General features: G+C 46.2%; 1 long non-coding RNA gene across 2 annotated transcripts; it reads right to left on the reverse strand.

Annotated features, from left to right (window-relative positions):
- Window positions 1-90,332: 90,332 nt before the first annotated feature.
- LOC138472296 (uncharacterized) lies at window positions 90,333-425,446 on the reverse strand. Of its 2 annotated transcripts, none has more exons than XR_011268581.1 (4): window positions 425,360-425,446; window positions 399,563-399,630; window positions 214,067-214,147; window positions 90,333-93,211 (listed from the first exon to the last, which is right to left on the reverse strand). It is a non-coding gene; the product is annotated as an uncharacterized lncRNA (long non-coding RNA). The 2 variants fall into 2 exon arrangements; XR_011268582.1 differs by having other exon boundaries at window positions 425,320-425,362.
- Between the last annotated feature and the right edge of the window lie 151,270 nt (window positions 425,447-576,716).

The following is a 576,716-nucleotide window of genomic DNA, read 5'->3' on the forward strand; positions in this document are numbered from 1 at the left end:
CACATCCGATCTAAATGTTAATATCATAAAGTCCAAGCTACAAGAAAAATGGATAAAACAAAGCTAAGTTTTGAGCACTCAAAAAATGTAATAATTCTGTTATAACAAAGGCCACGGCTTCCAAAGATACACGCACACCAACAGATGTAGCAAATACTCAGCCCTCACATCACTACACTAACTCGCTTTCCGGAATTACTGCAATCAGAAGCAGCCAATAGAATACAACTGGGGCACAACCTAAAATGGAAAACTCTCAAAAATATGTGGACGATCCTTATAAATACAATATTCGCTCTTATATTCACTCATATCAACTGCTCCTCCTGCCACTGCCCATACAGTACCTTTGGGGACATTGCCCCCTGGTTCACCAACCAGCTCCAGTGGAATCAGTTCCCACATAGCTGATCCCTCGCTGCACCAGGACTGCTGCACATGTTGCCACTATCGCCCCCGCTCGCTCGCCTTATATCTTGGTACTTCCTTTCCTTTGGAACGCAGTAGCAGTGCCACATTCCCCTTCTTGCTGGGCTCCCCATGGACATCGGCTAGATTGAACTCCATTACGCTAGCAGCGCCATAGCAACCTCCTGCGATACAGAGGAAAGCACCTGCCTGCGACCGCACTTTGCATTCTGTAAGAGCTCGCTACCCCAACATTCAAAGTTCTAAAACGTCATAATTCTATCTCCAGAGGGGAAAAGAGCTCCATGACCCGGCAAGCCCGGTCCAAATGACAGCTGCTGCCACCCTCCGCTGCCACCGCTGCAAGCACCAACCTGAGTGCCGACCAGTGCTGACCAAGGCACCCACCCGCTCTCTCCAGAACTGCAGGTAAGCGCATGGTCTTCAAGTCCCAGAATGTCAGTAGAGTGCAGCAGTGAACGCTTGTTACACTAAAACTCTGCTGCGATCAGTATCCTTCTGATCGCCACTTTTGTTCTTGCAGCACTGCTCATATTGACCTCTAAAGTCACCCTGGCTGAGCCAGTGAGCCACCCATGTACTGAAGTTGCAATTGTACAAATCCTTTTTCTGCTCCAGACGGCAATTCTCTGCACCTCTTGCCCCTTGGCTGCCCTGCCACACTAACCAGCAAAACAGTCTCTGTGGGCCCCCGGCCCCTCCAATGTTCTGTACTGGGTGCATAGCTCCGCAAAACCTTCCTCTCTGCAAACTCGCAGATCTTTGGTCCCAGCAAGGACTGGCACACTTGCCGACCCTCGACCCTGGCGATGTCTCCGTCACTGGCAACCTTGCTGGCCCTCGTCCCTGGCAAAATCTTCCTCTTTGCTCCTTGCAAAATCGTTGGCCCTTAGCCCAGGCAACCCCTCTGTCTGCCCGCTGGCAAGCCTGCTGGCCCTTGGCCCTGGCGCTGCCGCCTTCCATCACAGGCATCACTGGACTCCCTGTACCCTGCAGCGCTCGTACCTGAGAGAGGATCTTCACTATATTTGGGGGGTGGTGGAAGTCCATCTTCTGTCCATGTGTTGTCCAGCTAGCATCCTCGTCTCCAAGCAAAGCACTGACACTTTAGTAGTCAAAGAAAACTTCTTTATTAAGTCCTAGTACCAGATACAGGGTACGGGTAGATATCTACGCCACATCAGGTAAGTTACAGACATGCACTGGCATCCACTCTCAGTTAACCCATCCTCTCAAATGGCATTCACAGAACCATTCAGAACAAAACATTCTCACACAAAGTATTCCATGTCAGTCATTCACAGTGTTCCATTCATGCAGGGCAAGGTGCACGAAAAGACAAGACACAACAGATGTCCACAAATGTGTACCTCTTTCCAAAAGGTGGTGGTAACAATGGTAGGACTCCCATAATTAACAAGTTGTACTCTGAGAAACTGAGTACAGCTCTGCATAAGTACAGGGATGAGGAGTGTTTAAAGCTGCTGCTTAGCACCACTTTACTACTAACCCAGCAGTGATCCTAATCATAAAGGTGAAACAGGCACAGCCCAACGCTTATATCTCCTTTTCCTCTTGGGGTAACGTGGGCAGGCTATACTCTTCAGGAGGAATGTGAGCTAGCAAAGAAACATACAAGCAACAATAGTACCGTAATACCAAAATAAATGAAATGTCCAATCAAGATTATATAATCATAGGAGTCTTTATTTAGCTAAAAATACAAACACTAATAAAAACATGAATAACTCGCCACTGTAAAAGAAGTCACAGAATATGAAGACTTTGACATAAAAAGGGGCATTCTGGGTCTAATGACAAGGATAGACAGACCAAAGTCCCTGCAGCAAAGTTCAAGTTAAAGGATGTGTTTTTTCAAAAGAAAAAGAGTAGAGTCTTAAATGTCTCAAGGGCTCTACAAACCAGGCCTGGGGGACAGAACCACTATCAGTACCTGTATCATCTTCTTGTGTGCCACAACAGCATTGAACTGGACTGCTTAGCACTTCCTAGCATTCGCAGAATCGTTCAGATGTTTCGAGTTGGCTTTCTAATGGGTCAAGTCGAGTAGGCTTTGAGATGTTTCAAGTCAGAAAACCCAACCGGCTTGAGTTGGCATTGAAACAGTCCAAGTCAATTCTCCCAATGGGTTGATTTGGCAGTGATACAGGTTGATTTGGGGCTCCCAGCAGGTTGAGTCGTCGTTGAGATGGGTCAAGTAAATGATTTCTAATTTGTTGAGTTGGTGTCAATATGGCTTGAAAAGCGTGGAATGCAAAAGAATACAACGAAAACTGGACCGTGGCCAGTCAGGGGGAGGCATGCCACTTGATGCTAGAAGACTTGTTCACAGAAGGGGGTGAAGCAGGGTACCACTAACACACACAGAAAATAATGAGATTTAACATTTTTGTATTGTATTGTGATTTATGTCGAACCTTTCACATAAACAAAACATTGAATTAATATATACAATTGTACACATTGCAGAAAAAGATTAAAACAATAGGCAAAATAAATCCTTAAATACACATAGGAAAAATGTTATTCAATTCATATTTATATGATAGAAAATGTCAAATTTAGCTAGAGGGAAAGGAATCAGAATAAGAAGGTAGAATAATATAGAAAGGATAAGAAGAAATGGTAATCAATCATACTACAACAGTTGTCTTTGAATTAATCTTTTCCATTATTCAATCAGATTTAAGTGTTTCAGGAAGCGGAGAGAAACAATTGTAAAAAGGCACATTTCACCCAAAAAAAACTTGAGACCAAATTGATTCCATGTCAACAAAATCAGGGTTATAGAAAAATGTCACAAAAAAACAAAGTGCATGTTCCGGATAGCAAAGGGCAATCTACAAAGAGGTGTTTCAATGTTTGAATCCTGTGTGCTTCTTTACAATAACAATATGAAGGACAGGCACATTCTACCATGGTCCTTTTGTTTACAAATTGTTTTGTTAATATTAGGTTAAACCATAGTCTCATGGATTGCTTTCTCCATTTTGCATTGGGGAACTTAAGGAAATAAGATGGGAGGGCTTGTGCCAGAACATAAAAAAGCTTCTACATGCTAATTTCAGCACATGTATTTATCGTGATTCCCAAAGTCGCTGTTTAACAGTGAGCGGAGTCTGCACAGGTTGTTCTGTGGTGAGACCCGTTTCTTCCAGGACATAATAGTGATTCAAAACCCAGCCCCGTAACCAGTTGAACTTGTTTTCTTTAAGAAGTACATGCACCTCAACAAACAACGAATTTGGGGATAGGGATAGGATATTTCTGAGTAATTAAATCAAAGCAAATTCCACTCTGCTCCGACCTTAAGGGATAGCAGGCCTAATTTAAAGTGAATCACACCAATGGGTATGCAGTTTGCTAATCAGAAGACGCTCCTACAGATTTTGGCTTTGCCATTCAAATTCAGATTGCTCAGCTTGTAGGAGAGTAAAGTTTCAATGACATACATAATCTTAGTTGTAACTTTATCATTATAAAATTTGATGATTGGTAGAATTGAAAATCTCTCGTATTTAGTGTTTAATTTTTTCATAGGAATCAAGATGTCAGTTTTAGCTTGCAAGACAGCCTTCATTGCCACTGTATAATCTTTACCAAATAAAGGTATACTCAAATGATAAATAGAAGCTTTTATCTATCATCTAAATCTGATTCTACCCCTGGTTGAAGTAAACCTCATAATTTTAGGTTTTGTTTTGTTGAGAACCAAACCCTTAATGTGCTGCTTAAGCATGTAAAGATCCAAGCATTCTCTGTAAGCCAATTCAAGTGTGGTCCATTATTAAAACATCACATGAATAGGCACGCCACCGAAGGTGAAACCTGCCTAAGCGAGGAGCTGCTACAGGGGAAGATTCTAGAAAATCCAACAAACATAGATATGAAATAGTCAAGGTGCCAGTACACAACCCTGCCTTAGATCATGGTGCAGGTTTACTTGGTCAGTTAGAGTATCAGAAAGATTTAGACTGCTGGTATTAGTGTACAAGTTAATTAGAATGGTTAGTAAACCTAGTTGAAGTCACCAGTTGTACAATTATTTCCGCAGGATGTTGTGGTTAACCATATCAAATGCTGAGGAGAAACCAACGAAGGCCAGATAAATGGACGGGGTATATTAGATTGGTGTTTTATTATGCAGTAAATCGAGGATCAACCTATTTTAAGAGGTTCCGATATTGCAACGGCAACCCGATTTATATATCTTTATAGGCCATGTTGCAATGGTCCAAGTTTCAACTTTCCTTAAGATAAGAGAAGCAAAAATGTTGCTGTGTACGTCCAGAAGGGCAATGGATATGTAAATATACAGTTCAACACACTCCTTTTTCATAGATTGGAACTATGTATGAGGACTTACACGACATCAGGCTGGTCCTAGTTAAGACAATGTTAGAAAAGAGGTCAAAGTGGATAGAAGTCTATAGCTCAGAAGCATGTTTCAAACCCTAATTTTAGAGACCCTTCAGGCCAGAGGCTCTAGAGTTACTTGGATTTTTTGATCAAACATAAACTATCATCATAATTGAACATTAGGGTCCAGGATGTATCCTAGCATATGGGCTCATTCTCTTTAATGGCACTTCCTCTTGCATAAAGTGAACTATAACGTGCAACCCATACATTGTTAGGAATAGGATTAATTGGTACACTGAGTTGTTTATGGTTGGTGTTATTTACGATAGTCCAGGGGACCGAATCAGATTTAACTATCAACGTGTGCAGCATAATTTCACTAGCATGTAGAAGCATCAGATGGCGATACTGTATTAGCCAGTTTTTATACAAAGCTTAACCCTTATACGTTTGGATGCATGTGTATCATGACTCCTTTTACACGTATCTAATCTGGTGCTACAGCTCCCTTTAATTAATTTAAATAGTTTCATCAAAAACATAGGAGTGGGTTTGTCTACTCTTTTCCTGGAACCTACATTGGATACATTCTCAGGCAAAAATACTCTGAACAAAGTTGACATAAAAAAGGATATCCAGTGATAAAGTCACCTGGTAAAAAGTCACTAGGGGGCAACATTTCCCCATATTTGCACTCCACGAAAATCAAGCACTTTCCCCAAATATTCTAGGACTGGAGTAAGAATAGTAATTGATATCAGTCCTAGAATATGTGGAGGAAGGTGTTTAGCGATGCAGGGAAAGAAATAGACTACCTGGCGACTTTTTCCCAGTGGACATTTTCACATAGAAACGTAAAAAGCTATATTCCTTTCCTTGGGATATAACTCCTTAAATGAGTTGGATATTAGCACATTGAATTTAGGTATATAATAGGGTTATAAGTTATTCTGGGTCTGGATAATTAAGTTTTAAGTTTCTCAGGCAGGAGTAGTTTAATTCTTTAGTATTTGTGGACAATTCAGCAGATAATAAATTGTGGTAGCTCAAATTCATTTTATTGATGTAGAATCCACAGCATTTACGAAACATGGCCTTAGTTTGGAACATATAGTCGATGCAAGTCGAAGTAGCCCCATATGACACTATCGGGCCAGCCAAGTCTCCCAATACATTTCCATTGAGCTTTAGTCGGCCACTATTTCTGAGGAACGTGGATCATATATAACCAATAGATTGGACAGAGCCAAAAGATCCATTTCAGGAGTGCATATGTCAATATCGGGGCAGGTGGTATTAAAGCCACATGCCAGCAGCGACAATCCATTACTAATGGTTGCATTCCAATTATCAAAACATTTTGAAAGCTTGTCTTGGAACCCCATTAAGTGAAGCATTGGCACATTACAATGTATTTTCACAATCAATAAAGAAAGTCTCCTGAGATCAATTGTACACCTATAAGACATTGCTAAAATATCTTCAAAGTAAAAATAAATCTTTCCAATTGAGAACCCACAAGAGCTTTTAGATGCAACAATTTGACCATGTGAAGCTCGAACAATATTACCATGAGTAGCAGGTTGTAAGGCTATGTGATAGCCATCTAAATTGGCGAAGGAGGTTAGAAGCCACACATTCCTGAAGAACAATAATAGAAAAGGTACTAAATAGGGAGCATAAATAGACATTTGGCAACAACTGTTGCTAACCACGGGTATTCCAACAGGCAACGATTCAGAAGTGTTTGTCAATAAAAACGGGTGTCGCCGGCTATGTTCTGGGATTTCCCAAGAGCAGCTGGTAACCATGACCAGCCTCATGGTCAGAGGGAATTTTTTTTGTTGCAGTTACAAGATGTACTTTTCGTTGAGCACCTAATCCAAACCTGCACATGATTTCTAACTCTTTCCCTTTGTGAAGTGATGCTTATTCATAAATGCATAGCCCATGGTCCTAAAATCATGTAATCATATCAAGAACAATTCTTAATGGTATGTCGAGCTAAACTAAGTCCAGACGATTCAGGTCCAGAAATTCAACTAGCTCAATATTTCTGGTTGTAAGGAGTCTGAATTTTGGTATTTCATATAGTAGAACCAAGACATTAGATTGATTTAGAAGAGGTTTTGCCTACCAGGTAGAACACATTCCACAATCACTCTGGCGGCCATCGGAGAATTGGTTCCCAAGTCGCAGCTTCCCATTTTAATCTTGAGATTCAAAGGCTCAGAGTGGTTATTTTTCAAGATTGTGGCGAATGTGGGTATCAAAGAACCAGTGTGTATTGGCTAATATATGGCTCTGTGTTGTTTACAATTAAAATCTTTACATCAGTTGTTTAATCTCGACCTCCTTTTTGGAATGTCGAAGTTGATCAGCAGAGGTGTCCACTTGGACGTGTTTCAACCTTTCCTTTACTGTAATCATAGTGCAGTCAGTGATTTTTGTCTACACCGAATGAATTGCAGATAAATTGTCTTCATGGGGCACTTTTAGGGTGAGTGCTGTAAAGGTTTTCTTGAAGATTTCTAATTCGGATTTCCAGGTTTTTAATAGGGTCCCCGGTCTCAACAATGGTGATCGGGTCACCTCAGTCGTCTTTTTCTCTACTCCCTCTGCATGTATGCTGAATTCCTACATTTATCGTAGTTTCACCCTTATTTTGTGAGACCAATGTCTCAACGCTTTCTGCAACCATGGCCTCCAATTGGGAAGACTGAGCCAGATCAGGAATGTAGGGGTCATGAGCAAATGGCCATATATCGAGGCAGGCTTTGATGTTTTGAAGAAGTTGTTTGTAAATTTGCACTTCTGTCCTGATGTTGTTATAGATTAACCATCAATGATAGTACCATGTTTAGTGCTGAAATAGAAGCAGGCACCCGGTTGGTAATTTCTCCAGAGCCCATAAACAGTGCAATATAAAGTACCATGTTTAGTGCTGAAATAGAAAAAAACAGCAAAATGTATGCCCACAGGTAATGGTCTAGAGGTAGTGTGGTATTTGAATTACCTACACCCCTATTTAATCCAAACAGAAAAAGCGAAAAATGGGCAATAAAGGATCACTCCTATCTGGATGTTCTAATCACTGTTCCCAGATAGTATCCTAATGTTCTCTATGTGTTCAAAAAAACATCACATATATATAAACCCAAAATGTATACATTTATCTGAACCATTCTTCACTTCATTCACTTAATTGAGCATGGAATCCAACAATAGGGACGCCTCGAGGTGAGTGCAGCACACGCAAGACCCTTCTGGGCCCTGATCCTGACCCCATCCAGTCCCTCTAGGGGTCCCCTGCACCTGCGTGCACGGTAGCTTGCCCCGGCCCTCGCGCTCTCTCTCCCCCTCCCGACCCGCCTCCCAGCCCGCCCCCGCCCCTGATTGGCCAACCGAATTCCTCGGAGAAACTAGGCCTCTGCAACTCACCTCGAGCGCCACTTTCCATCGGGACGCCTCGAGGTGAGTGCAGCACACGCAAGACCCTTCTGGGCCCTGATCCTGACCCCATCCAGTCCCTCTAGAGGTCCCCTGCACCTGCGTGCACGGTAGCTTGCCCCGGCCCTCGCGCTCTCTCTCCCCCTCCCGACCCGCCTCCCAGCCCGCCCCCGCCCCTGATTGGCCAACCGAATTCCTCAGAGAAACTAGGCCTCTGCAACTCACCTCGAGCGCCACTTTCCATCGGGACGCCTCAAGGTGAGTGCAGCACACGCAAGACCCTTCTGGGCCCTGATCCTGACCCCATCCAGTCCCTCTAGAGGTCCCCTGCACCTGCGTGCACGGTAGCTTGCCCCGGCCCTCGCGCTCTCTCTCCCCCTCCCGACCCGCCTCCCAGCCCGCCCCCGCCCCTGATTGGCCAACCGAATTCCTCGGAGAAACTAGGCCTCTGCAACTCACCTCGAGCGCCACTTTCCATCGGGACGCCTCGAGGTGAGTGCAGCACACGCAAGACCCTTCTGGGCCCTGATCCTGACCCCATCCAGTCCCTCTAGAGGTCCCCTGCACCTGCGTGCACGGTAGCTTGCCCCGGCCCTCGCGCTCTCTCTCCCCCTCCCGACCCGCCTCCCAGCCCGCCCCCGCCCCTGATTGGCCAACCGAATTCCTCGGAGAAACTAGGCCTCTGCAACTCACCTCGAGCGCCACTTTCCATCGGGACGCCTCGAGGTGAGTGCAGCACACGCAAGACCCTTCTGGGCCCTGATCCTGACCCCATCCAGTCCCTCTAGAGGTCCCCTGCACCTGCGTGCACGGTAGCTTGCCCCGGCCCTCGCGCTCTCTCTCCCCCTCCCGACCCGCCTCCCAGCCCGCCCCCGCCCCTGATTGGCCAACCGAATTCCTCGGAGAAACTAGGCCTCTGCAACTCACCTCGAGCGCCACTTTCCATCGGGACGCCTCGAGGTGAGTGCAGCACACGCAAGACCCTTCTGGGCCCTGATCCTGACCCCATCCAGTCCCTCTAGAGGTCCCCTGCACCTGCGTGCACGGTAGCTTGCCCCGGCCCTCGCACTCTCTCTCCCCCTCCCGACCCGCCTCCCAGCCCGCCCCCGCCCCTGATTGGCCAACCGAATTCCTCGGAGAAACTAGGCCTCTGCAACTCACCTCGAGCGCCACTTTCCATCGGGACGCCTCGAGGTGAGTGCAGCACACGCAAGACCCTTCTGGGCCCTGATCCTGACCCCATCCAGTCCCTCTAGAGGTCCCCTGCACCTGCGTGCACGGTAGCTTGCCCCGGCCCTCGCGCTCTCTCTCCCCCTCCCGACCCCCCTCCCAGCCCGCCCCCGCCCCTGATTGGCCCTGACAAGAAGATCTGCACTCATTACCAGTCCCTCCAGGGCAGCCCTCTGCCCGGCAGCCCATCAGCTAAGGACCTGAGGCAAAGGACGGCTCCTACAGAGACGGCTCCAGGTTGTATCTGCAGGTATCAGCAGGAGAAGCAAGAAGCCAACATCAAGTAAGTGTGGAAAGGGCGGGGCCAGAAGCAATTACTTCAGGCCATACTACCCTACCACTCAACTAACAAAGCACCGCCACTGTAAATTCACTATATTTGCATTCTGAAACTCTGCCCTCAGTATGTGAAATTTGCATTTGGAAGTTGTACCCAATAACCTATAAGTGTATTTAGAAATTGTGCCCAATAGCCTCTCTCTGAACTGCGCCCAATAGCCTCTCTGAGGCAAATTGCATTTAGAAGCGATCCCAATTGCATTTGATATTGTGCCCATTAGCCTCTCTAAGGAAAATTGCATTTTGAACCGTTCCCAATTGCATTCAGGAGTGGCACCCAATAGCCTCTCTGAGGAATATTGCATTTAGAAGTGTTCCCAATTGCACTCAAGAGTTGCGCCCAATAGCCTCTCTGAGGCAAATTGCATTTAGAAGCGATCCCAATTGCATTTGATATTGTGCCCATTAGCCTCTCTAAGGAAAATTGCATTTTGAAGCGTTCCCAATTGCATTCAGGAGTGGCGCCCAATAGCCTCTCTGAGGCAAATTGCATTTAGAAGCGATCCCAATTTGCATTTGATATTGTGCCCATTAGCCTCTCTAAGGAAAATTGCATTTAGAAGTGTTCCCAATTGCATTCAGGAGCTGCGCCCAATAGCCTCTCTGAGGCAAATTGCATTTAGAAGTGATCCCAATTGCATCTGATATTGTGCCCACTAGCCTAAGGAAAATTGCATTTTGAACCGTTCCCAATTGCATTCAGGAGTGGCGCCCAATAGCCTCTCTGAGGCAAATTGCATTTAGAAGCGATCCCAATTTGCATTTGATATTGTGCCCATTAGCCTCTCTAAGGAAAATTGCATTTAGAAGTGTTCCCAATTGCATTCAGGAGCTGCGCCCAATAGCCTCTCTGAGGCAAATTGCATTTAGAAGTGATCCCAATTGCATCTGATATTGTGCCCACTAGCCTCTCTAAGAAAAATTGCATTTTGAACCATTCCCAACTACATTCAGGAGTGGCGCCCAATAGCCTCTCTGAAGAAAGTTGCATCTAGAATTGTTCCCAACTGCATTTAGGTGTTGCGCCCAATAGCCTCTCTGAAGAAAGTTGCATCTAGAAGTGTTCCCAATTGCATTTAGGTGCTGTGCCCATTAGCCTCTCTGAGGAAAGTCGCATGTAGAATTATTCACAATTGCATCTAGCTGTGTTCCCACACTTAGGTATTGTGCCCATTAGCCTCTCTGAGGAAAGTTGCATGTAGAAGTATTCGCAATTGCATCTAGCTGTGTTCCCAACTGCATCCTGAAGCTGCGCCCAATAGCCTCTCGCAGGAAAGTTACATTTAGAAGTGTTCCCAATTGCGTATAGAATAGCCTCTCACCTAATCCCAATTGCATTTAGTAAGTGATCCCAATGGCATTCTGAAGTTAAGCCCATTAGCCTCTCTAATGAAAATTGCATCTAGAAGTGTCCTCAATTACATTTAATAATGTTCCCAAATGCATTCAGGTGTTGTGCCCAATAGTCTCTCTGAGGTAAATTGCATTTAGAAGTGTTCCCAACTGCATTCTGGAGTCGTGCCCAATAGCCCCTCGCAGGAAAGTTGCATTTAGAAGTGTTCTCAAGTGCATTCAGTAGTGTTCCCAACTGCATTTAATAGTGTTCCCAATTGCATTTAGGTGTTGGGCCCAATAGCCTCTCTGAGGAAAACTCCATTTAGAAGTATTCCCAATTGCATTCAGGTGTTGTGCCCAATAATCTCTCTGAAGAAAATTGCATGTAGAAGTGTCCCCAATTGCTTTTAGGAGTTGCGCCCAATAGCCTTGAGTAGTGCTCCCAATTACATTAAGTATTGCTACCAATTGCATGTAAGAGTTGCGCCCAATGCGTCTAGAAGTGTTCCCAATACCATTTAGTAGTGTTCACAACTGCATTTAATAGTGCTCCCAATTGCATATAGGTGCTGCGCTCAATAGCCTCTCTGAGGAAAGTTGCATCTAAGAAGTGTTCCTAATACCAGTTAATAGTATTCGCAACTGCAATTAATAATGCTCCCAAGTGCATTTAGGTGTTGCGCCCAATAGCCTCTCTGAAGAAAGCTGCATTTAGAAGTGTCCCCAATTGCATTTAGTAGTCTTCCCAACTGCATTTAGGTGCTGTGCCAAATAGCCTCTCTAAGAAAACAGCATTTAGAAGTGTTCCCAATTGCATTTCTGAAGCTACCCCCAATAGCCTCTCTAAGAAACTGGCATTTAGAATTGTTCCCGAAACTACAATTAGAAACTGCGCCCGATAACCTCTCTGAAAAAGTTAAATTTTAGTAGTGTTCCGAATTACATTCATTAAGTATTACACTCCTAGAGCCTACGTGCGTATGTAGAAGTTGTGCCCAATAATCCCTCTAAGAAATCTCTCTGAGACTAACAACCTAATACCCCTTCTAAGCAAATAAAATCTTGAAGCTGTCCGAATATCCTCGCTGGCGACAGAGGAACCTAGAAAGGTACCCAACAAACTAAAATAATCTCTTTTTAAAACTCTAGCTAGTAAGCACCAAATAAATCTAATACCTTCTTGAGCAGTCGAACCCTGAAGTGTGCCTAAGATATCACATCTCATGGTATAGGAAGGGTCTCAGGATTGGAATAGGAAGGAGTTGATATCACATCCCATGTTATAGGAAGGATCTCAGGTTTGAGCAGTTGAACCCTGAAGGGTGCCTAAAAGCGTGTCACCACCGACCTTAGAACTACAATCAGAAAACCCTCCTAAACCAATCTTAAAACTCGCACCAATCATGAGTGCACCCACTCCACCAGAATCAGTCAGAAACACCACCCATGGACCACCCCCACTCTCCGATCTGTCTCCCGTCCCCTCCCGCCGCACCCAAACCCCCCCACCCTATCTCGCACCCCCTGCTCTTCCCCTCTCCAAACACCAAGCAAGGGGGGCACGATGGCGAGCCACCCACCCCAAGACCACTCATCCTCTGAACCCCACCCCTGACCCACCAGCATTACCCATACCCGCTCCCCTCTCTATCATACCTGCCACACCCCACCCCGCAACCACCCAACTCCCGCCCTCCCCTTATACCCCTGCCACCATCCCCACTCGACCTCACCCCTTCCCCTCCCTAAAAACTGCACGGCTAGCCCTAGCAAGAACCGAAGCTGCCTCCCACTCACCCTCCGACTCCCCCACTCTCTCCCACACACCAGTCGCAGCAAGGAAACTAAAGAGGAAACGTTCCTGGTCCCCCTCAATCTCACAGCACTCCTCGCCCCCCCTATCTCGACCAACCACATCTATCCCGCAATCCCCCCTCTCCCCCGCGGCCTCCCCCACCTGAAACCCCTCTCCCTCGATTTCTCATCAGCTGCAACTGAAACTCCTTACCGTCAACATCCCTCTTTCAAATCCCCCTTCCAAAACCCGACCATCCTATCACACGCAGCCTCCCAACCCCTCCCGAAGCCTGCCAATCTCTCTGCTCGCCCACTATTCCCATCCATCATCACCCAACCCACCCTCCCCCCCAAACTCTCCACCACTGCACCCCCCCCACCACCAAGATCATCCCCGACTGCCGATGTGAACTGCATCCTATTTAACGCCCGATCAATAGCAAAAAACAGACACTCCATCTTTGACCTCCTCACCTCTGACAAACCAGACCTAGTTTTCATCACTGAAACCTGGCTCTCTGACGACTTCGGCCCAATCGCCAACGAAGCCTTTCCCCCCAACTACTCCCTCATCCCACTGAACCGTCCGTCCAGGGGAGGAGGGCTAGCATTCGTCTTCAAATCTCTCTTCCGCGCCTCAATCATCAATAACCAACCCTCCATTCCTTCCTGCGAATCTCTCCTTGTTAAACTATCCCTCTCACCATCGCTCTCACATAGCTTCCTAATAATCTACAGGCCCCCAGGCTACGATAGACACTTCGCAAATAACCTTTGCGACTCTATCGCCACCCTCCAACTAAACCATCCCAACCTCACCCTCCTTGGAGACTTCAACATATGGCTCGACATCCCCACCAACCCTATGACATACTCCCTGGTTGACGGATTAGATGCAATTAACCTCCAACCCCACATAAACGGACCGACCCACTATAAAGGACACACCCTCGATGCCATCTTTAGCTCCAACAACCTGATTCAGCTAATGCCGCCCACCCCTATCATCTGGTCTGAGCACTACATTCTCTCTTTCACCATCCACTCACCCGATCCCCTCCCCCTACTCGTATCCGAACCTCCGAACATAGGCAAATGCTGGAAGAAACTAATAATCACCCCAGACCTAGCCGAGGTTCTCCTCCAGTCTCCACCACCATCCTGCCCTCTCAACAACCATCTCACCCCTGAGGCCCTTGATTCATGGCTTAGCGCATCTCTGATGCGCCTCACCCCCCCCTGCAAACCATCAATCCGCCGTGGCCCTTTCCCCAGATGGTTCACTCCCGAGCTGAAGACCACTAAACAACTATACAAACACCTAGAACGCAAATGGCATAAAGAGAAAACCCATGAGAGCAGGACCACCTTAGCCCGACACCTGTATCGGTACAAAGCCGAAATCCGGAAAACAAAAAAGGCCCACTACAACTCCCGAATCCTAAACTGCAAAAACCAGAGCAAAGAACTCCACAAAATTATCTCCGAATTCACCAACCCAGCTTGTAACACAACCATCCCGACCGCATCGCAATCACTCTGTGACTCACTCTCCCTCCACTTCTACTCCACTGCTATAGAAAGGACAAATACTCTAACCTCCAAACTAGCACTCTTACAGCCACTAGACAATCCTCAGCCCTTACCACCCAACCCATCAGCTACAACCTCCACGCAACCAACGTTCGACTCCATCAGTCCATTAACAACAGAACAGTTTCTCAAACTCCTATCTGCCCGCAAACCATCCAAATCACCATTGGACCCATGCCCTGCCACTACCCTTAAAGAAATCTTTGCCTCCACCTGTGCAGGAGAACACGCAAGATCCATCATAAATGCTTCCCTCTCTTCCGGTACCTTTCCAGACGCATTCAAATTGGCGCACGTCAAACCCCTGATTAAAAAACCCTCGCTCGACCCGCTTGAGCCCAAAAACTACCGCCCCATATCAAACACCAGGTTCCTCGCCAAACTCATTGACCGAACCGCCTACTCTCAACTTAACGCCTTTGTTGAAGCCAACAAACTCCTAGACCCCGCCCAATCAGGCTTCAGAACTTGTCACGGAACTGAAACCACCCTAACCTCTATCTGGGACGACCTTAAAATGACTGCTGACTCCGCGGGATGCGCCGCACTAATCCTTCTCGACCTATCAGCCGCCTTTGACACGATCAATCACTCAATACTCCTTGATCGCCTCCATTCCCTAGGAATACGTGGAACCGCCCTCAAATTGATAGCCTCATTCCTCAAGGACAGGCACCAAATAACGACACTCTCCAACTTTACCTCCCAAGCCCGACCAGTCGACACAGGAGTCCCACAAGGAGCGTGTCTATCTGCCCTCCTCTTCAATCTCTACCTGATCACCCTCCCACCGATAATTCGTGCACACAACATCCTATGTTACAATTACGCCGATGACACACAACTAATTCTAAAATTCTTGAACACGAATCCTAACTCACGACCTGACCTGGCATCCTGCCTCCTTAACATTGAACGCTGGATGACCCAAAACCACCTCCTGTTAAACCCCTCCAAAACAGAAATCATGGTGTGCGGCAACCCAGATCTTCTCCCGCACCCTCTACCCTGGCCAACCGCCATGGGCAACTCACCGATACCCTCCAACACAGTGAAAAATCTTGGATGCACCCTAGACTCTGACCTAACACTCTCGCGCCAAGTCAACAATGTCTCAAAGTCCTGCCACTACCACCTCAAAAACCTTAGGCGCATCTTTCCATACCTATCATTTCCCAACAGAGTCTCTGCGGTACAATCAATCGTCATCTCACGGCTGGACTACGGCAACCCCCTATACCTCGGAATCCATGCCTACCAAATGAACAAACTTCAAAGAGCACAAAACGCGGCGGCCAAAGTGCTACTTGCGCTTGGTCCAAGAGACCACGTATCCCCAGCCCTCAAGACACTCCACTGGCTTCCAGTAGCCCGTAGGGTAGCTTTCAAAACCTTATGCCTCACCCATCGAGCAGTACATAAAACTGGACCACAATATCTTCAAGAAAAACTAATAGCTTATCACCCCACTCGCACCCTCAGATCAAGCACAGCCGGCCTCCTAGTAATTCCTAAGACAAACTCAGTCAGGTTAGGCGGAGCATCATTCTCAGCCCTAGCCCCAACCCTGTGGAACTCTCTCCCACCCCACATCAGGCTAACCGAGGAGCTAACAGCTTTCCGCAAACTACTGAAAACCTGGCTCTTTCCCTAAAACCAACCGGTTCCATTCTAGCATCATCAAAATAACACCGACCCAGCGAAGCACCCAAAGCAAAACCAAATGTAAAAAAAAAAAAAAAAAATATACGGATTGTATCAAATATTCAGAAAAAAAATTAAAGCGAGTAATGTAGATGTAAACAGTGAAGTCAATAACACGAATTGACCACTGGATAAAAGAAAAATAGAGCATGGACGAGCTTGGAAAGACGAGTGTGGTGAACGGATGACTGAGAAGGGCGAATGAATAAAGATGATTCTAGACAAGTATAAATGATTGTGGAGGATGAAAGCGGTTGACTGGTGCGTCTGGCAGACGGCTGGGTCTGGAGACCCGATAAATAATACGAGCAAAACCGATGGGGATGACGGATGAGTATGTAAACCAATTGACTGTAGAAAGCGGTCCAAGTATGAAGAGCGGCTAGGTGTAGAAAGTGGAGGAAGGTGGAGAATTGGAAGAGCATGCAGAGCGAAGGAACTTGCTGATCGAAGAGAGCATACAGAGCAGAAGAACGTCTAGAGCAGATGCGCGTAATGAATAGAGAAAAGTATCAGCGACTGAATGGGTGAGCGACAGGGTGTGGAAGAGCGGAAGAATGTCGAAAGCAGAGGAATGTGTAGGGTGAGAGGCCGGAAGTGGGAGACCGACTGAGTACCGACGAGTGGAATGCGCGTGGAAGATGAACGCGGCTGACAGATGATTACGGAGAGCGGATGACTGTGGAATGGCGGATGACTGTGGAAGGCGGATGACTGTGGAAGGCGGATGACTGTGGAAGGCGGATAACGGTAGAGGGCGGATGACTGTGGAGGGCGGATGACTGTGGAGGGCGATTGACTGCGGAGGGCGAATGATTGCGGAGGGCGGATGATTACGGAGTGCGGATGATTACGAAGTGCGGATGAATACGGAGGGCGGGTGACTGTGGAGGGCGGATGACTGTGGAGGGCGGATGACTGTGGAGGGCGGTTGACTGTGGAGGACGAATGACTGTAGAGGGCGGATGACTGGGCAGGGCGGACGACTGGGCAGGGCGGATGACTGCGGAGGGTGTGTGCCTGTGGAGGGTGTATGCCTGTGGAAGATGACTGTGGAGGGCGGATGTCCGTTTGGAAAGCGGTAATCTGTGGAGAGCGGATGACGGTGGAAAACGGATGACGGTGGAGGGCGGATGACGGTGGAGGGCGGATGACGGTGGAGGGCGGATGACTGTGGAGGGCGGATGACGGTGGAGGGCGGATGACGGTGGAGGGCAGATGACTGTGGAGGGCGGAAGACTGTGGAGGGCGGAAGACTGTGGAGGGCAGATGACTGTGGAGGGCAGATGACTGTGGAGGGCAGATGACTGTGGAGGGCAGGTGACTGTGGAGGGCAGATGACTGTGGAGGGCAGATGATGACCGTGGAAGACAGATAACTGGGGAAGGCGGACGACTGTGGAGGGCGAATGCCTTTGGAAAATGGGTATGGATGGCGGAAGACTGTGGAGGGCGGTTGCCTGGGGAAGATGTGTGTGGAGGGCGGATGCCTGTGGAAGATGAGTGTGGAAGGCGGATGACCATAGAGGGCGGATGACCCTGGAGGGCGGATGACTGTGCAAGGCGGATGACCGAGGAGGGCGGATGTCAGTGGAGGGCGGATGTCTGTGGAGGGCGGATGACTGTGGAGGGCGGATAACTGTGGAGGGCGGACGACTGTGGAGGGCAGATACCTTTGGAAGATGAGTGTGGATGGCGGTGACCGTGGAAGGCGGATGACTATGGAGGGCGGATGACTATGGAGGGCGGATGACTGTAGAGGGCGGATGACTGTAGAGGGCGGATGACTGTGGAGGGCGGACGACTGCGGAGGGCGGACGACTGCGGAGGGCGGACGACTGCGGAGGGCGGACGACTGCGGAGGGCGGACGACTGCCGAGGGCGGATGACTGCCGAGGGCGGATGACTGCCGAGGGCGGATGACTGTGGAGGGCGGATGACTGCGGAGGGCGGATGACTGCGGATACGAGTCCAATACCTTCTCTGATGAAATGAATTTAGAAGTGTTCCCATTAGACTCTGTATGGAAAATTGTACTTAGAAGTTCGCCCAGTTCCCTCTCTGGGAAAGTTGCATTTAGAAGTTTGCACACTGAAAGACCATATAACCCATCACACCACACCCCACGCTTACTCTCTCCTTACATCACCACTCAACTAGAACACAGAGATACTATGACACCATTCGGTATAACTGTTCTCATACGAACATCCACCGCTTACTCCACATCATTCTATGTAAACACTGCTGGTCCCACACCCCCAGCCAGGCGTTTTCCTCAGGCCTAACGCAGCCACATCCGTTCCGGATAAATCCTGCCAGAACGAACACATTCTCCTGATCTCTCAACCACCACACCTACCGATAAGAAGCAGCTATTACACGTGTACCGCACAAGCTGCACACATATCCGGTGCTCACACGCACCTTTTGACTCTCCCTACTCTCTCTACTGATCTGAACTTCGGTTCCCAAGGGCGTTCAACCTACCAGCGCCTTCAGACCATACCAATGGTATATAAGGCGCTATATAAGTGCAAAATAACAATAACAATAAACTCAAACATACTTTTCACAATTTATTACAAAACATATATACATTTTCTTCTATACAAACTCACAGTTTATTACAAAATATATATCAATTTTGTTTAAAACAAACTCAGATTTAAAGAAAAAGAAAAAACATCATGGTTAAACAAAATCATCAGTGATAATTAATATCAACAAGCAAAGCAAAGAAGAAAAGAGAAACTTCATAAACATGAAATTTCACTAAAAATCACAGAAATTAGATTAGTATCCTAAAAAAGAGTGCTACTGAATACCTATAACAATTTCATTTCTTTACAAAAAAAAGTGATCCAATTCCATCGCGTTGGTAATTTATGGATTTGAGAACAAAGTCTTAATAATATTCAGACTCTACTTCGATTCAAGAGTCAAAATTGTCCACAGTATCAAAACATTTTCAACTATTTTAGTAGAACTTAGGGTTATATCTAATGGAAATTAGTTCATGTGCGAACAATGTCCCACTATTTCTCACAGCTCTACTAAAGGTCTACGTATATGGCCTGTCTTCACATACACAGGCGCATCACTCACACCTGCTTGGAAAGTCAAAATGGTGTGGTGAAATACGTTTCAGCGTATATATCAAAAAAAGGCCGCCTTCCTCAGGACCTAAGGTCAGATGTGCAAGAGCAAGACCCCTAAAAGAAAGGAGATAAAAACAGAAAAAGAACAAGTCACAGAAAATTGAAAAATAGAAGTGGCTGGCTCTCCGGTCCTCGTTCAACATCAAAAGGAAGAGGAGTGAATTAAAAGATTAGGATTCTGTAGAAAGAAGAAAGACACAGAGCTTAGTCATTTTGAGATACCAGATACAAAGAGAAAATGTTCTCCCATGATCCAGGGCACAGGATATAGGTGAGTATATAGCGAGAATGTGAACACTTCAAGCAACATAGCGGGACAGACCTTGACCAAAGGAGAAAAACAAATTACGGTCTACCAGGATGTCCAATGGGTAGCACAGGAGCCATATAGAGAGTGTCCCCTGGAATTTGTTGGTATAGAGTGTGGATGTGAACATGCACACTAAGCTGACTACTGCTATGAGTATCCACAGGGGAAGCACCCCTTCAGGCTAGAATTCTTGATACAATAAGAACAAGAAAACATGCACATCAAGGGGGTCATAAGGCCAGACCAATCGAAAGCTCCAGCCTATCCCTACAATACCAATTAAATAGAAATAAACATACAAATAAATAAATAATGAATGGGGGGTCACCATCTTCCCTAAAGCCCCCAGCTCTCTATGTCACGCTGGCTCTAAATATACTGACTAACGAACCAAACCATGAGAGAACACCATTACCGTCACGTCGCCAAGCGTTGTGGAGGCAACTGTGTAGCTCATGGAGTCCATCAATTTGTAAACGAAGATGCAAACATGCCAGAAAGTATTGAAGCAAACTGCAGTTCACACAAACACCCCGTCAGACAGCAGCTGGAGGAAAAAAATATATAATATACACACCATACCAAAAATGCAAAGTGCTGAAATAGAAGCAGACACCAGGTTGGTAATTTCTCCAGAACCCATAAACACTGCAATATATGTTTAATCTTGACGAAGAGTAGATAAAAATGAGGAGTCTGTAATTGACTCCAATGAATGCTCTGTAAAATGGAAGGGTCTTTTTCAATGATCATAGTGAACTGGTTATCAAAGTTGCACCATCTATCCCACAGCTGGGGTCGATTTCAACGCTAAACAATTGTTCAAGATCGCATACACCCCTTAGTGTATCATCCGGATCTCCGTGCCAACATGTGCATCACTTACACAAATAAGGTCTTGTTCATTAATAGCATTAGTATCAAAGAAGTCCTCCTTAATGGTTTTCCTAATTTTAAAGGCAGTTTGCACTGAATCACTCCTTATAGGCGTGGAAATGTCCACTGTTTGGCCAGTGTCAAGGGTGAGACCTGTGTTAGACAGAGAAACTACAGGAGGAAGTGCAATCAGAGGACTTTCCAGACTGCCTAGGTCAGTGTTATGGTGCCTAAGGTTGTACATATTTGGGAGCGAGGTAGAAGGGGAGGCTATTCATTTAAGAGTCCAGGGCAGGAAGGGAAGGGGCCCTTCTTCAAACAAAGAGAGAGGGTAAAAATATATAACGGCTTGCCTTTGTTAACCCGCTCTCCCCAGCTCTCAACTGCACTCGGACACGGTGCTCCACCCAGTGCTCTTTGCCTGTTCCGCCATGCTCATAGGGTCCACAGTGAATTTGTTCCCACCAGAAATGCTGCAACGTTACACCATTTCCTATGGACTGCTGACAACTGCACTCTCCGGCTCTCTGCTCTGCACGGATCTAGCAAATTCACATTACATGAATAGTTAAACTTGAAAAACTGAGTAAAACATGAGTCTGCAAGTAGAGTGAACTCACTTCCTCAAAGAAGTATTGAATGTAGGCAGGATTTCACGGGTTATTAGATTAATCTCACAATTCCCTCATATTCCCCCTGCCTCCCACATCACTTCTCACATACCACATTTCCACTGAAGGCTGCAGCGTGCTGGTCTGCAGCAGTGCCTCTCCTCCACCACCAGGAGTCTTCTAGTGCTTCCACACATTTATGGAACGAAGGTAAGCCCCCTGGGCTGTTTGCAGTAGTGTGCACATTCACAAATTTTGGGCCTTAAATTCTTCTTGTTGCCCTCATTCAAGCAGTTTCTCTGCTTTAGTTACAAAAGAAAAAAAACTTTGGGCAAGCATTTGTTTTTGTTTGATGCAGGACTGTTCTATCGTTCTTTCTTTGTGTGAGCTGGCCATTCGAAGATGCCCGCACCTAGAGCACCTGGTGCCCTTGTAGCTGCGGCCGAAGATTGGTTGAGGCCTTCATCATCTAAGCCTATTGGAAAGCTGGCAGGCTTGGCCGGCCCTCCTCTCAAGGCCCACTCCTGGCCCCTGTCTGCTCCATGTCCGCTGTCTGGGTGGGTCTGGGAAGCCCTCCCGCACCCCTGGCTGTTGAAATGGTGCTGGCACTTCTGAACTTCGCTGATGAAACAGAACCTAACATGACTCCTCACTTCTCCATGGGTTAGTCACCTCTACCTACTATTGCCTCCTACCCCTCAGACTGTCCCACCCTCATTACACTGCGCCTGGACTCCCACTCTCTTTAACGACAGCAGTGCCTGTGGCTGCAACTGTGTTGGTACCTAGTGCTAATTTTAAATCTAACTTGCCCTGTGGCTGCAACTGTGTTGTTATCTAGTGCCAATTTTAAATCTAGTTTTACAACGGTAGCGGGCGCCCCTCTCTCGAAAGAACAGACTTGATAACCTGTTCAGTGGTTATTAACCACTTGAGAGTTCGCAGCCACTGCTTTTACTCACTGTGCCTTTCACAGATGGGAAATATCCATTTGCATATCAGTCTTTGTCCTGCCCAGGGGCAGTCCAGCACCGAAATGCAATGGCAACTCCAACCTGAACGAGAGTACCACCAGCAACCCCATACACGTGTTTCACCCTTGTTGGGGATCATCAGTGAGGTGAAGCTGATGCCTCTCTAAGCACAGTGAGAGGGAGACCACGTCTGGTTGCCCCCAGGAGACCTAGGGTTACCAATCCCAGGTTCCTTGAAAAATAGTTTTACAACGGTAGCGGGCGCCCCTCTCTCGAAAGAACAGACTTGATAACCTGTTCAGTGGTTATTAACCACTTGAGAGTTCGCAGCCACTGCTTTTACTCACTGTGCCTTTCACAGATGGGAAATATCCATTTGCATATCAGTCTTTGTCCTGCCCAGGGGCAGTCCAGCACCGAAATGCAATGGCATCTCCAACCTGAACGAGAGTACCACCAGCAACCCCATACACGTGTTTCACCCTTGTTGGGGATCATCAGTGAGGTGAAGCTGATGCCTCTCTAAGCACAGTGAGAGGGAGACCACGTCTGGTTGCCCCCAGGAGACCTAGGGTTACCAATCCCAGGTTCCTTGAAAAATAGTTTTACAACGGTAGCGGGCGCCCCTCTCTCGAAAGAACAGACTTGATAACCTGTTCAGTGGTTATTAACCACTTGAGAGTTCGCAGCCACTGCTTTTACTCACTGTGCCTTTCACAGATGGGAAATATCCATTTGCATATCAGTCTTTGTCCTGCCCAGGGGCAGTCCAGCACCGAAATGCAATGGCAACTCCAACCTGAACGAGAGTACCACCAGCAACCCCATACACGTGTTTCACCCTTGTTGGGGATCATCAGTGAGGTGAAGCTGATGCCTCTCTAAGCACAGTGAGAGGGAGACCACGTCTGGTTGCCCCCAGGAGACCTAGGGTTACCAATCCCAGGTTCCTTGAAAAATAGTTTTACAACGGTAGCGGGCGCCCCTCTCTCGAAAGAACAGACTTGATAACCTGTTCAGTGGTTATTAACCACTTGAGAGTTCGCAGCCACTGCTTTTACTCACTGTGCCTTTCACAGATGGGAAATATCCATTTGCATATCAGTCTTTGTCCTGCCCAGGGGCAGTCCAGCACCGAAATGCAATGGCAACTCCAACCTGAACGAGAGTACCACCAGCAACCCCATACACGTGTTTCACCCTTGTTGGGGATCATCAGTGAGGTGAAGCTGATGCCTCTCTAAGCACAGTGAGAGGGAGACCACGTCTGGTTGCCCCCAGGAGACCTAGGGTTACCAATCCCAGGTTCCTTGAAAAATAGTTTTACAACGGTAGCGGGCGCCCCTCTCTCGAAAGAATAAATGGATATTTCCCATCTGTGAAAGGCACAGTGAGTAAAAGCAGTGGCTGCGAACTCTCAAGTGGTTAATAACCACTGAACAGGTTATCATGTCTGTTCTTGCGAGAGAGGGGCGCCCGCTACCTTTGTAAAACTATTTGTTAAGGAACCTGGGATTGGTAACCCTAGGTCTCCTGGGGGCAACCAGACGTGGTCTCCCTCTCACTGTGCTTAGAGAGGCATCAGCTTCACCTCACTGATGATCCCCAACAAGGGTGAAACACGTGTATGGGGTTGCTGGTGGTACTCTCGTTCAGATTGGAATTGCCATTGTATTTCGGTGCTGGACTGCCCCTGGGCAGGACAAAGACTGATATGCAAATGGATATTTCCCATCTGTGAAAGGCACAGTGAGTAAAAGCAGTGGCTGCGAACTCTCAAGTGGTTAATAACCACTGAAAGGTTATCATGTCTGTTCTTGCGAGAGAGGGGCGCCCGCTACCTTTGTAAAACCAATTTTAAATCTAGATTGCCCTTTGGCTGTAACTGTGTTTTTACCTAGTTGCAAATTTGTGTTTGTTGTCTGGCCCAGTGATTGCCTTTTGCCACCCTGTCCTGCTGTTCTATCTTGTCCACCCCCTCCCCTCCCCCTCTCCTTTCCCCTCCTCATCACTCAGGACGCTCTGTTTCACCTATCTTCTCCAACTGTTTCTACATTGGCTATCCTACCCTCCTCACTAAGTCTGGCAGGAAGAAGTTCAAAAAGGATATCTTGGTCTCCAACCCTGGTCTCCCCATCGCTGACACTTATACCAGCGCTTCCTTCGGACAGACCCTCGCCGATATCCTCTTTGTTGTTCCTTCGCCAGACCCTTGAACTCATCATATGGCCTCTGTGCTTTCTCCTTTCTCCTCCTCTCCCATTAATGGTGGCACCCGGTGGGAGGCCGTCCTGACCTCTCCCACTTCTCCAAGGTTATCCTTTATGTCTACCAGGACAGCACCGTCCTGCTACAAGGCCCCCAGGCCAACCTCCTCCTCTTTGATAGACTTGTCTTTTGTTTTTACTTGTCTTTCAATTTTTATTAGGATTTTAATGAAGAAAGTTCTTGTTTTATATGCTTGTTTTATGTGCATCTTACTACATCAAATGTAATTTGAATTCATGTATTTTTCAGAATTATATTTTGTAAAGGTTTTGAGCAAACCAAGCACAAATAAAAAGAAAAAAAGAAAAGATAGATGCTTCCCACACCTCATAAACTTCTTCCTTCCCCTGCTGTTCCTTCTCTCTCTTCTCCAACTTCCTTGCCTCCCACCTCTGCCTCCTCCCTGACTACCTTGCCCTCTCCTCTCACCTTTCTGCCCCCCCCATCATGCTTCTTCTACACCTCCGCAGGGAGTACCTCTGTTTTGTACCACTGCCCGGAAGTCTTTCAAGGTTGGCAACCTTCTCCATCTTGCCACTCCACTCTCGTTCGGCTGTCAAAAACTCCTCTGACATCGGCCGACTCCTGGAAGAACTCGACCTTGATGTCCTCGGTCTCACTGAGACATGGTTCATGGCCAGCTCTGATAGAATTTTGACACTCTCCTCCCTGATGACTACAAGATCCTTCCATGCCCAGACCCAACCAGCCCGGTGGGGTGTAGCTTTGATCTTCCCAGAGTGGTTTCCTGCCTTTGATTCCTATGCAAGCCTACTCCTTCCTCAAATGCATTGTCTGCAGGTTTTCACTCTCTCCTGGCCCCGCTCTCACCATTGCTACTATCTATCGGCCACCTGGTCAGACTACAACTTCTTTCCTCTCCGAGTGGGCTAACCTCTCCCTCCATCCTGTCATCGACCACTCAACTCCTCCTCCTTTGAGACCTCAACTCCCTCCTCTAGACTCTTTTCTGACCTCTGTGACTCTCTCTCTCTTTGTATTCTTCCCTCTGGCCTGACTCACTCTGTAGGGCACACTCTGGATGTTCTCATCTCCTCTGACCTCCCCCTCTCTGACCCTCTCACCACTCCTCTCTCCTGGAGCGATCACTTTCTCCTTTCCTCCCATCTCTCCCTTTCTACCCCGCAGGCCAAGCCAACTCCAGCACTGCCACCTACCTTCTCTGTCATCCGGCCCATGAAGCGGGTGTCAGTTGAGGCTTTCGCTGCCACTTTCTCTCACTCTCCTTCACCTCTGGCTGACTCCCATCCTGACACTGCCCTTTCCAACCTCCACCCTACTATCTCCGATACTCTCAATGTTCTTGCCCCTGTCATGAGGATCTGCTTGAAGCCCAAAGCCAAGCGCAACTCTTGGTACGACTCTGACCTTGTCACCCTTAAACGAAAGTGTAAGGTGGCTGAGAGGAAATAGCCGGCTTTTTGTGCATCCTCTGACAAACTGGCCTGCCGCCTGCTCCAAAGGTAATACTGACTCTCTGTCCGCACTAAGAAGAGAGCTCACATCCAAGCCCGGGTCTCTGCAGCACCTAACAACTCGGCTGAACTATTTCAAATCTGCAAGGAGCAGACCAATCCTGCTGCAGTCTACTTCTCCTGTCGCCTCTCAGGCCCTCTGTACGGCCCTGGCCACTCATTTCATCTCTAAATCCCAGGGCATCCTGTCTACCCTCTCGTCTTCTCTTCCAGCGGCTCTCTCTGCTACCTCCGGCCTCCCTGCAGCCGCCTCCCCTCCCTCTTTCTCTTCCTTTCCTCTGTTCTCCCCTGACAAGATTACTAGACAAGTCCGATCTATGAAAGCCTCGACAAACCAGGTTCTTCCCTGTCCGTCCAAAGCCATCAAGGACCATATTGACACCCTCACCCCTACCCAGGCTGACTTCTGCAACCACCCCTTTGCCACTGGAGCCTTACCGTCCCTTCTGAAGCACTCTCTTGTGCACCCTCTTCTCAAGAAACACACAGCCGACCCCTCCTGCCCGGCTAACTATCGCCTGATCTCTATCACTCCTAATCTGGGCAAACTCATGGAAAAGCTAGCCATCTCCCAGCTTAACCTCCACACCGATTCTGTTGGTTGTCTCCATGACCATCAGTCTGGCTTCCGTTCAAACAGAAGCACAGAAACTGCTCTCCTGAACATCCGTGAAGACCTGCTCTCAAACCTTGCTTCTAATCTCCCCGCTGTCCTCATCCTACTAGATCTCTCTTTTGCCTTTGATACGGTCAACCATGCAATCCTGCTCAAACGACTCCATGATAACCTGGGTATCACTGATCTGGCCCTGGCCTGGCTGACCTCTTTCCTCTCCAACCGACCCTCCCAGGTCCAACTTGGGTCCTTCCTTTCCTCTATCTCACTCTCCACCAGTGGTCTTCCCCAGGGGTCTAACCTCTCTCTCTGGGTCTTCAACAAATACCTGGCACCACTCGCCCATGGCATTGCTGCTCTATGCTCCAACTTTTAGTGCTATGCGGATGACACTCAGCTTGTTTTCACTCTCCCCTCTGCCACCTCTTCTCCCTCTCTCATCTCCGTCTGTCTGCAATCCAGGAGTGGTGTGCCACCAACAACCTCTGCCTTAATGCCAGTAAGACAGAAATCCTCCTCATCAGCACTCCTGCACCACCCTTTCCTGCCACTCTCTGGCTGGCCTCCCTTGGCTCTTCCTGCTCCCACCTGTGCGGCTAAGAACCTCAGGGTCATCTTCGACTCCACGCTTTCCCTTTCTCCACACATCTGACGTCTCTAAGAAGTCAAACTACCAACTGCACCTCCTCAGGGGTATTCTTACTTTCCTATCCTTCCCCTAGAAGCTCACTGTCTCTAGAGCTCTGGTCCTCTCTAGGCTGGACTATTGCAACTTCCTCTTTCTAAATCTAAATTAAATATAGGGCACCTGGCAGAGCCCTGAAAAACCCAGGAGGGAATACTTAAATAAACTGAACCAAAATTTCAGGGTGGGAGGTAAAGCAACAATTCCAATCTAATACCAGAAAGAAACAGTCATACTGCAATCCTTTTTTCACAAAATGTATATTTTTAATAACAAATGCTTAGTATTAGTGGGGATAGAGCACCCAAGGCGTATTAAAGACACAACAATACAAAATGAGTATGGTCCAGTATAGACAACTGGATCTCAATGTGATAACACAAATGGTATACTGCTGTTTTGGGTGGATCAAAAACAGTTATGCAGTCACAGAAGTAGAACATAAACCCACAGGTGTCCAGATATGTCTTTCACTCTGACAGCGCTCGCGTACTGAGACACTTCGCCTCTTTGCTCGGGCCCTGACTCGCGCATACAATTTTTAGCCATATCTGGACACCTTTGGCTGAGGAATCCCAGTTTAGAGTGGGTTTTTCCACTTTTACTCGCAGAGAACTTTCAACTTACCTGTTGAGGTTCAAGTCCTGTTCCTCCATGACGCACTCAGTGCCCCCCAGATATCTTGACTTATGATGGATATTCTTGCATACCATAGCACTGGATAAATCTTTGATAGAGACTCCAGGACTACCTCCAAGGTTACCACACGTCCTGATGAAGGCCTGCTCACATAGCTGCACTACACAGCTCCTTTTAGGCCGAAACACTGTTGTGTCGACAAGATCACTATTCAAACAATGTACATTGGAAGCATTGTTTTTGTGTCTTTTGTATATACATGTCCATTGATGTGGGTTTATATTCTACTTCTGTGACTGCATAACTGTTTTTGATCCACCCAAAACAGCAGTATACCATTTGTGTTATCACATTGAGATCCAGTTGTCCATACTGGACCATACTCATTTTGTATTGTTGTATCTTTAATACGCCGTGGGTGCTCTATCCCCACTAATACTATCCATTTGTTATTAAAAATATACATTTTGTGAAAAAAGGATTGCAGTATGACTGTTTCTTTCTGGTATTAGATTGGAATTGTTGCTTTACCTCCCACCCTGAAATTTTGGTTCAGTTTATTTAAGTATTCCCTCTTTCTAAATCTGCTTGCTACCACTCTCCGCCCTCTGCAACTCATCCAGAACAGCACTGAGATTTGCCTCAAGCCCAGGGATCTTACCTCTCCAGCACTGGCATCTCTCCTTTGGCTCCCGGTGGCTGCAAGGATTAAATTCAAGACCCTCTGCATTGTCCACAATGGCTTCTGCGGCCTGGGTCTGCAATACCTTTAACTCTCGCTTCTGAAATACCTTCCTTCTCAAGCTTTTCGCTCCTCCACCTCCAACTCCCTCAGGGTCAATCGCTTCTCCAAGCAACAAGTTGGTGGTAGATCTTCTTTGGCTGGGGGCCCCCTCTGCAACAGCCTCCCTCCCTCTCTGAATCTTGAGGAAAACCATCTACGGTTCCAGAAGCACCTCAAGACCTTCCTCTTTGCTTCTGCCTTCTCTCTTCCTCTACTTTGCTGATCTCTGTCTGTTTCTGCACTGGGCACCTGGCTATCCTCTGATTTCGGGCCCATATCCCTGCCTACCCAGCTGCATACAGGCACTGCCTCCTGGCAACCCTCTGCACTTGGGTCTCTATCTGCAACCCGAGTAAAGAAGGACAAGTAATATATATGCATGTTGTCCACGTGAGGGACACAATCGACAAATGGTATTCTCTCACTTTTGCTAGTGCTACAGGGCTTACAAAGTTTTCTCGCAACAGAAAAGTTGCATGCAATGTAAACATCTTCCCTTGCTTACAAGTTTTTTGTAACTGTTGAATCACACACTGAGAATACTGAGAGACTGTTTATAGCAGACAATATCGGCAGTAATCTCAAGGGGGGGGAATGAGGCCACACACATGTCTAGAGCAGTTTTGGAATACAAGAAGGCAGTATGCCTTAAAATAAGCTCAGATCAACTCCCCTCCCCTTCTCCAGCCCTCATGATCCCAGACACATGACCCAATCAAAAACTACCCAGTGTACACTACACATGTGCAATCAATGTCCCTATGCACCATCCCAGGTAAGAGAGGTCAGACGATAAAAACAGCTGGCTCCAACAAAGTGTGGCATATTTTGGAAGGAGATGGAGTAAGGTTTTTGAATGAGATTGGTAAGCTAGAGGCCTGTTTAGAGGAGAGCTGGGAGGAAAGAGTTGGGGATTGGAGGGATTCGCTGTAGAGCAGGGTGGGTGCGAAAGGATGGCAATGGATGTAAAGTTTGAGGCATACATTACATTAAAGGAGAATTGATACCATCCGGAGAGAAAGTCATTGAGCAGGTTTGAGAGGATAAAAGAGTTTGGAAGGAGGATTGTTACCATCGGTGGAGAAAGCTATTGAGGAGGTTGGAGGGAGGGGGTTGAAGAGGGTTGAGGAAGAGAGACATACTACCATTGGGGAAGGAGGACAGAGCTAGAGGCAGATACATTTGCAAGGCCTGGGGAGGTAGAAGGAGGGCAAGCAACCCTACTATATAGAGAGACCACAGAGGCTCCCTTGAACCAGGTCAGTTGATGCCATACTAAAAAGAGTGGGAAGAGGTCTGAGAATATGCAATTTCACCAACAACAGGGCTGCTATGGCAGTTGTATTCAGTAGGGGAGTGACCCCTGGGCCAAGACCCTAGAAGAGGGAGGTGGTCAAGCAACAGTGGGCTTCCAAGCCCATAATTGAGACCCCGGGAGTGAGAAAGATCCACCTATACCTCAACCTTCTGGAAAAGAGCATAAGACTGAGCCAGCCCTGTGACATGCTGGTCTCAGATGTTCTGTACCACAGACTCTGCAGGAACCTAACCTGCAAACCAGAAGACAAAGACATGGATATTCCACTGGACATTGGAGCAAAGCCAGGAGGATCTCAAACAAGGTACTATGCAAGAGACCTTGACTTTGATCAGGACTTGGGATTGGAGAATCCTGCTGTCGTTTGGTTCGTGTGTAAATAAACATCACCTTTTTAAGAACCATATCCGTGTGTTCACCTTTTTGTGATTCCCACTCGTGCTGCCCTTGACAGGGGTCACTCACTTATGAAAATGAGGAAGCTATAAGGTAGATAATACCGGTATGGATATGGTGCTATAATGAGGGATTAATTGTAGAGCAGGACGCAAAGCAATAGTCCATTTATTTTACTGTTTTGCTTATGCTTTGAAAAACGTCTTCATGTATTTTCCTCTACACTTTTATATTGAGCACTAGTTCAGCTCACCAGGAGGTGGGGGGAGGTTCAGGGGGGCTTTTCCCAGGAAGAGGCAGAGCACTTTCAGGTTTTCACTTTCTTTGGGTAGAAGGATTCCATTCATTTCTACTCCTTTAAAACCTCTCGGCAAAAAGGGTACATCCCCGCCATATGATGGCCCCATATCATAAACATATTTTTCTGACACATTCATTTTGATTGGCTTTTCACTGGAACAGGAACTATGATGGACATTACATTTGCTGGCAGCATGCTTACATCTGCTGTTTTTTACTCCCGGCAATGAGCGCAGGATTTATAATGCACATTTTTCAGAAGGCTGCCTGCTACATCTGTTACTATAATGCATGCATCATTGCAGACGCATCCACCTCTTCGTTGCCCTCCTGCATCTATGCATGTAACACGCCACTCGTATGCACCTAGATTTGCTTGTTAGACAAATCGTTAAAATATGCCATGATACAACCCTTTTCCCGAATGCCTTCATTTATTTAAGCAATATGACCCGAGCGGGGTAGCATTACCGACTCAGGTAATGCCCCGCCGCAAGAGTCATATTGCTATTAGTACCCCGGCCCGCAATATGTGTGTGACCGGGGCACCTAAAGCATTTTTTTCTGTCCCGAAAAGCTGCAGCAGGAAAGTGCCCGCCGGGAAAGGGAAAATGGGAGTCCGTTTTCTTTTTCCATGGCAGCCTTCGGGAGCAGACGCGCTGGGAGCACAAGTGTTCCCAGCGCGTCCGCTCCCGAAAAAAAAAGAAGCAGAAGGTAAGAGGGGTTGGGAGGGCTGGAGGGAGGGAAAACGGGGAGAAAAAAAAAGAAAGAAAAAAATCGTCGTGGGGGACGATGGCAGCCTCCAGCAGTGCGGGGTCTCCACACTGCTGGAGGCTGCCATCGTCCCCCACAAGGGACACAGGAGCAAGGAGGTAAGTGGGGTGGGGTAGGGAGGAGGGAGGGAAGGAAGGAAAAAGAAAAAAAGAAGCTTACCTGAGCGGCGGGGGGCAAAGGCAGCCTCTCAGGGGATGGCCCCGCTTCGAGCCTCCTCATTGGCTGAGGGGCTGCCACGCCCCCCCCCCCCCCCCCCCGCCGAGGACAAGGCAGTTGGAATCCCGTCCGAGAATCGAAGAAATAAGGACCCGGTGAAAGCCAATCAGAATGCGTGTTGCATTCGGCTTGACTCTCACCGGGTACTAATAAACTTTACACGTCTAAAAAACTGCTTTCCCTTTTGCTTATACATCTTAATCCAAGAGTCTTTGTTACCCTCTTATTCAGCGAGAATTGATGCACTTCTTCATATACTTAATTTAGTTTATTTTATTTGCATTTTAAAGCTCTCACACAGCCCGAGGACATCAAGGCGCTGTTACAGGAATGGTTTGTTTTTTAGGTGCGTAATTGTTTTTTTTTGTTTGTCTTAGTTGCGGATTTATAACACGCTTAAATACCCAGAGGTGCGGACCAGTGATCAAACCTGTGTTGCTTCGTGTCATCTTGCTTCCAAGGCGAACACATTGCCGCTGAGCTATCCTACCGGGACAACGCATTGAAGGCTTCCTTGGACATCTCTTCGACGTATAGCTGTGACAAATCTATAAGCAGTTGTAGGCTGCTAGGAGTCCACAGATGAGTATTGGTATGTGTTCCAGAAAATGGATGCTGCTATTTATGTTTTGAGGATTTCATTATTATATTTGTTTATTAGACATTCAATAATTATCCAGTTTTCATTCTTTAGCTGGGAAGGTAGTACTTTAATTCTTCACTCCGAGCATTAAAACTACTGCCGTTGTCTTGCAGCAAAGTTCAAAAGTATATTAACATACCAAAACAAAGCGTTTCCTAGTCATTGCATCGACTGCCAAACCATCGAATGTCATACCATTGAAAATAATGCATCGAAAAAAAGCATTGAAAGCATTTTTTTAATGCGGGGGTTCTCTCAACCCCCCCCTTTTTTAACCTTTAAAACCCATTTTTATTAAACTAAACCCTTTACCATTTAAAAAAAATGCATTCAATGCTTTTTTTGATGCATTCTTTTGAATGGTATGGCATTCGACGGTTTGGCAGTCGATGCAATGACCACAGATACCTAACAAAGCATACCATCATCATTTTGTATGGTTTTGAATTATGCTGGTCATGTTTCAAGGAATGCAATTCAAACCTGTCGAGCAAGAACACGTATCTAACTTCTTTGTTAAATGCTCTGATATCCAGCAGGGTCTGGTCTGTACATTATAAAAATCAGAAAATAATATATAGGATAAAGTACTCCATACTATTAATTATAGGGACATTGCAAGTCACTGAGGAATAACATGACCAGAGAGAGGAACGAGGCCGAAGGCTGGGTTCCTTTATAAGGCCATGGAGCTCCAAGATGATATGGATGGTTGGGCATATGATGGCCATACACAGTCACCCCCCTTTAACACCTAGCCTCTTGCTTAATGCCTTGTAAGAGATCCTCCAGTAGCTGATACATGCAAGTAGCATACCATCTGTTTACATTAAAAATAATAATGAAAAATAGTTTAAGTTTAATTTAAAAATGCATCTTAATAAATACTGATTTGCTCTTATGCTAGCCAAGTCCATGCCATGTTGTTTCGGGATGTGTTTTGTGATTATTTATCAATTATACTACCAAATAATACAGTTAGATATTCTTCTGTTTCTTTATCTTCTACATTTTTAATCTCTTTTCCATTTTCTTTCTTGTTCTAACTTTTCTTCTTATTTACGTTCTGTTATGCTATGCATTATGAGATGGTTTTCCCTTCTTTTTCTTCTCTTTTGGACTTAATTTTGTGACCACGTTTGTACTTTTATGAAGCTTGTTTATTTCTGACTGTATGGCAAACTTTATTTGTGAAAATAAAAATGTTTATATCGAAAGGAAAAAAATGTTTTCGTTGTTTGCTTTAAAATAAGCAATAACTTGCAGATTCTAGGCCACATGCATTAAACTCCAGAAGTGCACAAAATAAACATGCTGACATAAAAGGTTCTGCGACAAATCTGATGTCGGCCCTAGGAGAAGACCCTTCCCATGCGGTCAGGGCAGAGTACACATTACCCAATAGTCCGCCTGTGGGTGGTGCACTGAGGGAGGATTACATAGGAGGGGGAACCCCTTTATTGGATGAGGGACGATAATTCAGGGAGAACACAGTATCTTGCCCCCACACCTACCCACTTCCTCACTACCAACTCCCCTCCCACGATTTCCATGTACCCATGTCATTGTGAGGTCACTGAGGTGAGGGAGAGTAGAATGGACTCAGCACAGTTTTATTGGCCCAAGAATGTGACGAGAAAGAGACGTAGAGCCAGGTGGATCGATGCAGAAAACTGTGCAGGGCATAATAGACAATCGGATCTAGAAAGCAACATAAAAAGGTTAAGAAGGACTCACCAAAAAGAGACGCTCCATGGAGGAATCAAGAGTTGTGGGATGCATTGAAGGAGGAAGAAAGCCGAAGCTGCAGAGGACGGGATGCTTGCCCGTTGGCAGAGACATTCCAGAGAGGTCCATCATGGTTGAACCGCGGAGAGAAGTAAAAGCAAGGACAGCCAGCTGGAGATGAGAGCTGGAACGTGTGATCCACCCAGTTCATGCACCGCGAAAACCGGAAATCGCTGCACAGCCTGAAGCGAGACAGAAGAGCAGGAGTGGGTATGAGAGATCCATAGACAACCGAAGGAGTCAGGTAAGATCCCCGGAATGAGGGTTTGGAGACCTGGATGGTTGTTGGGGACTCTGAAAGGCAAACAAATAGTAAAGCATGGGTCTAGGACCCACACCCAATAGAAAGTTGCATCCTTAGTCATCTTCCTGGCAGTACCTGGCAGGATAGTGCACCAGCTCTAGCAAACTCCAGAGGAGGAGAAAATCTACAAAGCAAAGTAACAAGAGTTATTTTCAACAGAGCAAGACCTGGCAGAATATTGAACCAGATTTGCCAAAGCCTACAGAAAACCAAACCCGAGTCTAGGCCCCACACCTGACAAAGCAAGAAGTTATTTCCTGAAGAGCAAGATCTAGCAGAATGGTGAACTGGACTTTCCAACACCTAGAGAAAGGCCAGGGGAAGGGAGACATTCCCCCTAACTTTATTGAACCGTCAAGAGAAGCCTGAGAAAGACCATGGGAAGGGAGACATTCCCCCTAACTTTATTGAACCGTCAAGAGAAGCCTGAGAAAGACCATTGGAAGGGAGACATTCCCCCAACTTTGTTAAACTGCCAATAGAAGCCTGAGAAAGGCCAGCAGAAGGAAGATATTAGACAAGGGAAACATTAGCCAGAAAACTCAATAGTGACCCTAACTATGAACACTAAGGAATGTTGAAGTTTCAAGTTTGACAAACTTTGAGTTGATGAGCTTTGCTCTCAAGACATTTTAACCAAGAACTCTGATCCATTATCCAGAAGAAGGGAGCCATTCTTCTGGACCAAGGAGAGACGTTATATCCTTAGTTAGATTAAAGTGTATGGGATGGAAATAGGTTTTGACACAATTGGACATTCTAACACGGCTTTTAGTATTTTTGGTTGAGGCAGGGAAGCCCCTCTTGGAGTTTGGGATAAATAGGTTTATCACATTTCTTTTGGATTGAATAAATGTATATAGCAATCAGCATGCCACCCGTCTCTGTCCCCCACTTCTGCACCCTTACGGTTCCTTAGCAGTATATGGCTGTAGACTTTCCCAGAGCGTGGTTTTATAATAAAGGGTTTTGTGAAGTTTTTTAACGGCTTAATCATTAGTTCCCAGTGAATATATCTTTATAAAAAGGATCTTTTTCACTAAAATGTCACTTTAGAAAGACCGCTCTGTGACTGCATGGAGCAGTCTTTCTAAAGCGAAACTGTAATGCCCCTGCCGCACCCGAATGGGTGCAGGAGCGGACGGGCTCTGCGGGACCCAGGAGCGGAGGGCGAGAAGAACGAGTAAGTGTGTGTGCGCACCTGTGTGTGTTGTATGTATGTGTTTTGGTTTAGGGGGTGGGGGTGGTGGCACAGAAATTCTGTGGGGGGTGGTAGAGTGAGGGGGTGGGGCTGAAATCCCATGGGAGAGGATGGGAGTGGGGTTTGGAAGATCAGTGGAGGGCTCTGGGGTAATGAGCGCCACAATGTGGGTAATAGAAACACAGAGTAACAAAGCGGGCAGAACAGAATGTGATATACAAAAAAGACGGTTGCTATTATAGACTTCCCCGGGTGACTTTCTCGAGGTTTTTTTTTTGTTTACAAAAGTTCTTTAGAAGATGGCTTCTCTGGCAAAGTATTGAAGGTAAGAAGGTTGACACAAGAAGTCGCCTATGGATGTATATGTATTCAGCAGGTTCAGACTGAACTACAGAGAAACCGGGCAGTGCCCAACGCGCTGGCATGACAGGACAGTGTGAAAGAGTTTTTGGAGACAATGCCGGCCGCATTAATCCTGAGCAGCTAGTCATTTTAACCAATGTTACTAGTCTGATGTGCATTATTGTACCGCATTCTCCTCAAATGTCCCTAAAAAATGCACCCCAACCTAGTGTGCTGTGAAAAGTCACAAATTGTCACATTTGCGATTCAAATTGTGAATCGCAAACGTGGGGCAATGCTGTTTTGTTGAGTTACTTCAGTATGTGGCTAGAAGTTTTGACCAGTGTTACTGATTACTTATTTAAAATCCACAATTTACATCACATTTTATCAAAAAACTATCCCTTGGGTACTTATTCAAACAGTCTGTCCCAAAAAGAGTGAATTGCCATTTGCAACTGTGAGCCACTTTTTCAAGGGCTACTTTTTCCCAGCCAGACCGTGGTTCTCAGTTCACAAGCCTGCCAGTCTCCAGTGTGAAGACTTGTAGCAGTGGCTGTAGAATGTCCAGTCTGTGTTAGCCATTGCTAACCAAGGCTGCGGGCTCTATGTTAAGATGAAACTCCATCCGGTTTATCAGGGGCCTTCAGAGTGATTATGGGATGCACAGACCACAGGCCCGGTTATGTTTATAGCCCGGCGGTAACATTTTGATAACACATATTTTACTGGTGCATTAAAAATATTTACACAGTTGCACATTTTGAACGCATTTCGGTAGCAGCGTATAAAATATACGGGGGAGAGTCTCCAGCTTTGGGAGCAGGCAGCGTCGAGTTCATTAAGTTTATTATGCAAATGTGAGGGCTTTCTTCCCCCAGAAGGCGCTCCAATAGATGTAAGGGCTACGTGCATGTGACTCACAAATATTAGCATTTTATAACATTTTCGGAGAAATTTATGGTTGGAGCAATCATTTTTGCTTTTTTTCCGCTGTGACTGGCAGAATATTAAAGGCTCTTCCTTTCCTATTTTGCCTGGCTGGGACCCGTGCAGCATGATTTTTACAGCTGTGGTTGGTAATATTCTGGGCAACATTACGGCCTTTAAATAAAATAAAAAAAGGACTTTGCTGTGTGGGGCTAAGTACAAGTTTATTGGTACTGCAGTTTTGTTGGTGAAATCACAGTAACTCCAGACTGAATAAAATGGGCGCTATTGCAACATGCAGTTGTGAGACCCCCGACACTGGCTAACCTTTGGAAAGGCAGCCATAAATTCGAAGCGGTGAGTAACACACTTTGGGCCACATTACAAGTTTGGCAGTATTGTGATGGCAAATCCAGTGGAACACCCCCAAACGTAATTACTGTTACTGCCACTTGGTCTGGCAGAATTACCATCGGATTACAAGTGGTGGTATGGCAGTGTTAGTCCCCATTTATTCAGTCCATAGGACTCCATTGGGATTCCTGTGAATTTACCGCCAGTGTAATTCTGTCGATTTTTACGTTTTTTAGTGGTACGGTGGCAGAATTACCGCCAGCATTTTCCTGGAGGATTTTCCTCCGCCTCACCACCAAAGTTGTAGTACAGCAATGTGGTAGTTTGTAATGCAGTGGTAACAAAATTACCACTGCATTACCCCAGTTTTTTCCCCTGCACTGCCATACTTGTAATGAGGGCCTGTTCAATCGGGAGGGGGAAGCAACATATAGCCTCCCTCCCTTGACCTCCTTGTGGTAGCAGAGGGGCCTACCATTGGCTTAAGGCAGGCTGGGTGGAGGTCCAGGGGAAAGAACCAGTCAGCTTTGCTAGGAGAGACATTAATGTGCTACTAATATGTAGCCAACACATCTGCTGGTTGGTAAACCTTCCCTCTTGGAGGAAGCTATGTTTGCTGTTGGGAGGCATTTGGGCATTCTTTTGAGTCTCCTTTTGGGAAAACAAACGTCCTCACCTGGGGCCCCCCACGCCAAGCATTCAGTACAGTTTTGACCCCTCCAGTTTCTTTTGAAATAGGTCACTCGCAGGGTGCCTGCTCTCAAGTCATAAAATAGCAACCAGGCATAACCAGGAGTAATGGCATCCAGGTAGTGCTCATGGCTAAAAGCTTCCTTGACCTGCGGATACTGCTGGCCACAGGAAAGCCTTGCACACGCGACCTCCATTGATCTTCTGCAGTTCAATCCGGAGGCTGTTTTGATGGCTCCCTTAGAGTCGAGGGTCATGCTAGAAGGCTGAACCCAGTATTGCCCAGGACCCAATTTCGTTAACCAGAATTTAATATGCATCAACCAAGGTGTTGATTGACGCCCTTCCAAGACTAGAAAATGTATCCATTTTTTTAAACATATGTAGCCCGAGTACAGTCCACATGCGGGTCCAAAAGAGAAGCATCATGAATGCTACTGAGTACTCAATTGGGCATAGGTCACATTCAAGGTCTAGTATGGCATTAGGCGTATTGTTGGTTTGCATCAAAAGCGATTTGAGCAATTTGTTTTTGGCCACTCCTATGGCTACTGATTTAGCAACTCCCCAAATCTCGGCTCTGTAAACTGCTCCTAAGGTAGCCCGTAGTCTATATAATTCAAGGACAGGGGCCAGAGCACCCATCTGAATGGTGGAATTTCCTAATAGCCCAACTATATTTGGTCACGGTCGGGGTGGGTTTTAATACCTGCTCAGACCAACAGCCGCTTTCAGCATAGCACAGGCCCAAATAGTTATGGGTGGTGACCTGCTCAAATACTACACCCATCTTTATACTGACATGTCTACCTTTTCTACGTCTGAAAACAAGAGGTTGAGTTTTGCATCTGTTAACTTCCAGATGAAGATCGCCACATTTCTTCACAAAAATAGCCATAGTGTGCCTTATGTCCATTGAGGTAGTCGATAACACCACATCGTCTGCAAAAAACAGGGCCAGGAAGCGTATGCTACCCAGCCTTAGGGGCCCATGCTGTTGGCCACTGACTGCTCTATTAAGCTGTTGATGTAAATAGGAGAAGAGGAGTGGGGCCAACACGCATCCCTGCCTAACCCTACGCTGCATCTCAAACTTTGTGTTTTCTTCACTCAACCCGCAGCGCACAGAGGCACTGTTATTTGAGTAAAGGGCCTGTACAGGGGACAGTAGGCCTGCAGGAATATTATAGTTATTCAAGAACTGCTACAGCTGATTTCTGGGGACAGAATCAAACACGGTTTTTAAATCTGTAAACACAGCATACAATTTATTATTGTTCAAGCTAGTGCATTTTTTGACTATGAGATCTAGCCGCAGGCACTGCTCTAGGGTCCTCATTCCCAGCTGGAATCCCACCGGGAGGGGGTTATTATATCTCTTAGCTCAACCCATTCTTGGAGTCGGCCCAGAATAGCCTTCACGTATAATTTCCCTGCCCAGTCTAACAAAGAGATGGGGCAGTAGTTTTCTGGGAAGTCAATAATAAAGATAACACAGACGCAGTCAAGGGATATACCACCTAATGTAGGCAGAGGGCAGGCTGTACTCTCAAGATGAGTGCGGGTGTGATAAAAGTAGCAACCCAAACAGCAATAGTACAGGAGTCCAAAATAAAGGAATGTCCAATGAAGGTGTTATATATATGATTTAATTGAACACACCAATATACAGTATTACCCTACTAGAAAACACTAAAAGAAACCCACGCCTGTGGAAAGAACATAGAATATACAGAATGTAGCAAAACACTCTGGGTAACACAGCGGGGGCAAGGGCAAGAAATTGAAACAATGTCACTCTAGAGGATATGTCTTAGTAGAAAAAGGTGCAAACGGTTGACTTATGCAGTAGAATGCAGCATTCAAGAAGTGCAGTTTGGTAAGGTCACAAGGGTCCATTAAACGGTCAAGCTTGTGTCGACGGCGAAGGTGCTGGTGGTTTGATGCATTTTTCAAGATGTGGCAGTTCTGAGGCTTTCACAGCGGTGAGCTTCTTGCTTGCGACAGAGCAGGTGACATATCCAGCTGGCGTGAGACAGCAGCAAACTGATTTGTGCAGCAACGCAATGATTTGAGGTCTGAAAAGGTGTCTAAGGCAGCACCACCAGACCTGATGGTCGACCACAGTTGACTCAGGTTTTGGGATGGTTCAAAGCAGCAGAATATAGGAAACCAGCTGCTTGCCTTCTTCCTGTGCTGTGAGTACTAATCCAAGGGCTCAGGTGCAAGATGTGTCCTCTTCCAGTCCATGGAGACTAGCTGGCACCTGCAGGAATCCTTCACCTCCAGTGAGAAGCTTGGGAACCAGTGCAGGTGGCAGAGGTTGCAGGTCTTGGTTTAACAACATTTCATTACCAATGGGTAGAGAGCAGAAACACTTAACACAGGTAAGCAATGATTATCACATACTCACCTAAATGATAAATTGGCACTTATGTAGCCCTTTATTCATCAAAAGCATGCATGAATGAATAAATACAACAGACCTCATAAGTGAACAACATGATTGAAAGAGATCTAAAGAAAATACATCGCCATTGGCGCAACTTTAAAAGAATGCCCTCATCTTGCCTGAATCTGCAGAAAAAGCCCTGAAATCAGCCACGCAGAGATATATCGGCAGCCAACAGGCCCAGAGCAAGGCACCCCCCTATCCTAACCATGGTGAAGCTTTCTGTCTGACCACTCTCCCATGCCCTTGAATGTTAAACCCTCTGCAAAGGGGGTGAGGGGTGGCATCTTCTAGAAACTTCTGGCCCGAGTGTCTGCTCGTGTGCAGTCCCTGTACGCACCCGGCCATAGTGACCTCAAGGAGCAGAACTCTTCGCTTTCTCATGAAAGCAGAATAAATGCAACTTGGTAACTCATCCTTATTTTGAAAGTGTCCATGGAAACCTTATCAAGTACCAGCCGGCACCTACTTTCCCAGTCTCTTCACACACAGTGTCCTTGGATAAGCAATGCAAACTAACATAAGCAACGAGTAATGTTGAAAACATGTTTTCCAGTGAAATAGTGCAAACAATGCTGAAAGTATGTTTATAGTAAGTTCAGACTCTACTGAGGCATGAAGCAAATGTCCATTATGGCTCAGAGTTAACCAGAATGCTCTGTGCATCAGCACCATGTTTTAGCTCAAAGTATTACAGGAGGTCAATCTCTGTCAAGGTAATAAGTGACTTTTGCCTTCTTGCACCATACACAAAGTGCTTTGCTCAGCAGGAAGTGTAGGAAACAGGAAGGAAAGAGAAGCCCTCAGAACACCAAGAAAGAGGAACCCTTCCTCCAGCCATTCTGATCCATCTGACTGTCCTAACTCCTCCCCCTTCCTAACCATGCAGCTTCAAATGACCTGGGTATGAGATGGGGACTTTCATTGTGGGAGTGCCTCTTTGAAGCATGGTTCCCAGGTGTCCTCTTGCTAGGAATCTCCTGGGCTGGAGAGGTGTTACCCAGCATCCCAAGGGATCAAAGGAGACACAGCCTTCTTACCTTCTGTCTTGCTGGCTGAGCAGAGACAGCTAGCTTGGCTAGAATACACATCTGTGGCTGGCCAGTGCTCACAGAGTTGTCATATGTATGATACAATCAAGTCACCATACACAAACCCACATCTGGCTTATTATTAAAACATTACTCTGCCACCAGATGGATAGTTCATCATAATTGTTATGTTTTAGGAACAGATGTGCAGATTTAAATGCAACCTCTGTCTGATGTGACTTTTCTGTCAAAGCCACTGTCAAATAGGGCACCTGCATTCTTTGATCCTGCTCTGTGCCACTAAAGAGCAGGGGCTCCAATCAGGAGACTGGTGCAGCAGGGCACAGGTGTGCACTATACTAATGGCATGGAGAATTCTGAATAGGGACCATTCAGCAGACCACCCTTTCTGAAATGGATTACCCACAATATTTTATTATTAATAACAATCAAAAAAGAGAGAAATCATAAACCCTTGCCAGATGGCAATCCTTCACAGTATGACAGAAATACTGTCTGTAGGGCGATGAAAGCACGATATGGATCTCAAAGTCATGCATAATTTCTGAGATGTGGTTCCTCCATTGACAAAGGTGGGCAAAGATATTCACTGACACTTTGTTGGGAAATGGGAGACCCTTATCTCCCTTGACGGAGGTGAATGCAGATGTAATAAGCCTAATCGGGCATCCGAGACTCCTTCTGCAGAGGGTGTACCCTTTTCAGTACCTTCAATACTAAAGAGTTTGCCAGTAGTTGTTGCAATATTGTTTGATGTCATTTTTAACACTCTGGAAGAAGCCATTTCTAGTTCCCTCTTGCTTTTCCGTTTGTCATCCTGTTGCAGTTTAGTCCAGTGGGGTGTCACTGTCCTGCCTTTCGAAACTCCTGATAGTCTCTTGCACAACAGAAAATGTATCCCAGCCATGTCTGTCCCCAGTTCTCTAGCCTGCCATGTCGCACAACTCCAGTACATTGTTTCTAGGATGCATGGATTTCAGCAGAATTGTTTTAGTTCATTTGCCAATTGTGAATAACTCTCTCTGCAATCTACAACATCTTGGTTATCACTTTCTAGCGCTAGCATCTGCTTCTGTCCTAAATCTAGTGTTGTATTTTCCTAGCTATAATGTTATTTTCAGTGTGAGAGATAGCTCTGTTGTCACAGCTTGGTTTCTCTCTTTTTCTGATATTGCCCTTTCATGGGTCTTGCCATCTCTTGCCTCCATCTCAAACTCATGATTTGGAACCTCTGGTTCCTCTTCCTGACTAAGTTATGGACCTTGGGATTTAGCACAAAAGCAGTATTTTCCCTTCATTCTTTTAATATTTGTTTTTCCTCTGCTATCCTTCACAAGAGTTCTCATCCATCCTCTCCTGTAAGTCTCAATTCTGTTTCACTGCACTGCCTACCCGTCAGCAAAGATCATACAAGTCCGAGGAGGCAAGAGAGTTGTGTGACTCCAGGTAGTATTCCACCCATAGAGAGGTAATGCTGGCTCACTGTGTAAGAGTAAACTGCTTCCATGTGGCTTTAGGATCTCTTTGTTTTTAGAAAGTAGGCCATGTTCATGAAATCAACTATTGGTAGTTAAAGGGTGGGTTGTCAATCATGCTCTTGACTCATGGGTGCTTTGGCTACCTTTCCTTTTGGCAGCTGGCAGTACTTTTATTTCCTGATTTCCGTTTTTAAAAATGTCATTGGGTGCTTGTATTAAGATCATGTTTCCAATAAGATCAAGTATTGATGCCTGCTCCTTTCCTCTATTCCCCACAGTAAATGTCTTTTGTCTTTATTTTGGGTATGAGAGGAATAGCCCACAACGAGGAAACAGTTTGTTTTTTTAAGGATTTCAATCAGGCAATACACCCTGGTCTCAGCCTAGTATGCAGTGCACAAATGAAATACTTTTTTAATTATATCTATAGTTTCAATATTCTAAGTGATATACCACTCATATCACACCCCTTCACAAAATACCCCCAGGTCACAAGGCACCAGGAATCAGGCTGGTTGGTAAAGGAAATATTTATTTATTTCAAATTCAAATCCAACATATGTTTTAATATATGGGGCAGCAATCACCAATGTGGTGACAATACAAATAAAAAGGTATGTAAGGCAGTAAATTCACTTTTAGCAACACAGAATAGAAAACAGAGAAAAATAACAGTTTTGGTTTGTTTGAAAGATAGCACTGGAGTTCAGATTTCCCCATGCAAAATTCTCAACTCACAAATAAACAATTCTAAACATATGTAAGGGAGCAGCAGGCATTCAGGAATAAAGAACAGTGAACAGAATTTAAATATAACCTTCCCTCTCTAAACAAGAGAGAAAAGCGGTTAGGAAATCTTACACTTTTAAAATGACATTCAAAAATGGATTATCAAAACAATGAAAAGTGGGCAAAAATCCTTCAATCAATATAAATTTCTATGGGAGCAACGTGGGAAGGATCATAACAAACATATGCTATAGTATGAGCAGAATTAAACACTTTGAATCTTAATGGAAGTTTGGAAAAAACTGAAAAGAATAATCAGACGTGTAAAACTTTAGTGAAACTTAGGCTGGAATTCACATTTCTGCAAATGGTTTTTAAGATGATTTTGTATGCGGTTTTTGTGTTGGGATGTAGCTACAGATCTTATGTAGAAGTCAGAGTTGAAATGAAGTCTCTACCTATTAAATTGAGGAGGTTATGCAATGTTGAATGAGAATCGTTTTTAGAAAAATAGAGCAGAGAAAAACAGAAAATCAGTTTTAAAATGACAGCCATTAAATCTAGTTAAGTAAAATTAACCTAAGAAAAATGAATTCCCCGATGAATCGCCACAGTTACACGGCCGTTGTAACCCTTCACGTGATCACTAAAGTTTAGGGTAGGGGCAGTCTTAGAACTCAGACCCACAATGCTATGATTGGTCAAAAGCACAGTTTCCGCCTTGCTTTTTGCTGATTGGATGACAGAAAAAGGATGTCATGTTTATGAGATGGTTTTTTACAATGACCAGAACCTCCCCTGGCCACTGGAACAAAAATCTAACTTTCCCACAAATACACATTTATGTAGTTATGCCCTCTAAGAAAATCAGATACATAAGTTACATATTTTGTGGGTCACATTTATTAATAATAATAATAATAATTTGGCACTTGTATAGCGCTACAAACCCTCAGGTATCTGAGCGCTGCTTATTATTACCCACGGTGTGTGGTGCTCATTTATCGACCTCGGAAGGATGAAAGGCTGAGTTTGGCCCCGCTGGGATTCGAACCTGCGTTAGCAGGCTCTGCACGGATGTCAAAGCGAGCGCTCTACTCGCTGTGCCACTGGACTGGATTTCAGTCCAAATCCCAGGTCTGTGCGACCTGGTTTAGTCTATCTGTTGAATTATGGCAATTTTAACCCTGCAAGATTTGGCCTAACATTTCCCAATTCTGTAAATATATGCACAATTACCCCTAGAATATGTGTACACAACGTTATGTTTGCAACATTAATAGTTTATGCACAATTAGTCATTCTTTATAACTTATGTTCCTTACGCAGTAAGAAGTCCTACCAAGTTTTCAAATGGAGAGCATAAAATCAGATTTAGATGTATGCACTTTTCACATTTTTTCTCATTCTTGCTGCCAAGTTAAATGTCTCAAAGTTCAGTGGCAAAATAAACATTTTAAACCCAAAAGTCACATGTCCGTGTTTTTTTCTCCCCCCCACCCCCAAGTGTAAGCAAATGTCAAATCCTTTGAAGTTAAATGAGGGGCCTCTCCCTTGAGTGGAGCTTCCTGCCCCTCCCAGTGGAAGGGTGGGTGTCCAAACCTGCTATTGTCTTCGCCTGGGGCAAAGACTAATGTCTAATGAAGTCCCTTTGCTGCTGGGAGGCCATGAATACTCATGGCAATTAGCCTTTCCTGTGCCAGCATTGGAGGCGTCAACCTTTCTCAGGGCTAAGAACTGTCAGAGCAGGTTTTGTTTGTATATAGTTGATTAACTCAGACTGGGTTTAGCTTTAAGTTTCACCTTTTTAAATCTTTCCTTTAAACATATAAAATTAAAACAGTTTATAAGTGGATTTTTCACATTAGAAAATCCTTTGACATTCTTAACTAATTAAGCCTTTAAACAAGAATATACTTTAGAAACAGGCGATTTTGCTCTTCATTCATGAAAAATCACATTAAACTTATTTCTTTAAATCCGGTTTTCATCTGCTGCAAATACACATTCTAGTCTGCACTAGTTCTTCCCTCGAGTGCTGGAATGTTTTGCAGCATGGATACATGTATCATGCCTTTGTTTAGAGTTTCTCTGGACAGCTGTTTCTTGATATTTGTTTCAAAGAAATAGATGCGTTTTTCCTGTGGAAAATGAAAACAAGGGTTCCTGGGTTGCTTTTTCATAGATACATTTTGTAGGAGCGGTCATTCCAATGAGGCCCGGTTCCTCTGAGCCACACTGGATGATCATGGACATTGCAGGGCCCTTTAATCTCAATGATTCAGTAGAAATGAATGGATCTAGTGCCAAAAACAGCACTTTTTAAGGTTAGGAAAATGTCATTTTAAAAGGCATTTTCGGGTTTTCAGCACAATGTTGCTGTTTCATTCACTTTGCTCCATGTTGACTGTGGCAGAGCCCACTGGCATGCTCCTGCAGTGAGGACTCTGTTTTCAGCTCCCCCACCGAACGGTGTGTGGCAGGGTGTGCAGCCTTTTTCTGGTTGTGACACAAACGCAGCGCTAAAGACGTTAGCGTGCACAGGAGTCAGCGCAATCATTTTGGGCTGTTTCCTTCACCACTGCAGTTAAGTGATGTAGTGAGGCACATTGGAATGGGTCAAAATATCCCACAGCTTCGAGTCCACCTGACTCTCTCAGAGGTAAACGTGTTGAAGCAGCCAAGAAAGCAATGTCGGAGGAACATCCCATCGAAAGAACGTTACAAGGTAAGAAGTAACTTGTTCTTCGAAGGGATTGTGTCCTCCGACGTATTCCTTATCTTAGATAGGCTCCCATAGCAGTATTCTGTTATTGGAGGTGGGAGTACTGACTTCATGCTTCCTTTTATTGATGAATAGAGTGCAATACTGCCCTTCCAAACCTAGTCTCTTGGCTGGAGGAGGAATCCAAGTTGTAAAACCGTGTAAAGGTATGGACGGACGACCATGTGGCAGCTGCACATATGTCTCTAACCGGCACTCCTCTTTTGAGGGCCGATGAAGCTGCAATACCTCTGGTCGAATGAGCCCTAAGATTTTGAGGGGGCTCTTTTCCTCCCAGTTTATAACATTCCAAAATGGCTAGAATGATTCATCTGGAAATGGTCTGCTTAGTTATCGGTAACCCCAGCTTGTGACCTGTGTAGCCTACAAACAGCTGGTCTGCTTGTCTTATCCTAGCCAGTCTACTGATGTAAAAACTTAAAGCCCTTCTTGGGTCCAGCCTGTGTAACCTCTCTTCCTCTTTCCCCGGATGAGGAGGAGGATAGAAAGATGGAAGGGTAATCTTCTGAGTGATATGAAATTCAGAAACCACCTTTGGGAGGAAAGTAGGCTTCACTTGTAGAACAACTTTGTCTTTGTGAAAGATTGTATGAGGGGGTTTACAAGAAAGAGCTTGTAACTCACTCACCCTTCTAGCAGATGTAAGTGCTATTAATAAAACAGTGTTAAGGGTAAGAAATCTTAACGAACAAGAGTGGAGTGGTTCGAAAGGTGTGCCCATCAGGAAAGTTAGGACTAAGTTTAAATCCCATAGGGGAACCTGGAATGGTCTTGGGGGATAAACGTTAGTTGACCCCTTTAGAAACTGTATTACCAAGGGTAACTTGAAATAGGATGGTTCTTCCCCAGTGCGCTTAAAGATGGATAGCGCTGCGAGATAGCCCTTGATGGTGCCAACTTGAAGGCCTGAATTTGCTAAATAGAGTAGGAAGGACAACACCATTGGTGTACCACATGAAAAGGGGTTGATATTCTTTTCTCTACACCAGCTGCAAAATCTGTTCCAACGGCAGCGGTATAAAGATTTTGTTGCTGGCCTCCTTGTCGAAAGCAACACCTCCATAACATCATCAGGGAGGTCCCAATCCTTGTACCTCAGCCTTTCAGAAGCCAAGCGTGAAGGTTGAGGGTTTTGATGTCTGGATGGAGAACCTGACCTCCCTTCTGTGAGAGCAGATTCTCTCTGAGTGGAAGTCGAATTGGAGGGCAGATGGACAAGTCTAGAAGGTCCGGGTACCACGTTCTCCTGGCCCAATCCGGGGCAATTAGGATCATGGTTTTCCGGAATCTTTTCAACCTCCTGATCATTTGAGGAATGACAGGGACCGGTGGAAACGCGTACAGAAGCGATAACTCCCAGTCCACTATGAACGCGTCTCCCAGAGCTCCTCTCGGGGGAAATTCCCTTGAACAGAACAGATCGCACTTCCTGTTGACACTGGTGGCGAACAGATCCACCTGAGGGAATCCCCAAAGGGCGAAGATCTCTTGAAGGAGTTCCTGAGCTAGTTCCCACTCGTGGGAGACTGTGCTCTGCCTGCTCAGAGCGTCCGCTGTCAAGTTCTTCTCTCCGGCTAGGTGAACTGCCGATAGAGAGATTCCTTCTTGGATTGCCCAAAACCAGAGCTGCATCGCCTCTCTGCACAGAGGTAGTGATCCTACGCCTCCTCTTTTGTTGAGGTAATGCATGGCCACTGTGTTGTCCGTCATTATCAGGACATTCTTTCCTTGTGAAGATGGCAGGAACGCCTTCAGCGCAAGTCTGATGGCCCTCAGCTCTAACAGGTTGATATGTAGTCTGGACTCCGATGGAGACCAACGACCGCTGATGGTCAAGTCGTTGGTGTGGGCTCCCCACCCCGTGAGTGAGGCATCCGTGACTACTGTTATCTCCGGCCAGGGTTGCCAAAACTGTTCTCCTTTCAGAATGTTCTCCTGACAGGCCCACCACTGAAGGTCTCGAGCCACCCTGTCGGGAACCTGAAGAAGATCTGTCATTCTCCCTGAGAATTGTGACCACTGAGTTCTCAGTGCCCACTGGAGGGATCTCATTCTCAGGTGAGCCTCTGGCACTAGGAAAATGCAGGATGCCATGAGGCCTAGTAACCTCAAAAAGTCGAAGGCTGGGAGACGTTGGGCATTTTGGAACTTGGTAACCATCTGTAGAATATCTTGAGCCCTCACCTCTGGTGGCGAGGCTTTTCCCAGGGAAGTGTCCAGGATCGCTCCGATGAACTGGAGTCTCTGCGATGGTATCATTTGTGACTTCTTTAAATTGAGAGAGAAGCCCAGTCTGTGAAGGGAGTGGCAAACGTGATTTAGCTGGATCTGAGCTTGTTCTGAAGATACAGCCCTGATCAACCAATCGTCCAGGTAGGGGTAGACGTGAATCCCTTCCCTCCTTAGACTTGCAGCCACTACCGAGATTAACTTGGTGAAGACCCTTGGGCGGAGGTCAGCCCAAATGGCAGCACTCGAAATTGATAATGAGAGTTGCCAATTGCGAACCTCAGGTATTTCCTGTGTTTGAGATGGATAGGCACATGGAAATAAGCGTCCTGAAGGTCCAGAGATACAACCAGTCCTGGAAGTGAAGGGCCTGAAGGATCTGAGAAAGAGTTACCATCTTGAATTGGTCTTTCCTGAGGAATTTGTTCAATTCTCGCAAGTCCAAGATGGGTCTCAGTCCTCCGTCTTTCTTTGGAATGAGAAAGTAAGGGGAGTACCAGCCCTTGTTCCTCTCCGTTACAGGTACCGGTTCTATGGCACCTTTCTCTAGCAGGTCTAAAATTTCCTGCAAGAGGAGCGGATCTGGAGCTTTTTGAGAGCTGATCCCCGGTGGATGACTCTGAGGTATGCGTAGGAGAGGCAGGCAGTAACCTTGTGCAACTGTCTCCAAAGCCCAAGCATCTGACGTGATAGCCTGCCATTCCGCCAGATGTTGAGTGAACCTGCCTCTTACAGGTGTCTTGTGAGGGAAGTCCTCAGAGTGGTTTTGGGGCGGCTGATGCAGATGCCGATGGTAAAGAGGCACCTGCTGTTGCTGCGGCTTTTGAATATCTACCCCGTCCACCTCGGGTAGTTCTTCTTTGTCCCCTTTGAGCCGGTCGTCCTCTACCTCTTCCGAATGCAGAGTAGAAGCGAAAGGACTTGCCTCTCGCAGAGGATCCTGTGGAACGAAAAGGTGTCTGACGGATTGCAGCGCCTAGGGATTTTGCTGCTGCCTTTGATGTTTGCAGTTTTTCTAAACTGTCATCCGCCTTTTTCCCAAACAAAGAAGAGCCATCGAATGGCATGTTCAAGAGCCTGGCTTGCACATCTGGGGCAAAACCAGACTTTCTCAACCAAGCGAATCTCCTGGTTGTTGTACTTGCCGCCATTGCTCTGCTGATACGGTCAGCCGAATCAATGCCCGTCTGGAGGGATTCGCACATAGCGTCTTTACCGTCCTGTATATTTAGGAATGCCTCCCTTTCTTCTCCCTCCGGGATGCAGTCAGCCGCTGTAGAAGCACACTCCCAAAGTGTATGGCTGAATCTAGCAAGGGTGCAAGTAGCATTAATAGATTTTAACGCCATGCTACATGCCGAAAAAACTTTCTTAGCCATAGCATCATATTTTTTATCGTCCCTGTCCTGTGGGACGGTAGGGTAAGCAGTCTTGATGTCAGTAGAAGATGCTGCCTGTACCACCAGACTTTCTGGGGATGGGTGTTTGGACAAAAACTCCGGGTCTGCAAAGATACCCTGTATTTAGTAGACGGTTTTTTATTTACTGCCGGGACGACATCTGGGGTTTCCCAGTTCATCATGATTTTCCTTTGAAGAACTTTATGAAAAGGCACTACAGGATCCTCCTGTGGACCTTTATCAAGAATATCCGTGAGGTCATCTTGTTGGAAAGCCTGTGAAGGTGTTGACCACCCCATAAATTCTGTGATCCTGGCCATTAAGGCTCTATAGGGGGTTTCAGCATGCTCCCCCGGGTCTGGCCTAGCGAACTCCACCTCAGGGGAAGTGTCTAAACCACTTGCCTCATGTAAGGAATCATGGAGTTCCTTTAATCTGCGTTCCTCTGAGGATAACTCCTCTTGAACTGGGGTTGCAGATCCCTGCAACTCAAATGTCTCTTCTTGGTCAGATAGTTCTCCCTCTTCCATAATTGAGGACATAGTTCTCAATTGGTCTGAACTCACAAAGGGTGTGAAACCCATCTCCAAGGCAGAGGGTGCCGAACTTGTTGTAATCGGCCTCGAAAACGTTGATGTCGTCGACGCCGACGTCGAAGGCTTCGAACGTGGCGTCGAAAACAAAAGCGGAGGCCTCGAGGTCCTCGATAGAATTGGGATTCTGCTTGAGGATGTCGACAATCTCGACGCCATCGTCATCGAAGACCTGGGGATAGCCACTGGGTGCGCCGCAACCGTGACTTTCCTTGGCATCGACGCCGGTGTCGAAGATGGCGTCGAGTCGACAGACCCGTGTGTCGAAGGTCCCTTCGACAACGGCGTCGAAGACACCGACCTCGGCGTCGACGGAACCTTCGTCGACGGCGACAAAGGAACCTTCGAAGAAGGATTCGAGGTCATAGCTTTACTCGAGGGTTCGTGACGCGCTCGAGAAGCTTCCTTCGCCGGGTACTGCGACTCGCAGCGTTTTAGACCTTCGGGTCTTTCGACCAGAGCATCGCTCTCGACAGTCTTCGAGGGGGTCGAGGCCGCTTTCTCGAAGACGCTCATCATATTTTTGCGGAATTCCTCCCATTCAGCCCGGGAACTATGTTTCGTGGGGCAAGGGATTCTCTTAGGTGAAACAGAGGAAGAGGAGGACGAAGAAGGAAATCTTCGACGTCTCCTCTTCGAGTACTTCGATCTCGAGGAGTGATGGGACCCGCTTCGAGACCTGGAGCGCGAATGGTGACGAGGAGAAGAAGCTTTTGAAGTCTTACCTTTTTCCAGCTTCCCCCTACGCTCCTTCAGGGCCTTAGCTGTCATGGACATACATTCCTCGCACTCCGAACAATGGTGTTCAGCTCCCAAACACCACAGACAAACTCTGCGAGGGTCAGTCAGCGACATCTTTTTCCCACAGTCTCTGCATTTTTTAAAGCCGGACCGAGGGGTCGTCGGTTTCCGACGAGGAAGCCATCGAGTATGGATCGAATATCTCGAGGAAATTGGATTAATTCTCTACGAAAACTGAGCAACGATATTCCAAGGTACTGAGTAAGCGCGGAAAAACGGAACTGAGCAACGGACGCTGCGCGCAGCCTTTATAGGCAGGATGACGTCGATACGGCGGCTGTCGAGGGACATCGACTCGGCGGACGTCGACGCGCAGCGCCCTCTAGAGAAAATGTTTTCCGAGGCCAGCAAAGCTGGAAAGAGATATCTAAGATAAGGAATACGTCGGAGGACACAATCCCTTCGAAAAATATGCTTTAAGACAGGATTTCGAAAGCGAGAAAAAGATGAAGTAGAGGGGAGGTAAAGGGGTAAAGCATTCCACTGCCTAAGTGCAGGGAGGGAAAAAGATCGGAAATGGGGAGAGGCACAAGGAGGACGAGGAACAGTTAGAGATTGAGAACGAAGAGAACATACAGGGCACTACAAAAAAGACATACAAGAAAAAAAATAAGGAGGAGCAAGTCCTCAGAGGCACCTAAAAACAAGAAGGACATTAAAAAGTAAATAAGATTAAAAAGGATAGCCATTGAAGAGAATGTAGAGCAGAAGAAACAGTCACGAGGAGCCAGCAAGTATAGAGTACAAATAGATGAATGAAGGATACAATCGAGAGGTGCAAGATAAGCAGAAATAAGACAAAAGAGAAGAGAGGAGCAATAAAAAGGCAGGAGAAAACAAGGGAAGGAATAAGAATCCTAGAGGAAGGAAAGGTGAGAGGGTGGCAAGCCTTCCCCCATCCAAATTTTATATAATTGATAGCGACATGAATGTGAGATGATAGAAATATGAGTAAAAAAAGAAAGTGAGGAAGCAGCTACACCTAGATTACCTGCGGTAGGGGAAATGGGCAAAGAAGATGGATGGGTGAAACGAAATAGAGATAGGTGAGAGTGGAGGAGGGGTAGTGTTAGCAGGAAAGAAAATAACCTCAGTCTTAGAAGGGTTGAGGTAAAGATAGCGAAAAGACATCCATGCTCGTATTGCAAGAAGACAGGTAGATAAAGAGGAGTGAATGGAATCGGTAAAAGAGGGAAACGACAGAACAATCTGAGAATCATCAGCGTAAAGATGATAGAAAAGAAGAAATAAGAGACCCAAGGGAAGAAGTGTAGAGGGAAAAAAGGAGGCGACTAAGGACAGAGCCTTAAGGTACACAGCGAGACATATAGGGGAATAGAAAGAGATAAGAGAAGATCAAGAGGGGCAAGGCCTTAGAGGCACTTAAAAACAATACAAAGAACATTAAAACGCAACCAAGATCCAAAGGATAGCCATTGAAGTGAGATAGAGGGTGAACATAAGAAGAGTGAACAGCCCAACACATATAGAAAGTGCGACTAGACATAAGAGTGAAACCAATTAAGAACCGAACCTTGGAAACCAAGGTTGGTAAGAGATGAAAGAAGAATAGAATGGTCAACTGTGTTGAACACAGCCGACAAGTCTAACAGAACAAGAATAGAGGAATGCTTACAATAGTATGACGTGAGAAGGGAATTGGTAACCATGAGAAGAGCAGATTCAGTTGAGTGGTGGGGCCTAGATCCAGATTGGGAATGTGGTAGAAGTGAATCTAAGGTAACAAAAGGAAGAGACTTGGGAGTAGAATATTCCCTCAAGAAGTTTAGAGAGAAAGAGCAGAAGAGAAATAGGTCAGAAGTTAGAAGGCAAAGAAGGGTCAAGGGAAGAATTTTTTTTTTAAATAGGGAGATTAGAAGTGTTTTTAAAAGAAGAAGGAATAGTTTCAGAAGAAAGCAGTGAGATAAGCAAGAAGAGTAGAATAGACAGGCAGAATTATAGAAGGAATAGGCTTTTCCTATGGGTCAAGTCACTCACCTTCACTATAGAGTGGCTGGCCACCATATTATATATGAAGAGAGCGAGAGAGCACACAACCCCTTCTGGGGTGGTTTCACAAGGGAGGGAGGCAGGTTCCTGTGCTCGCAGATTAAGACGATTCGGCCAAAAACTCTAACAATTGTATTTTCTAATAAGCGCACTAGGATGCCTGCTCAAGGGTGAGACACCCTTCTATAAGTTACAACTGTGACCAGTGTGGTGTGCCACCCCTTTCGAGAGAACGAGTCCCTCCCCAAGGCGTGTGCTAATGTCACGTGTCTGTGACCATGTGACTTAAAGAATCAAAGGAACAAGCCATTTCCAGCTCCTCAGTCGATGGTAACTGACTCCTGCCGGATGTGCATCTTTTCCTGCAGCGCGATGGTAGCGCTTTGTGGCAGGCAGGGGTCATGCTGCTGCAGGCCCTCCACCCTGACAGTGCTCCTGCTGGGCAACGCTGTCCCTGATGGCCCCCCCCTAAGTCAGCAGAGCCCCTGCTGGGCAACTCTGGATCCATGTGCCCGCAGAGCCCCTGCCGGGGCAACTCTGCTGCTAGGTGCCGGTGCCTCTGCCGGGCAACTCCGACGCCGTTGGTGGTGGTGATGGCCGGGGCGCCTCCAGGCCATTGGAGCGCCCGTATGATCACAGGCTGATAGGGTGCTCCCTGTCACGGACTGTCTGCTGCCTGGCCATGCGTAACCGCAGGGCTAGGACCGAAAAACCAGGATGGAGGATACGCAGTTAGCCTAGGGTCGTGTGTGCATAAATATACATTATATTGCTAACCACATATTTTTAAAATGGCTTTTACAATCTGTAAATTACAATTGTCCATGAAGGGCAGGTAGAGGCTGTAGTTGACCTACCAGCCACCAGGAGCTACCCCGCCCCTTATCCTGGTGTCAATTAACCTAGAAAACACATGAGCATCAACACTATGTCATCCTGTGCTGTCCCTGCCCATGCACCAGCTTCCAGAGCCATTTCAGCTTCCTGTTGCCAACTTCTACCAGTGATATTTCAGCGGGTGTTCACAGCATTACCGTCATCAATTGCCTTTTTTTTTCCTGGGTGAATTCATTTTGCAGCTGTTTAAGGACAGGATTTTGCAGGCATCCACCAGGGTTTTTTCTGAAAGCTCGGTAATTGCACATACCTTTGGGGGGCATAAGGCCCAGGTGGGATTTCGAGATCTCCATATCTTAATGTCCTTGTGTGACATGGGTTTAGATCATACTCTGGTGAAGGCTGCAGGGGCGCAGAGTACCCTCTGCTTTGCGCTGAAATCATACATATATTAGCACGGATAGGCCATTACCCTCTACGTCGCGACCCACCAAGGGAAAATTGCTTTTTAGCATGGGAAGCTCTCACTAATGGCAAGAATATTAGTAAATGCCACTTCTGCTTGAGGATGATACAAAGCTGTGTGATTAACAGCTGCATCCTTCGGAAACCATGAAAGGTCCTTCATTAGACGAGCAATATTCAGGAAGGAGGCAAGATTTATGCGCCTTTTGGAGAGTGTGAGCTAGCTAGCAGAGAAGACGGCTGTGATATAATAGTTGCTAAACTTTCTTCCCCTAGCAAATGACCCCTTCTACTTGCCTGCGTAAGAGAGATTTGCCAAGCATGGAGCTATCAAAGAGGCCAGACAACCCGGAAGCACATGCAAGGGCCGCAGGGCCAAGAAGACACATGACCAACAGAAGCATATCCCAATTTAAATGGCCAATTACTGCAGCGAGCTAAAAATAACAAGCTAGACAGTTTCTAAGCACTCTCAGTTTCGCAGATAAGGGAACCTAGACGGTGTCTAGTCAAATGGTCGACAGACAAATGGTCAACACAATTTGGTCGACAGGACAAATGATCGAATTTTTTATTTTATTTATATATATATTTTTTAGGTTTTCCTTTACGGAAAAAAGGGGTTTTTAGCAACAAAAAAAAAGAGGGTTGTGGGTGACCCCCCCCCCCCCCAAAAAAAAAAAGAAATGTGAAAAAACTAAAAAAAAAATTTGATCATTTGACCTGTCGACCTTTTGGTGTCGACCATTTGTCCTGTCGACCTTTTGGTGTCGACCATTTGTCCTGTCGACCATTTAGATTCGACCAATTGACCTACAACCAAGCGAGACAATTAAAATGATTGCTTCTTTTCTTGTCACAGTTTAATACATGAGGGCGATCACCCCCTGATCACATGCCTACCCTCCAATGTCCCCAAAAAAAGAGAAAAAGAAAATCCAACAAATAAATATGGAGAAGGGCCCTGTGAAATGCGCTCTTGTCATACATTGTATGCCTGCTGGGACCCTGTCATCCTAACGTATGCAAGCGGGCTGGACGTCGCATCTTTGCACTACTGTCAAGCCCCTCCTGAAATGCGCTTGTGCTCCTTATTCTCAAAGGGCACCGGCGCATTTCTAAACATAGCGCCAATGAAAAGAACGCATTGAGTGCGCTCCTTTCCTTTCTGCAACTTTTTGAGACGCTGGCCCATTGAGTCTTTCTTGAAAACTGTAGAATAGACACAAAAAAGCTTTGTAGAAGACACAACACACGTCCTCTGGAAGATTCAAGCAGGAGAACGTGTACCACCTATTGCACTCCTGCTAACGTTCGATGCCAGCGCTTAGTCCAAAATTCCACATGAAGAGGAAAGATGGAAAAGCTGCCAGCACGAGATTGCCCTGATTAAGGGGGGCAATCTTGTTGGTTATTTTTTGAAGCTAGCATAGACCTCCTGAGACTCATGCTCACAAACAACTTTTGTTTAATGGCCATGGGCATGAAACTAGCGCCTCAAATATGCGAACCTGTGGTACATTACCGCAGACCTCCAAAAGGAGATCCTACAATAACAATCTCAGGATACCCCAACATACTTGAGATAGAGAAAATGTTCATGATTTGGACAGAAGGTGAAGATTGAAACAATTCCATGAATCAATCAACAGCTTTCACTTCTACATTCAATTCACCATGTACTATACCCAGAGGCGCATACATTTTCTGGATACCACCATATCTGTGGAAAGGAATGGCCAACTGAAAACAGCTGTACACAAGAAACACATGGGCCGGATCAAATAGCTGCATAGGACAAGTTTCCATCATAGCCACACAAAAAGATCTGTCATTTGCAGCCAGGCAATTATATTATTATAACTGGTTATTTATAACGTGCTTAATACCCAGAGGTTTCTAAGCACAGACCCAGAGATCGAACCTGTGTTTTTGCGCATTATCTAGCTTCCAAGGCAAGAACATTGCCCCTGAGCTATCCTCGCGGGACATCATGTACCAACGCATACGAAGACTAGGGAAAAGCAACTTGCTGTACTCTACACATCCTATCTACAAAGCGACACTCAGACAGACAGATTGATGAGGGCTTAATCGTGCATTGGAAATTGCAAGAGAGAACCTTCTACAATTGATATTGATATTTATTTGTATCGCCCTCATACACGTGTGTTTCAGAGCATGACGAGGCAAGGGAGGGGAACAGGGGAGAACAAAAACGACGATTTTACTAGGCCCAGAGTCATTGAGAACGCGCAAGTGCAGGTGAGAAGGAAGAGGGAAAGTGCAGGGAGGTGGGGAGAAGTGGAAAGTAATGAGCAAAGGAATAAAAACAACAAGTGGTAGTGCAGCCAGCAAGTGGCAAATGCTAGGTCTAAGGCACAGACAAGCGGTGTCTGATAAGTGCAGAGAAAAGGGAGGTGACTGTAGGGTTACAGATACAATACAGAAAAAGCAGGACTACGGTGTCTGTATATTTTATCACCCTTTTAATTTCATTGCACCATGGGCGTTGCTAGGTTTGTAAAAGATCCGGGGCTAGAGCCCATGGCAAGTTTAGACGTCACATGAATGTATCATATGAACGCACGCGTCACATTGTGCTTTCGAGCGTTCAAATTGTATGCTATACTGCTCATACTCATTTGGAAGTACTGCGCTAACATGTAGCTATACTGCCACTCCAAAGTGTGAACATTCATCCAATAATGCTAAGTAATACAGAGGTTATATAAGACAAAGAAAAGCCTTTTGACAGGACAGCCAAAGACTTTCTGTGGATTGAGAAATTGTATTTAAGGGTTACCAGACATTTCGTCGAAAAAAAAATGGTCGACAGGACATTTGGTCGAAACCATTTGGTCGAAAACCAAATGGTCGAATTTCTTTTTTTTTTTTGGCGGGGTCCCCTCCTACCCCCTTTTTTTTCCCCTAAACTAAAACCTAAAAAAAATATATATAAATAAAAAAATAATTCGACCATTTGGTTTTCGACCAAATTCCGTCGACCAAATGTCTTTCGACCAAATGTCTTTCGACGAAATGTCCGGACACCGTATTTAAGCAGCACTCGGAGAGCTCCTCGTTTGCCACATTAGCCATACAGTCGCTTGCTGCTGGTTGTTGGGCTGACAAACTGACAGAGGGTAGCTAGTGGGCTTAAAAAGTGTTGGGACTTAATCATACAGTGTAACGAGCGAGCAAGCTTGATCTTGACCAGAGGGCTACGGGGGAGGGGTGGTCCCTGTCAAAATCACACATTTCAGAACGATTTTTTAAAAATTACCAGAAAAGTAAATATGTTTCTTAGTGATCTAATGGGCTACTGAACACAGTAGTGCCAATATGTTGCGGCAAGCAGGCAAGATACAAATACCCAATAGAACATACATGTGCTCAAAGACCATCATCAGGCTTTCCTCATCAAAATATGCCAGTGTTGCACCCACCATCACGTTGGTGTGCCCAAAGACAATTTTGAGAGTCCCCTGCCACATAATATGGTAGCATTGCCACTGTATATTGAGAGGCTTTCCTCACCCATATATGCCAGTGTTGTACCGATCATCAAGTTGGCATGCCCAAAGACACTTTTGTGAGTCCCCAACCATATAATATACTAGCATTGCCACTGGAAAAATGTTCGATGCTACTTGTGCTCAGAGTCCATCATGAGGCTTACCTCTTCATCATCATTCAAAGTTTATTCGGATTGAACATCCATCAAACAGAAACAACAAATACACATAAAAATGAGTTAATAGCCAGTACATCACAAGAAAAGCAAATTAAAACATCATAAAAATTGGACAAGACCTTTCAAAGGTTTGTTGAAACCATATTTCTCAGTACAGTTAAAACCTTTGCTGTTCCCTTAAAATCCCCTTTCACAGATACACAGCTCTTTTCAGATAGGCTGAAGCGCTCAAGCAGTCAACTCAAATTCTGCCGTTAGAAGGAAGCTTGACAAAATAGTTTAAAAAATGCTTCTGGTATTCCCTCGCCGCCCCACATGCTGGGCAGCTTGGATCATTAGGGAAGCCGGGCCACTTTTCCGTATTGCCCCTTAGATGGAGCCAATCAAACCTTGCCCTTGTTATGAGCCATCTAGCCTTCCTTTTCGAGCCATACAAAAGATAAGGCTGGATCTCGGACACCCTGCTTATCAGCACATGTTGGCTTTCAGAGTAAGTTGCCCATTCCATGTCATCATGCTTTTCGCGTAATCCCCAATACAGTGCCTGCTTGGAGACTCAGTTGCGTAGATGACAACACTGCATCTGGGGGAAACTGGGCCTGGATGTTACTGGAGCAAAGAGATACCTGAATGTATACCAGCCATGGGATTTTGTGCCAGCTTTCTTTGCCCATAATACTCCTGATAATGAAGTGGCATAAGGTTGCCTTCTCATTTGCCCATAGGCACAGCCAAAAAGTACTTGGAGCGGCAGCCCATTGATCCTCCCAAAACTCCACCCCCAGCTCCCTGTGAATTGATCCACATGGGTTGAGCCCGGAAGGCCCAAAATCCGTTGAAGGAACTTATTTTCTTTCCCCTGAAGTTCTGCAGCCTTCATGTGACCCCACAAAGGAGCTCTGTATAAAGTGTCAGCCTTTGTTTGAGCAGCGTAAACCTTCAGGACTGGTTTCAGGGGCTGGCCATTGCACCTTTTTAGGAAATGAGAGATTCCTGCCATATGCTGACCCATTTTTAAAGACTGTTTTTTTAAAAGGTGAGCATTGCCCATAACAGCCTCTGAAAATCAAACTCCTAGGTAGTTGAATTCTTTGACTCTTGAGATAATTTCCCCATTACAAACCATGGGGCGCATCTTCACAGTCCTCTTCCTCCCTACACCCCCAATCACTGCTGACTTGGTGAAATGGATTTTTAGCCCCAGCCCGTTCTTGAAAGTAGCGTAGGTGTTAATCACGCCTGTAAGGCCCTTGGTGTTCTGGCCATAAGAACCAGATCATCGGCATAGGCCAGAACCAGAAAGGTCCTTCCACCTATACTCATATAGTCCATGCTGGTGCCCACTAAGGCCTTCATGAGCCCATTAATGTATAGCCTAAACAGTATTGGTGCAAGCACACAGCCCTGCCAGACCCCAACCTGACATTAAAGCACTCCGTACACTGCCCCCCCGACCAATGCAAACACAAGCTTTATTTTCGGTGGGAATCTCTTGCAGCACAACCAATATTTCTTCAGGGCACCCCAAGGACCCCAGCACGACCCACAACTTTGGTCTATCAACTTTGACGAAGGCTGTGCTTGGGTCCATGAAGGCAAGATAAACTGCCTCTCCATTACAAAACACAAAATTGGAAGAAGGTACACATTAAGTCCCTGTTCCAGGGTTCCCAGCCCCGGGCGAAATACAAACTGGATATATATCAGACAGTCAAAAAATAGTCCATAGGCGCCCCTCTGCGAGAACGGACACGGCCCATTGACCTGTTCTTTGGGAAGGTACCCGCTTGAGAGTCTGCAGACACACTTTAGCTCACTGTACCTTTCACAGATGGGAAATATCCATTTGCATATCAGTCTTTGTCCTGCCCAAAATCCTATGGAAATTCTGTTCCGAACAAGAGTACCAACAGCAACCCCATACACGTGTTTCAGCCTTGTTGGGCCTCATCAGCGAGGTGAAGCTGTGCCTCTCTGAGCACAGTGAGAAAGGGGTCCACGTCTGGGTGACCCTAGGAAACGTAGGGTGACTAAACCCAATTCCCTTAAACAATCAAAAAATAGTCCATAGGCGCCCCTCTGCGAGAACGAACATGCCCCATTGACCCGTTGTTTTTGAAAGGTACCCACTCAACAGTCCGCAGCCACACTTTTGATTGTTTAAGGGATTTAGGTTTAGTCACCCTACGTTTCCTAGGGTCATCCAGGCATGGACCCCTTGCTCACTGTGCTCAGAGAGGCACAGCTCCACCTCACCGACAGCCCCAAAGACAATTTTGTGAGTCCCCCACTACATAATATGCTAGCATTGCCACTGCAAATGTTTTTCATGCTAATTTTGCCCAGATACCATCATGAGGCTTGGCTCATCAATATACACCAGTGTTCCATCGACTATCAACCAGGCGTATACCCCTTGAAGGCAGTTTTTAATACTTTAAAGGAGTACTGAAGGTCTTCAAATAAATGGATGCTTTGAAGAGGGAAGGGTAAATTCTCCCCCTCCTCCCCCTCCTTCCCCTCCTCCCCCTCCCATTAGGTACATGATGCGGAAGAAGAACAGGAAATATCGTGGACGCCCATACTATTTCAGACCAATCCCTAGAGCTCCAGTGATCGATAAGTATGTCGAGAGGTACCCACTCAGCCATCCTTACAGACCAGGTGCAGTCCAAACCTTACCCAGAGTGGACGAGGAGCCTCAGGCTGTAACTAAGGAGACCTCAATTGACAGTATTGATTAAAGTGCAGAGAAGCCAAAGCCACTGACGTCGTTAGAGACACCACAACATAGCAGCATTAGACAGGAAGCACATGTGCCATCAGCACATCGGGACACAAACACACACTCAAATGCATGAAGAACCCGACCGTCAGTTCTATAGTTAGAGGACAGATACATATACATACTGCCATTCCCTTTATTATTTTGTCACTAGCTTAACGCTATACATACTGCCATTCCCTTTATTATTTTGTCACTAGCTTAACGCAGCAACGCAGAAACTGCAAGAAGCAAGAGAGCCTGAATAAAGCTTGCAGATGCTTATGTGCAATTAACCTTATGGAACTGCAGGAGCACCCATAGGACCTTACAGAACCATGTGTGACTAACATATGGAGAATATAGAACAGCAAACATGTAGAAGCCATGTTATGGCTTAAGAAAATGACAGTAGGCCACAAGCTCTCAGCAAGAGCTGAGCTGAATTCAGGCTGAACAGATAAGCAAACGTATGAGACAAGATCCGCTGCCAAGGCCAGCAGATACAAATGACATTCCATTCCCTGAACGACAATAACACCAACCACAGAAAATGTCAATAATGACTCTTAATTCAGAGCTGCAGAAGCTCCAAATCACGGTCTCCAAACACGTGACTTCGACAACTCCGATGATGAACCGAAACCCGAGCTGGGAAAGAGGTGATCTTGTGTGCCAGACAGAAGCTTGCAACAAAGATGTTACAGTGTGAAACAAGTGTTGCATGAAATGAACAAGCACTTTCATAGACTAAGGTGGTGAACACGAGTTACAATGCAGGCACATAGTCGTTCTTTTTACCTTGTGAAGGTACACCATGTGCTGAGAATCATTGTGGATACCAGACCGGGGGAGGTCAGCTCTAGCCAACTACAATTCAGTATCCTAGGGGTGGGGAGCAACAGGCAAGAACCAATGGTAAGACCCTCACACTGCATCATTGTTTAGAGTTAGATAATTGGGGATGGACCAGGCCAGCCACCTGACATGTGAGAGCTAGAAGACTAACATGTATAGTGTCCACTATAGGTGGACTATTACTCAATACCCAATCCCAGATGGAGATATGTTTTCTGGAGAGGGGCCCAGGTTGTAGCATCACTCTGACATCATTTGGGTACAAAACTGGCCTGCAAGCCAGGAGACGTTGAGTGGTCCTCAGATTTCTTCTATGCTTGTACTGATCCCCATTTGTTTTGACTGTAATAAACCACAGTTTCAACTTGCTGTCTTACTGGACCTGCGTTCTTTTTGGTGGAAGGTGTTGGGCCTTCCAAGGGTCTGATTCCGCAAACTCCTAGTAGCCCTCAAACCTACTTTGGAGTTTGTCCCCAACAGCTCAGTTCATATAAACAAATAGGCCTGGTGTCTTAACTCCCCCGTCATACTATGCTGCCGCACTCTATTGATCATTGTAACCAGGACTTATGTACAGTTCACTAGACCTCAAAGACCAATTTCTGTTAAGCACCTTAATTGCACCATTTGATAGACAAAAGCATTCAGTATAAAAATGCTTTTGGAAAAGCAGAGGTTGCTGATTGGCTCATCTCCCTAATATGAGCACCATTACCTAAAAATCACAATCCCCAAATCTCCCAGAAACAAATAGAATCACCTACCCATTATAAAAAAAACATTCAACCAGCCCCAAGCTTAAGACCATATCCACCAAATCACAAATACAACACAAAAATGCTTAAGGGCTGACGTGAAGATGATCCTGCAATATGGACCCAATATTGAACACACACACAGTACCTGGAATGGAAACACATTACTCTGAATGTTTAAGTCTTTATGAAAAAAGGATATGGTAATTATCAGAAAACTCAGAAATTGGTATAAACATACTTAAATCTGCATGTTACACTACACAGATCTCCACAGCCGCATCTCAACCTGCTGAGCGAACCCATTCGTTTCTCTCCCCTGAGCTCCATGACATAGATGCAGGCTTGAAAGCGATCATTTGAACTCCTTTGGTTGCAGAGGGGGAGAAAGGAGGAGTTGCCAATTGCAGTTTGTTAAAACAAACAAAGAAAGCCTAATTTAAGGCCCTTGTTAGGGCAATATCAGTCTTTTGCATGAGGCATAAGTGATGAGTGCAGTAAAGCACTTCATTCAGATTCACAAATATGACAAATCCTATGGGTTGATATTAAACAAACAAGGAATTCGTATAAGCCTCAAATGAGGCTTGAAAATAGTTACACAATTCACCTTCAGATTAACTTCTTTTCACTTCAGGTGCCTCAATTTAAAGCTAATTAGAGGCATCTATCTCCCTTCACTTTCTTTATAGCACAGTTCAGATGAACACAACAAATTACATGTGAAAGTACACAGTGCTGATCTGGGGTTACGAAATCTATAATTCTTCCTGCTGCAGGCTCCAGGGTTCCTGCAGGACAAGCTCCCAAAGTCCCGTATGCGGAGAAAAGAGGGTAGGATGGGACCACTGTCTGTTTTGGTGCTGGGTTCATGAAGTTTTTCACTGTTGCTGTGATGGCATAGGTGATTGATGAGTCTTGACACTGAATTGTGCAAGTAGTCTTGATTTAATAGGCATAGAGTTTGCCAGGGTTGTGGGAGCACCTGTAGTGATATTCACATGGGGAAAGCAAAACACGTGATTCGACCACAGGGTCTTTATCAAGGCTATGCTGTCTGGCTAAGGAGGCCACTGGATGGAAAGTGAGCAGTCTGTTGGCTATTTTTTGATTATTTAAGGGACTTGGGTCTAGTCACCCTAAGTTTCCTAGGGTCATCCAGCCGTGGACACCTTGCTCAGTGTGCTCAGAGAGGCACAGCTCCACCTCACTGATGAGGCCCAACAATGTTGAAACACGTGTCTGGGGTTGCTGTCGGTACTCTTTTTCAGAAGAGAATTGCCATAGCATTTCGTTGCTGGGCTGCCCATGTGGGCGGGACAAAGACTTATATACAAATGGATATTTCCCTTGTGTGAAAGGTACAGTGGCCTAAAGTGTGGTTGCAGACTCTCGAGTGGGTACCTTCCCAAAGAATAGGTCAATTAGCCATGTTTGTTCTCACAGAGGGGTGCCTATGACTATTTTTTATTTTTTTCCTATGCTGATGATACTCAAATCATCGTCGTGCTTGATTTCACCCAGCCGGGTGCAGCATCTCAGTTTAGGAGCTGCCTGCTGGCGGTGGGTGGATGGATAGGTGACGATTGGCTGAAACTCAACGGGGACAAGATGGAGGTCCTGATGATATACCCCCCTCATGGCCCAATTCTGCTTCTTCCCTCTCAGCTCCAGTCTGGTCCTCAGTGTTCTGGCCTACAGAGTTGGGTCTTTGCCCCACTCCTGTGCTCGAGGTAAAGAATTTGGACTTCAAATTCTCTGCCTCACTGTTTGCCCAGGTCAGTGCCATGTGTAAGGCCAGGGTTTCCAACTCAGAATCTTGCGCAAAGTGCAATCTTTTCTCCCGGCCCAGTTTAGACCCGTGGTGATGGCCTCCCTGGTCCTTAGTCGCCTTGACTATTGTAACTCTTTTCCTTGCACAGCCCCTTTACCTATTCTGCCTGCGCAGCTCCTTCAGAACCACGCTGCTCGTATCTGCGCAGGCACTTCCTATGGATTTCACGTTTGACTGGTCCTTCGTTCGCTCCACTGGCTCCCTGTTTCACAGCGAGTGCAGTTTAAGTCTCACCATTGTCCAATAAGCTTTTTATGGCACAGGAACGGAATACTTGCAGGAAATATTCTGGCCATATTTATCACCTCGTGTGCTTCACTCTAAAGATTCCTGTCGTCTTTCGGTTCCCCATTACCACTATCAGTGGGTAGTTGGCCGATATTTTTCAATGGCGGCATCCAAACTTTGGAATTCTATTCCACCTAAGCTTAGTGCCACTAGCAATCATTTGGCCTTCCGGTATGCACTGAAAACATATTTGTTCTAATTGCTATACCACCTGCCTTTCAACCCGGTTACATCACCTTCTAGCGCCAAGATGCTTAGGCGATCATGCGCGTTATAAGCTCATTTAACATAACAAAGCAAGGTATAATATTGGGGTGGGGTAGCGGTGGAGGTGGGATGCTTGGGGTCACCCCCTTCTGTTTGTGGAAAATACAGCAAATTTGGCCAAAAAGAAATTCCATGAAGTAACCATTCGGCAAAACTTCATAGAACCATTCTAGTAGATGAAGTTTTCTATCTTGAAACGTCACTGGGATAACCATGCGAGCAGGTTATCTTGGATCTATGTGGGTACAGTGTGCTTGGGACAGCGAGTGGGCAGACTCCTTCCCTGTACTCTGTCTGGGGGCATATCGACCACCAGAGTCCATGGTGGCTCTTTTCCCACAGAAGTTTGGGTTGGTCACCGCACCAGCCTTTGTATCAGTATACAACCTATTAACAATAAATGAGATCTGGGCATTTTAAAATGAAAATATTTATGGAATCAGAGGCAAAAGGAGTGGGATCTCTAGGATTTCACATTTTGCACTAATCCCGAGTTATTTGATTATATACTGCAATTAATATTGTTACTGTACGTTATTAATACAATCGGCTTAGTTTATTTATTTGTAGAGTGCTCCCAGCCCTGAGGTATTTGGCGCTTGGCTTACAAGTTGCATAGTTACATTTACATTATTACAATTTACCATGTTACATATGTACAATTATGAAGGGTGAAGGTGGGCACTACGGTGTAACTCATGTATTCATTAATCTGTGTTCGTAAAAGTTTTTAACCTGAGGCAACCAGTTATAAAGAGGTCCTATGGCATAGGGACCAAATAACAAAGCGAAAAAATAGAGTTAGTCTACTCTATTAAAAACTGGTGCTCTCAGTTGGCCCTAAAGAGGGCTGCACTATTGGGTAATCCAGTACGTGAACATATATTAAAGTATTTGCAATGAATTGTCACAATCAAAAATAGTGCTTAAAGGAAATGTTTATTCACATCCCTTTATGTTGCTTTTGTAGAATATTATCATATCATATTCAATGAGGCCGGGCCAAAATTGGCTAGGATTTCATGTACAGATGCCAATGCATTTCGGTTACAAAACCTTCATCAGGGCGGAACATTCATTCTATGATGTTCAACATATACAAGTTTATAAATGATTGTAAACCATAAAGTAACCACATTTTAATTTTGTAAAAATATTCAAACACATACCGGTTCCATGTGTCCCAACATGAAGATAACATAAAAATAAAGAGAAAGAAAAACAAACTCATTGTCAATGACTAAACATCCATTTGTAACACTAATTAGAAAATTAAATAGGAGTAATGTATCGTACCTTGTGTATCTAAGTGATTCTTCACCTTGTGTGAGAAGCAACTAGCTGCAGTGCGGGCTCCTGTAAATCCACAGGAAAGCTAATAAATGGCATGTAACAGATTCTCAAGTGCCAAAAAAACAGAGGACAGAGCTTACCTTCCTCTGTGTCAATGAAAGTCGCATTCGCACGAGCACACGCGCGAATGTCTGTCTCAGTATTTAAGTGTTACCATGGTGACCAAACAGCATTGTGCCGAAGCACGTACGCCTTGGGTCTCACTGTTAGCAGTGGTTTTCTATTTGTGTGAACTTTTTATTTCTTTGGAACTTTTCAAGCCTTTTCTTTTCCTTGGAAGAATTGACTTTGGGGCATTCCTGGGGGTGCATGATCTGCCCAGAAGAAGTAGAAGTCACCCAAGACACTGGTTGCTCGTTAGGTTTTCATTTACAATGTTTTCATTTTTCTTTAAATGTTTATGTTGTCTAGTGTGAGGGTTAGTATTATGAATGCTAGGAGGTTTTCCATTATATCCTAGAATAGGTAGGGAATCTCCTGGTAGAGTAGGTTTAGTTAGAGTGTATTGCTTATTTTGGTTTAAAATAAAATGTCAAACTTTGAGAAAACTAAACATAGTCTGGACTCTCGCATTACTAACTCCTCAGACTCACCTATTTTTGTAAGTAGGTAAATCTTTATGAACAATTAACACTCAAACCATGCATACATTTAAAACAGTATGCAACTCACAGTTTATATGAAATTCCAACAATCCTTACATAAAAGCTGACACTACTGTACAAATGTTGCACATACATAACTTGTTTGATATCAGACATAGGCGTGTCCAGGGAGTGGCCTGGAGTGCCACCTGCTACCACGGAATCTGATTGTCCACCCCAAATGCCACCCAATTATCCTGAACTATGATCCTTATCTCACTGCGCTCGTACTTCATGCCACCCCTGCATACGTCAGTGCCCCACTTGGACCACCCCAGTCAAAAGAGTCTGGACATGCCACTGATGTCAGATACCAAAGTTCAATTCCTAAAGAAAAAGAGCGTGTGCTGCTATGTAGTTCACAGTTAATATGAAATTCTCACCAGGTACATAACTCTACAACTCATTTTGATATCAAACTCAAGATTCTGAACCTAAAATAGAAAAACATGCGCAAAATACACATATGCAAATTCTTTTGATCCGTTAACATTTTTAGAATAACTCCTTTTAGTCCAAAATGTACAAATATATAATTCATCTGTTATACTAATTAGGCTATCAAAATGTGCCTCATTACAAGCTTTGTGCTAAATTGGCATTAAATCTGCCGATTTACTGCCTAGATCATTTACGGTTACGCCCACTCGGTCCCGTAGCTTTACCACAGGAATGAGTGGCTTTGGTGCGGCGGTGTAAATCCCCACTTTCGGAGCTCATAGGACTCAACAGGGATTATGTGCAGATTGGTGTGGTTATATTGCGTGGGAAATTCGCGTTTTCTGCCTACCAGAGGAGAGGTTATCTCCAGTGTCATGCTGGATGTAAATCCTTCCCTTTAAGATTCCACTCGGAATATGGCATTGCATTGAAAGCTATTGATATTTTATTTCTATCGCGCTTTTGCACAGGTTTTTCAGATTGCGACAAGGCAAGGGAGGGTTACAAGGGAGAAGAACAAAAAACAATCTTACTAGGCCCAGTGACATTGAGAACGCACAAGTGCATGGGAGAGGGGAAACAGGGGAAAAGGGCATGGAAGGGCTGGAGAAATGGAACGTGCAGAGCAAAGGAATACAGAGTAATACAGATAAATAATAAATAATAACAAGCAATCAAAAAATGTTAGTGCAGCCAGCAGGTGGCAAGTGATGGGTTTGAGGCAACAGACAGGGTGAATCTGGTAAGTGCAGAGAGAAAACGGAGGGAGGGGGGACTGTATGGTACAGATAGAGGCCCCAGTGCAAGGGTTTACCAGGAGGCAGTGCAGGTGGGTGGCAAGGTGAGCGGGTACCTGGGCCTGGAAGTCAGAAGGTAGGCCAGGAGCACAGTGCCAAGAGAGAGAGGAGATCAGCATGGGAGAGGAGGGGCGAAAGCAGAAGGAAAGAGGAAGGTCTTTAAGTGCTTCAGGAACCGGAGATGGTTTTCCTCATGTTTCAGGGTTGCAGGGAGGCTGTTCCAGAGGCAGGCCCCAGCCAAAGACAAAGATCTACCCCAGCTCGCTTCTTTGAGAAACGACTGACCCTGAGAGCAGGGCCATCTTAAGCATTGTTTGGCCCTGGGCATGGACATTTTTGGGGCCCCCCCTCCACCAAACCAAAGGAATGAAGTGATCAAGAATTTCTGGTGGCACCCTCCCCCCACCGTGACCACAACCCATAGGTTGATATGCTGCCTCGCAGCATTCAAAATAAGCATGTTTACTCCCATTAAGTTCCCTTACCCTCTTCATTCTTGCTCTAATCAGAAAGATAAAAACGTAGCATTTGAAGGACAACATTAGCAGTCTACGAGGAGCTTACTGTTCTAGTGCATACAGGATACTTTTTTTTATCAATAGCATCCAGCCTATAGTATTAATGCAGGACTGTATTTAAAAGGTACTTGTAACCCAGAATAAGCAGGGAACTCACATGAGCTGCCTCAGAGAATGCGAAAGTGTTCAAGCATGGATAGAGTAGACCAATTGTAAGGAAGGAGAAAGCTACACATAGCATAGTATGGATAGTGAATGCAGATTAGAAGCTACCAGGAAGGTGTCTATCCAGACAGACAGATTGGAAGTGGGATATGGTTTTCAAATAGTGTTGCCATTAGAGCTCAAGGGAAGTGCCTATGGTGTGCAGTATATCAATGCTCACTATTATAGTGGAAGCAACCCTGTGGCCAGTGAAACCGTGAAACCATGAGAGGCTTTTATGAAGATCACACCCTGAGAAGGAAATCACTCTGAGGGGCTGACAATTGTGAAAGGTTTAGGGACTGGCAATTCTGAGAGGTTAGGCAATACAAGATTAAATGAGATACCCAGGATCACACATGTCTTAAGCAGTGAAGCTGGGATTTGTGAAAACAATACAATTTCTGCATTTTAACACTTTCTTTTTCTAGGTCTTACAATCTCATTTTATAAAACTGACATGCAAAGTACACTAATCACATTTCCAAACCTGATGATTTTACGCAAAATGGGAATGAGCCTAGCTTCATTCTCTCCATCATCAAGGGAAGTATATAAGTACCAGCATACCAATTGATGTGATTTAACAAATTTAATCTAGGTATGTCTTTTGTACTTTTAAGCTTTAACTACTTCCAAAACAATGGCTTGTGAAATTGTCATTCATAAACGTGCAGAAAAAACCTTTGAGTTTATTCAGAGGTGCAGTTCCCCAGCCTGCATTCCCAATGGGCCATGCAAGTCTGGGGAGGTAAATCATGTCCTCGGACTTGCATGCCCATTGGGCATGTGCGCTGGGGAACAGAACTGTCAAAGTGAGACCATGTTTCCCTTTGTCAATTTAAGTAGCAACTCCTCCATAATGGGCAGGGTACTGGTGGGTCGGTACCCCCACGCCCATTATAGGAAAGCCACCGCTGGAGTAACTGTCTCCACTTGTCAAATCCTCCGCTCTATCACCTTATTCACTCCTTTTGACATGACATTCCTCACTCTGCAGATAGGTTTCACGGTCATATGTTTTACCCCTTTGTGCACCTCTCTCTCGCTGGACCCCTTTACTCTTTGGTTACTAAACCCTCACTTATTTCCAGCAGTCCCAGTTCTGCAGGCTCTCCAGTCAGCTTTTCTGTGTCTCTCCTCAAGCTCCAAAGCTTCAGTGTGGCTCAGTCCTCTGGAGCCCTCTTAAACCCTGTTGGGCTATGCTCTCCCCTCCAGCACCTTCTGCTCTCTCCTCCAGCCATCTCCAAAGAAGCTCACGTCTTCTTCCACCAGTCTCCAGCTCCTCTCTTGCTCCCACTGCTTCCAACCTCAGACTGAGCCTTTGACTTTTTATAGGGCTTTAGCCCCCACCTCCCAACCTCTCTCTGGTGAAAGTGTATAGAGGTTTCTTTCCATCCCTCCCCTGGGCAGTCCCCTGTGTCTGCCATACCCCACAGTCCAGCCTTCCAGCTTCCCTCTGCAATACGGGATAAGGGTCTGTCTCTTTATGCAGCCGGTGTTAGAATGGACTAATGAGCCCCACCCCCGATGATGGATTACAATTCTGATGTAGGGCTTGTGGCTGGATTGTCCCTCCTCTTTAGTAGTCCTCTCGTGGGCTGTCACGACCTACGCCTACAGCCTGTATGGACTTCCTGATCCTATCTGTACTTAACGGTTCCAGAGTGGAGACCTTGCATGATGGATGGCTCATTGACTCTCTTTCTCTCTATGTGTAGCACACTGTGCCCATGCAAGGGGAGAAAAGTATGCCGGCACTGCTGGACCTACATCCCTTGGTCCCCTTTAAGGGCCAGCAATTGCAGCATCACCAGCTTCAGGAAAAGCACAAGTCCTGTGGTTTGGGATTGGGTATAATATAATTTCTCACATCCCACGTTGTCGTAGCTTCCCAGATTTAGTGTTTGAGCCCCTTAAAGGGGCCTTGTTCCTAGTTTGTGCCATGTGACTGTGCCTTTCCCTAAAACAATATGCAGTATGAGTCGGGTGACAAGGGCAACCTTCCCATACTACCCGCCCCGGCCCATCACCTGCTAGTTTGAAGAGATCTTCAGTCCTCTTAGTCACATCACTGCAGGCCCCCAGATTGGGGTAGGGGACACACAAAAGGAAGACACAGGCAGCACACGGGTGACTGGCACACAATGGGTAGCAGGAGACTTCCACAACACATGAATGACAAGCACAGCGCACTCAACAAACATGTGCAAGACGACACAAGTAGGGAGGATCCCAACAGACAAGGTGCATGCCCGTTGGATGACAAGCATAGGTCTCCAAGTGAAAGGTTCTATGAAAGACTAGTAAACAAGGATCAACACACGGGGTCTGAGGTGGATTCAAACATCTTGCCTTCACACCGAGCTAGCTTCAACATGTTGTTGAACCATTCTTTCACCTTTGGCTTTTTTCTGTGTTTTCTACACTGGGGAGGATTCATCTGTTGGCCATGAGTAAAGGCCTTCGACAGCCACTTCCACAGTCCTGTCCCTCTCACTTTGATCAGCTGTAACACCATCACACTCAATGGGCGTCTATTTGTCCTTCACCCTGCAGGACTAGCTCTACCCTATTGAGAGTATCATGCCAGACTTCTCCCACTCGAAATCAGTCCCTCAACATGTGACCAAGAGAGCCCCCAATACCCATTACAACTCCAACAACTGTCAGAGTCATCAGACCAACGCCAGCATAGAGGTCACAGTCCAGTAAAGCCAGTGAACAATCTCCTGGTGGATCCGACTGAGGGAGAATCTACCCCATAATGGGAGCAAAACCCTCACTGCTTCCGTCAACTCTGCATCTGAAAGGGTTTCATTCAGGTCATCAAAACAGGACATCTGTCTCTTTGCTGGGTCCTTTAACTCCTTTTGGAAAGAGCTTAACAATGTCTTAGGCCCGACTCTCTGAGCGGTGTGGTGCCTGCCCCTTTATTTATATATATATATATATATACACACACACACACACACACACACACAAACACACACACAACAAACACAACCCGCCCACCCCCCCCACCCCTCCCCTCCCCCGAGTGAAGGCACTCCGCACCGCGTGTGCTTGTCATAAACGGAGAGTTTCATTGGCCGCATCAGAGCGACTGGATACCGGACAGCAAGCACTGTGTGGTGTGTGCTCTGTGGCTGAGGGAGGCCACGGGGGGACGGATGGCCAGGACAGCAACACGCAACAGTGGCGACAAAGTTGAGGGATCGAAGCGGACCCGCTCGGCATAATCGAGCTTCGGCTCTGCCCTCAAAGCCTGTGATTGCATCTTGAGCCTGCTCTATAACATGCTTTCCAGTCTCCCTCATTGCTCTGCCTCTCCTTGTGCTAAATGTATATTTAAAAACATCTGATTGAGTGTAATTAAATTACAATGAATGGCAATAGGGTGCCTTGAAATTGAAAAGTTGATCCGGGTGGCATTAGTTAGTCTGAGTATCGTTCACATTGCTGACACGTTTCCTCCCAATTGTGGGGGTTTTCAAGGCATTTATAACTGTTCACAACCATCTGGATACTTCTAAGAGTACCCATTGTAAAATTCTCTTTCAGACATGCTACAAAGCAAGACTTGCTAAAAAAATAATCAAAATATGATAACATACTAGGTTGATTATTTGAATTTTACGAGGGGCTTTTAGGTGCTCCTGCAGTCGCCAACGAGAGCGCAGGGCAGGAAAAGGATTGAGCAGTCCACCTACTGGGAGGAGACACCGGGGTGACAGGCAACCCTGCAGGGCCTGCAGGTGGTGGTCCGTGGATCCAGGGAGAAGTGCGAACCAGAAGGCTGGTACCTGAGTCTGCAGGAGCAGCCGACGCAGAGGAGGGCGAGGCCCCAGTGTAGCGCCGCTGGCGTGCAGTGAGAGGATATAGTTGAGATCTCTGTTGCAGGTAACGAGAGAGAGTTTTTTTTTTCTCCTGAAGGAAAAACTGTCACTGCAGCCTCTCGGGCCCTCAGGTGGTGCAGGACATTTTCAAGGACATCAAGGGGTAATGAAACCATACACAGGGAGACCCCAGGGGAAGCAGACATCTTTGGTTAAGATATGTTTAACCAATAGGTGACAAAGCCCTGCAGAGCTCTGTTGTAAGGGGCGCATCGTGGTACCCATGGCTGGTCACTTCAGTTGAATCCCATTCGGGACAGTAGTCTTGCTCACATAACAATATCAAGCAAAACGTGTAGGCGTTGGGTCTTCTCTTCTATCCTGATGGACTGCCACAGCTATGGTGACTGTGAAAGGCAGGAAAAAAAGTTCAACCCGCAGACTCAGACTTTTTTCTCCCACGTGGCTCAATAAGCAAACAACCGGACCTGGAACGGTCCAGACCCTCCTCTCCATTGAGGGACCCCGTGATGGCCACGTTAGGGCGCATTGAAAAATCAATGTCCTGCTTGAAGAATACATAGGGCAGAGAAAGTGGAGCAACTGGAGTCGAGATCCTCCGTTTTGGACAAGAAAATAACAGAGCTCCAACAATACACCCAGTTGTACCCGATAGTGAAACAGATGGGTAAAGATCTGGATACCTCTGTAAAGGGGCAAAGGGCCCTTGAAAATAGACCTGAATACCTCGAGAATGTTATTAGATCCAAACAAATCAGGGTTATTGGGCCTCCCAGAGGGCGCAGAAGGGGATGACCCGATTGCCTTTGCAACCACCGGGATTCCGGAGATGCGTGGACTTGAAATTGAGGATGACCCTATATATGTGGACAAGTGCTACCGGATCAAGATGCACCCCTCTGACAAGACGCGAGATTCTCCTGCAGGTTCGACACTCACTGTAAAGCTCTCCGATGCCCGGGATAGGGTTAGAGTTTAGGAGTGGTTTAGGGCCAGGGTGCTATTGATGACTCATCCTAGTACTTCCGTTTTGGTTTGCTATGTATTCGGTCTTTAGTGTCCTATCATGGCTATCAATCAACCGTTCGGTATTTCGTAGAATCTTTTCCCAGTCGATTGCTTGGTGTGAATCGTGATCTGTCTCTTCATTCATCATTATTTTAGTTGTGTGTGTGTCCCTTTGGGCGGTCTTCTAGTTATGAAGTGAAGAGCCAGGTTTTGAGACTGTTAGAAGCGGCAATGGATAGGGCAGTCTGGAATATCAGCAGCATAGGATCCTAGTGAACAATGTTATTGAGCTAGCAGTTATTGCAACCTGTGCATTTCACATTTGGGGATGTAAACACTCATCCCAGTAACGACCAATCCTCTCAGTATGCAGGGTGGATACGAGGCACGGAAGATTCTGAAAGTGTCCGGCCTCGTCATCATTCCGGGGCTGGTGTGGGCCAATGTGTGTCATGTTATTGCATTACACTGTATAGCACTTTTATTAGAGGCTTTGGTCTGGCCACTTACAGAATGATCAAAGGCTGGCCAAGAGAAGAGAAAAGAGAAGGAATTAGGAGGAGAGGGGACTGGGAGAAGACGGTGTGCATTATTTAAAGTGGGTCATTTACGAATGTTCTGGGGGTGAGAGTTTAATATTTGTTTGTGTTACAGGGGAAAGTTGAAAAGCCTGTTTGTGCAGGCAGGGGATAACAACCTCAAAAGTAAGAATGGAGCAAGACTGTATGTCGTAAAAGGCAAAGAATGAATCAGACAGATGTGGAAGCTTCAGGACGGAAGCCTGTGTGGACAAGGCAAGGGGAAAATCAGGGAGCCATCAGATTGAGTAATAGTTTCTATGGGGGGAAAACTATTCTCCCATGGCTGCCCCTGCAATAATATTAAAATATCAAAGAGTCAACACCCAGTGATGCAAACAAAAGCTGTATAAATGGGCTTATGCAAACTTGGCGGTGCATGAGTAATGTTTGGGCAGTCTGAGGGCACCCCCTTAATATGTGATGTTTTACAACTTGCATGAGGTGCAGGTTGTGGATAGGTTATCTTGTATAACAGCAGAAAAGCACTTTGCTATCCCACCCAGGGGCCTTATTCGAAACATCAAGGCACTCCTATTCCTACCTATGCACTTGCTCTTGCCATTTCCCCCATCCTGTGGCGGGTATTCACTGTAAAATATAAATCTGATTAGTTCTGGCCTTAAAGAGCTTTAGCTTTCCACCAGAGATTTTGCAACAGTAGGTGGAGGGGCCCTGGTACGAATCCACCTGCTGCTGTGTGTTCCAGGAGCATGGTATCGCATTGAAAGCTCCGTTATAGTGCTGTCTTTTTTTATGTAAAGCTAGTGCAACTGCGTCGGTTTGACAGAGAACTATAGAGTGTTGCATTTAACAGACTATGCTTTTGTTTTGATGGTGCTTGGTACATTGAAGGTTATTTTCATCTTTGTGCTGCATTACAGTATGGTTAAAAATGGGCTCCCGTGCATAATAACCAGCTTCTCTGTGGCTCAGAGAATGCCTTTCGCGGGGCAATTGGCTCTTTAGTAAAGCAGCGCTTTCACGTGCGCCCTGTTGCAATGTAGTACACTTGTTGCAGTGTTACCAATATGATCATGTTTATTTTAAATGGGCATGTTTCTTATGCATGACAACTTTAAGCTGGAATATATAATAATACATTATGGTGAATGAGTACGTATCAGGGGAACGCTTCCACTTACAATTTAGGGTTGTGGGGGGATAAAGGCGACTGTGGCATGCCCCTCTTTTGTTTAAGTCGCATGTGATATGTCTTGTAAGTGTATTATGCTGAAAAAGTGTTTCCAAAGTAGAACGAATTTGTTTTTTTAAAGGTTACAGTGACCATGTAATGCTCACACCACTGCAACCAAGCTCTCGCCAATCAACCCTTTGTAATCCATCCTGTGTGGAAATATAGCTTGGCTCACAGGATGAACGCTAACGTGTCTGATACAAACAACAGAATTTCACTAGTGTGCAAATTAGGCATGGCTGAATTCTTGATCATGCGTAATAGGCGCTGGTCAGAGAAATTCCCGCACACAGAGGACTGAACAGCAAACAGGGAGTTTAGCAATCTGGCAGACAAGATTGTGTATTGAACAGAGCATGGTCATGTGAATGAATTGTGTTTCAGAGAGGCACAACAATTTAAATAGCGTACTTTTTCTAAGGTGAAAATAGGAAATCCTCAAACACCTTTAATGATTGGCTGTACAATCACAGGAAACTAGAGATACCTTTTGGGCACATCTTCTGGCCACAAAGCACTTGCAAATGCGCTAAAATATTTGTGTTTGTATTTACAAATTGTGGTATATTTCAAGTATTTACTGATATAGCACTGAATTCTGGTACATTCTGGCACCCCCTCCTGAAAAAGCCCTCCCCCGACCCCTTGTGTATGGCCAGCTCACGCCCCATCTCCATCACTCCCTTTCTTGGGGAACTTCTGGAGAAGTTGGCCCCCCCCCCATCTAACCCAGCAAACTGAGCTAGTCGGCTTCCTATACAACTATCAATCTGGATTCCAAGCATCCAGCGGCACAGAAACTGCTCTGCTGAACACCTGTGAAAAATTGCTTGCATCTCTTGACTATAACTCACCTGCTATTCTCATTCTGCCCAATCTCTCCTCTGCTTTCGATACGGTCAACCATTCCATCCTCACAAAGTGGTTCCATGATACCCAGGGTATCTCGGAGCGGGCACTGGACTGGCTGACCTCCTTCCTCACCGACCGTCCCTCTCAGGTTATCCTTGGGTCATTCTCCTCACCCACCTTCATCTCCACTTGTGGCGTTCCCCAGGGCTCTACCCTTTCGCCCTGGCTTTTTAACAACTATCTCGCCCCGCATTCTCAGCTTATCTCCACTTTCTGCCTGCACTTCCAGTGTTATGCCGATGATACCAACTCTTTTTCAAACATCCCTCTGAACCTCTTCCTACTGCCTCTACCATTCCTGACTGCCCGTCTGCTATCCAGTCTTGGTGTGCCTCTAATGAACTCTATCTCAATGCCAGCAAGCCTGTGATCCTTCATATTGGGAATCCTGTTCATTCTTTCCTCCCTTCACCCTGGCCATCCTCTATGGGCTCTTGGAGAAGGCCATGACCCAGAAGGACCCCCCCCCTCTCCTTCCTCTGAAGCCAGAAACCATGGAGTCATCTTCGACTTCTCACTCTCTCTTTTCTTCCTCACATCCTGGACCTCTCTAAGAAGGCCCATTTCCAACTCCTCCTCCTCAGAGGCATCCTCCTTTTTCTCACTTTTCCCCAGAAGCTTAATGTCTATCGAGCTCCGGTACACTCTAGGCTGGACTATTGCAACAGCCTCTTCCTTCATCTACCCTCTTCCTCTAGCCGCTCCCTCCAGCTAATCCAGAATAGGGCTGCAAGACTTATCTGCGCCTAGAAAAACCTGTGTACAGGCACTTTATGAATGGCTTATCATATATCATATCCTTGGCCTGCAGCCCTAAAATCTCTCCACTGGCTCCCGGTGGCCGCAAGGATCAAGTTCAAAACCCTCTGCATCACCCACAAGGCTGTCTGGTGCCTGGGACCACACTGTCTGCAACTTGCTCTCACCAAATACTCTCCCTCCAGATTTCTACGATCCTCTTGCTCCAACTCTCTGCTTGTTAAGCACTTCTGTAAGCAGTGAGCGGGTTGCCGATATCTTTTTCGGCTGGCTCCCTCTTCTGGAAAGAGCCTCCCTCTTTCTCTCCATCTTGAGCCAGATCTCCTCAAATTCCACAAACTCCTCAAGACTTTCCTCTTCTACTCCCCCCCCCCTTCCTCCCATGCTAAACCCCACAGTCTCCGGGATTGGTGGCCTGGGCCCTTATGTGTCCTTCTGGGTCATGGCCTTCTCCAATCACCTTCAGCCTCTTCCCCTGACCCTACACTTGTCTTTGGGCACCCACTGGGCTGTTCTTACAGGCCTGCACTTATTGTGTTGTACCATAATCATACTCTCGTACCAAGTGGTCACTGCCTTGCATTTACCTGTTGCCCTGCAATTGACTCTCTGGCACTCCCCACCCCCTCTGTGGAACCTCCAGAACCCTCTCCCCTGTCCCTTCTTTCTGCATTTGCACATTCCGAATGTTCACAAGACCTAGTAGGACCACCTCTGCCTTTTGCTCATTGTTAATTTGATCATTGTCTTGTTTTGTTCCCTCCCCTTTGCCCTGTGGGTGCTTTGAAACAATTCCTTGATGTATAAGCGCCTTACAATGCACAATAAATAAATATAGCTCTGCTTTTCATACTGTATACTCATACTGATGTGAAAAGGCATGGAAGGCCACAGCTGGTTTTAAATCTGGCACTCAGCTTTTGCTATATGTAGGGTGTGTGGAGGAGGTAAGGATGGGAGGAAGTAACAGTTATGTAGTCACCTGACACTGCATGGGGGTCAAGGCATGCAGAACACTCTTCAGTTTGGAAGGGGTGAAGTTTATAGTTCTTCAATTTAACAATGTGCAGAGCTTTCTTTAAATCCTCCTCTCACTGATCTCATTCACTCTCTTGTGCTTTTGTTGTGGTCAGTGTGTGGGTGTGTGCGTGTGTTGCGGGGCGAGGGGATTGGGATCCTTTTATCTTCAGAGACACTTTCAGGGATCCAGCAGTGTACATATTTAACCAGGCTTTGTCTAATTATTTGTTCAATCGACTGACCCAGTGGTGTAATGGCTACATCATCAGTGTCTGGAGCTCGTGACTGTGGTTCAAATTCTACCTAGTTCAAGTGTGGGAGATAAAAACATAGATCCCAAATTGATAAACTGATTAATTAATAAATGCATGAAAAGCCAGCCGAAATAGGGCATGACATAAATGGAGGCGGGTGGTGGGGGGGTTGAGCAATGGGTTTCCTTTTTGGGTAAAATAAAAGTGTACCTCCCTCCCATCATAACATGACTATTCCATCACCCTATTGTTTATTATTTTCCTTTTCACTCCAAGCTGACTGTTCTTAGGGTACCTTTACCGGTTTTCACAAAACAATGCTTGCTTATTATGAACTAGACTGGGCATGTGCGCCTAAACCACTGGGTACAGACTTCATGGCTTGCCTGGTGTTATGTGGACAAAGCCCTTGAACTGAAGCTAATGGATCACCGGCTTAGACCGGCAGAAACAATGAACCTCTCATCCACAACGAAAATCCTCAAGGGCGTGGCAGCCCACGACCCTCGCCTGAGAAGGAAGTGTGAGCGAGCAGCCATGTTTACCCAGAACTGTAACACCACATGGTATCTTTCGCCATGAACACAATTGATGGACTGCTGTTGCATAACAATGAGGGATATTGACTAGGTGGGCGGTGGGAAAAGTGTGCTGGAAAACTTAAAAGTGGATCTTGCTTAGGGGTCAAGATTCTCAGAAGATTTAACAGAAGCACATCTGGGAGCAGGGCGGGTTAGTCAGTATTTTATATTTTATTTTGCATTTTAAAGCGCTCACACAGCCCGCGGGCATCGAGGCGCTGTTACAGGAATTGTTTGTTTTTTCAGTTGCGTAATTGTTTTTTTTTTGTCTTAGTTGCGTATTTATAACGCTTAAACACCCAGAGGTTTTGAAGCGCAGACCCCGGGATCGAACCTGTGTTGCTTCGTGTCTTGCTTGCAAGGCGCACACGTTGCCGTTAAGCTATCCTCCCGACACAGTAGGAATTGCTGGACAGTTTTGATGCGGTCTGTCTTGCTAGCAAACTAATAATCTTTTTGCTTAACCATATCTACACCTTAAGAATTATTTTACCGTTCACACAAGGATACATGTTTTACAAGCTACTCGAAAATGTACACAACCCTTAAACCGTAAACTCCAAATCTTTTACTTGCAATTCGTTATAATTGAGTTTCTATGCGTTGTCTAACGAAAGGTTTACTTTGTTCCATCAAGGAACTGCCCTGCAGTGACCCGACACAGAAAAGCATGCCCTTTGGGGAATGACCAGAAAAGCAAGCTAGGCCCATCCAATATATCCGGCTTTGTAGATGGTAATACTTTATCATAAAGCCCCAACACGACAACAATGTCTTACCCCTTATGTTTACAATCCCAGACCTCCTGCCTTTGCCAATGCTTGTTTTTCCACTGCTCTTCTCCGTCTACAATAATAGCACTATTTACATAAGCATACAATCTTAATAACACTGTCTGCTTTAACCAGAATGCGCTCAAATAGGGAGAAGATTCCTTTGTGCTCTTGAGCCGCTCTCTTTGCCCACCTCTTAAATAAGTGGTCAAAGGTACTCAACTCCAGGCAAGGCACTGTCCAGCAGGCGCCTCTCCCTCCAGGAACATGTCAAATATGTACCTTTGTTGTACATTCCTGTAACTGGGTCCAAATGGCCATGTAGTGACTATGCCTCACATTCCTGTAACTTGCTTTAACATTGCTACGCCAAATGTAACCAGTAAGCAATGCCACATCATGTAACTAAGCAACCGTGATGTAACAGCGCCTCGATGCCCCTGGGCTGCAAGTGCGCTTTATAAATACAAATATATATTTAAAAAAAAATAAGGTGGCAGATAAAAGAGCAAATGCCTGGGTACCTCCCCTAACCCGCCTTGAGGGCATGTTTAAATTACTTTATTTAAAGATATTTATCAGAATTTACAATCAAAATGTCACAATAGCAGCACTTCATAAACGGATTATCAACAAATTAGTTAAAGTGCATCAGAAATGCCAAAACACACGTGACAAGCCGCAGAGAAGAGCAATGAACAAGTAAAACATAGGGCCTAATTTTCTAAAAAAGCGTAAAATGTGAGTGACCGCCTACATTTGGACCTCTGTGCACTTTAGTCCCCACTATGCAATGTTGCGTGACAAAGTGCAAATAAAGTGACTAAACCTGGCAAACAAACTTAACATGGTTTTTTTTGTTGCACTTCTTGGCGCAAAAAGGGTCTTCTGCAATTTTCATTCGACGTAGGCATTTGCAATAGATTCCTATGGAATCTGCCAGCTTTTAGCAGGTGCAACAAACAGGCAGATTCCATCGGAATCCAATGGTTTATCTCTAGTACGAAAATTACATACTGGCAGAAAAGCAATCCCTTTTTTGCAGGCTGAGCTGCAAAGGGAGGCTAAAATTGTGATCTGGTAGCATGCCCGCATTCTATCACAAAAGTGGTGAAAATGTCATGGAGCACGAAAATAGTTGTTAAACTCCTGTATAATCGTTTTATGCATGATTTTAACACCTATTTTGGTATTTGAGCAGAAAATGAGCTCATACTAAAACTAAGAAATATTGCACATTTAAATATTCAGATTTTGCAAATTGGTTCAGAAATAGCAACGATTTTATCATCATCTACAAAATGTAGCAATATCTGCCTCTTTGCACAGGGTTGCCTGAACATATGTTCTGTGGTCAAAACCGAAAAAGCACCACAATGATGGGTTTTTATGTTAGCTTACAATGTCTTGCACAAATACTCAGCTTGTGTTTCATAAAGCCCGACGCGAATTGCACTGTGGCCTTCGAAACAGCAACTGATGCAGAGACTTCGATTTGGTGTGATGTGCTCAAAGATTTGACAAAATTAGAACATCCCTCCCTGGTGAATAAATCACAGCAGCGAAGACACTATAATTGCATTGCCATGAGACCAATGACTGCTAGTCCAGACTTCCACAATTCAATCGAGATGTTTGAGGCTGCAGGATGAAGGAATACACATTAGCACCCGGCGGGGGGGGAGGGGGGGGGAGGAGAGGGGCGCAGCCAATCAGATTCTGTAGAACCCACAGGCTTTATCCCTGCCGCGGGGCTGCCATTTAACAAATATATATAACCCAAACCCACCTCCCTCCACGTACCTTTTGGCGGCTGCATCACTGTCCACCGCCCGCAGCTGCTCCCCACCGTCCTGAGCCCTCTGTATGGCCGCTATGGAAATTGAAGGTGGGGCTACAGAACTCCACCTTGCCTTTCCATGGTGGCCATCTTTGTAAAGGATTTTCCTTCATTCAACGGGACACGTGCGGCATACCATTAAACAAAGGAAAATCTTTTTTGTCTAGCACCCCGGGTTGCCGCTTTGGTAACCTGGGAGCTAATCATTTTAACACCCGCCTGATCGGGTGTTACCGGGTTTTATCGGCCTGGGGCCCGCTTTGAAGGCCCTCACTCCGCTTGGCCCTTTAACTCGGTCCCTGGGCCGATAACACCCGATCCGACGTGACCGGGTGTTAACGCCACATTCAGTCTTTGCATTCGTGTCTCAATTGCTCCCCCAGGGCTTCATGAGATTGGTAAGATCTGGTCTCCTTCCTGACACTTGCATGCGAGGCATAGGACCCCTGCATATTATCCTGGAGAGACTCCGTAGTGGCCTACATCTCCGAAGAGTTCCAATTACAGATTAGAGCTTAAGCAATGTGGGAGATCCTCTATGGACGACAAGCACAGGCTAACACCGGTTGGTTTTTGTGATGTAGCCCTCTCGGGTGTTTCTCTGACACGTTTTTTCTTCTATAAGCCAGAAGAGAGTACACATTCCCATATCATCTGGATACACTCTTCTGGATACCACTGGTCTGGGAAGTCCGATATAGCAGGCAAATGACATATCAGAGCAAGAGTCCAAAAGTGAAATTGGCAGTATCTCCCACTAGAGTAGGCCCATCAGCGGGCCGGTTTGGGACACTAAGCCTCTGCAAAGAACACTGTGCTACCAGGAGCAGTGGCAAGGGTGGTTGATGAAAGTGGGAGACAGAAAAATGACGGGATATTGGAAGAAACATACGAGGGAAGAGGGGGATTAAGGCGGAAGGGAAAATGCTCAGTAGTGGATAATGGTGGAGGAAAGAGGAAATTAGGTGACACGTGTTTAACTCTTATTTCCCATTATATTTAAGAAACACTTTTAGTGCACTTGGGAACGACATTTGTAAACATCACTCTTTTTTGTTGGTCGCAACCAATATTTTATCAACATATCGCGCCACTGTTTTGGACCCAGCGTATCTCCCATGCATGCACGATACATCTGCGGTCGATCTTTTCATCACCAGGTGTCTCTAATATTGAATGGGGTCGAAGTGATTGCATATGCATGCTCCTCCTACTGCAAATGCGGGTGTACTGTAAAGAGGTGGGTGTGATGTAATAACGTATAAGCATTCAGGTGGGCAATGTATTATCCAATTGAATGTAATGCTCTGTAGTAAATGATTAAAGGGAAGACAAATGTACTAAAAAAGCAAGCCAGTAATGTTAAACATACTTAAAGTAAAAACCAAATTCCCCAGTCATTCTTCTCCAAGAAAAGCATGCAATGTGTGTATGCTTTATGAAAAGAAAAATGGTATTCCTGAATGCTTCTGCATGTGTGCTGGCAAGAGAAATAGAACATTGTGAACTCTGCAACTTGAATTTTTGTTCCATAAGGACAGGGAGATTCTTTACCTAATGATAACATGGTACTGTATATATGTGTATGAATCCAATACATGAAAATATATACTGAACGTATGCAATAAGGACAGTGCAAAAATCGAAATGTATGAATTAAATACATGAAGAAACCAGATACACACAAAATAAACAAATCATATTATATTGCTAAATTGATTGTATTCTTTTCTGGCGATCGCACGTTACAAGAGTACCAACTACAATATCTACAAAGTTGGTTTCATATTGTTTCAACCACATTATAGGCACTCGAAGTGCAGACCCTGGAACCTTAAATCAAAGTAGCACAAAAGATTTGCTCTAGGAGAGGAATAAAAGCTTACAGAGGCTGAAAAACTTGCCTTTCAAAATAAGCATTCAGGTGTGCAATGTATTATCCAATTGAATGCAATGCTCTGTAGTAAATGATTAAAGGGAAGACAAATGTACTAAAAAGCAAGCCAGTAATGTTAAACATACTTAGAGTAAAAACCAAATTCACCAGTCATTCTTCTCCAAGAAAATCATGCAATGTGTGTATGCCTTATGAAAAGAAAAATGGTATTCCTGAATGCTTCTGCATGTGTGCTGGCAAGAGAAATAGAACATTGTGAACTCTGCAACTTGAATTTTTGTCAGTGTTCCATAAGGACAGGATCATCATTGCATCTGTTCATAGAACAACCTAATTTGGACTGCGAGTACCAGAGAAAATGGCCTGTATGACGTGTTACAGAACCCTATACCACCCTCCATGAATGATCACTTAGTTTGAACTTAAAATGTCTCCCCTTATGGAAAACAAGAATCTCCAGATTGTATCCAGTGGCTACACCTAATAGAAAAACAGAGAATTAAATTATACCGAATAAGAAAATATCGAAAAATAGCTATTTTTAAAAAAAAGTGTGTTGGGGTGGGTAAAGGAGTTAAATCTGGTGGGGAGTGGTTTGGGTGGGGTTTTTAACATGGGGAAATGGGGGGCTCGCCCCCCACAAAAGAAAATGCAAATCTGTATTTTTTTCAGTATTTAGGGTTTGGTAAAATTTCATTCTAAATTTTCAATCGGTAAAATCACAGCAATCCGTCCATATCCCGTAACACATGACTTTGATCGATGCATAGAAGATATAATTACCCCCCACCCTCCGTGTTTAGCAAGACAATAGACCCTGTTTCGAACCTTCACAAATGTGCGTGGTGCTCGGAAGGCCCAAAACCATGGTATAATTTTCTTTTAAGATAATGTAAAAAAGTCAACAATTCCAGTCTTTGGTCTCTCATTAAGTACAGACCCTAAAACATTGATATTGGAGGACATTAGCCCCCATGGGAAATGCACTCCTGTTCCATCAAGCTGCCCTCTAAATAGGCCCTTTGTTCGAAACAGCAGGTGGTCTTTTGATATTGATTTGGCCCACAAGCAAATGCAGTGTAGAGATGTGCAGCACAAAAAGCGTGCATTTAAAGTGACCATTAGAAATAGAATATCAATAATAACTTCAGAACCAATTAGGAAACAGCATATAGCTCTGGATTGAGCAGAAAAATGCAAATCATGGTGGTGTGGCCAACCAGAGAACAAGGCGGAGGGACTCTTCACTGCTCCCAATACGGTTATGAAAGCTGGGCAGCGGGCGGTCCCGTGACCCCTACCAGGCTTAAAGAGAGGCGCCTGGAGACGTGGATGCAGGCGGCACCTGGCAGCTGTGTTACTGAGCCTCGCCAGGAGAACGAGGACGGCCAGATTCAATGCCAGTAATGGTGTCTCCCTGAGTGTGGGAGCCTGTACCTCGTAGGGAGGATGTCCTGAAGCTCTGCCGGGGTTTCTTGTGCATTGCTGGACCCTCCCCCGACCTGTGGTTTGTGTGTGGCCCATTAAACTGTGGGTCTGTTGCCCCTTTAAGACACTCCTTAAAGGAAAGGGACTCTGCTTGCACGTGAGAGGCAGTGCAGCAGAGCCCCAGGAAGTGGCAACTCGTGTCTGTGTGATTCTTTGGGGTTTGGTTCGCCCTGTGATCGCGGCCTGTGTCTGCAGCTCTGACCTGGGTGCCACCAGAGCCGAGGTTGCCATATGCTGGGAGTCCCCAGCACAGTGTCTCCATATGGTCCCCCTGCGGTTTTGGTCTACTGTGAGCTCACAGTAATTTGGGTAAGCCGGGCGACCAGCATCCGGCATGGCCCGTCTTGGTGGCTGGTGGCAGGCCGCCACATTGACAACGAGGTGGTCTGCTTCCCGCGTTGCGGGCTGCCAGAAGCCTTCTTTGGGCTGTCCAGCACACAGCTGGGACCGTGTGTAAGGAGGAGGAGGCAGTGGACGCGAAACAAAAGAACCTAGTGTGGTCACGTGCCTGCAGTGAAGAAGCGGTGCGCGGCAGACCAGTTGACTCCACACCATTACCCAAAGAGGACGGGAAGCGGAGCAGCAGGTCGCTTTGCCCCGGCCCTGCACTGCAGCCCCAGATGAGGCTGCGGGGGATGTGTCTGACCTCCAACCAGGCACGGAGAAGCAAGGTGGGAATGGCCTATGAACATCGCGCCACTGCGGTGAACAAAAACACCCGGGCCGCATCAAAGGAAGGTGGGCACGAAAGAGGGGCATTGAAGGCAGAGGCTCAAGCACAGGGTGAACCCATCACACTAGAGGGCATTTTGACGGCTATTCGATTCTTACCGAGGTGGGAAAAGGATGGCCTATCATCGCTGTTTTGCAAAAAAATGGATGCCATTTTAGCCCCAAACCTTGCAAAACTGTTCATGGGGTCTCCACCCTTAGTTGAATTATTCATGAGGATCAGGACCCCACGGAATGTGGTTTCCATTGTAGTACTTAGCTGTGAAGTCAGGACTCACTCCAAAGTCCTGGCAACTATACTGGCATCCTGCCTCCCAAACATATTACCTGGATTAATCAGGTTTTTTACTGGGACTCGGACCCACCATAATATTCATAGGGCAATTGATCTAATAGAGATAAATAGGATGGCATCCACTCCCTTCGCCCTACCTGTATTCGATTATAAAGGCTTTCACCAAGTGGTCAGGGCATACCTGGCCTTCGTTTGGGAGCAATGTGGCCTAGGTGAGAGGGCACAAAGAGGTGACGGCTGGAAGGTTTAGAATTAATCTTAACCTCTGGCATTGCACTGGGCAACCCTCTAGACCATCGTTCACCTGCTAAGCCAATAAAGAAGCGGAAAGACCATATGCAAATCAGGGTTGGTCCAACCATAAAAGGGGCAGCCCAGCCCAAACAGCTTGGTCACATCCCTTCTGCACGAGACCACAAGCATGCACAGACATGTTTCAGCCTTGTTGGGTCCTCATCAGTAAGTAGCAGCTTGGGTCTCTAGGCTCCGCAGGCCCGGGTGAGAGGTACATTAAATAGGTATGTGATTATTATTCCTGCCCCTCCACAGCAATTTACATCAATTGCCAGGTCTCTTCATCTTCATCCATTACTAGGGGTACAGCACAGGGCTGCCCTTTGTCTCACTCTTTTTGCCTCATGTATAGAGCCATTTGCTCATAGGTTTCGCTCACCCATCAAATGATCACAAACAGTCTTGCGGTTGGTGGGCATCAACGCAATCAGTGCTCTTTCCAGATGATATTTTATTTTTTATAGCAGACCCTAAGGTTACTTTCTACACTTAGTGCAAGAGTAGACTTAATTCGGAACCTGGTCGTGCATTACGTTTAATTACCAAATGTCGCATGCACTGGGTGTTACTATACCCAAGTCCATGAATCAATCTCGTCAACAGCATTACAGTTCTACCTGGCAGCTTAAAAACAAATATCTGTGCATTTACCTGATAATGACCCACTCTACACTGTATGACCAGAATGTCCCCAAATATCTCTGCTCTGCAAGTTGAGATTTGACTAGATGGACTCCAATGGTGGTGGTGTGCATGGGTAGGATTACTTTGGCAAAGATGAACCTTTTGCCACAGCCGTTATATCCATGTCAGGCTCTCCCCATCTGCTTTCCATCCCAACTTCTTTGTAAGATGCAAAATAGGATCTCTGCAATTGTTTGGGCAGGCAAGCATCCTAGGTAGCCTGTCCTACATGAATGTCTTCTAAATATTGGGGTGGTCTCACCCTCCCCAACATCAGTCATTATCTGTTCGTGTTGCAGGTTCAGGTGGTCCTTGCCTGGCAGGATGGGGAATCAGTTAAGAAATGCAGAAGGAATGAAGAGCATATAGCCCAACCGTTTCTGTCAGGTTGCATCACTCTTCGACCACAGGTTTGGTCTGCCCCATTAGGCAAACTAGTAATGAATGACAAGGTTACCAGTCAATTGGTCGAAAACATTTGGTCGACAGGACAATTGGTCGACACCATTTGGTCGAATGCCAAATGGTCGAATTTTTTTTTTTTTTTTACCCCTTTTTGTTTTTTTTTTGAGGGGCCCCCCCCAACCCCCTTTTTTTTCTTTTTTTTTTCCCCACACGAAAACCCACAAAACACATATAAAAAAAACATTCGACCATTTGGCATTCAACCAAATGGTGTCGACCAAATTGCAGTCGACCAAATTGCAGTCGACCAGTTTGTTGTCGACCAATTGACCGGACACCGAATGACAATACGCTTTCATAATGGAAACAGACGGGTAATTTAAATTGTCTATCTACTCCTCGCCATTAATTCTGATAGCGGGAAATCCAGGTTTCTCCCAGGGTTTGTCGCCAGTAGCGTTCCAGAACTGGCAGCAGGTAGGTGTAACTAGTCTCCAATCTATATGACCAGGGGATCGCCATAACGTTTAAGTAACGAGCATGTCCAGATTCTGGAAGCTGAAAGGTTTTATTACCTGCAACTACGTCACTGGTTGATGCAGCCTCAGTCGCTTTCTAGAGAATCCATACAATTTGAAGATTTTTTTATTGGCTGGAGTTTTAAGGAGAAGGGTCTCTGCCCGCCTAAAATCCTTGAGGCAGCGGGAGGGGCTCTGACTCATATGTACATGCAGGCCTTGTCTGAGGGATTGCAGGCAGGTATAGATTTAGCATCATGTGCTAATGTTTGAGACTAAAGGCATCTACATTCTCTCTATGTGGACTGGTAAGAGAGAAGGTCTACAACATATGTTTTCATTGGTACTCGACAACCTCACTGCTTCACAAGATGATTCCTGGAACATTTCCCTTTTGTTGGTGATGCCTTTTAGCAATTGGGATGACAATGCACCAATGGTGGAATTGTTGTATGGTGCAACCCTTTAGGCATGAAGACCTTTGTAATATACTCATGCAGATCTACCAATGAACCCCCAGGACATATTGTTTGGGGATGAGGAAGAAACGTATAAGTTGAGTGGGCTGGGATCTGCCTTGAATCCCTGGGTTTACCTCAAAATTCGGAGAAATAAAAAGGTCGAAAGCACTAGTTATATATAAAAAAAAAAAAACTATAAAAGAAACACAAATCGAAGCCAATAATACCCAACAAGGGGAGTGAGGTTTGTGAGGGTGTCTCCCTCTTGTGAGGGTGTCCCCCTCTCCCTAGTTCAGTATTATGAGCTGCGGGGGTTGCAGGGCCGTCCCTCACATACACAACACGCCAGCAGCATAAGACAAAAAACTCGAAATGCAAAATGCAAACAAGTGGGCTTTGTAATATTGCAATTTGAGTTCTTGGGATTCTGTTTCATAACATAGTTCCGAATGCCTAATGTCTAATAGCAGACACATTTACAATTGCAGCACAGTGGAAGTAATAAAAAAAAAACAGAAATTGGACTGCTGGTCTTGCTTGTGGCATAATATAGCTATGGTTAAAGTTACGTACCTGTTTAAACATGTGCACTTTGTTCGTGCCCTTTTGGTCGGAATCAACCAATTACATATACATCTATGTGTTTATGTAAATGTGTATGTGGGGGGTATAGAAGTCAGGATGGGGGTTTGAGGTTGTGGAATGTGGGTTAGAACAGGGGCATGGAGGATTGTCCATTTATAAATAAAATCGTATCAATTTCACATTTAGGAAGGTTTCTGCAAATGGGCGTAGAACCTAAAATTATTGATATACTCAAGAGCACCAGGTCTACATTTATTGCAACTTGGTCTCCATTTTTGTGAATATGTGGAAACTAATGATTATCTCAGCATCCATTATAAACCACAAACCCTTACGTATTTAACTTTGTTTTTAATTGGTTGCAGATGGTAAAAGGGCCACACACAAATGATGGGGGAAAACGTATCATATGGTAGGGTGAATTTGTTGAGGGCGATGATTTATGATTCCTATATATACCTAGTCCGGGATTTCTAACATGTGGTTTTCTTAAATCACCTACTAAGACATTCTTTCTTTTGTGCTCTTTTCAACTATTTTACTACAGCTTTGCTCTTTTCTCTTCTCTAGTCATACTTTCTCTTATTTTGCTTTACAGCTTTGTGTTTATAATACCTCAACAGATGAATATAGCTGCGGTTTGCAAATCGACATGATTGTACCATGTTAACTTTGTAGCAGTAATACCATTTAAATGCCAGGTGTAATTCTCCTAGGGAGGATAAACCAGAGTAATAATGTTATCATAGTGGGGTTATGTGTGTCGGAAAAGGCCATTGCTGAGGCTCTGTAGGTGGGGCCATAGGAGGTGGATTATTGGGAGGACGTGAATATTTTATCTGAGTGTGACTATGTAAAAATTGTATGAATACACTTCTACTCCATGACATTTTTATATATTTTTCTGTTTGAGAATGACAACAGTACAATAAAATATCAGTTTAAAGAAATAGAAAAACACAAATCATTTGCATATATTATATATTAAAATGTACGAATCATAGATAACGCACATATTTTATTCACTCCATTATGCATGAAGGGGCAAACATATAAATGATATCTCTGGATTCAGAGGTTTTACAAATCTGAATATATAGTTAACAACGGCACATGTCCATGTAGAGAATTATTCAAAATATCAATTTCAAGTTCAAACATTAGTGAGACAAGAGCCTCAAGGTAGAATACATTTTCCTTTATCGACAAGCTGTCTTTTGAAGTATTGTGGGTGACTTCCCAGCAGTGTAATTTGGAGGATCACAATTAACTATTTGAATGTTCTGATTTATTTATAAATAATAAGGCAGATTATAACCATATGTTTCCAGTCCCAGAGTGTGAGGTGGGTTTGTTGCTGAGGGGATTATTAGATCATGGATATTTATATTTCTCCATAGTGAAGAACCATCCTCAGGAAATGTAAATATATTACATAATTATGTCTCATTAAAGCCGTCTGTCATAACACATTAGTTTGGTGGCCTCTAGGTTGAGCAGTTCCTTGTTGTACCACCAAGCAGCCAATCCATATGGTTGATCCAGGTGAATTCCTCAATCAGCTGGTCGAACAACCCAATCACTTGAGAACAGTAATGAGCATATTCTGTTTTTATTTATGCCATGAATTCTTTATCCATGTATGGGTCCCGCCAGACCAAACAGTATGTTACCATGTATTTTTATATCTGAATATTTTTTCACACCGTCTATTTTCTGGTGCATTTATTTCCTGCACCCTTACAGGATACACGTGTGAGGCTCCACTCCAGGGAAGCCAATCAGTACAAAAGCTGATTCAGCAGGTTGGGTGTTAAATCTGCTGAGTGTTTCGCCTACAGTACACAGGTGAAGCACCTGCTTCATGTACTGTGTAATGTAGACATTCCTTCAAGGACGTGGGCGTGCAGGCACCCATCAATCCTGTGGCAGATACCTAGGCCCATCACTATGAAACATACCTGGAAAAAGCTAAATCAATTAAGGTCAGGCAATCACAGGTTGTTTCCTCCATCAGCTGTGAAACTATTTATCATTTAGTGTCCCGCTACCACATAAAGCTACGGCAAACAGTTAAAAAAAAAAATTCAAATAGCTCTATACACCGGATTCCATACCTGTCATTGCGCATAAAAGAACTGAGCCACTGGGCCAAGCGTTGTTGGTCTAGTCAAAATCGCTGAGATACAGGTTAAGTTACTGTAGGATCGGTTCTACTGACTGTGCTAAGTGATTCAGCTTACAGCAAAACTGAACTTCGGGCACAACTCTTGAGAATGGCTGATGAATGAGGACCTTCCCCCTCTGGGGCTACCCTTCTCAGTGAACCCCTCCATCAGAGCCAAGCGCGTTCCTTAGGCTCTCGTATTGTGCTCGTTCACATCACACCGATTGCTATAGCATTAAGGCCATCCATCAAGTCCCCAGCACTTCTTTAATCCAGGATAATTTTAAATGAATTGTGCAGTCTGTGTGCCTTTTAATGATAATGATTTGTCATTTCGATAGCGTTTTCCACAAAATGCTTTACATAGAACTTTTTTATATACATACAATCACCACCCAACCAAAGTTGGTGCTCATTTATTGACGGTTTGCCTTGCCGGGATATGAACCTCTGGTTGAACGCCCACGGCTACGATCTGTAGGTAAGAGGATCTGCAGATCGCGGCATAGAGCATTCAACCTGCTGAGCTATCTTACAGCTATGTTAACTGGGACTATTCAAAAACAGTGCATTGAGATGGCTGCGTGGTGCAAGTGTCTGAGGAGGAATACCCTCTCTCCCGACACTGTGCTCATCTGCATGCCTTTAGCCATCACCACAGTGCCAACCCTAATCCGCTCGTCACCCCCTCCATGACTTCTACAGTACCTCAGAATTCTGCCTTCCAAATCTTTCAACCTGAGAACCCTCTAGTGTCAATGCCAGTGCTCACCTTGAGCCATCACCCCAGTGCACCATTCTGTTCTTCCTTATTGATGTAGAATTCATAAATCATTGCACCTTTATTTCAGCAACTGTTTGCCATAAAAGCAATACATAAAACCTTCATATTGCCATCCTAAAATCATACGCTTTGGAATACATAATCCACAGAAACATAGTATAAAACCTGCAGAGTGAAATTCAATAAGTGTGCAATACGTTTGGTACTTCAGTTCTTGTGTCAACAAAACCCCGAGTATAAAGTGCAAAGTGTACACCCCACAACACAAAAACAATTTGATTTACTCATTACTCCCTTTGACCAAAAACATTTCATTCTATACAGGTTGTGATAAAAATCTGTTAACAGAAAAACAAACAATACAATTGTCAATAGAACAGAGGCACATACAACAACCCATCATACAATAAGACTGCCTCAACATATATTACTGCAGAGCGTGCCACCTCTTCTTATTTGCATAGTTCTTTTGAGATAAGAAATTAACCGCCAGGCTACATATGCAGATTCAGCCTGTAGAAGAAACAAAAGGGCTGGCCGGTACTGTAAAACATTAAGCTGTCTTAGAACTGGCAAAATTGTGCATTGCCCGACAGATAAATATGCAAGGCAAAGCAGGACAAAGTGCAAAAGATCCTCTTGTGGAAAATCACATAATGGACAGCCCGATTCCCCTGGAAAGCCCCCTCCACCCTCCCAAATTACAGTGTCGACTCTTAACATTAAGAAATTAAAACGTGCCCTAGTAACTGCCCACCGATCGGATTGCTCATCTCCAGAAGTAAGGTAGTGCTGCATAGCATCCAGAGTGCTGATCATGGCTAGACTTCTGTTTGCAGCAAATTGCGATGCTCTTGCTTCCCAAAGTTCCTTTGTGAGGGCAACAAAGTTCCTTTTATACTTGTTTTTTAGTCCAACACTCAGAAGGCTTCCTGGGGGGATAAAACCATTAAAGCATTAAGTTGATTCAAGCGAGATTTGATACAATTTAACCATGAAAGATTTTGCCAACCTAAACCCACCAGAACAGTCACAAGAATATACTTAGTCAAAGCCACCAAAGAACTTGACCATATTCGCAGCCACAATAAAACGTGGAGCCAGGAACCAGTCCGCTCGGAAGCCAAGGCCCAATACAGCATGAACAGAAAAGGAAGGTGCAGAAGTAGAATGGCCCAAAAGCCCGTTACGGAATTTATTCACTAAGGTTTGTAGCACAGGAAACTTCTCAGTGCCCCAAAGAACACCACAGTTAATGGATGCCTTAGTCTGGGCCTCAAACCTTCAATACCATTTGGAGAGGCTGACCTTGACACATGACTTTAAAACGGGAGACCGCACCCAAAATCTGTCCATTCTAATTCCTTTGTGTGTGCTTTTCCAAAAACTGCCGGAAAAAAACGTATACCCTGGGTATAACTGCTCCATTGCTCAGCACCGGGTGCTTTTTGATGTTTTTCTTACCTGGTCCACAGGCCATAACCGTAAACTTGGAAGTGTTGATTTTAAGATCCAGGACATTCATAAAGTCTGTATACCCTGTGATCAGTTTCTGAAGTGCCTTTGGTGTCCGGACAACCAGAACAGTGTCATCTGCATAGGCTAGAAGGGGCAAAGCCATATTGTCCACAATCAGATATTCTGCTCTAGTCTCAAGGAACTATACAAGCCACTAATGTAAAGTGTGAAGAGCACAGTGGCCAGTACACAACCGTAGCAGACCCCCAGATGAACTTAAAAAAGGGTGTGTACTGGCCCTGATCTCCATACTGTCCACACACATGATTGCCCGTGTGTATTGTGGGATGTATTGACCCACTCTGCTATGCTATGCGGCATCACCCTGCCAGTTATGGGGAAAGAAACAGCAACAATGGCAGCAAAACCCTTGTGTGCGCCAAAAACCTATAAAAACCGTGTGCTTCAGCACACAAAAAGAGGGATGCACAACCTGCCACCCATGGTGCATGTGCAGTGGAATAGAGCATACCCTGCAGAAATGTACAGGTGGGTCCCATGACCAGCAAACAGAGTGTAGAGAGAAAAGCAGCACTTTGCAAATGAAACCCAAAAATGTGCCTACAAATGACATTTGCTTTGTTGCCAAAAACTCCAAAATGCCTTTAACACAACACTTTAACATTCACAATCTTGCCTGGTGCTGAAATCCATGTATCAAATGAAACATTGTGAAACATACAAAGTCTGAAACGGACAGCCTCTATGCCAAAATATGGGTGCAGTACCTGGGGCTGCCTGAATGACGGCTGTCAGAGGAGGACTGGGAAAGCTGTAAAATTACCTAAAACTCAAAAGTCTGCTGAATTAGCACACAAACAGGATTGTTGCTAAAAAGGAATACAGATTAGTTGTGTTTTTGATTCACAGATTTTAAGGACAAGAAAGAAATGTATTTGTATGTGATGCAACAGATGTGGTTTTTTGCTAAATTTAAAAGTGACTTTGCTTGGCTGAAGCTGCAAAGAACTGGAAAAGCAGCTTTTTCTCACAGTAGGACGGCCTTCCTCTCAGCAGAAACTCACGGGGAGGTGTTAATTGCAGGTTAGAGCAGAATCTTGTCTACAGAAGGCAAAGGAACAATGACAAAGTTGCAGCCCAGGAAACTTGAAGTGTGAAAGGGGTTGTAAATGGCCTCTGGAAGGAACAAGCCAGGAGGGGGATGCCCTGGACTGCAGGCAGACAAAAAGAGGCAGAGCCAAGCGACCATCTGTTGCTAAACATGAACAAAGAACACATTTTTAAAAGACTCATAACTTGTTATTCAAAGTGGTGAAAAATATAAAAATGACAGTTGTTAATTTAATTTCTGGCTGCACGTGTGAAGAGGCGGCAGAACTGTATGAGATGTTCTGGACAGGAATGGCAAGGTATGTGGTTTTATGCAAAAAGTATTACTGTTAGAATTGAGAAAATGTACATGCATATCCCTATGTTAAACACGCACATTTGTGGAAATTTGCAGAAAAATTGGAAATTGTGTGCATAGCAAAAAGGGCAAAATTCTGTAGAAAGTGGAGACAAGATCCCACCACTGCAGGGTTTTGAGGAATAGCTGCTATGTAAAATATGGTATCTTTGTGTGAGATTTGTATAAAGGTGACCATTGTAAAAATGTACATTTAATATAAAATCAGATTTTTAGACCAGTGGATAAAGGGAGGTCTCAGACGATTGTAAAGCAAATCATAAAAGGTGACATCACCCAGCCTTGATCCAATCACTCAAATTGCAAGGCAGAGATAAGTCCCAGATCACAGGGGCTAGCTTAGCTAAGCCGGCACACACACACACACACACAGACACACACCCTTTGTGATGTCATTCTATAGCATAAATAGAGACAGCTGACAACACATAGGGACTCACAGATCCAGCACCTTCCTGATTCCGGCGAAGCACTCTGATCCAGCTTTCTACATCCAGCTTTAAATATTCATTCAGATCCAGATGCCAATCGCTTGCCAGCATTAGAGACTATTGATTTCCAGCAAGGCACCAAATCCTCAAATTTATTCTCTCCACTCAGTAAAGCACTGTGTGGTGTGAGAAGGCCTTTTGAACCAGTATCCAGAAACTATCTGGCTTGCCACCACTAGGCTTGCCTGAGGAACTCGCCATCCAGCTGAGCCAAATACCCACAGACTAGGAGAGCAGATCCTGTGCCAATCCGGCGACCGGCCTAGAGGATCCAGTCCCGTGCCTGATGTGCTGTCTTTCCTAGACCAGACCCAATCCTGACCAGAGCTGACTGTCTCATTTAAAAACTTATCCTGCAAGCATAAATAGGAAGAACTGTGTATCATTGCATATGTACTTTGCATAGTCTTATCCCTATCTCAGACACATCCTATCTTTCATTCAGAAACAGTATTGTTAGGAGTATCTCTGCCTTGTCTTATCCCTAGCTCAAACCCATCCTATCTTTCCTTCAGAACATGTTGTTTGTGCTGACGCTTTTCTCATTTGAAGAAGTTGAGTTTCCTTATCAGGTGGGTCACCCTGATCCAGTGACTAAGATTCCTGTGTGGTATTTGCTACTTCATAGTCAGCCTCTAGTGCAAGCAAACCCATTTATCATTTTAAAACAGCATTCCTGTTTTCCATTCTCGCGGCTATTTTACAAAAACGACCTTTACTAAAACCTCCATAACTCCCCCAGTTTTTGTGATAAAAACGAAATTTCAACTCCTACTTGTACCCAACATCCATAGCTATCCATAGAACCCAATCCCTGCGATTCTCCCATTATAATGAATATCGCGCAATGAAAAATGAAAAGTTTGCCCCGATTTTAAAAATCTGAAAAGTTGACACGTGTTAAATAGCTCTAAATTGCCTCTGACTTGGACCTTAAGATTTCAATTGTTTTCTGGTGACTAAATCATTGCTTGTAATTGTTTGCACCTATTCAAAGCGGCTCCCATAGGAATTTATAACAATTTCAGTATTTGTAACCATATTTGGTGTTTTTGCCTAGTCCATTCTTAAATCTTTTGAAAGCCAGTCTAACAGTTGAAAAGTCCATTCCGTTTTTCTCTTGGGTTTGCTGGGGGAAAGTGGGATGGACATTGTGTGATTTGTACTATTCCTGAATACCTGTTCACTCCTCCTATCTCTTTACATTGCCTATTGGGGGGTTGAGGGGTGTTGCAAGGGGAACTGCTAACCACAGTGCTATCTGATCTGAACCAACACAACAGTATTATTTTCTGTGCTGCATTTGTTTTGCTCATTACTTACTCCTTGTGTAATAAAGATATTATTCAGTGTTCCGTCACCCCATTGGTGATTGTTGATCTATTAAAACATTGTGATTAAATCTTCAATACATAAATAAATATTTACCTTTGCAAACCAGCCTGATTCCTGGTTCAGTGTGACAGGGGGTGTTCCAGGAGAAGGGTGTGATATGAATGGTGTATCGTTCAGAATATTGAACTTTAGACAAAAATAAATAAGGATTTCAGTTGTGCACTACATGCTGGGCTTTGACTTGGGTGTGTGCCGGATTGAAATCACTTACAGTATAAGTGTGAGAACATCAATAATCTCAGCAGGACAGCCCATGGACCCCAGCACCGTCCATAACTTGGCATGAATAACCTTGTAAAAGGCGGTGCAAGGTCCATACAAGCCAAGAAGAGAGACTCCCTTTTAAGAAACACCGATTTTGTCACCAACAAATAGCGGTTCAAAGCAGGTTCCGCCGTTCCCACCCCAGGCCTAAAACCCAACTGAACAACTGCTAATGGAAGGTTGGACGAAATCCACCGTTCCAAATGCCCAATAGAACTCTCCCAAAAAACTTTAAAAAGATGTAGCTAATAGAGAGATAGGTCTGTATGCAGTTGGGCTAGCACAATCTTCCTTCTTAAAAATATCGCCAGAGGTGATTCTCTTGGGCACTCCACAACCGGACTGCTACCCCAGATCAGGCCATAGTGCAAAACTGATCATCCAGCTCCTACTGGCAGCTAAGATCTCACGCACCCGCAAATAGAAATACAGGGAAAGCCCACCTTATCCCCTTGTGGTCAGCCAAGATCTGGGACATCCTTGTGGCCGAAAAAGTTACTGCCACCAAATAAGGGACACTACATCGCTTCACGGATTGCTGGGACCCGGTCCTGGAACAAGACCTTCCCAGCCCAGACCTTCCAGCCACGGCAGACGAGACTAACGCTACGAACCTAGCATCAGATGGAAGGGCCTGCAAAGAGGAACGGACCTAGAGGAAAGGCAACAAGAGACCAGTTTGAGTTCAAGGAGGGGGGGGTTGACATGGGGGTGAAGTGATAAGATTACCACTGTACAAAAGCTACAACTGTATGCCGCTGCAGCCAGATTTACATAAAGTTGTTAAATAATAGGACAAATTATGGCCACGAGGGAGCGATATTCTACCCGATTCCAAAATGGCGATAAAATTGTACATGAGCAAAGGTGCACACAGCTCTTATAAGGCCTGTTAAAAAAAATTGGCTGCGGTAGTATCGGGGTTGGGGGAGAGATTATGGCCTTGACTAGAGCTAGCCATCGAAACCTCACTCAAAGAAAAGGTGGGGGCGGAGTAAAGCCTTCAGGTGGCTTGGGCTGGCCAGAGTACAACTTAGAAAAAAGCTCTACCCACGCCCTGGCCTCTACATGTGTCCCTGTGCTCCTATCGACACGCTTATATTTGGGCCCCAAACTCCCAAATCTTAGCGGTGTTAGCGTCTTCAGCTGCCAACAAAGATTCCCAAGTGTGTATTTCAGATACCCATTCCTTATTTCTAGAGCTGCCCAATAACAGCTCTAGCCTAAATAATTTCTCCTTTAGGCTGAACCGTGGATCGGAAAAGAGGCGAGCTAGTTTGGACATCCTGCACAGATCATTAAATCAATCTTTCGCTTGTAGTTTTTTCCTTGTGAAATCCCTTTGAAATGAGCGAGACGAGATTTCCAGAAGTTCCGTAAAAGAATCAACTATAATAGATGGGTTTCTTGCCTCATCTAACATGGACAACAACAATGATGTACAAGATGGACCCACATCTGGAAAACAATCTAACAGGGTCAACCCTCTCCCATTTAATTCTGCTTTTACACATGTATTTATCATTATGTAGGATGACATTCATATTGCAGAAATATATACAAAAATGTAAGTCTGTGTCTACGTGTCTGTGCCACGATATCAGACCTTTATATTTTGTAAATGTTCAGTTAAGATTATTGGGTAGTGTTATTTGTATTGTGATTATAATAACTTCCAATATGTTGTTTTACACAGACTAACTATTCATGGGCAAACTCAGCTCCTGTTCCCTTTAGAATAATATATTTCCTGTACTGCCCCCACACCCCAGGTTGCACCCATGGTGGTTGAGGAAAACACTGCATTACCAAATCATTGTCACATTCTCTAGCCCAACCACCTGCACAATCTCCTTTCCCCAAAATGAAAATGGCATCCAATATTCTGACGAAGGATCAGATACTTTGTTTTATTTAATCATCATTGCAGACTTTTAAAACCCAAACAAATTAATTTCACATATATATGAATCCCTGCTCCATTCCTTTGAAGGGGAACTCTTATGACCTTTTTATCATGGGTAATTGTCCTGCAGCCATACCTCAAATCAAAACTTTGTGATGCCATCCATTTGCTCAGCCTTGTTCATGGGTTCATGGACCCGCTTCAGCTATCCTTTGAGATATGTGCATATGATTTGAGTCAGAAGCTGATTTTCCATTGGTCCTGCAGCTGATCAACATTTTGGACCACTTGTCTAAATTAGCCAATTTCTGGGGATAACACGTTTTTACTCATGGGACCAGCACCCCTTGGATAATGTGCGGTGTTGATTAACTCTTCAAAGGTGCCCATCAGGACTGGTCCATTCCTGAAGATGCCACTTGTCATGGGCTTTAGCCTGGGTGCTTGGATTTGGTTTACAAGACAGGTACAAGGGGCCTGCAACCTGTGGCTCTCCAGATATTTCAGACTACAACTCGCATGACCCTTCCCCATTCACTTTAATGACCGGCACTGATGACGCTCTCAATGTTTTGGCCTATAACTCCTAAGGTTGCAGACCCCTACTGGTAACTTTCCTTGTGAAGTGACGTCCTGCTGGAGCTTTCCAGCACAAGAGACATCTTGTCCATGAGGAGCATGTCTCCAAAGTCATCCCCTGTCTTGATCGCTGTTGTGCTTGCTACACCCTCTATTACCAATTCAAATCACATAACAAAGGTGACAGGTTACAAAATAACAAAACACACCATTACAGTATACAAACACTGCACAACGTGTAAGTTTGCTTTTTTTTATCACCGCATGTCACCGCCTTACCATCCTCAGTAGAGCATGAACATAGGAGTTCCCCAAAAAATAAATAAATAAATAAAAATGAAAAAACATGTTTATTGCACTACTGATAAACACTTGAGAGAAAAACAGACCATAGCGAAAGTTTTGTTTTGGTACCTTTTCCCCCTTCAGTCTAGTTCAACTATAAAGTCTGTTTTATGCCGCAGTCCCCCGTTTCCAATCCAAAACTTGCCAACCACAGTAGATTACTTTGATTGTAACTGGAGTCCAGTGATGAGGAGAGCCCACATTTGGGCTACGGCACAGTTCTTTCGTCATCTTCCTTAATCAGTGAGTCACTGATCTTACACAGTCACCTGAATTACAGCAAAGAAATTGCATGTTAATGCAGCAGTGTAAAAAGCAAAACAAGGCATTGGACTACCATAAGAAAAGGTGTGAACACATTTTAAGAGGCAGGAGGTAGTACGGGGCAGTCTGCAGGAGTTTTACACGTGAATCAGGAGCACTCTGACCTTATTACAAAAGAGGCAAAAGAGGGGTGAAAAGGAGAAAAGTAAAAAGAACACAGCTCGGAATGCCACTCCCTTTGCCCAGTCGAGTATGCCGACCTTAGCAAAACCTATTGCATGAACTTGAGAGCCGTGCAAGCTTACCGTACATCCCTAAGCCGAAACGCAGCATGGAAAAGGTCAATAAATGAAGTCCCGCAAAGATTGCAACTCCATCAGATCCCCCTCAGTCACCAAGCTCTGCAACTGTTTGCAGGAAGTATTCTCTTCCCAGTTAAATATGGAACATGCAGTGCTGCATAATTCGAAAGAAAGAAAAAGCTCTGGCCCAAACAGTAGTGCACGTTTAAATAAAATAGCAATTTTTAAAATTCTTTCAGCAATATACAAGCGCGACAGTGTTTTTAAGAGAAGGAAAAAAAATGGCATCGGTCAACAAGGGGTTCCAAAATGCAATGTCTTCTGGGACCGACCAAATGAAGGGCCCAGATAGATCCACTCAGCTACCCAGCCAGAAAACGAATTGCTTTCATAAATAAAATGTGCATTACAATTATTCGTAATAGTTTGTTTTATTAGACACCTGTGAATCAAAAGTGCAGGCCATCCCAAAAAAAGGGAATTGAAGCAGAGAATGAAACTTGGCTCCCAGGGTGCTCCCTTTACGTGGTGCACTGAAACCCCGAAACTGCAGTAGAAATGGGGTGCCGATGAAGTCCGTGCAAGACCGTAGCACACAGTGTGCTTTCTGTCGAGCTGCACAGCACAGCGAGAGGGAGTGCAGATGTGCCATTGCTTTCTTGTTCGGCCTATCGGCGGTGGGAACAAAATCCCATGAGGCCACCTGTAGAAACCAAGATTCACATATTGTGGCAAAGGTTGTGTCCAGTGTCCACCAATATTACACATGCCGTTTAACACAAGAATGTTTAATTCAGAGGAAGTCGTTAGGCGGCTATAGGAGTTGGACCTTTGTAAAAGATCCCAACACAATGCAGACCGTCACTGGATAGGTGCTCCCTGGGAATAATTAATTCCCCTACAAATCCCGAATGCAGAGTCTCGTCGCAAGGTCCTGCACTGAAGAGAAAACTACACAGGAATAAAGATAATTTAAATTGGAGTTTTTTTTTTATTTTTTTTTTATTGTTTAATCACATTGGATTTTTACAATACAGCTTTTCTCATCATTTCATACGATTATTTATCTGGTCAGTTTGTCACTTTCTATGTGCAGTTTGTGTTTTTGATGGTTCATTTGCTGGATATTGCGGTCACAGTTGTCTTTGTTCTTGGTAACACCCATTGTTGTTGAGTAGTTGTTGGTCGATGTATTCTAACATTTTTGCTACTGCAACTTGCCATGTGATTTTATCACCCCCAATGAGCCTGCACCACCAAGTATTTTCCTCATGTAATATGTTAAAGCCGGGCATGTGTGACAGATACTGTTGTCTAATCAGATTCGTTGCTGGGCATGACATGAGCAGATGTCTTATTGTTTCTTTAACAGGGTAGCTGGCATTGTTGCAGAATCGACATTCATTAGTTACTGTTTGTCCTCTAATATACAGTATCTCATTTGTTTTCATTATATTGAGTCGTGCTCGTAAGATTAAATTTTGCGCCTTTTTGTTTGGAAATTGGTTTATGAAGCCTTGTAGCACGTTTTGTTTCAATATATTATGTGGTAAGTGAGCCGTGAGTTTCGATCTTGTTGTAACGTCGATCGTCATTGCCCAGTCTGCATCTTTAATTTTTTGTAGGACTTTGCATGGATTTTCAATCAGTTCTTGTTCATCCGATGCTATGTCACATAGTACACCTAGGTTTTCCTCTTGCCATGCTGTTAGCATCTGGCAGTTTCTGGCATCCATTTCACATTTAATCATGTTAAAGATTTTATTGCTGGTGTCCATTCTGCTTTTCCTAAAAAGCATTATGGTGTTGCACACCACTGTGCATTTTAAAGATTGCAGGCTGAGTTCTCGGCGTATGGCCACCCCTGATGTCGATTGGGGTAATTTCAATACCTTTCGCCAAAATCGGGCCTCCAGCTTTGCCCATATTTGCTTTGGCATCATGGGCATCGCTTCCATCCCATATGTCAGGGTAGGTACAACCTTCATTTTATAGAAATTTAAAACTGGGACAAGTGAATATTTCCCAAATTTTCCATCGATAGCTTTTGCTTGGGCTGCTAGTTTGTCTGTCTTTCCGAACAGTTCCGCTTGCATTGTATTTTCTTGGCGTGAGCTGTCTAGGAATACTCCAAGATATTTAAATGAGGTGACAGACTCGATTTCAGTATGTCCCAGCCGCCATCTGAAATTGCTGTTTTTTTTCTCACGATTTTGGAAGATCATTACTTTTGTTTTGCTTATGTTTATTTCCAGGTGGTTGCTTGTTGCGTATTGCTGTAGGGCATTTAACTTCCTTTGCAGACCTATTTGTGTTTGATCAAAAAAAGTTAGATCGTCCGCATATAGGAGATGGCCGATTTCTGTGGCTCCGATTTTTGGCGGGAATACCCTTGTTTTCCCAATGTCTTGAATATCCCCAATGTAGGTAATGAACAGCGCTGAAGCCAACGGGCATCCCTGCTTTACTCCTCTGGTGCTTTTGACTTCGTTTGACAGATCCCCTTCTCGGCTGAGACGTACTCGCATTTTGGTTTCATGATGCAGAGCCTGTATCGGGGCTAATATGTCTTCAGGGCAATTCCATTCTTTTAGTTTTCTCCATAGGATCGGTCTTTCAATACGATCGAAAGCTTGAGTAAAGTCAATGAAGACTACGAATAGACACTGTTTATGTTGCAATGCTTTGCTTTTTAAAATGTTACACGCCAGAATATTGCACGAGGTTCCTGCATTTTTTTTAAAGCCAGTTTGATATTCATCATTACATTTTGCTGATGCAGCCCATATTTGAAATCTTTTCATTAGTAACGTTGCGTATACTTTGCCTATCACGTCCAATAACGCAATCGGACGAAAATTTGCTGGATCAGTAAGGTTCCCTTTTTTGTAAAAACTATTATGGCTTTTGTCCATGATTCAGGTATAGACTTTAGTTCTGTGCAGCGTCGAAAAATGGCACTTATGAAGCTTGTCCATTCATTTGAATATTTTTTTAATTCGGCGTTGGTAATGCCGTCTGGACCAGGTGCTCTGGAGTTCTTTAAGTTCTTGATTATGTCCAAAATGTCTTCTTTATTTTCTACATTGACCCAGTTTATTGTTTTCGATTGTGTCTCAATGTTAGTTTCTGTTACTTCTGCTTTGAAAACTGTTTCAAAGTGTTTTTCCCACGCGTGTTGACTAATGTTATTCAAGATTTGTCTCTCAAGGGTTTGCTCTGTATCCCTTAATAGAGTCCAGAAATGTCTGCTGTTGTTTGTGATCAGAGCCTTGATAATTTGTTCCGCATCAGCTTGATACAATTTATGTCTATGGGCTCTTACCCATGCTTTGTATCTTGATTTAATATTCCTGATATTTGCGGGTATTTCATTGATGGATTTTTTTCGTGCTTTACGTAGCGCTTTTCTGTACTCACGTCTTTTTGCAGTAAGTTCTTTATTATATGCATGTTTTGTGTCAGTTTTCATCGTGTATCCTCTTCCTTTTGTCGGACATATATGCAGAATTAATAGTGGTTGATAATCAATGTCAGGCACTGTTGATGTCAGTGCATCTGCTTCGTATTTTGCTGTCGCTTTGATGATTTCATTCGCACTTATTTTTATTCGTGTTCCTTGTGCATTAGGTTCGACTTGCAACTTTTGGCCGCTTTTGTTGTTCTCTGCCAGCCATGATGTTACCAACATGTTGTGATCACTCATGGACGTGCGTCGCACATTGAACTCTTTGATGTCATGCAGTAGTGATTGTGATAGAAAGATGTAGTCAATTGTGGTTGCCAAAGGCGCACGCTCCCATGTTGGTATTCTGTTTGTTACTGGGAAAGCCTCGTCTACATTGTGAAGTCCATGCATGCCGGTGAATTTGAGCCATTCTTTGCCGCGTTGTTCTGCGGCTTGCAGTGCTATGGTTTTACTTGCCTTTTGTGTTGTTTTGCAGCTGGCATTCAAGTCTCCGCACACGAGTATTGTTGATACTTGATACTCACGCATTGCTACCTCTATTGCCTCATCGCACATTGCATTGAGTTTCTTTGCACTTGTTATTGCTGGATTCCAGTAAGTGTTGATTATAATAATTTTTTTTTTTCACTTTTTGTTTGCTTACCTCACCCCAGGTGAATATTACTGCTAGGATTGACTGGTTGGAGGTTATTATTGTTTCCATTGATGCTCCACATCCGTTTCGGCATGCTATCATCAGTCCTGAGGTTGGACGTCCTTTGATTCCCCTTGCCGCAGGTGCCAGAATAATCTGGTAGCCTTCCATCGTTGGGGTTTGTTGCAGCCATGTCTCTTGGAGACATATGATGTCAAATTCTCCTAGATTGGGGTCTCCTAGTGTGGTTAAGTGGGAATGTCCTCTCGTATTCCATGAGCATAACTTTACAGTTTCGCCCCGCTCGTTGTTCTGGTCGCTTGTTGCCGTCTTGTCTTGCCAGAATGGCTATTTGTTGTATCGGCGAGACAATGCTTTCGGTAGCCAACCCCATAGTCCTGTTTTGAAGTTCTGTGGCGCTTCTTTTTTCTGTGCGGACGGACTTTTGTCTACTCTTTGTGTCACCGATCTTATTGTCACCTTCTCGTCAGATTGACTTCTTTGTGCCTTTGTCGTATGGTATTGCTCACCTGTTCTTCTTTGCGTTGGGGCATGTTTGTTCATTTCACTGGAGTTATTTACGTAGTGAGTGGTTATCCTGAAAACCTAATGTGGTTGGATCTCTTGTAGGCTGGAGGTGGAAGCCTCGTTCCTAATTGGTCAGGAAAGGACCTATACACTTGATAAGTGGTGATACCACTTAAAAACGTTGTTTCATGAATAGCTGAAAGGATAGGTGGTGCCATGGAAACCAGCCTAGTTAGTATTTTCTATAACATGCATGTGAACCAGGGCCCTGGAATTGGGTGGGACAGTATGAGGAAGAGGAGCATGATTGTGAACTCATATCTGTCAGTCTTCCATCTTAGAAAAAATACCTTTCAGTCTCACGGATCATTCAACCCTTGGCCTCTGTGCTGAGACTACGTAAGAAAGCCTTATTTGAAAGGACAACCCTGCCTGTTCATTTTGAAAGAAACAAAAATGATTTCACACCCCATGCAGCATTTTGTAAAAAAAAAAAGTATTTCGTAACACTGAAAAAAAAACACACAGAAATCCCATAATCCCCGAGAAAACAATTGCTATATTTTTAGTATTGCAGAAAATGTTTGTTCATGGCCTTGCCTGTTTCTCAGCCCCTCGGATATAACCTAAGGTTTTGCTGTGCTATGGTGGGTCAGGTTTGTGGGGAAAATCAACACTTTGGTGAGCAGCTATGTCATTATCTACTCGATTAAAAAAAAAGCAACATGTCTTTACATCCTTGAGGCAATGAGTAAATAAAAAAAAACATCTTGATGAAAAAGCACAAAACTCTTCCTGTAAGTGTGCTGTGTGTATCCTTCATGCACGGTTTAATGTTATTGCTCTGGGCTGTTGCTGTGATCGATCAATTATGCCGTCCCCTGGGAACTCCCATTAAAATGCTGAATCTCATTTGCCTGGCCAGGCCGGCGAAGAAAACTTGAAATAAATAAATAATGGCAAGTGCGTATCCTATCCGGGGAGCTCCCTGCGGTCCTTATGCACGTGTCCGCGGCCTGTGTGTGTGTGGTGCAGGGGTTGGCCTCGAAGGTTACTTGCCGGAAACGCAGAACCCGATAAGGCTGTTAAAAGGCCCAAGGCAGAAGATGACGCACCGTTAACGTAATCAATACATCTAAACCTTGTGGGGAGTGCCTTACAATCCCATGGTCTGAGGAAAGGCCTAGCGATATCCAGTAGAAATCCTGACAAGAGTGTGGCATGCGTCACTGACCTGGCAGTAGCTGCATGGGACTATTGGAAAGTGTCACACTCACAGGGCTTTAAATTGGGCAGGGCTAGTCTCCAGAAAGGGCTCCCATGTCGGGGCTCTGCTGGAGCCCGTCCTGACTAGCCCCCGCCATGCTGACACCTCAGGCAGCAGGGTAGCCCAAGCGCTGCACAGTTAAACGGACTGCCTGCAGGTGTGGGCACTTCAGAAGTACTGACATCTGCAGACAGCCAGTGCAACAGTGGCTTCGACTACATGGCTGCCAGATGACTCTGAACTCCGAAACAGGAGGCGGGCCGGAGGGCCCAGTTTCTCCTTTTGTTTCAGAGTAAAGAATCATGCAGCCTCAAGCCTTATAACACGGCTTCATGATGCGTGATGACTCTTTACTCAGAAACAAAAGGGGCCCTCCAGCCCTCCTCCTGTTTTGGAGTGCAGCAGGAAGCCCTTCAGGGATGTCATTTCACCAAAATGCCTGGGATAGCGGAAGCGACATTACTTGACCCTTGACCTCTGATAACATCACAGGAAAGGATGTCATTTGACCACACCCTGAAGGGACATCATGGGAAGCAATGGAGCAACCTTTCACCCCTTGACAAAACAGGAAGTGGCATCACACAGCATTGTTCCTAAGTACACTATGATAAATATGGTTACAATATCACTGATATGATATATATTTCATACAAGAATGAATCACCATATGTATTGTTAATATTAGTGTCTGCGTATAGGCCCATATTACCAAATGGCTGAATGCAAGCAGACGTCCAAGGACAAATGATGTGTTATTATATAGCACTTAAGAGCTTAGAACATATATACAATATCACCCAACCTGTGTTGGTACTCATTTATAGACCTCAAAAGCATGAGTTGGCATTGCCGGGATTCGACCCTGCAGATCTCGCACAGCAGCGAGCGCTCAACCCACTGAACTATCTTACCAGCTTTAGCTATTTTACCGGCTATAGTAAAATTAGCAATTATATGTCTGAATGTTCTCAAAGTCACAAAGCAAATTACACTCTGCAGTGGATACCATTAAACTGGTAACTGAGATGTAACAGCAGGCCAGTTCATCTGTAGAACCTGGTTGAGGTATGCCGTGTGTGGGAGGCGCTGGGACTACAAGAGTAGTTATGAGGGAAACATAAATCACAATCAATTAGTAAGGTAATCAGAGAAGACCCCGGGATGCTGCATGTTTGAGTTTTACCTCAAAACTACTGGATTTTGAAAATGACAACAAAAGAAAGGGTGTCACCTTTGTTTCGTTGTGCAGCCCAAACATGAGCTAAAGCAGATACAAATATATCAAATCAATGCCTGTACTAAGGAACAATAGTACAAATCAAGCTGAACAATAAAGTCATCAGCCTCGGTGCTCTGTGCAAAAGTTTTTATGAAGAAATTTGAAACAGAACTGCCGACACGTGTTTCGACCCTTAACAATGGGTCCTTTTCAAGGCAAAACTGTAAATTATATAGTACAAAAATCACATAGTGTGGCAAACACATGGTAAATTCAAAACCAAAGATAAAATTTTACCATTGCAAATGGGACATTCAACAGCCAAGGTCCAGTATTGTGGCACCCAATGTTTCATACATGGAAAAGTTTCAGATACACCTAGATTCATTACGACTTACAATACCAATAACCATTGCATCAAGAAAATTCTACAAAAAAATTGGAACATTTTGACAACAGATATGGATCTTAACAAGCTTTTGGATAAAAAACCAAATGTTTTCTTTCGCAATTGCATCAACCTCAAGAAAATAATAAGTCCATCATTTTGACAACATAAAATACAAAAAGTATAAAAGAGATTCTTTAATACAAAAGCAATCCTGGCTAACAGCTCCCACCCAAGGGAATTACAAATGTAACAACTGCCAGATCTGTCCACACATGTTCAACGCTAAAAAAGATTTCGAACAACCAAATGGCAAAAAAAGAAAAATCAAAGAACTCATAAATTGCAATAGTAACTTTGCCATTTACACCATCATTTGCGCATGCAACACACCTTACATTGGGAGTACAATAAGAAAATTCTAAATCAGAGTTGGTGAACATTTGAGAGCAATAAAAAACAAGGACATGACATCCCCTCTAGCATTTCACTTTCATCAATATCACCAGGTGTCAGACCTAGCGAAAATCCAATGCTATGGGATCGAAAAACTTTCACCTCCAAAAAGAGGAGGCGATTTGGAACTATGTCTTTGAAAAAGAGAAGCCTACTGGATCTGGTCCATGGACTCAATTTTCAGTGGGCTCAATGTAGACCATGAACTACACCATTTATTGCAATGAGAACACTATGTTTTGCTTAATTAATACATTTATTCGTTCAGAGTTCAAGAATGAGTTAACAATATGCTTGTAAACCTGTCAATGTATTTCTTTTTGTATCATTTGTGCTTTTTCCTGTTATATCTTTGAATTAACATAGATCTATCTGGCAGTAATTTTACCAAATTAAGTTCTCATCACCCCCTTTGTGTGGAACACCAGGGTAAAGTGCGTTTGAGTATGATTAGTCACATACCTGACCGGTCCATGTCTACCTCCTTTTGTATGAATTCAAACTTATATCATATAATTCAAATACAAATTGGGTGTCTGCTTAGGGCTTACTAGTCTCCAATCCACCAAGAAAAACACCCATCAAATAGAGCTCTTTTCTCTACATGAGTTAAATCCATTAGGTTTATCTCATATTCGGTCTATGGAAATCCATTCAATAATGGCGTGCACATTAACATTTTCTCAATTGCACACTTGCGGTCACGTTCATGTGACGGCTTTCATTCTCTCCCCCCCTTTTTTTTCACTTCCGGGTCATTCCCGGCAGTGTCCACAGTACGAACGCTCGGCAATCGAACCGGAGATCAATTTTGAACAGCTACCATTGGAAACTCCCATGCTTTATACCTAGGTAAGAAGCCTCTCCCCATAGTTTTTGCTAAAGCGGTACCAACTGTATCGTGCACCTTACAGTGCTTGCATTTTAGAGCTTAATTATGTCCGCTATACACGCAATTACCACTGACACCGCATTTGTACATTGTTTCCACTTAGGGTCATTCTTACAAACAGCCACTCCTAATTCCAAAATGTGATAACCATATCCATCTACACCAGTCAATTGAAACGGGCTACGTAAGTGCTTTTTTGTATATATATTTAGAGATCGGTCCTTTTCTTTAAAAACAATAACTCCTACGCAGCCACCCATTTGTTTAAATATTTTTGAATAAAAAGTGTCACAAACAGGATATGTATAAAATTGAATATCCATTTTTTTCTTTTTAATTAAAGTCATTTTTCCCTTCTTTTTTCTTTGATCCTTACCAGGCACCATTGTAGAACAAAAACAAATACCATCAGTTCAACTGATCTTTCTTTGAACCACTCTCAATTCAATTTCTAAAAAAAACCCTGAAGATCCGCCATACACCAGGGGGTGAAACACATGTTGGGTATTTGAACTTCCATTTTTTGAGACCAACTGAATTTTGTGATGCAACAATGTTTAACTACTACATTGAACTGGGATGCAATTAATTGGTTGGAACTAAAACCAAACCTGTGAAGCAACAGTACCTATATAGTAAACGAATTTGCCTTTTATTGCATATTTAAATTCTGTGACGCAACAGTGTTTGCTTTGTTTTCAATTTATAATTTCAACCATTTCCTGTTTGGAATAAAATCAAGGCTAAGACTATAGAACCAACATCTGGCACATCTTTATTTTTGAAAAAGTTTTTGAAACTACCATTTGAAGCATATACATTTTTTTCTGCTAAACTGGAAACATAGTTCCTTTTTTTCTCTGCAGAGCGCGAAAATTCCTTTAAAGTCTAAACATTCAAATACATACATGGAAAAGGAACAAAAAATATAGAAGAAACAATAAGTTATGCATAAGTTATGCATCCTGGTAAAGCTCTTTGGACAAAAATATTACATGTCATTAGCCACTGGTCAGTGAGTTGTAGTTTATGAGCACTAGTGCCACACACTGGAGAGAATTATTTCCCAAGTGCAAAATGCCAACTGTATGGAAAAGAAAAATCGACGACGACCTGGTAATTTGGAACGGGACGTTACCTAAATTTGAAGAATTCTCGAATTATCTGAATCTCAATGATTTTGGTATTGAATTTTCGGGACATCCGAGTCCCGACTCATTAGAATTTATTGATCTTCAGATCACCAATGGTATGCTACAAACTCAAGCCTTCCGCAAAACAGCTGCTAATGCCATTCTCCATGCCTCCAGCTGCCATCGAAGATCTGTTATTACTAATATCCCATTCAAGGAGTTCCATCGTGCACGACGTAACTGCAGTACTCAGGTGGCTTTTGAACGAGAGTGTGCTATGATCAAGCAGAGGTTTCTGGAACGAGGTTACACAGAACACTATCAACAAAGGGTTAGACCGTATCAACAAAATGACCGGAGATTCGATACTGGGCACTCAAAGCTCAGAATACTAATCAAGTTGACAACGTGCAGTTCATCACCAAGTATTCTCAAGATAATAATATGGTCTACCAACTACTGAACAAGCATTGGCATTTATTGTGTCTTGGTCCTGATCTGCAATCATATTTCCAAGACACCCAAACTCATCTTTACCCGCAACAAAACTTTGCGCAATCAAATTTGTCCCTTGTTCTTTCAACCAAAGCCTGCTCACACACAGTCTCTGACATGGCTCCAACCCAAACCTTTGGGTTTTTTCAAATGTGATTCATGCAATTTCTGCAAATTCTCTCTTAACCAGAATATGTTTAGTTGTCACCAAGGTCTCACAATTCAGAATTACGATTTCATTAACTGCAAGTCCAAATACATAGTGTATGCTATCGAGTGTGTATGCCGCAAGGTATATGTTGGTTCTACCATCAGAGAACTACGAATATGCATCCGGGAGCATTTTGCTCACTTGAAAAGCCAAGATCCCAAACTACCACTTGCTATGCACTGGCAACAACATCATCAATTGGACTCAGTTAACGATCTTAAGTTCATTGGATTAATACAAGCACATGTTCACCCAAGAGGCGGGCACCGCCAACTATTACTATGGCAGCTTGAGGCACGGACCATTGCCAAACTTCGATGTACCAGTCTGGGATTGAACACAGACCCAGAACTGAACGTATTCCTCTAAATGGGTCTACTTGGCGTTGGTACATTTCTCCTCCATTTGCATTCCGCTTTACTTCTGTCTGTATGCACAGTATTTATCTGATAACTTGGTATCAAGCATTTCTTTTGTTTTCTAATCTCATATGTAGAATTCTTCGGGGGGGCGCTGTTGTGCGCCGAGCAAGATGGCCGCTTGACGTGCTAGCTCCGGGGCTGGAAACATTCGAAAGCTGGAAATCTCATGTAAGCCGCTAGTGCCGTATATCTGGGCACCAAATATTGCATGCTGAAGGCGTCGGGACCGGTTCGCCTTAACCTCAGCCGGAATCGGCTCCTGGGTCTGCTGCAACAGGCTGCTGTCCGACGGTGGGGCCGGTTTGGCGAGCGCTGCTGCGTGCCAAAAATCCTTTTTGCTTGTTGGCGGGCGAAACACTTGTCAGATTACCCTGGCTGCCTGCGGTGGATCTGTGGCCGTGGGTTCCGCGGCCCAATCCTCATCACTACTGCGGTGGGTGCTCCGCCTACCTGGACGGGGCAGATTGTTTCCCCTCCACCACAACCCACTGCTGGCTGGAGGTACTGGTGAGGCGGGCTCGATCCAGGCCACTCTACCGCAGACTTGCACCCCGAGTGGGGCCATGACTCCCGGCGACCCGCGGCTCCTCTCCAGCAGTTGGCACGCTGGGGCTGCCCAGGATACGGAAGCTGGTGGAATCCCCATCTCAGTTGACGTGGCGCGGCAGCGCCTGGACCGCTTTGTTCTCCCGACCCCCCAGGCAGTCACTGTTGGGTGCCGCCTGCTTCGGGAGGGGTGGCAGCGGAGGCGCTTCAAATTGGGACGCCTGTGAGGACTCGTTCTGCTCCCCCTCCCCTCAGGTTGGTGATTCTGCTTGGGTCTTCCGGGGGGTGTCCGGTCAAAGGTTCGAATCCAAAAGGATCGAATGCCATAGGGCCGAGTCAATAGGACCTAAAACAAAAGGGTCGAATTTCTTTTTTCTTTTAGGGTTTTCGTATAGGAAAAAAAAGTGGGTTTTACCACAAAAAAGGGGGTTTGCAGGACCCGCCCCCACAAAAAAAAGATCCCTTTTGTTTTCGGTCCTTTTGATTTGACCCTTTTGTCATTCGATCCTTTTCAGTCGAACCTTGGACCTATAACCTTCCGGGGGGGGCCTCCCCTTTTATTTGTTGGCTTCTCACAGGTGAGGCGAGGGGGTGCTTCCCCCATGCTCAGTGTTCCTCCTTCACTGACACATGGTCCCGAAGTGCATCCGAAGATAGTGGACGACTGCACCAGTGCCTTGGCCACTTTTACTGCAGCTCTACCCATTGTTCTGGTGGCACTCCTCTCACCCCAAGCCTAATGAATGCACCGGTTGATTCACCCTGTTGAGATCCCATGCTGAGGCGACACACTTACTGGACCTCTTCCCCTCCCAGCTGGGCAGGGGGAGTTTGGTTACGGCACCCCGGACCTCCATCAAAGGGCGCTGTGCACACATTCCTCCTCCCAGAGACTTTGCTCGTTCCAGCTTGATATTTCAACTGAGCCCTGCTAATCCCGTCTACTGGCCCGTCCTGCTTGCTCTCATTACTCCTAACCAAGGGCCTCTAATTGCAGCTATACTCCCCACATCACCCAGGGTCCTGGTCCGCCCTGGGCAACGGGTGTCCTGTGTACCGGACCTTTTGGGGACACTGGATCCTGGTCACGGCAGGGGTATTTCATCTGTCTCTCCCTCCTATGGGTAACCTTCCCCAACTGTTGGCCATTATTTGCCCATCCATGCTCCTTATACATCGCCCCTTCGTCGCCTTCGACTCTGCCTTATCCCCATCATGACCAAGGGCGCAGGAGCCAAAAAACAGATCTCTATTAACATGTTCGCCAAGACACCAGCTGGCCGTGCCGAGGGAGGGCCTGACCTAGCCCCTTCTGCCTCGTCTTCATCAGACCCCATAGACTTACAGAAAATGGAGTACATGCGGGAGGGGTTCACTACTCTGCACTCCAAGTTTGATGATATGACTGGTCCATCTCTTCGATCAAGGCACATATTGAAAAAACTGATAGCCGAGTATCTGAAATTGAAACAGGGTTGGAGACGCGGAGGACACTCTGGGCACCCTCCGGGCAGAGGTCTCCTCCCTGTCCAGACGGGTGCAAGACATAGCAAAGAAGAACGGGGACCTAGAATCTCGCTCCAGACGGAACAACCTCCGCATTATCGGGGTCCCTGAAGATAATATCAATGAACCAATGGAGGACTTTCTGGAGCGCACTTTTCTTACCTTACTAGATTCTCCTAAACTGTCACCTCAGTTCGCTATAGAGCGCTCACCGATCTTTAATAGCCAAGCCCAGACCGGGTGCGCCACCGCGCCCTATTATGCCCTATTATAGCCAGGGTGCTGAACTTCAGGGATAGAGATGCCCTCCTCAGGGCGGCTAGGGTCAAGGGAGATCTTTTTCTAGGTTTTTCCAGGATTCACCTATACCCCGATTTTTCAACTGCAGTGCAGCAGGAACGCAAAACCTTCCTTGCAGTTAAGAGGCTGCGAGATCTCCACGTTAAATACTCTATGCAGTACCCAGCCAAGTTGCGTGCTGAACACTCTAATTAGGTTTTCTTTTTTTACGATCCCCGAGGAGGCCTCCAAATTCATAGATGAACATTTCCCTGGCTAACACTGCTTGACTACGCTATGCGGCTTCCCTACTGTTATGACTTGATATGGTACGGTGGGGGCCTTCATACCCCTTCCTATATGTGTGGGAACTCCTTTTGATAACATATGCGTATAACACTGTTGGTATTGCGAAGTTCGATCCTCCCACCACAGCTCCTGGTGTAGGGCTAAAGTTAATACTATCAACGTTTCCTGAATAATATTGTTGCTCCAGCCCCGTGCATCATCGTCAGGCCACTTCACAGGCCCCCAGGCGTTGATGCCATTGGTTTGGTATTGGGTTCATGGTTATGGGGATGTCATTCTTCTGATTGGAGGAGGGATGTGGGTGGGGTTGGGGCGGGCTTTGGGTTAAGTTTCATGTTATACAAAAAGGTTTGCGGGCGGTGCAGGGTGCAGAATACCGCCGGACTGTGTATTGTACGGAGGAGGTCCCTTCGGCCTAACCCAGGCCTTAGCCTGTGTACCACTGCCCACTTTAACCACAATGTTAGCTCACTGTTCTCACTCCAAATGGCGATGATGAGGGGATGTTCATGAGCTGGAATGTACGTGGACAGGGTAACTACAAGAAAATGCGACAGCTACAACTGTATGCCGATCGCATGGATCGAAAATCCTTTTTCTTCAAGAAACGCACACATGTGCGGAACACTGAAAAGTTTGTTAGGGGTTGGAGGTCATTTGTAAATCCTCGCAGATGGACCCAGTGGGTAGATTTGTCCTTCATGGGGTATTACAAAATAAAGAACTGGTACTGCGGAATATCTATGGTCCCAATGTTGATGACCCTGAATTTTACCTTCATTTGGCCTCTCTCCTTGCTAGCTTTCCTATGGTGCCAATTGTATAGGGAAGGGACTTCAATGCAATATTTGACAGACCTTAACAGGTCGGGCTTGCGGTCTCGCCAACTCTCTAAAGCAGCTTATACCATACTATCTTCTCTTCCCCGGCTGGCCATTGTGGATTCTTGGCGCCTATTAAACCCTGATTCCTGGACATACTCGTTCTATTCTTTGGTCCATGACTCACTTTCTAGGATCAGTCCATGACTCACATTCTAGGATTGATAGATGGTTGGTATCGGACATACTTATTAGAAACATATCACAGCAATCAATCCTTCCCAGGACCCTCTCTGACCACTCCCCCGTGACTATATCTTTCTACTGGGGCCCTGACTATGAGAAACCTCAGGGATGGAAGATGAAACCACACTCCCTATCAGACCCATCCTTTACCTCTGAGCTAGAAACTGCCATTAAAGAGTTTTTTTAAAATCAATACGGATTCAGTACAGTCGTATTCGACCTTATGGGAGGAATTCAAGGCCTATATCAGAGGTCTCGATCTCTAAGGAGTGTGGTATTCAGAAATCTATCCGTGGGGACATCAGGAGTAGTGAATCAACCCTTGCCTCCCTCGAGGCTCAATACTCACTTCACCAGGCTCCCGAGGTTATGGCATCCTTGGGCGTGGAGCTGGATAGGTTCGGCGCACACGCAGAGCCAGAGGGGAAATTTCTTGATGGCCCGAGGAGCGCAAGAAGGTACGGGGAGGATGAGCGCCCGGGCCGCTTGTTGGCTAGATTCTTCGTCGTGAGCTCTGTGCCCCTAGCATCCCTGCTATTGAAAGAACCGATGGCACTTTGGCCATGCTCCCATTAGATATTAACTCCGAGTTCCAGGCTTTTTACGAAGCCCTTTATTCAGAAGATGAGGACACCCCTGTAAATGCCATTGACGCCTTCCTGGATGGCCTCCCTCTTTCAATCCTATCACCCAAGGCTAATGCCTCGCTGGGAGGGCCGTTCTCGGACAGGGAACTTTCCAATGCCATCCACTCCTTGCCATCTGGCAAATCCCCTGGGTCAGACGGTCTCCCAGTGGAATTTTACAAGCGCTTCAAATCGCATCCCATACCACACTTGTGGTCCCTATGGAGTGAGGCCTGTGAGGTGGGCAGCCCTCCTCCCTCCCTCCGAGAGGCTATAATAACGGTCCTCTTAAAACCTGGAAAGCCCCCCATCGAATGTGGCTCATACTGTCCATTATCGCTGATTAACTGTGATGTAAAAATGTTTGCTAAACTACTAGCCATGCGTCTGGCCTTTCTCATGCAGTATATCATTCATCCCGATCAGTCAGGTTTTATCTCGGGACGCTCCACCTCCCTGAATCGGAGACGCTTGTTTAATGTCATCAACAGGATTGCACCGAATGTCCAGGTGGTGGCTGCCTCTCTGGACATGCAAAAAGCCTTTGACTGTCTCTTGGAGATACCTTTGGTGGGTCCTTGAGAAGTGCAAATTTGGCCCTACGTTCCGCTCATGGGTTCAGCTGCTTTACTCCAATCCTGTGGCTAGAGTCCGCACAGAGGACAGATGTTCCCCCTCTGTTTTGTGTTGCTAGAGGCACTTGTCAGGGCTGCGCCTTCTCCCCCTTAATATTTGCGATAGCCATGGAACCATTTGCTGATAGGATATGCCAGTGCCATTCACACAGAGGGCTAAGAACAGCGGGCCAAGCTGATATTATCTCTCTATACGCTGACTATGCCCTTCTACATGGTCGCTCCCCTTCTTCCAACCTTACCCCGATACTGGATGATGTGGTTCTTTTCAGGCAACTGTCCGGCCTCAAATTGAATCGATCCAAATCAATCCTGTTCCCGCTGAGTGCACAGCTATCACAATCCTAAAAATGGTTGTGCTCCCCCAGCTACTGTACAAATTTATAAATCTACCTTTATGGCCAGGAGACAGTTTTTTTCGGGCATTAACTCGTATGACCAATAACTTCCTTTGGCACTCTGGGGCAGTGCAGCTAAAACTCGCCACCCTGGCCACCCCCATGGAGGGTTTGGTGCCCCAGACTTCTACAAATACTGGCTGGTGGCGTAAGCCCAATTCACCTCATATTGGTTTAATACCTCGGACCCCCTTCCTCATGTTTGTCTTGAGAGGTTGGCGGTCAGCGACCGGGATATCCTATCTCTGATCCTCTCCCCTCTCCCTCCAGCCTCAAAGTGGTTGAGCCCAGTCGCTAGCACTTCTCTCGCCCTCACAAAAATCTGGAAGCTACAGGATACACCCCATCCCTTCCATGGCGACTTACCTTTGTGGAACTTCCTCCCTGGGATTCCATATCTAGCAACAACCATAGCCCAACATTGGGCTGAGATGGGTTACGAAACCTTCTGTAACATTTTTGAGAAGGGTAACTTCACTGAGTGGCCGGACCTTCCTCTCATCCTTAAACGTAGACCCTCAGCATGGCTCCAATACATGCCCCTTCGTAAGGCCCTCAAAATGAGATACCCCGCTTTCCCTGCTATACCCCCTAATGATCCCATGGTTGCCGAGTTGTGCAACTTTGATTCTTTTAAGGGGAAGGTCTCCAGGCTGTATTCCTTATTGCAGACCAATACTACTACTCCCTTCGCTAAGTTGAAATGTAAGTGGGCAGAGGACCTGGGAGAGGACATGACCGATGAAAGCTGGAAGTGCATGTGTGCACGTATACATAATGTGTACTTCAATTCTCGCTTCAAGCTAATCTAGTTCAAGGTCCTCCATAGATACCATCTCACTCCACTCAGGTTACATCGCATGTCCAGTGACTACCCCCCCAGCTCTCCCAGATGCAAGGCGGACAATGCCTCATACTAACACATGGTCTGGTCCTGTCCTAAACTAGCGCAATACTGGAGGGAGGTATGTGCCACTGTATCTGCTATGTTGGATTATACGATCTCCGCTTATCCCCTGCTCTGTCTTTTCCACGATCTCCCCGGTCTGAGCCGAGACTCCAAAAAATTAGCCAGCCTCTGTATGTTGCTAGCTGTCCTCTGCTTACTACAATGTTGGTTGCGTCCCAATCCACCCTCGCACGGACAGTAGCTAAGGGCAGTTACCTGGGCCTCTGATACAGAAGAGGCCTGGACGAGCCAACAACCATCTCACTCCAGACCCAGAAATATGTGGTTGAAGTTTCACCTGTTCATGTCACCTTCTGATGTGGAATCGATCACCACCTTCCGGGGCTCCTCCCCTGTCGCATCCCCTGAGGATTTATCCTCCTTGGTCTCAGTTGACATGAGTTCCGCTATTGTCCTTTTTTGCAAATGCTTGTATATATTGCACTGTAATGTAATATTGTAGCCCAATGATGGGTACTGGGACTTTTTCCGTAATGTTCTCTCTTGTGTTATTGGCCCATGTTGGTCCGCTGCCTGTGACCCTTGTATTCTCAAGCTATATAAATAAACTTTTTTTAAAAAAAATGTAGAATTCTTCCTGTCTAGATGCACAATTCTTTTCCACATCATTCCCTATTTTTCCTCCAACCTTTTGCTTACATGTCTCACGCTCAGTAACCCTTCCATAATATATTTTCTGTACTCGCTTATAAATATTGCACACTTATGTAGCACTTTCTCCCGGTGTTAGTGCCACTTTTTAGATCAGTCCATCACGTTGAACCCTCATGCCGTACCATCATTCAGTTCATAAAAGGGTTCTTATAGATATTTTTTTAGGCTATTTCGATCAGGTTGTATAGTCCATCAAATGGAACTATCATTTATTTCAAACCATTACCCGCATACAGTGTTTGCAGCACTTAGCAACTCTCATGCTGCATCTTTATTATAGTCACTTAAATGAGCTATCAAATACTTGTTTTTTTATATTTGACTCAGGCTGTATTTCTTACCAAACGGAAATATCCTTTATCCCAAACCATTACACGTATTTAATGTACAAAGTACCACAGGATTCTACACACACACACGTGACTTCGTCATGTGATGCGTCTTTAGGTCCATTTTTCTAATAACGCGGAAGACGCGAGTCGCGTCCCACTATCCAACCCATGTCGGGACACTACACATCACAGGGGATTTAACCCCAGAACTTGCAGGTACGGGCAACCCTTGATTTGAGTGCCAGGAAGACTATCAGGTTGGGATAATATCCGTTCTAATCCCTAAATAGTGCCTTTGTATTTTTTCCCCCTTTATTTGCCAATCTACAGGTCTCTTCACGATACCGCACCTGGGATTGACCCAATCTACTTTATTTACATTTTATTTACACGCACAGGTAAACCCTTTTGGAATAGTAACAAAATTACATTTTATCTGCCAGAGTATACATTAGATGTCTCATACTCCGCTTTGGTTCCTTTCTACAGACTGTCATTCTGTTCTGTTCGTGATGGTCGTGCAGATTAAGATACCTCCGTCCCCAAGACCTACACGGGTAGAAAGTAAATCACTACCAGTGCAATCTTTGAGGCCACAGGTGTAGAGTGCCGTCAGTCTGGAACCAGGAACACCGGAATGACCCCCTGACCACTGCAAGGCAATGAATGATTAAATCAAAACAGTAGCAATGGACAACAATGCAAGGTGACAATAGAAACGTGTCAGAAGGCTTACCCAAAATGTGGTGGCAAGACAACCTGGGGTGAATAGCGAAAGCAGTCGCAGCAGCAATTGGTCAAGGTTCAAGCAGCACTCTGGATGGAAAAACACCTGAACCAAAACATGTAGTACAAAGGATGATCCGTGAGCAATCCAGTAAACAGTACGAGGTCAGAAGGAAAGCCAAAGTCAAGAGTTCCAGAATCCAAATAGCAGAACCAAAGGTCGTAATACCAGAAGACAACAGTTCGACTTAACTCCAGGGGAAAAACCAAAGCAATCCTTAGAACGTTCCGTGGTCAATGAATTTCAAGAAATCTGAAAAAGTCCAAACGCAGTACAGTACTCCAGCGAAGCAGCTGTGAAGCGTTCCTTCCGCGTTTCCCCGATCCTTTTGACTGCGTAGAATAGTCCCATGACGCGAGTCACAAGGGAAACGTGAGAACCGAGTCACGTGACCCGCGATGTGGACGGAAGCAGTTGCTGGCATTTGATCACGTGACATGAGGTTCTCCGTGCATCCGTGGAATAGTGCTGCCTCCGTGGAATAGCGCTGCCCAGGAGACAAACGCCATGGCAGATGCCAATGCAGGAAGGGGCGTAAGGATCCTGGGTTGCCTGTTAGGCATCTCCCCTGTCTGGTGAGTGGCTGCCGCCGAGTGCGTGCGTGGTTGCGGGGACTGCAGGGAACTCGACGGGTGACGGGCCAGGAGGAAGGGTACTAGATGTGGATCTGGGAGACGTGACAGAGCCCCCCCAAAGGCCCACGACCCCGTGGGCTCGAAGGATGATCCCGATGAAAGCGAGCAACCAACTGAGGGGCATGGACATCCCGAGAGCGAAACCAAGAACGATCCTCAGGACCATAACCCAACCAGTCCACAAGGTATTGCAAACGACCCCTACAGAAACAGGAACCCAGAATGGCACTGACCTCAAATACATCAGGGAATGACACGGACACGGGAGCAGGAGGGGCAATGATACGGGTGGGTTCCGGGCAAGGCTTGAGCAGGGAGGTGTGAAACACCGGATGGACCCGTCAGGCAGAGGGAACTGCCACAGGGTTTATGATCTTGGCAACCAGATATGGACCGACAAAACGAGGGAGCAGTTTACGACACCCAGGAATATGCAAGTGCCGGGAAGACAACCATTCCCGATCCCCCACATGGTACTCAGGAGCCACCACTCGTTTCTTGTCAGCGCCACCTTCATGGAAGCTTGGGCCTCCCGTAGATGTACGAGGGTTTGGGCGTGAACTGCGACGAGATCACGGGCACAGGCATTGGCTGTAGGTATGAAATCCGGGAGTGGAAGGGTGCGGGATGTTGGCCATACAGAGAGTAGAATGGGGAAAAACCAGTGGAAGAGTGTAGTGCATCTACACTCTTCCACTGGTAGGCGAACTCCGCAAGGTGTAGTAGATTGAGCCATGTGTCCTGATACTGGAGGGTTAAGCAGCGCAAGTACTGCTCCAAGGCCTGGTTCACCCTTACCGTCTGCCCATCGCTCTCCGGATGGTATGCGGAGGAAAACCGTGCATCAATGCCAAGTAGTCTGGTTAGGGCCTGCCAGAAACGGGACGTGAACTGCATACCACGGTCTGATACTAGGACCTGTGGTAGCCCAAACAGACAAAAGACTGATTTGAAGAACAACCGACCCAGTGTAGGAGCAGAGGGTATACCTGTACAGGGTACAAAGCGTGTCATCTTAGTATAGGAATCAACAACTACCCAAATGGTATCATAGCCCTGCATACGGGTTAAGTCAGTAATTAGGTCCATCGAGACCGTATGCCAGGGTCTTGGGGGAATAGGTAGTGGTTGGAGTAGTCCTAGTGGGCAGCCCCTGCATGACTTACATTGTGCACACACCGAGCAGGTGTTCTCATAATTCTCGACATCATGTTTCGACGGCCACCAGCACCACCGTTTCAACAGATCTACGGTGCGGCGTTGCCCCGGGTGACCATTGATGGCGGCGTCGTGAGACCAATCTAGAGCCTGGTTACGTGTGTCACTTGTGGGTAAAAAAGCTTTCCATTTATGAACGGCAACCCGTCCTGGATGATCAGGTCCCACTCTGCCAATGTGTGAGGATGTTGAGACCCAGTGGCGTATGGTGGTTAACATGGATGGAGAAGGGGTACAGGCACAAATAACATGACCCTCTTCCAACAACGTGTCCGGGAAACACGGAAGGGATTTCCCCCCCCTGGGGAGCGAGACAGAGCCTCTGCTTTCCCGTGGCCTGCCCCCGGCCTATGCTTGATCACGAAATCATAAGCAGCAAAAAACAGATGCCAGCGTACTTGTCGGCTGTTCATGCATTTTAGGGAAGCCAGGTCTTGTAAATTCTTGTGATCTGAATACACTACAGTTTCATGCTTAGCCCCTAGGAGGTGATGCCGCCAGGTCTGCATTGCGTCTTTGATAGCCAAGAGTTCCTTTTCCGTAACTGTATAGTGCGATTCAGATGAGGTGAATTTCCGTGAATGGTAAGCCACGGGGTGCAGTTGACCCGTGGTCGGACAGGGTTGAGAGAGTACCGCACCTAATGCAAATTGTCACAATCACACTTTTTAAGCAAAGGAAGAGAGATCGACACTCTTTCCCCGAACCACGGAAGCCGAATGAACTCGACCCTCCCACCGTGGTTGGCACAGACGCCGGATATATAAAACAGGTCGCCACGTGGCAGCCAATGGGGGCAAGAGGGGTTAGGGAGAGGTTGTGGATGGGATGGGGAATTTAGGAACACCGGAAAAAGGGTAAGGAACTCCTACTTCGGATGGGACAGGGGAAACACCAGGAAAGAACCCTACTCTGTCCAGCATGTAACACTGTTCACATACATAACCTGACTTCCTACCTAGTACACCTTAATACGTGTACTACCCCCTGTTGGTTCACAAGAAAACACATAAGCAAGCAACATGATGAAAACAAACATTAGGAAAACTTCCCATCATGATAAACAAGACACATGGCCCTACGGGCAGCAAAGCAACATATAACAAATGATTTCCCTCCTACACTAGTTTACTGCACCAATGAAGATTTGGTGAACTTGGTAAACGTAATGTTCATGTATCATATTGAGTCTTTTGTCAGAAAATAGTTCATTACTCAGACACCCATTAAAGATGCATATTCAATATTGCTTGATACACACTGGGTTTGCCCAGCACAACCGTAAATGAATGAACACCCTAAATGTCCCAACGCAGCAGTACATGAGCGTAGGCACTGTGTTTTCTCAGCACAACATTCCAAAAACGTTCGCCGCTACTTATCTTATGTCTGGGAGCCCCTCGGGACTTCCCAGACGAAATGCGACCCGCTGTAAATCACTCCCAACAATGTAAGCAATCACTCTGCATTTCCCCGTACTTATCTTTGGTCTGGGGAGCCCCACGGGACTTCCCAGACAATGACCGTAAAGCCGTGATCCTTATCTGCACGCTCCTGCTCCTTCCGAAATGCGGCCGTCCATAGTTCATGCAGTCCTGCTCTCCATCGCTCCTCTCCGCACACGGCCTGCCTGCCTCCACGCTGAATCAGAATAAGCCACACCTGCATGCTGCCGTTACCAGTTAACATGCTGTCCTTAATTCCAGACAGCTGGCCAAGCGCGCGCGTGTTGAACTACACACAGAGCCAGAGCATGCTGGGAATTGTGGTTTCTAGACCTTCCCAGCTTAAGAGCCATATCTAACAACTCCTCATCTTTGCCAGCCCCGAGTCCTGACACAAATGATGAAGCGTCCGCCTCTAGGACAAAAGGGAACTCAGTCAGGGTGTTGGAGAATAGGGGCAGTGGTAAACCTCTTTTTTAGGGCATCGAACGCTACCTGATGATCTGGTGTCCAATGAAAAGGGACGAGGGGACTGGTTAGAGCTGTTAACGAGGCAACAATGGAGGAGAAACTAACGATAAAACGCTGGAAGAAAATTGCGAAACCAAGAAAGGATTGCAGCTGTTTAAGGCTAACCGGGGCAGGCCAATCCGTGATGGCACGGACCTTGGATTGATTCATGGACAGACCCCCGGGTGTTATGAGGAAACCTAGGAACTCAACCTCCTTGGTGTGGAACAGGCATTTCTCGGGTTTAGCAAACAATGCATTTTTTCTAAGACGAGACAGGACTTCGCTGCCGTGGATGACATGTTCCTCCAGTGTAGGGGAGAAGACTAGAATATCATCCAGATAAATCACCACATAAACGTCTAGGATCTCACTGAACACGTCGTTTATAAAGCGCTGGAAGGTAGCGGGGGCGTTGCATAGCCCAAAAAGGCATTACTGTGTATTCAAAAAGACCCTGTCGGGTGCAGAACGCAGTTTTCCACTCATCCCCCCTGCGCATACAGATCAAATTGTAGGCCCCACGAAGGTCCAACTTGGTGTAGATGGATGCATGGGACAGTCGGTCTAATAGCGTGGAGATGAGGTGAATGGGGTAGCGGTTCTTAATGGTGATTGAATTCAGCTGCCTATAATCAACACAAGGGCGTAGATCCCCCTCCTTCTTCGGAACAAAGAATATGGGACTTGCAGCTGGGGAGGAGGAAGGTCGAATATGACCCAGCAGTAAGGCCTGTTGGATGTATTCCTTCAGGACCTGTTCCTCAGATTGGGACAGAGTAAATTAAGCTTTTTGGTATCTGGTCATTCGGAACTAAATCAAATCAATGGGACAATCATACGACCTGTGTGGTGGCAGGCCCTCTGCTGAGGCTTTGTGGAATACAGTATGGAAGTCATGATATACTGAAGGGATTCCGGTTAGAACGGCCCCAACTGTATGTGGTGTGGTGGCCGTCGGGTCACTGTCTTCCAGGGTTAAAGAAGCCACGGCTCCCAGAACGCTAGCAGGATTGGACATGGTCTCATGTTCCACTAGACAGTAGTGCTGGTAGACCTCGGACTCGAAGAACACCTGCCCAGTACCCCAGTTAATCAACGGATTGTGTTGTCTTAGCCAAGGTATGCCTTGGATGATCCCAAACTATGGGGTAGTGATGAGGTCAAAAGACAAGGTTTCCTTGTGAGTACCTTGGATTACCACTTCCAGAGGAGCGGTTTGCTGCTTGATTGGGCCAGAAGCGAGGGAAGTGCCATCCACGGCCTGCACTGGTTCAGGGCGTTCTTTGGTTATCAGTGGTAGGTTGAGGTGGTTGGCCAGCGTGATGTCTATGAAGCAACCAGTGGTCCCTGAGTCTATTACGATGTGAACTGAATGCATGCGCTCTCTGGTAGGGATCAGCACAGCCTGGACTACAACTGGCTTTATAAGACCAAAAGGTTCTTCGGAGGGGGTCAGTGGAGTGATCGCCCGTACCCCCGATTTCAAGGGCGAGCCTTCTGAAAACCCGGATTCTTGTTTCTTGGGTGACGGGGGCACTCTGACATAATGACCGTTGATAACGCAGTAAAAACAGGCATTGACGGTCCGTCTGCGTTCTCGTTCAGCATGGGTTATGGGGCTACGAATCCCACCTACTTGCATGGGTTCTGTGGTTGGGTCTGCCGAAGGGGTAGGTTGGTGACTAGAGAGGCTAGCTTCCGCCCTGCGCTCAGTTCTCCGAGCGTCCACCTGCAGAGCCAGATCTACCAGATCTGAGTAGATGGCAGGAAGAGACGGTACGACCGAGAGGGCGTCTTTCATGGCACTACACAGACCTCTATAGAACACAACAGACTTTTTGTTCTCGGGCCAAGAAGTTTCTGCAGACAGCTGAATAAAGCAGGTTATGTATTCGATGAGTGTCTGTTTGCCCCGAGTGAGATCTAACAATTCCAAGTCCCAGGATTGTGCCTTGTATCTGTTGTCGAAAACCTTGCCATCTCACTAAGAGGGCGAAATCATAAAGTGCAGGATGGTCACTCTCTAACAAAGGGTTTGCCCAAGTAGCTGCCAGACCTGACAAGTGGGATAGCAGGAAGGCGGCCTTGGTGATGGAATCAGGGAATGCCTGGGGTCGACATAAAAAGTGGAGCTTGCACTGATTCAGGAATGTACGATACTAGGGTCGCCCTGGTATCTTTCTGGGGCTGCGAGGGGAAACTGGGTTGGGAGTACCAAGGGAGTAGACAGTGTGGGCGGCTTGGAAGGAGCTGGTTTTTTTGGGGTGCAGCATCCCCGAACTCGGCATCATCGGGTAAGGGGTGGCGGGCACTCTGTACAGAGTCCAGGCGGTGGTAGATCGTGGTAGTGGCTGAGGTCATATTGGTCCTAAGGGCCGCGACTGCTTGCATTAGAGCGGTCACAGAGTCCCTGGGGGAGGTATTCACGATCTGGATGACCAGAAGGCTTCACAGTTTGTTATGTTCTTGATGGTCGTGCAGATTAAGATACCTCTGTCCAAGTACCACACGGGTAGAAAGTAAATCACTACCAGTGCAATCTTGGAGGCCACAGGTGTAGAGTGCCGTCAGTCTGGAACCAGGAACACCGGAAGGACCCCCTGACCACTGCAAGGCAATGAATGATTAAATCAAAACAGTAGACATGAACAATGCAAGGTGACAATAGAAACATGTCAGAAGGCTTACCCAAAATGTGGTGGCAAGACAATCTTGGGTGAATAGCGAAAGCAAGAGGGGCCGGTGGCAGCAGCAGATGGGCAAGGTTCAAGCAGCACTCTGGATGGAAAAACACCTGAACCAAAACATGTAGTACAAAGGATGATCCGTGAGCAATCCAGTAAACAGTCTGAGGTCAGAATCCAGAAGGAAAGCCAAAGTCAAGAGTTCCAGAATCCAAATGGCAGAACCAAAGGTCGTAATACCAGAAGACAACAGTTCGACTTAACTCCAGGGGAAAAAACCAAAGCAATCCTTAGAACGTTCCGTGGTCAATGAATTTCAAGAAATCTGAAAAAATCCAAACGCTGTACAGTAGTCCAACGAAGCAGCTGTGAAGCGTTCCTCCCGCGTTTCGTCGATCCTTGCGACTGTGTAGAATAGTCACATGACGCGAGTCACAAGGGAAACGTGAGAACCGCGTCACGTGACCCACGATGTGGACGGAAGCAGTTGCTGGTGTTTGGTCATGTGACATAAGGTTCTCTGTGCGACCGTGGAATAGCGCTGCCTCCGTGCGCACGTGGAATAGCGCTGTCCAGGAGACAAACGCCAAGGCAGATGCCAATGCAGGAAGGGCCGTAAGGATCCTGGGTTGCCTGTTAGGCATCTCCCCTGTCTGGTGAGTGGCTGCCGCCGAGTGTGTGCGTGGTTGCGGGGACTGCAGGGAACTCGACGGGTGCGGGGCCAGGAGGAAGGGTACTAGATGTGGATCTGGGAGACGTGACGTATTCGCTATAACAGCACCGTGTAGGCTGCAACATCACCGCCGACCTGGCAATTTATCCATTTGCGCATAACCATCGCCTTTCTGTAATTCGACTCCAGCAATATTACGGTAATATTCTATTCATTGGACTCACTTTCTCTCATCTTGGGAGAAATGGTACCCAATCAGTTTGAGACCACTGCATGAGGCTACCAGGGTGAATAGGGGATGGACAGTCAGAACTTGGACACTGCACCCTGTTTCCTTTTACTTTATCACTTACATCAAATCTGTATGCCATACAGTTGGCATATTGCACTTGGGTAATAATTCTCTCCAGTGTGTGGCACTAGTGCTCAAACGAAAACTCACTGACCAGTGGCAAATGCCATGTAATATTTTTGTCCGAAGAGCTTTACCAGGATGCATACCTTATTGTTTGTTCTGTATTTTTTGTTCCTTTTCCATGTATGAAACATTGGGTGCCACAATACTGGACCTTGGCTGTTGAATGTCCCATTTGCAATGGTAACATTTTATTTTGATTACATGGAACCATACTATGTGTGTTTAATGTTTACCTTCCATATGCAACTGTTTTTCTGATGGGTTCCTGGCCCCACTCCTTTTGCAACTACACTTTGGGAAAATAATATTTTCTTTTGATTTCTCTCTTTGGTTTTGAATTTACCATGTGTTTGCCACACTATGTGATTTTTGTACTATATCATTTACAATTTTGCCTTGAAAAGGACCCGTTGTTCAGGCTCGAAACACGTGTTGGCAGTTCTGTTTCAAATTTCTTCATAAAAACATTTGCATAGAGCACCGAGGCTGATGACTATTGTTCAGCTTGATTTGTAATATTGTTCCTTAGTACAGGCATTGATTTGATATATTTGTATCTGCTTTAGCTTATGTTTGGGCTGAACAGCGAAACAGAGGTGACACTCTTGTTGCCAGTTCATCTGTAGGTCTGCTGCAAAGTTGGCCACATGTCAAGCCAACGTTGATCTACTTTTCAGGCTTCAGAGGTTGGCAAAATACATACTATTGGGAGGGTTCATAACTGTATTAAAGAATTTACAGTAGCGCAGGGAAAGCAGCACACTCACAGCATTCTACACTCTGGACACTTGTTACCTCATACATGCAAACAAACCTCCTGAACAGCATGCCAGGGAGTTGGGAAAGAGAGACATTACAATTGTGGCACAATGAAATCAAGGGCCACTAGATGTGCTATGGTCAAATATTTCTACACTGTACACAAGGTTTTGGGCACGTGCATTTTGTCAAGTGACCGAGCACACCGAGTTAGAATGTCTTGCGATGATCACGACACAAACAGCAGAAAAAAACATGCTATAACTGCAACTTGCGAAAAGCAAAATACATATACAGGGTAATTCATGGAAATTCGCACAAAAGTGTCGCACGCGGCTGGCGCACAGCGTGCCCGTGCGAATGTCTGCGCCAGCCGCGTGCGAGAAAATCAATTTCCGCGCACAGCGTATTCATGGATTCGCGCCTCCAAAAGCAGACGTGGCGCAGAGTGGCACAGCGACCCTGCAGCAGAGCCAGTTACGCCCCCAAGAACGCCCTCGCGCAAGGAAAAGCCATCAAGATCGCAAAACCATCGCAAAGGGCTGCGCCAACCCTGTACCAGTTTACCGGACTGGCAAACAGCAAACGCAAAGCGGGGAACGTGTATTACGGGTTTCGGGAACACGTGTGCGCGAGAAGTTTCACACCCGATCTGGCCTGGGGGAGCGTGTGCGTGTATTTCAGAGGTGCGTGAGAAGTTTCACATGCGAACGGGCTGGGTGCGTGTATTACAGGGGTGCGCGAGAAGTACCACACGCGATTGGCCTGGGCACGTGTATTTCAGAGGTGCGCGAGAAGTTTCACACGCGATCGGGCCTGGGGGAGCGTGTGCGTGTATTTCAGGGGTGCGCGAGAAGTTCCACACGCGATCGGGCCTGGGGGAGCGTGTGCGTGTATTTCAGAGGTGCGCGCGAAGTTTCACACGCGATCGGGCCTGGGGGAGCGTGTGCGTGTATTTCTGGGGTGCGCGAGAAGTTCCACACGCGATCGTGCCTGGGGGAGCATGTGCGTGTATTTCAGAGGTGCGCGCGAAGTTTCACACGCGGTCGGGCCTGGGGGAGTGTGTGCGTGTGTTTCAGAGGTGCGCGAGAAGTTCCACACGCGATCGGGCCTGGGGGAGCGTGTGCGTGTATTTCAGATGTGCGCGAAAAGTTTCACACGCGATCGGGCCTGGGGGAGTGTGTGCGTGTATTTCAGGGGTGCGCGAGAAGTTCCACACGTGATCGGGCCAGGGGGAGCGTGTGCGCGTACTTCAGAGGTGCGCGAGAAGTTCCACACGCGATTGGCCTGGGCGCGTGTATTCCAGAGGTGCGCGAGAAATTTCACACGCGATTGGCCTGGGCGCGTGTATTCCAGAGGTGCGTGAGAAGTTTCACACGCGATTGGCCTGTGCGCGTGTATTTCAGAGGTGCGCGAGAAGTTTCACACGCGATCGGGCCTGGGGGAGCGTGTGCGTGTATTTCAGAGGTGCGCGAGAAGTTCCACACGCGATCGGGCCAGGGGGAGCGTGTGCGCGTACTTCAGAGGTGCGCGAGAAGTTCCACACGCGATTGGCCTGGGCGCGTGTATTCCAGAGGTGCGTGAGAAGTTTCACACGCGATTGGCCTGTGCGCGTGTATTTCAGAGGTGCGCGAGAAGTTTCACACGCGATCGGGCCTGGGGGAGCGTGTGCGTGTATTTCAGGGGTGCGCGAGAATTATCAAATGCGATTTCAGCAGGGTACGTGTATTTCAGGGGTGCGCAAGAATTTTCACACGCGATTTCAGCAGGGTACGTGTATTTCAGGGGTGCCGGGGAGTCCTACATGTGATTTGGCAGTGTGGGTCCTCCCAGGTGTTCCCTGTACACCCCTCCACGGCCCCTGCAGGCAGCCCACACCACAGGGGACTACCCTGTATCCCTGGTCATGTCCCGCAGGCAGCCCACCCAACATGGGCATGCCCCCCAGCAAAGGCACATGTCTCCTTGCACCACTGATCACCAACTCATGTCCCCTTGCACCCCCACCCCCAGCATTGCGGGGCACCTGCCAGCAGGCCCCCACTCATGTCCCACTCATGTCCCCCTGCACCCCCACCCCCCAGCATTGTGGGGCACCTGCCAGCAGGCCCCCACTCATGTCCCACTCATGTCCCCCTGCACCCCCACCCCCCAGCATTGAGGGGCACCTGCCAGCAGGCCCCCACTCACGTACTACTCATGTCCCCCTGCACCCCCACCCCCCAGCATTGCGGGGCACCTGCCAGCAGGCCCCCACTCATGTCCCACTCATGTCCCCCTGCACCCCCACCCCCCAGCATTGCGGGGCACCTGCCAGCAGGGCCCCACTCATGTCCCACTCATGTCCCCCTGCACCCCAACCCCCCAGCATTGCAGGGCACCTGCCAGCAGGCCCCAACTCATGTTCCCCAGCCAACATGTCATCACAATCTAGATCCCTGGTCCCTATGGTCAGCCTCCAAATGCAGAACACCCACCTGAGTATTGCATCCACCCACTTAGAAATGGCAATAACATGATAGAACACCAATTGCAAGTTTGGAAACGAACACATGTCCCTCACATACACCCAATGGGTGTCAGTGAATCTCAAAACCCATATCATGATACGCATGAAACCAATGAGATGATACTACACATTGAAGTTTGTTCAAGAAATATGTATTAAAGGAAACATAAATCGAATCAAAAATAAACAAACAGAAATGGGAATGTAAAAAAATAAAAAGAAGCATGTCCGTGAAAAAATGCAAAACCAAAAATCATAATCCAAAGGAATGGTGTCCAAAGTCACAGTCCACAAAAGAAAATCCTATGGAAAATAATAATCGAAAGCCATTGCTCCATGGGTAAATTGTAAAATAAAAAGAAAATCCAACAGAGGAACAAGCCAGGGTCCATGATCCCAACAAAAGAAATGAAATCAATCTAACACTACCAAATAAAAAAATATATATATACAAAAATGTGGCCCATTGTCCAAAAGGTCCAAAATAAATAAAAAAGCAAAGGAAACCTAACACTAATTACATAACTATTTACAAGGGCAGCGGGCTAGTCCGGCGGTTCACTGGTTGTTGTCATGGGCCAGGGCATCATCGAACTCCTGTTCAATGGCTTGGAGACAGGCATGTTCCCTGGCCCCGAGGTCCCGCAGGGATAATGCAGTGTCCAGCTCCAACTCCCTGAGAAGACCCTCGAGGCACTCAGCCCACCTCAGCGCCCTTCGCGTGGAGTTTTCCGCCCTGACCATTGTGAGTCGTTCCTCCTCTGCCCGCTGCCGCTCCGCACCTATCTGCTGGCCCAACCGCTCCCACACGGAAGCCACTCCCATTCCAGGGTTCTCCTGCCCTCCGGCCGATGCCTGCACCCCTGATGTTGATGGCCCCGAGCCATGATGCCTCCCACGTCGAGCCTGCCGCTGCCGCCGACGCAACTGCCTGTGCCAGCACAACGGCATCCAGTCTGATGGAATCCACCGACGCCGTCGTGCCCGTGCCCTGCCCGATGATGCCGTCACATCCTCCATCTGCTGGGGTCCAGTTGCTGGTGTGTCCACCCCTGCTGGACCTCCGACTCCCGACTGTGGCAGGGATGGGATCCCCACTGAGGTGGCTGCATTGGTCGGGGCAGGTCCACAGGGGGCCCTGGTGGCATCTGGGCCGGAAGACGGCATGGAGTACGACTGGCACATAGCCTACACAGAGGAGGAGAGGGTCGCCAGAGTGCCCGATACATGTACGAGACCCCCGACCATGACCGCTCCCAACTGGGCCACGTTGCTCTTCGTGATGACGTGCGTGCTCCCCCCGGGAAGCAGGGACCTCATCAGGAATGACAGCCGTGCGCAACGCGACACCAATCAGGACCTTCTCCATACGGCCAGAGGTCCCCTCGTCCGCAGGTGGAGGGGAGTCAGATGACATGGACATCCCCCTACCTGCGGACGGGCCTGGGATGGGGCATCCCTGCTGGTGCGTGGTGGTGCAGTCACAGTGTCAGGGACAGTGACATGCACAGGCACCTCCACAGCGACCTGTGCTGCCTCCTGCCCCTGCCCCTGGACTGCACCACTTGCACCAGCAGGGATGCCCCCACCAGGCCCCATGTGCGGCTCAGTAGCGGCCTCCTCCTCTGTGGAAACCACCAACCTGGATGGCTCCACACCGTCTTCCGCCGTTGCAAGCCCCTGTGGGGGCTCACCCACCCCTTCCGCTGCAGCCGTGGGGGCATCCCCGGCGCTTAGCTCCACAGTGCCGTCTCCGCCCTCTTCTTCACTTTGCGCTGTGTAGAGGGAGACATAGAACACAAGCATCAGGGTACAGTACAATGGTCCCCTAGACAGGAAGCAACAGCAGATGAGCGGCACTGTCAAAGATCACTTCCATCATGTCCCTCCACAACACATGGGTCAATGCAGGCAAAACACATGCAGTAACAGGCATGGCGCATGCTATGGACATAAGCAAACATGTCCAAGGGACTCTTGAAGCATACAATGTTGTTTTTGGACTCACATGCATCATGGGTCATGCCTATCACATGCACACACTTCAACGTACTTTCATCCATCTGGACTCGTACACCCCAGACACAGTGGATGCAAGGATAACTAGGCTGCATCAGTGATTCTGAACATTGTCACAGACATGTGTCATGCATCCATGGCATTCACAAGTCACAGACACGCAGGTCAGAAACACAGACATGGACACCATACATGTACATAGCATCAGCACCCATCCCTCACCCCCACCCATGTCCAGGAACAGAGACTGGCATGCTCTCATGTGTCCATTCCGCATAGGGCTCCCCATGTTGCATTTAAACACATACACCAACCGTGTGCTTCACACATTACTGGTCTCACATGCATGACCATGATGTCCCTGCACACACACACGTGCACATGGCCTATGTCACGCATACAGGCAAGTATCAGACAACCAGCACACTGCAACATGCCCTGTCTCACACAGCAATGCTTGGCCACTTACCGCTCGACTCCAGACGGGTCTGCCTCCCAAGGATCTGGGCATGGAGCGCTGGGCGTACGCGTTCCAGGACCCTCAGCTGGATGGTACTCATGCTGCCCCGGCTCACCTCCACGATGCGCCGGGCCTTTATGAGGGTCCTGGACCTGAAGTCCTCCCAGCGCTTCTTGACTTGCTTGATGTTGCGGGTTGCCACCCCCTCCGCGTTGATGGCAACCACAAAGTCGTCCCAGATCCTGTCCCGTCCTTCCTTGTCGGCGCGTGATGATCCGAAGAGGGCATCATAATGCTCCAGGACAAGCTCCACCAGGACACCAACTTCCTTCTGACTGAAGCTGGTGGCCCTCTGCCCCTCTGGCTGGGGGTCGCCAGTGGTCTCGGATGGTGTTTGCCCCGACATGACGACCCCCGAGGCAGGCGTGGGTGGGCAACTGGGACCTGGGGCTGGGCTGTGGAGCGATGGTATCCCAGTCGGGAGTGTTCTGTTCCAGCAGGGGTGGACACAGCAACTGGACCCCTGCAGATGGCTGATGTGCAGGCACCAAATGGCAGGGCACAGTGGCAGCAGGCAGGCAGCAGCAGATGGCTCGTGGGAGGCTGCTCGGGGCTCTGGGGGGCAGTAATTCGGCCTTTTGGGCAGGAGCGTGGTCTTCAGTGTGCTTACGCGTGGCCAGCTTGATACGGAGTGATTTGGCACGTGAAAATTCTGCACGTCAGCGTGTAAATTGAGGAAAGGCCCTTAGCGCGTAAGCGCGTCAGCATGCATACGTGATTCCATTGGACCAAAGGCCCTTAGCGCGTATGCGCGTCTGTGACGTATCGCGCACCGGCGTTGCTTTTCGTGGGGTGCGGAGCGTTTGTTTTGCAGGCGTTGGGGTTCACACGCTATTACTTCACAGCGGGTGGGTGTTGGCTACGCGTTCTTCTACACGCAAGGCAGACGGTGAGTGGTACCCTGCTCCTCCAGGCCCGATCGCGTGTAAAAACACCCGTGAGCCCCTGAAATACACGTACCCCGCTCCCCCAGGCCCGATCGCTTGTAAAAACACCCAGGAGCCCCTGAAATACACGTACCCCGCTCCCCCAGGCCCGATCGCGTGTAAAAACACCCGCGAGCCCCTGAACTACACGTACCCTGCTCCCCCAGGCCCGATCGCGTGTAAAAACACCCGTGAGCCCCTGAAATACACGTACCCCACTCTCCCAGGCCCGATCGCGTGTAAAAACACCTGCGAGCCCCTGAAATACATGCACACGCTCCCCCAAGCCCGATCGCGTGTGGCACTTCTTGCGCGTGTAGAACTTTGGCGCACATTTTTTGCCTGCGCAGTGACGCTACCGCCTGCTTTCGTGTGGCAGACATGTATGGGCCTGTGCGCGTCTTTGGCCGTGCGCTGTTTTTCCCTATTCCATTCCATGAATACGTGTTGTAGGCGAGCGTGTGGGCGTTCCACGCACTTGCCTCCTGTACTTCCCCCGTGACGCCCACATTTTCACGAGTTGTTCCCCATTCTGCGTGTAACGCCCCGTGTTAAGCCTACTTTTGTTATGTGCGCCGCGCTATGTGTGAATTCGCTGTGGCCTTATCGCACGGCGTTTGATGACCTGTGCGCCAGCGTGCGCCGTGCACTTTTTCAGCGCACATCCCACATTTTGCGCGTGCACGGACTTCCATGAATAGATGTGCGCTGTTTTCTGTGCGATAATCGCACTTACACTGCGATTTTCGCTTTCATTGCAAATCGCACGTTTTCGCACGCTCGCGCCGAAATTTTCGGCGCACATTCATTCCATGAATTGGCCTCATAGTTTGTCTGCATTGTGAATTTTAGTGTTTAAGAACAGACTTAGAGGCCGATTCATGGAATTAATGTGCGCCGAAAATTTCGGCGCAAGCGTGCGAAAATGTGCGATTCGCAATGAAAGCGAAAATCGCAGTGTAAGTGCGATTATCGCACAGAAAACAGCGCACATCTATTCGTGGAAGTCCGTGCAGGCGCAAAATGTGGGATGTGCGCTGAAAAAGTGCGGGGCGCACGCTGGCGCACAGGTCATCAAACGCCGTGCGATAAGGCCACAGCGAATTCGCACATAGCGCGGCGCACATAACAAAAGTAGGCGTAACACGGGGCGTTACACGCAGAATGGGGAACAACTCGTGAAAATGTGGGCGTCACGGGGGAAGTACAGGAGGCAAGTGCGCGGAACGCCCACACGCTCGCCTACAACACGTATTCATGGAATGGAATAGGGAAAAACAGCGCACGGCCAAAGACGCGCACAGGCCCATACATGTCTGCCACACGAAAGCAGGCGGTAACGTCCCTGCGCAGGCAAAAAATGTGCGCCAAAGTTCTATACGCGCGAGAAGTTCCACGCGCGATCGGGCCTGGGGGAGCGTGTGCGTGTATTTCAGGGGCTCGCGGGTGTGTTTACACGCGATCGGGCCTGGGGGAGCCGGGTACGTGTATTTCAGAGGCTTGCGGGTGTTTTTACACGCGATCGGGCCTGGGGGAGCAGGGTACGTGTATTTCAGGGGCTCGCAGGTGTTTTTACACGCGATCGGGCCTGGGGGGAGCGGGGTACGTGTATTTCAGGGGCTCGCGGGTGTTTTTACACGGGATCGGGCCTGGGGGAGCAGGGTACCACTCACCGTCTGCCTTGCGTGTAGAAGAACGCGTAGCCAACACCCACCCGCTGTGAAGTAATAGCGTGTGAACCCCAACGCCTGTAAAACACACGCACCGCACCCCACGAAAAGCAACGCCCGTGGCCGATACGTCACAGACACGCATACGCGCTAAGGGCCTTTGGTCCAATGGAATCGCGTATGCGTGCTGACGCGCTAAGGGCCTTTCCTCGATTTACACGCTGACGTGCAGAATTTTCACGTGCCAAATCACTCCGTATCAAGCTGGCCACGCGTAAGCACACGGAAGACCACGCTCCTGCCCAAAAGGCTGAATTGCTGCCCCCCAGAGCCCCGAGCAGCCTCCCACGAGCCATCTGCTGCTGCCTGCCTGCCTGCTGCCACCTTGCCCTGCCATTTGGTGCCTGCACATCAGCCATCTGCAGGGGTCCAGTTGCTGTGTCCACCCCTGCTGGAACAGAACACTCCCGACTGGGATACCATCGCTCCACAGTCCAGCCCCAGGACCCAGTTGCCCACCCACGCCTGCCTCGGGGGTCGCCATGTCGGGGCAAACACCATCCAAGACCACTGGCGACCCCCAGCCAGAGGGGCAGAGGGCCACCAGCTTCAGTCAGAAGGAAGTTGGTGTCCTGGTGGAGCTTGTCCTGGGGCATTATGATGCCCTCTTCGGATCATCACGCGCCGACAAGGAAGGACGGGACAGGATCTGGGACGACTTTGTGGTTGCCATCAACGCGGAGGGGGTGGCAACCCGCAACATCAAGCAAGTCAAGAAGCGCTGGGAGGACTTCAGGTCCAGGACCCTCATAAAGGCCCGGCGTCTCGTTGAGGGGGGCTGGGGCAGCATGAGTACCATCCAGCTGAGGGTCCTGGAACGCGTACGCCCAGCGCTCCATGCCCAGATCCTTGAGAGGCAGACACGTCTGGAGTCGAGCGGTAAGTGGCCAAGGATTGCTGTGTGAGACAGGGCATGTTGCAGTGTGCTGGTTGTCTGATACTTGCCTGTATGTGTGACATAGGCCATGTACACGTGTGTGTGTGCAGGGACATCATGGTCATGTATGTGAGACCAGTAATGTGTGAAGCACACGGTTGGTGTATGTGTTTAAATGCAACATGGGGAGCACTATGCGGAATGGACACATGAGAGCATGCCAGTCTCTGTTCCTGGACATGGGTGGGGGTGAGGGATGGGTGCTGATGCTATGTACATGTATGGTGTCCATGTCTGTGTTTCTGACCTGCGTGTCTGTGACTTGTGAATGCCATGGATGCATGACACATGTCTGTGACAATGTTCAGAATCACTGATGCAGCCTAGTTATCCTTGCATCCACTGTGTCTGGGGTGTACGAGTCCAGATGGATGAAAGTACGTTGAAGTGTGTGCATGTGATAGGCATGACCCATGATGTATGTGAGTCCAAAAACAACATTGTATGCTTCAAGAGTCCCTTGGATATGTTTGCTTATGTCCATAGCATGCGCCATGCCTGTTACTGCATGTGTTTTGCCTGCACTGACCCATGTGTTGTGGAGGGACATGATGGAAGTGATCTTTGACAGTGCCACTCATCTGCTGTTGCTTCCTGTCTAGGGGACCATTGCACAGTACCCTGATGCTTGTGTTCTATGTCTCCCTCTACACAGCGCAAAGTGAAGAAGAGGGCGGAGACGGCGCTGTGGAGCTAAGCGGCGGGGATGCCCCCACGGCTGCAGCGGAAGGGGTGGGTGAGCCCCCACAGGGGCTTGCAATGGCGGAAGACGGTGTGGAGCCATCCAGGTTGGTGGTTTCCACAGAGGAGGAGGAGGCACCTACTGAGCCGCACATGGGGCCTGGTGGGGGCATCCCTGCTGGTGCAAGTGGTGCAGTCCAGGGGCAGGAGGCAGCACAGGTCGCCGTGGAGGTGCCTGTGCATGTCACTGTCCCTGACACTGTGACTGCACCACCATGCACCAGCAGGGATGCCCCATCCCAGGCCCGTCTGCAGGTAGGGGGATGTCCATGTCATCTGACTCCCCTCCACCTGCGGACGAGGGGACCCCTGGCCGTATGGAGAAGGTCCTGATTGGTGTCGCGTTGCGCACGGCTGTCATTCGTGATGAGGTGCGTGCTTCCCGGGGGGGAGCACGCACGTCATCACGAAGAGCACCGTGGCAACGTGGCCCAGTTGGGTGCGGTCATGGTCGGGGGTCTCGTACATGTGTCGGGCACTCTGGCGACCCTCTCCTCCTCTGTGGAGGCTATGCGCCAGTCGTACCCCATGCCGTCTTCCGGCCCAGATGCCACCAGGGCCCCCTGTGGACCTGCCCCGACCAATGCAGCCACCTCGGTGGGGATCCCATCCCTGCCACAGTCGGGAGTCGGAGGTCCAGCAGGGGTGGACACACCAGCAACTGGACCCCAGCAGATGGAGGATGTGACGGCATCATCGGGCAGGGCACGGGCACGACGGCGTCGGTGGATTCCATCAGCCTGGATGCCGTCGTGCTGGCACAGGCAGTTGCGTCGGAGGCAGCGGCAGGCTCGACGTGGAAGGCATCATGGCGCGGGGCCATCAACATCAGGGGTGCAGGCATCGGCCGGAGGGCAGGAGAACCCTGGAATGGGAGTGGCTTCTGTTTGGGAGCGGTTGGGCCAGCAGATAGGTGCGGAGCGGCAGCGGGCAGAGGAGGAACGGCTCACAATGGTCAGGGCGGAAAACTCCACGCGGAGGGCGCTGAGGTGGGCTGAGTGCCTCGAGGGTCTTCGCAGGGAGTTGGAGCTGGACACTGCATTATCCCTGCGGGACCTCGGGGCCAGGGAACATGCCCGCCTCCAAGCCATTGAACAGGAGTTCGATGATGCCCTGGCCCATGACAACAACCAGTGAGCCGCCGGACTAGCCCGCTGCCCTTGTAAATAGTTATGTAGTTAGTGTTAGGTTTCCTTTGCTTTTTTATTTATTTTGGACCTTTTGGACAATGGGCCACATTTTTGTATATATATTTTTTTTATTAGGTAGTGTTGTTAGATTAGTTTCATTTCTTTTATTGGGATCATGGACCCTCTGTTGGATTTTCTTTTTATTTTACAATTTACCCATGGAGCAATGGCTTTCGATTATTATTTTCCATAGGATTTTCTTTTGTGGACTGTGACTTTGGACACCATTCCTTTGGATTATGATTTTTGGTTTTGCATTTTTTCACGGACATGCTTCTTTTTATTTTTTTACATTCCCATTTCTGTTTGTTTATTTTTGATTCGATTTATGTTTCCTTTAATACATATTTCTTGATCAAACTTCAATGTGTAGTATCATCTCATTGGTTTCATGCGTATCATGATATGGGTTTTGAGATTCACTGACACCCATTGGGTGTATGTGAGGGACATGTGTTCGTTTCCAAACTTGCAATTGGTGTTCTATCATGTTATTGCCATTTCTAAGTGGGTGGATGCAATACTCAGGTGGGTGTTCTGCATTTGGAGGCTGACCATAGGGACCAGGGATCTAGATTGTGATGACATGTTGGCTGGGGAACATGAGTTGGGGCCTGCTGGCAGGTGCCCTGCAATGCTGGGGGGTTGGGGTGCAGGGGGACATGAGTGGGACATGAGTGGGGCCCTGCTGGCAGGTGCCCCGCAATGCTGGGGGGTGGGGGTGCAGGGGGACATGAGTGGGACATGAGTGGGGGCCTGCTGGCAGGTGCCCCGCAATGCTGGGTGGTGGGGGTGCAGGGGGACATGAGTGGTACGTGAGTGGGGGCCTGCTGGCAGGTGCCCCCCAATGCTGGGGGGTGGGGGTGCAGGGGGACATGAGTGGGACATGAGTGGGGGCCTGCTGGCAGGTGCCCCGCAATGCTGGGGGGTGAGGGTGCAGGGGGACATGAGTGGGACATGATTGGGGGCCTGCTGGCAGGTGCCCCCCAATGCTGGGGGGTGGGGGTGCAGGGGACATGAGTGGGACATGAGTGGGGGCCTGCTGGCAGGTGCCCCGCAATGCTGGGGGGTGGGGGTGCAGTGGGACATGAGTGGGGGCCTGCTGGCAGGTGCCCCGCAATGCTGGGGGTGGGGGTGCAAGGGGACATGAGTTGGTGATCAGTGGTGCAAGGAGACATGTGCCTTTGCTGGGGGACATGCCCATGTTGGGTGGGCTGCCTGCGGGACATGACCAGTGATGCAGGGTAGTCCCCTGTGGTGTGGGCTGCCTGCAGGGGCCGTGGAGGGTGTACAGGGAACACCTGGGAGGACCCACACTGCCAAATCACATGTAGGACTCCCCGGCACCCCTGAAATACACGTACCCTGCTGAAATCGTGTGTGAAAATTCTCGCGCACCCCTGAAATACACGTACCCTGCTGAAATCGCGTGTGATAATTCTCGCGCACCCCCAAAATACATGCACACGCTCCCCCAGGCCCGATCGTGTGTGAAACTTCTCGCGCACCTCTGAAATACACACGCACAGGCCAATCGCGTGTGAAACTTCTCGCGCACCTCTGGAATACACGCGCCCAGGTCAATCGCGTGTGAAAGTTCTCGCGCACCTCTCAAATACACACGCCCAGGCCAATCGCGTGTGGAACTTCTCGCGCACCCCTGAAATACACGCACACGCTCCCCCCAGGCCCGATCGCGTGTGAAACTTCTCGCGCACCTCTGAAATACACGCGCTCAGGCCAAATCGCGTGTGGTACTTCTCGCGCACCCCTGTAATACACGCGCCCAGCCCGTTCACCTCTGAAATACACGCACACGCTCCCCCAGGCCAGATCGCGTGTGAAACTTCTCGTGCACGCGTGTTCCCGAAACCCGTAATACACGTTCCCCACTTTGCGTTTGCTGTTTGCCAGTTCGGTAAACTGGTACAGGGTTGGCGCAGCCCTTTGCGATGGTTTTGCGATCTTGATGGCTTTTCCTTGCGCTAGGGCGTTCTTGGGGGCGTAACTGGCACTGCTGCAGGGTCGCTGCGCCACTTCTGCTTTTGGAGGCGAGAATCCATGAATACGCTGTGCGCGGAAATTGATTTTATCGCACGCGGCTGGCGCAGACATTCGCACGGGCACGCTGTGCGCCAGCCGCATGCGACACTTTTGTGCGAATTTCCATGAATTACCCTGTAAATTAGTGACTCACACCGAGGTTTGCGTAAAATAAACCTTTAATGAGTCGAGCAATTATTGGATAGAATTCCAGAAAGGCAAATTATTTGTTATTCCTATTCTTGCTTATTGAGGGTCACTGCTCAAAGTGTTACACTTGTGGAATGCCCTGTTTTTCTATCCAAGAGGCCTGAGCAAGAAAGCAAGTCACTCCAGAAACAAAGCCACGTGGCGCTGGCCGCAGCCTAGCAGGCAATTCCGTAAAGAAAAAAAAAGAAAAAAAATACATAAAAAATAAATAAAAAAACGGATAGCAAGGGAGACCACAGGGGTAGCAAGGGAGACCTCAAGGGTTGCGGATGCGACCCCTGGTGACCCCCAAATGTCATTGCGGCAGCCCTTTCATTCAAGGAGCCTGTGGTTTTTAACCACGGAGTGCCTTTAATGAAAGGGGTGCCTGCTGCGTGCGAGTGCTGGCGCGCACAGGCATTATTACCTTTGATCACCAGCCCTCTGCTGGTTCTTGTTAGGGGCGTGGCCGAAGTACACATTTGGGCCACGCCCCCCAATGAGAGCCCCACCTCGATTTAGCATCTCACTTAATTCACTGCCCACTCTAAACACAATCGTGGAAGGAAAATCAGACATTTATTCTCACACTGCAAGTAAATAGTGCATCATTTTTGGGGTGAGCTGGGGCCTAATTCACAGAAGCGTTTTATAATGGCAAAACCGCATTGAAAAACGCTCTGAATAAGGGCCTTAGTATTCTATTTATGTTTTGAGTTTCCACAGTGCTAATGAAATAACCAGAGTTTCTCTTCAGCGCTTTACAGTCAATATTGAAAGATACTTTTTTGTTTTGGAGATGATTCAGTGGGGGCGCATCCATTGATGAGATCAGCTGTAGGGTAGAGTACACAGTGGCAAAAAATATACACATCCTGTGCAGATCCTGGCAAGAGTGTTAAGTGAGACTCGCTATGCAATGCATGCTTTTTCAGAGGCATTCACATACGAGTAGTTTGCCAGGCTTTCGCCCAGTGCATTCAATCCACAGGATAAGCAGGAAACAGCAGGTGTGTTTAGGCAAGTTTTGCCTGAGGTATCAGCTTGGTGCGGCCGCTGCCCAAGTGACTGCCAAACTTTCTGCTATCTAATACTTTCTGCTATCTAATTGGCCAGTGGTTTCACGTAGGTGGTTTCAGCATGGCCCAGCGTTTTTCGTTACTAGTCGATTTCCCAGAACTAGGATGGATTTCAAGGCAATAACATTGGTGGATACTGACTGCCATGAGCTAGCATTGGGTTTGACAGTTTAGTGCAGGGATCCCCAAATCCGGTCCTCAAGTGTCCCAACTATATCAGAGCCCGTGCAAGTTACAGGAAAAACTACCTAAGCAGTCTTGCTGAGATGCAATGCTTGCGAATGGCAGCCATTTTGTTCCAAAGACTATACAGGCTTGTTGCATTCCGTTTTATATTTCCCAATCCTCATACCTACATCTGAGGCTTTTGAGTTAATTGTGGTTTGTTTTAGAACTCCAGGTTCGCACCTCAGTGGGTTGGGGAATTTTGAATTCAGAGACCTTTTAACTGCAGATATTGGAAATTTGGTTGTGGATAGTTGGGGTTTTCAGAGGGGTTGGATTTGTTGGGGTGGAACTAAGTTGCTTAGCTCCAGTAGTCTAAGAAAGTAGATCTGGAGGCACAATCAAGTTTTGCTCTCTGGTGGTGTTGTGGGGCTCTTAAACAAAAAGAAAAATTAAAGGGACAAAAAAATAATAATCTGGCTAGCCAAAAACTATATGAAAATATATTCGTATTAAAAATGTATCTCAAACTAAATGCCGGACTCCTACAGCCTCTAAGCGCGGACAAGGGATCGAACCCATGTTGTCAGGGCAATAACCTAGTCCCGCAGCTCGCCTGCCATACAGCATTTCACTAAATGCAAAGCAAACTAGAAATAGATCACCGACACTCTTGAAAGATATGTCTATATCCCATGTCAAGATGTTGTTTGTAGGCAGTTTTGAAAGATTAAAAAATATATTTTTACAGTTCGTAAAACAAAAGAAATTTAAACTTATTCTCACTGACCCAGATAAAATAAAGGCGAGTTAATTGTATCTGCACACCGCGTCATTCATAGTTTGGGCCCGATTCCTAGAATATGCGTAGAAAAACTGGGAATTGCACAAAAAAGGGCACGCAAGTCCCTGTTCATCGATTCATGGAACACAATGCGTGGGGCTTAAGTGGGACTTGCGAGGAATCCGCGCCGGTCAAACACGTCGGTGCAACACCACGAACGTCTTGCGTGAGACTCCAAGATCATAAAAGATGCAGCTAGGGATCTCTCCCCATTCATCACTAAACTAATAAACCTGTCTTTCGCCAATAACCTGGTCCCCAGCAATATGAAACAATCCTGGGTCCTACCTCTACTAAAAAAAACTACTCTCGACCCTGACATTCCCACGAATTATAGACCCATTACCACCGTCCCATTCTTACTAAAAATTTTGGATAGAGTGGCCTATTTACAAATCCAGGACTACCTCGAGGCAAATCATTTACTAGGAACTCGCCAATCTGGCTTTCGACCACAACACGGGACAGAAACGGCCCTTGTTGATCTCAAGTGCCAGATAGATGAACTCAAAGACAAAGGTCAGGCTGCCATCCTTCTTCTCCTCGACCTTTCCGCTGCCTTTGACCTGGTCGACCATAAAATCCTGTGCAACCATTTGTCTTTGGCAGCTCACTTCTCCCACTCTGCGATCACATGGATCCAATCTTTCCTGGACAATAGGACTATGCGGGTCTTCTCTCCCCTTGGAGCGGCTGACCCCATCACCTGTGGTATCCCACAAGGATCCTGTGTCTCACCCACCCTATACAATATATTCACAAAGCCCCTATTCGATAAGCTGGACAATCTGGGTGTCACCTACACGAACTATGCAGATGACACCCAGATACTCCTCACTCTATCAGGTAATTACAACGTGGACGCCAAATGGATTAATGAAGTCTTTTCCATCATTCAGGCATGGATGGCCACACATGGCCTGTGCCTGAATGATGATAAGACTGAACTGCTCCTTGTTGGCTCACCTAACACCATCCGAAAACTCTGTCCCGGCTACACTAGCTTTACTATTGACGGTAACACCATACCCATCGCCAAGAGCGTAAAAACCCTCGGTTTCTACCTAGACATGAATACCAATCTAGCTAAACAAATTAATATGACTGCCTCAGCCACTGCCTACACTGGTAAATTAATTAGGGCCTGCAGGCCATTGATCTCCCCTAACAACTGCCTCATTCTAGCCAGAGCACTCATTCAATCCAAACTGGACTACTGTAATAGCCTCTATTTAGGTGCCAACAAAACAGTAATCAATAAATTGCAAGTCCTACAAAACAATGCACTCCGTGCCGCCCTAAATCTTCCCAGAAGAGAACACATCTCCGCCACCAGAACTGCTTGCAAATGGCTGTCCATCCAACAAAAAATAGACCTGAAAACTATATGCCTCACATACAAAGCTCTTAACCATCTTGCCCCGCCCTATCTCTCTAACAAATTTACATTAAGACAGAATACTAGAACCACCAGATCGTCTAACACACTACAACTAACAGTGCCCAAATACTCCTTCAAAAGAGCCGGTGGATCCAGCTTCCCAGTTCTGGCATCACAACTTTGGAACACTATCCCACTGGATATCAAATCCACACCCACTTTCCAACCCTTCAGAACTAAGGTCATCTCCTGGTTACTCAACAAATAACCGACCAACCATGTATGTATGTATACCTAATGCTCAAATGTTTTCCTATGTTGCTTGCCTATTATTATCTATGCACTAACTGCCTTCCTGTCAACCTTCCTATGCCTTATTATTACTGTACTATTGTCCCCTTCTGTTACTTGTAACCTGATGTTCAAAGCGCTCATATACCCCTGGGTCAAGAGCGCTATACAAATAAATAAACAAACAAACAAACAAGCGAAGGTCCAGCCGGGACTGCGCAGCAACCTAAAAAGGGCTCAGAACACGTGAAATGAAGAAGAACAAGCGAAAATGTGGCCGTTACGAGGGACATTCCACATTCAAACAATTTCAACGGCCAAACGCGTGCCAAACAACCACATTCATGGAATTGAAGAGGGATCGCTGGTGCGCGAAAAAACACATGCAAATCGTAAAACATCTATGCCATGCGATAGCAGGCGTAAAGGTCAACGCACACACAAACAATGCATAAAAAAGCATGTGCGATCAACAAACGCACATATAAAGCCACAATGAATGCACCATTTGTTGCAGCAGTCATCCTGGGACACTGCAGGAAGAGGATGGCCAGGGCCTGGATCTTCCACCCAAGGACCAATCTTTTTGGGATGCCTGAAGACCAGGTCTATGCCAGGTATAGGTTCCCCCCTCATATTATCCTAGACCTGGTCACAAGTGGGAAGATAACCTCACATCAACCACCCTGTGCTCCCAAGCACTGAGCCCCTTGTAAAAGGCTCACTGTAATGCATTTTCGGGCCACTGGCTAATTCCAGCGGACCACCGCCATAGTTGGTGGCATTTCACAGCCCACGCAGTCATGCTGCCTAGACCAGGTGTTGGCAATAATAACTGCACATCCTTCTTTCCGCCGGCATATCTATATGCCCAGAACACCTACAGAAAGGCATTGGCTCAGGATTTGTTGGGGTGGCGCACTTCCCAAAAGTGGTAGGTGCCATTGATTTCACCCGTGTTGCTCCAAGTACACCTCGAGCAACAGAGCATATCTACCACTACCGGAAAAAAAAGGCACTCCATAAATGTTCAGGTTGTGTGTAATGCCAATGGCATCATTACTTCAGTCTATGCTAACTACCCTGGCAGCACCCATGATAGTTACATCTTCAGGATGTCCCCCCCTACCGGACCCTGGAAGCTGGGAAGCATGGCAACACATGGCTCATTGGTGAGTAGGAATGGTCATGCACATGCATGTTGCACACAGACAAATAGACACTATAAACAAATGACAACCATTCTCTCCTCTACAGGGGACATTGCCTACCCTCAGCACATACATGATGACGCCAATACGCAACCCCAACACACCTGCCCAGGTAATATATAACACCGCCCATATTGCCACTCGGGGCATAGTGAAACGTACATTTGCAGTGCTCAAGTCACCTTTCCGCTCCCTTGACCACTCTGGTGGTGTGTTGCTATATGCACCACCAGTAGGCTGCAGGATCATTGTTGCTGGGGGTGGTCCAAGTGCATCCAGATGGTGGAGGCGGGGGTAAGTGCAAAGAGATGCAACTATCTAGGGTCATTCACCAAGTGCAGTGATGAGGCTAGTGCAGGTCCCAGAGGCAAGTGTGCAAAGCACTGGCAGGGGTGCCATGGACCAGTGAGCCATTCGGGTACATCAGGCGGCTGGCCAATCATCGAGCTTTACGGAAAAAAGGAGTGAGAGAGGGCTAGAGTAGAGGAATAGGTTAGCAGGGAAGAGAGAGAAGAGTAGAATAAGAAACTCTTGAGGATTTCCTGCAACTTAAGGAGATGAGGCTCCATACAGGGGGCAGCACGGAGGCTATTCCAGAGGCAAGCCCCTTCTGAGGGCAAAGATCTTCCTCCAAATCTTTTCTTCGAGAACTGGCTGTACATGAGGGGAGGGAGAGTATTTAGGTAGGAATAGTTGCAGATAGGTAGGCCCCAGACCCACAAACACTTGTGGCTGCAGGGGTCAAATTTAAGTAACTCTGCATTGTCCACGAGTAAGGACAAGTCTTGCGGTTATGTTCTGGATGAGTTATAGAGAGTGCAGATTAGAAGCAGGGAGATTGATAGAGACATTTTCACTAGTCCAGCCTGGAGATAACCAGGGCTGTGGAGACCGTAACTTGCTGGGGGAAAGTGAGAAAAGGTACAGTACCTTTGAGGTGTAGCTGATAGTTGTACTTTCTAGAGATGTCTGAAATGTGACATGAGAAGGAGAGCGTGGAGGCGAAGGTGACGCCAAATATTTTTATCCTTGCAGGTGTGCAGATGCAGGGCTAAGGGAGTCTGGCCAGAGTGAAAGTGGGACAGCTGGAGCAGGGGTCCCAATGCAAACGATCTCAGCCCAGCTGGCGTTCAGGTTCTTTGCAGGACACCATGACTGAATCGTGGACCGTCAGATATGACTGATGAAGAGGAAGCGGCTGAGGGTAGCCTGAAAGAAAGTTCTGTGTCATAAACAACACTGGAAGTTGGAGGTGACCGTGCCAATCACACATGCTAAGGCAGCCATGTAGATGTAGAAGAACCAGGGGGATAGCTTGCATCCCTGGGGAACGCCACAGTTTGAAAGAGCCATAGAAGGATAGGCGGTAAACCATACCATAGCCTGATCCGTGAACCCTGTGCACCATACCCACTGTAGTGGACCCCTTCTGCTGTGGTGGATCAGAATAACTGACGGACTGGTAAAATGTGTAACCTTCCATAACAATCAATATAAAAAGATCTTACCTGTCCCCTTGCCATGCAGTTGACAGTCAAATTTAATTCCATTAAATAGCCATCGTTATCTGATGTAAGGATCTGTAGACAAAGAAAAACATGAAACAGTTCATCTACCACAAAATTGCACAAAAACATTGATGAGCCACGGGCACCCCTCAGTGAAACACATGCAAAGTCCCAATACAATCATCAACATGCGTCTCTGCACACGCACAAACACCTGCACGCTGCATGCAATTCAAACACAATAAACCCAACAACATCACCCACGCTGCCTGTCCCCCTCAATCACATGCAGCAAATGTGCATGCAACATATCCCCATTCATTACAAATTGTCACAAACAATGAACACATCACTCACCTTGCGGCATGTGAAGACAGTGCATATGCATATAACTCATCACAACTAAAACATGGCCCACCCCTGGAAGACCACCAATGCCACGACAAGTGCAGCCATCACCTGCGTAGTATTGGGACAGTGCACTGCACACTATCATGCAAAACCATATAATGCAAACCATCAGGAGACGCTTCACCTAAATAAAATAATATACATAGTAACAGCAGAAACAACATGCACATCCATGACAACACATTATTTCATACAGAAAATATGCAGAGACCACCCACTGCAGGAGCAACACAGGGCGTCAGAGGGTGACTGTACTCCAGGGCAGAACACACTCCATTTCCAGTGTACCACAACAGAGAGAGGGAGAGAGTGACGTAGAGAGGGAATCCCAAGGAAATGCAAGATCAAGGAGTACACTGCCTGGATTTCAGATGTACAATGACATGCTGTACAGCACAGTAGGTGCTGCCATAGATGAATACACAGGTAGGTAACAGTGACGGGAGCACCACTTAAATCACCATACTGGTATGTTAGCATGCAAAGCACATATAAGATAAGCAAAACATGCAGCAACATGCACACTAATGACGCATGCTCAACATGCAAGACAGTGCTAAAGCTTACCCGCTGACTGTGCCGGCATGGTGTCAATCCCGCATCACCTTCACCCAGAATAGTGTATCCTAATCAGGTACAGGAAGGACAGTGCCTGGTGGAGGGCATGGGGAGCATGGACGTCAAAGCGTGCAGGGTGTCTCCCCCGGGACAGCAGTCACCGCCAGATCATGGATTACTAAAACATGGGAGAAGACATTAATGTGTGACCCTGATGAATGCACCAGCACAAGGAGGTTCTGGAGGTCACCCTGCATAACCTCACGGTATGCACAGAGTTCCTGCCTCAATTGTTACATCTCTTGTTGGAGCAGTCTCCTGGTGGCTGCCTCTTCCTCTTAGATTGCAGCTCTGTGGGCCAACAACTCTTGCCTCAGGGCCTCCCTGTATGCCTGACCCCCTGCAAGCATGGATGCCTGCCGCGACCTCAGATCGGCCAGTCAGCTCCTGCTGTGGCCGCCATGTGCAGCCTGTGCGAGCAGCATGTGGACCGAATTACCTGCAGCTGGTGCACCACCTGTGTTGCTGGTGGAATCATGTAACTGGCCCCCCTATCCATGTCCTCAGCCAAACTATCATAGGCAGCACCCTGTCGGTGCGCAGCATGCAACATCTGCTGCTCCCACACTGTCTACACAGCCTGCACATGTTTCTCACGTCTGCTTTGGACATCTGGCCTATGACCAGAAACCATTACATGGGAGCATGGCCTTGCAGCTGTAACCACCACAGAAGGCTGTAACACCACTGACTGGCCTTGTGAAGGCACCTGACCCCATGCAGATTCACAGGCCCCAACTGCTCCAATACTTGGTGCACTCAACTCCACCAGCATTGAGGATTGCACATCAAGTTCAGCACCAGAGCTACTGGATTCATAAGAGTCAGTGCCAAATCTTGAAAGTTCCAGGATGGTCTCTACCACCAGTGGTTTCTCCTGGCCTGCCACACCACATCCTCCACTGGTGGTCTGGACTGGCACAGACTCTTGTTCCTACTCTTCTTACGCCTCTGCATCTGGTGCCTCCTCACCTGCTCAAGGTCATAAAAAGACATTAGGATTCATGTGAAACGTGTCGACAGTAAACATCTGTATCACATTGCTGTCATGCATCACATTGCTGGGCAGGTCACCATGAAAGAAATCGCATACACACACTATTTACAAGAAGTCATCTGATCATGGCATATGCCCATGTAGCCAGTGGACACACTGCCAACAAACATGGTTCTCTCAAAGCACATTATGGCAAATGGCACAGCTCACCATTGACAAATACATGCAAAATGGGCATGGTCATGTGGCTCTGTAACATGCTATTACATTACATGTCAACAAGTACAGACACATTCACATCCAAGTGTACATCCATCACATGCCACACCAGTGTTGAACTGGCACAGGGAGTGCACACAATGTGGACATGGCCAGAGTGTGGAGTCCCAGTTGAAGACTAAGAGTAACACCTAGTCAAGGTGAGTGATGTGGTAAGAGTAATTAGATACATTTGGAGATAGGAAGGGGACAGAGCACACACTCCATGGGTCCATGCCCCTGTATCTTGTGTGTCAGAGTGTGTGAGGGTAACATGCATGAGTCTGAAGAGGAAGTGCCAAGTAGCATCTGCACTCCAGCCACCCCCTTTGAAGTGCCAGGTACGTTCACGCCAAAATATGTGACATATTGAGCACAGATAAACTAGCAGAACCCTTAGTTGGGCTCTGCCCAATGCCTTATCAGAATAACAGCACCTATTGAAGTACTGACACCTAGGTAAGGTACCCATTGAGAAAACAATATCTACAGGCAAGACATAATGACGGTTATCAGAATGTAATACCCGAAGACGCCAAGAAGATAGTAAAGGAAGACAAATCGTGACGTCATGAGAAATCATACGAATGTGCATATGGAAGATATAATGACCTAAGAATACTGACAAAGAGACGAGATACCAGGGATAAGTGACATCCTGAGCATAAGGTGAAGAAATTATTGTCAAGATGCCAAAACATATGCCATTTGCACGATGAAGATATTAAGATAGTTTAAACGTGTACAGATGCAAGAAATCGCAAGAAGCAAAGAAATTGTGAAGCTTGCTTATGCTTAATAGTAAGAGATTGCGGCAAGCGCCAACTATACATATATATATATATATCTCAAAAGCACTTTATAGAGGAGTGTAAATCCTCTACGCACATGAGCAGAATTGAACAAAGGTTACTAAAAGGTCTCAAGAGAAGAGTGCTGCAGCAAACAAATCGAGAATGAAGACGGAGAGAAACCCAGCTGAAGGTAACCATGCCAAGAAGCCAAGGTCGTATCGGGCTGGAATAAGTCAACAGTGGATACAATTAAAGAGAAAACAGAGTATCCTGTTCAGAAAGGTCAAGATAAGCCACAGATGGTAGAAGACTGGCAGAATTAAATCAAATACACGAAAATGCATAAAGAGGCCGATTTCACGGTGCCTACATCACGTGACAAGGCAGGCAGGCAGGGATGAGACTTTCACACCTGCGCATGGACCCCTGCCATACCCATACTCCTCAATTTTCTCAGACCAAGAGCAGAATCGAGGCCAAACAACAGAGAAATAATTGACACATGACCAAGGAGGTGATGAATGATTGTAACATAATTGGAGGGAAGCTGGGGGTGCAGACTAACTCCCTGCACCTGGTTAGCTATTCTGCATGCTGCTAAGCTCAAGTGGAAAAGTATGAGTGGGGTTGATGCCAACCCAATTACAGTGGACCATGTAATCTAGGGTCCTATAGTTAGTAGAACCAATGAGACGTCATACTTTTAGTGATGTTTACAGTGGCCATTTTGAAGGAAGGGCTTAGTTGCCCCACCTGACATTGATTATGCAATCCCCTCTCCCCGTTACCATATACAGATATATTACCTATGTTAAAGTTACCTTCCTATAATCACTTTGTATGTTAGGTTTTTAAGATTACGCGTCAAATGATGACGAATTTTTGGTATAAAAATTGTGTTTTTTTATGAAATTGGAGTTTAAGCGAGAAGGAAGATCGAGCGGTTGCTGATATTCATTGAACTCCCTGTTTTTTTGTACTTGTCATTAAACGGACTCCCTTTGCCAAACTATTGAGTTGTCATTATTTGGTGCAAGAGTACGAATCTGCATCCCCATCTATCTTGAGGGTGCTGAAAAGGCTGTTTGGAGACCCCTCACTCTTATGGGCAGCCTGAGGTCCTAACAGTTCAAGTCCTCAACAATTTGACACCGGGTTCATTGCCATAGCTGCAGCGGGGATGTGCAGAGTGTAGAAAAATGCAATGTCACTCACAGCACGCTGGGAGACCCGTTGATCATCTTCTCAGAAGTTCTGTAGCATGAACCACCTACGTACATGTGTGAATGGACAATATACACCATGCAACGCATGAAGTGTAACTTGTGCTTCAGACATAAGCACTTGTCTAGCAGAGCAGAGTCACTGACATCACTGAGGCTACCACAACGTGCCACCTAGTTAGTTGGGACAGCAGCTTCCAATGCAGGTCCCCGGGCCACCTGTGCCACCTTTCCCTTTTGGGGCCTTTCAGTTCATGTTACAGGTGTACTTGCACAAAAGAAGGAAGGCACACCAAGCAATTGTCCTGGGCAATTAGAGTGAGGGGGCAGTGTATGTGATGGAAAACATACTTCTGTGGTCCAGCAAGGCTCAAAATTACTCCAGGTGACAAAAATACGGGACGTGTAATGCACAGACACCTCAAAAAAAGAAATAGCTTAAGTGAGATCTCGATAGCTTCCATAAAAAGAAAAAGCGTTAAGCAATACGCAATGGCACCCAGCAACACAAAAATGCATACGCGAACCACCAAAAGCTACTGTAAAGGGCACCAAGAGTATGAAAAATGCATACGTGACACACCGTTAGCCTCAGAAAAAACTAAAGTAGACGCGCATATGCACAGAGGCAAATCCCCTACCAAAATAAGTGTGTACGGTCCCAGAAATAAACAAATTGCGTGGCACCCCAAAATTCGCAGTAATCCACTCGCCAGTCTGCTCCCAATCGCACGTACGGTTGGATTTGCTTCTGCACGTACTTCTATATCCCCAATTCTGGTGTGCTGAACGTCAGCAGGCAGTGCGTGTCATGTAAGTTACACGCTGAGGGTCTTTCCTCAGATTTCACGTGTCCACGCTAATTTTCGAACACGCAAAGTAACTGTCACTCTGTTTCCAGCTGCCCACGCATTATACACGGAAGACCCATGCTCCTGCCTCCAAGTCATTTAACCTGCCTCCTACTGCCCTGAGCTGCCTCCAACCAAGCCATCTGCTGCTGCCTGCCCAGTGTGTGTGCCTGCTGCCCAGCTGCCCTGAGTTGGGTGCCTGCTGTCCAGCCATTGCCACTGCTCCTGTCCTTGGCCCTGTGACCACCTCAGCTGATTCACCTGACTCCCACCATGCCATACCACCACCGCTCCAGAGCCCATCTCCAAGACCACCTTGCCCGCCCACACCTGCCTCGGGGATGCCATGTCAGCACCATCATCCTCTGACCAGAGTAGCAACCCCAAGGCAGAGGTCTGTCAACTTCACTGCCAAGGAAGTTGACATCCTGGTGGCGAAGGTCCTGGAGAATCATAATACCCTCTTCAGCCAATCAATGCAAGTCGGCAAGGAAGGACGTCAGCAGATCGGGGACGGGATACAGGATGCTATCAACACCGAGGGGGTGGCATCCGGGACCTTCCAGAAAATGCATAAGCACAGGGAAGGACCGGAAATCCAGGACCCACAGCAAGGCCCTGCGCTTCGAGGCTGGTGCATCCACAGAGGTGCACTGTGCACATAGGTGCCGGCTGTCGAATAACATGCGGGCCCTGGAGAAGTTTTACCCATCCCTGCACACCCAGGTCTGCGAGTTGCATCAACGTCTGGAGTCGATTGCTATGAATCCATGTCTTGCGATGCTCTACAGTGCATGTGCATGTTGCTACATGTTGTCAGTGAGCCCCTTAGGCATGCAGAAAGTATGCCTCAGAGACGGATGTATGCATGCATGCCCCAGATATTGCTCTCCATGTGTGAACTGGCCCATATGTAATTTGAAAGAGATATCAGTTGCCTTGTGCGTTGTACTGCTGCCTTTGAGACCGTGCACATGTTTTGGTACTTGTGTGACAAGTGCGACAGTTGAGGTAGTGTTGCCCGTGTCATGTGCATGCATGATGTTTATGTGTATGCGGCAAAGATGGAAATGTGCGACTGGCCATCACACTCACGTGGAGGAAACATGTGCATTTGGATGTCTGACAGTCAGGTAGTGGGAATACAGTTAACATGACTGATGTGATTGCTCATCACACTGCTTGTGGACTCTCGATGTATGTGCACATGATGCATGTGTGTAGCATATGCAATTGCTTGGTTGGGAGAGTGTCAAGTAGCCTCATGTGAATGTCGGGAGTGATGGGCACACATGTATTTGCATGGATGTAGATTGCATGTCCGTGTGTGGGGGTGGAGGATGATGGTTGTTCCCTTAACTAGTCATGTTCATGTGAATGTTGGTATTGTCATGCACACATTTGAGCAATACACTGAGGTTTCTGTTCTATGTCTCCTTTTCCACAGTTGCATCTGATGAAGAGGGCCGAAGCAGTGCTGTGGAACATGGCAGCAGGGATACCTCCTCCAGGCAGAGGCACACACCCCCATGAGAGAACATCTTCGGGGAGCAAGGTGGCTGGGGCCGTGCCAGGACCATAGGGCAATGTTGCTGGGGGCAAGTCTAAGAGGGCGAAGGTGGGAGTCGACTACTCAGCAGCGGGGGGAGAAGACAGGTGATGCCACACAGGGGCCATCCATTGCGGAAGACGCCCTGAGTCATCGAGGTTGGCGGGGGTGAGGGTAAAGAGGTGGCCATTGAAGCACAGCCCATGGAGTCAGGTGGGTGTGTTGAGGTGGGCAGAGGCGTTGCTAGGGGGTACCTGAGGGGTCTTTTGGTTGTAGCCCTGGACAGAAGCACAGGAGCTACAACCAAAAGGCTAGCTAGGCCCGGGTCCTGACAGTCCCGACATTAGCGTAGCCCCAGATCCTTTCCAGACCAAGCAACACCCCTGAGGTGGGCATGATTACTGCAGTCCTGTCCCTGGGGCATGAGGCTGTGCATGCCACCCTGGATGTGCCTCTGCAAAATCTTGTCCCTGGGACAGCAGATGCAGCTGTATGTGCCGGCAAGATGCCTCCCCCCCGGCCCAGCCCCTGGTGTTGGCTCTGTCCACACAGACCGACACCCCATTACCATCTGCTGTTCCCATTCAGGACTATGATACCCCTGCAGGCTGGGGTGGGGAGGCGTACAACCGTCATATATGATGATGTGCCGGCTACACTTAAACTGCTTGCACATCATCAGGATGAGGTATTCCGTCTCCTCACCTGGCTTGCAACATTCCTGGTGCCGTTTGTGCTGTGTGGGCTGTTTACTAATGCAACCCCCTTCTTCATCTTCCTCCTCTGTGTGCCAGTCGTCGTCCAGGGTCAAAGGTCAATGAGTTGAGGTGGTCACCATGCCTGCCCAGGCACTGACAGGGTCACTGACAAAGGAGGAACAGCAGGCACCAAGAAGCAGGCCACGGGCCGTATGCCACCAGGTATCATCAGCCCAGAGGGCGTACATGTACAGACAAAGCAGGCACCGGGCAATGTGGCGGCAGCAGGCTTTAAGGAGGAGGCTATTTATCTCGGGGCCCATCTAAAGGGGGCAGGTGCGAGATATGAAGCAGGAGGAACACATGGACCTCAGGGAAAGGATGTCCTGTGTTCCAGCGCTAGGGCAGCAAATCAGAGCAGAAAGGCAGCGGGCTCGGAAGGCAAGGGTTTTGATGGCCAGGGTAGAGGTTGCACTGTGTCGGGCAATGAGGCGGGCTGCCATCCTGGAGGCCACTTGCAGGCAATCAGAGGGGATAGAGAGGCATATGCTGGAGGACCTACAAGCCCTCCAGGCAACAACAGAGGCCCGAATGAGGGAAGTGGACATGGCGCTGGACGGTGCCCTGGTGGAAAAATTGGGGACGAGGAGATGGAGTAGCCTGCTGCCTGTGTACATAGTTATTTAGGTGTAGGTTTCCTTTAGTGGATTTTTAATTTCACCAGACCTTTTCAGACATTCCTTCCCCTTTTTTAATGTATATAGTTATTTAGGCATAAGGTTTTATTTTTTTGTAACATTTACATGACAACTTTAAGTTTAATTGGGGAATTTTTCATATATATCTTACTGTTTGATACATTTAACTCTTCTTGCATTTTATTTGTGTGTCGGCCTGTTTGCCATTTCTATTTTGAGCCATTGCATCTCTTCATCTCAAGTCATGTCTCTTGTTGCGTGCATGCTTCTGTATTGTTGCTGGGATAGTTGCGGATGGCAGGATGCACATGTGCCTAACATGTGGTGGTATGTCAAAAAGACAAATGGGTGTGCACTGTATTTGGATTTACATTGACCTGTTTGGCATCACTGTGGTTGGGGTGGAGGGAGGTGGGCTCACTGTGGGAGTGTTCCATGGTCACAGTCATAGCACTTGAGTTCGTTATTGCTGTGTAATACACATGTCGTGCATACACCTTCATCAGCATGTGCAATCACCCAATGCCTTCTCAGGTGTTGGTCAACCTCTACCAGTGGAATGCATTAATGGAACAGATTTCATATTCCTGAGTGGCTGCACAATTCACCAGTCTCTGCTCTCTGACTGCCCTACCATCACCCATGGATGGACCGGTCATGTGATAGCTGTCCAACAGGTTTTTGGCAAAACCGCTTACTCATGCTCAGGCCGTGTCATGCCTGCCCATAGTTTGTGGATCTTGCAAAGTTTTGGTAGGTTTGCTTCTGTCGTGGGAACACATTCGGTCACTGTGCTTTGATGTCATGTTAATGTGGCATGGCCAGCATGCACCTGTTTTAGCAATCACTTGTCATGTGCATGTTGGGGGATGATTAAGGCCAGGAAGGGTGTGGGAGCTGATGCTCCGCTCATGGATGGAGCTCCGGTACATGCAGGGGTTTGGATTTGAACGATGCATTTGAATGATTAAATTCATGCTGCGGTCACACCCAAGGTTCAGGTGAGCAACAGACGATCATTGCAGTGGTGATGGGTCACACTGTCCGGGTACTGCCTGCAGGGGGGAGTCACAGGTGAGGGTGGTGCCCAGTCTGCAGGGGGGTGTCACCGGTAAAGGGTGCTGCAGGTGGTGTCCAGTCTGGAGGGCTGCCTGTGGGGGTGTCCCTTCTGGAGGGGGTGTCACAGGTGACGGTGAGTGGTGTCCTGTCTGGAGGGGGCTGCCTTTACAGGGTGTCACAGGTGAGGGGTGCTGGGGGCGGGGTCAGTCTGGAAGGGGTCCTGGGGTGGTGTCCAGTATGCAGGGGGCTGCCTGCGGGAGGGTGTCACAGGTGACGGGTGGTCTCATCTGGAGGGGGTGGCCTGCGGGGGTGTCACATGTGAGGGGTGCTGGGGGTGGTGTCCAGTCTTATGGGGGGGGTGTACCTTCTGGGGGGGCTGCCTGCAAGGGATGTCACATGTGATGGGGTCTAGGGGTGGTGTGTGGACTACATTGGTTCATGTGCAGTTGGGGGGGGGGTATGTGGACAGGGTGGGTGCCAAGGGTGTAGAGGGGAACTCACGTTTTTGTAATGGGTGTAGCCTACACGAGGGGGCATGCAATTTTGCTGTGGTACGGGCTGGGCTTACGTGGGAGGGCACGCATTTTATCTGGGGTGTGGCCTGGGACTACAAGGTGTCGCACGATTTCACTGGGATGCTAGGGATGGCACACAGGTTTGCGATGGGTTATTCCTTTAACTTGCTTTTTGGTGTGCGTGGGGGCATGTTGGGGCGTTCCTCACGCAGCGTGTTACTTGTGCGACGGCTAGTAATGGCTTAAAATCCATGAATACGCGTGCCGCGCATGTTTTTTCTGCACCAGGGCTTGCGCAGTGTCCTTCTCAGCATGCTGCCCATGCGCCATTTCTACACCCGAGTCCATTAATCAGGGCCTTTTTCTTTTGTCAATATGGCGTGAATGTACTGCACTGATGAGTGCATGCAACTTTCTCTGAAGGCATGGCATACCACAGCCAGTCATGACAATGGGCTGTAGCGTCCCTTCCTAGAGAGCCGCACATCTCAGCATGTGCTATATGCCAGTGCCATAGTTTCACATATGTACTGAAACGTCCTGGATGTTTGCAGAAGAAATGCTGTGCTCAAGTTCGTATGTAAACACTGATAGTGCATAGATGGTAGCGAAAATAACCTATCACCTGCACTTTGTATTGGACATCCAATTACTAAACTATAGGCTATGAGGCCTCTTTTTTGGGGCAGAATTTGGACTAACCTTGAAAGATGTGTAAAAAAAGTATCAAATGAATTGATAAATCTGGTGGGGGGGGTGTGCAGGGAGGGGGAGAAATAGGTCTTCCTCAGCTCCGAATACCCAGGACACCCCTGAGGGTATTGCTCTGGTAGAGCCCAACTAAGGTTGAGTATTGAGATATTCTTGAGAAAGGTGGGTTATAGCTGCTTGCCCTCTGTTGCATTAGTTTATATTTTGACACTAAAACAACTCTAGCATAGCTGCCAGTTTCCCGGTTCCATGTGTGACACCACGAGATAGTCCTGGTTTTTCCCCATTACATGCTGGGACTTGTAGGCCCATAGTTAAAATAGGCAAAACTAAACTACAAGTCTCCAATGGGATAAATTAGGACTGTCTCGAGGTGTCATGCATGGAAATGGGAAACTTGGCAGCTATGCTCGAGGTTTTTAGACAGTTTTGACATCAGCCATATACGAGGCGTCTGTATGCCGAATTTCGAATCTATTTGCTACTACTAAAAGTTGAAGTAGGCAGTTACTGACGAATATCTTCGAACGTACGATGAGCATCCACAAGAAAGTCCCAGGTGAGAGATAGGTGCCTGAACCAAGTATAAAAGAAGCTGGCGTACGCCATTTCAAAGAAGTATTATATTGGAGCAGAAGTACCATGTCCCCACTTGCAGACTTTGCTATTGTTACGCATATTTGGTAAGCATTATGGGAAGACGCCTGGCTAGTTATGGGGGAGTTTTCAAAGACATTACCAGGTGAGTCTACCCAGGGGGCTGTGATGCTACTGGTCTAATTGCTTTGATTAATTGGGCCTGTGAGCATCTGGGTTTTAGGTTACCTTTATCTATAATTTATATTTGGATTGAATGAGGTGTGCACGTTATTATTGAAAAGTAGGAGTAAACTGGAGTCCTTCCGGATATGAAATCGTGTGGTCAGGGACGTCATTTAGCAGTCGCCACCAGGGGTCGCAGTTGCGACCTCTGAGATCTCCCTTGCTACCCCAATTTACAAATTAAAGCTGCTGGGCTGCTGTCAATGCCATGTAGCTATTTGAGCTATTTGTCTTTCTGCAATTCCATACAATTGCTAGACTCATTAAAGGTTTATTTCAGGCACACTTCAGGGATGAGTCACTGATTTAGTCTGTTCTTAAACACCTCAAATTCACAATGCAGGTAATAAGCATCCATTTCAGACTATGTATTTTGCTTTTCGAAAGTTGCAGTTATAGCATTTCTTTTCTGACGACACATATGGTGATCCATTCTTGTATGAAATGTATATCACGTTACAGTAATATTGTAACCATATTTGACAGTGTACTTAGAAACAATGCTATGTGAAGCCATTTCCTGTTTTGTCAAGGTGTAAACGGTCGTTTGCATCGCTTCCTGTGATGTCACGTTGGGATGGGGTCAAATGACATCACATGACCCTTGACCTCTGCTGACATCACAGGAAGTTATGTCAATTCCGCTACCCGTGGCATTTTGGTGAAATGACGCTCCTGGGTGTGATTCGTTCAAATGTACAGACTTTATGGACAGGCATTATGAGTACAGGATCACATTTTGTCATTGACTTAATTTGTTCTTGGAAGTACTTTGAAACTTTATATGGGTTGAATAATCTTAGTTGCAGTTCCTCATATGGATGAATGTACGTATTACTGCTGATTTCTTCTTATAATAATGCCTCATTGGTTAATTTCTTTAACAAACATTGATGGATTAGCATACTTTTACGTTAGGCTGTTCTACAAAGCTTTTATGCAATGCCAATTACAACTGTGTATGTAAACTGGCAAGGTGAGAAAAAGGTGCATTGTACCCCCGTAACAGGATACCCTGATCGCCGTCTGTGGAGAAGAGGGGAGGAAACCGGGGCGGGGAGAAGCAGAACTAGAACAGGGATGCGAGAGAATTAAACTGGGAAGATACATTGGGGTTCAGATAAGGAGAATATGATTATATAAGTAGGGCCATGTGCAATGATGGTCAGTCGACCAGACGTAAAATCGATCCAGAAAGAGGGAAAATAAAACTCATGGTAATTAGCCTTTTTGAGTGATGGCGTTTTCTGGTACCATGGGAGAAGAACTAGAATTAGTGGATCCATGGTTGTGCAATGGCCCAGAGATGCTCTTGGGACGTGTGTTCAATGCCAATTCATCCGCTCCACATCTCCCACAGCTTGAATTCGTGAATTTGCATTAGTGAATGCACATATTGTGGTTTCCTGAATTCCCTTTTTTTGCACATCCAAGCCTTCGCCCTGTCCCTTCTGACAGTGCACATGCTAGGTATAGATATACTATAGATTTGAACTGGGTGCTTAATAACTGACAATTTTGGCCAATGTGGAGGCCAGAATTCTCAAGGATTAGGCACCCATTACAAAAATAAGGCACGAAGTACATGAAAAGTAAAAAAGATGTTATGCAATGCAAAGACAACACCGGGGGCATTACGTGATGATAACAGCTGAGGGGAGAATCGTTGATCCCCATAACTTTACATGTACCAATTGAGTCAATTGTTCTCTCCTAAAATACTAGCCATTAGGACCTGCGCATGCCTTACGAATGCGCAATAGGAAATACGAAAGGTACTCACAAAAGGGTACATCAAGAACTTCGTAAGTGATAAGTAAATCTATGCAACTTTCTTCATGTCATTTGCATTTTCCCCTGACATAGGATGTGAACATGATATACATTGATATATTTAGACATACTCGAATTTGTACTTTCTGAAATATATGAGATATGTATATGTGAAATATTGTATATAGTACATAGATCATTCATATCACATGAGTATTCTATAAGATACATGCCTTGCACTATATATATATATATATATATATATATATATTCAGTAAAAAAAATGTGATGTCATCTTTTATGTCTCCTGGGTGTTAGTCTTAGCAGTGCACAGTGGTGGCGCGAGTTATGGTTGGTTAGCTTACCATATCTGGCAAATTTCAGGAGTTTTTCGGTTTTACTTGGAAACATAACGTCCCTTTAACAAAGTTTTTTTACTGAATTTCATAGGTTATTATTAGTGCAACTTAACCATAATGTCTACGAACATCTGACTTCCTTGCAGACCTTCCGGAGAGTGCCACATGACCATATGCTGGCGCGCGGCATGATGACGTGTCCGAGAACCCGTACACACTTCACGATAAGATCTGTGCTTCGCGGACAGTTCAGAACTGCATTTTCTACTGATCTAGGAACTTTCAACTTCAAAATTTCCCTTGCACAGCTCAACCACCTATTCCTACTCATCCATTAACAACCTAATACACTACATACTTTTAGCAAAACTGCTATTTATCTTAAACTAGAATCAGCAAATGCCATCCCTCCTCCCCAAGAGAGACCACCACTGCTGTAATCAAGGAGCATGAGAAACGCTGCCCCCTACCTTAGAAATAACACATGCGCAACATTTTCCCCTGTCCACCTGCCCCTCCATATTAGTGTTTGGTGCCTCTTCCCTCATTTCCCCCCCCCCACCATTCATTCCAAGCTCTCCTGCCAAAAAAAAATGTATCCAAAAATATAAATGTTCCTTTAGGAACCACCTTTCACAGTTAAAAAATAGAACTAAAAAAAAACGTATAGACTCCATCTACTTTATATTTCTCAGTAAAGTACATAGACTCAATATTTTCCAACATTTCCATTTTCATTTTGTGTTATGCTAATGGTAATATTGTGGCGTTCATCCTCCGTTCCAGGGACTGGAACGGTGGAAACCGGCCCAGCAGCCCAAGTTATCAGCCTAAGCGAAGCGAGGGTGGATAACGAGGTCTCTGGACCATTATGCCCCCATTCCAGCTCCTGAAATGGGGGATGAAGGCCATTAGCAACCTAGGTTCCCAAAACGGGAATCCGAGGTGCTAAAGCAGGATTTTGCTTCCTACACCGGAGCGGCTATGGCGTCCCGGTGTAGGAAGGAAAATCCTTTTCCAACATGGCCACCATAGAAAGAGAAGGCAAGGGATCCATACAGGGCCTTCTTCACTTTCCATGGCAGCCTGTAGAAGGCAAAAAGTGAACCCTATGACCATATTACCAAGAACACATTTTTCTTCCCTTTCAGATCTACCCTAATTTCGAATAACTTCACCACAAAGCCAGTCCCAAGTGGATATGGCCACTTTAATCCTATGTTTTGTTCCTTGTGGTCATGGCCAGTAGCCAGATTGCCTGGATCAGGACCTTATTCCATAAACCGGACAATCTGGCCACTGCCCATGGCCACAGGCTACCCCACAGTCACTAAAGGTATACCGCTATTTTTTGTAACTACATTATGACACTTGTCAAATAATAAAACACTGACACATTTACAAAACCATGCTAGTAGATACTTGCCAATGCACCTAAGTTTGCTGGAAATCCACCCACGTTTTATTTTTTCAAAAGTGTCAAATGAATGCACATACAATCGTCATATAACCTAGCCCCCACTTCACAAAATCCATTCAGACTTTACGAAAACATTTATATCTTAGATCTATAATCTTTTTGCAAACCTTTGTATAGATTTGTCAAATGGTACCACATTTATAAGCCATTACATTATTTTGTGACCCCCCCTCTAATTTTCCCCCCTCATGACAGAATCCCACCAAACTTTGTGAACTCATTCGAAATCAGGACAGAAATATCCCAACCCATCCTTATCACCCCTCACCTCCCCAGAGATTGATAAGTTTCACAAGTGCAATGCTCAGAAAATATTGTCCCGAGGGGTCGGGCATGCATTTTTATACATACGTTGATCCATCGCACAAACATTTCCAATGCACCTTACTTTAGTTTTCCTCTTTAGTAAACATGCAGAATCTGGCAGCAGGGCGCGGCCATCTTGTGCTAATCTTATCCATTGCTGCATCAGCCTAAGGTAAACTGCCCTGACGTCACTAAATTATATGCCCCACCCCTGAGCCTGACATCCCCAAACCTAGTGATATTCTCCACCTTTCTCGGTGACTTTCCTCGTCAGCGTAGCCAAACGTGCCCTTAATCACCTACATGACGTGATGCAGAACCCGAAAATCAACACTCATCGGCTCACAACACAGCACAATTCGGAATATTAACCCGTACTTTAAAAGAAAACAACACTGTACAATTTGTAAAGTACTTTTATTTCACAAACGCTCTGAGAACAACCGACTATTGCCATATTCAATCAAATTTTCTTCGCTCGCGATCCAAAATGTTTATCGTCAGGCACGCGTTGTTCTTTTTGAGCACACAAGGTTTTCGTTTTCGGTAAAAGAAGCGCTTGGGTCGCACAGTGAATTTCAGTGCTTCTGCATCAACTTGGGGCTAGACCACCGTAAAGGATGTTATGTTGCTCCTAATTGCTAGTACAGCGTAAGGGCATATGGGCCCTTGGCGATCGTCCCAAAAAAGAGTCACTGTGATCCAGTTCACAACTATGTGCAACTGCCGGTTAAAAAACCTGTCAGTTGGCATCTGGAATCTATGACAATCACAGAATGGCAGGATGTACCTGTTTCGAAAAAATAACAGAAATGTGTTTCACTAGCCGATCTTTATTACAATTTATCTATTGACTTATTAATTCAACAGAGTTTAACTAACGATTAGCACATACATGAAACAATATCAACAGAGAGAAAACAACGTGGAAAGTAGTACACAATTCGAGATGGTCATACATGACATTTTAATGAAATATTAGCGTTGAACCTGGGGGAACCAAGTGGTGGTCTACATGCACCTCGACGCTGGACTCGTTCGACCACTACACACAAAGGTTGTACTTGCGTTTCATTGCAATATGCCACACAGAACAAACGAATAGAATGTAACCCAGAAATAATGGTCAGATAATAATAAGTTCATGCTCGTTGAGGTATACAATCGTCGAAAATCAAACTTACATTATATTCACCATTTCCATTCTCTTGCCGTAACTCAGAACATAACGCACACTGCGTTCGCACCAACGATTCTTCACTAACTGAATTTACATGTTCCTTAGCCCAGTTTTGGAATGCATAACCTTATCATATCTTGCATTATTGCAAACCTCCTTTCATTCAATTCCTTTCGGAAAGGTCCCTTTCTCTCAAGGTCAAAAAACAATTGAACCTTATACTGTGTGTCCGATGCGTGGGCTTCCTTAGCTCGCAAGCAAAAATTCAAAGCTGGTGACTTTCACTCAGAATCAACATACATTCTTAGTTTGCAACAACTTGCCTCACCACATCCATGAGAACCGTTATTGTGATGCACGTGTATCAGGCACTGCAGGTGGCTGCCTGAGGTGCCAGGCTCTAGGGGGTGCCAGTCTGACTCCATTATTATTTTAATTACATTTTAACACAGACATCATTAGCCCTTTATTTGCCACGCTCTGGGTGTAGCACCAGCACATCAATTTATACACATCAAGAGTTTTAATTAAGAGTTTAAAATAACCTGAAATTGCTTCCATTTAATATTAATAAATATTGGTCAACCAATATAAACAATATAGAGGAACGGGCATTCGGAATGTAGTATTACTCTAATACCACAAGGTAAGGTTGGGGTTGCAGACTACAGAAGCAACAATCTATGTTATAAGTCCACAATTCCATGATTATACATCTCCATCCCTTGAATGCCAAAATGCAATCTTTTTGGCCTGTACTTTAGGCACATATTGTGGAACACCTCCAAATCAACCGTGCGACTTTTGTGACAAAAAAACACCAGTTTTTTGCTTCTTGCAGCCATATCCCATCCCATCCTCATCACCCCTCACCTCCCCAAAGATTATTTGATAAGTTTAACAAGTGCAATGTTGCATTTTTTAATTTGTTTTTACCGCAATGTCTGCGGACACCAAACACGGATCTCCAAGATGGCAGGCAAACGCTTCATCCCAGCCAATGAGTGAACACGTTGCATGTCCGCGGACATGACGCAAGCCAATTACCCAATCAGTGTCGTGTCTGCAGAGCGAACAGGGAAGTCTGTCCGCGGAGCGGACATCGATAACTAATTTTTTGTGACCTACTTTTTAGTCATTTTTTAAAAAAAACTACTGGACGGATTTTCACCAAATTTACAAAAGCACGCTTTCGGGACCAAGCCGCTGCTCCTGCCACAAATTTGGTGAAAATCCGTCCAGCGGTTTGGGCTCTAGGTGTGAGCAAAGTTTTTTCCCCATTCAGTCCATGGGAAAAAAAGAAATTTTGGGACCCCCCCTCTATAACTCCCACCCCCCCCCCCCTGGATCAAACCTCACCAAACTTTGAAAAACAATTCAGAGTGGTCCATATACTTTTTCTGCAAAGTTTGGTGTGGATTCGTTCAGGGGGACCGAAGTTATAAGCCACCCAAAAAGTTATAAACCACCCAAAAAGTGCTCTTCCTATGGGATTAGCAGCAATTTAACCAGAACTACATAGCCACTAACGTGGCTGTGTAATATACATTATATATATATATATATATATAATGCGGCCCTGAATTGATTACGATAATCCATTTAAGCCAAAGTACACATTCCACAATGCCACCTAGTAGCCATTTCTGGACGTTCACCTCCATTTCGGAGCCACCTCAGTAAAGTATTGTGGATATGCCAATTAGCCCAAATGAAAACCTTTTGTTCCAGGAAATTGTCTTTGTTTTAGAGTGCAGTGCTACTTTATGCATAGCTTAATCAACCCAAGACAAACATTTTGCAAGGCTGCAAGACAACTGCATACCTAGTTGCACCCTTATTAGGGATCATCATTATAGTCCGGACAGCCTTGTAGTTGGAGCATTGGGTTAATTATATATTGTGGCGTGTCGGAAGAAGGAGTCAGACACATTGAGGACATGTTACCTTTCTTTAATGAAAATGTAAAAAAAAAGTCCATCTTTCCTCCATCACCGAGCTGAGCCTTCCGCAAGATCGGCACCTCCTGACCACGAGGCACTTTGCAGCGACGCCGCCGCATCGCAAATAAGCACAGTTCGGCGTTGGCTAAATTTAATTTGCTCCTCGATCAATTACTTTATTTTATGAAATTTAATTAAATTCAATCATTAGATTTGCTCCATTGGGTCCGCTGGCATCCCTGTTGGGCTGTGTACCCATAATCTACATCGGCCTAATTTGAATCATCACAGTAGCCCTCCACCCCCCATCTCCATCATGGCTGATCCATTCTGCAATGAACAAGTGACTTGCCAGCCCACCGCTCAGCAGCAGGGATTGGACAGCCCGGGCAGCCTTAAGGCCAATCAGGGAGCCGGCAGGCTGAGCTGCCCCCCCCCAATGCTCCCCCTGACAAAAGCCCACCACCAGGCCCTTCTCGCCCGTTCACGGCTCACTTTCCTCGAGCACTGAACTGAGCCTTCATCAGTGCCTCTTGACCACGAGGCACTCTGCAGCGCTGTTGCCACATCGCAGGTAAGCCCAGTTTGGCTTGAGCTAAAATTTACTTGGCTCTGCTCTTCGATAGATTACTTTATTTCATGAAATTCAATCATTAGATTTGCCCCATTGGGCCCGCTGGCATCTCTGTTGGTCTCCGTACACAATCTACGTCAGCCGCATTTGGATCACCACAGTAGCCAAGTGGGGCTGCCGATTACCGCGTGGCCTACCATCTCCTTCAACAAGGAACAAGTGCCTCACCATCCCTCCCCTCAGTAGCAGCGATTAGACAGCCTAGGAAGCCTTAAGGCAAATCAGGGAGCGGCAGGCTGAGCTGCCCCCACCACTAAGGCCCACCAGTAAGGCCTACGTCTGGCCCTGTCTAGAGCTGAAGGGAGACCTTCTCCATGCCGTTACTCCATTATCCTGCCTCCTGGCAATGCTCCCACAGATCTGGCAGTGACCCTTGCATGCTTTGACCATGAAAAACATGCATTTAACATGCACCAGTGAGCAATCCGGATCTCATGGGTCTAGACAACACCTCTCTTGGACCCTCTACCATTGACTGCTTGTCAATTGTAATTACATTAACTTCAAATTTTTTCTGCACCAACTGAAACAGGTTTCTTGCTGTGCCTCAAACAGAATTCTTTCTGCTGTTTGTTATTGCATTGCTTAAAATTCGAATTTAGGTGAGCTTTACATCTGTGCATCCTCCATGTTGTACTGCATTTTAGTGCTTTTGGGATATTTCGATTTTAGGTGTGATTTATTGTTCGCTTGTTAGGCGCTTATACAGGAAATAAAATTGTTTCAAAGCATCCACAGGGCAGCAGGGAGGTGACATGGGGTAGCAGTACAATTAAATACAAAAAATACAATTAAATACTAAAATACAGATGGGGAAGGGACGGCCGAACCTACTAATCCTTGCGAGTATTCAGAATGTGCAAGTGGAGGAAGGAAGAGGGCAGTGGGGTAGGTGCTGAGGTGTCCGTGTTAGAGGGTGAGCCACACCACAGATGAAGTGCACGGTATAGTAAGTGCTATGCACCAGGAACCGCTTTGGAGGGGGGGGGCGCGAATCGCCAGTGCAGAAGGTGAGCCGAGGCAAGTGCTGAAGGAAGACAGATGCTGGGGAGATTGGGTGTGAATAGTTAAGGGCCCAGTAGCTGCACAAGGGTCCAAGACACCAATCACAGCAACTGTGTGATTAGCAGGGGAAGGAGGGAGGGAAGGAGGAGGAAAACAGGAGTGTCTTGATGTGTGTTTGGAACTTCAGAAGGTCCTGCTCAAGATGCAGCAGGAGGGGCAGGCTGTTCCAGAGGAGGGAACTAGCTGAGGAAAGCGAGCAGCCTCCTGCTCTCAGTTTAACGAAACGCTTTACTCAGAGAGTTGGTGCCAGAGGAGCATAGAGGTCTAGAAGGAGAGTATTTGGTAAAACACAGTTGCAGACAGTGGTCCCCGGCCCCAGACAGCCTTGTGGATGATGCAGAGGGATTTTAACTTGATCCGTGCAGCAACTGGGAACCAGTGGAGGCTTTTTAGGGCAGGAGAGATGCAGACTTTGGGCTTAAGGCCAAGGATAAGTCTGGCTGCTCAATTCTGGATTAGCTTAGGAGAACACAAATTGGAAGAAAGGAATATTGAGGACGCTGTTGCAATAGTCCAGCCTAGAGAGAACCAGGGCTCGGAAAACATTGAGCTTCTGGGAGAAGTGAGAAATGGGAGAATTCCTTTTAGTTGGAAGTGGGACTTCTTGGCAATGTCCTGTGTGTGAGGGAGGAAGGATAAGAGGAGTCAAAGATGAGTCCAAGGTTTTCTGGCTTCAGGAGGGTGAGAGCACGGGGGTTGGCCAGAGAGAAGGGAAGGAGGAGGGAGCAGGGGTCCCAATTGGAAGGATCTCAGTTTTGCGGGCATTAAGGCAGAGATCAATGGAAGAGCACCAAGCCTGGATGGCAGACAGGCAGTCGGGGAAGAAAGAAGGTGCGAGAGAGTCAGCAGGAAGTCTGAAAAAGAGTGGAGTGTCATCTGCATAACACTGGAGGTTGAGGGAAAAGGAGATGAGGCATGCCAGTTGTGCAAGGTAGATGTTAAAGAGCCAGGGAGAGAGGATAGATCCCTGGGGGACAACACAGGTGGAGAAGGAAGTAGGAGAGGAGAAGGTGCCCAGGATGACATGGAGGAGCAGTCAGTTAGGAAAGAAGCCAGCCATTCCAGTGCCCATTCCGAGATACCTTGGGTATCATGGAGCCTTTGTATGAGGATGGAATGGTTGACAGTGTCAAAAGGCAGAGGAGAGATCATGTAGAAAGAGTAAAGCTGGGGCGTTGCAGTCCAGAGATGCGAGCAGTGCTTCACGGGTGCTCAGAAGAGCAGTTTCCATTCCTCTGGATACTGGGAATCCAGAATGATGATCACGAAGACCACTGACAAGGTCAGTGTGCAAGTTGAGTTGGGGCGATGCCAGCTTCTCCAGCAGTTTCCACATGAAGGGGGTGATTGAAATAGGGCGGTAGTTGGATTGACAGGTAGGGTCTGCTGAAGGCTTTGCAATAGTAGGCACACAATGGAGTGCTTGAGGGAAGAGAGGAAAGAGCCAGTGGCGAAAGAGTAGTTGCAGAAATCAGCGAGTGCAAGGACAAGAGAGCCAATGTTGTCCTTGAAAGTTCTGGATGTGCAGGGGGCAACCTGTTGGGAAGAAGCCTTCCTAGAGCGGACAACTCTGATAACTTCTGCAGATGTGTCTGGGGTGAAGGAGGAAAAGATGGAAGGAGGGGGTGGCCAAGGGGGTATGAGATGGTTTAGGTTAATAGGTGTTCAGGATGTCCTGAGTTTTGGTGGCCAGTGCATTGCAGATGGCCTGAGGAGGATGAGACAGCGGAAGGGTTGGCTAGCTCCCAGCAGATGCTGAAAAGTTCAGCAGAGTTATTGGATGCACCAGATACCTGTGCCTGAATGTGGGCCCTTTTCTTGACATGGATGTCGAGTCTGGGTTGCCTTTGGAGCAGGCGGCAGGCCAGTTTGTCAGAGGGTGAACCTGAGGTTTGCCACTTCAGTTCTGCTGCTCTGCACTTATGTTTCCAGGCTGAAAGTTCAGAGTCCTACCAGGTGTTACGTTTACAGGCAGGTTTCAGGCGGATCCTCATGACTGGGTAAGGATGTCAAGGGTGTTGGTGATTGCTGAGTGAAGATCACTGAGAGCGGAGTCTGCGGTAGGGGGCATAAAGGTAGAGGCAAAGGCAGCAGCTGACACTCGTTTCATCGGGTGAATGTTTGAGAACAAGGTTGGCAGGGCTTTTTTGGGTGCGGTAGGAGGGCCGAAAGGAGCCAGGTGGGAGGAGAGGCGAGCATGGTCTGACCAGGAGAGAGGGGTGACCAGAGGGGGAGTGAGCGAGAGGTTGGAATGGATGATGGCATCCAGGGTGTGTCCAGCCGAGTGGGTGCGACTGGATTGGAGGATGGAAAGGGAGAGAGGCGCAGAGGTCAGTAAAAAGAGTGGATGCTGAGGCAGAGGCGTCAAATTAGATGTTGAAGTCACCCAAGAGGAGGTTGGAGGTGGATGAAATTAAGGAACAAGGTGGTAGCACCTGGAGGCCGATAGATGTTAGCAATGGTCAGAGTGGAGGAGAGAGAGATTACACTTCCTTTGAGAGCCTGGTTTGCAAGTTGGTAGAGTTGTGTGGGTACGATGGAAGAAGAAACCCACTCGAGATGGATTAAGGCGACCCCACCACCAGCACAGTAAGGCCGATGCTTGGAAATTATCTTAAAGCCGACAGGGATGAGGGCGTCAAAAGCAGTGACAGATCTGGCATTGAACCAAGTCTCAGTGAGAGCGAGAAGGTTGAGGTCAGTGTCTTCAAGAAGGAGGCAGATGTCAGAAGAGTGTTTGTTGGCAGAGCATGCATTAAGAGTAGCCAAGTGGAGGCGGTTTCTGCATTTACATCTGTGCAGCCTCCATTTTGTGCTGAATTGTGGTGCTTTTGGGATAATTCAAATGTAAGTGGGCTCTACAATAACTGCATCCTACTGCCTCCCTCAGCTGCTAGGCCGCCTAGTGAGCTTGCTTGTGTATTCACTCCATCTGTCTCTCTGTCCTCCACCTAAATGGCACTCCATCTCCCCATCTATTCTAACTGTCACTCTATCACCTATCCCTCCTCTCAGCAAGTCTGGACAATAGTTTTTTTAAAAGATCTCTTGGCAGCCAACCGTGGAATACCCATTGCGGACACCTACACTAGTGCTTCTTCCAGACAGACTATCACTGATATCCTCTTCTATCTCCCCTCTCCAGACCTATGGCCCTCTAATCTGGTCCCTCCCCTCTAGGGATGTAACGGTATTATGGTATACCGTTAAAGATACTGTGAACCACTTAATTGAACAATAATAACTGTCACATTGTTTATACGGGTATACCGTTCATGCCGTTAAGTATGCTTTTGAATCTGATTTGGAAAGGCTGCAGTAAGCAAGTGCTGCGCAGTCTTGGTCTTGCACTGTTGGATGTGCCGTCTGCCAAGTAGTTTCAGTTGGAGCAGTTTTTAATGCCATTCCATAAACCACACGTGCCTGACACAAAATCAATATGTTAGCAATACAAAGAATAAATACAGTGCCAAGAAGGAAACTGGTTTACTTTGGGTTGGCGGCTTTGGGGTTTATATATTTATAATGGCTAATGTTCTCTAAACATATGACAATGGGGGATTTCCCTGGTTCTATCATTGAATTTACATATAAGTCATGCTGCGAAATTTACTTCTCTCTGTGGGTATTCCCTGCTGGTAACATGTCCGATTACTGAACACCTTTTGGCCCGCAAGTAAACTAAAGGCTGTAACGTAAAGAGAGTGCGTGTATGTGTGTGTATACTACCATCAGACTCCATTGATCTGTGGCATGCAGGTTATCAAGATGGCAACATGTTCACCTTCACCAGTAGCCAGTGGGGGAGCTAAAAGCCTAAATGCCACTTAAGAAAAGCTATTCAGTTTGCTTTGCCAGTCGCAGCAGGGCTCCCCCCCCCCCTTCTCCTCTCTACACACGTGTTTGCGTTTGGTGGAAGTAAGGGGTGGCATTTCAGTGGAAAGTATGTTGAAAAGCCCAATTCTGGCCCTGGGTGCCTGGTTGTGTTTGTGATGATACATCTGACAATGAATGACCTGCTATACCGCGATAACCATGATATACCGTCATTTGGCAAGAAGGTTATTGTACCGTCATAAAACTAATACCATGACACCCCTACTCCCCTCTTTCCTCTTCACCCTTTAATGGCGGCACTTCTCTAGGTGCAGTATTAACATCTATCACAATGGCACTGTCATGGCCCAGGGTTCACGTCTTTGACCGGCACCTGGGGGACCTCATCAACTTCCTACCTTGTCCTGCTACTCCCACTTCCTGTCTATCTCTGCATCTCCTTCACCACCTTCAATGGGTGTGCCACCCCCCCCTGCATCTCCCCTCAGAAAACATTTAAAGGTGGTGACCAGCTACACTTCGCCACTCGGAATGCTTGATCTGCTGTCAAACATTCTTCCGACATCTGCCTCCTTCATGAAGACTTTGAACTCAACATCCTCGCTCACACCGAGACGTGGTTCAATGCCAGCTAGGTCACCGTTTTTGGCTCCCTCCTCCACGAAAGCTATAAGATCCTCTTCAAGCCTTGGCCATACCGATCTGGTGGTGGAGTATCCCTGATATTCTCTGAGGGGGTCCCTACCTCTCATACCTACCCATCCCTACTCCTCCTTTGAAAGTCTTGTCTGCAAGGTTGGTGTGTCCCTGAATCTCTCTCGCCCTTTCCACTACCTACAGACCCCTAACCCTGTGTCGGTCTTCCTTTTGCATTGGGCTGACTATCTCTCTTCTGACTTCTACCTCTAAGCTCCTCCTCCTTTGAGACTTCAACATCCACATTGACTCCACTGTTCCTGCCGCTTACACTCTTCTGCCATCTCTGTACCCCAAACTCCCTTATAGCCCTACCCATTCTGCCGGACTCTCGTGTGATGCTTTCATCCTCGCCAATCTCCCTTTCTCCAACCTTCTCATTACCCGCCCCCCCCCCCCCTTTCCTGGTCTGACCACTCTTCTCATCTGGGACCTCTCAGCCCCCTGACTGAGCCTCCACCAGCACTGCCAGCCTCCTTTCTGGTCATCAGACCAATTAAACATGTGTCAGCTGCTGCGTTTGCCTCCACCTTCATTCCTCCTCCTTCCACTCCTCTCGACACTTCCACCGACTGTCCTTGCCAATCATAATCTTGCTATCACTACCACTCTTGACATTCTTGCCCCAGTCAAGAGGATCCACCTAAAACCTGCCTCAAAATGTAACAGTTGGTACAACTTCGATCTAGTCGCTCTGAAACGCAGAAGTGCAGAGTTGCTGAATGGAAGTGCAGACCTCAGGTTCATCCTCTGACAAACTGGCCCGTCGCCTACTCCAAAGGCAATACCATCTATCCACTCCCAAGAAGAGGGCCTATATCCAGACCTGTATCTCTGGAGCCTCTAACATGGATGAACTATTCAAAATCTGGAAGGAACTACCCAATCCATCTGCAGTCTCCACCTCACCTCTTCCTTCTCAGGCCCTCTGTACTGCACTGGCCACCCATTTCACCAGGCCTCTCTTCATCCCCTTTCTCCACCCCACCCAGTGCCTCCCCTGGCCTCTCTTCCACCCTCATCCATCCTCACCTCATCTATGACAACAGGTGAGGTCTCAGAGTAGTCCGCTATATAAAGGTCTCATCCAAACAGGTGTAGCTCTGTTACTCCAGAACCATTAAGGACAACATCTCCTCCCTCATTCCAGCTCTTGCTGACTTCTGCAACCACTCCTTAGTCCTTAGCCACTGGCCCTTTCCCTTCCTCTCTCAAGTACTACATTGTGCATCCACTCTTAAAAAAAAAAAAAAAAAAGCATTCAGCTGACCCTTTGTGTACTGCCAACTAACACCCTATCTCTACTACACCCTTCATTGGGAGACTCCTGGAGAAGTTGGATTTCCCCCAACTGTCCCAACACACTGAGCTCGGTGCTTGTTTACATGACCATCAATCTGGATTCTGAGTATCCAGAGGCACAGAAATTGCTCTCCTGAACACCCATGGAGAACTAATCGCAAATCTTGACTCAAACTCTCCTGTTCTCATTCTCCTTGGCCACTCTTCCGCCTTTGACCTGGTCAACCATTCTATCCTCAAAGCGGCTCCATGATACCCTTGGTATCTCAGACCAGCCACTGGATTGGTTGACCTACTAACTCACTAATAGCCCTTCCCAGGTGCTCTTGGGCTCCTTCTCCACCACCATCACTCTCTACCTGTGGTGTTCCCCAGGGCTCCATCCTTTCACCTCTTGCTCACCTGATCTGCCTTCTCTCCTCATTTCCAGTGTTAAGCAGAAGAAGCAAAACTCTTCAAGCTAACCTTTTCCTGCTCTTCTTCCTCCTCCATCATCCCCGACTGCCTGTCTGCTATTCAGTCTTGGTCCACCTCCAATGATCTTCCCATCGGGACATGCGCTCCTCCTTTCCATCCTGCATTGTGGCCACCCTCTATGGGCTCACCTCCCTCTCCTTCCACTGAAGCCAGAAACCTTGGGGTCATCTTCGAATCCTCTCCTTTACTCCTCACATCATGGACCGTGCCAAGAAGGCCCGCTTTCAAATTCACCGCCTTAGAGGCATTCTCCCTTTCCTCCCCCTCTCCCAGAAGCTCAATGTCACTAGAGCTCTGGTCCTCTCCAGGCATGACTACTGGAACAGCCTCTTGCTCAACCTGCCGCTTTCCTCACTCCGTCCTCTTCAACTAATTCGGAATAGGGCTGCAAGACATATGGTGTCTGGGCTTGATGTCAGAGATGCATCTCCAACTCTAAAATCTCTCCACTTGCTCCCGGTTGCTGGAGGATCGAATTCAAGACCCTTTGCATCATCCACAAGGCTGGCTGGCACCTGGGACCACATTACCTGCAGCTTTCTTACTAAATACTCTCCTTCCAGACCCCTTCGATCTTCTCACTCCAACTCTCTGCTGATCAAACCTTTCTTCAAGCATAGAGCTGGGGTCAGATCTCCCTCCTCAGCTGGCTCCCTCTTATGGAACAGTCTCCCTCTCTCTCTCCATCCTGAATCAGAACATCTCAGGTTCTGTAAACTCAAGACCTTTCCCAGTCATCTCCTCCTTCCCTCTCCCCCTCCCGTGCTAACCATCCCCCCTGTAATTGAGATTGGCAGCATGGTCCCTCAAGAGTCCAATAGAGTCCTGGCCTTCTGCCCCATCGCCACCAGCATCCCCCCACTGCAATGCCTGTAGGCCCACACTCGCCTGTCTGGTGGTGGCCTCCAGCCTGCACTTACTGTTGGGCAGCAAACTCCCGCTTTACTTGGCACATCTGCACCCATGCACTTAACTGTGGCCTCCCCAACAGGCACCTATGGCACTCCCCCCTGGGGGACCCGAATGGCACTTGCCTTCACCCCCATCCCCTTTATTCTTTTTCACTGCACTTGCACATTCCAAATGTCAAGGCCTAGTAGGACCACTGTTTATTTATTGGCATTTTCATTGTTCATTTGTTCCCTTCCCTTTTGCCTGGGGGTGCTTTGAATCACTGTCTTGTTTTATAAGTGCCTTATAAATAGCCAATAATAGACAGTACTGGAGGGGTCGCCTTGCGCATCTAAATTAACTAAAGGTGCTTGTCCGTCATCAGGAAGTCAAAAAGTATAATTTATCCTCGGTCCCAAACCTAACTCTTCCTGGCTTTACCACTAATATGAATAACTTCTAATAGGTCAAGAGAATGTCTCTTCTCCTGGTCGTCTCTTCTTGCCTTCTTTCTGCCTGCTTTCTCTCTAAGGCTGTATCTTATCTCCTGTGATTATTGATACACAAACATCTGTTTAGAATATAGGATTCTTCAAGTTATCTTCCCAAATAGTCTCTTAACGTTTCCTTCATGAGCTCATGTAGCTCTTCCCATATACTTGTGGGTCCTGCAATCTCTTTACTGCCTGCTTTACAACAATTTTCCTTGAAATAGTTTCTCACACTCTGTTCTTTACTTGTATGTCTTATATTCTTGATGGTTCACAAACCCTATGCTTTGTATGACCTTATTCAAATTATAAGTTCCCCTCTCCTGGGTTCTTGGTATTGGATTCACTCTTTTGATTGTCCCCTTGACAGTCTGATTTCACAATACTTGTTACTCTCATTTGCTGTGGGCTTCCTCCTTTCTTCATGCCCCAGTACCTGGGTGCTTCTCCCTTCCCCACCAGGGTATTTGTTTCCACTCTATTTCCCAAACAGCGCTGTTCATCACGCTCCGTATTGATTTCAGATATCCCTGATTCTGCTCACATAATATTAGACTTTCATACTTGTGACTTGGAGTTTTCTCGCCTCTGAAATTGTTGCCCCAACTCTCCCATTTTCATGGTACCTTTTCCAACACAGGGGAAACTCGCGTGGCTCGGCACATACTTTGGTATTCGGCTTCTCTGTTGCTCTTCTCGATGTCTGCCTTCGCCGGCATAGCGTTCTCAGCTCCGTCTTTGGGTACAGTCCACAGCCGGCAGGGAGCGTGCAGTGCTCTCTTCTCCGGTGGTCTCTGCATTGTTCATTGGGCATCTCATACGGCGAAGCAGCAGTGGTGGTTGCACCAATACCTTGCATGGGTCATAGGTCCCTATTCGGGCAGCGATTCTCCCCCATCGCAGGATTCATCGACTTTCCAGCATCTCACTCTGGCGTACCTTGACTTTCAAAAAGTCGCAGGATCAGTGAATTTGTTCTGCTTTGCCTCTCCAAGGCGTAATCACATAAGGGGGCTTCCCTGTGCCAATGTTTTCACTCCTCACAAGAGCTACTCATCCAATTGGCCCGGAACCACAGACACTGCACCATCAGGGGATGAGAGCAAGGGGTAACAACCTTTTATTGTCCCTTGGGGACAATACAGCATAGAGGGCCCAGCTGGACTCCGTCCTGGCGCCTTTGGTGCCAGGCTCATGAATAAGTGTGCACTGGCACACTTTTATTTGGTGCAAAGTACCTGTTTTCCCTGAAGGGGCCTCCAAGTGCATTTGTTCGGGCGTGGCTTATAGAGAGTTGGATTGCACGTGCAGCATCCTAGGAGTGGCAGGGTGGGGCCGGTGAGCCAAGACTAATGGGCGTGGCCAGAGCTGGACTATATAAGCCCGCCCAGCCTGCATGCAAGCGCTTCGCGTTATTCTGCTTATGGCAGCGTAACACTCACCACCGCCTAAGCGCATCTTACCTCGTTTCCAGCTACCAGCCTGAGCGCATCTTACCTTGTTTCCAGCTACCAGCCTGAGCGCATTTTACCTTGTTTCCAGCTACCAGCCGCAGCACTTAACTTCGGAATCTGTATTCGGGAAGCATCATCGCTGACTGACATTCATCATCCATCTCCAGACCTCCGGAAAGCAGCGCTCCAGGCCAGCATCATGACGCTACGAGCAATCCATCGGAAGACTGTGCCTGCAAGAGAAAAAGATAAAGACAAGGTTAGAATTTGCTAAGACATTACATTTAAGGTTGCGCTTTGACAAATCCTTGTGCTTAACCTTAAACCAACACTCACCTTCGGTCGGAGCATCTTGGATTCCATTCTCTTCCCATTTGGCCTTGCTTCATGCACCACAACTACTGCGGGCCGCATTTCATCTGTTGGGAGAAAGTGGAAGAAAGACATCATTAAAAGATACGGACAATAATCAGGAATCAACATCACAATATTTTAAAGCCATAAAATACTTACCTTCAGGAGTGGTTAAGCCACAGCTGGTCTGGGCTGCCATGCACAATGGGCCAGTGAAGGAACTCGGTCCATCAAGCAGCTCCCCTGCAGTGAGAAACAGGACAGAGAGCTCATCATCATTAATCAACAGGTGAGACTATATGTGTCGGCGCATGCTGAACACATTTTGGGAAGAAGGGTTCGAGAGAGCCAGCAGTCACATAGCAGTATTCTCACGATCTCTCATATCCATGCAGGAGCAGTGTCAACAACTGTCGCAGCCCATAGCATATGAGCAGGCGAAAGGAGCCTGACAAGGGAGATCCACTTCCAGGGAGGGCTGCAACCGTGCCCATACATCCCCGCAGAGACCGGGTGAGCATAACACCCAGTTATAAGCATGTCCCTTTTTAAAGAGACATCTGCTTTACTTTGGTAAAGCTGTTTTGTTTCCACATTGTCTGAAGCCACACAAGGATGTGTAAGGGTGTGGAAGTAGGAGACCGACACAAAGGAGTCATGCTTTTGGCTATAGACTTATTAGTGAGCAAATAGAGAAACCTATCTGACCCTTATTCCAAGTGTGGTTTTCCCTGCCTCAACTAATACTACAGAAATTGTCAGTATCTCAATCAAAGAGTCCACCATCCTGTATCCAAAAACCTATTTCCAGGTCTCACACTATAAACTCATCTGGGGGAAAGGGGTGGTCTTCTTGGCCCAGAAGAATGGTTTCTTCCTCCTAGGTGATAGCTGAAAGTTCACTTTTGGGTGATGCAAATGAAATTCTCTTCCAGGGATACAAACCAAAAGTCTCAAAAGGGTCCTTTGATTGAGGTTCCAGTAAGGCATATAGGGCCTTATTACAAGTATGGCGGTGTGGTAAAACATTGGCGGTAATGAAGATACCGGCAATGTTGCTGCTCTGCCATATTACGAGTATGGCCCTGGAATGGAGTATTTACCTCCAGCATTATGCTGCAGGTAGATCCTCCAACCCTCTGGTGAAAAATTGGCAAAATCGTCAGAATTACCAGAGAGGAATTACTGCTGCCGGTAATTGCCCCAAAAAAGCTCCTTTGAGTCATAAGGACTCAGAAGAAATGGTGACTTACAACACCACCACCACCACTTGTAATCCTGGCGGTCGTACCGCCAGACCAAGAGGCAGTAACAGTAATTTAGTTTGGTGGATTTACTGCCCAGACCACCAAACTATGAAGATTAGACTTTTTGTTCAATTGGCCCCATTAACAGTGTCGGGGGATGACTCGTTCCCCCTGACCGTTCTCAGTTTTCCCATTTTTCCCAATATTAGGACAAGTGTCTTTTTTCCTCTTCCTTTTGGCTCCTGTCGCAATGTCCACAAACACAAGGGGGTATGTCTCCCTTCCCCTGGTCTTTCTCACAATGCTAAACATGTTCACAGCCCACCTGGTTCACTATCCTGCCAGATACTTTGACTATGAAGATGGTTTTGAAGGCAGTTTGTTTTAGGTATGGATCCCAATCCCTTCTTGGCTCTTCTTGATTCTCAATAATTGTACCTGGTCTACATCCTACCATGTATTGTTTTTGTCTGGTCCCAGACCCCTTTGATATCTCTCTCTCGGGTCCCAGAACTTTTTGGTTTCTTTCTCCCACTCGTGGTCTAGGCAGCCTTGGTCTCCCAGTGGTATAATCCCTCAGGGTTCCCAGCAGGCCTCCCGGTTTCCAAACCCTCCTCTGGTTTCTCACCAGTCTGTCGGCTGCTTCTTGGTCGCTCGCCCCATTCAGGAACCTCCTCCTCTGAGCTCTGCAGTGGCTTCCTGCTTTCAGGCGTCGCATCTCAGGCGGACCACTCTCTCCAGCTCTCTTGATCAGCTGCCGCTTCATCCTCCTGCTTCCAAATCCGGCCCGACCATGACGGAGCTCTCTGGAATGTCTCTCTCAATGGGTAAATCTCCAGTCTTTGATTGCTTAATTTGTCTCCTGACCGTGGGGTCTGCAACTCCTCGTTACTCCAGGTAGGATTTCTCTGATTGAATTCTCTTCTATTTCAGCTGTGCCAACAGGAAGTCTATAAACACTAGAACACTCATTATGGTTTATAGAGGTGCCCTTTATGCTTCCTCACTTTTTCGCCTCAGTACTGATCTTTCGAACTCCCAGTGAGTCAGTTGGTCTCTTCCTCATCTCAGTGCCCAAGGGATATAAATCCACTGAGGAGCCCACACTGCTCCTCATCCCAGTACTTCCTACCTTCCTGACTTTAAGGAAACAGGAAAACTAGGGTTGGCATTGTAGGGGGTTGGTGAGCAAGGTGCATTTGGTGGGCTATGTGATCAGAGGTCATCACTTATCCCATAGGTGCTTCCCTACCCATGAGATCCACCCACTGAGTACCACCCCCAGACGGAGGTCAAACAAATTCTTCAGATCAAAACTTTAAGGGCCTCTGTAAACCATCCTCAGACAGACAGCCTGGTTGAGCACTCAATCATCCTTAAAAGAACTGGGGCATGATGGTCCCTGGGGCTCTATTCACCATCAGGAAGGCTCCCCAATCTTCCCTCTGCTTTTCATCCTTCAAGCTCCTTTATGGGCGTGATCTCAGGGATGTTTTAGACATGCTAAGGGAAACCTGGGAAGAAAGGGAGTAGGCCATCTTACCACTGCCCCAAACCACACAGCGGATGTGGTAAGGGATATAGTCCATACTCAACTAGCCAAGACCCAAGAGCACCAATAAGCCCAATATGACAAAATATCTGTCACTCAATCTTTTGCTGTTGGAAAGAAGATCCTGGTACTACTTCCTACTTCTGAACATAAAATGTTGTCTCACTGGCACAGAACCTATAAGGTATTAGAACAGACTGGACCCTGTAACTATCACATCTTCCAACCCGATAGAAGGCTCAAGAATCAGATATACCAAGTTAACCTCTTAAAGGAGTGGAGAGGACCCAGTAGAATCTTCCTCTGTGCTAAAAGCCTGTCTTATCAGAAGAGAAGAGACACAGGTCCAACGTAGTACCAGTAGACCTTCCACCATCCCAACAAGACATTCAGATCTTATAGATCAATTTGCAGATGTCTTTAGTTGTGAGCCTGGGAGAGTGGATGTGATGTACCATCATATATGTACTCCCCATGGAAAAGTCATTAATACCGAGCCTTATCGGATCCTCGAAGTCCGAAAGGAAATAGTTCTCCAAGAGGCAGAGAAAATGCTGACTGTGGATATTATTGAACCATCACAAAGTCTGTGGTCCTCGCCAAAAGTCCTGGTGACAAAGCCTGATCAATCGTGGATGTTTTGCAAAGAATTTAGAAAGATCAATGTTGTGTCCCAGATTGACAACTATCCGATGCCATGGATTGATGATCTTATTGACTGGGCAGGTGCCATTAAACCTGGAGGACAAGGAAAGAAACACCATTCTCCACCCCTAGGGGACTATTTGATTTTATAGTGCTTCCATTTGGGCTCCATGGCAGTCCCGCCTCGGGTTAATGGACCAGAATTTGTGGGCTTATTCCAGTTTTTGCTGCGCTTATCTGGACGATGTTGTCATTCATAGCAAAACCTGGGAAGAACATATGTACCATCTGTATGAAGTTACTAGAACCCTGAGAAGAGCCGGCTTAACTGCCAACCCCAAGAAATGCCACTTAGCCCAATCCGCAGTGTGAGGAGTCAGCAATGGGCGGTGGACACAAAGAAATCATGTTTTGAAACAAACTTTTATTGAATGGGGGTGACGGCCTTTCTATCCCTATTCTAAAAAGAAATGTCCCCTCCTAGAAAGCAAAACTGAGTATCTGTGTCAGGAAAGTCTAATCTGTCCTTGTGTCCAAAATGTCCTATACTGCCCCTCACACTAGCAACAAAATAACAAAGGGTGCAAGGAAATGTCTTTGTCTTGATGGCAAGAGTGTTCAAAAACCCCAAAAATAACTTCAACAAAAATGTTCTCCGAAGTTAAAAATCCTTGGACTTAAGGGATACCGCACTGCTCTTCCCCTAGATTCTTTAAACAGGATGGTAAGTGTTCCTTTACGTAAAAGTTCCTTTAGGCCTGCTTTTGTACTTGCATAGTTCTTATTCAAATAATAAAGTTCAGTATAAATCTTTCTGTGAAACTCCTTGCAGCTTTGTAGATTGCCTGGTATACTCCCCTGCCAGGAATCTTCGTTCAACTTCAAATGCCTGTTGTACTTACCTCCGAGGACTGATTTGATAGATTTTCAGATTTCCAGGTATACTCTCCTGCTGGGAATATGTACACAACTTCAATTGCCTGGTATACTCACATGCCAGGACTTTTGTAGGTTTCTCACTTCTTTACTTATATCAAACTAGCATATACCATGAGGCAAGTGGTATATCCATCTTTGGCAATGCTTGGTAAATTGATCCCCCACATTGGCATCTCACGAATCTGTATTGCGTTGGGGTTCATCTTTGGACTTTGTCTTGACTGCATTCAAACATTCTTCTTACTTTGTCTTGTCTGCATTCAAACCTTCTTACTTAATATTGCTTTTGTAAACTCTGGGCTTTACCCATATTAGCAATGTTGAACCATTCAAACAATATGTGTCCTTGCGCTTGTCGGAATACCACAGGGTCCCAGCTGCTTTAGGAAGACTCACCAGACTTTCAGTGTTTGAGACTCTTCGCGCCACTGCGGTATGGCTCTTATCTGCTCAACACTGGATGCTGTGCTGACATTTTCCCAGCATTTTACGTGGCTCTGCAGGGACTCTCCGGTTACCCCTTTCGTTCGGAATGAAGAATGTTTCTTCAGTGAGCTATCAGACTTCCTGGAACTCCAGCACGGCTCCTCATCTCCACAACCCTCTTGGCTTGCATGCGCCTTTTCTTCATTCGGCCCAGTGTCGTCCTCTCCGTTTAAGAGTGCCGATCTGGGGCTTAATATCCTCTCCTGCATGGCTCACTTGCATAGTGCACTTTCCATCTTTAAATGTCTCGCACACTGCAGTTATAGTAAATCGACTAGACTGCAGATGGTATTTAGAGTTCCTATTACTTTGTACAAACTGCTCACTCCTCTTCATTGTCTCAGTACTTGAGTCATTATGGGACTTTGAGTCCATGAATGATATTGGATTCTTAACCCTCATTTGGTGTTCTATCGGGATTTCACATACAGACATATCAGAAAAAGTGTTGTGTATGTGTGAATATAGATGTGTTGACTCTTAAATGATTCGTAGGGATCCAACATGAGGGTATACCTGAGAAGAACAAGTTACTCTTACCTGGTAACGTTCTTTCGATGGGATGGTCCGACGAGTGTAAAGACTGGTGGGGGGTGTCTGTACTTCCGCTCTCTATATGGTAGAGGAGAGGCACAGAAGACCCCAGCCAAGATTCTCTATAAGGTAGCAATGGACGAGCAATCAAGGCCTAGCTTCTCAGGAGGTGATGCAGGCTGGTTCTTAAGTACAGTGTAGTCCCCGAACACCCACAAAGGAATGTCCACACACTGTATTACTGAAAACACAGTCTTTATATAACTAATATTCAAAGGTATGTACACGATCACAACAACGCACTTTGTACTCGGAAGTCAAAAATGATAAATATATACAATTATAAAGTGGTACCACTAATGTTATCAAATCTCATTAAAGGGCATCAACTGTACGGTTAAAATGTCACACAGATCAATAACGAGGAAGCCAGCAATAGAGATAGGAAGGAACGCCAGATGGTTGAAACAGTAGGCAGAATACTGAACCCTACCACGAGGCACAGTCCTGAGTAGAGATCCCCCACCTGGGCAACCTGTAAATAAAGATGTATATAGCACAAGCCCAGTCCAATTGTTCAATAGTCTTACTTCCTCCTATTAAGGTTTTACCCCCCCAATGTACCTGGTGGAGTAGAGTTCTCCGACGATGCGTCGACCAATCCTTCTGGAGTGCCTCCCTTTCAGGCGGGCGCCACGGATCGTTGAAAGGTGTCGGGGAACTTGGCGTTCGGTGTCGGGGAATCGACGGCCCTTCTCGAGTGCCCTCCCTTTAAGGCAGGAGTCACGGGTCGAACGTCCGACGGTGAACAGGGTGAACTACGGCAGGGAAGTGGCAACTTCGTTCCTAGCGGTGCTCGTCGACGACAGAGTGTTGGCGTCCTGCAAGGAAGAGGCGTGCGGGGCACCTCGGCGACGATAGTTCTGGACCGCAAAGAGATGAAGAACTGTGGCCCAGCAAGGGCGTCGAGTCGTCGGCGTCTGTGGTCTTTAGGTGGCGGGAAACCCACCAGTGGATGCTCCTCGGCACGTCAACGGTCGGGCCTTCTCCAGCGGGAGACAAGCGGATGACGATGCAGACGAGAGCGTCTGATGATCAATTAAAGTTCTTAGGCAAACGGGAGCACGGCGGCTCTGGTCGGCGACGGCGGTCATCGACAGTGGTGGACTACAGTCCGAGGGCTTCTCCTTCGAGTTCCGCAGCAGTCCCCGTATCGGGTCTGCAGCCTGTCGAAGGTCGGTCTACCAGGGAGCGTTGGCAAAGATCAGCTGTGCACGATGGTCCCTCGTAGCTCGGGAAGAGGGCGCCTTACCAGATCCTCTCTGGGTCAGTCCTTGGATACACAGCAGCCTTCAGATTGCGTGGGAGAGCCACAGAACTCCTTCTCGTCCAGCGGAGGTTTCAAGGTCAAGCGTCAGTTACTCGTCGTAGTGGACTTCAGCTTCTGAACACGATTCCTAGCAGTGAGAGGTCCCCAGATATACTGTTGATCTCCCATTCATTCCGCTGGGTCACACTCAAGCATCTAATCACGACTACGGGCATTCATGCAGGCAGGCAGCCAATCAGGCACACAATGTATTCAGGCCATTCACTTCTCTCCAGACACTCACAACAAGTTATGTGTATTGGGACAAGTACCGAGCCATTCAACACTCCAAGCTGCATTCATACCGGTTTCGGGCAGGGTTGTCTCAGTCATTGTGTCAACCACCAGATACTAGACACCCACAACACAGAATGCATATTCGTCACACACTCTATTCACCCAGGTCCCACCCACAGGAGGTACCCACAACATACATCACCGGGAAGGCTCCAGCTAGTCTGGCCGGGCCTTCAAAACAACACCAAATATGGCATTTCTACCCAACAGCCAGTCAGGGGGAAGGGACAGAGTCAGGGCTTCCCAGGACTTTGGGAAAACAAGGTAATGGGTAATAGAAAGCAAGAGGCCACCGGGGCCATCTTGTTTTCCATCAGGAATCAACTGATCCCAATGTCATGATGCCTACCCCCGGAGCATCAGGCCAGGCCCAGCACCCCCGGAAGCAGGCATCATGCCCTCGGGTAAAAGCCCAGCGGCCCCTTATAGGGACTCTTTGGACTCAGTCCTGGCGCCTTTGGCGCCAGGCTCATGTTGGGCATCAGTCCTGGCGCCATAGGCGCCAGGCTCATAAAGGGAGGTGTTTTGTGCACTTACCTGATGCAGATCATGCTGCACGCTTCAGGCCTCCCTGAGACCTGAAAGGGACTATTTTTTCATAGGGACTATTTTTTCACTCGGGCATGGCCAGGGAAGGATACATACCTAGTTGGGGAAGGATACATACCTGGGACTTCTTTGGAGGCTATTTAAGCCACGCCCAGACAGCAGCTCATGCTTCGCGTTGTTCTGCTTCCTGCAGCTTAACGCTCACCGTGTCTGGTCCTGCTCCTGGACTACAGCCACACCCGTCTTGAACCTGGAAGACCTGCAAGGAAGGAAGAGAAGAGAAAGGTGAAAACCAAGGATTATTTCAAGCTTCTTACCTGCATCCGGAATCTTCTCGCCAGCATCCCTGAAGGAAGACTTCAATTTAAAAGCATCGCGTTGCTCGCTGCAGCGCCACGCTTCACTCACCTGTCCTGTCCTCGAGACATCTCCCGGCTCCATCGCGGCTGTCAGCATCGGACGCCACATCTCTGCACCTAGGGGAGAGAGGAAGAAACAAAAGGTGAGCAGAAGGACACACAGAAGGAAAGCCTGCTTAACAGCCATAATACTTACCGGCTTTTCTCCCACATTTCGGGTCGGCGCCGCCCCGTTGGCAGGTACCGTACACCGGCCCCTATGGAGAAAGGACTAGAGACATTTCAGAGGAATGATAAAGACATCTAAAGGGATCGCCCTCATTACTACTCACCTCGGCAGGTTAACCCCTCGACGCATCGCCTTCATTCTGCACCTGAAATAAAGGACAGATCACAGGTGAGAAAGACAGCATAAAGAGGGCCTCACTTGAACTTTGAACTTTCATACTTACGGCGCATCGCTCAGGAAAGTCAAGTGGAGTTTGCCAGCGCCATTCTGAAAACCAGTGAAGTAACTGGACGAACGCGCGCCCCTGCAACAGAAGCAGGATGGAGAGTTCAACCTTCCAAACCATAAGAAGGATATTCCTACGGCGCATCACGCTAGAAGAGGCCGCAGTAATCCAGACTAGATCAGCGCCCCCGTGGGAACCAGGTGGGCGTTACACCCAATGGCAGGGCCGGGGTATCACAAAATGGAGGATACTCCGTACACCTGTCAAACTCAGCATGGAGCTGCCACCAGCCCCTACCCTGCTCTGCGGGCCACCCACAGGTGCCCAAAAACATACACTAGGGGCACAGGGTTGTACCCCCACCCATGGGTGCCATAAGGGTATCCCACGGGTCCGTTCACCAAACCAAAAGAAAGAGCTGCACCGCCAGGAGTCCCACATGAACTCCTGTGCGGAAAACATGACAGAACACACGATAAAAAGCAGTAAAGGACAGGGATACGGAGGCCCTGTCCCTCCGATGCATTTCCAGCATCACAACGACGTATTCCATATCTATGACGGTAATCACCACAGCTGTGCTGCTTCGGAAAATCTTTCGGTGTCTGCGTTCTGCGTCGATGACGTCGATATGCTGTCCTCGAGGGCATCCGTCGAGCCAACGTCACGGGATGTTATAAGTAGGACGCACGACGCCCATAGCTTCAGTTGTAGTTTTTTCCCCAGAACGTGTGGCACCAATCTTCTGCCAGTATGACCACAGAAAGCCTTGCGGAAACGTAAGCTGCAATCGCATAAGAAATTCTGTAGCGGGGAAGGCAGGGAGGGAGTGATATGGAATACGTCGGACCATCCCATCGAAAGAACGTTACCAGGTAAGAGTAACTTGGTCTTCGAGGGGATTGGGTCTTCCGACGTATTCCATATCTATGACAGACTCCCAAAGCAGTACCAACGTAAGGAGGTGGGAAAAGAATTTAGAATCTACAAATTTAGAATGCCCAATCAAATTGCAGAAAAAAGGACCGCCTTGCCAAAGGCCAGATCCTGCCCATGGATAGAATCTAGGGAGTAGTGACGTACAAAAGTATGGACTGAAACCCAAGTGGCTGCTTCACAGATGTTATGAATAGAAACAACCCTCTGCAGGGCAGTAGAGGCAGCCATACCCCTAGTCGAATGGTGCCCTAAGCCTACTGGAGGGTCCTTACCCACCAGGCGGTAACATTCAGAAAATGCCAAGATCATCCATCTAGACATAGTCTGCTTAGTCACAGCTTGTCCCAAACGCCTTCCAGCGTAACCAATAAAGAGCTGATCGTCCATTCTGAACCGGGACATGCGTGAAATGTAGAAACTTAAAGCTCTCTTAGGATCTAACCTATGGAGCCTCTCCTCATCCTTACCAGGATGCGGAGGAGGATAAAACACCAGAAGAACGACCTTCTGGCCCAAATGAAAATCTGACAACTTTCGGAAGAAAAGAAGGACTACCTCTAAGGACAACCCTGTCCTTATGAAACACAATGAAAGGTGGCTTAACAGACAGTGCCTGTAACTCACTCACTCTGCGAGCGGAAGTTACCACAACTAAAAACACAGTTTTCAGGGTTAACAGTCTCAAAGGACAAGAATGTAAAGGCTCAAATGGAGCACCCATTCGAAACTTGAGAACAAGGTTCAAATCCCACCCGGGCACCTGGAAAGGTGACGGAGGGAACACATTAGTGAGCCCTTTCAGAAACTGAGAAATTAAAGGGATTTTAAAATAAGAACACTCCTCAGACGAGCGCTTAAATATGGACAGCGCCGCCAAGTAACCTTTAATGGCACCCACTTGCAAGCCCCTGTGGGCTAAAGAAAGCAAAAAAGACAGAACCACAGGAATTTCACATGAAAAAGGATCCACATTCTTAACCCTGCACCAGTCGCAGAACTTTCTCCAACGGCAACAGTACAGGGACTTTGTTGCCGGCCGTCTGGCTGAAGGCAACACCTCCATCACGTCTTCAGGGGAGGTCCCAATCCTTATACCTCAACCTTTCAGAAGCCAAGCGTGAAGGTTGAGGGATCTGACCTCTGGGTGGAGAACCTGAACCCCCTCTCGTGAGAGCAGATCATCACGGTAGGGAAGACAACGTGGAGGGCAGATGGACAAGTCGAGAAGGTCCGGGTACCACGTCCTCCGGGCCCATGCCGGAGCAATGAGGATCATCCGGGAACCGAACCTCCGTAGCCTCCGCAGCACTTGCGGGATGACGGGGACTGGAGGAAACGCGTACAGCAGTGGGAAGGACCAATCCACTACGAACGCGTCTCCTAAGGCTCCTCTTGGAGGAAAATCCTGCCAGCAGAATCTTTCGCACTTCCGGTTGACACTGGAGGCGAAGAGATCAACTTGAGGGGTCCCCCAAAGGGCGAAGATCTCCAGGAGAATCTCCTGAGCCAACTCCCACTCGTGAGAGATCGCGCTCTGCCTGCTCAGAGCATCCGCCGTCTCGTTTTCGTCTCCGGCCAGATGAACTGCCGAGATCAAAAATTTCCTGCTGGACGGCCCAGAACCAGAGCTGCATTGCCTCCCTGCACAGAGGGAGTGACCCTGTCCCCCCCTTTTTGTTGAGGTAGTGCATGGCCACTGTTGTCCGTCAGAATCAGGACATTCTTCCCTCGCACAGTCAGCAGAAAAGCCTTCATGGCAAGCCCGATGGCTCGCAGCTCCAACAGATTGATATGGAGTCTGGACTCCGACGGAGACCAACGACCACTGACTGTCAGCTCGTTGGCATGAGCTCCCCATCCAATGAGGGATGCGTCCGTCACGATCATCACCTCCGGCCAGGGCAGCCAAAATGGAGCCCCACTCATCAGATTGCCTTCGACGGCCCACTACAGAAGGTCCTGGGCGACCGAGGGCGACACCTGAACGGGGTCCGACAACCTGCCGGAGGACTGGGACCATTGAAGCTTGAGGGCCCATTGCAGAGATCTCATCCGCAACCTGGCCTTTGGCACCAGAAGAATGCAGGATGCCATGAGGCCGAGCAACCTCAAGAACTCGAACGCCGGGAGTGTCTGGGCAAGTTGAAACTTGTGCACCATCTGCTGAATGACAAGAGCCCTTACCTGGGGAGGCAAACACTACCCCAGGGATGTGTCGAGCACCGCTCCGATGTACTGGAGCTGCTGTGTTGGCGTCAAGTGGGACGACTTTAAGTTGAGGGAGAAGCCCAGATTGTGAAGGGAGTAGCAGGTGACGGACAGATGATCCAGGACTTGCTCGGGAGAGTGCGCCCTGATCAACCAATCGTCCAAGTAGGGGTAGACGTGAATCCCCCTTTCCTGAGATGCGCTGCCACAACCACCATGAGCTTGGTGAAGAGCCTCGGGGCAGAGGTCAATCCAAACGGCAGGGCCCGAAACTGAAAGTGCGAGTCGCCAACTGCGAACCTCAGGTACTTCTTGTGCTTTGGATGGATCGACACATGAAAATAAGCGTCCTTGAGGTCGAGAGACACCAACCAGTCCTGAAGTTGAAGGGCCTGGAGGACTTGAGAAAGGAGTAACCATCTTGAACTTGTCCTTCCTGAGGAGCTTGTTCAAACCGCGCAAGTCCATGATGGGTCTCAATCCTCCGTCTTTCTTCTAAATCAAAAAATAAGGGGAATACCATCCCTTGTTCCTCTCCGCTACAGGCACCAGTTCTATGGCGCCTTTCTCCAGCAGGGATTGAATTTCCTGCGCAAGGAGCGGATCCGGACTCTTCAAAGAGAGGTTCACTGGTGGATTGTCGTGCGGCCTCTGCCGGAAAGGAAGACAGTAGCCGTGAGCTATGATCTCCAGAACCCACACATCTGAAGTAATGGCACGCCATTCTACCAGATGCTGCGCCAGCCTTCCCCCCCCAACCGGAGAAGCATGGGCCTCATGACTGAGCTTAAGCGGCTGCGGCAGTGCCTGAGGGCAAAGAGGCAACTGGTCGCGCGGCCATGGCACCTCGAGTACCTTGTTTTCCACCTCTGGCACTCCTACGGTTGCCCCTTTGACTTGCAGCTCCTATCGATTTACTAAAGGACGAGTAATATCTAAAGGAACCTCCCCTTCATTGCTGTCCCCAAGGACGAAAAGGCGGAGGTTGGCAAACTGCAGCGCCCAACGACTTTGCTGCAGCTTTGGAAGTCTGCAACCTCTCAAGACTCTCGTCAGCCTTGCTGCCAAAAAGATGGTCACCATCAAAGGGCATGTTGAGGAGCAGGGCTTGCACATCAGGAGAAAAACCTGACTTCCGCAACCACGCAAACCTACGCATGACGGTGCTCGCCGCCATGGACCGGCTGACTCAATCAACCATGTCCAGACCCGACTGAACGGATTCACACATTGCATCCTTGCCATCCTGCACAATAGCAAGGAAACCATCCCGTTCCTCCCCTTAGGGAATATGATCAGCCGCTAGGGAAATATAGTTCCACAGAGTGTGCGTGAAACGAGACCAGGCACAAACGGAGTTGGCAGCCTGAAGCGCCATACCCCCAGAAGAAAATACCTTCTTTGCCCAGCTGTCAAAACGTTTGTTGTCCTTATCAGGAGGGATGGTAGGGTACGACGCCTGCTTTGCCAGGGCCGTAGCTGCCGGCACCACCAAACTCTCCGGAGTAGGGTGCGTGGTCAAGTAGCAGGGGTCGCCACTGGCTGGGCGATATTTCCTCGGCAAGGACTTGCTCACTGCCTGGAGACTCTCCGGAGCAGTCCAAGCCGCAGCCACCCTTCTCTGCAAGGCCATATGGAATGGCAGCACCGGGTCAGTTGGAGGACCTTGGTCCAGGATATCAGTCAGGTCATCCTGCTGAAAATCCCCAGGGGGGGCAGACCACCCCAGGTAATCCGTGACCTTCGACTTGAGGCGCCGGTATGAGGATTCGGCATGCGTGCCAGGTTCCGGCCGACCAAACTCCACCTCCAGAGAGGTGTCTAGACCACTGGCATCGTGCAGCGACTGACGCAGGTCCTCAAGTTGACTATTTCCAGAAACAATGTCATCAGGCACCTCTGCAGGAACCTAACCTTCCCCAGACCCCTCATCCACCTCAGAAATAAAATCCATAGGCTGGAAGGAGGGTACAGAAAAAGGCACAAAGACATGTTTAGCCTTGGCCAGCGCCTTTCTGGGGGGTGCCACCATGCCACGGGGTACCTCCGACATGGCCGCCTTGTAAGGCGTCGACGGAATCGGTTTCGACGTCGAGCGCGGCGCCGCCAGCTTCGACGGCGTCGACACAGGCTTCGAGGGCAGAGCCCCGAGCGTGTCTCGACAGCTTGGGCACCGACGACTTCCTCGGAAGCGGTGCCTCGAGAGAGTCCGACGGACGACCTCGGCACTGCAGGCGTCAATGTCTTCCTCAAAAACTTCACAGGTTCTCGAGGGCGTCGAGGACCAGGCCCTGGAACGGGCATGCCCAGAGCGACCATCCTTGTCCGACCGGGACCTCGAAGGCACCCGGTGGCCGTGACGACTGCTCGAGCCCGAAGGAGTACGAGCAGTGTCTCTAGCACGGCCACGACCAGCGTCCTCAAATGGCGTGGACGGACCGGAGCCCAGCGATTGAAAAATCGCCAACATCTCCTTTCGGAAGGAATCCCATTCCTCAGGAGTGGAATGCTTGTTGGGACAAGCAACCCGCCGACGGGCAGAGTCCTCGGAAGAGGACGGGGAAGGCGACCTGTGACGGCGCTTCCTGGAGTGCCTTGAAGAGGCAGAGGAATAGCGGGACCGACTCCCAGACCGAGAACCCCCGGACTCACGACGACGATGTGGAGAATCGCCCCTCGAATCGTCCGTCAAAAGACCAGTGGAACGCGACTTCCGGGGTTTGGCCACCTTACCGACAAACAGCTTCTTCTTATGCTCCCGCAAGGCCTGCGATGCAAGCGATTGGCAGTCGACACAGTTGTCCGTATCATGGTCCTCCCCGAGGCACCAGAGGCAAACGTCGTGCGTATCCGTCAGCGACATCTTGGACCCGCACACCCGACACTTCTTAAACCCAGACCGCGGGGTGGAAGAAGTCGAAGACATCTCGATAGCAATTGAAGAAACAGGTTCGAAGAACCGAAAGAACAGGATTCAGTAGAATCGAGGCGCGCCGAGATCTCCGAGGCGAACACGTTCGCGGAAAAAACAGATCTGAGGCTACGGGCGTCGTGCGTCCTACTTATAACATCTGGTGACGTCGGCTCGACGGAGGCCCTCGAGGACAGCGTATTGACGTCATCGACGCAGGACGCAGAAAGATTTTCCGAAGCAGCACAGCTGTGGTGATTACGGTCATAGATATGGAATATGTCGGAGGACCCAATCCCCTCGAAAGGGTGCAATGTGTGGGCTGTAGGTGTTTGGGTCAAAGGTGGAGCTCTGACCAAAGAGCTTTAGAGAAGAGGTTTCTTGGTTTTCTCGATGGGGGCACCCGTTAACTGACAACAGCCCATTAAGGTCTTGGGTGTCAGATAGTCTACATGGGAAAGGGGAATACTGCGTCTTCTCCGGTGAAGTCACCATATCTCCCAGGTAGTTGTCTCCGCCCATGTGGTCCTCCCTCATATAACCACCCCCAGGTTCAGGATCAGGTAGCGGCTGCCTTTCCCTGGCCACATGAGAGTAGGGCACCACTAGGGAAACCGTGAGGACTCCACTGTATTCATCACAGCAGTTAAGTACTTGAGTCTCTTTGTGGGAAACAGAATAGTTCAGCCAGTTAGAAAAAGTGTGGGCTATTCAAGAAACGTCCATCCCCAAGACTAAAAAGGGATTTGAGGGTTTTCCTAGGACTTGCCGGTTGCTTCAGGAGGTTCATCTGAAATTTTCCACCATCACCTCATGTTTAACTGATTAAAGAATGTGGATGCTCAGAACCTGACGGAAAAAAGAAGATGAGCCCTGTTTTGACACCGTAAAGTCAATTCTATGTAGCAAGCCCAATTTAAAAGTTCCAGTCTTTAACAAGACATTTTTGCTGCAAACAGATGCTTCCAAAGTGGGGATAGGAGCTATTTTATCGCAAGAATATGATGGGGTAGAACATCCTGTCCTTTATATCAACTAGAAACTATTCCCACGAGAGAGAAATTATGCCACCATTGAATTGGAAGCTTTATTGATAAAATGGGCCATAGAATACCTCAAATATTACCTCAGAAGTAGGAAGTTTAAATTAATCATGGACCATTTACACCTTATATTGCTCAGCCCTGGTTCCTTGATCTTCAACCCTTCTGTTTAATTGTCGCACACAGAAAGGGAAGGTAACAAGGAAACGTTGATTTCTTGCCCCATTTTCCTTTAGAATAGCAAGGCAGCAGCATTAGGGGGAAGGGTATGTGACGAATCCTGAGATGTCTCTTCTCCCGAGGGAGGTGGGGAGGTAGTCCCTTACCATGAGGCCAGAGTGGTGAGGTCACTACCAGATAGTCCCTCTGGGGATGGTACTCAGCGGAAGGATCTCATGGGAAGAGAATTCTCCTCTGGGGACAAGGGAGAACATCTCGGGAAAATGCAGTATTACATCCCACACCCAACACCATATCCACCTCCATTCCCCATAGACCCTAACACTTTCCCCGGTACTCCCATGTACCTTTAAGTCTGACTATAAGAAATTCTGAGATGAAGAAGAATAGGGGCTACCCAAAGGGATACCAGATAACACTGGGACAAGAAAGAGGTGCAGAGCCATAAAGAATGCTCCAGGTAACCAGGGTGAGCAGTCTGGTCATCCATGTCAGTGTGAGATAAAAAGCAACAAAGGACCTACAATGTGGCTCAGCCATCCCAGGAGGAACAGAGGACCAGGAAGTTGCTCGGCATGGGAAATTCAAGTGGCTGCAGTCAGGGATGCCGAAAAGAAGCAGTCAGCATCCCCAGTGGGTACGACGCTGGTATAACCCTGGCGAAGCAGTACCCCAACCACACATGGGAGGTGGACCACACGGTTTGTAATGGGTATGAGTACTCCAACGAGACGGGAGCTGTGGAGCCACCGCAGTGCAGGAGATGCCAGCGTAAGCTAGGAGTGACCCAACCAGAGTGAAGGCAGACCCTGAGCCCGCCATACCAGTCCCATAAGCTACACGAGTAAATGGGGGAGCCGGTGGAGCTACAAGAGGGTCTTGGTTACCACAATCATGCAAGAAGACCAAACCAGAAGTCAGGGGATTGGATGTAACCCCTGAGCTAGAGAGAAGTAGGGAGAGCCATATGGAGAAGTGTTTCCCCAATAGGGGTACATATCAGACCCCCAAACCTAAGGATATACATTAAGAAAAGGACACAAGTCATCTTCCTCGTGGCAGTACTTGACAGGAGAGTGACCCAGGTGCATCACAGTGGGGAAGCCCAGGTCAAGGACCCTGTCAGTGCATTAACTGTATTGCTGAGAAACCTAAAAGTGAGAGAAAGGCCAGGGAAAGGGAGTCATTCCCCCTGGTGTTGTTGAACTGTGATACCAAAGTAAAATGGAATCCAGGGGAAGGGAGTCATTCCCTCTGGTTGTGTTGAACTTTGGAATTAAGATACCAGGATAAGGGAGTCATTTCTTCTGGTAAACAAAGTTGTAAAGACTTTCTGATACAGTGTGTTAAAAGATGAGCATTGTGTCTGCCAAGGAGAAGTGCTTCAACATTATGTTTGTGTTGGAGAACAGTTTTGACCTGGGAAAGGGAGCCATTCCTCCAAGAGGATACAAAAAATTGGTTGCAAACTTTTATCCCCAGTCCAGAAGATGGGAGTAATTTTTATTTTTATTTTCATTTCAGTGGTTGGTTTAATACAAACCTTTCACTTATCCCATAATAACATATAAGGACATTTCATAACAGTCATTGTTTATTTAATTCAAGAAAAATGTATCTACTCATCTGATTCACTATGCTTTTTTGCAGACAGTACTTTAAAAGATGCATCTAGAAACATCATCAAGGGACATCCCTGAGCAAATTCTTCACCATACAACAATATAGTCCACCACTCTTCAGCAGTCAATGTTCCCTTGTGCTCAACAAATGTACCCAGAAATTGTGTACTCAACCTCGTAAAACCGGGACAAAATATTACAATATGTTTAATTGTTTCCATTTCTTTACTATCAAGGCAAAGCCTACAAGCGCTTTTAACTCCTCCCACATTCTCACAAGATTTTATTACTTCATTGGTTGGGTATAATTTAAGCAGAAATGCAAAAATTGCACTGGGTGCAGGTGCTCGGGAACCTGCTCAGGTATTTAGGTAACACATTAAACAGCTTGGTTTCATGATGTGTTAGATTGAATGACATTTTTTCCCATCGTCCTGAGTATTAATCCAATCTGCACGCCATAATTACATTTTTACTGAGTTAGGATTAGATAGTAGCCCTTACTCCATGGTCTCTAGGCTGTTGATGATAGTTCTACAATTGGATTACCATTGCTCAATTACCCACTCAGACCAACTGTCCAGTTCCTTCTTGAAAATTTCAAAATGAATAGGAGCCCCTTTCATTATAAATTAAAAAAGTGCTCACATAACTACTCGGGTTTCCCACGATCGGCTGAAAGATGTTTCCGCTCCTGGTAAGTAGCTTTGTTTATAAAATATCAAGACTGATCATGAATTTGCTGTATTTCTTATTCACAGTTGCTCCTAAGGCAGCTAGATTTTTCGCCTATGCTTGTAACTCCATTACATGCACACTATCATTCAATCTTGAGTTTAAGGACACATCCAAATAATATAGATCTTGCACTCAATTACTGGATTCCTAATGAAAAAGGAGGTCTTAAACTTGTCTTTCATTGATGTCATACACATTCTAGATTTGGTCTCATTAATAGCTAGCCCATTCTGTGGTACGTAATCCTGTAGACATTTCAGCTGACGCTGTCGGCCGTTTGGAGTCTGGTCGATCAAGACCAAGTAATCGGGATACAGTAGCCAGCCTACTTTCTCCTTGTTAATTTTAAGCAGGAAAGCAGTTTCACCACGCAGTAAAGTACCCAGATCAGATGCAAATAAATTGAATAATGCAGTGGCTAGGGGACAACCGGGTTTCATAACCCCGTGTTTCTCTATATCTAGAAGGTGTAATCATTCTGGACCATGAAAGTTCCCCTAGTTTAATTTCAAGTGAAAGGGATAGAAGTGGGGTTTTTGACACAGGACGGTGGACTATTGATTTACATGGACAACTGACAGAAGCTTTAGTGTTTTAGTTGAGGCAGGGAAGCTGCTCTTACAGATAGGGGAAGTTATGGGTTTGCACTTTATTTTCCTGACTAATAAACGTCCATAGGAATCACCATGCCATTTGTGTCAGTCTCCTCCTTCGTCCCCCTTACAAATGGCTGAATGTTGAGGCCTACTTCTGGATACAATAGTTAATAAATGTGTAGTTGGTTCACCCTGTTGCATACTTGACAGTCTACAGTGATGTAGAAACCACGCCTAATTCAATCAAATGGAAAGACCGTTTTGTTAACAGCAATCACACAGATGGTATTTTCTCTTACGTTGAAGATGCTGCACCCTATATTTACATTCTCCCCCTCTAGTTAATTTATTAACTATGCTATCCTTCTGTTTCATTTGGAGTCATTGGTATTCTTCTGGCCTACATTTTAAAAAACAGCAGCCCCTATTCCCGCAGGATCGATGTATGAATCAAAATAATGTTCAGGATCATCAGGGTACTCAAGCAAAGTTCCTGCGAGACCAATTGGTGACATACTTTAACCATGCAAGGGTTACCCCCGCGAGTGAGTGTCAGTTTGGGTATGGGCATTCTTCGGATGGGGAGTGTCATCAATTGCTTTGAACGTAAAACATCATGAGCATTGCTTTAGCCATCATGGTCTTGCAGCATCCCAAAACGAATTGACAGGTGCAAAAGAGAGCCAAAAAGATGATGGTAAAGGGAGCAATGGCATCAGGAGATTACTTATCCATGGGGCCACCCATGTAAATATTGATTGAAACCAGTCATCTTCCTTCGGCCCACCTTTTTCCATGGTGGTGTGCAGGGTGTTTATTACTTATGTAATACTTCAATTTTTTCCTATTTTGTGAAGGTGTGTGCAGCAAGAAGGGCCTATCTTTGCACAGATGCCATCCTCCATGGCAGTCATGAGGTCCAGAACTAACCTATTTTGCAACATTTTTATCCTTATAGCTCCAAGTTATTCCCTGATGGCATGCAGCCTGTTTTTTGTATCATTGGACAGTTTTGTAAACTCCCATCTGCTGATTTGCAGCCATTTGGAGTTACCTGCTGCTTGCACCCCAGGAGCGAGACGAGAGGTGAAAAACATTTCAGCTTTGTTAAATAGTCGATATTCGTACGGTATCACCTTGAGCTTGTCCTTTGATTCTTGGGACAGGTTATTGCTGCAGCAAGGACGATGTAGGTTCAGTGACTGGTGGACCAGTTGGTATAGTAGATGCATATGCTTGAACATGGGATACTTGTGGATTGCGGTAATGTTGACATCAGGTACCACCAAAACAGGAGCTTGCAGCGTGGCCATTAAGCGCAGTCCTGCCCAGAACGGTGGCAGTTGGTTGTAGGCCAGTTCTCCCCACACACAATAAATGTCCATGAGTGCTGCAGTGCCCCCTCGGATGTCACGAAGGTGAACACGATTGCTGTAATTCAAATTTGCTCCCACAAAGATGCGGCTATTGTTCTGAAACATAAGGGAAACCATGTAGGTTTCATGATTCTTATTGGAGGTTGACACCGATTCATCCTTGTTAGAATTTTGACATAACTGGCCCCGGCAGTAGTACAAGTGGTATTTATCTTTTGCAGCACATCGATTAGTCCGAACAGCCCATCTCCCCTGCAGCCAGTTGTCCCTGTGATCAGTCTGCCTTTCTAATACATGGCACCCTGCGCCTGCAATCCAGGCCTATGTCCACAATGAGACTGGCTCCGCCCTGCATCATTAAAGCATTTAGAGTCCCCGGGACCTTGTCAGAAAGGACCCACTCTTCCCAGCAAACCTTTCCCATTCCTCAGTTATCTGCCTATGCCCACTCTGTCGATACATTTGTATAAGATTACTCAACCTGTTTTCTTATGTAATAATTTCCTCCTATATATAATGGTTTTTATATACTGTTGTGTTAACTGCATGCCAGCGAATATCGACCTTATTTGCCTGGATAGTGCCTCACACTCTGCATAAAGCCAGATGAATTAAGCACATTGCCACACTTACCGGCAACTCTTGGGATCAATGAACACACTAAACAGTGGTCACTCGATTTCTCTCTCCACACTGCCTTCATGCGGCAAAACCACATTTTCTCCTGTGCGTGGTGATGCACATCATTAGATTTGTCTGGGATAACACTTGGATTTGAAATATCCCTCTTAACTCTGGTCATAGAAATGCTCATATTTGTATATGCATTTTTGCTATTGGTAACATTATAAGACTCACCCTTCCAAGCAGCTAAACAAAATTTAACATGGGAAAAGTGAAGATGCAAAAAAGAAGGATAAAATAGGGCATATACTTCCTAAGTGTCAGTGTGTTTCTCTGGTTTTGTGGCGAAATGTCTGTTCGCCCAAATGGACGCAGGAAAAAAGTGACTGTTTAAAAAACGTAACAACATTTTTGGATAATACTCTCCTTTGCACTCCCCCCCTCTTATTCATCTTGCTGTTGGAGGCGGTGATGGAACTCCTGTCTTTGTGACCTTCACCTAGATGGATCCATGCAGGTCTTCCAGATCCCTTAAGGGAAGTGGGAGTAGCGCAGACCACGCCATAAGGTACCTTAAGGGAAGTGCGGTTCTTCCCACTTGAGCAAAAAGTTGCACACGTATACTTTGTCACCCGGAAAAAGTTGTAGCTGCTGTGATGCGGCGTCAGACAGTGGTGGAGCCTAATCTGACGAGATATAAATCTGACAGATTGTTAATTCCCTAAAATATCCCTGAAAGTCTTCTCCTAAAATCTGTGCAGATTAGTATGCATCAGAGGATATGCATGCAGGTGTGAGGTGTGGGCAGCCTCCTTTCCGTTATAATCTTGTGTGGAGTAAGGTGATCTGACCCTGGCTGACTGCAGAGCGAGTAAGTTGACAGGCAGACAGTGTAACCAAGATTTTTTCAGCGTCACATTTCTGAAAGCTTTTGGTGGGGAGGCCATTCATCCTCTCAACCACCCAGTTGGCCTGGGGTGGTAAACTGAAGAGTTCGTTAAATTCCTAACAAAAGGCACATTTCTTTGAACATGTCATTAAAGAAGTGGGTCCCGTTGTCAGATAGGATGACGTCCCAAATCCCCCACTGGGGAAATACTTTGTGCACCAAAAATCTGGGTGCGCATTTACTATCAAGGCTGACACAGGGAACCACCTCAATCCATTGTGAAAAAGACAAACCCCAACAATGAGGTAACAATAGTTTGTGCACCCGTTAACCATGTTCACATAGTCGATGTGTAGATGTCTAAAGGGTCCTGACTGGCAGGGCAGGGTCACTTTAATTGTGCGGAGGGTGCAACTAGTAGGACACTTCTGACAGGCAAAACAGTTTGGTATCAAATCTACAATGAACTCTTGGATGTTTGGAATAAATCAGTCATGTTATAATTATGCAGCAATATATTCTTTCGACATGTGTGCTGGAATGTGAAATTGTTTGAGAGCAATGGTAAGCAGTGCTTGGGGCATAACTGGCTTCCCTGAAACGTTCTGTCACCAAATAAGATCAATAGGAGAAAGAGCACCCTCTCTCGGTCCACAAGTCCTTTTCCTCTTGGGACGCTTGCTCCTGCAATTCAATGAACTGGGGAAGGGGCAAGGTATTGTAGTCAATTGCAATTTCTACTAGTTGTACCGAGAATTCAGTGAATTTTATGTCATCAGGATCTGCTAAGTATGCTGCTTCTTTTGCTGCTATATATCTGCAGTTTCATTTATGTTTGAGGGGTCATCTAAATATGCTGCTAAAGCAGCAGCACGGTTGCCATAAGCAATTGGGTCTGCATTGTTCGTGTGAGCTGTGCATTTTATACTGCAGGGAGCGCTAATGCATCTACAAACCGTGACAGTAGCGCAGCATGCTGCAGGGGCGTACCATCTTTTTTTTTAAACCCTTGCCTCGCCATCTGAAGAGGCCGGAGTGCACTGTGGATGTGACACCTGCTGCATCCGAGTCAATAGTAATAGGGCATCCTATTCTAATTCTGTTAAGCTGACCACAGGCTCTGCTGCTTGCGCGAAATGGTGTGAGGTCAATTGCACTTATGCTACCATACAGTATTCCCCTGATGTGAGGGTAACTACTGCTGTGCCCGTGTGCATGACCCCTGTGCTCTGATCAATAGTCGATGATTCATGAATGAAGAACACTTCAAGTGCATCCTCCACAATGCAGTCATCCACGTCCGAGGTGTCCTCATGTATAGTGCAAACGTGTGCTGTGTCATGTGTCTGTACTGGTTCTGCGATAAATGTAGGTGGATTAAAACATGGCACCTCACAATGTGGCTTGAGGGATTTGACAGAATGATCTCATACCCTGATGCTCATTGAGTTAAGAGTGGATTTTGATTTCCCTAGGATTGCAAAAAGGGTTACGGGACATCCCATAGTGATAGTGGATGATTTCTGTATTGTGAAGGCAGCTGCTGCCAGAGCCTGCTCACATGGGACAATTCCCTGAATCACTGGGTCCAGAATACCACTGTAATAAGCCACAGGCTTATGTCCCATTGAGGTCTTCTGTGTCAGAAAAAGCTGCAAGAACAAAAATAGTTGTTTTTTATAATCTGGGGTGTCCAGGGCATTGCTGAATGCTTTAAGCTCCCAAAATGATTTGTCCAGACAATGGGTCTTTTCAATTTCTGCGCCTCCTTGGGCCCTTGCAATAGGGGCATGGTTGTGGGGGGATTAGTCAAATAGACATGCTCGACAATAGTAAACCCAAAAACTGTTGCAACTGCTTGATCGTGGGAGGCTGTGGTGCGTTCTTTTCTGCTGTGGCCCTCTGGGGTCATTTCCCTACCTGCTGATAATATTATCTGTCCTAGTTAGACAACTTCTTGCTGGCAATACTGCAGTTTACCCTAGTCCACTTTGTAACCCTTTTTCCGTCAATAAGGTCAAACGTTTTACTGAGTCTCCAATGCATATTTCTTCTGTTATGCTGCAAACCAGGAGGTCTTCTATATACTGAATCACTGCTATTTGTATGAACGTGTCCCAAATCCATTTGCAATACTCTTAAAAATACTGGGGGATTCATGGTACCCTTATGGCAAACAAGTGTGTTGGAATCTTTGGCTCTATAGATGAAAGCAATGAGGTACTGGCACTCTGGATGTAATGGGATTGAGAAAAAAGCATTCTTGAGATCTATTTCTCTATAACATGTAGCTTCTCTGGGAATGTTACACAAGATGGTAGCAGGGTTGGGGACCAGTGGGAATTCCGCCTCTACAATATTGTTTAACAGGTTGCAAGTCCTGCACCAACCTTCCAGGTGACCCTTTTGCTTTTTTCACAAGCTAAATAGCAGTCTTACATGGGTACTCTGATGGTTGTATTATGCCCTGCTGCTATAAAGCCTCTAAGGTGGAAATGCCTTCCTCCACTTCTTTTGACATGGGGTATTGTTTTACTCGGGGCAAGACTGATCCTGGTTACAGTTCAATGCAAACAGCCGCTATGCTTTTTTAGCAAACCTACCTTTTGTGGACCATTGGTCCACAACTTACTGGGCACCCTATCTAAATCTTACCGCAAGTGTGAATATGCTGTGTGGTGAAGAGGGCGTGGGGGCTACTTCTCTTTGGTCTACTACAACATGGCAGGGAATGGACATTTCAAATTTCATTTCCCCCTCTTCTGTGTCCTAAAACAGCCGTTTGTTGGCCACATCCCTCAATCACTGTAGGGTCAATGCATAAAACAAACACCATTCTTATGTTCCTTGTCCAAATCAGACAGGATTTCCATGTCTTTATTGGTGATCAGTGCCTCCAAATATATCTTGGCAAAGGTACCCGGCATCCAGTCCTACTGAACAGTGGGTCTAAACAGAAACTCTGCATGTAAACAAAATCTTGTCCTTAATCCCTGGAACCCAATTTAGTACAACTGTCACCCAGCAAAGGAACAAATATAGATGTAGTGGTACACCTCGCAGGGTTCTGTGGTCACGGAGTGCTTGGATTACTGTAGCAGCCTTCGTGTGGTATATGCCTGGTGTGGCACACACTATACCTTTCTCTATAAATGAGATGGTCAACTTGCTCATCAGGTTTCTACCCAGGTGATTGACAGTGGAGTCTCAGATATAACAAGGGTGCTGTGGAGAATCATGCAGATCCCCCACTAAAACCCTGCCTAAAGTCTCATCCCAGGTGGCCAGAAGAGGGCAGATACTTCCTGGTACCAATCCTGGGGGTGGTGTACTGCGGGAGGATCACCTGGGTGGAGACCAGGCTCATGGCGGTGGGGAGACTTTGCAGGGGGAGACAGTATTTCTCCTTGTAGAGGAATACTCTTAACACAGACATATCAACACACCAATACGCCAATTCCTTCTCCATTAGCCTCCTACTAAAGATGAAAAGCTAAATCCTAAAGAAGTGGTTCAATACAGTATTAAACCCAAAGAAGCAATCTCTTACACCACTAAATCCCCATATCATCCACAATACCAAAGGTATGCCAACAGGGGCGTTGAACATACGCCTTTTACTGTAGCATCAATCTCTAAAAAGGTTAAACCCTATAACTCCTTTTAACATCAAGGCAGGAGATCGCCTTCAAGCCTTTTAAAGAAGTAGGAAAAACAAATTCATGTCAAATGGACTACATGTCCCAGAATCCCTCGGACTGTGACGAAGAAGAGGACTGAAGAGGCATGCAGGAGCCAAAGCCAGGGAGGCAAGCCTGGTAGCTTTTGGCAAGGTCAGGCAATTTGTTCCAAGAGCCTGTACCTGAAACCAATTAACCCACATTAGGGGCATAAAAGGCAGCAGCAAGAAGGAGCAGCAGCAAGAAGGCGCAGCAGCAAGAAGGAGCAGCAGCAAGAAGGAGCAGCAGCAAGAAGGAGCAGCAGCAAGAAGGAGCAGCAGCAAGAAGTTGGTGCAGGAGCTGGCAGGTCGGCAGAAGGAGCAAAGCACGAGGCTGTCGGTTCACAAGGAAGAGTGACCACAGAAGGGTCAGAGCAGAGGAAGAAGAGACTGGGAAAAACAGGTAGTCTTTCAAGGTGCTATGAAAGCATGAAGCTCAAGTCGTGCATCCACCCAAGGGCCGTGTGCAGAAGCAAGCCAAGGGAAACTGGAGAGTGGAAGGCTCTCCCTCAATGAGGCCGGATTGGAGACACCTGTGCAGCAGAGGGGTGCGAGTCCCAAGAGGTCCTGCAGCAGTAGAAGAAACCAAGCCGGAAAACATTTGAATCCTGGTTCTGAGACCTCCCTTACAAGGGAGGAAAGGAGCTTTGATTTTTTCCATCAAAGGAGCCAGGGGAATAGGAGAAGTCTGTTACAATCAGTGCCCCCCTAAATCAAACGGTAACATATGTGGGAGTAAGGAGAATAACATCACTTCTCCCAGTATAGGGTCCAGACCTATACCTTTTATAACCGACAAATGATGTAAAACCGTTTAAATGTTCTACCAGTGGACTGAAAATACTAGTAAAACAGTATGAACCCATTCTCTATCCCCTTTCTTGGGTGGGTTTGTTTTTCAACCCCTAAGCAACTAGGCTATTCTTTCGACTAGAAGATATGTGGAGAGTAACACTTATCTCTTCTTTCCCTGGTCTTATCAAATACCCAGTAGGGACACAAATCATAATTTCCATAGAGCTCAGGGTGGACATTCCATCACGCTCAGCTCTGTATAATATGGCCATAAGTGCAGTTAAACAAAAGGGAATGTTAAGGATTTTAACCCTGATGTTTGTTGAGAGAAATAAAATTGCCCTTTTGAATTTGCCCCCAGATTAATAAATTGAGAGGCGAGTTGGTTGGACTTTTGGTACATGAAACCCCACAAACTCTGCCCCAGTCTGATATTAGACAAGGAGATGGAGAGAATCCAAAAACAAATTGAGATGAACGGACCAGAAATGTTTTCACCTGACTCAAAGTGGGTAACAGAACATCTCTGAATCCCGCTACAATAGAATGAGTCAAGATTAATACATGAAGAAAGCAAAACTCCAAAAATCTCTAGAATATCAGGGATTCCTATCCTTGAGAGCGCAGGGGATTGTACACCTGAAACTGGTTGTTCCAGTTGATGTTTTAGAGAGTGATGGAACATGTGAAAAACTGAGAGGTCTCTTCAGTAGAAAATCCAGCCCAAGGAAATCATGACATCACTGCCTTGCCATCATCTATGGAGAACCTTGAAACTAGACAAAAACAAAGAGGTGATGGCTGGAAGTTTTAGAATGAATCTTAACCACTGGCATTGCTCTGGGCAACCCTCCAGACCACCGTTCTTCGCCTGCCAAGCCATTACGGAAGGGGAAAGACCATATGCAAATCAGGCTTGGCCCCACCCCAAAAGGGGCAGTCCAGCCCGAACTGCTAGGTTACATCCCTTCTGCACGAGACCACAAGCATCCCCAAACATGTTTTGCCCTTGTTGGGGCTCATCAGTGAGGAGTAGCTTGGGTCTCTAGGCCCAGCAGGCACGGGACCCACGTCTGGAACGGGTATGCCCAGACGTGGATCCCGTGCATGCTGGGCCTAGAGACCCAAGCTACTCCTCACTGATGAGCCCCCAACAAGAGCGAAACATGTTTGGGGATGCTTGTGGTCTCGTGCAGAAGGGATGTGACCTAGCAGTTCGGGCTGGACTGCCCCTTTTGGGGTGGGGCCAATCCTGATTTGCATTTGGTCTTTCCCCTTCTGTAAGGCTTGGCAGGCGAAGAACGGTGGTCTGGAGGGTTGCCCAGAGCAATGCCAGAGGTTAAGATTCATTCTAAACCTTCCAGCCATAACCTCTTTGTTTTTACCTTGAAACTAGAGACAGAATTGTGAACATTTTTCAGACCCCTTAGATGATAATTACACTCCGCCTGAGCATTACATCGTATCAAGGGCAACAGCTTCCTCTACAGAAAGTGAAGAGGAACTTATGTGTTCATAGCAGGTCTTTGGGCTCCCTCCAGACCCCTGGAAGACGAAAATATACCAACTATTTCACTTCCATCTCCTTCCTTGAATCAGAAATGTTTCTCTAGTGGGGAGCATGGTCATCAAGCAATGCGCGCCCCCCACCCCCCTCGAATAAAAATGATTTCCCCACCACACCATTTTTAAAGGATCCCATTCAGGGTGGGTAGGGTTTGGAAACAAGGGCTGAACCATCATGTACAAGTATCCTATGTTTCCAACCCAGTGAAATGTTAAGAAGCCCATGAGAAATTGTACCAGAGGCCTAGCTTTTTAGAATAAATCGCTTATATTTGTGCTGCCTGGTCTCCTTGCACATATTTGGTAGCTTGCATACTGTCTGGGATGTGGTAGAAACAAACCTTAATTCAAAGTGGCAGAGACACTAAACTAAAATAGCTGAATATTGAGAGGCCATGAACTGGATACAATGGTTAATAACGGGGCTGTTGGTTCATGCGGTCCGTCTAGAGTGATGCAGAAACAAGGCTGAATTCAAGCAAATGGAAAGACCCTTTTCTTAACAGCAATCACGCAGACTATTCTCTTACATTGAGAACGTTGCAGCCCTATATTCACACAGCCCCAGAAGATCTGGCCACTTGCCATGGCCACAGGCTATGCCTCAGGCACCAAAACGATATCACTATTTGTTGTACCTCCATTTTGACACTTTTCAAAAAATAAAAACAGAACAGATTTGCAAAGCAGTTTTTCATTTTGTTGCCAATGCTCCTCGCACAAGTTTGCTGCAAATCGGTCAGTCAGTTCGTGCTGTAGCTGCAAGCAAAATGTATTTTCCCATTCAAGCCTATCCCGATGTTTTAACTTTTGGAATGCCCCCTGCCCACCAGTTTCCCCCCCCCTTGACAAAATCCCTTCAATCCTTCAAACTTTGCACAAACATTCCAAGTTGGGCCTATAATCTTTTTGCACATTTATGGGCAGATTCATGCAACTTGGGCAAAATATTAGCCGTCAAAAAATGTTGTGACCCCCCTCTCTAATCTTTCCCCCTCTTGACAAAACGGCACCAAACTTTGCCACAACATTTAATGTTGAGGCTTCCTTATTATTGCACAATTTTGTGCAGTTTCGTTGAACAGCTCAGAAGTTGTAAGCAGTCTAATAACTGCTCTTCACTGACCCTGTAAGGCACACACATGCATGGATGTCTTCGAACATTTGTCAAGTTCACGAACATGTTATGTTACTTGGCATTTATATAGTGCCTTATGTATCAATGGTATGACCTCAAAGCGCTGGTAGGTTGAACGCCCTCGGGAACCGCAGTTCAAGTCAGTAGAGCGTGTAGTATGGTGCGTGGGCGCACCGGATGTGTGTGCAGCTGGCGTGGTTGTTCCATGATAGCTGCTTCTTAGCGGTAGGTGTAGTGCTGAGGAAATCAGTTGGATGTGTTCAGTCTGGACGATGGACACCCAGACTGAGTTCTGGCTGCGTTAGGGCTGAGGAGACGCCCAAGCTAGCCGGTATGTGCTCTGCTAGCTGTGTTTTATTAGAATGATGAGGTGTTTGTGGGGTCATGTTAGTATGAGAACAGCTAGGCCAAATGTGTCATAGTATAGCTGTGTTCTATTTGAATGATGGTGTATAGGAGAGAGTAAGCGTAGTAGTGCGATAGGGTGGTTATCAGTAAAGCGCTTGCGACCAAGCACGAGAGCAGGACAGGGGGCATACATAACCGCATACGTATATAAAGTGACATTTTTTTCCCAATCCTGTTCCCTTTTTCAATCTGCTCCATCCGTAAAGAAACAGGGTTGGCAAATACCTAACTTAAACTGTGACAAGTGATTCAACATGTTAAATAGCATCACAGCAATGTCTCCGAACATCTGGCATCTTCACGGATATCGGAGAACCTAGAAACACCCAATTTTTGGCTTCATCTGGACATACCCCCATTGTATCCTCATCATCCCTCACTTCATTTGTTTGACAATCTGAATGTTTTTAAAAAAAAATGTTTACCACAATGTTCATGGCACAGTTTACAAATCCAACATGGCATCCATTTCAAAAGTGTTAATGCAGCTCACGTTTCTTAACTGACCAATCAGCGGTCGTGTACGATGTCCACAAACATTAAGCGACTCCCTCATTGGCTGAGGTTTCCGTGGACACTGAACCAAGAAGTGAGTCTGCGGTCAGGACGGAGCCATCACTAATATTTAACCTACTTTTTGAGCATCTTTAGCAAATTTACTGCATAAATTAACACCAAGTGTGCAAAAGCAAGCTTTCTGACCATGCTGCCGCACCTCGCGCAAGTCTGGTGCAAATACGTCCAGCTGTTGGGGCTGTAACTGTGAGCCAAATTGTTTTCCATTCCCGTCTATTCACATTTAAAATGTTTTGGGACCTCCCCTATAACCTTCCTCCACCCTTGACAAAACTGCACCACACTTTACAAATAAATTCTGAGTTGGTGTATACATTTTTTGCAAATTTTATTGTACATTTTACTCGAAGAACGCCAAAGTATAAGCCACCCAAAAACTGTTCTTCCTAAGGGAAGTTCAACTCAACCATAGAAATCTATGCTGTGATGAATCCTGCAGTTGCCTCACTGAATCCCTGTCTAAAGTTTCCTCCCGGGTGGCCAGGGAAAGGCAGGTGCTTCCTGATCCTGACCATGAGGGTGGTGCTCTGTGGGAGTATCACCTTGGAGGCAAAAGGAATCCAGGGGAGGATACACAGTATTTGCCTTCTTTTAAAGGAGACATTTTAACACTCCCACAGTATATAATGGCTTGTTGCCACCATAGCCCTTCTGCTGTACGAGTTAACCATCTTAGTATGGGTGGGCGTAGTCAGAAACACTGTATGAAAAACAAATATACATCTTTCTCAAATTCAGGGAACCCAGACAACTGAAAATGTCCCCAATTCTCGAAAGTGTAAGATAAGGTTTGTGGATGTTAACATTTCATCTAAAGACCTACATTCCTCTTGACAAACATCTTCTGATGACTTATTCACCTAATATTCCCTTAGTAAAGGTTGTTGAAAAGATCAAAATGCAAGTATGAAACCAGTTAAGAAAACTAATGTTATTCCCTCAGTACTGAGATGAGGAAGGGGCATGCAGAGGAACAAAACTGTAGTGGTCAGCTAATTAACCTAAATGACACGCACCTGCAAGAGACTGGGTAAGCTTAAATGGCCCACACAGGTGTAAGTTGTATATAAGCCAGAGAAACAGAGTATGCTGTGCGAATTGTTGCAGTTTGAGGCGGGGCTGGAGAAGCGAGAAGACGCCAGGACCACTGTGGGTCCCGAAAGGGTCTGTGCCTCTCATTATCCCCCTTGTAGAGGTTGCGCAGCGGGAAGCGTGAGAGTAGAACGCTTCACCCCAGAAAGTGAGTTGTGCAGTGCTTGCGCAGTGGATGGCAGAAGTGGCGAGAGCAGCAAGACGTCCCCGTTGGCTGGATTGCACCAAGGACACGCTGAGGTGAAGGCGGCTCTAAGCTGGCATGACAGAAGCGAAGGCAATCTAAGAAAGGCCGGTCACCTAGTCAGAAGAAAGCACGATTGTCGAGGTTCTGCAAACACCAAGCGGAGCATGGAGAAGCGACTTACCCAGTGAGTCTGAGGCAAGCGAGTGACTACAGGGTGCTCTGGTGCGGCCTGAGTGTGCCGCGCAGAACATTTAACTTGCATATGAGTGAAAGACGTGCAGCCTAGCTGTGCGAGTGCTGAACTGTCAAACACCATTGAAGTGGCAGGCTGTAAACATAAAAGGATCCAATCCTTAGTCTGTAAAGTCTTGGAAACTCAACTACCCAGTGGGGAAGCCTCTGAACTCTAAAGGGCACAACCAATACCCAAGCCAAAAAGAGTTGGAGCAGACTATCAATTTATCAACTATTCCCAGAGGCAAGAGGGGAACAGCAAGAGGCCCAAAGGTTCTAAAGTTGGCTGCTCATGCTTTGGGAGATTTATAGATGTGGTTGATACGGTCACACATTGCCAAAGCCAAGACATAGGCAAAGTAAAACCTTATACATGTCACCGTTTGGTTGTTGATGTAGAAGAGGAAAGAACTTGGCAAACAGGCTGCCCTTCTGGAAGAAGCTATCCAAAGGGAAATGAGCATCATTCGTAGAAAAGTCCTGTTACAGACCAATGTGAAAGTTCTATTGCCCAATATCTACTAAAATAATTTATACCAAAGACGACTATGGACATTGTTGCTATTCTAATTTGAAAGTTACCATTGAAGCACTTGTCTGGTCTGGTGCTGAAGAGGTAGACCGGTTGGCGAATGCCGACATCCAGACATGCAAGACTCACCGAGGCACAGTTGTCTGACAAGCACTGTTCCCTAAACAGCCTAGCGAGAGGCTGTGATGTGGAGTTTGGTCTAAGCAGACACACACCAGTGAGGTGGCGGCCGAGAAAGGGGAAGAGAGGAAACCCCCCTCTGAGCAGATCCCACTTGGAATAAAGGGAGTGTGCCCAAAGAGGGAGTGGAGCAAAGGACGAGAGTCATCCTGAACCATGGTGGCGGAGACGGGGAAGAGAGGGAACCCCTCTCAGTGCTGATTCCACAAAGCGAGAAATACACTGCAGCATATTTATAAAAGCAGCAGAGGCAGGCACGAGGGCCATATATCCAATTGGCCTCTAAATCTCATCTGGCTTGGAGTCATGGTCTAGATGTAATGGTCAAAATGTTTTACCCTGAATATAAAGGGGATGTAAAAGTCTTATTGTACAATCATAGGAAACACCCACTCACTGTCAAGGAAGGGGTACATTGCACAGGGACTCATAAAAAAAAAAGCGTTATTCTCCATTCCTCAGGAAGTTCAAGAACAGGCTGTGACAGACAGGGGTTCGCAAGGTTTTGAAGAGGTAGATAAACGTAGGGCAGACACACCAACCCAGGAGCTTGAGGAAACAGACCTCCTTCCAGACCTAGCTTTTCCACAACGAAAAAATACTATATCGACGGACGTCTTCTCTAAAGTCATGTCTGAAAAAGGTCATTGGCAAGGTGGTCCTTTCATCTTTATTAAGAGTGGTCCTTTGTATAAGGGAGATAGCAACCCGAAAGGATGTCATAGATCCCAGTTAGTGGTACCTAGAAGTTGAAGAGAGGGACCTAAACATTGCCCTTTTTGGCACTGATCCCACTCAGCCCATCAACAAAGAAATAAGTGATGTGCATCGCTTGTGACCCATCGATGTAATGTGGGTGTGAGGGTGGCTATTCACTCAGTCATTAAAACCATATCCTGAGGACGTCACAGAAAATATGACCCTGCATTCTATAGAGCAAGTCGACTGACTGCAGTCACATGGAGCCGATGACATCACGACTGACAGGACATAGATGCTTTAGACATTAAGCACATATGCATTCCTGCATGAAGCTACGTAGCCATTTTAGTTCATTTCTTATAGACACAAAGTAAATGCTTATGACTCGCATAGCTAGAGGGCTGACTTTTTTTCACTAAGCAGAAAACCGCAAGATGCATAAGAATACATATGGACAGCTTGCTGACGCTCAATGCAAATAACAGGGACAGCCATGCAAATAAAGATGGGCATTTGTACATTGGAGTGAATGGGCAGGGATTTGAGAATTCGAGACACAGAAAAATCTGACTGATCCAGCTGAAGCCGACAGAGCAGGCTTCCAGCGCAGTTACTGTGCACCGATAGCCAAGGACATAGAGAAAAGCAATGTTCCTAGATGAACAGAAACAATAGGTCACCTGCAAGAAGCCAAAGCAGAAAATCCTCATAATTACAGACAGAAGAGAGCCATTTCATGGTCCTTACACACGTGACCTAAGCATGGTAGACAATGCCTATTCGTCCACGCTAGGTAGAGATTGCGGTTCCCATTGGACTGAATACAGGGAGATACAAATGTAGCATAGGTTCAAAGACAATTGTTCTGTCTCACGGCACAGGAGATCAGGGAAGGTAATTTATTGGGAACACGTGGTATTGTTTGTGATATCGTAGTCGTGAGTCGTTCCCACTACCTTGAATGTTGCACTTGCCCTGGTACCTGTCCAAGGTTCCAAGCCCGAGAAGGCCCTGTCCAAGTTTATACAATATTGCACTGGCCAGCCACCTTTCAATAACGTGCATTCGCATTTGAAACTTTTGGAGGTGGTCTCAGGAGTAGCCACCAGATATGGTTACCAAAGGGCTGCACTAATAGAAAAGTTTATGTAGCTCACCTTACTAAACTATCCCGGTTCACGTTAGGTTTTTTGGATGCAACTGCATTTTGGGACGTCATTAGTGAACAAAACCAACTGACCGCTGCCTAGACACAGACTGAGCGTGGAGAATGTTACATGCTGCAATCCATGTCATTTAAATGCGTAATGAAGACAGTTGAACTTTGCTTTATGGATGGGTCTTCCATTCTTGTTGCAAGGGATTCTAGGACCCAGTTCCTCTTGCCTGTAAAACAGGAGGCTGCTAATAGTCGCAGACCACTTTTAAAGGTGGTAGCAAGAGGATGGTTGCCAAGACCGCTCAACAATAAGACCACCTTGTCCCGTTACATGCCCGAAAAGCTGTGTTGCGACCCACGCGGAATGGACCAAAAAAGACCATGCATTGTTGTTTAAAAGGTCAAACCAATGTTAACACCAAGCACTCCAAAATTAATGTTTAGTTGCAATTAGTTTTGGAAAGTGTATATAATAATTAAGGTATGAAATTTGGAAGATTCAAGGTGGGGGAGAAAACTACAACCTTGGCATCTAGGTTGTATGGCAATATGTTTAGGACAAAAGAGTTCCCCATTTGGGAACCCACGTCCCCTGCACACCGTCTATGGCCTTGGAGTAATAGCCAAATTCTTTGGACACACAAAGCCCATGTAGGCTATCCTGCAACCAGGGTGACTACTTGGCTCATTATTTAAATGCTAATTTAAACACTTCTATTTAGACAATCTAAACATTTCAACACTAATAATTGAAATGACCATTAGGCAATTCACATAATACAAATATTTGTTGTGCAGATAGCCCAACGCATTTCGAATGCGACTCTTCATTAGGGGCACATATATTTCAATTTAATTCTATGAAAAAGTCAGAAAATAGATTTGATAAGTCTCATGTTAATAATTAAAACAAAAATCAAAACAGAAGATACATTAGTAATTTGATTAGACATTAGGTCAACCAGAAGAAAATGTATGTACTTTGTAACATAAAAGGTTCCTTCAGTTACAGGTACGCATGAGCGATACAAAATTCTCTAGACAATTGTAACCTGATGCTGAAAAAGTCATTAGTCTCATTTGTCATCCTTCATGAGAACAGTGCCTATATTTTATTACTCAGGTCCTTTAGATTCATGGTCCTCATGCAAGTGTAGAGGACTCATTAATCATGGGTATGTAAAGTGAGGTTTGGCTAGCTTATTAATGACCAAGCACTCCTGGGTAGGAAAGTGCAGCTTTAGGGAAATAATGTTTTCCATTAGTAAATATAACCATCTAATGGTCACTGGTTGCAGTTAAAACCTAGTGCGTAGTGTAATTCATAGAATTATGCTTCTAGAGGTCAAAGGAAAACGACAAAGACGTCATTTCATAGATAAATGCGGAACTTCAAGTGATTCTTTAAGTGCTGTATTAGCGCAGTCATAACACTGTTTGAGAGGTCCTTAGGCTGGAGATTTATCTACAAAACACAAATGTGCACTTATTATGGTATACATAGCATCAATGTTGCCATAGTAGAGGAATCGGATGTGATCTTACCGATCAGAGATCTCTAAATAGATTAATGGAGATCCAAAGTGGAAGGCCAGATGCAGTGGTTTGGATCACGTCCAAATGTGGTGGACGTTTCTCCGGGGAAGACCGGAGTCAGTCTAAAAATCAGAAAACCCATGTTTTTAGACCATGTTTTTAGAGTATTGCTGAGGAGAGAGCAGGTTAAAAAGCAAAATATCAACTCTACTTACTTCAAATTAAGGTACAGAAGGAGAGTGGTCGCGTTCCAGCAGGTCCAATCCCCTCAGGCAGCTTCTACAGTGCCTAACAAGATGGTCGCTATTTGGATGTGCAGGAGTCAGTGGCATCATCATGCGCGTATGACATCACTGTGTACCTGCACCTAGCAGGGCAATGCACACATTCTTAATGTCTATGTGTGTGATAAAAAGGAAATACGAGCTGGCTTAGGCTCTGACAATGGCAGGCATGAAGACCATATGAAGGGTTAATCAACTCAGGCTGGCTGAAGGACAAGAGTAATTGACAGGTCACTGGACCAATCAGAGATTAGCTTTTGTTGACAAATGAATGTGTCTGATCCTATTTACTTTACTTTTGTTGCCAGGAGACAGAGTCGGAGGTTTTGAAGAGTAAGAGTTACGAGTGGGCTTATTAAAAAAAAGATACGCTGAAGAGGAAGGCTTTTGGCTGAATGGAAAGACTTCACGTTGCGCCAAGTTATATAATGTTCCTGTAAGCGATAGTTTTTAAATCGCTAATTTTTATGTTCCGTTCATGCAAGCCTGAACAGAACGAGTCCGACGGCTGAGGGAGATCGAGGATTCAAGTAACGGCAGCCGAGCGAGGGGTCCTGTTGAATGTGGAGGAAAACAGGAATTTGAAGCGTGGAGAGACAGTGGACTCCGACTAGACGGATGTCAAAGGGTCTGGGAAGGAAAACGAAGCTGTGAAGTAACGCAGAGCTGGCATAGCCGCTCATCGTTCCGAAGCCTTATTACGAGGGGCGGAGTTATGCTGGCCAGCTTCGACGCTTCGCTCTGACAGGAGAGAGAGGAGTTGAGAAGCCGCATCACTACGAACAGCTGATCTGAGCTGTACGGCATCGAGGCAGATAGAAACATAGCTCCGACTGAAACTTATTGCTGATACAGTAAACAAAGGTATGTGTTAAAGCGAGAGGCCGAAGTGGAAAGTGAAAAAAACGTATAACTCTGAAGTTAAGACTTAATGACTATTTTATTAGAATAAAGCGGAGACAAGAGTGAATGAAGAAGGTCATAGACAATGTTTGTACGAATAAGAAAGCCAAGAAAGACTGTAAAGAAATATCCCAAGGAGAATAGGGGAGAGCATTAATAAAGCCACAGAGACATAATTCTGCTTATACAGGGATTTGACAACATATACCCCTTAAAGTCTGTGTGAAACGAATATCGAACAGGAGAAAACAACCTCTAATATTCTAAGTGGGTATCAGAATAGACTGTAAAGATCGTAAGACTGCTACAGCAAGAACAGAGGAATTGAGTGGCAAATGAAACGAGATTGAACAATTACAGTGAGCAAAGCATAAGAAATTTATATTACATAAAGAAAGGTGGAAACAAACTTGAATAAAGACTTACCTGAAGACATCAGCTTTGACTCGCGTGAAGAGTTCCACCACAACAAGAACATACTTCAGGAATCATCACGTATCCTTTTTTCTGAAAGAAAACATAGAAAGGAGAGTTAAATTGTTAATAAAAGTTGTTTCGGAAACAAGTTAATGCCTACTTCAAGTCCCAGGGTGTTTATTTACGTATCTACTGAGGGAGAATATCACAATGTGTCCCAAAGTAATTGATATACATGTATACCAATGAGAAAAAGATCCCATGGATAATATGTATAAAAAGAAACAAACTGTAACAACCGGTGTTAGCACTTGTATGCGTCTTAGTGTGACATCACATGTATGCATGTGACTTCATATATAAAACAAGCCTGATTTTGTCAAGTATTAGAAGTTTGTTAAAGTAGATATGGCCGAGGTGGTAGGCAATCTTGGCATATGCAAAGAGTACAAGTTGAGAATCTTTTGTTGTCTACATCCCAGGTGGTCATCATCCAACATGTATGTGTGAGACCTTGTAAATGGATAGGTCAAGCTGAATGTTAAGAAAATAACGGATTAAAAGTGGTCTAATTACACCAGTCAATTCCCCAAATGAGAATCATGCTGAATGTAGCTGATCCGGACTAAAGATGGAAGGCTCCATGTTTAGTGGTCAAAGGTCATGCAGCGATTCCCAATGCATTATTCCCAGAATTCAACTAGCTTCTAGTATTAGTGTTAACTGGCAGCATTCTTCTTGAAGCGGAATAGGCTAGGTGTAAAAAGAGCCTCATCTTACCAACACTGTATATAAGTAGTATCATACGGGTACAGTCCAGTCATTAAAAGAGTATGAAAGATTGTTATATCATTTGGTGGCATAGAACAGTGTTTACATGGTCCCTTGCACATAAAGCTTACAAGATGAACTGCTGAAACAAGAGTTCACAGTATCTAAATTATTCCAATATAGTTTGTAAGGAAAAAGGACTGATGAGATCTTTGTTGGTGCTGCGCAAAAGCGGTTATAACATTTGCTGGCACATGACAATAATTGCATGATCCAATATATCAAAAAAAGTATTACAAGCCGACTCTTAATGAGCTCACATTTTATCTGGATTGAATCAATGTGGTTTTTAGAGAAAAGAACCTAAGTAATATTCTCCATTCGATGCCTAGAGAGGTCATTGCATCTAGTCTATGCATCCAGAATAGTTCACGTTACAACAATTTTTTAGGTAGGTCACCACCCCTAGGTAGTGGATGTACTACTTCTAGTCTGACAACTCATTTGAGAGGTATTGTGGTGATTTTCTTTGAAATGTTTATAGACCGGTGATTTAGTGTTACCTGTCCTAATGCTTGACTTGTGTTCAGTCCATCTGTCCTTCGTGATGTTTTACCTACATAGTACTTGTTGCATGGGCAGCGGAGTGCATATATGACATTTTTAGTCTCAGAAGTAGTGTAATGTCTGAGGGGATCTTTTTACGAGTACCTGGATGGCGTATATGGTCGCCTTTGATGATACGCAACTAGTGTTGGCAATTAAGGCAGGTAACTGTGCCACATTTTTGTTTGCGCAGAGTGCTTTGAGGTGGTTGTTTAGGTTTCGCAGCTTTAATGAGTGTATCCCTAAAGTTGTTGCCTCTTGTATTCCAACATTAGTGGCCCTCGAAATAGTTGATTGAAGTTAGGGTCCGATTTGATTAGATCCCAGTTTTTGTGGATGATACATTTAATCTGGTAGCTCTGGCTAGAATATTTCAGCATGTGGATAAGCCTTCTTTCTCTTTTTTGTGTTGCCTTTAAGGAGTTCACGTCCCAGTGCTTCGGTCCTTATTATTGCTTTTTCAGTGTGTCCTCTGGGAAACCTCTCCACAAATCTATACTTCATGCCATCATATTCTTGTAGAACTTAGGAATCAGGCGTGATTCTCTTGAGCCTTAACAGTTGACTATGAAGATTTTCTTTGAGATGTTTTGGATGGAAACCACTAAAATGTAGAGTGCTGTTAACATCTGTGGGTTTTCTGTAGATTTTGGTGTTAAATCCAGTTCCTGTGAGTTCAATGTTGACGTCCAGGAAGTGTACTGAATGATTCCCTATTTCCATTGTAAATGTTATCCTTTCATTACATCTGTTCAAATAATTCAAAAATTGCAGTAGTTCTTCCCCTGTTCCTGCATGTATCTTTTGAACATTACATTTTGTTCTTCCATAGTTGGTTCTCAAGGACGTGTGTATTCAAAAAAAGTACATGAATATGTTTGCATATGACGGGTTGACTGAAGAGGTACCCGCGTCATATGAACAGTAGATAGTATTGCCCATTGAACCGGCAGTAGTTATTATAAAGTATGAAATGGATGAGTGGGATAGCAAAAACTTTGTGAATAGTGGTGTCTTCATGTCTTAAACCATTCAAGGGCCTCTATACCTTCATTGTGGGGGATGGATGTGTAAAGGCTGCTTACATCCATTGTGAATAGCAACAGGTTTGATTCTTCCAGAGTAAGTGTATCAATGGTCTGTAGAAAGTGTGTTGTGTCCTTAAGGTAGCTTGCACAAGTGGTTGCAATGCTGTATCCAGATATATTGCCAACAGTTGGAAGACACTTTCTGTACCGGCCACTATTGGTCTGAAGGGCAGGTCTGTGCAGCTCTTGATTTAAAAAAATGTCCTATCACACCAATACAGGCGTGACAGGACTTTTTTTTTAAATCAGGAACTTCAGTTTTTTCTGAAATCCAGTTCATAAAATCCAGTCCATCTCTGATGCTTTTTCTACAGTTTCTTTGATTTCTTTAATGGAAATGATTGGACCATTTTCTAAAATCAAATATGTTCTGGGGTATGTGAGTAACTTCATACAACCATTGTTATAAAGGGAGGTATCCATCAGTACTAGGGCTCCACCTTTGTCTGCTTGTTTCTTGGTTGGAGTGTAGTTGTCTATTGTCTGCCAGTTTGATAATTCTGAGGATGTTTTCTAATGTTTCTTCTAAATGGTACTTCATATTTCAGGCCTCGTCAATCCTTTGTAGTTTTTAGTTTGATTTAAGTTAATCAGGGGGTGATTAATCTGTGCATGGAACCCACTTTTGTTCGAGGTATTCTGAAATCTCAGGCTCATATGTTGCATCTTCTAGATTTTCAAAAAATACTTTCAGCTCCATTTTCCTAAATAGCTTGAAGAGGTTGACTTCTTCAAAAAAACTGGTGCTTGTAGGGATGAAAGACACCAAGATTCAATGTGTCCATGTGTGTCTTTCAAAGATGTTTAGATGAAATATTGATCATAATTGGTTTTTTTATTTGTTTTCCTGCCATGGCTTTCTTTTTACCTCTTCTGGTTTTCCTTCCCCTAAAAAAGGTGGTTGTATGGTTAACCCTCTCGCAGCAGTGCTACGTTGTTCAAACACAGTGTCTTCTGAGGGTGGAGTCACTGGGATATTTATGTTGGTTTTTGCAAGTTCTTCTGTTTCTCTACTGGTGATATCGCTGCTGTCTGTGTTGGTCATTGGAGGTTGTTTCATTGGTCTGGCCGGGGCTGGTCTGATGTTACCGTAAAAATTACTGCCAGGCATAAACTACATCACGTGCGTAGTCCAGAGTGTGTCTGCGGAATTCGCAAATTTTACGTTCAATGTCTTTTGCAGCCATCCAATTTGTTGTTGGTTTCCTCTAGGATGGCTTTTAGTTCTGCCCCGGTTTTCAATTTGGAGAGTTGATGAAACTTCCTCAATTTTCTGATTAATGGTGGACAGTGATGTGGCCAACTCTTCAATGGTTAGCAGGATCAGGTCAAGTGAACGTTTGTTTAGAATGTGTTCCCATCGTTTCACAAAATCTTTATTTTCCTTGCAAAGGGTAGATCGTAAACAGACACGAAGTCCTCTAGGGATCCTCTTAGATCTGTAATACTGGGCTAAAGTAGTCGCATGTAGTTTCAGAAATCTCCCCTCTTATCAGTCTTTCCAATTTTTGGATGAGACGGTCAGGATTTTCGTCACCAGTTGTCTCCTTGTCTGTGTCTTTAATTATTCCTAATATTTTTGTAGCTTCTTCACTAAACGCCAAAGTAGAGGCTGCTTTGTCAGTAAGTGTTGATTTTTTAAAATGTCATTAAAAGGGTGCTAGTGTTCAAATTGGTTTATTTTTTGGTTTCCCCCAATGGGGTTGGCATGTTGACACCAAGCACTCCAAAATTAATGTTTAGTTGCAATTAGTTTTGGAAAGTGTATATACTAATTAAGGTATGAAATTTGGAAGGTTCAAGGTGCGGGGGAGAAAACTACAACCTTGGCATCTAGGTTGCATGGCACTAAGTTTAGGACAAAAGAGTTCCCCATTAGGGAACTCCCTTCCCCTGCACACTGGCTATGGCCTTGGAGTAACAGCCAAATTCTTTGAAAACACAAGGCCGAAGTAGGCTATCCTGCAACCAGGGTGACTACTTGGCTTGTTATGATTTAAATGCTAAACAATCCAAACATTCCAACAATAATAATAATAATTAAAATCACCATTAGGCAATTCACATAATACAAATATTTATTGTGCAGATAGCCAAATGTGTTTTGTGTGTGATTCTCCATCAGGGGCACATATTTTTCAATTTCATTCTACGAAAAAAGTAAGAATAGATTTGATAAGTCTCATGAGTCTAATTATACAAAAATCAAAACATAGTGGATGCATTAGTAATTTGATCAGACATTTTCTTCTGGTTGACCTAATCTCTATACTCTTAACACAAAAGGTACCTTCAGTTACAGGTACACATATGAGCAATAAGTAATTCTCTCTAGACAATTGTAACCTGATGCCGATTAAGTCATTAGTCTGCTTTATAGATCATCCCTCATGAAAGCACAGCGCCTACAATTACTCCGGCCCTTTAGATTCATGGTCCTCATGTAAGTGTAGAGGACTCATTAATCATGGGTATGTAAAGTGAGGTTTGGCTAGCTTATTAATGACCAAGTACTCCTGGGTAGGAAAGTGCAGCTGTAGGGAAATTATTTTTCCTGTTATTAAATATAAACATCCAATTGTCACATTTATGAACTACAAACATCTAATGGTTACTGGTTGCAGTTAAAACCTAGTGCATAGTGTAATAATTAATAGAATTATGCTTATAGAGTTCAAAGGAAAACGACCAAGAAGTCATTTGATAGATAAATGCTGACCTTCAAGTGCATCTTTCAAAGTGCTGTATTAGCGTGGTAATAACACTTGATTTTCTAGCCGAAAAGAGGTCCTTAGGCAGGAGATTTATCTAGAATTGTCTAAAAAGGTTGTCAGGAGCCACCGTAGAGAAATTCCTACCCGCTTCCTGTGGGACGCCAAGCAGACCGGATGGCAGAGTGGCAGATTAGAGGGAAAAGCGGTGTCCGAGGACTTCAGTAGATACACGGAGTGCAAGTATAGACGCAACCATATCACAAACATTGGGAAAGGAAAGTAGTTGATTGTTGTGTTGTGAAGAAAAACAAAGAAAAGCAAAAAGAAAACCTGTATTCTAGGTGCTTTGCTTGGTTTTTTGGATGAAAAACACAGAAAAGACAAAAAAATAAAAAGACTCCCCGTTTTAGGCAGAGCACTTAGTTACTGAAAACTTACATGTGGAAATTCTGTGTCTAGATGGTAGCGTGGCTTCCTTAGGTCGCAGAAGGTGGTTTTAGTTTATCTCAGAGATGTTATCCTATGCGACTGCATAAAAGAACCACGTATTTACTGGAAATCCCTGGATGAAGGCAGGAAGACGGCTGTTTATATTTTATGTTTGTCAAGGCATCATGAAGTACGACAGAAAATAGACGTCAAGTTAAAACAAAAGATGTTTAACTGGAATGTCAGAATAGTTGAAGGCCTGACTTGCCCTATACTGCTGTAGGTTTTCCGTATCTGAATGAAACTAAGGAAAGTCTGTGTCAGTGAGTTCAATTTAAAGGTTTGTCAGTGTCCAAAACCTATCCTTGCCCACACAATTATATTAAACCAATGTGTAGGGAAGTCAAACTCAAAAGAAACAATGTTTAACTCAAAGTTCTGAGCTGCTTCCAGCTCACAGCTTTCTCTCAGCTCCCATTCCCCAAGCATAAAGTTCATGAACGAGAAAGTCTCAAAGGTTACCTTCTCCAGTTCAAGGCAATATAGTTTGTGACCAATCCTTGAGGTTCCCTTCCCCAAGTTCTGAGTACTACAATCCAAAACAAAAAGGTTCTCACGACTCCATTCCCAAGACAAGTATAGTTCAAAAAGTGTTGCTGTGATTTTGTTGAGCTTGTCTCATGATGTCTTTAGCTTTCAACATTGAGGATTCTCTGGTCTAGGCTCAGTTGTCAGACCACACAGTCCACCCACCACAGGTCATGCAACCAGGGTCCCTGGACTTCTCAGCCCCACACACAAGTTGCTTGGCGCTTGCTCCTGTTCGCCAAGTCACCCTTACTGGATTCCTCTGTACTTGCCTGCTGGCTTTAGGGTGCAATCTTATATTTCTTTGTCTTCTCTTAGATTGCTTTGTGGCCCTGCCACTATGTATCTTACCCCATTCGCCAAGCTGTTGCCTTGCCACACTGCATTCACTAATGAAAGGAAGTGTAGGGAGAAGTACAAAGGAGAAAGGGCCAAGGGGCTAGGTAAGTGCTAAGGGAGTTCCAGGAGGCAAGTGCTCAGACAGGGGGGATAGGGGTCAACTAGTGTGAGGGAGGGGGAAGTGGACCAGACTCAGTAGGCTAGTTGGGGAAGGGTGCCTGAGGGAAAGTGCTGGTAAGGAGAGACTGGTGGAGGGAGGGTCTGCCGCAGTAAGGCTCATTAGGGAACAGGCCACCAGACAGAGGCAGGCAAGGGAGGAGGAGAAAAGGAAGGTCTTGAGAAGCTTCCGGCATTTAAGGAGACCGATCCAGCTCAAGACAAAGAGGGGCAGGAAGGTCATTCCACAGGGAGGCTCCTGTTGAAGAAAGATCTACTCCCACTATATGCTTAGCAAAGTATCTGACTTGCAGAGAGTTAGAGCTAGAATTCTAGCAGGGAGGCATTTAGGAAGAGAGTTGGATAAAGTGTGGTCCCAGTACCCAGAAAGCTTGTGGATTATTTACATGGTCTTGAAGTTGATCCTGCAACCACAGGTACCCAGTGGACGGATTTTAGTGCTGGAGCGATGCGGTCCCTGGCCTTGAGGCCAAGAATACGCTCTGCAGTCCTATTATGGATTAGTTGAAGAGGGCAGAGGGAGTAAAGAGGCAGATTAAAGAAGAGGCTGTTGCAGTCAGACCTAGAGAGAACCAGAAACATTGGGCATCATTTTGAGTCTGGCGGCCCTGCTGGTGTTTCTGGCGGGTTGCCACCAGACTCCTAACATTTGACCAGCACCTAGCTTATTGTTCCAACAGGGCATTACAAGTCCTGGTGGAACTGAAAGCTAGGTGCCGGAAAATGTTAGTCCCCATTCCTGTGGAGTCCCATAGGACTCCATGGGACTGGGTTCATGGAAGCCCTGGCACAGTTAGTAATGGTACCAGTGCTTCTGTGTGCGCAGCGCCCCCGGCAGGCAGAGCAAGATTGGCGGTCCAGAAACAAGGGTTCCGGACGGCCACACTCATAATGAGGCCAATTGAGTTTCTGGGAGAAGTTAAGTAAAGGGAGAATGCCTCAGGAGGTGAAGATGAAAGTGAGATTTCTTGGCAGGGTCAGCAATGTGAGGAGAGGAGACAAAGATGACACCCAGTTTTTTGCCTTATGAGGGGGCCCACGGAGGGAATCCAGAGCGTAGGGGGCTGGGGGGGATGGGGCAGGAGTCCCAATGAAAATGATCAGTCTTACTGGCATTAAGGCAGAGATCATTAGAAGCATACCATGTCTGAATGTCAGTCAGGCAGGAGAGGAAAAAGGGGAGGTAAGTTTAAAGGAGACCTGTGTGTCGTCCGCATAGTATTAAAAATTAGGAGAGAAGGTGGACATCAGGTGGGCAAGGTAAACATTTAATAGCCACGACGAGAGGCTAGAGCCGCAAGGGAGGCTGCAGGTGGTGAAAGAGGAGAGAAATGGCCCCAGTTGAAATTGAGAGGACCTATTCGAGAGGAAGGGGTTCAACCAATACAGTGCCCGGTCAGTGATGTCTAGGGTATCACTAAGCCAATTTATGAGGGTGGAATGATTGTGTCAAATATGGAGGATAGACCGAGGAGGAGGAGAACAGAGGGAGAGTTGTAGTCAAGGTTTGAAAGCAGCACATCATGAACATCCTTGCGAACAAGCACTGGCTGCTGTTGCATTTGCATTAGAGCAGTCAGCAAGCATGGCAACGGATTGCAGTACCACGTTATATGTGGAGCATGCCCTTTTAGCCATTCTCAAAAAACCCAACAGCACACTGACCACACAGAGCGTCAGGACCTGAGGCGATTATCTCTAATCCAGCGATAAATGTAGTAAAGGGCAGAATTGTAAATCCATCGACATTTATAGCAGAGCCAGTAGAAGGGGACCATTTACATTACTATGCTATGAATATGGTATCTAGGGATGTCGTCGTAAGAGGAGAATGCAAGGGGGGATACACTGACAGGTGTTCAAGCATAGACTGGACAACAGGAGAAAAACATACTTGGATGGCAGTGGTAAAAACAAAATCTGATGGGACAGTCAAAGTAGTAGAAGGCGTGAGATTGCCTTCACTTTTTTAAGCACAAGTGGCAGAGATAGTGGCTCTCATGGCATTAGAAGCACACAAGGAGTAATAGATGTGTACTCTGCCTATGTGACGTCAACAGTATATTCAGGACTGTCACGTTCGAAGAGGGGCTATCGACATGCTGATGGCACACCAGTGCAGCACACACCCCTATTGGCCAGACTCAGACACACTACAACTCCCATCAGCCAAAGCAATCGCGAAGTTCCAGGTACACACGAGGGGGAGGACACAATCTCCAATGGCAACAAGGCCGCAGCCACAGAAGCGAAGCACGCAGGATATTTTATAGAAATAACAGTGTTTGATACCCCCACCTAACACGCGAATACACATGCATAACTTGATGCTTGATGTTGACGGAAGGATATGTGTCAGGCTGAGTATTGAATGAAGATCTGCAGAAGCTGCTGAACCCCGACAGACCCTCAACGGTGAGGAGCACTCAACCACCTTAACAGCTGAGCACACTACAACCCCAGGGGGAAGGGGAAGTGGATAAAATAAAAGATTCCTTCAGCACCCTCAGGAAAATCTGTAGCCGGAAAGGTGAAGCGTTACAACAATTTTCCACATTTCTTTCTCATCTGTCTTCACTCATTACCTCTAAATTAAGGAATATGTACCTGTTATTCCTTTTCAGATAGCCCAGTGGAAGTGTATGCATCCTCCTTTCACTGCTTGGAAAGAGCAAGTTACTTTCTTACCTGGTAACGTTCTTTCGATGGGATGTTCCTCCGACGTATTCCACATATTTGACAGCGATTGCCACAGCTGTGCTGCTTCGGAAAACTTTTATGACGTAGGCGTCCTGCATCGATGACATCGATACGCTCCCTGGAGGACCTCCTCCGACGGCCGAGGTCACCAGATGTTATATGTAGGACGCACGTAGTCTCAGTTGTAGTTTTAACCCCCCAGACTGTGCGGCACCAATCTTCTGCCAGCCTTAACACAGAAAGCCTTGTGGAAATGGAAGCTACAATCGCAAAAGGAATTCTGTAGTGGGGCTGGTAGGGAGGGTACGATGTGGAATACCTCGGAAGAACATCCCATCGAAAGAACGTTGCCAGGTAAGAAAGTAACTGGTTCTTCGAGGGGATTGTGTCCTCTGACGTATTCCACATCTTTGACAGACTCCTAAAGCAGTACCAACATAAGGAGGTGGGAAAAGAATTTAGATAATTTAGAATGCCCAATCAAATTGCAGAATAGAGGACTGCCTAGCCAAAGGCCAAATCTTGCCCATGGATAGAGTCCAGGGAATAATGTTTCACAAAAGTATGAACAGAGGCCCATGTGGCCGCTTCGTAAATATTGCGAATCTGAACACCACTCTGCAGTGCAGTGGAGGCAGCTATACCCCTAGTAGAATGGGCCCGTAAACCTACAGGGTCCTTCCCCCGCCAAACGATAACATTCAGAGATCGTCAAAATGATCCATCTAGACAAGTCCGCTTAGAAACAGCCTGACCTAAACGGCTTCCAACGTAACCAATAAATAGCTGATCGTCCACTATGACCCGGGACATCCGTGAGAGATAGAAACTCAAAGCTCTCCTAGGATCCAGCCTACGGAGCCTCTCCTCTTCCTTACCAGGATGTGGAGGAGGATAGAATGCTGTGAGAATTACCTTCTGGCTCAGATGGAATTCCGACACAACCTTCGGAAGAAAGGAAGGCCATACCCTATGGACAACCCTCTCCTTATGGAACACAGTGAAGGGTGGTGTGGCAGAAAGTGCCTGCAACTCACTCACTCTGCGTGCGGAAGTAACCACAACTAAAAATACAGTTTTAAAGGCCAACAGACTCAATGGACAAGATTGTAAGGGCTCAAACGGAGCTCCCATCAGGAACTTTAAAACCAAAATCAAAATCCATCCCGGCACCTGGAAAGGAGACGGTGGAAACCCATGAGTTAGCCCTTTCAGAAACTGAGTAATCAAAGGGATTTTAAAATATGAACATTCCTCAGACGAGCACTTAAATATGGACAGCGCCGCCAAGTAACCCTTAATGGTACCTACTTGCAGGCCCTTGTGGGCTAAAGAAAGCAAAAAAAGACGAAACCAAGAGGAATGGAACATTGGAAAGGATCCACATTCTGTACCCTGCACCAATCGCAGAACTTCCCTGTACCATTTCCGTTGCGGGCCTTCTGGCCGAAAGCAACACCTCCATCACGTCTTCAGGGAGGTCCCAATCCTTATATCTCAACCTTTCAGATACCAAGCATGAAGGCTGAGAGACTTGACCTCTAAATGGAGAACTCGACCCCCCTCCCGTGAGAGCAGATCGTCTCAGTAGGGAAGACAGCGTCAAGGGCAGATGGACATGTCTAGAAGGTCCGGGTACCACGATCTTGTGGCCCATGCCGGAGTAATGAGGATCATTCGGGAACCGAACCCCCGCAACACTTGCAGAATGACGGTGACTGGAGGAAACTCGTACAGCAGTGGGAAGGACCACTCTGCTACGAACGCGTCCCCTAAGGCTTCTCTTGGAGGAAATTCCCACAAGTAGAATATTTCGCACTTCCGGTTGACAATGGTGGCAAAGAGATCCACTTGTGGGGTCCCCCAAAGGGCGAAGATCTCCAAAAGAACTTCCTGAGCCAGCTCCCACTCGTGAGAGACCATGCTCTGCCTGAACAGAATGTCCACCGCCGCATTTTAGTCTCCGGCCTGATGAACTGCCGAGATCGAAATTTCCTGCTGGATGGCCCAGAACCAGAGCTGCATCGCCTCTCTGCACAGTGGGAGTGACCCTGCCCACCTTTTTGTTGAGGTAGTGCATGGCCACTGTATTGTCCATCATAATCAGGACATTCTTCCCCCGCACAGACGGCAGAAAAGCCTTCAGGGTTAGCCTGACAGCCCGCAGCTCTAACAGATTGATGTGGATTCTGGACTCCAACGGAGACCAACGACCACTGGCCGTCAGCTCATTGGCATGAGTTCCTCAACCTGTGAGGGATGGGTCCGTCACGATCGTCACTTCCAGCCATTGTTGCCAAAACGGAGCCCCTCTGAACAGATTTCCTTTGATGGCCCACCACAGAAGGTCCTGGCCGACCGAGGGCAGAATCTGAACGGGGGCCGACATCCTGCTGGAAAACTGCGACCACTGCATCTTGAGTGCCCACTGCAGAGATCTCATCCGCAGCCTGGCTTCTGGCACCGGTAGAATGCAGGATGCCATGAGGCCGAGCAATCTCAAGAACTCGAATGCCAGGAGACTGGGCACGTTGAAATTTGTCCACCAACTGCAGAATGTGGTGAACCCTCACCTGGGGAGCGAACACTGCCCCAGGGATGTATCGAGCAGTGCTCCGTTGTACTGGAGCCGCTGGGTAGGTGTCAAGTGGGACTTCTTTAAGTTGTGGCAGAAGCCCAGCATGTGAACGGAGTGGCAGGTGACTGACAGATGATCCAGGACTAGCTCGGGAGAGCACGCCCTGATCAACCAATCGTCCAGGTTGGGGTAGACGTGAATCCCCCCTTTCCTGAGATACGCTGCCACCACCACCATCAGCTTGGTGAAGACCCTCGGGGCGGAGGTCAAGCCGAACGGCAGGACCCGAAACTGAAAATGCGAGTCGCCAACCGCGAACCTCAGGTACTTCCTGTGCTTGGGATAAATCGGCACATGAAAGTAAGCATCCTTGAGGTCGAGAAACACCAACAAGTCTTGAAGTTGAAGGGCCTGGAGGACTTGAGAGACAGTAACCATCTTGAACTTGTTCTTCCCGACGAGCTTGTTCAAACCATGGAAGTCCATGATGGGTCTCAATCCCCTGTCTTTTTTCGGTATCAAAAAATATGGGGAATACCATCCCTTGTTCCTCTCCGCTACAGGCACCAGTTCTATGGCGCCTTTCTCCAGCAGGGATTTGATTTACTGCACAAGGAGCGGATCCGGATTCTTCAAAGAGAGCTTCCCCGGTGGATTGTCGTGAGGCCTCTGCCAGAAAGGAAGACAGTAGCCGTAGGCTATGATCTCCAGAACCCACACATCTGAAGTAATGGCACGCCATTCTACAAGATGCTGCGCCAACCTTCCCCCAACCGGCGAACCATGGGACATGGCCTCATGACTGAGCGGAAGCGGCTGCGTCAGTGCCTGAGGGCAAAGAGGCAAATGCACGACCGGCTTTGGCACCTCGAATACCTTGTTTTCCACCTCTGGCATTCCTGCATTGGCCCCTTTGGCTGGTACCTCCCCTCGGTCTACCAAAGGAAGAGTAGTATCGAAAGGAACCTCCCCTCCATTGCTGTCCCCTAGGATGAAAAGGCGGAGGTTGACGTACTGCAGCGCTCAACAACTTCGCTGCAGCTTTGGAGGCCTGCAACCTCTCAAGGCTCTCGTCAGACTTGCTGCCAAAAGAAATGGACACCATGAAAGGGCATGTTGAGAAGCCGGGACTGTACATCAGGTGCAAACCCCGACTTCCGCAACCACGCAAACCTGCGCATCATGGTGCTCTCCGTCATCGACCGGTTGACACAGTATGCCACGTCCAAACCCGACTCCAACATGGCATCCTTGCCATCCTGAACAAGGGCAAGAAAACCATCCGGTTCCTCCCCTTGGGGAATATGTTCAGCCGCCAACGACACACAATTCCACAGTGTGCGTGAATCTTGCAAGGGCACAAACGGAGCCATACCCCCAGAAGAAAATACTTTCTTTGCCCAGCCGTCAAAGCGTTAGTCGTCCCCATCTGGAGGGATTGTAGGGTACACAGCCTGCTTTCCTGGGCCATAGCTGCCTGCACCACCAAACTCTCCGGAGTAGGGTGAGTAGACAAGTAGCTGGGGTCACCACTGGCTGGACGGTATTTTTTCGGCAAAGACCTGTCCACTGCCAGGAGACTCTCCGGAGCAGTCCAAGCCGCTGCCACCCTTCTTTGTAAGGCCATGTGAAATGGCAACACCGGGTCAGTGGGTGGACCTTGGTCCAAATTATCTGAGGTCATCCTGCAGAAAATCCACAGGTGGAGCCGACCAAACCAGATATTCCGTCACCCTCGACATGAGGCGCCTGTATGATGAGTCAGCATGCGTACCAGGCCTGCCAAACTCAACCTCCGGAGAGGTATCCAGACCACTGGCGTCGTGCAAAGACTGACGCAGGTCTTCCAGCTGTCTATGCCCCGACAACAGGTCATCAGGAACCTCAGGAGGCACCTCTTCCTCAGACCCTTCCTCAACCTCAGAAATGTACTCCAAGGGTTGGAACAATTCCACCCTGGGAGGAGGAACAGTACGGGTCGAAAACAGGCCGCACAGACTTGCTGAGCGCCTTCCTAGAAGCCTCCACAGCTCTCCGGGGTACCTCTGGCAGAAATTCCTCAAAAGGCGTTGAGGGCGCTGATGAGAGTGGCGTCGACATCGACCGAGGTGCCGACAACTTCGACAGCGGCTTCGAGGCCAGAGCCCCGAGTGTGTCCTTCGACGGCCTCGGTGCTGATGGCTTCCTGCCAGAGCCTCGAGAAATTCCCTCGGCGGACATGGCACCGACGGCCGTCCGCTTCTTCTGCTCCCATAAGGCCTTCGACATCAAAGACTGGCATTTGTCGCAGTCATCAGTGGTGTGGCTCTCACCCAGGCACCAGAGGCAGACGTTGTGCGGGTCCGTCAGAGACATCTTGGAACCGCAGTCCCGACACTTCTTGAAGCCCTACTTCGCGGTAGCAGAAGACGAAGACATTTTCTCGTAGAACTTACAATATTCGGAATAACCGATACATAAAAACCGAGGCGCGCCGAGATTTCGAAACAAACACGTTTGTGGAAAAAACTGAACTGAGGCTACGGGCGTCCTACATATAACATCTGGTGATGTCGGAGGAGGTCCTCGATGGAGCGTATCGATGTCATCGATGCCATCGACACAGGACGCCGAAAAAGTTTTCTGAAGCAGCACAGCTGTGGTAATCAGTGTCAAAGATGTGGACTACGTCGGAGGACAATCCCCTCGAAATGCTTTTATGTATTGCTTGTGCTTCAAGCAACGTTAGTACTTCGATTTTAATTTAGCTTTTACTAGTGTTGCATGCCTCTTTACTGCTCCACTATGGATGATTCTTCTCCCTTTAGGGGCAGTCACAGGTAATGTGGATTATACTGCTTGCTCTCTGCCTTCTCTGTATAAAGCCCGCCCTTGTTCAACTTTGACAAAACAAACAGGTTCTAAAGGGTTAATTGTTTTAGAGTCAATCAAATGGCACCTTCAACACCTGCTCTTTAATCAAACCGTTTTACTGTACCCCGCTCCTGTCTCCACGGATGTTTGAAGGGAGTCGCTGCGCAAATAAAAGCTGAGCCTCTTTGTAGAGTCCTTTAATGCTTCAGAAGCAAGAGTTCGAAACGCCACGTCACACTCTGATTTACAGCTCGGTTTCATGCGAATGCCTTCCGCGTGCTGAAACGGAAAAAGAAATATCTAACGTGACAGCCGCGAGGCGGCAAAGACAAACATGAAACTGACTTCCGTGGAAGTCTTACGGAATGCGAATACCTTCACGAGTGCCGGCGCCGACTGCAACCCAGAAAATAAACAAAACAAGGGGAACATTCTATGTTTACATTACATGCGAGTGAGACTAGCTGCAAATGAGATTTCCGGCGCCAATGAAAAACTGATTTAACCCTTCTTCCCAATTTCGCCGACAAGAAGATAAACAAACGCTCAGCTGAATATTCCAGCGAGTTTAGGAAAACAGTTGTATGGCGTGCGCAATGTCCGTAAATACTGCCAATTACAAAGTTCAGTTACCTTGACTTGATAGAATGCTGCGGCGAACAAGGACACAAAGAATGACATGCATCTAGGAAATGTATCTAGTCAATTACACCTTTTAAAACCTCACTCCTCAGCTTTTGCGCGTAGCCCCAAACTTAAACAATGATGCACACAGTTTTAGAAAAAGGATTGATTCAGTTCAGAAAGTCTTTTTAAATAATACTTGACAAGTTCACTTCGCTCTGAATAAAGACTTTCTCTCAGCATACGTAGACAGCAGGAACTCCTTGAATGTTCTCTTCAGCTTGCTTTAATTCTGAATTAGGCCCAAAGACTTAGGCCTTAAAAATTGGAACCTCCTAAAACCAGACCAACTCAGCTGATGTACGACAATGAAAGGCAGTTGAGAATGTTTTCCAACTGCCCTTAAGGAAACCTTAGCCAATCAAATCACTGATTAGTTCCACCATCTTGGCTTGGGCTGATGTCACCCAACCAGTGTAATTAAACAAACTAGCCACAAAACGTAATCATTATGATTTATTTCCATCCCAACAGCCTTCCGAAGAAGCAACCTACACTCCCTAAAATATGCAAACAGTGATTCACTGCCCGTTACCCAAATAGAGTTCCAAGGGAAAGTGTCAATACACTGTGGAGACAGGAGGGCACAGGAATGCCAGTGATCCATACTGCATTGTTGTAGATCGTGCTCATTCAGCTGCACTCCCACCCACCTTAGTAAGAATGTTCTTGCTGCACACATTGTGGAAGACTGGCTCTGTCCATCCTTGGCAGAACTTGTTGCCACTTTCATGAGTTCTTGTGTGATTTGTCAGAAATACAATGCAGGCCACATGTTGCGTGTAGTGCAAGGAGTAATACCACGGCTAATGGGCCTTTCCAACATCTCCATGTAGATTATGTGGACATGATCTAAGTATGCCAAGGATAACGCTACATGACAGGTTGTATGCCCATTTTCCCGATGATATGAAAGCTGGTCCATGTTCACACCCCGATACCTAGAGCGCAGCAATATTACTCAGAGAGGTGGTCTCACGATGAGGGTGTGCGAGGTCCTCCGTTCAGACAATGGACCCCACTTTGTAAACAGGATCTTTGAGGACATTACAACCCTTACGCATAGGTTTTCCTGCGCCTATCCCCTGCAAGCCAACAGAGTTTGTGACTGCATTAATGGCTTGATCACAGAAAAAATAGCCAAAATAAAAGCAACACTGATGAAGGGATGGCTACATTGTGCAATGCGAAGAAGGCGAAGGGCAGACAATCAGCCTGGACCCAACCACCGTTTCACCCCCCATGAGGTGGTGACAGGACGCTGCATGCGACTCCCACTTGCTCCTTCCACTAGAGCAGTGACAGATGCCCAGAACACCTTTACTGTCCTAAATGAAGAAATGTGCGACTATGTTGCTTCAATGATGGCTAGTGCTTCATTTATCTCTCGACAGCTCCAGTCTTGGCAGGGGAGGTCGAAAGATGAGGAAGATGATGCCCAAGTAACAGACTCTGGACTGCTTAAACAACCTCTGTTGTGTCAATGGGCCCAGGATCCCCTATAGCACCTTACCTGGTGTAAGCCCTGTTTCGAGGGCCCCTTTGTAGTGGAGCAAGCAACAGACCAGGCCATGAAGCTTGCTGGCAAAAAGGCTTGGAACTATATTGGAGACGTCTATCCCTGCAGAGTGGAGACCTCCTCGGCCCAGCTCATAGACGATCAGATGCAAGAAGTAGAGACAATTCATGCAGACGGGCTCACAGACTAGACAAGAGCAAAATTGACTGTTAGAATGAGCACACTGTCATTTCCTTACACTAGGTATTCTCATGAAAGTTGAACTGATTTGAGGGGAACACATTTTTATACCTGCATACCTCTGGAGATACACTTTCCTAAGTTCATCACAACCTCTGAACCAATGATCCCATCTGAAGTGTTCTTTTATGCTCTTTCTTACGTTGCACACACTTACCCAGCGTTAAGTCAAGGTAACCCTCAGTTAGGTTCATTTGGGAATTACTTTTTTTCAGCACTTGCACAATATTACCACCGCAGAGCTTGACTGACATAATACAGTAATAATAATGTATGCCAAGGACTTTCAAATAGTTTCATGGACTCTATGGACAATATTAAAGAAATCAAGCAAGACAGAACACGGAAGCTGCAGCAAGATTCATTGTGAAATTTCTGCTGTCTGTACCCCTTTACAATCACTGCATTACAAAAGATTGTGTTGTGCTTTGGTACCCGCTAACACCACCCTTACCCCCAGGGAACCATATCTAGTCAAATGAGTAGCACTGCCAGAGAATTAAAAAGACTTGGGCAAAGCAAAGATATAGATTTTGAACTCAAACGCATACCTTGTTGATTCGGCCCATGCATCTAAAAATGTGTGGTCCAAGCACATGACCAGGGTGGGGAGGGAGCCAAAAGAGCTGCTATGGATGCTTCCTCATCCCCTATGCCATGAGCGCTTCCAGAACATTCAAAGCAACAGAAATTCCAACGGCCAGAGTACAATGCCTTACGCACCTCTCGCTCTGCACCACAAGAGGTTGGTTTCAAGAGAAATCGGTAACACCAAGATGGATGTCTCAGAAGACGTTCCCATATGAAGACCGCTACATGAAGACTCAAGAAATGATAGGCTATTGGAGCACTGGCAAGACAATAGAGTACATCCCTGACAGACCAAACAAAGGGGAAACCAGAATAGTGACACACAAGGAGTTCCAATGCCCAATGACGGGAAAAGGGAGATAGTAGGTATTCCAGGATGCTGGGGGAGACCTCAGTTGCTAGTATATGGGCACATTTTCACAGAGGATGGACAGAAAGAGGGAATGGTAGGAAGCAAAGCACATGCACTCCTGACATTTCAGTTCAAATGGTGCAGAAAGAAATGTACGATTGTCTCAAAGAATCGGCAGCACGCGCAAAACTGCTCACCTGGGTGGAGAATGAAGCAGGTCCCATGCCAATTATACCACTCAAGAATGCTTCCTTATCCTTCCAGAATGAAGGTCCAGTGAAGGTTGGAGAGAACAAAGGATGCTAGGCATAAAGGTTGACACAACAGTACTAATAGGCCACTACTGGGCCTGTGGATCCAAAGCATACATGCAACTACCACCAAACTGGGGAGGAATATGCTCACTTGTGCAACTGAATACACCAGAATTAGTAGTGCCTCAGAAAGATATACAAATGGACATGTGCCATAAAATGGAAGCACGCCAAAAAAAAGAAAAAAGGTCTGTAGAACGGACAAGAGTAAAGAGAAGTAACTACATCTTGCCCAAGTTGGGAGACGCATTAGACTCAATACCAGCAGAGCAGACAGTTTAGTAGAAGTTAGATGTTCTTTGCAGGAATTCAGGTCAGTATGAATGCTAAATGGCTCCAGAAAACCAGATGGGAGCTGTTGCAGACTATGAACTCGACCGTCAAGGGGTTCAATGCCATCAAGCAGGAGCTGAGACCCTACTGAACAGATACGTCCTGGATCGCTCACCTCTATCTAAGGAGGCGTTTGCACCAAGATCGAGCCTTAATGTTGCACATACGTGCCTTCACATGAAGGGGAAAATGGAACACTCACTGTGGCGATCATGCAACTATCTACCCTGCATGCCAAGATGGAGGTAGTGACAAACCCAATAGAAGATGACTGGCAGTCATACATCTTTTCCTGGATACCATCATGGATGGATAGCGGACTGAAAGAGCTGATAGCAGTTGTAGTGCTAGTATTTTCCTTCTGCATTATCAGGGTAGCAATAGCTCAATACAAAAAGACCACTGAAAAGAATAGGGAGGAAAATCTTACTGAAAGTGGAAGAAGCAGACTCCTGACGTACTGCAATCAGACCTGAATCTATGTCCTTTGCTCCCACCAGGTACAATGTTCTCCTTTCCCCCAGATGCATGCAACTATTGGGGAAAATGGGTGTGGTGCAAACCCAATAGACACTGCTGCTACATGACCTGGAGTTTGGAGTAACAAGTAAGATGTGCTGGACACTTACTGTTAGGCAGAATCACATGCAGTACCCTTTGGGAACACCACACACAATTAAGACTACAAGTGACAGTACAAATTCACCTTTTCACCTTTGGTACAAGCCCGTACTACACAGTAAAGTGTTAGCGATGGCTGAGCAGCCAGACTTATCAAGAGTAAAGTGAGCAGTATCAATAGTTACACAAAGGACAACAATTACTGTAGTTGTTATGCTCACCTGGTCTCTGCGGAGGTGTTGGGGCACGGTTGCAGCCCTCCCTGAACTTGAATCACCCCCTTCAGGCCTCTCACTCAGAAAAGCTGTGAGCAGTGGTACATGGTGATACTGCTCATGCGTGGAGATACGAGGGAGTGCACCAATCCGTGATTGGTGTACCTCTCAAACCCTTCACCCCAAAGTACGGTTTCTGTGAGCATAAGCCGGCCTATAAAGCTCACCTGTGAGTTATGGAAGATAAGCTCTCCGTCCTGCTACTTTTGGCAGGGGCGCGTCAAATGGTATCTAGTTCCTTCATTGATCCCCAATAAAGATTAGTCCAGTAGCTGCGACTATGCTTCTCCTTATGATTGGTAAGTCTTTCTTGAGCTCTTGTGATGCTGTTTGTTCTGTTTAATGTCTTTATATGTTGCTCCTATTTATGCCCCCAATAATGTCCCTTCTGTTTTCTTCCTTTAGATGAAAATGCTACCTCAATGCAGCTGTGAGACGCAAGACGCGGCCGGATGGAAGATGGATGCTACCGCAATGTTCGATAGCAGGTAAGTGATGGTTTAAGGAAAGCGCAAAGTATGGCGAAGCGCAACCAAACAGTTTTTTCGATGTCTAAACTGGTCTTCTGTTTTTCCTTGCAGGCGCTGCGGTCAACGATGGAGCGTGTCGTGCTGCGGTGCCAAGATGAAGATTTCGGCGTTCCAGAAAGTTTAAAGATGAATACTTGGTTCACCAAAGAGATGTACAGGTAAGAACAGCTTCTCCCAGTTGGTAAGTATGCTGGTAGGAAGCAGGATGTCCAGGAAGCAGGATCTTCAAAAGGTAAGTCTGACCTCAGGTGACGGTATACGTTCCGCTGCTTGCAAGTGCAGAATAATGCGAAGCGTCTGTCTTGAGAATCGGGGCAGCTTGTATAGCTGAGATCGTGGGCACACCCATTAGGGCCACTTTACCAGCCACACTCTGCCACTCCTAGAGAGTGAGCACGTGTGAAGGCAATCCATTAGCAGCCACACCCAAGAATACCTTTGGGGCTGCTTAATGGATACAATGTTCAGGGTTAATGCATTTGAAGTGACATGTCCATAATAAAAGCTTTTTGGTGTTAAATGTATGTTCTTGTTTACTTTTGTTCATGAGCCTGGTGCCAAAGGAACCAGGACAGGGTCCACCCAGGTCTCCTGTGCATTCGACCCCTGCATGCCTGTGCCCCTGACTTCATGACCATGACAATGGTTCAAACACACACTGACTCAAGGTTTCTGAGTAAAAGAATATACATTTATTTACACATCAGTTGTAAAACAATTCACTAAGTGAAGCAGCAGAAAAATCACACTCTTAATATACTACACAACCCCCAATCAATTCTGGACAAGTTAGGCTCAAAATGAAGTGTGAGCCAAAAGGCACGCCAGCAATTTAGAAGGGAGGGAAAGACAAGGTTATACAAAATTAAGCAGCTCCAACAGGTAGGTAGGCAGGGCAATCTAGAAAAGGCTTGCTACAATGAGGATTCAAATCAATAGGCCTGGGCCAATGTTAATGGTACTGAGTCTTTGCAGAGGATCACAGTTCAGAGTAGTTCGCGGTTAAGTCTTTGCCAAGAGTTCGAAACGAAGTTGGTCGGAAGAAAAGTTACAAAAGAGTAGAGAAGGTCAAGCCCTCGGATTGGCAAAAGATTTCTAACACATTCACGGCGGTCAGACAGAACGAACAACTGGGTTAGAACAGTACCTTAAATGAAGAAGGCTGTAGCTGAGGCAGAGGTTCCTGGCAGGTCCTGCAGGCTCATGGTTCCTGAAGCGACATTCAGACTGACACAAATTAGGAAGCCTGGAGGGTCCCCTGCACTACCCAGGGAAGAAACCAGCAGCAGAGAAAAACAACAAATAAAAGGTGTGCTCCTTAAAACCCAAACAGGGTCCGGTCCTCCTGGCTATCCGGTTCACTGCAGCTGTGCACAGCAAATTCGACCAGGAGAGGAAGGCCTTGCTTGGAGTTTGGCGAACTGGTTGGTCCCACCAGCTCAAAGGAAGTAGATTCCTTGCAGATCTGTTGTCGAAATTTGGAGATTCGGACCCGCAGCAGGGCTTCACCGGGAGGTTCAGTCGTGGTAGTGGTCCTCTTTCAGCTTCTCATCGGTTCTCTCGATCCAGTGGCGACTCTGCATAAAAAGCAGGTCTCTGGGGCTTGGAACGCAGTTTTCCCCCCATTCACACAGCCTGGCTGCCAATCACATAGCAGGGTGGCTGCCCTGGCGGGACAGTCACCACAGCCAATCATACAGAGTGCTACATGGGTCTCCAAGGAGACCCTGTGCAGGGAGTCTCAAACCTCTCACTCACATATTGTCCCCAACAGACATTCAGGCGCCTAAGGAGCGCTTCTGTGCAGAATCCCGCCAAAGGACGGTGAACAAAGGAACCAAATTTTGTTTGGCGCGCACAGTAAAACACGAGCAAGACCTTTACAAAAAGAAATGGCAAATAAACCCAGCCGGAACCAAATAAAAGTACATTGGTCCAGCGGATTTAAGTTCGAGGCTACTAACTTAGCCTACAACAGTACCAAGGCTATGTACATAGACCATGGTAGGAAAAATAGGGTAGATACCACTACCACCAGCAAAATCTTAACAAAAGGGGAACTAAATCATGTTCCATGAGAGGCAGACAAAAAGGGTAACTATTAACCCTTTACAGTACTCTAAAGAAGATAGTGCAGTGACACAGGGTTGTCTTTTTCAGACTTCCCACTTTAAACTCCATATTCTGGGACTGACTAGAGTCTCTCAGAACATGTAAATTTGTCATTGACATTATTAGTCTTTTTAAATTCACAGACCCAGTACAAACTAACGGTGCTGTGTGACACATAGTAAAAAGATGATGCCTATGGAGTAGGTGAAGCTCCATAGTCTATGAACACAAAAATGTTAAAAACACACAGCAAAACACGTCTAAGGGTGGGAAAAAAAGGCTCACTTACCAGGTGAAAAAAATAAATACTAGAAATCCAGCAAAGCTGCTGAGGGACTCAGTAGGTAAGGGAAATTAGCCATTCTGGAGAATTCTCCCTAACATGGACAAACAAGTAAGATGTGCTGGACACTTGAGTGGCAAAAGTATGGATCCCGAAGCCGTACCTGACCAGAGAGAATAGTGTTGCGAGTGTGGTCGAAGTGTCAACCAGAGGGGGCGGGGGGAATTGAAATGGTGGACTTTTTGCCCTCAATGCACCATCCTACTCGTAGCTTGTCAACAGAGAAACAAGAGATTTACATTGCTCGAGACTCCCTCCACCCCTTTATCGTGATGTTTCGCAGGTGTGAGACACTATTCACTCGACAGTCATTCAAACCATATCCTGACTTCACAGAAGAGGCAAGCCTGCATTCTATAGAGCAAGTCGACTGACTGCAGTCACATGAAATTATATGGCATTTATAATGTGCCTATACACAAGCATTTCAAGGCGCGACGAGGCAAGGGAGGGGGAACAGAGGGAAGACAGACAACAATCCTACTAGGCCAAGTGTCATTCAGATCGTGCAAGTGCATGGGAAGTGGGAAGGGGGAAGTGCAAGGGGGAGGGGATAGTGCAGTACATGGGATAAAATAATAAATAACAATGAGTAAAAGTATGGCCAGCTGGTAGCAAGTGAAAGGGTAAGTGCAAACATCTGGTGTCAAGTGCTGGTAGTGGGACTATAGGGATACAGACAGTCCCCAAGTGTGGAGGTTGCCAAGAAGGCAGAGCAGGTGTGCGACTGGCAGGGGAGGGGTCCTGGGCCCGAGATCAGAGGGTGGCCATGTAACCAGTGCAGTTTCAGCCAGGAATTCAGCAGGGGAGAGAAGAAAAAGCAGAAGCAAAGAGAAAGGTTTTGAGGTGCTTCTGGAACTGGAGATGATTCTCGTCAAGTTTCAGTGAGGCAGAGAGGCTGTTCCAGACGGAGACCCCAGCCGATGACGTCCCGACTGACATGACAGATGCATTAGATATGAATCACATGCATTCCTGCATGAAGCAACGCAGACATTAGTTTATCGATGATGGCCATGAAGATTAGTGAGCCCTTTCAAAAACTGAGAAATTAAAGGGATTTTAAAATAACACTCCTCAGGCGAGCGCTTAAATATGGACAGCGCCACCAGGTAACCTTTAATGGTACCCACTTGCAAGCCCTTGTGGGCTAAAGAAAGCATAAAAGACAGAACCACAGGAATGTCACATGAAAAAGGATCCACATTCTTAACCCCGCAGAACTTTCTCCAACGGCAACGGTACGGGGACTTTGTTGCCGGCCGTCTGGCTGAAAGCAACACCTCGATCACGTCTTCAGGGAGGTCCCAATCCTTATACCTCAACCTTTCAGAAGCCAAGCGTGAAGGTTGAGGGATTCGACCTCTGGATGGAGAACCTGACCGCCCCCCCCTCCCGTGAGAGCATATCTCGGTAGGGAAGACTATGTGGAGGGCAGATGGACAAGGCGAGAAGGTCCGGGTACCTCGTCCGCCGGGCCCATGCCGGAGCAATGAGGATCATCCAGGAACCGAACCTCGGTAACCTCCGCAACACTTGCGGGATGACGGGGACTGGAGGAAACGTGTACAGCAGTGGGAAGGACCACTCCACCACAAACGCGTCTCCTAAGGCTCCACTTGGAGGAAATTCCTGCAAGCAGAACCTTTCACACTTCCGGATGACACAGGAGGCGAAGAGATCCATTTGAGGGGTCCCCCAAAGGGCGAAGATCTCCAGGAGAATCTCCTGAGCCAACTCCCACTCGTGAGAGATCGCGCTCTGCCTGCTCAGAGCGTCCGCCGTCTCGTTTTCGTCTCCGGCCAGACGAACTGACGAGATTGAAATTCCCTGCTGGATGGCCGAGAACCAGAGCTGCATCGCCTCCCTGCACAGAGGAAGTGACCCTGCCCCCCCTTTATGTTGCGGTAGTGCATGGCCACCATATTGTCTGTCAGAATCAGGACATTCTTTCCTCACACAGTCGGTAGAAAAGCCTTCAGGGCAAGCCTGACAGCCCTCAGCTCCAACAGATTGATATGGAGTCTGGACTCCGACAGCGACCAACGACCGCTGACTGTCAACTCGTTGGCATGAGCTCCCCAACCCGTGAGGGATGCGTCTGTCACGATCGTCACCTCCGGCCAGGGTAGCCAAAATGGAGCCCCCCTCAGAGGGCCGTTGTCGGCCCACCACAGAAGGTCCTGAGCGACCGAGGACGGCACCTGAACGGGGTCCGACATACTGCCAGAGGACTGACCACTGTATCTTGAGAGCCCATTGCAGCAATCGCATCCACAATCGGGCCTCTGGCACCAGAAGAATGCAGGATGCCATGAGGCAGAGCAACCTCAAGAACTTGAACGCCGGGAGACTCTGGGCACGTTGAAACTTATGTACCATCTGCTGAATGTGAAGAGCCTTCACCCGTGGAGAAAAACTCTGCCCCAGGGACGTGTCGAGCACTGCTCCGATGTACTGAAGCCGCTGAGTTGGCATCAAGTGGGACTTCTTTAAGTTGAGGGAGAAGCCCAGCTTGTGAAGGGAGTGGCAGGTGACGGACAGATCCACGACTTGCTCCCGAGAGCGCGCCCTGATCAACCAATCGTCCAGGTAGGGGTAGACGTGAATCCCCCCTTTCCTGAGATATGCTGCCACCACCACCATGAGCTTGGTGAAAACCCTCGGGGCGGAGGTCAATCCGAACGGCAGGACCCGAAACTGAAAGTGCGAGTTGCCAACCGCGAACCTCAGGTACTTCTTGTGCTTGGGATGGATCGGCACATGAAAGCAAGCGTCCTTGAGGTCGAGAGACACCAACCAGTCCTGAAGTTGAAGGGCCTGGAGGACTTGAGAGAGAGAGTTACCATCTTGAAATTGTCCTTTCTGAGGAGCTTGTTCAAACCGCGCAAGTCCATGATGGGTCTCAATCCCCAGTCTTTCTTAGAAATCAAAAAATTAGGGGAATACCATCCCTTGTTCGCTCCGCTACAGGCACCAGTTCTATGGCGCCTTTCTCCAGCAGGGATTTGATTTCCTGCGCAAGGAGCGGGTCGGGACTCTTCAATGAGGGATTCCCTGGTGGATTGTCGCGAGGCCTCTGCTGGAAAGGAAGACAGTAGCCGTGGGCTATGATCTCCAGAACCCACACATCTGAAGTAATGGCACGCCATTCTACAAGATGCTGCACCAGCCTTCCCCCAACCGGCGAACCATGGGACATGGCCTCATGACTGAGCTGAAGCAGCTGCGGCATTGCCTGAGGGTAAAGAGACAACAGCTCAAGTTGCCTTGGCACCTCGAGTATCCTGTTTTCCACCTCTGGCACTCCTACGGTGGCCCCTTTGACTTGCAGCTCCTCTCGATCTACTAAAGGATGAGTAATATCAAAAGGAACCTTCCCTCCTTTGCTGTCCCATAGTATGAAAAGGCAGAGGTTGGCGAACTGCAGCGCTCAATGACTTCACTGCAGCTTTAGAGGTCTGCAGCCTCTCAAGGCTCTCATCAGCCTTGCTGCCAAAAAGATGTTCACCATCAAAGGTCATGTTGAGGTGCCGGGCTTGCACATCAGTAGCAAACCCCGACTTCCGCAACCACGCAAACCTGCGCATTACGGTGCTTGCCGCCATGGACCGGCTGACACAATCTGCCATGTACAGACCAGACTGAACGGACTCACATGGCATCCTTGCCATCCTTCACCATGACAAGAAAACCATCCTGTTCCTCCCCTTCGGGAATATGATCAGCCGCTAACAAAATACAGTTCCACAGAGTGTGCGTGAAACGTGACAAGGCACACACGGAGTTGGCTGCCTGCAAAGCCATACCCCCTGAAGAAAACACTTTCTTCACCCAGCCATCAAAACGCTTGTCGTCCCCATCAGGAGGGATGTTAGGGTACAATGCCTGCTTTGCTGGGGCCATAGCGGCCTGCACCACCAAACCCTCTGGAGTGGGGTGCGTGGTCAAGTAGCAGGGGTCGCTACTGGCTGGACGGTATTTTCGTGGCAAAGACTTGCTCACTGCCGGGAGACTCTCCGGGACAGTCCAAGCCGCCGCCACCCTTCTTTGCAAGGCCATATGGAATGGCAGTACCGGGTCAGTTGGTGGACCTTGGTCAAGGATATCCGTCAGGTCATCCTGCAGAAAATCCACTGGTGGCGCAGACCACCCCAAGTATTCAGTTACCCTCAACATAAGGCGCCGGTACGAGGACTCGTCATGGGCGTCAGGCTCAGGCCTACAGAACTCCATCTCCAGAGAGGTGTCCAGACCACTGGCGTCGTGCAAGGACTGCCGCAGGTCTTCAATCTTGCTATGCCCAGACAAAATCTCATCAGGTACCTCCTCAGGAACGATACCTTCCTCAGACCCTTCATCCACCTCAGAAATATAATCCAGAGGCTGGAATGAGGGCACAGAAAAAGGGACAGACATTTCTAGCCTTGGCAGAGCCTTACTAGGGGGATCCACCGTGCCACGGGGTACCTCTGACAAAACAGCCTCGAAAGGCGTCGAGGGCGTTGAGCGTGGCGCCGACAACTTTGACGGCATCGACACAGTCCTCAAGGATGGAGCCGCAAGCATGTCCTTCGACAGCCTGGGTGCCGATGGCGTCAACGGCTTCCTTGGAGGCGGAGCCTGGAGAGAGTCCCTTGACGACCTTGGCGCCAAAGGCCTCGATGTCTTCCTCGAAGACTTCACAGGCTCCGACGGTCTCAAGGACCAGGACATGGAACGTGCATGCCTAGAGCTACCAACCTTGCCCGACCGGGGCCTCGAAGGTGCCGGTGGTCGTGACGACTGCTCGAGCCTGAAGGCGCACGAGTGGCATCTTGAGCATGCTCACAGCCGGGGTCTTTCGACGGCGCGGACGGAACGAAGCCCTTTGACTGAAAAATCACCATCAACTGCTGCCGGAAGGAATCCCATTCCTCGGGAGTGGAATGCTTGTTGGGACAAGAAACCCGCCGATGGGCAGAGTCCTCAGATGAGGACGGGGAAGGCAAAGGCGACATGTGACGGCGCTTCCATGAGTGCCTCGAAGAGGCAGAGGAATGGCGAGACCGACTCCTGGACCGAGACCTCCCAGACACACGACGACGATGCAGAGAGTCGCCTCTCGAATTGTCTGTCGAAAGTCCAGTGGATCGTGACTTCCGGGGCTTGGCCACCTTACCCACCGACAGGTTCTTACGCTCCCGCAAGGCATTCGATGTAAGCGACTGGCAGTCGACACAGTCAATCATCGTGCGTGTCTGTCAACGACATCTTGGACCCGCAAACCCGACACTTCTTAAAACCCGACCGCGGGGTGGAAGAAGCCAAAGACGACATGTTAATACATAAACTAACAGGTTCGAAGAACCGAAAGAACAGGATTCAGCAGAACTGAGGCGCACCGAGATCTCCGAAGCGAACACGTTCGTGGAGAAGATGGAACTGAGGCTACGGGCGTCGTGTGTCCTAATTATAACATCCGGTGACGCCGGCTAGACGGAGGCCCTCGAGGACAGCGTATCGACATCGACGCAGGAGCCGAAAGATTTTCCGAAGCAGCACAGCTGTAGTGATTACTGTCCAATATGGAATACATCGGAGGACCCAATCCCCTTGATCATAGGATTAAAGTGGCCATGTCCACCGGGGACTGGCGTTGTGGTAAAGTTATTCCAAATTGGGATAGATCTGAAAGGGAAGAAAAATGTGCTCATGGTAATATGGTTATAGGGTTCTCTTTTTGCCTTCTGCAGGCTGTCATGGAAAGCGAAGAGGGGCCCTGTATGGAACCCTCGCCTTCTCTGGGAACCTAGGGTGCTAATGGCCTTCATCCCCCATTTCATGGGCTGGAATGGGGGGGGGGATAATGGTCCAGAGACCTTGTTATCCACCCTCGCTTTGCTTGGGCTAATGAGCCGGTATCCACTGTTCCAGTCCCTGGAACGGAGGATGAACGCCACAATATTCCCATTAGCATAAGACAAAATGCAATTGGAAATGCTGGAAAATCTTATTGAGTCCCTATGTACTTTACTGAGAAATATAAAGTAGATGGAGTCTATACTTTTTTTTTTAAAGTTCTGTTTTTTTAACTGTGAAAGGTGGTTCCTAAAGGAATATGTCTTTTGTTGTTTTTGGATGTTTTTTTTGGCAGGAGAGCTTAGAACGAAACGTGGGGAGGGAAATGAGGGAAGAGGAACCAAACACTAATATGGAGGGGTAGGTGGACAAGGGAAAATGTTGTACGTATGTTATTTCTAAGGTAGGGGGCACTTTCTCATGATCCTTGATTACAGCAGTGGTGGTGGCTCTTGGGGAGGAGGAAAGGCATTAGCTGATGCCATTTTAAGATGATGAAGTGGGAGAATGGAACAAAAGGCTCCCACCAATCCCCTCACACCCCTGGCCTAGAGGATCGCGGCCCAGACACCCGCCACGAGAAGAGTTTGCCCATCTACAAGACGACCAAATACCCTGGTACAGGAACATACGGATGTGCCCACCAGCCTGCCCACCAGCCTGCCCTGCCCATGCCGACACCTGCGGCATGGATGAACTCGACTGAACCATTCAACAGTAAATGAACACATCATTAGAGATGCCATGACGACCTAGCCAACGGTCAGCACACCCGTGCAAACATGCACACTGGACACTCCCACACGAAGAACATATTCAGTGCTATGACGTAGGTGACGGACACACCCACTGACGCGCATCTTTATTATTTTTCACATAGGTTTTTCAAAATGCAGAAACGCAAGGCGCACAATGAACTCATCTAAAATGTTTGCTCAAGCTTCTCCTAAACCCATGCATTGCAATGAGAAATATAACGAAGACATGATACTGGGGATACAGCAATATGATACCATAACCTAAAGCGCCGTGCATCAAACGTCTCCACCTATGCACCAGGCCCAAGTAGGCCGCAAGCAAGAGCCTCCCTGAACATTGAACGAGCAAGAGTACAGTTGCTGACCCTGCAGAATGGGCCCGGCGAGAGCAGACAGTCAAGGGCACAATGTTGCAAACTCGCATGCCGCAAGCCGACGCCAAGGTCACACCTGCAAATTAAGCCAGGCACACAGTGGAAAATGCAATATTAAATGTGCAGAATTCTGCCTCAACCACGGTCTCTCCTCACGTGACCAAGCCGAACCTGACAGGGTGCCAGGCCGAGGAGGAGGGAGGCGCCTGGATCCCACGTTTTAAGACACAGGCAGATACAATTAAGTGACTCAATGGACATCTGCGGCAGTGGGAGTAGTCTGCCTTCCAGCATATGAATAAATCCTCACATTGTCTACACATACCCATAGTGATACATTGTTGCAAATGACAGGTGCACCGCGAGCTGGGAACAGCGATGCTCCCAGACTGGGGGGCTCGCGAGTGGACCAATCAGAACATGGGGGCCATTAACATTAGCCAATCCTCAGGGGTCTTCATGTAACAATTTTCATGTATCAAATTGAAGGGACAACCCAAGTATACCACCTGACTGACCCTCAACCACTAACAACGTTCTCTATACGTATGCTATACTAACCCTACCACTCGAGGAACCAATCCAGAGTGGCGATAGGTTTTTTGCTAACTTTCCCAGGTGACGCAAGTAGCGCGTCATACTAAGGTAAAAAGGGCCTGCGAGCCCCACGATTGGAGAGAGAGTCAGGACGGACGCGTACGATCCTTGACCCATCCCTGCCGTTTTGTTTAATAAACAGCAGAATCACCTTGCTTCTTGCGTGTGCCTCACACTCATTTTTTGGGATACACGGGAGGAGTTGGGGCCTCCCTGCCCGGAGGTCCGCGGACGGCCCAGCCGACCCCGGGAGAATTTCCCCCCCCTGTGGAAATCGATATAATATTATGACCCCAATCGCATTGTTTAAATGTATGTTGGCCTACGCCAAGCTGTCTAAAGGATACTATGTACATAGGTTCCGCGGCAAGGTCTTGACCTTAATGTATCGTGTAAGCCGCCATCTTGGATCTAGCCGCCATTTTAGGTACTCTTGCAGTGTGGAAGTCACCCTGAATCACAAAATGGAGGCCGAATGACATTTCGAGTAAGACTTCGGCCATGGTGACCTCCGCACACGTGAATGAATAATATGTCCGCAGGCTACTTGTTAGGGTCATGAACTAAGACCCTGTCCTCTGTTTAACCTATGTGTAAATATGTAACCGTATCAGCGGAACTGATCTAATGTATGGAAATTGTGTGTTCGACCTGGCTACGAACCCTAGCCATGGTTCCAGAAATGGTTAACTTGTAAGAGGGCTGGCCAATGCAGTACTAAATGTATAAAAACCCAAGCATCCCGATGATTGCTCTCTCCCACTTTCAGTGCGAACCTAACGTTGAAGGTTCGTGTGTTAGTCAGAGGGCCGAATAGCTATTCGCATGTCAATTGACTTTGGTAACTTTGTAACTTTGAAATAAAGCGCTTTGTATGTCCTTTGTAACCTGTGTTGGTGTGTTTCCTTTTGGGCTTCCCGGCCTCATGTCAATTTCTCTGTTTCCACAGTTGGCGCCCGAATAGGGACCCTCAAGATTGATGCCGGATCATTGAAGGTTGACGCAGACTATCGAATCGGGATCGGACGGTGTGATTCTGCGGGCCCGACCGATCGAGACGCGATACCTCGGCAGCGCTGCACGGTCCGATCCTTGGGCGATAGTCGTGCGGTCTGACACGGCATCTTGACGAGGGTCCAATTCCGAGGCGGGCAGATTTGCCGAAACCACCGAACGCAGGTAAAATTTGTTAGTTGAAGTCCTTTGTAAACCGTACGGTCCTCCTTAGGTTTGGTCAGGTGCAGTCGTGACCCGGCTCTTAATTTAACCCTGACAATTTGAATTTGGCGTATTGTATCTGCAGACACAATTATTGGACCAGGTAACACCAATTTTTTGAGAAATGCTTGGGAAATTGTCTAGCTGCTTTAGGGTTCTGTTCCGCAGCGATCGACAATCTTTGGAATTTAGCCGTCCGGCACCACAGGAGGGGTCGCCGGCGTGTACTATGTACTGTAAGTATGGCATTGGTAGTATTGTATTTAATGACATTTGGCACAGACAGACCAGAAATGCCTCCGAATTTCAGTGGCCAATCAATGGTAGCTTTGAGATCCCCCGTATTGAATACTTAGAGTCGATCTTGCTTAAAAAGAAGGCTAGGCCAGCAGCCTTTGATGTGTTACAAAATTGGAAAAAGGAAGCATTACAGCAGCTTAAAAGTAGGGATAAACATGCACGACGTCATAAAACGAATGCCGAAAAGGCATTGTTGTATGACAAGGAAAAACGATTAGATGAAACCCAGAAGATGGATAGAGCTTTCTCGCTCGGGGTCCAGAAAATTTACCCCTCTAAAGATTTCCATGTTTCCGAGGAGTTTATTGAGAAAATATTAAACGAACGGAGGCCTGATTCTTCAGCGCCACCTCCGTATGCTCCCGTTGTGGGCACCTTGCCCGTTCCTGCTATTGCTCCTATCGTTATTCCTACTCCTCCTGCGCAGCCTACTGCCCCTAGTTCTTTGGTTGTCGCGCCTCTGTCTATTTCGTCTATTACATTACCTCTTTCCCCTGCACCCTTGTTAGGTTCACCTACACCTCCGATTCTGGGGAGTCCCGTGTTCACTAAATCAGATCCCGGTGCAGGGTCGAAAATTGTGACTCGTAGTACTGTTCCTGCGGGCAGGAAACAGGAACTATTTGCTTGGGCTAAACATTGCATGGAAAAAGGTGATCAAACTGATGTACTTTCAACATTATCTAATTTGCACGATTTTCCCGAGAAAAACGTTTTTATTGAAGGACTGGGGATTCATTTAGGTGTAATGTGGGGTAGATTGCAGACTTCGGATCTCCCACAAGGGGTGAGAGATCTGAATGCCTTGGCACTTTCAAGGGATACAGAGCAGAAAGTATATGGACATGTTGACAGATTGTTTGAGTTTAGGAGGGATTTTGAAAGGTTACAAAACGAGGATGATGAGGACGACAGGATGTATGCACAGAAACGGTTCCTTTCGTGCCGAAGATCAGCACCTGAGGAAGTACGGATTTGTACTAGAGATGCGATTCGATGGATCTCGGATTCATCGATACCGCCAGATGAGGTGTATGACACATATAGTCAATACACGGTAGAGATGCAAAGGAAGGTAATCCAAGTGATGGTACAGCACTTACAGGAGGAATGTATAAGGAAGAAGGTTGGTTGCCCCATAGAGTTATTGGGTATTTGTAAAAGAGCTTTTTCGCCCGACACTTCTACAGCTGCTTTAGCGCTCGATCTGGCCTTATTGCTCAGTAAGCGGTCGGAGGTCCCTATATCTCAGTTGCCTATGAGAGAGGTCCCTCCGACCCTTGTCCCAAAATTAGAAATCCCCGCCAACGCGGCGACTGGTGCTGCCGCGGTGGATATCCCTGCACATTACGTATCGCAGTTTGTTCACGTCCCGTTCTCCCGACAGGAAATGAACACGATTAGACAGTCAGTCCCTGATATTAGGAAAAACCCGACAGGGTTTTATAAAGAAATAGAATCCGTCTTGCAGTCTTCTGTGTTCACCTTAAGTGACATGGATTTATTGTTTCCAGTGCTTTTACCTGTTGATGTATGGAAACAGGTACGAACAATAGATGATGTGCCGGGGTTAGGGGATACATGGGTAAACTTAACTAGAATAGATGGGGAACGACCAGCTGGTGAGAAACCACCCCAGGTAATACTCACTTTACCCGATAGAATAGTTGCCAAATTAAAAACTATAATCCCAGAAAAAAGGATTATTTGGGACAAGCTTGCGGCCTGCGTCCAAGGGAAAACTGAAGGTACTACTGAATTCTTTAATAGATTCGAACAGGTGTTCTCCGACTTCAGTGGACAGGATTTAGGTACAGAGTCGGGGAAGAGGTTGTTTGTGGACAAATTTGTGCGTGGATTGTTGCCCGACATCCAGTCACAAATTATGTCCTCAGAGAGCGCTTGGCAGGCAAAATCTCAGTCAGAGGTCTTGCATATGGCTCAGTATTACGAGAATCGGGTTAATAATGAAAAAGAGAAAATCGAAAAAAGAAGGGGTGACCTAAAGACTAAGGTATTGTTGCAGCAAATTGTCAGAAACCCCAGAGGAGGTACGACACAGACTAGAGGTCAGTACATTCCAAGAGGAAATACTCCTCCAAATTCTATAAATATTAATCAGTGTGCTTATTGCCGCCAGGAAGGTCACTGGCGAGCACAGTGCCCTGCCCTTCGTCAGAGGTCAGGAGGCACATTTGGAGGTATGGGTAGGCGACCAAGGGGCCGCCCCGGAGCAGGGGGCCCTGATAGGGGTCAGCTTCTACAAGATCCCCAGCAACCTTTTTCACGGGAAAATCAGACTCCGAGTATGGACTCGGGAAATATATTTGATCACCCTTCCGCCGCCTATCTTTCTGAGGAACTTCCCTTTGATGAAGTTCTGCCTTACTAGGATTGCCCGAAGCAGCGTTTGGAACCTTTACCTATTCCCGTTATTCAGAAGGGCCCCTATGTTGAATTATTGGTGGGGAATAGGAAACATCAGTTCTTGATCGACACTGGAGCACAAAAGTGCTCCATCGACCATTCGAGGGTTCCAAACATCCCACTGTCAGGGCAAACAAACGTCTCTATAGGGTTCTCTGGCATACCAACTGTTTGTCCGGTTTCTGCGCCGGTATCCGTTTCTTTGGGTCCTTTTACAGACCAGTGCCCTTTTCTTCTTACTTCAAACTGTGGAGAAAATTTGCTGGGGTTGAATTTGTTGAAGAAACTGAATGCAGTGATTCATTGTTCCCCTGACGGAATAAGATTAACAGTTTCACCACAGCAACCCTTTAACTCCCAATACTTGACCCGACCTCTACCTCCCGAATTTGACATTGTCCCAGAATGTTTGTGGGCAATAGACGATAATGATGTCGGGATATTGCACATCGATCCTGTTAAGATAATATTGAAACATGGGGTTAAGCTACCGCGCATTCCGCAATATAAAATTTCAATTGAAGGAGAGCGCGCTCTGAAATGCATTGTCTCCGATTTTGTACATCGTGGAGTGATCGAAGAGATTACAGGTAGCTTATGTAATAGCCCGATCTTGCCAGTATATAAGAAAGGCGACAATGCAATTCCGTACCGGTTTATAATAGATCTTCGTGCTATTAACCGGGTGGTAGCCCCACAATTTCCAATCGTGCCTGATGCAACAACGATCTTAACAATGATCCCTGCTACGGCTACACACTTTAGTGTCGTAGATTTAAAAAACGCCTTCTTTAGTATTCCGATACATGAGGAGAGCAGGTATTTGTTTGCGTTCACCTTGGGGGGACGCTCGTTTACATTCACAAGGGCACCTCAAGGGTATACTGAAACCTATCTAGGCTACCTCCTGTCAAAGGAGGGGAGAAGATTGACACCTGAACGAATAAAACACATTTCTGGCATGTCTGTCCCAAAAACACAGAAGGAAGTCAGAGCCCTGATAGGGATGGCGTCCTACTGTAGACTGTGGATCCCGAACTTTGCCCTAGTGGTAAAACCGATGTTGGCTTTGACGAAGGGCATTTCTCTGCCATTGCCATGGGAATCGGAACATCAACGATCATTTGAGCTTCTCAAAGCCGCGCTGTGTTCAGCACCGGTTCTGGGTACACCAAATTACGATAAGGCCTTTGTGTTGTTGGTGCATGAATGTAATGGATGTGCTTTGTCTGTGTTAACACAGGAACATGGAGGGAAGAATAGGCCGTGCGGCTATTATTCCTCCGCCCTCGATCCTGTTGCATGCGCTTTGCCGCGATGTCTGCGCGCTGTTGCTGCTGCCGCTGCGTCTGTAAAACAGAGTGAGGGGATGGTCCTAGGCCACGATTTAATTTTGATGGTACCTCACTCTGTCGATATTCTATTGAATAAAACTCAAACACAACACCTTACTTCTGCCCGGTTGACCAGGTACGAATTAGTTCTATTTGCTCCTCATATCCAAATTAAAAGGTGTTGTGTTCTCAATCCGGCTGAACTTTTGCCTCTCCCGCAAACTACTGCTTGCGGCGATGACGGATCACATGACTGCCTGTATGCCACCGAACAAGAAACAAAGGGCAGAATAGACCTCTCAGATACTCCTTTGGAGAATGCGGAAGGGGAGCTGTTTTGTGATGGCTCCTGTTTTAAACTTCCGAATGGCACATCTACAGCTGCTTATGCAGTTACTACTTTGAACAAGATCGTAGAAACTAAAAGGATTCCGCATAACTCCGCGCAGGCCGCAGAGATTATAGCGTTGACCCACGCTTGTGAGCTCTCCCAAGGGCATAGAGTTAACATTTATACGGATAGTCAGTACGCCTTTGGGGTGGCTCACAATTTCGGAAAACTGTGGTCGGAAAGAGGGTTTCCGACCTCACACGGGACCAAGATTCAGCATGGTCCCTTAATAGTACAACTACTTTTAGCGCTCTCACTCCCTGAACAATTAGCAATCATGAAATGTGCAGCACATCGCAAGGTCATAGACAATGTGGGAAGAGGAAATGCTTTTGCAGATTTGATAGCTAGACAAACAGCTACAGACCTTAGCACAGACATGTACACCTCGAGGGAAGTGAGAGATGGTTGTATAATAGATGAAGGCATTGGGTCTGTGCGAGATATTCAGACTGATGCCTCTGTTGAAGAATCTAGGAAATGGGCTGAAGGCATGGGGAAATTGGATGACGAAGGGTGTTGGGTGGACGCATCTGACGGGAAATGGTTGCTTCCTGATTCTTATGTATTAGCAATGGTCACGATGGCACACGGTCCAACACATGTGTGTGCCCAGCAAATTGCGAAGATATTACAGCAGGTTTGGGTGAATGATAAAATGTTGGAAACTGCAAAAAGATACACCCAGAACTGTATGATTTGCCTGCAGCACAATGTGGGTAAAGGGACAGTGACTCCAAGGGGAAGTTTCGGGCCCCCCTCTGTCCCCTTTGAAACCATTCACCTTGATTTTATTGAAATGGAGCGATGTAATAACTTGAAATATGTTCTTGTTATCATTTGTGCTTTTAGCAAATGGGTGGAGGCTTTCCCCGTCAAAGATGCTACCGCCATGACCACCGCAAAGATTTTGGTAAAAGACTAATTTCCTCGATTTGGGCTCCCGAGGATAATTTGGTCGGACAACGGCCCCCACTTCATCGCAGCCGTAATGTTGCAAATATGTGTTGCCTTAGGGATAGAGAAACGTTTTCATTCAGCTAGGCACCCTCAAAGTGCGGGGTTGGTAGAAAGACACAATGGTATTTTGAAAAACAAACTTGCAAAAACATGTGCCGACACTAAATTAAAATGGCCAGATGCTTTACCTATTGTGTTGTTAGCTATGCGCACCACACCCCAGACTAGAACTGGGCTCTCTCCATTCGAGGTAATAATGGGAAGGCCTGCTAATATTTGGGGTCTCCCTAAACCTAAAGCCCTGAGGGATGTGGAGAATGTATTGCTCATATACTATTGTAATCAATTGACTAAAAATCTGTATTTCATTTACCACCAGGTGAACGCTGCCTTACCTGTACGGTTTACGGGCCCAGGACACGATATATTGCCCGGCAGCTGGGTCCTGGTGAAGGCCTACGAAAGGTCTTCCTGTCTCGCGCCTCGCTGGCGGGGACCCTACCAGGTTTTATTGGTCACCAGGACGGCAGTGCGGGTGGCAGGAAAGAAGAACTGGATACATGCAACACATATCAAGAAGATCCCTCACCCGGCGCCACACGTTACAGAAGAAACAGAACCCCTCGCTGGTGCTACACTCTCTGATCTCGGAGTAGCAGGCAGCGTTGTGAGTGCGTCGGAGAAGTTCTCTGAGCCTGAGGAGCTCGGGGAGCCGTCCATTTTGTCTCCGCACTCCCTTGATCAATCACTTCCGGAAAACCTTGTTTCGAGCTCTGCGACTTCCGTCGCTACTGATACGACGCTCCCCTCAGGGAGCGACGATACTTTGCTTTTGGATTCAACAAACTTGGGTACCATCCGGTACAACCTTCGACCACGCAAATAAAATCGCCGCACGAGTATCGTGCATCTGGAAGAAAAAGGAGTGATTGAAATACTATCGTCTTCCCTTTTTTTGGAACAAAGAAAAGGGGGGGTTCTGTTGGCCAGGGTTGGGAAGGACTAATAAGTCGCGCGGCCGAAGTGCCGCCAGCAACGAACATTGGGGCCGTCGATCGGGATAACCATGATGCCTGCCGCCTTCACCGCTGCTCCTCGTATTGAACTATTAGATAAGGAGGTGACCAATTCGAACAATGGACAATGTGCCTGGGCCCCGAAAACGTACTGTTGTGTTCTCGTTTTGATTATTGTTAGTTTTGCAACTGCTGCTGTGGGACTTTGGTACTTTGAAGAAATTTATCCTTTGAAGCCTCTGTTACCGACCAAAATTGTACCAACTGTTTTGACTCCCTCTGTACACCTTCACACTCTGTCCCCTAGGGACTCTCGGCATAGACAGAAATATTATAATAACACTTTGATGATAGTGATGAATGCTACGCATGCTATTTTTAATAGGAGTAATTGTTGGGTCTGCACTCACTTACCACAACATGGGAACAAGGGACTGGGATGGTATATACATCCCTTACCTCTAACAACCTCTTGCTATGCCTCTCTTAGAGCACTCTTTTTTGGCCGATGGAATGATAGCATCTCAGGGAACTTCGATGGGACTAATTTGAATGAATTTGAAAAACGTGAATTGACTCCCCTGGGATGCTCGCTTTTCGCAAATAGGAGTAGACCTAATATCGCTTCTATTAGGCCGTCTGATAAACTTTCTTTTCCTTTTCAAAATCTAGTTTCTTTCAAGATGGCTCCGATAGGCAATAAGGATGCCATGCCTCCTTCTTATTCTGTAAATCATAGTCCTGATTCTGTCCCTTTCTGTGTACAAAGAAACGGCACTAGGCCAATGGGAGATTTCGAGCCTTGTATAAATATTGTAAATTTGACTGGGGAAAATAGGCCTTTGTATGTAGGGGGACCGGTTTATTTTTTGTGTGGTAGTTTAGCTTTTCCCTGGTTGCCCAAGGATTGGCAGGGGACTTGTTATTTAGGGATATTGTTACCAGGTGTATTTATAGCCAGTACCTTAGAGGTATCTAAGGCTCGCCCGCGACGGGATAATGATGGAGATACCCCTGGACAAGTGTTCGGGGATATAGCCAAATCAGTAGTTCCCTTCTGGGGACAAATAGCAAATTCAGAAAACATCAGGGGATTAGCGAGGGTGTTGGAGAAAACAATCAACCGGACCACGGACATACTTTACAATATGACCTTAGAGCAAAAGGCGATAAGATTGGTAGCACTTCAAAATCGAATGGCATTAGATGTCATTTTAGCTGAACGAGGTGGAGTATGTAAATTAGTGGGGTCCGCTTGCTGTGTTTTCGTACCAGATTCTTCACCAACAATATTCAAAGCAATTCAGAATTTACACACTCTTAGTTTTGAAGTCCATATCCCTGTAGGAGACTGGAGCCTTAGTACTTGGTTTTGGGATTCTCTACGATTTTGGGGGTGGAAGGTGCTTTCTGTTATTTTAGGTATTTTAGGGACTCTGTTATTCCTTTGCTGCTGTTTTCAATGCCTCCCGAGTATATGCGGAATGTTAGGGGGATGTTGTGCCCAAGTTATGAGCGCAATAGGGCGTAGAATATATACCCCGAAGACAGCATCTAAAGAATTCATGTTGCAAGAAGTTCTTATGAACAACTTTATGGCTATTGACATTTCAGACAATGATGCGGAACCTATGGATGCTAATGCCTTCAAGTATTTTCAAAAGTATTAGGAAATAATGTTTTAGCACTTGGCATAGGCCAAAAGGAGGGTCTGTGGAAATCGATATAATATTATGACCCCAATCGCATCGTTTAAATGTATGTTGGCCTACGCCAAGCTGTCTAAAGGATACTATGTACATAGGTTCCGCGGCAAGGTCTTGACCTTACTGTATCGTGTAAGCCGCCATCTTGGATCTAGCCGCCATTTTAGGTACTCTTGCAGTGTGGAAGTCACCCTGAATCACAAAATGGAGGCCGAATGACATTTCGAGTAAGACTTCGGCCATGGTGACCTCCGCACACGTGAATGAATAATATGTCCGCAGGCTACTTGTTAGGGTCATGAACTAAGACCCTGTCCTCTGTTTAACCTATGTGTAAATATGTAACCGTATCAGCGGAACTGATCTAATGTATGGAAATTGTGTGTTCGAGCTGGCTACGAACCCTAGCCATGGTTCGAGAAATGGTTAACTTGTAAGAGGGCTGGCCAATGCAGTACTAAATGTATAAAAACCCAAGCATCCCGATGATCGCTCTCTCCCACTTTCAGTGCGAACCTAACGTTGAAGGCTCGTGTGTTAGTCAGAGGGCCGAATAGCTATTCGCATGTCAATTGACTTTGGTAACTTTGTAACTTTGAAATAAAGCGCTTTGTATGTCCTTTGTAACCTGTGTTGGTGTGTTTCCTTTTGGGCTTCCCGGCCTCATGTCAATTTCTCTGTTTCCACACCCCGACAATAAATAGTAGTTTTGCTAAAAGTATGTACTGTGTACCAGATTGTTAATGGATAATGATTAGGTATAGGTTTTGGAGCGCTGCAAGAACATTTTAAAGATGAAAGTTCCTAGATCAGTAGAAAATGCAGTTCTGAACTGTCCGCGGAGCAGAGATCTTATCATGAAGTGTGGACGGGTTCTCGGACACGTCATCATGTCGCGCCCCAGCGTATGGTCATGTGGCACTGCCCGGAAGGTCCACTATGGAGTCAGATGGTCGTAGACGTCTACGGATGCAAAACTAGTTGAAATAGTTGCAAAAAGTGTATGGAAGTGTTAAAAATGATTCCAGAAGGTGGGAAATGGCAGAGTTTTAAGGTGACACTTTGTAAATTGGACACAAGCATTGCTATATTGGGTAAGTAGGATATTAGTAAGTTGTAGGAAAATAGCATGCACTGGTAAAAACCTATGAAATTCACTGAAAAAATCTTTGTTAAAGGGACGTTATGGTTTCAAGTAAAATCGAAAAAAAAAAACAGAAATTCGCCAGTTATGGTAAGCTAAACAACTATAACTCTCGCCACCACAGTGCACTGCTAAGACTAACACCCAGAACATCAAAGATGACATCACAAATGTAATTGATGACATCACATATCTGGGCCACTTGTTTTTGTTTATTGACATATATAGGCCAGGTGGTTTTGTTCACCGACAGTCAGAATAATAACTCGTGCTATATCTAGATGTTAACCTTGTCACATGTTCTTTAAGTACTTTCCTTAGGGTTTGGTCTCAGCTCATGGTGCACATACATCGGGAAATGAGCAGGCCTCAAACAATGTGTATAAATGAACATAATGTTATTAACATTTTCTGATGATGCAGTTTCTTTCTTCCTTTTAGTTTCCCTGTATGTGCCTCTCATTTGTATGCATTGTGGTTCTTCATATGTATTGTTTGAACCAGCACAAGTGCTGTAAGTCTTGAATTGTTAGCTAGTTATTACATGTTTACCATTACTCAAAACTCTGATATAGTAGCATTCATTATTGTACTATCCAAAATTACAAGATTATAAATTGTGTACTTCTATGGTGCATGCTGCAGTCATTGCGTATGTTTATATATCATTAGGTTTCTGTATTAAAGGCATGGTCTAGTAAAAAATGTTGTCCCTACTGGTCGGCCATGTTTTTTTAAGCCTAAGTGGCTCGATTTTAGAAAACTTTCCTATGGACCTTACCCGAATTTTCGTCCATTAAACGCACGCGAAAACAAGCACCAGGGAGCCGCCATTTTCTGATAATCCTATCTTTTCCCCTATCGTCCTTGCTGACCTGCTTTTGCGGCACTAAATCAATTCCCCTGCCCCTGAGCCTGACATTATCAAAACATTCATATTCCCCGCCTCTCCCCGTGTCGTTGCTGTGTAGGCAAACGCGCCCAGTCGTCTTCTGCGCGACTCCAAACAGAACCCGGAAACCAACACAGATCAACTCACAACACAGCGCGCCACAATTCGGAATATGAAACTGTACTTTAAAATGAAACAGCAACACGGTACATTTGGTAAAGTACATTTATTTGACATTAAATGTTTAGAGAATATTCAGCAATTGACATATGAACTCCGAAAGCCATTTATTTTCTTTTACCTGTATCCGCAATAACTGTTCCGTTTCATCTTGAGTCACGCGCTGTTCCTTTATGGTACACAGGGTGTTCATTTTCGTAAAAAGAATCACTTTGGAAGCACAGTGAACCGCAAGGCTATTCCATCAACTAGGCACTAGTCCAACCTAAAGGTTGATATGTTGCTTCTAGCCACTAGTACTGCATAAGGGCATGTGGGCCCTTGGCGATCGTCCCATAATATGGTGATTGTGCTCCAGTTGTTGACACGAAGCTGCAGGTGTCTGCTGAAGAATCCATCCGCCGGTGTCTCAAACAGATGGCAGTGGCAGAAAGGGATCAAATACCTGTTATGAAAACAAAAAAATGATAATTAGTCTCGCCAGCCGATCTTCATTAATATTACTCATTTTATTTATTACAGCCGATCAGAAACTATTTGCTTGCAAGGATAGTTCAATGGAGTATGTTCGTCTCTAAAATCAATGCGAAAAGTAACGAGATAAATCGAGGCCAACACACAATGATAAACGACAGTCTACATGCGTGAGGAATGATATGATATATGATATGGCATTTGTAACGCGCCTATACTCAAGTGTTTCTAGGCGTGACGAGGCAGGTGGGGAACAAGGGCAGACAGACAACGATCCTACTAGGCCAGGTGTCTTTCTGATCGCGCATGGGGAAGGGCTGTACATGGTTAGTTGAATACAAATTAAATAATAGGGCCAGCTGGTGGCAAGTGCAAGGTAAATGCCGGGAGAAGGGGCTGAAGGATACAGAGACAGTCCCGTAGTGCAGGTAGGCAGTGCAGGGTAAAGTGGCTGGGAAAAGTGGCTGGGCCAAGGACCGAGATCGGTGAGACCAGTGGACCTGCATGCCCATGTGCCCACTACGAACAGTTTTACTTGTTTTTCCTAACTCTTCATTCATTCATTTATTCATGCATCCATTCATTAAATCTTCATTCCGGTATAAAAGCGTGTAAAGATTTACTTACATTATATTTAAAATTTCCATTGTGTCTCTTCGTAATGCAGTCTGTAAAACGGACCGTGCTCTTGACAACGATTTTTCGTATACTGAACTAAAATGAAACTCGGTCTAGTTTCTGAATTTTCTGCCTTATCGTCTTACGTTATTGCCCACTCCCTTCAAATGTAGTTCTTTCGGCATGGTCCCCGTCTCAAGGTCAAAAAACAATAGACCCTTATACTTCCAGTGCGACTTGTGGGCCTCATTTGGGCGCTGTCCTTCGCATTCTTTATTTGCAACATCACGTAGTATAGGCATCTGTGAGAAGTTTAGAATCCGTCTATGTAGTGTGCCTCAATGTGCAAATGCGAACTGGCTTCTCTCCCAAATGCCACGGCCCGCTTGGCTGGCGCGTTCTAAGTGCCCCAATTTTGTCCCCGTTGTCTGCGAGCTTTGCAGCCCAAATTGAGACATTTAATTTTTGGCGGAAGGTCAGGGAAAGTATAAAGGACCATAGGAGTTGAATTAAAAGTGAGATTTATTGTTTGTTTGTTTTATTATTTGCAATACGCAAGCCTCCCCTCCGTTAACAGTGCGCAGCATTTACATTTACATGAGATGAGACATGAGAAAAATACATACATACACATATGTGAGGTGAATAGAGAGAATTCAAAGATGACACCCAGCTTGTTCGCCACCCATGATGGTGAATGTAGGGGTTAGGTTTACAGGTACACTGTACAATAACATTTATTTACAAAAAGACAAATCGTATTGCAATTATTTAAACCGGGATTTGTACTTCACAATCAGCTGTGCTCCGGGTGGGCATGGCACATTCGCAATGTTCGGTGGCAATGGATCACTGCTCTGCACAGAAACATCCAAAATTCCATATCTGTGCTTCTCTAACAGCACCAATAAGGCCTTTCACAAAGTCAAAATGCATTTCATCATAGACTGGTTTGATCACCCATTGCTTACTTCGTTTTGAAAACACCTTAGTGTAGCGAGGCATCCTTACTTTACCCCTAGTCCTAGATTGTTCACATCCGACATTGCTGTTATGGGCCAAGACCGCTAGTAGAGTGCAATGTTTCATGCCCCGAAAGCTAAAATGCAAGCGCTTTGGCCTGTACTTTAGGCACATATTGTGGAACACCTCCAAATCTCCTGTGTGACAGAATTCTGTCAGTCCTCTCAAATCTCTTAATAGAGTTTTGTCGAAAACAATCTTCTCAATGGCTTTGTGTGTCGGTGAAGATGGAATCAACCACTTCTTCTTCCGTGCCTCCTCTGGGGACAAAGGGCCATGTTCACATTGGTGGAAATGTTCATTTGCTGTCCAGCGGTGAACGTTGGTACAGTGGTGCATCAGTGACCGCCATTTTTCAAGTAGTATTTCCACTGACCCCTCAAGTTTTTGAGCTCCACCAAAGATGGTTGGTGATAGAATGTGACCACTGCAAAATACTTTCAAAACCTTTTTTTCCCTGCAGCCGAGATTTTCTTATTGATTGATTTAGCAAGATGCCATACGTCAAATTGATGTTTAATATGTGGGAACTGCTCTCATTGTCTTGGCAATTGAAACGTGTCTATCCGTGGCTATGAGGTCGATGTGCATTCCCCTCGATTGTAGATATTCCACTGATTTTATAAAACCTAGTTTCTCCATGGCCACTGAGGATGTACATTGTGTTACCTGCACGACCACCGAACTCACAATTTTCTTACAATCCATGTCCTGAAAGTGGTAGGTGCAGTACTTGGCAGAAAATCCAGGGCTGTCGCACTGTCCATCGCCGGCTAGCCTGAATCGTTTGCCTTCGAATGTACTTGCTAGAGACAATTGTTCCATTTTCCAAGCATCACTAATGGCCGGAAACAGATAATCACGTTGGTATGTGTAGTACAGCGCTTTAGAAATGAAATGGAGTCCCACAAACTGAAAGAAAGCCTCTAACTTCCTAAAACTGGAGGCACTAAAAAGTGATGCAGCTGCACACAGTAGATTGCCTGCTGGCAGTTTCCCCATCATCGGTTGTGCAGACCATGAGAACCTATAATTTAATCTACAGGCGGCATTTATTTTGACGTTACTGCCTTTTATTTGACGAGTCACATTAATCAATGGCTTCCCACATAAATTCCCTCTAATGGAATGCACACATTTCAGCATACTTATAATTTCCATCAAACAACTGTCGAATACAATGTATTTGCTCTCTTTCATTAGACTGTCATCCTGCGTCAACGTTGTTTCAGCCTTTGACGTTGTGGAGATTTCAACACATTGAAAAGTAATATCGCTGATATCAAGTTCTGATGTGTCTATGGATGCTGCGGCTGGTTCATTCTCTGTCATTTCAACATCTATTACTTCAACATTGATGGGAGAACACAACAATGTCGACAGGTTTTTTGGTGGCAAATTTTTGGCGGGTGTAGATTGTGTAAATTGATCTGCAACTACTTCAGAGCTATCTTCAATACATTCAATAAGATCTTCTTGTGGTGGTGCGGTCGCACTGTAGCTATGGTCCAATGCAACTTTGCTGTAGTCTCCAAACACAATTAATTCATGTTCTGGCTATTGGACATTAGCATCGCGAGCCTGAACACGCCTCACCTCAATAGTTCCTCCATAGTGTACACGGACTGGCAAGCCACATCTCTCATTCGCTTCACTGTCTGTGTGTGTATAGTTCTGACAACCACGGGTAACTGGAGGAGAGATTGGAAAAGGGATGTTCAGTTTAAACACAAGATGGAGTGTAGTAGAATTGACTGGAAAAAAACATAAAATAGTCCCCAGCACAAACATTTTTTTAAAGTTATGAACTGTTTGTAACTAACCTTTTTTGGTTTTTTTTTCTTTGCAACTTTTTTGACTCGACCTTCAACATCTGAACGCTATAGCTCCGATTCGTTTCCGCATGTCCTCCCTTCCTCTTGCGCTGCAACTATATTTTCTGTATCCGCATAGACAGCACGGAATGAGGCTCCATCGTCTCCCTGAAACCTAGTACTTTCATTACTATGTATCAAAATATTGTTAGCATAAAACACACGTGAGGACGAACACACAGGTACATCTCAATAGCCAAATACGATTTAAACATTGTGTGCAACAATCAAACGACAAGTATTCGACCAGTGATGATCTATTTCGATGGAGCTGTCAGTATCCATACCTCTGGCTCTGCATGGACTGCCATGAATGCTTGTATTGGAGAGGAGGCATCCGCATCTCCCTGAAACACAGTACTTGCATTAGTATGCTTTTCAATATTGGAAACACAACACACACTTGGGGTCGACGGCACAGGTACATATAAAGAGATAACCGCAAATGATCCATTGTCCAAAAGAATCAAGGAAAATCCAAATATGATCACATTTCGACTTATTTCAACGATTCCTTTACATCTGCATCATCTAAATGAGATGTTGTGATTGTGGTGGAAGCTTCGTCGTCTCCCTGAAACACAGCACTTGTGTTAATAGGGAAGAAAGTATAGCAAATGGAATCACTTTATATGATCACGCATGATGGAGCTGTCATTATCCATACCTCGTGTTGCTGAAGAATATCTATGGATGTTGCAAATGTAGTGCGCACTTCCGAAAGCTGTTGCGCCGATTCGTATACGCATGGTCCCGCTTCCACTTCCCCTGGATTTACTTGAATGTCAGGCTCTGCATCAAGTGCAGGGGTTGACGCTCCATCAACTGCCTGAAACATGGTACTTGCATTAGTGAGGATTACAATTGTGAAAACATAACACACACCTGGGGTCGACAGCACAGGTACATATCAACGGCTAACCACGAATGAAAAATTGTGTAGAACAATCAAACGACAAGAATTCCAGCTCTGATGATGATGCTCGATGGAGCTGTCAGTATCCATACCTCCTGATGTTGAAAAACATCTAGAAATGTTGTAGATGTGGCGGACGCTTCAGCATCTCCCTGAAAGACAGTACTTGCATTAGTATGGATAACACTAATTATAACTGAAAACAAACACCAGTGGACGATAACTAAGGTGTATATCAATTGGAAAGCAGTAACCAAACATTCGGTAAAATAATTACACAATAGAATAAAACTATTACTTGACATGCATAAAACAAGTCTGTAGTGGATTAGCCTAGTAAGATTACCTGATACGCGCTAGAAGTGGTTGATAACTGCGACCACGTCAAGGATGTAGAATGTTCTTGCTTCAGATTCAAGGGATAGTCAAGAAGTTGTAAAGGTCAATTAATGATTGATAATGAAATGCCAATATTAAAAATAGCCATGTAAGCCGACAGAATACTTGAAAAATGCTCAATATAGCACAGTTCCCTGTCCCCATATATATATACATTGCGTTTGTGGGTTATGAAATCGAAAAAGAATATATAGATAAATATCATTATTCAAAAAACTATACACTCATGTCAATATCGAAATTATTACAAGGGATAGAACACCTACAATATCAATTAATCCATTCGGCTACACACTACCGCATGGCCGAAAGCTAAATCCGGACACTTGACTCACCGGTGGCGGAATGTGGACGAATAGAGTGGGAATAGCGTTTTCGCGCAATTTCCGTGTCGTTCGCCGTTTATTCTTCTTTGTTACCCAAGAAGTTGTGTACATGTCCAAGGAAAAGTGCCGGCTGCAGATGCGGTATCGATCACCCCTCTTGTCCTCTAAGACTTGTTGGACTCTACTTTCCAGCTCATCCAGTGGATATCCGCAATGTCTGACCCATTCTCTTATTCGATCAACAGTTTTCGGGAATACATGCATTATAGTTCCTTCAGATTTCGCATCGGACTTCGAAGGGCAACCGCTAATCGAACAGGCAGGCATTGTTGATAAATCTGAAAAGTAAATATCGACATTATTATACAATCTTCAAGAGTAAAGATTTGATACAAAAGTAAATGAATCATACAATGATCAATGCAAGGTTTGTTTTGGTCGCAGGAACTACACCAGTTCATTATGTGCTGCTTAGTATTTGCAAAAGTTGCAGAAATGTATAATTGATGTGACTGAAATCTGAACATGTGACTCGTCCCTTGGATGTTCTGTCTTGCACGAGAAGGAAACATGCTTACATTATAGACTGGACCCCCGAAGGATGCAATTCAATGACAATAGACACAGATGAAAATAAATAGATCTATTGATAGCATAGCAATGGAAACTCAAGTCAATAGCAATGAGACTAACGAACATAGCACTATTGTGTACTCTACTCGAAAATAGATAGAAATTTAAAAATCTGCGAAATATGACCAGGATACATGGCCTTACCTTGACCAACAAACAGTTGGATTCAGCAAGCAGAGCAGTATGTTGTGGGAGAATAGGTGGATGGCCACAGGTAGCGCACTGATGGGTATGCTCGAAGCGGTCACAGAAGTTCACGGATAGCACGACGATGAGCAGATTAGCATAGATCTCAGTGGTTCCCAGGTAGCACGTTCAGGAGTTGACTTGCAAAGCACAAAGATGTTCTCATGAGACATAGCGAGTGGTTTTTAAAGTATTAGAAACTGGGGTGTGTTTGTGAATGAATGACGTATGTATGTCGTGGTATTAGGGGGGGTGGCCTGCTCGAAGGGGAGGCCTGCCTGGAGAAACGGGGTCTGAGGAGGCCATGTGACCGATGGCCCCTTGGCGTGGGACACCTTTTTAAGTGTACATGTAGTTTGGCACCTTGGCCGTTTGCGCCCGTCACAGCCCCCCATGCCAGCGGGCATCCCCGGGTGTGAACCGCCTTTGATAGAGGGGGGTGGGATGGATGGGCCTGGGGCGTGCAGATAAGGCACAGGAAGACTGCTGAATGGAGACACACTTATGTGTATTGCAGGGGGGCGGCCTGCCTCAGCGGGGGCCTGCCTGGAGACACGGCGTCTGAGGAGACCATGTGAACAATGGCCCCTTGGCGTGGTCTACCTTTTGAAGTGTACATGCAGTTTGGCACCTTGGCCTTTCGCGCCCCTGACAGCCCCCCATGCCAGCGCTCATCCACCGGCGCGAACCGCCTTTATATCAATATACAGTATATCGCCTTTATATCAATGATAGTATATCGTTGCTTATCAATAACAAATGCCACATACCGGAGATTCTTGTGAGCACAGACCCACACTTCAACCTGTGTATTATAGTGGTCAAGACTGTATAATCCAATGGTAAATGTTAGTATAGATATATGTGTGACTTTTACAGAGACATAACCTACTGAGAATTTGAACAAGTGTGTTTTAGTGCATGCATTATCGAGAATATGTTATGTTAGCTTAGATAGATAGTGACCACCCTGCTTCACAGCAACCAGACCTTCACCCATTCGGAGCACAGATGTCTGACGTCCATCCTTGAATGGAGACACACTTGATTCATTTAAAAAATCGAGACAACCTTTGTTAAAATATATGTGGTGTTTTATTTTGTATCTTATTTTCATGACACAAAAATACAAGACTTTAAAGATTATACAGGTCAGGTTGCAGCACAGCGAGAGAAAATGCCCTGTACTGACCGCTGTCACTCGGGAACGTTTCTCTAATGGCACGAATGGCACAGGCGGGTATCACTCTTCGAACGCGGTGTCCAAGCCTCCCGTGAAGCCACCATGTAAAGGAACGATAGGCCACCAGCCTGTACCACCTGTGAAAAGGAATGAAACAAACTGTTTTTAAATGACCAAGATAAGTTTAATAAACGTTTGTTGTCAATGACAATTCTTGTAACTAATGGCATTTTACACAGACAAATGCTATCTAGACAATGCACACTATTCAACGACTTACATGCGTTACAATGATATGTAGATGTCATTTTGGATATAGTAGAAGACCATGAAATAGGAGTGGCATGACAAGCAGAGTATACTTACTCGGAATCCGAGGACGAACAGTTGCTCGATGTTCGTTCATAAGCACCATCATTATTCTCAACACGGCCCGTGTGAGGCAGGCTGCCCTGAAGTCTGGCAGCTCAGTGATGCATTGCGGTCGTGGCTCGCCTTCCGAAATGTAGGCCAGGCATCCCGAGTTTTCTCGGCAGCAGCAGTTCTCGTCCTCAGTTGGCATTAGCTCGCACCGATTGCATGTGCACCAGGTGGAGACGCCGTCCATGCGACTAGATCCAGGCTCTTCATCTGTTGATTTGTCCTGCCAACTGCCGTCCGAATCCCCATCGTTTTCGCGTGCTTCCCTTTCCAGTAGTTCCTCCTCGGTATACTCGGGCTCGTACATGTAGGGCATTATTGTAGCCATTGTGTGTTAAACTAAAATAATTTATAGCGGTGGTACTGGTATCTGTTCGCACGGGCTAAAAGCGGCAAAGGTAGCTGACCAGAGCACAGAAACGAGTCACAGAATACTCAAAGTAACACAGAGAGAGGAATGGAATCGAAAATCGGCTGCTGTGTGTTGTGAACGGTCTGTTTATACTTATTGAGGAGAGAGGCGTCCTGCCATTTCCATGGCGACACGTCATTAGCTGAAGCGCAGCGAATGTTGACACGAGACGTGCTTTGGCATTGGGAAATGGGCGGTACGAGTCTGCTGATGACAGGCTCAGGGGCGGGGGAATTGATTTAGTGCCGCAAAAGCAGGTCAGCCAGGGCGATCGGGGAAAAGATAGGATTATCAGAAAATGGCGGCTCACTGGTGCTTGTTTTCACGTGCGTTTAATGGACGAAAACTCGGGTAAGGTCCATAGGAAAGTTTTCTAAAATCGAGCCACTTAGGCTTTAAAAAACATGGCCGACCCGTAGGGACAATAAACATTTTTACTAGACCATTCCTTTAACAACAACACTAATACAATATTAGATGAGTACATTCTTTAATAAAGTAGTTCATGATAGGTCTCCCGATCACCCCTGACATCTTGTTACCAACAATATAAACACAATTCCTTGTAGTGACTTCTCAAAATCTATTTCACATGTGATGTCAGTGATGTCATCAATGACATTTGTGATGTCATCTTTGATGTCCTGGGTGTTAGTCTTAGCAGTGCATAGTGGTGGCACGAGTTATGGTTGTTTAGCTTACCATAACTGGCAAATTTCTGGGGTTTTTCAATTTTACTTGAAACCATAACGTCCCTTTAACTCAGTTTTTTCAGTGATATAGATATATAGATCTGTATATCTATATATCTATACATATGATTCTACTATGTATTATAGCAGAGCTGGACCAAGAAAGGAAGGCCTTTTCCCTGTGTGTCACAGTTAAGAAAAGCAATTGCATTGCAGAAGTGAATCTCAGAAGGGCGAGGCTGGACCAGCCCCAAGAAGCCATGGTTGTGGTAGGCTGGGAGGATCTGACAGTTACAATCGTGTGATTGAATGAAACTCCTGTTCAGAAGACATGCACTGGACAAAAGTTAAAGTTTGTGGTCTTCAGTCACGTGGAGGGATGAAGCTGGACAAACATGATGAACCACACCTACGCAAGGAGACAGAGCGTGCCTCCACTCCCTCATATTCCCCCAGAGCAAGGAACATTTTCAAGGCCAATTTCAAAGCCTTAATTGACGTGCATACCACTGAGCTGATATGCTAATTGGTGGGAAGCTATGGTTATGACCACCCCACCAGCAAGTCCAGCCTGCGTGCTGCCAACGTGGGTGGAAAAGTACTGACGGATGAAAGTGCCAGCCAATTATACAGGGCGCATAGTTAAGGGACCTTATAGTTTGTGTACCAATGGGACGTCATGTATTTGACGTTCATATGGACCAGTTGGAGGGGAGGGCTTAGTTGCCCCACCTGATATTAGAGACACCCATCATTTTCTTAGACTGGTATGGAACGTATACCTAGATGTCCCCTTGAAGCCGAACACATTTGCCACTAGGTTTTTGTAGTTCACCACGTAGGATTACATTGGCAACCACATAGGTTGACATCAGCAGCGACAAGTTTTTGCTATAAATAGGTTTATGAATTTCGTTGAGATCATGCTGTGAGACATCCATTGATGTCAGTTTTCCCTGTTTTAGATAACTGACAAAACAGTAAACTTTGCCAACTTCCTAAGTCAATTTGATTATTGATTTTGAGCATCTTCTGCATCCTCATTCATCTCAAAGTATTGTTACCTCGTCTTAAAGGGCTGGGTCAGCTGTCCAGGTTTATACTCTTATAGGGAGGATATCTCAGGGGCCACACCCTCACCTTGGAAACAAGGTGATGCTGTGCCACGTGTCCACTCCACCCCTCAGCACTTAGAAGCTGGAGCAGTCTGGCAGTATGCGTGCTATACATCTTCAATACATACATCTTTATTCTTGCATACAATTATTATTTTATAACGCACTTAAGCGTGAGACCACGTCTTGCTTCCAAGACAAGTGTGTTGCCCCGGAGTTACCCTCCCGAACCTATCTGAAGCTGAAGACAGGGTTGCAAATTAACTGCCAATGAATCTTATTCTTATATTAGAATAATGAATAATGAAGCTGAATGACATAGTGTAAGGAATATACTGGCATTAATTCTTATATTGGCATATCTGAAGCTCACAGACTGGGTTTGGAATGTCCTGGCAATGACTCATTCTTATAGGGGCATATCTGAAGCTGGGATAGGAACGGACTGGCAATGAATCTAATTTATTTGGGAATATCTGAAGCTGAATGATATAGGGTTATGAATGTACTGGCAATGAATCGCATTCTTCTACTGGCCTGTCTGAAGCCTAATGAGACTGTTATAAATGGGTCCAGCAAAGAACATTGTTATATAATCAGTATGGCAGATGCTGAATGACACCACGTTACGGAAGGACTGACAGTGATTCTAATTTCTATTTTGTCATTTCTGAAGAGGAATAAAACTGGGTTATGAAGGACCAGCAACTTGTAAAGTATTTTACAGAGATTTTGTAGGCGTGAAATTCGCTCAAAAAGGTAACCAAGCACTGAACAGTACAAACCCACCACCTAAAAGGGGACCACATTTCACACAAATCCTAATGGCAGTACTTTCAAGAAACTTTCTGCTTAAAATTTTTTTTTTTTTTAAATAAAATTCTGTTTACTAATCTATAAATATTTTTACATAGATACACATTAAGTGTGTAGACACAAATGCAGAGACGACCCAGGGGGGCCCCTTTAGTTTTGCCTGTGTACACGTGTGTAGTCACATAAATAGGATTCTTCGAGGCGCCACTGGGAACAAAGGAGGGGAGCGCTTAAAAGGGGCAGCCCAAAACAGGGACTCTGACCTAGTATTGATATAAAGTGTTCCAAATAGGGTCCGGTCTCCCAAGTTCGAAGCGTTTATCCCATAAAGAATGCTACCCCGTTCTGGCAGCGTTGGCGGTTGCTGGGGAAACAAAGACGTTGACAGCTCATCACGTGACATCAGCTGATTACAACGCGCTCCGGCAAACCAGCGCGTAATCACAAGCCACATCTTCTCTCATAAATGACTATGTACTCAGGTACGGCGCTTCTAATTAGCAATCTCCACCTTTTCGTACCTATTGCTGTTCGATTCCTTCCTGAGATTGATCCCCGACTTCCTTGCCGACCATTCTTTGTCTGACCCCTGTCTGGCCTTGGTACTGTCCGCCTATTGCCAACCAGGAACGCCTTACTGACCTTGATTTCCTTCCTGGATTGTCCTTGGGTTTACGGACCGATCACAGTGGTGCATTCCAAAGCACCCCTTCTTGTGAGCTGATCCCGCAAGCCGTTCTGCAGCTGTCTGCATTGCCTCCATCTTTCTGTAATACCATGGGAGGACCAGTACCTACTCAGAGCTGAGGCTGCATTCGCCATCTGGTACCGGTGCAAGTCTGCAGCTGTGTTTGGCATCCAATAGCCGTTTGATATTGCGGCTCTCTGCAAACTCCAGGACCTCCCCGAGGCTACGGTAACTTACTAGTGCTGGTACATAGCTTGCTTGCTTCTACTTGAAACCAGGTATTCCGTTAAGTCTTTTCTTTCCTCCAGTAAGCTCAGAGTTTGGCTTGTGTTCCTCTGCATACTGATACTCAAGCTCCTGTCTACCCTCTTTATCTGAACTGTGAGCTATTCAGGTTACCTTGGAACTTCCTTTGATTCTGTGCAATTCCGAATGCTTTGCTGCCCATTGCACCACCCTGGACCTAGTTGCGACCCTTGTGCCGCCCAGGGAACTACCCTATACTAACCTTCCTCTATTATTTTCTCCTGTCGTTTCATCTTTGGGAGTTTCTACTCTAACCGAGGGGTAAGACATTCTATACTTGTATCCCTTACAGTACTTATAAGTCCCATTAGTTCGCCAATTGCCCTGTCCTCTCTCTAGGATCCCTCCTTAGTCCAGTCGCCATTACCTTCAGGTAGTTACTGTACCGAAAGACCTATATTTGCTACTTGGTATATAATGGTGCTAACTCCTTGTATTTTCCTTTCATGTTGGTGTGGCGGTGTCGGTACCCCCGCTCTTTTTGGTAATCTACCGCCCTGCCTGTCTTATATGCACAGCAGGGTGGTCTATTGGCAAAAAGAGTTACCTCAATTAGAGGGAATCCGGTCTGAGACACCCTCCTCAAAACTAGGTGGTCTCAGCAGTGACTGAAGATCTTGGGTCCTGAGCAGCTTCTTCTGAACAACTACCTGGCACGCCTGCACGGTGGTGAGTAACAAAGGCAATCCCTCCAGCCAATGGTAATCCATCGCTACCCGGTCCAGCGCTATGAAGGGGTGGGTATTTACTGGGCCAGGTGTAAATATAAGGAGATCAGGAGGACTGACAGTGTGCTCAGCAAGCGATTCAGGGATTTTCACTGACCGGTTTCACTACTATACTGATGAACCAGAGAACTGATGGAAGACCGTGGAGGAAAGATGCTCTTCCAGTGACTGTCACAAACCCCTGCCAGCCCTCGGGCAAAAGTCTGCTGTACCTTTGAACCACAGCGTTACATCCGACCACTAGAAAGGTCCTAGATTAGCACATGCAATAATGCAGATACATATGCATTTGCTAATTTCCTGTACATAAAATGTAGGTGCAGTCAGTGGTTTGTGTGCCGGCAATATTTGTCCTAATGACGGCGCAAGTGGAGTCCAGGGCGTTTCAAAGAAAATTAGCAGATTAGATGGGCCTGGTTCGAGGTCATTGCCTGCTTTTAGTTCCTCCTCGTCGATCTGCAGGGATAAAAGGCGCACTATCAAAAGACAATCCCTTCTGTTTATAAAAATGTGCTTAACAAGTTGAACTTTCCTCTAATGTACTCTCTAATACCTGTCAGCGTCTTCTGAGCTGCCCATACACCCAAGGAAGCAGTTGTTTAGTTACTACATGCCTTACTGTTAGGCCTAGATGGGCATTCAAAGGAGGACAGACTCGCCGAGGTTGTGTGTACGTCTCTTTATTCGTGGCACAACATGAACTCCTGAACTACGTTCCCTCCCCCTAACGTCCCTCGTCACGTGACGCTGCTCACGTGACGCAGCTTCGGTCTCTTAAGGAGACACTCACCAGTATATCACCACCCCTGGAAAAATGTCCTTGCAACATTAACATTCAACCAGGCGTGCCGGTTTCTTCACAGCTCTTTGGGGCCGGCTGCTGATGGTTTCTTCCGGGTCCTCCTCTGACCTCTGTTCTCTTTCCTCCCGGGCGAGGTGAGAATCTTGGAGGCGTCCACAGGGTATCACGAGGATCTTGCGGACTGGGTTCTGGATCTGAAGGCTGAAGTCTCTCACTTCCGTTTGTCGTTAGTTTGCACTGTGAGCTATTCCTGGTAATTTCTCTCTTCGTTTTCGGCTGTCACCATGGTTCCTTTCACTGCTTTGACTTGTAGTGGTTGAGGGTCAAACCACGAATCAGTCTTTTTGACTGGTGTCTGTTGCACCAGCACTTCATCTCCCACTTGAAATTCTTTTGGGCGAGCTCCTCTTTAATGCGCGCTCGTTGTTTCCACTCTGCATCCCTCTTTAGGATTTCGGGATCTGCTTCGGTCTTGTTTGCAGGGTGACGTATGATCCGTGTGCAAACTTTGATATTTTACCATGAGTTCGGCTGAGGTCCTGTTCGTAGCTTCGTGTAGTGTATGCCTATAGTCTCGAAGCATCCTGCACAGAGCCTGGTGTGGGTCGACATTTTCTAGTCGAGCTCTCTGCAACGTCTTTTTGATGGATGACAAATCTTTCGGCCATTCCATTGGCCTGTGGCCAGCGAGGTGTTATCTTCTGGTGTTTAAAACCCAGGTGCTTGGCCAAGGTTGCAAAGTTGTGCCCATAGAATGGCGGGCCGTTGTCTGACTTGATGACGTCTGGTATAGCCCATTCGCTCACGACTTTGTCAAAGACGGCTGCGATGTGGGCAAAAGCTGTGGACGAGGATCTCTTTACGATTGGGAACCTTGAGTGTTCAATAAATAGAAGTAGATACTCCCCTGATTCTAGGTGACCATAAAAGTCCACTGCCACTTTCTCCCACGGGTGTGATGGGATCTGTGTGGGCTGTAGAGGAATGGGTGCTTCAGCTCTGGCCGTGCATTGGCATGCTATGCAGTTCCTTACCCATCGGTCCACTAAAGCATCGAGGAAGGGGAACCACACATGGCAGCGTAGCTATCGTTTGGTATTGTCTGCTCCGCGGTGTCCTTTGTGGGCGGTCCTGATTACATCTGACCGTAGGGCGGCTGGAATCACTAGTCTGCATCCTCTAAGGAGTATGGTTTTGTCTCTTACGGCAAGCTCTGTGTGGACTTTTGCCAGCCTCTCTAATTCGTCTGTTTGCACCGGGATGTGTTGTCAATGCCCACCTGTAGTCTTTCCACTTGTTGTGTTCAGTAAGGTCAATTGCCAGGGCCATGGACGGATCTGCTGCCCTGCTGCTGATGCCAGGGCAATGGTTTCCAGCGATATTGCTGGGGGCAGTGCATTTGTGGTGACATAGTTTATGTATTCCGTGCCACCTGATCTCGGTGTTGGCTTTCCTTTGGGGTGTCTGGACAGATAGTCCGCTGGATTGTGTTCACTCCCCGGGCGATGGAGGATCCGGTAATCGTATTCATCTCTTATGTGAGACACCTGTTTGTGTCAGTCATTAGTTTGGTCCTCGTCCGTCGGATAGATGTCTTCAACCACTCTGAAATATCTTCTCGGGTTCTGGTGGTAGGGACGCATGTGGTATGCTTGAGTTTGTGGATTCCTGTTGGTTGGTTTGAATTGGGGGGCAACAGGTGGCCGTTGTGTCGGGAATGGTCTGCCTTCTCTGCAAACCGACTGAAAGTGGCCCTCTCTGCCACAGTTGCCACACCTCTGAGACAATGCGGGACACGTCCCTGCATGAATAAAACGCCATCCCACAGTGGTAGCATTGGCGTTGAGTTCTCGGTGTCATTGAGTAATTGGGATTTGAGGTTCTTTCTGTTGTTCTGGTGACGTTGGATTGCACTGCCGCTATCAGTTCATTCTTGTCTTGTTTCGTCACGGTGGTGCCCGCCATCTGGGTTGTTTGTCGACCCTTTCTAGAATCTTAGCCATCTCGCTTACTTCTTCTATGGTAATGGGTTTCTTGAGGAGTTTCTTTTTTAGGGTCTGGGATACACATCCTTCAATGACTCTCAGGCGTATGGCCTCATCAAGTGAGAAGGTATGAAATTGGCAATTCGCTCCTTTTATTCGTAGGCGGGTGATAAATTCATCAACGGTCTCGTCGATCCTTTGCATGCACTGATAAAATATGCATCTTTCGTAGTCCCTGTTGGGCTCAATTACTAGTCTTTTATTCAGTGTCGCAATTAACGCTGGGAAGTCTGCTTGTTTAGCCTTTGGAATGGTTTTCAGCAGGACTTTGATGTCATTTCCTGCTAGGTTTAGAAACATGCTGCATAGTCTTGGTGACTTTTCTTCCCCCGCGGAATCTAGGAGGGTATTAAAGCCTTCTAACCACTCAAACCTCCTTGGGCCTTTATCTGCTTGTGGCATCATGGAGAAGGGGGGGGGGCATGCGCCACGCCTTGGCTGCCGTGTTCCCTGCGGGAGCTGGAGGGGTTGGAGCTTGCTGATCCTGGGGCGAACTCATGGTGAGGTGGTGGTGGGGTTGCAGGTGGATGGGCTTGTACCTGCTGTATCAACTGGTGGCTGTGAGAGCAGGGGTGTCACCCACCTTTTTCAGGAGTCTGTTGGGCCTTTGTTGCGACCGCTGGCGGATTGCCGTGCAGTCGATGTGTGGGGGCACTTCACATGCACCCTGGACCAGTTGTCTTTGCTGGCGTGGAGTTGTCGCTGGAGGATGGAACACGTGCAGCTGGAGAGTGTCCTGGATCGATGTGAGCTTGGGCCTGGGATCAGCCACCTCTCTGCTTGAATTGATGGGCCTGGGATCAGGCGCACTGCTGGATGGCCTCACATGTGTTCGTGGCGGAGGAGGAGGAAGGTGGCCTCAGGCTTTGCAAGCCGCTGATGGCACACGCATTATTGCTCACGCGGCCGTATGTGCGCAGAGGAGGGTGGGCGGGCCTGGGATCAGGTAACCGCTGCTGCGGGCCGGGATCAGGCCACAGTGTGGAGGAGGCGGCGGGTGGGTCTGGGCTCACAGACGCAGGCAATGCAAGGCGGGCCAGGATCGGTCCGGTGGGAATGTGAGGAGGCGGCGGGCCTGGAATCAGGCACAGGCGCCGGTGGGCTGGAGGTGCCTGCAGCACGCTTCTGAGCGGGATCGCTGTCGGCAGATGAAGGAGGACGACTCAGAGGTCCTGGAGAGCACCTCCTCGCCAGTTGTTAGACCCAGATGGGCATTCAAAGGAGGACAGACTTGCCGAGGTTGTGTGTACGTCTTTCTTTATTCGTGGCACAACATGAACTCCTGAACTACGTTCTCTCCTCCCAACGTCCCTCGCCACGTGACGCTGCTCACGTTACCCGGCGTCGGTCTCTTAAGGAGACAATCACCAGTATAACACTTACAGGGCCTGCTGAAGAAGTGGCAGGTCTAATGGGTGGCCCATTTCAACATGCTGCCCCCACCTCCTCATTAAAAGTTGGAATAGGCTAAGGCACCCTTGGGGTGCTTACATTATAATTAAGTCAAAGGAATAGCTGCAGATTATCACAGGAGCAAGCCAGCTAGCAGGACCTGATCTTGGAGAAACCAGAGTAAAAAGGCAACTGTGATAAGAGGGAGGTGAAGGCCTAAGAGTGGCAGCAAAAGGCAGCCTGTAACGTGCGCAGAGACGTCTCTATGGGAGGGCAAAAGGGGCACTTGCCCAGGGTCCCCACGTTGGAGGGGGCCCCCACAAGTCTGCTTGATATAAAGTAAGATTCCATTGTTCACCAGACTTAATTAGCATACGCCAGGAGATTTTATGGCATGCTGCTGAGGCGCTAAACCTATTGTCTGTCTGTTTTGACAAGTACATTCTGCCTTGATCAATTAATCATGTAATGCTTTCTATGTTCACTGTGGAATACAAAGTTTGTGTGTTTCATACGGCACAACTTCCGTAGCATTCTTTCCTTCTTGTGGTAATTATGTTGATCATGTGCAATAGCCAAAGTTGAAATCCATATTGATAAATTCAGTGCCACAATGGGTCAGACGTTAGCTTAGTGTGTTAAGCACACATTGCAGAGATGTGTGTTCATATGAAAGATTAGAAGAGCCCATTCCAGCAAGGCCAGCTGAACCTTTCCTATGTCTGAAGTTTATAAACCTACCTGCACATGTACTTGGTTTTTCAACATAAGAGGTGCTATTATCAGCAATGCTCCTGCACCAGATAGGGGTTGCTATAAAAACTAACATGCCATTTGTATGGTGATGGTCTAGAAATTGGTTTGTTCAGATGGGGAGTTCTAAAACCTAGGCAATCCCCTCCAAAGATAAGCATAAACTATTAGTCCAAATGGTGAATAAAAGACTGTATCCAGGCTTTTCCAGCAGACGATAGTGATCCTGGTCAAATCATATATCTCTTGCATTACTGTGCTGTCTTCTGAGAGGTTTGCCTTCTTGCATACTGGTGGCATCTTTTAGCTCATTACTTGATCTTTCTTCTTATGTAGGCCATTTGAGTGGAAGGGGTGGTAGAAAGGAGAGAGAGAGTGGACCAGATGTTGTAGGCATTGGGCAAGCATATTTTAAGGTCTGTTTGTTTGACACAAACAACTGTTTGCTTTTTGTATAAGCGTCAAAGGTTTTTCTGCACGTTTATGAATGACAATTTCACAAGCCATTGTTTTGGAAGTATTTGAAGCTTAAAAGTACAAAAGACATACCAAGATTAAATCTGTTATATCACATCGATTGGTATGCTGGTACTTATATACTTCCCTTGATGATGGAGAGAATGTAGCTAGAATCATTCCAATTTTTGCGTAACACCCTTCTGTAATATTTTGGTTTTACAAATTGTCAGGTTTGGAAATGTGATTAATGTACTTTGCAAGTCAGTTTTATAAAATGAGATCGTTTTAGTACATGGTAAGAGCTGGAAAAGAAAGTGTTCAAATGCAGAAATTGCAAAGTTGGCACAAATCCCAGCCTCCCCCCTTAAAGCAAAATGTGATCTTGAGCATCTCATTTAATCTTATATTGCCTAACCTCTCAGTATTGCCAGTCCCTAAAACTTTCAAAATTGTCAGCCCATAAGTGTGATTTCCTTCTCAGGGTATGATCTTCATAAAAGGCTCACTCATGGTTTCACTGGCAATAGGGTTGCTTCCACTATAATAGTGAGCATATGTATATCACACACCACAGGCACTTGTTCCCTTGACCTCTAATGGCAACGCTATTTGAAAATCATGTCCCACTTCTAATCTCAGTCTGTCTGGATAGAGGCACCTTCCTGGTAGCTTCTAATCTGCCTCCACTATTCATGCTATGGTATGTGTAGCTTTCCCCTTTCTTACAATTGGTCTCCTCTATCCATGCTTGAGCACTTTTGCATTCTCTGAGTGAGCTGATGTGTGCTCTCTGCCTATTCTGAGTTACATGTACCTTTTACATACAGTACTGCATTAATACTACAGGCTGCATACCTTGCCGGATGATATTGATAAAAAGTATCCTGTTTCTATACTAGGAGAACTAACCTCTTCATAGATTGCTAATGTTGGCCTTCAAACGCTACTTGTTTATCATTCTGATCAGAGCAAGAATGAAGAGGGTAAGGGGTCTTAAAGGGAGTAAACATGCTTTTTTTTTTTAATTCATGCGAGGCGGCATGTCTACCTATGGGTTTTGCTCACGGTGGGGGGGGGATGGTGCTACCAGATATACCTGATCACTTAATTCCTTTGGTTTGATTGAAGGGGGGGCCCAAAAATGTCCATGCCCAGGACCCAAAAAAGGTTAAGATGGCCCTGAACGTGCGCTCTATTCACATTTAATGTCCTGAATTAAAGGACTCGGTTTCTGTGCGACAAGACTGTCAACTTACAGCGGTAAGGCCTTGCTGCTGTCCCGGATGCCTTAGGTTCTAGTTCGGCCTCCTCGGTAACTAGATTTTAGAGAATTCCCGTTGAAAATTGAAGTACCGGGCCACGTGGCACAGATGGCTTTTCCCAGGGGGAAGCTCGGTGCCTGGAGTACCAGCATACCCGATGCCCTTGAGTGGCACAGGCGGTCAGCCGTTCTAATCCAATGACTCCCTCCTTCTGAACTTCCAACTCCCTCAAGCAGAAACGGAGGAAAATGGCTTTCATTTGCAACGCCCGCGCGTGCCATGGAACTATTCAGATATCATTAAACGCCATGCCAGTTGCTCGGGAGGCAGGAGGCGGCCTTTGCCATTGTTCCGCCTTCGAATGGAAGCCATTGTGTGCTGGGTAGAGACGTGTTCTGATGGACTTCCATTTTACAGAGAAGGCCATTTGATAAAAGAATGCTCGCCGCCTTTCCCTGCTAGAGTATAAATTGCTCTGAGCTAGTTCCTTCACGAGAGAAAAAAAAGCCTGTCTGCACAACTGTGAGCAGCTCTATTGATCTTACTCGTGTCACTTTTTCCGGACTGAGGGTTACTTTGCGACAGAAACGTGTATTTCTTCCATGTTCCCTTTATTTCCCCCATCGTGCCATGATTCTCTTCTGGGGACAGGAACAAATTACCTGTCGAGGCGAGGACAGAAGAGGGAAATAAATATATGTTTCAAAGTTGCAGTGCGTTGCCGATGTCGTCGGCCGGCACCTTGTAAAGAAACGATCACAACACACAATTCTATACCCGGGAATGGCACAAAAAGGAGAAATATTTCAGTGCGTCATGGCAACGAGTGCTCCGTCTGCAAACTGTTGGCACATCCCGATGAGGCGGTGGCATACAGGCTCTCGGAGTGCTGCTGGCAAATTTGCGGCCTTGTGATGGCTCTGCTGCCATGGTCAACCCTATTTGAGTCTCTTTATTGCAAGCACCTGGGACAGGCACCAAACAGTTCCCGCAGTGGTACAAGCCTAATCACACTTTAGACCCATTTTGGTGTTAGTCACAGCCTGTATTTATTGTGTCTCCTAATGTTTATGAAATGGTAGCTGTGGTTTAGGTGACCCGGGGTCAACCCGTTGACTTCCATGACCTGAGTGCGAGAGAACAGCTTTATTTCACAGCTCTGATCTGTACTGAGGTAAGAGACTTCCCTGCAGAGGTTGTTTGGTATCCAATGGTTGTGTAACAGGGGGAAGAGCCATTGCTAGGAAACAGGAGTGACAGCTGACCGGACCAATGGCAGAAAGGCAGATCTGACAGGAACTGTTGGGGTCCCGAGGAGGGGGTGGCTTGGTGCTGCAGAAAGCAAACATGTTTCAGGTAAGGGACAATTTTAGAAATGTCCAAGGAATAGGGCTTCCTCATTGTGGATGTTGTTGGTCTCTCTGCCCCCAGAAGGTGAGGGAACCCCAACATAATTACAGATCAACTGAAATGTGTTTTCTCACAGCCTACTGAAGTAAGCCAACCTACAGATTAGCCAAGGAGGAACCTCTATCAGAGCCCATACCACCAATGCAAATAGCGTTGCGGCTGCTCGGTCCGGCACTATCAGCGCCGGAACACGAGTAGCAGTGCAGTGGTAAGTTCCCGTTTCCCATTGGGTCCATTCGACCCAATGGTGTTGGAGGCACTATTAGCGCAAGGCTAATAGTGCCTGAAAGGAGTTTTTACCTCGAGCAAAAAGCTGCAGGTAAAACTCAACTCATGATTTGGCTACGCCTCAAATGTAAAGGTAATAGCATTACCGCCGCAATTAAAGGCTGAGACCAACTTGTGATGAGGCCCGACAGGATTTTGGCCAAAGTAATTGTGGGTTATGACCAGACAGGCTGACTGGCTGGTTGGTTAAGAGAGCAGAACATGTGTTTGCGAGGAAGGTGGGTGAAGATCCACCAGTGCATTTAGCACCCACTAAAGTGAAGGAAGCACTGTACTAGGACTAGGGGTGTTATCCGACAGCGCCACAATGGTGGTCATTCCAAGTTTGCCGGCATCCTGACGATGCATCCGCTAGGATACCGGCAAACGGGTTTACTGTTACCGCCACTTGGTCCAGCGGAATTATCACTGGATTACAAGTGGAAGTATGGGAGTTAAATACCCATTCCATGGAATCCCATTGGCTTCCATGGGGGGTTATCCTGTATTACCACTACAGGCTATTTTTCTCTGTAAGGCACCTGACTTATTTCCAGCTCTTGGCTGGAGGTAAATCAGGTGCCTCACAGGCGAACTTGGAGTTTGCTGGTCTGGAAAAGTGCTGGTAAACGTTACTACCAGCACTTATTTTCCAGACCGGAAAACTTGGAATGACCCCCAAGGTCTTATTTATTTTTAAAATGTAACCATATGATGAGGGCTCTTCAGCACCAGAATGCCCTTTATGCATCTGAAACTCCAGCCAGAGGGTAAGAGTTCTACATCACAAAGGTATTTATTTGAAACTCTTGTCAGGACCAAGGGGCATTCAGCCCCATAGCAGCCTAAAATAAGGTAAGGCGCTACAGTGAGGCTGAGGAAGATCCCGAGTCCAGGTCAAGTTCCATTCAGAGGCTGCAGCCCCCTTCCGCAATTCCTAAACATTTTCTGCAGGTGCCCACAGAGTTAGCGGGTGAATTACAGGCGCGCTCAGATGCCTCGCCTGGCATCAGTGCATTATAACTGATGATCCCCAAAGGTGCCCAATCAGCAGTGCCTAAGGATAGCAACAAAAAGATGTGCTCCAGTGACGACATCCACAAGAGCCCACACAGTGCCACGAGAAGTGTGACGTTCTTGACAAGCAATTGTATTGGTGCCTGCCGCTCTCCAGCTGCAACAGTGCAGGTAGGTGGTGAGGGGAGAACACATTACTGACCCTTCATACATTATTTCCAAGGTCCTTCCAAGATACGGACTTGCTGGACGCTAGTCAACCCTTAAATGCAATGGTAATAGCGTTACGCCGCATGTGCCGGGCTCATAAAATAATGAGCTTTCATGTCTGACCCAAGGCCATTCTTTACATTTAGGCCATGCTAGATGAATTTCTAAGACTTCTAAATAAAGTATTTATTTCCAACACAAAGGATAGTGCTGCAGTGTTTGAGGAGCTGTTTTATTTTGCATACTTAATTTAAACACTTATGTAATTTTGTTAAAGCAGCATGGCCACATATATCCTCAGTCACCTTTCTGGGGCCCCTCCCTGTCCCTCGATTTGGCATCTATACATTGTTTCACATAGATACACATTAAGGGCCCGATTCATGGAATATTAGTGAAAAGTAACTTTGCACTGCCAACAAACACCCTGATTCATGGGACAGTGCAAAGTGTTTTTTTTCCGTGCAAAGTTACTTGACAGTATCAAAGGCAGAGGAGAGATCAAGGAGAAAGAGAACAGCGGGAGAGTTGGAGTCAAGATTTGCGAGCATGGTTTCACAGGTTTTGAGGAGAGCAGTTTCCATGCCTCTGGAGGCCTGGAATCCAGAGTGATGGTCATGAAGACAACCAACAAGATCAGTGTGGATGGTCATTTGGGTCAAGACCAACTTCTCCAAGAGTTTACCCCGGAAGGGGGTAGTGGAAATAGGGAGATCGTAGCCAGGTAAGAACACTGATCATGTCCATTAGTCATCTAGTTTCTCTCCCTGTATTTGAGGAGTACAAGTATACAAACATTGCAACACAACTGCTGACTGCACCAAATGTTTGCCCATAGTTTCAATGATTTATCCAGAAATCTGTCCTCTACCCTTCCAACACTGACTTCTCTGTACACAGCTGCATTTGCTACTTACTGCCTTCGCTAGACCAATAAACATCTGGGAGATATCTACACCCGCAAAGCTCTTATCTACCAGAGTTCCCTACACTTCTGCTACACAGGTGAGCAGTGCCATGGATTGTCATCTATTTACCTCAAAGGCCAACCAAATTGGTTTAATTCATATAAATAGCCTTTTAAAGGCAATTGTTTTAAATAAACAAAAATATATCCATCAAATAGCCTTGGTGCCGGGAGACAAGGACCGTAGTAGTTTATTTACGTTTTTAACAATGTTTGAATTTTACATAACCATTCAAACATATTTTGTGTTGAAATGTTGCACTGAAAATGTCTGATGTCTGTTAGAACAGCGAAGCAAAAAAAGTACTGTTTTGAATATGTAGAAGTTAATTGACCTGGGCAGACCACCAGCCAGCTGCTTCTTGCACTGTTTGCAAAAAGGCAGGATCCTGATGAAGGGTGGTCGGGCTGATTTCAAGGTGGTCTGCTCTGAATTATTTTGGCATATTTGCTAATTCCATTATACGCTTTGGAGGAATCTTCACCGCACAGTTACATTTTCATTAATTAACAGGAAGATATAAAAGATTATCGCTCTTCAATCTTGATGTGTTTACAAGTCCACTGAGAAGTTTACAGTTTCCGGCCTCGCCATTCATTGTTGTCAGGGGGGTTTCTTGGAGCAGCCTGGTACTTACCTAGTTACCTAGATATCCAGCCAGGCAGAGCACAAGATTTTCTCCCAGGAAGAAGTGGGTCACTAACAAGCACAATGCATTGTAATACAGAGGGAACATAAAATGATCAGTCGCCAGCCTTAAAATCATAAAATAAATAAGAATGTGTTCACCGCACTGCCTGGAGCCATATCATACAAGGAGCTGGCCATGCCCATACCGCATATTGTGCCATCTGTCTTGCGGAAGCCAGTATTCAGTGTTCCAAAAGGGGCCAGTTGTCTTGCCCATGTATTCTAAAGGGAGCATTACATAATTCCCATGGATATGTCCCAATACAAAGGAGATAATTCCTATGGTTGGTGTATATTTCTATTAATGAAGCTGGTGGGTGGGCGATCACAGACACCAACACTGCTGTGCCGGCAAGCTGGGTGCCACGGTTTATAGTGACTTTTTCGAATGCCATTTTTACGAATGGCGTTATGTCGAAAACATTTCGCCGAAAAAAAATATTTCGAATGTCTTTTTATATGGGGGTTACCCCCAAACCACCCGTTTTTAAAAAACTTTTTACTTTCAAAACCCCAAAAAATGATATTTAAACATTAAATAAAAAAATCCATTCGAAAACATTTTTGACGAAATGTTTGACATAATTGCATTTCGAAGAAATGCATTCGAAAAAAATGACCGGGTGTCACTGTGTTAACAGTACCAGTATTCTAGGAGTTGCGATAGTATCGCCGGTATACCACGAGCAGGCTCAGACAGAGCAGCAACTTCACTTGAACGTGGGCAACAGCATGACTTTGGCAAATGGGTGCATGCAACACTGTGGCCCTGGGGCAGCCCGTGCTCTCTGCGCCAGGTGCACTCTGGGGCCTGGCATGATACGGCCCCTTAAAAATCAAACATACACTAACTTTAGAATACACAATTTGAACTAGAGTTGGACAGGATACTGGAGAAATAGGAAATGCCGATACAATGTGTAAATAGTAAGGTATCACTCAAGAAAAACTACAAAGTTAATTAGGACCACCCCATAAGGTGAAATCGAGCACAAAAACTCTTCAGCCAGCAGGCATTGATGGCATGACCATGCTGAAAGGGTCTGGACAATGTTCTCAAAGAGGCTAGACAAACACAGCAACAGGGCAGAAGAAAACATTGAGACAATACTGAAAATCAGTCTAGTAGGGATATAAAACAAATGTTCTTGTTTTTGCATTTCATCTTTTGCAGTGAACAATAAACAAAGAAAACGCCAGTAGATGATTCCCATGCCTAGTACACCCCTCTCTCCCTTCCACCTCTGGACAGAAATGTGCAAGATCCGTGCATGGGTGCCTGTGATCCAATATGGCTTGTACGAGCATGGCAGTGGTCATTACAATGAACCCCAATGGATTCAGTCAACTTTTTGCAATTGTGAAAGAAGCTTCTTTGCCTGCATCCAAAGTCGATGCAAACAGACACTGCCATGATCCCCCACAAAGCGCTGAAATGTGTGGCGCATATATCCCAGACAGTTTCCGCTCCCTCAGTGAAAACCTGGCCAAAATGGCATGGCTCAGAAAAAAAAAAGACAGAGCTTGTCTTCATGTGTTTTAAAGGTCCTTAATAACTTAAAACCCAATCAAAATGAAGCGGTCAGTAGATTAATTTAAAGCTCTCTCAACAGCCCTTGACATTGTGACATCTGCTTTCTTAAGTCGTAGTCTCGGTCATTTCCAATCGTTTCTAGACATCAAAGGCTGTGGAATCACCTGCTGAAGGTTTATTAGGCAAAGAAACATTCCAGTTGCTTATGGGATGATTGTAATTTTCAGTATCCATATTCTCTAAGGGGGGGGAGGGAACTGACATGTAGTTGTTGGCTCGGGTGTGGGAAAAGTGACTCACCTCTGAGCCAGTGATGGCCGGTTCATTCTTTTTTGGAGGGTGTAAAGACCGACACGTAGGGGGCATGCTTTTGGGCAAATACTTTTAATTATACCTAAAGAAAGGAAACCTAACTATCCTTGGCTCCAAGAGGTTTCCCTGCCCCAACAAAAGCTAAGGAGTTGTCAGAATGCCCATGAATAAAAAGTCCACGGTCCTGTGCCCAAATCCTACTTCTAACCCATACTCTTATACATGAAATAAACTGGATCAGCCTCTTCCGAGTCCAGTAGAATGACTCCCTTCTTCTGGATGAGCAAAGTTCACAAGTAGGGGGAGTGTCTCCCGTCACCTGCCCCTTTTCAGGCTTATGTTTACAGTCCCACAAAGTAGGGGGCCTGGCTTCCCTCCCTTGGCCTCTCGCAGGCTTGTATTTACGGTTTCACAAAGTAGTGGAAATGTCTCCCTTCTAGCCTTTCTCGCAGGCTTGTATTTACAGTTTCACAAAGTAGTGGAAATGTCTCCCTTCTAGCCTTTCTCACAACCTTTGTGAGCCCCTCCAATCACTCACTTGGACAGACCTGGTATTCAACCTTACCAGGTACTGCAACGAAGACGATGGCTTGTTGGAGGAATTTGTCCACCTGCACGGTTATGTCATTGACGCCAGGGTATGCTCGAGTGATTTTTCCTAGTTTCTCTGGCACACTTCGCTGCCAGGAATACAGTCTGTCCTCCAGAGGGATCTTGACCCTGTCGTTATGCTTTTGTATCCTTGGGTCCCAGACTCCTTCACATTTTCTCTTTCTTGGGTCCTCGACCCCTTCACACTGGTTTCTGTATTGCCCTAGAGGCCTCCGGGCCAGCCTGTTTCTTCTGTATGGGCACATGGTCACTCAACTTGATCTCAGCCTTTCGCGCATATTCTGACGGTTCTTCAATGCCATTTCTTCTTCGCGCATTGCCCTACGTGGCTCCCCAGCACTTCCTGGGAGCTCAGCTGTGGCACATACCTACTTGATCATCTTCCTCAGCGCTCTTCCACATTGGGAGTCTCAGCATCTTCCAGCCTTCATTCCTCTGTCCTCTTCCAAGCAGGACACAGCCTCTTCAGCCACATCCTGGACATTAGCTGCGGGTTCAGGTCTTCCGTCTGCGTGGTGCTTGCCTTGCTTGTGGTGCTTCTGGGGAGGAACAATATTGGTCCTCCTTCCCTTTAAGTTCCATGGAACACAAAAGCTAGACTGGTCAATGCAATGGTCGTGTGAGTTCTTTGTGGTGCAGAGCTTCTTCCGTGTCTCAGTATATTGAAGTGACTGTTCAATGGGATCAGTCCCGATCATCTTTGTCTCAGTATACTGAGGGAATAGTTCAGTGGATTCAGTCCCGATCTTCCTCTTTCCAGTATTAGTGGACTACTGCAAAAATACATGGGGGCACGTGTGTCCAGAGGAAGGAAAAGAAGGTGAGGGAAGAACGGTGGGTGAATGTGCACTATATACAGTTAACCCATGATGTCCTCATTATATCCCAGAGGGGAAATCCCTCCCCATGAGATCCAGCCGCTGAGTACCACCCCCAGATAGACTATCTGGTAGCAGCCTCACCTCCCTGGCCTCATGGAAAAGGCCTCCCCTTTGGGTAGAAGAGACACAGGATTCATCACAAGGGGTGTACATTGTTTCCTTGAATATGCAGAGTGACTGGGCATACCGAGGTAGCCCGAACTGACCAGGGTGGGATGGGGTCTGGGGGGATTCTCCCCCTTGAGAAATTGTTTAAAATATTGGGTTAAAATTGTACATTTTCTGCAGGCTTGCTGTGAAAATGTGGGTTAAAAGCCACCGTTTGTAATGGGTTTTGTAGCCATGTGTAAAAATCCAATAGATGCAAGAGGTCACCAACATTCCACAGGAGTATTTACTAACTCTTTCATGCTGCCTTTGCCCACAATATATGGCAGTATAAAAGCATTTTCATGCTGGTTGTGCCCATACATATTCATGGAGTCTGCACCAATATATGCCAGTATTACCATATAAGAACCTATACTTGTTGGCTTTGCAAGTACAACATGCCAGTCTGCAGTAAAGAATCATGTCCAGACTGGACCTAATAGTGTCGGGCACTAGTGTAGGAACACTCATGTTGCCTTTCCCCTCGATGCCCAGTTAGAAGAAAAGCCCTGACAGAGTGAAGACGTGTCCAGACTGGACCCACCAATGTGTGTGCCAGCACCACATAGGGACACGGACACATGCTACCTTCACCCTTGATGCCCATGACAGAGTAAATAAAAATATCCAGACTGCACCACCAATGATGTCCAAGACCGCATAGGAACACTCATCATGCTGTCTTTATCCTTGATGCCCAGTAAACAATTTCTTAACAGTAAATGAACTATGTCCAGACTTGACCTACGAATATGAGTCAGTAGCATGTAGGAGCACTCATGCTGCCTTCACCCTTGATACCCAGTATAAAATGCCAGGTCACTGAAGATGTGTCCAGACTGAACCTACCAGTGTTTCCCAGTAGTTATTGCATTTGTACCGCACCAAAGCCCGTAGGCATCCGGGCGCAGAGAAAAGGAGGTTGTAGAAGACAGAAGGTGACTGCAGTAGGAATTATTCATTGTGCATGAAGAGAGCAGTTTAACTGCTTTCTGAAAACGAGGTAGTTTTCAGTTTCATGCAACTATGCAGGTAAGGCATTCCAAGCCAGTGCTCCCTGTACATGGAAAGCACGACCGTATCCACGGGCTCGCTTGACACGATGTACATACAGCAGGAAATCCTCGGCCGATCGCAGATTTCTTTTGGGTTGGTAAATGCTCACCCCATCTTTCAGATAGGCTGGAGCATTTCCAAAGATGTATTTATGGCACATGGACAGCAATTTGAACTGAATATGCGCTGCAACCGGTAACCAGTTCAGTTTCTTTCTAGCTGCGGATGTCCGTTTAAAACGCTTTATCTGGAATATGATGCTAATGGCCGCGTTCTGAATTTTTTGTAGTCCTTGTATATCGGTCCTATTGCCGCCTCTCAGCAAGGCATTGCAGTAATCCACGAGAGGGAGGATTACTGCTCTGACAAGTTTAGTGCGGTTCTCTGAGACCAGTGGGGCCACTTGCCGTAGCACCTTAAGGTGATAATTGGTACTATTGGTGATGGCTGCTACGTGGGCATCGCTGTCCAGGCTTTCTTCCAGGTAAGTGCAGAGGGTCTTAACCTTGGGCACTACCATGATCTGGCTGCCATCAATTTAAAAGCTAGCGTACTTATGACCCAGGCCATCTCTGGCCTGCCGGGGACCGAACAGCATGAGTTTGGTCTTGGCCGCGTTCAGGCAAAGCTAGTTCGTAGACATCCAACACTTGGTCTGGTATACTGAAACCAGCAACAATTGGTCACATTCATCAAGCTTCCTTCACCCCTGTATGCCATTTACTGGGCATCAACTTAATCCCCAGTAAAACATGCCATTGCACAGTAAAAGCTGCTGTCTCTCTGCTCTCCCCCTGCAATCCCCCTTACCCTCTAATCAGATGCCCACTCATAGGGCTAGGCACTGTTAGGAAAGGAAGAAGGCGATGGATATGGCAGGGGAAATGTTCACAAAATACACAGTAAACAACCTTGAATATAACAACGTGCATTCAATACCTAAGACTCGTGTATACCACTATATGAAAAGGAATGTAGGGTAAGCACTTAGAACCTCCTTATGACTGAAAGGAAAGTCGGCAACTCCTTACCCCCTATGCTATTACAGATACTGACAGCGCTAAGCCCACGTAGAGGGCAAGCAGGGACAGAATCTGTAAGCTGACACTCTAGACGGTACTGTATAAAGAATTTGGAAACAGTACTCACAAGGACCGGAATGACCACATGAATGCCAGTACTCACGAAGACCGGAAAGACCACTTGGATGTCCGTATTCACGAGGACCGGAAAGACCACTCAAAAGTCAGTACTAACCCACAACCCTGTAAATCAAACAAGAACCCAGAAGGCAGTAAAGGCAAAGAGTGAGGATAACTAAATACCTAAACCCAAGTCAAGAGGCAAGAAGGAATAGTACAGTGTGGAAAACAAAAGATAATCACACAGGAGCTAGTTACAACAGCTTCCCACACCTAATAATAAAATAGGAAATAAATGTAAAAGTGTAAAGGAAAACATGGCATGGATCCCAATAGAAGGCAAGGATCAGGAGCAGTGAAAACGATATCAAAAGGGAAACCTTCCCACCCATCCAAGGTGAAAAGGCAGGAAACTAAACCTGTAAAGGAAAGATTAATGCAACAAGTCTTTCAGTAGCAAAGGACAATTTCTAGGAAACAGTGAACACAGGCAATTGGGCTACAGCAAAAGGAAAGCTCAGAGAAAGGCTGCCTGCAGACAGAGAAAGGGAGAAAGGGATTTCCAAAAGGCAGAAATCAATTAGGCATACAAATACGAATTCCAGGACAAGGAACAAGAAACACTAACTAGAAACTGGGCACAAAAACTAGGAACCAGGAACAAGGGACCAGTCACGACAGGAACGCTGCAACAATGACCAGCGCTGGACTGAAGCAAACTGAGGCTTTTAAAGCTGCTTAACGAGCACACCCCTCAGGCGTGTCGCCTGCTGCACCTGCAGCCACAGGTGTTGCCTATCCTCCACCCAGCCTTGTCCTGCAAGGGAGGAGGTGAGGCAGTGAGCCAGGCATTCTGGGAAGCATAGTCAGTTGATTAAAGTAGCAGTAGCATGCTGGCTGCCAAAAACCTGGAATGGATCCGGAAGGGAAGTAATTTGGGAAATAGGGTTTTAGCGCTCCCAATTCATCAGGACACTGTAGCATAAGGTTCGGAGGAAATGTCCAGTAGGGAAGAAACCCCAAAACATGCCCCCAAGTGGCGGGAACGGGAGCGAAGGGAGCGAGCCGTGACAGGCACAGATGTAGCAACGTTCACATAGCATTCATTTTTAATTTACTCATTCACACAGATGCAATAGCATTTATACAGCATTTGTTCTTCATTCAGACTCACATTTACCTGCTCTGGGCACCCAAACAGCATTCATAAGCTCTCTCATAGACACCCGCACTCTCATTCTCAGACCCACTTACAAGCACAAACTCTTGCATACAGGCACACACAAGTACATTTATTTTGTTATTGTCTCACCCGCAGCCCTACTCCGGATTCCCGTCAACTCAGCCTCGTGCTGCCTGCCATGAAGGCCCTATGGCTCCAGTGCAGCATAGAACAGGAACCAGGAATCAAAGTACGTCCTGGCTCCAGCATATGGGAAGGGGAGCCGGAGTGCCCCCATCTCTCCGCCAATCTACACCTGGATGTGCAGGGAGGCACAGGAGCACCCCCTCACATATTCAGGCCTAGAGTACCCTAGCCTGCATCCCCAATGGGCCATGCAAGGCTGTGGAAGTATAAAGCCTCCAGCCTTGCATACCCCATTCGGCCTGCACGCGGGGGTACTACTGAAGTTTCAAAAGGTAACAGTGTTTCCCTTTGACAGTATAAGCCAGCCCAGGAGTGTTCTCCGAGTTTCAGAAAGAAGCTGAAGAAGCGCACAGCCTTTACAATGGGCTGGCTCAGCACCTCCATACTTGACAATGGTACTGGCAAGTCAGCGCCCCCTCACCCATTATGGACAAGCAGACAGTGCAATCTGAGCCCCTGGTCAATAACTTCCTGGGGATGGCAGCCTTAATGGAAAATATTGCCTTCTATCGGAACCCAGCACTAACACCAAAGCATGTCATGTGGGGTTGGGGGGGACTTGAGGCACACAGACACAGGAACACACACACTGCAAGATGAATTGACAAGCAGCTGAGAATTCATGTTGACAAGACCTCATAAAGCAGAGGAAAATATAAAACTTAATTGGCAAACAGCACAGCGGCCCCCATGATCCTATGGCAGGAGCAAGCAGCGAATACAATAGGTTGAAAGCTTTTGCAAACTGCTAAGACGAGCACAGTCTTATTTTCTTTTAGCCCATTCGAGAAAATAAGGTACACCTACCATTAAAAAATTGTTTATTTTTGATATGAGAAAATACAATTCAGTGATCATCTGAAGGGTAGCAGCCAGATTTAAATTAACTTGATTTCGTAATAAAACAGCAAGGAAGAAATTTACATGAAAATTAGCCTTCTAAATATAGGAGTGGAGGTATACGGACCTACCAGAAGCAATTAAATCAGGAAGCAGTGCTGTGCTGCCTCAGCATGCCGGCTGCTCGGTAATGAAAAGGTGCTTTTTCATTATGGTGCAGAGATAAAAAGTAGGGTGATTAGGGACTCAAAGCCACCTGGAAGTAAATGAAACCGACTATGCTTGTTGACTGGAAAGACTTTGGTGCGTTCCGTGATGGAGGAGCAGTCGCTGCAATCTGACCCTGCGGCCCAAAGATTAATGAGGGAGCAGGCACTTACATCTGAATCAAGGAGCAACTAGTGCTTTTGGTGGGTTGAGAAATCTAGGGGCGGGACGTAACGAGTCATGAAACATTTGGGGGCAGGGGCGCAACGAAACCTACATTTCGGGGGTGGTTGACCTAACTCGTGTTGGGAGGGCCACTTTAGAAAATGAGTGTAAAAGTTGAAGGCTTCGCACCCTCTGTTCTACCCCCAAGGGTTGTCTGGCATGGGCCCCAAGTATCAAATGGTAGCAGCCCAGCATTACACAATTACACATTCACTCACTCATTTAAACATTCCCTTTACCATACACTCGCTCATTTACATGCACATCCAGCCCCCCCCTCATATACTCACACTCACTCATTCATTCATACACATTACATACACACTCCTTGCACACATTCATACATATACAATGAGCTAATATGCACTGCTAGTTTCAGAAAAGACTTTCCTCATGTCTCTGCCTAACAAGTAGTAAGTGTGCACATCAGCCCCTTCCCCTCAGATGTGAAAGAACATAATGTTCAACCAAACACGTACGTCGGAAGCGGCCACTGCACACGCTGGTCTCTGACAGTGAGTGCTAACGTTGGTGCGGCTTGACATTCTCAAGGTGCTTTCCTCTAGCAGACGGATGCAGACGGACGCCAGGACGCACCCGAATTGAGGCAAGCGTTTGTTCGGGGCCGAGAGCAACGTTTCCAGGACCTGGTGCTGAATGCAGCTGGGGCTGCAGCTGTCCTGGAGCTGTTCTGGAGCGCTGGATTCCCACTGACTTGCGCTACTAAGCGAGTAAAACGAACCCGCAAGGAGGTAAGGTGAGGCAAAGAGAGTGGAGACTAGGGGTAGCAGTATTAAACTACCACACGCGCTCTCTCCCTGGCCGCGGTGCCAGCAATGCCATCATCCAACCTATTGAGGCACGGTCACCTCGGGGAAATAGAGGACTAGCTCCACCCCCTCCCAGCCCGAGCAATGAAATACTGTATTACTCCATTTTGCCGCATCTGCTACAAAGACCCGCCCCAGAGCCCCCTTCTTACTCCCAGTACTTCCGTACTTTTCCCTGTTGCTCGTGCAGCCCTGCTAACAAGAGCTCCAGAGCTCGGACAGCCATAGTGCTGCAGCACCCTGAGCAGCCTATTGCTGAAGGGGCTATTGGACTGCTAAGAGTGGAAAGGGAGGTAGTGACCTATAGGCACTGGCACCAGCCATTCCTACTTTTGCTGTGGCTGGGAGACTGCAGGCAACGCCTTTGATCCTGGCACTTAAGGCAAATGTATTGCGATAATTATAAACATATGACACGAGCATGCTATAGACTGTAAGCGCCACCTGTGTCCCTGAGCTAACGGCTCCAACTACAAGAGGATTCACAACCAAGTCCTCACTAAGGAAACCTGTCTTCTGCCTCTGACGCCTGGCAGTTTGGAGCGATTGAATTAGAGTGTCACAGGCAATTCAGTTGGGCAGGCTGCCTACAAAGGCGGAGGTGATCTAACTCCCACTGCTACTACTGCCACTGATTAGCCCTAGGGACTCTACTAACTGATTAATTAACTAATCGACTGTAAGATCTTTCCCTATCATACACCCCCCATCTCCTTAAGCTTTTTGACAGAGGGGAAGGATAAGACACATCATGCTAACAGTCAAGAAGTGTTCTGCCACGAGGTACAGCCTTTGAAAACAGAAGGGCAAGACTCCTACAATAGGGTTGAATAAGTGTAAGGGCACTAAACCTGTACCAATGGAAAAAGGCGCCATTACTGACTTCTTCCCGGTACCCCTAACCCAATAAATTCACCACCAACTATGGAGAAGGAGTCTGTCAGCCACAGTATGATTAACAATTCAGTGGGTTTAGGGGAAAGTGCAATTGATAATTCATTGCTAGACCTCTGCCTATCTATGCAGAGAGCCATGACTCTGTTACCTGGAAGTAACATGGGAAATTGGATCAATAGCTATCAACGTCATACGATTGACACACAACGTGAAGCATTCAACAGATTATCTGCTTCCCCTAATCTGGACGTACACTTAGATTCATTGGAACCAGAAAACAGCAGTGATCAAGGAGAAAGTTGTACGAGTCTGGGTGATTTGCAAGCCTCTGTTGCGTCCTTGCAATTCGCATTAAATATTCTGCTGAAGATATGTGGGAAGATACTTGATGTCACCCTTGCATTGTCGATAGGAGACACAAAAAAAAAAAAACAGAAGGAGTCTGAGCCAGAAGAAAGTAATGTTATCATCCCAGACGGCCCTGAACCTGGGGACCAGGACTCAAATGTCACAAATAACACAGAAATGTATCTTTAACGCAAACAGAGACGCTTCACCAAAAGAGCGATTGAAAGGAGAAAGCGTCAAATTGTAACAATAACATTACCTGATACAGCAGAGCCTGTGGAGGAAATCTCTAGACCGACGGAAGGCAGTACGCCCAAAAAGGGGCAGAGAAAAGCTCAACGTAAAGTGGCACGTGCCCGTAAACGCACTGCAGGAAAAGAGGGTAAGCTGACCAGCTGGCTCATTACTGATAAGCGCAATACCTCTCATCCAGTAGTGGCGGAGGACCCAGAGCCATCTGTTTAGATGAGCAGGACATGAACTCATTTCAGAACACCACAAACAACGTATCAGTTATCTCATTGCCGTCGAATAACAAACCTCTACCATCAACATCAGAGCCATCTGAGGATAATGGTAATATTATAGTGCCCCAAGGCGGAAGAACTTGCCTTATTAAAAATTTGTATCAAACCAGCGAGTAGGACTGGATCACCAGATCAGCACTGATGACCAGACTGCACTCCATTCCACAGCTGAGAGTACTACGATCTGAGGACTTTGAATTTGTCGAACCACTGAAAGTTAAGAATTCTAGTACATCAGCATTACACTGCAAATTCCTAGCCACAGCTGAGCTGCAACGTAACTTTAAAACGTGAGGGAAGCAGACATGAAAATAGATGCTGACCCCAACATGACAGACCCGCAATGGCCAACAAACATATTAAGCCCAAAAACGGAAGAAAGTATTACACCACAGTTACCAAAAGGCGATTCAGTACAGACGGCTGACACAGAAGGTTCTCAAATGGCTCGCGGAGTCCCTACTGGCATTAACATTAAGACAATGAGATCAAACCGTATTATCATGGAACTGTAGGGGATTCAGCCACTTAATATCGCCCGATGGCTCTATCCCTTTACTAACAGATCATACCTGTATATGCCTCCAGGAGACGTGGCTTACCTCTCAAGCCCTGCTAAATGGTTACACTATACATCAGTAATTGGCAAAAAAGGGGCAGAGGGGAAGACCATATGGAGGTCTACTTATCGGAATTTCACATCCACTAAGATCCACCCGTATCCATACGAACATGGACGAATGTGTGTTAGCGGTGGAGGTGGAACTTCCTAGAAAAGAGTAAGTGGAGCAAATATTGCTGGTTAACATATATAATCCTCCTGAATCTTCCCACAGAGATTGCATCCAGGAAGCCTGTCACGATCTGTTGATTAATTGGATGACAGACGTAAAGAAAAATCTGGTAATACTTGCTGGTGACTTCAACTGCCATTTAATCGGAGAAGTGAGCACAAGTAATAATCCCCTGCTGATGAACATAGGCAAGTTGAGACTTGCAGGTACAAACTCTGAGGGATTACTATGGCTCAACTTCTTCAAGTCATAGAATTTAGAAATCCTAAATGGCAGAACTATTAGTGACTACCCGGGACAACCAACATGGGGAAACACTAAATCCAGACGCACACTGGATTATATTTATTTAAGCCCCTCTATGGCCACTTGGGTCACGGATATGAAGATTAACGATAATGATTGGAGTGATCATGCTACACTCACACTCATTCAACTACATGGTACAGCACGTACAGCACAGAACCGTCGGAGAATTGAAGACAGACTATGCTTCCTCTAATATTCGGTGGTCTGATAAAAACATCAAACGTGCTGCAGAATATACAATCGATAAGCCTAACATGGGTCGTGCTGAGCTTTTACCTATGACTAGCAAGGAGATTGAAGAATGGATTACATCATTTTCATACTGCTTCGCAACTGCTAAAACAAATATGCTGCCCCCTGAAGTTAAGTCTACTAACCTATTTGACATCGAAATCAGAGATGCTAAACGAATTCTAAGAGCAGATTTGACAAAGCTACGCAAAGCATCCATTACATGGAACAAATATTTGAAACTAAGTAAGAAGCTGAAAAATGCCTACAGAGTATGGCTCAGGCCGAAACGCTACACAACAAAATTACTTAAATGGCAACAGTCCAAACACTTTGCACAGGGAATTCTCGATCCATATGGGGATTGCGGAGCATGGCACGGGGAGACACCAATATCTCTTTGACTAACCCAATTGGCATAATCAAGTGGGAGGAATTCCTGAAAACCCGCAACCATACGGTCCAAGACAAGTTACAGGAGAGGAATAGCACTGCACTATGAAGATGACTGATGGCGATCTTTGTTATTGGATGCTGGGCCAGAGTATTGCAAAGCCCCCTTCTGCCCCTACCAACCATCCCGGGCACCCCTGGTACCTTTAGGGACTTTCATAGTAGGTTTTGTTTGGTCTTGGGGTCTTTCGACTTAGATTATGACTTCCGCGATTTTCTCTCCTTCTCCGGTGTGCTGCAATGGCTCTGCAGCATTCAGTCCCTGACAGCTAGAGAGTCTCCTTGCGACTGCGCAGTCCCTTGGCTTCACCCACCTGGATTGCTGCTTCTCCCTCAGGCAATCGTTCCACCTCCGTAGACCTGGTAAGCCCTGGTTCTGCTGCCCCATCTGTTTGCCAACAGCTGAAACGCTCCCCCTCCTGGTTTTCACTCTTCTATTTTGTATTGATATTGGCCAATAGGCATTTGTGAGACACTAGACTGCTCAATAGTGTTTTTAAGAGTGCTCTTCATACCTCTGCACTTCCTCGTTGTCCCAGTATTTCCCTGCAAGTTCTCTCTAAGGTAGACCTGACTCTTTAGTCCCAGTATCTTTACCATAGATCTCCCTTGGGTCGACTATGTTAATCGCCCCAGTACTTTTACTATGTAAATGACACATGTACATAGGATGGCAAGGTTTAAGTGAGGGGGACTGCAATGGAATATACTGTGTTCTGCCTGGATCGTCCTCCCTGCTCTCATTCGGGGATCCCTCCCCATGCAATCCTCGAGCCGAGTACCACCCTCAGTGGGACTATAGGGTATGGCTTCACTTCCCTGGCCTCATCGAAAGGGGCTCCTCCTAGGGAAGAAGGGACGACATCCAAGGATTCATCACAGGAGGAAGAAAATAAAAAGGCAAATGGAGCTAAAAGCAGAGTCAAGTGGAAATAGGACAGGAGGCCAAGCATAAGCAAGAAACAGTCAAAACAATAAAAGACCAGAGTTAGAACAAGAGTCACAGAGAAAGTGAGAAAAAGGCAAATTTGATATATATTATAAAGTTGGTAGCGACAAGAACAAGAAAAACGTGTGTGAGAATTGAAAAAGAGTAAGGAGTCAAAAATGACAGCACAATTACAAGTAGAAGAGCAGAGTGAAAGACGAGCAGGAGGAAAAAAAATAGAAGGGGTCACGTATGTGGAGAGGGAGTTTCCATCTTGGATGAATAAAGGTGAAAAAAAGTACTCACACGTTCACCGCTTGATATCAAGGGGGAACGTCAAGGACCGCAGTCAAGTTAATCAGTGAAGGGGAAAAGGAACGAAATGTGGGAAATATCAGAATGTAAGTGACGGTTAAGAGACTTATCCTTTGCCTCAAGCCGAGGGACCGCATCTCTCCAGCCCCAATATCTTTCCACTGACTCCCAGTGGCTGCAAGGATCTAATTCAAGACTCTCTGCATCATCCACAAGGCCTTCTGGGGCCTTGGAGCCCGCTACATCCAATTCACTCTGATGAAATACGTCCCAGCTAGAGCACTTTGGTCCTCTAGCTCCAACTCTCTGCAGGACTGTTGCTTCTACAAGCAGTGAGTGGGGGGGTAGAGCCATCTTCAGCAGGATCCTCCCTCTGGCATGGCCTCCCTGCCTCTCTCAGACTTTGAAATGGATCTGCTTAAGTTCAGGAAGCTGCTCAAGAACCTTCTCTTCCTCCTTCCCTCTCTCCTTCCCTTTCTATACCACCCTCAGTTTGCTACGACTGGCAGCCTGGTCCCTTATGAGTCTTACAGGACACCAGGACACCCTCATCCAGTATACTTCAGCACCCGCCCTACCTAGCACTGCCCTTCCATGCCCCCTCCCTGAGCAATCTGTGGGTTGATGCATTGTGGAGTTCGCAACCCAACCCCCCTCAAAGCAATTTAGGGTGATCCCAGTCTTTCAGTGGTACTTGCCCTCCGGGCTCACCATACCCCTTGCTTTCCCCCCCCAACACTTGCCTATCCCTGGGCCCTCCTTCAGCTTACCCCATCCCCTGCTCCTCTTCCACCTCCGTTTGCATTTCTTGTTGCTGCACTTGCACGATCCCAATGTCACAAGGCCTAGTGGAACGTTATTTTTATTCCCCTTGTTCTTTTTCTGTCTTGTGGTGCCTGGAAACATTGTATATGGGAGCCTTATAGATATGCAATAAAAAAAGATGAAGGAAAAGGACTGGGATTACGAAGGGGAAGGCTAGGAAAGAAGCAGAATGGGGCAAAACAAGCCGATTGGATACATGCACACCAAAAAGGAAACAAAACTAATTAGAATGTATCCTTAAACCAATCCGAAAGGCAATACTTTGGAAAAGTCAGCTGCAGAAAGTTTCAGCCAAACCTAAAAAAGGAATGCCAGAAGGTAGGCATAACATCAGTAAAGAATCCAGGGGAGCCGGGGGGAAGGGGGGGGGTCGCAGAAGAACCCAATAGGGCCCAGGTACAATAAAGAAAGTCTATGGGGTTTAGGAAAAGGAATATAGTGATGTTCAAAAGAGGAAGAAAAACTACGTAACACTGGGAGAGTACCATGTAGCTTAAAAAATTGGCATTCCTAAACACAAGTGATGCAACCAACCCTTCTTGATTACATAACAGCCAAACAACCTTTTTATTTGAAAAATAAAACTTTTAATATGAATCAAACATAATAAAAAACAATACAAACTGTTCTCAATCTCCTCTTGTTCGACAACACAAAGACTACATACATGCAATTATCGCAAACTGATGTGGGGGTTAGTACTGGAGTCTACTGTCTCACTCCCAGTTTGACAAAGACACAACTGGGTATCTTACTCATTGCATAGCATTGTAGTCATATGCTATTGGACTTCTTGACAAAGATGTGCAGCAATCACTACTGACACATACAGGGTACCTACAAGGGGAAGAAGCTAGTAAACCACATGGCAATATTCGAACTGTGGAGAATGTTTCAGGAGGGTAAGGGGGGTGCAGCAAAGCGTCAGTGGATGCTGGGCCAGCAGGAGGTGCAAGGGCCTGCGGCCTCACCCTTCGCTCCCCACACATCCCTCCAAGCGTGATCTCCGATGACACAGATGATGACCAGGAGATGTACCCATTACGAGAGCTAAGAGTAGCAGAAGGGTATTCAAATCCGACATATAAACCGCCACCATATACTAGGGAAGAAGGACAGAAAAATACAGGGCAGCTGACCACAGAGCGGAGCAAGCAGCGAGGCACAGAAAGGCACACAGGAGGGGTTAGCGGGCATAGCTATGAACGAGTGGATAGGGGGACAGATCCTCCTGAAGCTGGAAGGGAAGAATGGGGAGGCGAGGGAGCAACCAAAGCAATAGAGGGCCTTTAGGAGAGTAGCAAAGCAGCACATTGGACTGAGATAATGGAGGAAAGATCGGGGGCAGAGGGAGAGGGAAGAAAGGAAGCATAGAGAAAGGAAAAGAGGAAGAGGAACAGCGAAAAAGGAGGAGATGGGAACAAGAGAGAGATGGAAAGAGGCAGAGGAGAAAAAAAAATGCAGGTTGATAGAGAGGGAACAAAGAAACTTGCGGGTGGAGAGACTAGCGAAGGAGCGTGCAATTATGGACATAAAGACAATGGACAAGGGAAAATGTCAGAGCTGGGGGGGGCAGACGGGCAGAGCCAGACAACACAACCACAAAAAGCAGGAATACCACAGTATCAGACGGAGCGGGCCTAGGGTCCTGGGGGAGGAAGCAGTAACAACTTGCGTGACATCGACATTACCATGAAACCCAACACGGATACAACCACTAGGAGACGAAGTTTTGTGGACGACTTTTGCAGTAATATGGGCTCAGGGTCAGACAACGTAGGACGAAACAGCGGGGAAGAGGGAGGCAAGCGGCGTAGGCCTCAATTCACAGGGACAGGTGAGGACAAATGGGTGACATGGAGAGAAGTACCAGTGCAGGGGGAGCAGGAGGTGACAAGGATGAGCGACCATGGTCGATGGACGAGTTATGCAACATCGATAACCTAGTACCATATGTAGAGATGATATGGCATTTATAAGTGTTTCAAGGCGTGTTTCAAGAGAGCTTGCAAGATGAAGGAAGGGGGAAGACGGCTATAGTATGTTTGAGAGAAAGGGATGGGGAGGTAGGGTTCACACAAATGCCCTTAGAAAAGGGAGGGTGGGGGCGACTCAGTATATACCATGGAAGCACATTGACAAGGAAAATGTGAGATTAAGGTTACCGTTGTCCATGGGTGCTGGGAAATGGATACATGAGATGGAAAGGACGGCAGCAGGCCAGAGGTAAGCAGTAGGGGACATAAAAGGACTCTTAGTGGTGATCTTCGGGGAAGTAGCTGATGATGTATGGAAAAGGGCGGGGATTCCCAGAGTCCCCACCCAGAACACAGCACACAATGGTTCGCCGTTTACAAATTGCAGAGCTGTCATATGGCAAGCCTTTAGGACAATACGCGGACATGTCAGACATTGGTGCAGTTTTGTCTCTCAAAATGGAGATAGACGAAGACCCCTTACAATACATTCAGGAGACCCAAGAGCTTTGGCGCCTTGAAACTCGAGACCAGTGGGACAAAACAGTAGCCATATTTTACCACATATTATGCCAGGGGTTACCAGAAACTGTTCAGAACCAGCTAAGGAAGCTGGTAGACATGGAAGCAAAATCTTGGCCAGAAATACAGCTTATGATCGTTCATCATTGTAGGATATTGCAAAATAAAGCAGCAGAGGAGAGAAAGCTACAGTAAGTGAAACTAATGCAGAATAAACTATCAAGGTACGCCATAGAAGGGGCGGTACTGACAAGCATGAGCGCGGCGGGGACTCAGCAGCAGCAGTATGTACCGCCGCTAGCAAGGGGGGGGATTAATGGGACAGGGGAACATGCAGCAAGGTTTTCAAGGAGGAGATAGGGCACCCAGAGGATGCAGATAAGGGCCACAGATACATCACAACCAAGGAAATGTCCCAGGTGATGGATTTTCAAGGATACGGGCCACAGGTGCAGCAGGGCCCAGGGGATTATGCAGGGGATTTCCAGGGGCAAGGGAGACATGTGGGCAGATCGGGCACATCAAGAGTTATCAGGAGCAGGGGGATGCAGCAGAAATGGGTAGCACAGTACCAGCAAGCCTATCACGGGGAACAAGATGATTGATACACAGGACGAACCACAGCAACAAGGACAGAGTACACACCCACAGACACCAGCCCACAATGCAGATACCACTGATGAAAGCACCCATACCACAGTATGTGCAATCACCACAGATCTGAGGTAGCACGCAGCAGGTGCCACATATACAGAACATGCAGCCAAACTGTGGAATAGTGTCACATGGACTCCATGTCCATGGTCCCCATTAGAAAACTGGAGGGGGAGGAGGTCACCATGGTGGGAAGCAATCCATTTACAGGGAATGGGATGTCCTTATACCTTCAATACGACAGCCCACAGAGACTGTGTTACATCCTTTCGATCACACCGAACCCTGCAGAGGAAACTCGTAGACAGGTGGCGATAGGTGACAATGTTTTCCTTTCATGTAGACAGGAGCGAGTAGGTAGAGATTACTGGATACCTTGCTGCGATTGGTTTTCGAAGAATCTTGTATTTACAAGAATTTACACATGAGATGCAATGTCTGAAAGTTATTAATATAAATAGGGTAGACCTAGTCTAGAAAGTGGTCATCCGACACATGTTTCTAACTTAAGGTTCCTTCTCAAGGCAAAGGGTAATCTGTGTCTTGGAATGTAGACAGAATGTAGAATATTGTGGCCGTATGGTTAAAATGCAGTAATGCTCGAATTCCGAGGCTGTTGCCTGCGTCAGCGCAAATGGATACTGGAGCCGAATGGGGTGCCGACTAGGTCCTGCATTCGAGAGGGAACATTTAGGTTGTCAGGTGACGCCATGAATACGCAAGGATTCTCTGTGGCTTGGGAAGTGGCTCCTTTTACAGACACTATCTCCCTTTCTATAGGGGATCATGATTTATCTCTGACTTTACTCGACACCTCTAAGTATAATTGGACGAGACGAGACATGAGCAGAATAAATGTGACAATTTCATTCACAAAGAGATAGTGTGCTCTACACCAAGGATAAACTTTCTCAATGTACGAGATATCATTCAAGCCTATTGTGGGTGGAAAGTAAAGAGGGGGTGCCAGTAGACGAGGCGCTGTTCCAGTACGGGACTGAGATTGCAATTGCATGGCTCCCAGGGATTCAACGGAAGATGTGTGTCCCAAACAATTATTTGTTCAGACCAGAGAGACCATTGGATGAGGCAGAAGGGACAATACCACTAGAGATTGTAAGGGAAGAGTGGATAGGAGTACATGGGATGGACAACACAGGACTATCATGTCGAGCAGTGATTTCCATAACAGAAGGGTACAAGTTGACCACAGTAACAGAACAACTATTTCGAGATGAAAGGTCAGAGCACCAGATTGTGTTCAGGGTGAGTGTGACATATTGGGTAAAGATGCACTACAGAGGTACCACAGAGGATGCCAAATGGCACTAGAAGCACCTCCATCCTTATGGAGGAGGATTTAGCCAAGGTGCCCAGCATCCTATGAACCACAAGCGCCTATGATGTGGGGCTTCTGAAAGGAATAGGGGGAGTGAAGATCAGCTGAAACCAGGAGCAATTTTACCTAGAGTAAAACAGCACCCACTATCAAAGGAGGCAGACACGGGCATTTATGAGACAATTGCAGCACTAGTGGAGCGAGGGATTCTAGTACCATCAGAGTCCCCATGCAACACGGCTGTGTACCCAGTTAAGAAAGCAAAAGGAGGGGGTCATGGCATTTTATCCAGGAACTGAACCCCCTTATCACATTATAGAACCAGAGTATTCCATGGCTCCAATTCATGGGCTAATTTTGTGCAGCATTCCAGCGGAAGCTGCCCGTTTCACGGTCAGAGACTTGAAGAATGCCTTCTTCTATATACCACTGCACCCAGACTCACAAGACTTGCACCAAGACATGACTTCCTTCAAGTGTTTAAACCAGAAATGGAAACATACAAGACTTCAAGGGTACTCCGAGTAACGTTCCAAATTCAATAGGGTCCTCCAGATGGACCTAGGCAATGTAAGATGGAGCACAGTTCTACAGTACATAGACAATATTTTTATTTGAAGCACGACAGGATCAGTGTAGAAAAGACTCTGTACACATGCTGACAGTGTTAGCCAACAAAGGATACAAGGTGAACAAAGCCAAACTACAGTATTGTCAGAAAGTGGTGCTATTCATTAAACAGATCTCACAAAATGGCCGACCAGTGACATCAGAAAGGGCGGAGACAATACGCAAAACAGCAAAACCTATGACAGTGAGAGATGCAGCCATTCTTGGGGGTGTGTAATTACTGTAGGGCGTGGGTTTTTGACTACAGCACTTACACCAGGTCTTTACTGGGTGCTTTGAAGGAAGCACAAAAGGGACACAAAACAATAAGATGAACAGAGATGACGGAGGCATTTGATGAGCTGAAAGAAGCAGTATGCACAGCTCCAATGTTGGGGATCCCAGACTACAAAAAGGAATTCTTGTTCTCACACCGATGGGACCACCATTTTAGGGCACAAGCCAATAGCATTCTACAGTGGGAAATTCGACCCAGTGATGAGAGGACACTATCCTCGTGAACAAGCTTTGGTGCTACCGCATTTGCAGTAGAGAAATCAGCAGGTACTACCATGGGGTGCAGCACCACTGTCGAGCATGCCCTCTTCACGATACTGGAGAAATCAAAAAGCACACTGACAACACAGAGCGTTAGGGTATGAGGTGTTACTATCAAACCCATCCTCAAGGTGGTGAGGTGCAGAGTTGTTAACCCAGCGATTTTCCCAGCAGACATTTTACAGGAAGGAGACTACGCACATGACTGCACAGAAAACACAGGAATTCAGTGACACCCGCAAAGTACATGAGGACGCACTTTAGGAGGGAGATGTGCTCTACATTCTATCACGATGTCTCCCTTCCCTTCCTCCTCCCTCCACGGTATATTCTTGTGCCCGGTCACCCCAACTGGGCGCCATGATGGTATGTTTAATTTATTTTATAATGGATTTATACTCGGTTTGTTTTAATTGCTACTATGTGGATACAAATCTGTGATTCTGTTTACACTCAATTTGTTCTTATTGTTATTGCATGGAAACTAACCTGTGATTTTTTGTTTGCTTGAAAAAATTGCTAATTCATTCGGGTCATATGTTTGATAATATGATTGATATGAATATTGGTTTTTGGGAACTCCTGGGAATCTGTCCTATTGACATATCTTACAATTATTTCTATTAATTTTTTGCTATCTTGTATATAGTATATCAAACAATTTATGCCCAGATTTGAAAAAGGCACACGTAGGGTGCCGAAACACGTGTCATCCTTATGGGCGATCAACAAATAAATATATGATGAACCAAGAGAAATTGGTGTTGGTTGATATTGAACTCCCTGTGGCGCAGTAATAGATGTGTGCAGAAACCACTTTTGCTCTACATTGACGGTTGTTTGACAATTAATCAGACGGGTGTGGACAGGCATACATGAACTGCAATGGTAAGGTTGAGAGAGGACGGAAAAAGTGAGTTAGTCGTTAGTGTACGATTGCCATTACATTACTTAGCACAGGCAGCAGAAATAGTGGCCTTAATATTAGCATTGGAGCATAGCAGAGGGAAGGTGGTGACAGTACTCAGACTCTGCATACGTGATGTCAACAGTACACTTAGAACTGTCACAATGGATGAGGAGGGGCTTTAGGAGAGCAGACGGGTCACAAGTACAGTATGCACTTTTATTGGATAGATTAATCAAAGCTATACAGTATCCCATGCAGAGAACCATAGTGAAATGCCAGGCACACATGAGGGGGAAGATCCTATCAAGGGGAAACAAAGCAGCAGACTCAGAAGCAAATTGCTGCATATTTTGGAGAGCACCTAGAAATGGAAGCCATCACATGCCCGAGACTATGCAAGGACAATGGTACTAAAGGAAGGGTACAATTTATTACCAGAAACACATAATGGAGTTGCAGGAAGCTGCACCCAGGGAGGAGAAAGACTTGTAGTCTAGAAGGGGGTGTACAGTATCCCCAACAGATGCCCTATGGTGACGGAACACAGGGAAAGTAGTGATGCCATTAGCATTATTGAACACTGCACTGACAGTTACATTATCCAACACACATACAGGGATGGTGGTCATGGCCGCACATATTGGAAAAACATGATTCTGTCCTAATTTTTGCGGTACACGTGGCTGAATTTGTAATCAACTGTTTCAAAGGCAAGCAGTTTATTGCAGAACATGCATTGATATGTGAGAAGAGCCATACCTTGCCCAGCAGGCCCATTCCAGCATCTCCATATCGACTATGTGGACATGATCCAAGTCTGCCAAGGATACAGCTACATGATTGTGTGCCCATTCTCTCGCTGGAGTCAGGCAGGGCCCTGTTCCCATACTGATGCCCTCAGGGCAGTGAAGTTCTTGATCTGGAAGTATTCCCGTGATGGGGCATGTATGAGGTCCTGCGGTCTGACAATGGCCCTCACTTTGCCAATGAGATGTTCAAGCACATTAACGAACATAACCTGTTAGACGCTAACAGGAGACCAAATGTTCCACTCCTATGGGGATAAGAACCATCTCAGGTGTATTATAACAAGAGTTTTGGGGATGTAGCCCAAACTTAACGTGACGTTTATAAAGTTTTCTTATCACTGCTCTAACATTAAAAAATATATATATAACATTCAAAATAAAAAATAGAACCTTCAATTATTTCGAATTCTTTTTCTGCGTACCTCAGTGGATATCAATAATGTCAACAAAAATGGACGTCACAATAGTACGCATGTGCAGTATTTTAGTGAGTGTGAACAAACAATGGAAGAAAGTCAATTTCAATTAAACCATTGACAAACACTTTCTGTTGACAAGTGAGGCACTCATCAATAAGTACTGTTCCTCTTGGCTTTTGTGCATAAGTCTTGTTACAAAATCAAAACAAAATCATGTGATACATAGTTGCGTTTAAACATTGTGTTTTTAAAGATTCACACATTTGCTTCATCCCATAAAAAGTCTTAATTTGAATTCCAATCCAATAGGCTCCTTAGGGTGTAACATGGTTGCCGACGCGTTTTGGATACTAAATCCGTCCTCAGGGCTAAATGCCCATTGTTCGTTGCTGAATACTATTCAATTCCTGTGTCAGTAGTATGTCCTTAGCTTGTGACCTTAAGATAATGTAAATTTAACAGGTGTCTTAGTGTCAGTCCGACTCCTAACATATGAAACATGTAAATGTTTAGTATTTTGCATTGGTGCTTTCTGGAATGTCACTGACCTGAGAGGGCTTGTGGCCCATGCTGATATGTGTAGTCAATCAACTTGATGCCAGATTGCAAGGCTGGCTACTGGATCTTAATATCGTTACTGGCAGTAGTGCAGTTCTGCTGATGTGGCGGTAGAGCGATCGTGATAGGTCCAAAAGAAACCTAAAAAATTAAAAATCTGTCGCTAGAACGGTAAAAAAAACAGGCGCTATATTTAGCTACACCCGATGCATAGAATAGAGGCCACGACTAAAATGGGGGTGCAATTGGAGACGTTGTACCTCATGAGAAGCAGTTGTTATTTTAGTATATGCACAATCCACCAACACCCGACGCATTAAATTGATTAGTGCTTCGGCACCGTTTGTTGCCATCGTTACGGTTGGCTAACTACCTAATATGCCGTGTTTAAGACTTGGTAAGTTTAGAGGTTAACAATATGTCTCACCACTATGAAGTACGGAGCATGTCACACACCCAACGCATGCTGAACTCTACAACTCAAATTAGCTGCTTAACTGTACAGGGAATGGGCATCCGACTGAAAAACTTGTTTTTTCGGATGCCTACCTTTTTTCCTGTCACCATCACCAATTCACTCGATTCAGTTTTAAATACACCTCGACAGTGTCATAATCACAATCCCGTCTCTAAATACCATGACACACTGGTAGATTACTCTACCCTTGTGTGGGACGTTACCATGGCAACGTGCCCACCCCAAGATGGCCGCCATGGATGCGCAAGCGCGGGTTGTCCATGGCAACCTTCATAGACACTAGCACTCGCACGGACGACAGCGTCCAGTGAACACATAGAAGTGCTGCAGAACATTCGCAAGGTAACTTTAGCTCCCTAGATCTTCTGGCCACGACTCACGTCGCCCAGATCGTTTTTTGTGTTCAGCTATGTATACATTTACCCGTAGCTCAGTAGGCTGAGCAGAGTACCGTACTCGGATCGCACTACTCGAGTGAAAAACATTTTCTGGGGTGAAAATTCACCACCAGCGCATCGGGTGTAGCTACATATAGCGCCTGGTTTTTACCTTCCTAGTGACGTATTTTTAATTTATTTCAGGTTTCTTTTAGACCCATCACGATCGCTCTACCGCCACAGCAGCAGCACTGTGCTACTGCCAGTAACGATATTGAGATCCAGTAGCCAGCCTTGCAATCTGGCATCAAGTTGATTGCACATCAGCATGGGCCACAGGCCCTATGAGGTCAGTGACATTCCAGAAAGCACTAATGCAAAATACTAAACATTTACATGATTAATATGTTAGGAGTCGGACTGACACTAAGACACCTGTTTAATTTACATTATCTTTAGGTCACAAGCTAAGGACCTACTACTGACGCAGGAATTTAATACTATTCAGCAACGAACAATAGGCATCTAACCCTGAAGACGGATTTACTATCCGTAATGCGTCGGTAACCCTGTTACACCCTAAGGAGCCTATTAGATTGGAATTCAAATTAAGACTTTTTATGGGATTAAAGGATAGTTCCGGGACTTTTTTTTTATTGTCCCTACGGTTCGGCCATGTGTTTTTAAGCATAAATCGGTAGATCGTAGAAAACTTTCCTATGGACCATACCCGACTTTTCGTCCATTAACGCACTCGAAATCAGCCGCCATTTTCTGATAATCCTCTCACTTGCCGCATCGCCCTGGCTCACCTGCTTTTGCGGCACTAAATCAAATCCCCCGCCCCTGAGCCTGACATCAGCAGACGCGTACCGCCCATTTCCCAACGCCAAAGCACGTTTCGTGTCAACAATCGCTGCGCCTCAGCTAATGAAGTATCGCCATGGAAATGGCAGGACGCCTCTTTCCTCAATAAGTATAAACACACCGTTTCACAACACACAGCAGCAGATTTTCGATTCCATTATTCTCTCTGTGTTACTTTGAGTATTCTGTGACTCGTTTCTGTGCTCTGGTCAGCTACCTTCGCTGCTTCTAGGCCTTGTGAACACCTGTACCATCTCTGTAAATTATTTTACTTTCTTTACCACACAATGGCTACAATAATGCCGTATATGTACGAGCCCGAGTACACCGAGGAAGAACTACTGGAAAGGCAAGCACGCGAAAACGATGGGGATTCGGACGGCAGTTGGGAGGACCAGTCAACGGATGAAGAGCCTGGACCATGTCGCATGGACGGCGTCTCCACCTGGTGCACGTGCAATCGGTGCGAGCTAATGCCAACTGAGGAGGAGAACTGCTGCTGCCGTGAAAATTCCGGGTGCTTGGCCTACATTTCGGAAGGCGAGCCAAGTCCGCAATGCATCACCGAGCTGCCAGAGTTCAGGGAAGCCTGCCTCTCACGGACCGTGTTGAGGATGATGATGGTGCTTATGCACGAACTTCGCGGCACTGTTCGTCCGCGTAATCCGAGTAACGAGTAAGTATACTCTAGTTGTGATGTCAGTGATGCCACTACTATTTCATGGTCGTCTCCCACATATAAAATTACATCTACATATCATTCGAACGCATGTAAATTGGTTCCATATTGTGCATTTTCTAGATAGAATTTTTTTCAAAGCAGAATGACATTTTTTACCATAATCGACAGTGATAAGAAAGTTTTGTCATTTTAATACAGTTTGCATCTTTCATTTTCACAGGTGGTACAGGCTGGTGGCCTATCGTTGCTTCACTTGGTGGCTTCACGGGAGGCTCGGACACCGCGTTCGGAGAGTAATACCTGCCTGTGCGGTACTTGCCATTAGACAACATTTCCCAAGCGACAGTGGACAATACCGCAGATTTTCCCTGGATGTGCTGCAACCGGAACTTTACAATGTGTAATGTTTATTATTTATGTTCAATTGAAATTAAGATCTAAAATAAAACCCAACATATATTTTGACAATGGTTGTTTTCATTTTTTAAATGAATCTAGTGTGTCTCCATTGAATAGTCTTCCTGTGCCTTGTCTTGTCACACCACATGTCTCCGGCCAGCATCCTCCCTCACGCTGGCCGCCCACCTTCAATCCACATAACCTTTGCACCCATATATTCTCCTGGGAGGGTGAGGTATTTATAAAGTCACCCCCCTGCCTTCCATGTACTAGATCCTGCAGCCTGCCTCTTACATGCAGTTAGATGGCCTCTCCTTGGTGAGGCCCTGCGGCAAACGAGTCTTGTCTGCACGACCACCGCCCCAATCCACCCCCCTACCCCCGCCCTATCAAAGGCAGTTCGCACCGGGGTACTTGTGCTGCCAAGTGGAGCTGTCAGGGAGCGATAAAGGCCAAGAGGTGCCAAAGACCATGTACACTTCAAAGTGGTCTATAGAGCATGGGTTGTTGTTCCCATGTCTACCTCCAGACCCCGTGTCTCCTGCCAAGCATCCCCCCTCACGCTGGACGGCCCCCTGCAATCCACATAAGTGTGTCTCCATTCACGAGTCTTCCTGTGTCTTGTCTGCACGACCAGCGCCCCAATCCACCCCCCCGCCCTATCAAAGGCAGTTCGCACCGGGGTACTTGTGCTGCCAAGTGGAGCTGTCAGGGAGCGATAAAGGCCAAGAGGTGCCAAAGACCATGTACACTTCAAAGTGGTCTATAGAGCATGGGTTGTTGTTCCCATGTCTACCTCCAGACCCCGGGTCTCCTGCCAAGCATCCCCCCTCACGCTGGACGGCCCCCTGCAATCCACATAAGTGTGTCTCCATTCACAAGTCTTCCTGTGTCTTGTCTGCACGACCAGCGCCCCAATCCACCCCCCCGCCCTATCAAAGGCAGTTCGCACCGGGGTACTTGTGCTGCCAAGTGGAGCTGTCAGGGAGCGATAAAGGCCAAGAGGTGCCAAAGACCATGTACACTTCAAAGTGGTCTATAGAGCATGGGTTGTTGTTCCCATGTCTACCTCCAGACCCCGTGTCTCCTGCCAAGCATCCCCCCTCACGCTGGACGGCCCCCTGCAATCCGCATAATGCCACGACATATAGACGTCATTCATTCACAAACACACCCCTGTTTCGAATTCTTTATAACCCACTTCATATTTCTAATGAGCACTTCTTTGCGCTTTGCTAGTCAACCCGTGAAGGTGCTGGTTATCTGCTCTTCGTCTCTGTGAACTTCCGTGACCACTCCGAGGAAACTCCTCAGTTTGCAACCGGTGAACTGCTCCCTGTTGTACGACAAGAAAGTACTCTGATCCCTGCATCTAACTGTTTGTTTGTCAAGGTAAGGCCATGTACCATAATCATTTTGCGTCCAATTTCATTTTGTTCAAGACAGTACATGCAAGGAACTAGTCACATGTTCTGAGTTTACATTGGTATTCATAGAGAATTGTTGATCTTTACTTTTCAGAACTTTCCACAATGCCTGCCTGTTCCATTGGCGGTTGCCCTTCGAAGACCCATAATAAATCTGAAGGTACTATAATGCATGTTTTCCCTAAGACAATAGATCAGATAAGAGAATGGGTCCGATATTGCGGATATCCACCGTCTGAGCTTGAAAGTAGAGTCCTAGAAGTCTTTGCGGACAAGAGGGGTGATCGATACCGCATCTGCAGCAGGCACTTTAGCTCAGACATGTACTCCACATCATTGCTAATAAAGAAGAAAACACCGCGAGCAAGGCGACAATTGCTCTCAAACGCTATTCCCACTCTATTCGTCCACATCCCTCCACTGGTGAGTCAAGTTTACGTATTTATCTCTCGGCCTTGCGGTAGTGTGTAGCATTAGCTAACAATAATTTCCCCATTTATGTATCCACTCAATATGAAGGCGGGAGATTCTCCATCCGTGTCGTTATTGCAGTCATCAGCCACTTCAAGCGCCTATCGGGTAATCTTACTTGGCTATTCTGCCACTGACTTTTTTTAGGCATGTAAATCAATAGTTTTAATTTATCGTGTAATTATTTTACCTAATGGTACACCCTTGTACTCGTCCTCTAGTCTTTGTTTTCAGTTATAATTATTGTTATCCAAAATAATGCAAGTACTGTCTTTCAGGGAGATGCTGAGGAGTCAAACGTATTGACGACAACCGTTGATGTCACTCAGATGCTCGAGGTACGTTTCCGGACAGTTCCATCGATGGAGATCATCAGATCTTGCATTCTTGTAGCGTGATTGTTACACACAATGTTTCTTTCGTTTTTAGCCATTGATATGTCCTTCTGTCGTCGCCCTCCTATGTGTCTTCTTTTTTCAATATTGTGTTCATTACTAATGAAAGTCCTACGTTTCAGGGAGTCGATGGAGCATTAGTCCAAGAAGAAGGGGGAGCATGCAGTTACGGGTCGGCGCAACAGCTTGCAGAAGTGTGCACCGCAGTTACATCGTCCCTTGATGTTCTTATGCATTTCGAGGTATGGATACTGACAGTTCGATCAAGCGAAATCATATGACGTGATTACATCCGCTATACTTCCTTCTTTATTAACGCAAGTACTATGTTTCAGGGAGATGACGGACCTTCTTCTACAAGAACATCACCCCTAGTAGTTGATGCAGATCTCTGGGTGGTGACACTTCCAACGATCGAGCAAATCGAATCATATTTACATATCCATTATTTATTTTAGACAACTGATCATTTGTGCAGGTCTATTTAGATTAGCCGTTGACGCCTGCACAAAGTTTCTGTTCTTTTTATCAAAATAGAAAACCATACTAATGCAATTTCTGTGTTTCAGGGAGTCACTGAAGCATCATCTTCAATAATATCATCAATGGAAGTCTATGAGGAGCTCGAGGTATGGATCTTGACAGTTCCATCTAACTAGATCAACAATGCGTGAATAATTGTTGTTTGAATGTTCTACACAAAGCGTTCATTCGTGTTTTGCTATTGAGATGTACGTGGGTATTGGTCCCCAAGTACATTTTGTGTGTTCGATATTATTATACATACTAATGAAAGTTCTATGTTTCAGGGAGTCGATGGAGCATCAGTGCGTGATGGATGTGCTTATCATGAAAATATAGTCGTTGCAGCGCAAGAGGAAGTGGAGACATGCACACACGAGTCGGAGCAACAGCGTCCTGATGTTGAAGTTCGAGGCAAGAAAGTTTCAAAGAAAAGAAAGCAAAAGAAGGTTAGTGTCCTGGTCACTATATTATGTCGTTTTTCACTGTTAATAGTTCAATACTGTAGTTGTGTTTAAACCGAACATCCCTTTTCCAATCTGTCCTCTAGTTGCGAGTGGGTGTACGAACTAGATCTACACAGACAGTGAAGCGAACGAGAGATGTTGCTTGTCAAACCTTTTGGCAGGGACTTGAGACTGGAGATGCATCGTGCCAATGGGAAGAATATGAAGTGATTGACAACGGAGCTATACCACCACCAGCCATTGATAGTGAATGTCCTCCTGGTAGTTCGAATGCAGTCGGAGATCAATTCACAGAATCCACACCCGCAAAAACTAAGACCGCGAGAAAGTTGAAGAAATTGTTTTATTCACCCATCGCCGGAGAAGGAACAGATGTTGCAATGGAAGAGAATGAAGTGGACGACAATGAAACACCATCAATATCACTGAACATAGCGGAAGACGATATCAGAGATTCTACCTTTCATGTGAGTGACATGTCCTCAACGTTACAGGCAGAACCAGCTGGGATGCAGAGTGACAGTATAAGGAAAGAGGCCAAATTCATTGTATTCGATAGTTGTTTGATTGATATTATTATTCGGATGAAATGTGGGCATTCGGTTGGTGGGGAAGTATGTGGGGAGCCATTGATTAATGTGACTCGTGCAATTCGAGGCACTAACCTTAAAATACATGCCACCTGTACAAAATATCATCCTTTCTCATGGTCTGCACAACCCATGCTGGGGCAACTGCCAGCAGGCAATCTACTTTGTGCAGCGGCTGCACTTTTTAGTGGTTCAAGTTTTAAAAAGTTAGAGTCTTTCTTTCAGTTTGTGGGAATCCATTTCATTGCGAAAACTCAGTTCTACAAATACCAAACCGATTATCTATTTCCAGCCATTAGCGAAGCTTGGAGAATGGTAAAAATGTCTATTGATAGTACATTCGCGGGCAAACGGTTCAGGCTAGCAGGTGATGGACAGTGCGACAGCCCAGGATTTTCAGCCAAGTACTGCACCTACCACTTTCAGGACATGGAAAGTAAGAAAATTGTGAGTTCGGTGGTCGTGCAGGTGTCACAAAGTACATCCTCAGTGGCCATGGAGAAAGTTGGCTTTGTAGCATCATTGCAAGAACTACAATCGCGGGGAATGGTGATCGACCTGATAGCCACGGACAGACACGTTTCGATTGCCAAGACAATGAGAGAAGAGTACAAAAATATAAATCACCAATTTGACGTTTGGCATCTTGCAAAAACAATCAATAAAAAAATGTCTGCTGCAGGTAAAAAAAAAGAAACGCAAGGTATTTCACAGTGGTCCAAGTCAATCAGCAACCATCTTTGGTGGAGCTCAAAAACATGTGGAGGGTCGTTGGAAATTCTACTGGAAAAATGGCGGTCAGTAATGCCACACTGCACAAACGTTCACCGTTGGAACACAAACCAACATTTCCACAATTGTGAACATGGCCATTTGTCCACAGAGGAGGCACGGAAGAAGAAGTGGTTGATTCCTTCATCACCCACTCACAAAGCCATTGAAAAGATTGTATTTGATAAAACTATAACAAGAGATTTGAGGGGACTCACGGAATTCTGCCACACAGGAGATTTGGAGGTGTTCCACAATATGTGCCTAAAGTACAGGCCAAAACGATTGAATTTTTGCATGGAGGGCATGATAAATCGGACTCTTCTAGCGGTCTTGGCACATAACCATAATGTTGGACGTCAACAAAGTAGGACGACCGGAACTTTAGGAACGCTTCGCTACAATAAGGCCTTCACTAAAAGAAGTAAACAATGGGTGATCAAACCAGTGTTTGAGGATATGCAATATGAGTTTATTGAGAGACTTATTGTTGACGTCCTAGATAGGCACATAAATGGAGTTGTGAACGAACCTGTGCAGGGGACAACTGCATTGCCACCCAACATTGCCTCTGTTCCATGTCCACCTAAAGAAGAGCTCATTGAGAAATACACATCACGGTTTAAATGATTGTAATTTGATTGTCTGTTCTCTCGAGTCTCCTCATGTCGCAGGCCCATTGAATATGTGTATCTATGTAATGTGTAAATTAAAGTGATTGCTCAGTGTACATGCAATGTGTCTATCCAACCTTGTTCATCTGCGCATTAAATTAAAGCAAACAGTATTATAAATCATTTTTCAAAAAATATAGAATGTCTCCGTATTTATGGTTCTCTGGGGCTGCAAAGCACGCAGACAAAATGCAAAAATGGAGTGTAAATTTCAAGTCCTGTGAGATGGCCTTACACTGAATGTTGCTAAATAGGAATGTGCGCTCGTTCAAAGTGAAGGTCAGCTGCTTTGATTTTTTGCTCGGGTGCCGGAATGGCCCACGACTCAGTATAAGGTTGTATTGTTATTTGACCTTGACAGGCCGGGACCATCCCGAAAGACTTCTTTTTGGGGGTGTGGGGCAATAACGTAAGAAACGATAATGAAGCCATTTCATGTTCGTTCATTAGAAGAAATAACGTCGGCATAGAAGGAGTGGTATTTCGGGGCTGCCCTACGCACAGACACAATGGAAAATGCTAATATAATGTAAGTAACTCTTTAGATGAGTTTATACCGCAATGTAATTACTATACAGTAGCTTTAAAGACGGGTTAAGTTGTACTTGTTCGTTCTATGTGGCATATTGTTTTGTACCGCCACTATCTTGAGGAGAACCATCTCCTTTTACGGCAGCACATCAAAACCTTCCTCTTTGCTTCTGCTTTCTCTCTCCCTCTCCCCTGCTACAACTGGTCCACTGTCTGCGACCTCGGTCCTGGGCCCTTCCACTCTCCACCTGCACTGCCTCCCTGTCAACCCCTGCACTGGGGGACTGTCTCAGTATCCTACAGCCACCCCTTGATGTATAATACCCAGTTGCACTGTCCTAGCTATGAAATAATTTCCCGACCTAATATATAAAATGAATAATTTTAATAAAGATCTGATGGTGAGACTAATTTCATTTTTTATGTTTTTCAAACAGGTACATCATGCATTACTGCATGTGTCACGAGTACCAGACACCGGCGGACGGTTTTTTTAACCGCCAGTTGCTTCTCCGCGTGAACAACGTTACCACCCTGACCATTTTATGGGACGATCGCCAAGTACAAGTATGCCCTTACGCGGTACTAACGGCTAGATGCAACATACAGACCGTTGTGGTGGCCTAGTGCCTCGTTGTTGGAACAGCCATGCGATTATCAGTGCGACCGAAGAGCTTATTTTATCGTAAACCAACACCCTGTGTACTGCACACGAACATCGCTTGCCTCAAGACGAACTATTTTGGATCGAGAGCAAAGAAAAATGCAAATCCCAGAATATTCTCTAAACATTTGATGTCGAATAAATGTACTTTGCCAAATGTACAATCTTGCCGTTTGCTTTTAAACCACAGTTTCATATTCCGAATTGTGGCGCTGTATTGTGAGATGATCTAAGACCCTGTGTACAGCAAAGGAACATCGCGTGCCTCAAAACGAACTTTTTGGAACGTGAGCAAATAAAAATGAAAATCGCTGAATATTCTTAAAACATTTGATGTCAAATAAATGTACTTTACCAAATTTACAATCTTGAAGTTTATTTTAAAAGTACAGTTTCATATTCCCGATTGTGGCGCGCTGTGTTGTGTGAGCTCATCTGTGTTGATTTCCGGGTTCTGTGTGGAGTCGCGTAGAAGACGCCTGGGCGCGTTTGCCTACGCAGCTCAGTCACGTCACGGATAGAGGCGGGGAATATGAATGTTTTGATAAAGTCTGTTTCAGGGGCGGGGGATTTGATTTAGTGCCGCAAAAGCAGGTGAGCCAGGGCGATGCGGCAAGTGAGAGGATTATCAGAAAATGGCGGCTGATTTCGAGTACGTTAATGGACGAAAAGTCGGGTATGGTCCATAGGAAAGTTTTCTACGATCTACCGATTTATGCTTAAAAACACATGGCCGAACCGTAGGGACAATAAAAAAAAAGTCCCAGAACTATCCTTTAAGCAATTGTGTGAATGTTTAAAAACACAATGTTTAAACACAACTATGTATCACATGATTTTGTAACAAGACTTATGTACAAAAGCCAAGAGGAACAGTACTTATTGATGCATTCCTCACTTGTCAACAGAAAGTGTTTGTCAATGGTTTAATTGAAATTGACTTTCTTCCATTATGTTTATGTTTACACTCACTAAAATAATGCACATGTGTACTATTGTGGCATCCATTTCTGTTGTGAGACATTGATATCCACTGAGGTACACAGAAAAAGAATTTGAAATAATTGACTGAATGTTCCATTTTTCATTTTTTCTTAAAGTTAGAGCAGTTATGAACGGTTATAAGAAAACTTTCTAAACTTCACGTTAGGTTGGGGCTACATCCCCAAAACCCTTGTGTTATAATCCACCTGGGATGTTCTTATCCCCATAGGAGTGCATCATTGGGTCTCTGGTTAGCGTCTAACAGGTTATGTTCGTTCTTGTTCTAGTTTAGTGTCTTAGGTGGCCTTGAGACTGGTTGACCCATTTGCACCTGAAACAATACTTACATAATAAATCACATGCCTATTAGAGACATTACCGGTAGACTACGCAACTATGATTAAAGATCCTGTGCGCCCTACCCCTAACCCCCCCAGTCCATTTCCTTATGTTCAAGCACATTACCACATTGCTGGGCATTCAACATTCTCCTGTGCCATCACCTGCAAGCAAATGGGGTGTGTAAATGCCTAAATGCCCTCTTAAAGGAGAGCATAGGCAACATCAAGAAGAGTACAAACAAAAATTGGCTCCATTGCTTACCTCTTGCACTCTTTGCACAATAAGCCTGGGTCCGACCATCATTTAACACCCCATGAGGTGGTGACAGGATGGCGCATGCAACTTCTCCTGGCTCTTCCCACTCGAGCGTTGAAGTATGCTGAGAGTGGTGCAGAAGTGTTAGGCCAGGAAATGTAGGATTGCATTACTTCCTTGATTGCTAGTGCCTCTCATCTCTCGTCAGATGCAATACCGGGGAGGCCCTGATTACCGATGAGAAAGCAACTGTGACAACGAATCAAAGGACTCTGGGACAGAAAGCTATGTTGATGTTGGGTACACCGTTCTGTTGAGGAATTTGATCAGGAGGTGGGACACACCTAGATTCACTGGTCCCTACATAGTGGAGAGAGTGGCAGACCAAGCAGTGAAACTTGAAGGGAAGTAAGTCTGGAATCATCTCTCAGACATCAAGCCCTACAAAGCAGGGGCCTCACCTGGCAACAAAGTCGACAGGGCCAACGATCAACAGCAAATGGAACAAAACAATAATTCTCAACTTACTGTGCCAAGAGGAGGACATCCAATAGTTATTCGCTCAAGGGCAGCACAGTTAGGGCAAGGACCTCCGGAATATCTATAGTGAGGATTCACTTATTTTATTCTCTAGATCCATTCTTCAAGAAAACCCACTGTTTTTTGGTGTTTATGTTACTCACTGATTTCCACCCAGTTAGATTTTCAAACCAATTTGTCCACAATGTTAGGAGACCCAGCCAGTCTCTAGCAAGTTCACCTAGAGTATATGTTCTTGCTTTTGTAGCATATTTGGCCCAAGTACCCACAACTCGGACAGGGAGACCCGTTTGTTATTTCCATACTGAGGGAACTGAGGGACCCTGGTATTTGTGGGAGCAGTTATTCATCTTCGCCGTTGATCAGATGGTTCACAGGGCTTCAGGGTTCAAGTCCTTAAAAAAAAGAGGTGGAGGGACTCATTAACATAGCCAATTGGGAGTGACATCACTGGAAGTGCCATCCGTTGTGCTGGGCCTTTTTTACAGGCTACTACACACATCTGGCCCCAGTAGATTCATTTCCTGTGGTGCATCCAAGCCAGAGAAAACATCAATCGGCACAGACTCGGTTTTGTTTCACCCAAACCAAAAAAAGGCTTTATGCAGGAATTGGGACTATGGCATTTATTACAGTTCAGCAGACAAACACTCACCCAAGAGAAAAAATACCTATTGCATTATTTTTTTGTTGTATTTCTTTTGTATAGACGCAGGTTCTCCAGGGTGGTTCCTTAAGTAAAGGCACTTTACTAATGAATCAATTAAACTCAAATCACTACTACAGGGTTATCTGCCATGTACCCCGCTCCCCTGATGAAATATCTCCTTCACTGCCCTGCAGTGGTCCTTCCCATGCCACCCCCTCTCCTTCAATGTCATCACCCTTCTTGAACTGGCATGTCCCATGCTATCATCTCTCCTCTCTGGCAGTGATGTTTCCAATCCTCGTCTAGCCATCACTCATAGCTGGAGCCCCTTTGGAATCCCTGCCCCTCAATGTACCTTCTTTTTTTGCCAGCCAAGGACTCTTTATGGACATAGCGGTGATGTATTCAACACGGCAGTTTATGGGGCGACTTCTGCCATTTTAGCAACCTTTTAGTGGTTGGTTCTGAAAGGAACAGTGGGGTGAGTTAAGAGAGGGTGAAGTTGGGAAACCGGAGGTGCTGCTTTGGGTTTGGGCACGTGGGGTTTGCGTTGCTTAGGAGAGGCTGGTGCTGCTGCTTTGATGCTTTGCTGTGTACTAATAAATGCCTAATATATGACACCCGGCAAGAGGGTTTGATTAGAAATATATTTTGAAAAGCTCCTGTTTTTAAAATGCCCACTTATAAGGAGTTGAGATATGCCATTTTATTGTGAATTGGGGTAACGTGGGATATTTACGTGGGTATTTACTACACGTGGTACATAGATTGCGCTGCATGAACTACATAATCCACATTTCTCCATGCAACACTTTTCAACCACCGTGCCATAAATATCCCATGCAATTGAAAATCACATTTTATTTTTTTAAAAACACTGCTATTTAAAATACCAGGTTTGTACAGTTAGCATCATATTCACAATGAGACCATGCACAACATTCCCCTTGTGCAATGTATTTAATGCAAAGTTGAAACAGGCATTTCAACATCAGGCAACCCCCAACAAATCTGTGATGGAATGAGAGCTGTTCTTCATTCTTTCAGCGACATGCCATCATGTCTCGTGTGCAGCATTCCATAAGGCCCTCCCCCCCCCCCAGTCATCTTTTGTGCAGCCCTCCTGCCTGCAATGGCACAGTCCATTCTCACTACTTTCCTGTGGTCGTATCCCCCATACACCCCTTTCTTTTGCAGTTGCATGCTCAGTGCTCCCCTCTCACATGAAGTGGTTTATTCTAGGCAACCCTTTCCCTGCAAGGGTACAGGCCTGCACTGCTCTCATGTCACAGCACTTTCTTTCCTTGGATAAGTGCGGTTGGCCAGGAAACCCCAGGAGAGACTTTCCATAGAATAAAGGACTGGATTCCCATAAATCAAGCCACTGCTCTTCCACTGTGGGTAATAAATATCTTCTGAAAAAGGCGTTAGCAGGGCCAGAAAATCCTATTGCACAGACGTGCTGCACCATTAATTATAGGAAGTCAGTCAGTGGTCAAAGTGTACGGAAATAAGTAGCGTCACCCTGTTCCCTACTGGCCTGCACCGCTCCTCACACACCCCATTGCCACCCCCCCTCACATGCACAATACAAACCCCAAAACACATGTTCCTGCTGTTTAGGGGGAACGCTCAGTGCAGTGCACTTAAGTTTAAACTTCTTCCTACACTTATTTTAAAACAAAACCATTCCGGAATGGTTTCTTTTTAAAATAACAGTATAGGAACGGTAAAACGTAATTGAATGAAGTATAGGAGCACTACCTATGCCAACAATTGTGTAAAGTGGGGCTGAACACTCCCTGCCCCCATTGCACAACTCTCCTGACCCCCCCCCCCCCCTCCACATCCTTCTCTACCTCCTCCTCATGTTCTCCCCGCCCGCCCCTCTGTCCTATTGGTCCCTCGTCGCTCTGTCTCCTCATGTTATGTTCAGTGCAGCTCTTGCATCCAGGCAGAGGCTGGGGGCCTAGTAGCTTCGAATTCAACTTAAAAGCTTCAGGCTACGGTCGCCAGTGCAGGCTAGATTGTATTATTAATATAATAGAATTGAACGCACACTGGTGACCATAGCATGAAGCTTTTAAGTTGAACTCGAAGGTTTTCGGCCCCAGCCTCTCCCTGGCAGACTGGGGCCTACTAGCCCACCTGACTCTCGGTCCCCTCGATGCAGGAGTGTGTCAAAGTGAGGTAAGAATGAAACTGAGGAAAGGGATGTTTGCTTACCAGTCATGCAAGGAAGGCCACACGCACAGGTCCACTTTTCTCCTTTCTGGCTCTCGTGAGCCACTGCCCCCACCCACACTCAGTGATTGACAAATTTCATTGGCTGGTAAGCAGCCAATGAAATTAAAGTATTTCTGTTACGCAGATCCAGGCCTGGCCTGTCTGCTTTTAACACTGTTTGCCTGCCTATTTTGTTAACACTGCATATCGGGTGAAGTGGTGAAGACCCCGGCCTGCTAACCTGGTAACCGCGGTTCGAGTCCCGAGGATGGCAGTGTATTTAATTTAAAAAATGAAATGTTCCAAGTATAATTTCATGCACATGGCCAGGCCTCTAAAATACCCAGGGGGGGACAGGCATCCACCCACTGAAAATAGTGGGTGGACAGGTGTACCCTCGACTTGAGCCCTGCAGGGTTTAAAGATTAACTAGACAGTAAGGCTTACCTTTGCGAATTTCAGGCGGGTAACTATCGTCAAAAGGCTCCACAAGGATCCAGCAGCACAGGTAAAGATGGATAAAATAGAAAATGTGCTTATTTTGTTGTGGCTCTTATTTCCAAGTGGAGTATTTGTATTCTTATTTTGGAGAATTTTGCTGTTTAGTGAATACGCTGTATCCTCTACTAACATTCCCCCGACCCCAGCAGGTAGACAGGAAAGCACTGCAAGCACAGTAAGGAGAGGCAAGTGCAGAGATTTCACAGACATGAAGGGGGTAAATCTCTCTCTCACCGACACTGGTCGAGTGTCTAATGACATGTGGTACAACCACATGACCAAAGTAGGTAAGGAAACCACCAGGGAGAGCGGTTATGTCTGCTCATTAATCCCCTATGCCTTGGGTACCTCCAGATCCTTTATAGCAACTGAACTACCAGCAGCACCGATGTACCCATCTATGGTAACAACTCGAGTAACATTTCAAGGGAAAACAGCAACATTGAGATGGCTGTCGCAGGCGACGTTCCTGTATGAAGACAGCTGCATCAAGACTCAACATGAACAATTATTGGCAGTTAGACGAAGCAATACAATATATAACTGACGGACCACAGAAAGGAGACTATACCGTTGAAACAACTGCCCTGCCGATGGAAAAGGGTGTAGGAGATAGGGGAACCTGGATGCTGGGAAAGACCACAGATGCTTGTGTATTTTCAAGTGTACACAGAGGATGGAGTAGCGGGAAGCACGGCACATACCCTAGCACAATCCCCAGTGAATAAAGTACAACAAGAAAATGGAAAGTGCATGAAGGAGTGGGATACAACTGCTAAGTTGCTCTCTTGGGTGGAGAATGAGGCTGGACCAATGCCTATAAATACCCCTGAAAAAACCAGCACTCTGTTACAAGAATGATGAACGAGATGGAGAGAATACAAGGTGCAATAGCATAGAAGAGCATGCAGCAATGACGATAGGCACTGCAGTACTGATGGGCCACTACTGGGCAGGCAGACACAAGGGATACGAGAAGCTGCCACTCAACTAGGGAGGAGTTTGCTTGTTGGAACAGATCAATATGCCAACATTGGTTGTTCCACAGAAGGATAAAATTTGCTGACTTCCAGAAGATGGACACAAACAAAAGGAAGAGGTCAGATGAAGGAGAACAAACAGGAAAGAAGAGAGGCTGGCGGAAGTGAGTAGAGTGAAAAGCAGCAGCTATTTCTCAGAAGAGTCAGAAACAGCCCTAGATGATGTACCACCAAACCATAGGTTATTCAGCAGGACCCAAATGTTTTTCGCATCAGTAGATCCAGCTATACAGACATGTACAAATGCAAAATTGCTACAGATTACCAGGTGAGAGCTGATGAAACGCTACAGTGAATGGGTTCAACGCAATAAAGGAAGAGCTCCGAGCAGTAAGGTTGATGGTGCTCCAGAATAGATATGTTCTAAAAATGCTGACAGCAATGGAAGGAGGAGTTTGCGCAGAAATTGGGAGTTCCTGTTGCACATTCATACCTGCCAACAACGAAGATAATGGCACACTGACCGAAGCAGTAACCCAGCTATCCAAGATGCATGCCAGGTTGGAGGAAGAAGCCAAGGTGACTGGAAAGGACCAGAGCTGGATAACATACCTGTGGTCATGGATGCCTTCATGGCTGTCAGATGGACTGAAAGTAAAATTAGGGGTACTAATATTGGCATTAGTGACACTATGCATGGAAAAGATATGTATTGCCCAGTGTCAGAAGACAGCGGAGAAGACAGCGGAGAAAACTATTGGAATGAAGGTGTTGATGGATGTTAACATAGGAGTGAAGGACAAAATACTGGAGGAAAGACAAGCGGAGAGAAAGAATAGCAACTGTCCACTAATCCCACTTGAGGCGACGAAGCAACAATCCATTCAATGCTAAAATCTATGAAGGAAAATGGGTATGGTGCAACACAGAAGCAGTGTGCAGTTATATGTACTGGACTTTTGATGATCACGCAAATTATTATGGACACCTCGGAGGGTTAACGAAAATATTGCAGCCATGAGGGAAAGGTGTGAAATATGGGGATGTGGTCGACAAGTCGACCAGAGGGGGGACTGAAGAGAAGGTCCCAAGAATGCCCCTCCTCAGCCAAAGATTCATGAGGAAATGAAGAGCCAGAAACACTTGCAGCCACCTATCTTATTTGACGAATTCCGAGTGCACCCATGATTAACAAGTACACTGAAAGACATCCTCTCAGCCAGCCATACAGGCCGAACCCAATACACATCTTCACAGGTATAGGAGAAGATACAGGGATCATAGACAGAAACACCTATATGGACAGTTTGAACTAAGCACCAAGAAGTCACGATGCGAACAGCACTAGTAACACCATGACATAGCGTTAGTCATGAAGTACACTTGCAGTGTTGCACCGCATTACACAGTCACGCACCTCGCAGACACCAAAAACATGCTTACACAGTTCTATAGCTAGAGGACATACATCTACATACTGTCAATGCTTGTGATTTTTTCATTAGCCAAATGCAGTAACGCAAAACCGCAAGGCACAAGAGATCCTGAGCAAGCTTGCAGATGCTTGATGCAAACAACCTTGTGACTACAGGGATATATTTGGAACCTGATAGGACCAAGTGTGACGAACGTATAGAGTAATTAGAATAACGTGAACATGTAGAAATCATATTATATGTCTAAGGAAAATTACAGAAGGCCCCAAAGCCACAGTGCCCGAGACCAGGACCGCTAATTCGGGCTGCACAAAGCATGAATCCGGCTCATAGCCAAGCTCAGAGAGACGCCGACACATTCCAACCTTCAGACAAGGGGAACAGCTGCAGAGAAACTGAATACATCCTCCTAAATGCAAGCTGAAGAGTTCGAACTTGTGGTCCCCAAGCACGTGGTACAGCCAGACAATGGACATTCACCCGTAGGGGGGGGAGCAGAGCAGATCCCAGCAAGTCAGACATAGATGGCAACAAGTGTTGCAACAAAAGGAGTGCACTCATATGCAAAGGTGGTACACACAAGTTACAATTTAGGCACATAATCGGTTACATCACCTTGAAGAGGTGCACAGAGGGCTGAGAACTGACTTGAGTCCCATACCTGGGGAGATCAGTCTTAACCAATCACAGCTTAGAAAGTCAGGGGTGGATGGCAAGGGGTACAAACACATGGTAAACCCATCACTCTGCAACAATGTAATAGATCATTTTGGGGGATGGGAGAGGCCAGCCACCTGACATGCAACGACCAGTAGAATAACCTCTTATAGGGGTTCTTTATAGCTAATAGTACCCTTGAAACCCAGTCCCCAGCGATGATGGGGTTTTTCAGGGAAAGGCCCAGGTGATGACGTCACAAGTGCAAAACTGGACCTCACACCAAGGAGATCTGAGATTTACTAGATAATTCTAATGTTCTTGTATGATCCCTGTTGGTTTTATTTGCAATAAACCATGGTTCTAAACTGCCATTGGCGGAGTACTCAGTTTGTTCTGGGGAGGGTGTTAGGCCCTCGAGGTCAGGCAGACCCACCAGTCATCCTTTGGTATACCTGGGAGAACTACCCAACAGTTTGCACCCCAATAAAGAGGCCGCCCACAGGGGAGACACCACCCACTTAAAGAAATAATGGAGAAAATAGGGATACAAGAGCAGCAGCCAGCCCTAGATGCCAACCCCAGCAAAGCATTATCAAAAAATAGTCCCGGGTCTGATCTTCCATGTACAGGACCGACTAGCCATGCACAACTTCTCAAAGATCCCCATGGGAGAATGCTAATTATGTTTATAGAGCCTACAACAACTGGGTCCCTGAGAATAAGAGGATCATGGTCAAGACTGACCTAATTGTAGACCTGATGGTAAACTGTTTTGGGAATTTCAACCCAATGCACAGCCACTTGAAGGTAACACCAAACTAGTTGATTGCAGTGGTCAGCCCAGCACTGTAGTAATGTCCGGGCACTGCAGGTTAACCCCCCCCGTCCCTCTGCACCACTATACAAAGGGGGATATAGTGGGACGGTTTTTGTGGAATACTCTATGGACCACTGGGCAGTGTTGGGTCTCAGAGGCGAATTAGCTACGAGGAGGATTGGTGACCACCTGGGAAATCCAGTTCGTCACTGAAGGCTCAAAATACTCCTGTCACTAGGAGCCTGTTCAGGACCTACAGGATTAAAGGGAGACATTTTGTTTTTATAGATTTATTTTCTCTTAGAAATCAATATAATCAAGTAATCCCTACTAATGTACGCTCACAGAAACCCCTCTCCAATTTCTACCAACACACTAAAACTACTTGGCCCTCCATTTCCTCCAATAGTCCACAGGAGAGGCAAGGAAGGGGCAGTGACTGCGGTGTAATGCAGTGGCATGGGTGAGCCAGATGTCCAATGTTAGCCACGGTGTACCCTACTGATACTGAGAGAATCTAACAATGAGTTAGAAGAAGCAGGCTTGCATCTAGTACCACCTGATACATTAGTAGAGCCCATTTTGAGTCTGCAAACCTTGCATCCAAAGGAAATGCATTGCCCAGACGAGGATCAAAGAGAGATGAGATACCCAGGGCTGCATCTGCTGAACTCTGGCGGAAAAGGACTGATTGTTAACGTGATGGGTCAGAGAAAAGGTGCTAAATTCCACCCAAAAAGAACCTAGGTGAAAGGCCCAATAGGTTACCGAGAGGTAGCCTTCAGAAGACACATTTGAGACCGTGAGAGTACCATTGTCTTTGGAGAGAAACAACCAAAGGGGGCACCCGAAGGTGAAGAACAAACACCTCTCTCTGCAGCCGGAAGATCTCTCAGAGGAAGCATAGGTTTCTCCACAGAGGCAATAGAGCAATTTAGGGCCGTTGTTCTGCAGCAATGGCCGTAGGAAGAAGACATGGGCCTTCTGGATAGCAGGGGGAGCAAGACTGAAGACATGTTGGGCTTAACTTGTGGGGCCAGTGGGCCCTGGAAAGTCTGAGCACTCTTTCCTGATGGCAGGATCAGGAGCTTGCACCTTTAGCAAAACCACTAGCACTAAAGTCAAATCTGGCCTCCAAGACAGAAACAGGGAAGATTAAGTTACTGACCTCGGTTCGACTTTTATCCACATTCTGATACAGATGCTGTTTACAAGCCCAAATCCTTGACCCACACCTGCAGATCTCCCAAGTCTAATACAACTGTTGCATCATCTACCTCACATTTGATACTAAAGTTCATGAGTCAGTGAATCACTCTGCTCCAGCTAATTCTACTTGTTCCGGCTCCGATACTCAGATAATCTGAGAATATATTTGAAGTTCTTTCTGCTCTGGAAGAATTAGACTGACCACCTGTTGTAACATCTCAGGAATTCATAATAATCAATTTGTAGCCCATTAGGCTGATATTGCTGAGCTGCCTACTGCATCAAACCCTCTTTCATTGCAGTCATGGAACAGAGTGGGGTAAAAGGACAAATTAGATCATCCTGAAGTGATTGAGACTCTTCAAACCTTTGACATTATCTTACTTCAGGAAAGAGAGGCAAGTCACGGCTTATATTTAGATGGATCTTGTTGTCATCAAATCATGGGCTCAAAGAAACAACGTGGAAGGCACATTGGGAGTCTGGCAATTTTCATTAAACTATGGCTGGCTCTGAATATTGTTTTACCTACTAAATCGAAGAATTTGCAATGTTTACTTTTGTTTCATGGGGAACTTCCCTATTTATCTTGGACATGTTTATAATAGTATTCACAGAGGCCCTATAAATGCAGCTTTAATGTAATTAAAATATACAGTGGAGTCTCTCAGGGAAAAAAATTGTGGTATAAAATCCTGAGTGAACGTGGGGGAGATTTTAATCTTAAAATTGGTTGTCCCTGTAAGCAATCTGATGAGGATATTGTTCATAATATCCTTTCTCCGGATATTTTTAGATTCACACATTTGTGCAAATAGACTACAATTATTTACATGGTTAATGGAATGGAGTTTAGGCATCCTTAATCATAGACACCCCAAAGTGAGTGAAAGTTAGTCTACCTTTAGTGGAATTCAAGGCAACTCTACGATCGATTATTTTTGTATTTCTGCCTGTAGATTGAGCACTATTCTAAAGATTCGCTAGAATTGTTACATGATCATTATTGTAGAATTTTAAAGTTAAACTGGGGTTCACAAATTTCTATGGTAATGATCTCTCAAAATACTATGAAGTGAGACTCATCACTGAAGAATTACATGACTGATTTGGATCATAGATGCAAAGTGGTTAAGTTCACTTTATCATCGCTTTTAAAATCCCCAACAAACAGAAGGATGGACATTTTGAATGCATGGGTGGTATATAAAAAGTCAATAATTGAGGAAATTAGAAGGAAGCGTTATGAGCTGGTAATTCGAGAACATTCTGTGAAGTGTAAATCATGGCATTAAAATGAAGTCAAATGAGAACCACATTGTTAATAACATACCCGATTCAGTTTGGATGAGGTTTTTTCAAATGTATATGATAGCCATGCTATTTCCAATGAAATCATCAAATAGTGTGATTTGCCAACCTCTAAGAAGATAAAGATTTATTTTACTCTCTGAAATTCTTAGCTTTGAGCAAACTGGCTCTTGGGAAAAACCCAAGAATGGATGTTATATCTGCTGATTTATTTAGCTCCCTCAAAGAATTCTGGGTTCTTTTTTGAAAAACATTTATAATATAGAGCAATATTTGTTTGCTAATACTTGGCAGCAGGCAATTATTTATCTATATATAACCAGGAACAAAAACTATGCAGCTTCTTAAAGACTCATCTCGCTACTACACTCCCAATTTAAAATCTCTGGTAGAGCAACTCTTTCTAGACTATAAGGAACGGTGGATAAGGAGAAAATGTAATCTAAAACACTGTTGGGATTCCGAGATGTTTTGGGTAACAAACTTTGTGAAGGCATCATGAAGTAAGACACAGACAACAGACTATGCTTTTTAAGTAGATGTTTTATTTTCTAACTTGCCCTGTGCTAAGGTGGTATTTCCCGCCCTAAAGAAAACTAAGGATAGTCTGGTTCAGTAAATTCAACTTCAAGGTCTGTGTCCAGAACCTATACTTGCCCTCCCAACTAAACATATATCATGTGTAGGAATGTTAGCTTCAAAAGAAATAGTGGTCAAAACAAAGTCCTGAGCTTCTTCCAGCCCGTGGCTTAAGTTCAGCTTCCCTTCCTCCAAGTTCAGAACAATTCCAGAAAGGCCTCAGAGTTCCCTTCTCCAAGAGTTCAACAGTTCACAATATTCCAGGATTCCTTTCCTCAAGAGGTTAGCGCTTCTAGGTTTTAAAGCAACAATTAGTTAAAGTCTCTTGACTTTCAAAATAATTCTCATTCAACTTCTTAACCATCCAGATTTCAATAGTTCACAAAGTTTCCTTTTCCTCTGTATTTCTCATGCACAAGTAACCGTAGCAGAATGCAAGCTCTATCACATTCGCTTTTCCTTGGCCCTTTAAATAGGGGTCACACATTCTAGGCGCAAGTGGTCAGTCCACCCATTACAGGTCACGCAACTGATAACCCTTGGTGTTTTGTTATGCTTCTGTATTCTTGAGATATATCAAGCAACACTAATTTCAGATTCTCCTCAGCATTCTCTTAGCTTTGCAACGTGCATTTCACATAACTCCCTCCGTGATGTTCACCTTTTTAGAACACCTTGCTTTCACTTTGCTCATAAGTGTTTGTCACTGGCTTTGATATCGTGCTGTATTCACAGACTCAACATCTCAGTTCAGTACTCAACGCTTGCAGCATTCACAAAGACGTACTTATAATACTTTGCATCTTTCTCCGACATTCAATAATGCTTGTAGTACTCTCAGGAGTACTTGTAACCCTCTTCACCCTTATCCACTTTTCAGTAATGCTCATAGCACTCTTTAAAGTACTTATGCCAATTTGCAGGGGATGGTCATTCAACATTGGTTCGTCCTCTATGTCAAGATGCCACTCTTCAGCGCCAGAGCGGCCCGGTATGAGTGTTCCCTTCTCTTGAACTCACTGGTCTATTATCGGTCAGTTATCGCTCCTCCTGGCATCTCGATTCGGCTTCTACGCTTCTTCAGCTCTGCCTGTCCCTTGCGTGAGCTTCTGCGAGCAGCGCTTGCCGTCCCCTGTTGCAGCTGCACATAGCTCCTCTTCTCTAGCAGAGGCTACCTGTGGCAGTTGCGAGCAATTTCTACTGTGGACACCGGTAAAAGGTGACTGCAGGCTGCTCGACTCTGGCACAGCCTGCGCTGGCTCCTGCATCCTTTCTGCACTCCTTCCATATCTGGATTCGCTCCAGCCGGCAAGCTGCGTTCCATCCTAGAATGTTTCTCTCCCAGATGGTTCTCTGCCAAATGGGCCTCTCCCACTGCTGGGCGTTCACTCATTTTATACACCTGGGACCTATTAAATGGTGGCAGGTGTAAGTCTTTCATTCTAGTTGCCCGACCATAATTAAACCAATTACCTGGACATGCCTGACTTTCACAACAGTACTCCTCCACAGCCCTCTTCCTCGTCTCAGTACCAGAGTGGTGTGCATGAATGGAAGTGTGCATTACTCCCAGTCGTTTATTCCTCGTCCCGGTCTTAAAGGAAAATAGCTTTGAGGCATTTTGGGTGGCAGAAAGGGCCAAAGACTGATAAAAGGCTGAGGGATGACAGTGTTCCTTTTTACAAGAGAAAGGGGGATACTATTTCCCACCCAAAGACAATCTCCCTACTCTCCAAGGTCCCTCCACCCAGGTGATCCTACCTCGCATATCCAACCCCAGGCTAGGGATCCAAGAGCTATGGCCTTTCCCTGGCCACCTTGGATACAGGGGGAGTAGAAGTGAGGATGCCCTCTGGTTCCTCACAACAGTTGTTACATTTGTATTGAATTATAATCAACTATATATATATATATATATATATATATATGAAAAAACAAAACATTGCATTTATCGACCCCAGACCTTCACTTGTCAAAGTTAACAGAACAAAAGTGTGGCAATGTTTGACATTAATTGCCTGGAGCATTTAGTTCAAATATTGGCTCACATCCAGTATGATACCAAAGCATGTGCACGATCTGCCAGTGATGGTCACGGTACTCCCTGGTTCCCTGTTGCCTTTGGAGCTTGACATGGTGTGTTTTAGCTCTTTTACTCATTTCCCTTTATGGTAATGGTTTAACGGATAGTCGAAATGTGTAAATGGCTGATGTACCCCACTTTTAAGCATGTTCATACCAGTTCTTTCCTACGAGGATCTTGATCAGTCTTGTTAGCTAGAACACCTCAATCACTTCAACTGCTCATTAATACTTCCACTGAGTATAGGCAAATGTTAGACTTAGTTGTCAATGTTACACAATCAGCAGTGATGTACACAGCAGATCGCAACGATAAAACTGGCAGATTGCCAGCCTTGTTAGTTGGACATATGGTATAGCCAGCCACTAACTCCTCCTATTTGGGAGTTATTTACTTCTAGTTTTAATGGAATTAAACACATTGAAAAACAATTTTGCAAAAAGCTGCAGGCAACTGTGAGCATTCAGCCTTTTGCTAGTATTTATAAAGCACACTATTGCAATGCTTTGGATCTGCCCATTTCAAAGCTAGCAGTAAACTATGAGGTTCAGCAGTCTGAATGGAGGTATTTCCCAAATGTCAGAATGCACAAAGTTATTCTCCTGTAATAGCTGCACAGGAAGCTGAATGCTTAGAAAGTGTGCCTATGAATGGGACTGCAGGCCAATCCATATATATTACTTGACTGAAATTAAATGATAGAATGCCATGTAATGTGGTGTCTGGCTCAGTTTTCATGGTCCAAACAAAGTCTTGCATTTCTTTTTAAATCTGCTATAGTGGTAGTTTACATCAGGCACATTTTGTACCACTGTATCTACCTAGTGCTTAACGATTTTGCATTTGCAATGCTAGATCATGTGGCAGCCTGTAAGGAAGGCATTGTATCAAACCGCAGAGAAAGACAAGTCATCACAGGTCAAGGGCATTTATTGAACTTCAAATAGGTTGGTTTGACACCTATCTAAACCTAGAGCTAAGGATGGGAGCAAGCTATGACCATCAAATAACGCAGTCCTAGTGAAGTCTGGCAAATAAAAGGGCCTATACTAATAAACCTATTGCCAATCCTAACTTCTAAATACAAAAGGGTGTGGGACAATTGCATATGCAAAAAGGAAAGAGTTCAAGAAATAGGTCAGGACGGTTGAGCAGTTGGCTTCCCATCCCCACGTTTTCAGCATTGGGCAAGGCTGCATGTTCAAGCTTCGCACATAGCCTGGCTTCTCGGTCACGAGGGTACAGTTCAAAGCACAGACATCAGGGCCTTCTCTAACTGTATCATGATATTCACATGCACAAGTTCTCGCTTTCAATGTTCATCATGGGTCTCCCTCTTCAGGCTGAGACCCTCTTGTCACAATATTCACACTTCGGTCTCCCTCGTTCGGGCTCAGTCAATGGATCTGCCTCCTTCTGGCTTTCATCCTCTTGATATCAAAATTGAAGACTTTCGAATGTGCGATGGGTTTTGCTTAAACCGTCGTGGGACCACTTTGATTAACTTAAAACACATTTTCTCATCAATCTTCTACTTTCGTTTGTCTTGGCATGATACCTTCCAGAGACTTTCGATTGAGCACATCCACGGTGCCGGACCACTATCAACAGTATCGTATTTTTCCTTAAGTTCAAACATTCATCAGTGGTTTAGCTTTACTCGTGTCTTTCATCACACGTTTTTAACAATACTTGTTCCATCGCTCGTTATACAATATTGCTGGTTGCAACCTTGACTTCAACACAGACCGGTCCTGTATCAGTCTCCCCAACTCACCAGCTGTGTTGCTCATTCTGGTACTTTGTTCTTGGAGACAAGGAAGATATCATGGCGACTGCTGCTGCTCCTCCCCGCCTCGGTCTGTTGTGCAGGAGGGCCTTCAGTATCTCAGACACACAATGCAGGATTTGTTAGTCCGATTTCCTGCCCTTAAGCTTTCTGCCTCAGAGGTTTCGTGAAAGAAACAGTGTCTGGCTAAAAAGGTCAAAAGTAATTCCCTTCTTACAAACCCTTCTTGGTTTGCCGTCTTTCTCAACTTTGTTCAGCTGCCAACTTGAAACTGTGCTTTGTCTGAGAGTGCTTTTGTGCTCTGCCTTTTATTCGTGTGAGGAAGTCTAATGGAAGTCAGGTGTGAGTGATAGTCAGTAATTGCCTGACCTCGCCTGATAACAGTAGTGGGACATGTCAGATACACTGCTCAGGTGTGAGTCTGTTTTCACCAAGAGTGGGCTGTCCGTGTGAAAGTGCTTTAGAAGGGAAAGAGGGTTGGGGTAAGGTTCCCAAGTATCCAACCTGGTAGGATGGGGTTAAAGGTGTTGCAGGGGGAGGGACACTGCATCTCGCCATCCACTGTCCCACTCCCTGAAGACCGCTCACCCAGATGATCCTCCCGCACTGGTCCATCCCTAGGGACTGGATCCAAAGGCGATGGCTGTAAACTGGCCACCCGAGAGAGAGAGAGAGATAGAGAGAGAGATCCACTGGGACTAACTAGCAGGTGAGACACCTTCTGGTTTCTCACAAGCCTCATTCTTAACTAGAGGCATGTTTATGTGGATCATGTTATATGCAGCCAAAGTGTGCTCTTTTTGCGCTATTACTTGCATTGCTGTCAACATGTTTTTCTTGGGTGTAAGTCAATTCAGAAGTAAAATAGACATGTGATCTATATGCAATTAGTTTGCATCTCCCAAGTTGCATGCTGTATAAGTGAAAACAGTCAATCTAGCAACAAAGTGACCTTTAAATATGTATCACTGCCTTGCAATAGAATAATCTGTGGCATTAATGAGCAGGCATGTAATAAAATTGTGCATGTGAGTTTTAAGGTAGTTAATCGCAACATAACTTGCAACGGCCTGAGTGTATGAGGTACGCATGTTTGCACATTTCTCAAAAAGTCCACTGACAAACCTCTACCTCCATCTGTGAGGGTGAATCCTAAGAAGGTCAACTCACAATGTGCGTTCATGTATTCCTTAAGTTAAACAAATACCCCTTAACGGCCAATCGGCATACAATTAGATCTGCTGGTTGTAGGTGCACAGTCAAGTTTATGTGTCGCATTAACATCTACAAACATCCAATCATTTGGAAATATTGCCAAAATGCTCTCTATTCAATTTGAGAATCTACACTGGGAATTTTGCATCCTTGCATAATCCCTGTAAACCAAAAATGCATCCCCCATAATGTGAAGGGCAAGAAACCAGAAGTTGTCACACTTGCTAGTCCCCAGGAATAGTCATCCAGGTGGCCAGGGGACAGCCATCGCTATTAGATCCAGTTCCTGGGGGTGGACAAGTGCGGGCGGATCACCTGGATGGGGGATCTTCAGGGAGTAGAAGTGGGACGTCTACAGGTAAGAAGCAGTACCCCATCCTTAGGACACCTTCTCCCCATCGTACCCCATAGGTTATTTAGAAACTACCCCCCCTCATCCCCACTTTCCTACACAAACACTTTCTCACACGGCAAAAGACAACGGACTAACACCAGAGTCGTTTCCCAGACATGTCCCAACACAAGGGTCAGGCAGAGTCAGGCAATTGCTGATAACTACACACCTGATGGCCCTTTGCCTTCCCCACAGGGATAAAAGGCAGAGCAAGAGCACACTTTGAAGAGGGCTGAATGCATGAGGAAGCAGGTATTCTGAGATGGCAGTTCAAACGGAGGAGAAAAGCGATGGAAACCGAAAGGATGAGGGAATTGCCCTTGTCCTTATCAACCCAGAGCCGCAAAGCCTTAGATAAAACAACAGTAAGACCAGGAATTGCAGCTGGTGATTGGTGTTGCAGATGTCAACGTTACATGGGGCCCTGCCGAACAGATAGCCAGGGTGGGGAAAAGAGCTGGCTGCTGTGGTACCGTCCTTGACTCCAGCGGAAGAAAAGCCAATGAGTTCAGCACAACCGGTAAATCGGTGTAAATTGATCGTGGCCTGGACTGTTTTAAGCTCAAAGTTGCAGTGGTAACATTTGCGTAAAAGAAAAGAATAAGACAAAGGTCTTTTGTGAACAACCGAGGCATTAAGGATAGAGTGATCCGGTGCCGCGTGGGCGCTCATTCAAAAGACTCCAACAAATGCCCCGCTCCTGAACAAGGAGGATATGCTGAATTGAGAACACTACAAGAACCAAGAGGCTCTAGGGAAGGGCAGCGTGAGAAGTCAGTGGTCATACAAGGATCAAACCAAACCCCTTGTACAGTCGAAAGTCTTTGACACGTTATGAAAATGAAATGAACTGTCAGAGGAACGCCATGAAAGATGTGATAAGAGTGAAACCTGCCCTTGTCAAAGAATCATGGAGTTACCCAGTGAGACTTAACGCCCCTTTGGAAGTCTATGTGAATTGGCAAATGTTTTGGGAGGCAGATGAAGGAAGGTCTGAGACCAGACGAGGGGGGCATAACTAAAGTTCAGAAGGTAACCGGGAGGATTGTTTAAAAAGACATTAAAATTGCTGAATATTACAAGATGATGATGCTGTGAATTGAACTGTAAGGTTAAGTGAACTGCATTGTGATGACAAACGTGAACCCGACTGAGGGATGTCCACAGAGTTGTTTGTCTGAGCCCGATGGAGGAGGCGGACGTTGTAAAGGGGATTGGAGCCCGGCTGAGGGGGGTGCTCGGGTGAAGAGCAATCGCCCAACGTAAAGGTTAATAGAAGGAACTTTTGTCTGCGATACATCAGGGCCTCTGAAGAAAGACTGCATAAAAGACTTGGCCACAGACGCCTGATATTGTAAAAACTAACTGTAAACTTGGGCCAGAGAAGCCAGAATTGTATTAGGTTTAGATTAGGTGTTTATACAACCCATTTTTACAGTTTAATAAACACCCTTAAACTGTGATCACTTGTGTCTGTCATGCTTTGATACCATGCCTTCCATAGGGCAGTGTACTTTCTGCATTCCATACTTAAAGGTTGGATGAAATTCCCATTATTCAAATCATGATTTATTTTATATGTACACATTTGATGGTTAGCTAAAAATCCAGAAATATGCTGATTTTGCACTGCTCATGTCTCAGAAAGCGTGTTTAATATTCTGTAAACTAGAACCAATCTCTAAGGACCATCAGGTTTTCCCCACTTGTAAAAGAGGAGTATTATGTGCCTTGCTTGCTTTAAATTAATACTTGATCAATGAATTGACTGACTATAGTTTGAATGTGTGCCATTGCCTGTGGTTTAATGGTATATTGCTTTTGCAGAGTTGGCGTAAGCAAAGGGATGAAATGTGCTGGCATTCCAGATCATGTCCTACAGGATGTTTATTTCTCCATCTGTACTATTTTGAAATAGTGTCACTGCCCCAGTGCTGCCCATACCTCTGCATATTTTTGCACCACGTTCTCAACTACTTCAAAAAGCAGGCCCATCTACCTCAGACCCAGGTGGCTGACTCACATTCTGTTAGGTCAGTGTGGATGTGCCAATTGCCTGCTATATTGTATATGTAACTTGCAACAAAACTGTACTATCTCTTTTGGGCGTTTCCCCCCTCTAGCTGGACTGTTACAAAATATACCTCATTATTTGCAAATGCTTTTTACCAGTGTGTTTAGCAATTTCAGCATGTTATGTGCCTTAGAATGATGCGCCAATGGAGCCTCATGACTGGACTCCAATATTGATACATGGGATTGCAGAGTTTAGCAGAGCTTCCATCTAGTCAGTAGGAGGATTTGTCTTGGGAATTATCTAGAGTGTGTGGGCACTACATGCTGTGCTTTAAGAAAGGCTTCCTGCTTTTTCTCAGTTGTCTGCTCTGCTTTCTCAGGTTTGGGATACCCTGGTGTTTTTCCCCTGCAGGGAAATAGATGAGCTTTCATCATATCCACGAGTTCGGATTTGTTTTCTGTGCCTACTAAATAGGTCTAGAATTTGACTGTCCTCTAGGCTTACCCCAAGGTATTACCACTGTAATTACCTTGCCAATGGGGTGCATCGTTATCCCCTGGGGCGTTCGCATTATTTGGGTCATCCTTTGCACTGCTCTTCCTCTATAGTAGGGAGGCTCTGTGGTGGTGTCTTCTACTCCCTTGGCCACTTTGAAAGTGAGAGGGTGGGGGGGGGTGGATTAGGCAGATTGGCCATTGCACCGACTGGGATGCCTGCTGCATCCAAACTTGTAAGGCTGACTCCGCTTCTTTTAGGGCTGCCTTGCTACATGGGGTGGGGCTAGGAAAGGGTTATGAAGGCATGCACTAGAATATCCGAATTCTGAGGTAAAGACAGCAGTAGATAGGGCTCCTTAGTTAAGCGAAACGCAGACCCAATGAGAGCAGAGCAGGAAAGTCATGGGTATAAATGACGGGTGGGATTATCTCATGACAGCCATTTGAGTAATTGGTGATAAGGATTTGTTTTTCTGGGCAAGTAGTTCCCAGCAGAGAGGCATTCATAGTGGTATGTGTGGAGTCTCTCTCTCTCTCTCTCTTTCTCTCCTCCTACTACTACTCTCTGCTGTCTCCAACCTGTCTCCCGCTCTTCTGCTCTGTCAGTCCAGTCTTCTCACGCTCTTCTCTCAATCCTACTACTCTCTCCCAACTCCAACTCTCCCCACCTCGCTCTCTCGCCTCTTCTGTCCCTCCAATCGTCTAACACTCCTCTCCCTCTGACTACTACTCCCACCCATGGGCATAATTTCAGGGGTGGACAAGCGTGTTTGTACAACCAACTTTGGTGGCGCACCCATTTACCCCCCTCAGTTAAGAGGCGGACCCATTGCCCGGGTCAGTAACCAGGCTCGCACAGTCCCTCTGTGTCTCCCCGGCATGTTCAGTCCCCATGCCTCAGCACTTGCCCTGGCTGGCCTGAATAAAGTCAGAAACCAGGGTGCTGGACTGGGCAGTGGGGCCCACTTCAGTGCAGTACTGATGCTCGGATGGCTCCTTCCTGACGGTCGAAGAGTGTTTAGCTCTCTACGTGCGCAGCGCAGAGCATGTGCAACAGGTCTTGGTTTTGTCTACATGATGGAATTCGGGAGAGCACGCTCAGGCGGAGCATCGAGTTTATGGCACTGGCACAGGAAACAGAATGGTACATATTAAAAATGTGCGAAAAATGGGATTGTTTGTAATTTGTCTATGTATATAAATTGCGTTTTGTATACAGTGCATGTGAATGGTGTGTATGGGTGTGGGTGAGCATGCCGTGCATATGTGTTGTGCCTGTGTCTGAATGAATGAGAATGCATTGTGTTTGTATTATGTTCGTGGTGCATGCACAGTCAGTGTGTAGAGAATGAAGTGTGAGAATGTTCTGTTGTGGCTTCTGGGTGCGAATGGGCGAGTCAGACAAGGTCAGGTGTGACTGGGTGAATGAATATGAATGGTGGTTGTGTATGTGCGAGTGTTGCTGGAGGCTTAAGGGACGGGCAGAAGGCATGACATTTATTATGTGTGTCAATGATAAAGCAAGCATAATGACTTATTAAATGACTAGACTGGCATTTTGGTGCCTCCAGTCTACACATTCTTACTGTGGCATGACATTTTATACTCGCCATCTATGATAAGCATGCATGATAAGTGTAATGAGATTACTAGTTTGGCACTTTGGTGCAGCTAGTCTAGCTATCTCTTACTGTGTCACTATTTATTATGACATTTTGTACTGGGCATCATCAATCAGCAGCTCTTGGGGACAAGGGTGTGCAGGTCTCTGCCTTGAAGTGGTGGGTTGGAGGGACATCATCAGGTACTACTTCTTCAAAGACCTCATCATGGCAGCTTATTCATGAATTGTGACAATTGTCACAATTGGAATCATTACATTAAGTGAGGTTATGTTGATGAAAGTTAATCCTGTTCAGATCATGATCAATGTGTGCACTGATTGGCTGCACACTACATGGTTCTTCTAGTTTGGTTTCTTCTTTGCAAGTATGATTTTAAAGCGTAGCTTTCTTGTGCTGCACTGTTTTCCAGAGACCCGATAGTGGGGGTTCACCTTATCCACATAAAAACTGTAGCATCTGTTATTCAACATTGTGGGTTCATTTTCTTAGAAAATGCATTTTAAATAGTTTTTCTTACATAAACTATGTGACCTGAGCATGTACTGTTTAGCTGAATGTAAGTAGAAATGTAGCTATACATGACATGCTTGTTACGTATCGCTGAATTTATAATTATATTCAGCTAAATCGGGCATGTTTCCGTACGTTTAGGAGTTTTTAAAGGTATGTCATTGTTAGAACTTTCATTAGACTGGTGTGTATTTCACACCTGTTTTATGAAAGTTATAACAGACCGTCAGCAAGGTACTCGTGTGGTCTAGTGGTTAAGTGTTATCCCTCACAGCCACACTTAATCCTTCATCCACCACACCACTTTCCTTCAGATGTCATGTCCCACCCAACATTTTTAGCAGTTACTCCGCTGCTCCCACCTACTCTCCAACCTCCTCCCACTGAACCTACTTTTTCTTGCTCTCCTACCCCCAACTCTTTCACTCACTCTTCCCTGGTCTCTTACTCCTTTCTACTAACTACTTTCCCCTCAATACTTTAGTTCTCCTATACGATCACGCCCTCTAACAAACTCACAACCACTCCTTCATTCTATTATATTTGTTGGGACACTCACATACAATACCTTCCCTGCACTTGTATTTAATACCTCCACAGACTACTCAGCACTCCACACCACCTTCGCCCTCCACGTGGTCTCAGTCCAACACTCTGATTGACCTCGCCTTAATACCTTTTATTCGCGTCTTTGTGGCAGGGGCTTTTCTACCACTGCCTTTCCAAATCTTGCCACCTCCCCATTGGTGTTCTGCGTCACCCGTCTACTCTGTCCAGTCTTAATCTCGCCTTTCCCCAGGAGCCAGTTTTCAAAGACCTCCACTTTTAAGAGCCCTTTTTTGGCATTGGCCAATTTTTGTTCGCAGATGTTTGTTCTGTTATGGCAGCCTGCTTTTGTCAGTATTTGCTGAGCGGTTGCCTTTTATCTGCCCTAGTACTCCAGTGTTCATGTCATTGATCTGGATGTGCTCAGTGTCGGAAGACTTTTGGTGGGGTCTTTCTCCTTTAAGTCGATGTGCACGTGTGGCCGCAGTGGCTTCTGGATCTTTGGTTCTTTAAGAAGCGTCACATAAGGCCTTGAGACATTCAAATGATCTAATGTATGGTTAAAGTGTTTTTATTGTCAACTCTATGGTTTCCGTTGTCAGAGGTTTAAGACTGTAGAAAGATCTAACTAGTGATTTTTTGTTCTCTCTAGTCTCTCGAACTCTTGCAGGTGCCCTCCACCCTAACCCAGGCTACCTGATCATCCCATGTCAGTGCAAATACAAGTATCTACAATAACCGCTCTATCAAAGGAGGGCCTAGCAGCCAAGGCATTATCTGTCTGACTCCCTCTGAGGCTTTCTAAGGGCAGGGTAACATAGTATTCTCCACAATGAGTTTAAAGATGGTTTTACGATTGATGCCTGCATTCCCTCAGCCACTCTCCCAATGCCAATCTCCCAATCTCGCTCTCCTTTTCCTGATCTTCTACCTTCCCCCACCAACTCCCTCTAGTCTTCCCCTCTCCCACCTTCTCTCACAATGTACACACTCTAGTTCATCCCAATCATTTCCTCTTGTTTCTCCTCTCCACCACTACCCCTAATTTTCACTCGCTCTCCTAGATCTTCCTCACCTTCTGCACTCGTCCCTTGCCCCTAGTCCACCTCCTACATCCCACCCACTATCACTCCTACACAACGTCTCCAATCACAGATTCACTCTCTCCACCAGGCGTCACACACATGCACGCCTATCCAACTTCTCCACAGATTCATCAGCTCTAAGCGCAAACTTCCATCCTTCTCCTGGTCTCGGCCCACCCCCACACCTCCTGACCTAGCCCAAACACTTCTCACTTTTGAAGGCTCCCACAGGACATTTATACCCATGACTTCTTGCCTTTAACCTTCCCTTATGCTCCGATTGGGTCTGCGTTTCACCTAAGTGTCCCAATCTAATGCTGTCTTTCCCTCAGAATTGGGATATTCTAGTGCAAGCCATCATAAACCCTTCTTAGCCCCACCCCATTTTGGTACGCAGCAATTTGAACAGTCTCTGGGTGTTTCTCCTCTGGATGCTGGGTCGTGCTCCACGTAATCTATGCTGTAGCTCATGATGCTTCACCCCGATTACAGGTACGTCGGTATTGGTTTCATTGGCTCCCTCTCTCATGGCTCACTGGGATCACCCGGTGTGGCGGTGCACACTGGTCTTGGAAGTTACGAAAGAAAACAAAGATCTTGGGACAGAATGCAGGCTGCATGCATGAAAGTGGTACAGATCTTCATGCTAGGCACATTCAGGGGTTTCAGGGAATGGGGTCCTTCCAACTCCTTCATCCCACCTCTGGGGTAGGACTGGCTTTGGCATACACCCTAGTAGGCACAAAAGCAAACAATTGTCAAGGCTATTCTGTCACACTCCCAACTTTAAGTTTTTAGACCAGTACCATAGAGTTCTTCAACTTCTCATAAAATCCACTGTTTAATATTTTGTACTGGAATACCACATTTATTTAAAAGAACAGAAGAGTTCAATTACACATTCATTAGCAAAGGATTGCCATACAATGTTTGTACAAAGAACATCTAATACAGACACAAAAATCAAGACCCTGGTATTTTCCAGTGTCCACTCAGTTACTTTTTTCTTTGTGATAGACCTGCCCCAACTAAAGCAGTATGTACGTACAAAGTCGACACAATGTGTTTCGGCCGTCTTTCCACCCACTGCGGTGTCACAAGCGGCCTTTATCAGGACAAAATACAATTTCTAGTGTACACAGTCCAATGTGTATTGTGTCTACAAGGAAATAACATACAAAGGGAGGTGACATATTTCTTCAATAAGGAGTTATGATTGCATCTACACAAAAACTTAGAAAGCCAACATAAGGAACGACCTCCTACCCTGTTTAGTGGAAGCCCAGCAAATTCCCCACTGGGAGATAAACCACATTTTGGAGCAAGTTCCATTCGACGTAGTCAGGATAAATTCCCTACAAAGGAGATATCACTATCTACTGCATAGGCAGCAAGGTACTATTCGACTGAAATAAATTGCGCAGGCCAGCCGGAATCCTACCTTACCTAGGATTTCCCTGTCACAAATCTGTATTTCTAAAGACATGTTGTGGGAAGCAAAAAACCCTGTTAGGGTATCCTAGCTCAAATATCACACGACTTGTAGATAAAAATTGAAAATGTTTGTGTGCTTACCAGATCTCGGGACAGATGGACTAGTTACTGTCGATATGGTAGTTATGGAGCAGGTAGAATACACAAACCTAGAACGCAAAGTTGAAGAGGGGCCATCAGTCCCCGTACTGTATACCCGCTGTGTCCACAGTATCCCACTCGCAAAGTATAGAAATTGAACAATTTTTATGCAATATACTTATTCATACACTTATGTATTTTAAGTGTAGAAAGTATATTTTTTCCGGTAAGTGTTTAAATCACGCAGTGTATAATGCCATTCGTACAGACAAATACCACAGATAATTGCCCCATGTATGTGATCAGCTGGCAGTAATAGATAGCAAAGAAATGCAGGAAATTTCCAAGCTGGGAAGTACTGGGACTGTATCCCACAATCCTCTGGCCAGATACTGCTGGGACCCAGTTGTCGCAAAGCTGTTTGAAGTGTGTGATCACACTGTTCCGCAATAGTGTCAGAGTCATGTCATTAAACAAATACGTAAAACCCTTCACACAAACATAGTTGTGCCCCCCAGAGATGGCGCACACTGTAGCCTACTTCCAGTTCCTTCGGCGTGGTGCTGTTGCATCGGTACCCAGTTGCTAAGCAACCAATGGAAGCAGGGCTGTTTGAAATAACTCGGCAGCCACCTTGCCAACGGATAATGCAGTACAAATATTCTGCCCTTCGGACATAAATATACAGAGTTCCTATTTAAAGTTCTCCATAGAAAGCCAGCATGTATACTCGGATAAGACCTTCCCAATAGTAAACTGCCAGGAGGAGGGCTGGCCGGGGCAAACAAATCTAATGCCAATCCGCAGGTTGAGGAGCAATATATGTTACTACAATTTTAGGCTCCAACAGTAATTATCAAACTCATTGGGGCTCATTACGAGTGCGGCGGTAACCGTGCCAGTAAAACCAGCAGGTTGCCGCCAGACTTGCAATATTTACCAGCGCTTGGCTTGCCAGTATCACCAGGGGATTACAACCCTGGCGTTCCGGAAAGTCAGGCGCCAGTAAATGTAATTCCCCATTCCTATTTGAGTCCCATAGGACTCAACGGGAATGGGGACACGGAGGCACCGGCACTGCTAATTGTGTCAGTGCCTCCGTTACGGTCTGCTTGTGGTTGCTGTGCACAGCAGGGCAGACCTGCCTGGCACAGTGACCCTGGCAGGCAGACTCGTGTGCCAGTCTGGTAACAACGGTGCCGGTAGGCTTACCGGCATTACAGGCTGGCACGCTCTTAATGAGGCCCATTTTATATACAAAATCAACACTGTCGTATATGTAGCAAATCTATCTTCACTCCAATTTCTTTGAAGTGTGCAACACAGATGAATGACAAAACGATAAATACATGATTGACTACAGTAGAATACACGAGCCGGTGCACATTAGTAGCATTCTAATTCAGCCCAAGGTAAGCAACCAGATCCTGATTGAAAGCCCTACATCTCATTGCCCACTTATATGAACACATGTCTGGGTTGCACATATCACTGTAGTCACCACAGTGCAGTATTTGTGCAGTGGTGTAAATACCACATAGACATGCATCGGTTCCATACATTTTGCAACAGAAATTTAAACAGAACATAGCCAAAAAACATACCCGGTATCCCAATGTTCATGTCTTTCTCTATAGACTATGAATTCCTTTTATGCACAGGTATAGATCAAATAAAAATGAGGTTGTTCCACTCCACCGAAATGTTCAAACCATTTTTTTACAGTATTCAAATTATAGATCCATCGTTACTCAAGTTTGTATAATTGAGCTGCCAGGTCACCCCCCTGTGGTGTGGTTTCTGGGGCTGTACAAACGATATGAGATCTCAATCAGTGTGCCCTAGATGTTTGTAATGTTCCAATATTGGTTTGTCAGGTACTTCGTTTCTTATACAGGAGCTGTGTTCTGAAATTCTGTCACCTCACAAATGGTTTTGTCTACATATAACAAATTGCAGGGGCATTCAATTATATAAATTACAAATTTACTCTTAAAGTTTTTGCGAGTCCTCAGCTCTCATTTGAGAGCCCCATGCTCAAGCCATTTCTTAATGGTAGTAAAATTGCATGCAGTACATCCACCGAATTTGTGATGACCCTTTACTGAGGGCAAGCCCCAGAGTGGTAAACCACCTTCAGTTTCCTGTGGTGTTTTATATGTTTTTACCAATTTTTGTCTCAAGTTGCCATTCTTTTTGAATGCAGAGTTGTTTTAATTTAGGGTGCCTGGGTACTTAACCAGATGCCAATTCTTTTATATTATTTTGATCCAATTACTCGCCGGCCCAAAAGGTAGTGACACCAGCCTTTCTTCCTGTTTTCTGTTCTGTTTCGTGAGGGCCACTTCTCCATTTGTGTTATCCACACTCTTCAAATTTTGTCGTATGGATTTTCTGGGATATCCTCTGAATCTTTTTTTCATGTGCGCTACAATTCCTCCGAATTCTAAGGAAGCGACTATATGGGAGGTTTAATTTTAGGCCCACCGGTTGGAAACTAGTAAAGTGTATTAGCCCGTTCCTGTCTGATGGATTCCTACATAGTGTGCTGGCATATCCTTGTTGCTTTTATAGATGTCCGGTCCAAAAAGAATTACTCTTAGGTGGTTGAAGTCCATTTTAAAATTCATATCAGGTATTGAGCCATTTTAGAAAAAGATTTACATCAATTTCAGCTCCCGACTAGATACAGAACATGTCATCAATATAACTTTTCCATACCAAGATCTGTTTGGTCAAAGGATTTTATATAGAAAAGATATATAGGGATTAATAATGTGCCATATATAAATTTGCCAAGTCTAGGGCAAATGTAGCACCCATACAAACCCCTTTTTTTGTTGGTACAATTGTTGAATATAAAAATAAATGTTCTTACATGGCCAGCCTAGCGCATTCAACAATAAAGCTACTAGGTCGTCTAAGGGGATGGGGGGGGGGTTGGGTCCTCTGTCCCTCCAAAACGGTGAGCAGGATGTTCAGCCATTTCGGTTGGGGAATCTAAGTGTACAAAGATTACACATCCAGTGTAACTAGAATATCATCCTGTCCTCTGTGTATTGTGGTCAATGTATTGATCAGATGGGTGGAGTCCTTAACATACAATTTCATAGTAGTCACAAACTGCTTCAGGAAAAATACTGTGTATACTGATAAAGGTGCCAAAATCGTGTCGATAGCCTCACCGGTGGGTTAGTCATTTTTATGTACCTTAGGTGGAATATAAAAGGCTGGTGTTTTTGGATGGTTTTTCATAGGAAAGATTTTTCCTCGTCACAGATCCACTCTTGGTTGTATGCATGTCTAAGTAGACTCAATTTCCTGTCTGTCTAATGTCTAATCTGCTGTGTGGTATCCCCGCAAGTCTTTTATATGAGACTGTCCGCCAACCAGCGTTCACATTAAGCTTCATATTTTTCAGTATCTAGCAGCACAATGCCACCGCCCTTGTTTATCAGTTTTATAGTGATAGGGCGGGCATACTCGTCCATTCCTCTTGCAAGTTTGTCTGATTGGTGGTTATTTCTGCTAAGTGCGTCTAGGTATTAGCAAAAGACAAGGTTCTCAAATGCCATTATCTGTCAGGCATGTATGGTTTGGGGGGAATGAATTTAGTTCTACCTTTTAAACCTGTTTGAGTCGTGGCATATTATCTCTTTTGTGCAGGCAAATTAACTTCAAAGAAATGTTATAATCTAATATTTCGATAGAACCTGCATAGTTCATTTCACAAACAGATCAGTTATGGTGACAGGCACAAATTATAGCCCCTTTTGGAAGAGTTAATTCTGCCCTTGACAGAGTGTGGGAGGATAAGTTTATAATGGCCAGATCGTCATTTATTGGTACTGGTACCATCGACTTGTTTTCATCCGATCGTATTGTGGTTGGCTCCCTCTGTTTTGGCCCCTCTGTGAAAACCCTGTTGTCTTGGTGTACCAAATCCTGTGCTTCTTGCCCCCCGTAGAGGTACTTGGGTCCTGATCGTGGTCACTTGAGGATCCTGAAGTATTAGTTAAGGTCACATATCTTGTCTCAGATTTGTTCAGTATAGAAGGTGTCTCTTGAAAGGATACGCTTGCTCTTCTCTATAATTTTCTATATCCTTCTGTAGTTTTTGTATTTTTCTGTCTTGACTTAGTTGTCTAAATTTGTTAATTTCCTCACCTAACTTCTCTAGTTTCTTTTTGGCCTCAGGGATGGTGTGATTTTCCAGAAATGCTTTTTTCAGGTCTGCAAGTTGCTCTCCCTCTATTTTACATTACTCCAGGAGGGCCTCATTGTCATGATGCTCGCTCCCGGGGAGCCGGTTCAAGCCCGGCATCCCCGAAAGCGGACATCCAGTCCCCAAGGAAGGACCCAGCAACCCCATATAGGGGCCCTTTGGACAGGGTCCTGGCGCCATAGGCGCCAGGCTCATTATGGGAATGCTTGGGTGCACTTACCTGATGCAGACCATGCTGCAGGATCCCGGCCTCCTTGAGGCCTGAAAGGAACTACTTTACCTGTGGGACTAATTTACCATCCGGGCGTGGTCAGGGAAGGATACATACCTGTTTGGAGGAAGGATACATACCTGGAACTTCTTCCAAGGCTATTTAAACCCCACCCGAAAAGCCACACGTGCTTCGCGTTGTTCTGCATCTAGCAGCTGGACGCTCACCGTGTCTGCTCCTGCATCCTGACTTCTGCCACGCCTGCCAGCATCCAGGATCACCTGCAAAGGAAGAGAAGAAGAGAACAGAAGAAGGAAAAGTCCTACCTGCTAAATCCGCATCCCGGAGACATCTCGCCGACAATCCTGAAAAGGAAAACTTTAATTTAAAAGCTCATCGCGTCGATCACTGCAGCGCCGCATTCCACTCACCTTCACAGGGCGCCTCCATGTTCAGCAGCGATCATCCGGATTCGCAGTCACGCCCCAGCGCCTAGGGAGAAAAACACCAGAACAAAAGGTGAGAAAGAGAAGGGAATGAGGAAAGCTAAATCTCCATGTTAAGACTTAGCTGTTGATTCATTCCCTCTTCATTTCGGGTCAGCGCCGCATCCTGGCATTTCCGGACCCCGGCCCCTAAGGGGAAAAAGAGACATCAGCGTTAATGAGCGAATGAAAAGACATTACCAAAAAACGCTCATTAAAGACTTACCTGATTCCTACAAGGATTTCACCTCTCATCTCGGGTCGGTGCCTGTTCCCCGGCATTCCGTACCCCGGCCCCTACGGGGAAAAAGACACTAGCATTAGTACATTAATGCATGGACACAAGGGGAACCTCTTATCAAAAAACTTACCTGGAAGCCAAGCAAGTTTGGTTCTCACCAATCCGAAAATCCAGTGAAGTAACTGGATACCAACGCGCCCCTGCATCAGAAGCAGGATGGAGAGCTCGTTCTTCCAGACCCTAAGGTGAGACGCTACGAGAAATCACAGAAGGGTTTCAAGGAGGGTGAGAGGGGAAAGTGGGAGGCCGATTGCATTACCCCGCAGACAGTTAATCCCCTATTTTCGCTACAGAAGGATACCTCTGCGAGCCAGACAAGCCAGATTTGGGGGCCCGGTCCAGTCCGTCTTCCGAACCCTGCGCATCACCTTAGAAGAGGTCACAGCAGCGCGAACCAGACCAGCGCCTCCGTGGGAGTCAGGTGAGCGTAACACTCATGGTTTTGCAACATTCCTAGAATTTTTATTGGCAATCCCCCATTTATGAAGAACTTTAGTGGAGTGGGCAATAAGTGCTTGATGGATTGGATTATACTAATAATTGAAACAGCTGAGGAGGAAAGTAAAATACAGGAAGAGCAACTTTAGGATCTGGAAAAGGCATTTCTGGAAAATTAAACCATCGGAGGCCAAAAAAGAGAAAGAGGAGGAAATTAACAAATTTAGACTAAGTCAAGACAGAAAAGTACAAAATCTACAGAAGGATATAGACAATTATAGGGAAGAGCGAACCTATCTCTTGAGAGACACCTTTTCTGAACAAAACCAAAATTCCAGCAAACGGAGATCTGTGACCTTCTCTAATACTTCAATTGTACCAGAACCAATAAATGACAATCTGGCCATTATAAACTTGTCCTCCCACACTGTCAAGGGCAGAATAGACTCTCTTCCGAAAGGGGCTATCATTTGTGCACGTCACCAGGACTGATCCGTTTATTTGTGAAATTGAACTTCGCAAGTTTTCAAAATATTAGATTGAAGCATTTCTTTAAAGTTCATTTGCCTGCACAACACAGCGCTAATATCCCCATGACAGGTTTAAAAAGGTAGACCTAAATTCATTCCCCCAAACAATGCATTCCCGGCAGAGATAATGGCATTTGAGAACCTTGTCATTAACAAATTCCCTAGATGTACTAACCACCAATCAGACAACCTTACAAGAGAGGAACGGATGAGTTTGTCCGCCCTATGGAAAAATGTCCACACCACTAGAAAACCGGCAGACAAGGGCGGTGGCATCATGCTGCTAGATACTGACAAATATGAAGTTGAATGAACACCTGTTGGTGGACATAGTCGCAAAATACTTCCGGGGCATTCCACACAGCGGATTAGACAGGAAATGGAAAGTCTACTTAGACACGCACACAACCAAGAGTGGATCTGTGACAAGGAAAACACTTATGAAAAACCACCCAAAAACACCAGCCTATTATATTCTACTTAAGGTACATAAAAATATGTTCGACCCACCAGGGAGGCCTATTGTGGCAGCTATCGACTATTTTGGAACCTCCATCAGTATACACAGAATTTTTCCTGAAGACGTTTGAGACTATGACATTGCATGTTAAGGACTCCGCCCATATGATCAATACATTGACCACAATACCCAGAGGACCTGATATTCGAGTTACACTGAAAGTAAAATCTTTGTACACTTCGATTCCCCAATGGCAATGTCTGGACATTCTGCTCACCATTTTGGAGGACCCCCCCTTAGACCACCTAGAAGCTTTATTGTAGCATAGGCTAGGCTGGCCATGTTATAACATTTTATATAAGAAACAATTGTACCAACAAAACAAGAAGTGGTTACTATGGGTGCTACATTTTCCCCAGATGTGGCATATATATATATATATATATATATATATATATATATATATATATATATATATATATATATATATATATATACATACATATATATATATATACATACATATACATACACACACACACACAGACATCTTTTCCATCTACAAACCGATCTTGTGCTATATCTGGTAGGGAGCTGAAATTGATCTAAACCTTTTTCTAAGATGGCTCAATGACTGATGATCATCTGACTTTTACAATTGACTTCAACCACTTAAGGGTGAGTTTTTTTTGGAACTGGCCAATGTAAGGGAGGAAGCATCCTTTTGACCCCCGCCTACATCCCGTATGAAGTGGAAATTATGCTCATTCAATTGCTGGAGACGTCCCTACTTCCGGGCTACTGGTGACGGAGCTTGGAAGCCACTGCATGACACATAACGAGGTCCATTTCATACGTCCGACTCCATTTGGTATTGTTTCCGATATCTTTTGTTAGGCTGCACTAGGATTCCTAATAAACTCTCTCCCTCATCTCCCAGCGCCGTACACAGCCAGCCCAACCACCACCACCTCCTACACCTCCTCCTCCTCCTCCTCCTCCCTCCCCTGTCTGCGCCACGGCTGTCCTGTTCTCACAGAAGCTTGGGCGCAAATTGTTCGAACTGGTAATGTATTTCTCCTCTTCCTCTGAGATCATTGCCCTGTGCGAGACCGGGCCGAAGCCTTGTTTGAGAAAACAAGTTGTCTCCACAAACATGCCCCAGTTTATTCAAACCCCCGCAACTTTAGAAATGAATGCATGTAGAGTAGAGCACTTGCTGTGACACCCGTGCAGAGCCAGCTAACGCAGGTTCGAATCCCGGCACGGCCAAACTCAGCCTTTCATCCTTCCGAGGTCGATAAATGAGCACCACACACCGTGGGTAATAATAAGCAGCGCTCAGATACCTGAGGGTTCGTAGCGCTATATAAATGCTAAATTATTATTATTATGTATAACCTTCACCCTATTGTGTTCCTTTCATGTGGCAGTTGGTGGGACCCGTCCCCGTACAGGCCACCCTAGATTGCCCCCCATCCCCCCATATAACTAATCCTGCACAACCACATATTCTCCCTATACTAACACCCATCAATCCTCTCATTTGAACCATGAGGCGCCAGGTGAATGAATCTCAGAATTACCCATTTAGATAAGGCACCTGGACCACCGCGTCCCTGTCCCCACTGAGGCCCAGGTTAAGAATGTGTACCTTTTACTACAATTTATAGACGACCCTGCATTAGTGTACAAGTTTTATGTCTTATATCAATCCCTGCATGTCAGTAATTACTGAGTAGCTTAGATTAGACACCCGACGATGTGGACACAGCCTGACCTTCACCCCTCCCAGATGAGCCCAGCTGACCCACATGCCACAAGAAGCAACAAGTTCAGCACCAGCCAATCGAGCAGCAGTCACCTTTTAGTGTATAATATATTAGATGAATGAGCCAATGAAGTGGCACCATGTAACATAAAAATCGGCATCGATGACGTGTATTGTGGTTAAAATGTCATGTTTCTGTATTGTTCGCGGTGAGCTCTCTGAGCATCAGAGTCCTCTGCATGCCTTATATAAAGCATACTTTGTTTGACTTGCAATCTTTCTCCAGGTCTCATTCCCTACTGGGGTGCATCCATTTATTCTGAGTATTGGGTTTGTATTTTTGGGGAATTACCACTTTCACCATCTATAAAAGTGACGAGAGATAGGCCAGCACACTATATAGGAAGCCATCAGGCAGGACGGGCTATTACACTTTACCAGTTTCCATCCAGCGGGCTTAAAATTAAATATCATGCATAGTCAGTTCCTTAGTATTCCGAGGAATTGTAGCACAAAAGATTTCTTGAAATGCAGAACACATGAAAAGATTCACAGACAGAGGATATCCCAGAAAAACCAAACAACATTTGAAGAGGACGGTCAACACAAATAGGAGACGTGGCCCTCACAAAACAGCAGGAAAAAGAAAGAAAGACTGGTGTGTGTCACCACCTTTGGCCCAGTCAGCAATACGATCAAAAGAATACAAAAGAATTGGCATCTGGTTAAGTACCCAGGCACCCTAAATAAAAAACCTTTATTTGCATTTAAAAATAATGCCAACTTGAGACAAAAATTGGCACAAACAAAACACAGGAAACAGAGTTTTACCATTATGGGGCTTGCCCCCAGTAAAGGGTCATCACAAATACGGCTGATGTACCGCATGCAATTTTACTACCATTAAGAAATGGTTTGAGCATGGGGCTCTCAAATGAGAGCTGAGGTCTCGCAAAAACTTTAAGAGTAAATTTGTAATTTATATAATTGAATGCCCCTGCAATTTGTTATATGTAGACAAAACCATTTGTGAGGTGAGAGAATTTCAGAACACAGCTCCTGTATAAGAAACGAAGTACCTGACAAACCATTATTGGAACATTACAAACACCTAGGGCACACTGATTGAGATCTCATATCGTTTGTACAGCCCCTGAAACCACACCACAGAGGGGGGGTGACCTGGTAGCTCAATTATACAAACTTGAGCGATGGATCCATAATTTCAATACCGTAAAATATGGTTTGAACATTTCGGTGGAGTGGAACAACCTCATTTTTGTTTGATCCATACCTGTGCATAAAAGGAATTTGTAGTCTATAGAGAAAGAAATGAACATTGGGTAGCTGGTATGTGTTTTTTGGCTATGTTCGGTTTAAATTTCTGTTGAAAAATCTATGGAACCGATGCATGTCTCAATATATGTGGTTTGTGCAACACTGCACAAATCCTGCACTGTGGTGACTAGAGTGATGTGTGACCCAGAAATGTGTGTACATATAAGTGGGCAATGTGGATCTGGCCGCTTACCTTCGGCTGAATTAGAATGCTAATAATGGGCACCAGCTGGTGTATTGTACTGTAGTTATTCATGTATTTATCGTTGTCATTCATCATCTGTGTGTTGCACATTTCAAAGCAACTGGAGTGAAGACAGGTTTGCTACATATACAACACTGTTGATTTTATATATGAAATGAGTTTGATAATGACTATGTTGGAGCCTAAAATTGTGGTAGCATATATTCCTTTTTAAGCTACGGGTCAGCATTAGGTTGGTTTGCCCTAGCCCCGCCCTACTCCTGGAGGTTTACCATTGGGAGGGCCCCATTCCAGTATACATAGAGGCTTTCTGTGGAGAACTTTAAATAGGAACTCTGTATATTTCTGTCCAAAGTGCAGAATATTTGTACTGCATTAGCCGTTCCAAGCTGGCCGGCAGGTTATTTCAATTCTTCAAATAGCCCTGCTTGGTTTCCATCGGTTGCTTAGCAACTGGGTGCCAATGCTACAGCACCAGGCCGAAGGAACTAAGTACGCTAGAGTGTGTGCCATCTCTGGGGGGCACAACTATGTGTTTAGGGTTTTACATGTTTATTGTTCAATGACATGACTGACACCATCGTGGAACAGTGTGATCACGCATTTTAAATCGCTTCGTGACAACTGGGTCCTGGCAGTATCTGGCCAGAGGATCGTGGGATACAGTCCCAGTACATCCCGGCTTGGAAATTTCCCCCATTTCTTTGCTATCCATTACCGCCAGCTGATCATGTACAAGGGACAATTATCAATGGTATTTGTACAAATGGCATACACCAAGTGATTTAAACACAACGAAAAAATTTACTTTCTACACCTAAAATACGCAAAGTGTATGAATAAGTATATTGCATAAAAATAGTTCTCTATACTTTGCGAGTGTGATACTTGGGACTACTGGACACAGCGGGTATACAGTACAGGGACGGCCGGCCCCTCCATTCATCTTTGTTTTCTAGGCTCTAGTATTCTACCTGCTCCATAACTACCATATCGATGGGAACTAGTCCATCTGTCCCGAGATCTGGTAAGCACAAAAAAAATGTCAATTTTTATCATCTACAAGTCGTGTGATATTTGAGTTAGGCTACCCTAGCAGGGTTTTTTTCCTTTTCACAACTAGTCTTTAGAAATAGATTTGTGTTACTCAATACACCGGACAACCTGCTTCGCTAGTTGTGCGATGGGGCAATCCTGGGTAAGGTAGGATTCCGGCTGCCCTATGCAATTTATTTTGGTCTAATAGTACCTTGGTGCCCTATTCAGGGGATTCATAGTGATATCTACTTTGTAGGGAATTTATCCTGAATATGTCCATTAAATGTAACTTGCTCCAACATGGGGTTCTTCTCCCAGTAGGGAATTTGCTGAGCTTCCACTTAACAAGGTAGGAGGCCATGCCATATGTTGGCTTTCGAAGCTTTTGTGTAGACGCACTCGTACGTCCTTATTGAAGAAATATGTCACCTCCTTTGTTTTTTATTCCCTTGTAGACACTATACACATTGGACTGTGTATGCTAGAAATTGTATTTCTCCCTGGTGAAGGCTGCTTGTGAGACCGCAGTGGGTGAAAAGGCAGCTGAAACACATTGTGTTTACTGCTCATACTGCTACCATCAGTAATGCTTTAGTTAGGGCGGGTCTATCACAAAGAAAAAAGTAACTGAGTGCACACTGGAAAATACCAGGGTCCTGATGTTTGTGTCTGTATTAGATATGTGTTACCTTTGTAAAAACATTGTGTGAGAATCCTGTGCTAATGAATGTGTATAATTCAACTTCTTTAAAATAGATATATGTGTTATTCCATCCAAAATAATAAACAGTGGGTTTTAGGAGGTATTGAAGAACTTTATGGTACTGGTCTAAAAATTAAGTTGGGAGTGTGACAGAATAGCCTTGACAATTGTTTGCTTTTGTGCCTATATTGTACCTGGACGTCCAAGGCTTACCAGGAACCCTTAGTAGACATACACCCTAGTAGGCCGCCTACCTTATCCTGGGATGGCTTCCTATTCCACCTGACCCATCACAGGAGCAAAAGGGAATTCTGACCAGAAAAATGGCTGGAAAGCATTGTGTGAAGGACAGCGATACCAAAGGTTACAAGCAAGGCACACTAAGGCGTTTCAGGGACAGGGACCGTCCCCCCCCACCCTCACACCCAATGTCCTCAAACCAACTGTGGGGTAGAATCAGCTCTGACACATCCTGGTAAGCCGCCTATCCTAGGTCAGGAGGGGTATTTATTCCACCTGATAGGGTGAAGGCCCTGACCCTGTCACATACCTCCAACCCTTCCTCAAAGTCCCACTCCTCGTCCTTACTAGCTACCTGTGGTTATCTTTACAGAAAATCTGTTAGCTTGCTTTTTTTCCAACTCAGATTTCAATAGTGCAAACATAAGGTTGTAGTGATAGGAACCATCAAAGGATCCTAGCATGGGTTTCAGTATTGCATGAAGAAAAGGAGGCCTAGGTTAATCAGTGTGGGCCACACACCCTCAATACCCACTAGGGGTTTTGTAATTTCTTAAAGTTCCTTTGATAAGTAAACACTTGAAGCTTTTGTTGAGTGAAATAGTGAATTTTAATCTTCGTTAACAATCCTGTTCTTCCAGATAATTTTTTCAAGCAAAAATGTGACTAATTGGCCAATGCATTTCAGATATTAGATACTTTGTCAGGACCAGTCTAAACCCAGTTTACTTCTGCACACCATATACAAAACATTCACCAATGACAATACAATAATGTTACAGGTCATAATGTTACCATAACAACCGGGTACCCACATGGGAGAACACACAACATATAAAGAGGCATTTAAGAAAAACAAAGCACAAGTTCTGTTAATTCAATATTATACATTCAAGACTACTTATTTCAGTGTTGCAACACATGCTTAATAAGTTCAACAAATTGTTTCAGTGTGCAGGAAATGCGGTTATTGTTATTTAAACATGCTGTCATGGTGGATGTGTTCACATGCATGCTCTTACCATATACCCGAGATTCTGTTTATTTAGGCGTTGCCTGCAACACATGCATTATGCTCGTCAGATTACTGCTATATGCAGGAAGTAGTGGTTTCAACGTGCATGAGCACCATAACATGCTCCTTCACCCTTTGTTTTATAGGCTAGTGGCTTGAAGTCTATAGTATGTTTATGGTTGTGATTGTGCTTAAGTAATTTACGAGGGAGCCGTGAACTTGTTTGACAGTGCAGATTCTGACTTTGCTGGCGGTTTATTGTAGTTAAATCTGCATTGACGCGATGCGCTTGATCTGTAACAAGCATAGAAGCTTAGGTCATTTATGCAACAGTGTTGAATTCAAAGTAATTATGTTGGATCGTGTGGCTAGCCTGCTTACCGTCGGAGGAAGATCTGTGATTGTTGAGTGCACACGTCCGGCAGTCCAACCATGCTGAGGTAGAAGCATTCGGTCCTATGTTAGTAAGGTTATCATGACGACGTCAAACGAGAGGGTTGCGTGTGTTACTGCGTCAGCCATCTTAGAATGGGATAGTGCGGCTCTGTTATAGGTGCATTATAGATGTGTGTGTTATCCACTATAGGCTTGCCTGCTGGTGTCAATACAGTGATTCCACCTATGTTACCATTTGTGAAATCATGAGGTGTACAGTATGCCTTACCTGCTAAACAAAAATGAAAAATAAGAAAATGTAAAAAAAGAACAAAACTATTCTAAAATATTTTCTTATGTTCTGGAAGATGGCATGTAGTGTGTCAAATACATGAATTAGTTGCAATTGTGGTGATTCATTCTTGTACGGCTTACTTTAGCTGTGACAGTTAATGTGGTTGACTTCTATGCATGAGGTCTAGTGCCCCAGAGCCTAGGTGTGTAAATATGAGCTGTTGAAATAATTAGAACAAAGTTATTCTTAACAAAAGTTCATTGAGCAAATTTGTAAATTGTATATTATCCACATGGTTGATTGCTCACTATTTTCGAACGTCAATATGAACAATCTATAGATAACAAGATCATGATCTGTATCCATGATGGTGATCATAAGTAGCAGTTCAGTACCCATTCCTCATTCATTACTTGAGGCACTAGAGTGTCCAATCGATCAATCCAGTAGGCCTCTGTCTTTTCTTTTTGATATCCATCTGTGGGCCCAAGGTTTTCAATCAACTAAAGCTTGGAATTTAAATTGTGCCACACTGGTTTTTTTCGTTGAAGTGTCTGGCTACAGATGAGTTTATGTTTCTGTTCCTTAATCAAGATGTGTTCATTCAACTATATTTGTAATTTGTGACCAGTTTCCCCTACATAAAAAGTACCACATGGGCAGCATATGCAATATATACTGTTTTCTGTATTGCATGTCGCGAAGCCTCTTAACTTGATAGTCTCTGTGTATGGATTAAGTACAAAACCTCCTTAAATCACATTATTTCAATTGCTGCAATTCAGGAATGGGTATGTGCCAAGTTGTTTGTGCTTCATGACCTTTTGTTTCTAATCTTGTGTTAACTAGAAAATCTCTTAGGTTACTTGTCCTTTGATATGCAAAGTCCGGTTCTGTTGCAAATAAGTCTGTCTCGTTGTCATTTGTTAAAATGGGCCAATATTTATTTATGCACCTTTTTATCTGTGCACTGTGTCGAGAATTTAGATAAGTAAACCATCATTGGTGTTTCAGATTTGGGGTTAGATGTTGGGGTACTCGCTCTGGATTTTGTAGCCACCTTGTGTGATGCCTTCTTCCTCCCATTATCTTTCATTATTCTGTGCCATCCTGACTAGATGCACTGATTGTTGTTTCTACCAGCTAAGCAGACATTAAGCTATGAACTACCCATTTTACCACCAGACACTGTAGATCAATATCGGGGTAGTTGCACTCACATGGGAATCATTTTTGGGCTCAAATAGAAGATGTGTTTTTCTTCCCCATTTCTGATTTGTAAAGATTGCTGCCCCTATACTGATCACAGTGGCATCTGTTTGAAGGATCAATTATTTGAAGAAGCCTGGCATTAATAAAGGGCTATTAAGAAGCTGGGATTTTAGTTTCTCCAAGGCCTTTTGGGCTTGGTTGTCCCAAATGATGGGTTGGCTTGATTTTTCCCCAGTGTGTCAGTTAGTGGTGCTGTTAGTGTGGAAACATTTGGCACAAAATGGCAATGGCAGATCACAAACCCAAAAAAAGCTCCATGTCCTTTTTTGAACCCTTAGGAAGGGGCACAGTGAACTACCTTACTCTTCTTTTTTGTGAGGGAGTGAAAGGTTGTTCCCCACTTGGAACACCAAGTACTTAACTGAATTTTGGTAAGTGATATTTGGCTGGGTTGCCAATGTGACCAGCGTTCCTTAGGCAGGGGCCGATTGCGTGCAGATGTCTGATACAGCCTTTCCAAACCTCACTATGCAAGTCGATATCATCAAGATAGGCCCCAGAAAGTTCTTGGCATGGTTCTAAGACTTTGTCCATAAGCCATTGAAACATGGCTCGCGCTCAAAAAGGCAATATCTTGAACTGGAAGAGTTTGTCTCGGGTAGGAAAAGTTTTTTTCTTGGTCTAAGTGTGCAATGAGATCTATGGTCAACGTAAACCTGTCCCGTCCCATGGTGTCTGCCAGATGTCGATGCAGGGCATTGGGCAGGCATTACACATTCGGAGCCTTCATTCAGCCTTCTGAAGTCGATGCATAACCCGCAACTTTGATCGAGTTTTGACAGGAGCATTATTGGGGACGACCAATTGCCTCAACACCTTTCAATGACTCCTACGTGTAACATTTTCTTCAGTTAATCTTGTACAGTCTTTCTCTGGGCCTCTGGTAGTCGGTAGGGCTGCAACTGAATTACCCTTCACGGTCGAGTTTTCATTTTATGAAGAAAACCTTGTATTCTTGCTATTTTTTTGGAAAAGACATCAGAAACTCTACCAGGTCTTGGTCTTGAAGAAGTAGGCCTGGGAAAATCATAACCTTGTGGATGATCATAGCCAGGGAAGTTTACTTGGTGTGGTTTATTTATAGTGCCAGCAAAAGAGGGTTGCTCTACTCCCTTCAAGCTTTTATATATGTGGTTAAGTTGGGAGGGCTTTCTGCTGGCAGCTTGTTGGACTTTATAGGTTAAATTGGATACTGCTTCAGTAATAATGCAGGGTCCATGCCACCTCGCCAGAGCTTATTTTTGGTTGTGGGTAGAAAGACCAGGTCCTTGTCTACCACTTTGAAGGTTCATAGCTTGGCCCTTCCATTATACGATTGCTTCTGCCTTACCTGTGCCTTTTGGAGATGGGATCTCAGCAAGGTCCTAACTTTCTCTATATTCTCCACACCAGTGCATGGTCGTTGGTATGTTAGTGTCATGGGTCTTTGCTGTTACTCCCCACTACTCTAAACGAGGTACAACTCTCTTTAATTCTTCATCCCAAAAATGTAATGCAATTTCTTAAACAAGTCATCAATTTATTTCATAACATTTTTAAAAACCAAAAAACGTTGTGCACAATATATTTCTTTGTAATACTTATTCACGCCCTAAAAAAACAACTTGTTTTCCAATTTTTTAATGCATCTAGGATTGGATGATTCACAAATGTCCCAGCAGACTCTGATGTGTAGTATCTCACTCCCGCTCCCCTGCAGGCAGCCCGACCCACCTGCAATGGCCCAAACACTGCATAACGTGCCAATGCACAGGTCCTGCCCTCCACCACCTTCGGTGACCAATAAGACCTCCAGCACACTGCACCATCCTGACAATTCAAACCACCCACAATGGCCCCCCAATGCTGATCTTGGCACCTAGACACGCAGCCTGCTTTCCTTCACCTCCTGTGGTGCCAAGCATGCCAGTACTCATGTTAGAGACCCCATCCAGGATGCCCGAGTGACCCATAATGGTCCCATTCCTGACCACCATACAAACACCTCTACACCGCCTATGGCCAGGTCCTGACGCTGCCCTTTCAACTCTCTAACCACCCCTCGCTGCACTGCTACCCATTCCATGCCACACTACCAATGGCAGCCTAGGAATCTTTCACCCTCACCTGCCAACACTCTTCTGCACCCCATACCTCCCCTCACCTCCATCTGTAGTTTTGCCACTTAAGCTCTCCACTTCAACCATCCTTGACCACGCCCTGCACAGGCTCGCTGCGTTTCAAACACCTGTGAGCATACACCATCCTGTAAACTACTATTCATGTCTCTTGTACCTCACCCAGAGCCTACCCCGCCCAGCCCCTTCAGCAGCTTGTCCGAGGTAATACACACCCTGGAAAAGCACGCTGTTGCCTGCTGGCCCCATCACTCCAAGGAGCACCAACCCATTGCCCCCCAGTACCAATCAAAGGATGCCACACGCCCGAGCCAGAGCAACCCCTGCACGAAACTAAGTGACTACCACCATCATGTTACTGAGCCTGCCCTTGTTCTAACTAGCACTTCTAACAGTACCAGGCTACACCAGGACACTCAGCCCAACCCATCTACAGGCATCACCTGAACTGCCTGCCCCCAGCTGCACCGAAATTCCGGACACCTCAGTCACCCAAACCACTCGACAGAAAAAACACGCAGGGGATCGGATAACCTCCCCTTTCCACAGAAACAAGTGAACTGCCATCCACAGAAGCTAGAAGATGATTAAGCCCTGCTACGTAAAGAAAATATCCACCAAAACCTTTTCGGGCCAGCAATCTGGCCTCAGGACCTCCCCACAATAAAATGCACCCTAATAAATGCTAGGTCCATCCCTGCACATGCTCTGGACATACCTGATCACCTTGAAATTTTAGCCACCACAGAAACGTGGCTGCATGTTGCATCTGGCCCGGCCCTGTCCATTGCCCGCCCCCCGGGTACACCATCCTCCGCTCCAACAGACCTGCCAGAGGGGGTTGTAGCACTCATGGCCCAGGACACATTGCCCATTAGAGAACTGAATTCCACCCCGCCTGATAACTGAGACGTACCCTCTCCGACTTTGACACCATTGTCCTCAACACCATCTACCACCCTCTGGGCCTAGCCTGTGCCTTCAAATAGAACCTCCTTCACACCCTGCAGAGCCACTCTAAGCCCACCTCGAAATCGATCCCCCTGGGTGACCTCAACCTAGGTTATAATGACCCTGAAGACCCAGCAACCGCCACACCCTCCAACTCGCTCAGCGCTCTTGGCTTCCACCAACACATCATCAACACCACACATAACATAGGTCATATCCTAGTCTGGATTGAGGACTACAACTGCCAGCGATCCATCCATTCAAACTGCCCCTACTCGGACCACAACATAGTGCAGTTCTCCATCCCTCCCAAAGGACATGCAGCACCTGTCACGGTTGTAAGGAACTCATGGTGGCAACAGTAAAGACAACACAAGTGATCACAGTTCAAGGGTGTTTATTAAACTGTATGTGCAGGTTGGAAAAATGCCTAATCTAAACCTAAATCTAAGATGGGAGCATGCTATGTCCAAATAATACGGCGGTCCTAGTGGCATCTTGTCAAACAAAAGTGCCTATACCAAGAAGAACCTATTGCCAATCCTTGCGCCAAATACAAAAGAGTGTGGGATAAGGTTCACAAGAAAGAAAGAAGTGTTCACAAATGATAATTCAGGATGTTGTACCTGGGGGAGGGCTGGGGGGGTTCCCTTCCCCACGTTGAGCATGGGACAAGGTTGGACTCCATGGGACACGCTCAAGCTTTCCCAGCACGAGGCAACCGTTCCCTCTCAAGATATCAGGATTGTTGGTGGTTAAGTCTCTTTGCCATAAAAAGTCTCTTGCCTCCAAGAACCTCATGTGTTCGAAGCAGTACACAAAGGTTCCTCTCCACATGTACGTTGGGTGATGAGTTTTCACCCCGGAGTTCCCCTCTTCCGGGCTCAGACCCCTCTCAAATCTCAGCCTCCCTCCGTTGGGTTCACTACAGCTTTTTAGAATAATCTCACCTGTGACATTCACAAGTCTTTATATCTTTTTAAACCGTTCACTGTGGACACCCCTCTGCCGGGTACACTCGTCAACAAACTGTTAATCGGGACTTCAGGCTTCGCCCCGTTCTATCAGCATCCCTCCGTCGGGTTCACGCTTGTCAATTCTTTCCTTTTATTTTATTTTCTCATGATGTGGGATAAACTTCCTTTGGGTTTTCACTGGTTTGTCGGTCAAAGACTCAACTGTACGGGGGATTTGGCAAGACCCCTGTAGGGCTACCTTGATCTTTTCCTGGCTGCTCTCCTAGGGCCTTCTGGTATTGGTAGTTCTAACAAATGAGGGATCAACCAGAGTCTCTTGAATGGGCACCCACATGGTGCCGAACCCCTCTGCAGCTCGTTTTCCCCCTCAATGTTCAGTTCTTTGAACATTTCTTAACTTCAACACAGTTTGGTCTCTTATCGGTTCTCCCCTTGACTCACCGACTTATGAACCGATTGGCTTTCCTTGTATCTGGAGTCCAGGACGGTACCACGGTAGCAGGCGTCTTTCTCCGTCCTGCTCATCAGCGTAGGCATGTACCATGGAGATCTGCTGCCACACACTCTGGCTATTGTTCGCGGTCTTATGTTTCCTTCCATGGAGGCTTCCCGGATCTGGGACGAAAAGGGCAAGGTTGCTTCTCTTGTCACCCCTTCGGTTCTCTTCAGCTTTCTCCTCCTCTTGAACTGCCGTGCTTGGATATCTCTTTTGTTGTGTGGTCTGCCTTGCTCGTAATGTGCTCTCATGGTCCACCTTTTATCCCTGTGGGGAAGGCAAAGGGCCGTCCGGTGTGTGTGTGTGATTCTGGTCGATTGCCTGACCCTTGTGTTGGGACATGTCCAGTAAACGGCTCTGGTATTAGTCCGTTGTCTTTCGTGATGTGCGAAAGTGTTCGTGTCGGAAAAGAGGGGGGGATAGAGTGTCAAGTATTCTACATGGTAGAATGGGGAAAAGGTGTTAGAAGGGGATACTGTCTGTCACCAGTCGGTGTCACCGCTTCCACTCCCCGAAGAACCCCATCCAGGTGATTGTCCCTCACTTCCAATAGCGATGGCAGTGTCCTGACCACCTGGATGACCGATCCCCATGGACTAGTCAGAGACACCTTCATGTTTCTCACACTGTGCCACTACTCCCCACTCTTGCTGCAGCTCTAGAAACATCACCAAGGAACATCTTACTTCCTTGATCAGCTCACTTCTGCCCAAAACCCCCCTTTGCCAAAGACCCCAACACACTGGCAGACCTGTATAACTCCACTCTAATGGCCACTGTTGACACCATCTGCTCAGAGAAACTCCTGGTTCACCATAGAAGTCCACTCTCCATTCCACAAACGGCTAGCAGAAACTAGTTGGAAGAAAGCACCATCTGTACCCAAGAAGGTACAGTTCACCGTAGCGGCTGAACATTACAAGAAAGCCATCCTTACTGCCAAATCCACCACATAATGACCGCATTGCTAAAACCAATTCCAACACCTATGAGATCATCACCATTCTCAGGGAATTTGAAAACCCACCACCCCTTCAGTCACCATAATCAAAGATGACTTCTGGTGCTCTAATGTCCAAAACGCCATGCTTACCAAAATAGTCACCCTGCACACAAAAATTGATGCCAAACTATCCCTGGTCGAACCCTTGCAAGCATCACCTACCACCCCATCCCCTTCCACCACCAGCCGCCAAGACCTCCCTATGTTCTACTTTGCAGACGTCTCTGAAGACCAAGTCATATCTATACTGAAAAAATGTCTTAAACCATCCCAATGTAAAGGTGAAACCTGTCCTCCGAGCATTATCAAATGCTATTCTGACATACTAGCACCCCTCATTGCCTCATTCATCAACGCCTCCTTCGCTTGCACAGTACCAACCAGCCTCAAGGAAGTCTGGCTACTCCCACTCACCAATAAATCCTTCTCTAGACCAAGCTATATCTACCAACTATCGCCCCCGCACAACAGTCCCTTTCTTGCTAAACATTTTGTATAGAGCAGCCCATCTGCAGATCCAAAAATATTTAGAAGCAAACCATATCCTGGGTATGCGCCAGTCAGGGTTTGCCCAGGCCACGGGACAGAGTCTGCACTAGTCGACCTGAAGATCCAGATTGATGAAATCAGGGATGAAGGCAAGCTCGCCTTGCTGCGTCCCCTCGACCTATCATTGGTGTTCGACCTAGTGGACAATGAAATCCTAGCTCAGCACCTATCCTCGGCCAACTTCTCGCCCGAGGCCACAGCCTGGATCATCTCCTTAGGAAACCGATCCATTTGAGTATTTTTTGAGACGGCCAGTGCCACCAGCACCCATCACTTGCGGTGTGCGTCAAGGTTCCTGTGTATCGCCTACTTTGTATAGCAGGTTTACGATTCCTCCATTTGCCCTACTGCACTTTTATCGGTATATCTCATACAAACTATGCAGATGACACGCAAATCTTACTCCACCCCCACCCCCTCCAGCAAGTACCTTAAAGACTCCTCTTCCCTTAACCCTGTATACTCGACCATGCAGGCCTGGATGGGATGGCCACTCACCATCATCTATGTCTGAACGAAGAGAAAACAGACCCTTCTTGTGGGCGCCCTGCAGTGATCAAGAGGATTGATCCCAATACTCTGCCATCAACATTGACGAATCCTGATTGCCGTCTCCTTTTGTGAAAACCCTTGGAGTATACCCTCTGTCTCTTGGCTTGTCAGCACCATCACCTCCTCCGCCACCACCACAACCAAGTTAATGAACGCATCCAGGTCCTGCCTATCCCCAGACAGTTGCCTTACCATAGCCAGAGCCACTGACGGCTCTGGGTTAGACTACTGCAATGCCCCCTTTGCAGGCACCACAAACATATGGAAAATGCAGGTTATCCAGAATATCCAGAATAACGCACTTGGAGAGGCACTGAATATCCCCGAAATGGAACAAATCACTGAAGCAAGATAAACAGCCCACAGATTATCTTCAAAACTCTCCATCACTCACAAATGCTGATCCAAAGATTCCCCCCATACCAATCACACAAATGTTCTAAAGCATCCTCCTCCAGACCCACGAGGCTGGGTACGTCGACCGTACCAGCCAGCACAAATGTAAACGGGCTTTGCAGTCAAGCACTGGCACTTGCTACCGCCCACCGTGCGAGCAGAACATTCATACTGGACCTTCCGTAGAGCTCCAAAAAAATTGCTATTCACCCAACGTCAACAGTCGATTACAACCCCAGGAGCACAGCAATTCTACCAGACCCTAACTACCAATCCATTCTCACTGTACGTTTACAATGGTTGTTTTATCATGAAAGTAACTAGTCATGTCATAGCACCTCGATGCCCCTGGGCTTTGTCCGCTCTATAAATGTAAAAATAAAAGAAATTGTTCTGGTCCCACTTTGTATATAACCATGCTTTATGTTCGTAAGGAATAAATCAAATAATTAACTAAGCTTGTAAATTAAAGAATTCCTACTGCTCCTGGTTATTCTGGATTATCTCTTCCAAACTTCAAATTATATTTTTTTTCTGAGTAAGGACATATTTCTCAATTCTAAATAAATACAGCATATTGTAAATAGTTGCCCAACTTCGTTCATCAACTAAAAGTCAAAGAAATGTATTCAGGGATTTACTGTAATCTCAGATGTTGATTATAGATAGTAAATCTGTGCACTCTTAGTTATGGACTCTGAGTTAGTACACTGTCCTGTAATTAGCAATATTAAAACATGTTTTTAATTATTTTGTGAACTAACCTTGATTTGAAGCTAAAAATGTATTTGTCATTCATTATCTCCACTCACCTCTATTAGTTAAATTTGTTCAATGACATGTCCCGTCCTGTAGTCAAGTCGAGGAAAACTTGTACTAAGGTTTCTTCTTTTTATATTCTAAAAAAAAAAAATCTGGACATTTCTGTCAGTTTTCAGAAGTGACATCAAGCCACTAGTCTTTACCATCATCATTTGTCGACGAAACCACTTAAGCGTTATTCTGGGGAGTGCAAAAATCTATGTACCAATAAAACGTAACAATCAACTTTAAAATAACGTTTTAGCATTCATGATTTATTCAAATTCCATGCAGATTTGACTTCAACTATAAAATGATTTAATTTCAACAAAGCCATAACTGTTCATCTTTGATTGACAATTTCAGTCAACATTACTTCGGGCCATACTAATACTAGCTCTAGATCAAACAGACTCCTCTAGTATTCCAGACCTTATGTTTGTTTTTTTATTTTATTTGTAACGCACACCAGACCCAGAGGTATCAGGGCACAAGGACAAGAACATTTTAAGCTTACATAGTTACATATTACAGTACATGAAAATTGTTAAATTACATGGTGTAGAGGTACAGTGTATGAAATAACGGTACATGGATTTTGTTAATTTACATGTTGCAGAGTTACAATGTAGACAATAGAGTATAAATATAATTCAAAGCAATATCAACGAAGATATAATACAGAGTAGTCATCCGAGGTGGTAGTGACTAGGAGTGATGCAAGCAGTTGAGGAGAGGCCTCCTATGTCTGATCTAGATTATTAGTTTTCAACCAGTTCATAAGGTTAAGACTGAAGCGTGGCTAGGTTTGGTTTTCCCTTAGGAATGTGGGATCGAGTTCTATAGTTGGGCAGCCTTGACAGGGAAGCTGTTCCCGCCAATGGTGACTCGTTTAAAAAAGGGGACTGTCAGACAATTGACTTAGGCCGCTCTAGTGGGTCGGAGTGTGCGTCTTTTGTTAAACCTTTCTGACAGGTAGATCGGTGCTGTATTGTTGAGGAACTTGAATGTTAATGAGGCAGTTTTAAGTCTAATTTTGTCAATGTTAGAGAGCCCGTTAGTTTGTCTCCTTGCTGTTGATATGTGGTCTCTTTTGATCATTCATAACACTGCTCTCAAGGCGTTATTTTGGATTTTGTTAGTAATGTGTTCATTAGCTCCAATGTAGAGGGCATTACAGTAGTCCAGCTTGGACAACACAAGTGATCTTGCCAGTGTGGTACAGCTACTTGTGGAAAGGAAGGGTTTGGCAGATCTAATCAATTTTTGGGAACCAACACCATGATGGCCATAACAGGTGACGCAGGTAACCCATTAGAACTAAGCACCCCGAGCCTACGCTCATGTATCCCCTACTGCCAACCAGTGCCCACCTAGAACTAATATACCCTTTCACATTTCGCATAGAAACTCTAGACTCCGCTCGAGACTGAAAACTATTCGAAACTCCTGCTAGCTTAACAACTAATACCAGCTTTAAAAGAAGATGCCCCTACAACAAACAACCAATCTCACCTAAAAAGTCTAATCTAGCCACTACAACTGAGAACAACAAGTTCACACACACAAAGCACAATCAGAACAAACCCCAAACCCTGACAGACTGATGAAATTAACAGCGCTCCTCTTTTCCTATTGAAAACTACTCACATCCCAACCACAAAAGGGGCCTTAATAAACTCTAGGTCCTTAGTAGCTCATGCCATAGAGGTAGCGGACTTTATTCAGGCAGAACATTATGACTTTCTTGCCATTACGGAATCATGGCTACGCTCAGCAGTAGGCCCCGCCTTATGCTTGCAGTACCAGACAATTAGATTATTCTGAGAGCAGACAGAACTGAGACCTGCAGTGGAGGCATAGCTATCATAGCCAAGTCTAAACTTGCAATGGGACTAGTTACCTCTCCTGAGGTCAACTCTTGCGAAACCCTCACTGCCACACTATCCATCTCAAACGCCCAAACCCTCACCATTCACCTAATCTACAGACAACCCCAGGCCCTATTGGTGCATTCGGGGAGCATCTCTACAATACTTTCCAACAACTAAAAAAATACCTTGCAGGTACTTCTGCTCAGGGATCTTAACTTGGGATTTAATGACCCTAAAGAACAGCAAGCAGCTGCAATAGCCAATGTCCTCACTGAACTTGGCCTTACGCAAAGGGTGACACTACCAACTCATGATAAAGGTAGTATCTGCCATAACCCTCCTGTTATGAACTGACCACTTCCTTGTAGCATTCACATTGGAGGACAAAATCCCCTTAACCCAAAGCAATACTAATGCACCACCCGCTCTAACAAGGAACAAAAAGAATACAACTGCAGTTAAGCTCTTACCCCTAATACTACCCCCACCCTCAACTCGTTACGATACCATTGATCCTACCGTTCTAGTAAACGAATACAACAAAACCATGACTGTTGCCCTAGATACCATTGCCCCTCTAAAAATGAGAAAAAGCAAACCAAGAGCACATATGAATGCTTGGTTCACCCCAGATCTCAAAACCTTGAGAAAGGAAAAACGAAAAAGTGGAGTTACTTGGAGGCAAGCACAGTGCGATGCAAATAAAGCGCACCTTATCAATAGCTCTACTAAGTAACTAAGTAGAGAAAGGAAATACGGTGCACTAAGAAGGAGACTTGCAACAATAGGATCCAGCAAGCTAATTCAGGCACAAAGGAACTCTTCGTTATCCTGAAAGAACTTGGGAATCCAATCCCCATACCAGACAACTGTGTAAGATAAAAGCTGGTGCTCCGATATTACAAAAGGCCCTCACTAACAAAATCTCCACTCTCCAGGATGAAATAGCCAATAAAAAAATAAACATACCCAACACGGCCACACAAGCTAGCACGTCATCAACTCCACCCAAACCAGCATTACGCTTCAATTTTACCAAATTCTCAATCCTCGAGGTCGAAAAAATCATTCCATCTCAAACCTAACTGTCAGGGAGATGAATGCCCAGCTTAACTCATAAAAGATGCAGCTAGAGTCCTAGCACCTTTCATTTTGAAACTAATTCCTCATCCGCTACTGACATAATTCCAAATAACTTAGAGTCCTAGATTCTTCCGCTACTTAAGAAACAGACATTATATCCATCTGTACCCACCAACTACAGGCCTATAACAACTGTGCCATTCAGTCTAAAAATCTTAGATAGGGTGGCTTACCTCCAAATACAAGACTACCTTGAGCAGAACCAGTTTCTAGGAGTTCGGCAATCAGGATTCAGGCCCCCACACGGCACTGAAACAGCACTAATTGACCTAAAGGCCCAAATTGACGACCTGGGAGACAAAGTGAAATCTGCATTATTACTCCTTCTTGACCTCTCTGCTGCATTCAACTTGGATCACAAGGTCCTATGTAACCACCTCGACTCAGCAGCACACTTTTCTCAGAATACAATAGTCTGGATCCAATCCTTACTAAGCAACAGGACCACGAGAGACTTGGCTCCCACAGCAGCAGCATACCCGATCCCCATCACATGTTGAGTACCTCCGGGATCCTGTCTCTCCCCCAGTATGTATGATATATTCACCAAGCCCCTTTATGATGATCTGGATCATCTCAGTATCACCTACACTAATTATGCAGATACCACCCAGATTCTTATACCACTTACTGTGATTATGTTAAGGATTTGGCCTTGGTAAATAGAATATATGCCTGAATGATGACAAAACGGAAATCATCATCCTTGGAACCACGCCTAATCTCAACAAACTTGGTCACAAATACACCTCCTTAGTTATTGATGTTAACACCATCAAGGACAAAATCCCCTTAACCCAAAGCAATACTAATGCACCACCCGCTCTAACAAGGAACAAAAAGAATACAACTGCAGTTAAGCTCTTACCCCTAATACTACCCCCACCCTCAACTCGTTACGATACCATTGATCCTACCGTTCTAGTAAACGAATACAACAAAACCATGACTGTTGCCCTAGATACCATTGCCCCTCTAAAAATGAGAAAAAGCAAACCAAGAGCACATATGAATGCTTGGTTCACCCCAGATCTCAAAACCTTGAGAAAGGAAAAACCAAAGAGGTTAAAACATTAGGCTTATACCTGGACTCCAGCCTTACCCTTGCCAAACGGGCGAATGCGAAGGCCCCGTCCACAGCCTACACATGTAAATTGATTAGATCGGCCAAACCATTTTAATCTAAAAGCAGTTGCACCACTTTGGCTAGAGCGTTAATCCTGTCCAGAATTGACTACTGAAACGCCCTACATCTTGGAGCTAATAAATACATTGTTAGAAAAATTCAGACTCTACAGAATAACGCTCTGAGAGCAGCACTAGGCATAGCTAGGAAAGATCACATCTCGGAGGTAAGGAGGCAGAATAATTGGCTTTCCACGAGCAACAAAATCTTACTAAAAACAGCCTCTCTAACTCGCAAATGCATAAAGAACGCTGCACCCTGCTACCTAAGACAGAATTAATAGAAAACCATCCAACCGACCCACCAGAGTCGCCAATACAAACTGTCTGACAGTCCAAAGATTCAAACTGACTTAAGCCGGGGGAAGTAGTTTCCCAGTCAAAGCAGCTCACTTTTGGAACTCCCTACCCCCCCCTCTCTGAGGGCAGACCAAACCTACTCAAACTGTAGACTCATCATTAATTGGTCCAAAGAAAAGGACCCCTGACCTGGACCACTAACACCAGTGCCTACTAACAACATGCTCATATCATGTTGAACACCTCCTTTCCTACCCCCTAACCTCTAATCTTGATCTGTGTATATATCCTGGTGAATATATTCATCTTACTATTGTAGTCCAACTGTTTTCTGGGTAACTATGTAACACTGTAAACACAAGCTAAAATATCCCTGTCCCTGCGCCCTGATACAGTCGGGTCTGGTGCGCATTATAAACAAACAATGGTGAATGACTCCAATGAGATTTAGGGCAAACCCTCCAATAGACATATCTCGGTATTTAAAATAAGTAAAAGATAATGACCGTGAATGAAATTAATATTTGTCCATCTCAGGGCTTTATAAATGGCATGTTAAATCAATCTCTGTGTTCATACCAGATGGATTAAGTGCATTGAATTTATTAATCCAGAATACTTCTCGTTGAGCCAGTATTTGGTTAAAATTGCCACCTCGTGTTGGCATTTCTATCTTCTCTAGAAATATAAATCTAATTAGGGCAATTGCATACATTTTACCAAAAATGTTCTACCAGAGCAGATTTAGTCATTAGGTTAGATGTGTGCTCCATCCATCCAAGTTTAGCTTTCCATGATAATAATCCTACATAATACCATCTGCATGGGAGTGCATCTATAATTGCAAATTTCGGTTCTGGCTAGCAAGCAGAATTATAAAGCTCTATGCACCTGAAGTATTGTATAATTGCAGCAATTTTTCATTCACATCAGTTTGCACTGGACATCTTTTTTCAAGTAGTGTTCTGGGTCTTTCCATTCTTCCTGCAATAAGTCTAGGACATCTAGTGGGTTCCACCCAAAGAACAACTCAAAAAGGGAGAATGCCAATTAAGCTTTCAGGGTTTTTGGACAGTGTAGAGAGCCCAAAAAATTAAATCATCCTATTTAATTATTAAATCATTAGATCACTGTGCACCTCCTGCATCTGAACACAATATATCTTTCTAGTTTACACAGCAAGTTTCGATAGAGGTGTCTGATGTTTTCAGATTTGTTGGGAAAATGGGTTGTGCTTTACATATCCACTTTTTTTAAACACAAGCAACCACTTCTGCTTCGCACAACACAGGAATATTAGTAAACTCGTGTAATACTAAAGAAGGGCTGAGTGGCGGTATAGTCACCAGGTAATTGGAAGGAGTGATACGAGCCACCTGGGTGCGGATCCTAGTTTCTGCTTGGCGAACAGGTGTGATCCTGTGCAACCACTTATTTCCTAATATTATTCACTTAAAGTGATTAATTTCAGTTTGCACTTTAAAACAAATAGGTTGAGTTTGTGTATTAGCCATAGCAGGCTTTACAAGTCATTAGTTGACAGTACTCAGTATATTGGTGCTGCCTTAAGAATTATGAGGTTTACCTTGCAAATGGTGTCTATGTATAGTGCATGAGGCTTAGGCCGATATGATATGGCACTGCCTTGGCATATGAGGCTCGACATAGCTAATTATAGCAGAACAGCACATACGAGCCATTATTTAGTATACTATAGCGACATGGCATGTCAAGCTTTAACAGCTGTATTGGCGTATGAAGCAGTGTGCCTGGTGTATGACGGTACTACTGGGGGCATCATGACTGCACATTACATATTAAGGCAGCACGATTGATTGATATATGCTTAAAAAATCTCAAATAGTCTTGTGTCTGCTTTAGCACCATTTTTATTTCATTAATCAACCTTATTGGATGATATTTAACAATTCCTTTGATGTCATTGAGGCCAATTTCTATATCAACTAACTTACTGAGACAAGACAAGGTGTGCTTAAGATGAGGTCAAACTTGCTGCTAGATGCACTGCTGTTTAGAAATGTAAGAAATGCTGTAGCGAAAGGTGAATGTAGGCTTACAGGTAGGAGGATATTAACACTGATTCTCTTAACTCTCGACCCACATGTAACCATGGTCGACCTGCACTTATTGTTTTTGCTGTTGTAAACTGTCTAACATTTGCTCAAGTTTTTGGCGTCCAGTTACCCGAGGGTTCAGTGCATGGTACAAATAAAGAAACTAAACTAAACACGGCTTGGTCCCGAAAGTGTGCTTTTCGTAAATTTGGTGGAAATCCATCCAGTAGTTTTTTTAAAACGCCGAAAATGTAAGTAAAAAAAATCAGTGATATCTGTGTCCTGTCCACGGACTCACTTCCATGTTCGGTCCGTGAACAGGACTCCGATTGGCTTAGAAGTCAACATGGTGTCCGCAGGCATCGGACGCGCCCACTGATTGGATGGTGAAAAGCATGAAGTGCGTAAGGTTTTTGGAAATGCCTGCCAACTTGGATTCACGGACAGCGGCCAATGTCCACAGACATCGCGGTAAAAACACATTAAAAAACACATTTCACTTGTCAAACTTATTCAGGTGTTTTTTGCCATAAAAGTCCTGAATGTTCGCAAACAGTCGTTTGAAGTTCGCGGACACCTCAGCATTACAGTGTTGGTGAAAAACAGTACTTGGATGGTTTATAACACTTAACGAAACTGCATGACATTTTGCAATTATATTCCTGCCCTGATACCGAATGAGTTTGCTATGTTTGGTGGGGTTCTGTCAAGAGGGGGCAAAATTAAAGGGTGGGGGTCCCTAAATATTGTAAAGGCTTATAAATGTGGTGCCATTTGACAAATCTACACATAGGTTTGCAAAAAGATTATAGACCTAGATATAAATGTTTTCGTAAATTCTGAATAGATTTTGTCAAGTGGGGGCTAGGTTATATGACTATTGTATGTCGGGTTCTCGGACACGTGATCATGCCGCACGCCAGCGCATGGTCATGTGGCACTGTCCGGAAGGTCTGCAAAGAAGTCAGATGTTCATAACTGTCTACGGATACAAAACCAGTTGAAATAGTTACAAAAAGTGTATAGAAGTGTTAAAAATGATTCTAGAAGGTGGGAAATGGCAAAGTTTTAAGGTGACACTTTGTAAATTTGACAAATATTGCTATATTGGGCAAGTATGATATTAGTAAGTTGTAAGACAATAACATGCACTGGTAAAAACCCATGAAATTCACTGAAAAAAACTTTGTTAAAAAGGGATGTTAGGGTTAAGTTGGGACCCCCCCTTTAACTTTGCCCCCCCTTGACCACACCTCACCAAACTTGCAACAAAATTGCAAAGTGTGGTGAGGATTCATCCAGGGGGAGCGAAGTTATAAGATGCCCAAAAAGTGCTCTTCCTATGGGTTTAGCAACCTAACCATAACTACTGCGCCGTTACCGCAGGCCCAGTAATATATATTTTTTTTATAATTTCTTGGATTCACAATTAGATCTGAAGACTATAGTGGATAGGTTGGGACTGCCAATACTCTGTGTGATTTTGGTAGAATAGTTGTTAGGGTTCGCGCTACATGTCTTAATAGCGATATTCTCAGGGTTCAATATAAATCCTGGTCCGTGAAGTTGTATGTTAATTTGTATGAAGGGAAAAGATTCACATATGTTCGTGGAATGCCTGCAACTACTGACGAGATGCGGCATTTAGCATTCTGACTCCTGCCCCGAACACAGTGGATGCTCAAACTGCACAACCTCTGAACTATCGCTAACCCGCCACCCCTGATAAACGCACCATTGCCAATGAGCGTTGGCTATATACCGACTGTTAGGACTCCCAGGTCACGAAATGCAGCTGCAGCCTCCTGCCATCCTTTACTTTACCTACCTTGCCATTCTAAGGTACCTAACTTCTACCCACTGCATCCTCTCTATTAGCACTGCCAGGACTTACCACTACTACCCTTTTACACACTCCCTCACCATGCTCCACAGCACCAACCTCATTACCAACCCATACCTCAATGACCCGCCTTTGTGGCTTCAACATTTTGCTACAAAACCCACACCAAATCAACCATGCACACTCCAATCTAGGAACACCAGACTTCGATCTAGACTGCCTCGTGCTCCATGCACCCAGCGCAGCCACACCGCCAGTACACAGAAGATACCCAACCTCCCTCCCCTCTACCCCCCTACTAAAGAACTGAAGGGACCCCTAATCAACGCCAGATCCCTTACGGCCCACGCACGCGATATCATAGACCTCATCACCGTCCAAAACCTCAATTTCATTGCCATCACTGAAACATGGCTACATGCAGCCTCTGGCCCCCTTCTCGCCTTCGCCATCCCCAATGGCTACTCCATCAACAGAACTGACCATCAGTCCACCTCCTCCAAAGGAGGCGGAGTCGCATTTATACATAGAGACAATATCACTATGAGAACTATCCCCAATACCCAATTTAGTTCTGCCGAATCTCTATCGGTGAAACTTACCCTCTCACAGACCAACACAACAACATTACACCTCATCTACAGACCTCCAGGACCACTTGGATCATTCACAGATATTACTTCCATCCTGAATGACAATACTAAGCCTAACTCTCAGGTGTTGCTACTAGGTGACCTTAACCGTGGCTTATCTGACCCCAAGGATCCTATGGCCACCGAGGTCGCTACTACCCTTGCCAACTTAGGCTTCCAGCAATGCATTCTTGAACCCACCCACAACAAGGGCAGACCGCTTGACTGGATTACAGATCTTAACTGCAACACCTCGATAAGCTCCAAACCTATTATAGCCCCCGCAATTCCCACCAGGAATAAAAAAGACATTACCAGGGACAAACTACTCCCTCTCATCCTCCCCATCCTGAACTGCGCCTCTCAGCAGAATGACCCCAGCGTTTTAGTAGACACCTTCAATCAAACACTGCTCAAAGCCATTGATACTATAGCACCGCTCAAATTACGGAAAGCCAAACAACGAGCCCATTTGAACTCATGGTTCACCCCGCAGCTTAGAGTACTGCGCAAAGAAAAGCGCAAGGCTGAAGCTCTCTGGAAAAGCCTTCCCTGTGAGGCCCACAAAGACCTTCTCATCACTTCCCTTAATTACAAAGAAGTTATCTTACAAGCCAAAAAAGAGACCTACAACCATCGTATATCACAAGCGGAATCCAACACAAAGAGCTATTTGAAATTCTCAAAGAATTAGAATCCCCTTCACCCGCCCCTGATACCTGCAGTAAAGACAGTACGTGGTGCAACAACATCCAAAATGCACTTATCACCAAAATAACCACCCTGCAATCCAAAATTAATGCCAAACAAAATATCCTTCTCACTTCCCCCATAACTAAACCCATGACGCCTAAAACGGCCTCCTTTTCCCACACTCCATTCAGCTTCGTGCCACTCACCATCCCGGAGGTTGAAAATATCATCTCTAACTTAAAACCCTCCAACTGCCAAGGTGACTTGTCCTGCACCTATCATCAAGGAATCGGCACATGACCTTGCTCCTTTTATAACCACCTTCATCAACTCCTCGTTCCAATCTGGAATGGTCCCTAATAATCTGAAGGACGCCTGGGTTATCCCTCTTCTAAAAAAACAACTATAGACCCTGAGATACCAACCAACTACAGACCTATCACTACTGTCCGTTCCGTCTAAAAATATTAGACAGAGCAGCATACTTACAGATACAGAACTATCTGGAAACAAACAATCTCCTCGGTACAAGACAATCTGGTTTTAGACCTAAGCACGGGACAGAAACAGCCCTTTTAGACCTCAAAACTCAAACTGAGGACCTAAAAGACAACGGCAAATTGGCCCTTCTACTCTTACTAGACCTATTTGCAGCTTTCGATTTGGTCGATCACCAAATCCTCTGTCAGCATCTGAAATCTGCTGCCCACTTCTCCGACAATGCCACTAATTGGATTAGGTCATTCCTAGACAATAGGCACATGAGTATTTTCACCTACCTCCTCAGCAGATCCTACGTCAGTCCCCTGCGGGGTCCCTCAAGGGTCCTGTGTATCCCCCACACTCTACAATGTATTCACCAAACCTTTGATGTGCTTGCATTTCTGGGCGTCACCTATACTAATTATGCTGATGACACTCAGATACTCATTCCCATCACTGGTGACTACATTGCAGACTCCAAAGCTCTGAATGACATTTACCAAGTCATCCAAGCTTGGATGGCCCAACACAAGCTCTGTCTTAACGACAATAAGACAGAGCTCCTCATCTTGGGTACACAACAGAGACTTAATAAACTGAACCCATCGTTCAGCTCATTGATATCGATGGCAATTCCATCAAAGTATCCAGATACCTAGATTCCACACTCTCCCTATCTAGACAAACTAACGCAGTTGTCGCTGCCTCGGCTTACACTTGCAAGTTGATCACAGCCTGCTGCCCATTCCTCACTACTCGGAATTGCATCACTCTTGCCAGGACACTGGTTATGCCCAAATTGGACTATTGTAACGCACTGTACCAATGCACCAACCAGCGCAACCTCAACAAACTCAAGATCATCCAAAACAGTGCCATCAGAGCGCCCCTCAACATCCCTAGATCAGCTCACATCTCAGAAACTAGGAAGAACCTTCACTGGCTCTCAGTCGCCCAAAGGATATCATTGCAAGCACTGGCCCTTACTTACAAATGCGTAAACAACCAGGCCCCCATCTACCTAGCCTCATGTTTCACTCAGTACATTCCATCTCGGTCACTTAGATCTGCCCAAAGGCCTCACGATCCCCAGATACAAGCTTCAAACAGCCGGAGGTGTTAGCTTCCAAGTCCTGGCTGCTAAACCTTGGAACACTTTGCCACTTACCATTAGAAATCTACCAACACTGAACCTATTCAAACACAAAGCCAAGCTATGGCTAGCCACCACACATGACCAATTGTCCTCTTGAACATTTGAACACCATGACTTTCTGTATGCCCGTTGGGACTCTGCACTGTTCTTGCACTCTATGCTCTTGTTGATGCATATGATGGATTGTAACGTTAACCGTAACTCTGCCACGATTGTAATTACTCTTTTGAATATATGTCATTCCTGTAATACTGTTGAAGATATGGGCCCGGTTGCCCTCGGGCCTGGCTGCGCTATACAAATAAAACAAATCAATACAAATTTATCAGTGAAAGGAAAATAGTGGATGGGTGGAGAGGATTAATGCTGACAGGGTGAACTGGAAAGATGCAAGGGACTAGGGCTTACTCTATTTAACTCATGAAGAGGGATTCACAGGTTTTAACAGGTATATTGGACAATAAAGTTTTATGTCTAACGGGCATCAGGAAAGCAGCTTTGTATAGACTGAAGTATATGCCACAACTGATGGGATTCTGTTCACCTTAGATTTTCATAGGACTGAGTGAAATAATAGATTCTCTGAGATTGTCATTGTTGAAGGCATAAACTTGGAAGATGAATGTGGGTTAGGGCTGGTTATATTGGATTTAAAGGGTTAGTGTATAATTTGGAGTATAACGTTTTATTTCTAAGCATAGAACATAAACTGTGGCATGCTAGAATTCTTGTGAATACTGAATATAGGACTTCAATAATTAGCCTATTGGGGAATCGTGGCAGGTCATTGTGACAGTGAGGCCAGGTCCTTTCATTGGGTGATGTGGGTTGCATTAGAAGATGAAGACGATATGTTAATTTTTTGATTTTAGTGGTTTGTATACATAGTCTGTGTGGCCAAGAATAAGAATGTTAAATTTAAATCTGTGAGGATTACATTTGGTGATGGGTGCTTGTACTATATAGATGTGTAGATTTCACGCTGGGGATGGGGATAGAGGGTCATACATATCATTGAGAATGTTCTATTTGAATTACTTAATGTGTTCAAGTTGGGTAGAAGGGACCGGGTGTATGGGAGTTTTGGAATGTTTCTTTGCAGGAAAGAAAGACTGTAGCTTGTGACAAGCTTTTCCTTGAGAGGGTGGGTCTTGCTGGGGATTTTTTATTTCATATTATAAGGGCTGGAACATTACCAGGTTAATGCGACATTAAAAGTGAAGATGGTGACAAACTGGGGATGAGATGTGTATAGTAACATGGAATGTGAATGGCATTAATAATCAATTAAAAAGGAATTATACATTATCTGAATGATCTAAGGGTGAATATCTGCTTTTTACAAGAAACATTTACTGAGAGAGGAACTTACCAATCTTAAAAAAGGATGGGATGAAAAAGTGTTTGGTTAGTTATTCAGTTCCACAGCAAGAAGAGTTGCAATTTTGATAAAAATGCAGCTATTCAAATACTAAATATTGGCAATATGCAACATTTCTGCTCCAATAGTGGATGACTCATTTTACAGACATGTTGCACAAACAATACAAAACATGAATACTCCCAATATCCTATTAGGCAGAGATTTCAATGAAATCCTCAAACCATTACTAGATAACAGCAATCAATCAACAAGGAAAAAAAACGGAAAATCACTACAGGTTGCTTCATGCTTTCATGGAGGAACATAACCTGCATTGAGGTTACAACACCCCTCAAAAAGGGTATATAGCTTTTAGTCTAACGCTCATGACACATACTCGAGATTGGATATGTTGCCATTATCCGGTAAAATTGTGGAGAATTATAGGACAGGGATGATCGAGAATATACTTTTATCTGATCATGCAGCGGTAGAAATGCACTTGGCCCTACACTTCGAAACTAAAAGAACATATGCATAGAAAGTGAACACTTTAATACTAAATGACAGATTTGGTTGAGAAGATGGTTTCGGCAGCTGATCATTTTGTAGAGAACCATACAGAGGAACTGGACGCTACAATAGTTTGGGAGGCTTTCAAATGTACGAGAGGCCTGATATGCTTTTTTACTTGCTGCTTAAAGACCACACACATTGGATCTAGATAAGAGATAAAAGGTTTAATGGAGGAAGTGACCAGGCATCCGAAACCCGAGAAGATTAAGGAGCTAGAGAAACTAAAAAGAGAACTTAACAAGAAAATGACAGAACGAGCAGAACAGTTTATATCGATTGAAAGGTACATAATATTAAAAAGGCAAGAAATGTGACAGATGGCTAGCATACCACTTGAAAAACTAGAAGTGGACAGGGCAATAAAATCAATTGCAACACCAGAAGGAACAGTTACTTTCAATCCAACCGAGATCAATGAAGTCTTGTGTCAAATTTAGAGGTGCCTAGACTGTCACTGTTTGAGAGGGAAAAACTAGAGGGTGATTTATCAATTGAAGAACTGAAAGTTTCTATTACACGCCTGAACACTGGGAAATCTCTGGGCCCTGATGGGCTACCAGCCGAATTTTATAAGATCATGCCTAACTCGATTATTGAAGGACATGTTTGTGTCATCAATAAAAGAGGGTACTTTACCTCAAACACAACATGCTACAATCAAACTGATAAAAAAGGAAGGGCCATATACTACCATCAAACTATCGACCAATCAGTCTGCTAAATACGGATAATAAAATATTGTCCAAAACATTGGCTAGAAAGTTATAGGGATTAATGCCAAAGTTAGTACATGAAAACCAAACCGATTTCATAAAGGGAAGACACGCTTCTAATAAGATGCAAAGGCTTCTACAAACAATATCACAGGCAGAGGGTAACCTAGATTATCTATCCATACTATCTTTAGATGCCGAAAAAGCCTTCGATCGGATGAATTGGTCATTCATATGTTGTGTTGGAAAGAATGGGCTTAGGTGGAAACTTTACATCATGAGTTAAGTTACTATATTCTAGACCAACTGCAGATATAGGTTCACATGGATTAAAATATGGAAGGTTTGAGCTAGGGCAGGGCACTAGGCAGGGATGTTCCTTGTCCCCCTCTCCTATTTGTCATTGCGCTCGAGCCTCTAGCGATTGCTATTAGACAAGGAGGTATAAACGGATTACGCTATGGAGGAGTTGTACAGAAATTATGTCTCTATCCTGACTATTTATTGCTAGTTAAAAATATGGAGGGTTCATTGCCAGCTTTGATGACGATCATTTCAAAATTCAGTAAATGTTCAGGATACAAAACTGGACAAAATCTGAGGTGCTTCTGTGGACTTTGACCTGTGATAAAAATTGGGTTACAGCGCTTGGATTTAGATGGTGCGCAAATAGAAAACAATATTTAGGAGTCTGGATGGCCCCCAACATAGAAGGAATAGTTCAAGGAAATATGAAAGAAGCATGGGTTTAAAACATAACTTAGAAAGGTGAAAAATGCTAAATCTCATTATGAGGGAAAATTAATGCACTGAAAATGAACACAACACCAAAAATTACATATGTCCTGAGTATGTTGCCTATGAAAGTTGGTAAAAAATACTGGAAAGAAATAGACTGACTTCTGCAAAACTATCTGGGAAAATAAACCACCTAGGTTGAAACTGTTGGAAGTTAGTTGCCACTAGGGAAAGGTGGTTTAGGAGTACCACATTTTTATGACTATCATTTGGCATTCATGGCGCGATTTCATATTCCATTTCTGGAGAAAGAGCCGAACAATTAGGCCAATGCAGAGGCTTCACTTTTAGGACCACTGACGCCCAGGGCAATTTTGACGACTAGATCAAGACCAGGAGAAAAAAAATAACCCAACAAATTTATTTAAGGGATTCATGGAAGGTATTAAATTTGTTGGAGGAAAATACGTTCAAAAATAGACTCCTCTATATGGAATAACCCCCAAATTGTAGAAAAATTAAAATCTACTTTTTTTGGAAGGACTGGTTTTTGGCAGGAATCAAATGGATCAGGGATCTGTGAAAGGATGGGAAATGGCTCACAGCTAAGGAAGTGTAGGACAGATGGGAAATTCAGAATTTCAATCCAATCGAATATAGGAGATTTAAAAAAACATTTGAGAAGAGGAGCATAGATTTTGTAGCCATGTCATCTAGTAAGAAGCCAGGAGGAGGAGGTTTGGCAAGTCGATACTATAAATTAATAGTGTTTAGCTCTAAAGGCAATGAGGCTCTGATGGACTATTGGAGTAAGACTGCAATGTGAAATTACACTTGAGCAATTGGGGAATATGTGTAGGAATATTAGCCTGTCTTCAGTCTGGGGAACGATCACAACAAATAAAAATTATGAATAGAGTATATTGGACACCTGAAAGATTGCATAGGAGAGGCTGATGGATGAGGATGTGTGTTGGGGTTGCATCCATAGGAGAAGAACATTAGGACATATGCTATGGGAGTGTGTGCGGGTGAGAGGCTTTTGTAGAGATATGTGGAATTTTGAGGAATGTGTAGGATCAAGAACTGAACTAGGACTTCAAAACCCTGATTCTAAGAAATGTGGCACTAGAGGACTTGAATATTTCTCAACGTAAATGGTTAAGGGGGAGCCTCAATTGCAAAGAAATTAATTTTGAGAGGCTGGAGATCATGATTGTCACTGGGAAAAGAGGAATGTCGGATGAAACGCTAAAACTAGCTGAAGTGGAGAGCGAGAGTGATTTACGGTCATGAAAGAAAGCAAATGATATTTAGGAAGATTTGGGAGAAATTCTTGGATTTGTTTCGGCCCTGCTTTATAAAAAAAACCCTGAGGTGGGGGGTGGGAGGGAGAAGCAAATATTTCAAGTGTGATTTTAAAGTTAGTTATAAGAGATGTAATTGCAAATTGTTTTTATTGCTTGTTTTTAATGTTTGGTTAGACAGTATTACAATTAATTGTTGATATTATCTTGCTTGTTATAAAATGAAAAAAAAGAAATGAATCATCCCAAATTTCCTCTCATTGTCAACTTATCATTTTAGAGCTTTTTTCAGCACCATGAAAAATTGAAGATTGAACCTTCTACTAGTCTATCAGTTATCAGATGGTACACTGAGGTACATATGTTTTAGATGTTCATACGCTCCTTCATCTCTTCCTTTAACTTGGACATACATCTACTGCCTTGGTTTCTTGTCCTGGAGGCCTGAAGACTACCCATAATGCTCATACCTATCTTATAGAATGGTACATCGATCATAGGCAACAGTTGCAGGGGCATTGGTGTTCTTGTCACATCATCAGGTGGGATCTTCTGGCATATGGGGATGAAAGTGAAACACTACTTGATGTAGGCATAAAGCCTGAGCCAATAGTATTGATTCAATACATTGTTATGCGTTTCCTCGAGGCCCAGGTAATTCACTGTAAGGTTTGAGTGGGCCAGCTCCATCACCGCTTTCTGGAAGGCCTTGGGACCAGTAGTCTTATAGTGATTGATCCCATTTCCCATTCGATTTACATTAACTCTACATAGGAGTCCCTGTAACTTTATAAAATGTGGGGTTGTCAGATTTGAGCTTTCCTTCTTCCGAAACTAAGGCTTTCTGGGCCTGCTCCAACTATCTGGACTAGTAGATGAGACTCAGCAAATTCGAGGGATGTTGGACCTGGTAACTTAATCAGGGTCTGTTTTTTTCTTGAGCCTCAGTCATTTCTCCAAACTCAGCATCAGTATTGTCTAGATTAGCTATCTCCATCTCTGGGACTTTGATTTTATTGCATATCAGCTGTGCAATTGGTTGGCTGGGCTTGATAATGTATTTTTTCCCACGGGTTGAAGTGGACAACCTTGACTTTTCCCCAATAGTCTCCATCTAATACTCATGCTCCAATGTCTAGCAAGAGTTTGTGTGCTAGACTGGACAATTGTCCGATACATACCAGCCAGGACTTCCAAACAGAGCAGTCGTCCAGGGCCTTCCCTCTTGGTTGGACTAGCACCTCCTCATCCCTGTATGTCATTCAGTGGATCTAGGAGTAGCCCTCAGAGAGTTAGGCTGTCTTAGTGATCCAAACTCTTCTCAACATTCCTGTGAGCAGTGGGTAGCCTCTATATTGGGGCCTTTGTGATCCAACCACTTATCACAAATTATTTTAACAACTCCAGTGTTAGTTCAAGGATTTGCATTGCAGGTCACATACTACATACACAGGTTTGGCAGATTGTGGGCAGGTCCGACAAGGGATTCCCTGTCTGGGTCCTAAACCTGTCGTGGGCTCCCCCTCCCTAGCCTAGGCTTCCTTAACCCTCCTGCAAGGTGTGATGAAAATTGTCTATGCTATCCTAGTCTGGTGGCGATAGCCTAAAGGTCAGGGCCTGGTCTGTGTTACTCCCTGCAATACGGATTGCCCCACACCAGAATCAATGATCAAGATGGTGCCTATTCTCAAACAATCTCCATCTCTCTATCCTGTTTCCTTTGCCTGCTCTATCCCTGATCTAGTCCCTCCTTTGGCCTCTACCCTGTTCCCCCCCCCCATTGCTCCTACTAATACTCCTTCTAAACCTTCCTGCTTCCAACTTCCTCTCTTCTCCCCCTCCCTCCATTCTCCTTACACTCTCCCTCCTACTAATCTCTCCTATCTCCAGCTCTGCCCCCTCTCTCCTTTCCTGCGTCTGATCTTCATGCACTCCTCTCCTCCGAGTACTACCCCACCTACTCTCTAACCCTCCTCCACTACACCTACATCCTCTCATTCCACTTCACCTCTTTCATTCACTCTTGCTCTTTTCACTCATCTTCCACTAACTTCCTTCACCTCCCCTACTCTCTCTCCTGTTTCACATAACCCTGCTTCTATCACTATATCATACTTTCTCAAACCACCCCTAAGACTCAGAATTGATGCCACACTTTCATAGGCAGTAACTTCCATGGTGTTATTGGCATTTACCGGGTGGTTTGCCTTTTATCTGTCCTGGCCCTCTGATGTTCAAGGCGGTAATCTGGTGACCTGGATGTCCTGACCGGTGGAAGGCTCTTTGTTGGTGTTTTTATCCCTCTACTCGGTGCAAACAAATGCATCCATGTCGGCTTCTGGATCTTGTGGTTTTGTAAGAAGCAAAAGAGAATTTTGGCTAGAAAAACATCTGAAATAATTGCGTGATGGACAGTGATACCAACATTTTCAAGCAAAGCGAACTCCGAGGGGTTCATGGACTGGGGCCCACACAACACCCTCACTCCCACTCTAGGGTAGGTTCGGCTCCGGCATGCACCCTGACTGCCTACCCCAGGTTGGGAGGGGCCCCTGTGCCCCCTGACAGTGTCAAGCTCCTGACCTAGGCACATTATTTACCAATAATGCTGGAAAGTGTCATTATCACAAAGTGGAAATAAGGTGCTGTAAATAGAGTGTTGTACACGTTGTTTTGAAATGGATTCCTGTGGGTTGGATTGTTTCATTCAGTTCTTGCTTTTGATTTTTATGTTGGAACTTGTTTTACTTAATTTCCATTTGTCCCAGGATGCATATAAAGGAAGAATAGCCAGGATACCCAGACATGATGTAGGGCACCTTGAAAGATTTGCTTGTCATTCGTATGTGACTGTTCGGGGGAATAAAATGGAGAAACATTTTCGTCCAAAACAAATATGCTGCAGATTTACTTTGGCTTCAGAGAAAATACTTAATCCATGCATGCTTCATACATTAACTGTCATGTACAAATGAGTGGAGTTGTGTCCTATCAAAGGAAAAAATATTCAGTACCCGTAGATTTTAGTTGGTTTTTGGGTCCATTTGGATATGCATGGGTTTCCTTTTCTGTCAACCCTTTACGTAATTGTGCTGTATAGTTAAGGAAGCAGTGTTGATAGGGCACACAATCTTTAATTTGCAGATCTGTGTTATATTTGGCCCTGGAAAATACAGACATGGGGGTGTTGTGTAACAACCCTTCAGTTTATGTCTTGTGTGTGTGCATTCTTCTAAGCCACGTGTATTCATGCCGCCCACACCCCAAAAACACATTTACTGGTTTTCTGTTTACCTCTTCCTTAACTCTTGGGTGCAGTGGCTGAGCCACAAAGAGGAGATTAGCTGCGTCACATTTGTCCCTCCTTCCCATTCCAACGTTCACCCTACCCCCGCCCCTTTCTGAACCTGGTTACAAAAACATATATGCACACATACTTGCTGGAGACCCCACCATGAACTGACGGTTGCCATAGAAGGCACTGCTTGCTGCAGGTCACGGATTGCTAGGAAACGAATTTCAGATCCCAGCAGGGCCATCACTTACTTTACTACTTCTGCCACCAGTCCAGATGTGCCAGGCTTCCTGAATTGTTTGTTATATGTGCAAATGTCCCAAGTAAAATGTAGTCATGTGAAAAAGTAGTCGGCAAAATAGTTTGGTAAAATATCATTCGGTACAAGTAATGCAAAATGTGGAAATGTTGCCAGTAATAAGGTAGCCAGAAAAGCTATTTTTAAATGCACAAAAGGTATAGGGCTATAACCCAAATAATGATCCAAACCTAATAAAACATCCACAAATTCTAATCCTAACTTTTCCCTAAATCTAATTACAACCCTTATTCTCCCCTGAACCCTTACCTAACACTAACCCTTGTAGTGCACTCAAGCATTTTATCTGCACGTTGAGTCACTACAAAACACCAAATAAATGGAAAATGAACAGTAAGTCTAACTCCAACCCCATCACCAGCTCGCCACTTGCCCTATCCCAAATCGTTGTTCAAATCCTAACCGTAGCCTCATCCTAACCGCAACTAACAGTTACCCTAATGCTTACTCCTAACCCTTAGGTTTATCCTACTCCTTTTCCAACATCACCAGCCCTCTACAATCTCCCTATCCCTTTAACACTTACCCAAACCATTACTTTTAGCCCTAGCCTTAGCATAATCCCTACCCTAACCCTGACCCTGACACTAATCTCCCCTATCGGCCAACCAAACCCCAGCATCACCAGCCCTCCCACAGCCACCCTGACCCTAAGCCTTGCCCTAAATCCAACCAAAATAGTTACTCTATCCCTCACCCCTATCCTTACCCTACCCACATCCTAACGCTACACCAGGCAATCACAAGACCACTAAACCCTCCTCAACCCTAACAATTAACCTGGCAGAACCTCCTTTTTGGATACTTTCAGCTGCATTTTTTGTACTTGTTTTTACATGATGACTTTCACTGCAAAAGTATTTTGACCAACATGATTTAACAGACTACAATTTTGTGGGCAACATTTTCACTGGATAATGAATTCTGCTGCCCCAAAAGGAGAGAAGTCCGATTGCCACATGGACGAAAACATCTGCATTAATGGGTGTTTCAAATTGTGTGCATTATGTGTATGTGTGTGAGCAAGAATGTAAATGTGTGCATGTCTTTGACTACGTAAGATTGGGATTGCTACCATATACTGTGAGCACAGTGACGAATCGCAGGATCCAGTCACTTCACCCTAGGGGGGAGCCTTTCCTTGGGAGGTTAGGGAGATGAGCCTGCCACGCAATATTCTCCATAGGGGTGGTGACAAGCAGGACCTCACAAGGAGAGACTCCCCTCCTGGGCTCAAGGACTCCCGATCCGAAGAGGAACTCACTGCCCCCTCTCTCTCTGAAGTCTTAAGATCAAACCTGATGACAGAAAACCGGAGGAAAACGCATATCTGCTATTTTGATGTGTCACTATATGATAAACACAGACCCGGTATTGAGACGAATCAAGCTACAGAAATACTGAATAAGTACCTACTAGATACTGGGACAAAGAAGCCCAAATGAGTCATACAAATTATGGCTCAAACATCAAAAACGACTATCAAGAGAACAGCATCATAAAAGAAGGAGAAGCAAGAGAGCCTGAGAGAGAAATCCATCAATTTCAAAACAGCTGAGTCAAGGAAGCTGGAAACCTGTCGGTAATGCTGCTTTGCATGTCGGCAAGCAACCATGAGGAAAAGCTGTCCGATACAGGCCACAAAGAAGGCAGACTAACGTGAGTCTGTTGAGGCGAACAAACACTGACGGACGTTCAAGGATGGGTGGCAGAATGCAGCCAGCACAGTGAAGTGCCCGAGTTGCATGGCATCAGCAATAGACAAGTGGGAGACTATTCACTGGTGGAGAGTCCCAGAGAGTGGGCACAAGGAAGCAGTGGCCAGAAGGGGGAGGAAGAGGAAACCATTACCTGAGCAGAGACCACACTGGAGAAGAAACACTGATGCACCTACAGAAAAGGAGAAATAGAAGGCAGTGCCATCCTGACAAGACAGCGCGGGAGAGAAAAGGTCGACCTGGTGATGCGATCACATTACATTGCAGGTAACAGGGAGAGCTGGAGACCCGGGAAAAGGTATAACAATTTTCATAATCCTATTTCTTTCAATACGACATCCGAATATAACAATTGGGCTCTCCTATTTGTCCTAGTGAAGTGTCCAATACTACGAAGAGTGAAAACCCAGTCATTGACAGGCCTTACACCTTTGGTGTTCTCAAAGATGTTGGAGGGAAGAGGTAAGGCCTGTCTCTCCAAGAAGCCACCCAATCTTTTGGGAACACCAGGGGACGAATGGGCTCCCAGAAGAGCGCAGGTCCAATTGATGGAGGACACCAAAGGGATGGGCGAAAAACATCTGAGCAAGAGAAATAGTTCTAGTGGAGCTGTTATGGAGGCATCCAAAGAACAGAGGTATCCACTGACTGAGGTAAGTCTTCAAACAGCCAATACAGACCAAAGATTAGGTTGTAGGGCCAGTAAGTCTTAATCCGGGTAAGCAGATAGAAAGGGATGGAAACATCACCCAAGGGAAAATGCTGGAAGAACTGAGATGAGTAGGAACTCGCAGGAGGCGAGACTCATCCCAGTGAAGGAGCAAATACAAAGAATAATACGAATCCCCTTGGTAATCAGCCTACTCATCTCAGTGAAGAGCCAGATACAAAGAAGTGGGATTGGTCACTGGGCATAGCACACAGATCCCAATTAGGAAGCAAATAGAAGACTAACAAGCAATAAAAGAAAACTTGCACAACTAGCAGAGTTAATATCAGAAGGAGAAAGACTGTCAACCACTGAGACGAACCAAGTAAAAGAATATTTAGGTACATGAGTGCCTAGAGAGGAACTTAAGAAACCAAGGGGAAATAAAGGTATGGAGGGGGAACTCCCCTACAAGAACTGAATGAACTAATACAAGAAATAGCCAAGCGCTATTTGAAGATTAAATATTGATAAGGACTTGCTGGAAGCAATCCCAGGAGAAGGGATTCATTCTTTTGGACTTTATTCAGGATAAGTGGCAGGGTCAGAGTAGACTAGTTTTGGATAGACGTTTACTTTGGACATTAGAATGGACGACAAGCACCCTATTTTAGTTGTGTTAGGTAGGGAAACCCTTAGAATAGGGAAAGTCGGGCCTTTTCTTAGTATTTACAATAAACACATCTTGAAATGACAAATTATTCCCTTTCTTCTGACCTACTAGAACAGGCATCACAAATATGTTGTGAAATTCTCCCATAAACTAGTGGCCGTCTATTGGTTTCTCATATATTGTCCTACTGAGATCGTAAGCCTTGCTGCAAGATTGCTGGTAAAATGCTGGCAATACTGTTGTGCCCATATTATCGTTTCTGGCAGAGACTGCCAGAAATACCGTCGTATCACATGTGCACGGGCACGCACACAACCCCTTTTCAGAAACGATAATACTGGCACCACAGCATTACCTTTGAACACAGCAAATCGGTATTACCGACGGAAATGTGCCGGTAACAGTGAAACCGGCACCCAAACTGCCAGAGTCAATGGTCCCAGAATTACCAGTGTGATAAATACCATCACTGACGGAACTGAGAGCTTGTTTGCGGCCAGCTTAAAAAAACTCAAGCCACTCAATCTCCCACTTTCTGTTGCCATCCAATGCCAGAGGACCAACATGTCTAAAGGCCAGAAGAGAGGTGTACCTCAAGTTCTGAGGCAGACCTCACTAAATTAGTAGAAAATGTAGTCCAGCACGCTGATGAGCTATTTGGGAATGACCACCACAAGACCAGCACCAAGCAGAAGTCAGCCACATGGCCGGTGGTTGTACCCAGCAACGGGTATGTCCCCTGTACACCGAGTGACTACCACAAGCGGGGGAAAAGACCTGCGGCTGAGAGTATGCAAGATGATCGCCACCAACAGGAGGGAATTCTCAGCTATGGGAGGAGGGACATTGGCACCCCTCACCCTCATGCCCTGGGAAAAAAAGCTGCAGCTCCATCTTGCACATGGTGGGTGTTGGAATGGCTGAGGCAGGAGCCGGGACCCAAGACAATTATGGTAAATAAAAAAGAACATGTGAATGCGACCACTGCCCACGTCAGTACTCACGTACCAATGATCAGGGTGCCAGGCAGGGATGTCATTTAGGGGTCCTGGGCTATGGCCAGCCCCATGTGGCGCTTTGCTTCTGGAGTGGCTGGCTTTCTTTTTCAGGCCTCTTAAAAAATAATTATTAAAGAAAAGAACAGGGGTTCCACCAGTCTAACACTTTCAGCAGTGACCCTAAATAAGAAAGAACGGGAATACAAAAATTGTCTCGAATTCTATACAATTGCTAGACTCATTAAAGGGGTATTTCAGGCTCACTTCAGGGAGTCGCTAATTTAGTCTGTTACCTCACCTCAGCCTTTCATCCTTCTGAGGTAGCGATAAATGAGTACCAACAGAGGTTGGCTGATATTCTTGTATATTTGTTCTACAGAAAGCACTTAAGCGTAAGTGCTATATAATAGCACATCATTTGGCCGTGGACGTCTGCTTGCATTCACAGTATTTTGGTAATATGGACCTATATACACTGATCTTTACGATAATTATGGCGATCCATTCTTGTATGAAATATATATCCAATTATAGTGATATTGTAACCATACTTTTTCGCAGTGTACTTGGGAACAATGCTATGTGATGCCACTTCCTGTTTAGTCAAATTGTAAAAGGTTGTGTTCCATTGCTTCCTGTGATGTCACTTCGGGGTGGGGTCAAATGACATCAATTCCTGTGATGTCATAAGAGGTCAAGGGCCATGTGATGTCACTTCCGCTACCCCTGGCATTTTGATGAAATAACATCTGTCGCCAGGAGGCTGTTCAAATCGAAATCCGACTGGATGTGCTGCCCCGGTCCGACTTGAACCCAATGATAGTCTCTTCAATAGAGGGCTACCTTTCTCGTCAGACACCTTTGCCAGCCGTAGAATAAAACGTGTACCACTGTAATTCAAGCAAAAAAGCAAGATACCAGCGCACGCCAAGCTGAGGAAGAAAGATAGAACTGTGTTATTACGGGAAGAACCAACATGGAGAGAACTAATACAAACAAATGAAACAACTCAGCACTAACCTTAATGGTGTCCTGGTCCCCAACTCCAGGTGTGTGCAGAAAGATTCTTGGAATGTGAGATGAAATCGGATTGGACAGGGGAAAAGGCTGACCGAGGGATGGGTAGTTAGTTGGTTCGTAGGACCTACCCCCGGACAGAACGAGGACGCACTACCGATGAAAAGGGTATGGGTAGTTAGTTGGTTCGTAGGACCTACCCCCGGACAGAACAAGGACGCACTACCGATGAAAAGGGTAACAAGTGATGGAGCAGTGGATAGCATCCAATAGTCCATAAGCCAATGTAGATCCAAGGCAGGCAATGTCAAAGTCACAATTTAATCTGGTGATTCTCAAAAGAAAAATGTTTTTTTTTTAAACTTTACAGACAAAGGATGTTTTCTGACACTCACGATAGAAAGCAAACAAGGGATTAGAAGAAGGCAGCCCGTGATACGTTCCGAGGTCAGGAATATCAAGAGCAGGAAGGAGAACAGGATTTACAGAAAAGGCAGTCCGTAATGAGTTACGTGTTTTGGGTGTCAAAAAACTGACAACAAGCAAGGGATTAACAAGGCAGTCCGTAATGCATTGTGGCCTGAGGGTTGAAAGGCTGATAACAGGCAAGGATTAACAAGGCAGTCTGTAAGCGATCCGAAGACAAGAAGGAACAGCAGAGAACAGAACAAGCAGCAGAGTTAGATGTTGGCATACCAACTACAATCAGAAGCAACGCAGAGTAGCAAGGCAGGATTTAAATGATTCAGAGAGGGCGATCACATGCTCACGTCTTTCCGTGTCATTACCAAGGTGAACGCTAGGATGATCAGCGTTGACCATTGTCCGCGTGCCTGTGTTGCAAAAGCACCATGGCAACTGCCAGGGATGTCGACAAAACTAGTGTTTACCAAACATTTTAGTCTGAGAGTGTGGTAGTCCTACGCATCCATCGTGACAGTCCATTAACATGCATCTCCAGGCAGTGTGGCCAACACATGTCTGACACAGCAAATGCCCTGATCAGAGATATGCACGGGTAGAAGTAGCCATGCACAATCACCATAGCCAATATGTATAGCCTATGCATGGACACGCAATGAGTGCCGATGTGTGCCAAGGAAGGACAGGACAAGTATCTTAAGCCCACCGCACACAACCACAAGTTACCTTGCCAGACCAACAGTCAATGTGTACACCCACCACCCGCATGTACATGCACACATCATAGCCAACACACCGTAGAAAACGCTTAGCAAGAGCAGAACTGTCACATGAGTGAGATGCAAGGATGAAGACTGATACCATGCTCATGTCTCCCAAACAGGAACGCAGTCTTCCGACAGTGATGCGGTCGGACCATTAAATGGGCGAGCTGCAGCACGTACACCAGCCAAGGGCACAAGATCCACCAGCATGTCCAGGCAGGAGGTCAGGGCTTGTGCACAGCACTAGCAGCCCCACCAACACCAGATGCTGCAGCCCCACCAACCTCACCATCAACATCATCCCCTGCCACAGCACAGTTGCCAGCATCACCACCAACCGCAGCAAGTGGCACAGCAGCTGTGTATTCATCACCTGACATTGCCTCACCTGTCTCCAGTCGCCCTACTGTCCCTTTCTTGCCCAGCGCACATGCCCGAGCACAACAGCCACCAGGCCAATGTGGCATGGCAACATCCGATGAGGTTGATGACTAACCACTACCCATGCCCAACATCTGTGCCATGGATGCAGAACTACGTACGATGGAGTACCACCGTGGGGGAAATGTCTGCAATTGCCCGGCAGCAGGTTCATGAGTTTAGGCTGCTGCATAAAAGCATCCAGGCCAGCAGCCGTGGGAGTGCAAGAGCACATGCTCGTACCACGGCTGCCCTTCTCATCATGGCCCAAAGAGTCTGCTAGGGCTATGAGGCGATGTCAGCAATGTCAGTCTCTCACACACTGAACGCAGTTGACACTCTAGCAGTTGCCAGGCCAGAGATCTGACCCAACCCACATTCATCACTACCACCGGGAGTTTGCAGCAGGGCAGCACACAGCGCTGTTCCCAGCACCTATTGTACGTAACTGGGTCAGCCAAGAGCCCTGTGCCGAAGAGGTGGAGCAAGTGACACTTGGCCTGATATTTAGACTCACTTGGTGCATATGGGGTGTTGTTGGGGGGGAGGCATGGGAGAATGGGGAGCAGGGGGCACAGGGTGTTGAAGCATGCACGTTTGTATTCAATACATAATTGTCACTAACTGCAATGAGTGGATATTACTTTTTTGTATAGGGGAAGGGTATGTGAGAAACCCGAGGGCATCCTCATATCTATTCCCCTTGGATCCTCTGCATAGGTGGCCAGGGAAAGGCCATCGCTTTTGGATCGTGATCCTGGGGGTGGTGAAGCGAGGGACAATTACCTGGGTGGAGGGTTTGAGGGTTTGGGAATGAGATTTTATTAGGTGAGACATGTTATTCAGCCTTTCCCTTCCAGAGGTAATTATGGGAGTTTGTATGTAGTGTGTGCATAAAATGCAGTAAGGTGCAAAGGAAGTGCAGAGTGAAAGGGGTACTGAGAAAAAGTTCTCTATGAGTACTTGCTGGGCCTTGAGTCCATCCCTGGACTCACTGCACACAGTGCACAGGTGCATGTGACCAACTGGCATGGTGGCATCATTGTTATCCTCTGGGGGATGAGTGACCCGACCTTGGAGCAGGGCAATGTTGCGCCGGGTGCAACTGTTGTGCAACATTGCAAAGGCCAGTACAATGTTCCCCACCTTGTCTTGCCTGTACATGAGTCCACCCCGAGATCAGTGTAGGCATCGGAATCGGCCTTAAGGAGGCCAAAGGCCAATTCAACTGTTACCCTGGTCCTGACGTGCGCCCGGTTGTATGCATGTTCCTGTGGTGTCTGGTGATCCCTCAGAGTGGTCAAGAGCCACGGAAGCAGTGGGTATCCAGTGTCACCTACAAGGGGTGTAGAACACAGGTGTCATGTCAGTTGATGGGCAGTGGGACTGCCGGTGACAGTGGCATGTAAGTGGATAGTCTGCATGCATCTCCCTTTTTACACTGTACTACTGTTTCACATTCCCGTTCTTGCATGCGTATTGCACTGCTCGGGGGGTTTGGGGGGTTCCGTCCGACATGCTGCATGGCCAACACTCATTTTATTTAAGGCATCTGAGAGGGAGACATGCAATGGTGGGATGGTGTGGGCCTGTGAAATGCTGACATGCATGGTTCCTGATGGCAGTCAGGGTCACAATTGCAGGTGGTCTGTTGGTCTGCTGGTCGTGATGGATTGTGTCACTTCTGGTGTACAGAGTGCATGCCAGCTCAGGTGGCAGGGCAGTGTGCATAAGTGGTTGTTAGGCAGTGTACAATTCCTTTCATGGGGGAGTGAAAAGGTGCCTCATCCCATGTCCTCACCATGTGCAAGATTGTGGTTTCTGGGCACTGCACCTGATCTTCGCCCCACCCCCAGGGTTCAAGTCAACTGTGTGTGGGCTAGGGCAACCTGTTCCAGCCATGTACTTGTCATTGTATCACTGGACTGTGTCTCTGCATGTGTGTGTTCCTCTGCCTTGCCCTCAGTTGCTATTAATACATGTCAACGGCAGGCTTGCCCATGGACCTTTGGGGGTGACCCAGGACATACGTGGTATGTCCATGTATACCTACTCACTGCCATTGCATGGGAGGGGAATATTGCATTCTGGTACCTGTAGTGTGTTTTAATGTCCGGTTGAGGTTTCAATGGCTGTGTCAGTGACTACTGCATTTCTAGTCATGATCCACCCCTGTGTGTTGTGGCCTGTCAATTCGGGGGGTGTACTAGTGGATTCTGCAAGTGCAGGGTGCCTTCTTTACTTGCATTTGTGGCATTGTTAACACCCCCCAATTCCACTAACTCAGGCTGCGAGGTAGTAGTGGTTGCCAACATCCAGATCCTTTCTCTGTGACGCGCCATGTACACAGGCAGGGTGCTGTTGCACAGGACCACAGAGTCATGTGTTGATCCTGGGAACTGTGCACAGAAGTGCGTAATGGACAGGCCAGCATCACAGGTAACCTGAACGCTTCCGGTTCCTGGTGGCTTCCTCTGAGGCATGGGGGTCAGCTCCACATGCGTACAATCCAGTGCAGTCAACACATTGGACATGCCTACAATGGCGTGGAGGACCTTAGTGGCACTGATCTGTGCCAAGGTGGTGGGGAGGGTGATGTGTTCGGCCACCTGGTGTAGCCAGCAAGTGCACCATATTTCTGGAGAATACAGGCTGTGATTTGCCTTACAGCTGGCTCACGGTGCTGGAATCTGCCAGAGGGCAGAAGGTGCAGCAGCAACACCAGCTTTACCAGCGGTGGTATGGCTGTCCTGGTGCTGATCCTGCTTTCTATGTCCTCTTGGATGGGGGTCAGGAGTTCCCTGATGGTGGCCCTCGCAAGGCGTTAGTTGTTGACGATTTGGGCATATGTGTAGATCCATGATGTGGACCTTGTGCGTGGGATCACCACACCCCTCCTTCGCCTCACCACCCACCTGCATGGCCATCTGCTGCAACCTCCACCTCCTTCTGTCCCTGGCATCCTTTCACCATTGCAGATACTGCAGCAGTATGTCTGCATGGGGCAGCTCCAGTTCCATTGTCGCAGCAAGAAGTGGCAGCATGGTTGTGTTGATAAGTGTGTTTGGGGAAGGTGTGGCCCCTTTCCGCTCTACCTCTGTACATTGGGTGCACCTGGCTGGATTGGGTGCAACTCTGGCCTGTTTACCCTCGCATGTGTCCAGTTACCGGCTGCTCTGCCGGCTTGCTTGTGTTGCCGGTATATTTGTGACGGTAATACAGGAAAATGCTGACTCAATTGGACAGTGATACTGTTCCAGTAATTCCAGAGCAGGAGTCTGAGCCTTCCAGTATTCCATTGGTGGTATTATAGCTATTCACATCTCCAGTGCCAGTACTACCAGCAACAGTGTTTCAGCCTACTTAAGATTTCCCAGTACTTTAGAAGTGCTGGTATACGGATTTACCAGCCATTTTAACATTTACCGGCAAACTTGTAATGATGCCCAGTAAATTGTACAGCTTTAGCCAATTTTTCTCAAAAATTGTGTGGCAAAATGACCTTTCAACCCATTCGTTTTAAGGAATTCTTACAGAGGAATTACCCCAAACTCCCTTACATTGTGCAAGGCTGCCTTGCCGTGCATGGTTGTTTGTGCTAATTCAGAGGAAATCCCAATGCCTCTCCACTAGAAATGTCACCCACCATCAGCCTTGAATCACTTGGTAAATCAGCGCACCCTCCGCAGCCCCTGCACATCTCCCGACACCAAAAGCTGTCGCTTCCACTGTATGGATAAGGTCAACAATGTGAACTCTGTACATCCTAGGACAGGGCCGCTCGTAGAATGAGCAAGTGAAGTTCACCCTTTACTCTTCCCGCAATGGTAACGGGAACGGAGGGTTGATGCCGAAAGACCTTCATACATCCTGTGTAAGGGCTGACAATAAGTTTGCACATACCCTTTCACACGCACAACATTACATTGCGTCACCCATGCTAAATCTTCCTGACCACTGCAGTTATCAATGGGTTCACATGGCATAGCCTTGCCGTGGGCTTCACACTGCTTCACACTTTCTCACATTCTCATTGCTTCGTCCCTCGTTCATCACCACATGCGTTTTCAATAATCCATTCATCCATATTACACTTGTACATTTATCTGTCAATATATCCTCAAACTTTCCCTCACTCATCCACTTTTCAAAATCTATCCTTCTTGCACCATGTCTTTACACTTTCATCTATCCTCACTCATTCATTCATAAATCCTTACATTCATAGTCATTCGTCCTCCCTTCCTGTGACCTCTCCACTCTGCCTGCTTTCCCCTCGACATGTTCACCATCGCTCCACGTTTGTGTGTGCATAAACTCAGAAAAGGTTTCGCCATACAACAGACAAACCTATTGACTTTTGTCAATGCATGTTTTACACTGCATCCTAATGATCTAAAAACTTTGATTATAAAACTGACGCACTTGCAAGCATTGTTTTGCTTAGAGAACCGGAATTAGAGGCTGAAATATTAACTACCCTATTGAACAGAGTCTTGATTGGGGCATCTATACCTAGCACATGGAAGAAAGCTATATATATATATCCCTGTATACAAGCAAAAGGCCAGGGAAGATCCTATGAATTATAGGTTGTCTTTTGGTCTAGACGCTAGCTATATAGGTAATTTGAAATGGCTTGATGTACTGAAGGCAAAAATCTGGCAACGCATATTGGGACTAGCACAGAGTGTTCCGATAGAAGCAATGATATTAGAACTGGGGATTATGTCCTTAGCTGCCAAATTTCTCCTTAGACGCAGAATTTTACATATCAAAGCCATTAAGAAACGATGGCGTCCATTGCTTAGTATATTGGGTGAAACCATGTCCCAAAACAAACTGAACAATCTAAGTGAATTCGAGAAAAAGAATTTAGATTTATTCAGGTAATGCCACTGGGGCCCATAGTTAAAGGCCAGAGCATATCGGGGCATTACCTTATGCAGTAATGGGCCACTTGCGAGTGGCTTATTGCCATTAGTAACCCGGCCCGTGATACCAGGACACTAATGGGGGTTTTCTTTCAGCTGCAGCAGACTGGAAAACAGTTTTCTCATTCCGTGGCGGCCATAGTAAACAAAGAAAATGGCCGCCATGGTAGGTTGAAGAGACTGCATGTCCCTTCTCCCTTTCCATGGTGGACTGAACAAAAAAATAACAAGCAAACACTTCGAGGGACAAATCAAGAAAATTGACTGGGTGCCAGAATGGGAAGATGAACATGATACGCTTTGTACAATGTTTACGAAATAAATGCGTCTATGTGATTGGTCTAGGAATCATGAACATGTTAGAAAGTTAAAAACCTTTACTGAATATAAAAAAGATACACATGTACATTTATGCGCCGCCAGAAATATCTAGAGATGTCCCCTCTCCTCGGCTTAGGAGGTTTATACTTCTGATGTGCCTAAAACCGCCTACATTCTCAGTTATAGGCCCTGGATCGGGAGTATAGCATAAGGACGTGCCAGTTGTGCACATCTTTTCATGTTTTGACCTACTGGCATAGTTTGGAGAATACGCAAAGAAGCTATTTGCAGAAGTTTTTTATAACCCAGACTGGATAAAATGCAATAAACTTTGGCAGAGTTGCATTAACAGGCGGGTGCTATCGCTAAACATCGCCTTATTTAAAGTCTGGCAACTTGTGCAACCAAGGCTGACCGTTAAATGACTACCCATGAATAAGCTATGAAAGTACAACTGATGTCTTAAAAGTATGATATTATTCATGCTAGAATGTAATCATTTTGTTATTACTGTGGGGGAACCAGGCGATACAAAACAAAAAGGATGGTAAACCACTTTTAAATGTGTTATATACATCAATTTTACTTCTTTAGTAATTAAGCTTGTATTTTGTATTGGAAATGTTATAGCAATGTAGGATAGGATGCCAGGTAGCAATCTTAATATGGAAATTAATTTGTAATGACATTTTATTGCAATTGTTTAGTAAAATTCTTGCATGTATGAAGTATGTGAAAAGTTCAGATTTGAACTGAAGCACACTAAAAGAATACTATATATGTCGCAGCCATAGATGTACGTTATTTTTGACACGCACTTCTTTATTTACAGCGCGGTGCATTCATTTCTATATTTTATCCTCCTCCAGCCATTTTCCCCGCTTTTTTCGCTTTTTCCTCCTCAGTTTATGTAATTGTAGTGTCCGTGCACTTGTGCAGATATTTTGAACCATACAGTACTTCGTTAATGTTTTAATGACTGGAGTGTATTTAACTTTCTTAGTACACTTGATACTGAGGTGTTTTACACTGTTGTAACATGGCTGCCAGTGATCCACTAAAACACTACCTTCATGTGGATTGGGACACTGTACCATAGAGTACGTTAAGCATTTTTAAAGGAGTCCTTCTGTGTTACTCCCTACCTACGTGAACAAGCGGACAGAATACCGCGAAACGCGTCATCTGTCATCCAGGTTTTCCCTTCTGTTGCACCTTTACAATAAAGATATTTTTCTGCTGCCTGGACCTGCTGTCATGCCTTTTCCTAGTTGAGACTGGATGTCCATTTCTCAGCTGCTCTCGGGAGTGCAACCCGCCGGATTTCGATTGAAAATATATTATATATATATATAGAAATCATTGCTTGTGTCTATTTTAGTGGTATAGCTTCGTTTTGCTGACACAAGTTTCGAAATATGGAGAGGGTACAGTGATAAAAAGGGTAGGCAGAGGGTTGAGGTAAGCATACTAATATAGGGATGGCGAGGGTTGGAGGTACCACCATATTTCGATGGGTTTTTTCGATGGAATTTGATCAGTAAAAATTCCATTGAAAAATCTGTCAGCAAAACGACATAGAACCGTTTTAGCAGCACAATGACTGTCGCTGGACGCATATATGTTGATAACACCGTTATAAATGTTTTCACTGTTGTTCCAGATGGGCTGTAATGTTGTGGCTCTGTTCAACAAGAGTTAGCATCGAGATAGCCTGGCTCTGACATGTTCTGTCAGCTGCAAGTCTTTTTTTGCGAGTGTCTAGGTGCCTTTTTCATTAATTATTTTGGCTTGTTTGCTTAGAAGCGTAATGGTCATTTCAGGCAATCTCCTGATTCGCCTCTAATAGCCAACACGACTATCTTTGAAGTCCATGCAGTGCCTAGCACAGTCAATGTGGCTTTTTGAGAAGATTAAAGGGTCATGCGTAGCTACTGGCTGTGATTTTGCCTGGAGAGAAAGTGATAATGTTCCTTACTAAATGAAAGTGCTGTTATGATCGTTTGAAACAGGCCTCTGTCAAGGGACCCTCTGGCCGTGTGTCCTCCCCCGTCACTCAACCGTCCACTCCTAGGAACAAAGAGCCCATCCTTCCCGAGAGTACCTTACAACAGGAGTTGGTATCACACTAGAACAAACTCAAAAATATATTCTGTACTTGTAAACCGTTACTGCGACCAATTGGATTCTGCCCTGTAGAAGTACAAGGATGAGTAGGGGCTAAAATGCCCATTCAGCCCTCATCCTGCTACAAAACAAGAACTAACACAATCAAAGATAAAACATACACAGTAAGGTGCGAAAATGTGATTCAGTAGCCACCCAAACAGCAAAACATAACAGTCCAAAATACAGTGAATGTCCAATGAAGGTTCCAAAAAAAAATAGATATGCTTTAATAAAACACCACCTGCAAAATAACTGAATAGAAAAATACTACACAAAACCCACCCCTGAGGAAAGAACAGAGAATAAGCAAAGATAAAACAGTGCAGCACTCAGGGTAATGAATCAGGAGTGTAAGGTACATGAGAACCGCAATGTTCTTGTAAAAAGAAATGTTTTTTGAAGATATGAAGGGTTTTAGTGACCTAACCATTCTTTTGGGCCCAAACTGGACCAACAAAGCAGTTAAGAGTTAAAAGCACCTTCTTCGGTTGCTTGGCGGTTCAAGCCAGCTTTCAAGCTGTTGGGCAAGAGGGTCGAACCAGGTCCGAGGGCAGTGCATTGTAGTTGATCCAAGCGTAGATTGGTGTCAAGCTTTGTCGAATAGGTGACTTCAAGAGGTTGTAAACTGCACCCAAACAATGGAGGTCAAATGTTTACTGGGGTCGGTTCAAAGTCAAATAAAGACAGGTGTACCTGCTGGTTAGGATCGATGAGTGACACTCCAGGAGTTTGTGTCGAGTCCGGTATGGGTTTGAAGCAGTGACTTATATTCCAGTATGCAGTTTGATGTAGAGCTGGATCGAATTGTTTGGTAAGAGACAGAAGCAAGTCGAGTGATATCCCTGCAGTTCAGTCGAGAGCTAGCAAGGAGCAGTCAATTCGAGTCAGGCACGTGATGGGGTTCAGGGAGATTGTAGGCAGCATTGAGGTGGTTTGATCAGGGCAAGCACATTGAATTGAAGAGTTCAAGTGCAGCAGCTCTGTGGTTTCAGGCATGGAGCAGGCGTCAAGCCGGTTCGAGCCAGAAGTACATGGCAGTTCAAATTGGTGCTTGATTAGTGCAGGTCATGAGGGCCAGCAGTGTTGGTTCAACCATACAGGTTGGTGACTGGATGCAGAGGTTTGAGCAGTTCAAGAAAGTGTTCGAAGATCGCTGTTTGAAGGAATGCCCCAGGGCTGGCCAACTGTTGATAGAAATCAACAACAAAGGTGCTAGCAGTTCACTGGTGGTCCGAAAGCTGTGGCTGCAGCAAGGATCTTCTGGTTTGAGCTAAGGCAATGACACGCTCAGCTACTGTGGTGCAGCCAACTTGTTCAAACACGCTACAAAGCGGTTTGAGATGGTAGATAGCCAAAGGCAACTCCTGATCGCCCTGTAGGTTCAAGGGCATCGAATCAGGCTCGAATAATAGTTCGAAGTAGTTTGACTGGAGTATACAAGATTCCCGGCTTGTTTGGTCCTCTGTGAGTCCCAATCCAAGTGTTCATGGATACGTTTAACGTTTGGTCCTGCTTCTCATTCTCACAAAAATTAGGAGGCTGGCCCAGAACAGTAGGAGTCCTACAACGCAGTGAAGGTCCTAGGTAATATTGTGGCTGGCAGAGAGGCAGGTCTTGACCCAAAAGCAGGTCACCCCCTCTATGGTCCTGGGGATGCTGAGAGGACAGAAGGCACTCAGTCCTCACCTCACTAGCGGAATACTTTGAAGAGATCAAGTCTCCCAGCAGGGTTCCAATGAGGTACAAAAGAGGATTTAAGCGGATTTCATAGAAGTGGTAGGAGACTTTTAAAAGGAAGAAATCGGCAGGTAATTGGACTAAATGTATCCCCCCTTAGTGGTCCAATCCCTGTTCTTGAAAGAAGTGGACTTTGCCCTTCTGACATCACACCTAAAGTGTTTTGTTCTAGAGGATGTGGATGGTAAAGTAAGGAGAGAGAGAGAGCACTGGTGCAAGAGCACCCCCTTCTAATCTAACCCATTCCCCGTCCCAGTAGGATCAAAAGTCCTTTTAAATGCCACACCTGTTGTGATGCCAAGGCTTTTGTGAATGGGCGTGTCTTTTGGTTCCTGTACCCAGGCCAGTTTCCTGTGGCTGTCTTCTTGTGAAGAGCCTTACCTACCGTTACAAAGGAATAAAGAGCAGAAATCCCCGAGGCTAGAGTCCAGCCAGCAGTGGAAAGGTCCAGCCCGTCTCGAGAATACACAGCCGAGCATGGGCTCACAGAGCTGGCAGACATACGATATGAAATTGCTGTGGTTATAATAATTCTGCCACCAGGTGGTAGACTCATAATTATAGGGTTTTGGAACAAGGGTGCATATCTAAAATGCAGCCCTGCGCTACAGAGACGAGACTGTCACTGCAGCTGTCCAATGGATACCTGTGACACTTGAATCTGCTCTGGCCCACTGATAGGGCAGGTGCTGCAGGATACTAATGAAGCAGGACACAGGTACACACTATGCTTTTTGTATGGAGTTTATGAAAAGGGAATCTGATCAGCAGATTTCCCTACCTGGAATTACCTGCAGCATGTTATTAAAAAAGCTAAGGCTTGTACACCCTTACCAAATAGCGATCCATCACAGTTACATAAACAGCCGAAAGCAACAGCAGGTCCACTCACATCAGATGATTACTGTAGGTTATCAAGCGACTGAGTTGGCTGAGTAGACAGTACTTTCGAAAAAATCCTCCAACCATTAGGGAATCCATCTACAGCAACTATCACCCAAAGCAGTCTTCTCGTGAAGGGTCTCCAGACGGCTGCGTCTCTGCGTCTCTGGCACACATACGCAGTGAAACAAGACAACGTCTTCGTCCTCAGGAACCAACCACCACCAAGTAGGAGAGCGGTCCTACCTTCTGTACAGATAGCTTTTCCCAGGATGGTCACCGTCCCCTCTTTTAGCCAGGGAATGCTACCAGGGATTAGGATAAGGGCCAGGATACAGGTCAATCATCTCCTCTTGAGTTGGCATGCCACGTAGAGGGGCTCCAGATAGACTAAGAGGCCAACCAAGACAAATGGCCAATGCTCGGTTTCTTCTCTCCTGGAACAAACATTGCATTACAAACACATGGGGTAGCTTCCACTGGAAAGAAAGTGCCCAGTGCTGTAAACTAGGAAATGCATTAAAATTCTCCTTCTCAATAAATATTGGCCGATTACATGGAAATTTTGCTTGATTAATAAACTACGGCAATCTCTGGTCAATAACCGCAGACATGCACTCCAGTCCCCCATTTTTATTTTCTTCATCTTGGACCGACTTCTTCCCCTACTGAAAACAAATAACCACAGCATCCCACCGCCACCGTAGTTGGTTCTGCACAAAATTACTGTGGGGTAAGTGAAACAAGTGAATTTCACCAATTGTTTGCCTGTGTCACATCTGGACAGGACAATGCCGCATCTAGATAGTAATGTGGAGATATTCACGCGCCACATCCAAAAAATGTGGAAATTATCATGCATCACATCTAGAGAGCGTGGGCATATAACCCACTAACCCAATGCTAAAATCTCTGCATACCTAACTCGCATGAAACACACAACCATCTTCTCACTCAGCAAACTGCACGCACCACACAACAAACACAAATCACGCCAACAGCACATGAGCTCTCACATCGATCTGATATTCACACCAAAGCTCAGTGCACAGTGAAAACTGAACTGAAGCTGCCAACATTACCACTTTTCTCACTTTCCTATTCCCTCTTCACACACTAGCACTAACCCACCCAGTCTTATTTGCAGATTCGTCTGAGCACCTGGGGACCAATTCCGTTGGTGACAGTGCACAGTACAAATACCTTTATCAACTAATACCGCCACCACAAAAATCCTAAAATATTCACGTGTGCATCAAGCAGCGACATGAATTTTTAAAATTCCATTTATTTCCACCAGGTTTAGGCATAAGAATACTGGGATTTTTACTAATATGGTGGGAAAGCAGCAACAAAACAAAAAAACTATCGGACGGCAGATTTCCCACTAAATCCCCCCATCTGTTTGTGTATTTGGGGGGAGGAGGACTTACAGCCAGCTCTCGACCTAACTCTTCTGTGCTCCAGCATTCAGAGTACATACACAAACACGCATTGGCAATGCCAACAGTTTGGGCTTTTGTGTATGCACGGGAAATGGCACTACTGTAGTGGTATAAACTGACATCAATGGTAGCAGGTGCAAAATGGTGCAAGAACCTGAGCATACAATAGCAGGTGCTCGTTTTGAGCAGGACTTAAGTGAAGGACATGCATAGTGTTTATAAATCGACTGATTTAACCAGCCACTGGAAAGCTCCACTCTCGCTTTTTTATATGTATATCGATCAAAAAAAATCTTTACAAACATATAACATACAGAATTGCATTATTTCAAAACAGATTGATACCAATACAATAAACATTATCTAAAGCAGCAAAATCGCATCATACATTAAAACATATTTTAATAACTACAGTAAAAAAAAGACAAAAGGCATAGCCATAACATGTCTCACTGTTCTGGCTACTTATTACATGTACCCAACATATCATTTACAGTACACTATTTAACTGAATGGAATTCAAAATAAACTATCGTTATTGATTCAATTGATGGAGGTAAACCGTTTTCCCAAATAACTTAGTCTTTGGGAGTTCAAAGAAGGGCAGATCAATACAAGGTGCTTAAAGGTTTCTACAATTTTCTCGTGGTTACTATACCTCCATCTCTTCTCAGCTTGGTCAATCTTCCCATCCTCAATAGCACTTTAGTTGGTAACACATTTAATCTAAAAAATAAATAAATACCGGAGAGAAATGTTTTAAAACTGCAGGGGAGCTTTTGAAACATTTCACCTCCATATCTTGCATGGGGTATACATTATAGTTAACAAAGTATTTGATCGCATAATAAGGTGGAGCAGACGAAGTGGTATTGACATGGAATGCTACTAAATTCCACCAGACTCCTAAATGGGGGGGGCAATAACAGGCAGCATTACAGAATACCAGCACGTCTACCAATATCTGCATAGTCATAAGGGCCTCGGAGGGTGGAACTGAATGGACCATGTGTGAGGAGGATCAATGGGGAAAGGGATTTATGTTTATTTTGACCTTTCCTCACTCTAGGAGCTATATACAAAGTGCTAAAAACTTTACCCGAGGCCGTTTGTAGTATTAGAATTAGTGTTTAGAGAAATGAAGAAGTGCATCAGACTATATCTGTGAATGGGAATACAGATCAATTTATTTAATTTGGTTTTTGCAGTTTTGTCGCCTAATAAAGGAGGTTGAATTCTTGCTACTTAATATCCCAGGGTCCTTGTTACCAATAAGTAGTATACCCTTTGCGGATACTACAGCACCATTCCCATTAACATCAGGTATAGCGCCAATCTAGATTCCTGCCCACCCTAGGAAAACAAAGTGGTTATGGGCAGGCGCCAACTTAAACATTAGTGTCTGTCATATCACAGTATTAAATATTGGCAGATCGTGATATTCACAGGCCATCAAAGTAAAGGAAGCAGGCTCCCAGCCTCAACGGCAGTACCTACATTTCCATGGGCTCGATTTCCCTCTTTCTAGTCCAAGAGCAAGGCTGACTTACCACTTTGTCTTCGTAAAAATTGTCCGAAGCAGTCTTTTCCTTAGTAACCATGTCCATACTCACTCACCCAGAGCGGTCTGGCCCCTAGTAATCAGATTATATTCCTGCTCAGATACCCTGAAGTAGCTCACCCCAACCAGCTCTGACTCAACCAGAGCGGTATCAGGTAATATTATCCCCATAAATAATATCGCCATATATTTGATCGCCGGGAAACAGCATAGGTGATATTTATGGGGATAATTTATGGGGTAAATGGGAGCGGGTGTCCCCTGCTCCCTTTAAAGCTCCCTTTAAAGAAATATGGGGTTGCGAGGGTGTCCCCCACAGGTTCCATGGGTGAATATCACAGCAAAAAGCAGCACCATTCTTGTATTGCAATATTTTTGCAAGGATATTAACACATGGAAAAACTCGAGCTGTCTCACTAGGTACTGCACTTGCCCCTGGTGTCCGTGCTCATACTCACCCAGTACTGGCTCACCCCTAGTAACTAGAGAACACCCATGCTAAGACTCATTCGGAGGTAGCTCAACCTAGTAACCGGTGTAGCCATGCTCACCCTTAGTAGCCAGAGTATGTCCATGCTCAGACTCTCACAGAGATGTGTCACCCCTAGTAATCTGAGTATATGTATGCTCACACTCACCCAGTACTGGATCAACCCTAGCAACCAGAGCATCCCCATTCTCTCTCCCTGAACTGGCTCAACACTAGTAACTAGAGTATATCCATGCTTAAACTCCTTTAGTAACCAGAGTATATCCATGCTTAGACTCCTTTAGTAACAAGAGTATGTCCATGCTCCTAATCACACAAATATGGCTTGCACCTAGTAACCAGAGTATTCATGCTCACAGTCACCCAGAGCTGGCCCGCTTCCAGTAATTAGAGTACATCCATTGACAGACTCACCCAGAGCTGTCTCACCCTTTAAGAGCTGAGGGTGTCTTGGGCTCACTCTCCCCCTTCTCTAAAACTTTCAGAAACGTCATCCAATCCAATAGAGTAAGTGTTTACTGAAACGTGCCCTGAACATGTTTTCAAATATGCCCCCCCCCCCTATTCACTGGTGTATCTCCACGAGTCCACACCCACTTGTAATGCATCCTGCATGCCCAGGACACAACTTGTAGTTGATGAAACCTGGTCAGTGATTTTGGGAGTCTCACTCTCTCCCCCTCTTTCTCCTCTTACTCTCTCACAGGGTTGGACTGGGGTTCAAAAAATAGACGGGGCACCAAAATAGAGTGGCACACATGTGCCAGTTGCAATCAGTGAGTTTCTGTGAGTAACTGATAGGTTGTTGCCCGGGGAATCGTTTTTAGAAATGTGTGGCAAAGGGTACCTTTTAAAGAACATTGGATTGGGGACATTGGCCAAAACTACCAGTTACACAGAAACAAACCAATAAACCGGTCCTCATTGGCCCATAAAACCACCACACACTGGTCTGATTGGGCCAGACTTTTCGGCATTGCCTTATTGTCCAATAGGCCAGCCTGAGCATGCCTATCAATTGTCTTTACATCTCTGCCTCTCCGTCTTTTTTTCCTCTCTGTAGCTCTTTCTCGGTCTATGTTTAGCTGTCTCTGCCTTTTTCGTTCTTTCACTCTCGCTCTCTTGTTCTCTCTATTTCTCTGCCTATCAGTGCTAAAACAAAAGTGTGTGGGGGGGGGGGGAGGGGGGCAACCGACAGAATCATTAGAACATGACCGGAACCGAAAATACCCTAGGGATATATGCAATCTTAATTCAACTATCACAATTGATTAAAGTGCACGTTTCAAATAAGCATTGGAAAAGGCAACATATTTACCCTTTACATTGCTCGATTCTCATTAAAGGTACACGGCATTACAATCTAAAAAGGTGTAATTAAACATGGTAGAGCAGTTGCTTTTCGGGTTTCCCGGTTTATCGTTTCCAAGCAACGTCTTACATTACCTCAGAAAATCTCCATCATGTTCGTCACACAGTTAACTCTCGTGCTGACAGTTACCATTGAGACGCCAGCGATTAAACATGGACGGCAGAGGAACTCTGACGTGACTTCCCTTAGCAGGTTTTTTGAGCAGTGTGTGTAATGTTCGGGATGGTGGGCGGTGTGAGAAGCGCACGTTGGCGGACAGCATCAGAAGATTGGACGTTTGAAGTGGGGACATGCTTAGCGGAATAAGATGGGAACACTGCTAGAAAGAAAATGCAGCAAAGTCTACGAGGGGCACCTGTACCAGTGTGAGGTTGGGAGCGGGAAGATGTCAGAGTGATGTACGGCTGCACTGCTTTTTTCAAGAGAATAAAGCAGACTGTAGAACAGCATGAATTTGCTGGCTGGAGGGGGGTGAAGGCAGAGGTGTGGGGTTTGGTGCAAACAGATCTGTCAGCAGGATTAATTGTCCATAAACGCGAAAAAAATACAAAATAAAAGTGTTGGAAGAAAACTGCTGGATCCTTTTATCCGGGGTTATCGTCTCCTAGTTCCAAAGCTTTGTAAAGTCTCAAACCCCTCCAAGACGTGAGTGACTAACTTGGGACCCCTTTCAGCATTTCTTCCACTCAATTAAAATTACTGTTAACTCACACTCTGGCTGTCAAATCGAGGGTCTTCTGCAGTCCACGGGCCTCGTCTATTGCCATCTATGTGGAGGGTGCCCTGGGCTGTGGTTTAAGTGGATGAGAAATTGAGAAGGGGGATCTAAAGAGCCACAAGACGATATTTAGGGGTGGGGCTCAAGAAGCGTCTGGTGCAGTTTAACAATACCTAGTTAAGGGAACTTCAAAAGAGGTGGGCTTCATTACGGGTTTGGTGGTAATTTGGCAGTAAATCCACCAAATGACTGCCAAACCCACTTACCGTTGCTGACAATTGGTCCTGCAAAGTCACCACGGGATTGCAAGTGGTGGCAATAAGACTCCATGGGGACTTTTGGCAGATTTACCGCTGGTGCAATTACTGCATGGTAAATCTGATGATTTTTTGGCGGTAAAGTGGTAAATCCTCCACTTCAGCTCCAAAGTTATAATACAGCAGTGTGGTAAAAAATGATGGTAATTAAGTTACCACCCAAAAAAGTTGCATACTGTTTTGTGGGTGGAAAATGGATTTAGCCACTCTGTATATAAGGATGAGTCAGACCTGGGGGGGAGGAGCAGTAAGCAGTATGCACTGATGTGTTTCGCATTATAACCACTGATGTGTTTTGCATTATAACCCATTTCTCTCTACTTCTGGTCTCCTGCGTATTATGTGAGAAACCAGGTGTCTCACCCACTAGACCATGGGGATCTGTCATGCAGGTGGCCAGCACAAAGCCATCGGTTTTGGATACAGTTCCTAAGGGTTGACCAGTGCAGGAGGATCACCTGGATGAGGGGGTCTTCGGGGAGTGGGCCACTGGATGGTGGTACGCGGTATCCCCTTCCCTGTTACACCTTTACCCCATTCTACAGGTAGGCTACTTAGGAACTCAAGCCCCGCCCCCTATCATAAACACACACTTTCTCACAGACAGCCCGTTAGGAGAGAAAACTGACTAACACCCGAGCTGTATACCTGACGTGTCCCAATGCAATGGTCAGGCAGCGACAGTCAATTACTGGCCATCACAACACCTGCCTTTCATTACACTTCCCCCACACGGATAAAAGGCAATGCACAAGAGCACACTCTGAGCGAGGCAAAGAACACAAGTAAACAGCAGTTCCAAGATTGCAGTTTTACACGAGGAGAAAGACGGAGAAACTGAAAGGTGTCCCAAGGAGAGAAGTTCCCTTGACTTTTTTTGAAAAGGAACAGTTACTTTCATGAAGCATCGAGAATATAAAGCACAAGGCCAGGAAACCAGGCTGAGGAATCCTGCATTGTGTCTGAGGTTCCTGGGGTCCTCCTGCGTCAATGAAGGTGGGGAGATTCGCCAGAGGCTGTGGTACTGTCCTTGGCTCCAACAACAAAGCAGCATCAGTGAAATCAACACAGCTGTTGTGTCGGGGAGACCGATACAAGACCGGTCTGTGTTGAAGCCAAGGTTGCAAGCTGCAACATTGTGTGGTGAGTGCTGGAAATAACATTGTATGAAACGCGTGTGATATTCAACGGGAGTAAAGTTGAACTGCAGACGAGTGACAACTTTGAAACAAAGATATACAATACCTTTCACAGTGGTCCAGCACAGCGTGCATGCTCAATCTAAGGTCTCTTTAAGGTGTCCAGCTCAGAGTTGACAAAAGTGAAAGTGGCAAATAATCAAAGTGGTCCTGTATCGGGTCAAGACAAATCCCGGACACAATCGAAGGTCTTCATTATTGATACAGTTAAGAAAGGTGATGGCAAAGTCGATAAAGTTGGTCCGAGCCTGACGGAGGGATATCAATTGAAAGCTTTGTCTTATGTGTTAAAGAACGTTTTTGTTCCGTCAGAGCCCGGCAGAGTAAGACTGATTGAAGATTTTGTGTTTGAACGGATCTGAGCCCAGCACAGGGGGATCCAGGGTGAACCGTATGCGGAAATCCTAAGAAAATTGTGTATATGTGAAAATACAAACTTTGTGTTAAAGTGGATATAAGCCCGGTGCAGGGGGATCCCGAGGTGAACAGTAAATCCCCTGAGAAAAGTGTGCATAGAATTTTGAAAGAAAAGGAACTTACTTGTTTGTTACATCAGGCCCTCTGAAAGAAGAGACTTTGAACGGCAAAGAGACTTTGGCACCGAAGGCCATGATGCCTCCTCATGCTAGAGAAGCCAGAGACTGTGCTAGCCTCGAGTGTGCCACCTTATCCCGTGCTGAAAAAATGGGGGAAGGAAACCAACGTCTTGAATATCCTGACATTTCTTGAACACTTCTTTTGCTTAACATTGTTTTCCACACTATTTGTATTTAGAGGTAAAGTTTGGCAATCAGTTTATTAGTATAGGCCCTTTTATTTTGACAAGACACCACTAGGACAGCATTATTTGATGGTCGTAGCTTTCTCCCATCTTTTATAATTAGATGGGTGTTTTTCAAACCCAATTGAAGTTTAATAAACAGCCTTTCACTGTGGTCACTTGTGTGTCTTACTGTTGATACCATGCCTTCCTTACAATAATTTGTGTCCGAGTGCCTGAGGTATTGGGGCAACAGGTATCATGGGGAGCCTGTGACACACCCACCTTTGTCATTCTCCTATACATTCCCCTTGCCATTTCCCTGCACACCTGGAATGGTTGGGAAACTGTTTATCTGGTAACTGGAAGCCTGCCAAAGACTTATCTGGCGAGTGGCATACAGAGGGGCCATGTGCTGGAAGTGCGCAAGAGCAACGTGGCAGATGTAGCTGATGTTTCAAGAGGGAGGGAGGTGCTTTGGTGCTCAGTGGCATAACAAAATGTGGAGACTCTCCTGTAACCCCTGCTGAGGTAGCCCCACAGCACCACTGCCCCACCACACTACCACTGCCCCCTGGCTGGGCATGGAAAGCATGGGGCCCCCGCACCACAGGGGCTGCGGGGGCCCCCCCATCACGCTAGTGTTGGTGCTGTAGATTGTGCTGAGGCAACATCTGTAAATCTTGTGGTTAGAAGTACAGATTGTGTAGCATGTAATATGGCTACACTGTTAAGGTTGAACTGAGCGGCCTCGTTACCAGTTGCACAATAACAGAAAATCAGACAGTATTCCAAAATACTGCCTACGTTACCAACTGTACGATTCAGAGGCAGTGAATGCCTGCGGAAATATTGTCAGTGTAGTTGAAAAAAATAAACACATTCGGCCTCATCACGGGTTGGACAGAGCAGCAAAAATGCATTGGTAATGCTATTAACGCTGCATTATCGCTCCGCCCAATCCCAAGTTTGTGCGGTAAACTGGAGAGTTACCTCCAGCTTTAAGCTGGAGACAAATCTCCAGCTTTCTGCCCATTTCCAGCACCATTACCGCCGGCGGTAATAGCGCCAAAAAGCCCCATAGAGTCCTAGGGACTCAAAATAAATGAGGAATTACAGCGTAATTGCAACTCTGGATTCTGTGCAAATTGCGCTGGACCAAGTTATGGCAACGCCAATAGCATTCGCAGCATCCCAGCACAATGACCGCTGGGATACCAACCCTGATGAGGCCCACTGAATGTTTGTAGAACAAGAGGATGCAAAAAATACCATGTGGCAAACGTGCAAACCTGAAGGCAGTGAATAAGGCATGATTCAGAGTTCAAAAACCACACAAAATAAAAGCAAATTTACCACCAACATTTACCACATACTAAAAGGTAGGCGTTAATGACACCCAGGTGAGTCCAAATGATATAGGTGCAGCCCATCAACCCAAGTACGCCCCTCCCAAGATAGAAACGCCCCACCTAACTTTCCGTTCACCCTGGTGTCAATCTGGGACATGTCCATGCACATTGAAGAGCTGAAAGTAGAGTAGCTAGGGTGTGGCCTGAGACGCAATGTCCACCTTCAATTCCCCTAAACTAAATACAGGGCAGGATTTGAGGTATGGTGGGATGCTCCTGCTGTTCTTGAGTTATCTAGAATACCGATCACTGCACTGATAAATGAACACACGTAAAACTCTGAAGTGCCTCCACCTGTCCGCCTGATACAAAGAAGCCAGTGCACATGTTTCAAATAAAAATAAACAGTATATGATATAGTGTAGAGCACTGGTGGACCATTGAGTGAGCTGTGTGGCTGCTGTGATAACAGATCTGAATTGATCAATTTGGTAATAGATTGTGATTTCTGTAGTACACAAATTGTGTTCAACATTGCAAAACATGTTACATTTTCATTATTCAACGCCAACACACAGACTGTGCCAGTTGTAAAACTTTTATTCGTAAAGTTTATCCGTAAATGTGACACGTGTTTCGGCCTGTGGGCTTCTTCAAAACCAGACAAATACTATGTGTCAAATTAAAATGAAATTTTAAGTACTATGGAATCCAAGCGCACGTTGCATACAATTAATCAGTTAATATATTTTTTTTCAAAATTATTACATTCGTCAGAGATAAAGACAAGAGATTAACGGGGTAATTCATGGAATAAATGTGCGCCGAAAAGGGGAGCGCAAGCATGAAAATCGCAGCGCACACGGGCGAAAGCCGTGCACGCAGCCGTTCGATTCATGGAATGCGCTGCACTTGTAAAACCTGGGATGTGCGCCAAATCCGTGGGTGGCGTACACATCACTAAACGGCGTGCGCTACGCACACAGGGAAAGCGCACATCGTGTAGCGCACACAAGAAAAGTGGGCGAAACACGGGGCGTAACACACGGAATGGGGAACAACGCGTGAAAATGTGGGCGTTACGGGGGAAGTACAGGAGGTAAATGCTCGCAACGCCCAAACGCGTGCTAACACGTATTCATGGAATCGAACAGGGGAAAGCCGTGCACCAAAAAAATATGCGCCAATCCGGAAACACGTACGCCAGCAGGAAGCAGGCGTAAGCGGCCCTGCGCAGCATAAAAGTGCGCGCAAACAAAGAAGCTCAGACGCTACGATGAATATACCGTTCCTCACAGCGGTGGTCGTGGGACACCGCGGGAGGAGGATAGCCAGGCCCCGCATTTTTCTACCCAGAACCAGCCTTTTTGGGATGCCTGAGGTCTATGGGAGGTACAGGTTTCCACCACACAATCCTAGAACTGGTCAGGGAGTGGGAGGATGACCTCACATCACCCACCCAGTGCTCCCAAGCACGGAGCCCCTTGGAAAAGATGCTCAATGTACTGCACTTCTTGGCTACTGGGTCATTTCAGCGGTCAAGTGCCATAGTGGGGGGTGTGTCACAGGCCACGCAGTCACGCTGCCTACATTAGGTGTTGGCCATCATGACTGCACGCTCCTCAGTCTGCAGGCACATATACATGCCCAGAACACCTGCAGAAAGGCAGGCTGCCGTCCAGGACTTTTACGGGGTGGCACATTTCCCCAAAGTGCTAGGTGCCATTGATTGCACCCGTGTGGCTGTATGTCTTCCCAGGGCCACTGAGCACATCTATTGAAACCTCAAGCACTGGCATTCCATCAACGTGCAGGTTGTATGTGATGCCAAGGGAATCATCACCTCAGTATATGCCAACTACCCAGGGTCCAGCCATGATAGTTTCATATTCAGAATGTCACCCCTAAACCGGGACCTGGAAGCTGGGCGGCATGGCGACACATGACTAATTGGTGAGTATAAATGCCTCTGCACATGCATGCATGTCAGACACTGAGAAATGCGAAAACCACACTAATGCCAACTATTATCACCTCCCCAGGGGACAGTGCCTACCCTCTGAGCACCTACATGACGCCGCCAATTCGGAACGCCACCACACCACACCACCTGAGGTAAGATACAACACAGCCCATATTGCAACCCGGGGCATAGTAGAGCGCACATTCGGAGTACTCAAGTCACGCTTTCACTCCCTTGACCGCTCTGGTGGGCAGCTGCTATATGCGCCCCCAGTAGTGTCCAGGATCATAGTGGCAGCATGTGTCCTGGCCAACGTTGCAACCCGGCGGGAAGTGCAGGTGGACACGGTGGTGCCCCCGCATCCCCAACCACATGCACGGCCGCTGCGCATGGGAGGTGAAAGGGCACGTGGTGAAGCAGCCCGTACCCAGCTTGTTGCAAATTACTTCACCTAAAATCCCACCCCTGCGGAGTGCACACAGGCCTGGCACATACCAGTTCACAATCAATGATGACAAAAGGGACAGTCAACTGTCACAACCATACCAGCCTGAGATTGTCCAGCTGGAAGTGCTACATTGTGTGCATCCCTAGCTACCTAGACACCCAATGCTGTGTCAGAAAAAGGCACACATTCATGCAGCATGAAGGACTACCCCCTTGCAAAATATCACATCAAAATAGAGGCATGTCCCCCAGCCCCTCCCCATCGCTGCTACCCACCACACCATGGCATGGCATGCAATGTGAAAGCAACCAATTGAATGCCCAACACATGACACAAGTGTCACAAAGTGCACTGTCCCAAATGGAAACAGGCCACAGACAATTTGCTCTCAGTAATCAAAAAACAACACACATCAACAAATAATTACCAGCAAGAGAAAGCTACAGTGGGAGAACTGCCGTCGCTGTCTTCACCCTCTGGTGCTGTATCAGGTGGGCGTGATATGGGAGGCAGACCACGCAAAGCCCTGGCATGTTCCACCATGGCACCAAGCATGCGGGTGTGAAAGGTTTGGTTCTGCAGGATGATGGTACGGAGATCCCCATGCAGCACCTCACGGGTAGCATGCATCTCTGCCTGCAAGGCCTTGCATGATGCCCGGATCTCCTGACAAGTTGCCTGGAGCTCAGCTGAGAGAGTTTGTCAGCTGCTCCAGCTGCTGTTCTGACCTTGTTCTCTGGACACCTCAAGTTCACCCAGAGTATCTCTGAGGGATCTGTGTTCAAACCTCAGGGCTTCCCTGTGGGCCTGTGGCTCTGCAGATATGGCTGTGCGCAGAGTCTCCAGTCTAGCCCGTCGGTCCCTGTCGGACGCCAACATATCCCCACTGTGTGAGCGGCAAATGGACTGTTGCCTGGTGCTGAAGCTCCACCATCCTTTCAGGGGGAAGAATTGCCACCCTAGCCATGGCCTGAGCCATCATTTCACACAATGCCCCCTGTTGTGCTGCTATAGTGTAGATGGAGTTCTCCCACACAGTATTGCCTGGTGGCGCACGGCCACCGCGTTGGCGGGCACAACACCTGTTTGGGGAAAGGTGATGTGCACCTTGCTGTGCTGGCACTCCCTGAGTCTGCAGGACTGCATTCTTCCTTTGATCTGCTGGCCCAGGAACAGGAGCAAATATTGTGGCATGTGACCCTGTATCTGTAACCGCCACAGGCGGATTTTCCGACACAGAATGCCCCATAGAGGGGTCTACCTCCGGTGCTGGTGGGTTAGACAGAACAGCATCCCTGCCAGAAACACTCACCTGCGACAGGACATATGTCTCAATGTCCGATTCAGCACCTGATTCATAGAGGTCTCCGGAGGTGTACCCAGAGACACCCATGGACAGTAAGGTCTGTAGGGGGATTGGGTTTTCACCCACCACCACCCCACGTCCTCCACTGGTGCCTGGTTGTGGCCATGAGTACTCCTGGCTCTGCGCCATCTCCTCCTCCTCAACAGCATCAAGTGCCTCATCACCTGCAAAAACATGAAAGATAAGTAATGTAAACAGGCATGAGGACCATAGCACACACACATAGGCATGACGAGGCAGACATGCAGTGTAGAAATGACACGTCACACATGACAATAACTCTGGCATGCATGCACTGTCAATGAGTTGGAAGGGGAGGCAAAAAGCAGACACTGATGACTCCAAGATGGAAAACCAACACATGTGTTGCATGCTGGATAGCACTGGCATCACACTTTAGCCTGTCAGTGGCATGGACAATACACATACATGACATGTCAGTACACAGATGGTAGGTAGCATAGCCATGGGGGATTTGACAAGGACACCCAGATGGTAGCAAATCAGTACCGTCACCCACCCATGTGAGATGGACATTATAAAATAAAACATGGAAAAAAGTGTGACAAAACACGCATGTGCCACACGCTGCAACAAAGCCAGTGTTCACTGATGCAGTGATGGCAGGCACATTGATACATCAATGGTTGGTCACTTCGGCATGACAGAATACAATTGTCATGTTGAACATTCAAACAGGGCCCCAAAATGATTGTGTGCAGGCCATGTGTAGGTGCACATTACTCAATCAGCCTGATTGGTGAACTCATTCCCAAAATAAGTCAAGAAATGTGGGCCATTGTGGGGTGTAATCTATGACTAAAGTATGTCACATCTGGAGCAGTAGGGCACAAAAATGTGTGGTAAAAATGCTAATGATTTCATCAGGCAGAATGAACAGGGAAACAGTATGAACAATGTGTCAAAATGACAGTTGAAGGGCAAGTGCAGTAATCGTGTACAAATTGTCAACTGTGGTCCGAAGGGATACTGTGAAACAGAAACCCAAGGCCGGGGAATGGTTTGGAGGGACCACATGGGTGACCCATAGCAGTCATGACTACACAGCCTCACCTGGCACTCAATCACAACACATCACCCAAGCAACATACACATGGATTGCACACACATGAATCTGCACTCACCGGACATTGCTTCAAGATCTGGCAAGTCTCCCACACCTTGGATCTGATCCTCTGTGATGAATGCTCCAGCGATAGACTCATGTTCAGTGAGTTGTTCCTCCTCTGGTGGAGACCCAGCGCCAGTCACCAGAGTAGAGGCATGATTGGAAGCCAGCTTGTTCTTTGCTCTGAGTTTCAGGTCATTCCACCGCTTAGAGCAATCAGCTGTGCGCTTCACAAATCCAAGGGAACTAATGTGGTGTGTGATGGTCTGCCAGTGGGCCCTACGTTGAGCAGTCGTAGTCTTGCACCCTGCAGTCACCACCATTGTGCGGCCATGGGCCGACACGTAGCCCACAAGTGCGTCTAGTTCTGCATCATTGAAACTAGGCTTCCTTGACGTGCTGGAGTGGGTAGCCGTGTCTGGGGTCCCAGCCTGTACTGCAAGAGCACCCTTCTTCCTCTTGGAAGGTGGTGTGGATGCTGAGTGGCTTACGCTGCTCTGGTTGGTAGGGGCTGAAGCGCAGGTGGACTGGGCACTGGAAGTAGCCAAAGGCAAGATGACAAAACGTCTCACTGCAGGCATTGGCTACTTGGTGATGTTGGCAGGTCCTACCTCGAAGTCAGCCTGGGAGTCATCCTGTGCCGGTTCGGTTGACAATATGGCCCAGGATAACAAGCCCTGAGCTGGGATGGTGTCAGCTACATCACACCGACCCATCGGGGAGGGGGCATAGGTGTCCCCGATTGGTCCTCCACACACTGGCCTCTTGGGCCACCCTGCACATCCTGGCCACGTCCCCTACCCCGCCCACATCTGAGGTTGGCCACCTTTGCCTCCCTTACTGCTTGGTCGCCCCTCCCAACCATGGCACTGATGTTGTGCAAATGGGAGGTGCAGTAAAAAATTGTCCTGGGCAATTGGGGTGAAAGGGGTAGGGTACTAGATGGAATACATACCCTAGTGCTCTAGCAAGGCTGTGACCCCTGGGGGAAGACGACGGGTCACGCAATGCACAGGCACCCCGAAAACAAAATGTAACGTGCACGCGACCCCTGGTAGACCACGTGCGTGGAATAAAGAACCTGCACTACACTCTGACACCCAGAAACACAAAAATAAGCATACGCGTGGTACACGCAGGCTACAATGACCTCTGAATGGGTACGCAACTCACACGGCAACCACAGTTGAAAAATATGTGCGCGACTCACCGTCTGCCTGGAAAAAGAATGTGAAAAAGACGCGCATGTGCATTGGCAACACCCCCGCCAAAAGAAGAATTGAACGCTGAGTATACAGGGAGTACGAACTGGAACCGTTGTGAAGTAATCGTGTGTGAACCAACAAGTACAAGAATCACCCGCTCGCTCTCCACAAAAAGCACGTACAAGAAAATGGCTTCCTACGCGTGCCTTTTAACCCAGCCCACAAGTGCAACGTCACTTACGCGCGTACGCGCTAAGGGCCTTTCCTCCAATTACATGCAGTGACACCCCGACGTGCAGTTTTTGCACGTGTACAATCAACATGCACCCGTGTTGAGGGAAACGCCCTTGCTGGTCACGTCACAGATGCGCTTACGCGCTAAGGGCCTTTGCTCGAATTGCACGCAGACGTGTAAAGTGCCAAATCACTCCGTATCAAGCTGGTCACGCAACACACGGAAGACCATGCTCCTGCCCAGGCGGCCATTTTCCTTCCCCCCAGAGCCCCGAGCACGCTCCCACCTGCTGCTGCCTGCCTGCCTGCTGTCCACATGCCCTGCTGTTTGGTGCCTGCACGTCAGCCATCTGCAGGGTTGCAGTTGCTGTGACCACCCCTGCTGGAACAGAAGACTTCTGACTGGGATTCCATCGCTCCACAGCCCAGCCCCAGGACCCAGTTGCCCACCCACACCTGCTTCTGGGGTTGCCATGTCGGACACTACACCATCTGGCACCACTGGCAACCGCAAGCCAGAGAGGCAGAGGGCTACCAGCTTCAGTGCCAGTGAAGTTGGTATCCTGGTGGAGCAAGTCCTGGGGCAGTATGATGACCTCTTTGGAAGTTTGCGCGCCGACAATGAAGGACGAAGAGGATCTGGATGGACATTGACTGCCATCTGGGAAGACCTGAGGTCCAGGACCCTCAACAAGGCCCAGCGCCTCTTGAAGGCAGCGGATGCTGAGGGGTGCCGGGTCCGCCTAACCAACAACCAGATGAGGGTCCTGGAACGTATACGCCCAGCGCTCCACCTCCAAGTCCTTGAGAGGCAGACCCGTCCGGAGTCGAGTGGTAAGTGTACATGCGTACTGATTGGACGCTGTGCATGTTGAGGTGTGGCAGGAGTGTGCAGGTTGCACATATGTCTTTGTAGGGCCATGTATGGATGTGTTTGTACAGGGACATGAGCCTACCGCATGCGAGTCCTCTTATGTGTGAGACACATTGTTAAAGATGGCGTCACTAGGGCCCAGCGTACCTGTTCGTCCGGAAGTCGGCTTAGTAGACGATGCCAGAATGCCAGAAGTTCTGTGGTGATGTGAGAGTGACACAAGGAACCACCCCAACTCCCGTCCAAATGGATACTGGACTGGAGGTGAACCAGCTCCCGATGCCACAGGTTAGCTCACCCCTGATTAATGTGGCATCAGGACAGTGCAAGCACTGACAGGGGGAGCCTGATAGTCTTTGGCTAGAAGTTCTCTGCAGACAACTGGAGCAAGAAGAGTTGCGAGTCGAATCCAGGAGCAGGAATCCAGGAGGCAGCAGAATGCAAGGGAAGGCGGGAAGGCAAGGGAACCAAGGAGGACCAAGAACCCAGAGGAAGAACAGAGAACAACTGAGAAGGGGGGAACCACCCCAGCAGGAAGGGAGCAAGGAGAAGGGAACCAGGGAGACCCCCTACCCGGGGAAGGAAGGGCAGGTCTATACAGAAGGGACTGGAAAGACCAGGCAGGACAGAGCGGAACTCAGGTCAAGGCAGGAGCAAAACAACGATCCGGTCAGACCACGTTGAGATGCGGTTTGATCAAACCGCCGGGCTCCTTAAGTAGGGCCTCCCACACCCGGGAGGCTTGGAACGCAAGCCGTGCTGTTTCCCAGGTGCTGGGAGGCCCAAAGCGAGGCTTGGGCTGCAAACCGGCCGGGAGCCGAGAGCATCGTGTACCGCGCATGCGCGGAAATCGGGAAGGGGTCGGCCGCACATGCGTGGAACGGCACGCCCCGGGAACCCGGAAGAGCGCGGGAACCGGAGCGGCCGACCGCGTACGCGCGAGACCAAGCGTCCCGAAGATCCAGGAGCAACCGGTACCCAGGACCGCCCCGTACCCCCCAGACGAAAGCGGGGGTAAACACTCCAAGGCGTGGCATGCCGCATCAGGTAAGTGGGCTGGAACAAGCATGGGTTGGGCGGCGTGACACCATGCCCCCTCCCAGAAAGACCCGGGGCCCCAGGCTTCCAAGGAAACCGGAAAAAAAAGTCACGGACAAGGCGAGGTGCATGCACGAAACCGTGCGGTTCCCAGGTACGGTCACAAGCAGGATAACCCTTCCAATCTACCAGAAACTGGAGCACACCTCGACGAATCCGGGAGTCACATATCTCCTGCACTTCGAATTCCGGAACCCCCTGAACCTGGATTGAGGCTGGACGTGGGCTGGAACGTCCAAACGTGTCTTTCACAAAGGGTTTTAACAGGGAAACGTGAAAGACTGGTATTGCCCCAATCTTGGCGGGTACACCCAATCGAAAAGCTACTGCAGATATGCGCTTGGAAATCTTGAAAGGCCCAAAAAACCGAGGTGCCAGTTTAGTGGGCAGATTACGTACAGGTAAGTTCTTGGACGACAACCAAACCTGATCTCCCACCTGAAATCTGGGTTCAATGGTCCTTCCCCGGTTAGCCTGCTCCCTCATGCGCTGTTGAGCATCTGCCAGGGCACTCAGAGCCAAATCATGCTGCTTCTGGATAACGCGGATCATCTGGTCAGCCGATGGGACGGCACTGGGTGGCACAGGACAAAAGGGAAACATCTTAGGATGCTGTCCGGTAGAGCAAATATAAGGACTGACACCAGTGGCCGCGTGGGTTGCATTGTTGTAGGAAACTTCCGCCAAATCCAGGTACTTCATCCAGTTGGATTGGGTGGCGTTAGTGTAGCAACGTAAGTATTGCTCCAAGGTCTGATTCGTTCTTTCAGTCTGCCCATTAGTTTGCGGGTGACAACGTAAGTATTGCTCCAAGGTCTGATTTGTTCTTTCAGTCTGCCCATTAGTTTGCGGGTGATAACCCGAACTCAGAGCTCTGCGTATTCCAAGGTGGCTGCACAACTGACGCCAAAAGGAGGAGAGGAACTGAGACCCACGATCCGAAATTATCTTCTCTGGTAACCCATGTAAACGGTAGATGTGATGCAGAAAAGCCAAAGCCATTTGAGAGGAAGTAGGTATCCTGGAAAAGGGAATGAAATGCGCAGACTTAGTGAAACAATCCACCACTACCATGATGCAGGTGTGTCCCTCTGATGGTGGAAGCTCGACGATGAAATCAGTGGCTATGGTATGCCAGGGATAGGGTGGTAGTTCAGTGGGTCTGAGCAACCCCAAAGGTCTTCTCCTGGGCGTCTTGGTCTGGGCGCAAACTGGGCAGCTCTCCACATATAGTTTGGTTTCCTTAGCCCAACCCGGCCACCAGAACTGCCTGGCAATCAACTCCTGGGTCGCCTTGATGCCACGATGACCTCCTACTTGCGAATCATGGAACCCATGGACAATGTCCAAGCGAAGAGATCTCGATGCTATGTACAACCGGTGTAGGAAGAAAAGAAAACCTTCACGTTCCGTGATTTGTGGACGTTTCAGTAGATTGGTGCGGTCTGGGTCTGTCTGTGTCTCTTGGAAGATCTTCTGCAAATGGGGAGAGATCGTGAGAAGAAAGTGCTTGGGGGAAATCAATGGAATGGGTTGGTTGACCTCCACCACCTCTCTTTCCAAGGAGCGGGATAAAGCATCGGCTTTTAAGTTCCGGGCACTAGGAATGTACGTGATGTTGAAATCGTAGTGGGAGAAAAAAAAGGCCCATCGAGCTTGACGGGCGGTATGACACTGCAAAGATCGCAAGTACTGCAGGTTGCGTGGTCGGTGCGGACTTCTACTGAAAAGCGACCACCAAGCAAATGATGCCTCCATTCCTCAAACGCTGTCTTGATTGCCAATAGCTCTCTTTCTATGACTGAGTAGTTCTGTTCGCAAGGAGAGAGTTTGCGTGAGTAATAGGCCACAGGATGTTTCGTCACCCATAGAGGGATGTTTCTGCAACAGGACTGCGCCAACAACAAAGCTGGAAGCATCGGCTTCGACGATGTAAGGCATCTCATCATTGGGGTGACAAAGTACATGTGCAGTACAGAATGCAGACTTCAAGGCATCGAACGCCACTGATGCCTCAGTATCCCAGAGGTAGGGTATCTTCACACTGGTCAGACGAGTCAATGGAGCTGTGAGACGTGAAAATTGCGGAATGAAACGCCGATAAAAGTTTGCGAATCCCAGAAATCGCTGAAGTGATCTCACGTCCTGTGGTTGTTTCCAGTTCTGAATAGCCCGGACCTTACCGGAATCCATGCTAATTCCTGTACCAGTGATTACATATCCCAGGAATTCCATCTCATCCCGATGAAAAGAACATTTCTCAGCCTTGGCAAACAGATGATGTTGTAACAATCGTCGGAGAACTACACGAACGTTGGAGATGTGTTCCTCTCGGTTGTCGGAGTAGATCAAGATGTCATCTAAATACACCCAAACAGAGATGCCAATTAAGTCGCTGAAAACATAGTCCATAAACCGTTGGAAGACAGCCGGGGCGTTACACAGCCCGAAGGGCATTACCCTGTATTCATAGTGCCCGAAAGTTGTCTTGAAAGCCGTCTTCCATTCATCTCCCTCCTTGATTCTGACGAGATGATAGGCTCCGCGGAGGTCTAATTTAGTAAAGACCATGGCTGAACGTAAGGACTCCATGATATTCCGGATCAATGGTAACGGGTACCTGTCTTTAAGGGTGATGTCGTTCAGTTGGCGGTTGTCAATACAAGGCCGTAAAGAGCCTTCCTTTTTCTTCACAAAAAAAATGGGAAACCTGCAGGTGACTTGGAAGGAACGATGTATCCTTTCTTGATGCAATCATCGAGATAATCCCGGAGGACCTGTTTTTCAGACTCGGTGAGGGCATACACCTTTCCATGTGGCATCACGGCTCCGGAAACCAAGTCTATGGAGCAGTCAAAAGGCCTGTGAGGCGGCAGTGCGATGTCCCTTGGTTCGGAGAATACTGACATCAAGTCAGCATATTCAGACGGTATCATAGACAAGGAACATAAACCAGATGATTCTCTACCTGGGACTAAGGCTGTCGAGACGGACGTCTCTGAGGACGTGTTAGGGCTACAGCATTCTTGAAGGCAAAAAGAGGAGGTGAACTCCAGAGTATGTGTCTCCCAGTTTATTGTGGGGTTGTGTCGCTGAAGCCAAGGTAGCCCCAAGACCACTTGATATGAAGGTGTCCTTATAACATCCAGCGCGATTCTCTCTTCGTGTCCTTTGATGCGTAACATACCCACAGTATGTAGTCGTATGGGGCCAGAAGCCAATGGGGTTCCATCAATGACTTCTACTGGAATCCCTTCTTCTTTGGTAAGCAATGGTATGCCGTTGTAGATGGCAAAGCGCTCATCAATGTAGTAACCACAGGCCCCACAATCCAACAACCCATGGATCTCGACTGTCTTATTCAGCCACTTGAGACTGACCTTCAGAATCATTAGGACTGCAGGCAACATGGGTGGAAACACAGATTCAGGGCAGGAAAGGACTGGTGGTTTAATCAGACCTGTCGGGGCCTTTACGGAGCACGACAGGTCACCTAGTTTCCCCCTTTCTTGATTGGTCGTAGAGGACAAGTACCCAGAAAATGACCTGCGGCTCTGCAGTACAAACATAGGCGTTGGCTTCTCCTCCGCTTCTTTTCTTCCTCAGACAAAGGGCCCCTTACGGCGCCTAGCTGCATAGGTTCCTGAGTGGTGTTCGAGGACACTGGTGTCCCAGCAGGCGGAATTGGAGGTCTGAGGTCCGATTTCCCAAAACGGCGCCTTTCGCCTCTTCTCTCAGCCAATCTCTGATCAATCTTTAGCACCTGTTCAATGAGCTTCTGTAGATCTTCAGGTTCAGGAATGTGTAACAGCTCGTCCTTGTACTCTTCTCTTAACCCACGGCGAAACAAGGTCTTCTGTGTTATCTCAGGCCATTGGGAATCAGTTGCTAGTTGGCGAAAAGGGCCTATATAAGAGATTATGTCTGTGTTGGCTTGTTTTAAATCCATTAACTGGTTCTGTGCTGCTGAAGCCAGATTGGGGGACTGAAACACTTCCAGAAATGCCTTTTCAAAGGCCACAAAATCGCCGAGAATGGGACTGTTAGAAACCACAAGCGGTGTCACCCAAGCAAGAGCGTTGCCAGACAAATTGCACAAAATATATCCAATCTTGGCTTTATCGTTATTGAAGTGGGCTGAACGATACAGGAAATGTATCCGGCAATAGTTGCAGAATTCCCCCACACGTCTGGGGTCTCCATCGAACTTGATGGGAGTGGTGTGTGCCATAGCGCTCTCAGGTGGAGGAACAACATTTGAGTTCTGGTTACCATCTGGCGTAGGGTTTGGTTCTCCTGGCGGAGTGCAATCATCTCAGCACGTAAGGCCTGCATCTCATCACGAAGACTGGTGTCCTCATCCATCTTCGATTCCGAAGAGCCTGAAGCCTGGCGTCTCAATCTGTTAAAGATGGCGTCACTAGGGCGCAGCGTACCTGTTCGTCCGGAAGTCGGCTTAGTAGACGATGCCAGAAGTTCTGTGGTGATGTGAGAGTGACACAAGGAACCAGCCCAACTCCCGTCCAAATGGATACTGGACTGGAGGTGAACCAGCTCCCGATGCCACAGGTTAGCTCACCCCTGATTAATGTGGCATCAGGACAGTGCAAGCACCGACAGGGAGAGCCTGATAGTCTTTGGCTAGAAGTTCTCTGCAGACAACTGGAGCAAGAAGAGTTGCGAGTCGAATCCAGGAGCAGGAATCCAGGAGGCAGCAGAATGCAAGGGAAGGCGGGAAGGCAAGGGAACCAAGGAGGACCAAGAACCCAGAGGAAGAACAGAGAACAACTGAGAAGGGGGGAACCACCCCAGCAGGAAGGGAGCAAGGAGAAGGGAACCAGGGAGACCCCCTACCCGGGCAAGGAAGGGCAGGTCTATACAGAAGGGACTGGAAAGACCAGGCAGGACAGAGCGGAACTGAGGTCAAGGCAGGAGCAAAACAACGATCCGGTCAGACCACGTTGAGACGCGGTTTGATCAAACCGCCGGGCTCCTTAAGTAGAGCCTCCCACACCCGGGAGGCTTGGAACGCAAGCCGTGCTGTTTCCCAGGTGCTGGGAGGCCCAAAGCGAGGCTTGGGCCGCAAACCGGCCGGGAGCCGAGAGCATCGTGTACCGCGCATGCGCTGAAAGCGGGAAGGGGTCGGCCGCGCATGCGCGGAACGGCACGCCCCGGGAACCCGGAAGAGCGCGGGAACCGGAGCGGCCGACCGCGTACGCGCGAGACCAAGCGTCCCGAAGATCCAGGAGCACCCAGGACCGCCCCGTACCCCCCAGACGAAAGCGGGGGTAAACCCTCCAAGGCGTGGCACGCCGCATCAGGTAAGTGGGCTGGAACAAGCCCGGGTTGGGCGGCGTGACACACATCCATGGTGTATGTGTTGGTAAGCATGCTGGTCAAATGCATGTGAGGGTGCACACATTTTTTAATTTCTGTGTATGTACTGTGGCATGGTTGTGGTGGCACACATGGATGCTGGTTCCACCTGCATGTATCTGCGCTATGTACATGTGCATGTGTGTGTATTTGACTAGTGTGCAACTGTGATACACCATGGATGCATGTGACAATGACATGTAGGAGGCTGATTGGCAGATGTGACATGGATGGCGATGTTATCACTGCGACAGGTGGTGGAGATGTACAGATGCATGTATGTCTGGTGGCGTGTGTGCATGTGTTCGGCACTCCCCATGTTTCATGTGACGTCAGGCTCACCTTCGGCTGCTCATGCTGTTTGTGTATGGATGGTGCTGCCTGGTGCAACATTCCTGTTGATTTGCTCTTGTGTGTGAGGGGAAATGACGTGCGTTTGGGAGTGTGATGCCATGTCTGAAGTTTGACACTGCCACTCATGTGCAACTGTCATGTGTTTATCAGGCCATTACACAGTGCCCTGATGCCTGTGTTCCATCTCTCCCGGTCTGCAGCGTCAACTGATGAAGGGGGGGAGACGGTGCTGTGGAGCAAAGCGGCAAGGATCACACCCGCCAGCCGGAGACACAAGGCCCGGCTCCCCTCCCATGTTGTCATCTTGTCGGGGAGTGAGGAGCCTGGTGCCGCATCTGTGGTCGCAGCTGCCGAGGGTAGGTCCAAGAGGCGGAGGTGGACTCCTCGGCAGCAGAAGGGGCAGCCGAGACCCCACAGGGTGCGATGGAGGAACATGGCACAGAGTCATCCAGGTTGGTGGGGGGGTTTGGTTGAGGAGGCGGCCGTGGAAGGGACACACGAGGTCTGGAGGGGGGGGGATTCCACTGGTGCTAGTAGTGCAGTCCAGGGCAGGGACAGGAGGCAGCACAGGCCGCCACAGAGGTGCCTTTGTGAAATCCTGTCCCCGATCCTGTGACTGCATGATCAAGCACCAGCAGGGATGCCTTTGTCCAGACCCGTTCTCAGGGAGGCGATGAGCGCACAACAACTGGCCTTCCTCTCCCTGCGGACGTGGCAATCCGGGACCGGGTTGAGCCTGTCCTGGCTGGGATGGCATTGCGTCAACGGGGCATGCGAGATGACCTGCAGAGTTTTCGTGAAGACTCTGCACGTTCTCTCGGATGCCTCTTTGACTGCGTCAACCTACTAGGACGTGTCACCAGTGCTGGATTCCTCCGTGTGCTGGACCTTGTACCGACCCCCTCCCCGCCCCCCCCCAACTGATCCCCCTATGCGCCACTCATCCTCCGTGTCATCTTCCGGCCCAAGTATCACCTGGGTACCCTGTGGAGCTGCCTCTGACTAAGCGGCCAGGCTGGTGGAGGACACATCCCTGCCAGTCGAGAGTCAGAGGTCCAGCAGGGCTGGGCACCCCAACAACTGCACCCCAGCAGGAGGAGGACGTGCAGGCATCAAGAGCCAGGGCACAGGCACGGCAGCAGCAGGCTCAAGGTGGGAGCGATGATGGCTCGGGGCCATCAACATCAGAGGGGCAGGCATCGGCCGGAGGGCATGAGGACCCTAGATTGGGTGTCTTCCGTGTGGCACCAGTTGGGCCAGCAAATAGATGCAGAGCGGTGGCGGGCGGAAGAGGCATGGCTCACTATGATCAGGGCGGAGAACACCATGCGCAGGGCACTGAGGATGGCTGAGTGTCTTGAGGCAATTTGCAGGGAGTTGGAGGTGGACATGGCTATATCCCTGCGAAACCTCGGGCCATGGAGCAGGCCTGCCTCCAGGACGTGGAACGGGAGTTCGATGATGCCCTGGCCTGGGATATCAACAAGTGAGCCGTAGGACTTGCCCGCCGCCATTGTATATAGTTAATTAGTGTTAGGTTTCCTTTCGGTTTTTATTTTATTTGGGGCGCTTGGACAATGCCCAACCTTTTTGTATATAGTTGTTCATTAGGTAGGGTTTTTTGTAGGTTTCCTTTCAATGGTTGGGCTCGTGGACCCTGGATTTGTACTTTGTATATAGTTCAACACAGGATTTCACTTCATTTGATTTTTTTTTATACCATAGATCAATGGATTTCTTATTTTTTCATTTTGGATTTAGTTTGACAGACACACACTTTGGACCCATCCGCTTTTGGATTGATATGGATTCTGCTTTCACACATTTTTTGGGATTATTTTGGACATGCAGCTTCTTTTTTATTTCCATTATTGTGAGATTTCATTTCATTCCCTTGCTTTTGAGTTTAATACATTTTTATTTCATACTTCAATGTGTGGTATTCTCTCTTTGGTTTCATGCATGTCACAATGTGTGTTTTCGCATTCACTTGCACCCATTGTGTGTGTGTGACGGACATATATTGATGTGCATACTTGCCATTTGGGATGTATCATGTGATGAGCATTTCAATGTGGGGTGGATGTAATACTTGGTTGTGTGTTTGGACTGGGGTGGCGTGGGGTGTGATTTGGGTGGCCATAAGGCCCATGATTGTGGATCGTGATGATGTGTTGGGGGGACATGAGTCGGGGCCTGCTGGCAGGTGCCTGTCACTGCTGGGTGGGTGGGGGTGCAGGAGGACATGAGTCGGGGCCTGCTGGCAGGTGCCTGTCACTGCTGTGTGGGTGGGGCTGCAGGAGGACATGAGTCGGTGCCTGTCAGGTGCCTGTCACTGCTGGGTGGGTCAGGGGGTGGGGGACATGAGTCGGGGCCTGCTGGCAGGTGCCTGTCACTGCTGGGTGGGGGTGCAGGGGGACATGAGTCGGGGCCTGCTGGCAGGTGCCTGTCACTGCTGGGTGGGTGGGGGGGACATGAGTCAGGGCCTGTCACTGCTGGGTGGGTGAGTGGGTGGGGGGGACATGAGTCAGGGCCTGCTGGCAGGTGCCTGTCACTGCTGGGTGGGTGGGGGGGACATGAGTCGAGGCCTGCTGGCAGGTGCCTGTCACTGCTGGGTGGGTGAGTGTGTGGGGGGACATGATTCGGGGCCTGCTGGCAGGTGCCTGGCACTGCTGGGTGGGTGGGGGTGCAGGGGGACATGTGTTGGTGCTCACTAGTGCATGGTGACATGTGGGCTGGCTGCGGGGCATGGCCAGGGTGTATGTCGGGTGCAGGGTAGTCCCCTGTGTTGTGGGCTGCCTGCAGGGCCTGGGTAGCGGGCACACCTGGGAGGACCCACACTGCCAATTCGCGTGTGGTACTCCCCGCGCACCCCTCCGAATACACATACCCCGCTCACACAGCCTATTGCGTGTAAAACTTTCCACGCACCCCCAAAATACACGTACCCCGCTCGCACAAGGCCTATCGCATGTGAAACTTCCTGCGCACCCCCGAAATACACGTACCCCGCTCGCCCAAGGCCTATCGCGTGTGAAACTTCCTGCGCACCCCCGAAATACACATACCCCGCTCGCCCAAGGCCTATCGCGTGTGATACTTCCCGCGCACCCCCCAAATACACGTACCCCGCTCGCCCAAGGCCTATCGCATGTGATACTTCCATCGCACCCCCGAAATACACGTACCCCGCTCGCACAAGGCCTATCGCGTGTGATCCTTCCCGCGCACCCCCGAAATACACGTATCCCACTCACACAAGGCCTATCGCGTGTGAAACTTTCTGCGCACCCCCGAAATACACGTATCCCGCTCGCCCAACGCCTATCGTGTGTAAAACGTCCCACGCACCCCCAGGATACACATACCCCGCTCACCCAAGGCCTATCGCGTGTGATACTTCCCGCGCACCCCTGAAATACACTGTACCGGCCCTGTGAACTGGTGCAGGGTTAGCGCGGCCCTTTGCGCTGCATTGGGGATTTCAATGCCTTATCCTTGCGCAAGGGGCATTCTTGGGGGCATAACTGGCGCTGCAGGATCTTCACTGCGCCAGCGCTCAAAATGGCTTTGATATTCCATAAATACACGTTGCACCAGAATGCTGTTTAGCGCACATGGCTGGCGCACGCTCCCTCTCTGCGCTCCTCGCATGTGCTGCCTCTGCGCTGAAATCTATGAATTACCCCGTAAGAGGGTTGGGAAAAGGTAAGGATACGTTGGCTAAGAAAATGAAAGCATGCACAAAAAAGTCAAATCAAAATTAATCACAAATCTCATTAGTTAACGTCTGTGCTTCTCCTTCAGCACTAAACATACTATTTATAAATCATTCTGCTGTATGTATCATCGTTATATAATTTCCCCTGTGTTAGAGATGTCCTATGTGATTCACAGTCAACAGTAGCCTATTATGGCGAGCCTCAGTTGCTAGTCCTTCTTAAATGTACATTTCCAAAGTAAATTATAAATTCAATCTAACTAGGTTATGCCAATTCATTTAGGCATTAGTATGAAACGCTTACCTTACTACAAATTCTTAGATAACATTCTAATTACTTTATGATTGGGTGAATAGAAGCTGAAAGACTGATTTACCCAATTATAATCAAGATCAAGTGTCCTGAGATGTGTATATAGCATATGTATCATGCAAAATGCCCTCCTTAAAGTGAACTATTGTGTGCCTTTTGCAATTTGCAGTTTCTGCTCGTTGCTGTATGCAAAGATAGCTTGCTTCACGTTTTTCACCTCCTCATGCGTCCAATATATTCAATCGCTTGTATGCAATTCGAGTAGTCACACGCTGTTTCTTATGCGTATCCATGTATTACAAAAAGTCACTGTAAAGTCACGTATTCATGAATTGTATTCCCCGCAAAAGTCGCTCCTTCACGAAGAATACTATGTGTTGTGAGTCGATATATAGCAACAACAAGCGAGCACCATTGATAGATACAGCAGCGTTTACTCGTGTCATTTGGCGCGCTGCACCTTTAGTTAAAAGTTACTGCTCTACCATTAAGAGGGAATTTTCTACAATGTATTTTAAGTGGAAAGCACATCAAATCAGTGCCCGAATGCATTCTAGGAATATACCTCACAGTCTCGCTCGGATATACCTCACAGTCTCGCTCACCTCAATACATGGCGCTCAGCTCTCCTCGCGGCCGCGTATTAAGAAAAGAAAAGAAAAAAGCGCAGCCGCTATTGAATTGCTGTTTAAATATAGTTCCGCGTGTGACGTATATATCACGCTTCCCTCCACACCCGAGCTAGCCAATGTCTCGAAGTTTCATGGCAGTTAGCATTCGTTGCTATGACGCCCGCACTCCTCTATTAACTCATTGCTGCCAGGACACACGAGTTTGGTAGCATACCCTATAGTTCTATAGTTGCAGTCTTAAACTGTTATATGTTTTAATAAAAAGTGAGATTATCTGTTTTTTTAACCATTCACCTTGGGTTATTCCCTTGTTGAAAATCCTAATAAGTATAAAAATGCTATACAACAAAAACACTGGTATATAAACTACGAGAGCAAAACATGTTTTCACGTTAAACCATTAACGCAATAAGTAACAGCATTTCAAAATTCCTCATCATTTCTGCCTCAAGCATTAGTTTAAATCAAATGTATATTCCCGCAACGTTATTGCTGTGTGAGTTATTGTTAGGTAATTCCCTATTGCATGGCCTATAATCATGAAATTGTTTGCTTCACATAAACCCATTAATCTATCTCTAGAAATATGATCTGCGCGAATCACTGCCCTATCTGCCTTGCTTTATGTTACATTTTCACCTATGTTGCAGAAGATATTGATCATGCTCAATAACCAAATTTGAAATGCACGTTCTTGTGATGAGTACGATGGCTCTGAAGATACCTCAGGGTGTCTGTGCTCATATGCCAGATCACAGTTACATATCCAGGCAAAGTAGACTTAGGCTTTTCTCTCCCAGAGTTTGATCAACTTGAGTGCATAAACCTTGATGAAAAACATACCTGACCACTGGACATGGACATGCACCAGAAAGGAGTAGTTATAATAGTATATAATGTAATATTATATTATAATAGTTATAATAATAAAAACAGCAGTATGGTGCGGGTTCAGAGCTTGGTGCCTCCAAACAAGAGTTGTAAACACTGGGTAGTCACCCACTATGAAGATCAAAATGCATTAGTCAAAAGAGCGAGGTACAAGGTTGCGAAATTAGACAAGGGAGCCAAAGAGTCAATTAAGCCCATATCTGGCTTTGTCACCAGTCAATGCTTATCCTGGACCGATCATCTTAACCAATATTGTGCTGCCTACGGTGGAAGGGTTGGCCTTTTCAAATTCTCATGACATTGTTTAGCCCATTGCCTGCTTTTTCGTTTCATGTAGGCCACGTGAGTGGAAAAACAGGAGAGTCAACCAAATGTCACATGTTTCTAGCAAGCTCAATTTAAGGTCGGCTTAACTGACAAAAAACAGTTTTCTTTTTTCCCAAGGATCTTCTTCACATCATGAATCACAATCTGCAATCAGTCAATGACTATAAGCAGGTGAACTGCTGAGTTTACTGCAGTCTTGGGCAGTCTAGTGATTTTTCAGTGGCCACTGGAGAGGAGGGGGAGCATACTATAAAACCTTCTGGGAGGCGCGGAGCGCAGCGGAGTTTTCTGGCAACTTCACTGTAGTCTTGAGCAGTCTGGAGCAGGAGAGAGCAAGAAGACCGACAGTCCCTCGAGCGGGTGAGCAGTGCATGATTGAACGGATAAGGGGCTGACAAGTGGTTTGTAGGGGCTAATGGTGGAGAACAGGCCAGACAAATATACAACTGCCCATATAAGCAAACATTCTTGACTGTTCCCCGCATCCCTGCTAATCGCTCCAATGTCAAAGATATGGAGCAGTAAGCTAATGATCACGGAAAAGGGCTGATTGGGTCTTAGAGCCCATGAGGAGAGAAAGGGGCCGAGCGGCGCTAAAGAGACTTGCACTACATTCAATGCTGCTAAAAAAAAACATAACAGAACTCTACATCTGGAAGCAGTCACCTTAAATGAAATTTGTGCTGGAGCTTCGGTGAGGCAGGACTTAAACATCACATGTGGCACACTGAATGTGAGGTTATTCAACAACACACGTCCACCCTCTACTCGGAAGTATTGGGAAACAACCATATACCCCGAGATGTGTGGTCGGAGAACCCCTCTCACTACTCACCAAATACTGTACTGAGCATGCAAAAACACGGGCAAGTTAACGTCATTTTTGGTAAAACGCACCTAACATTTGGTCATTATAACACGCCGGTAATGGTCACAGCGACTGAAGTTAATAATACACAGGTACTTGCAGGGCCTCTGATATTGTGGGTAAGCACCAGCAAGGACTAGTGAATAATGCTATCCTCAACAACAAAAACACTAGTGTGGTGGACCACTCCTTTGAGCAACTCTGTAATGACATGACCACTTTTACGTTTCCCCCGACATAGACAACTTGTGTGAACCTATGGTTAAAGGGGACTCTGTAGATAGTGACCACTTCCCTATACTCCTCCAAATTGACCTTTGACGACTATGCAACAGATAGATCATGGCACCACCTTCATTACACAAACTAGGGGGGCTTAACAGTGAACTGGAATGCCAAGGCCTGTAGGACATTCATGAATGGGTGGGAACAAGTGTTGCTACAGCTGGGGTACACAAAGAGCAATCTTAACGCAGAGAACTATAACCAGATACTGCACTCATGCATGAAACATCTAAAAAATAGGGGCCAACAACATGGGAAAAATATGCACCAGCATGCTTATGACCCAAGGGTGGGGGAAGCAAGGCTGACAAACAGGAAGGCACTTAAGGCTTTATCATTGAACACTAACTGGGCGGCTGGATATGAAGCAGCAAAGATGCGAATTACGGTGCTAGATAAACGTACCCTGAAGCCACTAAGATGGGAATCGCACATAAGAGAGAACCAAGAGGTTATTAGAACCCTTATTGATGGGGACAGTTCATAATTCTGGTAATTACTGGGTGGCAGAACCAAAGGGATGGAGGACGCTATAGTATGCCCCATCACGTTGCAGGTATGAGTTAGTTGACTGTGTGATGAATATTCACTGCCAAAGGATGAAGACATATTTATGTATTTATTTTTAATTATTGAGCAGGTGCTACATTCCCGTTGGCCTCAGAGCGCACCAAGGAGACAATGCAGCAGAGATACAGAAGCAAGAAAAATCGAAACCAGCTGAAAGGAAATATTTTAATCAGCTTAGATATTCCCTTCAATAGTTGGAGTGGAAAGGGATCAGACTAGTTACATCTGGGATGAAGAGGATATTGCATGGGCTATTGGTAGAGCAAAACCCTCAAGGGCGCTGGGTCCCGATATCATTCCAGCTGTATTAATTAAAAACAATCCGGGTGCCTGGCTCCAACCCCTGGGGACTTATTCAACCATGTATGCACTACACGCAGGGCACCAGAGACGTGGAGGTAATCTTTTATCATACCCATCTATAAGCAAGGAGACAAAGCTGATCCAAAAAATTACAGGCCAATTGCCCTCTTGGATTCCTCAAGCAAGATCTTTGTGACATTGCTTTTGGGGGAACTAAAGGCAAAGATAGCTTTTTTGAATCTGCTGACGCCTTACCAAGTTGGTTTTTGATCAGGAATGGGGACTTCATTTAATGCATTCACCATGTCCCATTTGTTAGCAGCTGTAAAAAGCGGAGGGGTGGGACTGTGTATATGGCCTCAGTAGACATGTCGAACGCCTTCGATACATTAAGCAGCAAAAAGGTTGTGGGCAAAACTTCTTGCTTTGAACATTCCGGTTAATCTGGTACAGCTTTTGGCACTGCTCCATACCAATACCACACTGAGGGTAAGGCTGAGTGGAGGGGGTGCTCTGAGGGATCCCATATCTACTCTTGTTGGATTGCGACAAGCATGGGTTGTGACGCCAACCCTACTCAACCTTTACATGGCGGATATGAACAGCAAATCCGGTTAAACTGGGCACAGTGACGCTTAACTGCATTGCCTTTGCAATCTTAATCCCATTGGTCTGCAAAGGAAGTTGGGTCTCTTTTTCAACGATGCAGTGGAAAACAATCTTAAAATGAATGGACAGAAGTCCAAGGTAATTGTTTTCACAACAAAAAGGAGCCCAATAACCTTTACCTGGACAGTCGTGGAAAATCCCTTGGAGAGAGTCCAATCGCTGAGATGCCTGGGGTATGAGGTTTCTAACAAAAGTTCCAGAGAGGGCTGGAAGCAATCACTAAAAAGAAAATTTGCCCCACTGTTAATCAAAGTGAAGCAGATTTATTTGCAGTCGTGCCGTTTCCCCTTGAGAGCTTTTTTGTCATACTACTTGCTCAAGGTCGAACCAACTTTGTTGTATGGTTTGGGCATCTCATTGTTTGATCAATTCCTTACATCAGAGTTGGGGGACAAAACAGACACGAACCACAGGTTCCACTATAACTAAGTTCAAATTGCAGATGTCCAATACCTTACAACTTAATGGTTCCTCGATGGAAGAACTATCAAATAATACACCCTTAGTTAAAAGAAAGTTGTTCAGATATGATTGGGCTGAATCCACGTATCTGTTGGGCACATATTCATTTTTTGGTGAATACGCAAAGTTTAATGGACAAAAGGAAGACATTTTGAAATATATCCATATATTTCCATGACCAACACTTCGTGATGTGTACCTGTGTTTCCACCTTAACCAGCTACCAACGCTGGAACGGTTAAGTAAGTGAGACCGCACTCTCCGGGATCTCAATTGTAGGCTCTTTAGGAAGTGTTGTGTTGGGGAAAACCTAAAACATCTGGTGAGGGATTGTTCGGCCTTAGATTTTCTTTATTTGGTATTGCTGAGCCTACAGAAATCTTTTGGAACAGACTGATGTGTGGCACCCAGTAAAGCTTGATTTTATAATTCGGTCATTTTTTGAAAATCATACTGGCAAAAATTGAAACTTTTTAGGAAAACATTGATTTGATGTTAAGTACTTATTTATGTTTTTACTTTCTTCTTTTCTTCTATGTGTGAAAGGTTTGTACACTTGTATTGACTAATACACAGTAAATACATTTCCTTTCAAAATAAGCAGGCGAACTTATAACAAATGGTCTTTCACTGGGTGTGTTAAATCTTTCAAATACTGCAGACAACCCAGATGAGATCTTTTAGGTTCACACTACATAGTAGTCTGATATTGGAAGCTGCTTCAATTCATGACAGAGAAAATAAAGCTACAATCATTCTCTCTTTTCAAGTTTCTCTACAAATTTGTTTCAACATGATTTATCATGTGATTTGTGTACTTTCCCTGTGTGGTCTACAAAACAGCATTATGTTTAGTTCACGAAAGTTAAACCTTCAAAAATAATTGTACCTTGTTCTTTGACAACAATTGGGAAACAAGGGCCAAGTTTCAACATTGTAGACTGGGTCCAAAGTGTGTGTTCCTGAGCAACTCAACTCATTCAATTTCATAGTGGCTCACCTGTCAAAATTGCCAGTGCATAATATTTCACGTTCCCCTAGCGAAGAGAAATTCAAATTGTAAAAATCTAGGGCCAAATAGTTCAACAGAGTTGGAGGTAGCCCATGGCCTTCTGATCTGAGCTTCCCCAAGTGACCGGCCAATTGAAAGAGTCCCCATGGATCACGTAAATCCGGGAGGAATGTACTGACTACTGTCAGGATTCGACCTTGGAGACTCTGGCATTACTGGAAACGTAGTGCCGTTTAGAGTTGCTGTGATCGGTCTAGTCCTCAACTATCATAGCCGCCGTGTGTATAATACCAAGCCCCGCCCATCGCCTGGTGCGTTGTATCTGTGCTTCGATACTATCGCTCCGCAGCTAACCTCGTTTAGCAGCCCTGCATTGCCTTCTTTGTTTATTTTCTGCCTCCCTCTCTTCCGCCGTCTCGGCTGGCTTCCCTTGCCGTGATCCATCCTTGAGGGGTGTTTCTTTTTCCTTTCCTCGCTTGTACGCTACCTTTCTCCTCACTTTACTTACCTGTCGGCATTCTCCGCCATTCTAGCTTTCGGTCCGTTCATTCGGGTCTGCCTCCTTTCACGGTCCTCCGTGCTCCATCCTGTTTCCTTCGTGGTATCTATCTTTATCTGGTAAGTGGACCCTTTATTCGTTGCTTCCTTGCATATCTATACTTTACCTGCTTTTCATAGACCTCTGTATTTCTATCCGACTCTCCTCCTACCTGCGAGACCATACCTCTCCGGCCACTCGACTGCAGCGTTCCGTTGCTTCTGTATCAGTTCACAAGACAAGCTCCTCGTACTCACTCAGCAGCAGAATACCTCTTCACTTTCGCCATCTTGCAAGATCTACACCCCGGTGTGTTTTCTCCTAATCTACTTCAAGACTCGACATATTTTCTGCTTGGGACACTATCTTCCAGTGTTGTGAATCCTCTTCGCGAGGCAGACATAAGACACTACCTCAGGGTTTTTTGGTGCCTTGCGGCTTTTTCCCTGAGTTTTGGGGTTTGGCTCCTCGGGGTCCCGCAAAGACAGGTCCCAATCCCTATCAAGGTGGACTCTGAGGGAGCCAGACCCTATTTGCACGGTAGGAGATCAAAAGAAAGACCACTAAAAGAAACCCAAAGACCCCGGAAAAAGTCGTCAGCCTACTCCAAGGACAGCGATCCTGAAGTACTAGGTGAGGAGCAGGGGGAGTGCAGGGCACGTCCTGACAGAATACAATGCCAACCCAAACTGATGGCTTCTCTAGAACAATACCAGGAGCTAGTCACTGCACTGCAAAGCCTCACAGTAGAGGTTCAACCTCTCAGGACTGAAAATGCCGCACTACGTCAACAGGTAGTGCTACACAGGGATGATCAGGGTGACCTACCACCCAGGCCGTTGTCATTTGGTAAATGTGATGGATATCCAGGAGGACTAAAGGATTTTTTGGACGCTTGCCAGGTGTACTTCGCCTTTAGACCCCATGCCTATGAAACGGCCAAATCCAAGGTGGGACGTTCTTATTGCTAACCTAACAGGAAATGCACTAGCATGGGCTACCCCTCTGGTCTCCAACAACGACCCTGCTCTTAATGATTACGACAGATTTGTGGAACAGTTCAAAGTGAGATTCGACTGCCCAGAAGTTCTGTACACTTCGTGGGAATCAATTCTTGATGTCAGAGAAGGAACCACAGACGTACAAACGTATATCTCCCGCTTTTTGAGACTGGCATCTAGGGCAGATGGCCCGATTCAGCTAAGAAGACAATTTTTCGAAGAGGGCTCCACGAGGATATAAAGGATGAATTAGCCCAAGTAGCGCGACCTCCATCGTTCCAAGATCTTATGACACTTTCCTTACAGATAGAATTTTGTGTATCCGAACGCAGACAAGAGAGACGAAGACCTCGCCCAATCCCTCCGTCTCCTAACCATGCTCCTCCACCATCCAGAGGAGCTCCAACTACGGAGGAACCGATGCAGATAGGAGCCACCCGTGGACCCTGAACACCTGCCGAACAACAGAGACGTAGAGACCCAGGTCTCTGTATGTATTGTGGCTACTTCAAACATCTGCTCAGAAATTGCCCTGAGGTTCCTCCACGATGGAAGGAAAACTACAGCCCCCGGTCCTATGCAAGGAGGTGTCGGGGGATCAGCCTGCAATCCTTGCTATTCCACAAAACCAATCGAAGTAAAGGAGGACAACAGTTTGATGGTGTTTCGTGTCAGACTGTGGACTCAGGTCCTAAACCAATTGAGGTATTGGCTATGTTAGATTGTGGAGCTGCGGGCAACTTCATGGATGTCAATTGGGCCAGAGAGAATCGAGTGCCCGTACAACATAAAGAGAAGCCGATACCAGTTGAAGGAGTTGATGGAACTGCGTTGTCTTCAGGACCCATAAGCATGGAGTCCTTACCTTTATGGATGGCATTAGGTGAACACCAAGAACTGATGGTATTTGATTTAATCCGAACAGCACATTTTCCTCTGGTAATCGTAATACTGTGGTTGAGGAAGCATAACCCCCACATCGATTGGGCTTTCAACCGAGTAAGTTTTGACTCCTCCTTTTGTAAGACTCATTGCATGGGTACTCCTCAGAACAAGGAGGAGACCGTGGAGAGCAGATCTTCCAACTCCAGGATAATATCCTCCATTCCTCTTCAATACCAAGAGTATGCAGAAGTATTTAAAGACACCATACCCAGACTTTTATCCCCGCACAGAACAGAAGACTGTGCCATCGAACTACTACCAGGGTCAATGGTCCCTTTTGGAAGAATGTACCCATTATCGCTATCAGAGAGACAGGCTCTAAGGGACTATTTAGATGCTAATCTCCAGAATGAATTCATCCAAGAATCAAGGTCTTCCGGTGGGGCTTCATTGTTCTTCATCCCCAAGAAGGATTCATCAGAATTACGGCCCTGTATTGATTACAGAGGTCTCAATCAGATCACCACCAAGGACCGTTACCCCATGCCATTGATAAGAGACATTTTGGAAGCTGTTAAAGGGGCAATTTATTTCACCAAACTTGACCTCAGAGGAGCGTACCATCTCCTGAGAATAAGAAATGGGGATGAATGGAAGACCGCATTTCGAACACCGTTTGGATTGTTCGAATACAAGGTGATGCCGTTTGGTCTAGTAAGTGCCCCAGCCATTTTTCAAAGATTTATAGACAAGGTATTCTCAGATATGTTGTTTATATCAGTAGTAGTCTACTTGGACGATATTCTTATATTTTCTCGAGACCTCCAGGATCATCGCCATCAAGCCAAGAAGGTTCTACACCGTCTCCTAACAAACCAACTCCTTGTGAAACCAGAGAAATGCCAATTCAAGGTCACATCAGTCTCGTATTTGGGGTTTATCCTTTCAAAGGATGGCATAGAGATGGACCCCAGTAAGATTAAGGCAATACTGGAATGGAAGGAACCAAAGTGCGTCAAGGACATACAAAGATTCCTGGGTCTAGCAAATTTTTATCGCCAATTCATTCCCGACTTTTCAAGTCTAATGCTACCCATCACAGAGTTGCTCAAAAAAGGGGTAGGGTTCCAATTCGGCCAAGTACAGAAGGAAGCCTTTTCTCGTCTCAAGAATTTGTTTACTTCCGCGCCAATATTGGTGCAACCTGATCAAGATAAACCTTTCATACTTAAAACTGACACTTCTGGAGGAGCCGTCGGTGCTGTTCTATTACAAGAAGCTGATGACGGACTAACACACCCTGTCGCAAGACCCTGACAAAGAGTTAACGCAATTACTCCGTCTGGAAAGAGAACTTTTAGCCATTAAGCTAGCCTGTCAGCAATGGCGACATCTACTTCAGGGAGCGGCACACAGATTCCTTATTCGGACTGATCACAGAAATCTACGTGTGTTACAACAGATGGAATGCACCAATGCCCGGCATGCCAGATGGGCTTATTTCTTCTCCCAATTTGATTTCCAGATAACATATATACCAGGATCAGAAAACAAGATGGCTGATACCCTCTCATGCAGTCAAGGAGATGAGACAGGTTTCTACCAATGCCATGACCTATTGTTTCCAGAGTGAAAGGTGATGGCAAATGTGTCACCTTTTCTTCACAAACTCATAACTCAGTATGCTCAACAACCGAGCTTTCCGGTTACAGTTACCCAAGGCTGCGACGACCTCTACTACCACAATACGCCTCTGTACCTTCCTTCCGAGAAGCTTCAAGAACAGGTCCTCTCATGGTGCCATGATTCTCCTCTCTCCAGATCAAGAAGACCTATGATCTGATTAGTCGTCGCTTCTGGTGGCCTGACCTACGCAAGGATGTCGACAAATATGTGTCTTCATTCCCGGTTTGTGCAGCAAATAAATACAGTACAGGCAAACCCCTTGGGATGTTACAACAGCCTCAGTTACCCGGTCGGCCATGGAAACACATATCAATGGATTTTATAGTCGACCTGCCCAGCTCTAGCAGTATGACGGCCATTATGGTCACAATTGACTCGTACAACAAATTGGCTCATTTTCCGGCTTTATCCCATATACCTTCGGCTCCTCAGACTGCTTCCATTTTTCTCCGAGACGTGGTACGTCTCCACGGATTACCCCGTACTATAGTCTCCAACAGAGGCACTCAATTCACTTCAAAATACTGGTCCACGTTATGTCAACAATTGGGAATTCACAGGGCTCTGTCTTCTGACTACCATCCAAAAAATAACAGACAAACTGAAAGACTCAACGCTAGCCTCGAGCAATATATGAGATGCTTTTGCAGCAACAAACAAGAAAGATGGGCTTCTTTCCTCCCTCAAGCGGAATTCTCATATAACAACTCATATCATACTTCCATCAAAATGAGTCCATTCTATTGCACCTATGGGTACCATCCCCAACAGACACCATGGACAGGTGTACAATCTACGAGAACACCAGCCATTGAAAACATGTTAACTGAACTCAAAGAGGTCCACACTATGGCAAGAAGGGCACTAGAGAACACTCAACAGATCCACAAGACGTGGGCAGATCGGAATAGGCTAGCCAATCCGGACTGGAACCCCGGACAATTGGTCTGGCTATCCACAAAATTTCTACCTCGATGGGTCCATGCTGGCAAGTTTTCCCCCCGATATTTGGGACCTTTTCCCATTCTAGCCCGACCCAACCCAGTAGCGTTCAGGCTACGTTTACCCAAGAGTCTTCAAAGGGTACACCCTGTGTTCCATACCTCCTTGCGCAAGGAATATAAGAAGGATCCATATCAACGGGGTACTCAGAAGGTGAGAACACCCGCTATACAGGAGCCACAGGAGTACGAGGTAGAGTATTTGGTGGTCTCTCGTTATCGTAGAGGCAGAGTCCAGTACTTGGTCCTCTGGAAGGATTACTCAGCAGAAGAAAGAACATGGGAACCCAGACATCACATACACGCTCCCAGATTGTTGAAACGCTTCCATTTGAGACACCCTGGAAAACTGGGGGGTTTCTTGAGGGGAAGGGGATATACTGTCAGGAATCGACCTTGGAGACTCTGGCATTACTGGAAACGTAGTGCCGTTTAGAGTTCTTGTGAACGGTCTAGTCCTCACCTATCATGGCCGCCGTGTGTATAATACCAAGCCCGCCCATCGCCTGGTGCATTGTATCTGTGCTTCGATACTATCGCTCTGCAGCTAACCTCGTTTAGCAGCCCTCCATTGCCTTCTTTGTTAATTTTCTGCCTCCTTCTCTTACGCCATCTCGGCCGGCTTCCCTTGCCGTGATCCATCGTTGAGCTTGTGTTTCTTTTTCCTTCCGGTGCTGTACGCTACCTTTCTCCTCACTTTACTTACCTGTCGGCATTCTCCGCCATTCTAGCTTTCGGTCCGTTCATTCGGGTCTGCCCCCTTTCACCGTCCTCCGTGCTCCATCCTGTTTCCTTCGTGGTATCTATCTATATCTGGTAAGTGGACCCTTTATTCTTTGCTCCCTTGCATATCTATACTTTACCTGCTTTTCATAGACCTCTGTATTTCTATCCGACTCTCCTCCTACCTGCGAGACCATACCTCCCCGGCCACTCGACTGCAGCGTTCCGTTGCTTCTGTATCAGTTCACAAGACCAGCTGCTCGTATTCAGTCAGCAGCAGAATACCTCTTCACCTTCGCCATATTGCAAGATCTACACCCCGGTGTGTTTTCTCCTAATCTACTTCAAGACTCAACATATTTTCTGCTTGGGACACTATCCTCCAGTGGTGTGAATCTTCTTCGGGAGGCGGACATAAGACACTACCTCAGAAATGTTTGGTGCCTTCTGGCTTTTTCCCTGAGTTTTGGGGTTTGGCTCCTCGGGGTGCCCCAAAGACAAGTCCCAATCCCTGTCAAGGTGGCCTCTGAGGGAGCCAGACCCTATTTGCACGATAGGAGATCAAAAGAAAGACCACTAAGAGAAACCCAAAGACCCCGGAAGAAGCCGTTATCCTACTTCCAGCACAGCGATCCTGAAGTACTAGGTGAGGTGCAGGGGTAGGGCAGGGCACGTCCTGACAACTACCTACATCCCAGGAGAAACGTGAGCATACTCCAGAAACTAAGTTTAGGGTTCTATCCGGGAATATTGCTGGGGTAAAAACACATCTGGCTGATAGAGAGTGGCACCAGTTCCTGGAGGGTTCCAATGCCACCTGCCTACAAGATACGTGGGCCATGGAGGATGTGGATTTACAGGGATATTTGTCATTTAAGACTGTTCTCCTGTCTACCACTCCTGCTGGGTTGAAATTGTCTATGTTATGTTTCCTAAAGAAATGTGTTGAGTTGGGCCTTGAATTGAATGTTGGAAAGGCAAAGGCCATGGTCTTCGCTCCTAAGAATTCACCAAGTAAACAATTGCCCGTTGTGGTGGGAGGGACAAAGTTAAAGGAGTTCTCCTTGTTTGACTACATCAGTATTCACTTTGCTTCAAATGGTGGGTGGGCTCTCCATGCAGACAAGGTTTCTGGGGACTTGGTCAAAAACTGTGGTTCACTGAAAACGTTTTTCTTTATGCAGGGTAGTGGAACAGATCGGCCAATTTTTGAAGTCTATAAAGTGCAAGCTAAATCAGCCGCACTATATGGTGCAGAAATTTGGGGTCTGTTCAGGGGTAAGACTCATAATACAATTGAAAACAAGTTCCTAGGAAGTGTCTTGCTAACCCCCCAATGCGCCCGACTGCTTTTGTCTGTACGGAATGCAACTTGTGCCCATTGGAAGAGGAGCTTGCCATAAGACCGGTCTTCTATTGGTTTAGAATATGGGGGGACCCTGCATTAGGTACATTTCGAGACGCTCTAATGCAGGTAATGAATTTAGAAGGTGGGCGGTCACTTCCGTGTCTTGCACATGTTAAGAATTCCTTGGCAACTCAAGATCTTTCTGACTGGCCCCAAGTTTGATTACCACATCTATGAAACTAGAGATGAAAAAGGTTTGGGCAGCCTTGAGGGCCAATAAACATACTCCTGACCGAATTATGCCTATGCCCTGTACATTGATTTTCGAACTGGGTACCTGAGGGTACGGGAACATACTTACAAATGGAAAAAGTAATTGGGTAGCAACTGACTTTTATGTGGTTCAATAAATGAATACGTTGTGCACTTTTTGTTCATGTGAGGGTTTTAAAGTCCTAAGGATTAAATACCTTAAACCACTGCTTTTACTGCACGATGTTCGACTTTTAAGAGAGGCCAATTAATTTGTTAGAAAATCAAATGATTTGGCAGTAGTTAATTTTGTGTCCAAGTATATCCATCAAACTTGGTTAAGAAAACGTATATTGTTAGCACTTTAGATCCAACTCTACTAAACTTGATGTTTTTTTTAAATAATATTTTATTGTTTTTTGTTAACACAAAGAAAACATACAGCCCCGACCAGCAGGGTAACCAATACTTCCCTTTCCCGCCCATTCGTAGTTCCACACCTTGCTTCATATACAGAGGAGCTTAGCATAACCAGACATTTTACCACATTAATATTACGCAGGCTGGTTCCCTTACGGGTCCTTGGGTTTTAGCACATTCTATCCATACAGGTTACTGCTCACTGTGCATCTTCCCATTTTTGCCATATTTTCTGAGCTTTCTCAGGACATCCCCGGGCTGTATATACTCTTTTTTCCATTGCAATACAAATGTCCACATCTGTGATCCATTGCTCATAAATCGGTGCTGTTGCAGAGCCCCAGAGTTGCGCTATATTTCGTTTGAGTATTGCAGAGGTGGTAGATAAAAATGCTTTTTCATAACGTGTTAGCTCGATATCCTCTTCTATTCCCAGCAGTAGGTGTTTGGGGCTCATGCAAATTCTTTGGCCCATTACCCTTGACAGTTCGCTGCAGCCCTGCTGCCAGTATTGTTGGATGACAGCACATTCCCACAGTATGTGATAATAGGAGCCTTCCTCCCTTTTACATCTCAAGCAGTGCGGGTCAGTGGTTTTCCCACAGTTGAATAGTGCCACCCTCGGGTAATAAATTCTATGCAGTATCTTCAGTTGTATTAACCTGAATCTGGAGGAGATAGCCACCTCTCTGGGGAACATTAGTCCAGCCACCCAGTCCTCTGGAAGTATGGCGCCCACATCCCTTTCCCACTTGGCCTTCAAACCTGACAGTTCTTTCGTGGCGAAAGAAGTTATAGCACCATACAAGGTGGACGTGACTATGTGTCTACCCATTTCTGGGAATAGGTTGCGTTCCAGCGGGGAGTAGTCTGGCATGTCTATCATATCGGGGAGATGAACCTGTAGCGCATGTTTAAGTTGCACATGGTGGTACTGTTCATTAGGGGGAAGTGTAAAGGTGGTAGCTAAAACTTCAAATGGTATTATTTCGTTTTCTCTCACTACATCCCCAATTTTCGTAATGCCTAGTTGGGACCAGGAGTGCCATTTAGGGAGTTTGTTCACTTCCGGGAGGTGTTTGTTATTCCACAGTGGTTGTGCTGGGGTTAGCTTTCCACCCCATCCTAAGTATTTGTGAGTATCTGACCATATCAGAGTTATATGTGTCTGCATGGATGGGACTGCAGCCCGGTCTTTTTGGCAATAGAGGTATTTCATGATGGGTCTTTCTTGTGGGTTGGAATCCGGCATTCTATTGTGCAGTAGTGTGGTGTCCCCGTGTAGTTTATCATTTATTATTGCCATTTGACTGGCCCAGTAATAGGTTTGTAGCCGGGGGAGTCCGATTCCGCCTTCCCATATGGATCTTTGTAGGGTCGTGAGTGCCAGGCGTGCGCGTCCCCCCTTTCCATAGCAGTTTCCTGAGTGTTTGATCTATTCTATGAAACTCACTGGGCGCTATGGGTAGTGGAGCATTTTGTAATATATAAAGAAAGTGGGGGGAGTGCCATCATTTTGAAAAGTGCAGCGCGTCCTAATAGTGTAAGTGGTAAGGACATCCAATGTTGGACGTCATCTTTGAACCTTGACGTTATAGGGAGTAAGTTCTTGGACTCATAGTCTGTTAGTTTATGTGTAATTTGTATGCCTTAAGTATCTAAATTGCTCCTTTTCAATGTGGTATGGGCATTCGTCTGGCACTGCGTTGTCTATCTGCCTCACTGGGAACAGTATGGATTTAGACCAGTTGACACGAAGGCCCCTGAACATGCTGTATCTTTTTAACAATTGCGTCACAATAGGGCAAGAGTCATGTGGGTCCTGTAGGTATATTAGCAGGTCATCTGCGTATAAGGACACCTTGTCCTCCCAGTCTTCTGCCCATCTGAATCCACTCCATGTTTGTGTGGATCTTAGTAGGATTGCTAAAGGTTCGATCGCTAATGCGAATATCAAAGCTAACAGGGGGCAACCCTGTCTTGTGCCCTTACCCAGCCGGAAAGGATTTGAAACATGCCCGTTTACCTTGGTTACAGCTTCGGGAAGGTGGTATAGCAGCTTAACCCAGGTCATGAAGTACGGTCCTATACCCATTCGTTGCATAATCGCCCATATTGCTTCCCAACAAACAGAGTCAAAAGCCTTTTCAAAGTCTATGGCCAGCAAGGCCAGGGGGCTCTGCAACCCAGGTAGTTTTTCCAGTGCTGTATGTAGTCTATATATATTTTGTCTAGTGGATCTCTGCAGCATGAACCCACACTGGTCTGGGTGTACCAGTGTGTGTATAACTTGTTGTAGCCGGTTGGCCAGTACCTTTGCATGTATCTTGGCCTCGCAATTTATTAGGGAGATGGGTCTGTAGGAGCTGCACCTGTCAGGTGGTTTATCCGCTTTTGGCAAAACTATTATCGTGGCTTTCCTAAGGTCTGGGGGGAGGCAACCCTGTAAATGTGAGTGTTGAAAAAGGCGTAGCAGGTGCGGGTAGATTACATTCGCGCCAATTTTCTTCCATATTTCGACTGGGAAGCCGTTTGGACCTGGGGTTTTCCCTGATTGGAGTTCTGACATTGCCTGTGTTATTTCTTCCTCTGTGATTTCTTGTTCTAATATATTTAGCTGTTGCACACTTAAAGTAGGGAGAGTGATTTCGTCCAGTATGTCAGTCGATAGCGGTGAGGATGGTGCTATGTACAGTTCTGTGTAGTACTTTGCGAACCCCTCTGCTATGTCCTGGTCTGTTAGCAGTGGATCTGGTCCTTCCGTTATTAGTTTCCTGACTTGGGTAAGGCCCAACTCCCTACGTTCTAGCCATGCTAGTATTTTCCCGGCTTTGTCCCCTGTCTCGTATACCCTTGCTCGCATCGCTGCGTGTGCTTGTTTAGCGTTGTTTAGAGTTATGTGTTGCAGCTGTTTTTGTACTAATTGGAGAGTACGGTGCGTTGCGGGTTGGTCATGGGTTATATGCTCAACCTCTGCGTTCTGTACCTTTATTTCGGCTTCACGTATTGCTTCTAGATGTTTTTTATTGTGGGCTGAGGTCCAGGCTATGATCTCACCTCTTAATACCGTCTTTAGTACATCCCATAGCGTTATCAGGCTGTTTACAGAGTCAATATTCATTTCAAAGTACGATTCGGTGACCTTTTGAATATGTTCTACCAGTTCTGGGAATCCTAGGTAGTAACCGTTTAATCTCCAGCTGGGTGGGGGGATTGATCTGTTGGTCTTAATCTTTATTGTGAGTGGAGAGTGATCCGATATACCTCTGGGGAGTAGGTGTGCCTCACATGCTTCATGTATATTGCTTAATGGTAGGAAAAAATAATCTAGCCTGGACAGTGAGGCATGTGCCCCAGAGTGGTACGAGTATTCTCTTTTGTTGGGATGCAATGATCTCCATACGTCTTGCAGCCCCAGAGCATTAGTGAATGTGGCGAGTTTAGTGCATGCTTCTGGGTTTCTGGACCTTACATGTGTTCTATCAAAGTCTACATTCATTACTTCATTGAAGTCTCCCCCAATTAGTGTAAGATCTGCAGAGTTGGTAGCGAGTAGGGGCGTAATGTCATTCGTCAGAGAGGTTAGTAGATTGGGTGGTGCATATACAGCGGTCATGGATATGGTGCGTTCCCAGAGGGTTCCTGTTGTGTGTACGAATCTGCCTCCCGTGTCCTGTGTAACAGTATTGAGTATATATGGGAGTCTTTTGTGTACTAGGATTAATACCCCTCGCGATCCCATCGTGAAACCGGCGTCTAATGCCAATCTGTAGTTCGAGCGTTTAAATAATGTGCACTTTGTACCAACGAGATGCGTCTCCGTTAGAAAAGCTATGTCTGGGGAGTTTCGATTCAATGCCTGCAGGACCAGTCGCCTTTTGATGCTATTACCAAGCCCGTTTACATTCCATGTCATCACCCGGATGGTTCTATTTCTGTTCTTGTTGGAGGTCCCTGCCATTTGAGCTTTGTGACTATAGTGACGCTGTGTTGGGTATCTAGAGATGCTGCGTGATACAGCGGCTGTCCAGGGACTGGTCGTGATCGTGCGTAAGGTGGTTTTCTGTCGAGACATATGTACTCCAGTGTTTTGCGTGGCTTATTAGCAAGGAAGATGTTACCATGCGTGTGTAGGAACTGGTACGGTGCTTAACATTACAACTTTGATCCCCCCACCCCTTACTCCACTCAACTTGAAGCATCTGTCGCCCAATATAACAAATTCAACGCACTGTCAAAAGAACAGTCAACTCATTAACTAATAACTATTACCCTATTTTCTTTTCTCTACTCGTTCTGCCACACCAGCCAGATTGTTCACAATCCTCACGGAACTCGGAATCGTAGGTGGTGGCCCTTAGGGGCCCGCTGCTTACATCATGTTCCTTTGACGGATTTACGGCAAAGTGTTAACAGGGTTTCACAGTACCCTTGCATGAGTGCCTAGTGCGTGCCCTGGTGTAGTCTCGCTGGGTGTACATCAGTTGCCATACCTGGTTTAATGTGTCAATTTTCTATCTCTTGAGCCGGATCATTCGGTTCCAGTCAAGGGGGGAGCCACCCTCGTCGCCCTCTGTCTCCCGGGATTCTGGGCCTGCCCCCAGGGTCCGGGATCCTCGGGTCCCAGTTCCCGGCGATATGTGTCTCGGCCCATTTCCAGGCCTCTTTTGGGTCCGTAAAGTGCACCGTAGTGCCGTTGTGCTGGATCTTGAGTTGTGCCGGGAAAAGCAGTCCATATTTGATGTTCATGGAGTGCAGTTTCCTCTTTAGATGTTCGAAGGATTGCCTGGCTTTTTGCACTTCCCGGGTGTAGTCAGGGAAGAATGCGATTTTGGAGCCGTTGTATGTAGTCGGGCCTCCGGATCGGCCATCTGCAGTATTGCGTCCCTGTCTCGGTAATTCAATAGCTTTGCGATGACGGTCCGCGGAGGGGCCCCAGGTATTGAGCGCCCTGATGGTACTCGATGGGCTCTCTCTATTGAAAAGAAATTAGAGAAGGATTTCGGTGCCGCCAGGTCCGCCAGCAATTGCTCGAGGAAGAGCTCCATACTGGGACCTTCTGCCCCTTCCGGCAGTCCCAAAATGCGAATATTGTTACGGCGTGATCTGCCCTCTCCCTCCTCCACTTGTGCTTCCAGGGATTTTAGACGTGTGATTGCCTGTGATAGCTGCAGGTGGACCACGCCAAGATCGTCCTCCACGTTCGAGACCCTCTGTTCTACTTCCCCTGTGCGAGAAGACAACTTTTGGAGGTTGTGTCGGAGGAATGAGACCTCTGCTGGGATGCCATCCATTTTTTTCTCCATTGAGGAGCGAGAAGTAGCAATGGCGGCCATCACATCCTTTAATGTCATGTCTCCAGCCTCAGAGGGGGAGGCCGTCGGTGGTTCCACCTCCATTGCAGTGCTGGGGGTCCTAGTTGCGTATTGGTCCATGGTGCTTTGCGTGGTTCCCCGTTTCGTTTTATCTTTGCCCATGGTGTAGGAATCGTTGTGGGTCCCCTGCTCGTGCTTTGTGTGTGCGGCCTGTGGTGATCTCCACCTCCCCCCACCTGTGTACTAGACGTCAGGTGGCCCAATTTCGATCTGTGCCACCGCGGCCAGACAACAGGTAGCAGGGCCTTGTGTTTTCTGCTCCGCCCAATACCAGGCCTTTAATCACGTCCTCACTGTTCTTGTGACGGCACCCGTTATAGGCTCCTCTTATCTACCCCACAGTAGGTATGTGGTGCCACGCCAGGGTTTCATATGTATGTGGTCAATCAGCATATGAGTGCCATGGGGGGACACTTCTTGCAGGCTTGAGATCGGCGCCCTCCGGGCCACGGCAGAGTTGTATATCTGGATTTGGGGTCTGGATTATGCTGTTCACCAGTAAGGCCAACCCTTCCGGGTACGTGTGGGAGTCAACTCCTCCAGTCGTCGGAGTGTGGGGCTCCGGCGAGTGCTAAATAAATGGTTTAGGGTCCCTTTTTTTGTCCCCCCCTCCGGTTTGTATGTGCTCAGGTCTATGGTATTGCTCTGGGTACAGGATCGCGTTCCGGGTTTCCGCACCGCGCCGTGGCTGTCCGCCTGTTGCCACCGCTATACGTCCCCTGCGCCTCCCCCCTAGGGTCTTGGGGAAAGTGGCAGCCGTATTCGCTGTGGTATCTGGCCGGTTCCCTCCGTGCTTGGGCCCAGAGCCCACTCTAGTGTTTACGTGAGGTTAGTGGTGGGGTGCGGGGCAATGCTGGTTGGCTCACCTCGTTTCAGGCTTATATGCAGGTTCCCAGATCGTCGTCAGGTCGGTGGCGTGGAGTTCCACACCCGCACCGCCGGGCTGCCGGCCACACCACTCAACCCAGGCAGGGTCGGGCTCCGTGCAGGGGGTCGAGCGGATTGGGTGGTGTTCGTTGCCCCGGGGTCCCGCTCCTCCACTCCTCACTCCCGGCGACAATGAGATGGAGGGGGAGGGGGAAAAGGAGTCCAGTCGTTCCCAGCAGTTCGCGACGTTCTTCGGCGCTCTGCAGCGTTCGGGGGGGGGGTGGGAGGGAGAAAGGAGAGGGAAAGCGCGTGGCTCTCTGAGACCCGCACAGGAAGGTGGGGAAGCACCTTACAAGGCCGCAGTGCAGCATGATGTGTCCGGGGCACCAGCGCTTGTCTCACCCCTCGACCCAGTCGTGCGTGTGTCTCTGACACGGCATAGGTCCAGCTGGCAATCTAGGATCCCGCCGGGCCAGTGCACGCCTGTGTTCCGCAGATCCGTACGAAGGAGCTGGCTCCAGGTCCCTCCTCCCCTACTTGCAGTGCTTCGGCGACCCGTATCTTCCTCAGTCGTTGTCCGTGGCGGCCATTTTGGTGGGCATTTCCCCGCGCCCAGGGGGCCTCCGGGCTTATCGAAGTAGATGCGGAGCGGATTTCGTCCGAGAGTCAGGATTTCCTCCAGGCGTGCTATACCGCTTTAGGTTGGCTCGGGTGTCTTTCCAGGCCGTTTCAGTCCGTCCAAAGGATATTTAAACAGGATATTGCGGGCGGCCAGAGGGAGCTCACGGGACTCACGTCCTTGCTGCTCGCATGCTGGCCACGCCCCCCTACTAAACTTGATGTTGATTAATGTTATGTTTCACTACTACCAAAAGAAGCTTTAACCTGATTATAATGTATTTGCTCTATGTAAAGCGCCTGAGGATTTACGCTTTATCTGTGTATAGATAGAAAAACTCATAGTCATGTAGAAATGGAAAGATGATTCATAACTTTTGTGTTTTATTGGATTAATGGAGCGATGAATTACATGGATTTTATTATCTTTTATATAACTGTCCTGATGACTCTATAGTGAAATAAAGGATTATGATAATAGTGAAAAAATTGTCAGCCCCTAAGAGTAAGATAGATCTCAGGATACACTCCTCAAAAATATACAACCATGGTTCACATTCAGTAATAGTGACCACTGATATATTGCACATCACAAATTGTTTCTTATTTTTTATTAATTTACTTGCATTTGTTAAGTTCACTATGCTGGGAGGCATCAAGGCGCTAGTTTCAGGTTACCACAATAGGTTACAGACATATCAGGTAACCTATGACATTCAATCGGCTCAAGTGAAAGGTGGGCAGTTGGTCAGGCACCCAGCCAGTTTGTGGCTAATAGTAAGGTCTCAAGGTGTTTTCTAAAGGTCCAGTAAGATTGTTCAGATCTAAGGTTCAGAGCTGGAGCATTCCAGTTCTTTGCGGCAGTTAAGCGGTTCCTCTGAATCTTAGAATGGTCAGCTGGCGGGAGTTGGCAGAGCGGATGGGTCTGGTGGATTGAGATTTGGAGACTTTTGCGAGATATACTTTGGCTCTGAGCTGAAAAGACTTTTGTGTATGATGGCTAGCCATATGAAGATGATGCGCTCCACGATGGGGAGCCAATATGTGTCTCTTCTTGCTGTTGATATATATTCACGCTTAAGGATGTTGAGTGCTGCTCTGAGGGCTTTATTCTGAACAATTTGTAGCTTATTGATATTGCATGAAGACGTCCCTGCAAAAAGGGCATTGCAATAGTCCAGTCTTGCGCCTATGAGGGCTCTGGTGATGCAATTTTTTGGACGTCAGGAATGGTCTGTAAGCATTGATTAATTTCGAGGTGTGGGGCGCAGAAGAGGCTATTGTGTTGACCTGTCTTGAGAGGGAGAGAGTAGCATCCAGGTAGACACCCAAGGTCTTAATGCTACTGGAGACCTGGATGGCGATACCCTCAATGGTGAAGGATTTATAGGCAGGGCTGGGATTGTTAGGGTGGAATGCGACCCGACCAGCAGGATTTCTGTCTTTTCATCATTAAGACTGAGATGGTGTGAGGCCATCCAAGTCTGGATAGTGTGATAGTGTCACAAGATTCTCCCCTTCTCACCTGTTTCTCTTTGCTTGTGACCTTCTTGGAAGTGGCTTCCTTCTTTCTCACTGTCCGAGACTTGTATGGGCCTGGGCGCAGGTCTTCGGATTCCAGCGTAAGTTCACCGGCTGTCCTTCGCCGGGTAGCGTTCAGTATCCAGGACGTGGAACCAGGAGGAGGGTAGAGTTCCAAGCTCGGAACGAATCCGAAGCGCCGTAGGACCGAGCACAGGACTAATCCAGGAAAAGGCATGGATAAGAGGTAAGGAGGGATATGAACGGGGCTCCAGGAAAGGAAGAAAGGAAAAAGGGAATTAGAAAGAGTACGGAAGTGGACTCTGACAACACACGTCTAACTACTCCAAGCAGTAGCGTTGTGACGCGGAGAGCCGCGGGCGTGGCTGTTTTCTAGGAAGTCAAACATTACGCGCAAGGGCTGGAGTGCGGCGTTTCAGAACCGTTGGCCATGTTGGAAGGATCACAGAGTTCATACCGCGGTGCATCATGGACCATGAAGTCCAGAATGGACTCATTCAGCGGTTCATGACAGTATGTCTCCTCCTAAGCCCTGCACCTCCGGGTTTGCCTGGGTGGACTCGATGAAATCTTTGTATTAAACGGGGGCATTCATGTTTGAGACAGGTTCCCAGGTGCGTTCGCTGGGAGGACATCCTTTCCATTCAACCATATACTGGAGTTGACCTCGTCTGTATCTGGAATCACATATCCTGGAGACTTCGAATTCAAGTTGATTATTAATGATTACAGGAATAGGTTTTGGAGCAGTTCGGATGGATTGTACAAATGGCTTTAACAAGGAAGTGTGGAAGACCGGGTGAATCCTTTTCCACGATTCTGGAAGTTGGAGTCGGAAGGCCACTGAATTAATGACTTCCTTTATGGAGAAGGGTCCATAATACTTGGGAGCCAGTTTATTTGGTCGCAGATGTCGAGGAAGAAGTTTTGAAGACAGCCAAACTTTCTGTAATGCTCACCTGATTCTCGCAGAGGCGCCGGTCTTGACTGGGCGACTACCGTATCTTCAAAGGTGATGTGTAGCACCCGGTTGGCTCTTTGGGCTGGACCTCTGTGCACTGTATGCTTGACGTGTAGAGTAAGATGTCTGCAGATAGAAAATATGGGGTTAATGAACTGGGGTTATTGGGGTGTCCCTATCTCTTTCCTCTTCTCCTCTCCTGTAGACCCCCAAAGGTTAACGCTCTCACCTTAGGTAAGTGAATGCCGAGCTCTCCATCTGCCTCGGGGCAGGGTTCTGTAACCAGTTTCTTCACTGGATAGGTAGCGCAGGCCTCTTGACTTCAGAGGACTGCTGTCCGTCGTTTAGTGCACGAACGGTAAGTTTCGAGTCATTCAAATGTCTTTGAAGTCTTTAGTAATGATGTCTCTTGTTTTGCAGGGTTCCGGCGATGGCGGATGACGGGCTGAAGTGAGTTGAAGATGGAGCCCATGTGATGAATAGAAGCGCCTGGAAGCACGTAAGTAAGCGCTTGTTGCCTGCTTCACTATGCGCTCTAACTGTCTTTTTATTTTGCAGGTACGAGTTCGGAGCGGCTGCAGGGTGCCGGAATACCCACTGGATTAGATGTGGAAAGGAGTAATGGCACGTGAGTATTAAAGTTCCCCAATGTCTTTAAACGCACCTTGTTTTGTCTTTCAGATGCGGGATGCAGCGCCGAAGAGTTGGTAACCTTTTGTCTTTCAGATGCCGGAATGCTAACCTGTTCTTTCTTGTCTTTATAGGTGTTGCTGAAGACTGGATTCAGAATGGTAAGCCTTTGCCTTTCAGATGCCGGAATGCTAACCTGTTCTTTCTTGTCTTTATAGGTGTTGCTGAAGACTGGATTCAGGATGGTAAGCCTTTTTCCTTAGGCCCAGGACCGGATGCAGAAGACACGATGAGCGTTCTGCTGCAGAGGTTGCAGAATAACGCAAAGCAAGATTCATCCACCGGGTGTGGTTTAAATAGCCTCCTGTAGTGCTTAGGTGTCTCCTTCCACAGCCACGCCCAAGTAAGAAAAGAGTTCCTGGTAAGAAAAGAGTTCCTGCCTTCCAGAAGAGTTCCAGTGTTCTGAATCTAGGGAGTGGCTCCAGCCCCACCCAACAGGAAAAGTAGTTCCAAACAGAAGAGGATCAGAGGCTCAACTGGCAGGCAAGTAAGCAGCATGGTCTGCTGAAGGTAAGTCCACCCAAGCATTATGAGCCCGGCGCTTCCAGCGCTGGGACTGGGCATATTTATGAGCCTGGTGCCACTGGCGCCAGGACTGGGTCCAAAAGGTCCCAATTGGGACTGGTTGGCACTCGGAACCTGAGTTATGGATCTGCTTCCAAGGGAGTTGGGAAAACCCTGACCTTTTGGAAGCAGAGATCATGACAGTACCCCCCCTCAAGGCCCCTCCCAAACCGGGCTTCTCCGGGGGTTTTGGCTTGTCAGGAAATGTTCGGTGAAATCTTTTGATTAGGCGAGGAGCGTGGACATATTCAGCAGGTTCCCAGGATCTCTCTTGGGGGCCGTAGCCTTTCCAGTCAATTAGGTAGAATAGTTTAGATTTGGAGATCTTGGGAGTCCAGAATGCTTTTGACTTCAAACTCGAGTTCTCCATCCACTAGGATAGGTTTTGGAAATTTGGTTAGTCGGGTTTGAGGTTGCACGGGTTTTAATAGAGAGACGTGGAAGACCGGATGTATCTTCATGTGCGGGGGCAAGTCCAACTTGACCGCTACTGGGTTTACTATGGTAGTGATGGAATAGGGACCAAGGTATCTTGGGTTGAATGTGCGTGGCCCCTTTAGAGATAGATATTTGGTGGATAACCAGACTTGATCCCCTACTTGATAGTGAGGGGCTTCCTTCCGATGTTGATCTGCTCCTTTCTTGTATTGTTCTTTAGCCCTTTGAAGGTGAGAAACAGCTTCCTTAAAGGCTTGGGTGATTGTAGAATGCAGGTAGTCTACTGCTGGTGTTTCAAGATCTTGGAGGGGATCCAACTCCGAGGTTCGAGGGTGACTGCCGTACAAAAGAAAAAACGGGGTTTTCCCAGTTCCCGAATGGACAGAGTTATTGTAGGCATACTCGGCTATCCAAAGGATATCTTTCCAAGTTTTTTCAGTTTGTTGCAGCATGCAGCATAAATACTGTTCCAGAGTTTGATTGGTCCTCTCGGTTTGTCCGTCGGTCTGAGGGTGGTGACTGGTCGATAGTCTCACATCAATTTGAGCCGACCGACAGCAACTTCGCCAAAAATGAGAAATAAATTGACTACCTCGATCCGAAATTAGAACCGAAGGAAAACCGTGCAGTCGGACGATGTTTTCGAGAAATTCTCGGGCCAGAGTTGCTGCTGTTGGCAAGCCTTTGAGCGGAATGAAATGCGCCATCTTGGAGAATAAGTCCACGATTACTAGAATCGTATTGTATCCGGAGCATGGAGGTAGATCGGTGATGAAGTCCATAGAAAGCGTATGCCAAGGGCGAGGTGGGATGTCAATAGGGCGTAAGAGGCCTGCTGGTCTTTCCTTTTGACTCTTGTTTTGGGCGCATACTCCACAGGACATTATAAAGTCTCTGATATCTTTTTTCCAAGACGGCCACCAGAAGTAGCGCTTGATCTTTTCTGAGGTCTTGGCTATACCGGGATGACCTTCCATTAAAGAGTCGTGATAACAAGAGATTACTTTTTTCTGTAAATCTGTGCTGGGTAGGTATAATCGTTCTTGGAAATACAATAAGTTGTCCTTTACTGCAAAGTCCTTTCCCTGCAGATGCCAATTCTGTATGTCTGCTGGAGTTACAAGTTGCCTGGCTTTATCCTTAACTTCCTCTATGGATTCTGTGGCGATTACACCCAGAATTCTTTGTTCGGGAATGATTGGTACAGGTTTAGGGTTGACCAAGTGTTCTTCCACTCCCATCTGAGAAAGGGCATCGGCTTTACCGTTCTTTGTACCAGGTCGATAGGTAATTATGAAGTCAAACTCGGCAAAGAATAAAGCCCAACGGAGTTGTCTAGAGGATTGGGCTTTTGCGGTCTTCAAATATTGCAGGTTTCGGTGATCCGTAATCACAGTAACGGTGTGTCGGGCCCCCAGCAGATAATGCCGCCAAGCCTTAAAGGCAGACTTGATAGCCAGAAGTTCCTTGTCAGTAATCGTGTAATTGATTTCAGGAGGTCGAGAATTATTCGGGACCAAAATGCCACGGGATGCAACTGATTGGTTACCGGGTCCTTTTGTGATAGAACTGCCCCCATGGCAAGGCTTGAAGCATCAGTTTCCACGATGTAGGGGAGTTCGGGGCAAGGGTGTTTTAAGATTGGTGCAGAGATAAATTTAGTCTTCAAATCCTGGAAAGCTTGTTCCGCCTCGGTAGACCATTCAAAACGTTTGTTTTTCTTTAACAAGGCAGTGATGGGCTGGACTATTCGAGAGAATTCGGGGATAAACCTGCGGTAAAAGTTAGCGAAGCCTAACATGCTTTGCACACCTTTTACGGACGATGGTGATGGCCATTTGAGAACTGCATCGACCTTCTTTGAATCCATACGCACTCCGCCAGGTGATAATATGAATCCCAAGAATTCAACTTCAGTCACGTTGAAAACACATTTTTCCAACTTAGCGAAAAGTTTGTGTTGACGCAATCTTTCGAGGACCATTTTCACGTGTTTCCGATGTTCAGATTCCGATGAAGAATAAACGAGGATGTCGTCAATGTAAACAACAACACATACATCAATGAGCTCTCTGAGGACATCGTTCATAAAATATTGAAAGGCGGCCGGGGCATTGCAAAGTCCGAAGGGCATGACCTGATATTCAAATAGCCCATACTTGGTGCGGAAGGCCGTCTTCCATTCATCGCCCTCTTTTACTCGTACCAAGTGGTAAGCTCCTCTAAGATCCAGCTTTGTATATATGCATGCTTTTCTGACTTGGTCCAGGAGTTCAGGGATCAAAGGTAACGGATATCTATTCTTAACGGTGATCTGGTTCAGGGAGCGATAATCGATACAAGTTCTAAGGTCTCCTTCCTTTTTTGGAACGAAGAACAAAGCTGAAGAAGCAGGGGACTTGGAAGGACGAATAAACCCATTTGCCAGGTATTGATCCAGGTATTGTCGAAGGTGAAGGTTCTCAGGCTCGGTGAGGGCATAAATTCTACTACAAGGAGGAGTAGATCCAAGTATCAGGTCTATCTGGCAGTCATAATACCTATGAGGAGGTAGAGAGTTAGCCTGATCCTTCTGGAAAACATCTTGGTATTCTAGGTATTCGGGAGGTAACTGGGGAGTCTCTGAAGAAATTGCAGCCAGTGCAACACCAGGTGGAGGGTGGCAAGTAGAGACACATTCTGGAAACTGGACCGTTCTTGCTCGCCAATCGATCAGAGGATTGTGTTTCTCTAACCAAGGTATTCCTAGAATAATCTGAAACTGAGGGGCCTTGATCACATCGAACACGATCTTCTCATGGTGTCCATCTTGACTTACTAGCGTCACCTCTTGAGTGGTATGCGTTACTGGACCGGAGGCTATCTCCGTACCATCCACCGTAGTAATGACGTCCTTTACAGCCTTGGGACAAAGAGTTAGATTCATCCTCAAAACCATTTCATGATCCACATAATTGCCGATGGCACCGCTGTCGACATAAGCTTCAATTGCATGTAATCGATCGGGATTATCAAGGCTAATGAGGACCATAGGTATCACGAAATGCGAGGTCACGGAACTGGTTTTCACGCTCGGCAAGAGGACCTCTATTCTTGTCGGGCGAGGTCGTTTCCCTGCTCAGAGTTTGTAACTTTGGTAACTGCAGCTCCTACTGCCTTCTTGGCAGGTTTCACCGGACAGTCTCGAAGAAAGTGCCCTGAGTTTCCGCAATATAGGCATAATTGCAACTGTTTCCTCCTTTCCCGCTCCCTTTGTGTTAGAGGACCTTTCAGACCCCCTATTTGCATGGGTTCCCCGGAGTCTACTCCTTTGGAAGGAGTTGGCGGTTTGGAAAATACTCGAGCATCAAACTTGGAACGATCGGCCTTCCTGTTCTGCAGCCTGTGATCTATTTGAACGACCAAGTCTATATAATCCGAACAGTCTTGTGGGGGATTCACTACTTGGGCTAAAACGTCTTTGAGCTCTCCACGTAGACCTCTATAAAACAGCGTAATCCTTTTGTCCTCAGGCCATTGAGTTTCCACTATTAGTCTATTGAAAGATGCAATATAAACCAAAAGGTCTTGATTACCCTGTCGCAACGAAAGAAGCTCATTGTCCAAGGCCTGCCCCTGTGAATGTCTTGCGAACAGTTTTTCCATACTAAGCTGAAAGGCTTGAAAATCATGGAGAACCGGATCATCTTGATTAACTAGAGGGATCGACCAGTCTGCCGCATTGCCACTAAGGTACGAAAGTACAAAAGCTACTTTTGCTTGATCAGTTGGAAAGGCTGCTGGCCAGCATAAGAAGTGCAACCGGCACTGATTGATAAATACTGCAAACCTCTTTGGGTCACCAGAAAATCGTTCGGGCGGAGCCAGAGGTACATTCCCAGGTAGGTTGATCTGCACTGGATTCATAGAGGATGTTGAAGGAAGATTTGCCCCTGATGCGGGTAACGGGGTCTGTCCGGCTTGTGACTGTAGCACTTGTCTAGCAAGATTGTCTGTTCTCTCCTTGGAAATAATTTGTTCCCTTCTTAGAGCATTCGTTTCCTGACGAGCTGCATGCACTTCTGCCCTTAGTTCCCCAAGTAACCGGGCTAGGGGGTCAGTATCCGAGGTTTCCATAGCGCCTGGGCGAGAGTTTTGCGGTAGGCTTTGCGTTCTGTAACGCTCACCTGATTCTCGCAGAGGCGCCGGTCTTGACTGGGCGACTACCGTATCTTCAAAGGTGATGTGTAGCACCCGGTTGGCTCTTTGGGCTGGACCTCTGTGCACTGTATGCCTGACGTGTAGAGTAAGATGTCTGCAGATAGAAAATATGGGGTTAATGAACTGGGGTTATTGGGGTGTCCCTATCTCTTTCCTCTTCTCCTCTCCTGTAGACCCCCAAAGGTTAACGCTCTCACCTTAGGTAAGTGAATGCCGAGCTCTCCATCTGCCTCGGGGCAGGGTGCTGTAACCAGTTTCTTCACTGGATAGGTAGCGCAGGCCTCTTGACTTCAGAGGACTGCTGTCCGTCGTTTAGTGCACGAACGGTAAGTTTCGAGTCATTCAAATGTCTTTAAAGTCTTTAGTAATGATGTCTCTTGTTTTGCAGGGTTCCGGCGATGGCGGATGACGGGCTGAAGTGAGTTGAAGATGGAGCCCGTGTGATGAATAGAAGCGCCTGGAAGCACGTAAGTAAGCGCTTGTTGCCTGCTTCACTATGCGCTCTAACTGTCTTTTTATTTTGCAGGTACGAGTTCGGAGCGGCTGCAGGGTGCCGGAATACCCACTGGATTAGATGTGGAAAGGAGTAATGGCACGTGAGTATTAAAGTTCCCCAATGTCTTTAAACGCACCTTGTTTTGTCTTTCAGATGCGGGATGCAGCGCCGAAGAGTTGGTAAACTTTTGTCTTTCAGATGCCGGAATGCTAACCTGTTCTTTCTTGTCTTTATAGGTGTTGCTGAAGACTGGATTCAGAATGGTAAGCCTTTGCCTTTCAGATGCCGGAATGCTAACCTGTTCTTTCTTGTCTTTATAGGTGTTGCTGAAGACTGGATTCAGGATGGTAAGCCTTTTTCCTTAGGCCCAGGACCGGATGCAGAAGACACGATGAGCGTTCTGCTGCAGAGGTTGCAGAATAACGCAAAGCAAGATTCATCCACCGGGTGTGGTTTAAATAGCCTCCTGTAGTGCTTAGGTGTCTCCTTCCACAGCCACGCCCAAGTAAGAAAAGAGTTCCTGGTAAGAAAAGAGTTCCTGCCTTCCAGAAGAGTTCCAGTGTTCTGAATCTAGGGAGTGGCTCCAGCCCCACCCAACAGGAAAAGTAGTTCCAAACAGAAGAGGATCAGAGGCTCAACTGGCAGGCAAGTAAGCAGCATGGTCTGCTGAAGGTAAGTCCACCCAAGCATTATAAGCCCGGCGCTTCCAGCGCTGGGACTGGGCATATTTATGAGCCTGGTGCCACTGGCACCAGGACTGGGTCCAAAAGGTCCCAATTGGGACTGGTTGGCACTCGGAACCTGGGTTATGGATCTGCTTCCAAGGGAGTTGGGAAAACCCTGACCTTTTGGAAGCAGAGATCATGACACTTTCTCTCCCACTGCATAAGAAGGGCTAGGTCTCCTCTTGGTGTCTGCATATTGTTTGACATCTATTCTGGCTCTTTCCAGTCATTCCTTAGCATCTTTGTGTACGATGACCAATGTTTCAATCCAGGCATCGACTGTAGGAACTGGGGTAGGATGTGGAAGAACAGATGGTAGAACTGAAGGATGCAAAAAAATGGACTAGTCTTGATAGCTGAATTATCTGAATTGTTGTAAGCAAATTCAGCCACAGGAATCAAAAGCGACCAGTCATCCTGGACCTTGGTTGCGAATCAGCGGAGGTACTGTTCTAGGGGCTTGTTGACTCGTTCAGTTGCTCCATTAGTCTGTGGATGATATCCTGAAGACAGCGCTCGCTGCATTCCCAATATTTGGCATAGTTGTTTCCAGAACTGGGATATGTATTGGGGTCCTCTGTCAGAGATGATCCTGGAAGGTAGTACATGAAGTCTGAATATTTGTTCCAGAAAAATTCCGGCCAATTCAGATGAGGATGGTAGTTTGAACAAGGGTGTAAAGTGAGCCATATGTGTAAACAAATCGAGGGTAGCAATTATGGTTGTGTATCCTCTGGATGGGGGTAATTCCACGATGAAATCTGTGGCGATGATTTCCCAAGGGCGTGTTGGCATTGCAGGTTGATGTAAGAGACCTGCTGGTTTTCTGTTCGCATGTTTATTTTGGTTGCACACTGCACAGGATTGGACGTAGGTTCTTATGTCGTTTATCATCCTTGGCCACCAGAATGGCCTCTGTATAAGATGGAGGGTGGTAGTGATGCCTCAATGTCCTGAATGGAGGGTATAATAGCAGAGATTCATAATTTTATGTCTCAGCTCTTGTGTTGGTATTGCCAGCTGTGTTTCCTTGAATAGATAACCGTCCTTCATCATGAGGTTTCTTTTGATTCTTCCGTTTGTATTTCTTCAAGAGTTCGGAAGAAGGTGTTTTTGCACGAATGTCCTCCAGGAGAGAAATGGCTTGAGCCACAAAAACGGTGTCAGGGAACATTTTAGGAAAGGTCCGGGCTTCGAGCGGCTCATAATCAGGACGTCTGGATAAGGCGTCTGCAATGATGTTATGTGTTCCAGGAAAGTGAAGAATTTGAAATTGGTATTGGACAAAAAAGAAGGCCGAACATGCCCGACGGCTGTTTCTGCACTCCAGGGACTGTAGGACTTGTAAATTTCGATGATCTGTTCGTACTTGCATTGGGTGTTTGGCACCCAAAAGAAGAAGATGCCAGTCGGTGAAGGCTTGTCGGATGGCTAACAGCTCCTTCTCCAGGATGCAATAATGACTCTCACTGGGAGTCAGAGTGCGGGATAGGTATGCAATAGGATGTTCCATCTCGTCCTCAAATTCTTGTTTCAAGACTGCACCAATGGCATAGTCAGATGTGTCTTTTTCCACCAAAAAAGGCCGATCTATATCAGGTTGGGCTAAGATTGGAGCTCGAGTGAATTCTCGTTTCAGTTGTTCAAAGGCCGTCTCTTGAGCCGTAGACCATTGAAACGGAATGTCCTTCTTTAAGAGTGTTACAATGGGATGCACTATGTCTGAAAACGCAGGTATGAATTTTCAGTAAAAATGTGCAAGTCCCAGGAAGGATTGGATCTGATTTACAATAGTGGGGGCGGGCCAAGAAAGGATGGATTCGACCTTGGAAGGATCCATTCCGATACCTTTGGAGCTAAGTACAAATCCAAGATAATGAACGGTTGAGACATGGAAGAGGCATTTTTCTGGCTTGGCCAGGAGCTTGTGTTCACGTAAGCGTTGTAAGACTGCCTTTACATGTTCTTGATGGACCTGAGGTTCAATTGGAGTAAATTAGTATGTCATCCAGATATACAGTGACAAAAAGGAACAGCATGTCAGAAAAAAAACGGTCCATGAAACATTGAAAAACTGCAGGGGCATTGGCGAGACCAAAGGACATTACCAGATACTCAAAGTGGCCAAAGCGAGTTCTGAAGGCCGGTTTCCACTCATCGCCTTCCCTTATGCGAGTGAGATGGTAAGCACCCCTGAGATTGAGTTTAGTGAAAATGACAGCACCCCTTACTGCCTCCAGAATGTCAGAAATAAGTGGTAGCGGATAGCGGTCCTTGAGAGTGCATTGGTTGAGGCCACGGTAATCCAGACAAGGTCGAAGTTCCTTAGTGTCTTTTTTAGGAACGAAGAAGAGGGAAGCACCGGCTGGGGATTTGGAAGATTGGATAGTACCATTTGCCAAATTGGTATCCAAGTATGCTCAGAGGGCTTTCTTTTCTGGTTCAGATAAGATAAACATTCTCCCAAATGGGATCACCGCAGATGCGTCTTTATCAATGGCACAATCCTCTGGCCTATGAGGTGGAAGAGCTTGAACAATGGCTGTTGAAGACACATCCGAGTATGTTTGGTAAACCTCGGGAATTTGGACAATATTGGATACACTTATGGATGATTGCTTGTGGTCCTGGAAGTTCGCTGGAGGATCTTGCAATGTGGCAAGAGATAAACAATGGGACATGCAATATTCTGAACCGAGAAACAAGGACCCTGCTGTCCAATTGATGTATGGATTGTGCTTCTGAAGCCAAGGCATGCCTAAAACCATGGGGTAGTGGACTGATTTTATGATGTCAAATCTAAGTATCTCCTGATGGTTATTTATTGAAAGTAGTAATTCCTTGGTTTGGTGAGTTATGGGTCCAGAAGACAAAGGTCTACCATCAAAAGCTTCAACAGGTTGTATTACCTCTTTAATTGCTCAAGGAATGTGATGGCTGACAACCCAATCATGATCTATGAAAATACCCATGGCACCGCAGTCCACTAGGGCCAGGATGGGGTAGGATTCTTCTTTGGTAGGTGACATGAATGTCTGTAGAATCACTAAAGTGTTCTGTCCTGGAGATTCCAAGGAAGGAATAGATGAGGAGCAGGCATCTTTCTCCCATAGCTGTGCTCCGCTTAGGATCGGGAGCTGGCATTTCCGGAACGCCGAGGTGGCGCTATAGGACATTCTCTTACAAGGTGTTTATCAGAGGCACAATACATGCAAAGTCCTGTATTAATCCGATGGATCCTTTCTTGGGGAGAAATTGATCCTCAGAAGGTGCCTAATTGCATGGGTTCTGGATCTGAGGCTTGCGGAGCAGCTGTTTCTTTTGAGCAGGGATAGCCTGTGGCTGCCTTAGGGGATGTTGTCTTAGTCTTCCTTTTCTCTGCCTTTCTTTCCTGGATCCAGAAATCAATCTGTAGGGAGAGGTCCATGAGAGCCTGGAAGGAACTTGGACGAGCTACTCTAGCTAGTTCGTCCTTTATCTTGTCGTTTAGACCTCTTAGAAAGAGGGTGAAGCTGGCTTCTTGGGACCAATCGGCTTCTTTGACTAGCTGTTTAAAGCGGGTCACATAAGTAAGCATATCCTGAGTCCCTTGTTGGAACTCAAGCAGTCTTTCCTGTGCACTATAAACAAGTTCTGGACGATCAAACATGGCCTTAAGGGCTTCCACAAACCCATCGTAATTATCCAGGAGAGGATCTCTCGCATTGACTAAGGGAGTTGCCCAGGTTAAGGCATTGACCGTGAGATGAGATATCATGAATCCGACCTTTGCTCGTGGGGTGGAAAAATAGTACGGTTTGAAGGTGAAATGTACTAAACAGGAATCAAGGAAGGCACGTAGGGTTTTAGATGATCCGTCATATTTGTCCACTACTCCCCCCACCAGGACGCTTTCTTTGACTGCAGAATCTCGGGATAAGACTAGCTGCTTTAATGCTGCATTCTCAGCCTTAAGGTTTTGGACTTCAGTGGTTAATTCTTGCATACCGCATGAGGTCTTGAACTGTGGCTTCCATATCTGTTTCTGTATCAGGTTTGAGGCGTCTCAATCTGTCACAAGTTTCTCCCCTTCTCACCTGTTTCTCTTTGCTTGTGACCTTCTTGGAAGTGGCTTCCTTCTTTCTCACTGTCCGAGACTTTTATAGGCCTAGGCCGCGGGTCTTCGGATTCCAGCGTGAGTTCACTGGCTGTCCTTCGCCGGGTAGCAATCAGTATTCAGGACGTGGAGCCAGGAGGAGGGTAGAGTTCCAGGCTCGGAATGAGTCCGAAGCGCCGTAGGACCGAGCACAGGACTAATCCAGGAAAAGGCACGGATAAGAGGTAAGGAGGGATATGAACGGGGCTCCAGGAAAAGAAGAAAGTAAAAAGGGAATTAGAAAGAGTACGGAAGCTGACTCTGACAACACACGTCTAACTACTCCAAGCAGTAGCGCTGAGACGCGCAGAGCCGCGGGGGCGTGGCTGTTTTCTAGGAAGTCGAACATTACCCGCAAGGGCTGGACGGCAGCGTTTCAGAACCGTCGGCCATGTTGGAAGGATCACGGAGTTCATACCACGGTGCATCATGGACCATGAACTCCAGAATGGACGAATTCAGCGGTTCATGACAGATAGATAGAGAGAAAACTGTGTGAGTCAGTGGAATAATTTCCTGTGAGGGGGAGCAGGATCTGCGTATCATTGCATAGTTTGTGCAGGTGATTCCTCTGTCGTCAAGCAAGTAAAGTGTTGGAGAAACGCATGAGCCTTGCGGGACACTGCATGTGACAGGAGCTGGGGGAGCGGGGGGCTGCAGCGCTGGATTAGAACACTCTCATAGTTCTTTCGGAAATGAAAGATGCAATCCAGGAGATGGCGTCAGGTGAGAAATGTGCTGCTGAAGCCTAGTGTCGACAGAGAATTTGATGATCCACAAGGTCAAAGGGTGCTGACAAGTCAAGCAGGAGGAGGGCTGATTTTGTGGCATATTTGATGTCGTCTAATTGGATCTTTAGGTCCAGTAAGGCCAATTCAGTGCCATGGCCAGAGCGGAAGCCAGATTGGCCTAAGCCCAGGTGATTGTGAGATTCCAGGAAGCTGTGGATCTGAAGGCATGCAGTGCGGTCAAGGATTTTGTAGCAGGATGGGAACAGTGGTGATGGGCCGGTAAGTTGGTGGGGGTGTTAGGGTCCAAGGAAGGCTTTTTTAGCAGAGATGACCCAGGCATTCTTTTTTTTTTTTACTTTTATTTTTGACGGCAGAGGTTCACAGTAGGCACATACATTAAGGCACAGCATGTATATAGCAGGTATACTCTGGAGCAACAGATTGAGCACAATACAGTAATCACAGCAACGCCAACATATCATCACTTAAGAGGAAAGGGTGTTGGAGTTCATGATGTAGGAGTAGTTCTTGATGGGGTAGGGGACAAGTCAGACCCGAGTGTACTTTCATCTTGATTGTTAAGATAAGTGTTGAATTCGACCCAGATGTTCTTGGGGTGAGAATGAGCGGGGAGCATGGTCAGGTATTCCTCCTCACAGTTTCGAGACCAAGTGAGCAAGTGCAGCCATTTCTGAAAGACCGGGGGGAGGAGCTTTTCCAACTCTGGAGTATACACTTTTTAGCTATCATACAACCTATGTTCAGAAATTTAGCCATACGTCTGGTGTCATCTGTTCTCCATGCTCCAAACAGTACCGCTAAAGGGTCAGGATCAATCACAGTATCGGTAATTGCAGTAAGTGTTTCCAAGATGCTTTCCCAAAACTCAAGCAGTTTGTTGCAGGTCCAGAACATATGTAAGTGATCCACTTCATCCGCACCGCAGTGGAGGCAGGGGTGCACGGTGGTGTGGGTGAACCTTGAAGTTCTATGTGGGGTATAATAAAGCCTGTTTAGAAGCTTATACTGCATGGCGCGGTAGCGGAAGTTGAGGGAGACCTTTTGAGTGTGTAGGCACATTTTCTCCCAAATCTGGTTGGATATTTCCAGGCCCAATTCCGCTGCCCATTCATTGCGTGCCCTGAGAGTATGAGTCGGGACAGTGTCCTGTAGAATCTTATACAGTGAGGAGACGACGCTGCGGGCGCCGCCCGAGTTGGCAATATATGCGATCGCAAGATTATTTGGGGCTCGTCTGGAAAGGAGGACCATTTGCTGTGGGATCCAGCTCAGAGTCTATAATACTGGAGGGTCTCCAAGGCGATCCGGTGTGCCCTGGTTTCCATGTCTGGGGGTCAATGAACCTGCCATCGGAGTAGAAGTCAGACAGTGCCTGGTATCCCAAGGCCCCCCAGTGTTGGGCCAGAGCGGTGTCATGCGTGGGTTCCAGACTGGGGAAGGCCCACACAGGGAGCCATTTATAGTATGGAGAGGACTCGGTTGTCGGGAGCAGCAAACGGGTCCAGGCATGAAGGGTTGTGTTGATTGGATCAATAGGAGAGTTGGGTGTGTAATGCTGGTGCAGTATAAGGGACAATATGTTGACGCCAGCAGCTGCCAGCCTCTCCAATTTAACGTGCAGAAGCGCTGGGGAGCCAGGGTACCAGTGAGAGGCGTGTTGGGCCTGGGCCACAGTCCAATAGAGTGTCAGATCAGGAGGCCTGAATCCCCCTTGTTTGTATGGAAGCGCCATGTCGGTCCACTTCTTGCGCACCGCGCCAGAGTGCCATAGGAACTGTGCACATAGTGTGTGTAGTTTGGCAAATTATTCCCTCCCAGGTCATACAGGTATGTTACTAAAAGTGTAAAGGAGCTTGGGGAGTAGAATCATTTTAATGAGGGAGAGCCGACCGGCCATCGATAATGGAAGAGTACGCCACCATGAAATTTTTGTCTTGACTGTTTGTGCTACCGCCAGGTAATTATCGGCATGCAAGGTGGGTATGGTTAGGGATATCTGAACACCCAAATATCTGACACCATCCGGGGACCAGCGGAGAGGGTATTCAGTGGTGGGTTGTTGAGTAGATCTAGTGAGCGGGAACATCTCAGACTTTGAGTAGTTAATTGTAAACCCGGAGTGGGTGCCAATGCGACTGATATCTCTCAGTAAGGGGTCAAGATGGGCAGTGGGATCTCTGATGTATAACAGTACGTCATCCGCATATAAGGATATAATTTCGGGGTTATCTTTCAGTCTTATTCCCTTGCGGGCATGGCGCGCACGGACATAATCCGCCATTGGCTCTATTACTAGGGCAAAAAGGATCGGGGAAAAGGGGCAACCCTGTCAGGTACCCCTGAAAAGTGTGAACAGGTTAGATGTCAATGAATTTGCTTGTACTCGCGCCACAGGGGAAGTGTATAAGGGTTTAATGTACCCAATCATGTTTCGGCCGATGCCCATTGTCTCCAGCACCAGCCACATGTATCTCCACAAGACCATATCAAAGGCCTTCTGAGCATCCAGCGTGACTGCCACAGCCTGCGCATCCTGGTCAATACGGGACATTACATTAAACAGTCTCCTAATATTATGGGAGGTGGAACTCCCAGGGATGAAGCCTGCCCGGTCCTCATGAACCAAGTATGTCATGATGGGCAGAAAGCGATTCGCTATGATTTTGGCAAAGATTTTGGTATCAAGGTTCATGAGAGAGAGAGAGGTCTATATGACCCACATTCATCGTCAGTTTTACCAGGCTTGAGCAGTACCATGATGACAGTTTCACGCAAGGAGGGGGGAAGAATGGAAACACGGAGTGGTTCGTCCCAAACCTCGAACAACCTGGGGGCCAGTATGGCGATGTGTTCTTGATAGAATTCCGTGGTGAGCCCATCAGGGCCCGGCGCTTTACCTTTAGGCAGGTCTGAAATGGCCGTAACTATCTCGTCTAGTGTGATTGGGGAGTCAAGTTGGTCCCAGGTGAGGGGGGAAATACATGTGGTGGGGATCTGGTCAAGAAGCTCTCGCATGCGTTGTTCGGTGTGTTCAGCAGGCTGGCAGTAAAGGGACCTGTAAAATTCAGTGAATATGTCTAAGATTTGTTGGTCCGCCCACTGTGAGTTACCTTGCTCGTCTTTGATGGAGGTAATCTGGGCCCAGCCAAGTTCCCTTCTTACAAGTGTCGCTAGTGTTTTCCCCAGTCTTTCCCCCTCACCATATTTCCAGGCGGCTAAAGTATTGGACTTCGTTGGTAGCAAGTGAATTGTATGTCTGGAGTTCTTCGCTGATTTGGGCGAGTATGGCGGGGTCAGCACCAGTGGAGCATTGCAACTCCAGTTGCCTCAGTTTGGCTTCGGCGTGACCAAGGGCGGCTCTAATTGCTTCCAGAACTCCAGCCTCCCTGGAGATAGACATCACCCTAATATACACTTTGAAGGCATCCCACCTAACTCTAGCAGACATGGTCTGGAGGGAGTTGTGCTCAAAGAAAGACTCAATGTCAGCCAGTATTTCAGCCTTGAACACAATATCCTTGAGGGCTATGGATTTAAAGCGCCAGGTACTGAATGTCGGGACAGGTGTTCCCAGCTCCACAGATAGCATGATTGGGGCGTGGTCTGGCAATGCACGAGGTAAGATCCGGGACCCCTCCACCCTGCCCATGATTTCACTAGACACCAAGAACAGGTCTATCCTAGATGAGCTATCGTGCACCGACGAATAATAAGTATATTCCCGCCGTCGGGGTTATAGCGTCCTCCAGACATCACAGATGTTAAGCGTCCTAATGTGGCCATGTAACCTGCGTGCAGCACTAGACAGGGATCGGGCAGCAGTCCCAGTTCTGTCCAGAACAGTGTCTAGAATAAGATTCAAGTCCCCTCCCCATATAACCTGGATTCCTACGTAGCCTAGTAGTATGGTGGCTACAGTGTCAAAGAACTCAGGAGAGTCTACGTTAGGGCAGTAGGTGTTAACAAGCAGATACTCCTTGTTGACCAGTGTGCAGTGTAGTATGATATTGCGTCCCTCGGGGTCTATGTAGCTTTTGTGTAATACAAATTTAATAGATTTATGGACCATCGTGAGGACGTCCTTGGATTGGGTGAAGTAGGAATGGAAGTATCTAGCGGGGCCCCACGACAGAGCCATGGTCCTTGGCATATGACAATTGGAATGCGTTTCCTGTAGAAATAGTATTTTACAGCCGTGCCTATTAGCATAGGTCATGATCTTACGGGCCTTGGTATGATTGCTCAATCCCCAGACGTTACAGGACATTAGGGCGGTAGGCATTTCAGTGATTATCATCTAATCCCATGATACCTGTCTAGTGAACATCCCAGATCCAGCAATTGTGTGAGCTCCAAAAGTTGGAGTTGATAGTGCGCTTGTGCCCTTTCAATGCGTGTGCCGTGCAACCTCGTGTGCCTTTTTTAAATAACACCCCATTACCTCCCACCACCCTCACCACCAACCAGAGATTAGCAGTGTGAACATCACACACCCTCACCTGTATACAGCTGAGCCTTCCCCAACTTGGCCCAACTTGTACAGCAGCCTAACTGGGGCTAACCCACAACAAAGGTGTATCTAAGAGCAGTGCAATCGCAGTGGGGTGCACCATTGCAGTGCACTAGCACGCTTGGAACCCAAATGGTTCTGTTACAAGACAAGCAGTTTTAGCGGTCGTATAGTACTTGCTCCTGCATCACTAGATGGGAGATAGGGGTCTGCATATGAAACATTAGAGCGTTGCAGTTTGAACACTAAAAAACAATAAATGTAATCAAATTAAACAATTCAGTATTGCATTAGCTCAGTGGTGTGTATCCTCAAGGTACTAGGTGACATGTGTGCAGCCAGAGCTGTGTAACAGGGTAAGTAAGGCAACAGTGTTAACTGTAGGTAAGGCCAATGTCCAGTGAGATTCTTGATTCACATATGAATAGGACATTTAAAGAATACAGGCCATGTTCGAAACTTAGTCATTGTCCATGAGGTCATCAGCGGGAGGATGTAGGGGAACATGTGCTTCTATGAATTTCACTGCTTCCGATGGCACCGTAAAGAAATACAGTTTGTAGTTGAATGTGAACTTCAGGTGCGCGGGGAATAATATGGCATAAGGAATATTCCTCTCTCTAAGCAGTTTTGGAACTCCAAGGAATTGGCGACGATCTCTCTGCACTCCGGTTGAAAAGTTAGGAAAAATTCTGATCATTTGTGATTCCATTCTAAGCTCTCCCTTTTCGCGTGCAAGGCGGAGAATCTGGTCGCAGTCTTTAAAGCTTAGGATTTTTGCAATGATGGGCCTCGGGAAGTCCCCTGTTTTGGGGCGCGGATATAGCGCCCTATGAGCACTCTCAATGGTGAAGAAGGGGGACATGTCAGGGTTGCCCAGTAGATCTTTCAGAAGATTCTCGACTGCCGGTTCAAGCCGGCCCTTCAGTGCGTTTTCCGGGACTCCGATAATACGTATATTATTCCTCCGTGATCTGGATTCGAGATCCTCACATTTGGCTTTAACTGACTTCATGTCGGTGACCAGGGTGGACACCGTGCCCTGTAGTATGGTTATATTGTCCTCATCAGCACCTATCCTAGTTTCAGCTTCCATGATTCTCGTTCCCTGCTGATCTAGTTTAGCCCTGAGTGACGCCACATTTGCATTAATGTCATCCAGCTTTTCGTGGAAGGCTGCAAAGTTTCTAGCCATTGATTCCATCATGACCGTTAGGTCTGTGGCAGGCACCTCTGCAGGGAGCGTGACATCAATCTGGTCGCCTGATGTGTGGGCCGAGTCAGACCTCAGGGTGGCTTTAGCGAATTTGTCCATGGCTCCGGTTTTACTAGTATTCCTGGATCTGTTGGACATTGTGCAGTATGGTGACTGAGTACTCGGTGCTCGTAATAGGTATTTTGCGTGTGGCGCAGAGGCAGATGAGGAGATCCACCACAAGCACCTCAGTGGGGGCACCACGTTGTTGAGAGTAGCTCTCTTGTCAATCACACAGCAATGGAACACAGTATTATCAGGCGAGAGCTGGCAGTGCCTAGAGCCAGGGATCAGAGGAGGCAGTGCTTGGGGAGGCGAATGGAGGCCAGCCGGGGTGATTCGCCTTAATGGCAGATCAAAGGTTCAGATATGGTGACCGGAGCAACGTAGGCACATAATCACAGGGTCCCGGGGCCATGGAACCATGAAGATCAGCCCCGGTGAGGGAGTGGGAGGCAGCAGATAGGTTAGGGGGACAGCAGAGGAAATCAGTGTCCAGCAGCCCCTCCAGCTCCTCACCTGCAGCGTGGCCCGTGATTCAGGTCGCAGCTGACTGGATCTCCGGCGGGCCCATAGGGGACGCACGTGGTGGGTATGTGCGGCCGGGCAATACAAACGGGTCCAGGAGGGGTGGCACGTACAGCCCCTCCAATGCAGCACCAGCCAGGACACAGGGGGCTCTCCAGCCTCCAGGCACAATGAGAGGAGGGGCAAGGTGCCTCGCTGCAGGGCGGCCCAGAGCAGTCACAGGACTCCGGCAGTCCCGGGATCCTAGCGCCGGCACCTCATGGAGGTTCAGCCCCCTCGTAGTGGCGCAGGTCCTGCAGGCGGACCGTGCGCACCGCACTCGGCCCGGGTCCCCCGGCAAGGACAGCGAGGCGACCAGTCAGACAGGTGGCACAAGTTCCAGAGCTGCAGGGACACAGACAGCAGCAAGCGCCACACGGGGCCGCCGTGCACCTCCACAGTCACAGGGCCCAGCCCGGCCCAGTACGGAGGCAGTGCAGGCGGGCCGTATGTCGGGCCCAGATGTCCAATTCGGGGCCAAATTTCACACACAGGTAGCCCTGGATATCAGCAAGGCAGGGGGACGGGTATGAAGGCGGGGTGAAGTAGCTGACCGCAGATGAAGAGCGGCAGTGCTCGGAGCCGAAAAGCTAGGCAGCCATTTTGTCGGCTGCTCAACAGCGTCCCCCTGACCCGGGCATTCTTTAAAGTACAAAAGGTGAATGAAGAGTTGATCAAGGTAGCGAGGAAAGGAGAAAGGATTTCCGTGCAGTCCTTAATGACAGCTGCAGTGCAGTTGTCACCAAGGCAGCTGGATGTTTTGGGCCCCTTGATAATTTGATTGACTTCCAAGTCCCAGAAAGGTTTAAAGCAGAAGGGGGGAGAGTCAGGAGGCAGTGTTTGTTTCCCTGTGTCGTCAGGTAAGGTGGTGCTCAAGGCACTTTTTTTACAGGTAATCTTTTTTTGAAGAGTGTACATTTTTAGAAGAAGGGCATTTTGGATATTGAGGCACCATGTGCTAGCCTGCGTGCAGTTAGCGGGAGCAGGCATCAGTGAATTGAGTACACGCATAATAGCAAAAAGCTCCTTAGTGCTGTATTTGACTTTCTAAATCTTAGATATGTAGGCAGATATTTTTTGTGCAGAATAATTGCATTTTTGTGGGCACTAACTGTCTGAGTGAAGCTAGCTTTGTTCTGATCGGTGGGGTTAAGATTCCACTTTGCCTCTGCCTGTTGTTTAGGAAGACAAAGGGCCTCATTACGAGTCCGGCGGTAACCGCGGCAGTAAAACCGCCTGGTTACCGCCAGACTCGTATTACCATTCCGCCTCCGTGATTCCCGGAATTACTGGGGCATTATAACCCCGGTTTTCCGGTTATCACGGAGGCGGAATGGTGTTAATCCACATTCCCATCGAGTCCTATGGGACTCGATGGGAATGGGGATCATGGAAACACCGGCAGCATCTCGTAATGCTGCCGGTGTTTCCTTGTCCGCCTGCAGGCGGGCGGTGTTAAACCCGCCAGGTCAGACCTAGCGGGAACATCACCTCCCGCCTGCAGGAGTTGTGATCGCCCGGCATGGAAACAACGGTGGCGGCGGGTTTACCGCCACCGTTGTTTCCATACCGGGCGATTTGTAATGAGGCCCAAAGTGTTTTAAATTCAGGTGAGAACCATGAGTTGTGGTGTAGGACTGCTTTGGCTTCGGTCCTGGAAACAGTGGCACCGGTGTTGGTGGAGCGGCCATTGAATATTCCACCACATTTTTCTTTCTACATTAAGGTGCCGGTCTAGTCTTTCACTGCTTTCTGTTCGGCGTGCGGACTGCCGGAAGGTACTTATTCCCCGTCCTCCCGGCAGCCCGCGCATTGTAACATCAGAGTTTCGCTTTGCTGTACTTCCGTGTGTTCTGTTTCAGCGCTGCTATTTCTCAGTTTTTGCACTCTGGTGCTTTTCCGCCGCCCGTGCCCTTTTCCACGGCGGTACCTCTCTCTCACGCACTCTCTGACCTTTGATTATCTCCAGTTCGTCGCCGAGCGGTTTTTCCCCTTTTTCTCAGCTCGGCGTTCTTCCTCTGTAGCCTTTTCATTTCAGTTTCGGTTATACTTACGTATCTCATATTCCTTTTGTTCGGAATCCTTCCCGTGCATTCTTCCCTCTTTCTCTGCTCCTCTTCTGTGTTCTACGAGCTGCTTCCTAGCTGCCTACTTTTCCTTCCGCATAGAAGGACTTTGTTGCTATTTTACATCATTGACATCTGCCGGAATTACATTTCCTGCCGTACTGATATTCGGAAACCATCCTGCTTCTTCTACCAGCTTCTGGAATCGCTACACTTGATCCAGCTCTCCTATCCAAGTTTCAAGCACCGGACTCATCGGACTGAGGGGTTTTTTGTAGCCAAAGGCTTTTTCCCCTGCTTTCTCACCTGTTTCGGTGGAGGGGCCACAGAAGGCTACAGCTCACAGGTGGCCACTGTGGCTTTCCATCGAGATAGGCTTCAATCATCCTGTTCACATCAATATCGTGAACCAATTGGGTACAATACAGAGTCCAGTTGTACAGGTTAGGAGTCGGGGGAGGGTAGTGGTTCAGAAGAAATAGAAGTGTATTGTGACAGTTGTGACAGTTTGCAACGCCAACCAGATATGGCTTCTCAAGAACAAGTACAAGAACTCTTGAGTGCAGTGCATACTCTCTCGCAGGAGGTCCAAACTTTGAAGAACGAAAACCAAGTACTCCAGCAGATTTCTCAGGAAGTCCAGACCTTAAAGGCAGAAAATGTAGTACTTAAACAGATGGTTACCCATCGAGAACCCCAACCTACACCTGAATTAACCCCGATGCCCTTGTCTTCGGGAAAATTTGACGGAACCTCCAAGAAGGTGAGGGAATTTCTGGACGCATGTTAGATTTACTTTACTTTCAGACCCACTCTCTATGCCACAAATCAAGCCAAAGTGGGGTTCTTCATTTCCAATATGACCGGCAACGCCTTGACATGGGCAACTCCCTTGGTAATCGGAGAAGACCCCATACTGCAAGATTATGAAGGGTTTCAGACTCTCATTAAAGAAACGTTTGAAAGAACAGAAATAACATTCTCAGCTTGTGAAGATTTGTTAGACGCACATCAAGGTTCCATGGATGTGCTGTCATATATCTCTATATTCAAGACCTTGGCATCACAGGCAGGATGGCCTGAACAAGCCAAATACGCAATTTTCAGACAAGGTCTTAAAGAAGAGATCAAAGATGAGTTGGCCAGAACCCCAAGCCCTTCCACTTTTTCTGAGTTGTTGTCTTCAGTACTTCAAATTGAACACTGCCTCATGCAAAGAAGAAGTGAACGCAGAAGACTCAGAAGCAGACATACCTTTGGACCTATACCTTACTCCCCGACACCCTCCTTATCTGTGGCACGAGAAGAACCTATGCAAATGGAAACTTCGAGAGGACCACTTACAGCGGAGGAAAGAAGACGCCGCAGAGAAAGAGGTTTATGTGCCTAGTGCGCTTCAGAGACTCATTCTATTCAAAATTACGAGGAGTTATCATCTCTTAGGTCAGGAAACGACAAACCTCGGAACTAAAAGGGACTAGTATCCAAGGGGCTGCACTCACATCCAGTCCCTACGTTTTTTTATCAGTTTCACCACCTGCTCAGACAGAAACTGAAGATTCACGACTCCTGGTGGTAACTGTACATGCAAAGGGCAAGCTAGATTGGATTGCAGCTTTGGCGTTATTGGACTGTGGATCTGCTGGTAACTTTGTTGACATCCACTGGGCTAATCAGATGGGTATTCCACGAATTGAAAAGCTTGAAGGCCAGAAGGTAGAAGGAGTTGATGGTTCCCCGTTGTCCTCTGGCCCCATAACTCATACGACCGAACTCTTTAAGTAAAGATATTTCAACATACCAAGCTCATCTCATTTGACCTAATCCGCGCAGCTCATTTCCCCATCATTCTGGGAATTACGTGGCTCTGCAAACACAACCCCCAAATTGACTGGGCTCGTAACCAGTTAGCTTTTGTTTCTGAGTATTGCAAAGAACATTGTCTCTCCCAACCCAATATAGCCAAAGTCCAAGCCACCAACACCCTCCAAAGAGATTCTATAGGAATACATTCCTTACCTTTGGAATACTCTCAATACAAACATGTGTTCTCCGACCAACCCTTCCTGAACTCCCTCCTCAGAGGCTGGAAGACTGCGCAATCGACCTTATTCAGGAGGCCTTGGTTCCTTTCGCATGTTTTCGCTATCCCAAACAGAAAAGAAGGTACTCCGAACTTATTTGGACAACAACCTACAAAATGGTCTTATTCAATCTTCCAAGTCATCCGCCGGGGCTTCCTTGTTTTTTATACCCAAACGTGATTCAGCAGAATTAAGACCATGTATCGATTACCGTGGCCTTAATCGGGTGACAATTTGAAATCGGTACCCAATGCCGCTCATCACGGATATTCTGGAGGCTGTGCAGGGAGCTAAAAGATTAACTAAGCTGGATCTTCGCAGTGCTTACCACTTATTACGAATACGTCAGGGGAGACAAATGGAAGACGGCGTTCCAAACCCCATTTGGGCTGTATGAATATCGAGTGATGCCCTTTGGCCTAGTTAACGCACCAGTCATCTTCCAGAGGTTTATGGACCGGGTTTTTTCTGATCTGATGTTCATCTCGGTGATCATATATCTGGACGATATTTTGATATTCTCCAAGGAACCATCTCAACATATTCAACATGTTTTGGAAGTACTCAAACGCCTTCAGTCTAACCACCTCCTGGCAAAATTAGAAAAGTGCGAATTTGGATGTCACTAGAGTACACTACCTAGGGTTTGTTCTTTCCGAAGAGGGGATCGCCATGTACAAAAGGAAGGTCACCGCCATTCTCGACTGGAAGTCTCCTACGTCTGTAAAAGAGATTCAAAGGTTCTTGGGCTTAGCAAACTTTTATCGCAGGTTTATCCCCAATTTTCCAGAGGAAGTGCTGCCCATTACCTCTCTATTAAAGAAAACCTCAGGTTCATTCCGATGAACTGAAGAAGCAGAAAGAAGTTTTCAACATCTTAAAACTTTATTCTGTTCAGCACCTATTCTCAAGCAACCGGATCAAACTCAACCCTTTATCATAGAGACAGATGCATCTGCTGCAGCCATTGGAGCAGTCTTACTTCAGGAAGAGAATGGGATCGAACATCCAATAGCCAACCTCGCCAAGACTCTGAACCCCAGCCAAAGAAATGATTCAGTTTTGGAAAGAGAGCTGCTTGCAATGAAACAAGCTTGTGAAGAGTGGCGACATTTGCTTCAAGGAAGTATTCAGCCCTTTACGATACGCACAGACCACCGCAATCTCAAGGTGCTAGAAACAATGGAGTGCATTAATTCCCACCAGGCCAGATGGGCTCACTGCTTTACACAATATGGCTTTCATATCACCTACTACCCAGGTAGTGTGAATGTGTTGGCTGACTCTCTGTACAGGAGAGAAATCTCAGGAAGTATTCAGGAATTTGTTCCAGAACGCATGTTCCCTAAGAAGCTAGTGATTGCTTCGGTAGAGACCTTCTTACAACAGATAAAACAAGCCACTGCTCAGGAACGCCAAGATCAACGATCTGTGCCGGAAGGCATTAAGGAAGAAGACAGACTCTGGTTTAGGGATGGTCATCTTTACATCCCTGAGGGCAACCTTCGAAAGAAGGTATTATACTGGTGCCATGATCTTCCTGCTTCAGGTCATCGAGGAGTGGCGGGTAACTTGGAACCTCTCCAACATTCGTATTATTGGCCCAACTTCAGAAAGGAGGTGGCCGAATATGTTAAAAGATGTCAGACTTCTGCTAAGAGTAAATATCAATCTGGCAAACCCATTGGACTTTTGGAACAAACCCCCCCCCTACTCGTCCATGGAGTACTATCACTACAGACTTCATAGTAGAATTACCACTTTCAAATTCTTGCACCTGCATCATGGTCATCATAGATACGTACACTAAGATGGCACACCTTTCTCCTTTACCCAAGATTCCAACTGCAGAGGAGATGGCAAGTGTTTTCCTTCGAGACATATTCCGCCTACATGGATTACCGGATAAGATAATTTCAGACAGAGGAACGCAATAAACCTCTTGGTTCTGGAAGGCAGTGTGCCAACAACTGGGTATAGAAAGAACACTATCGTCGGGATTCCACCCACATTCTAACAGGCAAACTGAGAGGGTAAATGCCACCCTGGAACAGTATCTCTGCTGCTACTGCAATCAGCAGCAAGATAACTGGGTGCTGTTACTTCCCACAGCTGAATTTGCATATAATAATGCAAAACATTCCACCATTAACAGTCCCCTTTCTGTTGTACATATGGGATGCATCCAAGGAACCTCAACCCAGTACCAAGAAACAGACACATTTGCCTGCCATTGAGACCATTATTGACAGGATCAAAGAAGAACATCTGACAGCCAGTGCTAGCCTTAGTTCTACAGCTCAAACATACAAAAGACAAGCTGATACCCATAGTCAGAAGGGACCTGATTGGGACGTAGGTTCCAAGGTTTGGCTCTCTACCAAATTTCTCCCAATATGGGCTTGCCCCTCTAAACTGTCACCTCGGTTTTTGGGTCCTTTCCTTCCCTATTCTCTCTAAAATTAATCCAGTGGCCTATAAACTTGGCTTATCACATAATTTGAGAAGGATTCACCCTGTCTTTCATTCCTCTTTACTCAAACATTGTTTTTCCCATTCAATTGGTCGCTCAATAACCAATTACAAACATTTGCAGGCTGATTCGGAAGAGGAGTACGAGGTGTCTCACATCTATGACTCCAGATATCACAAAGGAAGAATAGAATACCTAATTGGTTGGAAGGGGTATCCCCGATCTGAAGATTTGTGGGAACCATTGTCCCATGTGCATGCTCCGATTTTGCTGGCCATCTTTCATAGGAACCATCTGGGGAAGCCTGGGGGAGTAGGTATAAAACGGGAACATACTGTCGTGCGTGCCGAGTACTGGAAACAGTGGCACCGGTATCGTTGGAGCGGCCATTGAATATTCCACCACGTTTTTTCTTTCTACATTAAGGTGGCAGTCGAGTCTTTCACTGCTTTCTGTTCGGCATGCGGACTGCGGGAAGGTACTTATTTCCCGTCCTCCCGGCAGCCCACGTGTTGTAACGTCGGAGTTTTGCTTTGCTGTACTTTCGTGTGTTCTGTTTCAGCGCTCCTATTTCTCAGTGTTTGCACTCTGGTGCTTTTCCGCCGCCCGTGCCCTTTTCTACAGCGGTACCTCTCTCTCACGCACTCTCTGACCTTTGATTTTCTCCAGTTTGTTACCGAGTAGTTTTTCCCCTTTTTCTCCACTCGGCGTTCTTCCTCTTTTATTTTTCATTTCAGTTTTGGTTATACTTACGTATCTCTTATTCCTTTTGCTCGGAACCTTTCCCGTGCGTTCTTCCCTCTTTCTCTGTCCCTCTTCTGTGTTCTACGGGCTGCTTCCTAGCTGCCTTCCTTTCCTTCCGCATAGAAGGACTTTGTTGCTATTTTACATCGTTGACATCTGCCGGAATTACGTTTCCTGCCGTGCTGTTATCCGAAAACCATCCTGCTTCTTCTACCAGCTTCTGGAATCGCTACACTTGATCCAGCTCTCCTATCCAAGCTTCAAGTACTGGACTCATCGGACTGAGGGGTTTTTTGTAGCCAAAGCCTTTTTCTCCTTCTTTCTCACCTGTTTCGGCGGAGGGGCCACAGAAGGCTAAAGCTCACAGGTGGCCACTGTGGCTTCCCATCGAGATAGGCTTCAATCATCCTCTTCACATCAATATTGTGAACCAATTGGGTACAATACGGAGTCCAGTTCTACAGGTGAGGAGTCGGAGGAGGGTAGTGGTTCAGAAGAAATAGAAGTGTATTGTGACAGTTGTGACAAAAGCCAAGTGCCATTAGTGAGTTGGCCAAGTATAATGCATTCAAGTCATCCTGGTCATTCAGCCTGAGGTCAAGATCGCCCAGGAGAAGGGTTTTAGATGTAGGTTTATAGTTAGAGAGAAGATGGATAATGTTCTCCTCGAAGGTGAGAGTGGGTCCAGGGGCCCGGTAGACCCTGTGGATGGTGTCTGTGAAGGTATGGGAGATGCTGAGCTTAGTGGCCAGGAGTTCACAGGTGGAGAAAGTCATAATACAGAGTTCTCTGAGGGCGAGTGAAGGTCTAGCTATGAGGGCTACACCGCTGCCTCTAGTATCCAGCATAGCTTTGCGGTAGATTATATAGTTGGGGGTATTGCCAGCGATAGAGACGGGCCTGAAACTGCATGGAGCCAGGACTCTGCCATAGCTAATAGGTCGAGATTGTTGGTTGTAATGAGGTCAGCAATTACAAGAGAGTGGGTCAAAATAGATCTGGCACTAAAGCATCTTTAATTTGTGGGATTGTGGGGGTTATAATGGCTGTATTTAGGTTGGCAAGCTGGTGGGCAGATGGGGAGGTGAAGTCGCGGTGTAGAGGAGTGCCGGATGCGTCTGGGCTGCTGAGTATTAGTGTTAGGGAGAGCCACAGTGTGAGGAAATCATGAACGCTGTGCCATTTGACCATTGTTGTTTGGTGTTAAAGTTGGAAGCTGGCCACTTGGTGGGGTGTTAGCAGTGGAGGTAAGAGTGAGAGTAGTGTTTGTGCAGGGGTTGGTTACATGAGTGTGCAGCGTGTTGGGGTACATTAGAGCGAATTATCATCTGATTGGAGTGGGGGCGGAGTGCGTGTGAGCCGAGAGGTGTAGTAGCCTTAGGTGTCCCACACATGGTCATCAGAGGTAGCTGTGAGGAATCCAAGGGTATCCTCCCTCCTTCCCTTGGATTAGCCTCAACCCACATGGCCAGGGAAAGGCTGAAGCTGCCGGATCCTGACCTGGGGTGGATCTGTGAGGGAGGACTACCTGGGGGTGGTAACTTGGGGAGAGCAAGTGCAGTACCCAGGGATGAGACATGGTATCCCCCTTTTCCCTTTCAAGATGTTCTGTCAATCCCCCAAGCCTTTACGGGTTATTTTCATTCCGTTCCTGATACTCCCATTGCCTTAAACAAATAAACACACCGCTTTGGTACTGGAACGAGGAAGAAGACAACACACCAATTTGGTATTGAGACGAGGAAGAGGCGAGCAAACTGTACGTCAGACTTTGACTTTGACAGTGAGTGGTCTATTGTTTGGCAAGCCAATCATCTTGGGGGAGGTTTAAAAATCCCAGAGCAGAGAAGAAGATGTCGGCTGCAGGTGAAGTTCGAATCCCATGTGATATGCTGGAGAACCAAGCTGGCTGTAGAACACACGCATCGAGAAGAAATGCTGTTGACAGGTAGAATCCTGCAGAAAACTGCCATAGCAAGGCAGACCCAGCGCAGTGGAGCCGTGCAGTGAGACGTGGCCCTATGGAATCAAAAAAGGCTTGGCAGCGAGGCCACGGGGAGCCGCTGCGAAAGCAGGCTGAAGCACTGAATGCGGAAAGGGCAGTGGTGGCCCAGAGATTTCTTCTGATGCTGTGGAAACTACCGGTGAGTCCACCCGATAGAGCATGGACCCCAGGCACGGCAAATGAGCATAAATGCCCAGAAAGACATTTGCTTAAGTTTTGAATACTGACACTAAAGGCCTTATTACACGGATGACGGTAAGGGTTTACCGGTACCAGTATTTTATCGGTACCGGTAAATCCTTACCGCCTTACTACGAGGTCCCTTTGCGTGTTGGGGAATTTAACGCCTGCTTTTTGCAGGCGTTAAAATCCAACCCGCAAAGGGACCAGGGAGCTAATTACGGTACCGCAATTTGCGGTACCGTAATTGGCGCCTTCCCCATTCCCATGGAGCCCTATGGGGCAAAAATGGGAATGGGGAAGAGCAATGGTGGAAGGGGGAATTACCGCCCCGCCAACCTTGGAATAGGGCGGTAATTCCCCTTTCCACCAAGGCGGTGCCGGTATTTTACCAGCATGAACCATGGCGCTAATAGCGCTAATAGCGCCATGGTTCACCGCCATCCGTGTAATGAGGCCCCAAGACATTAAAACACTTCAAGTTGATGGAAGAAATTAATACAGATTGAATTAATGATACAAGTGAATACAGTGAGATATTCTCTGAAGTAGCAGTGGGAATTAAGAAATCAGCATTGCCAAAGCCAGCGAATAGACTTTGTGAAGTCCTGTGAAGTCCTGAAAACAAGCTTTGGCAAAAGCCAGGAGAATTGGTGAAAGTATAGAGACAGCTGACACACAAAACCTGAGAAGGGTAATAAGAAGTGAAGATAAGAAAGTTGGATCACTGGGGCAACATCCTGGCTGAGAAGTGCACCGGGAGGGCCACCAAACCCCAGCCAACAGAAGTGAACTGTTGAACTATGAAATCCTGGTGGGGGAAATTGGTACGTTACAAGTGAAAAAGGATTACAGTAATGTTGTTGAAAGGAATCTGCACCCCAGTGGGAGGCCCGGCAGGAGAGTGTACCAGGCATCCGCTAATGTGGAAGAAGAACTGTTTTGTTACATTTACCACTTGACGAACTCTTGTGAAGTTTGGAAGGAAAATATACCAGCTTCTAAGTGGATTAACTTTATGTTGTGGGAACTTCCCTTTTGAAGTGTCTGAGAACATGGGGAGGGGGGTTCCCTCCTAGAGCATGAACTGTTGCAGACAATGGAACAATTATTGAACACTTGTTATTTTTGAAGACATATCCTTCACAACATTTTGGTCCCATTTACTATGAGGGGCAAGAATAGGTTTTCACACAGACAGAACATTGCTTTGGACTCCCTGATTTAGACTGGCCCTAGTTTTAGTTAGGTAGGAACATTCCCTCTACAATAGGGCAAGTTAGGCCTTCTCCCTACCCTTTTCATTTGCTAATAAAAGTTTATAGCCCAAACATTATCTCTTGTGTCTGTGCTGCCTTCATGATGCCTTCACATAGCTCATATAGTTTGCGGGATGCCGGAAACTGCAATTCGAGTGAGATCTAGGTAGGGCCCTGGTCGGGATAGAGGTGCGAGAAGAGAGGCAGGTTTTCTGGGCTGCGCCTACACAACGCTTCGTCCTGAGACAAAGGTGGTGTGCTACAGAGCCCGCCACATGTGTGTGTGTGTTAGTGGGGCAAAGGAGAGCTGTGATTTACACCTGTGGGCTTGGCAGCTGTGAGAAAAGCTGGACGCAAGCCGCAGTTGATTGCAACAGGGTTTTCAGGGTGTCCCTAACATGCAGGAGTGCATGGGTCGAGGGAGGTATTGGGGCAGGTGCGCGGGAGGTTTTTGCATTACAGGGAAGGATGGCAGCACAGTCGAATGTGGGACTGAGAAGTGGGGCGGCAAACATTGTGACATATAGAGATTAACAGTAGCATTTTATGAGCATGAAATCACATACCTTATGGGTAGTCATTCCGGATGGCCATCCATGGCCGGACAGGGCCAGACAGGAAGGAAAATCCTTAAAGGCGGTCCTTCGAGGGGGGCCAGCTTTGCCTGTCAGCTTCCTCGGACCTCATCATTTGTCCCCTGTGATGGCCAATCGGCAGTATGGCGATGCAGCTTGATGGGCAGATGAGGCCCTGTTGGACACGAAACCGCAGCAAGAGCTATCTTAGTAGGGAGTTTATGCTCCATATCTTCAGTGATGCACCTAGCACTTCGTAGATCATGTGAGCTATGCCTTGGGGTCTGGCATGATGGAGGTTCCTGTGGGAGTGCTTGGGGCCAGACAGGAAGGCCAATCCATAAAGGTGGTCCTTCAAGGGGGGGCTGGGTTTGCCTGCCGGCTCCCTCAGACCTCATCATTTGTGGCCTGTGATGGCCAATCGGCAGCATGAGGAGTCGGGCTGATGAGCAGACAAGGCCCTGTTGGACACAAAACTGCAGCGGCGGCCATCTACGCAGGGTGCCGATGCTCCGTTTCTTCAGTGATGCACCCAGCACTTCGTAGCTCATGTGAGCTATGCCAGTGGGTCTGGCATGATGGAGGTGCCATACGGGCCTCTAGGTACGCTCATGGCAAGGCAACTTCAAAAAACATGGCCTCTCCTAATCTCAGTCTATCTTCAGATACATGCACCTTTGCGGTAACTTCTGATCCGCACCCTCTCTCTATAGTGTGGTATGTGTACATTACTCATTGCTTCCAATATATCTTCTTCATTCATGTTGTTCATTCTGTTAGCATGCTAATCTGAGTTCTCCACCTATGCTGGGGTATATGTACCTTTTTAATATGGCTACAGATCCCTGTCCTGCATCTATAACACAGCCTGTATACCTTCCTCGTGGCTGGTAATATTAAAATGTGTCTTGTACCTACGCTAGAACACAAGTACTCTCATTATGGAAATCTAATGTTGCCCTTTTAATGCCACTTTGTTGTTTATTCTCATTCCAGCATGGATGTTGGTGTAAGGCAACTTTGAGGGACTGCCCACACTTTTTGTAATCACTACAATGACAACATACAGTGCTATAGGTTGTGATTGTGGCAAAGTGTTGATGGCTCCTTCATTTTGTTTGGATGGGGGGCAAAGATGTCTGTGCTCCATGCCCCAAATATGTTAATATGGCCCTGACTTAATAGGCCAGACACAAACTCGGGGGACCATAGGACAGACCAGGAGAACAATAAGGCACCAAAGCCCATTCTGCAACAGGGATCGATCTGCATTTGATAAAATAATTAATTTCACCAATGTCTGTGGCTTCCATGTATGTAAAAGGAAACTGGTCTGATTAATATTGTTGGAGTCATCACTGAACCCAAGCCTAAAATCCCCTCCCATGCGGCCAGGGGAAGGAAGACGATACCTGATCCTAACCATGGGGGTGGTATTATGGGGGAGGGCCACATAGGAGGAGAAAGCTGTCAAGGGGAAGTGGTGACTCCTTTGGGAGAGATGCAGCATTCATGTTCTTATGAGGATCCTATAATTCCCAAATACCTATTGGCATGCTGTAACTGCACAAGTCCCTCCCATGAAACAACCCAAAGAAGCTTTTATGAAAATTCATCCAGACAGAATAGGGTTTGTACCTTTGGAGTTCATGAATTGAATCTGACATTCTCTAATTATCATGTTTCTGTCTTAGGTATAAGTTCTAACCCAGATTTAAATCACAAACCATGTATATACCATCTACAAGCTCTGATTACATTCAGTTCACAAAGAATTCAGAACTAAATGAATGTAAAATAACAAAAACCTCTATGGACTTCAGGATCCATAATGCCTGTGGTAATGGGACGAGGAAGAGGGACCAAGAGTTAGTAAAGATTAGAGGTGCTATAGAAACCAATGTGCGGTCTAGTTGTTGTGGAGCAAGTCACTTACGCAGGACATTTAAATGCCTGAATGAGCCACAGCGCAAAGAAGGAATAGCAGAGGCATAAGCAGTCAGGAGAGAGAGGCCGCTGAAGCAGAAGGAAGAACGCCAGCAGAAGCCGACGCAGGAAGTGAAGGTGTGCGGTTTGGCAGAGTAAGCACAGCAGGAAGCAGAGTCATGGACGGCAGCAGGGAGAGAAGCCCAGCCGTGCGGGAGACGTGCTCCCAACACGGCGTGAGCTGCTCTGGTGTGGGAGAGAACACAGAGACTCAATGGAGCCTGTGGCACTCCAGAGATGATCCATGCAGACATCTGAAGCTACGCGGGAGCTGTAAACTGTATGGCCAGACCACGGAAGGCCCTCTGCAGCAGCCAGAAGCAAAGCAGAGATGCTGAAGGAGACCGGTGAGTTGGCCTGAAGTAAAAAGTAACCCCAGGGCACTTTGAGAACATTTTGCAGTAGCAGATAACTTTGAATACCAAACCAGCAGAGTAAAGAGGGACCTTGGGCACAACTCTCCTTTTATGAGATGTCAACTTGGGGAAACCTGTAACCCACATTGCCAATAGCCAAGAGGCAGCCAGAAGCAGTAAAGAGGAAACTTGACCGCAATTCTCCTTTTCTGAGATATCCACTTGGGGAAGCCTGCAACCCACATTGCCAACAGTCAAGAGGCTATCTACCAGAAGCAGTAAAGAGGCAACTTGGGCACAATTCTCCTTCTTTGAGATATCAACTTAGGGAATCTTGTTACCCTTATTGCCAGCGTTCAAGAGACTATAAAGACAGGCAGACATTGTCCAACCCTTCTCACAAGGGACACTTGTGTGGAGAACACTGGAACAAACATTGCCACTAACAGAAAATACCAATTGTAGTTATAAGAGTTTTTCTTCCTGGCAGGAGACTAAACCGGGAAACAAATCAGTTGTAGTTAGTCCTGGCAGGTGATTATACCAGGAAAGAAACGGTTGTTTTGAAGATGTGTGGACATTTACTTTGACAAAGTTTTGCATACAAAAGACATTTGCTGTGCTGTGCTGACAAAGGTATTCCTTTGGAAGAATATTGTGGTATCCTTATATCGGCTTTATATTCTGGGAAGAACACTTTGTGGAGGAAACAGTTATTTTGATTTTGAACCAATGTTTTGTGAAAGAGACATTTACTTTGCCAGCGGAAGGACTATTTGAATGCAAAATACTTTTTATGTTGAACTGAATAGAACTTTGTTGAATCAAAATATTTACAAGGGACTTCCTGAATTGATTCACGGGAAGCCCTGGTCACAACCCTGGTCACAAGGAGTACTTAGGGGGAATTATAAGCTTGATCTTTTGCACTATTTTGTTGAACTGAAATCCGATATATTTACCTTGTACACTTTGGTTATTTGTGTTAGTGTGAGGGTCAGATACATTTGGAAACTAGGTCATCCTTCTTAAGTTTTAGTTTGCTAGTTAGGAACATTCTCTTTAGGATAGGAACACATAGCCGTTTATCTCACACCCTTTTTATTTTAATAAAATGGCAAACTTTGAGAAAACGATACCTTTGTGTCTGTCTAGCATTTCTGACCCCTCACACTGGGCACAAGACTACAAATCTTGTTAGGAAGTATTTCCCTTCTCTGACTGCAAGATGGAGGATGTTCACATCCATATCAAGATATGTTTCCCATCTGGAGTACTGAACCATAAAGGAAAGGAAAGGGAACCTTTGCTGATAGAGCATGCTGTTAAAACAAGTACAAATAAAGCCCAGTAAAATCTGTGATATTCCCAGCTCTGACCAAAACAGGGGGCTTTGACTGGCCAACTGTTGGAAGGGATATAATATAACACCTTTAATCACTGTTTTCAAAATGCCATGAATATTATGCATTATACCAATATGATTGCACATGTCAAGCAATGACTACAAGCAGATGACTCTCACACAGACGATTCTACATGTGGTCGTTTGCAGAGATCTCACATTGCGCCATGTCAGGCGTGAAATAATAAACCATTTTTGGCTTTTATGTTCACTTTATATTGCATTCTGTTACAAGTAGTCCTGAATTTACAAAATGTGCAATAATACTAAATAGCATGTGATACAAATGCAAGGACTCATACAACATGACATGAGAGCTATGTTTTGGCATATATTTGAGAAACAGAAGCATGCATGAAGGAATGATGTTACATGAGAAAAGGGGATCATGCCTTTTCTGCATTTCTACATTTAGAAGGCTTATGAATTTTCATATTTAGCAGTTATTTTGCCTGCATTTTACTGTTCTCCACAAGAGGAGAAAACATGAATATACTTGAATTCTATCACGGCCAACTTTCTTTTATCTTTTCACAGTGTGAAGGCATCATGAAGCAATAAATAGACAACAGATTCAAAGTTCAAACTCAAATGGTTTATTAAATCAAATGTCAGGATGGTTGAAGGCCTCACTTGTCCTATGCTATGGTGGGATTTTAGTAACTGAACGAAACTAAGCAAAGTATGAGTCAAAGAGTTCCACTTAAAAGTTTGTTGGTGTCCAAAACCTATCCTTGACCTCACAACGAAATCTAAGCAATGAATAGGGATGTCAATAATAAAATAAATGGTAATCAACACAAAGTTCTGAGTTTCTTCCAGCACTTAGCTTTCTATTCAGCACCCCTTCCGCAAGTTCACGACAGTTCCACAAAAGTTTCAAGATTACCTTTCTCAAGTTCAAGGCAATAGAGTTCCACACAATCCTCTGGGTTCCCTTACCCAAGTTCAACGCAAAACAGTTCCAATGGAAAGGGGGTCTTGAGGCTCCGTCCTAAAGACAGTACTTGCAGTTCAACCAGTCTCAGGGTTCCCTTCCCCAAGACTTCAACATAACAACGTGTACTGGTTTCAATCTTTCAAAGTTAAACACAAATCTAGGTCAACTTAACCCTCCTTCTGGATTGCAGTGCCAGTTTACTCACAGTGCTCATGCTTGGCTTATTTCACAATGTCTTTGGCTTTCCCACTTCAGGGCTCCCTGGTCTAGGCGCAGTTGTCAAATCACACGGTCCCCCCATCACAGGTCATGCAACCAGGAACCCTAGGCTCTCCAGGCAACACAAGTTCTTGTGTACTGGCCACTGTGTACAGGGCGACATTCACTTAGCTACTCCTTGTTGGCCTCTTAACTTGATGTGCAGGTTTACAGTCCCCTGGCTTCTGTTGGTTAGTCTCTTGGCTTTGCCATCACATGTCACACATCTCATACCAGTCTTTGGCTTTGCCACATTGTGTCCATTCATAAAGTTCACTTTAAGGTGGCTTTATGTATTTCCCACCTTTCTGTCGCACCCTTTCACACTTGCACTCTTTTCCCTAGACTGCTTGCAAAAAGACACTTTCCCTTTTGGCTTTCACCAGTTATTAGCTTTTGCCCATAAAGTTTCATTCAGTTCGATATTCAGTATACTTAATTTAGCTTTACTTCAAGTTTTTATTCAGTTTGGGTTTCAATATTAATTCATACGGCACGTCAGTGCTTATGTGTAGCCCCTTAGGAGAGGGCCGGCTCTTCCTTTGCACTCATCGGTACTCAGATTTCAGGTACTCTGCTTCCAGTTGGATTCACATGCTGTTGGTGTAACGCTTACCTCTGGTACCTTGCGGAAGCCTCTGGACCCCCGTTGTATGCCCCTTCACCACACACCACCCAAAACCCATCCAGGGTTGTGTTATTATACCCTGTCGTGTTTGGGGGATAAGGGGTTTGGATTATCGAACGTTGATGATGCCCCGAGCTGGTGTGGTGTCATCGTTGTTGGCTGGTGTCTCCCTAGAACCAAAAGTACAACTACTCTCATGCTCGCTTGCCCCCCACCCCCATTTCTCCTATCCCTTTCCCAGGACAGACTGGACTCCCCGTTGAGTGTGGAATACTGGCATGCGGGGGCTGGCTCGAAGCGCACCTGCGTCAGTTGCTTGACTGGAGCTGCTAGCCCAGACCGGCTGCGACTTGCAGTGCTGCTGGGGGAGATTCAAGTGTCTTATTCAATGTCTCTGTAAAGTGCTGCTGGAGGAGATAGGTTCAAGTGTCTTTATTCAATGTCTTATGACCTTCCAAAGTCTCAGTGACTTTCTTATTCTTGGGATGTCTTTATCTGCTTTCCTTTGTATTTGCTTTCCTTTTTTTCAGCTATCAGAGTTGCGGCTCTATCACTTCAATATCTTTCTTTGCGTAAGCCTTGTTTGTTAGCGTTTCTCACACTCACCTGTTGTCTTTTGTATTGTAGGTGTAGATGGTGAGCGCTCCAGGGACTTGGACTGATGATCAACAAAGAGTGCGTGCGGTTACCAGTAAGTATTGTATTGTTTGCTTTTCTGCTGCTCTGGGCTGTAATGCGGGGAAACTCCTTTCTGTTGCTGGACTAATGGTATTTCTCTTGCACGGCTCACCAGAGTCTGAGAGCGGAATGCAGAGTTCCAGGCACGGTAAGTGTTTACTGCTGCTTCTAAGGCAGCGTTAACGTGAAGCAAGGCATAGGATGTGGGGTGTGGTTTAAATAGCCAAGTCCATTGACAGAAGTGTATCAGGTGGATCCTGATTATGGGCACAGCCGGTGGCCATCTTGGGTGTCAAGCAAGGCCTAACAGGGCGGCCATCTTGGAAGGGATGTGTGTTGCTTTGGTGCAAGTGCCAGCACCATACCAGTGTGTCCCAGCTCCTCTGAGCCCTGTTTACTCCTGGCTAGGGTCTCACTGCATGCCCTGACCCCCGTGATCATGACAGGCGGGCCGGTCCTTGCAAGCCCTGCTCGCTCTCCGGGTGCTTCCTGCCACAAGCCGGCGGCGGCTCCGCTTCTGCTCCACGGATGCGGAGAGCGTCCTTTCGCTCGCAGCTCCAGCTGTTTCCCCTTAACCACAGAGGCTCCCACACCTGTGGCAGCCTAACGGCCCGATTCGCTGTAGGATCGACAGGTTCTCTGGGACATCTGCCGGCGTCCTGGCCTTTCCTATGGACCCATTACGGCTGCCTCCTCACGAGAAGGGTCCCCTGCTGGTCTCCCCTACACAGGCTTCCCTGTAACTCTCTTTTCTGTTCCTTTGGTCTCCATTTATACACCTGCAACCACTTGAAAGGTTGCAGGTGTGGACTCCCAATTGGGTTTGCCTGACTATAGTTAAAGGGACATGCCTGAACTTTAAAGCACTCTGGAGGCATTTTCGTCGTCCCAGTACTGAAGTGGTGAAATTAAGTTTTAGTGTTCATTACTCCTAGTCGCCTCATCTTTGTCTCAGTACTGTCAGAGATAAAATGTGCGAAAATGAGGGGAGAGGTTTTACAATAGCCTATAAAGACCAGAGGAGGGTTAGGTTGGTCTTTAATAGGGAAAGGGGGATACCATGTCTCCCCTGTGAGCACCCCATTCCCAAGCCTCAAGGACCCTCCACCCAGGTGATTCTCTCTCACTTCTCCACCCCCAGGGCTTGGATGCAAAAGCAAAGGCCTGGCCACCTGAGAAGAGGGTCAAGGGGGAGTAGGACTGAGGATACCCTCAGGTTTCTCACAACAGTTGATTAAATGACTATAGTTTACAGTAATACCAGCATGCATTATTTATAATGTTAAGAGAATGTAAATCTTTCAATTTGCAAGCTACTAGTCACACAGAAAATGTTCCTCGCCACCCCAGTTCTCCACAGGAACACGCCATACAATTTCTTACTCACAAAGAGTCAATTTTCACTCGGCAATGACTAATAGCAAGTACACATGTTGTAACCTTTAATGAAGCTACTGGTATTCAATATGGTGGAGTCACTTTTACATCTTAGTCTGTATCAATTATTTCTGGCGAGTATAAATGGTTGAGTCATTCACACTGCAATAGGTGTATCTGATTTCAAAGTCCACACACAACCCATTAAGCAATCTTATATCCTAAAACAACAAATTGAATCACAAAGTAAACCTCCTTTCCTTTTTTGTAGCACTTCAAATGTTTTATCATAACACTCTCAACAAGCTGCATGCACTTGTCAATGACTATAAGCACCAACCCTTATCACATAGTTTTTAAAAGTGTGTCTTGAAAGTGCAGTCATAAACCTCAGAGGTGATTTATGTTGTGCTCACATTACTTCATGCTCTAAGACAAAGAAAGTGGGCATTTGGTTGAATTGTGTCTTTTAACTAGTTCATAGTATACAATTCAGTGGTGGAGTTAGGTCTTGATGCTGTTAGGGATGGGGTGGGGGATGAAACAGCCCTTGGTAGCATTGTCTGCTCAATATATATATAATAGGTAGAAAGCAGTGTGGGCCTTTCTATGACAACATGCTCTGATTTCCTCAGGCAAGGACCCAATGGCAGATGTGGATACTACTCCACCTCAGTCCACATTGTAAACTAGATCCAGAGCAACATCAATGAGGACATTGGGTTGGAAGAAGGCAGTGGCCAACTCTCAGAGTCGGCTGTGGCAAAGAAGGAAGAGGCTTCAGCAAGGCACAGGTTTTCTACTTCTTACACTTCATCAAGGGAATGTTCCTATGCTACACGATTGCCCATAACCCGTACAAGCGACATAGGAAAATTGCCATCAGTCACTTACAAAAACAAGACATGTTCTTGAGCATATTCTTGAAGAAAAATAAAAACATGAGACGTGTGGACTGTGAAGGCATCACAAAGTAGACACATACAACTCAATAGAATTGTGGGATACAAACATTTATTAACTAAAAAGGAGGGCTGGAAAAAGGCCTAATTTGCCCTGTGCTAAGGTGGGATTTCCCTACCTAAATAAAACTAATAATAGTCTGTGTCAAGAAGTCCAAAGTAAATGTCTGTCTGTGTCCAAAACCTATACTTGCCCTTACATCTAATTGTATACAATGTGTAGGGGTGTCAGCGTCAAATGAGAAGCGTTCAAATAAAAGTACAGAGCTTCATCCAGCTCTTAGGTGGAAAAGGGGTTTCCCTTCCCGAAGGTTCAAACGGTCACGTTACAAAGGAGGGGTTTCCTTCCTCAAGCTTTCAAGTCTTCCAACGTTCAAATATAACACAATTCCTTGGGATAGTTCCCTGCTCTTCAGGTTTGGTTACCTTTCACCAATTTATAAAGTTCAGTTCATCAATATCATGTCACACAGGTTTTCCTTCATTCAATCACAAAGTGGCTTTTCCTTAGGGTGGTCTGTTTGGTCTAGGCGCAGTTGTCGGACCACATAGTCCACCCATTACAGGTCATGCAACCGACACACCTCACATGGATCTGTTTCATAGATATCTTGCCACAGTTTCAGCTTCACAGTGAGGATTGACTTAGTATCCTTTCAAGTGCCTGTGAAGCTTTATTATTGCTTGTTTTGTCAACATTCACTTGTTTAGTAGCTTACACTTGCAAGACCAACATAGGCTTCCCAGTACACTTTCTTGCTAGGAAACACAGTTACTGTTAAAGTTCTTTTCTGCAAGCCATCATAAGCTTCCCAGTACACTCTCCTGCTTGGAAACATATTCTTTGTTTTAGATTTCTTGATCAAAGCATTTGGCGCCCTTTTACCAGGTTTCTTTTGCATAAAGGCTTTGTTATTGTTATAATTCTTTTGCAGAACTATTCTTGCCTCTTGGTGATGCTTGCTTATTTAACTCTTGGAAATGCTTGCTTATTTGACTCTTGGCAATGCTTGCTTTTATGGCTTCTCTTCATGTTGATTACTTTTTCATATTGATTTTTTTCTATTCAATTCAGGTATTCAAAATCAAATGTCTTTTGAACTAAACCACCCGTCCACTTTGTCCAGGGCCCCCTTTTCACCCAGGCGGACTCACTGGCCTTCTCACGGTCTGTTTTCCACTTTCTGCGGCTTTCCAGAGAACTGTCGCCGCTCGCGGTCTGCTTGCGCTGGTTCCCTCTTCCATAAAGCATCTTCCAAAGCTTCCTCGCTTCCCCACTGCTTACTTCAGAGCTCTGGTAAACTGCAGTCACTGTTCCAGCACCTATGAGCGTTCAAGAGTCTCACCAATGCGCCCACTACCTTTGCTCCGTGATGCACTCCTTTCTCAGCTCCACCTCAGACTGTCAACGTGCCCCTCTCGCTTGCTGCACAGGATCACGCTCTCTATACCTCCCAGCATCTTGGGAAGGTGCCTCCTCGCAGCCACTAGTTCCACTAGTTCTGCCCTGGAATTCTTGTTCGTGCTCTTCTCTGTGCTTCTTTCTGTGCCTCCCTCCAAGCCTCTCAGCTGAGCCTGTTTTAAAATTCCCGGCTCCATGAAAATGAGTCCAACAACTAGACTGCTCATGTTTGTTCTTCCAGTCTGTCTTCTCTGTTAATGGTGACCTGCTCGTCTCAGTACCTAAGTGGTGTTTACTGGGAGATTATTTATTTAAATGATAGGGAAGGGACTGGTAATAACCTACAAAAGCCTGGGGGATAGTAGACTCATTAGAAAAGGGAAATGGGGGACACCATGTCCAACCCAAGCGTACCTCACCCACACTCCCAAAGTCTCGTCCACCCAGGAGATCCTCCCTCACATATCCACTTGTAGGGTCAGGTCCCGATTGCGACAGCCTTCCCTGGCTACCTGGGAGGAGGATATGTTGGAGAAAGAAGTGAGGATGCCCTCAGATTCCTCACAGGACACATCAAGTTTATATTTACCTCTGGCCTTTATAACCATCTTTATTACAATGATATACTCATTCATTTTGATGTTCCTATTGAAAACCAGATACATGAGGCCTCATAAAGTCTCGGAGAGTGAGCCTGGTAAGACATGGCATCTCTCTCCCAACAAATAAAGGTTTGTGATTCAATTTCGCTATAGTGCAAGTGAGGCTGATGGGCTGCTTTCTGTGTACTGTGTCCCTCCCTTATACAATTGTGTTCTTTCTCTTATTGTATCCTTTGTATCGGCAGGCAATGTTAATGTTCTGCTATATGTATCTATGTTTGTTACCTTGTGTTTCTTGTTGGTTTAAAAGTGAGCGCAACTGGAATACACAACAATGGGACTCTAGCCAGGTTATAAGGATGATTCGCAGCCACCTCAGGTATGTTACAGCTAAGTCTTTTATTCCTGTTACCTTTAAGTCCTTAAGTTACAGGAAAGAATTCCACTGGCTCCCACCACCCATGGTTGGAATGCCAGCACACAATCATTCCAAAACTCATATAACACTGTCACTTACCAACATCCTCTGAGATCTCATGCATTCCAAACCAGCTGGCATCCATACATCCAGCAAAGCACTTCACACATACGTATGTAAATACACAGGCCACTATGACAGGCAGTTGGGCTAACCTTGACTTTTAATCCTCTGAAGAAGTTAGCTGTTAGCCATGTCTTGCATGCAATTGCCAATACCCAACAATGAGTATAGTCAATTTCACGACACACAATGAGCATCGATTGAGCAACCCAATCAAAAGACATAGAGATTACTGCATTTTTTGAGGGATCACCAAGTCAATGGTGCCTGACTTCAAGAAGCATGCCTGACTGCTGTAGAATCAGCCAAACTATGTAGAAGGAGGCATAGTCACACCTTTCTGTGATGAGTCAGAAATGAAACTCAGACACAAGTTATCCATGTTTGTGGTTAAAGACATTTATTGAAAATAAAAGGAGATGGGAAAAGGCCTCTACGACCCTGCTCTAAGAGGAATTTCCCTACCTAACCCAAAACTAAGGATCTGTCTTTGTCAGGATGTCAAAATCAATACTGTCCTGGGTCCAAAGTTCCATTCTGACCCTCACACTAAAACTAAACTCTAAGGTGAAACCATGGATGGTTTAGAAAAGTGTTCACAAGAGAAGAATTCATGGCTCCAACACAGACACCCTAGCAGGATAGAGATCCTCATTCCAGAGGGTGGTTCCCATTCCTGGATTTCACTTTGCTTTCAAAAGTCTCACACACAACAGTTCTTTGTGCCTTTTTAGGCCCACAACAATTGGCATACACGTTCTAGTACTGATGCTTCTTCTCAGGACCTTTTTATTCCATACAGTTATTGTTGCCTGACATACTATCCTGCCAGGGCTTCTTGCTTTCACACACTTGTGGTTGCCTGGTATACTCGCCTGTTAGGGCTTCTTCTTCACACACAGGACTTCTGCCCTTCTACAAAGTTGCATGTATACTTTGTTTGTCAAACCGTTCTGTGGATATACCATACGGTTTGGTTTTTCCCCATATGTGCATAACATATATCCTTTTACTTGAAAGGTGTTTATTTGTTGTCCCCTGATCACATGGAGTTAATTTGTTCCTTGTCTCTCGGTTTCTTGGGTTTCATTTACTTCTACTTGGCACTGCTGCCGACATGCAACGGGGTCCCCACTGCCTCTGGGTGGACTCACAAGCTCTTGTTGGTGTGTTCTGTCTCTACCGTGGTCAACCAGAGATGCTTCTCCGTCTTTTTCCTTCTCACAGTTGCTTCTCCTTGACTCCCTCGTCTCTCGTGCCTTCCAATACACGCGTCTGCTTCTCTCCGGGCTCCGGCAAGTAAAGCGCTGCTCTCTGCCACCTGTGAACCCCCAGGAGTCTCTAACCGGCTCCTGGCATTTCCAAGCATGTCCTTCTCGTGCAGCCTCTTCTTCCTTCTGTGGTGAGTCATCTGGTTCCACCACGCCGGCAACTGCTTCTTAGTTTCTTTGCCTTCATATAGAGACACGGCTCTCAGCTGCCAGCAGCAAACGTTGATTCCCAGCTTGGTTTGCCTTTTAAACTTCCAGGGCATAGGTGTGTTTCTACAAACACTAGAGCACACGTTAGTCTTCTGGCTTTCACTGATCTTCACTGTTCTCTTCAGCTTCTTCATCCCACTACTTTGGTCATTCTGGGAGATGAAGTTCACTTTTGAGAATTGACTTGGAAAACTTAAATAACCATTTCCAGTATTCTTAAATGGGGAACGAGTTCTGAGGGTTTGATGAGTGGAATTGAAGAGGGTATTTTCCCTATTCTTCATGGGAGAAGGTTCAGATGTATCACAATAGGGCATGAGGTTAATGGATATGGGAGGGTTATTCTCAAGATAAAATGGGGTATACCATGTCTCCCCTGATGAATCCATGAAATCTCTCTGGTGGGTGTCACTCCCATGTGATCCTCCCTCAGATAGCCACCCCGCGCGTCAGGATCAGGTAGCGGCTGCTGTTCCCTGGTCACATGGGAGGAGGTCACCGCCGGGGAATCTGTGATGACTCAATTTGATTCATCACATTTCACTCTCCACATGTGAGAAGGAGAGGCAGGTAAATTCTTGTTCATAGTTTGAGAAACCTGAAGGTATTCTCACTCCTAGACCGCGTGGATCCTCTGCGCAGGTGGCCAGGGAAAGGCCATCACTATTGGATCCTGACCCTGGGGGCGGAAAAGTGAGGGAGGATCACCTGGGTGTAGGGTCCTTGGGGACTGGGAGTGGGGTGCCCTTGGGAAGACATGGTATCCCCCTTTCCCTAGTGACAACCAACCCAACCCTTCCCTAACCTTCAAAGGCTGTTATAAGCCAGCTCCCCTAATTTCTCCACAATTGACACTTGACAGTACTGTGAAGAAGAAGAGGCAACTAAGAGCAATGAAGACTATGCTCTTTTAACACTCTAGTACTTGAACGAGGAAGATGCCTGCTAAGAGCAGTGAAGGTCAGGCATTTTCCCTTTAATTGAGGTGAGGCAAGGCTGATAGGCTGATTGGTCATCCACACCTGCAGCCTGTCAAGGGGCTGCAGGTGTTTAAATGGAGTCCTGCCGAGAGGCCGGGATGATCGACGGGATCAACTGGAGAAGCACCAGGATGACGGTGCATGCAACAGAGAACTCCACACTGTGGCGTGGGTGTTAGGAATTCCTGGAGCAGACTGGAAAAACTGAAGGGAGCAATGCAGGAAGGCTACCCCTTTCCTTTCTACTCAAAATGCTTGTTCCCCTGTGTTGGAGGACCACCATAGGAGGGCCTGAGGGACAGCAACTGGATCCCTAACACTGATAGCAGAAGGCTGTGTGATCCACACTGCAGCACACACTCTTAAAGTGACCAGTGTGTTTCTGGTGAATGAGAAACCTGGTGCGCGTCTGTGTGAACGTTATTATTTGCTGAATACTTTATATCAGAGTGGTCACGTGCTTCGGATTAGCACGTTTTCAAAAGTCTCCCATTCTTTCATTGTCCATTATCAAACAGATGGGGATACTTTGTATCGAAGTGGTCGAGTGTGTCAAGAAAAACGTTTTCGAAGGTCTCCGAACACTGAGCCATTCAATTAAAGCGAAACAAATAAATATTGAACTAGAGATTAAACGAAAATGAACCATAAGCAAGACATATAATTAATGAATACCAAACTAAATCAAAGCCTTACTACCAAACCTAATTAAAACATTTGGAACCCAAAAAGGGGAAAGTAACTTTAAATCCAAGCAAAGCAATATATGTTGAAGTGCTAAAAATGAACATAACTCTTAAAAAAACACAGTAAGCTGAAATCTAAACCTAAAAAGGGAAAGGAACTTTAAATCCAAGCAAGCCATTATATGTTGAAATGCTAAAAATGAATGTAACTCACTGTCATGAGATACAAAGTGCCATATTTCCATATTAGAGCCTTATATGGCTGCGTTAAGAGCTAAAACCAATAGCTTATTCAAAGTATGTGCTAAATGCTGAAAGTAATGTGGTAGCACCTCCAGCACGCATTAGTGAACTACAAGGAATATGCAGACCTAGTAGGGGTGGAAGGTTACACCATGCCTTGTGCATAGACAGGCAGGGCGGAGGCCCCAGTTTAGTAGCTAATAGAGACTTGTATTGGAGGGTTTGGAGCATTATAGCACCTATATAGCACTTAGATAGCCAATCTTTGAAGCGCTATGGACACCAAGCTATGAGTGCAGACCTGGTAGAGCTTCCTCACATGTGGTTAATTGATTTCAGCTTCTCCTAGAATATTCTGCCTTTGCAACTGTAGCTCTGCATGGCTTTGTAAACAAATCCTCTTTCCCTGAGAAGGCCTGGTACGGCCTTCCACACGCTGATAAGACATTCCAGTGTTTTCACTGAGAGGGCTCCAAGGGAGGGGTAGGAGCAGGGAGCATCTCAGAGAGAGTTGGGTTTTTCCATCGGCAAACATATTTTGCACAGGGAAGGTCCTGGCACTGTGCGTCACGTTGACTGACAGCACAAGGTTACAAAAATGCATGCCCACATGACCCAGGTGGGAGATCAATCCGCGGACTTGGTTCAAGAGCGAGTGCCCGGAACCTGATGCTCTGTGCGGCACCTTGCAGCGCTGTTATCTGAGCGGGGCTCGCAGCAGTTAGCTTAAGATGACCAGGGTCTCCTAGCGCTGATGACACCATCTCAAGGGGCGGAAGACTGTGTTTCTCTAAGTTTTGTGATTTCTCTAATGAGTTTTGTACTCTTCTCTAACTTGAATACCACATTGCTGCTAAATTTACTGTTCTGTTATATTATGCTTTTTGTCTAATAAATGCTACATTTATACTGACGTTGTCATTTCACTAGCATGAGTTCATTGCTTGGCACGAGCGGACCTGTAATTTGGGCTGAGTTGGGTAATTTATGCTCTCAAGGGCTGGTCCCTGGGAAGAAACACCCCTTTTCAAGACAAACTCTAAACAATCCACAGAATACCGAAATCTAATGTGACTTTAAAGAACATGCAAACAAAGGATACTGAAGCCTGATTTACAGTGAAATTGTCAACCTGTGTGAAAGCTGCAAAGTATCTGAAAAGATATTTGAAAACTACATTAACTGAACTGTGGAAATTAAAATTGAGAAGACAAGGATATTTTGTATTTATTTTTTTGAACTGTGTGATTTGGAACTTAGGGAAGGGAACCCTAAGTTGTGACCAGGAGCATTTCATTTTAAGGTTGTTTGAACCGTGTGACTTGGAACTTGGGGAAAGGGAACCGCAAGACCTGAATAAGACTATTGTGTCCTAAATCCAAGAAAGGGAATTTTGAGACTTTTCTTTGTGGAACTGTTTTATGCTTGGGGAAGGGAGCTGAAAGGAAGTTGTGAGCTGGAAGAAGCTCAGAACTTTGTGTTGAACACTGATTTCCTTTGGTTGCTGACATCCCTACACATTGTACAGATATAGTTGTGAGGGCAAGTATAGGTTTGGACACAGACAAATTCCTAAGTTGAACTCTTTAACTCAGACTTCCCTTTATTTTATTTAGGTAGGGAAATCCCACCTTAGCATAGGGCAAGTTAGGGCCTTTTCCACCCTGACATTTAAGTTAATAAAATTGGTTGTTTTGTATTTGGAATCTGTTGTCTGTGTCCTTCTTCATGATGCCTTCACAATATATAGTTATCTGTCTTCACTGTAGATACCTGCACTCAACTCAAAGGGGTGTAGCATACAGAACTATGTTTGATATGATATGATATGGCATTTGCAACGCGCCTATACACAAGTATTTCAAGGCGCGACGAGGCGGGGGGGAACAAAGGGAAGACAGACAACGATCCTAATAGGCCAGGTGTCATTCAGATCGCGCAAGTGCAAGGGTAGAGGGGAAGGGAAAAGTGCAAGGGGGAAAGGGAGAGGGGAAAGTGCAGTACAGGGTTAGTAGAATACACGATAAATAATAAGTGCCAGCTGGTGGCAAGTGCAAGGTACGTGCAGACAAGTGCTGGGAAGGGCGGCTTAGGGATACAGAGACAGTCCCGCAGTGCAGGGGTTGCCATGGAGGCAGTGCAGGGGAGAGTGGCTGGGCCAAGGACCGAGGTCGGTGAGTGGCCCAGTTGCAGATTTAGTGCAGTTTCAGTTATTTTAGTAGGGGAGAGGGGGAGAGAAAGCAAAATCAAAGAGGAAGGTTTTGAGGTGCTTCCGGAACCGGAGATGGTTCTCCTCAAGTTTCAGGGAGGCAGGAAGGCTGTTCCAGAGGGAGGCCCCTGCTGCGTCGAGAGATCTACCCCCAACTCGTTGCTTGGAGAAGCGGCTGACAGTGAGGGAGTTGGAGGCGGATGGGCGAAGAGGTCGAGAAGGAAGATATCATCAGACTATCACCCTTGGTAATTGGTATGAGCCTATAGAGGACAATCCTGGATTTATTCCCCCATTTTTTGTTAAACCGGCATCCCTGACTTGTAATGTTATATTTTTGGGTGGGGATTTTAATCTGGTTATGTCTTCTGCAGAACAGACAGTCACCTTCAGTCCTGTCTCACAAGCAATCAACAAAAGGAATACATGTACTGAGAGATCTGTTGAATGACATGCACGTCATAGATGTTTGGAGGTTTTTACACGCTAATAAGAACGTTTTTAGATGTATTTCCTATCCCCATAACAATTACTCATGCCTGGACATGTGGTATTCACTGAGTCATATAATATTGTCGTCTCGAAATTTAACATTTTACCTATATCAGTGTCCAACCATGCTCCAGTTGTTCGTAAACTGATATTCCAAAGGAAGTGAGGAACCCCCGTTGGACTCCCCCAATAACGTTGATAGGTTTACAGTGGTGATAGTGAATTTCTGGGGTATGAATCTAAGAGAAGAATGATAGACCCAGAGATGCTGTGAAGCTTTTAAGGCCTTTCTGCTGGTTTCATGTATGTCTATGCCATTTAGGCTATTTGCCTAACGAAAAGATGAAGCATGAAATATGGGGGAAATTAAGGCACTAGAACAAGCGCATGAGATATCATGTGATCATAATCAATTGCGTAGTTGTCCAAACTGAGGGATGCTCTAAAAGATGTCAGCCCTGCATGTTTGCAAATATCTCATCAGGCAAGCTCAATTATTCTTCAGTGAAGGTGACAGGCAATTGCGGGGGATAGCATTTACCTTGAAAAGTCAACCATAGGCTAGGACTAAATAAAAAAAAGAGAACACAAGGGAAGACTGTTTGTTAAAGATCAAATATTATACCATTAACAATATTAACAAATGCTTTTGGATTTTTATGTAGCTCTTTACTTTAAGAGATACACAATGTGGGTCTGCTTCCTAGTTCTATGTATAAAGCTGATATAGGGGTTTTCCATTAGCCTGTGATCAACCCACTTTGTGTTGGCCCGGTGGGCCTATTTCATTGGCTAATATTGACACCCATATTTTGGCCTGATGCCTGGCAATGAAACTGGAACAGTGCTTATCTAGATAAGGGCATCCAGAACAAGCTGGCTAGGCACACTCTGGATATTACAAGACAGCTCCTAATCATGTTAGTGGCGAGCACCACCATCATGTCCCTTGATTCTGAAAATCCCTTGACCTAGTTGATATTGATACTGATATTTTATTTGTATCGCGCTCGCACACAAGTGTTTCAGAGCGTGGCGAGGAAACAGAGGGGAACAAGGGAGAAACAAAAACAATGATCTTACTAGGCCCAGTGACATTGAGAACATGCAAGTGTATGAGAGAGGGAAAGGGGAAAGTGCATAGGGGAGAAGTGGAAAGTGCTGAGCAAAGGAATACAAATAAATAAATAAACATACAAATATATAATAAATAAGTAAATAAATAATAAAAGCAAAAGCCAGTGGTAGTGCAGCCAGCGAGTGGCAAATGCTAGGTTTAAGGTAACAGACAGGGCGAGTCTGTTAAGTGCAGAAAGAAAAACAGGGGGGACTGTAGGGTTACTGATGCAGACCCCAGTGCAAGGGATTGCCAGGAGCCAGTGCTGGTGGGTGGCAGGGTGAGCAGGTACCTGGGCCCAAATGTCAGAGGGTGACCAGGTGCACAATGCAGAGAAAGAACAGATCAGCAGGGGAGAGGAGGAGTAAAGGCGGATGCAAACAGGAAGGTCTTGAGGTGCTTCCGGAACCGGAGATGGTTCTCCCTTGAGTTTCAGAGTGGCAGGGAGGCTGTTCCAGAGGGAGGCCACAGACAAAGAGTTAAGTGGGATTATATGTTTATGGTCCTGGTAAGGTTCAGCATCAGCAGTTATATATTTTTCAGAGATAGTCATTAATCACTAATGGTCTTGCTTCACCCTCGTTCTTTCTGCATACAAGCATGAGACAGGGCTGTCCCCTATCTCCACTTCTCTATGCACTGGCTTTATAGCCTATGGCTGTCAATATTTATTCTTACAGGAAATTTGCTGTAGTCTCACAAATTGGGTTTATGTGCAGGCCCTACATTTCAAAACTTGAGGGGAGTGGGGAGTAGGATTAATCCCTTTATGTAATTGGGGATGAGTTCCCTTACTTTGATTGGGTTTATTGATGTAGACCTATTACATCGACCATTGGCTATTACAACCATTGTTTAGTAAATGGGTTATATAGTCTCCAAGTTGAGCCTCTTCCATGTGAGCATTTATTGTCCACATTGTTTTGTGAAGCTTAGGATAAAGTTAATGAGACCCTCCTTCCCACAATGATGAGGCAACTTCTCAGCTTCCACCTTGCTAAAGATGTACAAAGCTGACCCATAACAGGATGCGTATAATGTGGGTGGTAGCAATGTGAAGTACAGTGAGAGACAAAGGAAGATGGTGTAGTTTGCAAAAACTCCCTTACTGTTCCTGCTACCAAAATGTAAGGAAACAAGGGGTGATGTGAACGAAATAAAGTGATGGGTCACGTCAAGTGGGGGATTGTGTAGAGCCAAACAGTGCATCCCAAATAAGATACTAAAAAGGGGTGCATCACTAAAAACGAAGGCTAGTACCTCTTGATGTTGGATGAGACACATCCTTGCTAATTCCACTGTATGAGCTGTGACTCAAACATAAAAGAATGTGGTACCATCAGCAGCCTGTACTGGTGCTTGGTTTGCCTTCTAAAGTCTGTTCAGAGATTGGGTATATGCAGTATCAGAATAGTTACTACTGGCCCATAGTCCAACAAGGCAACCATCTCAACCGGTTCTGAGTTCTCCCACTGCTGTAAGAAACCTGAAGGTGTCTCCCTGTCTAAACCTCAAGGGTCTGTCATCCAGGTGGCCAGGACATGGCCATCACATTAGATCCAGTTCCTGTGGATGCACCAGTGAGGGAGGATCACCTGGATGGGGGGTCCTCCGGGAGTGGGAGTGGGACACCGACGGGTGAGGTGCGGTATCCCCCTTCCTTTAACACCTTTTCCTCATCCTCTCATGTAGGACATTCCACACCACTGCCCCCCCTTTCTAACACAAACACTTTCGCACAACACAAAGGACGACAGACTAACACTAGAGCCGTTTACCTAACATGTCCCGAAACAAGGGTCAGGCAAAGTCAGTCAATTGATCAGACTCACACACACCTGACGGCCCTTTCCTTCCACACAGGGTTAAAAGGTGGAGCCAGAGAGCACAGGAAAAGCAAGGCAAGCATGGCGGACAGCACGACGATGCTGCTACCACATGGCGCAGCAGTTCAAGAGAAGGAGAAAGGCGGCAGGAATCTAGAGGGTGGCGGGGAAAGAAGTGACATTGCCCTTTTCATCCCAGGCCCACAAAATCTTTGTGGAAGAGAGCATAAGACTGCGAACAATAGCACAAGTCTCCTGCAGCAGATGTCAGCAGTACACAGGGCCAGCCTATGCCGATAAGCAGGAGCATGGGAAGCTCCCGCGTCCCTGGTACCGGCTTTGCCTCCAGAGAAGCCAAAAGCCGTGCGGTTCATCACAGCCGGTGAGTCGAAGGGAGAACTGATAAGAATCGGGCTGTGATGAGTGAGAATCGCAGGAGTGGCAAGTGTTTGAACTGGGTTCAACGGACTTTGAATGAACTGTAAAGTGTTAAGGGGAGACCAGCGACTGAGGGAAACCGGCACCACGTGGGTGCTAAACTCAAGAGACTCTGGTCGATCCCCATCTGAAAGAAACTACAATTACCAGAAGGCCATAAGGGGGCCAGCGAAATAGGTGAAAATAGACGAACAGAAGGTCAAGCGAAATCCGTGTACAATCGAGCGACTTTGATCTACAAGCAGTGTGAAAGAAAGGGAGGTGAATCCCACAACCATTGAATTGTCTAAAAGAGAACATTGAAAGCAAAGAGAGGTCAGCACCCAGAAGAGGGGAACCCTGGGGCGAGCCACTATCACCCTGATCGAGAGGCACAGTGAGCCTGATGAGGGGAGGCTAAGAATCAAGAGGGGTCGGAGTCTGGCAGAGGGGGATCCGAGGGTTAAAAGTTCTCACCCTACGATTGAGAAAAGTGAAAGCAAAAGTTAAGAGATGGCAAGAGTGAACCCAAAGGAGGGATATCGGAGATGAAGCCATATCCCAAGTATTATCAGTCAAGAGAGGTCCAAGCCTGGCAGAGGAGGATCCAGGGGTGAAGCCATCACCCAAGAACTGGCAGTGAAGAGAGGTCCAAGCCCGCCAGAGGAAGATCCAGGGGTGAAGCTATCATCCAAATTCATATAAAGAAGTGACATATAAATTGAGTGGATAACATTTAAGAAGGGTCAGCGCCCAGAAGAGGGGGACCCAGGAGTGAGACCATTACCCTATGTGAACTGTGGATTACAATTGAGAAGGGTCACTGCCCTGAAGAGGGGGACCCAGGGGTGAACTCATAACCCAGCGAGCATTGGAAACAAACTTTCATTTTATTAAAGGAACTTTTGTTATTGTTATTTGAAAACACCAGGCCCTGAAGGCAAGAGGCTTTCTAAAAAGACGAGACTTGGCCATCGAAGGTCCTGAGAACTGCCTTTGGAACTGTCGTCTCATGCTGGAGAAGCCTGAGACTGTACTGTGCCAACCTGCATACAGCATTCATTGTTCAATAAACACCCTTGAACTGTGATCACTTGTGTCATCTTACTTGTTGTCACCATGAGCATATCACACTGCATTGTGATGCAGATGTTAATGTATGCTGTATCTGGTTGCATTGTATAGTTTGGGACTTGAGAATACAGAGATACTTAGCTCATCTATGGTGTTGTCCATTAGAGATGAGTTGTTGTGTTTTCTATTGGCTTGCCAAGGATTCAGCGACATTCTTGTACATAATGTCCTGACTTCCCATAATGTAAACAGAGATCATCAGTTTTACGGCTCTCTTTTTCTTTAGTACTTAGTGGCTCTGGCGTACTCTTACTTGCATGGTTTGGGGTCTTAGAATTACAATTAGACTATGCACTAACCTGAGGTAGAAGACAAAGATCTGAAGGAGAAAATAGGATAATCCCCGTCCGACCTCTGAATTATAACAGAAGGTTATGCAGAAATAGGGAAAAACCCTTAATGAAGGGGGAAAAAACCCATATGAGTTGTTCTGTTCCAATCAGCTTGGTGCAGGATGTTCTGGTTCGGAGGTCTCTGATGAGTGGAAGTTGACTCCAACATACAACGAAATAAAGGATTCCTATTATGGCACAACGAGGAACAGCAATCAATGAAGGTTTGAATAAGGGATTGAGGAACAGCATAGCACACAATTTGGAAGGGCTGAATTAAAGAAAGGAAGGAATACACCGGAGGGATGGGCCGGTGGCGAGGAGCGCGAGGAAGGAGGGAAACGGCAACCACGGCTGCGAGCACGCTTCAGTTCACAGGAGATGAAAAAGAAAATTGGGAAGGGAAGAACGGGAAATGCGCCAGTTACGCTAGGTAAAGTCACTGGTGATGGGACCGGCAAGAGGCAGTGGGAGAGTGGGAAAAGAGTTACCAGGTTCGGGATCTTGGAGAGGATTCCGCTGCAACGTGGAAATGGTGCAGAGGGTAAAATCCAGGAAGCACGCCACGGGGAAGTAGCAACGCAGCAATCGGTGTTTAGTGCTACATTTAAATAATGTGACTCCCCCTGCTGGTTGCGTGGAAGAAACAAGACCGTTTCTTGTCCTCTTTTGATTTGTGTATACTCAGCGGCCATCTTGGGTGTGGAGATTGGTGACATTATTGCATCTAATGTAACCTCCATGAGTTGAACAGTCTCCAGGAACGATGGTGATTCCTGCCAGATAGTGCCCATGCATTATTATCATTATTAATAATAATAATAATAATAATAATAATAATAATAATAATAATAATAATAATAATAATAATAATGTGTGTTCTTCTATAGCACTTTATGCTGCCTTCCCACAGTTTGTAAGCACTGTAAGATCAGGTGTTAATACTACTCCATTTTAATGGTACTCGAATTCTCAACCACAGAAGGATGAAAGGTTAAGTTGACCCTGCCATGGCATTCAAACTTTCAATGAGCAGGCTGCCCTCATGTTAGAGATCAGTGCTTTTCGTGTGAGCTATCCACATGGATCAAGCCTTGGGTTAAGTGCTTGATTTTAATGGTACTCAATGTCTCAACCTTAGAAGGATAAAAAGCTATGTCAGCCCCGCCAAGACATTCAAGCTTCCAAACTGCAGGCTGCCCTCATGTCGAAGATCAGCACTTTACTCCTAAACTTTCCAAGTGGATCAGGGCTTGGATCAAGTGTCTTTCGGGAGGTCAGATTGAATGAAGGCATGGAAACCAGGCTGTGACATCTCATCCTACACTCTGTGAGCTGTAATCTACTTGGACAACCAAGTCCAAAAAGAAAAGCGAAAGAAATCTGTAGTTTGGCAGAACAGAAACGGAATACTTGAGTATGCCTATTACTCCTTGATAGAAAACTAAAGAAATGTTCATCAGGCCTTCTGGATTTAAAGTAAGCCAGCAGGGTCTCCTGGTTGCAGTAGCCAATTAGTTTAACGGTGATATATAGTGCAGCAGATCCCTGCTCTCTTTCTTTGAGTGCAGAAGCTCCAAATGCAAGGCCTCTGTCTGGTACGTGGTGTCAAACAGCCTAGTCAAAACTACCATAAGGGCTTCAAAGTTGTACAGGAGTTTCAGGTCCTGAATGCCAAAGTTTGCATAGACAGGCCCTTCCACTTTACCTCACCCCATCCCACCATCCGGCCCCAACAGCACTCAGAATATGATAATCCTAAGTGGTGAGAAGGGAGGAAGAGGAGTATGTGAAACTCCCCAGGCAAAACCACCGATTTGAGCGCTTAATGTGAAAAGCAGTAGCTCGGACCACTATCCAAACTGGCACACATCAGTAGTTTAATCTGTCTACAGATAATCACAGTGCTTAAATCAAGTATCCACACAGGCGCTTTGAACTCCCAACCCAAAAGCCCCAAATTCAGACCGGGAAGGGATATAAAAGTGACCCCGATCATGAGTGTAGTGTGAGAGTTAGGAATTTGTTGGTGAACACGGAGAGATGCACAAGTAGAGAATGTTCTATGAAAGTGGTGGGAGACAGCAGAATGATGGGAGGGAGAAAAAGGTAGAGGAGAGTGGCAAGAAGAAAATTAAGTGAGGACGAGAGGAAAGGAGGAGGAGGTGCATTGCGAGAGCTGGGGAGAAGAGGAGGATACACCTCAAGCAAGAGAGAGGAGAACAGTTGGAGGGGGAAGAGTGCAACAGGGAAGAGAAGAGAAAAGTGAATACAGAGAGAAAAGTTGGCCGTGGAGTGCTTTGAAAGAGCTGGGCTGGATGGATTCACTGGATTAGTGGAACAGGTGTCCATCCAAAAGCCAGTTATGGATGGTACAAAGAATCTATTGGAGATATCTTTTAGCAGTGCTCTGAGATTAAAAGGGGTAAGCCAAAGCCCTAGCAGGGGGGAGGGTAAAAGTACCTGTAGTCCAACTGTCTCTTAAGAGTTGAACACCTATCCCATTCAGGTGACCGAAGCGTCCAGGCTTGGTGGTGCTCAGTAGGAGCAAGTTCAGTAGGGCCAATGCACCATTCTTATGAATTGTGTGCAAACCAAAAAGATCCAGGACAATGAAAGGCATGTTTGGGGGCATTTCAAAATTCCAGACCCAGATAGTGAATGTTTGACCTATGCCAAGCGACAACTCTGTCAATTGTTATTTTGAGTCGAACCTGGCAACTGTTTGTTAAGCCAACCCTCTTTTGCTTTTTGTCGTTGGGTATACTGCTTAGGCCCTACTACACATCATTAACCTCAGTGATAATAATAAAGAAGCAAGAGGCTCAAGAAGCTGTTTCAAGTCATCTGTTGATTGCCAAGATCGGAAAATATATAAAAAAGAGAATATGATGCTCCCTATCTAAGGAATATAAATTACAGAAGGATGATTATTTAAAAGGTATTCCTACCGCTGGGTCCCTAACGATAATTTGATTAGCCCTATATGTGAGGAATCTCCTACGAAGTCAATACCAACCCTAGTTAGTGCTGGTGTGCCACCTACAAATGGGGTGTAGAGATCCTGACCCTGTCCTCTCTTACTACTTTCCTAGATTCTAAAAGTAAGTGCACATGTGGTGGAGGTCGGTATAAGTGTTTATTGTTGCCGCCTCCAGTGCGTGTGCCTTATCACAAAGAAGGTTCTGTGACCAATGGTCAAAGAATGTTAAAAAGTGCTAATTTTCTGTTCACCTAACAGTGAGTTAGAAAAAAGTAGCAATGATAGTTTCTTTGTACGAGCCCTTTCATCTATGTATGTAGGGTATCGGAGTCAGGGTTATCAATACAGTACTACCTAGGAAAAAGTCAACCAGTTTCAGCGGGATTGGTTAGTAGCCGCTTTCTTCAGGACAAATACTTGTGGATGTGGTATTCTATATATGATCTGCGGCTTCCACAATATGACAAGACTGGAAAATACAGCCTTGAAAGAACTACAGACGAATGGAGATATAGTTATAAAACCTGCGGATAAAGGGGGAGCCATCGTTATTATGAACAAACTGGACTATGATGGTATGGTGAATACCCTGATAGAAGATAAAGCCACTTATCAAAAACTGGGAAGTGATCCAACAGAGAGACTGAGGAACATGATTAATCCAATAAACACTTATACCGACCTTACACACTTACTTTTAGAATCTAGGAAAGTAGTAAGAGAGGACAGGGTCAGGATCTCTGCACCCCATTTGTAGGCGGCACACCAGCACTAACTAGGGTTGGTATTGACTTCGTAGGAGATTCCTCACATATAGGGCTAATCAAATTATCGCTAGGGACCCAGCGGTAGGAAAAACCTCTTAATAATCATCCTTCTGTCATTTATGTGTTATAACGATTAAGGTATAGATGGGAGGCGACCACCTTTCCACTCCAATTTGTTGTTACCCTATCTAAGGAAGCCAGAAGCAAGTTAAGGGCGGAATGCCCCAGGCCCCAGGTCCCGGACAACATGGCAGAAATGCCAGAAATAGATGGGAAGATGATGTCTTTCATGGGGCTATACGGCAGGGGCATCATGAAAGGAACTGATAGAACCTGGAGATCCTGTCAGGATAAGCTTCTAGACATCCTGGGTCCTTTGAACAAAATTTGGCAGATGGCTGAGGAAGCCAAACAACCGGATCAGAGAGTGGACCCTGAGATATTGGCAGGCTGGGCACAGAGAGCAATATGCCTGCTCGGCAACACCAACAACGCCATAACAGAGCGAAGGAGGTCCATCTTCATGAAGATCGACCCAAAAATGAGCGAGCTAGCCACGGCGGAATCGACCTCCAACAGTAAAAGAAAACTGTTTGGGGACACATTCATCAATGAGATGGCGAAATTTGCCAGTACCTGTGCCGCAATAGATAAGGCACAGGCCTTGCTCAAGAGGGATTTTGGCAACAAGGTTTTCAGCAGTGCAGGCAGAGGAAGGGGCCACTCGGCCAGCCAATCCTCCTCCTACAGGCCCTATCCCAACAACAGAAACGAGTGGAGAAACCAATAGGAGCGCTGACCCAACCCCTTCTTCCAATCGAGGGGAAGTGGCAGGGGTAGAGGCTAGAGAGGAGGTAGAAGAGGCCAACAGGCCAATACAGCTGAGGCAAGAGCCAAACTCACACGATCACAGGGGGGTAACAGGGACCCCAGCCGTAGGGTGAGAACAGCTCAGTTCTTAGAGAGATGGAGAGAATTGTCAAGAGATACATGGGTCGAGGAGGCAGTACAGGGTTTCCACCTAGAATTCTGGCGAGAGCTGATTCAAACATAAGAGCCATGGCCCATAAGGTTCACAGTAGAAGACAAAGAGTTGCTAGACAAGGAGATTGCACAGTTGGAAAATAAAGGGGCTATCACAAGGGTAGAAGATCACTGGAAGGGCTTTGTGAGCAATATGTTCCTGGTCAAGGGCAAAAAGAAACACACTGATACATTTGAGAAGCTTAAACAAATTTCTAGTGTACAGACACTTCAAAATGGAGGGCATCCATCTGTTAAGGGATGTGCTACAGAGGAAAGACTGGTAAGTCATGATAGACCTATAAGATGCATATCTGACGATCCCAGTAACAGACGAGGATCGGAAATACTTACGGTTATGGTGGAGAAACCAGAAATGGCAGTTCACATGCCTCCCATCCGGTCTCACTTCAGCCCCCTGGGCCTTCACGAAGTTGATGCAGACAGTAGTAGCTCATCTCAGGGAGCAGGGCATCAGACTGATAATTTATTTGGATGACCTTTGCCTGATTGGGCAGGACAAAAAGAGACTTCTAGAACAGACGGAGAAGACAACTCAGTTATTACAGGAGCTAGGGTTTCTGATAAACTGGGAGAAACCTGTGTTAGAACCGGTACAGTCGATCGAGTTCCTTGGGTTTGACATAGACACGAAAACAGCCACGCTCAGCCTGCTCATGGACAAAGTGAATGTAATCAAGAAGGAGATCAGCTCGATAATTGCGAAATAGGAACTATCTCTCAGAGATTTAGCCAGACTGATGGTAAGACTAGCTTCATCCATTCAAGTGATCTTTCCGGGACCATTGCATTGAGGGTTGTTTTACGAACAAAAGGTGCCAATCTCTGCGGAAGCGAGAACGGAGCTGTGGTGGTGGTTCAACCACATGGAGGCCTGGAACGGGAGAGCGATATTTAGCTCGTCCCCAGACCTAGTTAAAGGATCAGATGCCAGCCGCTGGGGCTGGGGGGCTCAGTGCGGAGATCTGACAACGCGAGGCAGGTGGTCGGGAGAAGAACTAGAGCTCCACATCAATTGACTGGAACTACTGGCGGGGTCTTTCATGGTGAGATGCTGGGCACAGGACAAGGTGAACTGTTGCGTACTATTGAAGATGGACAACATCTCAGCAGTACGATACATAAACAGGCTAGGGGGACAAAGTCCAGGTTGTTAGCAGAGTTGCCGAAAGATTTCTGGCACATGTGCCTGTAGAACAAGATCAGCGTCACAGCAGAATATCTCCCATGCCTGCAGAATGTAATAGCAGACTGGAACTCAAGAATCTGAGGGACGCCAGCGACTGGCAACTAGACAAGATAGTTTTTGAGTCCTTGATGATACTGAGAGGCCCATGCAGGACGGGTCTGTTTACATACTGACCGAACAGACAGCTGGAGTGATTTTTCAGCTGCAGGCCCGATCCAGCAGCGGTGGCAACGGACACGTTTTTTCAAATGTGGGGACCGGACAAGGAATACACCTTTCCCCCATTCCCTATGATCAGAAGAACGATAGCCCAGGTCAAGAGGGAGGAGGCAACGATGATACTGATAACGCCAGACTGGAGGAGTCAGGTGTGGTTCCGGGACCTTCTCCAACTGGTCCAGGTACGAGAGTTGAAACCGATCGCCTGGGCAATTTCCGAGGCGCCTGGCAGAAGCCAGGACTATCGGGAGACACTGCAAAATATATTGAGGAAGCATGGCCGCCAGGCACCAAGAAGGCCTATAGGCTGGCCTGGGTAAGGTGGACTAGCTGGTGTGTGGCACGGCACATTTATCCCAATAGAGTAGATGTCACGCAGATTGTACATTTTTTAGCAGTCCTAGTGGCACAAGACAAGGCATACAGAATGGTAAATACGTGTAGATCGGCCATACCAGCCGGACACCCGAAAATAGAGAATGCAGCGGTGAGAGAACACCTACTCAAATGTAGACTCCTCAGAGGAGTGAGGCTATTGACGCCTCCATTACTCAGGTACATTCACACTTGGGATGTGAATTTAGTCCTAAATATGTTCATCAGCTGGCTGGATAATGAAAGATTAACTAGGAAGGCAATATCGGCAAAACTCACCACACTGCTCTGCATCAATTCCTGCAAGAGGGTTTCAGATGTGAGAGCACTTGACATAGACAAGAAATCGTTTAACTCAGAGGGGGTCACTTTTCAGGTTAGGAAGAGAACTAAAACAGGTATCAAATCGATGGCATATTCAGCCTTTCCAGACCTGCCTAGGTTATGCCCCGTCAGGTGTCTAAAGAAGTATGAGGAAATGGCGAATACGCTTAGGACCGCAGGTGTATCGCAGCTGTTCATATCTCTGAGGAAACCCATCAAGGGATTTGTGGAACCAACATTAGCCAGATGGGTTAGATGGTGCATGATGCAGGCAGGCATTGACACTGGCTCGTACAGGGTGCATTCTATTAGAGGGGCCATGACATCTTAGGCCTGTAATGCAGGAGTTAGATTGGAGGACATCCTGAAAGCAGCAGACTGGTCTAAGGAATCAACATTTAAACAATTTTATTTCAGACCCATAGAAGGAATGTCTGCTTTGGTGGTAGGTAAGCTTTGAACAAGCATAATCCGAGCCTCCAGTCTTGACAAATAAATACTGATTTTCCATACTAACGTTATAGAAAGTCAAGATTCTATTAAAGACATGTAGTTGAAGGATTATCCCACCCGAGTAATCATCGTATGAAAATGTAACATTGGTTGAACAGTTGTTTTAAGTTGGTGACTAAATGTTAATGTTTATAATATAAGGTATATGTTAGTGATGCAGATTAAGGTATTGGAACAATTGCCCACCCTACTTCACCTAGGCTCAGACTGTTTATTTGGATTGCTTTTCAGGAACAGAGATGATGAATGAGGGAACATGAAGAAGAATAGAAGGTCATCTATGAACCAGACCTCGACACCCTCCATAAAACCTATGCACACATCCAGGTGTGGATGGTAGCCAAGGGTCTCTGTTTAAATGGAGAAAAGACAGAAATCCTACTGGTAGGCCAAAAGAATCCCTAAAAAAAAACTAGACGACAAATACAGTTCCTTCACTATTGAGAACTCAATTAGCATAGCCGCCACTGCAGTGAAAACTCTTGGTGTATATCTGGACTTCACCTTATCAATGGACTGACAAGTCAGTGCCATCTCATCCTCAGCCGCACTTACTACTAAAATCACAAATGCAGTAAAACCTCACCTATCACCAAATCGCCTTAACATCGCTAGAGCCACAATTGGCGCAAACCTTGACTACTGTAACATCTTATTCCTAGGCACTTCTGCAAATAACATTAACAGACTACAAATGGCACAGAACAGCGCCCTTAGAGCCACCCTAAGCATCCCTAGGAGAGAGCACATCACACAGGCAAGAAAAGACACCTATTGGCTCCCTTTAAAGGAACGCATTACATTTAAGGCCCTTACGATCACCCACAGATGCCTTGTCCAGACAGCGCTGCCATACCTAGCAGAAAGAATTCACCAGGCCCCGGCATACAGACCAAAACGTGACCAATACGCTCACCTGCTCTCCGTCCCAGCCTTCAACAGAGCCAAAGCTGGCGGCACAAGTTTTGAAGTCTTAGCAGCAAAAGCCTGGAATGCGCTCCCACTCAGTTTAAGAAATGAAGAATCCCTCACAACTTTCAGGAAGGTGCTAAAAACAAATCTATTCAACTAGACTATTTGCCAAATGGACTGCTACTAAGACCGTTCCTCTGTAACCTTGGGAAACCTTCAACACTGTGATATTGTACTTTTACCACTGCCTAAGAATTATCTGTACTGTGTCATCAAGTGAATAGCCTGTAACAGCGCCACGATGTCTCCGGGCAGATGGGCGCTTTATAAATCCAAATAAATAACATATATAAATAAAGGTCGAGAAATACAGCATTTACCGGTTGGGACGCAAGGTTAAGTTAAAGTTGAACACAGACAAAGAAAGAGGAAGGACACGGAATTGTGGTGGATGATAAGGGATAGTGTATGTTGTGACTGGTAGAAGGAGTCACGTGGTTTATCGTTTCACAGACATAAAAAGAATGAACTACACACAAAAGACTTTATTGGGATATGTCGTTTTTGGATGTATTATTCTTTTATGCGTTGAACTGTTATATATTGTATATGCTGCTCGAGTTTTGAGTAAAGTAAGAAAGCATAATCCTTCGCCTCCATGGGCCTCATTACCACTCAGGCGGTAAGGGTTTTACGGCAGCGTAAACAGCGCCGACCCTTACCGCCTGAGTACGAGGTCCCTTAGCGCCATGGCGGATTTAACACCTGCTTTTAGCAGGTGTTAAAATCCATGGCGCTAAGGGACCATGGAGTTAATTACGCCACCGTAATTTACGGTGGCGTAATTAACGCCTTCCCCACTCCCATTATGCCCTATGGGGCAAAAATGGGAATGGGGAAGGGTAAATGGGGATTGGGGACTTACCGCCCCGCCAAGGTCGGAATGGGGCGGTAAGTCCGCTAACCACCATGGCGTAAACGTAGTTTACGCCATGGTGGTAAAGTCACGGCCCAGGCGGTAACTTACCGCCTGGGTCGTAATGAGGCCCCATGTCTTTAATAAAATCTTGACTTTGTATAACATTAATATGGGAAATCTGTATTATTTCTTATCTTGGTCTATAATACATGGTTCACAATGTCACCTAATTGCGCACAACATACTATCTAGATACAATTTGAAATGATTTAATTCTGTATTGGCGTTTTTCTCTCCCCCCACAGCCCCCTTCTATTAATTTTTAATTTTGTCCTCCTTCTTGTTTTTTGGGTTGGATTTGACCCATTGTAATTTCTGTTCCATTTCTGTTTTTTGATGAATCCTCCAAAGGAATGTCTGATGCATATCTTGTTCACTTTTGTCTGGATTGGTTTCAATTCAATATAATGATGAATATGTGTACCACTTTGACAGACCTGTTGTCTGTGCTCTCGGGTCCTTGTTGATGCCAATTGATGTCTCTTCACTGGTAATATGTGTATCACTGGATGTATATGTTGAATCAATGCATTACATCGTTTTTCAAAACAGCCTAGATGAGGACTGTGAGGTCGAAACATGTGTCAGCTGTGCTCAGCATATTAAAGACTTTACTATTTGTAGACCAAAAATCTCCATTTGATTATATTTTGATTGTTCTGCGCAGTGTGGTTGCATTTATAATTAATGTACACGTGAGATAAGTGGACTTAAACTAATAATAGTTTTAAAGAGGGGACTGCTTCCCATACGCTAAACATGGAAGAAAACTCTCCCAGAAAGATAGATGGGGTTTGAGTAGCAGTAATCTCATACGTAGATAATTCTGACATGTGACTGAATCAGCCCAAACCTTGCAAGTTCTGGGAAAGCAGTATTTGCCTCACTTGTGCGTGTGGACACAAACCACTTTGGTCCATGACTGCATTATCAGCTTCTGTTAGAATAGAACAAGGGGCATGCTTTTGTATAAATTCCATGGCAGAGCTATCAGGAACTTTTCTGAGCATCTTTTATCCACAACTTCATTTGAATGTGGGGTGCTCTACGTGCTTGATACTCGTTTCTCCCAAAAAAGAGTTATACAATACCAAATAATAATAATAATCATTTTGCGTTTTATATAGAGCATCTGTATCTCTCATCTGAGCGCTGCTTATTATTACCTACTGTGTGTGGTGCTCATTCATCGACCTCAGAAGGATGAAAGGTTGAGTTTGGCCCTGCGTTAACTTTAATGCAAATTAAGTGCATCATAGCTTAGAATTGATGGTGAAAGAGACAAAAGAGGAGAACAGGGTGCATAGAACAAAGTTCAGTAAGTGTCCTCTGCGCTGCAGCACCTCATATTTGATTTGATCATTTTTAATGCTCACTTAAACATAAGACTGGGCAGAGACGGCATCTGGGTGCAGATGTTAAAGTGTCAGAACCCGTCGACCTTAGGGCGGTTGAGCTCGTAGAGTAGCCAACGAGTTCTTCTAACCAATGTACCCCTCTGAGTGGTAGAACACGCAGAGGAATCTATTAGCAGGAAGATGGAACACCAAACCGTAGACCGTAGTCTGTAGAAGAAAAGACAAAAAGGCGCCGTCAGTGTTAACCAAGGTACAAGACCGATACAGAGTACAGAGCAGAGGGAAAACCAAACTTAATGGTGATTAACAGATATCTTTAGACAAGGAAGTAAACCCTCGGTCTGGGTCAGCAGTGAGGCAGAAATGCTTAGGCTAATGGCAATAAGCAAGGAACAGTAGAAAGGTAGGATATGCAGTAAGCTTACAGTTGGGAAGGTGTTCAGGATGTTATGATCCAAGATTTTCTCCCAAAGATCGCAGAACGATGGAGAAAAAAGAACTGGCCCAACGGCACGAGGACGCCTAGACCTATGGTGGCACTCAGTCTCCAGTCCAGTTCAGGCCAGCGGAAACGACGGCACGAGGACGGCTAAGGGTGGAAGGCAATGCACTACAGGTAGTCTCTAGTCCGTGTATATATTCAGGAGGACGTAGGGATGCAATCCAAGGAGAGAAAAAAGTTTGGTAACAGGCGGGCTGAGTTATGCAACAAAACGTAAGGCAGGCAATCCAATGTAGAACAGCGACAACAGGCGGGCTGTAAACAGTACAAAATCATGAAGCAAAGCAAATCCAGGCGAGGCGATCCGGTTCTAGAGCGGTACGTGAGTGTCTCAGAAGTTGGAGTTGTGAAGCAAAGCAGTCTGAAGTACGTAGCAGCAATCGTCAACGGGGAAGCAGGAATCAATAAGGAGCAGAGCGTAAGAAGTCCAGGTAGAAAGCAAGGTTTGGTAACCAGAATTCAAAAGGTTCCTAAGCAAGATAACACAGCAACTTCACTCAACCAGAGGAGCCTGAGCAGGAATCAAATGTGGTTTAAATGTTTGTTGTCACATGACCCCACTCTGAGCGAGCCATGAGAATTGAGAGCATACAGAGGGTGCCAGCGTTTCCACAGCAACCTCCAATGCTCCATTAGCTGTGATCTGCCCATAACGAAAACCGGTTCTGATCTTGTGCAAACCGCAGCATGGAGCACTGAAAGACACTACGGTGACCATTAACAGAGCGCAGGTTGATGCATTTCTTCTTTACCACGTTACGTGACTTGGTTCCATTGTGGATTACAGCTCGATTCCTGACAACATCCTCCCTCAAAGAAACCCCCTCTCTCCGGGATAACCAAAAACATGAGAGGAGACCAGGGGCATGGATATGTTCAGTGGGTTCCCACGTGTGATCCTCAGGACCATAGCCCTTCTAATCTATGAGATACAGGCGTACCCCGTTGCGGATCTTGGTGTCAAGAATACAGTTGACCTCATACTCGTCCGAACCCTGTTCTGAAAACGGACGCAGAGGGGTAACAAGCCGCATGGATGGGTGGAAAGTTTTGACCAAGGACAAATGAAAAACAGGATGGACCTTCCACCAGGCAGGAAGTTTCAACCGAATGACTATAGGATTGATCAGTTTTGTGATCGGGTATGGACCGATGAACTGAGGCCTCAAGGCCTTACGGCCGGGTATCCGAAGGTTCTTCATAGAGACCACACCTTCATCCCGACTTGATAGTATGGAGCCGGGGACCAGCAAGCATCTGCTATCAGTTTGGTTCCAGCTTGCGCAGTAAGCAGTTGATGCTGGATGTTGTTACGCAGCCTTGCTAAGTCCTGAACACAAGCAGCAGGATTAGTCTGAGAAACCATCAGATGCAAGGGAAGAGAGAAAGGATGACGGCCATAAAGAGCGAAGAATCAGGATGAGCCTGTGGAGGTATGGAGGGAGTTGTTGTAGGCAAATTCCGCCATTGCCAAAACAGACAGCCAGGTATCCTGGTGTTGGAGTATGAGACAGCGTAAATATTGTTCCAGTGTCGCGTTAGCGCATTCTGTCTGTCCGTCTGTCTGGGGATGGTAGGCACTAGAGTACCTGTCATCAATACCCAAAGAGCCCGTAAGAGACCGCCAAAAATGGGAAGTAAACTGGGTCCCCCTGTCTGAGATGATAATGTCTGGCAAACTAAAGAACTGAAACACATGCCGTGAGAACATGTCAGCTAAAACAGTGGCTGAGGGTTGACCACGGCAGGGTATGAACAATGCCATCTTGGTGAAATAATCAATGACAGCCCACACCGTATCATGACAGCAAATAACAGGAAGATCAAAGATGAAATCCATCGATATAATCCATGGATGATCGGAAACAGGTAAGGGACGTAGGAGAGCCATGGGCTTAGCGTGGGAACTCTTACTTTGCGCACAGACAGCACAGACAGCACAAGAAGTAAGATAGGCCAATACATGCCAGTTTATAGACAGCCACCAATGCCAGTGTTTCAACAGCTCCAGAGTCTTCTCCTGAACAGTGTGAGCTGCAATCTTGGATTTGTGGCACCTATGCCAAACGGTTTGACTTGTCTTAGCGTCTGGCAGATATATACGACCTTGTACGTAGGGTAGTTCCTGGACCATATCCATGTTGTAGTCTGTGATTTCTGATGGTTTCGATCGAACCCAATCTTGAATAGCAGATTTCAGGGGAGGTTGTAAAACACAACCACACACCACCTGATGCAAAAGAAGGAGAGCCTCATCCGTTGTATGCTGCGTATTGGAACCATGAATGCGAGACAATGCATCCACCTTCGAATGCAAGGTTCCAGGGCGATATGTGATAACGAAATGGAACATCGAAAATAATTCATGCCAACGGGTGTGGGGACCTGTAGAGCACTTAACCGACTGCAGCGCTAACTGTTTGCGGTGGACTGTGTAAACCTGTATTGTATGGGCCGGACCGTTCCCAAGATGTGGTGTCACCAAACCAAAAAGCCGTCTCGAACGGCTAGTAGTACTTTCTCTGTGATCGTATAGTTTCTCTCATAAGGGGTTAACTTACGGGAGTGAAAGGCCACTGGATGCAGTTCACTGGTATCAATACATGATTGTGACAAGACCACACCCAAAGCGACATCAGAGACATCTGCCTCCACCACAAATGGCAACGCTGGATCCAAATGTCGTAAAACTGGGGCGGTCGTGAAGGCGTCTTTGAGAGCATAAAATGCATGTTGGGCTGTGTCGTTCCATCTGAAAACCGTCTTGTTGCTTGGCAAAGTGGTGGGTGGAGCTACATTCTTAGAAAAGGCTCTTATAAACCTCCTATAAAGGTTGGCGAAACACAAATATGATTGTAGGGCTTCCAGGTCCTTTGGGATCAGCCAGTCCAACACAGCCTTCACCTTGGAGGAACTCATGCAAACCCCTTTATTGGTGGTGTCATACCCCAAGTACTCCACGCTTGTAACATAGAAGATACATTTCTCCAATTTTGCGTACAAATGGTTTTCTCATAGACGTTGCAGCACTGCTGATACATGCTTAACGAGGGACTCAGGAGAAGGGGAGTAAATCAATATATCGTCAAGAAATTGGTTGAGCATATCACGAAAAATTTCATTAATGAAATGCTGAAATGTAGCAGGGGTGTTGCAAAGCCCGAATGGCATGAGGCAGTACTTGTACAAACCGTAACGGGTCTTGGACGTGGTTTTCCATTCATCTCCTTGATGAATCCTAACAAGATTATATGCACCCCGGAGATCCAATTTAGTGAAGATCATGAAGAACACAACTGATCTAATAATACTGAAGTCAATGGTATTGGGTACTGATTTTGTATTGTAACTGCGTTTAAAGCGCGGTAGTCTATACAGGGCCTGATGTCCCCTCTTTCTTAGGCACAAAGAACAATGGAGACGCAGCTGGCGAACGTGAAGGGCGAATGAAGCCGGTACTCAGGGCTTTATCTATTTATTCCTTCAAGATAACGTCCTCCTTTACAGTCAAGGAATAAACACAGCACAAAGGTATTCTTGCCCCGGGATCAAATCAATGGGGCAATCATAGGTCCGATGCGGCGGCAACTCTTCGGCTCCCTTTGCATCAAACACATCCTTGAATGTCTCGTACTCCTTGGGTAACGAAGCGGCCATGACTGCTCCAACGGTGGAAGCAACACTAATCAGCGGGTGACAAGGACTGCAAGGAGAGTGGTCTGAGCCCAGGCAAGCGGATTTGCAGTAATCAGAACAAAAATCCACAGCCCCTGACTGCCAGGTAATGCTGGGATTGTGCAAGGTTAACCAAGGTAAACCAAGAATAAATCTGAACTGCGGTGCCCAAGGTAAACCAAGAATAAATCTGAACTGCGGTGCCCAAGGTAAACCAAGAATAAATCTGAACTGCGGTGCCGCTAGTAGATCAAAACATATGGTTTCTGTATGGCCGGGGTCAATGGTCATCTCGATCCCCACAGTGCATTCAGTCACTAAACCGGAGATTAGGGTGGTTCCCTTAACGGCATTGACCAGCTCGGGATGAGCCTTGGGAACAACAGGAATGCCGATATCTTGGACATATTGGGTGTCGATGTAGTTACCCATAACTCCTGAATCCTAAACAGCCCCTACTGTCCATGCAGAACCAGAAGAGAGCATAAATCGGGTGAGATCGTGAATGCAGAAACAACAGAGTCCGTGGACAACGGGCTCAGCAATTGGACTTCCTCTATTGCCGGGCTTCTGAGTTTCCTTGTTTCTTAGGATTCTTTGGGCAAGATCGCAACTGATGATTTGGAGAACCCCAAACCGCTGGTCTCGCTCCTTGGAGGATAATGGGCCCTGTACTGCCCCTATTTGTATAGGTTCTGTGTTTCCAGGAGTGGCACCAGCTAGGGTCAAAGAAACGGGGACCTGTGTCCTGCGTTCCCCCTTCCTTTCGGCCCTCCTAGCGTCGATCTGTAGAAACGAGGTTGAGGAGCTTGGAAAAAGCAGTAGGTACCACTGGTACCGTAGCTAAAGTGTCCTTGAGAGTTTCTGATAGACCTTTATAAAACAAAGAGGCCTTCTTGTCGTCTGGCCAACCAGTCTCGGTCACTAGCTGGTTGAATTTTGCCAGGTAAGATAACAACATGGAATCGCCCTGTTGCAGACCTAAAAGTTCCAGATCTGTTGATTGGGTTTTGTAGCGTGTATCAAAGACTTTGATAATGGCATTGATCAGCGTATCGCAGTCATATAACATATGACTGCCTTCCTCGAGTAGTGGATTGGCCCAGGCTGCGGCCGTGCCCACCAAATGGGAGAGTACGAAAGCTGCCTTTGTAGTGGAATCTGGAAAAGAATCAGGGCGACATACAAAATGAAGCTGGCATTGGTTCAGGAACATCCGAAACATTTTAGGGTCCCCGGGGAACCTCTCTGGCTGAGCCAGAGGAAATTGAGCCGTCATGTATACCGGACCCTGTTCCTGTCTAGGTGGCTGCGCACCAGAACCAGAGGCTAATGCCGTGGGGGCGATGATGCCCCGCCAGGAGAATAGCTGCCTGAAGATCATCAATGTGGTGCTGTGTGGCATTGTGTGCAGCAACCATATCGATGCACAGGTCTGCCGCCAATTGCATGACACATAGCCAGATCTCGTTGGCATCCATAATGGCTTCTGATTTTGTCAGAACCTGTCAACCCTGAGGCTGTTAAGCTCATAGAGTAGCCAACGAGTTCTTCTAACCAATGTACCCCTCTGAGTGGTAGAACACGCAGAGGAATCTATTAGCGGGAATATGGAACACCAAACCGTAGACCGTAGTCTGTAGAAGAAAAGACAAAAAGGCACTGTCAGTGTTAACCAAGGTACAAGACCGATACAGAGTACAGATCAGAGGGAAAACCAACCTAATGGTGATTAACAGTTATCTGTAGCCAGGGAAGTAAACCCTCGGTCTGGGTCAGCAGTGACTCTGCAACAGAGGCAGGAATGCTTAGGCTAATGGCAATAAGCAAGGAACAGTAGAAAGGTAGGATATGCAGTAAGCTTACCGTTGGGAAGGTGTTCAGGAAGTTATGATCCAAGAGGTTCTCCCAAAGATCGCAGAACGATGGAGAAAAAAGAACTGGCCCGACGGCACGAGGACGCCTAGACCTATGGTGGCACTCAGTCTCCAGTTCCAGTTCGGGCCACCGGAACCAACGGCACGAGGACGGCTAAGGGTGGAAGGCAACGCACTGCAGTTAGTCTCTAGTCCGTGCATATATTCAGGAGGACATGAGGATGCAATCCAAGGAGAGAAACAAGTTTGGTAACAGGCGGGCTGGGTAATGCAACAAAATGTAAGGCAGGCAATCCAATGTAGAATAAGTAGTTTGGCAACAGGCAGCTGTAAACGGTACAAAATCATGAAATCCAGGAGAGGCGATCTGGGTCTAGAGCGGTACGTGAATGTCTCAGTAGTTGGAGTCATGAAGCAAAGCAGACCAAAGTACGTAGCAGCAGTCATCAACGGGAACCAGGAATCAACAAGGGGCAGAGCGTAAGTAGTCTTGGTACAAAGCAAGGTTCGGTAACGAGAATTCACAAGGTTCCTAAGCAAGATAACACAGCAACTTCACTCAATCAGAAGCGCCTGAGCAGGAATCAAACGCAGTTTACATGTTTGTTGTCACGTGACCCCACTCTGAGCGTGCAGTGAGAATTGAGAGTGTACAGAGGGTGCCAGCGTTTCCACGGCAACCTCCAACACTCCATTAGCCGCAATCTGCCCGTAACGAAAACCCGGGTCTGATCCTGTGCAAACTGTGGGATGGAGCACTGAAAGACACTACAGCGACAATTAACAGAGCGCAGGTTGATGTATTTCTTCTTTGCCACGTTACTTGACTTGATTCCCTTGTGCATTACAGCTCGATTTCTGACATAAAGTCAAAATGTGTGCCGCAATGTGTTCTCGTGAGAAAACTGACAGCACTGAGTCTGTCTCCAGTTCCTACTATCATGATGGAGGTGCTTTTCACATAAAAACTCAAAATGTCGCGGAGTGTAGCGGTGTGCTGCAGTGTTTTTTCATGTTCCTTAGGCCATGGCAATTGGACTTCAAAAAGTAAAGGCGGCAAGCAGCATAGGAGGCAGTGCAGTGTCGGTGACTGACATCATCAATGAGATTGGGAGTGCTAGCTGTGGAAATCAGGAAGACTGTCATCCGTGTGCACGCTGACAGCAAGCTACAGTAAGGCGTGTTTAATTTATTTATAACCTAGTGTTTAACAAGAGCTCCGCCCCTTCGTATCTTGCCGTTTTGCTATACCAAGCACTTGACTTGAACTGCACTTTGGAACAGCTTCTAATCAGTGCCCTGAGCGTGGCTGAACGGTTGCAAGCTTGCTGGAAAAGATATTCTGCCTGTTATGTCCTGTCTCCGTGCCTCGGCGTGAGGGGAGACAGAACGTGCAGGGCCTTATCAGTAGGCCGCAGTGGCGCAGCTCCAGCGGGAGCGAAATGAGACACGCCACACTCTGTTCGTCACTGTGCCCGGAACTGCTCCGCGGGGGCGGGGCTTTTATCGGGACGCAGGGCGGATATAACATTCCTCCTTCATTTTAACTTAACATTTAGACAAAACATATCAAATACCATTATGCAGACACTTAAAACTACAAAAACTCCGGGTGTCTCCCCTCTTACAGTTCTAATGGGGCAGACTACCACACATAGGGCCTCATTACACGGTAGGCGGTAAACCATGGTGCTATTAGCACCATGGTTGGCGCCGGTACCATACCGGTACTACCATGGAGGAAAGGGGAATTGCCACCCTATTCCAAGGTTGGCGTGGCGGTAATTCCCCCTTTCTCCATGGCCCTTCCCCATTCCCATTTTTGCCCCATAGGACTCAATGGGAATGGGGAAGGGGCTAATTATGGTACCGCAAATTGTGGTACCGTAATTAGCACCAAGGTCCCTTTATGGGTCCCAACTTTAACGGCTGGTCTACACCAGCCGTTAAGGTCGGGTCCTGCAAAGGGACCTCGTAGTAAGGTGGTAAGGGTTTACCGGTACCGGTGCCCTCACTGGTACCGGTACCGGTAAACCCTTACCACCTACCGTGTAATGAGGCCCATAGTCTTTGAGCCGAGCAGGCGGCTTGGTGGCAGTTCTTAAACCATATCGCCCCCTTCTGGGGCTGGGCCCCAGTGTCTCACTGGGCGCCTCACCTTCCATGTCCGGCTCACCCATGTCCGGTTCGCTCCACTGCTCCCACGTACTGTCACCCACTTCTACCTCCTCCTGAAGGTGAGCGGGGTCTCCTTCGTTCAACTGGGGTTCTTCATCTTCTTGGTGACACTCGGCATCATTCCACAGGTTGAGTGGCACTGCCTTGAACCACGACGCATTTCGTGTCACCTGTCGGCGTCCTCTCTTTACAGTTATCATGGTCCCTTGTTTCTCACTGACAGTCCATGGGAACAAATCGTAGCGGGAGTCCAGTTTGGACCTTGTCGGATTCGCAGCATGACCACCTGGTCGCCCACCTGGTGGTCGGATGGCTTCGACCTCCTCTTGGCACTCATGTGTGCATTGGCCCCCGTTCTCCTTCTTTCGGTGCGCTCCTTGTCAAAACGGTCCGGGCTCCTGCTGGGGTGATGTGGAATGGAAGACTTTATGACGGTGCCAAACATCAGGTCGGCTGGTGGGATACCCGTCGTGCTGTGAGGGTTGACCCGGTAGTTTCGCAGAAAACGGTACAGGTCGACCTTCCACGGGCTGGCATTTGCTCTTAATAGCCTCAGCACTTTGTTGAGTGTCCTCATGAACCGTTCTACATCCCCATTCGCCTGGGGCCACCTTGGTATGATGTGATGGTACCTTATGTTTAGGTCCTGCAGGTATTGTTTGAACTCCTCCCCTTGGAATGGTGCGCCGTTATCACTCTTGATTCGTGTGGGTAGTCCACGTGTTGCGAACATCTACTCCATGGTGGGGATTACCACTTCCGCTGCCGTGGATTCAACTACCTTGACTTCAGGATATCAGGAGTGATCGTCAATGGCCACCAGGAGGTAAAGGCCTTCTTGTAGCGTGCAAAAGCCGATGCTGATTGCATCCCATCTACCAAGGCCACGTTCCGTTGACTGGATCGGTTCTGGATCCGATGGAGCTCCAGTTATCTGGCAGGGTAGACAGGTGTTTATTAGCCTTTCGACCTTCTCGTCTATCTGTGGAAACCACACTCGGTGCCGGATTCGAGCCTTCGTCCAAGCCATCCCTTGGTGGCCTTCATGGGCTAATGCCACTATTCTGTCCTGGAGGCTCGACGGGATGACAATGCGATTTCCCCTGAGCAGCAGTCCTTGCTCTGTGATCGACAGGTCCTGTCGTATGGTGAATATCCCTGTGAGGAACGCCTTTGCTTCCGCTGTCCTGTTGTGGGTGTTCTTCATGAAGGACTTCCAATCGCCTGAGATGATGGCATCCTTCACCAGGTCACAGCACGGGTCCTTGTGTGTTTCCAATTCAATGTCCTCGATGCTGACAGCCTTTGGCCTCATGGCCCGCACAACCTGGCAGATATGTTCCTCGGTGTCTTTGGCTACTTGGACTTCTTGTGGAGTCACCGCTCGAGGGTGTCTTGAGAGGAAGTCCGCTGGGTTTCCACTTCCCGGCTGATAGGCCAATTCAAAATTGTACTGCTGGAAGTGCAACAGCCATTTGGCTATTCTGGCCGGCGGGTGAGAGGTTGTCCCCATGAAGATAGGCAACAGGGGTTTGTGATCCGTAACTGCCGTGAATCTTCTGCCATAGAGATAGAGGTGGAAATGACGACACCCCCACAGTACGGCAATTGCCACCTTCTCAATGTGCGAGTATCGCTGCTCTGTCATTGTGAGGGCTCTTGACCTGTATGCAATGGGCCTCTAACCCCTTTTTTGGTGCCTTGCATGAGGATGGCCCCTAGGCCGACAGGGCTCGCATCCACAAATAGTTCTGTTGGGAGCTCGGTGTCGTAGTATGCCATCTTTGTGTCGATGGACAGCAACTCTTTGATGTTTTCAAAAGCCTCCTGACACGCTTGCCCCCATTCCCACTTTGTGTTAAGCTTGGTAAGTTCTCGCAGGGGTTCAGAGAGAGTGGCCAAGTTACGGATGAACCTCCCACAGTATGTGGCCATCCCCAGGAAGCTGCGCACTTCGGTTGGTGTCATCGGCGGACTCGCAGCCTGTATGTCGGCAACCTTCTGGGGGTCCAGGGAGATGCCAGAGCTGCTGAACTTGTAGCCAAAGAAAGATATTTCCGTTTTGAAGAATTCACATTTTTCTTTGTGAATGGTTAACCCAGCGTCTTCTAGTCTGCCCAGGAGCGTCTGCAGTCTCCTCAAGTGTTCCTCTCTGTCCTGAGCATGGATCAGGATATCGTCACTCACATTTAGGACACCTGGTATGTCCCGGATGACCTCCTGAATAGTCTGTTGGAAAACTTCGGCAGCCGACGAGATCCCAAAGCTTAGACGTTTATATCTCCGTAAGCCCAGGTGTGTCGAGAAAGTGGTTATGTATCGAGAGTCCTTATGCAGCTTGAGCTGGTGGTATCCTGCTTTCAGATCAACCTTGGAGAAGACTTGTGACCCGGTGAGATCAGCCACGATTTCGTCAAGCGTAGGTGTGATGTGGTGCTCCCGCTTCATTGCAGTGTTCGGGAGACGCATGTCTATACAAATCCGGACTTTCCCTGCTGTTTGGGTTTTTTTGTGACCACCATCGGGGAAACCCATGGTGTCGGCCTAGTTACGTCTTCTATTATGCCTGCTTCTTCCAATGCTTTAAGTTCTTTCTCCACTTGTTCACGCATGTGGAACAGGGTTCTCCTGTGTTTTACGGCCTTTGGCTGGACCGACTCGTCTATGTGGAGCTTGATTGTCTTTCCTTTCAAACACCCTATCCCGTTTAGTAGGTTGGGATACTGTGCCAGGATCTTCTCGACCTCTTGTGCTTCCTTCACGTGACAGACAAACTTGACTAGCCCTAGGTCTTCATCCGCATCCCCACTCAGAAGGCATTCGATCCCTACATTTGCGATGTAGAGTCTTGACGGTAGCCTGTTTTCACCATGGCTGAGGGTGGTGCGGAATCTGCCAATCGCCGGTAGGGGCTTTCTACAGCCATACGCAAACAGTAAAGTGTCTGTGTTCTTCAGATCTGGTTGTGGTTGCAGTGTTTGAAATGTGCTTCTTTGGCATAACATTTACGGACGCTCCCGTGTCAATGGTCATCCATACCTGCTGGTTTTGGAGAGTGACCTGGCATTTGTGCCTCCGGAGCCTTTTCTTTTTGCGTCGCATGTCCCTGATCCAGGGCTGACACCTAGTAGACTTTTCTCCCTTTTTTCCACTGTTCCCTGCTGGATTCATGTTGGGTCCCGGTGACATCATCCTCTTCTTCCTTAGTCGAAGAGTTTGTCGTTTTGACTCGCCTTGCATTGGCTTGCTTCTTTTTCTTGGTCCCGCTCTTCTCTTGGGGAGTATTCAGGGGCAGCAGCAGGGTGCCCGATGACCGGCACACCTTAGCATAGTGGTCCTTTCTGCCACATGCCCCACATGTTGTTCCTTGTGCGGGGCAGTTTCGCCGTCCATGTCGCGGTCCACCACACCATCCACATTCCGTTGGTCCCGGGATTCGTGGCTGTCACCTAGCTAATGCGTAGTTGCCACCATCCTCATCCCTTGCGGACTGTCTGTTGGTGACATGGGCCACCATTGCTGTCGTAAGGGCAGACTGTAGTTTTTGAAGAGTCGCCCCCATGTTGGCGGCCGTGGTATGTGCCAGTTCCCTTTGACGACCCAATTCCAGAATGCGTGTTAGAGAGATGCCCTTCTCACTCACTACCATCCTTCTCAGTTTCTCCGATTGGAAGCCGTTGATGAGCTGTCTTCGGATTTCTTTCTCGACATTTGTGAACTCACACGATATTGCCAGCTTCCTCAGTCGGGTATGGTAGGCATCCAAGGTCTCCTCTTCTGCCTGAATAATGGTGCAGAATATAAATGTTTCATAATCAGGGTTGAGTTGTGGGAGAAAATGAGCCTTCAGGGCATCCTTCGCTTGCTGGTAGATGTCCTGGCCATCATCAATGATTAGCGAGTTAAAGATACGTAGTACTTCGTCCCCCACGTTTAGCAACAGGTGCGATCTCATCTTCCTGTCAGTGGTTATGTCCTTGCATTCCATCGCCATTTCGAATTTTTGGATCCATAGCTGCCACCGGGGGCCAACTGATGATGGGTCCGTAAATGGATCAAATGGCTGAATCATTGCCGAGGAGTTCCCTTGTGGGCGAGCTTGTGGTGATGATATTGACAGATTGGCCGCAATTCTAGAAGGCGTGTCGGGCCTGGGGGTGGATGTGCCGGTCGCCATGGCAGGGCCTCACTGTGTCTTAATGGGGTATGCACACCTCACCTTAATGCCTTTCCTCAGGTGACTGTGCCCCTCAGAAGTTGAAAGTCTCAAACTGTGGTGGATGGGCAGCTGTGTCGATCCAGGCGCTCACCATGTGCAGTAGCCTTGAACACCCGAATATGGAGCAAGTGTGAAGGCCACCCACGCTGTGCCGTGGCGCCTCTGACTCCTGGAAGGCAATGGATGGTTGTTGCACTTCACTATGGGTGTCCTTAGGGAGTGTGTCCCCTCCAGCCGACGGTGGCCCGTGTTTGTTTTGAAGTGCAGCTCGATTGGCATGGAAAAAGGAGAGAGGAAGAGAGAAAAAATATATATATATTTTTTTTCTCGTGGGTGGGGGTTTTGTGTGCCCCCCCCCACCGGGTGTCCAAAAATTTTGCATGTCGCCGTGAGTCAGCAACAGCTGGCAGAGCGTCGAGCGCGTGTGCTGGGTTCTGTTTCCCTCGTCCCCATTGTTATGTCCTGTCTCCGCGCCTCGGCGCGAGGGGAGACAAAACATGCAGGGCCTTATCAGTGGCGCAGCTCCAGCGGGAGCGAAATGAGACACGCCACACTCTGTTCGTCACTGTGCCCGGAACTGCTCCCCGTCCGCGGGGGCAGGGCTTTTATTGAGATGCCCTGCGTCACCGTGTTGCGGGACACAGGGCGGATATAACACTGGCTGTCATATTATAAAAAAACACAATCTATTTCTGACTAATTACTATCACAGACAAGTGCCTCTGTAAGTGTCACGTTGGAAGATTGGTTGTGGCTTTTTTGGGATACGTTGGAATCAAATTGGACTGTTTCTCTATCAGGCGTGTGCTCTAGCCGACTGCTCAATAAGAGAAAACCAGTGTGGGCGGGTAGCGGTAGACCTGATTAAATTATGGTCAGACTGATTAAAATGGTGAACAAATCAAAGACAACGAGGATGGTGTATAACCTGCGTGCAAATAAGAAACTAAACTATATGACTTCCTGCAACAAAGATGTGGAGGTACCTACTGCGGTGACAACGAGTACGCAAGTGAATGCAGAGGGGATGTCATATAGCAAGGGGGATGGTAAAATTACTTTACGGGGGACCACAGAACAATTAACAGCCCTATGCAAGAGAATACGATATGATAAACGCACAAGGCTCGGGACAATTTCCTGAGACAATAACTTGTTGCTTAACATGTGCTACTCGTTACAATCCAAGATAGTGGCACAGGTTTACCACCACCCTTGATTAATTTAGTTATCCCTACTTGCAGTGAAGAGCTTGTAGAGAAGGAGTCAAGTACACCCACCTCAACCACCTCGCTAATAGTGCCTATAAATTGGGAGCCAGAGTGTGAAACACGCGTAGTACCAATGAAAATACTGATACCTAGGAGAATCTGGGAAGCAAGGTTCCCATTGAGAAAGCCATATCTACATACAAGACAGTATGATGGTCATTTGAATGAAATTCCAGAAGAGACAGGACAAATGAATGGAAAAGCTGAATGGTGAAGTCACACAAAGCAAGATTGACGTGCATAGAAGAGATGCAGAGATGAGAGAATGCAGATATTCTATAAGGCATCAAGAAAGTATCAAAGATAAGTGTCATTTTGGGATCAAGATGAAGAAGCTGTAACGCTCACCTGATTCCCGCAGAGGCGCCGGTCTTGACTGGGTGAATGCCGTATCTTCAAAGGTGATGTGTAACACACGGTTGGCTCTTGGGCTGGACCTCTGTGTACTGTATGTCTGACTCGAAGAGTAAGATGTCTTAGGTAAGTGAACGTCGAGCTCTCCATCTGCCTCGGGGCAGGGTGCCGTAACCAGTTTCTTCACTGGATAAGGGTGCAGGCCTCTTGACCTCAGAGGACTGCTGTCCGTCGTTAACTGCACGAAAGGTAAGTTCTGGGCACTTCAAATGTCTTAAAAGTCTTTTGTAATGATATCTCTTGTTTTGCAGGGTTCCGGCGATGGCGGATGGCGGGCTGATGAGAGTTGAGGATCGAACCCGCGTGAGGAGAAGAGCCTGGAAGCACGTAAGTAAGCGCTTGTAGCCTGCTTCACGATGCGCACTAACTGTCCCTTTTGTCTTGCAGGTTCAAGTTCGGAGCTTTAGAGAAGCTGAAGGGTGCTGGAATACCCACTGGATTCGGCATGGGAAGGAGTAATGGCACGTGAGAAATAAAGTTGCCCAATGTCTTTAAACGCACCGTCTTTTGTCTTTCAGATGCGGGATGCAGCGCCAAAGGCCTCCGGAGCGTGCGAAGAGCTGGTAAGCTTTTGTCTTTCAGATGCCGGAATGCAGTGCGAAGACCTCCGGAGCATGCGAAGATTAGGTAAGCCTTTGTCTTTCAGATGCCGGAATGCAGCGCGAGGCGTTGGTGACAGCCGATGGACCAGGTAAGAGATGCGCTGCCACTGAAGACCGTAGTGCTAACCTGTTCTTTCTTTGTCTTTACAGGTGCTGCTGAAGACTGGATTCCAGGATGGTAAGCCTTTGTTCCCTTAGGCCCAGGATCAGAAGCAGAAGACACGATGAGCGTTCTGCTGCAGAGAATGCAGAATAACGCAAAGCAAGATTCATCCATCGGGTGTGGTTTAAATAGCCTCCTGTAGTGCTTAGGTGTCTCCTTCCACAGCCACGCCTAGGTAAGAAAAGAGTTCCTGCTTTCCAGAAGAGTTCCAGTGTTCTGAACCTAGGGAGTGGCTCCTGCCCCACCCAACAGGAAAAGTAGTCCCAAACAGAAGAGGATCAGGGGTTCAACTGGCAGGTAAGTAAGCAGCATGGTCTGTAAGTCCACCCAAGCATTATGAGCCCGGCGCTTCCAGCGCTGGGACTGGGCATCTTTATGAGCCTGGCGCCAGGACAGGGTCCAAAAGGTCCCAATTGGGACTGGCTGGCACTCGGAACCGGGGTTATGGGTCTGCTTCCAAGGGAGTCGGGCAAGTCCTGATCTTTTGGAAGCAGAGATCATGACAGCACCCCCCCTCAAGGCCCCTCCCAAACCGGGCTTCTCCGGGGGTTTGGGCTTGTTAGGAAATGTTCGATGAAATCTTTTGATTAGACGAGGCGCGTTGACATATTCTGCAGGTTCCCAGGATCTTTCTTGGGGACCGTAGCCTTTCCAGTCAATCAGGTAAAATAGTTTATATTTGGATATCTTGGAATCCAGGATGCTTTTGACTTCAAACTCGAGTTCTCCATCAACTGGAATAGGTTTTGGAGATGTAGTTAGTCGGGTTTGAGGTTGCACGGGTTTTAATAGAGAGACGTGGAAGACCGGATGTATCTTCATGTGAGGGGGCAAGTCCAACTTGACCGCTACTGGATTTACTATGGTAGTGATGGAATAGGGACCAAGGTATCTTGGGTTGAATGTGCGTGGTCCTTTTAGAGGTAGATATTTGGTGGATAACCAGACTTGATCTCCTACTTGATATTGGGGGGCTTCCTTCCGATGTTGGTCTGCTCCTTTCTTGTATTGTTCTTTAGCCCTTTGAAGGTGAGAAACGGCTTCCTTAAAGGCTTGGGTGATTGTAGAATGCAGGTGGTCTACGGCTGGTGTTCCAAGATCTTGGAGTGGATCCAACTCCGAGGTTCGAGGGTGACTACCGTATAAAAGAAAAAACGGGGTCTTCCCAGTTCCCGAGTGGACAGAGTTATTGTAGGCATATTCGGCTATCCAAAGGATATCTTTCCAAGTTTTTTCAGTTTGTTGTAGCATGCAGCGCAAATACTGTTCCAGAGTTTGATTGGTCCTCTCGGTTTGTCCGTCGGTTTGAGGGTGGTGGCTGGTCGAAAGTCTCACATCAATTTGAGCCGACCAACAGCAACTTCGCCAAAAATGAGAAATAAATTGACTACCTCGATCCGAAATTAGAACTGAAGGAAAACCGTGCAGTCGGACGATGTTTTCGAGAAATTCTCGAGCCAGAGTTGCTGCTGTTGGTAAGCCTTTGAGTGGAATGAAATGCGCCATCTTGGAGAATAGGTCCACGATTACTAGGATCGTATTGTATCCGGAGCATGGAGGTAGATCGGTGATGAAGTCCATAGAAAGCGTATGCCAAGGGCGAGGCGGGATGTCAATAGGGCGTAAGAGGCCGGCTGGTTTTTCCTTTTGACTCTTGTTTTGGGCGCATACTCCACAGGACATTATAAAGTCTCTGATATCTTTTTTCCAAGACGGCCACCAGAAGTAGCGCTTGATCTTTTCCGAGGTCTTGGTCATACCGGGATGTCCTTCCATTAAAGAATCGTGATAACAAGAGATTACCTTTTTCTGTAAATCTGTGCTGGGCAGGTATAACCGTTCTTGGAAATATAATAGGTTGTCCTTCACCGTAAAGTCCTTTCCCTGCAGATGCCAATTCTGTATGTCTGCTGGAGTTACCAGTAGCCTGGCTTTATCCTTAACTTCCTCTATGGATTGTGTGGCGATTACACCTAGAATTCTTTGTTCGGGAATGATAGGTACAGGTTTAGGATTGATCAAATATTCTTCCACTCCCATCCGAGAAAGGACATCAGCTTTACCGTTTTTTGTACCAGGTCGATAGGTAATTATGAAGTCAAACTCGGCAAAGAATAGTGCCCAACGGAGTTGCCTAGAGGATTGAGCTTTTGCGGTTTTCAAATATTGCAGGTTTCGGTGATCTGTAATCACAGTAACGGTGTGTCGGGCCCCCAGAAGATAATGCTGCCAAGCCTTAAAGGCGGACTTGATAGCTAGAAGTTCCTTATCAGTAATAGTGTAATTGATTTCAGGAGGCAAGAATTTGCGGGACCAAAATGCCACGGGATGCAACTGATTGGTTACTGGGTCCTTTTGTGATAGAACTGCCCCCATGGCAAGGCTCGAAGCATCAGTTTCAACGATGTAGGGGAGTTCTGGGCGAGGATGTTTTAAGATCGGTGCAGAGATAAATCTAGTCTTCAAATTCTGGAAAGCTTGTTCCGCCTCGGTAGACCATTCAAAACGTTTGTTTTTCTTTAACAAGGCGGTGATGGGCTGGACTATTCGAGAGAATTTGGGGATAAACCTGCGGTAAAAGTTAGCGAAGCCTAACATGCTTTGAACACCTTTTACGGAGAGTAGTACAAAGGTAGCGGGCGCCCCTCTCTCGCAAGAACAGACATGATAACCTGTTCAGTGGTTATTAACCACTTGAGAGTTCGCAGCCACTGCTTTTACTCACTGTGCCTTTCACAGATGGGAAATATCCATTTGCATATCAGTCTTTGTCCTGCCCAGGGGCAGTCCAGCACCGAAATACAATGGCAATTCCAATCTGAACGAGAGTACCACCAGCAACCCCATACACGTGTTTCACCCTTGTTGGGGATCATCAGTGAGGTGAAGCTGATGCCTCTCTAAGCACAGTGAGAGGGAGACCACGTCTGGTTGCCCCCAAGAGACCTAGGGTTACCAATCCCAGGTTCCTTAACAAATAGTACAAAGGTAGCGGGCGCCCCTCTCTCGCAAGAACAGACATGATAACCTGTTCAGTGGTTATTAACCACTTGAGAGTTCGCAGCCACTGCTTTTACTCACTGTGCCTTTCACAGATGGGAAATATCCATTTGCATATCAGTCTTTGTCCTGCCCAGGGGCAGTCCAGCACCGAAATACAATGGCAATTCCAATCTGAACGAGAGTACCACCAGCAACCCCATACACGTGTTTCACCCTTGTTGGGGATCATCAGTGAGGTGAAGCTGATGCCTCTCTAAGCACAGTGAGAGGGAGACCACGTCTGGTTGCCCCCAGGAGACCTAGGGTTACCAATCCCAGGTTCCTTAACAAATAGTACAAAGGTAGCGGGCGCCCCTCTCTCGCAAGAACAGACATGATAACCTGTTCAGTGGTTATTAACCACTTGAGAGTTCGCAGCCACTGCTTTTACTCACTGTGCCTTTCACAGATGGGAAATATCCATTTGCATATCAGTCTTTGCCCTGCCCAGGGGCAGTCCAGCACCGAAATACAATGGCAATTCCAATCTGAACGAGAGTACCACCAGCAACCCCATACACGTGTTTCACCCTTGTTGGGGATCATCAGTGAGGTGAAGCTGATGCCTCTCTAAGCACAGTGAGAGGGAGACCACGTCTGGTTGCCCCCAGGAGACCTAGGGTTACCAATCCCAGGTTCCTTAACAAATAGTACAAAGGTAGCGGGCGCCCCTCTCTCGCAAGAACAGACATGATAACCTGTTCAGTGGTTATTAACCACTTGAGAGTTCGCAGCCACTGCTTTTACTCACTGTGCCTTTCACAGATGGGAAATATCCATTTGCATATCAGTCTTTGTCCTGCCCAGGGGCAGTCCAGCACCGAAATACAATGGCAATTCCAATCTGAACGAGAGTACCACCAGCAACCCCATACACGTGTTTCACCCTTGTTGGGGATCATCAGTGAGGTGAAGCTGATGCCTCTCTAAGCACAGTGAGAGGGAGACCACGTCTGGTTGCCCCCAGGAGACCTAGGGTTACCAATCCCAGGTTCCTTAACAAATAGTACAAAGGTAGCGGGCGCCCCTCTCTCGCAAGAACAGACATGATAACCTGTTCAGTGGTTATTAACCACTTGAGAGTTCGCAGCCACTGCTTTTACTCACTGTGCCTTTCACAGATGGGAAATATCCATTTGCATATCAGTCTTTGTCCTGCCCAGGGGCAGTCCAGCACCGAAATACAATGGCAATTCCAATCTGAACGAGAGTACCACCAGCAACCCCATACACGTGTTTCACCCTTGTTGGGGATCATCAGTGAGGTGAAGCTGATGCCTCTCTAAGCACAGTGAGAGGGAGACCACGTCTGGTTGCCCCCAGGAGACCTAGGGTTACCAATCCCAGGTTCCTTAACAAATAGTACAAAGGTAGCGGGCGCCCCTCTCTCGCAAGAACAGACATGATAACCTGTTCAGTGGTTATTAACCACTTGAGAGTTCGCAGCCACTGCTTTTACTCACTGTGCCTTTCACAGATGGGAAATATCCATTTGCATATCAGTCTTTGTCCTGCCCAGGGGCAGTCCAGCACCGAAATACAATGGCAATTCCAATCTGAACGAGAGTACCACCAGCAACCCCATACACGTGTTTCACCCTTGTTGGGGATCATCAGTGAGGTGAAGCTGATGCCTCTCTAAGCACAGTGAGAGGGAGACCACGTCTGGTTGCCCCCAGGAGACCTAGGGTTACCAATCCCAGGTTCCTTAACAAATAGTACAAAGGTAGCGGGCGCCCCTCTCTCGCAAGAACAGACATGATAACCTGTTCAGTGGTTATTAACCACTTGAGAGTTCGCAGCCACTGCTTTTACTCACTGTGCCTTTCACAGATGGGAAATATCCATTTGCATATCAGTCTTTGTCCTGCCCAGGGGCAGTCCAGCACCGAAATACAATGGCAATTCCAATCTGAACGAGAGTACCACCAGCAACCCCATACACGTGTTTCACCCTTGTTGGGGATCATCAGTGAGGTGAAGCTGATGCCTCTCTAAGCACAGTGAGAGGGAGACCACGTCTGGTTGCCCCCAGGAGACCTAGGGTTACCAATCCCAGGTTCCTTAACAAATAGTACAAAGGTAGCGGGCGCCCCTCTCTCGCAAGAACAGACATGATAACCTGTTCAGTGGTTATTAACCACTTGAGAGTTCGCAGCCACTGCTTTTACTCACTGTGCCTTTCACAGATGGGAAATATCCATTTGCATATCAGTCTTTGTCCTGCCCAGGGGCAGTCCAGCACCGAAATACAATGGCAATTCCAATCTGAACGAGAGTACCACCAGCAACCCCATACACGTGTTTCACCCTTGTTGGGGATCATCAGTGAGGTGAAGCTGATGCCTCTCTAAGCACAGTGAGAGGGAGACCACGTCTGGTTGCCCCCAGGAGACCTAGGGTTACCAATCCCAGGTTCCTTAACAAATAGTACAAAGGTAGCGGGCGCCCCTCTCTCGCAAGAACAGACATGATAACCTGTTCAGTGGTTATTAACCACTTGAGAGTTCGCAGCCACTGCTTTTACTCACTGTGCCTTTCACAGATGGGAAATATCCATTTGCATATCAGTCTTTGTCCTGCCCAGGGGCAGTCCAGCACCGAAATACAATGGCAATTCCAATCTGAACGAGAGTACCACCAGCAACCCCATACACGTGTTTCACCCTTGTTGGGGATCATCAGTGAGGTGAAGCTGATGCCTCTCTAAGCACAGTGAGAGGGAGACCACGTCTGGTTGCCCCCAGGAGACCTAGGGTTACCAATCCCAGGTTCCTTAACAAATAGTACAAAGGTAGCGGGCGCCCCTCTCTCGCAAGAACAGACATGATAACCTGTTCAGTGGTTATTAACCACTTGAGAGTTCGCAGCCACTGCTTTTACTCACTGTGCCTTTCACAGATGGGAAATATCCATTTGCATATCAGTCTTTGTCCTGCCCAGGGGCAGTCCAGCACCGAAATACAATGGCAATTCCAATCTGAACGAGAGTACCACCAGCAACCCCATACACGTGTTTCACCCTTGTTGGGGATCATCAGTGAGGTGAAGCTGATGCCTCTCTAAGCACAGTGAGAGGGAGACCACGTCTGGTTGCCCCCAGGAGACCTAGGGTTACCAATCCCAGGTTCCTTAACAAATAGTACAAAGGTAGCGGGCGCCCCTCTCTCGCAAGAACAGACATGATAACCTGTTCAGTGGTTATTAACCACTTGAGAGTTCGCAGCCACTGCTTTTACTCACTGTGCCTTTCACAGATGGGAAATATCCATTTGCATATCAGTCTTTGTCCTGCCCAGGGGCAGTCCAGCACCGAAATACAATGGCAATTCCAATCTGAACGAGAGTACCACCAGCAACCCCATACACGTGTTTCACCCTTGTTGGGGATCATCAGTGAGGTGAAGCTGATGCCTCTCTAAGCACAGTGAGAGGGAGACCACGTCTGGTTGCCCCCAGGAGACCTAGGGTTACCAATCCCAGGTTCCTTAACAAATAGTACAAAGGTAGCGGGCGCCCCTCTCTCGCAAGAACAGACATGATAACCTGTTCAGTGGTTATTAACCACTTGAGAGTTCGCAGCCACTGCTTTTACTCACTGTGCCTTTCACAGATGGGAAATATCCATTTGCATCTGAACGAGAGTACCACCAGCAACCCTTTTACGGAGGATATCGATGGCCATTTGAGAATTGCATCGACCTTCTTTGAATCCATACGCACTCCGCTAGGTGATAATATGAATCCCAAGAATTCAACTTCAGTCACGTTGAAAACACATTTTTCCAATTTAGCGAAAAGTTTGTGTTGATGCAATCTCTCGAGGACCATTTTCACGTGTTTCCGATGAAGAATAAACGAGGATGTCATCAATGTAAACAACAACACACACATCTATGAGCTCTCTGAGGACATCGTTCATAAAATATTGAAAGGCGGCCGGGGCATTGCAAAGTCCGAAGGGCATGACCTGATATTCAAATAGCCCATACTTGGTGCGGAAGGCCGTCTTCCATTCATCGCCCTCTTTTACTCGTACCAAGTGGTAGGCTCCTCTAAGATCCAGCTTTGTATATATGCATGCCTTTCTGACTTGGTCCAGGAGTTCAGGGATCAAAGGTAACGGATATCTATTCTTAACGGTGATCTGGTTCAGGGCGCGATAATCTATACAAGTTCTAAGGTCCCCTTCTTTTTTTGGAACGAAGAACAAAGCTGAGGAAGCAGGGGACTTGGAAGGACGAATAAACCCATTCGCTAGGTATTGATCCAGGTATTGTCGGAGGTGAAGATTCTCAGGCTCGGTGAGGGCATAAATTCTACTACAAGGAGGAGTAGATCCAGGTATCAGGTCTATCTGGCAGTCATAAGACCTATGAGGAGGTAGAGAGTTAGCCTGATCCTTCCGGAAAACATCTTGGAATTCTAGGTATTCAGGAGGTAACTGGGGAGCCTCCGAGGAAATTGCTGCCAGTGCAACACCAGGTCGAGGGTGACAAGTAGAGACACATTCTGGAAACTGAACCGTTCTTGCTCGCCAATCGATCTGAGGATTGTGCTTCTCTAACCAAGGAATTCCTAGAATAATCTGGAACTGAGGGGCCTTGATCACATCGAACACGATCTTCTCATGGTGTCCATCTTGACTTACTAGCGTCACTTCTTGGGTGGTATGCGTTACTGGTCCGGAGGCTATCTCCGTACCATCCACCGTAGTAATGACGTCCTTTACAGCCTTTGGACAAAGAGTCAGATTCATCCTCAAAACCATTTCATGATCCACATAATTGCCGATGGCACCGCTGTCGACGTAAGCTTCAATCGCATGTAATCGATCCGGATGTTCAGGGCTAATGAGGACCATAGGTATCCCGAAATGTGAGGTCACGGAACTGGTTTTAACGCTCGGCAAGAGGACCTCTATTCTTGTCGGGCAAGGTCGTTTCCCTGCTCAGAGTTTGTGACCCTGGTAACTGCAGCTCCTACTGCCTTCTTGGCTGGTTTCACCGGACAGTCTCGAAGAAAGTGCCCCGAGTTTCCGCAATAGAGGCATAATTGCAGCTGTTTTCTCCTTTCCCGCTCCTTTTGTGTTAGTGGTCCTTTCAGGCCCCCTATTTGCATGGGTTCCCCAGAGTCTACTCCTTTGGTAGGAGTTGGTGGTTTGGAAAATACTCGAGCATCAAACTTGGAACGATCGGCCTTCCTGTTCTGCAGTCTGTGGTCAATTTGAACGACTAAGACAATATAGTCCGAACAGTCTTGCGGGGGATTCACTACTTGGGCTAACACATCTTTGAGCTCTCCACGTAGACCTCTATAAAACAGCGTAATCCTTTTGTCCTCAGGCCATCGAGTTTCCACTATCAGTCTGTTGAAAGACGCAATATAAGCCAAAAGGTCTTGAGTACCCTGTCGCAATGAAAGGAGCTCATTGTCCAAGGCCTGCCCCTGTGAATGTCTTGCAAACAGTTTTTCCATACTGAGCTGAAAAGCTTGAAAATCATGGAGAACCGGATCATCTTGATTAACTAGAGGGATCGACCAGTCTGCCGCATTGCCACTAAGGTACGAAAGCACAAAAGCTACCTTAGTTTGATCAGTTGGAAAGGCTGCTGGCCGGCATAAGAAGTGCAACCGGCACTGATTAATAAATACTGCAAACCTCTTTGGGTCACCAGAAAATCGTTCGGGCGGAGCCAGAGGTACATTCCCAGGTAGGTTGATCTGCACTGGGTTCGTAGAGGATGTTGAAGGAAGATTTGCCCCTGATGCGGGTAACGGAGTTTGTCCGGCTTGTGACTGTAGCAATTGTCTAGCGAGATCGTCTGTTCGCTCCTTGGAAATAATCAGTTCCCTTCTTAGAGCATTCGTTTCCTGATGGGCTGCATGCACTTCTGCTCTTAGTTCCCCAAGTAACTGGGCTAGCTGGTCGGTATCCGAGGTTTTCATAGCGCCTGGGTGGGAGTTTTGCGGTAGGCTTTGCGTTCTGTAACGCTCACCTGATTCCCGCAGAGGCGCCGGTCTTGACTGGGTGAATGCCGTATCTTCAAAGGTGATGTGTAACACACGGTTGGCTCTTGGGCTGGACCTCTGTGCACTGTATGTCTGACTCGAAGAGTAAGATGTCTTAGGTAAGTGAACGTCAAGCTCTCCATCTGCCTCGGGGCAGGGTGCCGTAACCAGTTTCTTCACTGGATAAGGGTGCAGGCCTCTTGACCTCAGAGGACTGCTGTCCGTCGTTAACTGCACGAACGGTAAGTTCTGGGCACTTCAAATGTCTTAAAAGTCTTTTGTAATGATATCTCTTGTTTTGCAGGGTTCCGGCGATGGCGGATGGCGGGCTGATGAGAGTTGAGGATCGAACCCGCGTGAGGAGAAGAGCCTGGAAGCACGTAAGTAAGCGCTTGTAGCCTGCTTCACGATGCGCACTAACTGTCCCTTTTGTCTTGCAGGTACAAGTTCGGAGCTTTAGAGAAGCTGAAGGGTGCTGGAATACCCACTGGATTCGGCATGGGAAGGAGTAATGGCACGTGAGTAATAAAGTTGCCCAATGTCTTTAAACGCACCTTCTTTTGTCTTTCAGATGCGGGATGCAGCGCCAAAGGCCTCCGGAGCGTGCGAAGAGCTGGTAAGCTTTTGTCTTTCAGATGCCGGAATGCAGTGCGAAGACCTCCGGAGCATGCGAAGATTAGGTAAGCCTTTGTCTTTCAGATGCCGGAATGCAGCGCGAGGCGTTGGTGACAGCCGATGGACCAGGTAAGAGATGCGCTGCCACTGAAGACCGTAGTGCTAACCTGTTCTTTCTTTGTCTTTACAGGTGCTGCTGAAGACTGGATTCCAGGATGGTAAGCCTTTGTTCCCTAAGGCCCAGGATCAGAAGCAGAAGACACGATGAGCGTTCTGCTGCAGAGAATGCAGAATAACGCAAAGCAAGATTCATCCATCGGGTGTGGTTTAAATAGCCTCCTGTAGTGCTTAGATGTCTCCTTCCACAGCCACGCCTAGGTAAGAAAAGAGTTCCTGCTTTCCAGAAGAGTTCCAGTGTTCTGAACCTAGGGAGTGGCTCCTGCCCCACCCAACAGGAAAAGTAGTCCCAAACAGAAGAGGATCAGGGGTTCAACTGGCAGGTAAGTAAGCAGCATGGTCTGCTGCAGGTAAGTCCACCCAAGCATTATGAGCCCGGCGCTTCCAGCGCTGGGACTGGGCATCTTTATGAGCCTGGTGCCACTGGCGCCAGGACAGGGTCCAAAAGGTCCCAATTGGGACTGGCTGGCACTCGGAACCGGGGTTATGGGTCTGCTTCCAAGGGAGTCGGGCAAGTCCTGATCTTTTGGAAGCAGAGATCATGACAGCACCCCCCCTCAAGGCCCCTCCCAAACCGGGCTTCTCCGGGGGTTTGGGCTTGTTAGGAAATGTTCGATGAAATCTTTTGATTAGACGAGGCGCGTGGACATATTCTGCAGGTTCCCAGGATCTTTCTTGGGGACCGTAGCCTTTCCAGTCAATCAGGTAAAATAGTTTAGATTTGGAGATCTTGGAATCCAGGATGCTTTTGACTTCAAACTCGAGTTCTCCATCAACTGGAATAGGTTTTGGAGATGTAGTTAGTCGGGTTTGAGGTTGCACGGGTTTTAATAGAGAGACGTGGAAGACCGGATGTATCTTCATGTGAGGGGGCAAGTCCAACTTGACCGCTACTGGATTTACTATGGTAGTGATGGAATAGGGACCAAGGTATCTTGGGTTGAATGTGCGTGGTCCTTTTAGAGGTAGATATTTGGTGGATAACCAGACTTGATCTCCTACTTGATATTGGGGGGCTTCCTTCCGATGTTGGTCTGCTCCTTTCTTGTATTGTTCTTTAGCCCTTTGAAGGTGAGAAACGGCTTCCTTAAAGGCTTGGGTGATTGTAGAATGCAGGTGGTCTACGGCTGGTGTTCCAAGATCCTGGAGTGGATCCAACTCCAAGGTTCGAGGGTGACTACCGTATAAAAGAAAAAACGGGGTCTTCCCAGTTCCCGAGTGGACAGAGTTATTGTAGGCATATTCGGCTATCCAAAGGATATCTTTCCAAGTTTTTTCAGTTTGTTGTAGCATGCAGCACAAATACTGTTCCAGAGTTTGATTGGTCCTCTCGGTTTGTTCGTCGGTTTGAGGGTGGTGGCTGGTCGAAAGTCTCACATCAATTTGAGCCGACCAACAGCAACTTCGCCAAAAATGAGAAATAAATTGACTACCTCGATCCGAAATTAGAACTGAAGGAAAACCGTGCAGTCGGACGATGTTTTCGAGAAATTCTCGAGCCAGAGTTGCTGCTGTTGGTAAGCCTTTGAGTGGAATGAAATGCGCCATCTTGGAGAATAGGTCCACGATTACTAGGATCGTATTGTATCCGGAGCATGGAGGTAGATCGGTGATGAAGTCCATAGAAAGCGTATGCCAAGGGCGAGGCGGGATGTCAATAGGGCGTAAGAGGCCGGCTGGTTTTTCCTTTTGACTCTTGTTTTGGGCGCATACTCCACAGGACATTATAAAGTCTCTGATATCTTTTTTCCAAGACGGCCACCAGAAGTAGCGCTTGATCTTTTCCGAGGTCTTGGTCATACCGGGATGTCCTTCCATTAAAGAATCGTGATAACAAGAGATTACCTTTTTCTGTAAATCTGTGCTGGGCAGGTATAACCGTTCTTGGAAATATAATAGGTTGTCCTTCACCGTAAAGTCCTTTCCCTGCAGATGCCAATTCTGTATGTCTGCTGGAGTTACCAGTAGCCTGGCTTTATCCTTAACTTCCTCTATGGATTGTGTGGCGATTACACCTAGAATTCTTTGTTCGGGAATGATAGGTACAGGTTTAGGATTGATCAAATGTTCTTCCACTCCCATCCGAGAAAGGACATCAGCTTTACCGTTTTTTGTACCAGGTCGATAGGTAATTATGAAGTCAAACTCGGCAAAGAATAGTGCCCAACGGAGTTGCCTAGAGGATTGAGCTTTTGCGGTTTTCAAATATTGCAGGTTTCGGTGATCTGTAATCACAGTAACAGTGTGTCGGGCCCCCAGAAGATAATGCTGCCAAGCCTTAAAGGCGGACTTGATAGCTAGAAGTTCCTTATCAGTAATAGTGTAATTGATTTCAGGAGGCGAGAATTTGCGGGACCAAAATGCCACGGGATGCAACTGATTGGTTACTGGGTCCTTTTGTGATAGAACTGCCCCCATGGCAAGGCTCGAAGCATCAGTTTCAACGATGTAGGGGAGTTCTGGGCGAGGATGTTTTAAGATCGGTGCAGAGATAAATCTAGTCTTCAAATTCTGGAAAGCTTGTTCCGCCTCGGTAGACCATTCAAAACGTTTGTTTTTCTTTAACAAGGCGGTGATGGGCTGGACTATTCGAGAGAATTCGGGGATAAACCTGCGGTAAAAGTTAGCGAAGCCTAACATGCTTTGAACACCTTTTACGGAGGATGGCGATGGCCATTTGAGAATTGCATCGACCTTCTTTGAATCCATACACACTCCGCTAGGTGATAATATGAATCCCAAGAACTCAACTTCAGTCACGTTGAAAACACATTTTTCCAACTTAGCGAAAAGTTTGTGTTGATGCAATCTCTCGAGGACCATTTTCACGTTTTCCGATGTTCAGTTTCCGATGAAGAATAAACGAGGATGTCGTCAATGTAAACAACAACACACACATCTATGAGCTCTCTGAGGACATCGTTCATAAAATATTGAAAGGCGGCCGGGGCATTGCAAAGTCCGAAGGGCATGACCTGATATTCAAATAGCCCATACTTGGTGCGGAAGGCCGTCTTCCATTCATCGCCCTCTTTTACTCGTACCAAGTGGTAGGCTCCTCTAAGATCCAGCTTTGTATATATGCATGCCTTTCTGACTTGGTCCAGGAGTTCAGGGATCAAAGGTAACAGATATCTATTCTTAACGGTGATCTGGTTCAGGGCGCGATAATCTATACAAGTTCTAAGGTCCCCTTCTTTTTTTGGAACGAAGAACAAAGCTGAGGAAGCAGGGGACTTGGAAGGACGAATAAACCCATTCGCTAGGTATTGATCCAGGTATTGTCGGAGGTGAAGATTCTCAGGCTCGGTGAGGGCATAAATTCTACTACAAGGAGGAGTAGATCCAGGAATCAGGTCTATCTGGCAGTCATAAGACCTATGAGGAGGTAGAGAGTTAGCCTGATCCTTCCGGAAAACATCTTGGAATTCTAGGTATTCAGGAGGTAACTGGGGAGCCTCCGAGGAAATTGCTGCCAGTGCAACACCAGGTCGAGGGTGACAAGTAGAGACACATTCTGGAAACTGAACCGTTCTTGCTCGCCAATCGATCTGAGGATTGTGCTTCTCTAACCAAGGAATTCCTAGAATAATCTGGAACTGAGGGGCCTTGATCACATCGAACACGATCTTCTCATGGTGTCCATCTTGACTTACTAGCGTCACTTCTTGGGTGGTATGCGTTACTGGTCCGGAGGCTATCTCCGTACCATCCACCGTAGTAATGACGTCCTTTACAGCCTTTGGACAAAGAGTCAGATTCATCCTCAAAACCATTTCATGATCCACATAATTGCCGATGGCACCGCTGTCGACGTAAGCTTCAATCGCATGTAATCGATCCGGATGTTCAGGGCTAATGAGGACCATAGGTATCCCGAAATGTGAGGTCACGGAACTGGTTTTAACGCTCGGCAAGAGGACCTCTATTCTTGTCGGGCGAGGTCGTTTCCCTGCTCAGAGTTTGTGACCCTGGTAACTGCAGCTCCTACTGCCTTCTTGGCTGGTTTCACCGGACAGTCTCGAAGAAAGTGCCCCGAGTTTCCGCAATAGAGGCATAATTGCAGCTGTTTTCTCCTTTCCCGCTCCTTTTGTGTTAGTGGTCCTTTCAGGCCCCCTATTTGCATGGGTTCCCCAGAGTCTACTCCTTTGGTAGGAGTTGGTGGTTTGGAAAATACTCGAGCATCAAACTTGGAACGATCGGCCTTCCTGTTCTGCAGTCTGTGGTCAATTTGAACGACTAAGTCAATATAGTCCGAACAGTCTTGCGGGGGATTCACTACTTGGGCTAACACATCTTTGAGCTCTCCACGTAGACCTCTATAAAACAGCGTAATCCTTTTGTCCTCAGGCCATCGAGTTTCCACTATCAGTCTGTTGAAAGACGCAATATAAGCCAAAAGGTCTTGAGTACCCTGTCGCAATGAAAGGAGCTCATTGTCCAAGGCCTGCCCCTGTGAATGTCTTGCAAACAGTTTTTCCATACTGAGCTGAAAAGCTTGAAAATCATGGAGAACCGGATCATCTTGATTAACTAGAGGGATCGACCAGTCTGCCGCATTGCCACTAAGGTACGAAAGCACAAAAGCTACCTTAGTTTGATCAGTTGGAAAGGCTGCTGGCCGGCATAAGAAGTGCAACCGGCACTGATTAATAAATACTGCAAACCTCTTTGTGTCACGAGAAAATCGTTCGGGCGGAGCCAGAGGTACATTCCCAGGTAGGTTGATCTGCACTGGGTTCGTAGAGGATGTTGAAGGAAGATTTGCCCCTGATGCGGGTAACGGAGTTTGTCCGGCTTGTGACTGTAGCAATTGTCTAGCGAGATCGTCTGTTTGCTCCTTGGAAATAATCAGTTCCCTTCTTAGAGCATTCGTTTCCTGACGGGCTGCATGCACTTCTGCTCTTAGTTCCCCAAGTAACTGGGCTAGCTGGTCGGTATCCGAGGTTTCCATAGCGCCTGGGTGGGAGTTTTGCGGTAGGCTTTGCGTTCTGTAACGCTCACCTGATTCCCGCAGAGGCGCCGGTCTTGACTGGGTGAATGCTGTATCTTCAAAGGTGATGTGTAACACACGGTTGGCTCTTGGGCTGGACCTCTATGCACTGTATGTCTGACTCGAAGAGTAAGATGTCTTAGGTAAGTGAACGTCGAGCTCTCCATCTGCCTCGGGGCAGGGTGCCGTAACCAGTTTCTTCACTGGATAAGGGTGCAGGCCTCTTGACCTCAGAGGACTGCTGTCCGTCGTTAACTGCACGAACGGTAAGTTCTGGGCACTTCAAATGTCTTAAAAGTCTTTTGTAATGATATCTCTTGTTTTGCAGGGTTCCGGCGATGGCGGATGGCGGGCTGATGAGAGTTGAGGATCGAACCCGCGTGAGGAGAAGAGCCTGGAAGCACGTAAGTAAGCGCTTGTAGCCTGCTTCACGATGCGCACTAACTGTCCCTTTTGTCTTGCAGGTACAAGTTCGGAGCTTTAGAGAAGCTGAAGGGTGCTGGAATACCCACTGGATTCGGCGTGGGAAGGAGTAATGGCACGTGAGTAATAAAGTTGCCCAATGTCTTTAAACGCACCTTCTTTTGTCTTTCAGATGCGGGATGCAGCGCCGAAGGCCTCCGGAGCGTGCGAAGAGCTGGTAAGCTTTTGTCTTTCAGATGCCGGAATGCAGTGCGAAGACCTCCGGAGCATGCGAAGAGTAGGTAAGCCTTTGTCTTTCAGATGCCGGAATGCAGCGCGAGTTGGTGACAGCCGATGGACCAGGTAAGAGATGCGCTGCCACTGAAGACCGTAGTGCTAACCTGTTCTTTCTTTGTCTTTACAGGTGCTGCTGAAGACTGGATTCCAGGATGGTAAGCCTTTGTTCCCTTAGGCCCAGGATCAGAAGCAGAAGACACGATGAGCGTTCTGCTGCAGAGAATGCAGAATAACGCAAAGCAAATTCATCCATCGGGTGTGGTTTAAATAGCCTCCTGTAGTGCTTAGGTGTCTCCTTCCACAGCCACGCCTAGGTAAGAAAAGAGTTCCTGCTTTCCAGAAGAGTTCCAGTGTTCTGAACCTAGGGAGTGGCTCCTGCCCCACCCAACAGGAAAAGTAGTCCCAAACAGAAGAGGATCAGGGGTTCAACTGACAGGTAAGTAAGCAGCATGGTCTGCTGCAGGTAAATCCACCCAAGTATTATGAGCCCGGCGCTTCCAGCGCTGGGACTGGGCATCTTTATGAGCCTGGTGCCACTGGCGCCAGGACAGGGTCCAAAAGGTCCCAATTGGGACTGGCTGGCACTCGGAACTGGGGTTATGGGTCTGCTTCCAAGGGAGTCGGGCAAGTCCTGATCTTTTGGAAGCATAGATCATGACAAAGCTTATGCTAACGAGATAGATGAAAATGTCAAGCTCTTTTACACATACATATGCAAAGAAACGCAAGCAGACGAAGTATTCTTGAAGCTAACTTTATAATGGATAGGTTGCGGCATGCGCCAATATATACGTATATATAAGTGAGTGAAGAATGGATGTTTCCACTACGTACAATAGCAGGCCGTTTTTCCAGTATGTCGCAGTTCGAAAAACAAGTGAATTACGGGCGATCTCAGAAAGGAAATGCTATGGCTGGATGAGCCAAGAAGCCAAGGCCTTATCAGGCTGCAGTGAGCTGACATTGGATACAAATCGTGTGAAAGAATGGACCTCTTGTTTAGAAGGCATGGACAAAAACAAGAAGACATCAGAGGTCTATTAGAAAATAGTATTTTACTAGACTAGAAGCTCAATTTCGTTGTCTTCAGTCACGTGGCGAGAAGAAGTTGGACGAGCATGATGGTCACACCTACACACGAGGGCACAAGTTCAAAGTCCTAATTGACAGCAAACCACTGAGGTGATGATGAATGGATACATTAATTGGTGGGCAGCTATGGTTAAAACAAGCTCACCAGCACCGGGACGCCCAGCCTGCGTGCTGCTATACGTAGGTGGGAAAGTACTGACAGAGGTTAGAAACCAACCAATGACAGGGGACCGCATGATCAAGGGTCCTATAGTTATTTAGCCAATGGAATGTTGTGTATTTAGTGACGTTAATAGTGACCTGTTTGAGGGGAGGGCTTAGTTGCCTCACCTGATATTAATAAGCGAATCACATTATTCCACTGCCCTAGATAATTATGGATTATATACTTAGATGATCCTGTTAGACCCTATCACACTTGCCACTAGGTTTTTGTAGTTTTCCACATGGGATGACGTCAGTTGTACGTGAGTTAACGTCCCCTATGATGACTTTTCGTTATATAAACAAGCTTTTTTATGAAGTGCGCTGAGATCGTGATAAGGGACGTCTGCTGATGTCCGTTGTACTCCCTGTTTTAGGTAATTGATATTAAAACAGTTATCCTTTGCCAACTACCTAAGTCGTTTCTATTATTGATGTTGGAATGATTTGTGCATCCCCATCCATCGCAAGGGTATAGCTACACCATCTTAAAGGGCTGGGAACTCCAGTTCACGTGTTAGCTGAGAGGATGGTTAGATACCCATCGAGATAAGTAAGCTTTGGGGTCCCGTAAATATCGCACAACCTCTGTCATTCGGCTGAAAGGACGTGAAGCACCCTGTAGTAGACTGGTTTAGTATAAAGCAAGTCTTGTACAAGCTAGGTTAGACGATTCCCTTGTTTTCAAGCAGAAACCCCACCCAGCATCTACAGAAGCTGAACGAATGGAAGGTTAGATAGGCTGCTGATGAGGCGTACGATCCAGAGAGTCGGAAGTTGAAAAACGCGAATGGTGAGTAAAACTGAGTAAGGTGGCAAAAGTGTTAATGGGCAGTGGGTGAAGAAAACAATAAGGAGAAAATAAGTAACGGTGGAAGGTGGGTATAACGTAACTTGAGAATGATGAGTGTTGAATATTGAGTATAAGTGACTTGAGGAGAGGCCAAGCAATTAAGAAGTATTGTGAGGGAGTCCACGATAATGAATATGCCTAGATACATGCATTTTAAAGAACGTAACAGAAGGAACAGCACCTAAAATCCCACAGAGGAAGACGTAGGAGACAAACCCAGTTAAAGACAGGGTTGAAGAGGGCTGTTCAAACTCTGTAGGAGTATTTTTAGAGGCAGGAGAAGTCTTGAGGAGAAAGGCTAAGATATATGTGGCTGGCCAAGTGTGTTTTTCTGTTTGTTTTATGTGATTGTATAATGATGATGAAATAATAGACGAGATTCATAAATATCAAAAGGAGAAACGCGAGAGTTAAAGAACTAAGCGTGTATTTTAATGAACTTGAATTGAGGATATTTTTAGAAGATTAAAGTAAAAAAACTGATATAAAGGGTTTGGAGCATGCAACGATTGGTGCATGCTCATATTGTTTTGTTTTTATTCGAAAGTGTTATTGAAATTTGCAAAGAGTACATAGTGAGTATTGACGGTCAAAGAGTGACGTGTCAAAATGGAGGATATTACTCCGCTTATACATTTTTGTAAACAGCTGCTGAAAAACGCACCAAGGCTTAGACAGTACAGGGAAGAATGGGTTAAAGGAACCGCAGAGAAAATGTTCATGACATGGTCACAAGGGGGATCATTATCGAAAGCAGTTCTGCAGCATATGACGACATATTTGCATGCTGCATATACGGAAAAGTTAGTCAAACGACTAGCGAGTTTAAAGCTCTGGGAAATATACCAGGAGGAGAGAGAGTGTCACACTCAGCCCTTTTTCTCACCAGTTTTTCTCTGGGTTGAGTCTTCTTGGGAGATCTTTCCTTCTTCCTGGTTGTTCTGGACTTGTACAGGTAAGGGCGCGTATCCTCTGGGTCTGGATCCAGTGTGAGGTTCGCTGTCTGCCCCAGGAAGCAGGGTAGAGTTCAGGATCCAGGAAGGAAGCACTGCGGCAGAATCCAGGAAATTAATAGGAGCGTAGATTCAGAGTTCAGAGCAAGCAGGGAAACCCGCTAGCACGGGATCACAGGGCGCGATCCGGGATGGAAGGAGGAAAGAGCGAAGTAATTGCGAGAGCAGTTCAAGGGGGGCAGCCTGGAAGGGAAGGACAGAAGAAACTGGAAAGGGCACTGACAAAAAAGGAGCACTAACGATAGCAATCGCTAACAACACGGAACAGTAGCATTGAGACGCGCAGAGCCGCAGGGGCATGCCTATTTTCTAGAAGGCAGCGCGTCCAGCGTAAACGCTAGAGAGCGGCGTTCCTGTGCAGGTGGCCATGTTGGAAGCATTATTGACCCGATGTTGCGGTGCATTATGGACCATGAGGTCCATAGGGGGCGAAAGTGGCGATTCATGACAGAGAGGACCTGCCTCCTGTAGATTGAATGCTTAATGTTTGCACAGAGGGAGATGAGGAGCCTTCTGCTCCACCCGCCCGCCTAAAGCAGACAGCGATAGTAAAAAGAATGACGGGATGTACCCACTAAAAGAGCTCAAGGCAGCAATGGGGTACAGCAACCCGGCATATGAGTCGCCTGCGTAAAGCAGCAACGAGGACTCTGAGAAAAATACTGAGAGAGATGTAATCTCTAAAGATCCCAAGGGACAAGGAGAGAAGCAACAAGGAGAGAAGCAAACAACCAAGTATATTCAGAGATATAGGATGGGACATAAAGGGATGGAAAGGGGAAGAAAGGATAAGGCTGATGAGTTAGTAGTTATACAGATAAAATGGATGGGTGGTCAGATTTTGCTCAAACTCGATGGTAAAAAGTATCAAGGACGTGAGGCAATGGGTAAAAAGGATCGAAACAAGAGTACACAGTTCTACGACATTAAGGGAGCCTCATGCAGTGTTAAAACCCAAGGAATTGTCTTTAAATAGACTGACTATGAATACAAATGATGAAAAGAGAAATCACAGAAGCTAGGCACAGGATATGTTAGACAAGAATAGAGTACCTATTCATGAGGAGGAAGGTAACACATGTAGCCCTGAAGGGTATATTTCAATGGGTAAGAAAGTAAGACTGTCGGATTTAGACATCCTTATATTTTAGGTGTCAGAAGTAGTGACATGGCTAATTCGACCTTAAAACCAGTCCCATGGTCAGAGGGACTTGCCACAATATATGAGCAGGCTAAGGTTATTGCCAGGTAGAAGGCGGTACAGAACCAGTTTTTCTGACACTGATAGACAAATGAAGGGTGACAAATGAGAGCTTCTTCTGTTAGAGAAGGGAGGGGCCAGACCATAATATTTACTTTGGCCGCAAATGGATAAGGATAATTTAAGGTGCAGACTTTTAAGTTTAAATTCTGGCGTTGAAAAATGAATACATGAATTGGAAAAATGACAGGAGAAAATATGCTATTTATAAAGGACATCAAGGGTCTCCTGATTGCTATCCTTGGGGAAAGAGCTAATGATGTTTGATCAAAAGTAGGAAATTCTGATGTTACTATGATAAAACACAGCTCATAATGGAGCAACGTTTTATACTAAATAATGATGGGTTGGAGAGTGCTTAGAGTGCTGCACCTGGACATATCAGATATATGAGCTATATGTGTGCTAAGGGCTGCCTGACAAGGTACAGAAGCCGCTCAAGAAATTGATAATCAAAGAAACAACACTGTGGTCGGCGATTTTGCTGACCATTGTGCTTTATTGCAGGTTTTTGCAAGAAAAGAATTGAAAGGAAGACGATATTAGGAAAGGCAAAGAGACAAGGTTAGTGCAGAAAAACTCTCCAAATAAACTGTTGAATGGACAATAAAGGCTAATGGAGATGGGTTAGGTACATAGCGAACAACAAATATGCCGCAGGTGAAGAGCCAAAGGAAGGTTGAGAAAAACAAAACAGTGGATTTGCAGCATGGGGAAAGGGAAGCTTTCAGGATAGGGGCTTCCAGAACAATTAGGAGCGCTTATAGAATAATCAAGGTGGGTTTCAAAACATATACAATGTGTCACACTTCGCAATGCGCACAAGCGCTTGCAGAAATCCTCCATGCCACGTGTCACGCGCATCCAAATACACCCTGGTGCTATGTGTAAGGCTTCACCCTTCCTTGTGGTGTGCAGTGCTTTGTGGCACCGTTTGTTGCCCGATGGAAACTGCAGGGGAGAGCAAGGCAGCATATGTTGTAAATGGGACTACAATTCCCATGCTGACTGGTTGTTTGTCATGTGAGCATTCCACGGTATTGCTGGATGCTCTCCCTAATTGTGTCCGCCTTCATAAACAGCTGTGGGCCATTCCTCGCTGCTACTGTTTGAAGTTGCTACGTGAAGTTCCGTCTTCATTTGGTTTGTGGACTTTCTTCTTGCTGTTCTACGCTCCGCCCACCCGTGTACTAGGATTCCTTGTGTTTATACGGACTGCATTGCCCATTTTTTTGTGTCCAGTACCCTGCCCGCCCATGTACCAGGTCTTTTGCTTGTTCATTGGACTGCTCTGCCCTTCGCCTTGCTTATGACGCTGCTCGCCCGTGTATCAGGATTCTTGAAGTTTAACTGGATTGCATCGCCAAATTGCCTGTGTTCCTTATATCACCTACCCGAGTACCAGAACTCATTCATCCATTTTCTGCACGTGTTTTCTGCTTACCTGCTTGAAGGCCAGTACAGCTCTGCTTTCCTTCACTGCACAGAGCCTGTGCATCTACTGCTTGGACGGTGAGTCACTCAATTTCTCACCGCTTGGAATGTGCTTATTGTATCTTCCCGTATAACTTAAAGCACTTCACGCACCCGTGCCTTTCCATCTTTCATGCAACTGGAAACACCACAGCTTCCTCCTATAACCCTTAACCAACTTACTGGAACTCCTTCACCCTTTCTACGTGCATAAAGGACACTACGCTGAGGTTGCACCAACCCAGAACTAGAGGGCTCCTCGTGCCTCCCGGGGGTAGTACCCTTTCTAACCTTCCTCTTTATTATTTTATACCTGTCGTTGTCTCCTTTAAGGAAAATCCAGTACTTCTCGTGGTAAGACACAACGATTTTCTTTTGTAACACAGCCTGGATCCCAATTTAGTTATTACAGTACTATTTCTTTTTGTTTTTGGTAGGAGGTCAACCGGTGTCTCTTGTAGCCAGTCTGGGGGAGGACATATCAGGTATATCTCTGTGAATCTCTGGATCATATATATTTACTTATCACATGTTGCTTATGATCTTTACCTTTCTTTGCAGTCGGTTACGTGGCAGTGTGTTCTCCCTGCATTTTTAAGTGATCGGGACCTTTTTTTACTGTTCATACAGTAGAGGGCCATATCATTGAAAATAGTTACTTCCCCCATAGAGAGGAGGCTTGGGTAGGAACAATCAACTCCTAAACTACACTGACGTGGTCTTCAGTTTCGGGAGTTCACCGTTCGGTGAGTAACAGAATGATAATCAAGTACGTGGGATGGGGAGACCTTTGTTTATATGTTGGACTTGTGGTATGACAGGATATTTTGTTTATATGTGTAGAAATTAAGGATTTGTGTAAAATAATGCATATTGAGAGGAAGGACTTTACACCTGCATGCATAGTTGGAGCAGAACAGAGATGGAGTCGCTCAGAATCAAACAGTGTAATAGACAAGCGCTGAGAGTGTAGCAAGACGTTTTTAACATAAGCAGACACTTATGTAGACATAAGCAAAGCACAAATATGAGAAAAATAATGACTTATAGAATAGGAGGAAACACTGTGGGTGGAATCCTATTTATAGACAAGGATAAGAATATATCCACAATAAGATGGCGTAATGAGAGACTTGAATATGATCAATGTTATTGGTGACGCCTAACAATCCCTATGAGGAAACTGAGAGTTGACAATAATATAAGAGGCAAATAATTTTTGTGTTTAATAGACACGAGTGTAACACACCCATGTATAGGAAAGGGACATGTCTGAGCTGTTATTGTTATGTTTAAAGCAGACATATGTTCACATATTGGGTCAGAATTTAAGGACCAAATTGAGTGTGATGATTTTGTTTACTGCTAAAGGCATAATATGTTCAAAACACCAGGAATGCATTTTTAAACAAGAGTGAACCTATTACAGCATGTACAGGGGGGGTGGTCCAATGAAGAGTGTCAATAGAACTAAAAGATTTTTAATGTCAGGTACAAACCTCTTGCATATATATGTCACGCGCCTGCCATCCTGGTGCTTGTGGAAGACATGGGCAGCTAGACGCCATTAGAGTACTCCATCATGTTTTTTTCTGTTCTCACAGTGCTGGTCTAGTTGTTTCTGACTCTCTATTTCCTCTCCCTAACAACGCTGCATTGCAACCCTTTCGCTCTCGCTTTTGAGTCTACGCGCTGTTTTCCTCTCGCTTTTTGTTACTCACCACTCCGAATAGGCCGAAGATGCAGAGAAAATGACCTTGGAGATGTTGGTGGTATAAGATTCCGAATTCAGCCTTCCATCCCAGCTCCCCTGAGTACCAGACTCAGGTTTCGTCAAAGAGGGGCTCTTTTCCACAATGTACCTCTCTGCTGTTTCAGTTAGAACAGACAGAGATGTCAATTGAGTAAAAGAGCGGGGAGAACACACACCGCCAATACCAATGCTGCAAAAGAATACCAAGATATTAGTCAGTGTTGATATTATACAAGTGATTAGAACAGTTGAAATGATTGGACAACTACCTAGATAGATATTGGAGTGGAGTTGAGTTTCCCCGGGATGATCTACAAAGAATAACACAAATGAGTGGAATTGAACTAAATCAGTGTCGGTTCCCACTATAGCTATAGAATTGATAAACAACTGACCTGAATAAAGATAAATGGAGTAAGAGGAGTCCAGGATTCTGAAGACAACGACAGGAGAAAATAACAAACAGGGAAGTTAGTACAGGTAAGTAACCCCAAACGGCACGAGGGACGCACTAGTGCCGGGTTGGTGCAGTTCAGGAGGGCGTTCATATGCACTTAAGAGCAATCTCACAGAAAAGTCACTCAATTTTCCAGAATCCAACAGAAGACAATATCCATGGAAGACAATAGGTATGTACCTGAGTACACGAGTATAGTTGATTAGCTGTTGAGATGATCCGGATAGTAGACAGCAAATTGATGTGCAGAGCGGCAACCAGGAAAGAACCGCAAGACACAGAAGAGAGCCGTATCCAGTAGCGTTCCGAGTCCAACAACCAGACGAGCACGACAGGAATAAAGGAGGAGACGAGGCAATTCAAGAGTCAGGCAAAGGGTCAAAACCGGGAGTTCAGATAAGGATTCGTGTAGGGAGACACGAAGAGGAAACAGACAAAACCGCGTGTAGCTGGTAACGCTAATTAGCAGCAACGAGCCCCTTGGAAGACAGTGGTTTTATAGTCGTAAGAGGGGCGTGGATTGCTGTACGTCTTCCACGTACAAGACGTGTCAGGTGACCTGGAGTGCGTCGACGTTTGTGACCTGGAGTGCGTCGACGTTTGTGACCTGGAGTGCGTCGACGTTTGTACAGACGCCATGGTAGCTTGTACCCTGACCATGGAGGAGCCTGTAAAGAAGTTGTCTTCTGCAAGGATGCCCACGGGGAAGCCTAAAGTGTAACAGCATCCTCCCCCAAAGACTCCGGCAACCCCCTGGCGGAATGGAAGCTCCTCAGAAGAACCGGACAATGCAAATTGGAGAGTGGCTCCCAAGTACGGTCCTCAGGCCCATACCCCTTCCAATCCACGAGGTAGAACAACGTACCCCTAGACACTCTGCAGTCCAGGATACGCGAGACCTCGTATTCCTCCTCACCATCCACCAAGATCGGCGAAGGACGAGTAGGCAGACGGGTCCCATGGATGAAAGGCTTGATCAAGGAGACATGAAAGACTGGATGTATGCGCCATGATCGCGGCAGAGAAAGCTTAACTGCCACAGGATTGATGACATCAGTAATGACATAGGGTCCCACAAATTTGGGCAGAAGCGAGCGTTTACCTGCAATTCTCAAATTGCGGAATGATAACCACACCTTCATGCCACTGCGATAGACTGGAGCAGGTGATCGATGCACATCAGCATACTTCTTGGCACGATCTTGAGCTCGGAGTAAAAGACAGCGTACATCCCGATGAATCTTATCGAGATCTCTGATGCAATCTTTTGCTGCAGGATTAATGGACGGTAATACTGGATCAAGTGGAAGTGCCCTAGGATGACCACCATACAGGGGAAAAAAGGGAGAAACTCCAGTTGATGTATGCATAGAGTTGTTGTATGCAAATTCTGCATAAGGCAAAGAAATAAACCAAGACTGTTGGTACTGAAGGCATAAACCGCGTAGATACTGTTCGATGGTAGCATTATGTTTCTCGGTCTGCCCATCCGTTTGAGGATGGTAAGCCGAGGAATATCTGTCCTCAATACCCAGAGAAGCTGTAAGAGCCTTCCAGAATCGTGACGTAAATTGTGTGCCACGATCGGAAACAATAACCGAGGGTAAACCGAAGAAACGAAACACATTTGTCAAGAACAGTTTCGCCAATTCCGGAGCTGCAGGCAAACCAGAACAAGGTATGAACAATGCATATTTAGTGAAGTAATCAACGATTACCCAAATAGTGTCATAGCCCTGAACGTCAGGAAGTTCCACAATGAAATCCATTGACAGCATCTGCCAAGGTTTGTACGGCACAAGAAGAGGTTGTAACAATCCAACTGGTTTGGCTCTAGAAGTTTTAAACGCAGTGCATATGGAACAAGTCAAAATGTAATCCTTTACATCACGAACCATGGAAGGCCACCAAGCCCAACGCCGTAAGGCTTCAAGAGTTTTTTGACTTCCTGGATGTGCAGCAATCAAAGAATCGTGAGACCACTGAAGCGCTAAATCTCTAGCTTGACCTGAGGGTATATAGACACGCCCTTGAATTAATGGCATACCCTGAATGATTTCCAGATTGAGGTCAGTGATCTCTATTGGATGTTTTGAAACCCAATCAAGGATGATTGAACGCAAAGAGGGCTGAACGGAACAACCACAAACAACCTTGTTTGGTAGAAGAGGAAGAGCTTCGACCTGTATTGAATGACCATCCGCATTTAAGCGCGAGAGAGTATCAGCCGGAACTTGAGCTTTAGCAGGACGGTATGTGATAACAAATTGGTATTGTGAAAAGAATAAATGCCACCGCGCCTGTCTAGCCGTAAGACATTTCATAGATTTGAAGGCTAACAGATTGCGGTGATCCGAGTATACAGTTACAAGGTGTTTGGCCCCAAAAGATGATGCCTCCATTCCAAGAATGCGTCTCTGATGGCTAAAAGTTTGCGTTCTGTGATGGAATAATTCTTTTCGTAAGCTGTCAATTTACGAGAGAAATAGGCAACAGGATGAATCTCTCCCGAATGCGGACAGATTTCAGACAATACCGCCCTAAGGGCATAACCTGAAGCATCAGCTTCAACAAAAAAAGGAAGCTCGGGATCAGGATGTTTGAGGACAGGAGCGGAAGTGAAGGCTGATTTTAATTGATCAAAGGCTCTCTGAGCTTCTGAAGACCATACAAATGGTACTTTGGCACTTGTCAGAGAGGTAAGTGGTGCAGATATTTCAGAAAACCCATTGATGAAGCGTCTATAAAAGTTTGCAAATCCCAGGAATGATTGTAAAGATTTAACTGAATTGGGCACAGGCCATTCCAGAATCGCACTAATTTTGGATTGACTCATGCGCACTCCATTGTTAGTAAGGTCATATCCCAAAAATTCCACCTCTGAGGCATGAGATATGCACTTTTCGGCTTTAACAAACAATCTATGTTCCCTCAGACGTTGGAGTACTATCTTGACATGTTTTTCGTGGTCTTCCTGGTTTTGAGAGTAAATCAAAATGTCGTCCAGATAGACAACAACAAATTGACCAAGAATGTCGTAAAACAGATCGTTCATGAAAGATTGAAAGGTGGCCGGGGCATTACATAGCCAAAAAGGCATGACAAGATACTCAAATAGACCGTAACGTGTTTTAAATGCGGTCTTCCATTCGTCCCCCTCTCTCATGCGGACGAGATTGTAAGCTCCTCTGAGATCAAGCTTAGTGAATATTTTGGAAGAACCCAATTGATCAAGAAGGACAGAAATCAGAGGAAGAGGATTCTGTTTTTTTATGGTTGCTGCATTCAAAGCACGATAATCAATACAAGGACGTAGATCCCCTTCCTTCTTAGGGACAAAGAAAAGTGGTGATGAAATTGGTGATTTGGAAGGTCGAATGAATCCCATGGTCCAAGCATTGTCTATGTAATCTTTAAGAACTTCGTCTTCTTTGAGAGTGAGGGAGTACACTCTGCCAGATGGTATTTTTACTCCCGGAATTAGGTCTATTGGGCAATTATAAGCTCTATGTGGGGGTAGAGTATCTGCCATCCCTTTGTCAAAAACATCTGTGTAATCTGCATATTGAGAAGGTATCACAGAGGTAACATTTTTAGAGACAGCTCCGATATGCATCGTAGGTGAAACTAGCGCCCTGACTGGACTATCATGGGTAATACCGAGTAATGTAGTACATCGAGTATTGCACATATTGGAAGGGAACTGAATCTGAGATGTCGACCAGTCGATGGCAGGATTATGAAGTTTCAACCATGGAATGCCCAGAATGATTTTGTAAGCTGGTGCTTTAATGATATCAAATGATATGTCTTCAGTATGGCCTTCATCAGTACTCATATGTAGTGGAACTGTTTGGTGAGTTACCATTCCTGAGACAAGAAGTGAACCATCCACTGCATTCACTGTTTCAGGTATAGTTTTGCGAACCAGTGGTATTCTTGACATGGCGGCAAAACATTGATCAACATAATTACCTGTTGCACCTGAATCAATCACGGCTGTTGTCTGGAATTAAACACCATGATCTAAGGAAAATGTAACAGGTAGGCGGACTAAATGACTCGGATTCTGTAATGTAGAGTCCAAGGGTGAGTTTCCCGACATAGGGACTCTGTCTACTGTCGGGATTTGGCGTTTCCTGCCTTTCTTTTAGGTTTTTTGGTACACTCGGGTAATAAGTGATCAGAGGCCCCACAATACATGCAGAGATTGTGTGATCGACGATATTCTCGTTGAGCAGGGGTAAGCGGTCCCCTAACCACCCCAATCTGCATAGGTTCAGGTGCAGGAGACGACAAAGACGAGGCCTCTACTGAAACCGTGCTGAAAAAAGCTGTTTTCTTTTTGCCGCGTCTTTCGGACTTACGAGCATCAATCTGAAGGACTAAGACTAGCAGTTCCCCGAATGCCATGGGAACTACAGGAACAGTGGAGAGGATGTCCTTTAGTTCATCTGAGAGGCCTTGATAGAAGACAGCTGTCTTCTTTTCTTCAGGCCAGTCAGTTTCTGCTGCCAACTGATTGAATCGTGCCAAATAAACCAATAAAGAATTGTTTCCTTGTCGATGTTTTAAGAGTTCCAGATCAGTAGCTTGAGTAGTATAACGTGTATCAAATACTTTACTCATCATAGCAAGAAGGGCATCACAATTGTAGAGAACATGACTATTAGATTCCAACAACGGGTTAGCCCTTTGCGGCTGCAGTGCCTCCCAAATGAGACAAAACAAAAGCCGCTTTGGTTGTAGATGTGGGAAATGAGGCGGGGCGACACAGAAAATGCAATTTGCATTGATTAATGAAGGTTCGGTATTGTTTAGGGTCGCCTAGGAAGCGTTCAGGAGGAGCTTGAGGGAACTGGGTTGTAAGCATGATCAGGTTTGGTTCCTGCTGTGGAGGTGGAAACCTGAACCTGATGCTGTAGCTCCAGCACCAGCCATCTGTGACGCTGGTGTGGTAACCAAAGACTGAATGGCGTCCATACGTTGGCGCAGTGCTTCTTGTGCATTGGTCAAGTCGGTACGTAGATCCGTGACCATTTGCACGATTTGATTCAAAGCATCATTGGCCTCTGTGGACATTTTTCCGTGGCTGCTAATTCTGTTACTCACCACGCCAAATAGGCCGAAGATGCAGAGAAAATGACCTTGGAGATGTTGGTGGTATAAGATTCCGAATTCAGCCTTCCATCCCAGCTCCCCTGAGTACCAGACTCAGGCTTCCTCAAAGAGGGGCTCTTTTCCACAATGTACCTCTCTGCTGTTTCAGTTAGAACAGACAGAGATGTCAATTGAGTAAAAGAGCGGGGAGAACACACACCGCCAATACCAATGCTGCAAAAGAATACCTAGATATTAGACAGTGTTGATATTATACAAGTGATTAGAACAGTTGAAATGATTGGACAACTACCTAGATAGATATTGGAGTGGAGTTGAGTTTCCCCGGGATGATCTACAAAGAATAACACAAATGAGTGGAATTGAACTAAATCAGTATCGGTTCCCACTATAGCTATAGAATTGATAAAAAACTGACCTGAATAAAGATAAATGGAGTAAGAGGAGTCCAGGATTCTGAAGACAACGACAGGAGAAAATAACAAACAGGGAAGTTAGTACAGGTAAGTAACCCCGAACGGCACGAGGGACGCACTAGTGCCGGGTTGGTGCAGTTCAGGAGGGCATTCATATGCACTTAAGAGCAATCTCACAGAAAAGTCACTCAATGTCCCAGAATCCAACAGAAGACAATATCCATGGAAGACAATATGTATGTACCTGAGAACACGAGTATAGTTGATTAGCTGTTGAGATGATCCGGATAGTAGACATCAAATTGATGTGCAGAGCGGCAACCAGGAAAGAACCGCAAGACACAGAAGAGAGCCGTATCCAGTAGCGTTCCGAGTCCAACAAACAGACGAGCACGACAGGAATAAAGGAGGAGACGAGGCAATCCAAAAGTCAGGCAAAGGGTCAAAACCAGGAGTTCAGATAAGGATTCGTGTAGGCAGACACGAAGAGGAAACGGACAAAACCGTGTGTAGCTGGTAACGCTAATTAGCAGCAACGAGCCCCTTGGTAGACGGTGTTTTTATAGTCGTAAGAGGGGCGTGGTTTGCTGTACGTCTTCCACGTACAAGACGTGTCAGGTGACCTGGAGTGCGTCGACGTTTGTGAGCTGGAGTGCGTCGACGTTTGTACAGACGCCATGGTAGCTTGTACCTTGCCATAGAGGAGCCTGTAAAGAAGTTGTCTTCTGCAAGGATGCCCGCGGGGAAGCCTGAAGTGTAACACTTTTCCTCGTGTTGCTTTCTGTTCCTAAACTCTTCTTGTTCGGTCCTTCACCTCGTCCTTTTGGATGGCTTGGTTTTCTACTTTGTTCCTTTTTCTGTCTCGATTTCCGTGCTGCAATAGCTTCGAGCCTCGGCTTCATATTGCTGCCGCAGCGCAGCTTTCCTTTCTCACAGGTCCCGTCCCGTTTCCTTCCCGTTGCCCTCCTGCTGCCTTACTCTGACTCTTCTTACCTTTTTATCCAGTTGGCTCGCCTTTTCTTTCCTCTGTCTGCCCCTGCACGGTCGCTACCATACTCTTCCACCCTCTGCCTTGTGGCTATTAGTTTGTTTTCCTGTTTTGGGCTACCACCTGTATTGTACTCTATTAGGAAGGTGCTTCTCATCTTGCTCTTCGTCTACCAGGACTCCATCCATCCTGTCCTCTACATACAAACATCTGCAGCAGGCAACAGGATTACTGAGATGAACACTTCCTCTAAAGTGCCTCTTATGGACTGCATCCTTTGAGAGGTTTTTTTATGCCTTTTGTCTTTTTCCTCTCTCACTGGCGTTCTAGGGAGATGGTCCCCTACACGTCTTCACTAAAAAGGTGAGAGGGTGGCTTCCACTCGAGGACAGCTGTATCTCTTCCGTAAGAAACTAAAGGATAAACAGAAGAAGGGTAGACAACGGTACTCTTCATCTGAAGACACAGGTGGGAAGGAGGAGGAGGGTGTTATTGAACTAAGGGAACACCCGGAAGCAATAGCCAGACCTGAAAATATAATAGAGGGATTTTGGACTCAGTAGTAAGGGGTCATGCTCATGTGAACAGTTCTGGCAGCCGCCATGGTCACTGTTAAACAAGGCTGTGAGGATAATAAAGGGATGCTCTATGACGTTATTTGATAAGTAGGCATTGTTTGCCATTTTGGAGAAACCTAAAGTAAAGTTGACGTCTTGAAGGGCTTTTATCTACGAGGTGGTCATATCAAATCCAGTAATTAAAATAGTCAGATGCAGACCAGTGAATCCTGCCATGTTTGTATCGGAACCACTGGCAGAGAGTGAGCATGCACATGATTGTTTAAACTATGAGGAGTTCTATGATGAGCTCCCAAGGGTGGAGGAAAATGCATTGGCAGCTGGAGAAATTCTCTTTATTGACGGTTCTTCAAGAATCGATCAGAATGATGGACAAGGATATACAGGTGCCACTGTGGTGAAGCTCACGGCCAATGGAGGGTTGATCGACTACTGTCTCATCTTTCAGCAGAGGCTACAGAATTAGTGGTGCTGATTGTAGCGCTCGAGAATCAGGCAGACTAGGTAGTAACAGTGTACAGTGACTCTGCCTATGTGACGTCAAAGGTGCACGCAGGAAAAGGAGGGACTACCTCCGAGCAGATGGCACTCCAGTGCAGCACGCAATCTTATTGGATAGGCTTGTTGAAGCACTACACTCCCAGTAGCCATTATTGTAGCTACAATGTGTAGCTCACACCAAAAGGGCAGATTTTATTTCATGTGGAAATTAAAAAGCAGATGTGGAATCAAAACGTATTGCATATACATAAGAAATTATGTTATTTGATACAAACTGAGTCAAGGGGCCTCATTACACGGTAGGCGGTGGACCAAGGTCCATGCCGGTAAATTACCGGCACCGCCTTGGAGGAAAGGGGAATTACCGCCCTATTCCAAGGTTGGTGGGGCAGTAATTCCCCCTTCCTCCATTGCCCTTCCCCATTCCCATTTTTGCCCCATAGGGCTCTATGGGAATGGGGAAGGCGCTAATTACGGTGCCGCAAATTGCGGTACCGTAATTAGCACCCTGGTCCCTTTGCGGGTTGGTTTTTAACACCTGCTAAAAAGCAGGCGTTAAAGTACCAACCCGCAAAGGGACCTCGTAGTAAGGCGGTAAGGGTTTACCAGTACCGGTGCCCTTACCCGTACCGGTAAACCCTTACCGCACTACGTGTAATGAGGCCCAAGGTGTGCCAGTTGATAGAGACGCTGGGACTACAAAATGATGGAAACTTGTGCAAATAACATCAAGAGTAGGCTGCTGCACCTTAGAGGGACCAGTAGTTACCTCGAAATCTACAGGAATGTGTAAGCCATGAAAAAAGGGGGGGCTGTCACCTCATTCACGGTGCACTGCCAAACAGGGGGTGGAAAACATACAAATGGAGCAGATATATAATCAAACTTGGTTTCTTTGTAGAAAGTATGATACAGGCAAAAAATCTAGCTCTTGGACCCAATAGGTTGTATATGAGATATGGTTTATAGAGCAAGTTCAGAACAGATCTGCCGACACGTGTTTCGGCCCAAACCAGGTCCTTATCAAGGCAAAGCTTGGGGATTGAGCGGGAAAGGCACTTACAGGCCTGAGCAAGGTAGGTATCGGCACAGAAGTGCTGATACGAAGCAAACCGTTCTAGTGGAATATGTGAAAAGCATATAGGCTGTTCAATGGTCAAAAATAAGCTCTCAATGGGAGGAAATCGATTGCCGTATCCCAATGGATCATGTTGGTCGGAACCTGATATAACGGGGCGGAATCCCCTGCAGAATCTATATTTTCGTGTTTGAATACGCTCAAACTAGTAAGAACTAGATTTCTTGCCTGTATTATACTTTCTACAAAGAAACAAAGTTTGATTATATATCTGCTCCATTTCTATGTTTTCCATTCCCAGTTTGGGCAGTGCACCGTGAATGAGGTGACACCCCCCCTTTTTTCATGTTATTTGATACGCCTGATGTGAATGAAAGAATGGTGGTGATTATGAGTGTGTCAAATCATTATAATAATTTTTCTTGAACTCAGTTGGGAGAAATTTAAAGGGAAGCACCCACAAGACAAAGAAGACTTGTGGACGTGGAGAGGGTGTTCTTTAAACCCCTCTTAGGCATTGTGGTGACAAGACAACATTGGTAAACCGGTGATGCCTTTAACCTTATTATGGGTGGAGTTGGAACAGCTGCACTACCATGCGCACGTTATTAGAGAGAACCTCGCCGCAGCAAGTGCTGAGGATTGGTTTGTTTTAAATATAGTAGAATATGTTGCATTTTGTATAGTAACATGTACCGTCTGTTACAAGTTTACTTTTGGGCACACCTTGCACACGATTAGAGGAGCTATACTAAGACTTAAGGATCTCTTTTAGCATTTGCATATTGAGAAAAAACAACATGCTGCAAGTCTGTAAAGAATACACATATATGATTATAGCCTTTTTAAGGTGGATTAAAACTGGACTGTGTATACAGACCCAGACGCCACCAGTACTGCAGAATTTTTAGTATGAAAGGTTTTTTTAAGATGGAGAATATGGAAATTATTGCAACTAGCTAATGACCCTTATTTTGTGTTAAAACAGTCTGTGGATAGATAAGCTTGTTGCTGAAAGCAGAAGCTTTCATTGACATATCACCAGCAAGTGGACAAAGGTCTGTGAAAGCACCCGGCAGCTTGCTTAAAGAGAGAGTAGTTGAATGGTAAGTGACCCTGAAGAAAAGATGGGTGCATTACCTATTACTGGCATTGTGTACGTGAAGACAACCAGTGAGATTCAGAACACCATTTTTCTTTATGAATGAAATACAAGGAGGTGAATGAGGATATCTCTCACACCTCCATTTAGTATTAGAAGTGATGCCTAGCCAACAGGAGAATTGTTAGGAAAGGAGCTATGTGATAACCCTACGTGTATGACTTTAAGTATCTCTGTCATTTCAGATCAGCTCTAGCGAAAAGGGGGTGGGGCAGCGCAGAACACAGAAGGAGATGCTAAAACAACCATAGATGATCAGTTTTGTATTTCCAAATTGTTTCCCGGAAATACTGTCATAATTTGCAAACTTTGCTAGAAGGTGGCATGCGCTTCTTTTCAAAAGCCCTTTTTTAGTAAAAAGACACTACACCATCTGCAGTTAAGGTGCAAGGCAAACGTACTTGGATATTCTTTAGTGACATATAGATCTATACTGAAGACTCCTCAGCACACCCGCACCCTTAGGAAGCAAGAATCGGGGAAGAACCACAGCACGTGCAGACTAGATCTATGGTGAGGACGGATGACGCAGAAGCTGTTGAATAACGATAAGGGTATATTGGACTGTGGCTTATTTTGGGACACTCTTTTTTTGTTACTAAAAAAGGAATTAAGGGAAGATAGTTGTTCTTCAGCCACAGGCGTTTGTTGACATTGTACTAAGACATGCTTAAGTCTTAATTATAAAGGAGAGTATGCCAGGCTTGGAGTTTCTGTTCGACGAATGGAAAAGGGAGCAGTTCCCGGTTCCTTTCTTACTGACTATCTGTTCGGAGGTACCCATGGTGGTGCCCAATGACAACGTTTCACAGATTATTCTTGTTGTTTACGTGTTCATCTTGCACGCTTATCCTGTAATGGTGGGGAGAACTACTGACATTCATATTTTTCTGCAAGATCCTAAGAATGACCCAATTGTGAGAAGATTGCTTGCAGCTATTATTGAGCAGATTCTTCAGCTTCCTGAGTCCAGTGTGGGGAATACAGATGCCCCTGTCACTGGATAATGCACACAGACTGGTCAGTTTGGTATTCTATTATCTTATAGAGGAATGTCCACATCTTGTTGGAAGACAGACCTGCGTTCGAACTTTCCTGAGAGACCCGAGAAACAATGAAGCGGTCAATCAAATATTTAGAGACATAATTATCCAAGTGAATGGATAGGCCTAGAGGATGCTGAAAACTGAAGGAGACTTTCAAGGAAGAAAATCCAAAAGCCTGCGATTGAGAACTTTTGTTTCATGCCGTCTGGTGAGAGTCCAATTTGTGGCATCCATTGGGAATTTGTGTTCATCATCGAAAAAAATTAACTAGCTGAAGCTGATTGAGGAACTTTTTGAGCTGAATCAGCAGATTCCAGAAATAGTGCAAGATGTTGCCCCACTAAAGGTCATTTTTTCCTTCCTTAAAAGTAAAGATGGGCAGCATCATTAGCAACTTCATTATGGCAGATCACGAGAGACGTCCACTATGTGCAAAAAAGTCTTAGTGCAAGTGGTCCTACCTCTGTGCCATCTACACTTGCATTGTGTTCATAATAGTGTTACTCTCACTTACAGTACGCACGACTTATTATGTGGAGACACATAAAGTAAAGATTCCTGTGTATCATCATGTACAAGAGAAGGGTACAGACGTGGCAACTACTAGGCAGTTGAAACCTTATGTGATTGTTCCAACTTTAGAAATACACACCAGGGCAGCTGTGCCTATGATAAATGAACCAAGGTTACCCCTTGGAGGGAGGTCACGCATGGAGGTTATAGTAGAGTCTCTATGGCCATCATTTGCTGCTGCTAGAAAAAGACAAGTGGATAGGACGAAATTTATAGAACTTTCTCCTACACAGGTGCACACATAAATACACCCAGTCCACTGATGAGTGTCTCTATGATTGGTTCAGTAAGAAGAAACCATGCTGTGAAGTACATCGAAGTACTGTTTACTGCGGGCGGGTGCTGCTGGTGTTGTGTGTTCATTTCATCATTTGCGTCTTGGCTCAAGACAGGAGTACGTCTTTGTGCATTACACATCTTTGCCTGACCTCGGATAAAGTGAAAAGGTTGTGTACTCGGCACGTGGCCCCGCCCTTTGGCGTGGTGACCCCTCCTTGCCTCCTATAAAATACGTGGATCCAGCGCACCCGCGCGCGCACCCGTGAAGTACATCGAAGTACTGTTTACTGCGGGCGGGTGCTGCTGGTGTTGTGTGTTCATTTCATCAAGTGCGCCTAGGCTCAAGACAGGAGGACGTCTTTGTGCGTTACACATCTTTGCCTGACCTCGGATAAAGTGAAAAGGTGACTGTCTGTGATTCTTATAAGTGGAACTTTGACAGAGTGGTTTGTCCGTGCGGGACATCCGCACGCTGGGCTTTAGCATCCGAGACTGATCTGAACCTACGTGATCCTATGTGCTTGATTCTACGTGCTACACGCTCTCCATTGTTGTTTAATTACATGCGCCCTAGTGGCTGCTTTGAAAGCTTCCAACACAAACGTTCACTTACAAGTTTTTTTTTTTCTTTTTCTTTCTGGTTTCTTTAAGGTGTGTACTCGGCACGTGGCCCCGCCCTTTGGTGTGGTAATCCCTCCTTGCCTCCTATAAGATACGTGGATCCAGCGCACCCGCGCGCGCACCCGTGAAGTACATCGAAGTACTGTTTACTGTTCATGGTGCGTGGGGGCGCTGGGCTCGGTCCACGACCCCTCAATGGGGCCACTTTGTGCAGCTTCTCTTTTTCTCAGATTTAAGTCCTGGGGGTGAAGGCCTGGGCGGGCAACCCTAAATTTAACTTCTACTGGAATTCCTCTCGACATATGAGGATAGTGGTAAGTGCTTTCCTCCTCTATGAGGGTCACACCGATTAAGATCCACTGAAGGGGCGATATTTCCTCTGTGTTATACTGAAGCTGCCTACCATCCAATGAGTTGCTTCTTACAGTAATCATTATTAGGATGATTCTCTGAGTATCTGTATTTTGGATCCTGCTTATTACAAATTACCACACTGTGGATGGGGTGGTGGGTGTTGAGGACCTCACACAGCGATACTCCTTTTTCGTATGGATTAGGAGGGGGTGGATAGTCTGAAACCGAGAAAGGCCAGACTCGGATACTTGGAATATTAGCGCTCACGCTTGCATTTTTTTGTATGTGGTTGGGGGTTGCAAGTTAGACTCTTTAATCCTGTACTAATTTGTATTGCAACCCTCCTTGATAAGGAGAGTGTAGAGAATATTGTGTGGGTAATTGGTGAGGGGAAAAAGGCAATTGTGAATTGGGCTTTAAGTGTGAGGGATTCTCCGTATTCGGAGCATGGTGGGAACCCTAAGGAGTGGTACGATACCAACACTGAGTGAGACTCACAAACATCTTAACCGGCAAAATAAAAGTATCAAATCGGAAAGGCAGAATACAATTATAGCAAGTGGGTCTTTTGTGTTCACACAAACAAGTAAGATCGAAAACACTAACCCCCGTTCAACTAAAATGAATGAGGGAGATGTTAGGGATACATTGGGGGGGGACAGAAAAGTGGGAATTAAGTGGAATTGATTTTCCTCCCTTGCCCAATGTTACAGGTGATCCCATAAGGGCCCAAATGGAGTCCTTTCAGAAGTTGGACCTTGTTGAAGAGATTGTGCAGAAAAGCTTTCTAAGCGTCCAAGAATTGCCTGTTAAACCCTCAGTCTTAAATATGGAGGACTCCATCCTCAACACACCCCAGTTGGATACGTCACTTCTAGCACCTGTGGTGTCTGCCGAACTGGATAGGAGGGTGAGACTCTCTATGGGCCCTTCAACTCCAGCAAGGGCTACGGGTGGTGGTCTGGATAATGTTTATCTCCATAAATCCATTCTGGAAAGTAGGGAGAAGTTTGGTGAACACAGTAAGGGCCCCATGATAGACCTTTTTGGGGATAGTGGAACAGGAGCACATAGGGTAACTGCAAACAAATGCTCAAGTCCGACTAACCCCGTCCAGCCAGGGGAGGAGATTTTGAGGAAAAGATGCACATCAGGATAGTAAAGAAACCGTGGTAGAGGATAACATGCTAGAATCTGAGTCATTCCCGGTATTAACCAGAATCTTGAACCTTTTAGACAAAGGTCATGAAAGGACTCATGGGGAACTTCAGGAATTAAGATGTATGATGGTTGAATGCATAGATAAACTGGGTAGATTGGAAGGTTTCGTACATGCCTTGAGCATGAGAGAAACTTCCCAATCTCCCCTTACGGAAAATATAAGGACTTTCAATCAAGGCTCCCAAACAGGGAACGAACTATGTACCCAGGAAGGAGATGTAGCCTTGAAAAATGGGAACAAACTAAAAAGACTGATACTAATTAATCAGGAAAAAATTTAAAAAATGGAAAATCAAAATGAAAATAAATGTGGAAAACTGGAAAATACCACTCTAAGTACCTCAAAGCAGTTGGTAGAGATCAAGCTGGATAGTCCATCGGTACTTGTGGAAGTGATGGAAAAGGAGGAAGTTAAAATGCTGGATCAGGTGCAGATAGCTGGGGAAGACTCAACCCAGGAAGACGTGACTCCTTTTGTGTATGTTATCACACGAAGAGAAAAGAAAATGCAGGCTAGGGCTCTCAAAAGAAGAGCCAAGAGTGAGAAGGGAGCGAACAAAACGGAATCTAAAAAACTGAAAAATCAACCATCACCGAAGATAAAAAACACCAATATAAATTTTAAAGACATATGTAGTCTATCAGGAGAGGGAGGTCACTTAGACTTCACACAGTTAAACGAAGAAAGCAAAATAGCTCTGGAAGTGAAGGAAATGGTAGATAGACAGGGATCAACTAAGAAGGACGTCTCAGAAACTATAGAAGGTACCTCACTGGAGACAAGTGGTAAAGAATATGGTGAAGCCAAGAATACTCTTTCAGAAGCTATGAACCACAAGGGTAAAAGGGGGAATGGCAATCTTAAATGTAGATCAACAGAAACAAATAAGAAAAAGATCCCGAAGAAGATGAATGGAAGTAAATCAGAGGGAGAGAAGGAGGAAAGGGGTATCCAGCAATTTTTTGGTATAAAAAACAAACCAAAGCCAACTACTGATAAGATGCAGGAAATGGCAGAGAAGGTACAAGAGGATATAACTGTGCCCCAGGTTGATGAAAGCCTCTTTAAATGCAGCAATCTAAGGCTGTGTGAGGAAGTAGAATCTGAGGGAGGGCCTCTGATTGAGGTGACTAACAGTAGTGTGCCATCTATGACACCTAGTGAAGATATCAAAATACTGGTTCAAGAGGCACTAATCAAATTACTTGACTTCCCCTCTAAGCACGGACACCCTCCTCTCCCTAGAGCAATGTTATCTGACGAAAAAGGGCTCGAGGGAGAACAGCACAGGTTAATAGTGATTGAGAAAGTAGATGGGAATGAAATAGAAAAAAAACAGATTGATCAGAGTTCTAATACTCAAACTACCAATAATGACCATGATATGAGGCAGAGTGTACATAACCAAGGGCCTGTCCCTCCTACCACACAGGAAAGCGGGAGGGATTTGAGAGAGGAACGTAAGGATGGGGGATACTAATAAATAAACCCCGAATTGAGGGTATGAGCTTTGAAGAGAGGATACGGGAGATAGCCGAAATGTGGAATATAAAGCAGGATCTAGAACAAAATAGAGAACACAACCGAAATAGGGAATGGATGAGGGATAATGAGAGAGGAGAAAATAGGAAGTGGGAGACAGGTGGACATCAGAGGGCCGAGGGACACGATCCAATGCTATCTAGCGCCTGGCCAGATGATCAAAGTGATTGCAGGGAGCCGAAATTTGCTGATGACCCCAGCGTCATACTAAACTTTATGCTCACAATAGGAGGGCCTCCTTGCTTAAATAGAGGACGGATTCTGTCACTGTTTAATGAGATCCCCGGCTCTCTTTAATCCCTTCTAACGACATTAAGCTTATTGATTATATTCATCCAACAAGTTTCGACTGTGTCAGGATTGTATTCTACTCCAGGGATACATATGATCTTGCCCTGATGGAAGGAGTGGCTTTGCAACGTTTTAGGTACGATATAGTGAACTTTAGCCTAGGCGCACGGAAACAACAGAGGGGTGAGAGGGGAGCGCTCCCCAGAGAGATGCAGATGAGAAATCACAGAGAAGGAGCAAGAGCCAAGAACGCTGAGATTCACCCAGATTAGGTGGCGGAGCTGAGATGGTTGGCATCAACCCTGAGGGAATCCATATCCAAGATCCAAGGCTTGAAAGGCTCAACCTAGAGTAGGGTGAAACTTACTCTCGCATCGTGGAATTCGAGGGGATCACGTGCTCTATTGCATTCTTCTAATATATGTACGGAACTCTTGTCTTATTCGTTCCTATGTATTCAAGAAACCTGGGCAGAAAACGCAATTGTTTTGGATGGTTTTACCATTTTTCAGGAACCTGCAACTAAGAAATCAATGGGGAGACCTTCGGGTGGGCTATTAATCGCGATTAAGAATAATATAGCCTTCACAACCCAAAAGGAGTTCCATATAAATAAAGGGTGTTTACCAGTTCTAGTGAAAATAGATTGTAGGAGATCCCCCACGATCCTATTAATTATAAACATCTACTGGCAACCTGAATGTGACTTAAAGGCAAACATAGATGCAATTGATTCTGTAATACATGAGTGCCAGGCTATGAACAGGGATCTACATATGATCGTGGCTGGGGATTTCAATGCTGAAATATGCCTAGATGAACGAATAAATGATTGCAGGTTTGGTCGACTGATTGGAGAAAGAATCGACCAACAGAAATGTCACCAGGGGGACATATGGGCCCTCTTCCTGGGTGGTTGGGGCTTGCAGGGGGTGAATGAACTGCTGGATGACTCCGTGGACAATTTTACATGGTCTAATGGAAGATGGTCATCTACCATAGATTATATTTTTGTCTGCACGCATACATTTGACCTTGTTCACGATTTCGGCCTCTTAGATACGAAGGAAAGCGATCACAGATTGCTTAAAATGTCTCTTGTGGTAGATATGGACAGGAGAGAGATAGAAAAATGGGAAACTCAGGTCACAGTGAATGTCCAATCGAACAGAATTGCTTGGCATACTAATAACATTGAGAAGGTTAACATATTTTTCCAGGCTGACTTTGATAATAATGTTTTTGCCGAGAAAAAAAAGATGTACTGTCAGGATTCCTTTGAGAATTATGTTGAATCGGTAATCCGAGGAAAGGCCGGAATAAAGGAAAAGGCCGAAAGTGACAAAAGACACAGACATATCTACTCTGTGGAAGTGAAATCACTCAAACAGAGTAGAAATAGCGAAATTCGAGTGTTCCGCAGATGCCACCCATAACCCCATACAGTTGCGGAAGCACGTGATTTCCACGCAATAAAAAATAAATGGAAAAATAAGTTAAGATTTTTGCGGGCAAAGCTCTATCAGGGAGACGCGGAATCTATGTTGAGTGCGGTGTGCAATGTAAATACACGCAGATTTTGGTCCTTGATCAAAAATGATGAGCAGCAACAAATAAAGTCCCAAACCTCTTGTATAAATTCAAATATATGGGAAGGGCATTTTTCGAGTATTTATTGCCCCCCCAGTGTGGCATGGGTTGTTCCGTCAGAGATTGAAAATGCCTCATGGAATATTTCGTTTAGTGCAAAAGAAATTGAAGATATCATTGTAAAGAGTTCACCCTCTAGGGCATCTGGACCGAATTTGCTCTGCAACCGGGTCTTGAAAGAGAAACCAAATTTATGGGCCAAAATACTATTTCTTTTATACAAAGACATTGTTAAGATCCACCTTCTTCCAAACAGCTGGAGAATGTCCTATATTATACCGATTTATAAGAAAGGGGACAGGGCCCTACCTACTAGCTATAGACCTATTGCCCTGTTGGATGTGGACTCCAAAATCTTTGCCAGCCTCGTTCTAGAGCATATTCGGTGCTGGATGGACCAACATAAAATTCTATCGTCCCTGCAGTTGGACGATGTGGGTACCGATGCGGGTGGCCTGTTAGTCAATGTTATGCAAAAGGCAGCCTGGACCCCTGGAAATCTCCCCATATATTTAGCATCAATTGATCTTACATCCGCCTTTGATCTAGTGGACAGAACAATTTTGTGGAGCAAACTAGCTAATCTGGGGATGCCTGCCCCGCTTCTTTCAATTGTATATTTCATGCACCAAAACTCCAAAGTAAAGGTTCAAATGAGCATGGAGGGAAATCTGTCTCAGGAAATCAAAGTAACTAATGGTCTGCGGCAAGGATGCATATACGCCCCTACATTATTCAATCTATATTTTTCTGATTTGGGAGCGTGCTTCAGTAAACTGGTTACAAACTCACCTAAAGTGGAGGGAATCAAGGTAAAGTGGACCGCTTATGCTGACGATGTAACTCTGTATGATCATACACCCATTGGTCTGCAACGTTTGCTAACTGCTTTTAAAGAATACATCCTTATAAACGCCCTTAAAATCAACTACTCTAAAACAGTGATATTATGTTTGACGCACAAGAAAAATAAAAAAATAACTGCATTGGTTCTTGATCACGTGAAATTACCAACAAAGTCAGCAATTAGATATTTGGGTTATCCAGTGTTCGGAAATAAGAACAAGGTCAACCTCTGGGCTATACTGGAAGCAAAAATTGCCCCTATGAAAGCACAATTATGTAAAATCGACTCAAAGTATGGAAAATTCTCTCTAATGCCATGTGTTCGTTTGTACAAAAATAGACTAGTGCCTCAATTCTGCTATGACCTGGAACTCGCACCTCGATGGTGCAGAAAGGAGGTGTTGATGTACGAATCCAAAATCCTGAAATCCATGGTTAAGTGTTTGCCGAAGTGTGTACCATTGGCGGTAATAAGATATGAGTTTGGATTACATTCAATTAGAAGTACCATTGAATGGCGTAGAATGGCACTAGTCAGGAAACTGTTAACCTGCAAAGACACCACCCTTTATGACATCATGGGTAGGGGTTTCAGGAGTGGTGCTCCTACTTCTAAGTACCTCAGGGACATGTTGGAAGAGGCAAATGAGGTTCTGGACAATCTGGGGGTCCCTAGAGATATGCTTATCTCAAACCCCATGAAAGTAAAAAAATGACTCCTTCATGCTGACTGGAACTTAACTGTTCAAGAAGTCAAAATGTCCAAATTATATAATCACATTGCTTCTGATTGTAAAAAGATGGGGGAATTGGAACCATATCTATCTAAATTTCCTGATAAAAAGTGGAGGCAGGAATATATGCGATTCCGATTTAATGTCTTGAGTACGGGACAAATTGCTGATATTAGAAGTAGACAGAGTGTCGGATCCTCCATTTGTAAACACTGTAAACAGGGGGAGAATCTAGAGACTTTGCAGCACTTACTGGCTGAGTGTGAAGGTTTGAGGAGTGAACGCATCAGTCACTTCAGTAAATATGTGCCAAACACTGAGTGCGTGGATCTGGATTTGCTATGGTTAGACATGTTGCATGGTAATCGTGTTAAGCTTCAGATCGCTGTTGTCAGGTTTGTGAAGCAGTATTGTTGTCTTTAACTTATGCGAAAGAAGTAGATGATGAGTGAATATCAAGTCCCTTTATGAATATTGAGAGTAATTTTTGTTTTTGGTTGAGGATGAGTTAGTTTTTTAGGTATATGAATTCTTTTAAATGAATTTCTTTTAAATTGTATACTGATGTTTTGTTATTTAGCAAAAAAATGAACTAAAATGGCATGTGGTAAATGTGAACTCATGTGTCTGCATATTAACTTGTGTAATATAATGTGATATATTTTTTTTAAAAAATACCTTTTGTAAAAGGTACTATGTAACTATAAACAAATAAAAAATAAAAATAAAAAAAAGAAACCATGCTGACATACTCCATAAAATGGCTAAAGAAGCTCGGAAGAAAAGGCAGTGACCCAAGAGAAATTCTAGTGAGGATGATCATGAGCTAAATGATTACCTGGACAGTACAGCACAAATGGGGAATAACATTTGGTATCAGCATATGAAGGAAGTGGGAAGGAGCTCCTCGAAGAGGGAATGCTTTGTGTGTGCACTCCTGCCTTATAGCATGGGGAAGTCTAAGATTGTCATAGCTATTGAAATGGATGTTCAGACAGCACATTGTCTGTAGCACATAGCACTCTGCACAAGAGACCAGTTCATGGGCCGAGATGCATAACTCAATTGGGCAACTGAATGGACAGATCCAGATGAAGATGACTATGTTCAATACACATAGACAAGAAATAAAGCGCATTCTAAGAAACTTGTGATCAGATACAAAAAGCCTGGAGTGAAAGGAGCTGAAATCAGACAAGAAGCAAACAAAAAACCTGACGTTACAGGAAAATCTACAGAAGAAATTTTCAGATGGGACCCAGAGGCCAGATGCAGATTTGGCAATCCGTGCTCTCACCAGACTGCTGGGAAGAAGGTGTTGTTATCTGTAGAGCCTGGGTAGTCATTGGTCATTACAAGCCAACCATTGACATCGTACAGAATGGATGTAAACCATTATGGCCGAGTCTTGCTAAACTACTGACCTGAGTCGAAGACAAAGGAGGACCCTTGCACATAGTGCCTTTGGAAAGTTCAAGGCTGTGCTTCAGAAACAATGGCACAAGAAAAGTAAGAGAGAATAGGAACTGTGGTCGTATCTTTGATGTATCAGGAATGAAACTTGGAACAGCAGTGATCATGGATCACTGTTGGGCTTGTGGAGGTAAGAGCATATATGAGATTCTGCAAGGATTGGGGAGGACAATGTTCACTGGTGAATGTTCACGTTACAGCATTAGTGATTCCTAAAAGAGACTTTAATCTTGACAGTTTCCCAAAAGCAGATGCACGCCTGAGGAAGAAGAGATCTGTGGAACTGATAAACCGAATGAAGAGGGTGAACTATTTCTCTGCCAAGTCAATAGAAGCTTTTGACACTGTCCCCTATGAACATAGACTGTTCAGTCAGACTTCGTCAGTCTTCACATTGATCTTCATGCCGAGTATACAGGTTGGAGCAAATACCAAATGGCTGCAGATTACCAGATGGGAATTGCTGCAGACGATCAAAACAACCACAAAGGGATTTAATGCTATTAGAGAAGAGCTGAGAGCCATACGCCTGATGACTCTTCAGAATACATACGTCTTGGACATAATCACAGTTATGGATGGAGGTGTATGTGCAAAAATCGGAGAATCATGTTGAACATTCATACCTTCTCATGATGGCAAAAATTGAACTGTAACAGAAGCTATAGAGATGCTAACGAAACTACACGGCCAGATGATAGACGAAGTAGAAGACATTGCTGATGACAGCTGGTTTGGATCGCTCTTTTCTTGGGTTCCATAATGGATGGCAGACATGTTCAAGTTCCTTGGAGCCCTGATCATGTTAGTGTTGCTGGGATTCTGTGTAATCAAGATAATAATCACACAGTGCAAAAAGGCAGCAAAGAAATCTATAGGGATGAAGATCATGATCAATGTTGAATCAGGATGGAAGGCCAGAGATCTGATAAATGAAGAGATCAGAGACTTTGTGAAGGCCAGTATCCATGCACCTGAGGGAACGAAATTCCTGTATCTAAAGAACCATAAGAAGTATGTGTGAAAATTGATCTATTGCAATCCAGGTGGACAGTGCATGCTCATGACTTGGAACAAGGATGAACATGTGAAATCAGCTGGATGGCTGAAGGGAGTCATAGGATATGGATTCCTATGAAGCATATCTTCAGACAAGTATGTCTAGAGCTGAAGAATTATGGGAGAGTGGTCTATGAATTGCCCGGAGGGAGGAGTGTAGAGAAGGAGTCAAGTACTGCCACCTTGCCATAGAGCCTATATGTTGGGAGCCAGAGTGTGAGACACGTGCAGTACCAGTGAAAATACCGATACCTAGGAGAATCTGGGAAGCAAGGTTCCCATTGAGAAAGCCATATCTACATACGAGAAAGTACGATGGCCATTTGAATGAAATTCCAGAAGAGATAGTACAAATGAATGGAGAAGATGAATGTTGACGACACACAAAGCAAGACATACATATGCAAAGAAACGCAGACAAAGTATTCTTGAAGCTAGCTTTATAATGGATAGATTGCGGCATGCGCCACTATACACGTGAGTGAGTGAAGAATGGATGTTTCCACTACGTACAATAGCAGAGCTGAGCAAAAGAAGTAAGGCTGTTTTTCCAGTATGTCGCAGTTCCAAAAACAAGTGAATTATAGGCGAATCGCAAAAAGGCGAGGCTGAATGAGCCAAGCAGCCAAGGCTGCATAAGGCTGCAGTGAGCTGACATTGGATACAAATCGTATGAAAGAATGGAGCTCCTGTTCAGAAGGCATGGACAAAAACAAGAAGACGTCAGAGGTCTATTAGAAAATAGTATTTTAATACACTATAAGCTCGATTTCGTGGTCTTCAGTCACGTGGGGAGAAGAAGTTGGACGAGCATGGTGGTCACACCTACCCACGAAGACAGAGCATGCCTTCACTCCTCTGAATTTCCCAGATCAACGAACACTCCCAAGGACAAGTTCAAAGTCCTAATTGACAGCAGACCACTGAATTGATGTTGAATGATTATATTAATTGGTGGGGAGCTATGGTTAAAATGAGCTCACCAGCACCTGGATGCTGAGCCTGAGTGCTGCTATACGTAGGTGGGAAGGTACTGACAGAGGTTAGAAGCCAACCAATGATAGGGGACCGCACAATCAAGGGTCTTATAGTTATTTAGCCAATGGAACGTTGTGTATTTAGTGACGATTTAGTGACGTTCATAGTGACCTGTTTGAGGGGAGGGTTTAGTTGCCCCACCAGATATTAAGAAGCGAATCACATTATTCCACTGCCCTAGATAAGTATGGATTATATACTTAGATGATCCTGTTAGACACTATCACACTTGCCACTTGGTTTTTGTAGTTTGCCATGTAAGATGACATTAGTAATATGTGGGTTAACTTCACCAATGACGATTTTTTGTTATATAAATGAGCTTTTTTATGAAGTGCATTGAGATCGTGATGAGGGACGTCTGCTGATGTCCGTTGTACTCCCTGTTTCAGATAATTGATATTAAAACAGTTATCCTTTTGCCAACTACCTGAGTCATTTCGATTATTGATGTTTGAATAATTTCTGCATCCCCATCCATCTCAAGGGTATAGATGCCCATCTTAAAGGGCTGGGAATTGCAGTTCAAGCTAAATAGTGGCCAATTGTTAATGGCTCACATGGTACCGGCTACTAGGTTAAGTACTACACCACTATTATATGCAGACTCTGCAGACAAAGAACATACTAATCTGTCACTGGTCGGCAACCCTGGGGACTAAGGAGATGGAAGTTCCTCCATTAATGGGCCAGCACGTCAGTTTCCTTAATTTCACTGAGCGGTCTAGTCTTTTCCTGGCTCCTCCCCCATCCGTATCTGTCCCTGCTGTCTTCACCACCATGCGTTGCAACCACTTACTTTCTATGGTTTGGTGTAAGAGGCTATTTTCCGCCCTGCTTGTCTATACCCTCACTTCTGTTCCCACTGTTGCCCTGCTGACTTATTTCTCCACATTACTCACTTTTAGCTCTTTTCTCCTGCTCCCCGGCTCTCTTGCTGACTCCTCCTTTAGTCTCTCTGTGCTCTACCACTTGGAGCCTTCTTTCTCTTCCCACGGGGCCTCCCAGTCATGTTCCCTCCTGGCAGCACTCTCACCTTGTGGTATATCGCCTATTGTTCTCTTTGTTGTCCTCGCTCCACTTCCTTTTGGAATTTGGAACGCTTATTTTCTTGAGCCTTACACAGCCCCTTACACAGCTGTTTTGATCTACTTTGAAGCTTCCTCCTCCTCCTATCTCAGAGGCTACGACCAATGTATCCTGTTCAGCCTTCCATCCATGGGTAACTCGAACACCATTGAAGCCTTCAGTGTCCTCTCCGCTTGTGCTTCAGTACATGCGGATAGCTACTCTGACAGGATCTAAGGATTTTCCTGCTAACAAATCTGTACCATAAGGGTTTTTTCAGCCTTTTGGGATTTTTTCCTTCAAACATATCTGGCATTTCCAGGGTGGGAGCCCCTTGCACTTGCTGTACAATCTGCGGGCATAGTGGGTACCTCCCCGAAGACCTTATCTCTTTAAGAAGCGCGAGTCCTCCAAGAAGAAGACGACACCAGAAGATTGTAAAAAAAAGAGGAATTCTGCTCTGCAGAAGATTCAGGTGTGGAATCTCCCACCGTTGTTGACATAATCAAAGCAGGGAGAATTCTTTTAAAAATTGGAGGCCGACTCCCTGAAGAAATCACCCATCAGGAGGCAGTGTTACAGAAAATCAAAAATACACTTACAAACAAGAGCCACTATACTGATGGAGTCTAATGATGACAGAAAGGGAGTACAGGGGGGGGGGGGGGGGGAGCGGAGATCCAGTCAACTGAGAACCACTATTAGCAGTGAGAAATGAACCCGTGAGTAATCAGAAGTTAGAGGTGGACTATTCAGAGAATATTTCCGACCCGTAAACGGCTCCACCAGCTGAAAATCTAACGAAAACAAACAAAATTGATAGGCCGGGGAAAGAAACTACCACTAAAGCGTGCCTATTAAGGCCGGTTTGCTCACTGGAATTGGCCAGAGGGGCTAGAAAAAAATAAATCGTAAACGTAGGAGGCAAGAAGAAGAAAAAAAAGACTGGTACACTAATAAGGATAATGATGTGTTATTTATATAGCGCCTTTATCCAAAGCACTTTACAGAGCACATATTTACATACAATATCACCCAACCGAAAATGGTACTCATTTATCGACCTCGGAAAAATGAAAGGCTGAGTTGGCCTTGCCGGGATTCAAACCTGCGACCTGCAGATCACACTCAAATCGCAGCAGCGAGCGCTCAACCCGCTGAGCTATCTTACCGGACGTTGGCTATTACAAGTAAACCCGCAATCAAATAAATAAAACTAAATAGTGAAGGTGGTGTAACAGGTTTTAATGATCATGATACAAGCGCAAAAAGAGTGATCAGAAGATGCTCCACACTTGAGCCAAAAATGTAAGCCCCAAATAAAGATGAACGAGTAGTTCTACCCAAGTACTTAGGGGCGGGCCAAGCATGGTTTGGCAGCGGTCGAACCATCAAATCTGGTGATATATAGTATATATTCGACCAGAAGTGACCAACCTATCAATCGACCTGTGTTCTTCAACTTGTTGCTGCAAATTCCATTACTCAGAGTATTACGTTCTGTGGACTTGGATTTTGTGAAAACATTTGACATGGAACACTAGTGGTTTCAAGGTTTTGCTTGATTGGACAGGTTCATTAGCATTGTTTGACTCATCTAGGATATTTGTTACAGAAAACCTGATCAAGGGAGACTTGAACATTGAAGGTTATGCAATATTCCAAAATAAAGCAAAGAAAGGTCCTATAGTGGAGACCATCAGGGGGGCTTGTGATAGGAACTAGGCATGGCCTTATGGATAGGCAAATAAGCATACCCATAACTCAGAAAAACATCTTCGCTGTAGAAATACGAATGGGTAAACAAACTGATACACAAAGAATCTTCTTGTTGAATATCATCTGCCAGGCAGTGATTGCACTCAGGATATATTTGATTGCATTACTGAAGTGAGTGATCATGTCCTGGTGTATGTATGAGACTGATAATATCATATTGGCAGGTGATTTGAATGCTTCTTGTAAAGATCTAACAAAAGTGCAGGCTAATGAGTGGGTTAAATCTGGTTCTATTTTGTCACTACCCAAGACGAACAGGGCTGGCCAACATGGGTACACTTTATGCGTGAGTGTGATATTGTGATGCTCAATAGCCGCATTAAGGGAGCTATCCCAGTGGGCTGTACTTAGAATTAAGATTGCGGTTATTGATTATGTATATTGTTCCCAAGGGGTAATCCCACACATACAAAGTCTTAACATAGCAGCCAATGAGAACAGTGACCAATGTCCAGTAACCTTGCAATTGAATCTGTCAAATGACAATATAAACCCAACATTTAAAGCAGGACAATGGTAAATATTGGAAAGAACAGGATTAGTTGGTCAGAACGTAATTTAACTAGAATGAGTAGATACATGGAGGATATGGGTGTCATGCGCCCCACTCACATGTCCTCTTGGCGGCTGTGGTCTGCTTGGCGCTGGCGCCGCCATTAGATTGTGCCGTTCTCTGTTTGTCCGTATCCTTGTTGTTCGTTCTAGTCTTTTTTGTGTTTTTCTTTCCTTCTGGATTTAGCCACGCCTCTCGCGCTGCTTGGCGCGTTGAAACCCCTTTGCTTTCTGCCTCTGTGTTTCTGCGCAAGTGTTTACGTACTTACCTTACCTGTTCTCTTCCCTTCTTGGACTCCGCTTTTCCCCCGTTTTTCTTCGGGTCTCGGCCCCTTCGTTGTTCCGGTTTCATCTCTCTCTCTTCCTTTTTTTCCGCCCGGTTTCGCTGTGGCGTCTTAGTTCTACTTTCCCTTTTGGCTTTCCCCTTTTGTTACTATCCCTTTTCTTTCCTCTCATTACTTCTTACCTAGTGCCTGCTTTCTTCTGTCTGGGCCGCTCCCTGGCCCCCTGTTTCCTTTCCGTGGCTCCGCTTTTCCTGTGACTGCGGACGCTGGACTTCAGGGCTTCCTGTCCTGCAGAGCCGTCCTTGTTTCCCCACGGACTGCTTTATTTCTTGCGGCTTCGGACACTGGAGTTCACTGCTTCCTGTCCTGCAGAGCCATCCACTTCCCCTACGGACTACTTCTATAACTCTTACTGGACTCGAAATTGTAACAACAGACGACCAACACTGGAACTGTACTCACCAGCATACGTGTCTACTCCCTGGAACAAAGAGAGTTTTTTTTTGCCTTGGGCTTTTTTCCTCTCACTGGCGCTCTCAGGAGGGGGTCTTCTGCTTGTCCTGTCAGATCAGGCGATAGAGTGGCTTCTAGCCGTGGGAGGCCTTACCTCTACAAAAAGAAAAAGACTAAAGACAAGAAAAAAGAAGAAACCTCAGGAATCACCATCAGAAGGCTCAGGTCAGGAGGAGGGGGATTTGGTGTTAAGTGATTTTACAGAAGAAGAGTCCAAGTCTGACAATGGGAGAACTTAACATTAGAACACTCTATAATAAAACCCCAGATGAAATCAAAGAATGGATATGCGAACTAACATCCAAGTTAACAATGGTAAATGCCCCTTCGGCATTCCATTGTCACACAATGCTGTTATAGGTGGGTTGTCAGCAATATCAATGTTCACCTGCCCTTCCTCCTCACCTGTATCCTCTGAGGATACCTCTTGCCGGGTGAACCTCTTTCTTGATTTTTTCTTCTTGGAGAAGAGAAATGGTCGTCCTCGATAAGAAGCCACCCTGATTCCTTTGCAAACAGGGAAGCAGGAGACTCCCTTCCCGCGGAGACCAAATAGGAGAGGAAAAAAGCAGCCGCTTAAAAAAACCTCTCGGTAGACGTCGTGGTAGAAGACTTCCGGGTGTTTCTCACTGTCCAGGACCAGGTGGGAGGAGATCCATAGCTCACACGGAGAGGAGTTCCAGAAAGTCGTAGAAGTGGGGAGAGTCCTTAACATGAGCTGAAGAGTAGAAGCTGAACTGGATTGGTCGTCTTGGATGTAGATGGGCGAAGAGTAAGAGCGAAGTGCAGTGTTCAGGTAAGTCCAATGTAGCACACAAGGCGAGGAGGAAGAAAGGGAAGCCAGAGCAAAAGGGAAAATAGAACCCAAAAAGGGAAAGCACAGAACAGGAAAATACGAAGGCAGGGAAGCCAGACAACAAAGGGGAAAGAAATGAAGGGAAAGCAGGAGCAGCCGGGAGATGTCTTGGAAGGGAAAAGCT

Source organism: Ambystoma mexicanum, chromosome 8, assembly GCF_040938575.1.
Source record: "Ambystoma mexicanum isolate Mex_15411 chromosome 8, UKY_AmexF1_1, whole genome shotgun sequence".
NCBI lineage: Eukaryota > Metazoa > Chordata > Amphibia > Caudata > Ambystomatidae > Ambystoma > Ambystoma mexicanum.